This window comes from Diceros bicornis, chromosome 9 (genome assembly GCF_020826845.1).
Source record: "Diceros bicornis minor isolate mBicDic1 chromosome 9, mDicBic1.mat.cur, whole genome shotgun sequence".
NCBI lineage: Eukaryota > Metazoa > Chordata > Mammalia > Perissodactyla > Rhinocerotidae > Diceros > Diceros bicornis.
The window spans coordinates 53,617,271-54,193,986 of record NC_080748.1 but is presented as its reverse complement, the minus strand read 5'-3'; the positions used below and the strand labels follow the sequence as shown (position 1 = coordinate 54,193,986).

General features: G+C 37.6%; 1 protein-coding gene across 13 annotated transcripts; it reads left to right on the top strand.

Moving 5' to 3' along the window:
- Positions 1-94,042: 94,042 nt before the first annotated feature.
- KLF12 (KLF transcription factor 12) lies at positions 94,043-514,257 on the top strand. Of its 13 annotated transcripts, none has more exons than XM_058548304.1 (10): positions 94,043-94,737; positions 229,793-229,856; positions 234,105-234,225; positions 235,194-235,273; positions 279,743-279,832; positions 374,127-374,673; positions 404,176-404,311; positions 443,459-443,521; positions 487,545-487,702; positions 504,648-514,257. In XM_058548304.1, exons 5-10 carry the CDS (start codon positions 279,767-279,769, stop codon positions 504,827-504,829), a joined length of 1,152 nt encoding a protein of 383 aa, XP_058404287.1. In that variant the 5' UTR covers positions 94,043-94,737; positions 229,793-229,856; positions 234,105-234,225; positions 235,194-235,273; positions 279,743-279,766; the 3' UTR covers positions 504,830-514,257. The 13 variants fall into 13 exon arrangements, with proteins under 13 accessions (XP_058404287.1, XP_058404281.1, XP_058404282.1 ...); XM_058548298.1 differs by lacking the exons at positions 234,105-234,225; positions 235,194-235,273 and adding exons at positions 224,539-224,623; positions 228,708-228,760; XM_058548299.1 differs by lacking the exons at positions 234,105-234,225; positions 235,194-235,273 and adding exons at positions 211,198-211,588; positions 224,539-224,623.
- The last annotated feature ends 62,459 nt before the right edge of the window (positions 514,258-576,716 follow it).

Below are 576,716 nucleotides of genomic sequence, written 5' to 3'. Positions count from 1 at the left end.
ATGAAAGGAGGGTGGTAGTGGTTCAGGCCCCGATGACTAGATCAATATATAGGAATAAAGATTCCAGAAATGGACTCTTGCACTTTTTGTAAAAGATAGTGGAATTCAAATGTTTACTCTGTTCCTTCCCATGAAACTTTCCAAACATCTGAAAATCAAAACCATAAACTACTTTTTTTAAAAAAAAAACATGAAAATACAGAGAAATTTGCTCCAAAACCAAAGAGAATTTCAAAAGTTAACTCACTGCCCTCCAGATCTTGGTGAAAGCATAAATTTTTTGAAAGAAAATTAGACTACATCAAACTAAAAAGCTTCGGCACAGCAAAAGAAATCATCAACAAAATGAAATGGCAACCTAGTGAATGGGAGAAAATATTTGCAAATCAAATATCTGATGAGGAGTTAATATCCAAAATATATAGAGAACTCATACTACTCAATAACAAAAAAACAAACAATCCGTTAAAAAATAGGCAGAGTATCTGTATAGACATTTTTCCAAAAAAGACATACAGATGGCCAACAGGTATATGAAAAGATGCGCAACGTCATTAAAAATCAGGAAAATGCAAATGAAAGCCACAATGAGATATCACCTTCCACCTATTAGAATGCCTGTTATCAAAAAGACAAGAAATAACAAGTTTTGGTAAGGATGTGGAGAAAAGAGAACCCTGGTGCACAGTTGATAGGAATGTAAACTTGTGCAGCCACTATGGAAAACAGTATAGTTTCCTCAAAAACTTAAAAATAGAACTACCATATGATCTAGCAATTTTACTTCTGGGTTTTCATCTGAAAGAAACAAAAACATTAACTCAAACAGATATATGCACCACCATGTTCATTGCAGCATTATTTACAACAGCCAAGACATGAAAGCAACCTAGGTGTCCATCAATGGATGAATGAATAAAGAAAATGTGATATATATACACAATGGAATATTATTTGGACATAAAAAAGAATGAAATCTTGCCATTTGGGAAAACATGGAAGGACATTGAGAGCATTATGCTAAGTAAAAGAAGTCAAACAGAGAAAGACAAATACCATATGATCTCACTTATATGGAATCTAAACAACAACAACAAAAAACTAAACTCATAGATATAGAGAACAGATTGGTGACTGCCAGACTGAGGGGTGGGGTAGGAGGAAATGGGCAAAGGTAGTCAAAAGGTGCAAACTTCCAGTTATAAAGTAAGTCATGGGATGTAATGTAAAGCATGATGATTATAGTTAATAATACTGTTGCTAAGAGAGTAGATAATAAATAATAAAATCACTAAGAGACTAGAGCTTAAAAATTCTCATCACAAGAAAAAAAATTTGTAACTATGTGTGGTGATGGATATTAACTAGACTTATTGTGGTGATCATTTCCCAATATATACAAATATCAAATCACTATGTTGTACACCTGAAACTAATATAATATTATATGTCAATTATATCTCCATAAAAACTAATAATAATAAAGAAAATTAGAATGTCCCAAGGGGCTAACCAACTTGTTAAACATTTTAACTATAAGAATTGGGATCATAGGTGGGCAAGGGAGAGTGTGAGGGTCAAATTCTACACTGCCAAATGGTGGGAGATGTAAGAAGATAACTGAAATACCTACGAAGACACCCATATTTATTATCTCTCTCTCCCCACCCAACTAATTCTGAAACTGGAGAAATAGCTTTCAGGTGTGGTGAGGAAAAGGGGAGATGGGAACTAGTAAGTAGAATTAATTGAGCAGAGATAAATCACCGAGCAAACGACCTGTGAGCTATGGGTCTGCACAGTGAACCTTACTACCAGTGTGATCTGCCCATCCAGAGATGTGAGCTCCTGAAGCTCAGGAGCAGTGGGCTCTGGGATAGAGTAGACCTGGGCAGGAAATTGTTCTGAAACAACAAACCCAAGTTGAAACTGCCAGTTTCCGAAGATCATTCTCCCCTAAGTTAATATTATTGGCTGATAAAACTGCCTCTTTTCAAATCTAATATCGACCTCATTTAAATGTAGAACCAAGTCATACAAACTGGGCCTACCAAGCTGTTACAAAATAGAATGTAAGTCTTACAAACCATAAGAATGTAAAAATAAGAAAAGAAACAAAAAATAGAGGAATACAAATGTGTAAGAAAGCATAATTGTACTATTTCCTCATTTTTATGTTAGAGAATTAATGATGCCCTCTAAAGCTTATATGTCAAGGAAATTAGTTTTAAGGAAATTATTTAGTTTTATAGAAGTAACATTAAACGACTAAATATAGGCTATAGAACTTCCAGGTGATCAAAAGTGGGAGGAAAACTAAAAAGAAAAAAAGAAATACATAGACCAAATACCAGAAAAAGAAAACAAAGGAAGCATTAAAAACAAAAAATATAACCGTACTTAAAAAAAAAAGAAGACTAAATGTGTTGAATAAGCTTTCAATGATGGCAGGCTAGACAAATCAGAACTGATAATCTGATACAAAATATTTTAAAGAATCTTCTCAACAGCATTGGGGAGATAACAGAATAATGACTTATTTTCTAGACAAAAATCTAGAATGTGAGAATCCAGAGAAGTGAGGAAAGCATGCAAATCATTTTTCTATACTATAATCAAAATTAATAACTTAAAGCACGTGTTTAACGGCAGCTGAGACACAATTAAATAAAAAGTTCCTAGCCTGGAAGTTTCATCAAAAGAAATTACAAGAACAATGCACCAAGAGACAAAAAGTTGGAAAAAGATATAAAAGTTACAGTGAGAAGTTTCCAGAAGAGTAGAGAGTTGAGGCAGATGCAGTATTTGAAGAGATAATGACTTACAAATTTCCAGAACTGATGAAGCACATAAGATTTAAAGATCAAGTTAAGAAAGAAAAGAAAAGAAATCCACACTTGAACAAATTGGAGTGCAACTGTAGAAAACCAAGGACGAAGAATTCTTAAAAGTAGCCAACAAAAATAGATTACCTTCAAAGAACAACAGTTACACTGAGAGCTGACTTCTCAACAACAATTTCACTCAGAAGACTGTGGAATGTTTTCCTCAACAGACTAATCTGAATTCTACACACAGCAGAAATGTCATTCAGAATAAGACTGAAATAAAGACATTTTCAGAGAGAAAACCTACATTAAAGAAATTTCTTTTTCAAGTTTTTAACATAAAATGTACTCACCTGGAGTTTCTCTAACTCCAATCCTAGGAATTTATCACAAAGAAATAATAGGACAAGCATGAAAAGATGTATTTATAAGGCCTTTATTGTTAAGGTTTGCTCATTTTGTCAAAGATTTGGAAACAAGTGAAATGTACATCAATAGGGAATTATTGAAATAAAATATGATGCATCCATAATTTGCATTAAGAAGATCATACGATTTTTGCATACTCACGTGGAAATACAGTCTCAATATTATGATAAAAAGAAAAAAGACATAGTAAAAAGCATGCTGTGGAGCAGTATGTTTCATATGATTTGATATATGTTAAAATTATAAATCTCTATTTGTTATAAGTTTACATGCCCAGAAAAGCCCAAAAGGATATATGTAGAGTTATTACTCCCGGGGTGTGGAATGAGGGAAAATTTTCACATTTTCTGTTTTATTTGCATTCTTTACCATCATCATTTTCATTTGGAAAAACAAAAAACAAGAGCTTTTCAGGAATATCCCATATTTATCGAGACCTTTGCTATATTTATGCAGCTAGCATCATGATGTTTTAGATCTAGACTTGTTAACTCATTTGGGTAGGCCATGGTGTTAATGAGGTCTACCGTGAAGTTTTGTTTCCCGTGTAGGTCAATTAGCTCTGCACAGAGAACAAAACGACTGTTTTGTGCATTATCTATCAGCCCAAAGAGCCAGGCTTTCTAGTCTTTACCTGAGTCATATGGCAAGAGACATGGCGTGGATGTTGCAGACCATAGAAAATGGAAAAAACAACTCAAACCATGTGAACTCAGAGGGTGGGGGCAGTTAATACAACTTTCACCTACAAAGAAAGACTCATATCTTATTCTCTTTGAAAAACCTACCTTTGATATTCCCAGGCCACCACATTTCCCAGGTTACAATAAGTCAAGTCAAAACAAAACTGGATTAAGCAGAAACTCTCATTTCTTAGCGCTCCCTTTTTATCTGCCTTACTGCTTTCTCCCACTGTCTCTGCTTAAGAAGATTTCCTCTTTTTTTCCCATACTCATTCTCACAAGAAATGACCTCAAGAAACAGAGGCTGACCTAACTACTATCTATTGCCACAAAAAGGAATTCTAATTTTTTTTTTAAAGATTTTATTTATTTATTTTTCCCCCCAAAGCCCCAATAGATAGTTGGATGTCATAGCTGCACATCCTTCCAGTTGCTGTACATGGGACGCGGCCTCAGCATGGCCGGAGAAGCGGTGCGTCGGTGTGCGCCCGGGATCCGAACCCGGGCTGCCAGCAGCGGAGCGTGCACTTAACCGCTAAGCCACGGGGCCGGCCCAGGAATTCTAATTTTTTGGTTATGGGAGGAGCACCAACAGTTTTGGGATTCTAATCTCACAGTTTTCAGCCCTGTAGTTTTACTCCTCAACTTTGCAACAAGTAAAGCCTTGTGACATTTTTTGGAGACTTGTCTAAGATGGAGCCTGCCATATAAGCCTACAGCTTCATTCCAGTCTGAATATATCACTGTCAATTTATAACTGGAATCATGGAAGGAATTTCAGCAGCTTATTGGATTGTTTATGTTGAATATATGGAAGAGTTGGGGTTATACATTCCAGCACATCACTGTAAATGATGTACTAGGTACAATTCTAAACAAGTCATTTCAGAATTCTGGGTATTGGTTTTTTCACTGGAAAGAATATCGCATTTGAATACATCATAAGGAGAAATGAGATGTTACAGGATTCTCCCTGTTTCTTTTGCAACATGTCCTGGATCTTTGTGTTAATAACTAATAATGTTTCAGTTGTCTTTGTTTTGTGAAAGGCATTTTACACTTTTATGATAGTTGAACTACCAGCAGTGTTTGTAGGTGAATTTTTCCTCGCAAAAAATTCTTTTTTCTGACATTTAATATTCTGATAACCAAAAAGAAAAACAAATAAGTTCCCAGAAATTTATGACTTGGGTTCTCCTTTTAGAAATCCCTAGTTATTTCCCGAATATTTTCTTCTGGGGACTATGTAAGAAATATATGTGATAAATAAGATAATTCTCAAGATTTTTCTTTCAGATAATGCTGACTGTTGGCTAGATAATTAATATAAAGCCATATATTTCCATAGAAAACTACTTCAGAGATAAAAGTGCTGAGAGGGAATTCATTGTCAATCAATCATCCTTATTTTTTAAACTCTCCTTCCTGTCAAGGTTGGGTAAGACTTCTGGCTACAGAGGATTTTAATTAGGGTGAACGCACATTCTGGTTTCTGGAAGAGGAGACCTGGTTGGCTTAACTACCGATAGTGTCTCTTTTCACTTTCAGAAGTTTGAAACAAGAATTATATGATCACTCTCATTTTAATAGGTTGATAACTCCTTTTCACATCTTTCTCCTCGTTACGTCTCTTGATGTACACTTCTATGAGAAAATGAGGATAAATGAAGATTGCAGACGCACTATCCTTATCCACCCTGGTCCTTCACCCAGGGCATCTGCTAAGGCCCCAGCCAAGGCTACCATGTGGCCCAATTCTCAGGGAAGCCATTCACATTATAATCTGTATGGACAGTGGCCTCCACTCCTTTTCTTGTAACTATCTTGATACAGGAAACGTGTATTAGATGGATTTAGCTAAATTAAACAACGCTTAACTCTTTATCTTTTTCTTCTTTCTCGTATGTGCCACTGTGCCCCAATCCTCAATTCAATCTTATATGAACAGAATATATTATCCCTTTTTAACAATTCCATTTCCCAAATAAAAAAGCCTTTTCAAATGTCATATTACTGGTAGAATCTCATGTCACATGAAAAAGTCTGGTGTTTGTATTTGGCCATTTTTAATTCTAATTTTCAGTGCAAACTAACACTGTGTACATGAATTATGTTTCTCCATTCTGCTGATATTTTGTAATCAGTTACTTAGGTACAACATTACACTAAATACACGTTGAATGTTGACTGAATTTCTCTGTATGAGAAAATCTGTGTAACATACCTCTATACATATAGTACAGCAAGCAAGTTTAACTATGGTGTACTCTTTCTAGCACAGTATATATGTGTAAAATAGTGTTAAGATGTGCATATAATGTAATATACAATGTTCTTTAAAAAAATTGTCATGGATGTTTCTGAATTTGCAATTTAGAATACATGGACTTCTAAACATCACATCACACACACACACATCAAAGGCAGAAACCATAAAGAAAAAGGTTAATATATTTGACTACATATTTTTTTACTTCCAGTTAGACATGGCCAATGGAACATGTGTTTTTTTTTAGCACCCAACACCACTGAAAAAACATTAAATGGATTTTTTAGGTATAAATCCACAGATACATAAAAGAGAGAATGACAAGGAGTTAATAGTAGGAAAGAGATGTTAGAGAGAAAGAGAGAGTGCAACAAATGGCCAGGTCTCCAAGAGCTAGCCCATCAGATGGCAGGGTCCAACCACACATACTTGTTCAGGGCCTTTCTCTTAAATACAGAGTTTTAAAAATCATCAGAAATTTGAGGAAAGCTTCCAATTTCGTAAAAAGCATAGACCCAAACAAACAAACAGAAGAAAAGGAACTCAAAGGAAACAAATATATGATAGAGTTTTTAAAAAAAGGTTAAAAAAGTGGGGCCAGTCTCGTGGCCTAGTGGTTAATTTCAGCATACTCCACTTCAGCAGCCCAGGTTCTGTTCCTGGGCACAGACCTACACCACTCATCAGTGGCCATGCTCTGGCAGCAACCCACGTACAAAATAGAGGAAGACCAGCACAGATGTTAGCTCAGGGCGAATCTTCCTCAAGCAAAAAAAAAAAAAAGAGAAAGACTGGCAACAGATGTTAGCTCAGGGCAAATCTTCCTCAAAAACAACAACACAAAAAAGGTTAAAAAATCCTAAAATTATTATCCTCAGAGGTTTGAGGGAAGATGTTGCATCCATAAAATATTTACAGGGTACAAAAGGGAAATAATCAGAGAACAATTTTATTTTTATTGGAAAATAAAAATAAGATTGCTAAAGGAAAAAAGTCAATAGACGTGTAAGAAGATAAACTGGAGGCCCAGAAAGCACAATAAAAAGACAAAAATATGAAATGTTGGAGCGGAAAAATAAGGTAATTAGAAGATCAGTTCAGGAGATAAAATATCCAACAAATCAGAGTTCAAGAAAGAGAATACACTAGGGAAAAACAATGGAAGGATATTATCAAAAATTATTTCAAGAAAATTTTTCCAAAATTGAAGAATATAAGTTTGCAAAAGAAATTTCTACAAAATAAGTGAAAAATACCCATTTTAATGCACATCTCCATGAAATTTCAGAGACTAGGGATAAGCAAAATATTATAAATGCTTTCAGAGAGAAATAAATAGATTTTGAAAAAAGGATCTGAAATCAGAATATCAGCAGACAACTCTACAACCACATTTGAAGCTAAAAGATGATGAAGGAATGCCTTCAAATTTCTGAAGGAAATTTTTATTCAACCTAAAATTCTGTTTTCAACCAAACTAGAAATCAATCTACGTCAAACTATCAATCAAATATGATGGTATGTTAAAACATTTTCAGACTTGCAAACCCGAAAAAAATTATCTCCCACGCACATCACCTCAAGAAGTCACTAGACAATGAGGACATAAACTAAAGTAGAGGAAGACACTGACTCTTCAAAATAAGAGACCCAGAACAGGAGAGAGGAGAAATTCTAGGTTGATATCTCTAAAGAGAAACTAGTCTGTACTGGAGCAGGAGGGTGGAGGGCTCCAGAATGAAAGCTTCCAAGGGCTGCAGGGAAAAACTGATATAGCACCAGCTGTGTTTACTATATGGAAACTAGAATTCAAAGGGTCTTAGTGATCAGTTGGAGAAAGTGACAGAATGATTGTGATATATAAAGCTAGGCAAATAAAAATAAAAAATAAAAACAAAGGAATTACTAACTCTAGGAAAAAAAAACTGAACAAGATGGAAAATATAATTATAATATTTGGCTCAGCTCTAAACAACACAGTCATAGTGAGATAAATACTGATCATGAATTCAGCAAAACTAATTGATAAGACTATATTGAGACAATAGATAGAGAGGAAACATGAGAGGAGGTAACAATGCTAAATCCTCATTTCATAAGGAAAAATATTTAATAACTAAAATTGACAAGTTACGAAACGGTACTATAAAATATAAGAAAGTAAATGGCAAAAGAAGTAGCCAAGAGAGCTTGTGAAAGAGAACATAGGCATAGGTAATTTGGGGCTTGGAGAGCTATTTTTCAATATCAGTCTTGTAAAAGTATTTTACTGTTTAAGTGTGTACATATATTACTTGGGAAAAATAAAAATAATATTTCAAGTAAAATAGAAATGAATTATACTTAGAAGGAAGATTCCATTCATGTATTTCATTACATAACGCAGTTAAAAGAGATAATATGTATGGTCAATTCTATAGATGTTGAAAAAATTTTTGATAAAATTCCATACTCATTGCTGATATAAATGAAAGAAAGAAGTCTCATAACAAAATAGCTTCCAGAAACCTACAGCAACCACTATGATATTAAAATGACAAACAAGGTGAGAACAAGAATAGTTGCTCTCAACGTCAAAATTCAGCAACGTACTCATGATCATAACCATTGCCACAGACAAGAAAAATAAATAAATCTGTTGTCATGAGAAAAAGGGAACTCTCATACACTGCTGGTGGGAATGCAACCTGGTGCAGCCACTATTGAAAACAGTATGGAGATTCCTCAAAAAATTAAGACTAGAATACGCATGATCCCGCTATTCCACTTCTGGGTATTTATCCAAAGAACAAGAAAACACGAATGCATGAAGATATATGCACCCCTCTGTTCATTGCAGCATTATTCACAACAGCCAAGACTTGGAAACAATCTAAGTGCCTATCAAGGGATGAATGGATAAAGAAGATGTGGTATATATACACAATGGAATACTACTCAGCTACAAAAAAGATGAAATCTTGGCATTCGTGACAGCAGGGATGGACCTTGAGGGTATTATGCTAAGTGACGTGCACCTGAAATTTGTATAATGTTGTAAACCAATGTTACCTCAAGAAAACAAAACAAACAAAAAATAAATAAAATTAAAAAAAAAGAAATGGCCATACTATATTGTTAAATGAAAAAAAAAGCTTTAGTATGTTCCCATTTATATATATGTGTGTGTGGGTATGTATGTGTTTGTGTATATGCACATAATACTAAAAAAAGATATAAAACAAAATTTAACATAGGTTATCTCTGGGCAGAATTATAGGTGACTTCTAGCTTTTATTTGCTGATATAAGTATAAATTTTTCTATTATTGCAGGATTTTCTAAATTTTCTACTGTGTGCTACACATACAAATTATATTTTATTCATACACATTTTTTGATTAGTACCACTCTCATTTTGATTACAGAAACTTTATTTTTATTACTTTCCTGAAAAACATATTCTTATAATGCATCTCCTTTTCTCTCTTCTTCCTATGTTTGTTTACAAACAACTTACAATTGTTACAAAAAAATTGAATTAAAATATTTCTTCTTACATCACTTCCTTGTATTGTTCTGCACTTGGGAGAAAGATTGATCTCCGGAAAAACTGAAGTTAAAGAGATGTGTTTTCAATGGCTCCCTGACTCCCTTTTTGCCTATCCTACCTCCATTTCAGTTTTCCAGGGTTTTTTTGTACTCTCTACTATTTTGTCATTCATCCTAACTATGAAAAACCAATTCCACTAAAGCTATTATGATTTGATTTTTCATTAAGTTTTTTATTGTTTATACTCAGGATAGTTTTTTAAATGTTTCATCCCAAAATTGATGTTTCCCAAGGCTCTGACCCGGGCCCTGCTTAATCTAATAAATACTCAATTGCTCTTAGACTGTGAGCCCACAACATCTCAGGCATGCCTTAGTTTTAGTACTGTAGAAGTTTTCTTTTATTTTTTTATTTGTCTTTTTTTTTTTTAATTTTTTGTTTATTGCAGTAACATTGGTTTATAACATTGTAAAAATTTCAGGTGTACATCACTATACTTCTATTTCTGCATAGATTACATCATGTTCACCACCAAAATACTAATTACAACCCATCACCACACACATGTACCGAATTATCCTTTTCACCCTCCTCCCTCCCCTCTTCCCCTCTGGTAACCACCAATCCAATCTCTGTCTCTATGTGTTTGTTTATTGTTGTTATTATCTACTGCTTAATGAAGGAAATCATACGGTATTTGACCTTCTCCCTCTTACTTATTTCACTTTGCATGATACCCTCAATGTCCATCCATGTTGTCACAAATGGCTGGATTTCATCGTTTCTTATGGTTGAGTAGTATTCCATTGTGTATATATACCACATCTTCTTTTGTAGAAGTTTTCTTAATAGAACTCCAATTAATATACCTAAACTAAATTATTAACATTGTCTATTCCCTTTGTAAAATATAATGGTTGATACCCAAAGCATGCTAAAATCTCCCGGCTTTAAGCTGTTCTCCAGTATAACCATGAACTTCTGTTCCTGCCTGTTGAGTTGTCTGCTTACTGAAAGGCTGGTAACATTTCCTCCAAAACCAGTTGTCTTTGCTTTTTTAATTACGTAATTAAATTTCATGTTGGAACTAATGAAATACTATGTGAAAAGAAAGTTGTTTCAGGACCGGCAGGTGGCATAGCAGTTAAGTGAGCACACTCCGCTTTGGCGGCCCCGGCGTTCCCAGGTTTGGATCCCAGGGTGAACCAATGCACCACTTGTTCTAAGCCATGCTGCGGCAGCGTCCCATATGAAATAGAGGAAGATGGGCACAGATGTTGGCCCAGGGCCAATCTTCCTCAGCAAAAAGAGGAGGATTGGCGTTGGATGTTAGCTCAGGGCTAATCTTCCTCACAAAAAAAAAAAAAAGAGTTGTTTCTGTGAAAACGTGAGTATTTTTAAAAGACTAAAGTTGAGTTGCTAAAAAATAATATTTTTGAATTAAGTGTTGGCACGATAACTAAAATCTTAGTTTATAAAACTGGTACACCTCTAGGAGGATCTGCCTCATTACTTTGCAAGTTTATTTAGTTTTTCACTTCACTTTAAAAAACACAAACATTAAACCACACACCATGAGTTGTGTACATGGTTTATGTAACAAACATAATGCAAAGAAAAGGGCTTAATTTATATCAAAAGATCAGTGAAAGAATGTACAATTTTGTTTCAAATTAAAATATTAAAAAGTATTTTTAAATTCCCTCCTATAACCAAATTTTTATTTGGTTAATAAAGCAATTTCTGGACCATCGCATTGATAAAAGAGCCCCAACTGAACATAAAAATCATTTCTTTGTGTATCTGCCTCCCCTGCTGGAATGTGAGCTCCTTGAAAGAAAATATCATATATTGGTCTTGTTATTCTTTGTTCTCCAGCACCAACGAAGTGAGGCCCTTAATAAATATTTGCCTCATAAAAACTTTCAATGGATCCTCCTCAGATAAATAATATACTGTCAAACTCTTTATTTTTACATCCTAAATTTCCCATGAAATTTTCATTAAACTCCATAAATCTAAATTGAAGTCCCTAGGCAAATTGTTTTGATTGACTTCCTTTAAAAAAAAAAAAAAAACCACTATTTATCTGCTTCTCCTCATGTGGTTCTACTCAGAATGCCCTCTCACCAATTTCAATATCCTATCCAACCATAACCCTCCTCGAGACAGTCATTCAGTGTTCAGTGTTCCCCCTCTGAAACGATTTCCCTGACTCCCTCACACTGACCTGGTGGTTGGCTATTTTCATATTTTGGTATTGAAGCACAAGTTATGATAAGTCAGCTCCTGTGGAAAATTTTAAGACTGGCTAAAGAAGACCCAAACATCGGACTGAGGATACTGACTTGGCTCAGAGCTAAAGGCAGAAATTCAGAAATGCCACTGAGCAGCTGAGATACAGCTCCTGACAGTGTGATAGTTAAATCGTTTCAGTCAAGAGCCAGCCCAAGACTTCCAAAAAGCCCAGAGCACAGAAAAGGCAATAACAGGCTAAGGAGCACAATCATGAATCTGGGTGGAAGGCTATCATCCTTGAGTTGCTCCCAGACCCCAACATGAACTCTGACCCTGTGCAGGCTACAGAACTGTGCAATCAGTGTGACCTCTCTCCTCCCAACCTTGCTGGGCACAGTTACCAGGCCAACTTTGGTGTGTAGAGGGCAATAAAAAAGCCAGATCAAAATAAACTAAACATGTCTGTGAGGTGGTAGACAGCCAGAACTTGGAGGTAACATAAGCACATAGTGGATCCCAAGGGAACACTGGATCTCAGGTCTCCAGACCAACAGAAATAACAATTTACCATGATAGCCTAAGAAACCAACTGGATCACCAGGTCCCATGTGTGGAGTAGTGCTTAATTTTAAACCAGGAAGAATGGGGAACTAGAAGGGAGGCATTGAAGCTATAGATACTTCTTGCATTAGAAAACGCTCAGGAAATGGTTGGATCATAACTTGCGTGTAGGGTATCAGTCCAGCCGGATATTATAACCTTGGACGAGACGTAGATGGGGAAAATAATATAGCTTCACAGTTCAAAATACTTTAACTTAGAAACTGGGCTGATGATATTTTGTAGCATAGGTAACATAGAGATTAACTGGCCAGTCTCCTAAAATAGATTTTAAAATACAAGTTTTAGAATCTTTGAACAGGTTTTGGTGGTAGGCAGTGGAGTGTAGGGAAGCATAATTCTGTTGAGCTGAGCACCTCTCCAGAATCTCCTTCATTCACCATAATAATTAAGAAAAATTTGTCAGTTACCAAGTCAGCATGTTTTAGGACTATGCATCTGGATTCCTAGAGAATGTAGTTTCCTATGACTTGATAAAAACCTAAGTTAAAAACTTAGCCATTAATTGATTAGCCATTAATTAAGGACCTAAAAGCAGTCTGTCTAAATTTGTTGCGTTGGTGTTTTGAATTTTTTACGTTCTCTATTTTAGAATATTGTCATGTTCCTCAAGTAATTTTGTAAATAATAAGTTTTAACACAATTCTTACATATGCAGAAAAATCTGTCTTTCTCTTCCATAAAATACTACCTGATTTGGGGCATTTTTTCAAGAGCTACAAATCAATTTCACTTATTTGATTAAAGAAGTGGAAAAAGTTAAGTGTCAACTCAATAGCCTGGTTCTTTTTTTCTTATTTTTATTATATCTGTTTTTTTAGTGTTAGTTGCCTCAAATCTTTTTAAACATAGGCAGGTGGCAGATAATAATACAGTCATTAATAATTATTGAGTACTTATTATGTGTAAGAAGTTATGCTGGATACTTTATTCACATTATTAAATCTAATCTACACAAAATTCCATCAAATATGCACTCTTTATTTATTTATTTGTTTGTTTATTTTTTATTGAGATAACATTGGTTTATAACATGATATAAATTTCAGGTATACGTCACTATATTTCAATTTCTATGTAGACTACATCATGTTCACCAGCCAAAGACTAATTACCATCCATTACCATACACATGTGCCCGGTCACCCCGTTCACCCTCCTCCCTCCTCCCATCCCCTCTGGTAACCACCAATCTAATCTCTGTATCTGTGATTTTGTTTGTAATTGTTCTTGTTGTTTTTATCTTCTGTGTATAAGTAAGATCATAAAGTATTTGACTTTCTCTGTCTGACTTATTTCACTTAGCATAATACCCTCAAGGTCCATCCACGTTGTCACAATTGGCAAGATTTCATCCTTTTTTATAGATGAGTAGTATTTCATTGTGTATATATACCACATCTTCTTTATCTATTCCTCCCTTTATGGTCTCTGAGGTTGTTTCCAAGTCTTGGCCATTGTGAATAATGCTGCAATGAACATAGGCGTGCATATATCTTTACACATTTGTGTTTTCATGTTCTTTGAATAAATACCAAGCAGTGGAATAGCTGGATCATATGGTAGTTCTAGTCTTAATTTTTTGAGGAATCTCCATACTGTTTTCCATAGTGGCTGCACCAGTTTGCATTCCCACAAGCAGTGTATGAGAGTTCCATTTTCTCCACATCCTCTCAAATACTTGTTATTTATTATCTTGTTAATTATAGCCATTCTGATGGGTGTGAGATGATATCTCACTGTAGTTTTGATTTGCATTTCCCGATTAATTAGTAATGTTGAACATCTTTTCATGTGCCTGTTGGCCATCTGTGTATCTTCTTTGGAAAAATATCTATTCAGATCTTCTGCCCATTTTTTAATTGGGTTTTTTGTTTTTTTGTTGTTGAGATGCATGAGTTCTTTATATATTTTGGATATTAACCCCTTATCAGATATATGGTTTGCAAATATCTTCTCCCAATTGTTAGATTGTCTTTTCATTTTATTGATGGTTTCCTTTGCTGTGCAGAAGATTTTTAGTTTGACGTAGTCCCATTTGTTTGTTTTTTCTATTGTTCCCCTCGCCTGGTCAGACATGGTACTTGAAAATATGCTGCTAAGACCGATGTCTAAGAGTGTACTGCGTATGTTTTCTTCTAGAAGTTTCATGGTTTCAGGTGTTACATTCAAGTCTTTAATCCATTTTGAGTTAATTTTTGCACATGGTGTAAGAGGGGTCTACTTTCCTTCTTTTGCATGTGGCTGTCCAGTTTTCCCAACATCATTTATTGAAGAGACTTTCCTTTCTCCATTGTATGTTCTTGGCTCTTTTGTTGAAAATTAGCTGTCCATAGATGTGTGGGTTTATTTCTGGGCTCTTGATTCTGTTCCATTGATCTGTGTGTCTGATTTTGTGCCAATACCATGCTGTTTTGATTACTATAGCTTTGTGGTATATTTTGAAATCAGGGGGTGTGATACCTCAGCTTTGTTCTTTTTCTCAGAATTGCTTTGGCTGTTGAGGGTCTTTTGTTCCACATAAATTTGAAGATTCTTTGTTCTATTTCTGTGAGGAATGTTGTTGGAACTTTGAAAGGGACTGCATTGAATCTGTAGATTGCTTTAGGAAGTATGGACATTTTAACTATGTTAGTTCTTCCAATCCAAGAGCACAGAATATCTTTCCATTTCTTTGTGTCTTCTTCAATTTCTTTCAACAATGTTTTACAGTTTTCAGTGTACCGGTCTTTCACCTCTTTGGTTAAATTTATTCCTAGGTATTTTATTCTTTTTGTTGCAATTGTATATGGGATTGTATTCTTAATTTCTCTTTCTGCTGCTTCATTGTTAGTGTATAGAAATGCAACTGATTTTTTTATGTTGATTTTGTATTCTTCAACTTTACTGTACTCATTTATTATTTCTAAAAGTTTTTTGGTGGATTCTTTAGGGTTTTCTATATATAAAATCATGTCATCTGCAAAAAGTGACAGTTTCACTTCTTCCTTTCCAATCTGGATCCCTTTTATTTCTTTTTCTTGCCTGACTGCTCTGGCTAGGACTTCCAATAATAAGAGTGGTGAAAGTGGGCATCCTTCTCTGGTTCCTGTTCTTAAACGGATAGCTTTCAGTTTTTCTCCATTGAGTATGACATTACCTGTGGGTTTGTCATATATGGGCTTCATTATGTTGAGGTACTTTCCTTCTATAGCCATTTTATTCAGAGTTTTTCTCATAAATGGATGCTATATCTTGTTGAATGCTTTCTCTGCATCTACTGAGATGATTATGTGATTTTTATTCTTCAGTTTGTTAGTGTGGTGTATCGTGTTGATTGATTTGTGGATGTTGAACCATCCCTGCATCCCTGGAATAGATCCCACTTATTCATGGTGTAGGCTCTTTTTAATGTATTGCTGTATTCAATTTGCTAGTATTTTGTTGAGGATTTTTGCATCAATATTCATCAGTGATATTGGCCTGTAATTTTCTTTTTGTGTGTTGTCCTTGTCTGGTTTTGGTATCAGGCTAATGGTGGCCTTGTAGAATGAGTTAGGATTCTTCCCTTTCTCTTCAATTTTTTGGAAGGGTTTGAGAAGGATAGGTATTAAGTCTTCCTTGAATGTTTGGTAGAATTCACCAGGAAAGCCGTCAGGTCTTGGACTTGTATTTTTGGGGAGGTTTTGATTACTGTTTCAATCTCCTATTGGTGATTGGTCTATTCAAATTCTCTATTTCTTCTTGATTCAAGATTGGAAAGTTGTATGATTCTAAGAATTTATCTATTTCTTCTAGATTATCCAATTTCTTGGCAAATAGCTTTTCATAGTATTCTCAATTATGCACTCTTATATTTACCATCATGCAAAGGAAAAAACTGAGATCCACTTAGGTTAAGTAACTTGCCCAAGATTACACAGTTAGTAAGAGGTGGAGCTGGGATTTTTAATGGAGGTCTCAAATTTTTAAGTTGTATTACAGTGTGTGTGTGCGCGCGCGTGCGTGTGTGTGTGTAAGATACTAAAATGTTCTCTCCTTCATTTCTTTATACAATTTGTTTTCCTCTTACAGACGTCTACTGAGCAATGTACAGGGCATTCAATAAGAGTCAGAAATGGCTCAAAATCAATCCCAGTGCTCAGAAGCTTTTGGTAGCTATTACATATTTTCCAAGTAAAATGATGACTTTTTAATTGGAAAAAAAATAAAGAGAACTGGATGTTTGGCCCTCAAAGTTAGCCTAGGAAATTCAGATGTTGCAGGAAGGAAATTAAGTGGCTCTCACTGCACTTCACAGAGAGTAACTTGAACGTTATGAAGAACAGAATCCAATATCTATTGAATACAAACAGGGTTTGTGTCATTATCCTTGGCTGTGGGACACATTTTTAATATATTTGTCTGTGTGATAAGATTGTAAGTTCCTCAAGTGTTGAGACTCTTTGTATACCTCTACACTGCCACAAATCCTGGTGCACTGTTGTGTCACTCAAGATTGTGTTTAATTGAATTGAGATAGGATCTCTTATCAGTATTTAGTGCTTTTTCATGAAATACTTGGGAAATTTCTCATCTTTCTTTCTTTCACAGCACTTAGACCGCTGCAAAGATAGCCAAGCTACAGTTTGCCCACAATTCTGATTCCCAATGCCAAATAAAGCTCAGGCCCTTTTCTCATTCTAGAGGAAGTGTTTCATACATTTTTGTATATGACCCTTTTCCTGGATTCTAACAGGACCTCCCCATTGCACTGAGAATTATTAATCCAAAAGATTTTCTGACCACCCATTTTGTTAGGAAAGTAGAAGTTTAAAAGATTATGTTTTGAATTTAGAGATTCTGCCTTTTGACAAAATGATATATAATCTCTTTAATATTATAATATCACTACCAAAAATATTAATGTTAGCAAAATTCTCAGACAAAATATGCATCTGTTTTTTAAAATATACATTTAATTTTGTAGTACTAGATTTTCCTTTCCTTGCTAATTACACATAATTGGTGATAGATTGGCCACCAAGAGTTCAAATCCTTGGCATATCATGCTGCAGCTCTCTGAATTGCCCCTGTTTGCAAGATTGTGCTACAAGGTTTGAGAGTCCTTTCTCTATGGCAATTCCAAAGATATACTTTAGATGGATTTTACAGAGAAGAGACAATCTCTTTAATGTGTTTGATTCTAATAATTGAATCACATTATTATCGTTAAAAAAGTATGTTTTTAATGTTTCATACCTTTTGACCTAGCCAATGAGGGTCTTGAATGTGAACATTCATAATTTCAAAAATAAAATTAACTTCTTTAAACTTAAACTAATAACCATATTTTTTTTTTCTTTTTCTTTAGTCTGTAAATTCTTCATCTTGTGTTTTTGGTTCATTAAGAATAAGCTTTAAAAATATTTAATGTAGGAGGGTGGAAGTGGGGGAAATGAGTGAAGGGTCGAAGGTACAAACATCCAGTTATAAGATAAATAAGTTCTGGGGATGTAATGTACAGCATGGTGACTATAGTTAAAATACTATATTGTATGTTTGAATGTTGCTAAGAGAGTAGATCTTAAAAGTTTTCATCACAAGAAAAAAAACTGTAACTATGTAGGTGGTGGATGTTAACTGAACTTATTGTGGTGACCATTTCACAAAATATACATATATCAAATTATTATGTTGTACACCTTAAACTAATACAATCTTATATGTCAATTATATCTCAGTAAAACTGGGGGGGAAATGTCTAATTTAATGATGAGTTAAGATCTGTGAAATACTTCCTACAAAGATACTTACAATTCACTTAATCACTTGTAGGGCAACAGAATAGCATAGCAGGAATTATATTTTTCTATTTTTCATCATAGGCTCAGCTGGTAAAGTAATTTGCCCTGAATTAAGAAGAGATCCTTATAAGATAAGAAGGGAATAGTTATGAGCTTATGCCCTCATGGTTTGAACAGTGAACAGGCTGTCACTTGATTTGAGGATGGAAATTCTCTTTCTACCACTTCCTGCATGGCCTGTCCTAAGGAATAAGGACTATTGTGCTTCCCTGTCCCAAACTGTGTGCTCTGTGTAACTTACATGTTTGTAAAGCAGAATAAAAGTGTTAATGAGTATATTATCATTGGCAAAGAGGCAGATGCCAAATGTTTAGAAACTCTTGAAGACTGGCTTTAGATTCTTAACTGTTCTGGGTTTTGTTCTAGTGCATAGGGTTAAACGAACTGCCCATGTGTTGTGTTGTACTCTGTTTTGTTTTCCATAATCCTATGCATAGTGAGCCCGCTGCCTCACGAGAAAAACAAAGTATAGCTTAAATCACCACTTCTTACCACAGGCTCATTCGTTCTCACTCTAGAATCAACACTTTACATTTTCCTTGTTAGAAAATTAGCAATGCAGCTCATATCCCTAGGATCAGTGGATGAGGGAAGAGATAATTTGTACAGATTACCCAATTTCCTGTGGGTGAATTGGAACACAGAAAGGAGGGAAGAATAGGGAAGGAAAATACCAGAGTGGCCAGAGACAAATGGGCCACTCAAAAGTGGTTGCCTGGAATGTAGGGAATGAAAGCCTGAGGTAATTGTTTGAAACTGAATGAGTCAATTGTTTAATACTATTTAAAAATATTTGAAAAGTCCATAACCTCTAAGAAAAGTCAATGTTTTTATAAGCAAGATAACCAGAGTAGTACAAGCCATAACTTCTCCTAAAAACACTTCAAATATAATATTAGAGTTAGTGTTATAAGGTATGTTGTGTAAACCATCTATTGCAAATTTTTAAACGTATTCTAAAATAGGCGGGGGCCTATAATGGGTAATGAAAACAGAGGAGACATTCTTTCTTGACATCTAGATCCTTAGATTTTTATCATGGTTGGGTACCACGGTATAAACTTGAAGTTCTGGTTAATTAAATGGATCACAACCAAGAATAGAATGAAAAGAGAGAGAGAAAAATGATCTCTTCAGTATGACTATTTAATTCAGATGTCACATGAATAAACTTGCATCTCATGATACCTCAATATCACACATTACCTATGAGACAACTGGAAGCCCAGTTTATCTCATTTGAAAGCTATTAATTACCAGTGACAGAGTTAATATTTGACAGTTCTCTCCCACTACTATAATCCTAAAATCTCTACAATCTGGAGGAAAGATTCATCCTCTTACAAGTGGCCCTGGCCCTTCACCTTTGGTGTAGGCTTCAAACTCAGCTAAGCATGTCCTCACTTTCTCTGCCCAGCAGTGAGGTTCAGTCTCCAGATGCTTTTGTTTCAGTTGACTGTTCAGTTTTGTTATAAATGATATATAGAAGGAGCCAAGTCCTTTCTGTCTGTCTATATAAGGGTCAGGGAAGTTAATCCTTAATGACACGTGGTTACCAAAGCTTTATGTGTTTGCATGGGTCCAAGAATGTGTTTGCTGAGTCAGAGCCAGTCAACATCATTTTTTTTTTTTTTTTTTTTTTTTTTTTTTTTGTGAGGAGATCAGCCCTGTGCTAACATCCGCCAATCCTCCTCTTTTTTTTTTTTGCTGAGGAAGACGGCCCTGGGCTAACATCTGTGCCCATCTTCCTCCACTTTACATGGGACGCCGCCACAGCATGGCTTGCCAAGCAGTGCGTCGGTGCGCGCCCGGGATCCGAACCAGCGAACCCCGGGCCGCCGCAGCGGAGCGCGCGCACCTAACCGCTTGCGCCACCGGGCCGGCCCCTCAACATCATTTTTTAAGCAATTTTTTTCTTCACTCCACGCACTTGGTTAGGAAGGTCACGTAACTTCAGTGCCCACATGCCTGGCTGGACCTCTCGAAGACCTGAATCTACATGTTAGCTTCCCTGAAAGCCTAGTCAATCTCAGGAGTAAAGATTCCAGTTGCTGGCGAGAGTGAGTTACTTTCCATTTCATCCCAGATTTGGTCATAAAGAACTTCATCTGACAACATTGTCTGATGCAATAAAACTCTGTTGATTGTTTTAATTATAAATTCATTAATTTGGTTTAATTTGAAAAAATGTATTTAGTGATTTCTTTTCTTTCCACTCTGAGCGAATTTGCTGTCAGTCTATGCCTCTCAGGAATTTACCCTTTAGCTAGTGTAGATGACCACTAGGAAAACAACTTTTAGAATATTTACACAGCAAAATATAACGAAGGACCACAAAAATATAGGGCAGCTATGTCAAGGTCAAGGGAAGTTCATTTTCTAAATATAACAATAAAGCGTAAATGAGAAGATAACTCCATGGTCATTTTCTGTCATCAGCATATGCCTAGTGATTTATTTTAGACTGGCTCTGATCAGCCCAACAGTCAAGGGGCTGGGAAGACCTCTTGAAGTTTGCAATAGCGGTAATAAACTTCAAAGAAGTTGCTAGCAAGATGCTACACAACTCAAAGCAGCCCAAATATCCCAAACATGTAGCCATGGTGGTGCAATCATCCTCCCAACCACAAATTCCTGAAGCCCTTCCAGATGCCACGCAGAAACCTGGGGTTCTGAATCATCCAAGTAAAAGCCAGATTCATACACAAAATAGAATCTTTGACATATTTTTAAATCTGAAAGTTGCTTAAGATTTAGAGAAAAATAAAAGTCATTCAATTTGCCCCTCAAAACTTCAGTGAACTCTCCTCAAATGGTAGGGTGAGATTCCTAAAAATCCAAATGATTTTAGGAGGAAAGATTCTGTGATTGACAGACTTTCAAACTTAAGGGAAAATGAGTTGAGAAGAGTAATTTTATAAAGGAATCTAGAAAAGTTCTTACAAATATTTTTATATTTACTAAGAAAGTTTTTTTAAATAATAAGAGCAAACATTTCAATACTTTCTGTGTGCCAGGCGCTTTGCTTACATTATCTCGGTTTTTACGACAATGCTAAGCAACATCCATATTCTACACATGAAGTTTAAAAACTTGCCCCAAGTCATACACTTGTAAATAATAAAACTAGAATTTAAAACCAGAGTTGTATCATTTCAAAGCCAATACTACAGCAGTGATGATGGTAGAGCTGGTGGAAGTAGGGGGGAGGCATTTCAAAATCTCCATTTACTTCCTATAATATCTCCATGCTTTTCTGGAGTTTTTCCCTTAAGCTTTTGAGCAACCATGATGCCTATGTAGTCTCCCTGCCTATGTAGCTCTGTTTCCCTGCCATAATTAATTTCCTGTGTCCTGTGGCTAGGAAGAGGGCATTTTAAACTTTCTTTGCCGAGAAGAGTCACTTCCTGCTTATACTCCACCAAGCTGAATACAGATTTTCACATTGCGTAGAGTCAGAACATTTCCTGTTTTTCACGTTTATACATCTCAATGGCAGCTGCAATTCATCGGCATTACTTCTAATCACTTTATCCTAATAGCCAGATTGTCTTAGATCCTATCAAGAATCATAGTGAATGATATTGGCCTTAAAAAACATTTTTGGGGGAATTAATGCTTGATTTTTACTATTGGTGCTATTAATTTATAAATTCAATGGGAGGACATATCTTTAAAAAGCAGTAGTGTTCCCTCTGAAACTCAATTTGCCGCCATCTTTTTGCACCTGGTCTTATTCCCGGGTGGAGAGAGCAGAGGTTTCCAAGCAATAGATTAAAATCTGCAATCGAGGGCCCGCCCGTGGCTTAGCAGTTAAGTGCGCTGCACTCCGCTGCTGGTGGCCCGGGTTCGGATCCTGGGTGCGCACCAATGCACAGCTTCTCCAGCCATTCTGAGGCCGCGTCCCACATACAGCAACTAGAAGGGTGTGCAACTATGACATACAACTATCTACTGGGGCTTTGGGGGAAATAAATAAATAAATAAATAAATAAATGAATGAATGAAAATCTGCAATCGATGTGCCATGACTCCTGAGTCAATTATCTCCAGCCTGATCTCTACCCTCAGCTCTAGATTTGTATTAGTATTTGCAAAGAGATAACATCTCCTAGATGCCCCACACATTCTTCAAACTAAATATACTTAGAAATAAATTCCAAAACCAACTACAGTCATGTGCAGAATAATGAATGACATTTCAGTCAACGACGGATCACATATATGACGGTGGTCACATAAGATTAGTACCATATAGCCTAGGTGTGTAGTAGGCTATACCACCTAAGTTTGTGTAAGTACACTCTACGATGTTCACACAACAACAAAATAGTCTAACAATGCATTTCTCAGAACGTATCACCGTCTTTAAGTAATGCATGACTCTACCTCTTTTATATTCCTGGTCTCCCTTAATAGAACCCCATCTAACCCATTCCTGTAAACTAGAAATCTAAGAGTTTAATAGTCTATCACTAAGATCTATCCTGTCATTTCCACCTCCTAAATAGCTTTCAATTAAACCCTTTCCTACCTCTCCTGCCACTTCCTTTGCTGGCAACCCCATTACTGAACATACTAGTCATACTGCCTGCCACACCCACCCAGACCTTTCCCACTTTGCCTCTTTTATGAAAGAAGTATGAGTCTGTTTTTTGAACAAGGGCTGACAATAAATGGACCAGAGCAGACACACCTGTGCCAAGAGTCTAGCCAGTGATTAATGAGGTCACTTAACTCAGAACATTCTGTTCAAGAGAGGCAGCAGCATCTAGCAGATTCGTTCCTGCCATAATTTGGATGTGGAATATGGGAGGGATTGACCCATCCACAGAAAGAGGAGAGCAGAGCAGACATGCTAAGTGAAGCCAAGAATTTTGTGCTAGAAAAACAGAGGGAGAAGTTGGTCCTTAGACGTGCTGAATCGTAGACAGATTGACAATTGGAAATCTGGTGCACAAGTGCACGTACATGAACACTCATTTTTATTGAGGAAATTAACCTCTATGCCTTACAACCAGGGCCCTTAGAGGGGGTGCAAATTTTTGTTTGTAGGATTGTGGAAGATTGGACAACCCCTTCTGGGATGGCGGAACAAGCCACCCATGTGTGGCAAAGATAAGGTGGATACTGTCCTAGCCAAAGTAAGGCTTTGGTGATTTTGCTTTGGAGAAATTCCAAGGAAATAGGAAATGCAAGCAAAATTCTCCCTCCCTCTATATCCTTCTCCCCGCGCTGCCCCTTCTAGAAGAATAGGCACCAAGTTGGTAAAAGTGATGACTTTTGGATGGTGAAAATATGAGAGACTGGTAAGATATTTCAAATTATTTGTTTGTTTTTTTTCTCCCAACAATGTATATACACTGGTTTGGGAATAAAAGAAAGAAGAAAGCAAAAATGAAAAGACAAAAAACAGAAAATGAAATTCAAGAACACCAGAGCTGGATGACTGCCTCTCATACCATGAGACGGTTGCGATGGGGAAGCACATGCTCTGGTCCCAGGTTGCCTGGCTGAAAGCAGATAAGGAAACACAGGGCCACCGTATGACTTGGCTTTAGGAAACCCTTTCTGTTTGTAACCGGTATTCTGAGACCACTTAAAATCAGATCCAAAACTAATAGTTCCCACTGCTGAATTGCAATGTCAAGCTGAATTGTCTGACTTGCCAGGTTTCTATGGTTAAAATTAATGCCCTGCTTGGCAAAGACTGTCATACTAGCAACTGGAACCATCTGAGAGGAGTCAGAGCAGTCTGGATTTCCTGACCCCTGGGTCCCTTTGAATTACGTGTCTGCATTCATCTGCTTCCCCCAAGAGTGGAATGGGGTGCAAGGTAGTCATAAAGATTCAAACACAGCATTAGATCCAGTGATGTGCACAATCAGAGGATGGGGAAGAAAAGAATACCATCAAAAAGAAATTACAGGAGTTGTCTCAGGAGTATGGGGAAGAGCTTCATGAGAACATGTAGACATGAATTTTACATTTGCTTGACCAAGGAGTAAAAACATAACTTGAGAATATCTAGCCAAATTCATTCCAAGCTTGGGATGAGAAAGGAAGGAAAAGAGGCAAATGGTTTCACCTATGCAGGCACATTCAGAGGCCTATGGTACCTTGCAACTAGAAGGATGTGACTAACATAGATAGAGAACTGGGATAGGTTTGCAGGCAACAAAATTTTAAAGAAAATTTGGTTGTAGGGTTGTCGAAGATTGAAGAACCATGAGGACAACTGCTCCCAAACAAGTGGTTGGGATCTGCAATCTATATGCACTGACTCCTAAGTCAACTATCTTCAGCCACATCTCTACCCTGAGCACTCTTCTGTGGTTCCAAAGGTTTCCTGGGATCAGCTGTGACCCAGCTAGTAACAATGAAGAGCCAAACCACCAATGGCCAATGTGAAAAAGGGTTTACAAATGATGCAGGGGATAGGAATATTAGAACACTTCTCCATCCTTGTGTTCTACTCAACTGCTCCAGACTAGGTTCCCTATTTGGGCTGAAAGACACACCCTTCTCTTGATCATCAAAAATAACATAATAAGAGAAGCCATCTTGGTAATGAAAATTGCTTTCCTGACTAGGATTTGCAGATAGGGAAAGGAGACAGCTATTTTAATAAAATGGATCATGCAGTATATCTGCATTAAATAAAAGAGTAGCACCGAAGTAGGCATGGCATTTCTAGTGCTATAAAATGAAGCCTAAACCTCATTTATCTACGCTTTGGGATCCAGAACTTTGAGAGAACCAAATTAACAAGCAGTTTAGTAAAGATCATCTTGGAAAGGAAAAGACTAATATGCAAAATATCTTGTAGGAATTGGGATAAAGAAAACTGAGAGAACAGGCTGTCACATTGAGAGGAGGGGTATATAACCACAGAGAGAAACAGAAACTCTCTATGAGACTGAATTCATACCATAGACATGAGATTAGCCAGTCTTGATGATTTCCATGTCCAGTTTGCATGAGAGGAGATCTCCTTTTTCTTAAGGAAATGTGAGTGAGTTGGATTTGGGCAAAGCGAAGATCTGGGCTATCATCTCTCACCAGGTCTTATGCAAGCTCGTTTTATGTTCTTTTTTTTTTTTTTTGAGGAAGATTGGCTCTGAGCTAACATCTGTTGCCAATCTTCCTCTTTTTCTTTTTTCTCCCCAAAGCCCCAGTACATAGTTGTATAACCTAGTTGTTGGTCCTTCCAGTTCATCCATGTGGGACGCCACCTCAGCCTGGCTTGATGAGCAGTGAGTAGGTCCATGCCCCGGGTCTGAACCAGCGAACCCCGGGCTGGGACACCGACATAGAGTGCACGAACTTAACCGCTTCGCCACCAGGCCAGCCCCTGGTCTTATGTTCTTTTATCTTTGGTCTTGTCCCACTCCACTCTACCTACCATGTAGCTTCTAGGATAATATTTCTAAAACAAAATCCTGTCAGGTTATTCTGACCCATCTATAGCCTTCAAACCTGTCTATGACACTGAGTGTGATCCTGCAACCCTTTTCCATTCTTGCTCTTCACAAACCCCCCACAGATGCTCTTTGCTCCAGTCACAGGACCATCTCAAGTCCCTCAAGCGCATCAACTCTATTGCCTTGGTAAACTTAGACATAGCTTGTTGTCTACTCATTGCTTCCTTCCCCTGGCCTGCCTGATTCTACCAACCACCCTTGATGCACACTGAATTAAGCAGACTCAGCCCCAAAATTCATTGCCTTCTTAGGGAACTCTTCACTGACTAGGCTCGAAAAAGACGTTTCCCTACCTCTGTTCTTCTGTAGCTCCCTTCACTCCTGCTTATGGCACTAATTACATTGTTGTGTCTCTGTTTACATACCTGTTTCTCCCACTGGAATGTGATCTCCTTAAGAGTGAGAAGAATCTCTTTAAATCTGTAAATCCTCTTTATATATCTTTAAATCCCCAGGACCTGGCAAAGTTACCATGATGCTATAACATTTATTGAAAGAATGACTAGTGATCATTACCTACTAGAGGTCGCCAAAAGTCACAGTCAATACCCAAAAGAGGGCTTGGAGTTGCTAAAATGAAGTCTCTGTGTAGAGTTAAGGGATAAGTCACCACCCTACCCCCACCCCCTGCCAACCTGTTGTATCCCATCCTTTTGAGAAGCTTAGCAATTCTTTAAAAAATAAATTAAATGTGACTCTTCTCCTCCAACGCATATACCCATGAGTTGGAAAACTTCCTATCTGACTGTGTACTCAGAACTTTATTGTCAATCAACATTGTCATGACTCTTTATAATTCATTTACTTCATCTAATATACTGGGTAATGGAAGTGAAGTGCTTGAGCCACCCTATAATACAGAGTGACTCTGTCGGTCCTATAACATCCGAATTCTGCTTATGTGTCTATTTTTGAAATGGAACATTCTTAACAGTTCCCCTTAACATCTCAGCAAGCCTTTATTAAGAGTGTACTATCGGGCCAGCCCCATGGCTTAGCGGTTAAGTGCACGTGCTCCACTACTGGCGGCCCAGGTTCGGATCTGGGCGCACACGGACGCACTGCTTCTCCGGCCATGCTGAGGCGGCGTCCCACATACAGCAACTAGAAGGATGTGCAACTATCACCTACAACTATCTACTGGGGCTTTGGGGAAAAAAAGGAGGAGGATTGGCAATAGATGTTAGCTCAGAGCCAGTCTTCCTCAGCAAAAAGAGTAGGATTAGCACGGATGTTAGCTCAGGGCTGATCTTCCTCCCAAAAAAAAAAAAAAAAGAAAGAGTGTACTATATGCCAGGCATGATTTTTGTTGTCACAATTTATTGGGTGTGTGGCAGGGTCGATAAATTATGCACTACAAGTCAGGTATGAAAGAAATGTAGTTTATTTTCTACATCTAATTTAATTTTGCTCTCAAGCTATCACACTGCTGGGTAATAGGAGAAAACATGACTGTTGAATGATAGCATATGATCTCTTTTGGACAGTCACTTTGGAGTAAATCCTCGGTCCTTCTGTTCTTATCCACCCCCACTCCCAAGATGGTTCCTGGATGTATGAGGTCTTTCAAAACCATGAGTTACTGAGATAGAAGACATCATGTCCAGAGATCCCAGGACAGGATGACCTTCGGGTCCTCATTGACCTCTCTGGTAATGTCCTATCTGAATATCCCATAGGCCCACGGTGCTTAAGTCGGGGTCTGGTGGACGCATGGGTTGTTCTCATACTGGTTCCATGAGAACACCTTGGCTCTCCCTCGCATTGTGGGCCTGTCTGAGTATCAGCCCAGTCCTTCTTCCAGCTCTGATTTAGGCCATCTACCCTGCAGCCCGTACAGTGATGTCACTTTGCACTTGTTCTCACGGCTGGCTCGTAGATTCTCCATCCAGGTACTTTCTGTGTCTCCTACTGGTCAGACACACTTACTTCTTTCTGGATTCCTTCCATTGGCACAGGACACTCAAGCATGTGGAGAGAGTTGGAGGAGAAGTGGAGAGTCTGACTTCCAGCCCTCTATTTGACTCCTCGCTCATCCCTTAGGATAATGTTTCTGAAACTACAGTGAGTTCCCCCTCAATCCAATGCAGATCAATATTTTTGTAAAATACAATAAAAATTAATTACTAGAAAAATAAACAATAAAGAAGTACATAATACAGGTTTTAAAAATTATTTGATTCAACATGCATAAAATTAGTTTTCTTAGTTTGAGCTCCTATAACAAAAATACCATAGACTATATGGCTTATAAACAACAGAAATATAGTTCTCACAATTTTGGAGGCTGGAAGCGCAAGATGGGGGTGGCAGCGTGGTCAAGTTCTGGTGAGAGCCCTCTTCCAGGTTGCAGACGGTGTCCTCACATGGGGGAAAGGAGAGAGGAAGCAAGCTCTCTTGTGACTCTTATAAGGGCACTAATCTCATCCATGAGCTCTCTACCCTCATGACTTGGTCTAATCTTCATTACCTCCCGAAGGTCCCACCTCCTAATACCACCACATTGAGGGGTAGGGTTTTAACATATGAATTTGGGAGAGAGACAAATATTCAGTTCATAACACTAGTCTATCAAATTGCTATAAAAGTTTCTAAATGCTTACTCCCCATTTCAGAACTTATCTTGGTATGGTTTGCAGGCCATAACAAAGGATTGCAGGCCAATACCTTCTCAGGACCACACTTTGAGTAGTGCTGGCCTGGAATGTGCCATGTTGGGCAGAGCACTTCTCCAAGGTGGCCCTCAATCTTCCCAGGCAGTGCCCAGGGAGAGGAAGAACAAGTTCCACTACTCTGGAATTCTGCACAGTTTCCCTTTTACATTTTTTCAAATAGCCTTCAAAGGCCACACCCAACTATATTTGCTGTCGCCACACCCCAGGGTTGTCCCCTCAGGGGTAAAGCCAGAACACCCTTCTTTTTCTGTCTTGCTCTCTCTCAGTGTCTGCCTCTCTGGCCAGGAGCCTCTCCACTTTCTCCTCTCCCCTCATTTTCCCTCTACTTGGGGTGGATAGATAAAACTCTCTTTACTTTTGATATGTAAACAAGAGGGATTTTTTTCCTTTTGCTTTTTTCTTTTTTCTTTCTCTTTCTCTCTTTTTTTTTCCTTTTGGCATTTTAGAAAACTCTTTTCACTCTCTAAAAGGCTCAACTCTCTTGCTGGAATTTTTTTTAAGTTGGCTTTGGAACTCAAAGCTGATCAATGCCCTCTTTGTTCCAGAGGGTACCCGCCCTCCTTCTGGAAGGACAACTGCCATTAACAAAATGGGTAGGAAGCCTCAGAGGCAAAAAAAAATGTAGAGGATATGAAAATATTTCATAAAACGCCTATTACACTCACATCTGGGGGATACAAAAAGGAGGAATTATGAAGGATTTAAAAACCCTTCATCAGTATTAAATTATATTTGCTTGATAATTGCATAAAATGATGCTTTAGATGGAAACATTTATATATTCCTTTAGTATACATTCATCTCACAATGAGACAAGAAGAATTTCCATGGTACATATCTTTCTATGTATGAAACCAAAAATAATAGCACTAGTATAAAATAAAGTTAAAATTGTAAGAGTTACTCATTGTGTGTGTGTGTGTGTGTGTGTGTGTGTGTGTGTGTAAACAATTGGACAGAGGATTTTTATCTGAGTGATCTTTATGCACTCTTGAAATTTTAACTTCACATACAAATTAACCTCAGCTTTACACTTATGAAAATTGAGTTGCCCAGAGAAAATTGGATGGTTCCTTCTCAATATTTTTTTTTCAAAAATTACAATTTTGTAAAGATGCCTGCAAAGCTACTTCATAGAATTCAAAATAACCATCAAAAGGAACTAGAAAATCTAGACAGTGTTTGTACACTTTCTCTTCCTGTTATCAATCATTTATTATGACCACATGAATAATTCTAGTCATTATTTCTATTTCAATAGCTATTATACACTTGCAAGTTGCTGTAAAAAATAAATTCTAGTTTTCTGAGACCTTATCTTTTTAAGACTTAGAGCTGAACATGGGTCATATTCATTATACTATTTGAAATTTTTGCTCAGGGCCTGAAATAGTGAAGAAACCAAATAAATGTTCACCAAATTAATTAATTATTGAAATGAAATCTCACCTTCCCCTAACTTCTATTAGGCACACTATCCCTGCATGTGTGCACATTTTAAATTAAACTAACTTAATAAAAAAGGTATAGGAAACACACAATTTTTTTAATTCTAAACAAATATTGCCATATATATCTACAGTATCTTTCAACAATGCATTCTCAGGGTATTTGCCAGACTCTAGGTAGGAAAGAAATGGCATAGTCAAATTGTATATTTGGGGAGAATTTAATTAAAGGATTACTTTTGAGGATGTGATCTGAACGTAGGGAAACCACAAAAAATAGTACAATACCATGGGGCTGGTTACCAGGGGCATTGTTATCATCCTCAGGCAAAAAGAAGCCAGTAGAGCAGAACCCTGAGATGGAGAAAGCTTAATAATTCGCCATCCTCAGAAGGCTGTACAAAAAATAAAGAAACCAAGCTAAGAACACAAACATATATTTCTGTTACAAAGTCAAGTAGCATTTTAAATGACATAAAGTTTATTCTTCTTTCCCACTACTTACTATCACCTCTCATTGATAATATTATAAACACTATATGACTTTGGGTCAAGGGATGCAACCAACCCAAACTGATCCCTATACTCTACAAGAAAAGAGCCTGAGGAATAAATATCCTATCTTTACTCTCCTTCCTCCCTCTGATCTCCTGCTGATGTCCCCGATTGGCAGACTCAACCAGAAATCAAAGGCTAAGGAAGTCACTGCTGTCAATCAGAGTCCTTGTTTCCAGAGTAGGGTGGAGGAGAATAGAAAGAGAAGGTTGAGGGAAAAACACAAGGCATGTAACCCACTCAATGTGTTGTCTTGTAATGTACACTTTAAGAGGACACATGGTTGCATGTGTGCCATTTAAAATATCTTGCACTGGATGTGTGCTTAGAAAGTATGAAAGAGCTAACGAGGGGATATATGCATGCATATCAAGAGTAACATAATTTGCCTTATTTTCTTTTCATAATACTTTGTGATATTTTTTTGAGTTTTCATTATTGCCAGGTACCCCACATTTTCAGATTGTGGTGGGTATGTCATGCTTTGTGGCCACCAGCCATGAAAAACCTCCTTAAATTTATGGAGTTTCCATCTTTGTGAGTCTTGCATCCCAGGGTAGAGACCCCAACCTCGGGCACATAGCCTAAGTTAAGTCGACCAGACTCACCCAAACGAGGCTGGGTTTGCAAGAGAGCGAGGAAGGAAGGCAACTGCACAAGGACTCCCTTTTCCTGGCACGCGACTAGAGTGACAGGGTTCATAGCAGGAAGTGTCCCTTGCTCAGCCCTGCAGTGTAGACAGCAGTGCCCATGCCCAGTGAGGGTGTGTATTCAATATATTTTTGGCTGTGAGGTCAGTGAGGTCACTGTGTTTGATTTTCTAGCCCTCCAAAAGATTCTGCAAACTGTCATTAATAACTTTCTTTTCGCAGTAAAATTAGCTAAATTAAGTTCTGTTGTTTGTAAATGTTTCTTAAAAATCTGAGTGATACATTTTTCAACAATATTTTATACAATTTTATGAGATGTTGCCGATAAGGGAAACTGGAGATTGGAAAAGTTAAGATCACACAATTTATAAGTGGCTGGAGGGCTGACCACAGAAATCCACTCCCGGCAATGACCTCTCTGCCCCATCTGCCAGCTAATTCACCTACAGAGTCAACAACATACTCCTTAAAAGAAGGGAATCCTGAAAGAGGTGCTTTAGAGAGAGACAGGCAAGCAAATAATTATCAGTTGAGAGGCTTTTATAAATCCAACTATGTCTATGAAAAAGGAATAAAGGAATCAGATTGTTTTTCAATGTAAGTAGTAAAAAAAGAAGTAACATCTGGGAATGACAGGTACCTCAAACTGAAAACATCCGAGTTCCTTTCTTTTGTCTTCTCCTCTCTTTGAGCATCTTTAAATGAGAAACTTAGATGTCATCTAGGCCCCTTTTGGCCCTTGGAGCACAATATATACTTGATGTCATCTCCTTTAATTCTTCGAGAGATGATTGGCCAAATTTTCTGTAAAATTCTGCTTTGTTTATTCTATTTTGGTTTCTGAATTCATGCATGCTCTGCTCTACATAGAAATATCACCTCCTTCACCTGTTTTCGCCACCTGGCTCCAAAACCAACCCACACCTTTATTGGAAATTTGCAGGCACAATAAGGATTTATATCATATATCATGCACCTTTCTCAGATCTTGTCTTCTGTTCTCTGTTCTTCTGTCCTCCCTTCTCTCATCCTTCCTTCCCAGATTGCCCCCAGTTCTCCAAATTGTGTTCCCTTCCAGAAAAAAAGAAATGAAGTCACTCCCTTACAACAAACGTATATATCCAAACCCATGAAAATGTTCAGCAAAGCAAAAGATCACCATCCACTTAATGACATCCACTGTCCTCAGAAGACAATAACAAAAGAGGAAGAACCAAGCTAAGAACACAAACATACGTTTCTGTTACAAATACAAGTAGGCTGTTAAATTATTCGATAAGGATGCATTAGTAATCACCAGGATTTTCCTCCTGACAGAAGGGTCCGGAAGAAAGACAGAGAATAGGAATCCTGAGGGATGTGGAGTAAAGCAGGAAGTAGATGCAGTTGGCAGCAAGGGCTAGGTTTATAATCCTGGCTTCTTCCACATCTTTACTAGCTCTTTAAGAAGGAAAGTTCCTGGGGCCGGCTGGTGGCAGCGTGGTTAAGTGGGAGCACTCCGCGGCTGCAGCCCAGGGTTCGCAGGTTCAGATCCCAGGCACAGACCTACACACCACTTATCAAACCATGCTGTGGCAGGTGTCACACATGTAAAGTAGAGGAAGATGGGCACGGATGTTAGCCCAGGGCCAGTCTTCCTCAGCAAAAAGAGGAGGATTGGCAACAGATGTTAGCTCAGGGCTAATCTTCCTCACAAAAAAAAAGAAGGAAAGTTCCTTAAAAGAGAGTTTTCAAGATGATTATAACCTAGAAGCCTACCTATGTTGTATCTGGGTCTGTGGTAACAAACCATTGAGTGGTGACAGCAAGCATTGGGAAATAAGAATACACCCTATGTCAACATAATTGGTTTTCTTTGAAAATCTATTTATCTTAAGAATTTTAAAAATTATACGGAGAAGGAGCCCATAGATTTCACTAGCTGCCCAAAGTGTCCGTGGCACGAAAATAATCTCAGCTCTGCCTCTTTTTTAGCGTAAGGCATCCAAATGCAGACTTGAGATTTGCGGATCCAAATGCCTTGCCATTGAATTGGCAATTTAGACCCATTTTATGTGTGTCAAACTATAGAAATACAAAGTAATGAAACTGATTTTTCATGCCACGTACAAAAACTTGTTTCATTACTTTGTAATCACATCTCACACTATGTGACGCCAAAGCGTAATAAACATTCATAAATCATATTACAGAGCCTCGACACCTTACAAATTCATAATATCTTTTTAACAAATCCAAGGGGTGTTTTTAGACTTCTGGAAAGTGATTTTTTAAAAGTAAAACTAGGGTCTGTAGTGTAATACTGGAAAGGGAAGCTCAGGGATCCTAGACTAGTTTAAAATGTTACTCCTACCCCTAGGAGTTTAACATACTGTGGCTTTTTAAATACATGATGTAGTTTGCAAAAGGAATTGAACTTGAACAACCAGTTATAGGCAGTATTTTGGGGAGGGGGAAGGATACGCACTAACAGATTGCTTGGTTTGCTTTTATTGTAGTTCCAGTATTGGTAACATGCTTCTATTTTCCTTTTTAAAAAAGAAAGTATTAAAATGTGGTCAATATTCAAGATACTTCTTGATTTGTTCTTCTGCTCTTTGGGGAAGGACAAATGCCTCTAGTGCTCATCAGTTTGCTGCCTTTTATTTACAAGGTTTAGTTATCTTAAGCTTGAGTGGGTCTGTTGAGATTTTAAAATGGACAATGAACTGAAAAGCCATGATGTACAGTCAACACAAGTGATTTGAACTGAAAGGAGAATAGCCCAACCCTTAAAAATTTCTTTCAAAAATTGTAATCATAAAAATTTGAAAGACAGAATTTAAATCATTCCGGTTTTTAAGGTGGAACTGGTGAAGGTAAAAATAATTATTGAGTGTGGGCGGGGAGGTAACATTTTACAGCTTACCTATACCAAATATCTCCCCCTGAACTGGCCAGTCTGACACTCTAAGAAGTTTTGTCTCAGAGGTGTCTCTAAGGAATGACCCACTTGTGCGAGTCATGGGCTCTATACTCCTAACCTGTCTTCTAAACAAGCCTGTATAGAAGACACCCAGTGAGAATTTCTTCAGGGCAATCCCAAGAAAACTCCAAGACCACTTATTTCCTTGTAGCAAGAGACCTTCTGAATCCAGGATGCTAAACCATGTGACTCCCCTTAACCTGAGAGGAATCTGGCTTTTCATGAGACAGGCATTGGAGACTAAGAAGCAAGAGGGGAAATCAGCCCCTCCTAGGATTATATCAGAATGCTTTTGCTGCTAGTTTGTTAAATATAAGTGGAAAGAAAATGAATTTAACCCAACAAAATAAAAAGTTTTTCAGAGCTTTGGGCATTTATATTCTGTGGCAACGAGAGCGCCACAGTGAGAGACCACCACAGCAGTCAAGAAGAAGGAAAGTCCTATCTTGTGATAGAGCAACAATAAAGGAACTTCAAAGGTGGTATAGCCAGATAGGAAATGATAAATCAGTCACCTACGCCATAGATGCCAAGCTCTTTGTATCTCCTTGCTAATTCAAAAACAGAATATACTGCTTGTCACATGCTTCACATAAAATCCTTTGAAAAGGAAATTCATTAGAGAGAGCATTCACAATATAATGAAGCAGACATTTATTGCTAAAATGATTGTTGACTTAGCTTTTTAGTTATTTTGGTTCACATTAAAATACTCCTGCTTCTGACTTCAAAAACATATTGAGCATAAAGTAATGTGCAGTAATGCCCTGGGCTTCCAGAGGTCACTTGTAGAGTAACCCCAGGCCCCAGGAACACATCTGGGCATCCAAACGCAAGTGGAGAAAAGGATTTTGGAACGCTGAGGAAAACTATTGTCACAAACCTCATACACTTTCTTCTGGAGGGAGGAAAGGGTTGATATGGCCGTTGGAACATTGGATCCCAGCTCTCTCATTTATAAACTGTCAATAGCCTGACTATCAGTAAAATTTATCAGGAAGATGAAAATAATAATATCTACCATATAAGGTCTCTAGGAAGGTTTAACAAGATAATGCATATAAACATCTACCCGAAACATAAAAGACATTTAATAAATGGTATCTATTATAAGTATTATTTTGAAGAGTACAAACCTCTTTCATTCCCTCCTTCAGATGATAAAATATTAATTAAGGAAACAGATTAGAAGCCAAGAGGATATTCATGTACATAAAAAGCAACAGCTGAAAGAAATTAAGTAGCCAAAAAAAAAACAATAAAGACATAGTATTCAGAACCCTGTCCCCACTCCTGGCAAAAAGCCCCTAGTCATCACTACCACTTAAGGTATCACGGCATTAGAGCACAGAATTGATGTCCATAATGATGACAGCTAAATGTCAAAGAAAGATTAGAAGGATTAACTTGAATAAAAGCTGTACAAGAGGGCAAGGGAAATATGCAATATATTCTTGATTGATTTCTATGAAAGTTTTTTCAATTAAAAAAAAAGTATTGGGGCTGGCCCAGTGGTGTAGTGGTTAAGTTCACATGCTTCGCTTCAGTGGCCCAGGGTTCACGGGTTCGGATTCCAGGCACAGACCTATGCACTGCTCATCAGCCATGCGATGGGGGCGTCCCACATACAAAATAGAGGAAGATTGGCATAGATATTAGCTCAGGGACAATCTTCCTCACCAAAAAAAAAACAACTTGCTTTTTCAAGGGTTAAACTCCAAATTTAAACTATACTCAGATATCTTTTTCACCTATTAGATTTGCAAAGATCAAAAAATTCGATACTGTTGTCATGAGTGGAGACAAAAGAAGCATTTTTACGTGTTAGTGGGAGTGTATTTTGGTACAACTCCTGTAGAAGGTAATTTGACAATATCTATGAAATTACTAATGCACATACTTTTGACTGAAGAGTATACTTCAGGAATGCATACTACAAATATACTCTCAAGCATGTGAATTGATGGATATGAGACAAGGTTACCCTTTGTAAAAATCTTTGTAATACCAAAATATTGGAAATAATATTGTTAATCAATAGTGTGCTGGTTAAATAACTTATGGCACTTAACCGGTACACTATTAATTAACTTATGGAACATTTATTTAATGGAATACTTTGCATACATTAAGCAAAAAAGAATGTGGAAACTCCCCAAGGAATGGTCAAAAATAATTTTCATAACATGTTAAGGGGAAAAAAAGGTGTGAAAAGCATGTATACTATACATTGGTGGATAGAGAAAATATAGATGCATATGTTGTTGGTATATATATAAAATATTACTGGAAGGATATACCAGAAATTGGCAACACTTTGGCTGTACTAGGTAGTTGGAGAACTGAGGTGGAAGAGAGATTTTTCACGCTTTTGAACCTCTTGAATTTTGAACCATACGAATGTATTACCTATCCCAAAACAAAAACAACTTTTTGTTCCCATAGTTTGCAGTGTGAACAAGGCCTAGAAAAGGAAGATGACTGACCATGGAGGACGTTGAATGAAGGATGTTGAGTGGGGGCAGTTCCACATACGAGGTTAGATACTCGAAGTAAGGGAGGTGTAGATTTGTGGTTGCCATCAACAGAAAGAGTGAGGCATCTCTGCTGCCTCAAAACTGTGAAGAAGAAAACGTGCCCGATATAGACATTGTTTATGAAGGAAAGCTATTGATCTAGGGTGCATTTTTATTGTCCTGTTTTTCATCTTACAAAACAAGACGAAAAATTGGTTCTTCGATTTTTTTTCTTATGAGCCTACCGTTGTATATAATTCCTTTATGCCCTGAAAATAAATTACAGAGGAGGATCAGCACATATTTTTTCCCAAAATGTGTTCACTAAAGCAATTGACCAACAAAAAGATCCACTAGAAAAAGGGTTCTGCCACCAAAAAGGTTTGGGAAACTCCGAATATCATTCTTCATGTTTGAATATTCATGAGACACAGACGTATTTCCAAAGTTATTGATGTAAGAAAATCACTTCTTGCTTTTAGCTATTATCAGTCCATGGAAAATAATACTCAAAATGCTAGTTTAGAGGAACTGGCCCCTGTCAACTTTCTGGATTTTACCGTCATGTTTTGCCCAGCATAATAATTGAGCCACAATTTCATAGATATATTTTTTAAAAGAAACAATAGTATGTTTCAATTATATTTACCACTTCGTAAAGCTTATGGGTCCTAGAGCCATAGAACTTCCAGTTATTGAATTTGATTATCAACTTTCTCGTATTTTCAAGAAAATATTATTGCATTGAAGTAATGTAATTCTAATGTAAATTTTCTGTTGTACAGCCTGGTTGATTGATATAATTTTGATCTGTTTTGTTCATTGGTATATCCGCAACTCCTAGAACAGTGCCTGGCGTATAGTAGGTAGTTCATAAGTATTTGTTAGATGAATAAATGACAGCATGAATAGAATACACTAACTAATGTGCTTAGCAATAGACTAATCATCTAAGAATTAAGTGGACAAAACACCAAAACTATACTAAATCACTTTTTCTCTTCTTATTTTTGTTTTTCCAAAAATAATCCCAGACCTATGCTCCTTCAAAGGGATGGCATTGTAAATATTATGTTTGTTATATAGACATTTTAAAAAAAGGAATAATTGTCATTTAGTAAGGTCATTAGAAAGACACATGCATTGCATTTAGTGAGCAATGTTGAATAACTGTATTTTCTTCCGGCTACGTCCCAATCTGCAGCAACTCTCAGCACCTTGGGACTGACCTGGCTTGGGTTTGTCAGTGTCTAAAACCATGAAATGTGTCAGAGTTGAGATCATGTCAAAGTCAGACAGTGCCCAAGCAGCTTAGCATATCACTGACAAATGTCAGAATGAGGATTTGCTGAGTCATCCTGGCATCCTTCAGGGAGCAGGAAAATATTATACAACCTCTCTGACCCCTAGTCATCCCTGGGGCAAATCAAACTTGGGAAAATTAATTAAGTCATACGTCCATTCAGTCATTCATTAAATATTTACTCACTGTCTACTATGTTCCCAACGGAATGCTGGGTGTTAAATCACTCCTTGTAGGCTCCCTAATAACAACAATATTTCGTGAGTGGTTACTGCATACCAAAAATTGTGCAAGAACCTTACATGATATCTCATTCAACCTCACAGCAATCCTCTGAGATCACTACTCTTGTTATCACGTTTTACAAGTGAGTACACTAAGGCACACACAGGTTATGAAGCTTGCCCATGGCCACAGCACGTAAGGAATGGCAGGATTTTGAATGCAGGTTGGCTAATTGCTAAGCCTACAGTCTTAACCTCTGAGCAATAAAGGACTCTGCCCTCCCTAGAAGTAAGCATATACATCAACATTTTTACATGAGGGGAGCTAAAATTTGTTGAGCATCTTTTCTGCACAAGTCCTGTGTTTTATATTTTTTGTATAATATCTAATTTAATGAAGTTCCATAATGAAGCAGTAGAAAGCAAGAATTAAGAGCACAAAACCTGTTAGCTAAACTCCTAGTTTCAAATCCCAGCCCTGCCACTTACTGGCTATGTCCTTGAGCTACTTATTTCACCTCTCTGTGCCTCAGTTTCTTCATCTGTAAAAGGGGAAAATACATACCTTATAGAATCAGTATTATTAAATGAGTTAATATATAAACAAAACACTTAGACCATGGCTGGCACATAGTACGTGTTATTTGTCTTTATTATTTTTGTTAGGTAAAATGTAGTTTAAATAAACAACTAAAGGCATTTAAAAAAAAATCATGGAGGGAAATGAAAGGGTTGGAGGAAAGCAGACAGATAACTCCTCTGCCCACACCCCACCATGGAATGTTGTGTAGTCAATATCCTCAACTCCCGACATCACCTAGATGAGGTGTCTCTGAACCTCAGGACACTTTGGGTATCCATCAAATGCACCCTCCACCATCACCTTCTGAGAATTTTCAACCACTTTGCCCTAAGATGTCTCAGGAGCCACGGCTACTGCTTGGTTTTCTGGGGAGGACTCTGGCCCAGGGCCGACCTGTTCATTTTATCATATCTGAAAACAGGGCTTTGGTTAGGTCTTCACGGCCTCGTATAAACATCTGGGAAGTAAAAGCTGGCAAAGTAAGAAGAATTGAGCCGACTAAGTTTTAAATAAAATGTTACAATTGCGATAGATTACAATGAGCATATACCAGCAAAGGAAGCTGTTACCAATCTTAAAGCATTGTGGTTTCCTATATTTATCCTGAGAAAAAAACTATTTAAAAAGATGATCATTAGGATTGTGTTTCTAAGTTATTTGTTTTGTTCTTCTTCTGTAAGAGTCTGGTGATTGCTCTATGATTGCACATTTAAAGGATACAATATCAACTAGTATGTATAACAACCTCACCTCTTTAAAGTACTTCATTAATCATTAGTCGTAGCAACAATCTTAGCTCATCACTGTTCTGATTACAGAACTCCAGATGACCTACAGCGAAGTTAAGAGGTCCTAGGAGTCAAAGTCATTAGTCTGGCCAATGTTAGCACCATTCTGAGCTAAAAGTTCCAAGGCTGTTACTTGACCCTTTCTGCCTCTTCCCACTGTTCTATGCAACAGCCCAAACTTCTTTGGCCCTAAACTAAGCCTGCCAACTCACAATGCATTATAAGCTGCCAATGAAGTTGGAACCATGCTCCAAGTTGTTGTTGATCAAGTCAGACGTAAATATTGCTGACTGACTGATATGTTTACTGGTGAACTAGTTACTATATATGCCAGCCTCGCTCTGTCGTTGGTCTCGTTTATTGTTCCTGTGGCCTCTGTGATTTCTAAAGTTTATTGCTATAAATTCTGAGATGAATTAAGAGCATTTGGCAATGAGAGAGAAGAACCTCAATAAGGAATTTCTTAGTATATTATTGATGGAACAGGAACAAATATTTATTTTGTTATAGTCTGTTATAGTTTATAACAAAATGTACATTGTGTAATAATTTAATATAGTTTAATTTAATACAGTTTATAACAAAATACATATTATTTTGTTATAGTTTGTTTCTCAACATAGCTTAAAGAAAATATTGGCACACATATAGACACTATTGGGAAAGTTAACTCCATCTTGCTTGACCTAGACTAGAATGGTAAAGACAAACATTATAGAATAGATATGTTCTTAGTGCGTAGGGCCATATTGATCTACATCACTAGTACCTAATTAAAGAGGCGCTTAAGGCATACCTTTATAGTGGTGAAGTGTTTACATCAAATCGCTGTGTAAAATTTGTGCCAACTTTGCACTTCAATAGCAAAATGTCCAATCTGTAATACATTTAGTAAAGTAAAAAATTACTCTACACTTTTAGACAAAGACTGCAGTTTTTCTTACTTTAAAACTGATTGCAAAGTTAAACATTTTGTTATAGTCTGTTGTTATAGTCTATTGTCTAAAAACAGAACCAATAACAATATTTTTATTTCCGGTTAGGCCCACGGGTCAGTAGAATTCTATCGGCTATTGTGCTACGGAGCAGCGTCTCTCAGCTCCAGTGAATTGTTGTGGCCTTCTGTGAATGCAACCCTTAGCCTACTGCGAGTTGCGCTAAGTTTGCATGCATAATTACAAAGTCTCCAGTAATTATGGTTTATCTCTGCATACTTTTGAACATTTTATAATGGAGAAAATATTTGCTGGAGGAAATTCTCATCAAAACATTATTTGCAAGAATGTTGCTTACACAGTTCTTTCTCAATGCATATTACTGTGTTCCACAAATAACAGTGTTAAATACTGCAGCGTCTTTGGGAGGTAGTCAAGTGAGAATATTATATTCTTTTTTTTTTTTATAGTTTGGGAAAACTAAAGCCCCTCCTGGTTTACCATATTGAGTTAGCCATGCCCATTTTTGGCCTTTCATAGAAGTTTGTCATCCCTACAAGTTTGTGAGCTCTAAGCTGACTGAGACTCTATTTTAATTATCTTTTGAAACACTATTTATTAAGGATTTTCTTGGCAGAAAGCTTAAAAAGTGCAATATGAATAAAAATCTGTCAACCATATCACTAAAAGAATCTTGATGTTTAAAAGCCTTTTTACACTTATGTTTAGTGCTTTCCAAACATTGCTGTACATATGAGTCACCCAGGGATCACGTTAAACGTGGATTCTGAGTCAGAAAAACAACGGCAAGGCCTGAGGTTCTGTATTTCTATCAAGCTCCCAGGTGATGCTGAGGCTGATGGTCCATGGATCACAACCTTAAATAGCATGGCCTATATTTATATCTGCTGCTGCTGTAACTTTATTAGAATGCAGTATAAATGCTCTTAAAGTCTTTGACAGTTTTTCCAAATATATCATTAGTGGAATTTTTTTCTTTCTTTATTTAAAATTATCCTGAAATGGGGAATTGGGGCATAGTTTAGTGGTCATGATGGTATTCTCATAAGAAAAAAAAATTGTTTTGTGATTCAGGAAAGAACATGGAGGACGCTTCTGAGTGAGGGTCAAAGAAAATTGGTGCGGAGTAACATGGCTGGTGAGGATGGCAGAATTTAGAAAAAAAGTCTATTAGACAATCTCAGCAAAGTGGCAGAGATGTGAGGGCAACATCAAAGATGAAGAGGCACAGAGCGTAGGGTCTGGATAGATGCAAATCTCTGACAAGTCAAGAAGGCTAGGGAATGGAGAAAAGATAAGGGCTTGTCAGAAGGCTGAGCTTTTTTGCTACTGTGTTCCTTTAATGAAATTTTATCTGTTACAGCCAATCACCCAAGGCATTTGATATTCCAGCTATCACACTGGGTACACTCAATACGTATCAAAGGGTCATGGTGCTTTAAAAGAATTTTGCAGTACCTGCTTCTCTTCTACTTTGTGTACAGATTGTTTGATTTCATACAATTCATTTTATCACAGTAAGGAAAGTGGTGTTAGTATAGGTTGTCACCCAGACATGGAAATAATTACTATTGAGCACTGAACTTTGACACAGAGGATTTTCTAAGATTATTCTTGAACTAATATGCTTTGTCTGTGAATGAATGAAAGAAACATACTGCTGAAGCCCATTTTAACACTTAGCCTGCTATATATGTCTATCATATGTTTGAACAAAATGGAAGAATTATTATATCAGTTGAAACTGTATAGATTATAGGTACCAGTGGAAGAACTAGAAATAAACTAGTTCTCTCTCTTATATTTAATAAGATGTATTGGGTATCTACTATGTACCTGATATGGTGTTGGGGAAACAAGATGGAAAAATATGGTCTCTGTCTCTACAGTCTAGCAGAGGAAGAGCTTGGGAAATAAGTGACAGCAGCAATGTAATAGCTGTGATGATACTATGGGTGCACAGGAAAGGGAGTGATTACTCCTACTTGGGAAGAACCAAGGGTGATGCCAAGATAACGTGACAGCTGAGAAGTAAAATGTGGATGACTATTATGATTCTGCTATAAGTTAGGCATCGTGCTAAGAACTGCAGGAAATGGGGTATACTGTAAAAGTTTAATATTTATTCAACAAATGTTTATAGAGTACTTTATTCCATGTAATGTAATAAGTTATCTCTATTTTCAAAAAGTTTATAGTTTAGTCTAGGAGACAAGACATATATGTAAGTGTGTGTGTATGTGCGCATGTGTGTGCATGTTAACACAGGAGTATTTAAGTACTAAATGAACATGGTGCAAATAAGTGGTAAAGGAGGGAAAGAGTACTATGAACTCAGCTGACCCGGGAGGGATACAAGGTGATGGTAGAACTTGAGTAGGACCCAGGTCAGGACAGGTGGCTATTTTAGTTGGAGAGAATGACCAGGCAAAGGCATGGGCACACAATTATATCACTTAGGATATTTCAAATGCAAGAAACAGAAAACTAAAGACAAATTGGCTTTGCAATTTGGAATGTGTTACTCAGAGAACTGAAAAGTGCAGAGGTAGGGTAAGCTTTAATGCACCTGATCCAAAGGTCTTTGGCTCATCTCCTTGTGCGTCTCCCAGCTCCGCCCTCCTCTGTATCCTACTTTGTTCCAGTCTGGCTTTTCTCAGAGTACCAGAAATGGCTGCAGTATATCAAGAGGCAAAAATTCAGGGTCACAGCATTCCAGGCATAATTCCTGGGATTCATTCTAATTGGACCTGCTCAGGGCATCTGCTGCTCCTGAGTTTGTCCTTGCTCAGAGGGATGGAAGTGCTGACTAGATTAGCACTGGTAGAATCAGCTTCCCAGGAAACACAAGAATTTTCCAAGCAGAAATAAGGGGACTGTTGTGAGGTGGGGAATGGGTATCCGTTAGGCAGTCAGTAAGTGGCAGCTACAGCTTGCTCAGAGGATGTTCCCCCCCCCCTCAGGACACATTGTCACTCTTCTTTTTGCCATTATTGCCGAATGCCATGTTCATATGGCTTTTGAACATTTAACCTAATCATTTGCGTTGTGTCTGGTTCCTCTGGTAGAGTATGAACTTTTTGAGGGCAGGAACCATATGCCTTATTCATCTTTGTAGCTCCAGCGCCAAGCAGAGAGTAGACACATAGTAGACACTCAATAAGTCAGGTTGTGGTTGTTAGTGCCGTGGAGTCAATTCCGACTGCTAGCAGCCCTGTGTACAGCAGAGTGGAAGCCTGCCAGGAGTTTTCGTGCCATCCTCTCACCTTCCGGCGCTGTATCAGACAGTGCTCGGCTGCTATTCATAGGGTTTTCATGGCCAGTTTTTTCAGAAGTGAGTGGCCAGGTCCTTCTTCCTAGTCTGTCTTAGTCTGGAAGCTCTGCTGAAACCTGTCCACCATGGGTGACCCTGCTGGTATTTGAAATACCTGTGGCATGTCTTTCAGCAACACGCAGCCACCACAGTATGACAACCAACAGATGGGTGGTGTGGTTCCCTGACCCGGAAACGAACCTGCACCATGGCAGTGAGAGCGCCGAATCTTAACCACTAGACCACCGGGGCTGGCTCAGTAAATCAGTGCTATTCAACAAATCATTGTACAAAAGAACTTTAACATGGCTATGGTAGGCACAAAAAGAAAGAGACCAAAGTTAAGAGCCCATTGCACGCTTGAGGCTTGAGTTAAAAATGGTTTGGTCAAGGGCAGCATTTTCCAAAGTGCGTTCCAAGAAATATTAGTCTCACATGATGCTCCTAGAAAAAGAGTTAGTGGTCAAAACAGTTGGGGAATTACTGCATTCAGTGTCCCCCATACCTGCTCCTAAGGAGGCTTGTCATATGTATTAAAGTATTATACAAAAATAATAATAATAATAAAGTATTATACAGAAATTACATGAAAAAAAATGTTTCATGTGTTTAACCGTTTAACCAAGCAGTTAGTTCTAAACTTATCTGACACATGCCCATTTCTCATGCTTCTCCACGTAATGTCTATTAATGTTTTGTGGAAGCAATATCTCGGTTTCTGTAAGGAAATTTATCACTTGCTCCAGTGTGAGAATGCCAAGAACATTTCTCTCCTTGTGAGTTCCCATCAGCAAAAATGAGATTGCTCTTCCTCCTCACATGCACCATCCACCGCAGTTGGAGTGGTTTCCTGGGTTCCCTTGGTGGCTGGTAAAGACAGGTAGGGGCTTCTGACCCCAGCCATCCCTCCCCCTACATCCCCACAGAGCTAATAGCAAGTGAAGTAAACCCTGCCACCTCCCCTGGGATCATTGTAGCCCGGGGCCAACCATCATATATGTGATGTTAGTGGACCGCTTGAACCTATTTAAACCCAGTGTAACAATGCCGCAATCAGCTTGGCCTCTAATTCTCTGCTAGCCGTGGACAGAGAAAAGGAAATCACCAGGGACACAAGTGTCTCTAGCTTTACATGTGTAGCTCTGAAAGAGAGCTCTTGTTAAAAATGCCTAAACTGGGGCCGCCTGGTTGCGCAGCGGTTAAGTGCACGCGCTCCGCTTCGGAGGCCCTGGGTTCGCAGGTTCAGATCCCTGGCGCGCACCAATGCACCGCTTGTCAAGCCATGCTGTGGCGGTGCCCCATATAAAGCGGAGGAAGATGGGCACAGATGTTAGCCCAGGGCCAATCTTCCTCAGCAAAAAGAGGAGGATTGGCATGGGATGTTAGCTCAGGGCTGGTCTTCCTCACAAAAAAAAAAAAAAAAAGCCTAAACTAATATAAGAAAAGGAAGTTTCCGATGTGTGTATTAGCTCATTTCTAAGGCAATGAATTGAGATTATAATTTTTATTGTGGAAAATTTTCAAACATAAATAGAAGCAGGAAGGATAGTATTAAAAAAATCTTTGTACTCATCCCTCAGCTTGAACAACTATGACATTTGTCAATTTGTTTTCACTTATACCCTCCCACCTTTTTTGTTTGTTTTCTAAACTATTTTAAAGCAAACTCCCGACATCATGTCATTTCCACTGTAAATTCTTTGCTATCCTTCTATAATTGGTAAGACATATATTATATATACACCATACCCTATATGTATATATATCATGCCATTATCAAATCTAACAGAATTAATAGTAGTTTCCTAATGTCATCTGATACCTAGTTCATATTCATGATTCCCAGATTATCTCGATACATTCATACAGTGAAATCAATCAAGATCCAAACAAGGCCCTCATACATTTTGTTGTTATTTCTTATGTCTCATTCTCAGTTTTTAGTCTCCTTTGCCCTTTTTTCCCTTTTGTCGTTAACTTCTACTTTATTTTTTTCTTTTTGCTAGATGCATTTTTTAGATATTTTTTATTTATTGTTTTTTTTGTGAGGAAGATCGGCCCTGAGCTAACATCCATGCCAATCCTCCTCTTTTTTGCCTAGGAAGACTGGCCCTGGTCTAACATCCATGCCCATCTTCCTCCACTTTATATGGGACGCCGCCACAGCATGGCTTGACAAGCGGTGCGTCAGTGCGCAGCCGGGATCCGAACCAGCGCAGGGGGGTGCGCACACTTAACCGCTTGCGCCACCGGGCCGGCCCCTAGATATTTTTTCAGAACTTATTGTTCTAATATAATGAAAAGACACGAAAAAATCAAATAAGTAGATCATCTTTAAAATTTGGGCCAAGTACATACATATTAAATGGACCTTATATTTTATCCTTTATGTTGTGAATATCACTTATTTATCCTCGGCTATTTCTTTGCAGGACAAATACAAGCAATACGCTCAGGAAACATAGTTTCTGAGTAACAGTTGTATTTTATAATTTATAATTAATCATTCCTATAGGTAAGGCAGGACAATGACCCAAATCTACTGGCTCCTGTGCATAAGAATGCCCATTCTTGATGAAATGAGTCAAAACCGTAAGTGTTTTTCTTAAAAGTTTTACCTATATCCATCCAGATTTCTTAATTTATTTTAAATTATTTGAGTTATATAATTCATATATGTTTCATCTTTGCCATGATTGGGGGAAAACTTACAAAACAAAATCTGATGATTTTCAGAAACAGGATTCAGCCTTCTTAAGAGTTTTGCCAGTTAGCCAACCCTGTTTCAGAAAAGCTACACACTAAATGGGTCACTTCATTGGCAAAAGTGGTAATTTCTGAGCCTTTATTTAGAAAAGATGAGGAAAGAAAGATAAATTGTCAAGAGAATTAGTAACACAATCTTTCAATTGCAGGTATTTTAATTGATTAACTGTCAGACCAACAATTTCCTTAAATTCCACAAACCAACTCAATCTGTCTTTTGACATATTCTTTGCAATTTGTTAAGCCTTTGGCCCAATCAAGAACACCCAATACTGACTATTAGTTTAGGTTTGATTTGTAGGGTGGAATTATTTTCCACAGAGAAATCTATACATTGCATGATAACTCCACAATCCAGTTAATCAGAACTCTTATAACAGCCAAGGAATGTGCCAGAAAGTCTTAAGTAGGCACACAAATGATTGGTAAACATATCTTTAAATTTTCTTCCTGATTTGTTACAACTATGATATCCCCTCATGCTCTGAATTTTAATAGAATAGCTCTTCTGTAAGCCATTTCTTTCTGACATGGGCAAGAAACTTTCCCCTCCTTTTAAATGTACGTTAATTATGTAATCGTTCATCATTACTAGATGCTGATTTGGAGGACTGTTTGGAAAAGAGAGTTTGTATACCTGCAGTCTCATTTCTTAGGACATAATAAAGTAATTATGAGTGAAAAACTTTATGCACTTACTGAAACAAGCAAGAGGGATAAAGCTGTCAGTTTTCTAGCCACATGGAATATGCTATTCTCCAGTGTTGATCTTGATAAGGCAACCTCAGCTTCATAAACCACTAAAAAACTAGAATTTAAATGGCTGGCAGAAGAATCATGGCATCAACATGCCTTTAACTGGAGGTTAAGGAGATGTTAAATTACTGACCAAATGGGTAAAAATCTTTCCCCTGATAGATAGCCTAATTTTTCAGTACATCTCCAGGCAAGATTGTGTGGATACATTCATTTAAATCATTTTATTTCTACATTTTGCTTCATACTAAAAGGATGATGGGTAAGATGTGGCATTGTTACTCAAAAAGGACAGTTATATATAAGTAAGGGCACTCTCCTTGACACAATACTATTTTCAGAGAAGCAACCGTCTCTCCTGCAGGACAGATACAACCAATCATGTTGAAGGTATACATGAGTCACCTCATTGGTTTTACTCATCTCTGCTAATAGGCATATCTCTCAACCTCTGAAGCTGTGATGGCTTTTGTCCAAAGGGGCTCTCATTACACCCATGAGGCTTCCTTTCTTCTTTTTTTCCGTAACCAAAGGCTTGTAGGTCATGGAAGCTAAAGCCTTTGGCAGAGGAGAACTTGTGGTAGGTCTGATGGTCCAAGCAGCCTAGGTTTGGTCTGGATCCAAAGGAAGGAAGGCTCAAAAGGCTAGAGAAGTTTAGAGCACATGGAACACAGTAGATACTCAATAAATACTTAGTGACCAGTACCTGACTGCATATAGTATCTATAATCTCTTTTTTTTAAGGATAAGGCAGAGGTGATATTTTTAAAAGGTAAAAAGAAACTGGATAACTAGAGTAACAGATTATAAAATGTTGGTAAAACTGGGGTTGGGGCAAAAATGGGATATCAGTCCTTCCACTGGGTTACTAGGAAACAAGGTATTGCAAGAAGACTCTGGGACCGGAGACAGTCAAATAGAAGAATATTTCCTGACAGAGGGGATGTCCTGGGCTCAGTTTCAGCCTACAGATTGGAGTAAATATAGGAATAGGAAAATCACATCTTCAAGAACTAAGGAGGTAACCAGCCTCTATTCATAAACGAAAGAAACACTTTTATAGGGATATTATCTTTCTTCTGTGACATCCTCATTCAATTTCTTGAAATTTAATATCAAGTTGAATCCTCTGTTCTTGTAAATACCACAAAGCAGCACACGGAAAACCTCTGGTCTTCATAAGATAGAGATGGTCAACACAATCAAGGTATAATATCACCTCCCTTTTTTATATGTGATGGCACCCACTGCTGATAGTTGCCTACTCATATTTGTTCAGCGCTTTTTCTTTTTAAGAGAACTCTGATTTTTTTTCTGGCTTGTAATGCATGCAATGAAAAAGCTATTTTTCCCAACCATACTTGCATCAGGGGACAGTGTGATGAAGCAGCAGCCCACTGGGTGGAGCTTTTTGGACCACCAGGCAAGGGGGCTGAATCAGCCAGCACACATCCATTGCCCTTTGCTCCTCTCTTTTGTCCTTCATGGAATATGCACCCAACACTGGTTGATGGCCATGACGTGAAATGGTCTTAGTCATTTCAGGCTGCTATAAAAAATACCATAGACTGGGTTGCTTATGAGCAGCTCTTCTGGAGGCTGGGAGTCCAAGATCAGGGTGCCAGAATGGTCTGGTTCTGCTGAGAGCCCTCTTCCAAGTTGTAGACTGCCAATTTGTTGTATCCTCACATGGTGGAAGTGGGGAGGGAGCTCTCTAGGTCCTCCTCCATAAGGGCACTAATCCAATTCATGAGTACTCTGCCCTCATGACCTAATCACCTCCCAAAGGCCCCACCTCCTAACACCATTACATTGGGCATTAGGTTTCAACATATGAATTCTGGAGAGACACAAACATTTAGCCTATAGCACATACATTAAGAAAAATGACAGAGCTGAAAGCTAGAAGGAACTGACTCCCTGGTGGCATTGTAGAATGTCATACCAGTCCTGGACCACCTGACTCTAACTTTTTTATGTGAGAAAATAAAAGCTCTAATTATTTAAACCTAAGTTTTAGAGGGTTCTGTTGCTCACAGCCAAACACAATCCTCGAGTGTATTTCATTCATTAATATAATGTATTGCATACATTAGCTCATTAACATTTGATGATGTAAAATCCTCTGGGGTAGGAATTATTATTACAAGACTCAAGTGAATTACCTAGCATCAAATCTTTTGGTTATCATGAATTTTTCTCTCCTTCTTAAATCACAAATCCAATTTCCCGCAAGTCTTTCTGGCCTCTCTTTTCCACCCTACCACCATGACCTTACATCAGACTTTCCTCACCTAAACTGTGCAAAGCCCTCCTGATTATTCTCTGTACTTTCTGTCTTATTCATTCATTTATGCATGCAGCAACTCTTTATTGAATATCAAGAACAACAGTAGATGCTGGAGAAAGAGTAGTGAAATAGATAGATGTGGCTCATGTCATTAAACATCTTGGATTCTTTCTATTTACCGTCATCAGTGATCCTTCAAAAATGTATATATGATCACGTTATTCCCTATTTAAAATTCTAAAATGACTTCCCATAACCTACAGACAAAACTAAAACTTTAAATTTCATTTAAAGGCTTTCAGAACCCTACAATATGCTAAGTCTCCAACCTCATCTTGCCACCTTTCATCACCTTTTTTTCCTGGGTTCCCTATTTTCAAGTTCACTGAACTGCTTGCTAGGTAATGTATTTAAAGTGCCTTATGCAAGGCTGGCAAAAATAGGCACTTAGAAAATGTGGCTTGTTTTCCTCAGCTCTTCCTCAAACACACCATACGCTTTCACACCTTTTGAGTTTGCATGTAATTTTGCCTAAAATTTCTTGTTCACTTTCCCTCCCAGAAGACCTTCCAGTCAGAGATCTACATTCAGCTCCATTACTGTCAGCTCCAGGTGTCCCTGATGATGGGGAGAATCAATTGCTTTGCTTCATGCCTTCCTTCTACATCCTAGAACAGAAAAGTCACTAAAAATGTTGAAAAGAATTACTCATAAGTGCTCTTAATTCACTTCAAATCAATTAGGTTTCTCGTAACTGACCATTGGTATTAGTGTAGTGCTAGAGGGAGATCAAGGAAGATTCTTCAGAACTGGCTATAGTGGTAAGTTGATTGTAACAGATTCCCAGCAACCCAAAGTCAGCTAAAATGTTCAGCTCTACAATGGTCTGAGGCATTGGTAACATCTAATGTGGAAAGTGCAACTAATTTAATTAATTCAACATTTAGTAAGCACCTAATGTGTGGACCTAGGTGGAGTTGCTGACAAAGTAGACAGATTGATGTAAAGCAGGAGTTTTCCTGGGGAGTCGGGAGGGAAGAAAAGGTATAAGTAAATGAGGCAAGAGAATGGAGAGTATAGATAGGAGAAAAAATTATCAGATTCCCGAGTTTAGATTAGATATGGAAGAGAATGACAACCCAAAGAGACTGACAAAATTGGGAGAAAAATCAAGAGGTTAAGCAACCGAATATCTCCATGCAGTCAAAGAATCAGTGGAGGTAATAGGTGAAAATGCTAAAAGAAGAGGAGACTGTGATTAGCAAATGGGAAATCTGAGTTGAAGGTTTCAGTGCTGAAGCAGTCCCTGGGGATGAGAACATTCCCTGAGCAGTCATGGGTAAGGAGTAGAATGAGATGGCCAGTCATTGAGATGAGAAGGACAAGTCACATGAGGTTAGAACGTTGGGCCTGTCCACACGGACAGACAAGTCAGCTAGAATAGTGGCTGGATGAGGAGTGAAGACGACGAATGTAAGTCAGATGAAAGACTCTATGTATTTGTAGAAGGCTGTCTAGAGGGAAGCGTAGAGGGTACTCAAGCTGAATAGTCTAACCCTCTTAGGACAAGGGGTATTTACACAATGATGGGAGAACAATGCTTTGGAGCAGTACCGGGGATTGCCTCCCACTCTAGATCACTCATACACATGTACCCAAGCCTAATGCTGAAAAGGAAGAGGAATGGTTAGTTTTAGTTGAAAGGGCTAGGGGAAATTGTATCCTTGGGGGAAAACCAGGTTTAAAGCCAATCAAGATGGTGTAATAAGTCTTCTAGGAAGATGATTAAGATGATGGAATTTTTCTTCATCATGAAATGGGATTTCTTGAAGACATAAAATATTGCAAGAGAGTTGAATAGTAGGACGCTGGCTAGGGGAGAGGAAACAGAAAATCACGATTAGAAAAAATACGAAGAGAATAGATAGCCCAAGGAGTTTCCTTTTTTTACAAAGCTGATGGGTTATGAGGCACTGTGAGTTAGCCGGCATCAAGATTTCAAGGAAACGCTGGAGACAAGTGCTTGGCAGCTGGCTCAGGCTGAGCTTCACAAATGTCCTAGCACAGGTAGGGTCAGCCTCTCACGGCCTTTGTTCTGGGTTCATATGTGAACATTATTGAGAAGTTGTTGTGTTGTCTCTAAAGAAATTCTAACCCAAGTGAATTGGAACTAAAATTACATAGTCTCCAGATACTTACCTCCTAGTGGAGACCTCCCAATGAGGAGGATGACTGTAGATTTTGGAGGAATATGCTATGGCCTAAATTGGGTCTCATCTTGGGGATGCCCCTGGCAGCATCAATCAGAGGTGAGTTCCAGGAAAGGAGACTCTCACTCTCAAAGACATAAAAAGGTCAGAAAAGCAACTAATCATTGTGTCTGACACATGGGAAACACAAAAAAGTATTTGTTGAATGAATTAATATGAATTGTAAGTTTTAACTTTCTGTTAGAAAAGAGAAGCTTTGATAGCACATTTTCAAATAGCTTAAAAGGACTATAGGACATACTTGTCCTTCTTTATGGCTGCCCCATATCTGAGCCACGACTCCCTCACTTGAGGGAGTTCCCATTTTATGAGTTAGAGGTAGAAACTAATGCCAGCTCCTCCTCATTTTTCCAGTCTCCCTTGCAGGTCAAGAGCATGCACGAGACCTAGGCTCAGCCAACGAGATGCAATTTCCACACTTTACGCTGGGATCTGGAATGTGGAATGGCAAAGAAATATTTCTTGCAGCAGGGCTATGGCAGCAAGATTGATTTCTCAGAGCAGTGTCAGTAGCTGTGGCAATGGCAGCACCCAGTGCTCCTTGCTGGTAGCATCAGCAGTGTGAGCTGCGGAATGCTGTACTTAGTGACAGTAGAAGTTGTGTTCTCATCCAGCCAGTTCTGCATGTAATTTGTGCCATTGTTCCTGACTACACATCCTCTGGTCCAGTTTTTCATCCCCACGTAATTCCTACCCATTATCTTTTCAGTAAATTCAATTCCTCCTTAAATCAGATAGATTTGGTTTTTTATTCTGGCAACTAAATTACCTACTGATACAGATATTTGATCCAGAAGTGAGATGCTGAAAGTAACAGAACCTAAAATAAGGAATAGGGTAAATGGAGGAGGTGCTGTACTTATCAGTGAAGAAACTGACTGGGAAGTTAGTGACTCTTTTTTATGTAGTTGTGAAGCAATAGGTTAAACTATCTGTGGCTCTTAAACACAGATCATGGGCCTAGGGAGGCTTTGGTATTAGGGGAAACGGTAGGAACATCAACAGATGCCTTTCAGTGAGATTCCGTGGGAAAGAAACAAGACTAAGGATGGATCATGTTAAAGAGGGAAGCAGGAGATTTAGCGGCAGCATATAAATTTAAGCCAAAAGACAAGCTTAATCTTCCAGGCCCATCTTAAACAATTTTTGTAAAGTTGTTTCTGCCTGACACGGAGAAAAACCCAGATGGCCAAGATTGGATTATGGGTATTGCCTTCCTACCCAAGGTTATTGTTTTAAATTGCCTCAAGGCAGAGGTCATTAATCTGAGGTCTAGGAGGACCGGCATCATGTAGAAGTCCATGGCATAGAGTCAGGAATTCTCAGGCTCACAGTCTATTTCTAGAAAAGATCTTTGGCTGTGTTATTAGCCCATGGAGTTGACTGGAAGCACCTCAAGCCGACTGAGTTCTTACAGGAATTGTATTACCAAAGAAAGCCCAAGGTTAATAAACAATGGGCTGTAACTACTCAGTCACTAAGGCAAGTCCCTGAGTTCCTAAACTCCCACCTACAGGGTATAGAATACTAAAGCTGCGCAGCCCCCAGAAAGAGCATTTTCCCCAATCTTCATCTCCAGTGTTGCCATGAAGGAGAATTATATTAGTCGGGATAGGGTGACTGCCATAACAAATAAACTCAATATTTAAATGTCTCAAACACAGCAGAAATTTTATTTCTTATTCACATAACAGGACTGAGCAAGTGAAGAGTGGCTGGCACAGTGTTTATCCATGCAGTAATTCAAGGATCCACACTGAAAGAGGTTCTACCATATTAAACACCGTGTTTTAGGTTAATCCTTTCAGGTATCTCCACTTCAGCGAGCTGGAAGGAGGAAAAAAAGAACATACAAGCGTACATACTGGTGGTTTTATGAGCCCGGCCTGGAAGTGACACATGGCACTGCCACTAATATTCTGTGGACTAGAACTCAGTCTACATGGCTACAAGTACGTGCAAGGAAGGCTGAGAAAGGTGGCCTGGCTGTGTGCCCAGGAGGAAGATGAAACCAGTACTAGAGAGCAGCTAACCCTCTCTGCCACAACAAAGAAAAGAAAGCATCCCTGAAAGTAGAACTGGGGCTGTACAATTGGGTGACCAAGTATCTCTCTCTTCTGCCAGGATGGGAAGTCCTCGCTACTCTCATCCAACAGAAAGTAAATGTTATGGACCAGTGACTGTTGTCAGCTGTTTCCCATTGTCTCCTTTTCAGAATTGGAGTTGATTTTTTGGTAAGATAAAGTTAGAATTTATCCTATTTTACATTAGATCTGCTAGTGATGAAAATTTGTTTTTAGCCGTATGTCCACAGACCGTGATGGAAGAAGCTAAAAACAAAAGCCGAGAAGTCCTGAATGTAGACTTGGTGTGTTGACTGATGAGGCTTTGGGCTATCTCCCTTTAGGGAGGTAGTGGGTATATTTTATGTATATGTAAGCACTTTTTACCAAGTGTGAATGGGACAAAGGGTATATATTTAGATGTTGGTTGGGCAAAGTGTGGAGTTGAGGAGACATTTTTGATTGCTAGCCCAACATCAATTCTTCTGCTTCCTCCATTTTAAGAGAACTAAAATTCTGCTCAGGTAGCCCATTCTCTTCTTAACTTCGTTGAGTCAGCTATAGTCATCTCATTCCCTCTGCTTGCGGTATAAGGAAGGGAGGGTGATGCAATTCTGGCCAGTGAAACATTAGGGGAAGTCTGCTGGAGGGTTCAGAAAAAGACGTCATTACTAATAAAAAAAGACTCATGAGGAAAAATAATCTCTTTTTCCATTTGACCTTCTTGTGCATATGTACTATATCTGGAACTGTGCCAACATGTGTGACCATGAAAGGAGATGGACAGAGGCTAAGTCAACAGGAGCATAACAGAGCCAAAGATGGAAAGAACCTCAGCTACAACCATAATGTCATTAAGCCGCTAAACTAACTGGCCTTGGAACCACCTAGTAAGAGCCTCCAGCCTTCTTCTCACGTAGGATAACACATTTTTATTAGGGTTTATAACATTTTGAGTCAAAGTTTCTGTTAGTTTTAGCTGAAAGCCTCCTAATGGACAAAGATCCTTTGTGCTATCCAGTCCAAACTCATATCACACATGGGAACCTAAGGTTTAGTGCCTTGTCGTAGAAAATACATTGTTTATATTGGATTAGTGTACACTACCCTTTGTAGATGAAGGTAGTAATGGGAACACACATCAGTAAAGAATGTGGGGGGTGAGGTGTGTGTATTTCATGAGGGTTATAAATTTAGATTGATCCATCTACGTCATCTATGTAACTGAGAACATATATTTGATAGCCAGTTGGCTGGGATCGATGGTATAGTGCTTAGTTATGAAATGGATTAAAGTTGTGTCAGAGCACAACTTTACTGTCTTGTAAAGACAGTATGAGACTGTCACTGTCTTGGCCTCCTCATTAGGATGATGGGCTAATCATCAGAAGTTACGCTCACTCTGAGAGTCAACAACTTCATTACAGGCTTTCTAACATGTAGGGAATTGAGAATTCTCCTTCAGGTTCTATTTCACACTAATTCGATTGCTTTGGACAAATAAATAGCAGAAATAAAGCTTTGCAGATGTGGGTGGCTTACATGGTATTTTAAGATCCAGTGTTTGTTTTTAGGGTTTTTTTTAGCAGCTGAACATTTCCTATGAATGCTTCTGAAGTTGCTGCAGATCATTTTCTTCCCATTCTATTATACTCTTCTTCCACCTTTCAATTATTGTGAATATGTAATGATGAAAATAACTACTATAAATAATGCATTGACTTTTTATATCTTCTTTCCAACAAAGAGAAAAATTCATGCTGAGCTGCAGGGAGAACCGGTGGCAGCTGCTGCACTATCTCAATAGACAAAGATGTATGGACTGTTCGGAAGGAAGCAGCTTTTCCTCCTATTTAGGATGAGATGGGAGGCAATAGGTCTAGCAGCCATATTGATGTCCCACAATCCAGCTCAATTCCCATTTTTGAACATGGACAATATCCAAACTGAGTGTTTGGAACATCTAGGAATGCCAAGAGAAGTATTCCTTTCTTTTTCCTTCTTTCTCAAGAATTTAAGCATTCTCAAGAAGACAGTGAAGGCAACAGTATAGATAATAGTTTTACTCCTTGAGGCAAGGCAATGAGTAAAATCTTAGCTCACCTTATTCTCCAGGGATGGATCATTCTGGAAACAACATGGGATTTGGAATCAAGAGAGCTGAGATGAAGCCCCAGCTCTGCCACTTATGAGCTTTATAGCTTTGCTCAGGTAGCTTCACCTATCTCTGAAATTAAGACAATAATAGCCAAATTATTCATCCATTCATTTCTTTATTTTCTCATATGTACCCTCTTTCAAAACATTTGAAGCAGATTATGAAAAATTATATACGTAATCATCTGAGGCTGATGAAACAGAAAGTCAGAACAAAGAGAAGAGAGAAAGCATGCTAACTATAAAGCATGATATAATAGCCATAAATATTCATCACATTAGAATCTGAGGTTCCTAGAAGCCAGGGCATGAAGGGAAAAATGAGGTTAATATATTTAGTTTTCATTAAGGAGAGTGAATATCAGTTTCTCTGAGGACATATAGCATTTTCCTGGCACCATATTCTCAAAGAAATTGAAACCTTATAAGGGTTAAGTGCATTCAGTATATATAAAAAGCCTTTATAAATAGCAAACTATTATTCAACACTAATTAATATATAAATATTAATTAAACATATTTCTAGAGACTGAAGTTGAAAGTGGAGAGCAGAATTTTAACATCTTAATTCCTTTCAGTAGAAAGCGTTTCTATAATATACTCTGATTTCCTGTCTTCGTGGGCAGGTCACACAGGGCATAATATCACTTCAGAAAGGATTTGAGAGTTCATCATTATGAATATTAATGGTTGTGGTTTGCAGTATCTATAGCTGTAAATGTAGACGTGAAAAAAATTATGTGGCCTATAGGGATGAATGGAAAAGACCACACCAATGAGTCTGACACTTGCTTTCTAGGAAAAAAATCACCAATATTTGTTTGCTGTTAAACAATTTGACTCTCATAAAGGTGGAGTGAAAAATGTGCAGCTGTTGACCCTTGGGCAGTGGAACACAGCTGCTTTTCTGTTAAACTGATTAGTGAACCAGAAGTTGAAGCAAGCAGCCTTCTCGCAAGTGATTTTCTCACCCCTCAGATCAACTCCGCGGTCACTGTCTCTCTTCCTCCTCAAGACCATTCAAAGCATTATTCTTTGTTTCTGCATCACAGCTCAATGGTCCAGGGGTGTCTTCTTGTTACCCTATAGCTCCTCTTTGGTCATTTTCTCAGTTTGAGGATGCCGTATGTAGAAGGACCATACCTCAAAACTTTAAGAAGTTGTCCAACGGCAAAGGGTCTAGTTTATTCCAAAGCTCTTCAACAATATTAACAACACCTAGCAGTTACATATCCGCTTAAAAGCTCACAGAATATTTCCTTATACATAAGGAAGAATTGTGAGGATTAAGTTTCATTTAATTCTCACAATTACTCTGTGTGTTAGTTATTATTTTCTCCATTTTGCAGATAGAGTAAGACATATCTGGACTTGAATCCTGCCTCCGCTCCTTGTTAGTTATGGGATCTCAGCGAAACTATTTCATATTTTTATGAATCAATGTTATCACCTTTAAATAGGAATGAAATGCCTACATTTTGGGCTTGTGGTAAAGACTGAATGAGTTAATATCTGTGAAGCACCTTCAGAGTCTCAGACATAGGTAGGTACTTAATAATGGTGATTATTACGATGATGATGATGATGACGATGTAACCTGAACAGAACTCTTGCAGCTGCAAAAAAATTATAAATTGCATATTAAAATGTTACAGTATCATTGAAAGTCACAGTCATGTTCTATTAAAATCTTTTCTCAGGTAATATTATTTTCTTAATAATATTTTGATCCACAATTTGAATTAGTAGATAACATTGGTTTAAAAAAAAAAGAGTCCCCCCGGGGCCTGCCCAGTGGCGTAATAGTTAAGTTTGCGCACTCTGCTTCAGTATCTCAGGGTCCACAGGTTCAGATCCTGTGTGCAGACCTATGCACTGCTTATCAAGCCATGCTCTGGCAGGTGTCCCACATATCAAGTAGAGGAAGATGGGCACAGATGTTAGCCCAGGGCCAATCTTCCTCAGCAAAAAGAGGAGGATTGGCAACAGATCTTAGCTCAGGGCTAATCTTCCTTACCAAAAGAAAAAAAAAAAAAAAAAAGAGAGAGTCCCCAAACACAAACGTATTTCCCCAGAATAAACCATAAAATCTTCTAGGACTCTTTCTATGAAGCTGTCAGAAGGGGGTAAATCAGTGAGAAGCATTTCTGTCTCCAGCCATGGTTGGTGTGTGCTTCATACTCAGTCAGTAAATGCAAGGCAGCTACAATATTCCAGGACTATGAATCTTAATCTAATATTTTCATACTATAGGAACCCCGACCATTAGTGCACAAAACCTTTTCTTATTTGATTCATCCCAGAGGTATCGGATTATTGTCTAGGTGCCTTTTGGGTTAGAATTGCCACAATAGCCCAGCTTCTGCAGCTTGGTAAATTGTTTAAAGGTGATTTATTTGTAAACAAGCCACAAACATTTTTCAGCAGCCCCTTAATGTGCTGAGTCTTTGTCACTAGTTATTTCCAATAGCACACCTCATTTTAAATTGCCAGCCACGGCCTTGAGAACGTGCACAAACTGGTCACTGTGTTTCTGATATAGCCCATCCTTTTCAGCCAGCACTTGGTCAGACGTGGGGAGTGCTTTGATCTTTTCACTGAGAAGCACATGGTGTCTGTGTCAAATATCACCAGTGGCACTATTTCACAAGTTGTTGTACCCAGGTTGGCATGAGGACTGGGCAGGAGCTACAACTCAGAGTCAAGGATAGGTGTACACAAGTAAAACACTAAGAGCCAAGCACGCCTGTGCCAAAAGAAAGTTGTAATACAGGGAGCAAGATAAGATACGGAGCCAGAGTCCAGTCAGGGGTCAGAGGACAGGCACAGGCTACAGAGCTGCTAAAACTGTCATCCCCTTGCTGAAGCTGTTCGTGTTGGACCACCTGACAGTAGAGTGTGTCACATACAGGGGCACACATTGTCTCACAGACACCACTCACAGCAGAGATGACTCAGGACGCGAAGCATTTGAACACCTACCATTTCAAAGCCTTGCTATGTTATCAGGTACACACACCTAAAACTCATTGGCTTAAGGCCAGTTCATTCAATGATAAAGTTACCTATTTGTATATGAAATGAAATATGCATTTCATTTTTGATATAGCCATTCCAACCAGTTTTGGAAAACTTTGAATTCTAATAGATTTCCTTTAACAATTTACTAGTTTTGAACCATTTAAGGATGTTTAGTCAATTTGTCTAAACATTCTTTCACTTTAATTTCATATTTTTAAAACATGCTCATGATAACTTTATAGACGATTCATTAAATGCATATTTTGTGTCTTGCACTCTTTAATGAATACTTTTACAAACTATATAAACTGATTAAGTAAATTAACAAATACCCTGTGTTTGCTCCCTTTTAATGAGGCATTGCTGTTTTGATGATAATAAAGAAAAGATCTGTTATGATTTTATCATGTAGACATCAGGAACAATGAAGTACAATAGAGTATTAAATTCAATAGAGGATTATATTAAACACGAGATTAAGCATAAAATCAAAGTACCTGGCATATGTTAGCTACTTGGTTAATACTAGTTCCTTTTAGAGAAATGAGAAATTCATTTTCATTACCGAATTGACTTGGTTGATATTTCACATGCCTCAGACTCACCAGATTTTTGCTAACTTTTCATTTCATGTTGAATCCTACCAATCTTGTTTTTATGATGTGGAGAAGTGGGAGAGTAGGTAAAGAAATAATTTTCTTTGGAATCTGTGAGGTTCCAGTTTATTTTATTATTTCCCTAACTCCAGTTAGACTCAGCCTCTGGGAAAAGGAGCTATTTCCACTTGACCCTATACTGGTTCCAACGTGCCTAATACTAAACCTCTAGTCTTCTCTCTCCCTTCTGGCCTCTGTAAGCAAAGGAGGGAGGTACACCAGATGTTCCAAGGCTTGCCTCTCCCCACAGGACATGCTGTAGGCAAGGAAGCCAATTCATTTATGCTCGAATGCATTCTTTGCTTGAGCACCCCTATCTGGTAGCTGGCCAGAGGAAGAGGCAAAGAATAAAAAGAAAAGAATAAACAAGGTAAAGGGTTAGAGTGTGTAAATGTGGAAGAAGAGACTGGAATTTATTAGAATGAAAGGGATCAAGGTGAGAAGAGAGAAGGATCCATACATAGTTCTAGTTCTAGTTCTAGTTTTCTAGAAAGAAAAAAATATGGTTTTGTTTGCCTACACTTGCTTCTGGATAATGACAAGGGCACCGTGTTGGCCACAAATATCTATGAAGAGAAAGAATGGGGAGAATCAAAGTGTGTGTTGGGCGAAGATGCCTGGGTGATATAAATCAGTGAGATAACCTGGCTTTGGTAGAAGAGCCAACTTGAGCACATATCTGAAAGAGGTGGAAAAATCCAATGAACTGTTGTAAGCATCAGATGTGCAGTGCTGCGTATTTAACATTAGAACAAAGTAGACAGTGAGTCAGAGTCTAAAGAATGAAACCAAACTGAAAGGTAATTAGTAGACAAAGAAAATGGGGGAAAAATCTGTGCAGAAATAGAATTAAAGATAAAACAAATAATGGAAATAAATGTAGAGAGGGGAAAATATATAAAAAGTGGTATAAGGAGGACTTTATTATTTTCTAAAAGGAGTGAGCTACTTAAGTAGGACTGATCACCGCCCCTTTGGAATCTCTTTCTAGCAATTGTTTGTTAGTTGCAGTCTTACACAAGATTTTACCAGGAGCTTTTAGACTCATAATCATTCTCAGATGGAGCATTGAATTTGTTATCTTTTAGGGTGTCTTTGAGTTTTTAAAGAGAAAGTGTGTGCTTACATTAGTTCAAAATCCTATCCAATTGATATTTCTTGAACTACCAACCACCAATTAAACAACTTCTCTAGATTTTGCCCATATAGGTCTCTTAGCTATCACAAGTCTGCCTGTTAGTTGCCCACCCAGTGCTCATTATCCCTTTCCTCCCTGCTAAGAAAAACATGATTTTGCAGTGGACAGACATCTTTTGATTTCAGGCCATGTAGGATCCTGACTTAGCCCCAGGGAGTGAGTCATGATTGGTCTAGGTCACTCATAATGATCTCATTCCCTTCCTTTTGTGATTTGGTCCAGAAGTGGCATGTGAACCAGTTCTGGTCAATGAGACATCAAGGGAAACCTGGCATTTCCCTTTTAGCCTCAAAAGGAGCATACACGAGCTTATCCCTTCCTGCCTGTGATACTGATGTAAAGACATAATGTCTGGAGATGTGGCAGCTATCTTGCAACCATGAGGCAACAAGTACAAAAGGATGGCAAAGCTGAAGGATAAAAAACAGTCAGGCTCCTGGATGATCCCATTTTATAGCTGAGGCTATTTCAGCAACTGTCAACTACCATACATGTTACATGTGTAAGCCACTGTTTAACTGGATTTTCTGTTGCTTGATTCCAAAAGCACTTGGTCTCTCAATCGTATCTGGACTGGGCAATCAACCTATAACCTTCACTGTGTGTTTTAGGCCTTAAAAGAACACATTTGTTCAGTAGTTCAAGGAACTATTGAAATGAGCCATCTCAAACTAACATTTTTTAAAAATAATTTAGCACATTCTCTTATTGTCACAGATCCAGACAGCTTAAGCACGACAAGTTGTTGTACCTATTTTCATGTGTTATCACCTTCCACTGGGGATATAAAAAGGAATAGACAAGAAAATTAAAGTATGAGTAAATTGCAGTAAAAGCCTAAGTATGTGAATAAATACAGATATTTAAAATTAACATTCCCATGTTGACTCCTGATTAATCATTTTGACTAAAATTTATTTAAGAATACATAAAGTCATAGCTTCTTAGAGAGCAAAAAGGCCATAAATATGCTTTTATTTTACCTTGGGAACAAAATAGAAGGGTTAAGTGACCTATCAGTGATCATTCAACAAGAAAGTAACAAGCAGGACTAGAGTATAATCCTTCTTTCAGGCCAAAGCTTTTCCACTCAGTCATACTGCCTTTCAAAAGGAGATAAAGACACGCCGGCATAATTTTTGAAATCTGCTCACTAGAAAGCAGTGGCCAGATGTGGCCTTTCCTGAAATGCACCTCTTTGTTACCTTCAATTCTATCCTTGTTATTTCTTTTTTTTTTTTTTTTTTGCAGGGAAAGATTCGCCCTGAGCTAACATCTGTTGCTAATCTTTCTCTTTCTCTTTTTTTTTTCTCCTCACAGCCCCAGTGCATGGTTGTATATCCTAGTTGTAAGTCCTTCTAGTTCTTCTATGTGAGCCCTTGCCACAGCATGGCAACTGACAGACAGGTGGTGTGGTTCCATGACCAGGAAACGAACCCAGGCTGCTAAAGTGGTGAGAGCACTGAACTTTAACCACTAGACCCTCACGGCTGGCTCTCCCTGATATTTCTTGTTCTTTTTCTTATGCCTCATACTGATATTTCTTCTTTTTTCATTTTTCTTTACTATTTTCTCACTATTTCATTTGTTTCCTCTTTCTGATTACCTAAACTTTCCGTTCCATTGTCTTCTGATTTCCCGTTCTTATTTTACTTACTTCTTACTCTTATCTCTATTCTTCCACCAAATCCTAGCTTCAAGTCACCTATCCACTCATCCATTTTCTCGTCTGAATATAAACTCATAGGGCTTGAGCAACGCATTTACTTTCACTAGTTCTTTTTCTTATTATTTTTGCCTGTGTTTTCTTTGATACAACCTATTTTCTTTTTTTTTTTTTTTTGTGAGGAAGATCAGCCCTGAGCTAACATCCATGCCAATCCTCCTCTTTTTGCTGAGGAGGACCGGGTCTGAGCTAACATCTATTGCCAATCCTCCTCCTTTTTTTCCCCAAAGCCCCAGTAGATAGTTGTAGGTCATAGTTGCACATCCTTCTAGTTGCTGTATGTGGGACGCGGCCTCAGCGTGGCCGGACAAGCAGTGCGTCGGTGCGCGCCCGGGGTTCCGAACCTGGGCCGCCAGCAGCAGAGCGTGCGCACTTAACCGCTAAGCCACGGGGCTGGCCCTCTATTTTTGTTTTTAATCCCTTCTCTTATACATGCTCTTTTTAAAAACATACTTTAGCTTTGTATTTATTATTTTATTCAACATATCCTGCCATTTTCCAATGTTAGTAGAGCAGTGAAAGTCATAAGGACCTGGGCCTGGAACTTTTGCCAATGCTTTCCACAGTTGACCAGCAGACTTCTGTCAGGGAAGAAAAATAAAGAGTATGCAAATGCTGAGGAGGGGGGTGAGGATAAGCAAGCGGTATCCAAAAGCATAAGAGAGCAACAAAGGACAGAAATAAAAGAAAAGAGAAAAAAAACAGCATTGTATCCTCCTATTTCAGAACCATATTATTTCACACACGCAGATAGAAGACAATGGGCAAGCTTCTGGGCTGTTAGGATTGACTACTGGAGGGAGGCACAGGGAAACCCAAAATTAAAAGCGCCTGGCTTAATTTAAGAACAAAACCTGAAGAGGTCAGTGCTAGGGCTGAAAGAACCTGAGTTAAAGGTTAAAGATAAAAGAAACGTTGGTCAAGGTCTCTTCAATGTTTGATCAACTTGTGTTGCCAAACAAGAGGGTTCGTTTGTAGTGTCATTCATCCACTCTGTTTGAGGAGGAGGAGGAGATTGGACAAACAACAGGGAAAAAGAATATTATGTTTATGCGATTAACAGCTGACTTGAACACATAACCTAACATCCTTTACAAGAAAGGTCCAGTGGTCCTAACTTTGTCGTGATTACAGGTTTTGTTGGTTTGTGATTCTGTAGTAGAAATCTCTTGCTTTTGGAAATCGAAGCAATGTCTGTTGCTGCCACGTATCTAGTGTTCCACCCCACCAAGGAATTTGTATACTTTATTAAAATGAACTCTACCCAATAGCCAAAATATTTTCTTATAAAAGAAGTTACTAAAATAATAGAGATAAAAACATATTGGTTTAAAATAGAGTAATTTAAATATCCTGTCTCTAGATTAATCAGAGAATAAAAAGAACTATTTTGAATATTGCTTGTGACTCCTGACCCTTGAGTCCTTATCCGTGAGCGCTTTTTAGTGTGTGATTTGCTTATGTATCTGGAGTGCTTGAGGAGGGAAGAGATGAGGAGGAATAAAAATTATCTCTATTCAATAGCTAAATAAATAAATACACAGTGCATTTTTCCATGGGCCACCCTTGACTGGATATAAAATTGAGGAACATGGGTTATGTGTTAGTTTCCTAGGGATGCTACTTCTGGAGGCCAGAAGTCTGAAATAAAGGTGTTGGCAGGGTTGGTTCCTTCTCGAGTCTCTGAGGGAGTGTCTGTTCCATGCCACTCTTCCAGCTTCTGGTGGCTCCTGGCAACTCTTGGTATTCTTTGGCTTGTAGCTGTTTCATTCCAATCTCTTTCTATATCTTCACATGACCTTCTTCCCCTGTGTCTTTGTCTGTGTCTAAATCTCCCTCTCCTGTCTCTTATAAAGACACCAGTTATGGGAGTTAGGGCCCACCCTAAATCCAGGATGATTTTACCTTAGAAGCTTAACTAATTACATCTGGAAAGAACCTATTTCCAAATAAGGTCACATTCTGAGGTTCTGGATGTATGTGAATTTGGTGGAAACACTATACAACCCACTACAGGCTATAACGACAATTTTTAAAATATGGCTCAGCACAGACTAACAAATTTGCAAAAACTCTCACACAACCACCTTTCCCAAATCCTGCTAGTCCAGTTTAATGACATGTCACCAGGATGCATTTAAATACTCCTGAATGTCCCAAACTGACACCCACGCTCTGTCCTACAGACATCTCCCACAGGGATGGCACGGCCTCCTGGTTATAACATCAGCCATGGTTCCATATGGCTGCTCCTTTACTCTGCTCTAACGGACGCCTTGGCAAAGAGGGTTTGAAGGAGCTATTCCTTCCTCATGCCTATCAGAACTTTTTACATTTCCACTAACAGCGAGCCCTGTGTACTTGCTCTTTAAGTTAATTAGAGCAGACCAAAACCTGACTCAAATTCAAGCATTCTGGGTCAAAAGTTCTCTTAAGTCAACTACTCAGAATTATTCTTCCCCATTGACCTCATTCAGTGTGTCCCCACTATCAGTCTCCCCCAACCTCATTAAGTTTCTTCCCTTTCCAGTACATATGCTTCTAAGACTCTAAGGAGTGAACCCTGTATCCTCATTTCTAAAGGTGGGGCTACAGAGAAGGAGCCAAAACCCTAAGTGTCCCCTTATCATTTTTTATTTCCCTCAGGCTCATTTGGCACTTTCATAAAGACATTTTATTGGTTCTATGCTCTCTGCCCTCTGGAAATGCCTGGATATGTACACAGATTAGGCTGAGACCTTCCATAAAAACACAGAAACTTCACTGCAGATAAGTTTCCTAGTTCCCTTCTCTCCACAACAAAGAATGTACAAGAATATATCCCACTTTTTATGTTTAGGGAGCGTCTAGTCACAAGGCGGTGTAAATGAGAGGTGTGTGAGGGACCTACTAGCTGACCACTGTAGATTGAGTTCCATTAGGTGTTGGTGTAGCAGTGAGGTCTCCGTGGGTCCAGAATTTTGCCATCAGTACATGGAAGAGAAATACCATACATGCGAAGAGTGTGGGAACATACACTGCCATGGTCCTATACCAAAGAGCACATTATATTCTTTACATTTTTAAATTCTGAAATTGGATTTTCAGTTCTCTCTGGGGAGCTAATTTACATTAACCAAAATTTACATTAAATTTTAAAGCATTGATGAACCAATATGCCAATTTATTAATTTACACTGAAAAACATAACTGCCAGGTGGACTATGTTCACTTTGACTACTTGGAATAGTACCTTCTCAATAGATGTCTCCTTGAGAAATAAAATCAAAATTAGAGGATATCTTGTGATTATTGAATGAGAGTAAAAGAAATTGAAGGACCTTAAGTCATATAGAAACTTCTCTACCTTGGTGGGGTTACAGGTGCCACGCAGATCAAAATATTTCTCAGTTGCTCCAGAGTGGGTTAAAGTAATGATGAAATATGTGCATTATCCACTCTAAATTTTCCATGTTCTTCATTATTATACAAAATTTTCTGTGACTAAAATTGTACTTAGTGTCAGAATTTTTGACATTATTGCATACCTCTTTCCTTGATTTTAGTACGTTTTTAGATTCCTGATGGGAATTTAGGAAGGTATTGTTATCTTACCTGTGACACACTCATATGACTCATCTCGGCGTGATGTTACATTTTTGGAAAAATACCCTTTCCAAAAGGCTACGCTCATTCATTTGTGTGAATTGTTATTTCAGTCAGACTGAAGGGTACACCACTTTTGGAATGTGCAGTCCTGTGTATTTACCACATAAGGTCTCAGGGACACATGTAGACAGTGGTCTCCAGAGTACTTAATTCCTAGAAGGAACATGGCTGAGTGGGACATGCAAAGGACTGAAAATCAGGATATCTGGGTTCTGGTCTCAGCTCCACCTCAAGGTACCTGAGGTGTAGGAAATTCACGCCTGTTTCCTCACACTTAGAATAGAGAACTGGGGTAGCCCGTTTTCCAGTCCCTCTGACTAGCACATAGTAGGTACTCATGCTGTTGAATCAACGAATCATCTCTAATAATTCTTGTAACTCTAAAAATTTATACAAAATCTTGGTGAATTAAAATCCAGATTGGTGAATGACTTTTCACAAATTTGTTTTTTCTCTAATAGTAGATTTCCATTTATTCATTCAGTGAACATTCACTGCAAACTGCCTATGTGTCAGGCAAGGTCCCTGACCATAAAGAACTTATAGAAATTAATAATTTCACGTTTTTTCCTCATATTCTGTATCTTTCTTTCCCTGCTCTATATCCACGTATGACCTTCTTTTTATTCTAATAATCTAATAATCTCTCTTTACAACCAACTCCTTCTCTACATGTTTCCCTTTCCCATTATTGCCCCAAGATTTATTTCTCTCTGGGACTCACTTGTTTTAAACTCTTTTTTGTCAACAGCCTGCCTACTGCTTTGTAATCCAAGTTCAGAAGTTCAGGAAAAGCAGATTCTAAGAGGAAAGCAAGAGTCTGAGTGAGGGATCCCAGTGGCCTTCCACTTAGCTAATCTTGGAACGTGAATTGCTCACATCTGCAACACTGGAAGGTCACTGGCTTCTTTCTCCTAGTGGTAGATTGCTCCAAGAACTCAGAGCAACTCCCAGATCTCCTCCATCTTACACCCCCCTGCAAATCCCCCACAGGGTGGCTGGGAAGGAATCCAGCCAAACATCCTGCAGCCGCACATGTGTCTTCACTCACACTCCAGCCCCCGCAGCCTTCACAGGTCGCTGCCCTCACACGGACCTCCCCAGACCACCCACAGGGTCCTCCGCTGAAGCCCTGAATGTGCCTCCCTTGCTCTCCCATCTCTAGGTCATGCCCGAACATGCACAATCTGTGCTCCACTTATTTCCACCAATGTCATTAGGAGGGAAATTTGAAAGAGAAACATGATTTTCAATGTCATAACAATTTAAATTTGAATAAGAACAAACTAACAAAGTGCAGGAGAAGCAGCAGCAACTCACACAGTAAAGAATACAATAATGAAGAGGAGAGAGGCACAGGAAACTAAAAGGGGGCTGCAACCATTGCAGTGAGGGGTGTTGGTTGTGAGTCTACCTGATGAGTGCCATCTGAGACAGCAGAATGTCTACAGACTCAGTAGGTATCTTCCCTGGTCACAACCAGGGACCCAAGAAAACCAAAATCCCAGATCACTAAATTCCGGTGCTGAACAGTTTTCTCTGATCAAACAATTGGCCCACCCTAGCACGTAGACATTCTCTGTGCAATATTTTGGGAGCAGGATGAGGATTAATGACAGGTCCGGGGTACTGTTCAGGATTTTGTAATGGATCAGGAAGCCTAAGGGATCAGGCAAAATATGGCCCTAAGTTGACTAACTCCAATGACCGCTTTGAGCTCCTCTTCTTTTGCTCTGCACTAGTATTTATCTCCACCATGTCATGAGCTGCTACTCTATCTTAGGGTGGGTGAGCTCAGCTGAGCTCCATGCCCCCCCCAAAAGTTAAATCACGGCCATAGAAAAACATGTTTTCAAAAATATAACAATTGTTTCTCTATGTAAGCAGCTCCTGATCAGTAGAATAATTTGATTTTACAGATGCCTTCAGTCCTGCTATGGGGTTCTTGGCTGTAGGGTCAGGTAAGCCAGTGTGTGACGATACGAGCTCTGCAAGTTTAGAAATTTGTCATAAAGAGATAATTGGGGAAAAAAATAAAGATACATGTACAAGAGTGTTTATTACAGCATTTCATATATTTGCAAAATTTGATGAAAAAAACAAATATCAAAGGATTCATAAAATAAATTATTGCGCCTACATATAATAGGACACTAGGCAGTCATTGTAAGTGTATACCTTTATTCATTGAGAAAGAAAGGCCCCTGCGATTCTTTGTTAAATGCAAAAAGAAAGTCAAAAAACAACGTCTGATCCCATTTATGTTAAGTTTATACTGGCCTACACACACACGGACACAGAAACACGTTAACCAAACATGGAACACTCCCTGTCAAATCTGCTAAATGGAATTTTAGGTGATTTCAAGTTTTTTATTCCTATTTTTCTGTATTCTTTGAATTTTCTACAGTAAAACAAATAGTTTTTTAGTATTGGGGGAAAAAAACTTAATTAGCTATCTTTATTTTGAGGATAGGAAAAGGAAAAGTGTACGGCTTTAGAATCAGACAGAGGTAGGGCCCGCCCCGTGGCTTAGCGGTTAAGTGTGTGCGCTCCGCTGCTGGTGGCCTGGATTCGATCCCGGGTGCTCACCAACGCACCGCTTCTCCGGCCATGCTGAGGCTGCGTCCCACATACAGCAACTAGAAGGATGTGCAGCTGTGACATACAACTATCTACTGGGGCTTTGGGGGAAAAATAAACAAATAAAATTATAAAAAAAAAAAAATCAGACAGAGGTAGGTTCAAATCCTCTCACTTACTAGTTGTGTGACCCTGGGCTCATCATTTAACCATGCTGAGCCTCAAGGACTTCATCCATATAGTTATTCCTTACCTACCACAAGGGGTGCTTCAGGACAATGTGAGACAGCAGTGGCAAAATGTTTTGAAATATTATCCAATGTATCTTTCTTTTAACTCCTTTTTTGTGCTAGAGCCCTTCCACTACTAAGACTAGATGAGGAAAGCTGAGGCTTATCGTCTCGGGAAAAAGGGGACATACAAGAAAATAGTGAGAAAAATATAGTAGAATCAGCAGTTACATTTTTGTCTTTGAATTCTAAAATGAATTATTGAAATTTTTAGGAGAGATGAAAGATTTGAAAACCAAAGTACCACTTAAAAAATTTCCTTTAGGGGCTGGCCCCGTGGCTTAGCGGTTAGGTGCATGCGTTCCGCTACTGGCAGCCCGGGTTTGGATCCTGGGCGCGCACCAATGCACCGTTTCTCTGGCCATGCTGAGGCCGCGTCCCACATACAGCAACTAGAAGGATGTGCAACTATGACATACAACTATCTACTGGGGCTTTGAGGAAGGAAAATAAGGAGGAGGATTGGCCATAGATGTTAGCTCAGAGCTGGTCTTCCTCAGCAAAAAAAGAGAGGAGAATTAGCACAGATGTTAGCTCAGGGCTGATCTTCCTCACACAAAAAAAAAAAAAGGAAGAGGATTGGCAATGGATATTAGCTCAAGGCCAGTCTTCCTCAGCAAAAAGAGGAGGATTGGCATGGATGTTAGCTCAGGGCTGATCTTCCTCACAAAAAAAAAAAAAATTTCCTTTAATGCTTTTTTTATGTTTTCATGTTATAAGTATTGCTCTTGAAATAAACTACCTTTAATTTGAGAAAGGAATAGTTGAACCTCAAACTTCCAGACAAATCTCCAAATAAACCAACTTCAATTAATTGTCATAGGACATAACACTTCATTCATTCATTCAACAAATATTCTTTTCCAGGCATTTTTCTAGGCACTGGGAAGGTAGCATTGAGAAAAACATACAAAAATTCTTACTTAATTTTTAAAATTTACTTTGTAAAATTGGCAATACCTTCTCTTTTTTTTTGGTGAGGGAGATTGGCCCTGAGCTAACATCTGTGCCCATCTTCCTCTATTTTGTTTGTGGGATGCCACCATAGCATGGCTCGATGAGCAGTGTGTAGGTCTGCGCCCAGGATCGGAACCTGCAAACCCTGGGCCACTGAAGCAGAGTGCACGAACTTAACCACTATGCCACCGGGCCAGCCCCAAGGCAATACATTCTTAAGATACATACATTCATAGAGGGTGAGGTATAGAGTGGAGAGGATATGAAATAAATGGAATTAATCTATTGCTGGTGGCTGCTTCTAAACTGATTCAACTCTTGTGGAAGATAAGTTGATATTATGCTACAAGATTGAATATCTGAGTACTCTATGACACAGCAATCCAACTCCTAGGTGCATTCCCAAGAGACATAACTCACACATATGTGTCAGGAAACTCACACAAGAATGTCTGCAGCAGAGATGTTCACAAGAGAAAAAAATTGAAGGCAACCCAAATATTCATGAGCAGAAGAATGGATTAATAAAGTGAAGTGTTTTCATACAATGATGAAAACAAACTACACTGCATGCGATATTATGGATAAATCTTTGAAAGATCATTATGGCAGGTGGTATTTTCCAAAAATGGCCACAAATTTCCAGTCCTAAATGTTCTCCCAGAACCTTACCACCAATCTCCCCAGAACCTCCCATACCAAGCGGTGGAGTCTATATTTCCTCCCTTTGGATTTGGGTGGGTCCTTGTGACTGCCTCAACCCACACAGGACAGAAGCTATGACCAGCTGATGGCTGGTCATAAAAGGCAGTATAGTTTCTGCCTGGCCTTTGGAGCCCTGAGCTGCCTTGTAAAGAGTCTGATGATCCTAAAGCCACCAAGGTGGAGAGACCCGATGGAAAGAACACGTAGGGATAGAGAGAGAGACCCCGAGAAGCTCTGTTTGCTCCATTCCCCAGGAGCTCTAGTCTCACCAGCCCAGGCACCAGAAATGTGAATGAAGATGACTCAGAGTTGACTCCAGCTCTAGAAATCATATGACTCCAAACATATAAGAGACCCTGAGCCAGAACCTCCCAACCATGCTCCTCTCGAATTCCAGATTCCAGAAACACCATGAGATATCCATTTATGTCCATCAATTATAAATGAGGGTTGTTGTTTTAAGTCTTTGAGTTTTGGAGTGGTGCATAACACAAGGACAGACGACAGGAACAATGACATTGGGTGAAAACAAAAAACAAGTCCCAGAAAATTTCTTACTGTAAAATATCATTTTCTTTTTTTTTTTTTATTTTTTTGTGAGGAGGACTAGCCCTTAGATAACATCCGATGCCAATCCTCCCCTTTTCTCTTGAGGAAGAGTGGCCCTGAGCTAACATCTGTGCCCATCTTCCTCTACTTTATATGGGACACCGCCACAGCATGGCTTACCAAGCGATCCCAACCTGTGAACCCAGGCCTCTGAAGCGGAGTGCCCGCTCTTAACCACTTGCGCAACTGGGCTGGCCCCTAAAATATCATTTTCTTAGTGCTCAAAAATAAGTAAAACAAAACAATAACACTTCATTTTAAAAATAATTTAAAAAAGAAATACAACACATTTTAGATTTTGGTATTAGTTTCTGATTTCATCGCATTAGAATAAGAGAATATTTATGTTATTTCTACTTTTCAAAATTCATTCAGTTTTTCTGGGTAGCATACTAGGTGAATCAATTTTTGTGAATGCAACTTGAGCACTCGAATGTGCATTTGCTATTTTCAAGATACAATATTTGATATATACATCTATCAGATCTACCCTGCTAATTATAATATTCAAGTCCTCTAGACACTTAGTTCTGATCTGTGAGAAAGGTGACTTTAGGACTTCTACTGCTAGTATGTTTCTGCCTATTTCTTTTTGCAATTTTTGAAATTTCTGCTTTATTATGATTTTGCTCTTGTTTTAGGGGGAGCACAAATATCCATACCTGTATCTCCGCTGTGAATTATAAACCTTCTCAGTTAATAAAACATTAAATAATAATGCTTTTTTGCCTGAAACCCCCTATATCTGATACTAAGATCATGAACCCTGCTTTCTTTAATTTTTGTTTGTTTTTTGTAAGGCTGCCCATCCTTTTATTTACAAACTTTTAAAATCAGAATGTTTTAGGTATGTCTCAGTTGTAGCATAGTTTTGGATTTTTTTTTTGAGATCAGTCTGAAATCTTTCTCCTTTCATAGAGAGTGAAACCTGTTCATATCCATTGAGATATTCTTAGTTCTATCATTTATTCAGTCAATTAATATTTATTGAGTGTTTTCTATTCCAGGAATTATAGGAGCTGGAAATACAGAAGTGATAGATAGAAAGATAGGTACATAGATACGTAGATGATTGATTGATTGATAGATAGATAGATAGATAGAAAGACAGACAGACAGACAGAGGCACAATTCCAGGCACCAGAAATATGAGTGAAGGAGGTGGCTATCTCTATCTATCTATCTATCTATCTATCTATCATCATCACTTCTGTATTTCTACATCTGTGTGGCTTGCAATCTAATGGGAGAAGGAGAGAAACTAAACATAATATTACGTTTTCGGTTTTATCGCTTATTTATTTAAGCCTTTAACCCTATGGTTTATATTCTTTGTGTCTAGGTGTTTGTGCAGTTCTTCTATTTAGAAATTTTGTATTTCTATACTAGTGGAATCTTTATAATTATAACAATATAATATCCTTAATTTTCCATTTCTTTAGACAGTAGCTATTAACTTTCTATTATAAGCAATGATAAAATTAGCATGTTTCCTGTTTCTTCTTCTCGCTCCTTCTCCACTTCTATTGTCTTTTTCAATGTTTAATAGTGTGGTTACATATGCTAATATTTCTATTACTTGATCTGTCAATTTTAAACAATATCTCCTGACTTTCAAGTATTACAGATGAAGCAATCAGCAAACTTACTCTAACTCCCATTTTCCCTCTTTGCCTCCAAATTTTCATAGTTATACACTTTCTAAATTGTTAGGACATACAACACATATATCTGTTCTGTCACCACGTTCCCTCACATATGGTTTCATCTTTGCCTATAGTTAAACAGATTCAGTGCTCCTTGCATCAGCCAAAGTTTCTGAAGTCATCTCCAGGAATTTCATTAAAAAGAGTTAATTGGGACAATATTCCCTGTGTTCCTGCATGTTCAAAAACAGCCTGGACAGACTTTGGTCTATATTTGAAGGATAGTTTCTCTGGATATTTAATCTTTGGCTCACACTTCCCTCTAGGAGTATTGTATAAGTGTTCAAAATATTGACAATTTGGTGCACGCTCTTTATCTGCTGGGAAAATGTGCTGTTCTTTTACATAGTTTTCTTTCTTAGAGGATCTTTTCATGATGCTGTAGCAGTTGAGCTTTTGGCTGGAGGTCATGAAGTCTGGAAGGCTACCCTGAGGGATCCTTCCAAAAGGAACATTTCTCCTCCTGTTTAATACAGAGGTAGACAATTTTCTGCATGGCTCATCTGTGTGATTCTTTGTTTAGCCCTCCCTCTTCTGCTTATCTGAACCAAATGGATCTAGAAGGCCTCTGCTACAGTCCTGCTCACCCCAGTTTCTGATGCATTCTTGTAAATAAGAGATGTAGTGTTTGCACTTTAGGGAGAGACCCTTATCCTCAGGAGGTGGCTCAATCTGAGCTCTGGCATTCTGTGGGATTCTTCTCTCCACCTTCTCCTGTGGCTTCTGGCCATTTTTATATGATTTTGATGACAGTAAATTATAGTAGCTTATACATATAATTTCATGAAAAATAAAGTTTGCAAGGTCTATTTTTTATTCATTAAGCTTTTGCCTTTTTCCTAGAGGAAGGGGCAGAAAGCTGACTTATACAACCCTTTTCATGTCAAATATTTCAAAAAGCTTTTGGTTTGCAAGAACTAGAACTAATGAAAAAGAAAAGGATTTGTGGGTTCCAGAGATCCAGAGTTTGGTTCACTCAGAGCATAGATTTTGTACTATAAACTGTACCATAGAAAATCCTATATGATGATTACAGGGCAGTTTCCCTCAACCCGAAGGAGATAAGAGAAGAATCAGTTGGCTGGAATGAATTGATTTGGAGGAAACATGATTAGATCATACAGAGGCCTTTGAGAAGTGCCCAGAACTCTGTCCCAATTTGGAATCTAAATTATGAATAGGGATAGCAGTATAAACTCTATATTTGGGGGAAATTCTCAGAGCAGAAAGGACTATGGCTTAACTTCCCAAGATATAACTTGGGAAGGTGTGTTTTGGAGCAAGTCTCCAACACAGCACATGAAGAGTGGGAAAGAGGCATTTGTCTATGCAAAAAGTACCCATGGACATAGAAGTGGTACAACCAAGAGAGAAGCAAGAATGTGTAGCCTCTGAGACTAGAGGCCATGGAGGAACCACTGGCATCAGTAACAGATGCCAGAGCACTGCAACAGGGATCAGTCAAGTGAGCTACACCTCCTTGGAGGCCAGCAAGTTCAGAAGACATCGCTTGGACCAAACACCCTTCCCCTTCGCCAGGATGATACAAAAGCAACAGGATTCCTCCCAACACAGATTACCCCAGAAGAGAAGGAAGGAGAGGAAGGAAATATTTAGCCAAATGAATATTTTAACTTGATTTGACCACACACAGTTGTAAATGACTGAGTCATCTTGAATTGCTCAGATTATCTTTCTGCCATCTTCAAAATGGGAGCTATGGAACTGAGTTAATTTCACTTGTAGAAAAATAAACAGTATTAGAATTTTACACATGAAGCTTAGTGACTGTAAAATTTTAAATCTGCTACCTGTGGGGGCTTGCCTGAAATTCCCAGGAACATTCATGCAAGGCATACTTGCACCATGAACTAATTCAAACCTTGGGCAGCAACTGGAGCAAGTCAAAACCAAGATGCTGTGAGGGGACTGTATGTAGATAGCCAAAGACTGGAACCCCAAACTTTGATATTAATTTCATTGAGCAGATATTGATAGTCAGCAGAGGAAAGAAAGGGAGAGGCATAGACAGTTGTTATATTTAAGGCCATCAGCTCTGACTCTGAAATGCCAAGGAAATAAATCTCCTACTCATAGAGGGAAGGCTGATTCTAGGAGTTCCAGCCTAGGCCACAAATATGGTGATGGCAGTATTTGTGAAAAGTCTGACTTTGGAAGAAGAAACAAGATCCCACGTTCAAGCTGTGAGGAGAATCCACAGCTAGTGATTTAGAAGCTAAATAGACTAGAGGGGCCTTGAGACTCCAAAGAGTAAAGACACCATGACGATGCCAGAGATTGGTCAGAATCTATCAGCTTTTTAGCCAGACTGCTAGGACAGTGATGGGACTGTCACTATTCCTGGGAACCAATGGACATCCCAGGAGATTTACATTGGGGTCCTATACATCATTTCCTACAATGCTAAGAAAAGACACCTGCCGGGCCAGCCCCGTGGCTTAGCGGTTAAGTGTGCGTGCTCCGCTACTGGCTGCCCGGGGTTCGGATCCCTGGCGCGCACCAACGCACCGCTTCTCCCGCCATGCTGAGGCCGCGTCCCACACACAGCAACTAGAATGATGTGCAACTATGACACACAACTATCTACTGGGGCTTTGGGGAAAAAAAAGGAGGAGGATTGGCAATAAATATTAGCTCAGAGCCGGTCTTCCTCAGCAAAAAGAGGAGGATTAGCATGGATGTTAGCTCAGGGCTGATCTTCCTCACAAAAAATAAAAATAAAAAAGAAAAGAAAAGACACCTGCCTACTCTTAGTTATCCCGGCTTCAGGGATGCCTCTTCTGTAGCATGGACTACCTAGGAGAGGAAAGCAAGCAAAAAGAAATTCTTGGGAAAGCAGTGATGATCCTATAGTAGAAACAAGTGACAACTTCACCCATGATCCATGTGTAACTCTATAATCTCAGAGACTCTGGGAAGTAAATTATGGATAAACCAAATTTGAACATGGACCTAGGTATGATACTCTTGGCAAAATATTTTTTCCCCTAGGGATGCAAATATTTATTAGAGGGATAAAAGAAAGAAAATAATTTTGAAAATTTAACTAATGCCATTTATGTTTGCAGTCATTCTTAAGTTCTTAATGGTTTCAAGACTCTATTTACTGAATAAATAGTATTCATTGCCTCAGGAGGGGGCCAGATCCAATTTAGAACAAAAAGTCATCATTTCATTTTAAGTTTGAAAGTAGGAGTTTAAAAATCCAGAGCAGGCAAGCAGAAAGGTCAATTCACAAGGGTCAGGATGGTGGGCAATAGGTTCAAGGGGATCCTAGAGCAGAAGAGCAATAGCTTGGCTTCCCCAGGTAAAGCCCACAGCACTGTGAATGTTGTACAGAAAGTTTAAATTCAACACTGAACCAAATGCTGTTAACCAACAATGGCTGAGTAAGTCTCTGGGCTCTTGGACTTTTGAGGTGCCTGACCTGAGCGTGGTGTGGGGAAAGCCACAGGGGGCTTGCACTGAGAGAACAGGAGGACCAAAGGAGACCTCGTATTTGGAACAAGGAAAATGAAGAAAGCATAGTCTGACAACTGGAGGCCATTGGAGGGGTATGGACTCAACAGTGGGTGCACCAGATGTTCAAGTCCAGGCAGGACCAGCTGCAACTTACTGGATCAAACAAGCACAGAAGATAACACCTGGATCATATGATCCATCCCTTGGCCCAGACAATATGGCTGCCAGTCCCTCCCTCAACCTCTTTCTGACCCAGGTCTTAGTTAAATCCCTGGCTTCAAAAATATTGAGGGAGAATCATAACTGACTGATTTGAAACCTTAAATTGACTGCATTGAACTTAGGAAATTACAGAATAAACTTGAATTGGCAATACAAAAATTCCCATCAGAGAGACTGCAAATTCTTAAGTCTAAGTAGTTTCTGTTATAATGTGGGGAAAGAAAAAGCATTTTCATTTTTAACATCCAGATTTTGGAACTATGTGAGAATTAAACTCAATAGATAAGTTAAGAGTGACAGGTACATAGCAAACATTTAATAAATTATTGCTATTAAGTATTATTATATCTTTCCACTTTTATCTGAACTTTATGCTTTGGTTCCATCAACTTGTAGGTCTTAAGAGCCCTCCATAAAAGCAAATATCTTTATTTTTTTTTATTTTTTTTTTTATTTTTTGTTTATTGCAGTAACATTGGTTTATAACATTGTAAAAATTTCTAAATATCTTTAAAACTGTTAGTCCTGTTAGTTTACCAGGTGACACAAAAGTACTGGCAAATATAATCTTTGGTTTTTAGGGAAGTAATATAATTATGGGAATGTGGTAGAGTAAAAGACTGAAGGTAAAGACTAATGTTTGAGAGGGGAGCATTCTAGAAAAATTTATCTAGTTCATAATTTTGCCTGGAAAGGAAAACAAGTTCATCTGGCTCCCAAGTCACACACAAATTATTTGTACCAGGATGACATTTAAATAATTAATAATGAGAAACTTAGCTTAACATTCCTGCCAACCAGCCTGTATTGAGAAACCAAATTTTTAAAAATGGCTTGGTAAATCTGGGATCAGAGTAAATGTGTTGGGTGGTCTTGCAGGCTATTTTCATCACATTGTAGGAGCCCAGTGGACTGCTTTTCTCTCCATTAAAGGACTGTACCAGAGTATCTATTTATATTCCAAAGTCAGGCCACCCTCTTTCTTGGAAAATACTGCCAAAAGTGAAACATTCTTCCATTATTAATTGCCTCTTTTTATTCTCTAGGAGTGCCACCACTCTTTAGTTTGTATGTGTTCACCTCATCCTTTTCTTTTCTATATGCATTTTTAACACATTGCAAAGTAATTACAGATTACTTTTTATTCCCAATACTTTTGGTTGGTTACTTTTATCAACATATAAGGAGTTATCTTGATTCTTCATGTAATTACTGTAATGACTCTAAATCACACTGGAGGTAGGTGACTTCTGTCAAGTCTACTTCCTGATTCACGTATTTTAAGCTTCAATCATTTCCTAGTTAGAATTTCTTACTGTTTCCCTTGACTTTCTCCTAGATTTGGGGATTCTTCTTAGTTGGGAGCTTCTATAGCTTTGTCTCTTGACTGTAAATGCCTAATTACATTTTATTTTTATCCAGTTCAAATTATAATTTTAAATGTAAATAGTGATATGAAAATGCTCCCTCAAATGGCACTTTTTTTCATGCTTTCTCAAGACCCATCTTTTAGAACTATTAATTTTCAGTCATCAGTCTTCTCTCAGACCCTAAAACAAATTCTTTATCCACAGGTGTAATTACCTAAATGAGTTTGTACTTATAAAACTAATTGTAAATAAACTCATCAGCTGTTTAAGTTTTAGTCATCAGGGACTGAGCACTGCTATTTTATTATATTATAACTGATTAACAGTGATAACAGGAGTTTTGTTTTTTAATTCATGGAAACAAAGCCCTCTTATTTACGATACTAATGCTCCATGTTTGGGTGTTAGCCTTTTCATGTATGATGATATTTGGGTGGGAAGAATTCCTTCAACATATATTAAACATGTATTCATTAATTCATTCAATAATTAATTCAGTACATAGTTAGTGAGTGCCAACTGTATTCCAGGCTCTCTTCTAGGTGATGTGAATACATTGGTGAACAAAATAGACACAAATATCTGTTCTTACTGAGATTACAATTTAGTGGGGGAAGACGGGAAATTAAATATAGACAAATTACGTTTACTGTTGATGTTGATATACGGAGAAAAATAAAGGTAGGAAGGGAGCTGGGATGACGTGGGGAAGAGATTGTTGTTTTTCAAAAGGTTATGTGGGAAGGCCTCACTGATGGGGTAAGCTGACACCAGAAGGTGAGGAAAAGCAGCAGGCAGAGATCTAGGGACAGAGTGTACCTGGCAGAGGGAGGAGCAGGTGCACACCCTGGGGCAGGATGGCCTGGCATACTCGGGAACAAGGAGGCCTGAGTGGGTAGAAAACTGTGAGGGAGGAAAGTGGGAGATGGGATTTGGGGAGGTAGAAGGTAGCCCTGACAGAACTGCTTTGGAAGTCTTTGTAAGGACTTTGCTTATAAAGAGTGAGAAGAGACACCATTGCGAGGGTTTTGAGCCAAGAAGTGATTAGATTAGATCTCATTTATATTTTAAGAGGTTCCCTCTAGAGAGTATCCTGAGAAATGTCTATAAGGAAGAAAGGAGGGAAGTAAGGAGTCAATTTAAGAGGCTTCTGCAATAATCCAGGTGAAAGATGAAGGGTAGTAGCAACAGAGGTGGTAAGAGAATATCAAATTCTGGATACAATTTGAAAGTAGAGTCAATAGGATTTGCTGACTGATCATATGTGAACTATGAAACAATGAGTCAAGGATGATACTCAGGTTTTTACCCAAACAATGGAGGAAAAGAAGGAATTGCTATTTACTGAGATGAAGAAGACTATAAGAAACAGATTTAGGGTCATGATGAGAGTGAGTAAGATCTGGAGTTTAGTTTTAGACAAGTTAATTTTAGGTGCCCATTACACCTATGAGTGTAGCTATAGATTAGGCAGTAGAATATATAAATCTGGAGTTAAGTGTGCCTTAAGATACACATTTGAGTGTTATCAGCATACAAATGGAATTTAAAGTCACCAGGACTGGATGAGATAGCTAAAGGAATGGGCAGAGACAGTTAAGAGATCCAACAGTGAACGTGGGCACTCCAGCATCAGAAAAATCATGAAAAAAAAAAAAGAATAAGAGAAAGTGGTGTTGTGGAAGGCAAGGGAAGAAAATGTTTCAAGGAGGAGAGGGTGTTAAACTCTCTCTTTAACTATCAGTCAGTGTTAGTGTTCAACTTCAACTTTTTGACTTATCTGTGCCAAGTATTGCTTATAGGTCAAGAAGATGAAGACTGAATATTTACCACTAGATTTAAACATTGTTGACCTTAACAAATGCAGTCTGGGTAAAGTGGTGGGGACAAAAGTCGTATTGAATTGGTTTCAAGAGAGGATGAGAGAAGAGAAATTGAGTACAGAAAAAAAATAGAGCATTTCTTAGCAGACTTTGGTTATAACAAAGAATAGAGAAATGAGGTAGGAGCTGGAGGAGACTGTGTGGTCAGGAGAATGGTTTTAAAATTTTCTATGACTGGGTAAATTAGAGCATGTTAATTCACGGGAAGGGAATGATTCAGTGGAGGAAAAACTGGTGATGCAGAGGTGAGGAAACAATTACTGGAGCAGTATACACGAGTGAGTGAGAAGATAAGGAATTTAATGCCTAAGGTGGAGGAGTTGGTGGTCTATCAGTGGTATCAGAAGGGAAGGTAGAGCTGTAAGAAAATGGGTACCTCGGATGTGAAAGCATATATGTGAAAATTCACTCCTGAGGGCTTCTATTTTCTCAGGGAAATAGGAAGCAAGTCTATCAGTGGAGAGTGAGGATGGGAGATGAGGTGTTGGAAGTATGAGGTGAGAGAGGAGGTATAAAACAGTCAATGGGCCAGGAAATGTAGGATTGTTGGGCAGTACTTACATCCCAAAGGAGTATTTTGGAATTAAGGTTGTTTGGGAAAATATTCCCAGAGTATTAAAAAGTGTGTTTGAAAAACCGGGTGATTAAATATTTTGGGGAACCATTGTTTACTCTGTTGGCCCTGTCTTCGAGAGTCACAATGTCAGTTAACAGATTAACAGCTCCAAGAGCATCTTCTTCAAAGAAAGATGTTTAACAACATGTAACCAACTTTTTTCCAAATGTTTGAGAGCACAGAACTCTTTGTGTAGCATTACCTAATTACTAGCATCCTCCAGATCAATGTTCCATAGACTCCAGTTTGGGAAATCACTGCCACAACTATAGCATTACCAAAGGTGTTCACCAGTCCCCAAGAGAGGTTCTGCAATCGCCACTATTCTATCTACAAAGGGCAACATCTGAACTAGATGCAAAACTTGAGACTCTAAGTAAACAATTAGGGAAGAGCCCACTAGTCTCTTTCTAAGTTTTTCATTCATGAACCATAATGGGAGCATAAAAAGCCTTCAATGACAATTCAGTCTAATGAGAAGAACAATATCCTGAGACCCAGGAATTCACACCTGACGTGCACAGGCCCGGCGATCTTGGCAAGTCTGCAGCACTTAAGTATCATCTACATATTCACTGACAAGTTTCCTCCACCAGTTGTGGGTTCAGAATACACAGTGATTACGAGTACTCGTCTCAAGTCTGTCAACCTAGGAGCAAATCTCAGCTCCATCTCTTACTAGCTGTGTCACCTTGGAAACAAGTTAATGTCCACGGATCTCAGTTTTCATCTTTGCAGAATGGAGAAGAAGATATCATCTACCTCACTGGTTATTGCGAGGACTAAATGAGAAAAAACACTTCAAACACTTAGCACATTGATTTTTACACATATATTGTAATAAGAGAATGCAATAACTGATAGGGAGCACTTTTCTAAATTAAAAGTCCTATGAAATGGTAAAGCAGCATTAGCTCTTTATTAACAGTGTGGCAAGGAAATTAAATTAAGAATGTTTTTGAAAAGAAAAAGTATAACACAGATAGATTTGGTTCTTTTTTTTTTTTTTTTGCTGAGGAAGGTCAGCCCTGAGCTAACAGCCATGCCAATCCCCCTCTTTTTTTTTTTTGCTGAGGAAGACTGGCCCTGGGCTAACATCTGTGCCCATCTTCCTCCACTTTATATGGGACGCTGCCACAGCATGGCTTGACAAGCAGTGCGTGGGTGTGCCCCTGGGATCCGAACCAGCGAACCCCGGGCCACTGCAGTGGAGCACGCGCACTTAACCGCTACGCCACAGAGCCGGCCCCCTTAAAAGTATGAAGCTAACCCATCACCAATATTCCTAATCTGTTTTCTCTCCACTATTTTGACAACAGTCTACATCAGAGGTTTATCAAACTTGTACTGCATTATTGCAGAAAGGAATGGCTTTTCTGTTGGGGATAATAATACTAATAAAATAATATTATTTTAGATCTGTGTTCTAGCATTTTCTTTACAAATAGGTATTGCTCCTGATGGGAAAATAAAGGTTACAGAAGGGTTAACTGACTTAGTGAAGGTCAACAACATGGGACAATCATTCTGCTCATAGAGCAGCTGGAAAATCTGTATTTCTGACATATTTATAACTCTATGGTTAAGATGTTCGTTTAATGTTCTTTTTTATTCAAAGGTCTCTGACCATTTAAACCTTTCCCCCTTTAACTCAGACGTGCTTTGCTAGCTATTAACGTCCTTTAAGTATTTGCTTTGTGCTCACTTTAAGATCTAGACCTACCAATTTTCAAAGAGTTTTACTTCGACAAAATTCCAGGATAATTACAGCAATTGTTTTTTAAAAACATGTTCAGGTTAAAAAATAATATCTCCTTTTAGATTTGAAATTTTGAAGAATTAAGTTTGCTTGCTTGTCATAAGAAGATGATGATTCTTAGACTTTGTGATGCTAAGAATAAGAAATACACTACATTTTGCATATAAGTTTAAAATATATTTGAATATGTCTGCTGTTAACCTTGGAACCTGACCCAAGACCAGGCTCGGAAGTAGGAGCTAAAAACCTGAAGTCTAGGGTTTATTGCCAAATCCACAGAGAATTACATATCTCCTTTCTAACTTTGATGCTTCTAGATAAAATGGCAAAATATTTCTTTGCTGCTTGATTATATGTTACTAAATAAATGTGATATTTATAAGTATTGTTAGGGTTAAATTGTATAAACATTTTTATTAGCATATGATTGTAAGAGATACAGATCCCAAATGTAGATGTGCATGAATGGACACAAGTCAATACACACGCACAAAAAGAGATAGAATTACACATGGTGTGTGTCTAGATTTTCACAGCAGACCCAACCATATGTTTCTTGTCTAGGCGGCTGCCCAGCAAACTCATGCACGTAGATAACAGTCCCAGCAGGCAAGAAACCATATAAACAATGAGCATAACTCATAATGAAACAAAGAGGCATGCTAATAGCAAATCGTATCATTATAGAACACTATTCAAACTTTTTTAATGAGTAATTTTGATAAATGAATAAATGATATATTAATATAATCATCTCATTGAAAAAATAATCAAATGTTTGATGGTGAAGGATCACATAGCATTTTGCACTGTAAGAGGTGACAGTCACATCCTCTCCCTAACTTTTGTCTATACTTATTTACATTGAAACCTTTCTACAGTCAGTCAGGACAGGACCAAGCATGATGCCTGATACACAGTGGTTAAATTCTATGAAATATTTTATTTTGCATTGCAATAGGAAAGAACTGCTTCCAGCTTCAAAGAATTAAAGAACGAGATTTAAATTTTTTCCTTTTATGTAATAAATGAAATGTATAATTTCTGCTTAGTCTGGGAGTGGGGTGGGTAGTATAATAAAGCTATAGAATTTCATTCACATATGAAAATTCTTATATGTTAAAAGTAAGACTTATGTTTCACCTGATGTTTTCTCCTGAGAAAATACAGTCACCCTGCTTAATTCAATGAGAAAAATATTTAATAATTGATGAGGATTTGTGGAGTTGAAATTGTAAACAAGACAGTATTTCAATACAACAGCTCTAAAATAACTTCCCCTGTTGTATTTATTTACCCTTTCTATAGCACCTATCATCTTAATACTTAGGCATAAAAGTACCAGGCATAATATGAGGATGAAAATATTATGATTCTATCTAATTTTTCTTTCTCAGTGACTTAAAATATAGACAGTGTTCAGCTATACATTTATTCCCCTATGTTACACTGCTTAGTTCCTGAGACTAAAGAATGCCTTATGTACCGCAAATATGTAGTGATTGGGGTGAAAGAAATATGAAGGTGTGACACTGTATTTTAATTCAAAAATGAGTCAGTAGTTTATTTAAATACAAATAATATACAAATACGCAGATACAGTAGCGATAGCTAATGGCCATGTATTCGATTTTTCTGGTACTGATTTCATTCTCATTTTCAAAGAAACTGTCCCTCTAGTCATAATCTTGTGATAACCAGTTGAGTTCCTTAGACCTATACTCATCTGCTGGGTCTGTTGAGGTTATCAAGCTCTTTCTCACTAACAAGAGCTATATGGAAATGATTTACATCATAACAATTCATGATACATTGTACAAAATCCTTATAATTGTAGTTTTGAAGATAAAGTGATATTAAAGCATCAGATGCCTCAGTGTCCTCGTCTATGCAATGGGAATTGTGCTCATTCCCAAATATTTACTGAGTGCCTACTACATGCTCAGCACTTTGCTACACAATGGCCTGTAGCAGTGAAATGAGAGGAAAATCTTATCCTTGTGGAAATTCTACTCTAGTGCAGGTGGGCTGCAGAGGGGTAGACAGACACTAAGCAACAACAAAAAGCAAAATATACAGTATATTAGATGGTGGTAAGTGTTGCATAGAGAAAGATGAAAGGGAAGGAGCCACAGCAGTGCTTGTGGGGCTTGCAACTTGCTACAGTTTGTCGAGAAGCACCGTGAGGAGGTGAAAACAATAGTATAGATTCATAGGATTCTTGTGAAGATTAAATGAATTATATGCAGAATGCTTTGAACAGTGTGCGGCACATAGTAAAGGGTTAATAAATGTCAGTTTATAAAAGAGGGTGTGACATTTAGGTTGTTTTGAGAAAGGTTTCTGTTTGCTCTGCCACAACTTTCCTTTATTAGCCATGGCCATTTTTACTTGGAATTGAGAATGGAATTGTATTTGAATTTCCCACAAAAGGTTCAAAAAGCTAATTTGTGAGCTGGATAAAAATAAAGAACTGGGAGACCTAAGTCTTCATTCATAAATTATCCACAATTTGTCCCTGTCTTAAAATGAGAGCGAGAGAGAGAGAAGAATGAGGAAGAGGAGAGGGAAAGGAAGGGAGGGAGGGAGGGAGAAAGGGAGGGAGGGCGGAAGGAACAAGGAAGGAAGGAAGGAAGGATGGAAAAGTTCTTTATTAAAAGACTATTTTAGGGCCGGCCCTGTGGCTTAGCAGTTAAGTGCGTGCGCTCCGCTGCTGGCGTCCCGGGTTCGGATCCTGGGCGCGCACCGACACACCACTTCTCTGGCCATGCTGAGGCCGCGTCCCACATACAGCAACTAGAAGGTTGTGCAGCTGTGACAGACAACTATCTACTGGGGCTTTGGGGGAAAAAAAAATAAATAAAATTATAAAAAAAAAAAGACTATTTTAAGTAATTGTTTTAAGTCATAGATATAATTTAGATTATTTTAACTTTATATGTATTCTAACTTGGAAGATGGGTCAGTTAAAAAAACAGATGCATGCCAAGTCTAGGCAAATACTAATCTCTACTAGTTGAATTAACTGGGTCTCAACATTTTATTGAACTAATCTATAGAAATCTTATATATTCCTTTAGATTATTTTCTGTGACAAACAGTTCTATTATTCTAGTAGGTGACTATATTTAGGTATATTTTAATAGTAAACAAATAATAAATTATTTGTATTAAAAGAGCTAATGGTTCCAGCTAATACCAAAGGAAAATAAATAATTATAGGGTACCCACAATGTGGTAGGCAATTTGGAAGTTACCTTCATTTTACCATCAAAAAGTTTTGAGGACTGGTTGAGTGTTGGGCGTTGTTAGGCATTGGTGGGATAACTGAGAAGCGGTTAGACACAACTCTTGCCAAGTCTCAGATTTCTATAGGTTAGTTCAATAAAATATCAAGACCGAGTTACTTCAATTAGTAAAGATTAGTATTTTCCTAGATTTGGCATGCATCTGTTTTAACTGACCCATCTTCCAAGTTAGAATACATATAAGGTTAAAATGTATTGACAGTCTCGTAAGGCAGAGTATGTAGGATCTCATTAGTTCTTCACATTCTCCTAAAGAAGTGCCATCTCAGTCATACAGGGAGGAAAACTGAAACTAAGAAGTATTAAGCAAGCTGTCAAACACCACTCAATCAAGTGATGAAACCCAGAGTCAGTTTGGGACTTTTAGGTTCACAGGTGCAAGCTCTTACACTGCTGACTCACTAATATTTGAATATGAAATACAAATGCAGTTTATATTTACCTTTCTGATTGTGACTTGCTTATCCAACTTTTAAAAATGAACGTTCATTTCTCAAAGACATGTAAACTGATGGAGTGGAAAAATTAGCCAAAACCAGGCTATGTAACTGGGTGAAGCTAAGCTGGGTACGCATTTTGCCTTACGTAAATCACACACAGATTAATCTAAAATTGACTACACTATGGTTTGTGTACTTTAACGAGTTTTTTTTTTTTACCACATTGTGCAGAAAAGTACATGTTAAAATAATCATAAAATCTTTTTTTTTTTGTAGTTTATGAATTGTTGTCCTTACAATGATGGTGTCAATAACTACCACGCCAATGGTATGTTTTTGTTTTCCCAGCGGTCTGCCAGCAAGAATTCAATAGAGAGCCTCAAAAAGATGATGATTTGCAATTTAAGACTATAACATTAGGCAAACCTATATACCAGAGAGGGAGAGACTGTCAGTTGGCTGTCCCAAATTCCATGTAAGATATCCTTCTCCACGTTTGCTTTTCTGTAATTGGTCTCCAGGAAGCCATGTGACCCAATTCTGGCCACTGAGATATAAGCAGATGATAGGGGTGAGGCTTCTGGACACCTTTCTAAAAGGAATAAGCTTGTCCTTTACCTTGAGCCTTTTTCCTTCTTCTTCTGTGGAGGAAAAAACTGAAGTTACACTTTAAGACGGGGAGCAGAATAGGAAAATGGGCTTGGGGCCTTAGGGCACCAGAGAGCAGCTGCAGTCTTGAATTGTGGCTATCTGCCTTTGGACTCCTTGTTTCATTGCAAGGGGAAGGGGGCAGTGTACAAAAAATATGTATCTTAAGCAGGCATTAGTCAGATTTTCTGTTGTTTGCAGATGAAAGCAAAGGAATATTAATGAATACAGTGACCTTCCTCCCTCCCTTCCCTCTCTCTTCCTTTACTTTTTTTTTCCCCCTGGGGACAAAACAATGAGGGTCCCCCTACTCTCATTTCATGTTATTTTATTCCCAAGTTTCTAAGTTTTAATTTTTTCTCTTTATTCTTCTCTAGCAGCCATCTATTTTGTTATTTTAGCTTCCAATATGGCTGAACTATCTATTTAGGTGACTTTCAAATTTATCAAAAGTAAAAACAAGCTGGTATGCCTGAATTCCACATTTTAAGACCCTTTTCTCTTATTACCAAGGCTTGAAATATGAGACAAAGAGTTTCCCATTTTCTTTCCCTTGTTCCCCTTCCCCAGAAGAACAAGTTGTTGAATTTCAGAGTCTGAGTTTGTAATGTCTTTCACAGCTGTTCCAACGCTCATTTCCTATTGTAGCCAGACTCTTGTCCTCTGAGCCAGGCAGTGGCAAGAGCAGTTTGACTCAGCCCAAGCATCTACCCACCAATGTCATATTTATAGTCCTACAGTAGGGTTCAATCTCTACGAATCAAAGAATTAAAATTCAAGCCATTCTTGTTTACCAATTTAAAGTTTTTTTATTGCAAAGCACCACCCAACCTTAGCAAGAACACAAAGAAAATGGCACTCTCATATATGATGGTAAACCAGTAAAATACGTTGAAAAATAATCTGGCAGTGTGTTTCTAGAATAGTAAAAACAAATTCATAATCTTTATTTCAGTAACACAACTTAGGGGAAACTATCTAAAAGAAATATTTTTTAAAGGAAAGAAGCTGTTTACTGTAAGTACAATTACAAAACTTCGGGAAAATTCTAATGTGGCAGGGACAATAAGTTAAATAAGGGCAATTCACTATTAGGAAAAATAAGGATTATGAAGACTTTATGTCAAGATCAAAAATATTAACAAAAAATTGCAATGACATGATAAACTCCAAGTCAGAAAGCAGTTACCCCTGTAGGGACCGGAGAGTGATGCCCATGGGATGACCACAGTTGGGGGCTTAGAGAGTACTGGAAAAATCCTATTTCTTAAGCTAGTGAAAGGCCACAGGAGAATACCTTAACATACACATGATATATATGTTATTTTACACGCATGACATTTCATACTATTAAAAAATAAAAATCTTATCCATCTTTTGAAGAACGTTTTAAGTGCAACCTTCTCCACAGTCTTTCTTAATGTTTCTAGATACAATTTCATCCAGAATATTTTAATTGTACTTCATGTTATAGTTATTCATTAGTTTTATCTAAGCTCATCTTCATATGCTTATAATGCCAAGGCTAGTGCCTTGTATATAGCATGAAATTAAAGTGGTATTCTGTCAAATATATATACTTTGGCCAAATTAAATTATTTCCAAGGAGGCATGATTTTCATTTGCAAAATTAAAAAAGGCAAGGATACCTACAGTTAAAATCTGATATGCCTCGATTTGTTATAACTAAAAATGCAGATTATCTTTACTTATTACATTATAGCTCTGATGTTTGCAATCTAAAAACTTGCAAAGTGGTACTTTTAAAAACAAATTTGCAATGAATTTTCCCTCTGGTATTGAAAAATTGAATTTTTATTTAATACAATATAATTCTAATTCTAATTTTGAAAAGAATGAAAAGTAGTATAATTGATTGAATAATTTTTAAATGATTAAATATGATAGGGATAATGAATTTAAGCAAAAATGCTCCAAATCTGATATATTCCTATATGTAAAAACTTCTAATTTAAAAAGAAGTTGCTTGAGGAATATTGCCGGAATTAATGTTCAAAAGGTATTTATTGACACATACCAGAGTTTTGTTTGTTATTTTCAATATATGCACCCAAATGGAAACTCAAGTTTTCTGCTAAATTGCGTTTTAATGTATGTCATTCTCATTTTATACAATTGTTTAATAGATTCAACAAGCATTCATTAATCACCTACTATGTGCAAAGTAGTGTGAGGGGTAAAAGGAAGGCTAAATAAATGGTTACCTGCAGCTCGTGCTCTCAAAGGGTTACCTGTGATAGGGGAGCCAACAATATGTAATGAAAGTAGGAAGGTGTAAGTACCTTAAGAATAAGTGAGGGAATTAACGTTTGCTGGATGCCTACATGGGCCAATACATCTCACATCGGCCCAGGTAAGCATCCAATAACTGTTAGTCCTTCAATGTGAGGGAAATATTATTTAAATAGGCAGAAAAAATTGAGAATCAGAAAAAAGATGAAAAACCAGCTGCTCAGTGGCTGAGGCCCTCTTTCCATTACACCAAAAGAAGCACCAAGAGGGCAAAGATGATTTTTTGGTGACGGGATGGGACACGTATACATTTGTGTGGGGTGTGTTATGGGGTCATTCTGGGAGGATTCCTCAGGAGGAAACAGAGGGGGACCATCAAGTAAAGGCCTCCAGGATGGATGAGGTATGGCAAGGTGACCACGTGGACTGGAAGAGGAAGTATGTGATAGGAAAATCTAAGTGGAGCCTTTAAATGTTATGGTATTGTATTGAAACCAATTTGTGCCACTTCAGGTTTTTAAATATAGGTATGTTACAATTAAAGTTTTGCTGTAGGAGAGGTGGAATGGATCTGAGAGAAGGAGGGGACAGAGGTTCAGAGCTGGGGGATGGGGAGGGGATGTGGTAGTGGAGGCAGGGGGAGACTGGAATGAAAGTGACTATGCACGAACTTGGAAAAGAAGAGACACATCAGAGAATGTGATGAAGATACTTAAGCTAGAAGGACCAAAAACTATATTGATTGCAAGAAAACACAGTTATGAAATGTCATTTTCTCTAATTTCCAGACAGCTCCTCACTCAAATCAAAACATGTTGTTTAGCATGTAATCACAAAATACTACCAGCTGTTTGCATTTGCAGTAAGGCTTTTACATGCCTTTCTCATACTTAAACAGGAAAATTCCCCTTTGCTGCACATTATTGCCAAAATATGACTCATGAGAAAAATAGGCATTGAAAACCTAATAGAACATATTCACTTCTGGCCCCAAGAAAAGTCAGGATTATATTTTTAAATTTATTTAAAACTCTGGGAATCACTTTTATTTTCACTTCTAGTTAGTTCTAATCTTTCAACACAGCATTTTCTTCTGAGAATGGACTCCATTTCCTCCCATCCGCACCCAGAATTATAATAGTGTTAAATCATCCATTCGATCTTTGGCATCAGTAATCCAAAGGCTTAAGAACTTTAAATGTACATAGATATTGAAGAGAGTCTTTACCTTAGAGAAATTAAGGTGTGGTACAGGTATATTCTTAACACTATAAAAGATTTTTCTACCTTTGACACCAATTTTTCAAAAAGAGTATCACCACTGGCGAACTATAAGATCTGGTAAAAAGTTTTTGGATAGGTAACATTTACTTTCACATTAACAACTTAAAAATCTCTAGTTGTAAATTTTGTTGTATCACTTACATTGAATGAGACATATTATCTGCTTTGGGTGTGCTTGTGTAAGCTCTTCTTTTTTCTGGACAATACGTTAGGTAAAAGAAATCCAATGTATGTACCATGTATAAGAAATTCAGAATACCAACCTTCATCCTCTTTTGGAGGATAAAAAAAAAAGTAAAAAAAATTTACTCTTGATATCTGCAATAATAAAGACTAAGGAAATGAAGTACATAAAGTTAGGGAAACGGATCATCATCTTTGACCCAAATCATCTTGGTTTTAAGCAGAATTGAAGTATGCTATAGAATTGGATGACAGATACTTTCAACACTGAAATTTTATGATTCTGTAATTTCAACACGTTCTTTTATGCCATCAGAATTATATACTCTTGGTAAAACAATTCTGCCATCTTAACATTTTTCTGATTTTTCACATCCCTGCATGCATATAGTAGAGGAAAAAGGACAACATAGATATGCACATATTTTTGCTAGACTATGTGTACTTTTTTCCTATCTTCTCCCCTTCTGCTCACACCTTAGTTTAAATCTAAGTTCTATAGAGATAGAATTATATGAACAGAATTGGAAACGTATGCCTGCACACACAAACACATATTCACACATAATTTTCTCCAGTATCCTAACTCCCACAATATCCATGCTTCTTTATTCTTTCATTGTTTTTGCTTTTCCCCACCCATCCCCAGCTCACACAACGAAGTAATTCTCCCTTTTCAACCTGCATCTTTCTTGTTTCTCCTTTTCCTCTTTATATCTGGGGAGCTGCCTTAATTTAACATTTCTATTCTTTTTTTATGTCAACAATTTTTAATCTGCAAGTATTTTTATCTAATACTGTACTTGATGTGTTTCCTTCTCTTAACCATACTACCCTGATTCTAGATATTAACCCTGACCTACCCCTCATTTCCTTATCCCTCTGGAATGGATTCTTGTACTTTATTTTCTATCTTGCATCATTCTATTTACACACCCGCGACTGCTGCCATAGGAAGGGAGTGTGATTTGGAATGCTTTTCCACGTGCAGAAGCACTTGCTATAGAATATATTTATGGCCACTCCGCCACTCAGCTGTCTCTGAGAAAGAGCTGTTAGTACAATAACTGCCACGATGACATAATTTCTTCTAGTATCCTTCCAGTCTTACAGTGAAACTCACTTTCTTCACTCCCTGCCCCTCCCTGCCCCACCTAGAGGGAAAGTTTACAGTGTTTCTGGTAGGGGCAAGTTTTTCGTTGAAATACTGTTCTTGGTGATATTTTAACATTTTTCAAACTTGTCTTTTCATGTTGTGTCTATCCAGCTGTAGCAGAGTGTAAAGGGCTCTTTACTCTGTGCCCAGGATCAGACCAGGGGGTGGGGTCTGGAGCTGCTTTCCCCGGAAGCGAAAACCCACCCCAGCGACGGACCCCTCAGCCGGCAGGTTCCATTTTCCTTCGGAGTTCCTGATTCCCTTGCTGCACCTACCTACGCCTCCAGATGTGGGCCTCCAACGCCTTCCCGCTCCCGCTGCTTTCTTCCTCTAAGGATACTTCGTTAAAGGAGTGGTCCATAATTTTCAGACACTTTCACACTTACCTCATTTGTCCTAAGACCAAGACAGACCCCTCCTCTCAATTCTTATTTCTAATACGCAGGACTGATTCATCCTGTCTGGACTAGAGTGGGCTGTGGAATCATCCTCTAGGCTGGACCACCTCTCCCATCTTTCTCACATGCAGAATGTGGCAGGAGGCAGAGAACGCCCCAGGCAGTGCACTGCCTTTGTTTTCATTAATAACGCACACCGCGCCTTTACAAGTGTTTGGAAAATGCCACACAAAATGTAGAACATGGCTTTTCCTGGCTAGAATTCGTTCCTTCGCTCTCATTTCCTGTTTCTCGGCCTCTCCCTTGTTTCTCTTCCCACCCCACTTCGAGCCACATTACTGCAAATCTTTCTCTCGTAACATAAAGTTCCCCTTCGCGGCCTTCCCATGGCTGGGGCGGTTTCCCACGCGGGGCGGGCTCAGGGCCACAGCGCAGGGGTGTCCGGGCGGCGCGCTCACCTAGGTTGGCACGCAAGTGGCGCACGCACTGTCCACCGAGCACCGCCGCGCCTGCCGGCCCACTCCCCACCCCGCCCGTCCGCTTCCGCCCGTCTCCTCCCCGCCCCCGCCGACCCTCTGGCGCGGCGCTGACCCCGCGCCCTCCCGGCCGCCGCGGGAACGGCAGGGCCGCGCCGGCCGCCTCCTCTCCTCCCGCCCCAGAAGCCCGCGGATCCGCTCCCGGGCGCGGAGGCGGGGCAGGAGGGGCCGCCAGGGAAGGCGTCAAGGACTCGGCTCCTGGCCACCCGCTTCTCCGGGCTCCGTTCTGGGGGCGCAGGGTGGGGGGCTGGACTCTCCTCCCTCGCTGCTCCCACAGCCCCGGTGCCCTGGCAGGGGTCTGCAGCTCCCGCTTCCTTCCTCTCCTGCAAGTTCGCCTGCTTTCCTACATAACCAGCGCGGGCGGGCGCCCCTTGTCCCGGGGTTCCGAAGCGAGGCACGCGTCTCCGCCTCGCCCCCATTCATCCGGCCAAGGTGAAGCGCGGGGAGGGAGCGCGCCCCCGCCTCGCCCGCAAAGTGCGTGGCTCCCGCATCCGAACAATGATTGCCCTTCCTTCCTCGCCCAGCCCTCCGCCTCCCCACCCCCGCGCCGAGGGCATCGCCCGCCCAGGCTGCTCCTGTCCGGACCCCATTGTTGCCCGGCGCGGGCGATGCCCGGTGCCCGCGGGCAGTCCCCAGAGCGGCCGCGCCGCCCGCCCGCCCGCAGCCCGGGCCGGCCGCCGGAGCCGGCTCCGCCCACACCTTTCCAAGTTAGCTGGCGGGCGAGCCGCGGGGACGGCTCGGGCGCCCGGCCCCCTCCCTGCACGCCCCCGCCCGGGCCGGAGCCGGGAGGGGGGCAGGAGGCCGAGCGGGCTCGGCGCTTTATTTGTCTCCGAATTCTCCTCCTAAGGCTGCCTTGGGCGCTCTGACACAAAAGAGGGGACTTTCTCGCGGCTCAGCGCGAGTCCTCGCCGGGCGAGTTGAAATTCGGGGGTTCCTCCTTCCGCGAGGCCCCGCGGGCCCCCCTGGGCCGGCGGCTCCCAAAGCTCCGTGGGCCATGTGTAGGTTATTTAGGGTGCCGCAGCAAGGTGGTGCAGGTGAAAGGGAAGCGCGGCCGCGGCCGGAGGCCGGGGGCGGAGGCAGGGGTGGGGCGGGGTGGGGCGGGGTGGAGGCTCCGCGGACCCACCCCCCAGCCCGGCGGCCCGGGCGGCGAGGCGAGGGCTGGGCAGTGGGTGTTGCCTTCTACCTCTGCGAGCGGGGAGGGGTTAGTTTCCCACAGGGGATTTCAACCATCACACTCAGAGCCCGCCTCCTAATCCTCGGGCGGAGCGGCTCGGGGGCCCCATTTTATGGCAATAAAACGACTTAGCGCCTGCTGAGCGAGCCCCTCCCCGCCGCCGCCCCCGCCCTCGGCCCCACCCCGGGGCTCGCCCGCAGCGGCGGGGCTTTGTTTCTGGGGAGGAGGACCCGGAGCTCTTTTGTTTGGGGGTTTGGTGTTTTCACCCCCCTACCTTACCCTACCCCACCCCACCCCACCCCCCGTGCCTCTCCGGTTTCCTGAGCTGCGGGCTGCAAGGGAGGAGAAGCGGCGTCTTGCAACCCCCTCGGCTGGGCCCCGGGGTAATTCGATGCGGGCCTGGCGAGGCTCCCCACGCTAGACCGGGGCTCGCGTCTCAGCAGCCTCCACCCACCGGCCCACCCTACATTTAGCGCATCATGTGATCCGGGTAAGTCATTTGCAAGTACAACAGTTCCCTGGGTTGCCCCCCATTCATTTCCTGAGAACTGCAGAGAGCAGCTGAGAGGCTCTGCCTGTGCGTGTGCGAGTGTGCGTGTGAGTGTGCGCGGGTGACGCCGTGTGTGTGCGAGAGTGAGTGTGTGTGCGCGCGTGCGTGTGTGAGAGAGAGAGAGAAAGGGAGAGAGGGGGACTCTGAGGGAAAGAAAACAATTTCTCCTGCTCTGCAGCTTCTGTTCAGGTCTGTGCCGATTCCGTTTCTTATCAAAATAAACAACCCCCTCTCCTTTTTTTTGTTGCCATCCCAAATCAGACCGTATTCTCTTAACATGTTTTATTTTCCTTCTGTCATCTGCTCAAGTTAAATCATTTTGGTTGGTCTGTGTTCTTAAAGGGGGAAAGTATTGGGAAGCGGGAGGGGACCGAGGGAGGGCGATGTTATTGCAAAGCAAGTAGCGTCGGTCGGATTCGTGGAGAAGAAAGAAGGAGGTTTCTACCCCCCCAATTTTTTGTCAAAAAGAACTTATCAAGTAACGTGAATTAAGCAACTGTTTTTCTACCCCTAGTGGATTGTTGGTTTTAGTGTTTGCCTGACAGTTGCCAAGGATGAGAAATAAAACATCAGAGCTGAGGTGGGGGGGGGTTGTGGAAGTAGTTTGCCCCCAGGGATAGAGCGAGTTCGTTGAATAGCTGCCGCACCGGGGCTGTGTGGGCTGTGGGTGTGCGCTGGACAGAGTGGAGGAGAAGGGGTTAAGGCGGAGATGACACTGCTGGCATGAATAGTGGTCCTGGTGCTACATTCATTATTGTCTGTGGTCGTAGTGATGTGTAACTGTCACTTGCTACAGTGCGTGGTCCATGGAAGTAGCCAGGGGCTGGTCCGTGACTGTTATTTTCAATCACGGGGGCCCCGGCTAGAGTTGACAAGGGGCAACTTGGCATGTCCACCGGCCCGGGAAGCCCGCCGAGCCGGCTTGGGAGCCACTTCTTGCCTTAGAAGCTCGCTCCGAGGACTCGTACTTGACCTCCGCGACATTAGTTGGTGTTCATGTTAGATGCTCCCATACGGGGAGATTCAATCCTGCTTTTGTTGGGTAGAGAACTGCCTATTAGAACTTTGAAAACTTTTATCTTTGGGGAAAAGGGTGGGGTGCACTCAACAGTTCTGTTTCGAAGTGCATTTGAGGCAAATGCTTGGAAAAAGTACCGATTCCTTTGTTATATGCCCTGCAGCCTCCCAGCCCCCTTCACCCTGCTCTTCGAGTTTTGCATACTTTAATAGTAATAGCCTTAATTTAGCTGATAAAAGCTGACTGTGTTGAGTTAAAGAGTATTAGTACAACGGAATGTGTAATCTGGATAAACAGTTCGTGTGGTTAATATTGTCAGCTCTCTAATTTAACTGTACAGATGGTTTAAGTATCGTTCTATATGGATTGTTTTAAGCAATTCCACCGGCTAATGGAATTCTCGGCCGAGCACTGGGATATTTTATTTTAAATCAGCTTTAATATTCTCAGTTTTCCTGTAACACCAGGGAGACGAGCAGCTCTATTTACATTTAGTGCATGTGCATCTCGTGGCTTCGGTAGACATCTGCCAATCAAGTACACGTCATTCTGCAAGTCCACCTAGACGCCTCCATGCCCTTTTCTTACTGGAGGATAGAGTTGTTTAGATAAGTAAATGCTTTGAAATAAATTGGGTGGCTTTTTACAGGCAGCAGCTTGTGATGGGAATAGGAGTGGTCACTTTGAAGAGTGGGTGTATACCATCTTCTAAGAAATGTTCTTTGGAATTAGCATTTAATATAAACAGTGCCCCCCTCCCACCCCATGCCTGGTTGTACTATTTGCAGACCTCATTCACATTTTGTTTATATTTTTTAAAACCACAGAAATTGGTTATGATGAAGGATTATACTTTTAGCTTAGAAAATATTAAATTGTAGAAGCTTTGTAGAAATAGGATGTTGAAGGGCAACATTTTAGTTGCATAATTTCTATCTTTATCCCTGCAGCCTGGTCAATAGGGAGGCTAGCTTGAGTATATTAAGCTCCTTTGAGTTGAGGAGAGAACAATTTGAGCATACAGGAATTGGCAGAAATTTATAATATATTTAGGAAAGAAGTTTATTATTCTACCTTCATGAATTCATAACTATTATGAAATATACTTAAGCTGGTAAAATTTGGAATGTGTTCACATAAAATTTTCATAATTTGTGAACTAAAACTCTGGCACTCGTGTAACTAACATAGCTGTGTCAGGTCAACAAAACATTCTTGAGGGGTTTCTGTTTATTTTTGAAGTGCTTCAGTTATTTATCTATTACTTAGAGTAATGCATATTTAAAAGAAACTTCGGTTAGCTAAACTTTGTTTTGGAATGCTTTGTATTACTATTTATTGAATGAAAATTGTTGTGCTAATAATCTTTTAATATTTTTTTCTCCAGAAAGTTCCTTTTCAAGAAATGAATGTCATTTGGGAGAAAACTGGAGCGGGGATAGCATTTGAGACCTTGACCTTAGCAACTCTTGGCTGGTGGTTGTTTACTCCAGCTGCAGCCTATGTGTGTACAGAAAGGGAGGGACTGCAAACACAGGGTGCTCATGCTCCCCAGGCCAAGGGAAAACAAATCAGGATGCTTGCTGGTCATTCCGAAGAGCACGCATCAGGCGTATAATAGCAATAGTGTTCTGGTCATTTGAAAATATGTAAGTTTCTCGGGGATTACTTCCTGGCCTCCTGTGAAAGGTAAACATGCACTTTAGCAGCCCCGAGTGAGTTTTAGATGTTATATCATGAAGCAGGCTGTTATCAATTTAATGAAATAATTTGGTCTTAAATATAGGTGTGTTTCTTATCTCCACACAAAGTCTACGTAAATGCTTAGGCCCCTAGGCTATACTGAGGGCATTTTGTACTTAAGCTGGTGTTGGTTAATCTAAAGTATTGAGTAACCTTACTAGTGAGGTGATATTGTTAAATAGTTGAATATATAAAGGTCCTGGACATTTTCTCCATCATACAAAATGGAAAGTATGGAATTTCATATTTATGGGAATTAAATTCCATTAGAATAATCAAATTAAATTGGTGTCAAATGGTTTGTTTTCTTTATAATGTGAGAGAAACGATCTTAGAGTGTCAACTTCATAAACTTACCTGTAGGTGATTTGTGTATTAATACAAAATAGTCGAATTCTACAAAACTAGAAATGGCACAAACTTATTTGAAAAGTTATTCTTTTTCTGGATAAATAAGTTTCCCCGCTTGTGCATCCATGTTGGTTAATGAACAAGAGCTAAAAATCCCAAAACAGTTTTATTCAGAATTGACACCATGATTATCTTTTTCTTTTAGAAAACAAGTTTCAGTTTTGTAAACAATTCCGAAAATAGGTTGCAGTTGCTTAACTTTATCATTTACATTTTGAAACTGCCATATGATAGTAGAGTAGAAATATCTATATTTTTGCCCAGTGTTCGTTTATTTTCTGTTTTTAAATTAATATGTATTTTTCAGCCTGTAAGTTTTGCACAGCTTTTTGGTCTTAGGTATGTACAAAATGTAAGGGTAAAAATATTAAAATTAAATCACTGGCAACACCCTATAACCACAGCCTTAACTCATCTGCCACAGTCACCCCTCCCAAAATCAAAATGCAAGTAAACAGATGGGCCTTGCCCTGTGCCCAGAAGGTCAACAGCCTTAGGCTCTGTGAGACCTTGGTTGCTAGATCCCAAGCCTGTCCAGAGAACTGTCTGACTTCAACCGACCAGAATTCATTTTCAGGGCCTAGACCAGCCACACCCCATCTGATGTCAGCTTTTGAGTTCTTGTGGTGGAGAACACATGCTGTGGATTAAATGGTTACTTTCTCTATATATTCTCAGTAATTATGTTACAAAAGGATTTTTCGGTTTTGGGTGTTTATTCTCATAAAAGTGGCTACTTGAGTAGTCGTATTGCTCTATAAAAATTTGTTTTGGTCTGGCAGTAGATTATAGGATCTTCACCCAAAGAATGCTGCTCTGGGATGGTCTTTTTTCCTGTCTTTTTTTTCAACTTAAAGTCATACTTGTATTTTGTTGCTAATTTCATGGTATATATTTTTAAATATTTATTAGTATGATAATTGGACTGGTCCAAACAATATGGCTTTTTAGGTACAGATGGAGTAGCAGAAAGCCCTTGCTTATATTGCTGCGTGGAAGATGAGAGGGAAAAAAATGGGAGAGCTTTGGGATAGTTTTCTTACCCCTACAGAGGCTGCTACTGTTACTGCTTGCTGGCCTAGAGAGCCAGGAATTGTGTTCCAAGTGCTACATTCTCCATGCTTATCAGTATATATGGCTTTTCACAATAATTCCTGGCATGGTGTGTATGTATTCACTATTTTACATATGTATATATGTGTGTGTATATATATCTATAAAATATATTTATGAATGTATTTTTATATTCTATATCTATATTGGCATATACCCCCTACACCATATACATTACGACCAAGAATTATAGTAAAAAAGCCCTCCCTTGTGTAAAAACGGGAAAAATACAGAGTCTGTTTTTTCAGATTCTATGTTTGGTAATACTGTTTTCACTTTATTTTTGAGATTAATAAGCAAACTCATAACAAAACATGAAAACAACCCTGCCCCAAAGAAAACAAACCAACAAACCTAAATGGCAACCAAGATGAATTATTGTAAAAAATGAAATAAACAACTACAAGGAAAACCTTCATTCAGTTCATAGTCAGGTGTTTGCTAAGATTATACATCCTAGAATCAGAACTGATTTACGTGATTAAGTGAGTCTATAAAATGGGAAAAGTAATATGTAGTTTACAGGGCTGTGGAGAGGATAAAATGAGATAATGTGGGTAAAAATCACATTGTAAAACTATAAGGTACTGGTGTGGCAACTGATTTGACAGGAAAACCCCTCCCTCCCCACTCTCCACCCCCTGCCCGAAAAGGGATGAACTTTCCAGCCTCTCAAAGTGAGCATATAAATTACACTTATGGAGAAGGAATTTCCGAGTGTGGGTAGAAAACTTCTGGCAGTCAAAGGTCATGAATTCCATTCCTGTCTCACCAGAGATTTGCTCTATGACCTTGAGAAAGTCACTCTTAAAAAGTTTCTATGTAGCTGGTATAAAAGTTACTATTAACATTTATATAATGCAGGTGAAGTATCTGAGCTTTTCGAAATAAAATATGTGACACTACAGTTCCCGTGATCATTTACAGAAAATGGAAAATAAAGATCAACAATGATTATTTAGAGATTGTAAACCTCCAGGCTACTTCTTTAACAAGTCAACTGAAACTTCTATCAACTGGTCATTAAAAATGCCCTTAATTTTTTTTTATAGAATCATTAAATTTGTGGTGTTGTCCTATAATTTACAACAGTATATTGAACTGCAAATCCCTAGTTAAGCCAAGATTCTGTGGATTAAGCTGTGTCTGATTTATGGCTTCAAGTCTCTTGGTTATTAGACTTAGCCATTGTTGCCACACAACATGTGCTCAGTAGGGAAAGGTGGATGATGGAGATCCTAAGTGGGTATTTGGAAATATATTGAACACGTATTTCATTTTTATCACACATTTTTCTGCCATGTACATTTCTGTACACACACAAATTTGAGAAAATTAAGAATATTAATTTGTCTCCAGCTACATTTTCTCCAGTTCAGAAACAACACAAAAAATTTTTTTCACACTCTGCTTAACCACTCGATTCTTTCGAGAGCAAGGAAACAGATTTAAACTAGCTCATCAATGTAACTCATTTTAGAGTCTTTCCGTGTCACACGTTCACCTTGCCTAACTCCTCTTCATGTTACAACTCTCACTGTAAACATCACTTTCCGTAGGACTCCTATTTGTCATCCTTTGCTTTAAGAATACAGTGGTTTCCAGTCTGTATTCTGTGGCCCCATGGCACATGATATTCCTTCTGGTGTAACTGCTTGTTGATTTGCCTTGTCCCCACCCAATAAGTCCCTTGAGAGCAGGAAGTGAATCTTCATGGTTACTTTACTCGCTTCTGACATAGTACCTAACATAGAGACTGATCGTATAGTGCTAAAATACTGAAAGAACAGATTGAGGAGTGCAGTCCACGTGACTGTCCTTTCAGTAGCTAAATGCCACTATCACGGTCGTTTCCCACTTAAGTCTTTTCATCTCTAGCTAGATATATTCAAGTCTCTTAGCCATTCCACAAGTCACTACATTTTCCTGGAATTTTTTTTTTTTTTCTTGCAAAATGAAACCTTGTAGTGGGGTCAGATTGTTCTGGGTTTGACACCTCAAACTATCCAGTTTTTAGCTAACTGGGCAAGTTAACTCTCCAAGTCTCACTTTACTCATTGGTAAATTAAAACAAAAACAAGAACAAATAATGTCAACATGGCAGAATTTTTTTTTTCTTTGTGAGGGAGATCAGCCCTGAACTAACATCCGTACTGAATCCTCCTCTTTTTTGCTGAGGAAGGCCGGCTCTGAGCTAACATCTATTGCCAATTCTCCTCTTTTTTTCCCCCCCCCTCCCCAAAGCCCCAGTAGATAGTTGTATGTCATAGTTGCACATCCTTCTAGTTGCTGTATGTGGGACGCGGCCTCAGCATGGCCAGAGAAGCGGTGCGTTGGTGCCCGCCCGGGATCGGAACCCCAGGCCGCCAGTAGCAGAGCGTGCCCACGTAACTGTTAAGCCACGGGGCTGGCCCAGCAGAATGTTTTTGAGGATTAATATTGTGTGGTAATGTGCTTAAAGCATCCAGTATATAGAATCTTGTATGTATTTAGTACTTGATAAATATTAGTCTGTCCCACTATATTGATGTCTCTTTTAAAAACAACCATTCAGAATAAGTAGTAGCAACAAAATAAAATAGCTACTCGTGGGGCCGGCCCAGCGGCACAAGTGGTTAAGTGCGAGAGCTCTGCCGTGGTGGCCCGGGTTCCCTGGTTCGGATCCCGGGCACGCACCGACGCTCTGCTTGTCGAGCCATGCTGTGGCAGCGTCCCATATAAAGTGGAGGAAGATGGGCATGGATGTTAGCCCAGGGCCAGTTTTCCTCAGCAAAAAGAGGAGGATTGGCAGATGTTAGCTCAGGGGCTGATCTTCCTCACAAAAAACTAAAAAAATAGCTAATGTTTATTGTGTACCTACTATAATACGGAAGTTAGGCACTGGACTTTTCATGTGTTAGTTATTTAATGTGTACTTTTTCGTAAACAGGTATGTATAGTTGACTTTCAGATAATTGACACTTTGAGTCGTGTATGTGGAGACCCCTAAAGTACCTTTTATACACTGGATTTTGACTTATGAATATCACTTCATGAATGCATTTTTGTAGCTATTGTGTGATGGTGCTGTCTGTCTGCCAAGTAACGGTCACCCCCCCCCAACTTTGCCACTTTTGATAATAATTTCAGAAATTATTTGAAAATTTTACTGCTTTTTGCCTTTTATTAACAAAATGAATAGAAAAAAGGGGAAAATTAAAGTGCTACTTGTAGTTATGTGAGAAACAGGGTTTATTATCTTGATACACAGTTTAGACAAAGAAATCATTAGGTGTGCTGAAAAGTAGTGAATCTTTATTTATTAAAAGTGCTTAATGGAGTTAAACTGATAAAGTGTGAAAAATAAGAAGATCATAGAACACACAAAATGCTATACTTCTGTTTTATTTATTTATTTTTTGTGAGGAGTATCAGCCCTGTGCTAACATCTGCCAATCCTCCTCTGTTTTTGCTGAGGAAGACTGGCCCTTGGCTAACATCCGTGCCTCTCTTTCTCCACTTTATATGGGACGCCGCCACAGCATGGCTTGCCAAGCGGTGGGTTGGTGCGCGTCTGGGATCTGAACCAGCGAAATCCGGGCCGCCACAGCGGAGCGAGTGCACTTAACCGCTTGTGGCACCGGGGCTGGCCCCACTATACATCTGTTTTTAATGACAGTATTTAATAGATTGTGTTTAATTACAGATTTGCAATTTTTCTTTTGTCTCTGGGAATGAGTCTGCTTTAAAATTAAGTCTGGTGCCTTGACTTAGACATATTTGAGTTTTTACAAGTTTTCAGGGGTGCATTATATATAAAAAATTTGAGATTATTTTATTAAATACATATTCATTGAGTGCATATATATGATATTATGGTTTCTGTTTTATAGCTGTGGAAACTAATTTTCACCAAAGTAATGCCATCCTGGTCCACAGCTAGTTTAAAGCAGAGATTTGAACACTAGAAAGCCTTTGAACTTTCCCCTGTGTGACTCTTACCTCCCTTCAGCATTAAATATGATATTCCAGAGTTAATCTTATTGTAGAGTAGAGCAAAAAATGAGAGTATTATACAAATAAATATTGTGTTTAGAGGCTGTATTATTTTATTTGTAGATTATATTGACAAACTACATTTACTGGAATTCATTTACTAGAATATTTACTTAAATTCAGAAGAAATTCTGTGTTTGCTGATACATGTACTAAAACAAATTATGAGACCTAGTCCAAAAATTATTTTAGAAGGCAGCTGCTACAGGATGTTCCATAATGGTAATAGTGGACCAATAAATTCTGGCCAATATGCATTCTGTTACTGGATAAAGCTATTAAAGTCAGAAGCATAATAATAGTAATAAAAAACATGTTATCTATATAAAAAATGCCTACTTATCCATTTGACCTATACTTATTTAGCTCTTACTGTGTATCTGGAATCATATATGAAAATGGATAGGACATTATCATTAATGAGCTGCAAATCAAGTAGAGGAGGTAAGACCTATATACCAAATGATAATACAAAGCAATTTGTGATAAATGGAACACGTGCTGTAAGTTTCTTAAAATGCATGGGAGAAAAATTGCTTCTCTGGGAAATCAGAGCTTTCAGGGTTTCAGTGGATATGTGGCAAAAAACACACAACACCTCATGGAAAAAGTTTACTTTTTCTTTTTCTTTCTTTCTTTTTTTTTTTTTTTGAGGAAGATTAGCCCTGAGCTAACACCAGTTGCTAATCCTCCTCTTTTTTGCTGAGAAGGATTGGTCCTAGGCTAACATCCGTGCCCATCTTCCTCCACTTTATATGGGACGCCGCCACAGCATGGCTTGATGAACAGTGTGTCGTTCCGCGCCAGGGATCCGAACCCTCGAACCCCGGGCCGCCAGAAGTGGAGCGTGCAAACTTAACCACTACGCCACCGGGCCAGCCCAAAAGTTTACTTTTTGTGGAAAAGAAAAAGCAAACCTGCCAGGAGATGAAAGCAAATTAAAAACAGGTATTTTGGCAACTGGGGTGATCTCACACCTCCTTTTCTGTTATGTTTTGGAGCTGATGGCTTTATGGTATTTTGGCAAACATATCATTTGCCGTATCACCAGAAAATTTTCTTTTCCAGAAATAGATCCTGGGATGTTCCTCACCAGTAGGGCATGCAGTGTTATAATGAGTTTAGAGAAGATTTATTTGGGCAAAACAAAAATAATAGTGATGATTGGTTAATAAAATTTTAAAAATATACTTTATGTGAAGCTAATGAAATTTATTTCATATTGCTGAAGAGATTTGATGTATGATATTTATAAATGGTGGGAATTTTAGCCTTGACCAAAAACTTTCGAGTATAGAAATAAGAATTTTTTTTACATGAGAACAATGGAAGGAAAAACTTGAAAAGCGATCAATTTCACAGAAGGTCAGAGTCCATTGTAATTTATCAGAAGTGTTGCTTGAAGGGATATTTAGAAACTTTACATTAATGTGGTTGGATATTTAAAGAGTGGCATCCTCTGAAATGTGCATTAGCTTTTCTACTTTAGGTATAAATATGGGACACTTAAGCAAACACAAAATATTTCATTTTGAGAGATTGTATAACCAGAAAGAAGTGAACTCTTGAGGAGTCTATCAAGAGCATTGATGGAATTCTTATTGTACACTGGGCTCTCTGTTGAGTATATCGGGACTATACCAAGGTGCTAGGCTGAAGCAGTTGTGTTTTATTTATAAATAGCTTGGTAATTAAGACTGTTTAGAATACTTGAGAAGTATGGGCTGGCAAAAAAATTGCTTAATTCCTGGTGGTTTACAGAGTGGTTTTAGTTTGGTCTGACAATCCTATAAGGTAGATTGGATACATGTTACCCTTTTATTGATGAGGATATTAAAGTCAAGTGAAGGTAAAATAGCTAGAAGGTGGCCAAGTCAAAACGAGAACCTGGATTTCCAACACGGGTAAAATAATTTTTTCCATTTCATTCCACTACTGTCTTCCTAACTTTCATTCAGTCTTAATAAACTGAAAATTTGCAAGTCCACATTGCACAAAAGAGGTGCTACCGTCTAGTGTCTACCTCTTATGAGATGTTCTGTGAATATTATTGGATGAATTGTCTCCTTCCAAAATTTTTGTGCTTAAAAGGGCGTAAGAAACCTTATATATACCAGCTCAGAGAGATCACCCTAATGAATCCTAGAAGAGACTGTGCAATTAGAGGCATTCGTATTCTTTGAAGAAAATTAGGGAGATGGTTCAACACTTAACACGTACCAAGGCTTGTGCTAGGTGCTGAGAATACAAAGGTAAATAACACATGGGTTTTATCCTAATTTATAGGCAGATTGCGGAAGAAGCAGCACAACTAAGCCGAAAGGAAGGGCCACACTAGTGTATTCTGGTTTAGTTTATTTTCTTCATTTAGATCTTTAATGTGCCTAAAAATAATACCCTAGATATTTTTACGTTTATGTTTTAGTCTTTTTTAAGTACTTTTAATCTTATCAGAAAAGCTTTTTCCATTTAAGCATGTGATTTTCTGTTTTCTTCTCTTTCAAAACGACTACATCACGCATTTATTGTACATAGATTGTGTATGATACGTTTTAAAGGCATTCTCTCATTTAATGTTGACAGCCAACTCTAACCTAGGTATTTATGGTATTTAAATGTGAATTGACTATTACTTTTATGACTTAGTTTTTCAAAGGAACACAACTTAAGGTTTGTAGGAAATAAGCTTTGTTTTGGAGAAACTCACTCCTTGGGCAGTGTTTACAAATATCTCTCTCCGATAAAAGTAGGTACATGTGTGTGTGTGGGGAGACTTTAAACTTCATTTCTTAGTGAACTCCTTTCTCTCTTTTTCACTTAGCTCCCCTTCATCCTCTAGTCAACAGTAGCATTCCATTCCTCTATAACCCATGCCGTCAGAACTATTATGTGTTCTTTTATATTTTTCTTCATATCCGTGTTATAATCACATACCCACAGGGTTTTTGATCACTGCTTACAAAAATCAGGATTATTTTTTAGAAACTCTTTTTCAGCTTTCTTCTTTAATTCAGCACTGCCTAAGGGAAATCCTTCCACTTGGCCGCTACCGCTCTAATCCGTTAAACAAACAAACAAACAAAAACTATTGCATAATATTCCAAGGTAAGGTTATTTCATAGTCATTAATTTACTGATGGGCAGTACTTTGTTTCAAGTTTTTGCCATTGAAACCAATATTGTAATAAATATCTTTATGTCTACAGCCTGACAGACCTATAAGATAGTTTCCCAGGTGGGATTACTGATTCATAATGTTGCTGTATTGCTTTGAAAAAAAAGGCTGTTACAGTTTTACCAGCAATGCAGGCAAATACCCTTTCCCTGAAACTTCATCAGCAGTAGTTGACCCTTTTCCAGTCTGAGAGTTGTGTAGTGGGATCTCACTGTTAGTTTGAATTGGTATTTCCTGACTGCTAGTGACCCTGAACATCTTTTCCTATGTTTGTACATAAATTGGAATTGTTCTAAGAATTACCCTTGCATATTCTTTGTCCATTTTTCTATTTGGTTATTGTCATTTTGTGAGACCCTTTGTCCGACATCTGCATTGCAAATAACTTTTTCAAAAACTGATCTCTTGTCTCTTGTCTGTTCAAGAAGTTTCTTTTGATATACAGTATTTAAAATTTTTATGTAATTCTTTGTCTGCCTGGTTTCCGGTTTTCTTTTTTTTTTTTAAGGAGTTTCTCGATAAAATAGACATGTAATCTACACTTAGATTTAATTTTTCTTTCCATTTGGTCTTTAGTCCATTTGGAATTTTTAGTTGTATATGGTGTAAGGGGGGGAGGGGGGTCCACTTTTACTTTCAGATGAATATCCAGTCTGTTGTATCAGCACTGTTTTTAAGGTAATGTATACTTTTCCCAGTAAATAAAAATTGTCAAATTTTGTGTTTTCATATATCCTATGATAGTACCAGATTCTTTTCTTTTTAAAATAACTTTCTTAGATATTGTCAGACATGTAACTAATGTTCATATCTAAGGAATATTTTATCTGTCATCCTACTTCCCCTGGGCAAAAAATACACAAAAACCCTGTTGTCAATCTAATTGGAGTTGCATTAAATTACTTTTAATCTGGGGACAGTTAACATTTTAATGTTATTTTTAGTGCATTATGTCATCCCGATTCAAGAATGTGGATGTCTTTCTCTTTGTTCATATCTTATTTTTTATACTTCAAATAGATTTTAATATTTTATTTGTAATGGTTGTTTTCTCTTTAGATTTAGTTCTAAGTACCAGGTATATTTTTGGCTATTTTATATCTACTGAGATAATACATTCTTTTTTAGTCTGTGGTACAGTGAATTAATTGCATTGCTTGATATTTGAATGTTGTACGGACTTAGTTTGTGTTTTTTTTTCTCATTTGTAATTTTAATCAAAGCATTGCTATTCATTTTTTTAACTCTTTCTTATAAGCACCAAATTTTAGTATCTAAGTCACTTTTTGGGAAAGAAACACCATCAAGAACTTCCCTTCAGAACAGAACAATGATGTTCATGTCTCCAAATAACCAAATTAGTTTGTGTTGTTGATTCTTTAATAATTAGCTGAGATTTGTTTTATGGCTCACAATATGGTCTATATTGGTGAACGTTACATGTGCAATTGAAAACAATGTATTCTACCGTTGCAGCATTCTATAAATGTCAATCTGGCAAGTTAGTTAATGTTCTTCAAGTCTTAATGTTAACTGTTTTTTTTTGGTCTTCTGACAGATTTTGGGAGAGGAGGGTTTAAGTATTTGAATACAATTGTGAATTAGTTTAATTCTCTTTTCAATTCTATCAGTTTTTGCTTTATGTATTTTGAAGCTCTGTATTAGATGCATACAAGTTTAGATTGTTGTGTTTTCTTGGTGAATTGATGCCTTGATCATCATGTAATATCCCTCTTCTCCCCTTGTAGACAACATATAATGGAGTGTTACTGTTTTTAATCTAATCTTACTGTTTCCAACTTTCATTTGGAATGATTTGATCATTTACATTAAACATCATTTTTATATGATTGGGTTTCTATCTACTGACTTGCTATTTGTGTTCTGTTTGTCTCACCTGTTCTTTGCTCTTTTTTCCCCCTTTCTTTCCTTCTTTGGGCTTGATTATTTTTTAATATTCTGTTTTATCTTCACTATTGGCTTATTAATTACATCTCTTTGTTTTATATTTTTAGTGGTTACTCTAGGGTTTACAATATACATCATTAACTTATCACAGTCTGTCTTCAAATGGTATCATACCACTTCCTATATGTCAGAATCTTACAACAGTATACTGCCATTTTTTCTCTCCCATTATTTATGTTGTTTTCTTAATATATTTTACTTATATATGTTATAAACCATACATTTCCTAGTTACTGTTTTTGCTTTAAAGAGTCAGTTACCTTTAATAGGGATTACAAATCAGGGAAAAAAAGTCCTTTTTGTATTTACTGAGTTTTTTCTAGTTCCAGGTTCTTTATTTCTTTGTTCTGAATTTCTATCTACTGTATGACTTTTGCCTAAGGGAATTTCTTAATATATCTTATAGTGCGGGTCTGCTGGCAGTGACTTTTCTTGGCTCGTGCTTCTCTGAAAGTCTGTCTGTCTTTGTTTCTGAAGTATTTTAGCTGAGTTTTGAATTCTAGGTTGACAGTTTTCTCCCTATTACTTTCAAGATGTTGCTTATCCTCTAGCTTGCATAGTTTCTGAAGAGATGTCTTTGTCATCCTGATATTTCTTCCTCTGTATGTAGTGTTTCTTTTTTTCTCTGGCTGCCGTCAAAATTTTTTCTTTAACTTTGGTTTTCAATAATTTGGCTATGATGTGCATAAGTGTATTATCATTTGTAATTATCCTGCTTGGAATTCTCTAAATTTCTTTGATCTATAGTTATGGTCCTTTCTAATTTTTCATCTATTATAGTTTTGAATATTTCTTTGGCTCCCTTTTCTCTCTCTTTTCCTTCTGGACTGTTTTGACAAGTACATTAGTCTGCCTTATATTGTCCCATAGGTCTTGGATCCTTTGCATCCCCTCTTCTTCTGTTCAATTTTTAGTTTGAATAATTTCTGTTGATATATCTTCAAGTTTACTAATTCTTTCTATTGTGTCCAGTCTTTTGTAAGCTGAGTGAAAAAATTCTTCATCTTTGATACAAAGTTATTTGTCTGGCATTTTCATATCACTTAAAAAAAATTTCCATCTCTGCTGAAATTCTCTGTTTATGCTTGTTGTCTGTCTTTTTCTTTAGATTCATTTACATTTTAATCACAGTTATTTTAACGTCTCTATCTGATAGTTTGATAGTTCAACATCTCTGCTGTCTTGGGGTCTGATTATGTTGATAGCTTTATCTCTTGACAATGGGTAACTTTTCTTGCTTTGTTTTTGTGTCTTGTAATTTTTGATTGACTGCGTGATGTTATGTGTAAAAGAACAGTATGGGGGGCGCTGGCCTGGTGGCGTAGCGGTTAAATGTGTGCGCTCCACTGTGGCGGCCCAGGGTTCGCCGGTTCGGATCCCGGGTGCACATCGATGCACCGCTTGTCAAGCCATGCTGTGGTGGCGTCCCATATAAAGTAGAGGAAGATGGGCACAGATGTTACCGCAGGGCCAGTCTTCCTCAGCAAAAAGAGGAGGATTGGCATCGGATGTTAGCTGAGGGGTGATCTTCCTCACACACACACACAAAAAAGAACAATAGGGACTGAGGTAAATAATTATTATGCTAAGAGATGGATATGTCTCTTATTCTGCAAGGTGTTAGTGTCTGTGGAGGGGGGAGATGAATCAGTTTGTTCAGTGGATGTACTGTTATTGCTTTGTTGTTGCTATTGAACTGTCACATCACCAGAGACTTCAAGTTCTTCCAGGAATGCATTGCTTTTTCCTTGAGACTTCTGTGAGAACTAGAGTGCCACAGAGTTTTTCTTCTCAGTGTTCCTGCTATACCCTCAACTTTCAGCTAGCCCTGATCTCCGGTGACAAAAGGGACCTCTTTCTGTGCTTTTGCCTCTATCCCAGCAGTAGTCTGCGTGGAGTTGTGGATGGGTGAGTGGGTGGGGTCTCAGTTCTCCTACAGCAGCTGCAATGTTAGGTGGGCCTGGTGTACGAAAGCCTGAGTTGGGACTTTGTCAGCGTGACTGTCCCTTCATCTTGTGGTAGCCAAACAATGCCTTGTAACAATGGCAGACTTTAGTGCCAGTGAGTTTCCTATTCCTCCATCAGTATGATCCACCTCTTTTTGGTATCACTGCAGAATTCTGAGCCTGAGTGAGTTTCCTGCCTTACCACAGGAGCAGATGAGTTTTACCTAGTGTTCAGTGCCAGGGCAGGGGTTTGTGATTTCTGTCTCTTACTCATTGGCTGCTATTTTTTGAACCTGGGGAGAGGGACAGGCAGAGGGTCTCTCTCTCCCAGGGGCAGGTATTTTCTTCTCCTCCTCTAGCAGCCATTCACCTTTGCCTGGAGGGAGCAGGAGTATTTCCTGTCCTTGTCCCTGTGGCAGATGGCTTTTGCTCCATTTGATAGTAGAGTCTGGAAAGAGGCCAGTTTTTATGCTTGTGCCCCGGTGGTAGTTGATCCCTACCTGCATGCCAGCACTTCCAAGGGGGGCTCTCTTTGGTCTCCTCTTCTTTTCCCAGTCTTTTGTCTTAGCACCTGTTGGAGGCTTGTGCAAAAGAGCAGGTGAGTGGCTGTGGAGTGTCCTTGCATCAGGGGCTTCCTGGGATACTAAGTAACTTTGCTAGCCCACCTTAAGCTTTTAAGAATTTGTTAAAATTTTAGTGTTTTTTTAATCTGCTTAAAAATTAAAAAAAAAATTGCAATAAAAAACACCTAACAAAAAATTCACCATCTTAACTGTTTTTAAACCTACAGCTCAGTAATGTCAACTATATTTGCATTGTTGTGCAATAGATCTTGAACTTTTTCATCTTGCAAAACTGAAACTCTATATCCATTGAACAACAGCTTTGCATTTCCCCCTCCTCTGAGCCCCTGGCAGCCACCATTCTGCTTTCTGTTTCTTATCTGGTTTTGTGACTGTTCCCTCTTTTTCCATTATCATGGCCAAAGGCAATGTCCCGTTTCTTTGTGAAGGGGCTTGTTACCCACTGGAACCTAGTTCACCTGGTTGCCTTGTGACTTCAACTCTTTTGTCTCAAAAACATGATTTTGTAGGATATTCATCTTACCTAAGTATTTTCTTTCTATAGCCATTTAGCTTAAATGTGCTTAGATTTCTTTTTTCTTTTTTTTGGAATACCTGTTGAATTTTATATGAGTTTTTGTTTTTTTAATCATCTACTGATAAAGCACCTTTTTTTCCTCCTTTAGTTGACTGTTACAAAGCATTGTGTTGGAGGATTTGTTAATGTTGAACTATCCTTGCATTGGGGAACAAACCCTGTTTTTCCTAATTTATTATTTTTGTATAACTTTGCTTGATTCTATTTGATAAATTGGAATGATATTTAGAATATATACATCTGTATTCACAAGTGGGATTGGTCTATAATATTTTTTTTGATGCTGAATCAAATTTTTGTATAAACATTTTGGTGGATACATAAATTAATTTAGAAAATATTCATGTCTTTCCATGAGCTGTAATGGAACTATCCCTTAAAGGCTAATACTCAGGTGTGAACCATTGGATCATGGTTTTGTTTTTTGTCTTGGTGGTAGATATGTGATCTTTTTTCCAATTTCTTCTGTGTATTTGTCCATTAAAGTTTTCAGCTTTTTTTTGGATCTAGTTTTGGCTAGGAAATTGCCCATTTGCTTTTTTAAAAAAAATTTTATATATTTTTTTACTGAGATATAATTGACATAGAACATTGTTGTAGTTTTAAATGTACAACATAATGATTTGATATATGTGTATACTGCAAAATGATTACTACAATAAGTTTAGTTAACGTCATCACCACTCATACTTACAATTGTTTTTTTCTTGCGATAAGAACTTCTAAGATTTACTCTCTTAGTAACTTTCAAATATAGAATACATTATTATTAACTGTAGTCATCATGCTGTACATTACATCCCCAGGACCTATCTTATAACTGGAAGTTTGTACTTTTTGACCCCCTTCACCCATTTCGCCCACTTCCCACACTCACCCTCTGGCAAATGCCAATTTGTTACCTGTACCTGTGTTCTCTGTATCCCTGTATCTCTATGTGTACCCATTTGCTTTATAGGCTTTTAAATTTGTTGCCTCAGGATAACATGTAGTATTTCTTAATATATAATTATATTTCTACTGTAACACATGTATAACTTCTTTCTTATTTTTCATATTGTCGATTTTTTTACTGTTTTTTCTTAAATGTTCCACAAGTTGCTTTACTTCTTTGTTATTTTTTTATAAAAAAGCTTTTGAATTTTTTTATCATTTCCATTCTTTTTTCCTTATTTTCTCTTTCATGACTTAGCTTATATTTTCTTAATTCTCTTTCCTTTTTTGGCTTAGGTTTTTTTTTTTTTTTAAAAAGAAAGACTCCTTTAACTGTGAAGGCATTGAAGTTAGAAATATTGTTCTGAATATGTCCTTTGCTGTATTCTATATGTTTTTGTGGAGGAATTATTCTCCTTTTCATTGTTTCTAATTTTTATAATTTTAGTTTGTAATTTTATTATTGTAATTTAGTTTATAATTTTATTATTTCTTTCTGAGTCAAGGATTTCTAGGAATCCTTAAGTTTCTGAGTGTTAACTATTTTTAGGTCTTCAATTTTGTATTTACATTTAAATTTTGATTTATATTCAGACTATAACTTGTAAAACATTCTCATTTTAAAATCACTATGATTTTCTTTATATTTAAGTATATAATTTATTTTTATAAATGTTCTATAGAGATTTTAATAAAGGTATCTTCTCTATTGAGGAATGTCATGGTCCATTTTTCATCTGTTAAATTGAGTTTATTGACTTGTTTTAAATTATTTCGTGTTCTAACTTATTTTTCTAAGTTTGATTAATGCAAAAAGTTGTGTATTGAGTTCCACATTCTAATCACATTTTTATATCTTTATTCAATTTTTAAAATTTATTTTTATTTCTTTTTTTTTTTCTTTTGGTGAGGAAAATTAGCTCTGAGCTAACATGTATTGCCAGTCCTCCTCTTTTAGCTGAGGAAGATTGGCCCTCAGCTAACATCCGTGTCTGTCTTCCTCCACTTTATACGTGGGACGCCTGCTGAAGCATGGCTTGATAAGCGGTGAGCATATCCACGCCTGGGATCCGAACCCACGAACCCCGGGCCCCGAAGCGGAGCGCATGAACTTAATCACTACACCACTGGGCCGGCCCCGTTTGCCCATGTCTTAGTTGGATTTTTGTTGTTGTTGTTGAGTTGTTGGAGTTCTTTGTATATTCTGCATATTAATCCCTTATCAGATATTATGATTTACAAATATTTTTCTCCCATTCCATGCGTTGCCTTTTCACTCTCTTGATAGTATCCTTTGATGCACAGAAGCTTTTAATTTTGCTTTAGTCTGGTTTATCTATTTTTTCTTTTGTTGCCTCTTATTTTGGTGTCACATCCAAGAAATCATTGCCAAATCCATTATGATGAAGCTTTTCTCTTATGTTTTGTTTAAAAGTTTTATTGTTTTATGTCTTCATTAAATTTTGGATAGCTTTGCTTGTATATTTACCTATATATTGTTTGGTACATATAACTCCATGACTCTTTAAAATTATCCATCTTTTTTGTGATGATTGCCTTTAATTTTATTTATTTATTTATTTTTTCCCCCAAAGCCCCAGTAGATAGTTGTATGTCATAGCTGCACATCCTTCTAGTTGCTGTATGTGGGACTCGGCCTCAGCATGGCCGGAGAAGCCGTGCGTTGGTGTGTGCCCGGGATCCGAACCCCGGGCCGCCAGCAGCGGAGCGTGCGCACTTAACTGCTAAGCCACGGGGCCAGCCCTGTATTGATTGCCTTTAAAGTTAAATTCAACTAGACTGGTATCAATATTGCCATTCCTATATTTTCTTTTTGAGGAAGAATTTGAAGGTACCTAATTTTACTATGCCAATCTACTTATTCTGTCATTTGCTTTTCCTTTTTAATTTGTTTTGTTTTTTTAATATACAGTAGTACGTTTTTTTCAATATCTAGGTTTTTCTTTTAACCCCTATGCTTTTTAATAGTCACATTTAACATAATAACTGAGCTATATTTTTCTTAATTATGTTTTATTTCTTATTCATACTTTTTCTTACTTCTGTGAATTTAATCAAATTGATGTTTCTTTTCTTTTCTTTTTTTCGTGAAGAAGATCAGCCCTGAGCTAATATCCATGCTAATCCTCCTCTTTTTGCTGAGGAAGACCGGCTGTGAGCTAACATCTGTTGCCAGTCCTCCTCCTTTTTTTTTCCCCCCAAAGCCCCAGTAGATAGTTGTATGTCATAGTTGCGCATCCTTCTAGTTGCTGTATGTGGGATGCGGCCTCAGCATGGCTGCAGAAGCGGTGTGCCGGGATCCGAACCTGGGCCACCAGTAGCGGAGCTCGCGCACTTAACCGCTAAGCCACGGGGCCGGCCCTGATGTTTATTTTCTATGTGACCCCCGTCAATTTGGAAGGTACACTGCACTATTTCGTTTGACTAATGGTCAGTATTCTTTCCTGAGCTTCATGTTTATAGTCACCATTAGCTCATATAGTACTGATGTGTGAGAAAGAAAATGCACCATGTCCTTAAGACAACTCTGTTTGACAAAAAAATTGTTGTAATATATTGCCATCACCAGAACGTTTTAGTAACAGATAAACAAATCTCTGATGTCTACAATGTGAAGGGCTCTCTCTCAGATGTGATACACTTGGTTGGATATAGCTTGCTGTGATAATAGTAGGGAAAATAAATTTTTCACTACGTCTTATAGCAGGGGACTGCCATTTTTCTTACATTCTCTCCTTTGTGAGTCTTCATTATCCTGATGACCTGGTATGGTGAGGTACTAGGGATATTTTATTCTAAGAATATGTGTCTATGGATATATTGTACTACTAGCACTATTTAATAATTTGCTAGCGGTTTCTGTATTGATGGTAGTTCATTGTTCTCTTCAGTTAATGCAAACCTTGGACAGAAAAATTACTTCAGCCCTAATTATAGTTTAAAGAAGTTTTGAAATTATCCCAGTTTCTAACTCTAATTTGAAAATCACAGCAATTTTGATCTCCGTATGGTTAAAATGTGTTCTGAAAAGCCTTGCTGTGAAATCTTAAACTGGGAACTGGGAAAACTCACAGTCATGGAAAGGAGCGCATTCTCATTGAGTATGTATGTGCTTAGGGTTGTGTTTAGATCCTTAGTTTGCTCGGGTTGCCATAACAAGTTGCCACAGACTAGGTGGCTTAAACAACAGAAATTTATTTTCTCACAGTTCTGGAGACTGGAAGTCCCAGATCAAGGTCCAGCAGGGTTAGTTCCTGGTGAAGTCTTTCTTCTGGCTTGCAGATGGCTGCCTTCTCCCTGTGTCCTCACATGGCAGAGATAGAGACGGAGAGAGAGAGAGAACTAGGGAACTTGTGAGCTCTGGTGTCCCTTGTTTTTATAAGGGCACCAGCTTTATTGGAATAGAGCCCCACCCTTATGACCTCATTTAACCTTTGTCACTGCTTCACAGGCCCTGTCTCCAAATAACATTGGGAGTTAGGCCTTCAACATATACATTTTGGGTGGATGCAAACATTCAGTCCATAAGAGGTCCAAAGCCTAAATTCTTGAAAAATATAGCTTTAACTTCTGGTTAGGTTTCGTATAAGAGGGAGTTCTTAATAGTTTGACTTCTACCACTCAAGTGAAATTACGTTGACTGTAAAGCATTCATGGATACATACAAAGAATTTAAAGAGATTGCAACTTCATCCAGAGGTCTTTGCAAAATTACCATGTGAATGTGACTGTTGGTTTGTGAGCAAGGATATATAACTATGGGCTTTTTTTCCTAGGAGTAAAGAAATGGTCTCCAAAGATAGGTCGTTGGGCACTGTGTAGACTAATTCTTAGGGCTCAGCAAGAAAATACTAGTTGAGCTTCTGGCTCTGCATTTCAAACAGCACGTTAGCAAAGAAGGGAAGAAAATAAAGGCTTTTCTTTCTCCATTTTCCCTCCTTTTGGGGTTTATCTAGAGGATAAGCTTATTTCATTTGGATATAAGGCAAGAAAAATGAACACACATTTACTGCACAATGTAGTGGGTTGAATGGTGGCTCTCAAAAGGATATGTCCATGTCAAAATCCCTCCAACATGTGACTCTTACCTTGTTTGGAAAAAGGGTCTTTGCAGATGTAGTTAAGGATCTTAAGATGAGATCATCCTGGATTACATGGGTGGGCTCTAAATCCAATGACAAGTGTCCTTATAAGTGCTAGAAGAGGAGAAGGCTATATGAAGATAGAAGGAGAGATTGGGGTGATGTAGCTACAAGTCAAGGAACACCAAGGAATGCCGGAAGCTACGAGAAGCTGGAAGAGGCAAGGAATGGATTCTCTCCTAGAGTCTTCTGAGGGAGTGTGGCCCTGCCATCACCTTGATTTTGGACTTCTGGCCTCCAGAACTGTGAGAGAATAATTTCTCTTGTTAGCCACCAAGTTTGTAGTAATTTGTTAGGTCAGCCACAGGAAACTAATCCCCACCCACTATGGGGAAGTCATTCTGCTAAATGCTAAGGGTGCAGAGTTGGGCCAGACAGGGTCCTTGCTACCAGAAATTCAAAAGATTGTTTTGAAAAGTAAACAATATTACAATAAATTGTGTAATAAAAGTTCATACAGAATGTTCTGAAAGCATTGAAGGATGCAACTAACTTAAATTTGGAGGGTTTGGAGGATTAGTTGAGGAAGAAGCTTTTGATCTGGGTTTGAATGAGGAGTAAGAGTCTGCCTGAAGAAAGGGGATTAGAAGGGTTGGAGGGGAAAAATGTGTATGAAATAGCATGTCCTACTCCTTTAACTCCCACTTGTGAGATGAGCACCCCTTCTAAAATCCCAGTATTTTCAAATATTGAGGGTAGAGCAGTATCTTGAAGTCACATTGTCAACTTGAAGCTGCCATATCTCAGACTCGAGTAGTCTGTCTCTGTGATAAATATAAAAGATGTTTAAAAAATTACCCTCCATCCATGCTTCGTCACTTATTCTTCTGGCTCGGTCTCTGGCAACTTGCCAGTATAGTAGGAAGTCAGTGGCCTACACATAAGGCCACGACTATAAAGGACTCTTTATACTCTATGATGGGAAGGGGGGTCAGCAAACTTGTGTAAAAGGCCAGACAGTAAATATTTTAGACTTTGCCGGCCACATGAGGTCTCCCGGGGTGTGTGTGTGTGTGTATTTATATATGTTTTTAACCCTGCAAAATATGTATACCCTATAACCCTTTAAAAATGTAAAAACTATTCTTGGAGAGCAGGACTCTATTTGGTCTATAGGCCGTAGTCTGCTGACCCCTGTTCTATGATAATGTATTAAATTAGGCGTCCCTTTTTCTTTTGCAAGGAGAGTCAAGTATTTCTGCTCTAAAGAGCAGAAATTAAATATGAACAATTTAAAATCTGAGCCAAGGTATGATGGATTGAATTTTATGGCTTTCTAACCTTAAAACAAATATTGAACAAGTTTAGAAATGGCCAGAAACATGCTTAAGTTTTCTTTAATATCTTTGCCTTTTTTATAAATGGAACTTAAAAAATGTGTATTTTAAAGATCCAAAAAGAAAGAGGAAGCATGCCATGTTGACTGTTCTCTAATAATACCACTGTAAAAGACTACACTTCTAGTTTAGTAACTAACAATACTTTTAACTAACAATACTTTTAAAAGACTATTTCTTTTTCATTGGCACAGATGAGAGATGTTGTATTGTATGTTTAAAGACACTTCAACAAAACTGTGTTCTTTAGGGTGAATGATTAATTGGACATTTCACATTATCTCGTGAAAGAGGTTTGTTATTAGATTGTCTTCTCTTTTTTCACTCACAGCTCCTGAAACATCCCAAACAAAGTACTTGTAGCTTTAGAAAGTGTCAGGTTATTTTAAATTCTTTTAAGGTAAACTAAGTATCTCAAAGATGACTTATTTTTAATTCCAACAAAACAGTTACGAATTAGATATTATAAAAACTTTATACTGAGCTTAAAATGAAAAAGAATATTAAAGATGTTTCAGAAGATGTCTTACAACTCAGACTTTCTTTCAGACTATAGTACAGTTGCCATCTGTTCTTTTTTTCCCCCCATCAGTACGTGGAGTTCCAGTGAATCAATAAAATTTGCTAAGGTAAAAGGTAATTCTGGATACAAATTATGTTATAGAAGTCAATCTCAAATACAGAATTAGAATGCTTAGTAGTTAGTCTCTTGTGCTTCGTGTGGTATTCATATCCTGCTGCTGGATGACAAGCCTCACCAAGTCTTTACCCTCAGTCTCCTCCTGCTCCTTTTAGCTGTATTTCTCACCCCACTGATCGCCTTTCAGAGGAAAATCCCGAGTCACTTCAGTTCACTTCAGACCCACTGTGATATGGTTGGTGAAGTCTGGCAAAAATAATTAGAATCTTGTTTCTTCCAGGGGCTGTTTAGTTATTTAACCCCACTACATCTATAAAATGGGGATAATATCTATTTTGCGTTTGTTGAGAGAATTACAGAAGCTGTGTGTGCATCATCACAGTGCTCGGCACAGAGCGCGGCCAATAGTGCAGGTGTTATTATTCAACACTGTTCCTTCTCTTCAATCTGGAGGAAGAGACAGAACACATTGGATCACTTCTAAAGTTAAGCTGTGATAACAACTGTAATTCTTGTAGTAGAGGGAAAGTAACGGTAATTCCTCCTAGAGGTTCTAAGAATGCTCGGTAGAGGGGTGGCCTCTGAACCACACCTTGATGGGTGGGTTGCTTTTGAATGGGTGGAGAGAGAGGAAAGGGCTTCCAGACACAGGAAGCAGCTTGAGCTCAGGGTGAGGCAGGAAGTGCTGGGTGTGTATAGGGCCGAGGTCCACTGTGGCCAGTTTAGCCCACAGAAATGCTTTCTTTGGAAATATACAATGCTTTCACAGATTTAAGCCAACAGAGTAACGTGAGAGACTTCACTTAAAAAAATCTAAATTTCCAATTTCTTTTGAAAAATTTGAAGATCTTACAACCAACCATTGATTGAAGCTTACCACGATTCCTTAATCCCACATTATTTTAATTACTATATTTTACACATTTCGATACAGTTTAGTTCAAATCTTTTTTTCTTTTTCCAAAAATGTCTTGGGTATTATTGCCACTTTATTCTTCCGTATGACTTTTATAATCATTTTATTTTCCTAGAAATATGGTATGTATTTACAGTTTATTCAAACTTTATGTTGTTTTTCAGTAAAATTTAGCAGCTTTCATGATTTGAGTTCTATAGATATTTTCTACTTGTAGTGGCTATTGTGAGTAACTCCCTTGACTCTTTATATTTTCTAAGTAGTCATTGTTGGTGTCTTCTTGTAGCCAATCTCCATTGGCTTGGATTGATATTTTTATGTTAAAAAAGCATCTTTTTCTTTTCTAAGAATTTTAATCAAGAATAGATTTTGAATTTTATCAAATGCTTTTGGGCATCTTATATTATGATTTTCCTCTTTGACATATTGATGGCTTGGGTCATAGTATGTTGCTTTTTGATAATGAATTAGTAAGTTTCCCATGTTTTTCTGTGCTCCAGAATAGTTCCTATAGCATCAGAATAATCTGTTCTTTTAAAAGTTATTATAAAATATATTATCTATTCTTTAAATGTTGGGAAATTTGTTGTTTGTATCTGTCATGTTTTTATAATTAATTATTTGTGATTTTTTTCCCCTTTGCACCCCATCAAATCTGTTCTGTAGTGATTGATCCAGTCAGATTTCCTACTTCTTTTAAATCAGTATTGATTGATATTGACAGTTACCTCCAAAATAATTTTGTGGCTATTTTCATATTTAGTACCATAAATTTAAACATAATATATTTAAAAGATTTCCATTTGGTGGTTACAAGCAATTCTTAATTTCATGACTTGTGTATTTCATATCTTTAAAAATAATTTATTATTTGTCATTTAAAAAATATTCAAGTTAAGTACTTCTTTCTGTTTTCTGTTGCATTTTTTAATTGATTATTTCAAAGTGATTGGATTTTACATTTAGTTATTCATTTTTAGTTAGAGAATCTGATTTTTGCATTTTGGAATTGCAATTTTGCATTTGGAAGAGTATTTACTCATAGTATAAAATTTGATATAAATGTGTTACTTTTGTCTTTTGCTCTTAAAGAGTTCTACTTAGCTTCCTGAGGGAAAATAGTAGGTAAATGAACATTTAGAATTTCTCAAAGAGTTGTAAAGCAATTGGAGTCAGTAAGAATTCACTGGCCCATCTTATTTCCTAATAGTTTTAAAAAGTTCATCCAGAGAGATTCTAAGAAAACCGGAATGACTTAGACATGGATAAATTATTATTGTTGCTATTGCAGAAAACATGAGTATATATTCAAGGAGATGAGGGACATAACTTTAAAATAATTTTGGAACAGCCTTTTTATGGTCTCTATTGAGTGTTAAGTGTTTATGATACATTTAGTTTCTTAGATGAATACTGCCATAAGTGAAGAAGTGAAGCATTAAAAGAAAAAAGTGACCTAATAGTACATTGAAGATTTAGCTAGCATTTTTATGGAATGGAAATTAAAGGACCGTATGGGCAGTGTATAAGCCTAAACTTTGTTACCAAGACAAATTGTTAAACATATCTCATGACTAAATATTTTTTGCCTTAACAGTTGCTTCTTTCTCCCGAAACTTTGTAAAGTGCATTTGTCTCCACCATTTGTTTCCTCTAGAATCTAAAGGCTCATGTGTGGACACTTCCTCTTTGATTCCGTCTCTGCTCCTCATCATCTCATGCTCTGACCAAGCTTAGGTGTACCATCCTTCAGGTACATGGCGGCAGGTCTTAATGGTTTTGCTTGGCTTTCCCCAATTTCTAGTTTCTGATATGTGGTTTATTTCTCTAGGCTGCTTTTTATTCTTTAAATTGATATGTATACCCAGAGACCTCGTGCTTAAACAAGTAGAACATACAGTGATCAGTTAACATTCCTTTTTACTCTTATTTCTGTAGAGATATTATCTTGAAATTCAATTTATTTCTTTATTTTAGCTTAGTGATATTGCGATTACAAATGTTGATTGGAAAGTTTTGAGAAGAATTGCACAGGGACTCTACCCAGAATATTTGCTCTAAGAAATTGAATTCTGAATACACGTGTGTCCCGTAGACGCATCTTTACCCTTTTTTCTTTTGAGCAGGTTTGAATTGGAACTAACTTCCTTTACTGTTATAATACAGAGGAAGAATAAGCAAGTCTTTCCTGAATTGTTTAGCTTGGCTGTATTATATGGTCAGTGAAGAGAGAGATTTGAGTTTTTCAACTCCTTACTTAGTCTTTACAGATGGAGAAAAATACCTAACAACACTTGTATTAGAGCAGATGTCTGCTAATCATGTGTTTAGCATAATGCAATCGTCTGTTTTCTAGGCAGTTATATTTTGTTGAATATGATTTAATTTATGGCCTTGATAACCCAGTGAAAAATGGAGAATTCCTATGAGCAGTTTTGTAAGTATGCATTGACTTTATCTCCAGAAAATGTCATTATTGCTAATCAATAAGATGAACATTTAAAAATTTTGTGAACATTTGAAAATTAAACAGTTTATATCTTTCAGATGTATTGTTGAGTAGAAGAAATGGGAATTCAGTTATAAAGTGCTCTAAATTAGTCTCAATTTATTATATTAGAAACCATTAATTTCCTCTTTTAGTGAAGTATATTCATCATGATTTCACCAATATTTGAAATAATAAATGAACTTTCCAGATAATTAAATGAAAATTTTATGTTAAATATTTGAATGCAATTTTACTGTCTAAGATGTCCAGTTTAAAAAATGGATACAGAAAGCTGTTGAAATACCTTTAGTATCAAAACAGTCTCAAATATCAGTTTAGATAGATACTTGTTTAAGGCTCTGCAAGCATTTCCTGTCTACAGATAGAGCATAGATGTAGCCTTTAATAGCTGGTAAGCACCAAACGTGATTATGAAATATAATTGACTGTGAGTGCCTTGAGGACAGGGATCATGCTTTATAAATAGTCTTGAATTCCTAGTTATTGTGGTACAAGTTGAATAGAGTAGGGGCTCAATCAAGTGTGTGAAATTCAATTACACCATTTCTTTTTAAGGCTGACAAGAAATTGCCATCTTATAACTACCTTAACTGTATTACAATAAGTGGTGATGCTGAGAGCATCACTATCTGGGCTTGAATTTCTCTTCTTTTTTTCCCCCTCTGCACACTCTGTCCTTGCACCGAGTATGAAAGATATTTTTTTCCCTCTCACCTTACAAAAGCTTTCTCCTCTTCCTCTTTTGAGATAATTAGGCACAGTGTGTATTAGTTTTTATCCTTTTATTTTCAGTGCTTGAGTACTGAATTATTTGAGAAAGCACTTCATCTTTGCATAGAAAAGGTCCTCCTTCAGAAGCTCTATTTCTGTTGACATGTTCAAGTTGGAAAGCCAAGTGACACTCGCTTCCACTTGTACACTTGGTCAGAGAAGCCAAGAATTCAGCCTGTGCATTCCATTCCATATGAATTTATGAAGTTACTCTTTGACCACTCTTCTCTGCCTTTCCTTTCCTTTGCTTGGCTTCAGTAATTTTTTTTTTTTTTTTTTTGCTTTGTAGGTAAACCTACAATGATGTCAAATTATTCTACTATGTATTGTATGATACTGCTTTTTTTTTTTTGATTTATTTATTTTTTTCCCCCAAAGCCCCAGTAGATAGTTGTATGTCATAGCTGCACATCCTTCTAGTTGCTGTATGTGGGACGCGGCCTCAGCATGGCCGGAGAAGCGGTGCGTCGGTGCACGCCCGGGATCTGAACCCGGGCCGCCAGCAGCAGAGCGCGGGCACTTAACCGCTAAGCCACGGGGCCGGCCCTGTATGATACTTCTAATTAGACCATTTTACATATGAGTAAAGTTAGAGATAATTAGTGACAAAAACGATTCTGTTTGGGGATATAAAACTCATGTAGTTGTGTTTTTAGAAAATACTTGCATTTTAAGAATTGTGAAATGGCTAAATAAGTCACTGTTTCCTTTGATAGTATATCTCCTGACCTGTCTTACAGATCATCAGAACTGTATAATTGTGTCTCCAACTTTCTTAAGAGATTTATAAGTACAGCCATCCAGTAAACCTTGTATTTATTTAGTAAAAGAATAGATCTCTCTCACCAGCACTGAAACAATTATTGACTTATGCTGTATTTGGCCCTGATGATGTGCTGAATATAACGGTGACCCAGCCTACTGTGAACTGTACAGCTTACGGTCTAAAAGAAGAGACAGACATCCGACAAATAATTTCAGAAATTAATTAAATTAATAGAAGTGGGTAAAGGGCTATAGAATAAAAGTATACAGTGCTATTGTGAAACCTATACAGAACATAAAGGGGGACCTAATGTATTTCAGTAATGTTTGTTTACTAGTCAAGTTTAAAATATAAGATCCTATCCACTCCATATTTTATCTCATAGTCACTACTATCTTTTGATTTCCTTTGGCTATTCTATTTTATATTGCTAGTCTGTTGCTTCTTAAAATAAATCTAATGAATTTAGAAGTTAATAGATTTAATTAGTAACACAATATATGTTCATGAAATTATATACTAAACTAGGAAAATGTTTTCTTTTCTTTTTTTTTGGTGAGGAAAATTGGCCCTGTGCTAACATCTGCCAATCCTTCTCCGTGCATCGGTGCGCGCCCGGGATCCAAACTGGCGCACCCCGGGCCGCTGCAGCGGATTGCGCGCACTTAACCGCTTGCGCCACCAGGCCGGTCCTGGAAAATATTTTCTTGATAGAACATTATTAACACCTGAAGTTGTATACTAGTTCATAGCTATATTATATTTTCACTCTGTGAGACTGGGAAAATGGTGGTGCCATGAACAGAAATAAGAAAGCTGAGAGAAACAGGGGAGCTGGAGGCAAATATAGTACAAACCATATCTGATTTCACCGAGAAAGTGGAGTTCTGGTCATTCAAAACTTCAGGTACATTGATTCACTGATACCATATGATATTGAATAGCATGTAATCTTTAATGATTCAGAGGAAATGCAAGTCAAAAAATTTTGGTTCCTTATTCATCTTTATGAATCTCAATTTATGTGAATGTGCAAAAATGTCAGGCTGTGAAGTTATGGTTGAATAAATGTTGGATAACAAAGAGCACGAATTGAATCATTCACTGGATGTCTGTACCTGTCCACAGAGGAATAATGATGCAGTACTCAAAACTGTCTAGAAACAAAATGTACAAATCATTGAAATAATGTACTAAAAATATGTTCAACTGTGATGACTCACAATCCCAAAAAGCACCTCATCTGAGAAATTTCCTTATCTGTAAATCGTTCTCTATATTTGTATGGTGTGTCTGTGTGTATATTTTAATAACAGGATAAAATAAATTTTATAACCCAGTTTTGGAAAGGCAATTATTCCACTGGGAAAATTATTCTCGCCTTTCTTGTATTTAATTCACTTTAGGATCTATTACGGTGTCATGTTTTAGCTAGCTCCATCTACTTCTAACAGAACTTCTATTATTTATCTCTAAATCAGTATGTAAACTGTGTTGCTATGATAAAGTAGGTTTCATGTTGTGATGATGAGGTGTTTGTGTAATCATTATCCTTTGATAGTGTCCTAGTAGATCAAGCCTTTTGAAATTAGGCAGAATTGAATTATGGCTCATCAATACATATTCATAGTGATTTTGAAGTAGTTTTTCATTTTGGATCATTTCAAGGAAAATGAAACATTTCCTTAATTTTGATTATTTCTGATTTTCCCTCAAAAAGATCTGTAAAGTCAAATACAAATAGCACATTATAACTTAGCCAGATACCTTTAATTGAAGGTGTGGACTTTGTTTCTCAGAATTCTCTGTGGGGTGTACTTAGGCCACTTAGGAGATTGCTTATTAGTGACCGCTAACAGCCAGCGTATCCCTGCTCCCTTTGCACTCTGCTATTTTAGATCTAGAGTACCTCTGAACAGGCGTTTTCCATGCTGCAGTGTTGGTGATACTTCGGGAAGTCCACACTGATATCATACAGCACTCCAATCCACAGACTTCATTCAGGTTTCACCAGCTGTCCTGTTGCTGTCTCTTTCCTTCTGGTGAGAAACCCCTCCAGGAATATACGTTGCAATCAGTGGACATGCCTCTTCACACTCCTCCAGTTGGGAACATTTGCTCAGTCACTCCCTGTCTCTCGTGTCCTTGACAGTTTTATAGTGTACAGGCCTTCCGTTCTGTAGGATGATCCTGAGCCAGTCAGTGGTGATGTTAATTTTGATCATCTGGTCATGTTAATGTCTGACAGATTTCCCTTCCATAAAGTCACCGTTTCCCCTTCTGTAATTCATTAGTGCTGTCAAGGGTGGTCATCTAAGATTACACCAAGCATCCTTTGCCTCATCAAAGCTCCATCCACCAGGCTTATTCTCCATTGACTACTCTGCCTGAATCAGCCACTGCAGTGATAGTTGCCAAATGGTGATTTTCATTTTCTGTCATTTCTTCTACTGGTAATCTACTTTATGGAACAACTTTCCCTTCTCCCTCATTTATTTATTTTTTTCATATATTATATCACCGATTTCTAGTTTAGTCAGTGGGTTACAATATGTTACTGTCTTTTTATGTATTTTGATGCTCATATTACCCCAAATTTGGCAAATGGGAGCCTCTTCAAGGTAGCCCATGTGTCTTTTGACACATCCTCATCAATCTTTGGGCACTTCCTTAGTTCATGGCACAATAAGCAGTTCCAGGCTCATCTTGTACATTCCTTGCCCCATCCTTGCAATAAGCTGTATCTCTTCAGGTAACCTTGTTTTTTTTGTTTAGTGGAGAATGGTATTCAGCAACTAAGATCTGGGTCTGCTCAGCAGATACTAGGAAATATGTGTATGTATATGTTTGTATGCACACATTTTTACACACACACACCTGTAGTAGAATTTATACCACATCTATACATCTATGCCTTTATCTATGTGTATCTATATGTATATATACATATATCTGTAAAATATGTATGCTTGTATCTATATATGTGTATATTTATATTTAAAATACCTATAAAAGGTATATATTTTTTAAAACTCTGAGTTCATAATTATACTCCCCATTCCAACCCAGTACTTCAGAGTTCTTTCTAGCCTTCACCCTTTCTATGTTTGTAAAGACCTGCTCCAGCAGTGAGAAGCCTTGGCTTGGTAGCCTCAGCGTATATTTTTATTTGCTCCATCGTTTTACTTATTTTCCCTATCCTCTCTGTGTCTCATTGCCTGCTGTCTCCTTACCATCCACCCCAAGGGCCCTGTGTCCTTGGTCTCCAGTGGTCAGCTGCCCACATGCCTCTACGCTGCTCCCCACTCTCCCTCGGCACTCCAGGTGCTTGGTACCAGAGGGCATGCTTACCTGCATCTGCCACCCTCCTTCCCCCCATAGCACTCCATGTCCTCCGGTGCTGCTGGGCACAAAATACAAAAATATTTTATGGTTGAATTTGTACCATTTTATGCGTTTAGCACTGTTGTTAGAATGTGTGATTTTCATTTTAAGTCCACACTGTTTTCCCCCCAGTGAGTGCTTACTCTGTGTGAGACATCGTGCTAGGTATACTACAGAAGTGAAAAAGATAGACACAGTCTCCACCCATATGGAACCACGACTAGGAGGTGAAACAGCTGAATTACATAGGTGAATTTTACAAAAAGAGAAGAATGAATGTTATGGAAGTACCTTGGAAGTGCTTCCCTAGTCCCCTGTACTTCGTGTCTTCTTTGTCCTCTAAGATTTCCTGAATGAATTATTTGGTATTTGTGGTGTCGGTATACATATGTGGCCAGGCTCAAGGAATGCCTCTGAGAGTTGCAAGATCTGAGTATGACTTTGCTCTGGTGATCTCACATAGTCTTCCTCTTGGTCAGAGGGTACTAGCTCATCAAGGATTTATATGCTCATGGTGGTTGATAGGTCAAGGGGATTTCTCTCAAACCATTTATAGAATGATAATTAGAAATATAAGTCCAATAGCAAAAAATGAGTTCTAAAACTAGCCTTTCTTAACCTTCAGAAAGTAAACACACGTTAATGAAAATCCACTCATTTGTGTTCTAAAACAAGGCCTGTGGCATATAACATATCATCACTTTAAGGATTTGAAAATACTAAGTGTTCCATGTGAATTTGTGTATTGTTTGCTTAAATATAAACCTTTTTACATTTTGAACATAGTTGTTTAGTAATAGCTCAATGCTACATAAACTACCTAGCAAAATATTTTCTAAAAAACGTTAAGCCTGTGATGAAAACTCCTGCATAAAAATTCAAAAACAAAGGTTACCAAGGTTTGATTTATATAATGGTTCTTTCCTGTGGTATTGACTAAATATCTGGGAAGTTTACATTCCTGCCTTGTGGCAAAACCCATGTATGAGGTTTGATACAGCCATTCATTATTCAGTGAACAGACTTCTAGTGCATTAGGCCTCAAGAGTCTTGAAGCTTGAAGGAGCTTTAGAAATCATCTTTCTTCTGTAGGTACAGGTAAAGTGACTTGTACTAGGTTATAGAGCTTGAATGCAATACAGCCAGGGGCCCAGACAGGAATTTAGCTCTCAGGGCTCTAAGTGAAAATCTATACTCAAGGTCTTAGTGCTTCTGGATTTGTTGGTGGTGGTAGTGGTAATAATAATAATAATTTTTTATTATTTAATTATTTTAAATTTATTTTTATTTATTTATTATTTTTATTGTTATTATTATTTGAATAGCTTAGTGGTTTATAGCACCAAGTTTTTACCAAGAAGTAAGCAATACTGATTGTTAGTAATTAGCTGGACTGTTTTTAGCACTTAATTAAAATGGGCGCAGTGTCCTCTCATCAATATGTAGTTTCAAGATTCTGAGCAGTGAGTTCAGCGTTAGCTGTGTATGATGAACTGGAAATCTGAATTGCCTTTAGTATTATGGCTAAAATGGTTACATTCCTGGGATCAGGATTTCTGGGATTCTGTGAGGAGGTACAGAGAGAAATTCAGAGCTGCAGTGTCTAAATATCATTTGATAATAGAGACTAACTGTGGTCTATAAAAAGTTAGTTTAGCTAGTTGATTGTTTCCATTTCTTAGTTTCTTTCTGTTTTGGATTTAGATATATTACAAAGGGGAGAGAATAGAAAGTTGAATTCTGCCTGTCTGTGGTGGGCCAATAGATGCACTAAGTCAAGAGGAATATTTCAAAAAAAGTCTTTGGAGGAGCAGTTTGTAGAGTTGGGGGCCTATATTATGGAAAAATACTGAGTTGCTCCTTTAAAAAAAAGTTGCTTTGCAATTGCAGACATTTAAATCGTAAAAGCACATGAATATATGTATAACATTTTAAAGTATGCTGTGTGGTTAAATGTTTGGGAAAATACTTAAAACTTAAAAATGTGTTAAAAATGTTGGGACGTAGTTCTGAGTCTTGTTAAACAGCAAATCTCTGCAGCATATGTAGCTTTTGGATCTTTGGGCCAGGGTTGTGATGCCTGACAAGTTACTGTGATTTAATAATGGTTTTTAGAAATTTGAAACTGTTTAAACAAACTCTACAGTCACACTTACAACTCATGTTGTGATTTGTCTCAGTTTTCCTCCTGTAGTTGGTTGTTGATTAAAAAAAATAAGGCAGAGCAAGTTTCGGTACTCTGGAGCCAGCAAAGATGTACAGTCCGTACTAATCATATTCTCAGAGTTAAAAGTTCATTCGCAGACATTTGTAGAAGTGATACTCCATTGTACTTTCTGAAAATGCTGTGTCTCCATGTAACCCTCTAAAATGAGAGCTAAAAAAAAAAAACAACCCCAAAAACCTTATTTTACACTAGTCATAAAGTCCTTGAGAAACTACCTGTTTTGCCATCTTTGGAGGCTCTTTAGAGACAAAATTGTTTCTGAACTTGGTATTTTGTGTTCACTTTTTTTTTTTCTGAGGAAGATTTGTCCTGAGCTAAGATCTGTTGCCAATCTTCCTCTTGTTCCTTGAGGAACATTTGCCCTGAGCTAACATCCATGCCAGTCTTCTTCCATTTTGTGTGTAGATCGCCACCACAGCATGGCTGCTGACAAGTGGTGTCGGTCTGTTCCTGGGAACTGAACCTGGGCCGCTGAAGCGGAGTGCGCCAAACTTAACTACTAGGCCACGGGGCTGGCCTCTCTATTCTCTTTTTCACTGAATTCATATTATCACAATATGAGCCTAGGTATTTTCCCTTTTTTAAAAGAGAAAACGTGGTTCAGAGAAGTGAAATAACTTACCCAGGGAAAGAGATTTGGAATTTGAACTTAGGAATGTGTGACCTGGTGTTTCTAATAAATCCAGGTTTTTAACTCTCTCTCTCACCTTTCCTATAATGAATTAAGCTAAATACCACAAACTGTGTTGGGCGCTTACTGAGTTAGATCATAAACCGCTTTCCAGCTTTTTGGAGCTCTCTGGGCAGGCCTTTATTGTGTTTACTTTTCCATCACACCTCAGAAGAAGCAGGCTGAGAAAGTGGTATTCTCACTCCCTTCTCATTTCATTGTGATTTTCAATGATACTGGAAGGTAATTTTTTTTATCTAATAAGCAGTAAGCACATATGTGAGCCCAGGATAAAAGGAAAAATGATGCTGGTAGAGTTTTTTTGCTGTAGGTATAACCTACTTAGTTTCCTAGGAAACAGAGACATAATTTACAAATATTGATTTGCAAAAGCTTGAAGGAAATCATAGGCCATTGTTTCTGCTTTTAAAATAGTTTCTCTGAAGGGATCAATTTAAACAATTGAATCTTGAATGATCACATTTTATTTAGAATACATCTTGCATATTAGGTGATTCTGTGAAATTTGGATTGAGATTCATTATGATTGTAATATTTGGTGCCCGTCTCTTGATTATTTATACTGGAGAAATGGAAGACCTTTTTATCCTGTAACTGGGTGTAGTCTAGTCAGTCACCTTTGGATTTTTCCTGGCACTGTGCTGAATGCCAGTGAAAGGGACAGTGGTTACAAAAGAAGGTAAACATATTTTAAGATGCAGCTTAGAGTTTAGTTAGAATGATCAACTCTTGTAGTCCATTTTATGGGAAACTTTTGGAGCTGTTTGAACTTGGTACTTCTCAGTATCACCAATTCGGATGAAAGCTTTCTGAGTTTTATAACTAAAAGGGGAAGAAGAGAACCTCTAGAAACAGCCTCTGAGCACTTGTCAGCAAATTAACAAAACTGAAAGGAACTGCTCAGAATGTGTGTAAAAGTTGAGCCTCTTTTTATCAGAAGAGCTACTCGTGACATGATGGAAGATGGTAGGAATCTGGGTGGGGGAACTATTACCTTCATTAGAGAATTCCGTGAAGGTGTAAGAGATACAGGGTGTGTTTCTGTGTGTGTGTAACTGTGTGTCCTTGGTGCTAGCACAATACCATGCTGAGGACAACCCAACACGCCCAGTGCTATTCTGGAATTGGATGTGTGGCTTGGCAGAGGTCGCTCTCAATGTACCCAGTGTTCAAAATGGTAACCCCAAGTCACTAAGAATAGTTTAAGTTGTTTTCAGTATATTCTTTGTAAGGAATTGGAAATACGTAATGCAATTTATAAACATTTCCTTTAAAAATTAGAGTAAAAAATAGGGCACTGAAAGTATTCACTGTAACAAAAGTTAAACCATCTCAGAGGACTTATTCCTTGAGGATTACAGATAATTGAGGTTTCACTGAATACAATTTTATTGTCATAAACCTCTGACATTTCTAATCTGAAATCTCATGTGGGGTTTTCAATCACATCTTGAGAAATGGATCTGAAAAAAGGGAAATGAACTGATCTTTGTTCTGCCTGGAGATTTGAAAAATGTGAACTTTTCAGGCTGGAGGGTATATGATCAGAGTCTATAAAATGCAGACTTGATTGATCAAATCTCAGAAATCTGTATTAGAAATGAATTTACTTGTGAAATCTGAAAGATATTAAGTATAAAACAAGTGAAAGGAAATAATATTGTATACAGTGAGTAGAATAATTGTAGAATATATTACTTAAATGAGGTGTTTTATCCTGAAAATACATAGCTTCAAAAATGTTTTAAAAATGTTGCTAAAGCAATAGAAGAAGAGATTTAAAAGCTTTGCTAGTTGTGGAAGAAAACATTTACTGAGTCTCTCCTATGTGCCTGGCAATGTGCTTCATTCTAGGCATTCCTGGCCTGGTCCTTTCCCCTTAGAAATGCACAGTCTGGTGAGAGGAGACACCCTGTGATACGTTTGTGATACATATGTGATATGTAAAGGAAAGTGCACAGTGCAGTGGAAGCCCATTGTGCTTAAGATCATTTCTTGCCTTTCGTGAAGGCATGTGCATATGCTTTTTAAAGCTGGGAGCTATAGTTTTCTAAATACCTGCAGAAAGTATATTTTATAGTTATCAATAATAAAAAACACTATCCTTTGCTTTCTCAGCTGCCAAGGAATTAAAGTATAGATAATTTGAATGAACAAGATTTTAAACTTTTTCTGCTGTGTATGCATGTACAGATCTTCCTCAACTTACGATGGGGTTACATCCCGATAAACTCTTTGTAAGTTGAAAATATTGTTAAGTCAAAAATACGTTTAAAACACCTAACCTACTGAACATCATAGCTTAGCCTAGCCTAGCCTCCCTTAGACGTGCTCAGAAGGCTTACATGAGCCTACAGTTGGGCAAAATCATCTAACACAGAGCCTATTTTATAATAAAGTGTTAAATATCTCATGTAATTTATTGAATACTGTACCGAAAGTAAAAAACAGAATGGTTGTCTGGGTACAGAATGGTTGTAAATGTATCAGTTGTTTACTCTTGTGATCGGCATGGCTGACTGGGAGCTGTGGTTCACTGCTCCTACCCAGCATCATGAGAGAGTATCATACTGCATATCACCAGCCCAGGAAAAGATCAAAATTCAAAATTCGAAGTACAGTTTCTACTGAATGCATATTGCTTTCACACCACTGTGAAGTAAAAAAATCGTTAAGTCAAACCATGCTAAGTCAGGGACCATCTGTATTTTTGTGTGTGTATGACACATAATTGTGAGTATAGTATACATATATAAAAGACAGATGTATTTAAAATGTATAAAATTATTTACACCAGAATCTGTAAAGATATACTGATTTATAAAGTCTTGAATACTTATTTGTGTGACTTAAATATGGAGTATTTTCTAGCTATTTTTTTTCATTGTTTTTCACTAATACATCTACTGAGCACTGAAATATTTGGGAAAACTAGTCCTTAAGGAAGGAATGACTTGCATGTTTTTAGTTAGTAACTTATGTTGAAATCAGAGTGGTATAAATAGTGGATTGCTATTTAAGCCAAAGTTATGCTCATTTACATTAGTTTGTATTTTTTAAAATTTTACCTAGAGAAAATGACCTGAGGTTTATATAATGTGTTGATTATAGACTCTCTCACTATATATAATTTTTAGAGTCAATTCTTGACTATATATTTTTTTTCCATATGATGATATATTTTGGAAAACCTTAGGATTAGAACTGGTATGTTCTTTAGAAATTAATTTAGTCTAACTCCTTCAAGTTATTTACACGCAAATGATAATGACTATATTGTGGTTTTTTATACTTTGGTTATGGTGTATAGGATGGTTATTTATAGTTTACAAAGTTATTTTTCATTAAATGGAACTCCAGCTTTGCCCAAATCTATGGCCTCTGTATTTTAATTTCTTTATTCTTTGTGTCATATTATTTTGGACATTAATGTCAACAAAGGCAATTAAAAAAGGAGCAATGGAATCTTCATGGGATCTGGGAGACTTTTTAGATTCTTGTAAATGTCCATGTCAAATATACTGATTAATCAATGGGAAGTAATTGTGAGAACTAAGCGACACTGGTATGATTTCTTCATGTAGGTGGTGGAGGGAAGAGGAGACTTGTTTTTGATGAGGGAGGAGCACAAGCATGGAAAAAGTGAGCAAAAAAACCTGCATGTTTTCTGTTAAAGAAAAAGTAGGAGACAAGATGTGTAACCCAGAAGTCACCTTTCTTTCCCAAGTTTTGGGTACACTGCCCCCAGTCCGTCCCAAAAAGATGATTTAACTTCCTAAAGATGCCCGTGGTGACTTTTTAGTGTCTCACTAGAGCAAATGAAACCATCGCAACCGCTGCTACTGTGATCCAGTTTAATCTTTAGCAGGCATTTAACTTCTGCAGGTGATGGTAGATTATGGAGCACTATTTTGTAGTCAGTGGGGGATCTTGGGAGGGATCAGTGGAACTTTTTGAGTATGGCAGCAACATGGTGAAAATATTAATATGAAAAGCTTAATCTGAGCAGCTTACAGATTGGGTTTAATTTTATTTAATTTTATTTTTTTCCCCCAAAGCCCCAGTAGATAGTTGTACATCATAGTTGCACATCCTTCTAGTTGCTGTATGTGGGACGCGGCCTCAGCATAGCCGGAGAAATGGTGCATCGGTGCGCGCCTGGGATCCGAACCCGGGCCGCCAGCAGCGGAGCGCACGCACTTAACCGCTAAGCCACGGGGCCGGCCCCAGATTGGGTTTAATGGAGAGAAATTAGAGTCAAGGACACTAGGTAGAAAGTCAAAATTCTGGTCTACGTCTAAAATAAGAAGGTTTTGGAATACAAGAAATAGGTAGAATTAAGAGCATTTCATGAAGAGTGTTTTGACTCCTGAGAATATAAATAAAGAGAAAGAGAAGGAGAGAGACAAAGTGGATTCTGAAGTTTCAGGGCTGGGTGATTAGGAGAGTGGTGATGTTATTCATAAAGGAACATTGCGGGAGAGTTGGTTTTGGTTAGGTTCTGAGCTCAGTATCGGTCATATTATGTATGAGCTGATAGTGGGGCTTCTTAGTGGGTGTGTGCTCACATTATTAGCATTATGGAACTGGAGCTCAGCTAAGAACTTTGAGCTGGAAAAAGATTTGAGCATAAAGTTCTGGGTGAAGCTTTGAGACATGATTCAATACGCTAAGGAGAAATGTAGTTGGCCTTTCTTCAAAAATAGCTATTTCAACACTTGCCTCCAAGATTATATTTCCTCCCCTTATCCACTAGAATTTCCTAACTATATGATTCAGTCAGTTAAGATGTGTTTGATTATGAGTAAAGAAAATGAACTCAAACTGGCTTTAATAATAAAGGGGACTTTGGTTACCTGATAATAGAAAGTCCAGAGGTAGGTAGGTTTTCAGGATTAATTTGGTTTAACATCTCAACAGTATTGTCAAGAATGGATCCAGTTTCTTTCTCTCTCTCTGTGTTAGCTTTAACTTCAGTCTGGCTCCTCAAGTGTGCAAGAGAGAGAAGGAAGTTATCTGGTTTTTCATTTGTAGAATGAGAAGTTGGCTCTGGCAGCTCTCTAAGAAGGTAAGGAAGGGTCTTTCTCAGATGCCACTAGTGACAAAGATGCTGTAAATTACCATGGCCATGGGATGTTTTTTCATTCATTCAGATCTTCTTTAATTTCTTTCAACAATATTTTGTAGTTTCAGAGTATAAGTTTTGTATTTCTTTTGTTAAATATATTCTTAAGTATTTTATTATTTTCAATGCTATTGTAAATAGAATTGTTTTCTTAATTTCATTTTTGGATTGTTAATGCAAGTTTACAGAAACATAATGGATTTGTGTATTCTGCAACCTTGTATCCTGCAACCTTGCTGAACTCATTTATTAGTTCTAATTTTTAAAATGAATTCCTATATACAGGATCATGTCATCTGTGAATAGAGTTAGTTTTACTTCTTCCTTTGCCATCTGAATGGCTTTATTTCTTTTTCTTGCCTAATTGCCCTGGTTAGAGCTTTCAGTACAATGTTAAGTAAGAGTGGTGAGAGCAGATATTCTTGTCTTCTTGATCTCAGGGGGAAAGCTTTTAGTCTTTCACCATTAAGTGTGATGTAATCTATGGTGTTTTTGTAGATGATGTTTATTGTGTTGAAGTTCCCTTCTGTTCTTAGTTTGTTGAGTGTTTTTATCATGAAAGGGGGTTGGATTTTGTCAGATGGTTTTATTGCATCTTTTATATGATCATGTGTTTTTTGTTTTTTAGTCTGTTGATAATAATGTATTACATAAATTGATTTTGATGTTAAACCAACCTTGCATACCTGAGATAAATCCCACTTGGTCATGGTATGTAATTCTTTTTATATGTTGCTGGACTTGGTTCACTGACATTTTGTTGAGGATTTTTATATCCATATTCATAAGAGATAATGGTCTGTAGTTTTCTTGTGATGTCTTTGTTACATATAATTCATTTTTAAATGCCTAGATGTTTAGATTAACTGGAATTTTCGACATGTTATTGATGAGTAATGTAATATTTCTTTATGGGCTTATCTAAGTACACACTTATTAAATAAAATGGCATAGGAATTAACAGTCTCTACCGTCATATTTTGAAGATTTTTTTTTTTTTTTTAGGATTAGAAAGAGAACACAGTAACAACTATTTTTACATTGGACAGAATCTATTTATTTTCCCTGAAAATCAATAAATATATTATAGTATGAATAAAGTAAAATGAATTTTATGGAGATTAAACTTGGATTTGTATTTAGGGTTTTATTATTTTTTTTTGATGATTAGAACGTGAGAATTCTACAAATGATAATTGTACAGTTCCACTAGAGGTAGAATAATTTATTGCACAGGTTTCTTATTTTTTTAAGAGCTTGGAAGATAGAATTCATAGTACAATCCAGAAAATTACAGGCTATCTTGAAACATCCCCAGATGCATACAATTGAAGTTTGTATCTTTAATCCTAATTTCTTATGAGTGATTTTAACACTTCAGAGTGCTTTCACATTTGTTATCCTATCTGGTCATCATCAAAGCCTTGAAAAAAATGGTAGAGTTAATATTATAATCTTAATTTGTCAGACAAACAACTTGAGTTGTTGAAAGACCTTAAGGTTGCAGATCTATACTATAGTGGAACTGGAAAGATAGTAACCTAGATGTTCAGAATTTCAGCCCTGTGCTCTTTCTGGCAAATCAAATTTTGTCCATAAAAGTACCATCTAATGACCATCTTCTGATTTCTGAATGGCCCTAGTCTTTTTCTTTTTGTCCTTAGGTATTTTAGAGTAGAAAGATAGCAGTAGCTTCTGTGGTGGATTAAATTCCTCTGAAGGATGGTATTTATCTTTAGTGAAATTTCCGAACAGAAGGTTTGCTCAGTCGAAAGAGTTCTTGGGTCTTTGGGCCTGAGCTCACCGTCTTTCATGGAGTTTTTAGCAGACTCTTACCTTTTAGGGTCCCATGATGTTGAGAGAGAGCAGGACTGTGGTTTTGTCCCCAGTCTGTAGGATACCACTCCCTCCTCCAATCACTCATCCCTGTGAATCAGAGTATTTTGGTAAAACTACCCTGGAGCATACCCTCGTTAGTACTCTCCTCCTTAAGCATGCACCTGGGTGTGGTAACTGGCAGTTCCTTCTTTTCTGTTCGTTAATTATTGGTGCATTCATTGGGGCTTCCTAGACAGCCCAATTCTGGCTTCCTCTCCACAATGCACAGAGAAGCAACAATTAATTATTTGCTAGTACCTTACACTTTACAGAGATTCTCGTTTGATGCTAATTGAAGAATTTATCTCTAATTTACAAATTAAAAAACCCCCAAGGCTCAGGAACTTTAATGACATGACTAGAACCTGGCTCAAACCGGCCAGAAACCTCCATTGTATCAGATTAGAAGCTCCTTGAGAACAGGGAGTACACTTTAATCACCGGTTTAGCCCAGCACTTAGCATGTAGCTTGGCCCATAGCTGGAGCCCAGGCACATGTTGAATGAATGTCGAGCCCCTCCTCTGTTCCATGTGGCTGACGCCAACTCTACTAATGTGAGATTGCAGATTATGCAGAAGATTCTGATCTCTTACAGGGGACCTGAGGCTCTCTTCTTAGGGCCCAGGGACATCAGCTACTTTCAGAGGTGAGAAAATCCTCCCAAGGTTTTTTTTTAAACCATTCCACTGTCTTTGACCTACATAACTTGTCAGAGGACCTGTCAACATTCACATCATGTGCTCTTGCTGGTTGCACTTCTGGTCCCATGTGCTTCTTATGGCAGAATTCATGTAGCTGTTGTTTCATATCTGAACTCACCTCTTGGGCCACACTTTCTACTCCCTGTTCAACAAGTTGTGTTGTCAGAAGTAACTCCAAATGAAATTATTACCAAACAGTGTCTTAGTTCTTCTCCAGCATCCTCAGTGACACATAAGTAGAATGTTCTAGACAGTATATATTTTGGAAGATACAAGGAAAGAGGTATAATAGATTTACGTCTTTAAAGCAAAAATGCTAGTAGGGGATCATCCGCCTGTCCCCATGCTTAAAATATCAGTGATCTCTTTAGCTAATTTTTTTTTAACAAAAATTGGTTTTAAAATTTAAACCACTTTTGTATTTATATAAAATATTAAAAACTCAGTATAGCTTTCACAATTTTTAATGCATAAAAGTATAAAGCAGGCTGAAAGTAAAATTTATCTTAAAATCTGTTGCAGCTTTTCCTCATTGAGGATAATAATTTGCTCAAATTATGGTTTTATCAGGCATCAGCAATCCCTATTCCAGTATAGATACTACATCCAGTGCAGCTTGAATGCTGCATGGTACTGTAGTATTTCTCAGTGTTTGTTCCACTGATAATTTGTACCAGATTTACCAGAAGTATGTGTTGAAATGCGGAGTCCTGGGCCTAACCCTTGATGACTAAATCAGAACCTTAGAAGGTGGGGCCCAAGAATTGGCCTTTAAACAAGCTCCCAGTTGACTGTGGCGAACTCGAAAGTTAGATGCCCAAGGGCTAGTAGATAGCAGCTAAGGATCCAAGTCACAGAGATCTTGGATTTAGTCCCTCCACCATTGAAGGCTGCTTTGGTATTTGTATCTGGAAATAGGGATGATGATAACAGTAGCTATGTAAACTACATAATTAGTGCAGCATCTGATATATAGCAAGTGCTCACGAAATGCTGTTAGTAATAGAGGCAGTCACAGTGATGTTTGTTCCTACTATTATCATTGTATCCAAGAACTATAATAGCCTCTACAACTCATAATCCCCTCGAAACAAGGATGAGAGTGTTACCAGAAAAATAACTTCCAAGAGTTATGACATCAGTGCCAGATGTTGACAAACTACGGCCCACAGTTTGTTTTTATAAATAAAGTTTTATTGGCGCACAGCCTACCCCATTTGTTTCAGTATTGTTGGTGGCTGCTTTGGACTCTGTGACCCACAAAGCCAACAATATTTACTTTCTGGCCCTCAACAGAAAAAGTTTGCTGATCCTGCTCTATACTAATGTGAATTTTGGTCAAAGCTTCATCCGTGTTTATCCATGGTACAGAGCCAGTCAGGTGTTGATAATAAAAGAGTGCTGGTAACAGTGGTCAGTTTCCTGCTCCTGGCTCCACTGCTCCTACCACACCTGCTCCTTCAGGTCTTTAAGAAGGCCCAGCCCTTCACTGTACCTTTCTGTCACTGCCTTCTCACTCCCCCTAAAAATCAGTGACAGGGTCCTGTACCATTTTAGCATCTGGGAAGCCAGCTGCATGAATGCTTTGCAGGCTCTCAGGACTCTGGTGTTATAATCCCCACAAATAATAACATGGGAAAGAGAAATAGTATATAGAGAACATGTAGACAAAACACAGTCATATGCCCTGGTGGGCTTCCTTACTGCTAAGTTCGAATTCAAATTGAATTCTGTGAACGCGTTATTGTTCATCTCCTACCACACCTCTAAATTAAAAACCAAAACCAAACTCAACTATCAGACCAGAAAACAACAAAATTGACATAAAATTGTGGAAGGATCTTGTAAATAATCACAATCTAATCCTCTAAAACTCTAAATGGAGATATGATTGTTGAAATTTATGGTTATATTTCACAAATTAAGGTCACCTCCTAGAACTTCCATCAGCAATCTTTGTATCATGCTCAAGCTTATAAGCAATGATTATAACATTTTGGTATTTTCCAACACTTAATAGGAATATTTCATTTTACCAAAAATACTAGTTATATCCTTCTTGCATAAGGCTCTGACATTGTCGTGGGCTTTAGTTGGGAAAGAAGCTCTGGACTCTGGGTTTTATATTCAGCCCTTAATGTAATTTTATATGGCCCTGGGGGCAAGTGATGAGGTATTCCCATTTTTGCATATATTCATGAAACTACAATAGACATATAATAATCTTCAGTAAAAATGTTTTGAGAGATCAAGCAATTAGAATGCTCTTCTGTGTTCATGTGGGTTTGATTGTAGGTGCTTTTCTTTGCGTATTTCTTTCTTCTTTGGTGTCTTGTGTCTTTCTCTGCATGTGTGTCTCATTCCGTCTTCACTTGGCCCTCTCCATTCTTCCCCCCGTCTTGCTCCTTGAACTGGTCATGATATGTAGTCCAATGTTTATGCAGTATAACTAGCACTGTATAAATAGCATTTAGCATTTCTCTTAAAAAAAAAAACTTCCTGCCAAACAATAATTAAAAGTCTTTTTATTTGCCCTTTGATTAATATTTTTATTAGCTCAATGACTCTCCAATAAGGAGGAAAAAAAAGTTCCCATCCCCTGTTTTCTTAGCCTCTTTGGTTTGCTGGCTCAGAGTGTTTTATTGTTTGATGGAGTAGATAAAATTCCCCTGATGTTTCCTACTCACTCTAAATTTGGAATACACCTACAGTATTCTTTTAGGCTTTATTGTTTCCTAAACCATCTATTTAAATACAGTCCTAAACCTTAAACGGAACACTGTTATTGTGGCTAAGAATAATATGTGTAATGGAGCAGTAGATTTGACTTCATTACCATCTTCATAACCGTGCGAAAGGCAGCGTTCCCACAAAGCACTCAATAAGTTCTAGTGATCATTAAATTTTGCCAGTACCATGGTACATAATGGTTACTTATAGTGATTTGTAAATGGAGTAGTAGGAAGAACTTGACCTTTAAATCCAATGGGGACTTTCTAAAACCCTGATGGTTGGGGCAATGACGGAAGCATCCATAGGGACAGTAGTCAAGGGGAAATCTATTGCCATTACCCATCAGAACAGTATCTAATGCACAGTTTTGATGCATCTGTAGCAGAGTGAGGAGATTTTAGTGTATTATTTTTATTTATTTATTTATTTTTGGTGAGGAAGATCAGCCCTGAGCTAACATCTGCCAATCCTCTTTTTTTTTTTTTTTTTGCTGAGGAAGACTGGCCCTGGGCTAACATCCGTGCCCACCTTCCTCCACTTTATGTGGGACGCCGCCACAGCATGGCTTGCCAAGTGGTGCGTTGGTGCGCGTTTGGTGTCTGAACCGGCGAACCCTGGGCTGCTGCAGCAGAGCGCACACACTTAACTGCTTGCGCCACCAGCCGGCCGCTAGTGTATTATTTTATATTGTGACTTCTATCAACTTGAGAATGTTTGTAGCCCTTTTTTAGGGAATGGTTGATTTGATGCTCTTATTTTCCTTTTATTGTTTATCAGAAAACCTTTATATTTGTTTCGTTATCCTAGATTTTTATTGGATTATGAGACATAACATCAAGTTCACTTACTGAATTGAATTTAAATTATTTTTTAATAATGATCCTCACAAACTTGTTCTGTGACATTAAAATAGATGATTTTTCCATTTGAATTATTCTGTTACACTTTATGATCCGGTACTTATGTTCTTGCTTTTCAACCCAGTCTAAAATTCCCATCTGCCACTTCCTCCCCACTACCTTCCCTCTTCCAACTATTCCAGCTCGCAAAACCTGATTCCTAGTTCATATGCCATCTGCTCCAAGAAGCTGTCCTGCTTTCCAAAGTCAAAATGAATGAATTTGTTTTTTTGCATTTTAATTTCTGTATGTTTAGAGACATTTTGCCTAGACTTCTATTTCCTGGTTATTTCGTTAGCTTTCAGTGATAGGTTATTATATATCAAGTCAACTATATGAAATTACCATTATTCAGCTATTTTTGAGCTACAAAATATGTCAAGTTCATATAGTTGAACCTAATACTTACTTCAACATTAACTGCACAAACTTTTGAAAATAAACTATGGTCTGAGTTAGTTAAAACACATTTGCACTTGGATTTATGTATCTCTCCAACCTAGAGTTTTGTACATGACAAATGTATTCAAGAAATGTTTGTTGAAATGAGATCAATTGGATTGTCTAAATTACCATTACTCTTCGTAAGACCGCTAATAATTGATGATCTAGAAATGATGCCTGTTCTGTGGGTCATACCCTTTTAAAGCCAGGATATTTGAGGGGGCCGGCCCCGTGGCTTAACGGTTAAGTGCGCTCGTTCTGCTGCTGGCAGCCTGGGTTCGGATCCCGGGCGCGCACCATCGCACCACTTCTCCGGCCGTGCTGAGGCTGCGTCCCACGTACAGCAACTATAAGGATGTGAAACTATGATGTACAACTACCTACTGTGGCTTTGGGGGAAAATAAATAAATAAATAAAAATTATAAAAAAATAAAATAAAATAAAGCCAGGATATTTGAGTCCACTGTGTAATTTGGTGTACTTTGCCCACCCATTTCAAATATTGTCAGATACCTAAAGTTAAGTTCTTCGTCTCAAAGTCACTGTTCCTTATATTTTAGTTCTATACTGTATTACCTTTGTTGAAACATTTTCTTTTACTTTGCCTGTACTTGTCTTATTTTGCTTTACTTAAAGCAAAAGTAATAATTCTTTAATTTTCTAACTTTCCTCTCTCAAAATTTTTTACCAACCTAACTCTTGGCTGAAGGTCTGTCAGTGTCCCCCCGCCCCGGAAAATGCTGCCTGGCTTTCTTTGTTTAATTGTGGAAAAAAAAATCCTTTCCTTCTTTTGAAGTTAAGTTCTGTGCTTGCTAAAGGTCCAGTTAAATCACGGGAGATAAAAGTTGTACTGACAACCTTGGACATTCCCTGTTCTTTGCCAGAAATAGCAAACTAGATACTCATCTTGTACAAAAATATGTGCATGTTCATCCTCACTAAAAACATCTTGTTATTTGGTCATTCTTAGAGGAGTAGAAGTCTAAGTCAGCCTATAGTGTGGAATCTGAGGCGTCGGGGGGATGAGGTAGGATTAGAGGGGGACAAAGTATGATGTTGAACGAATGGAGAAAATTGTGCTCTTTATTGACAGATTCTTTAGATCAATACCATATATTCTCTTTCTTAGCTACTTACAATACAGTATAATTTCCTCAAGACATGCTTTTTAGCTCACTTATTTTACATGAGTAAAGGAGATTTTGGAGTTGCAGTGAAAGATAAATCTGTGACTATACTGAAATATTTTACAGCATCATATATAAATATGTTTTTTGTGAATTTCTTTTCTTGAATCAACAGTTTTGCAATATAATATTTTTAATTAGGTAAAAATTCTGATTGGCTCTTTTACAGGCTGTGAGGCTTATATAGACATTTTTTATTTTTAGACCCCACTGGTTGAGGGTGCTGGAACATGAGACTTTATAGTCTATACAGTTGAAATTGGTGGTTTTAATAATTAAATAAGGTGACTTATTTTCTGACAGTGTCTGGCAGGAGTGGAGTAAGGGAACAGGTTATTGTAAATCTATGGAAGGAGGCTTTCTGTGCTTGTATGTAATGATATATATGTGTTTCTGCTGTTCCAGTGAATAATTCAGTAAAACAGACTATATCTTGTAGAGCATAGATTATAACCTCAGGGGTAGAGATCACTGTATCCCTTTGCCTAGGACAGTGCCTTGCACATGACAAATCCATAATTATTATCAGTTGAGTGAATGGGTGACTTGATAAATAAAATACTAGTTGCTTAATTCCGTGTGATGAGCTCTGAGGAACATAGAAAAAACATAAACATGGTCCTTGAGGTCGTAAATTAGAAGTAGAGACAAAAATCAGTGCATATTGGTAGAGAATGATTAGTACTGAAATCTATAGTACTTAAAGTAATTTTTCAATAAAAAAGGAGAGAGAGAAAAGAAGCAGCAATAGTGATAATGTCATTTTCTAATTATTGAATACCTACTTTGCACCATTTATTGTGCTAAGTGTTTTACATACATTATTTCAGTGAATCTTCATGACATCTGTGATTGTTACCCCTGTTAATTCACGAGATAAACGAGGTTCCATATCTTTCTCAAGATCACCTAGCAATTTTAAGGGGAAGAGCTAGGTTATGAGACCTATTCTGTCGGCCTCTTTTACTGCTTTGCTATATAATTGCTTTTCCAGTTTTCTAGAGCTGTCTGGACCAGGATTGGCCCAGAATGGTATTGGGTACCAGAGGCTCTCTCCATACCTGCAGACTCAATAGAAGACTTGGAGCTCTTCCTAAACCAGAAGTGTAATGCAGATACTGCTGTCAGCGGACCTGAGCTCCACCCCTTCGTATCAGTTCAGTGATGAGAAGAGAAAATGTTGTAGAGAGACTTTAAGGGGCTTTCCTTTGTCTCTGCCCTCGTCAGTATCAATATTAAAATCCACTCATTTTTTAGTAATATTTTTAAGCTGATCAATTTCCATTGTAGGAAATACTTTACATACATCTATAAATAGTTAAAAACAAATTGAAGTGTTAAACATGGCTGCCATTGTGTTTGAGTTACTTCAATTTGGAATCATAATTGGTAGATCTCTGCTGGTTCCAGGTCCAGCACCTGGGGAGATTTTACAAATATTAGTATCTTAGCCCAATCTCCAGAAATTCTAAGTCAGTAGGTTTGCAATGGGACTCAGGAAATCTTTTTATTTATGTATTTATTTATTTACACACACACACACACACACAATGTATATTTTTTACTGTATAACCATTTATAAACATACAGTTCAGTAGTATATATTCACATTGTTGTGCAGTAAATATCCAGAACTTTTTCATCTTGCAAAACTGAAAATCTGTACTCAGTAAACAACTTCTCGTTTCTCCCTCCTCCCACCCTCTGGTAACCCGCATTCTCTTTTCTGTTTGTATGAGGTTGCCTATTTTAGATACTTTTTAAAAAGTGAAATTATAGAGTTTGTCTTTTCCCCATTGGCTTATTTCACTTAGCGTGATGTCTTCAGGGTTCATCCGTGTTGTCGCATGTGATAGGATTTCTTTTCTTTTTAATATTCCATTGCATGTATATACCACGTTTTGTGTATTTATTCATCCATCAGCGGACATTTGGGTTGCTTCTACCTCTTGGCTGTTGTGAATAGTGCTGCTGTGAACATGGGTATACAAATCTCTCTTCAAGACCCTGCTTTCAGTCCTTTTAGATATATACCCAGAAGTAGGATTGCTGGATCGTATGGTAGTTCAATTTTTTTTTTTTTTTGCTGAGAAAGAGTCACCCTGAGCTAACATTTGTTGCCAGTCTTCCTCTTTTTGCTTGAAGAGGATTCACCCTGAGCCAACATCTGTGCCAGTCTCCCTCTGTTTTGTATGAGGGTTGCTGCCACTGCGTGGCTGCTGATGAGTGGTGTAGGTTCGTGCCGAGGGACCAAACCCAGGCTGCCAGAGCGGAGTGCACCAAACTTAACCGCTAGGCCGTGGGGCCGGCTCTAGTAGTTCTATTTTTGATATTTTGAGGAAATGCCATACTGTTTTCCATAGCACTTGCGCCATTTTACATTCCCACTAACAGTGCACAGGGTTCCAGTTTCCCCACATCCTCGCCAAAACTTGTTTTCTGATTTTGGATAGTAGCCAACACAGTGGGTGGGTCTTTTAAAAAGCTCACTGGTGATTCTGATGGTAGGCCAGGTGTGTGAACCATTCTCTCAGCAAATCTTTGTGTGTCAGAGACTGCAACAGTGCCAGCTTCAGGAATCAGTAAAGAATGTAGAACTTTCTCTCTAGTCCATTGAGAGAAGACTTGGTGTTTCTTCAAAGATAGAGGTTTCCAAGGACAAGTTACCTTGTCAAGTTAACAGTTGGTTGGGTTAACTAATTGGTTGGGTTCAATTTAGGTTCTTTCTAGCTCAAGATTTTTATAGTTTTGTGATTCTATTTTGCACACTGCTTTTTTCCTATGGAAATATTTATTATTATTATTATTGTTATTTTATTTTATTTTTGGTGAGGAAGATTAGTCCTGAGCTAACCTCTATTGCCAATCCTCCTCTTTTTCCTAAGGAAGATTGGCCCTGAGCTAACATCCGTGTCCATCTTCCTCCATTTTATATGTGGGATGCCTGCCACAGCATGGCTTGATGAGTGGTGCATAGGTCCTCACCCAGGATCCAAACCTACGAATTGTGGGCTGCTGAAGCGGAGTGCATGAATTTAACCACTATACCACTGGGCCAGCCCCTATTATTATTTTTAATTGTAATGAAATACACATAACATAAAGTTTACCATCTTAACCATTTTTTAGTGTAGGGTTCAGTGGCATTAAGTACATTTAGATTTTGTGCAGCCATCACCACCATCCATCTCCAGAACTTTTTTCCGTTTTGCAAAACTGACACTCTGTACCCGTTAAACAATAATTCTCTATTTCCTACTCCTCCCAGCCTCTGGCAACTACCATTCCACTTTTTTCCTATAAATTTGACGACTCTAGGTATTTCATATAAGTGAAATCATACAGTATCTGTGTATCATACAAGTGAAATCATACAGTTTTTTGTGACAGGTTTATTTGAAATAAAAAAATCGAAAATATATTTTCTGCCGCATTTTTAAAATGTTTAATTAACATTTACTGAGTGCTCTGGGAATAGAATACCGTATATCATCGGATCTTAAATGCACACTCTGTCCCCATCTTCCGTCTCACTCTCTTTTTAACATCTCTGAAGGCAACTTAGCATTATATAATAGTTTAATTGACAGAGTTTTTGTTTCTTGCACATAAAATAATGTGCATTTTACAATTGATGGGAACTTATTTTCAATGATGGGAGGGTAGGTGATTTCTGTAAGGGAAAATGATTACCTGTAAAACATTCATTTAGGGATGCCCTTAGGATTCCCAGACTGTAAATGTTTTAATTTAACTAAAGAACAGAAAAGCTATTTGGTATCATTAATCAGTACATTGGAATCATTACTCTGAATGATTATGCTTCATTTATTTTGTGTCAGAATGTTTTCCATACAATAATAGAGAATAAAAGTGCATCATTAATTACAGTTGAGCAGCTCACACATGTGTGGGTATATATATTTCCATATTGTCACACAATGAGGGAAATTTAATGTAAGAAATAATCAATCCTTACAAAAGAGTTGAAGATTCAATTAAATAATAGTATTAAATTTACGACCATTTATAATTATGCCTTATAATACTTTTAAGTAATGCTTGAAAAAGTTCGGAGAAGCATTTCCATATGCCTGTGTCTTCTGTTTCTAAAGGGAAAGCATTTTTAATAATATGGTTTTTATCTTTTTGGGGGTAATAGTTACGTGCTTTGGAGAAAAGTGTTAACTGTTTTTCTGAAATGGGATCAATTAATTTACAGAGATTCGCTGTGATGGGATTTCCGAAAGAGAAGAGTAATTATTGTAAAAAGTTAACGGTTCTATGCATGGAATTTTGGATTTGTTCGTTTCCTTTATATGTGGACCCTTCCTGATAACAACCACTGTGTCAGTGTGGTCTTCTAGTTATCAGAACTCCCATGCCCGTCAGTAACGTTCCTTCTGGCTCTTTCCCTTTCCCCTGGCTGGCTGGGACTCTTGTCAAAAAACCACAAAATGAACTAATAAGCAAAACCCACTTGCAGTCTATAATTGCAGTATTATAAAAACACACTGTGTCTTCCTAGGTCCAAAAGGCCGATGAAGGAAGCCAGGCACCAGTTTGTTTCATCAGTTGTGCTTATTTCCCAGGGTAAAGTAGCGGACTTAATTTATAGTTTAAAACTTCTTAAAAGACAATGCCTTTCTTTTATAGATGAGAAAATACCTAGACAAGAAAAATTTAAGTAGTCTAAGTGATGGTACAGGGAAAAGTGGGTGGAGAACAAAATTTCAGAGATTCTTGCAAAAAGTCATAGTCTTTCTCTGAACTCTTCCCTCTCTCATTTTGTAACAAAGCCAGAATGATTTCAACACTTTTTTTCAAGCCAGTTTTCAAGTGGTTTCTTAAACATTGCTTCAGCATCTTCTTACAATGAATTTCTAATTTATAATTTTTATAGCAATTTTGAGTAATTTGTCCAAGAATACTCACCTCACAAACGACAGGGTCAGATCTAGGGATTCAGGACTTGTGATTCTTAGGCCCGTTTCGCAATTTCCACCACATTACACTTAGTGATTCACTAATAACTTAATCACATTTCATCCCCTGCTTCCCAATTATGATATCATTAATTTCAGTATCTCAATGTTTATAGTTTCAAATTTTTGCTGCAGGCTGTGATTTTTAAAAAGCTGTTGAAGCCAGAATTATTTCAGTACGGAATCTACCCTTGATTTTAGGAGAACACGAAAAAGAAAATGAGATTTAACATTAAAAAATGATTTATGTTAATATTTTGTGGAATACCCATAATCCATATACAGTTATGAAAAACTCATTTTAATATAGTTAAAAAAATAAATCTACTTTTAAAAAATATCTCTTTTGTATATATAACAGCTTTACTAAGATATAATTCATATACCATATAATTCACCTAAAGTATACAATTCGGTGGTTTTTAGTATATTCACCGAGTTGTGCGATGATCACCACAATGAATTTTAGAACATAAGAAAACCTACTTCTAAAAGTAGAGGTATTCCGGGGCATCCAGGTTGTTCTCGGTTTTTGACTGTTAATGAATAGAGCTGCTTTAAAAAAAGTATAGGTAATTATAACAAAATAATTAATCTTCAAATTAATGTCAGAATCATGTGTTTGAAACCTTTAATTATTGTAATTATTTCTTAGCTATTTAGAGACATTTTGTGCCAGTGTGCTGAGCTGGAAAACTTTACTATATGTAAAGCCCTCTTTTTTTTGTTATATCAATGTCTTAGTGTTTCTGCATTCCTGTTTTTATGTTTTTGTTCAGGAAGGTGAAGTGGATGTTTGCTTAAACAAATGTTTCATATATTACTGTAGGAGCTATAAACATACACATGGTTATTAAATGTAGGTTAGATTTCTGTTTTAGCTTATCAAGTTCACAATGACTCCTGGGCAGAAGACTTTATGTAGCATTATTTATTGATCAGTGGTTCTCAGTATTTGATGCAGGTTAGAATTACATGAGTATTTAAAAATACTAGTCCCTTTACCTATTCCTCAGAGATTGTAATTTAATTGATAATTTAATCCAGCACGGGACCCAGGTGCCAGAAGCTGGCAGATTTGTTTTCTACATGATTCTCATCAGTGGCCAGGATTAAAAACCTGTTTTAGGTTCTTGCTGTCAAAAATTTTTTTAAACTAGCTTACCTTTTGTGTTGCTGCTGCCTCAAGGGGAAAAAAAAAACAAACCTGATTTAATCAAGGCTAGATTGGAAAATGGGGGGAGGGAATCCTGATTAAATCACTAGCCAGCACCTCATTTGCCATATTATTCATCTTTGCATCTTGGGTACTTAGCAAATGTCTGCTGTGTGGAAGTTCCTTCCTCTCCTTTCTTTCCTCTTCTTTCTTTCCTTCCTTCCTTCAACATATATTGATTGCCTATTGCCTGTTCCAGCACTGTTTTATATCCTGAGGATATAAATACAATTTGGAGTCCTTCTTACATTTGAGTTGGCAAAAGATGCATAATAAATATTTGTTGAATTGAATAGAATCACAGCTGAGCCCTCTTGGCATACTGCTGTGCCGTGCCTCAAATCCTTTGTAGAAATTATGCTTTTTTGGTATCCAGGAACATTCCAAGCATTGTCTGCCACTTCCTCATTTGTCTATCTCCTTCCTGTTTATATTCAGGGACACCCCAAATCTAGCCAGGCTGAAGCCATCAGGATAAAGTTGGTCAGGACTCGTAATTTAGGTTCCTCTTCTTCATGTATCACAAACTTACCTGGGTCCCACCAACAAGTGAGTTTTGAGTGAGCTCAGAGTCAAGTTAGATGATAGAGACAAGGGGCTCTCTGACTGAGAAGGCTGTTCCTGGAGGACTTGTACAGCCTGCCGTGCAGGACTTAGAACTCAGCCTTCCCTTCAGCTCCATGGCACATTTTCTTCTCTGGAAGCAGGGAATGAGGAGGCCTGGTGTGATCCTGTAGCAGTTTATAAATTCGCATTTGTTTGATCACCTCTCCTCTGCTTCCCTGTAGTTGCGTGGATATTTTAGAGTTGACTTACTGAAAAAAAAAGGAGTGTTTAGAACTAAGTAGCAAAATGTTCATGTGCGTACAGGTGAGCGCGGGCACATGTATTTAAGAGTGAGAAAACAGCAGAAGGGGCAATAGTTTGTTTCATTCTTTAATCAGTGATTTTTTTTTTCTTGGTTATTTATAGCTTTTCCAGTCTTTCAGCGTATATAGAAGATACCTTCTGAATAAGGATAAACGGATATGTGTCGCTGGCTTTTCTATCTTGCTGGGGTGCTCCTAAGGGAAGTATAAAATGGGGGGAGAAAGAAAGATTTCGAGGTTTAACAAGGCATTCCTTCTGATTGAATCTTTGGTGCCACTGTTGGCATTATTAAATTTATATATGCAATAGTGGATTATATTATCCAGAGTCATAGCATGCCCCATGTTTTTAGGAAAATATTTTAAGAAACACATTCTACTTTTACTTTGTAAATGAAATAATTAAAGTTTAGTCCGTGAGGTTATTCCCTCCCACTGCATCCCCCCCCCAGTTCTTTTTTGTGGGTAGACACTTTTTTTTTAATATTTAATTTTTATTTATTGTGGTAACATTGGTTTATAACATTGTATAAATTTCAGGTGTACATCATTATACTTCTATTTCTGCATGGCTTACATCGTGTTCTCATGTTCACCACCCAAATACTAATTACAATCCATCACTACACACATGTGCCTAATTACCCCCCTCAATTCTTATACTTTTTATTTGGGACCTTTGACTTGTTTATTCATTTTGCAAATAATTTATTCTCTGGACATGTGTGGATTGGTGTGCCTTTTAAAGAATTTTGTTTGTGTGGGAACTAGAAGTATACCAAAGGAGCTTCTGTGTGGCCACCATTAGAACAAAGCTTCCTAATTTCAGTGTCATTAAGTGAGCAGCTGGTGCAGCTGAATTCAGGGGAACAAGCATAGTTATTGACTGTTTTCTCTAAAAACAGCCTGAACAAAGCATTTCCTTAAGCAATGTTGAGCAGGATTTGAAACTTCCTATGTGTCAAATAAAGTCTTAGAAAGGTTTACGGAAGTGCAGAGGTCAACAGTACTGCACGTGATTCCTCTCCTCTCCCCCTAATCCATGGTAATTGACTCCTTTTTAAAATCTTGTATTAAAAAAAAATACATGCTCAGAATCTGTAAGAAAAAGAAAAAAACCAAGAAATAACCAGTTAAGTACATAGTGGTCATATCAGCTATTACTAGATAATCGTTAGTAATGTCAGAAGAGTGAGGTAACACAAATACTGGTTAATTTAAGAACAAGAAAGTTTCAAAAATGGTAGCTTTCATTGTAGTGATTGTGTACTATTTTTACATATGGCCTTATTTCATTTCTTGTTGATAGTTAAGGGAAGTAATCTTTTATATAAATTTATATTTCTTCTTCAAAGATCTTGGAAATGGTAGAGATCAGGAGTTGGCAAGAATTCCTTCATGCATCTTTTTAATAATCATGCTTTCATTATTTTTTATCATAATCATGCTTTCATAAATTTTTCTTTTTAATGAACATTTACCATATACCAGATACTCTGTTAAGTGCTAACAGGTACAAAAGAAATGCATCATAATATGCAAACATTTAAGTAATAATAAAGGTGGAATATAATTTGGGGAGAAGGTAAGTGGCATAGATCTGCTTTCATCTGTTTTATTTCCAGGTAAATTTGTATTTTGAGGTAAAGTTTCTTTCGTAGAGAGAACTTGGGGGTTCATAAGGAGGTTTGAACACTACCCCTGCATTCTGTATTCTTGTAATCTAAGTTTCTGTGGTAGATTGCCCAATTGTTCAATTGCCTAGTTGTTCCAAGGGGAAGGAAAATTTAGGAGATGCTATTTATTATATTACGTTGTGTTTTATACTCTTCTGTTAATAAATGTAGTATTGCTCATTCTTTCCCATTGGCATTGATTTAAAATAATAAAAATAACCATACGGATCAGACTCATGGCCAATCAAGGAAAATATTGTTTCTGATAGTGCCTTGACGTGGTTGTCCCTTAAAATAGTCCACTAACATCTTAGTTTCTTTAAACTACTACTTGGGGCCGGCCCCGTGGCTTAGCGGTTAAGTGCGTGCGCTTCGCTGCTGGCGGCCCGGGGTTCGGATCCCGGGCGCGCACCGACGCACCGCTTCTCCGGCCATGCTGGGGCCGCGTCCCACATACAGCAACTAGAAGGATGTGCAGCTATGACAGACAACTATCTACTGGGGCTTTGGGGGAAGAAAAATAAATAAATAAAATTATAAAAAAAAAAAAAAACTACTACTTGTTTCTTTTGGATCCATTTTAGTTTGCCATCCATTAATTTTTTTAAACTTTATGGAACTTGAAAAAAAAATTTAGTCTCACAGATTAAAGACTTATTTTATGTAGGTTTTCTACCTCCCATATAAATAGTGATTTTTCCTTTTCTATATCTTATTTATAGTTCTCTCAAGTTTTAATGAGATACTCCTGAGGGCACTGCTGCCAGGATTAGATGAACAAATTATGTTATAAAATCCATGGTAATTATGATTCTATAGATTATTTGGCTTATGTTTCTAGATCAAAACTCTGTGTTATTTTTATATAGCCCTCCTGCATTCTCATGATCATTAAATCGTAAGTAGGCATAGTCTTGAACATAAATTATTTAGCAAGGTCTGGTGATTAATACTTTGAAGAGCATCACAACTCTGTAAAGGTAATGTGTGTTTTATTTTCAGTTTTATTTGGGTAATGTTTATATTTTGTTTACATTTTTATGTGTATTAAGAATGTATTAGAGAGAGATCTTTTATGGGTTGTTCATAGTGACTTTTGGGCCCATTTCCTACGTTTAACAACTTGCCACCCAAGATTCTATAAACATATAAGCTGATATTTTTCCCTCATGAAGTGAATTCTCTTTTACTTATCCACAAGGGAAATGTTACGTCCCTACTCCCAGAGTCTGAGGTCCTCTGCATTGCCCACAGGGGGAGTTTTAAAACTTCGTTGCCTTTCTTATTCCTTCTGCCTGAGCAATGCCATTCTCACTGTCACAGATTGATGTCTCTGTCACCTAGTCAGTAGGTCTCTGTAATTCAAGAACTTTCTCAGCTTCTCACTTGACCAATTTGTGGGTCTGTCACCCTAGTTCTGTCCCCCTCCTGCCTTCTCGCTCCGAGGCAGGCGAGTTCCTTGGGATTGGGCTTCTCCTGATGTTGGTCCTCTTAGAATCTGGTTCCTTTCCTGGCTTCTTTGAGGTTAGTGCCCTCACCGTGTCTCCCATGCCTGTTTTCGTCTCCACTGACTTCTCTTCAGCTTGTGAAAATCTCTACAGTTATATTATCTTAAAAAGACTTCTTCCTTTACTTTGTGCCATGCTCTAGGAAATAACCCTCACTCTCTTTTTCCCTTCCGTCAAAGAGAGCTCCTTTAAAAGAGCTCGTTTCCACTTCATCTTCCAGTTCACGCTCCAACTCGAGGCATTGGAGCTTATGCATCTGCTACCATGCTCAAACTTCTTTTGCTAAAGGTCTCTTAACTGCTAAATACTAGTGGTTTCATAAGTGATTTTATTTGACCTTGCTTTTGTATTTGACATGGTGGATTCCTTCCTTAATTTACTTCTCTTGGCTCCTATATCAGTCCCATGTGCCTGCTTCCTCCTTTCTCTTACTTCTTAGTCTCCTGTGTGGGTTTCTCCTTTCTTTCTTGCTCCTAATGTTGGTATTTGGAAGAGTTTTATCTACTCCCTCCTTTCTATATTTGCCCTCTCTTGGTGTGCCCATTTAGTTTTGCATCTTCAAATTCTGCCGGTATAGTCTTGAATCCTAAATAGACATCTTCACCTTCTCGCAATTGCTAGATCTAGATAGACAACTTCCTATTAAATATCTCCTCTGGATGTATAATAGCATTTCAAACTCATCTGTGTCCACAACTATGTTCCTTATCTGTTTCTTCAAAACACCTTCATTTCCTATTTTTGTTAATGAATCTTTGACCATCAGTTGCTAAATCCTCCAACCTGGGAATCATCCTTGACTCATTGTTATCCCTGACCCCTTATATCTCTTATCAGTTAGGCTGATTTTACCTCCTCAGTATTGTTCTTCTATTATTTTACTTTTTAGTAGACCATTTTCATATTCTCATAACTGGTCTCTCCTTCCTATTTTACCTCCATTCATTTTCTAAACTGTTTGGAAAGATACTCTAAAATACAAGTATGATTGTGTCATTCTTTTGTTTAAAATATAATGATTCCCCATAGTTTGTGGTCTAAAGCTCAAATAACTTTGTTACTCAGTAGGCAGCTCCCGCCCTACCTTTCCAGCCTCTTCACAATTTGGGAACTTTGGTGTCTGGGACCCATGGCGCTACTCAATGCTGCCCTGTTTTTGCACATGTGCTGTCAGATTGTTCCTTCCCACCTAATGCTCATCACCTGAACTCACTCTTCAGGCCTCATCTAAAGTCTCACTGACACTATCAACTCACCCTACTGCCCTCCAGGCCAAGTTAGTTATTTTCTTTTTGATATTTAACATTTACTTATGATGCTTAGTATAATGGATAGCTATTATTTGCTGGCGTATCCATCTGTCCCATTAAATTTTGACTTTTTGGGGCGCTCCAAACCTTCTTTTTCTTTGTAGTCACAGTCCCTATCATAGCGCCTGGCACATAGTAGGCATACTAATAAATACAGTGGAGCCCTCTCAACAAAAGAAATAAGAATCAATAGTTGGTCAGTCAAAAGAGTTATTAAAGCAGAGGAGCATAAAAATGATGTATACATATCTTAAATATTTTATTCAAACATAAAACTTATAAATATACATTTTTTAGCAAACGTTTGATATAAGGCCAAGACTTTTTCTTCCAGTATGGATCGGCAGATGGGATTCAGTGTTATCTTTCTTACCAAAATCATAGTGGATTGTCTCTTATTTCCAATTTGTTTCTTTAAAGTGAAGTAAAAACTTAGAAACCCCCCTCTTTTTTTAAAGAGGGAACACATGGAAGTGCCCAGAGGCTTTATCAAGCAAGTGGCATTGGAGTTGATTTTCTTTTTAAGTTGTTTTTCCCCCCGAAGCCCCAGTGCATGGTTGTGTATCCTAGTGGTATGTCTCTCTAGCTCCTCTATGTGGGACACTACCTCAACATGGCTTGATGAGCGGTGCAGAGGTCTGCGCCCAGGATCCGAACCAGGGAACCCCAGGCCACCGAAGTGGAACGTGCGAACTTAACCGATACGCCGCTGGGCCAGCCCCTAGAAACGCTTTTGAAGATATTTATGATTTATTTTTTCCATTGGTATACAATTATGATGCCCATACCTTACTAAATGGCAGTATAAAAAATTATTTTATTATGGACTAATTTTTAAAAATTTTGAAAGCCTTCAATTTATTTTTCATAGAAACAGATATTTTGCTTCTTTTCATACTTCTATTTCACTTCTTTCAGTAATATATCATTTAATAAAATCATTATTATAATAAAGTATAACTGCATGAACAGGTTTTGGATCAAAACTACTCTTACTGCAAATATGGCTCAGCTGATGGCAGCAGAGGCACTCAGTCTGCTCAGAAAGGAGCCTACCGGTTGGGAACATTCCAAGTGCATCAGTCAGTATGATTTACAAAGGGAATGGAGATCATTGGTTAATCTGGACAGTTGGTTAAGTGGAAATTGGTTGAAAGCATTCTACCGTGTTTGTCAGATTGATGCTAAAAGGATGGTTATCTCTGTTACCTGGCATTTTGGTAACTAAAAGAGCTTAATACAAGCTTGCCTGCTTTCCTGTGCACTCTCTCCTCCACATCATTTATAAAAGTGTTAAATAAGACCACTTTGAGCACCTGTCTCCTGGAAGTCCTCGTGCTTATACGTCTGTTTCTCTGTCATTTGTCTACTACTTTCTTTTTGTTAGTGCCATCGAGTGGATTCCGACTCCTAGCAACCCTGTGTACAGCAGAGCAGAACCCTGTCCGGTCTTTTCGTGCCATCCTCTCACCTTCTGGTGCTGTATCAGACAATGCTCCGCTGCTGTTCACAGGGTTTTCATGGCCAGTTTTTTCGGAAGTAGGTGGCCAGGTCCTGCTTCCTAGTCTGTCTTAGTCTGCAAGCTCCACTGAAACTTGTCTACCATGGGTGACCCTGCTGGTATTTGAAATACCTGTGGCATAGCTTTCAGTATCACAGCGACACACAGCCCCCACAGTATGACAACTGACAGATGGTGGTGTGGTTCCCTGACCGAGAAAGAAACCTGGGACACGGCGGAGAGGGCGCTGAATCTTAACCACCAGACCACCAAGGCTGGCGTCTACTGCTTGAACTATGGCAAAATATGGTAATTTTTAAAACTGGTCTTTGGTTTGTTCCAGTTTGTTGATTGGTATCAAGTAGAGTGAGTGGTCAACCATATTCCACCATTAATTCCTGTTTGTTTTTGTCCCTCAATATGTTGTTTTCTTCAATATTCGAAAGGCCTTCACTTTGAAAATTCTGTGGTTGGGTACCCTGTTAGCATCTGCATCTTTCTGTATAGTGGCTGATGATAATTAGAATTTTACATTTGAGCCAAGAGTTTAAAAATTCCACCTTGAGTCTTTAACTCTGTGATAATGCCAATCAGGTTTGTGTTACACGTAGTTTAATAATTAGGTTTAGACTCTCTCTTAAATTACTCTTTGATTTAGTTCCTGCAACCTATCTGTTTCAAAAGATAAGTTGGTATTTGCAGTATTCTTAACACTTTTCCTAATAAAGACCAAAGAAACAGTTATTCAGTCTGTCTCTCTGTCTCTTAAGTGCATGTTTTACAGAAAATCTTACTTTATTTCTAGAGGTTTTATCTTTTTTAGGCAGCATTTTTTATTGGCTTTGGAGCACTTTTCAAGGTTACTCTCAGAATCTTTCTTGGCAGGCCTAATTAGTAGCTTGTCCTTGACCTGCTAATCTTTGAAGGTTTCCCTGTATTCCTTGATAGGGCTCTCATTCCAGTTTTTGAAGAGCAGTTAGCTATTTATGTCCCCTCCAACCCTTTCCCTATCCCCCGAGCCTCTACCCAGGGCCTAAACATTTGATCCTTGGCAGATGTTTATCTTGGGCTATGGATAAGGTCTTTAAAATGGTCTTCAAAGTACTTATGGTTTATTTTTTTAAAGCTGTGTGTTTCCGTTTAAGAAATAATTCCCCATTTGTAAGAGTTGACTAGTGACCTGTTGTAGCCGTCTTCCAAGGCTGGAGTGATGGTGCTCTCTGGTTTGGCAGGACTCTTTCCCAGTGGGCAGCTGTCTTTGATTTTTCAATGTTGGGTGAAACTCTCCTGCCTGACACCCAGAGGTAAATACTCGTATTGTATTACCATTATTCTTGGTGTTTTCTTTTCATTATCTTCATTAAAACTATGAAACTCTTACCTAAAATGATCATAAAAGCCATACCTCATAGTTTGACTATCTAGGCTCTTTCACTATAATGTATATATGAGTTGGTAATGGTATATCTCATAAATAATAGAGGGAAATTATTTATGGATAAAGAAAAGCATTCCAGACTGTTAGAGCAAGTAGCTTAAGAAAGCAAGTGTTCAAGATATTCAGCATCTGCTTCAGTAGACTTTGAGAATAACATAGTACAGTCTGAAACCTCTACACACTGGCATCTGTATTTCCTCTTCAAAGTCTCATCTTCTCAGTATTGCCTCTAGGTCCACAGCCCTTACTAGACTGTGATTGTGGATAGATGATATCCTCCATACCAACTCACATTTTCTCTTTTTTTTTTTTTTTTTTTTTTTGTGAGGAAGGTCAGCCCTGAGCTAACATCTGCCAATCCTCCTCTTTTTGCTGAGGAAGACTGGCCCTGGGCTAACATCCATGCCCATCCTTCTCTACTTTATATGGGATGCCTCCACAGCATGGCTTGCCAAGCGGTGCATCGGTGCACGCCCGGGATCCAAACCGGCGCATTGGTGCGCGCCCGGGATCCAAACCGGGGAACCCCGGGCCACCGCAGCAGAGCACGCACACTTAACCGCTTGCGCCACCAGGCCAGCCCCTCACATTTTCTGTTTATGTACCTACCTGCATCCTGCAGGTCTTCCCACCCCTTTAAAGTCTCCCCATGTCCTTCATGTCTGGGTCCCCAGGGACATCTTATGTACTGATAAGTCATTCCATCAGCTAGTTACTCTGAAGCATCTTCTCCACTTCTCTTGCTTACTCTTATCTCCTCTTCATAAAACTCCTGAGAGGGCCTCGCCATTGCTAATTCCAACTCCTATAAGAATCCTAATTTTTTGTATCTAAAGAGATCATTCAGAGCTCTCTATATTGTCAGCCCTTGAGGAGAAGGGAGAATGTCCCTTCTGGTCAGTCTCTGTGGCTGGGGTCCCAAGCCATGTTGCTCATGCACGTCCTCTACATCACTCTACTGTCTTGTGGGCTCAGAAACTGGGAATTTGTCCTGAAGCAAGGATACATAATACTGTTCTCCGTCCCTGGTTGCTGTGCATCTCTTACCACATATTATGGAAAACAGTACAACACAAAAATACTAATATCCTCTTCCTTGAGCCCAGAAACAAAAGTCTTCATGCATATGGACACTTACGGGCTCACCAAATTTCCACATCATCATGTATACCTAGATATGTCTCCTTTCCGTTCAAGTCCGTGGGAACTCCTATACAGGTAAAGGAGGGTCCAGATAAATTACTACATAATGTAAACTTTAATAACTTTGAAATACTTGTATGAGTGTCTATTTCACATTTGAATTTCTCACTTGGAAAAATATATTTTGAATATGAACGTTTTACTATTATAAATTTTAGTGTGTATGTATATATATGCCAGTAGGTAGGCATGTGTATATAAATCAGATACACAGTAGTATAAAGTGTGTATGTGTATATATAGATGATGCAAAGTAGTATGATGCGTAGATGAGTAAGTTGTGTGTATGAATCAAACAGTGGCATGATGCACATATGTGTATATATGTGTGTATGTATGCATATGAAATCAAACACAGTAGTATAATGTGTGTGTGAATCAGACCCAGTACTGTAATATATGTGTATACGTGTATGTTTATGAATCAGAGGTAGCCAAGGATGATGTGTATATGTGCATGTGTATGTTTGTGTATGATTCAGATGCATCGTAGTGTAGCGTATATGCCTGTGTGTATCAGAGTCGCATAATTGGAAAAACACAGGGTAAATAAACTTGTGTTAATTCCTAAATGATAACACCTGTGTGACTTTGTACAAATCATACAGCCTTCTAGGCACCGCTAGTGAAATGTGAGATTTTACTAGGTCTAACCAAGGTCCTTTATGATTCTGGAATTTGATGGTTAGTGCTGTCACTATCACAGCTACTTAGCTATTCCATCACTGTGTGAATTTTTATATCTGTAATGACATTTATAACTGACCTTTCAGCATTCGGAATCTCCATTGTATCTTTGTTTATTAGCCTCTGCAGGACAGAGACATGATAACTTTAATTTCATGGTTATTTCTCTGAACTATGCCCCAAATGGCCCTGGTTTTCGAATCCAATACTTTCTTAGATATACTGTCAAAACCAAAAATTTCTAAATCATTGGATTAACATAAAAAATTGCAGCAATTTATGTTTCATCTTAAGGCTACATGGCTGTGTAATACCTAACTAAAAATGATTACGTGAAATGTTTGAAGGCAGGATTCATCTTTATAGGCAGTTCATGGATAGTACTTGCCACATGCTTGCTACTCAGCACACATTTATGGAATGAAGCAATTATTGTATGATAAAAGGCATTTTAAAGACTCACTGTCATATGTGTGCCCATCTGTTCTCTGAAGATTCCTTTGTGAAGTTTTGGTTGGGACTGGTGGAGAGAGGTGGTATCCCCCCATCATGGTTGCAAGATGGCAGTGCTATTTAGATGTTGTTTGTGACAGATAGTGAGAGGAATTGAGGGGTGGTGGGGGTAAATGTTAGTGCTTTTCTCTCTTTTGGGAATAGTGATTGCATCCCTTTTAGAGGAACCATCTTCAACCAGTGAACCAAATTATTTCATTAGCTCTATGTCCATAGAATCATATGGGAGCTTTTTCTCTGGGCATAAATCTTGTGTCCATAGGGCACTGAAGCAGTTAATCTAAATGCTCTCTTTTGGAATCAAAGTGCAGTGTGGACATAGCACAGAGTTATAATACTGGAACGTCAGAAGGTCCTACTTTTCTCATAGAATATTCTCTTACTAGCATGTGATAACTATAAAAGGAAGTGAAAAACTCTTTAAGGGAAAATTATAAACATTGAAAGAAAATTTGGTAATCTAATACCGAAGAACACCTTTTCCATTGCATGAATGCCTTACATTTTTTTTTTTTTTAATTTCAAAATCCTTTGAGCATTAATCACTAAAACTTGGCTGTGATGGCAAAAAATGCCTTTAAAGGCCCTCTCTCATCTTAGGCTGATTGGTGTAGTGGTAATTAATTCTTACTTTAATACCTTAGGTCAGCCTTCTTGAAGAAAAGAAGTAAATATGAGAAATATGACTTTTAAAAAATTTGGGTGTCAGGTATCACAAATATTCTTCAGGAAGATATTTGGCCCTAAAATGAATGAAATAAGAGTATATTATATAAGGTTGGTTTACCTAGCATTTTCGATGTCCTTGAAGTTTAGCATAAAAAATACTAATACAGGCTCTGGATGCTTGGCATCAGCTGTAGATTAGCTCCTTTAGTTCAGGCCTCCCTACAGCATTTTGAAATTTTTGCATTAGGTTTGTGCTGAATCTAACCTCAGAAAGGAATCTTCTTCCAGAGTCAAAATGAAACTAAATATTCATATTAGGGGGTAAAAGGGAAAGAAAAAAATGTCTTCCCCTCAGGAGCAGACCGCATGCGAGTTCTGCCAACTGGCCTGTTTGTGAGAACTAGTGAAGTCATCAGGCCAGAGCTATTTTAATACACTGACACGGTGCTCCAAGGCAGCCGGAGGTGCTGCACAGAGGAAGCTCCGAGAGAGAGGTTTTCAGAAGCGGAAAATTTCCCTGCTGACTGACAGCATCACCATTTCACACCGGCTGGGACTCGGACATCTTCAGGAAGCATGAGGGCTTGTGTAATGGCCCAGGCAGAGAAGGGTGAAGAGAATTTCTAGCCTTTACAGGTTGTCTGAAGCGATGTCTCAATATCAAGATGCCAAGACTGTCCAACAGAATAGGTTGCCATGGGTAAGGAAAATAGTGATAGAGGAAAGCTGGAGATGAAATCTTTTGTTTATAGAGCAAGCTGGATTCTTTTTCTTTTCGTTTTTTTAATACTCTAAAAGGTCAGAAATGCAAAAGCTGCCCTTTTGCTGACACAATCCTGTAGGAGATTTTGAGCAAAGTAAAGAAAGTGGGACATACATCATATATAATATATCAGCGTATTGAAAACAAATTGAATACCGTGCTGGACAGTAAATTACCTCAGAACAGCCCCAAAGAGGGAGAAAATACTGTTAAATTGCATTTTGTAAACCCTTAAGAAAAAGATCTGTCACTTGTAAAAATTTTTTTGTAACCTGAAATGCATTTTAATTTTCCGATTATGAACTCTGCCTTGTGGGCTCTGTCACTAAAGATCTTTCAGAAAAGCATAAATGAATATTTGATTAGAGAATCGTCTACCGGATGCTGTTTTAACCACTTCTGAAACGATCTGAAAGTGTACGCAGAACTTCATCCCATCGGAGACTTAGAAAAAGTCCAGATACGTCAAACAAATGGAGATAAATTTAGAGATAGTGAGATACTAAATTTTGAGTGTTTAAGAGATTAACTCTTTTTCGGCTTCACTGATGCAAGTTTTGTAAATTCAGAAAGCAAGAGGTATTCTCTGATAAGTAGTTTCCTACAATAGGGAGTGAATCAAAGCAGACACTCTTTAGCATGAGTGCACTCAGGGGTCATGACTGTGAATGCTGCCATGATTCAACCCTGGTTGAGCAATGGGAAGCCAGAGACAGGAAGCTGCCTTGTTTATTAGAAGTAGGGTAACCACAGTCTCAGACAACTGAGGAAGATTCTGCTGGTGCTTTCATTCTGAATAGCAAGCCCTAGTGCAAAAAAAAAAAAAAAACACAAAGTATTTAGTATAAGTAGTTTATTACTAAAGCTTACAGAGCTCATTTACTTCCTAAAATTTTTAATTAAAAAGGCACAACTCTTACACTGAATGATAAGTGTAACAAAGCTCTTAATAAAGTCAAGGTATGAAGGAGTGCATGGCCTTGATTTCTACGGTACTTTGCAAATTCAAAGCAATAAATATAACCTTTATTTAGGTGGGTACGTCCTTCAAACTACTCCAAAAGACATGTATTCAGAGATATACACCATGTATCAGCAGGAAAAAGATCAGAATCACTTTGTGATTACTGAGAAGGTGGGGGAGGGGTTGCAGAGTAATTTTTTATTATTTGATAGAATTTGGGGAGTGATTTGGAACATTTTCATTTACAGATGAAGAAAGTGTCTTTCTTGCCTGAAATCTCACAATCTGGGAAGTATCATGGAAATTAGCTGCATTAATCTAATTGAGAGTTACTGTATGTCCAATAATAGACTTGCCATTTTGGGGGTAAATTATGAAAAACTGAAATATGCTTATATTAAAGCTTTCCTGGACATAAGTTATTTTTCCTCTGATACTTAGAAGGTACTTGAGAATCATGAAAGTTGGTGTAGTTTTTAAAAGCTGGGCTCGAAATCTAACTCCCTGCTTATTGCTGTGGACCTTGGGCAAGTGACTTAACATATTTGGGCCTCAGTTTCCTCATTTGTAAGATGAATTTAATAATAGAACCTACCAAAAGGATTGTTGTGATGTTTTGAAAGAATAGATCGGAAATGCCTAGTGTGGTGCCTGGTATGTAGAAAGAGCAAGATAAATGTGGACTGTTGTTCTGATGACTAATAATGTTATTTTGTTGTATAATACCTCAAAGCCCTCATGTGAAAGATCCATTTTCATTTGTGTCAAAGTATTGGACCACAAAGGTTATCCAGGGGCCAAGGTCCAGATTTAGCTGACTGACCTCACCCCTGTATACTGGAAAGTAATTTTCCTTCTGGTGGGCTGAAATAAATGCTCTATCAGGAATAAAGTTCAAGAAGTTAAAACCTGTAAATAGAGGTCAATGGACAGGGAGTAGATAATAGGAACAACAATCCCAAGTTCAGAGTAGTGGGTTTTATTCATGATTATTTTATATGTTAAGATCTCTTCTTTCCTTTTTCTGGTTCTTACTCTTAGCTGTGTATGGGTATGCATTTTTATATGTTCCTTTTGCATGTAGTATTTAAGTGATGATAAAATTATGAGACAATTTCTTTGTACCTGTTTTACAGATGAGGAAACTGAGGCTCAGAGAAACTTACCAAAAATTACATAGTTACAAAGTGGTTGGATGAACTCTTATTTCAGTTTTTGTTCTTCTCTCTCCCTGTCTCTCTCTCTCTCTCTCTCTCTCCATCTGATTCTTCCCCTCACTGTACCTTCTTGGCCTCCTTTCTTTTACATCCTCCATCTTTCTCTTCTCCCTTTGCGTATTACCATTCCCCTGCTTTATTTTTTCTCACTTCCCTTATGTATAACAAAAATAACTTTTAAGAAGTTGCAGTCTCTAATAATTTTTGAATTTTTACAGCAGATATATTTTTCTTTTAAAAGTGTTGAATTGATGCAATTTGTGGCCAGTGATTCGATTTGCTTCCCCTGTGTGTCCACGACTAACTATGGGAAAAGTAATTTGTTACTCTCATTTAGGATATGGAGATGACTCATTGATATATATCTTGAAAATTATTTCAACTTACACTCACTGAGTGCTCTGGTTTTAAAAGGTATCGTAGTAGCCACCATTTTGATTGCTTTAAATCTGTCTTCTCAGAGTACAAAACCTGCTGTAACCTGTTCTTTGGGAGTTCACTGAAATTAATTAGACCCTTTTCAGAAGTTGTGGGAGGAGGCTGGAGTTTCCTCCTGGTCTCTGGGGATGGGCTGGAGGTTGTGGGCAGCTGGCCCTTCGGCCCTGCTTCTGTCTCACCATCTTGAACTGGCTGTCCCCACTGCACTCTGTACCTGCCCACACATGCAAACTGCCCCTTTCCTTTTTTTAAAAAAAAATTATAAAGATCATGTGAGTTGACCTTATGAAGATAAGAGAAACTGGCAAGTTATAAGTTCAGAAACGAAAAAGCTTGAAATTGAATACTAGAGCGTGTTTTTAAAATTCCCTCATTAGGATCCAACAACTTGTGCCTGGCAGCCCATCATGGTCCATGACCCTCTTTCTCTCTCTCATTAACAGCTCCCAGCAACTTAAAAAAATAATTGTGAGCTCTTAAGTTATGCAGAGCACTCCACTTTTCTCTGCCCTCATGCCTGGACCCAGTTCTGTACCTCCTTTTGCTCGTCTGAAGATTCATTAATATTTTCTAACTCCAGATCTTCTCTTTTCCCCTTCTTTACTAGGCCCCACAACGGAGGGGGAGGTCTGCAGATTTATTTTTCCACTGAGTTGAATTTCACCCCCTTTCCCTCCCGAAGAAGGCAGATATGACTTCTAAATATTTTTCCACTCCTCTTTTACACGTAGACTTAAAGCCAAAACAAATTATGGTAATCTTGGCTTTTTGGTTGAGTAGGTTTTAGATGAGTTGGAGTTTACTGTAACTCTGAAATAACATTTTTTTAGTTTGACAAGATAGTTGGGTAACACAACTTTCATTTTCACAGATTACTTTTCTGAGGCTATTTGTAGACCAAAGCATGGGAAATACTTGAATAAGTTTCACTTCTGTCCTCTGTGTAGGAAACTCTTTATGTTAAATAGGATTCTTATACACTCAAAGGGATATACTGCATAATTTTACATCTAGTGCCATATCAGTTGGATTTCTTATTCATCACACACCATATGCAGTGTTATTAATCTTGACTGTAAGTAGAATGACAAGTGAGCAATAAAAGCAGGCCTTAGAAAACTACCAACAAACATACAGGAAAAAATCCCCTAACAGATGCTTCAGAGAGAAGTGACAGTCAGTGAAATTTGGGTTACATGTATGTTGCATAACTGATGCAGTGGTGTGTATGCTCAATATGGTCCTTGGTTTTCACTTCAAATCACAGTGTGGGCTCCATTCTTTTCTCCATCTCTCCCTCCACTCTCTGGTTCTTCCTTCCTCCCCCGTACCTCCCATGCCTCCTGAATCCTATTAGAAACATCTTTTCTGGATGGGAACCACTTGACTCTTATCTCTTCCTTTTCTCTCTTCAGGCAGCTGTTGCATTTGTCTGTATTTGTGATCCCAAGCACACCCATCTTCCCTGAACTGGGTTGAGAATAGCCTTCGAAGGGGTTTGGCGCTGCTCATGCTCTTTACTGCTTGTCTCTGTTTCCTCTGCCTTTCTTGCCCATCTGTACAATCCACTGTTGCTTGAGGAGTTGTTTAGGCTGTGTTATCCATGCCTGCTCTGCCAGCTGTGCCTCGGACTAGTTCCTGGGCCTTACCATGCAGCCATTTATCCTGGTTCTAGGGTTGGTGCTTTGTGTCCATTGCTTACTGGCGGCTTGCTGCCTGGAACAACTGGGTTTTGGGTCAATTGATGCTCTTGTTTTTCTTCTAACTGTCACCATTGCTTATCCATACCCTCCTGTGTTAAATGAAAAATCTTCTGTGGATACATCTTGACTGTTTCATGGGCTGAGCCACGGTGAGCTCTGCCTGCACAGAAGCTAAGACCAACCAAAGGCAGAGGGCCTTGTAATATCACCGTGGGAAATAGGTTAAGGGGAGTTGATTGTGCCTACAACTTGTCTCAGTGCTCTGGTGATGCGCATCATATGTGCACAGTGATATGGAGACCAGACCTGCTGGGGCAAGCTTTGCTGCTTTCTGCTGCATCTTGTAAAGAACCAAGAAAATACAATTTACAAGTATCCTCAGATACTTTGATGGCAAAGTAAACGCCTTGCGTTGATTTGTTATTGTGGCTCATCAGCACGAGCATCATTTTTTTTTTTTCTTCTAATAAATTGCTTTGCAGCCAAGGTTTTGCTTTTTAAAGACATTTAAGTGAATGGAGTGGATTTGAGAAATAGAAGTATAAGTTGCCAACTTATTTGATGCTAAGACTACAAGGCATTTTGGTGAGAGAGTAAAGGGCAGAATTTGACTTAGTAAAACTTCAAGTTAACTTTCCTTTGGTAGTTTTTCTGAAGATTTTTCTGAGGCCTATTAAATATTTAGTAATGTTGTCAATGGCTGGTGTCCTGGGACTTGAGAAGTGTTATTCACTGTGGCTCTTGAGCAAGAAATTTAACTTCTCGTTGTCTTAATTATTCCCCAGTTCCTTCATCGAGTTGTCGTGATGCTCTGCTCTCATGTTGTGGAATAACTGTCATATGTAAATACAAAGTACAATATAGTTATGGAACTTTTATTATTTTCTTCAATGTTAAGTCTTTGCTCACTAATTTTAAATTAGGATAGATGTACATTGAAGATGTTTAAGCTTATGAGTCATTTTTCTTAATAAGATCATAAATATGTTCCTTTTGTTTTTATTTTGGAAAATGAGGAATAAGCAATTCTATCAAGAATGGAAAGTACGCTGTCCAGTGAATGAAAGCTTCTGATGGTAATGGAGTCACTAAACTATATAGGCACACTGACATGTTAAGAACACCAAAAATTACATGACCTGGGAGGCAGAACAGTGTGAGAATGGCCCCGGCAGGGGTACCTGGGCTCTTATCCTGAAGCTGTTTCTCATTAGCTGTGTGCTCCTGAGTAAGTGATGAGCTGTTTTCTCATTTGTAAAATGAGTCCTTTGAACTTGCTAATCCCAAAGTTCCCTCATGTTGTCATCTTAAAACCAAGTATCCACTCCCCTGCCCTTGCTTGCCAGCCTTTCCTGTCAGTGTCAAATCTTGGGCTTGGCTACTGCAAGGGAGCGGGTGCAGACCTCAGTGAGCTGACTCTTGTGGGGCTTCAGTTGCTGATGAAAAACTTCAGCTCCTGATGACAGGGTCCTTAGTGATTTTTTTCTACTATGTATCCTGTATAAATTATTTGTGGCCAAAGCACCTAGAAGTTTAAATGATCACTCTGAGTCCGTTGCTTTGACTTCTTTTTGTGAGGATTGTTCTTGCTGTTTGGACTAGCCTGGTGGTTGTCAGCCTTTGGAGTTAGGAGTGGACTTTATATATATGTTGTTTTTAACTACCTTTGATCTAAGAATTTTGGTACTGTGAGTAGTCTGAAATACCTGTTGAAGATATTCAGGAGCAGTTTCAAATTTAGCATACCTTAATCACATTTTATATGATGGAATACATGGAAAAGTTTGCTGGGATTGGAATTTTGTAAAAAAAAAAAAAATTACTCATATTACTTTTCTTATGACTTATGCCTTTAAATGTTCATAGGAATATTCTGTGCTCACTAGTCCCACACAGTGAACATATCTCCAGTTTTTCAATGAATACGTTTTTAGGTCCCATTTTATCCTTCATTGTGACCAAAATGCAGACGTGCGGAAGGGTTTTCTCCTTTTCCTCCACCTCATGCTCCCTCTCAACAGTGTACTGATACAATGTTAAGCAATATTTTTAGCACATTTTCTAATCCAAAGAGATTCATGTGATAATGTAAGCTTACAACCATTCATTCTACACTTGCTGAACATCTGCTGTGTGTGAAGTCCAATATCCAGGTATGTAACCTCCACCTTTTATAAAGCATTGTTCTGACCATTATGGAGGCTAGTAGGGGCACTATGTTGAATGGTTAACAGCTCTAGCCTCCCACTGCTTACCTAACGTGTGACTTTGGGTAGTCTTTTAACTTTTCTATATTTAAGTTTCCTCATCTATGAAATAGAGATGTTAACTCTATGTCATAGGGTTGTTGGGAGCATTAAATGAATTACTACATGGAAAGGACTTAGTACAATGCCTGACACATGATTATTATTATTATCATCATCCTCGTCGTTGTTAGCAGTAGTAGGATTTATAGTGGTAGCTAGTATTTCTTGCCATCATGGTTTTTATAGTTTAATGGAAAGTTGAGAGATCTATCTGTTACAAGGAATGTGTATTATGAATAAAATATGTTTAGAATACAGTCAGTTTTTCACCATAAATGACAAATGAAGTTTTTTATCTATAATATTGTATTCAGTATAATTAGCTTATATAAGTGTACTTTGATACATAATCCTTAATTATTTTAGGTATTTCATTTATTATAGCAAGTATCTGAAGATGCTCATTATAAACATATGGCAAAAAAACTTCTAGATAAGTTTTCTGATTGATACAATGGCTTTCTCCTGTTTAGGTATAAATTAGTAAGTATATGTGTACTTTTTTTTTTTTTTTGGTAAGGAAGATTGGCCCTGAGCTAATATCTGTTGTCAATCTTCCTCTTTTTGCTGAGGAAGATTAGCCCTGAGTTAACGTCTGGGCGCATCTTCCTCTATTTTGTATGTGGAATGCTGCTCCAGCATGGCTTGATGAGTCATGCATCAGTCCATGCCTGGAATCCGAAATTGTGAACTCTGGGCTGCCCAAACAGAGCACTCGAACTTAACCACTACACCACCGGGCCAGCCTCCTGCATGGGCTTTTTTAATGATTGTTGATATGGCTGTGGCAGATGTAGTGTATAAGGCAGCCAAGGAAGAAACCAAAAGTTTGAGAGGGAAAGCTAGCCTATTGATTGGCAGAGATGATGAGGAAAGGCCCAGCAGCAAAGGAGTGGGGTAGTTTGAAGTTTATAAGATAGAAATGAGCAGATTATATGCAAAGGAGAGAAAGCCAGTTGCCCTCTAACTTTTCTTCTCAGCTTGGTTATGGGAGAAAGGACAGACACCAGGAGGAATGACCTTGTCTAGAGGTGATTATGTGTGATTTTACTTGATTCTTGACTCACGGCTGTGATGTCCAAGTGGCATTGACTTTAAAACTCACGTAACTGGAATAGAAACTTGTGTCAGGGAAGAATTCTCACTTTGAATTATGTGTGATGTGATCTGGCCAAGATGGTAGAGTGTGATCTTGGGCAGGGTAGATAGTCGGCTTCCTTGGCTATTAACTTGATCCTCAGCTTTGATAAATAGACCCATTGTTATTTCCTTTCCATGGAGTGTTAGAAAACTTATTTTTATTTTTATTTTTCTGTGAGGAGGATCAGCCCTGAGCTAACGTCCAATGCCAGTCCTCCCCTTTTTTTGCTGAGGAAGACTGGCCCTGGGCTAACATCTGTGCCCATCTTACTTTACTTTATATGGGACGCCGCCACAGCATGGCTTGACGAGCGGTGCATTGGTGCGCGCCCGGGATCTGAACCGGTGCACCCTGGGCAGCCACAGCGGAGCGTGTGCACCCAACCACTTGCGCCACCAGGCCGGCCCCAGAAAACTTATTTTTAGTAGAAGTAGTCTTCTTAAGAGTGAAACTAGTAGAACACTTAAAGAAAAAAAAAAACAAACAGACTTACAACAATTGATTCAAAAATGTAATTTTCAGAATTAACTAATGGGCAGCAGATGGGCAAACCATGAGAATGCCTGTCTGTGGCACTGTACACTATATCCTAGAGAGACCCACACAATGTGTACCGTGTTTCTGATACCAGATAAGGGCCACTTTAAATTTAGACTGTTTTCCAGTTTCTAGGCTTAAAAGCAACATATTTATAGAATATTTTCTAGTTTAATCCTCACAGTTACTCTAAGAAGAGTTTATTGTATCTTCGTTTTTTATACATAAGGAAACTGAGGTGTAGAAAGATAAAGTAACTTGTTTTAGGTTCTATAGCTAGAAGGTTTGGGAGCCAGATGTGGAATCCTTGTCTTTTGGTTCTAGATCCTTGACTTCTGTTTCTTTCTCCTTGATCCTAGTTCTGTCTGTCTTTCTGTTTTCGGGGCATGGGGTTTGGTGGTGAGTGGTGGTGGTGTTTTTGATCTTCTGATGTAGATGGTTGAGTCCGTCGTAGTCTTCAGTTCCACCCTTACTGGTACCTGAAGTCTCCTCTCCTTTTTCACTCATTTCACTTCTTTTATCTTCAGTCCCCACATCCACTCCTCTTCCCATTGTCATGCCCTGCTCCTCACCAGCAGCCAAACACACTTCTGATGTGCCTGGAATGTGTCCCTGGATGTGTAGGAGTCCTTGTGGAATTCTTGGTGGTGTTTGTAAGTGTGTGTGGTTAATTTTCATAAAGGTTTCTATGCTGTAAAACTCATTTCTTTTTCTTATAGCTTTCTCCTGGTGCTGTGTTTGTAAGTTATATCAATGTTGCTGTTCTCACTTCTGCATACTATTCCATAACATTTACCTACCATGTTTTACCTTTCCATTCCCTGGTCTGTATCTTAAATGCCTTCAACTCCCATTACTACAGTGTTGCCTGAAACATTTCAAAACATGTGTCCTTAAGAAGAGTGGAGTTGCCTGATCATGTAGAGCATAACCCATTGCATAACTTAACTTCATTAATAACTGCCATATTTTTATTTTCATTTTTTTCCAGAATGGCTGTACTAGTTTCAACATCCACCAGCTTTGTGTAAAATTTTCCTTTTTCCCAAATTGCTGCCAGAACTTGGTATTACTCTCCTTTTTAATTTTCATCATTTTGATAGGTATAAAGTAATACATTGTTATTTTGATGTGCATTTTCTTGATTTCTAGTGAGTTTTAACTTCTCCCTTATTATAATATCCTTTGCCTTTATGGAAATTCAGACCCTCATGAACTCTTGAGTTGTTGAAATATTGTAACTGGAGCCTCAGCTTCTCATCTCTACCTCTCACTCCCCAACCCCCCCCTTACTCAGCACCGCCAGATTCATCCTCCTAAAATTGTCACATGGGTCCTCTGCTGAAAATCTCTAATGACTTCACCTTGTCTGTGGTATAAAGTAAACTCTTCTTGTGTGAACGGTATCCCTCTCCCGTCCACCACAATGTGGTTGGTCTCACAGTGTATTTTTAGTCTTGGCCCCCACAGCTGTCATGGCCGGTGATACTTATTAGGTCTCCTCACTGTGCATTCCTCCATGTGGAATGCCCTCCTGCTTTTGTCAGAAATCCTCCTTATTTTATTTTTTAGTTTTGATGTTCATCAAAATTTTGTATGCGCATAGTTTGTCAGTCAAATAGACCAGCAGAGCTTGTTAAGAAAAAGCAGCAGTTCTTTGCTTTTCTTCCCCATTTTTCCATCCTCTAAGGAACTACTCTCAACTGTTTTACCTGGTTCTTTTGATTTTTAAACTTTGTATCTCCAAATAACTTGTATACATTGCTTTTTCTTTCTCTATTTCCTTTCATGTTAACCCCCATCTACGGACTTCTCAATGTGTAATATGAGGATTTAGCTCTTTTCAACTCCATGTCCTCTACGGAAGACACAACTTGCCTGTCTCTCCAATGAAGCTGTGTCAGCCGTGGTTAAATCAATATTAAGTGTTTATATAATTACGCCTAAGGAGATGCTACTCACAGCTGTGCCGTGTACAATGTTTACTTTTCCTTTCCTGTAAATTATATTGTCTGATTTTTTTGTTTGCTGAGTTTTGAACGTTTTTTATCGCTGCTTCAGCCCCTGAGTTGTCTGATTTTCCTCTCTGTGCATTCACATTCATGAGGTGTTCTGTCAGGTCCTTAGTCCTGGGGCCTTCAGCCCTGCTCTGCCTTGTGCACAGCTCTTGTCCTGGGGCCCCATCACCATCCTTTCCTCTCTCTCGTACCCTCTGTCTCCTTACCCCATGATTTCTCCTTTTTTTTTACCGCTTTTGCTGTGTATCTTCTCCTTCCTGAGGAGGGAGGTTGTAGGAGAGAGAAATTTTTTTGACATCTTGCATGTTTAGAATATCTTTACCTTTATTTCTTGATTGATGGTGTAGTTGGGTCCAGAATTCAGGATTGAAAATAATTTCCCTGTGGGATTTTGAAAGTGTTCCTCCACTCGAGCTTCTGTTTGTAATGCCATTAGGATTCCCAGTGCTTTTGTTAATGACGTTTTCTCCCTCCCCTCTCATGTGTTCTCTCTCTGAGGTCTTGTAGAAGTGTCTTCTTGTTCCCAGTGCTCTGGATTTCTCATCGATGTGCCTTTGTGTGATCTGTTTTCCTCAAGTTTTGCAGAGTACTCAGCTGGTCCTATCATTCTGTCCACTTTAATCCTTGTTTTAGGGAATTTTTTTTTTCAAATACGGAAATCTCTTATTATCCAGTTTGATTCATTTACTGAGTTCGGATAGCAAGCAACCAGAGAGGGACATGTCCGATGATCCAGGGGTACTCTTTCCTCTAAAGAGTAGTGCCTCAAAATTTATTTTCATCATCTATTCACTTCTTGAGTTCAGAGAATGAGAGCTTGGGGAGCACAGGGGTCCCTCTTTGGTTGATGCTATCCTCATCTCCACTTTCTTTGTTTTCTCCTTAACTCCCATATTTCGATATTGGACATCCTGGTCTGGAAGTCCAATTTTCTTACTGCTTTGCTCCTATTTTCTGTCTTTTGTTTTACTTTCTGAAAGATCGTATCGTCATCTTTCCATCTTTTTATTTACTATTTAATTTTCTTTATCATACTTTTGCTTTCTAAAAACACTTTTTGTTCTTATTGTTGTTCTGACAGGAATGCTTTTTAAATGATGTACTCTTCTTGTTTTTTGAATGCATTGGTAATCTCTGTAACCTCTGGTTGGAGCACTAAACAGCTTCCTGGAAGCTCTGAGCTGGTCTTTGAGCTTCTCAGTGGCGTCACCTGGCTGGGCTACCATTTGAGCCCCTAATGGCAGGAAATATCTTTAGGCTTGATTTTAGGATTAATTAGGTTCTCCACAGAAAGACCTTCCAGACTCTTGCCAATACGCGTAGGCCAGGCAGCAGTTTGCAACCTGAATGGAAAGAAAACTGGAGGTCTCAACACTCCTTTCCCTCCTTCACTCTGTTCTCACCCTCACTCTGTTCTCCATATAATTCCCTCACCCACCCGGTGTCCCTGGTCTCTCAATAGACGCCCCATGTTTTACTCTATACAGAGGATAAGCCTCTGGTCTTCTAGGATTGGGGAGGGTAGACATCTGTGTTCATTAAGATAATGTATCTGGAGATCTGACTAATTCTTAGAGGGATTATCAACCAGTCTCCCTTGTTTCAGCTAAATTTTACCACCATTTTTAGAGTCATATGGAGCTGACAGCTTCCCAGATTCTGGGAGATTTGTTGGGTAAGTCATATTGCTTCTCAGTTTTCCTTACAATTGGCTTAGCCTCATTCGTCTTTCTAGGGTCTGCTAAATCATTTACCCTTCTTGCATCTGCTTTTTGCCTTTCCAAAAATTTTTTTCTGTTATTGAGTCATCTCACATTCTATGCCTAAAGGAAAATCTATTACCTCTCATTTTATTTGAATTGGGGAGAGAGTAAAAGTCAATGTTTATGACAGTCTGCTCTCTTTTTACCCGAAAATCGTATTCTTGTTGGCCATTTGAATTTCCCTTTCTGTCAATCATTTATCTGTATGGTTTACCAGGTTTTTGTATTGAATTTCTTGTCTTTTTCTTACTGATTTGTAGAATTTTCTTATATATTTTAGATTTTAATTCCTCATTGAATTTATATCCTTATGTTAACAACTTTGGGCAACATGATAAAGCTCTACTCTCAAAGTTTTAATGTTCTAAAATGTGAAATTAGATGTTAACATTGCTGGACTCTAAGGGTGTGTCATTGTTGTGTGGAATTCCCAAAACGTAAGTACTATAATGATTTAATGCCTTCAAGTTGCTCTTTTTTCTTTTTTTTAAATTACAGTCATTGAAAGAACACCTATTATATAGCATATGATTTATATGAGTTGTCTTGGTTGGAAATTATAGAAACCCAGCTGTGACAGAGGCTGTTGTTCCATAATATCTGTTCTTTCCTTCTTCCGTGATAATAGAATTTTTACCTGCATGCATGGCTGCCCAGAATAAAGTTGACATCTTTTAGCCTGTAGATGTGGCTAAGAAAGTTCCAGCCAGTGAGATGTAAGTGGATGTATAGTGTACCAGCTTCTACAAACCCACCTTAAAAGTTACCTGGTGCATTCCCTTTACCCCACATCTTCATCCCTGCTTCATTTCTGTTGTGTGGATGCTATGGCTAGAGGTCTAGCTGTCATATTGAATCATTAAGATGGAGTCAAACCCTGGGAATGGTGGAGCTGTGTGCTGGAATGTGCATGGATTCTGTGAGACTTGGGAGAGCAGAACTTCCATACCAGCGCCTGACTGCCTGCTTGGCACTCTGAATGCTAGAGAGAGAAACTGCAGTCGTGTCTAAGCCACTATTGTCCTTTTAAGTCTTCCAACACTTGCAGCTAAACCCGATCTCAACTGATAAACCAACTCAAACTTACTTAATCAAAAACAGGTTTATAAAATGGGGACACCCAAGAGGTGAAGCTATTTTTAAGTACTGCCCCATGCTCAGTTTAAACTGTGTCATTAGTGCTCTGTTTCTCTATTCACTTTTCAGCTTTGGTGCCTCTGCTTGCTTTATTCTCAGACTATCAAAATGGGATGGCAGTATGACTGCTGATTGCCTCACATTTCTATCATAAAGACATTTTATATCCTCAGAGAGAGAGCAAGCACTTTTTCTGATAACTTAACAATTGGCCTGAGCCAGTCAAAGTGACCAGGGGGAGAATACTCAGATTGATTAGGCTGGGGTCCTGTGTACACTCCTGGACTGGAGGGGAAGGGACATCCTTATCCAAACACAGGGACTGAGCAGAATTTCTCTGGGATGAAGGAGGGTTAGTTCTGAGAAGATGCTCAAAAGATAAATATATGTCCAGTTGCTATATATACAATTAAGCTTCATATTGCTATGACTTTAAAAACTAATATATATGTTAATTTCTTGCTTTTTAAATTTCTTTTTTGGTAGTTCTTTCCAAAGAAAGCAGTGAGTGTTAAAAAGAATAATTTATGGGAGAGTCAATGACAGTAAAGAGATAAAAAATAAAAGTAATACCTATAATAGTGTAGGAAGGAAGTACAAAGTATTCTTTGCCTTTAATAGAATACAGTAGTAAGATGATCAGAAGTAAATGTCTGTGGGGAAAAAAATCGTAATGTTTTCTAAATAGAGATCATTTCTATTAGTGATAATTAGACATTCCTTAAGAGCGGTGTATCTGAGCAAACTGTTTCAACCACAGTCAAGAAATGAACAACGTTATATGATTTCATTTCCAATTTGTAATCTCTTACAAGATTAATAGTCTCTAACTCTTCTTTTTTCTCCTGGGATCCTCTCTAAAGGCCCCCACTCGGTGCCATAGTTGACCCGAGTTTCTTTTTTTTTAGGTGGAAAAATAAATCTCTAAGAACTCCTTAAAATGAAATGGAATATCTTGTTTCTTTTCCAAAACAAATGAAAAAGTATATTTATTTTTTTAATACATTTATAGGTGTTTTAGCTTGTAAACAAACTTTTTTTGTTCATGGTTTGTTTTTTGTTTTGTTTTGTTTTTTGAGAAAGATTGGCCCTGAGCTAACATCTGTTGCCAATCTTTCTCCTTTTTGCCTTTTTTCTCCCCAAAACCCCAGTAGATAGTTGTATGTCATAGTTGTACATCTTTCTAGTTGCTCTGTGTGGGACGCTGCTTCAGCATGGCTTGATGAGCCGATGCTTCAGTCTGTGCCCAGGATCTGAAGCAGGAAACCCCCGGCTGCCGAAGTGGAGCATGCGAACTTAATGCTCTGCCACTGGGCCAGCCCCTGTTCACAGCTTTTTTGTTCGTAGTTCAAAGTTTTTTCCATACTCTTTTTATAGCTTTATTGAGGTATAATATACAAAACTTCAGTATTTAATATATATAATTTGATGAATTTCAATATATGCGTATACCCATGATACCATCACCATAAACAAGGTAATAAATATTTCCATCACCTCTAAGAGTTTCTTTGTGACCCTTCTTCTTTTTTTTGTGGTAAGAACAGATCTACCCTCTTAAAATTTTAAGTGCACAACACTGTATTGTTAACTGTAGGTGCTATGTTGTACAGCAGATCTCTAGAACTTAGCTTGTATAGTTGTATCCTTTATATCCGTTGAATAACAACTCCCCTTCTATAAGCTTTTTAAAAATTTAGGCTTGCCTGGAAGATCAGACAGGCATTTTAAAAAGTAAACTTTATTTTTAAGAAGTTTTAGATTTACAGGGGATGACCTGGTGGCGTAGTCGTTAAGTTTGCATGCTCCACTTCAGCGACCTGGGGTTTGCGGATTCAGATCCCGAGCATAGACCTACACACCACTCATCAAGCCATGTTGTGGCGGCGTCCCGCATGCAAAATGGAGAAAGATTGGCATGGATGTTAGCTCAGGGACGGTCTTCCTCAAGCAAAAACAGGAGGATTGGCGACGGATGTTAGCTCAGGGCCAATCTTCCTCACCAAAAAAAAAAGTTTTAGATTTACAGAAAAATTGTGAAGATAGTACAGAGTTCTCCTATACCCCACATCTGATTCCCCCTATTACTAATAGTTTACATTAGTATGGTATATTTATTACAAGTAGTTAACCAATATTGACACATTATTCTTAAACTAAAGTCTATGCTTTATTCAGATCTCTTCAGTTTTTACCCACTGTCTTTTTTCTGTTCTCTCACCCAGCATCCCACACCTGGGGATTTTTTTTGTGTGTGTGAGGAGGTCAGCCCTGTGCTAACATCTGCCAATCCTCCTCTTTTTTTTTTGCTGAGGAAAACTGGTCCTGGGCTAATATCCGTGCCCATCTTCCTCCACTTTATATGGGACGCCGCCACAGCATGGCCTGCCAAGCAGTGCATCGGTGCGCGCCCGGGATCCGAACCGGCGAACCCCAGGCCGCTGCAGCGGAGTGTGCGCACCTAACCGCTTGCACCACCGGACCGGGCCTCCACGCTACATTTTGTGGTCATGTCTCATGGGCTTGTCTTGGCTGTGACAGTTTGTCAGACTTTCCTTGTATTTGATGACCTTGACAGTTTGAGGAGTACTGGTCACATATTTTGTAGAATATCTCTCAATTGCTATTTATTTGTCTGATGTCCTTCTCATGTTTAGTTTGGGGTTATAGGTTTTTGCGAAGAGAATCACAGAGGTAAAGTGCCCTTGTCATTACATCAGATCAAGGGTGTATGCTATCAAAGTTACTTATCACTGTTGGTGCTGGCCTTGATTACCTGACTGAATGAGGGTTTGTTAGGTTTCTCCATTGTAGGGTTATTTTCCTTCCCTCTTTCCTTACTGTTACTCTTTGGAGGGAAGTCACTGTGTATTCCCCAGGATTAAGGAGTGGGGAGTTGTGCTCCACCTCCTTGAAGGTGAAGTATACACAAAAGGAATTTGGAATCTTCAGCTTATGAGATTTGTCTCTTCTTATCTGTCTGTCTGCCCATCTTATCTATGTTATCATTTATATCAGTATAGGCTCATGAATGTTTATTTTATACTTTGGGTGTTAATCTAATACTACTTTATTTTGTTGCTCAAATTGTTCCATCTTTGGCCATTGGGAACTCTTTTAGTTGACCTTTTTATCCCTTGACAAACTCCCGTTATTATGTTTTTGTGTGTTTTTTCTTCTTCTTTTCTTTTTTTTGAGTGCTTCTCTACTTGCTGGCGCTACAAGATGCTACATACTCATCTTGTAGGTCTCCTGTCTCAGCCCAAAAGTCAGTCATTTCTCCACGGAGACCTGGTTCCTCTTATTGGAGAATGGTATTAGAAACCAAGATCTGAGTGGTGGGTGTGCTTGTTGCTGCTGGGGTGTTGCAAAGCAGGCCTTTTTATTATCTTGTTTTATAGATGTAGAATTGGAGATCCCAAATAACGATGTTGGTACAGGAAGAGGGTCGAAGTAGTTGTGGTCAGATTGTAGAATAAAAGACCTTGTTTCTGGGTGGTTTCCCTTCCATTCCTCTGCGATTTTGGGAACTGGTAGGTTTTTTTCTCTCAGTGGTGTTTTTCTGAGATGGTTTATTTTCCTGGGTACTCTGATGAGTCATTTATCTAAGGGCAGAGTTTAAGAGGGTTTTTCTTAATGTTCTGACTGGAGAAGGTGTTCATTGATTGACCACATGATTTTTTTTTTGTGTGGTTTGCCAAAAAGGCATAGAAATGAAATATGATCTGCTAAAGGATATTGCATATTGTTGATGACAATAAGAATAGATACAAAGTTCTTTACAAGATTGTTGGGAAACATAGAACCCTTTGTGAGTGTGAAATGAATGTAATGATCTCCCATCCTCTTCTTTCAACCTAAACAGCACTTGCTGTGAGGACCTGCCTAACTTATTATAACTAGATCCACTGCCCAATTTTTACAGTTTCAGTCTTTATTGAAAATATTAATATTGTCTTGAATAGAGAAATGGAAACCTTCCTCAAGAAACTTTTTCTAAGAGAAAAATTTAAACCCACTATGTCTTTGTACACCGTATACTACGTTTGTCCCTTTGCATTAATTAATTAATCAATGCTCTTTAGAAGTGGGAACTTGGTAGCTTTTACTGGTTGTCATGGTTGAGGAGCAAGAATCTTGCATAATCTGAATTTACTATATTTTGGTAAAATATCAAGAAACATTGAAACCATTATGAAAGCAGAGAGTGTACACACGCACACAGGTTAATTTCCATTTTTCCACTGAGAGCTGCTATGTGTTTCTAGGGAAGTTGGAATGAATTTTGTAATTGTCTCAGTTTCATTGCTCCTGTGTTATCACAAGCAGAATGGCCATTAGTCAAGCTGCTGTGAATTATCTTTTCCTTGTCCTCCTTCCCCACACCTGTATTTAGTCGTCACTAAACATATTCTATTCTTTTGAAGTATTTGAATGCATTAATTTTTGATGTTTGAAGTGGTTCAGTCTGTCAAAGGATGAGGGTCTTAATTTTATTTTCCTTCTGGCCATTAGCAGGATAGTTAGAAAAGCTTGAGCAGCACAGACCCTGATTTCATTCAATCTTTCAAGTTTACAGACTTAATGAAAAAATAATGTTTCACGAAGGGAATCGCAGTTTAACCTTGTGGAGAGGTTTTTCAGTCAGTCAGTCAAACGTTACTTAATCATGCATGGAATCTTATTTACCTTTCTTCTTTTTTTATGTTTGGATAATCTTGAGAAAGATCCTGACTAATCTTTGCTCCTTTCTTGAATCTTTAATTTCTGTTTCACTCTATTTCTTCCTACTTTGCTATGTCTCCTGGGATATCCAGGTACTAGAAAGTCTTCCTACCCATAGAGATCATTGTGCTGTCTCTGTTTTAATTTGTGCCTCAGTTAATGCTTTTTTCATATTCATTTAAATGCTTTATGAGTTTTGTTCTCTGAAGCATAGATCTTATCTATTTGATTGAATGACACATTGCAAATATTTAACGTTACATATTTATGAGGACTTTCTGAATTATTTTATTACCCTTTTGGACATACTTATCAGGTCTTAACTTAATTGATGTTAAGACTCAGCAATCCATTAAGTCTTTCAGTCAATTCAAACTCATGCTGTGACTAGGGTTCTTAAAGCCCTAACACCAACAGTGTTCAACATAGCTGATTCAAAATGGGGATCCTATTCTGAGTTTGCTTCTTTTTAGCAGTCTTTGGGACCCTCTGACCTTTGGATATCATTGTTACAGTAAAAACATGGAATACCACCTGGCAGGGGGAGATGCTACTAGGTCACATCCATTTTCAGGATTGAGGCCTCATGCTGCTAATTGCACTTGAGACCTTATCTATTAAGAATTAGCCAGTAGATAACTTCATTCTAAATATTTAGGTAAGTTATGAATAAACCATATACACTACAGAAAATAATAATAGCAAACATATAGCACTTATTTAGCATATACATGCTTTATTTGAAGGAGGTACAATATCATAAACTTCATTTTGCAGATGATGAAATTAAGGTGCATAGAATTAGTATACCTTGCATACGTTCACACAGTAACAAGTGTAGAGGCAAAGATTGGACCAAGCAAGGCATTGTGACTCAAGAGACTACCGTAAAAACTTTACTTTCCTGCCTTGAGTTATGCCCCCCCCACACACACACTTTTGGGGGCTGTGTGTGAGTGTAATTCCACTATCTGGGAAATTTATTGCCGTATCTTTGATTTTGGATTCCTTTTTCATGAAGTTGAGCTGTGGATATTGGTGATTTTATAATGAGTTTTAGGAAATAACAGTTGCTGCAATCAATTGAACTATTAAAATTACTATCCTCGCACTCATCAAAATTTTAGCCCCATTTAGACAATGCTTGCATTTGAGAATGTCAGTATCTTATCATGAACATTCAAGGGCAATTCCGTTTGATCAATATTAATCATCTCCTATGTGCAGTGTCTCATCTGAGACACAGTCCTGACAAAAAAACAAATAAGACACATCCTTAAACTGGGTGGGTCAAGGCAAGTCTTATCCTTATACATCAATACTTCTATAATAAATACTTATAACTATACTACAAGGCATATGAATGGTACAGATATTGTAGGGGTTTAGAGATGGTGGAGAATTAGGACGTAATTTCTTTGAGAAAGCTGCTTTAGAGCTCAGTTGTGGAGATGGGATTTCTCAGAGATTTAGGGTGTGAGGAATGATGTGAGCAAATGTGCTGAGGATAGGTGTGCACAAGTAGTTGAGTGTGGTTGTTGGGTAAGATATGTACATGGTGGGGAATAATTTTTGAGATGTGGTTTGGGGTTTTCTGTGGATTTTATTTAATGCACTCTGGACGATTGTTGTGGCAGTACAAATGGAAAAGAAGGGATCAATTTGAGAGTCAATCTCAGAACCTGTAGGTCTGGGCAACTAATAGAATGGGAATGGTCTGGCTGGAGAAGGGGGGGCTCAAGGGTGATGTTAAGCTTTTAAATCAAGGAAACATTAGAGAGGGTGGATGGAAATCAGAAGAGCTGATTTTCACTCTAGCCTGCTTTGCTGAAGCAAAGATTATTGTGATTCTTGGTATAAACATTTTTCGGCTACCGCGGCTATTGAAAACTTGTGTTGTATGACTTAATCTTATAAATAGGGTGTGTGTTTAAGGAGAGGGGACAGCTCCCTAAAGGAATTGTGGAGAAAATGCCTGTTGTAACAACAGCTTTATTATGTACTAGATTCAGTGTGTCTAAATGAGGTATTCTAAGAGCCTCTTATTCAATCTTAAGTGGTTGAAAATAAGGGAGAGAAGTTGTAGGCATACTGATGTTGGCACTGAGTTTATGATGCTGGAAGTCCATTTCATTCCTGAAACTGTTCTTGGCTTAATGGAGGCTCCGGAGGTCTCTGGAATCCTAGGTCCCTGTCTAGGATTGCAGATGTTCAGTGCATTCACTCAGGGCATCAGTTTTTTCCAGGAGTGGTGGGTGGTCCAGATTGCATGGTCTCATATTCCACATACAGGCGGTATGGAGCATACCTTTCTGCCTTCCTTGTAAGTGCTCTCCATGACGGCATGAATCCTATCTGCTTTGGATGACTGTTGAATTTCTAGCACTTGGCACTATATGTTGTGCACAGTAGTGCACGACAAAAAAATATAAGTGAGGTTATGATGAGTTGTTCCCATAGTCTGGCAGATTAAGTTTTCAGAGACATGATGTTCTGATGGCCATTTATTAGGGAAAGTTTGAATTAAGGGACCTGTATGTCTGATTTACCATTTATATATTTTAATATGTGATACCTGTAGTTGAATTGTTTTAACCAGAATATCTAACACCACATTGAATTTTTGACGTTAATGTTTGGTTTTCGAACAAACCACACTGCATACTTTATACATTGACAACTGTGAGGCACTATTTTATATTGAATTTTTGGATGGTAGGTCATGAGTGAAAGTTTTGGGGCATTACAGGCTGGTACTCTGTAAATCAACAGTTTCGGGTAGTCAGCATTGCCGTCTTTGCCTGTTCCCTCTTGAGTCCAGAGATCATCTAAGCCAAGGCTAATGATGTATGTAGAATTTCCATCTTTACCTTAATTGTATTACATTTTTGAAACCTAATATTTGGTTATTTATTTTTTTTAATTATATTTTTCTGTGAGGAAGACTGGCTCTGAGCTAACATCCATTGCCAATCCTCCTCTTTTTGCCACCACAGCATGGCTTGATGAGTGATGCGTCGGTCTGCACCCGGGATCTGAACCTGCGAACCCTGGGCTGCCAAAGCGGGGCTCTCGAACTTAACCACTATGCCACCGGGCCGGCTCTAGTTCTTTATTTTTTATTTTCCTCTATTTCCAAAAGTAATATATTTGTAATAAATCATTAATAAGGCCAAAGCACAATAATGGCATTACTTCTTTATTTTAAAATTTTTAACAGAATTATGTTTCCTTGTGTAGTATTTTCAGATATAATATCAGAAGTATGAGGGAACCCAAAGATCTGTTTAGACCAACTTGCCAGAAAGACTAGTAAATTAAAATTAAAGTACTGAGATATTGTTAATTGAAAATTAATCAGAGTCAAGAAGAAAGTATTTCTTAAATAAAAAATCATTTTAATTTAAAATGAAACTATTTGCTTTTGCAAAACTTTTCCAAGAAAGCGCATAACATGCAAAGGGAATCCATAGCTGTATTTTGAATAACAGTAACCTCTATTCCAGTTAATGTTCTTTCATTAGTTATAGATGTTTAAATTTCTAATAATATACAGCATTTTTTTCCTGGGAGGTTGTCACTCCTCAGTTTTACATATTTAAACTATGCTGTAAATTTAGCTTGAGTAGTTTTAATAACATTTCTGAAGACAAATTTCAAAAAGCAATTTAAAAGAAACGTTGAGGTTTTTTAAGTCAAACACAACCCCTTTTCTTACGAAAACACTCCACTTACTTTATTTATTTATTTATTTATATTTATTTATTTTTTTTTGTGAGGAGATCAGCCCTGAGCTAACATCTGCCAATCCTCCTCTTTTTGCTGAGGAAGACTGGCCCTGGGATAACATCCATGCCCATCCTCCTCTACTTTATATGGGATGCCGCCACAGCATGGCTTGCCAAGCGGTGCATCTGTGTGCGCCCGGGATCCGAACTGGCGAACCCCGGGCCGCCGCAGCAGAGCACGCACACTTAACTGCTTGCACCACTGGGCCGGCCCCCATTCCACTTATTTTAAATGAACATTCTTTGCCCTTAAGTTAGAAATACCTTCAGGAAAATCTTCCCTCCAGGGTTGAGGTTTTTGATGAACCTTAGTTTAATATGACCATTTTATACTGGTCATACATAATCATTTGTTTTGTGAATGGGATGGTGAGTGGCAAATACATGTGCTTTCATGTAAAGCTGGACAATGACATGGACCAACTGCAGACTATTGTGTGTCTTCTCCACATGGACTACAATTGTACCTTCCCTTTCCTCCATGTACTGCTTTTGTAGTGGGTGACTAGGCTGAGAGTTCTTCAAGGTCAAAGATTATATCATTTTTGTGTCTATAGCCCCAGCCTATAGAGCAATGCCAGGCAATTGCTTAATAAATGCTGGCTGAATGAATACATGGCTGACTAAATGTACGTATGTATAGCAAACAGTAGTTGTAACTGGCAGGTTTTCTTTTTGAAAAATTTATTTTTAAATAATTATAGGTCCACAGGAATTCCCTGTCCCCCTGCATCGCCCTCAAATACAGGGAGATCTCGTATCGTTTCACCAGGTTTCCCCCAGTGGTAACATCTTTCATAACTATAGTACAATATCAAAACCAAGACTTTGGTACAGCCTGCAGTACTTATTCAGATTCTGCTAGTTTTACGTGCACTCATTTGTGTGTGTAGTTTTATGCAGTTTTGTCATGTGTAGTTTCAGGTAACCACCACCACAATCAAGACACAGAATGATTCTACCCCACGAGGCTGCCTTTTGCTACCCTCTTATGGCCTCCCAACACACTCACAACATGTTTTTAATAGTGCTGACTTGATGCTTTGCATTCGCTTATCCATTAACTGTGGCTTGGACAAGAATTATGTCCTGTTCAAGTAAAGAGAGCAGCAATGGTAGCGTTCGTGACTATTCCCCAGTCTATAGGTGAGCCCTCACCCATGACCAGTTTACACATTTTCTGTTTTAAAGAAACCTTATCTTAAAGTTGGCTTCCTGAAAGTTATGAATTGTCAATATTATCATAATGGGAGTCCGCTCTCATTAAGCAGAACTTAGAGACCACACAACATATTCTTTAGAAAATGCGTGAGGTTGCAAAATGTAAATAGAATGCTAAAAATGGGGATCCACGGTATTAATGAGTTAAATATTGTTAAGTACCTGTTAGAAAATGATCTTATGAGCAAAAAATTGATGCAGTCTCATGTCAGTGAATTGGTGTGTCCAGTGGGTTTTAATTGGCATGATTGCTGATGTCTTGTGCATAATTGAGGCTGTAAAGATGGACACGTGCAGTAGCCCGAGGGTGTCTAAGTGTGACTGTATGTGTTGACGAGGATTCCATCACTTGGGGTGAATACAGCAGCCTGGGTTGCAGGTATAACCACCCATGTTTGTATAAGCAAGAAGGAAATTCTGATATAGAAGGGAAAAAACAGATGCTTGTGGAAGTTTTTTCTTTAGGAAGTAGTTAGGACTTTTGAAAATGAACATCTTTTACTCACATGTCACAAAGATAAAAAGAGACAGCATGACAAAGTTGGCATTTGGTCTATAGATTCATCAACATGAGATCTGGCGTGGGAGAGAAGGCACTGTCTCCCCCTCTTCCCTTACCTACTTATTCTTTCCCATTTCAGTATGCTAGGAGATAAAATAATGGTAGTTTCTTGGGAATTTCACCATTGGGAGTGAAACAACTTTCCTCCTGCTGACTCGGCTTCTCACATTTCTTCCTTCCCTGCCTCCTCCTGCCCCACCCTGGAGCTCCTGGTGCGGCTGAAGGTAGCATGAAAAACCTGTTTTGTAAAGAAAAGACTCCAGGCGACACTTTCCAGGTCTTGGGATAGGAAAAGTATTGCCGCCTCCTCAGGTTTAAAAACCTTCAGCCTGTCTTGAGAACACTGTGTCCCTGTTGGGCGTGTTCATGTGTGTTTGTGTGTGCGCTGTGAGCCGATCTGGGAGCCAGCAGGTGGGTGTGGGGACGCTGAGTCTGGGTTAGTGTCAGGCAAGGCCTTTAAAAATAGCTTGTTTTTCATTTTTTGGAACATAACTTCCCTGTTCCAGTTTATTAACAGTCAGTTTTTAATTCTTACATTAGGCACTGTGCAAAGTTAACAAAGCCTTTATCTTTGAGGAACTAATAGTCTCTTCAGAGGATTTATCTACAAGGGGGAGAAAAAGAGATTTACCAGTAACGCAAAATAATAGGCCACGGAATATTTAAGTACTGAGAGAATATGTTGTCAACATGATAAAAAGTGGTCTGAGTGAAATCTGTGAAGACGTAGAGAATGTGCATTTCGAGATGGCTCATGAGGAGTTGATGACTGCTGGGCGTTGGAGAAGGGAGCATTCCTTTGAAGAGACAGGAGGTCCCGATGCGGCTGTTGCTGGAGTGGCTAATATATGCCCTGGGGGTGGGGGCAGGTGTCCTGGGTTCAAGTCCTTCCACTTACTAGATTTGTTAATTCAAGTTGAATTCCTTCCCTGACTAAAAAACCCCTATCTTACACCAAGTTGTGAATTCTAAATAAAATAATGTATATAACAAAGCTCTATAAACTGCAAACCCCATACAAATTTGAGTTATTAATCCTTGATTACCAGTCTTAGAAATCAAATGTTTTTTATTTCTTTTGTGTACACCTTAAAACTGAAGAGCATCTGAAAGGATGCTGATATTTACCTGTTTTTAAGAGCATGAGATGATACTGAAATGACCCAGTTAGGCAGGTGATTTTAAGGTGAAATATGTATTCCCCTTTCAGCCCATCAGAGATGAATCTTTAGAATGATTATGATCCTCTTCAGTTTTTCTAAAAATGTGTAAGGGAAAGATTGATTACTTCCAAAGAAGGACTGTATACCAGGTTTTGTTGGGCTTCAACTGACTTTATATTTTTCTTAGAAAAAAACAAATGCATATAAATGAGACAAAAAAAGCTGTATCAGGAAACTTCCCTTCTTCCCTGGAGCACCTGTTTATATGTCAGCTACTGCCGTGGGGATCAGAAATAGTCATCATCTCTGCCATGGTTCAAGTAATCAAATTAATATAAGTAAATGTGTTTCTTCCCACCAAGATCTGTTGTAGAATAAAGGGAAAAATTCTGAGCACTTTATAACGGGGACCTCGTGAGGCCATTTTCCCTGAAGAAGTAATATTTGAGTACAGATGTGAAGTAAGCTGTGGGATAAACAGGCCTGGAAAGGAGAACAGAGGTATATGGATTGGGATAAAAATTAATTGCTGAAAATATTAAGCCTGTGTATATGATGTGCCTTTTTATAGCGTTCTACTCTGGAAGCTTAGATAAAGCTGCTTCTATATCATCCTTAATACAGAGGTTTGGCTAGGGATTATGCTTTGTCCAACCTGAGATATTTTCAGAAATAATACTCCAAGATTTCAAATACGTCTCCCTAATACTTTGCTCATAAAAAGGGAATCAGAGTAATGTACATAAAGTACTAAAGGAAGACTTAGGTTAATACTTTTATAAATCTGTATGGAAAAGAAATTTCTAAAGAGTGACACCAAATCCAGAAATCATAAATTGGAAATAGATTGGTATATTTGACTGAAAAATTAAACACATCTCTATAATAAAAATTTTGTAAATTTTAACACCAAGCCATAAACTGGAAAAAACTGTTCACAACGTGTGACAATGAAAATTTAATATTTTTAAGGAAGACATCTCTTAACCAAAGTAAGGCAGCTGCCCCAAAATAAAGATGGGAAAAGATTTGAATGGGGATTTCACAAAAGAAGACATACAAATGACCAATAAACTGATGAATCGGTGTGTTTCCTCTCACTGGTAGTCCAAGAAGTACAAATTAGAACTGTTTTTTTCTGCTATAAAACTGGATAAGATTAAGAAGATGGCCATACCACGTGTTGGAGAGGCTGTGGTAAATACACATGTGTGTGCACTGATGAAGCATGTATAAACTTACACTTTTCTGTGGAAGTATGTATGAACATTGAAAATGTGAGTACCCTTTAGACCAGAAATTTTACTTCTGGGAATTTATTCCAAAAATGTAATTATGAGTATGTGCAAAGATTTGGCTATAATTATGTTCATCAGAGTATTTTCATTAAAAATTGTGAAGCAGGGGCCAGCCCAGTGGCATAGTGGTTAAGTTCGCATGCTCTGCTTTGGCGGCCTGGGGTTTGCGGGTTTGGATCCCAGGTGCAGGCCTATATACCACTCATCAAGCCATGCTGTGGCAGCGTCCCACATATAAAATAGAGGAAGATTGGCACAGGTGTTAGCTCAGGGACAATCTTCCTCAAGCAAAAAGAGGAAGATTGGCAACAGATGTTAGCTCAGGGCCAATCTTCCTTACCAAAAAAATAAAATAAATTGTGAGCAGTCAAAATGTCCAATAAAGAGACAGTTAAGTAAATATGATACATTTATCAAGGAAGGAACACTAGGTTGCCGTTAAAAACAAAATATTTTGATTTTGTTGATAGGAAGGTTTGTCTATGTGGTATTATCAGCTGAAAGAAGCAGATTACAGAATGGCATTTATGTCAAGGATATATCATAACATTGAAAATTTGCAGTATGTTAGATACTTTGCTAAGTCCTTTACATTGATTATCTCGTTTAATGAGTATCTCGTTTAATGATCACAACATTCCTCGGAGTAAATATTAGCTCCATTTTCCAGGTTAGTAAAGAGAAGCATTAGGAAGGTGAATAGCTCGAAGTCACACCAATAGGAAGTGTGGAGCCAGGATTTAATGAGCAGCTTCCAGAATTTGTACTTTTGTGTATGTATATGCATATATGAAAGGGCATATACCAAATATGCTAACAGTGCTTACTATTTGCTACTAGTATTTCAAGTGATTTTAATTTTCCTATTTATACTTTTAGGCATTGTCTGAGGGTTTTAGAATATGCGTGTGGTACTTTTCTGATTAGAAAGGAAAGCTAAGCTATTTTTATTTTTTAATATTTGTATTGTGTAATAAATAGTGATTTCTAGAAGGGCAGGTAGCACTAGTTTTAATTGTGTACAATGTGTGTCAAGTTTTACTTCAAGAGGAAGAGATGAAGAAAAATGTATGAATGATTGGATCTATAGTTGCCATTTTTAATTACACTCATGAGGTGTTGCGTATTAGCAAATTAGTAAATGATTTCTGAGGTACTTGTTAGGGTAGATGCAAAAAAGAGAGTTTTAGAGAATAAAAACAATTGTGCATTAAGCACATTATCAGTTTAAAAATGTAAATACTAAAGAAGTATTTCCTTCCAAAAAAGAAAACCAAAAAAGAAAAAAAGTCCCCATAGAGGTAATTTTATTTTTATCGGTAAGCCATCAAGTATTTATGGAATACTAGTAATTCCTATGAATAAAGAAGACGTGTGAGATGCAGAATTAACAGTCTAGTTGTGGAAAGAAAACTTCAGAAATAGAATCCATATTTAAGACAGTATGTAATCAGATGGTGCATTGTAAACTTCATAAAATATAGAAATAGGTCTGAGTCGTGAAGGTAGGGGTGTATATAAGATGGATAATGTTGAGTAATGCTTATGCGTAGTTGGGAAGGTATGTGGAGAAAGTAAACGTTGAGCTGACACTGAACACTGGGATAGGAGCTGAGAGTGACAAATAGCCTGAGCAGGCGGCAGGAGCAAGAATGAGCAGAAAGGGAACAGGCACATAGTTCAGTAGTGGTTGGTCAGGAGCCGTGGGAAGAGAGGTGAGGCCAGATTAGAGAGCTTCCATTGTGAAGCATTTATGTAGAATGTTGGACAGATAAATTAAAAAAAAGATTTTAAGGCCTTCTATAAGGCTTAATTGTATTGGTTTTCCAGAAGTTTCTCTTCAGTTTTATACGTATATTAAGGAAGGTTCTTTAATCCGGAAGAGTTCGTGCCTAATAGATTTGGAAGTTCCTATTATACATCACAGGGTTTTATTTTCGGTTTTTAAACTGTATTTTTTTTGTGTGTGAGGAAGATTAGCCCTGAGCTAACATCTGTTGCCAATCCTCCTCTTTTTGCTGAGGAAGATGCGCCCTGGGCTGACATCTTTGCCCATCTTCCTCTACTTTATATGGACGCCGCCACAGCATGGCTTGACAAGCAGTGCGTCCGTCTGCGCCGGGGATCCGAACCCGCGAACCCTGGGCCGCCGAAGTGGAGCGCGCGCACTTAACTGCTATGCCATCGGGCCGGCCCCTTTTAAACTGTATTTTTATAACACATTAACAGTATTCCATGGATTCTACGTGAGAAATAATGAAGTCTGATCTGGGGTCTGCACTCTTGTGAACAGAGTTCTTAATTGAGACACTCTGGTTTGGATGGGGCTTCGGACATCATTTAGTTTGACTTTCCACCTCAGTAAAAAGATTTATTTTATCATTATCCCAAAAGGGGATTATTCCTAACTATTTGCCTAAAATAATGAATAGAAAGATGATGATGAAGACTTGGATTCATAACTTAGCCCACCATTTAAAGTAGCCTGTTTTATCTGTTGAAATATATATTTATAACTGAATGAAAATTTCAAAGCACACATTTTTTTTTTAGAAGATTTGTACTTTTTGGGAAAGGATCTTGTGGCATACTAAATTACCAATTAAGTAATTTAATCTTTGCAATGCTTTTTCAAAAACCTTTTAATTTTTTATTGCAACATGAAAGAACATCTTTAAATCTCTTAAATTAATCTGGCAAATTGAATATTGTCTTTTTGGTAGTGACTTAGAAGATATTTTAGCTAACTTTGTTCAGTAACATAAATAACATATCAGTTGATCTTTTGGTGTGACTATAAAAATAATATATCAGATATTAAGTAATACATTTATATTGATATTAACAATTTTATTGTTTTATAATGTATTTTTTATAGAGGAAAGAAAGTTATATCTGTGACTTGACAGGTAGCATATTAAGGTTATACACAAAAAGTAAGAAATTCTGCTTTGGTAAAAGATCACATCTCATTCATAGTAATGATTTAAATCAAGTTGATTATTTTTATTAATAAGGTAACGAATGCTTGTGTGCCTCACACAAAAACTAGATTATTACCAGGAACATACACATCCTCTAAGTAAAATAAAAGAGACCTATGGTGATAGTTTCTCATAAACAGAATTAAGATTAATCCAGTTCTCTGTGCCTGAGATTTCCCCCCATCAGACTGAATTGTGTACTCTACTTTGATACTCAATATACAGTGTTTGTAGTTACAACTGGTCATTTAGAACCAAGTAGAAGACACCATCTCTGTATTTATTGAATGTAAATATAACGTATGAAGCCATTCAAACAAATTACAAGAATGAATTTTAAATCACGTACAATATCAAGTACAATAGCACTGCCAGACTGATTGAATAAATAAGGAGAATTAGTTAAGGAAGGCATTATGAAGAAAGGGAGCAAGAATTTTGAAAGAGCATAAAGATGGAGATTGATGGACCAAGGAAGGTTTCCCTCTAGAAGGAATGATGAATTGTTGGAGTCTGAACCCATCAAGGCTTGGACTGTTTACCTAATCTTTATAGTTCCAGGATATAGCATAGTGCCTTGTACGTATTGAGTCTCTTTCGTCTTCTTTCTCGCATCCTCCTCCTCCTTTTTATTAAATATGGTGCCTTTCACACATTAGAAAAGGTAGAAAGTAGATTTTAACAACTTACAGTATAGTGTAGTGGTTCAAAATTCAGTTTAGAATTGGAGAGATTAAAGTTGAGTCCTGCCTTAATCACTTGCTTCCATCTCTATGATGTTACTTAGGCAAGATCTGTACCTTCAAGTTACAATTTCCTCATCTGTGAAGTGGTATAGCAAGAGTACCTATTTCGAAACTTATGATTTTAATGAGATAAAGCTTGCAAAGCCTTTAGCACTGTGTTAGCTTAAATGTTACCCGTAAATAAAGGAGACGTGAGGATATGGCAGAATGCTGCTTTTGTGGTTTGCATTAACATATAAATGTATTCTTTATGGTCTGCCATAAGCTTCTAAGATGTGATGCTAAGTGGCTTGAATATTATCTGTAGAATATGATTATTGTCTCTTTAAATTATATTGATTGGAAATGGGCCAGAGTCAGGGAGGCTGTGGGAGGTGAGCAAATGATGGCGGGGTTGTGTTCTGGAACAGTGGAGCTGTTCAGATTTTTTGATTTTTTGTCTCTTCCTGGTGTAGATATTTTAAAATTTTAAGGCCCATCTTAAGGTAGGGTGAGATATCCCTGTGCTAATGAAAGGAATTGGTATTTCGCTGGACCAGAGATAGACATGAGTTAAGATACAGAGTCTGAATCAGGTGGAAGGAAAGAGAGGCAGTAACATAGGAGGGAAATCACACCGGGCTGGGCAGAGCCCTCCCCATCCCTCCCCAGCTCTTCTCCAGTAGTTTATTTTCTGACTCTTTTCTGCTTTATCCCAAGGGATAGCCCTGCTATCTTCAGTGGACTCTGTTGTTGGTAATCTTCTCTTTTGTCTCCTGTTTTGCGGTATGCCCTCCACCGTACTGGATAAAGCAAAACATTCCCTGCCGCTCCCCTTCTCAACCCTGGCTCGGCGTCATTCTAGTCCTGGATGTCCAAATCTCAAAGGGCATCTGACTTTTATGTTTGGCTATCAATTTACTCACTTAATTCAAGACAAATAATGACTTTAAACATTTTAGATATAAAGGGGCCTACTGTGGAGTTGCGTGGAGAAAATTTGTGTCTATTTATGAGAAAAGACAGAATTTCAGGGGTCAGCCCGGTGGCATAGTGATTAAGACACATACTCTGCTTTGGTGGCCGGGGGTTTGCGGGTTCGGATCCTGGGCACGGACCTACACACTGCTCATCACACCATGCTGTGACCGCGTCCAGCATACAAAATAGAGGAAGATTGGCACAGTTGTTAGCTCAGCAACAATCTTCCTCACCAAAATAAAAAAAAGAAAAGAAAATACAGAATTTCAAATAACTTAGAGCCATCCGTGGGTGAATCAGGTTCTACCTGCAGCAGCAACTCTTTCCTTTCCACTCGTCTCTTCCCACTGCCTTGCACTTAACCATGGTCTAGAGGCAAGATTTGATAAGTAATGCTCTCAGGAGATGAAGTTACAGAACTTAACTCATAGGGAACCAAAGATTTTATTTAGGAAGGGAGCTAACTGCTCAGGAGATGATTAGAAGGTGCTACTAATATTAGAATGCAATATTCTTCCTAGACGCTGAGACTTACTTGGTGTGTAGAATAAGAGATGCTTAGAAAAATACGAGCACACATTGTAAGAATGATACTGGGTGCCCTAGATGCCCAAACCCATTCCTAGATTTTCCTTAATACTTACCTTAGAAATCACAAGTGACCTAGACACCAAAGAAAAAAGTAAAAACATATCTGATATAGTATATTCTGGCAGATTATTCTTGGTGTTGCTAAGTCTGATCTAAAGAATAAGATGATCAGGAAACATGCCTGTATTAATTTTATGATCTTAAAGATAAAATTTCTCTTTAGTTGAAAATAAAGTAGATGACCAATCGTGATGAAATTTTCTTCTCTATGAATATAGTTGAGCAATTCTTTCATTTCAAGAACAGATAAAAACACCTGAGGAAAAACAAATCTAGTGGGATTATATAAAGAAATATAAACAGAAATATTGGTTTTATATGGTTTATAAATTTTTTTTCTTTTGCAGTCTTTGGAGAAAGTATGTAATAAAGGCTCAGAACTTGGTATAAGTCCTAGTTCCACCATCTATTATTGTTTGGATGTCCTCCGTATAACCTTGGACAAGTTCTATTTCCTACTTGAGCTTCAGTTCCCTCATCTATAAAATACAGTTACTAAAATTGTCTAGTTGGTAGTGTTGTACTGAGTGTGAAATGATAAATATGTAAAACATCTGGCACGGTGTCTGAAATTTAGTACTCAATGAATGTTAACTATTAATTATAATTATTTATAAACTCCTTTTTTATATGTCATATATTATTGCTAGTACTTCTCTAAAGTTTTGTAATTGGTCATGTAATGTATGTCCCCTTTAAAAAAACTTTGAAAATGCTCTTTTTCTTTATTTCTCTCTTATAATATAAGCTTATGTATGATGTGGTTCTGTTATCTTCTTTCTTTTATACGTTGTAATTTGTTGCAACACCTAGGAAAATGCTTTTTAAAATCTTGTTAACATAAAGACTAATTGAACATTTTAAATCTTGAAGCATTTTCTACATAAGAGCCATGTTTATTGTATTATTTATCATATTAAGACAAATTCTAGAAATTACCTTATTAATCTTTATAGCCTTTTCAACAAACATTGCTATTTGAAATCTATTTATTAATATTAATATTTTAAAATAATATTAGGAAATATACTTACAAAAATATAGTTTATCTAGTTTCTCGGAGAAACATGAAGTTATGTCAGTACTGCAAATTAAGATAGGAAAAAAAACCTTACTCAAACTACCACACCACACTTATTCAACAAATGTTTTCATGTATTTTACTAATTCTTCTTCATATGCAGGTCATTTTTATTTAATATTGCTCTTTTTCCCATTTTTCTTTCTCATTCTTTTATAATGGCAGCATAATAGTCCATTACAGTGTTTTACCATCATTAAATTGGCCATTTCTTTGTGATGGATTGTTTTTAGTTTTTAGGTTACAAATGATGTTTCAAAGAGCTTTTTGTACTTACAGTTTTTCTTTCTCCTTTTTTTTTGTGTGATTAATTCGGGAATGTCATTACTGGGTCAAAGACTATCAACTATTTTGACTCTTGAAACACAAGTGCCTTTCAAATGTGTTCTGGTAGTTGGTATTGCCAGAGGCAATGTGTGAGTAAGGTCATTTCTACCATTTTCTAGCAATGGATATAATGGGTATTAGTTTCAAATTGGCTAATTGAATTGATACTAAGTGATATCTCACCTCTTTTTATTTCTTTATGGGGAGAGAAATGACCTTGTTGACATATGCTTAGCTTCTGATTGAAGTAAAGGGTCATGTCTTGTAATTTTCTGGAATTAGTTGTACAGTTATAATAAAGCACACTTTGTTAGAACTAATTTGAAGAAAAACTCTTCAATGCAACTTGTTGACTTTTTATGTGATAAATTTGTATGCTCACAGTTGAAACTTACTTACAGGAACATTTTAAAGTCTTTGAAGTAACAAAACAACCTTTAAAAATATATTTCCGGCTTATAGATCCAATTACTGATTATTTGACTTAATGCAACATTTGCTTTAAACTCTTTCTATCTGAAGCCCCAGTCACCAAATGTAGAGTTGGAAACCACTGTTTTGGTTTTATGGGCATTTAAAAATAGCCTTAGGGGATCTTTATCTTGAGTTTTACTGTTAAGGCCAACTACACAAAGTCTTTCTCCTTAGCTTGCTCTCTCTTTTACCTAATTTGTAGGAGGACAGATTTTAGTATTTAATCACAGGCTCATAGGCATCCCCCCCCCCGCCCCCCATGTTGGATGAATAGACATAAGAGGGGAGGGGAATTTTCTTGAGATGTGTAATTGGATGAAAAAAAGGGGAGGAGAGTGTGAGAACTAAAGAGACAAAAAGAAAAAGATAATGGAGAAAGACATGGAAGTATGGAAGGGAATAGATTGAGTTTTCTTTGCCTTCAGATTTCTTCGCAGATTCCTCTGTAGGCTGTAAAGTAGGCTGTGCTTTAGGTTTATTGCTAGCGCAGTTGATTTGTATTTTTGGTTAAACTAATTCTACATCTCTTTCCCACTGCACTTTTCTTTTCTGATTCTTTATTCTATTTTCTTTTTACAAAAAACATTGTCTGACTTGCTGATTCTTTCTGCCTGGTGTTGCCGCAGCCTCAGCCCTGCACCTTCCCCCTCCGTGTGAATTTGCACTTCAGTGGCACTGTTTCCTGTCAGAAACCAAAGGCAGGCCCCTGACTTTTCTAGGTGGCGATTCACACAGGAAAGGACCTGAAAAGTTTCACAGGGCACATGACTTCGTTGTGGGATGAGCTGATCAACTTGGTGCACAAATGGGTCCCTCCTGTCCTTGCCTTTTGGCCTTCCATGGGTCTGAGATTAGAGTGGTTAGAAAATTTAAAAATTGATGTAACCATATTCTAGAACACAAAATACAGAAGGTTAGAATTAACGTTCAGATTCACCTGGATTGAAATCAAGTTGAGTGATACTGATATTTAATTCCAAGTCAGGTGATTTTTTTGTTTTTGGTGAGAAAGATTAGCCCTGAGCTAACATCTGTTGCCAATCCTCCTCTTTTTGCTGAGGAAGATTGGCCCTGGGCTAACATCTGTGCCCATCTAACTCTACTTTATATGTGGGATGACTGCCACAGCATGGCTTGATAAGGGGTGCATAGGTCTGTGACCGGGATCCAAACCTGTGAACCCCTGGCTGCCAAAGTAGAGCGCGTGAACTTAACCACTACATCACCAGGCTGGCCCTGGTGATTTTTTTTTTTATTGTAGTAAAATATAACATAAAATTTACCATTTTAAATATCATTTTTACTTGTTATTTATTTGACAAAGTTATAGCTTTTCACATTGTGCAAAGCACTTTTCTAAATAATGAAAATTCAAAGATGAATAGGACCTGATTCTTGTCCTCAGACGGCAAAAGTAGAGTTAAATCCATATATTTTCACATAACTGTATCTAACTTGGAAATATGTGCATGCATATATGTAAGTTACAAAGATGAAAACCATTCTTTCTCTATTTTCTGTATAGAAGAACCTCTAAATATCACTTTATTTTTATTTTTTAATTGTGGTAAAATGTACCTAAAATTGACCTTTTAGCCATTTTTAAATATACAATTCGAGGTGATTTGTATTCACTATATAATTGAAGCTTCCAGGGGAATTATATAAAATTTTATTAGAAAAGCATGAAGCTAAAAAAAGAGTTGACTTGCAAATCTTTCACATTTTTTTTTGGAATTAAAATAACTGACTTTCTTTCCTCTGCCGTCTTTCTTCATTTTTTACATGTGTATTTTGGTAGTTGAACTATTGCCAAGTTCTTTTAAACCTGTTTTCTCTTTAAGGTAGAGATCTTTTATTTTTCTCAAGGTCTTAAAGCAAAGATAATTTTTGCATGGGTTGTATTTGCAATCCATGTGCAATCATTTATAATAATTTTATAATAATAAAAATGTCAAATTGACATATGGATACGTTTCAGTTGGCATGAACTATAATTATTAAGTCAAGTTTTGAGTAAGAGTACCCAAAATTCAACTGTTTTACTGGAAAAAATCTTAGCAAATCTAAATTATTTAAGGAAGTAGTAACATTTGTATTTTTCCAAATAGTGTTTTCCTTCTAACATAGCGACTCTAGAGGAGTGATGATATATGGCAATAATCAAATTAGATGCGTGGTTATCTACTTGGTCTCTTCATTTAGCTTTATCTGCAGTCATTTGGTTATCTCATCACATCAGTCTAATGCATTTAGTTTTGTTTTATTGATTGGTGATATGATCTACATTATTTTGTATTTATGACAATGACTGTTTATAAAAAGGCAGAGCGTAAAGTTGTGTTATTCTGGCTTCCCTTCTGTATCTTTGATGCTCGGTATATGTTAGTAAATTATTATTATGGGTTAGATAGGCCTATGGCAATGAAGTACCAAAGCCTTTGCATCTACTTATTCATTGATTTCTTAAAACTGTGAAAAAACCAAAATGTCTAACATGTAACTTACTAATCTTCGTAACCAAGTAATAGCACAATTAAGAACCTTTAAAATGACTTTGAAGCTACAGCAGTAGATGGGGCATTCAATGTATTTGGACACTTCATCTGAATGGATTAGCAACAGAGATTTCTCTTCTCAGAAAATAGAAGTTATTGGGAAGGAATGACATTTGCATAAAGGCACTTAGTTTTGCCACCTTTGAATTTTTTTTTTAGAAGTATGGTTTAATCTTACCCCAGTTGTTCAACTGCTTTAAGCTTCTTTCCAAGTATTACAGCCAAATTGAAGGATTTATTTCCTTGCCTGTACTTCAAAAACACTGCTGTCAAAGTCAGCAAAGGCAAGCAATAGAGATGCAACCCCCTTGTGTTTTCAGTTTATTTGCATTTGTTCATGACTTCTAAGGTATTTTAAATTCCCAAAGGAGTTTGCTTCTTTTAAACTCTATTGTATATAAATTGTTACCTGAAAGCGTCTGTAAGAGATCAAAGTAAATGTCAGCCTAGTAAATAGAAGAGATTTTTTCCTCTCTGAACTACGCTATAAAGGGAGATTTCTTTTGCTTTCTTTATGTTTAGAACTTAATGTAGTTAGGAAAACAGTGAGTTATTAAAGTTTGAAAAGCATCAGGGCGGAGGTGGGTGCTGTTTTCTGTAGGGTCTCAAATATTTCAAGTCTATTGAGGCTGAAATAATTTAATTGATAAAAATCTGTTTGATTACTTGGAGTTTCTCCCAATTTCCTATGTTTCAGAAAGGTTTTGTTTTTTTATTCCTTAATGCATTTTCATTCATCAAAATGAAATTTGGCTAAAATAAATTATTCTGCCCATGTCCCTTAAAATAGCATTTAAATGAACAATACTAACTTGTTTATATTGCCAGTTATTTTATAGGATACTTAAGGCCAAAGAAGATGAAATATATCAGATAGCCAAATTAATTTGTACCTATGGAATTTGATTTTGGTCAAAAAGTTTTTGCAATACATGTATTCATTATGTATTCTCGCTCTCTCGCTCGCTCTCTCTGTAATAGTCCTATTGATTGTTGCTATGATCGTCAGGGCTCTTAGCGTTTGAGCAAGACAAAATGATATACTCATTTATTACTTTGATTCCTGGAAAAAAAAACTTCTGTGCTAACTATAGCTAGTGAGGACAAGTAAATGTATAAACCAACCAAGGTCCTAAATCATGGAGAGTTTATTATTTTGTTGGATATTTGTTAAGAGTATGAAGTTGGAATTCAAAAAGTATTTTCCCTGAAATATGGTTGGTGATTGGGTATGTGTTTGCTGGAGGTGGCTAATTCTACAAAGCACATTTCCTCTATAATGCCCATTATGGTTTACCATTATTATTATTTACCATTAAAACCCTGTATATGACAGTGTATCTATTAGGAAATGTTTGAATTTTTGTATGAATTTTTAGGGGCATTGCTATGGCTCTGACAGCAGAATTATGGATCTGAAAGTTATAAGCTATAGGCAACTTGATATTTCAGAGGCTGGGAGTTGGAATAGGTGTTCCATTGTGTTGATGGTGATAAACTCTTAGGGCTTGGAATCTCTTTCCGGGTTAATCTCTTAGGGACACTCTTAATTCCCGCTCTATTTCACGTACCCTTTCTTTTTCTTTGAGGTCCCTAGAAACTTGGCTAGTCGACTACCTGTTCACAATCAACACCTGATGCTTCTGACCGTGGTTGCTGTCTTCCCCCACCCTCTTTCCTGCTCTACTTGGTTGAATAGTGTTCACCCAAAATTCATGTCCTTCTTAGAACCTCAGAATGTGACCTTATTTGGAAGTAGGGTTGTTGCAGATGTAATTAGTTAAGATGAGGTCATACTGAGTAGGGTGGGCCCTTAATCCAGTATGACTGGTGTCTTGATAAGAGAAAAGTCACAGAGACACAGACACACAGAGAGAACACGATGTAACTGATGGAAGGGAAGATTGAAGTGATGCAATTGCAGGCCAAGGAACACTGAGGATTGCTAGCAACACCAGAAGCTAAGAGGAAGGCGTGTAACAGATTCTCCCTGCAACCTTCAGAGGGAGCATGGCCCTACAGACACCTTGATTTTGGATATCTACCTTCTAGAACTGTGAGAGAATAAGTATGTAATTTTATAAGCCACCTAGTTTGTGGAACTTTGTTATAGTAGCCCTAGGAAATCCTTAGACCAGCCAATAAGCAGAAAAGAACAATCCTGAGTTTCTCTGTTCTTGATAATTTTGAAGTTCCCTAAGGGTTTATACTACTAGAAATGGTACAAAAGTGGAATATAAAATAGGGGAAGTTATAATAATTGAAGGAATTCCAAAAACAAAGCTGAGGAGCTATAGTTTGAAGAGCATTAGTGTTCAACCACAGCTTTAGTTTAGTATCTTGTGGGAAAGCATTCCATTCCCAGGTCCTATACCCAGAGATTCTAATTCAGTTGTTTTATGGTGGGGCCTGAGCACCTGTATTTTACAAATTTTCCCAAGGGCATTTGGGAATACCCAGCTAGGGTTGAGTTTCAGCAGTATAGAGCAAGAAGTAAGAACCACAAGGTCTAGAGCAGTGGTTCTCATCCCTGGCTGCACATTGGAATCTCCTGGGTGGCTTTTAAACCCTACTGATGCCTGAGCTCTGACCCCAGAGATTCTGTTGTCATTGGTCAGGGATTCTGGTGGCTCAGGGGGTATCTTAAAAGCTCCTAGTGAGTTCTGATGTGCAGCCAGTGTTGAGAAATATTGGTCTGAAGGTCTTCATATTCCAGCGAATAGCAGGGATACTTATAATTTTAAACTTTTTGAGAATTTTTTTGGGGGGTATGCAGTGGATAGATTTAGGTTAATGTTAATTTCAGCAAGACAGAAACACATTCTTTATCTGATTGCTTCCTTCTTTACAATGCAAGGCTTTCCCAGACATCTTCGAAAGGGGGGGCCAACAAGGTATGCGTGCCTTGGGTGTGTGGGGCGATTGGAGTGGTCACTAGTGGCTGCATCTAGGGTGGGATGGGGTTTAGTGTGTTTTTTAGATTTACGCTTCTCCCTCCTTTTCTCTGTACCATTGTCTTTTCTACTATTAGAAATCCTGTCTTGGGCCCACATTAAGGAGATGACAATGAAAGTGTTGAGTTGAAAAAGCATAGAAGATGAGGGGATTCTGCAGTGAGAAGGAAGAGAATAGGAAAAATGCCATCGGGCAGACGTGGGGAGGCAAAGAGGTACCATGGCCACTGATGGCTATTACAGTATGAGTATGAGGAATGTCTATTGAGTCTGTAGAAAAAGGAATTGACATGTGTGTATGTAGATATGTATCTAGCTAGGGAAAATTTTTCCCTTGTGACATAGAAATGTGGGCATATAATAAATTACATTCTTTTTTTCTGAAATTCTGTTTGCAGTGAATGTCACCATTGTATTATGTGATGGTTTCATAAAAGTACATTCTTCCCGGTCTTGTGATCCACTTTTTTTGATGTAGACTTGACATTTGGGTTGTGACTATAGGGTTGTTGACTGAGAGTTGGGTTGTTGTTAATACCTCTGATGGTTCCTAGTGGCTTATTTCTAGTATTCCGTTGTTGCCATTTCTTACCTAATGGTAGTGTATTTAATGTATCTAAGAAGACATAAAAACATCAGATTTAATGCAGGTCTTTAGAAGGTTTGGAATGAATGCCACGGTATTAACTTTTCATTTTGTGCTGGTTTCCTTGTCAAGTTCATATGCTTTGCTAGCCTCCCGGTGATCATATCTACGTTCCTTTTTGTTTGTTTATTTGTTTCTAAAACTTCACTGCTGATCTGTCTGCCGTGGTTCAACTATTTGAAGCCTGTGGTCTGGCTGGTGCTACCATTAAGGAGACCTCAACGTTGGTGAAATTCTTTGAAGTTGGTTTCTGAGATATACACTTGATGGCTAATTCTTGAAAGTAATAATAGTCATAGCAATCTGAAATTCTTGTGTCTACGAAGCACTCTTGCGTTATTGTATGTAATTTTCATATGAATCCTTTGAGGTAGATATTAGTTTAGCACTTCTATTTTATTGGTAGGAGACTGTCACTGAGCATTATAATTTGGATCTAACCAGTGGTGTGCTGGTAAAGGGCTTTTGGAATAAAAATCCCTGATTCACTGCATTTTCTGATTTCTTTAATGTAAAGACACTGAACCCTGGTGGATTTCAAGCTACTAAAGTATAGTTCCCGGGTTGTGTAGAGATGTGCATAGACAGCTGTCATGTGCCTGTACTAGCCAGCTCCAACCCGCCTCTGCATTGTACACCAAAGCTAATGTTTCTATTATATTATCTTTCCTTCTTTCCTTCCTCTCTCCTTCCCTTCTTCTTTCCCTCCCCACTCTTCCCTCCCTCCCATCTCTCTCTTTCTCCCTCCTTGCTCCCCTAGGCAGTCATTTCACAGAATCTCTTGCATCACCATCTCTAAGAACATCATGTCCTGGGCCTGCGTGGTGGCTTAGCGGTTAAGTGCGCGCGCTCCGCTGCTGGCGGCCAGGGTTTGATCCCTGGCGCGCACCAACGCACTGCTTCTCCGGCCATGCTGAGGCCGCGTCCCACATACAGCAACTAGAAGGATGTGCAGCTATGACCTACAACTATCTGCTGGGGCTTTGGGGGAAAAATAAATAAATAAAATTTAAAAAAAATTATTAAAAAAAGAACATCATGTCCTGTTGGTAGCCTCTTCTATTAAAAGTTTCTTAGAGACAAGGAATTATCATCAATTGTCAACTTCCAGGACCCATGTAGCCTTAAAATGAAGTAGAATTAATAGAATTGGATTTATTATATTGTCATCCCTTTTTTATTTATGATAAGAAAAGTGTGGATGTGCTATCAAGTCAAATGCCTGATCATTCCAGATGTGAGGAGCAATTTTATGAACTTATTAGTAATGAATCAAACTGATTTTACTTATGAAACCAGCTATTCTTTTTGAGTTTAATTCAAAATGCTTTTTTCTTTCCATGCCTCCTTTTTCTCTGCATAGCCTTTACCTGAAACTACTTTTTCTCCAAAATAGAGTTCACTTGACACAGTGTAGTAGCAGACTTGGAATGGTTCTGAAGCTTGATGATTGTGAAAAACCATGAGAATTGTCAGTCATCTTTTTTCACAATTGTGAACGAAGTGGCAGGTGTTAAAATCTCCTTCCCATTCCAAATTTTGATGGAAAAGTCTAAAGACTTGTCTCATCTCCTTCCCCTTCTCTATTTCTCCCTGATTATAAATCTCAGAAAACACACATGTCTTAGAGATAGAGTTCTCATTTATCCTGTTTCTGGCCATAACCCTAACTTCCTTAAAAATTGGAGTGCATTGTAAATCACTGCCTTTTGTCAACTGTCCTACCCATGCTAAGACCTCGAGTGTGATGGATTAGGCGTCTGTGAAGTGCTGCTGCCATCTTTGTAGGATTGGCCCTGTAGTGATGAGGGTACCCATCTTCTTTCTCCAGTAGAGTGGTGATAGGCTGAATGGGAGTAGAGAGTGCTTGAATCCATCACTGGCATGGACTGCTTGCTTTTTCTGCATTACTTTGACAATAGAGAAATTGCTTTAGTCCGTGAGTACTGTGCAGTTAAAAAAAATTATTAGACAAAATTTCTGAAATGTATATATGTGCATAAAAATATTTTAGCGAATATAAATATTAGGCTTGTAACGTCTCCTTTACAACCCAATTCCATGTAAGAATGACCTCATTTTAAAGGCAAGCTGCACTTTTCTTTTCCAGCATGTCAAACTCCTTTAAGACATGGCCACAGTCTCTGGGATTTCCCATTCAACAGAATGTCATTTTATGTTTGATCCCCAAAGAGTTTGGAATTGTTGAGATTTTATGACAGCCTGATACTTACATTTAACATGCAGGCCATGACATTGAATACTGAGAGCAGATGGGCACAGGGACCGGAGACAGAGTTTGTTACTGTTACAGAGGAAGCTGAAAGAAAAGACCAACGGGTTTCAATGTGGTTTGTAGTCTGGACAATTTATTTTGCTTTTGCTGAGGAAATAGTTAAAGGAGTAGATTTTTATCTTTTTAAATTGGGGAAATTAGAAGCATTTTCCACAAGAAAAAGAAATTTCCCAGAAAAGAGAAAATTTTATTTTTTAGTTTAATTACAAGAAGAGATGCCAAGTTGTATCGATCTGTTTCCTACTTTTGTTTAAACATATAGATCTTTGAGTGCAAGGGACTTGTAAGTTAAAAAGACCTATTATGAGTAAGCTTCTTGACAGAGAAATCTAATTTTCAACATGAACAGCATAAGTGGAAACTGCTTTCTCTCTGTGATAGTTCTATAATAGTTGTACTGATTTATGATGAATATATTTGTTATCCAAAGAGAGTTACAATGAAATGGAAATTCAATTACTTTATAGCCAAAAAATTCTTCTCTGTTAAAGTCTTCATATGGAGAGTTAGTAGTGTGGGAATAGAAATATAAATACTTTTTGTAATTTCTATTAGGTGAATAAAGCATGCCTGACATTGGTTGGTTGTTTTCATTAGTAAAAAATAAAAACATGATGTGACTTTTCAAAGTAATAGGTCTTGTTGAATCATCTATGACAAGGCTAGGATGTTACCTAAATATTTGAATGTTATGGAACATAATTTCCAATGAAACAGAAATGAAATGTCTGGTAAAAACTACATTTGTGAATGTTTTGAACAATGACTCATTCCCAAAGGTGAACTTGCCTTGTTGAAATTATATATATGGATTTATTTTATATACCTTTTCAACAGTGCTGAGCACTTGCTTAGGTCATTTCTGCATCTTAAGTCACTTTTGCAGGAGATAATTAGCCAAGTTTATGCGTAAGAAAACAGAATAACTGGAGGGAGGGGGAAGAGTGGTAGGGAGAGCCTGAAAAATTTCTTGCTAGCAAGGGTATGAAAATGAAGACTTTATTGTGTAGCAACATTATTCCTAATTTAAAACTGGTGAAATACCATTGAAGTTTCCCCTATTGAGGATGTTGCCTTTATGCTTTCTTTAAGTTAAAAAAAAAAAAGTAAAAGCAATAATTATAAGGACTTTCCAAGGTTTTCTCATGGCCTTGGTTGTTCCAGCTCTAATTTCTCACATTCTCCTATGACAGTGTTCTAGAAGGTAGAATGGAGCTGGCAGGCACCACTGAATAATCCGTGCCCTGTGGACCCTCCCAGTCTGTAGCAGAGTTGGCAGTGCCCCTTGGTGACAGCTCTGGAACTGTCTGCTCTGATGCTTTTTTATTCCCTTTTCTTCTTCCCTGAGGGTGGACAGTCGGTATACCAGGGCCTCTGCTTTTTCATGTCTTTCACTTCTCTTTGGCCAATTACTTGCAACTCATACCATTTGTTTGAGATGTATATGTAAGTATAAATATAAATACACGTGTGTGTATCATTTCTATCCCTTTTGATGGTTGACAACCTATCTCAGGAAAACCTCCTTCCTTCTTTTTCTTCCATTTGTAATAAAAAGATAATGACCCTGTTTCTGATATTCCATCACTTTTTATAGCAGTGTTAAACCTGTGTGTATATGTAGTCTATATTTAACAGATAGAGTAAAATAGAATTTCCCAATAAAGAGAAGAGTTAGAAATAAGCTCAAGACCAGATCTCAGACAGAATCAAGTGACTAGTCAGGTTCAGAGGATTTCAGGCTTCCTAGAGTTGTGTGAATCATCTGTGTTGAGTTCTTCTTTTAGGTTGAGGGCATTTATTTATTTGTTTATTTTTAGTTAAACTTTTCACCACAGTGCACTTCACATGCAGAAAAGTGCACATATTATAAGTATACAAATGGATGAACTCCCATAAGATGAACATATATACTCAGCGACCACCCAGATCAGGTCATAAAACATTACCAGCGGCCACTCACACAGGAGTCAACCACTGTCTTATCTCTGTCATCATAGATGACTGTCTGTCCCTAAACACTGCAGGAGTACAACGTGCTCTTTTGAGTCTGGCTTCTTTCGCTTAAGATTATGTTTTCAAGATTCATCCATGTTATTCTTTTTTATTGCTGTATAATATTCCATTATATGGATTTATCGAAAAGCTTCCACAGATTTTTTTTTTTATCCATTTTACTGTTATGGACATTTTGGTTGTTTCCACTTTTCAGCTGTTAATAATATACTGCCATGAATATTCTTACAAATGTCATTTGGTGCACATATGTACATAGTTCTGTGTGGCATATTCCTAGAAGTGAAATTGCTGAGTCTTAAGGAATATGTTTTCATTTTAGTAGATACAAACAATTTTCCTAAGTGACTGCACCAGTTTAGACTTTCGTCAACAGTCTATGAAGGTTCCAGGTGCTCCGTATTCTCGCTCGTCTCCATATTCTCTCTTTTTTTGCCATCCTGATGGCTGTGTAGTGTTGTCTCGTGGTGCCTTTAATTTACATTTTGCTAATGATTAATTTTGATGCATACCTTATATGTTAATGGCCATTCGGCCGTCTTTTGGGAGGAACTTGGCCAAGTTTTTTTGGTCCGTTTAAAAAATCTGGATTATCTGTCTTTCTCTTTTTTGTTCGTTTCTAAAATTAAACCAAATCCTAAATCCAGTATGATGTTTGTTGGGGAGGGTGAAAATCATGGAAAAGTTATTCAGATAGAAATATGTATTTGTTCATTCACTTAAAAAATGTTTATTGAACATCTATGTTCTGTATCTTTACAATGGTAAAAAGGCAGTATCTGCCTTAAAGAGTTTGCAGTCTAGTGTAGGGTGTTAAGGCAAGTAAAAAGACCTCAGGGAGACTTGGTGTTAAGTGCTTTGATAATTGGGACAAGAAGAGAGCCCAATGAAAAAGCATAAGCAGGGGCTTATGATAGGCTCTGAGTTTAAGAAAAGACTTCCCATAAGAGAAGAAAGGATGCCAAAACTTAGATGAACAGTAGGAGTTCGCTAGATGAAAATTAGGATAAGGAATAGTGTTTCAGGTAGAGGAAACAAAATCAGGTTTGAGAGGTGGCAATGCCTGTGGAGAGAGAGGGTGTGTTTGCATGTATATCGGGGGGTGGTGTTTTTAAAAAGTCTTAAAGTGTTCATTAATTTATCTAATTACTGTTTACTGAGCACCTCTTGTGCTAAACTGTGTAAGTTACAAGGATACAAGGCTGGAGAAAATTATTAACAACAATAGTGATAATAACTAACGTTTACTGAGTGCTTCCCGTGTGCTGGGCATGTGCTAAGCACTTTACTTGCATTATTGCGTTTAATTCCCATTGCCATTCTTTGACATGGCTACTGTTATTGTTCCTATTTTATATTTGAGAAAACTAGGTCCTAGAGAAGCTGAGTAACTTCAGTAAGCCCTAGAATGTCCCTATGCCCACTGAATATATATAACCTAGTGGGGACTTAGAAATTGCACAAAGAATTACACATACAAATTGTAATCACGTTGAGGGTTACAGTAACATTAAGTTAGATATGGGTCTGTATATGATAACAGTAAGAGTTATAAGACATTGGAATACAATATGAGAAGAATAAACATTTATTTTATTATTTTATTTATTTTTATTTTTTTTGTGAGGAAGATCAGCCCTGAGCTAACATCCATGCTAATCCTCCTCTTTTTGCTGAGGAAGACCGGCTCTGAGCTAACATCTATTGCCAATCCTCCTCCTTCCCCCCCCCCCCCCCACAAAGCCCCAGTAGATAGTTGTATGTCATAGCTGCACATCCTTCTAGTTGCTGTATGTGGGACACGGCCTCAGCATGGCCAGAGAAGCGGTGTATCGGTGCGTGCCCGGGATCTGAACCTGGGCCGCCAGTAGCGGAGTGTGCGCACTTAACTGCTAAGCCACGGGGCCGGCCCCAGAATAAACATTTTATAGCATCGTTTTAAAGTTATAAGTAAATAATATAATACTACATATATTAATAGTATATATAAATTATTATATGTAAAAATGCTTCTTTCCAATTATGATAATGAAAGGGCAATAAACTATAGTAGTTAAGAGCACAGACTCTGGAGTCAAATTCCCTGGGTTTGATTCCTGACCCCAACATTTATTATTTAACTAATCATGGCAAACTCTTAACTTCTCTGCTTCACTTGGAAAAACATTGTCTTAAATCCCTACTATATTCATTTCAAAATTTGGTGGTCCTGTGAGGAAAAACATTCAAATTTGCTTTTGGTCTTTTTCCTGAAAGTTTTAACGTGCCAAACACTAACAAAAAAACCATTTGCAGACTGAGACCTTGTAAAGTACATTACTTTTGGGCCTGCAGAAAATTTTTGGATAGAACTGAAGGCACTGAAAATAGAAGGTTATAATTGAAATGTCAGCAAATATAACTTTAATAATTCCAGTCGATGCTACTAGAATATTAAATAAACCTATTTAACTACATTTTTTCTTTTCAGTATATAAATTTTAATATGCATCCCATATCTCTCCAGCCATATTTTCTATATCAATAGTCCCCTGTGGCACTTTATCTTTGAATACAAACAATTCTTGTTCAATATTTGAGTAGTGATAATGGGTTTTATTCTATAAATAACGGCCTTAGTACCCTAAACTACAGCCAGCGTAACTTTACCATTTGCAAGAACTACAGTGCTTTATATTCCAAATAGCAATTTTAATGTTTTATTCATTACCAGTAAACAAACGCAGAACACACGAAGAAAACTGTTTATTAGAGTAGAACGGGCACATCTATTGCTGTGTTAGTGGGGTGCCCTCTATCTACTGGGCTGGCAGGCATGAACTGCTGAAATGCAGTGTTCCAGGAGCCTTTTAGAACATTTTGACAATGGAAATTATATTTGAATTAGCAATCTAAGCGGTCCAGAGCTGATAAGAACTCCAAACTATGGAAGAAATCTTTAAAAATCTTATTTTTCAGAGCCAGTTTAAAAGGTTCTTGTCCTCTGTGAGAGTTGCCCATACTTCTCAAACTTTTCCTCAGAAAAGGAAAATAATTCCAGGTGTGTGGTTGAAAGTAGCCTACTGCATGCAGTAAATTCATTCTAACATTTAATCATGTTTTACTTTAAACTGTATGATTTTTGAACTGTATTCATAATATAATGTTTGAATATATTCTCAAAAAAAGTCTCAAAAAAATCTACAAATAAAATTGATGCTTCTGTTAGTAATGTTTTATTATGGGAATTTATGTTCTTCCAGGCACATCATTGCAAAGGCCCAGGTAAATCTAGGATCTCTGTAGTTTGTCATTTCCTTGTCCTCCTAGATATTTTGAATCTGAAGGTCAGAACAGCACAACACATATCACGAACTGGCTAACGTGTGGATGTTGTTTTTGTTGTGTTTCTTTTTTGTCAGGACAGCAGTACAGCCAATATCTTAAAAATTAGGAGATTTCATAGATGGTACAGATTCTTCATTTCACTTGAATATAACTACAGGGCAACTGTTGTCAGCAGTTGAATAGCAGTGGCCTTCTCCAGAGAGGGCATTCATTCTCCCTGCCTCTTCCAGTCTTCTTTTGGCTGGCTACACTCCTCTGTTTCAACCTCTTGGCTCCTGTTAGCATTTGTAGCTCCCTAAGTAAATTAGCCCAGAGCTTCCCAACTGGTGTGCTGTGGGTTGGTTACAGGTATGCTGAGATACTGATTTCCTCAGACATTTCAGAATGATGGGAAAAAGGTTGGGAAACACTGGTTAGCCTTTTGGTAACTTCATGCGTGGCCTGACACCCCCCAGGATTCCCCAAGGTTGTGGGTTCAGGGAATCGTTTCAAATGAGGGCCTCTCTTGGTTTATACCAAGCTGTAGAGAACTGTCAACTCTTAAAGGCCTTCTGCAGACTTAGAAGAAATAAATCCATGTGCTCTTTACTAGGTAGGTCTTCTCTCTGATGTCAAAGGTTTTCATTCGTCAGTGAACCGATACCTGTTGAGTATAGCTCTGCTTATATTGCGTGATAGGCATGGGTGCAAACTGGCAGCAGCCTGGCTCAGAGAGTGCCTCTGACTGGAATTGAGCAGGGCAGGGATATTTGGGAGAGATCATATGATTGAAACCATTGACTTTACATGTAACTCCATGAACAAAATAAGAGTTGATAAAATTTATAAGAAGTGATGGTTTTTAAAGTACTTACACTACTTATCTATAAAAGAGCTGGAAAATTCCTTAAATGTGTAATGAATTCTTTCACCACTTTTATACATTATGAAGATTATAAACTCTGTTAATCAAATTTGTTTATTCAGAAGAATGCCTGAGGAGAAACATACAAGGAACAACAGTAAGGCACAGAATGGATGAAAATGTTATTGTTAGTAGGTTTGACATTTAGCAATTTAGGAGCATTGTTTAGCCTGAGTTTCCAAATGGTGCTGTAACATAATGTACTTGGCTGTGTTCAGTTTAATGATGTATGTATTGTCCAATGCATTTCCCATCAGCAGTAGAGTGAGTATGTGATGCAGAATATATTACATTTTGTTTTATCAATTTAAATACAGCTGTGCTTCAGGACATAACAGTGGATGTTGGGTTATATTTCTGGTCCTCTGGGAATCTTTTAGTTTTAATAGGCTGTGAGGATTATAGAAAGCCCTTGACACTTGAGTTCAGGCATGCCTGTGTGTGAATATGCTTTTGGAAAACCCACAACACTTTTGAGATCACTTTGCAGAGTTTTCAAAGAACTGAAGATTGATAATCTGGTGAGATAAAAATCAGGTACCAGCAAGCATCAAATACATTCGGCACAGTTATAGTTCTCCAAGGGGCTGAAGATTGTGCTCAATTAACGGTACATGCTGTGATACATTTACATGTAGATACATTAAATGCTAGATTAAACAAGAAAACATACCTTTTGGGAGTATAGTGGACAAAGTGGACACGTCATTAAGTTTGATATAAAATACAGTTAGAGGCCAGGAAAATTCCCAGTCTGTTGTGCAAGGCTTTGAAATGTGGGACCTTGACCAGTACTGTCCAGTAGAAATATAATGCAAGTTGCTTAAGTAATTTTAGAGTTCCTAATTGCCACATTAGGAAGTAGAAAGAAACAGGTGAAATTAATTTTAATATATTTTATTTAACGCAGTATATCCAAAGTATTACCCTTTGAACATGTAATCAAATAAGATGATAAATGAAATAAATTATTGTTTTTGGTAAAATGTCTTTAAAATCAGATGTGTATCTCACACTTGCAGGACAACTTAATTTGGACCAGCCACATTTCAGATGCTTGATAGACACATGACTGGTGGCTACCGGAGTATCTACTAGCAGTGCTTGGCCTTGAGTCTCTTTAGTACTGTGAGCAGAGATTCTTATACTGTTCCAATTCATACTTTCGTAGTAATTTTTTTTTTTTTAAACATTTTATTTATTTATTTATTTTCCCTCCAAAGCCCCAGTAGATAGTTGTATGTCATAGCTGCACATCCTTCTAGTTGCTGTATGTGGGATGCGGCCTGAGCATGGCCAGAGAAGCGGTGCGTCGGTGCGCGCCGGGGATCTGAACCCGGGCCACCAGCAGCGGAGCGTGAGCACTTAACCGCTAAGCCACGGGGCCGGCCCCGTAGTAATTTTTTTTAAATTCTGAAATCTGCGCTTTCTGAAACCTAGAGCCATCTTTTATATTTAACTAGACTAGGAATTTAGTTGGAAGGGGGAAGAAGGAGGATAAGTACTTGATTCAGTGAATGAGTGATTCAGGTTCATAGTAGAAGAGATCAAGGCATGGATTTCCTAATAATTAAGGGAATAAGATTGATATTAAAGAGGCAGTAAAAGAGTGTAGAAGTTATTAAAAATCAAAGTCTGACCAATTCTGGAATGGATATAATATTAAGTAATGAAGTTTCAAAAAATAGAGCCAAATAAATCTCCATGAATGAATTTTGGATGATGGATTTTCAGAATCATTTTTACCTCTGTGGATTTTAGTTTATTTGGATCATATTTCTGTGAAAAATTGTAAACTCATCTTCTGTTGTCTTTCTCTGTAAAAGGATAGTGTGACATGTTAATATATGTTTTCTGGAAATCTGGTTGTCTTTAATAAATATTTCTTTTTTCTTAAATTAGCATAATTTAATAATATAGGATACCCAGAAAGGTTCATGTGGCTTTTTTTTTCTGACCTCCTTTGGGCTCCAGCAGGTTCTGTGGCCTAGTGGTATTGTTTAGTTCTGTGTTTTGAAAACCAAAGTAGTACTTCTCAATAAGAAAAATGATAATTTAATAATAACTACTATTTTTATCGAGTGCCTTCTGCAAATTGCATTTCTTAAATTCTCCAGACACAACAAACATACTGCAAGGGAGGCATTATTTTAGCTATTTTTGTGAATGTTGAAAGACTGAATTTTAGAGAGATTGTGACTAGGCCATGGCCGTATAACTTGGAAATAGAAAAGCTGGGTTTTGAATTCAGAGTTATAGGATGCTAAATCTCATCCAGCATCAGGAGGTGAATAAAGTGATTTAAGGAAGCATAATTGCCTCTGATGAACTGGGCAGTTATTGTTCATGGTCTTCCAAAAGCGGGAGGATTAGCTTTCTAGTAATTTCTGAGATTCCTGGAACTTTTGGAGGGGTGTGTGGGAGTGTTCTTGCCTAATATTTCTGAGAAAACCTACATTAAAAACAGAATGCACTGGCAAACAAGAACTCTGTTACACTTTAATTAGGCCCCTTCACTCCACAGAACATACATGGAGAAATGCTGCCCAAACGGAAGCAATAGCAAGACTCAGACTGTCAGAGGCTGCTGGTCAGAACTGAGAAGGAGGACATCGGTCTCTTCAGTGGCTCCTTGGATCCACAAAGTGAATGCTGCAGCTAAGATTTGTGCCATTTCATTGCTTGTTGGCACTCCTGAAACGTGGCCACATCTGTAACTGTATAAATTTGTTCTGGCATAGCCCTTCCATCAAGCTTACAGCTCAGAAGCTTCCAGTGAGAGGCACTATGGCATGAGGAAGAGTATGGACTTTGGGATCAGACAAGAGAGTGTTCAGATCCCGGCTGTGCAGTTTGGTAGCCATCAAACTCTATTTCTTCGCTCGTAAAGTGGAGGTTGATATCCCTTCTTCACAGTGAGTTACCGAAGATAATGTGTGTAAAGTACCTGCCACACTGCGTGGCACATACCTGATTTATGGATTATATTTTTTTCTGTTGAGATACTGTTGTAAATAATACACTCCTTTAGATTATACAAGACACAGTGACAGATAAATTTCTGAGCATTCCAATTGGTAATGGTATAACTATAGGGAGAGAAATTATTTATAGTCACAGATAAACTCTGTTATACTGCAGTGCTTTATGGAAGTGTGCTTAGAAAAGAAATCCTCCCCGCTCACCTTCAGAGTTCTCCAAGGCCACCCCCAGAGGATCATTGAGTTACTGGTGTGTCCACAGGCTCAGCTTTGGAAATAGTGAGAATATTTCACTTCATTGTCCCTTTTTATCTCCTAAGAATTTCTCTTCAGAGCGCCATGTAGTAAAGATATGTGGTATGCTAAGTTACAATTGACATGTTAGTTAGCCATTTATATTCCTGCCCAAAACGGGTGAGGAGCCACTGGGAATGAGAAGTTTGGTTAAATTTCATGAGTTCACCAATTCAGAGTTAGAACTCAAACTCTGTCAACCAATATTAATTTATTCCAGTATTATAATTTATTCATAGCATATGTCTTGCAAACTTGTGCACTTTTAAAAATAGGATTTGTAGGATCCACAATTTTATAAATGCAAGGAGACTTGAAGATCTTTCAACCCCTTAATTTCATAGATGATGAAGCTGAGGCCCAGACAGGGTAGCTAACTTAGCAACTGGGATAGAGTAGTTAATGATAGTGTTGCAGTCGAGTTAAGGACGAATGACCTGTTGTTTTCTTTGTCTAATTTGACACAAGTCTTACCAATCAAATAATGTTTACTGGTTAGCTACGAGAATTCAGCATATTGCTAAGAACAGTAGAAACTCCAAACAAAATGCATCATATAATTTGCTTGCATTAAAAACTTCTGCTAGGGGCCGGCCCCGTGGCTTAGTGGTTAAGTGCGCGCGCTCCGCTGCTGGCGGCCGGAGTTCGGATCCTGGGCGCGTACCAACCACCGCTTCTCTGGCCATGCTGAGGCCGCATCCCACATACAGCAACTAGAAGGATGTGCAACTATGATATACAACTATCTACTGGGGCTTTGGGGGAAAAATAAATAAATAAATAAATAAAATTATAAAAAAAAAAAACGAAAAAACTTCTGCTAGATATAAAGGGTTATTCAAGAGATTTGGAGTACTAGATGTGTTTCAAGTTGTTTGCCCTCCTGTGACCAAGAGTGGCTCATGTAGCCTCCTCTTGGTAATTGGTTGGTGGATGGGTGATAGCTAACTTTGGAGTGACTCATGCATACACTGGACACCACTCTATAATTTGGATAATCTGACTTAAAATTATGAATTGGTCTAATCAAATTCTCTCTTACAGGAAAAGTTTTTTAAGTTAGCTTTTATGAAATAAAAGATGTGTAAAAATTTCATAAATCATAAGTGTGTGCCTAGATAAATTTTCACAATTGGACACATCCATGTAACTACCACCCAGATAAAAAATTGAAACATTACCACCCCAGAAATCTCCTTTGTATCCCTACAGTCATTACCACCCTCCAAATATGACCACTACCTTGGCCTCTATCACCATCAATTAGTTGTGTCTTTCTGAATCTTATGTAAATGGAATCATACTGTATGCCCTATTGTACATGTTTTTTAACTGGTCTAATTTTGTTCCCTGGTATGTTATGAATTTGCTTCATTTTTTTCATGTTCATTACCTCTCATTACTACGTAACATCTCATTTTTTGAATATGCCACAATTTATCCATTCTCTTGTTGATGGGCATCTGGGTTGTTTATCGTTTTGGCTATTACACATAGTGCTGCTATGATCTTCTTGTATATGTACTTTGGTGAATACATGTACATGTATGTTGGGTATATACTTAGGAATAGATAGTGGAATTACTAAGTCATAAGATATGCATATGTAGCAGACTGACAATTTTCCAAATTAATTATGTAGTTTACCTTATACCATCAGTGTATGAGAATTCTAGTTCCTCCACATCATCACTAGAACTTTGAGCTGTCAGTGTTGTTAATTTTAGACATTTCGGTGGATCTGCAGTGCTATGTCATTGTGGTTGAGTTTACATTTCCTTGATGACCAGTGAGGTTGAGAACATTTTCATGTGTTTATTGGCCGTTTTCTTAGACTTCCTTTTCAAATTGTTTGCTCAGTTTTTCTTTTGAGTTTTCTGTATTTTTTTAAAATTGATTTATGGAAATTGTATATATTCTTGGTAGTAATATTTTGTCAGATGTATGTATTGCAGAGATCTTCTCTCTATATGTTGCCTTTCCACTCTCTTTATGATGTATTTTGGTGAAGAGAAGTTCTTGATTTTAATATTGTCCATTTTATTAGTCTATCATTTATGATTAGTACTTTTGGTGTCCTGTTTGAGGACTCTTTGCCCATCACAAGATCATAAAGATATTCTCTTTTAATTTTTTTCTAGAAACTTTCTTATTTTACCTTTCGTATTTGTATCTCTAGCCATCTGGAATAGATGTTTGTGTATGACGTGAGGTAGGGTTCAAAATTCACTTTTTTTCCTCGTATGATATTCAGTTGACTGCGCATCATTTATTGAAAAGGCCTTTTCCTAATTGCAAGACAGTACCACCTTTATCTTAATCAAGTGACCAATTATGTGTGAGTTTATTGATCAGTTTATAGAGACTTGTGTATCAGTTCCAAAATATCTTAATTATTAGAACTTTATAGTACGTCTTGATATATGAGAATATACCCCCAACTTTGTCCTTTTTATTTAAGATCACCTTGGCTATTCTTGGTTCTTTGCATGTCTATTTTAAGTTTGGAATCAGTTTCCAGTGCACACACAGACACCCACAGCCCTAGGATTTTGATTGAATTTTTATTGAAACTACAGATCAATTTAAGGAGAGCTTATATTTTAATATTCAGTTTTCCCATCCATGAACATGGTATATCCTTCCGTGTATTTAGGACTTCTTTAATTTCTCTCAATCATGTTTTGTTTTTTTCAGAGTAGATGTTTTGAACATCTTTTATTAAGTTTATTTTTAGGTTTTTAATTCTTTAAAGTTATAAATTTTATTGGTTTTTAAATTTCTTGTTATAATTGTTTTTTTGCTGGTATATTGATTTTTCTGTGTTGACCTTGCTAAATTCATGTGTTAATTCTAGTATTGTGACTATAGATTCTTTGTATTTTCTGCTATCTGATCATATTTTCTGTGAATAATCGCAATTGTATTTTTTTAATTTGTAATCTTTATCTTCTAAAATTATGTATTCTTTATGACAGTGGCTGAGACCTCTAGCGTAAGTTAAATTGAGGTAGTGATAACAAACATCTTTGTCTTTTTCTGATCTTAGTGGGGAAAACTTTTTTTTTTTAAAGCTTTTATTTAATCTGGGGCCCCCAAAGCCCCAGTAGATAGTTGTATGTCATAGTTGCACATCCTTCTAGTTGCTGTATGTGGGACGCGGCCTCAGCATGGCCGGAGAAACAGTGTGTCGGTGCGCGCCCGGGATCCAAACCCAGGCCGCCAGCAGTGGAGCGCGCGCACTTAACCGCTAAGCCACGGGGCCGGCCAGGGGAAAGCTTTAATGTTTCACCATTAAATGTGATGCTTATGTTAATTTTTTTTTTTTTTTTTTTTTTTTTTTGTGAAGCAGAGTGGCCCTGAGCTAACATCTGTTGCCAATCTTCCTCTTTTTGCTTGAGGAAGATTGGCACTGAGCTAACATCTGTGCCAGTCTTCCTCTATTTTGTATGTGGTATGCTGCCACAGCATGGCTTGATGAGCCATGTGTAGGTCTGAGCCTGGGATCCAAACCCGTGAACCCTGGACTGCCAAAGCAAAGCATGCGAACTTAACCACTATGCCGTGGGGCCGGCCCCCTTATGATAGATTTTAAAATAGATATTCTATAACAAATTAAGGCAGTTGTCTTCTATTTCTACAGTCTAAGGTTGATTCTTGAAAAATGGTTACTGTGTGTTCATTTTATCAAATGCTTTTTTGTGTCTGTGTGAAGAGGTGATAATGCAGGAGGAATTTGGCTGAAGGGAGTGATGAAACTCCTCTTAGAGGAAAGAGAGGAAACCTCAGCTTCTCCTGGAGGGCCATGATCACCAACAGAAATTCAGACGAGTGGGAAGAAATTATAAATTCTTGAAACCAGGAGTAACATGATGCAATATTTTAAATATTAGCCTGGTGTGTTTGTCATGTGCATTGGAAAGATCAGGGACTCGAGACAAATAGATTAACAATAATCTGAACGTGTTAATTGAGGGCCTAAAGGAGCTGAAGTGGTGGAGGAAAATTACAGAACTGAATCTGAAGAGGTTTTGGAAGGAATAAACAACAGGATTGTTGTTATATGTTGATTAGAACAGGATCTTAAAATTGACTCAGAGATCAGGTTCCAGGGACTGGATGTTGATGGTTTCACAGACTGAATTAGGAAACTGGGAAAAGGATTTTTTTTTTTGAGGGAAAAATAATGACCTCATTTTTGGGTGTTGGGAAGTGAGGCTTTCTCCCCTGCCACTAGATGGTAAGCCATTTGTGTGTTGGGGAGCTATCTCGGCTGCAAATCTCCAGTGTCTATCACAATTCCAGACATGATAAGAATCAGAAGAGTCTAAATGTTTGTTAGATTATTCAGTGATATCTATGTAGAAAAAAAGTAGAGTGCGATTTAGGTGGGAAATTAGATTTAGAGATGTTCATTTGGGAGATAATAATTGAGTCTCTGATAGTTGAACTTCCTAAGAGATCAAACACAGAGAGAAAGCACATCTTAAAATTAAGGAGAATTTTGGAGGATACTCCTCTGTAGGAGGTAGAATATTTAAAAGACAGCCAATGGTAATAGTTAGAGAGAATGGAGAAAAGAATCAGATATTTCATTGAAATGAGGGAGGAGAATTTTCCAGGTGCGTGTTCTCTATAATGCTAAATATACATCAGTCATCAAAGAGACCATTTAAAAGGGGGCAGGGGAATAAAAGTAGAGTTAATGAGTTGTGATAACGTGACTGAGGAAGGACAACAATTGTTCTGTAGTACGTGTAATTACAAGTAGTAGAGCTAGCTGAAAATTAGTATTGAGATGGAGATTATCTGAATATTTTTAAGGTAGGAGAGAAGATGTCTATGCTGGAGAAGAGTACTGAGCGAGAACCCAGATATGGAGAGGGAAGGTAAAGGCCCTGAACCAAATAAAAAACCTTTAAAAAGGATAGCTAGAGGAGGCCTTTAGGTCATAAAGCATTTTATGAGCCCGGGCGGTTGAAGCGTATTGAAGTTTGAAGCTTATGAGTGAAAATAAACGTCTTGGTGGAAACTAGCCACCAGCAGCCTTCATGGTGAAGGAAATGAATGTGTTTTGGCCAAAGGTTGGCATCCAGAAAGATCTCCAAGTAGTGTGTGGCTTGCTCTTGTGTGGCATTTGTGTTCATTTAGGTGCTGGTGGAATGTTCTTTTCAAATTAAAGTTGAACAACAGATTCATGTGCATACTTCATAGCCCTATTCTTGATTACTAGCATGTTGTCATCTGCTTGGTTCTCCTGAGCTGAAATGCATTATTTTCATCCTCCAGACCATGGCTTTTTGCAGAGATGAAATGTGTGTCAAACCACAACAGCTGGTAGCTACTGTTCCAGATTTACCAGTGCTTTTTTAGCAGGCTCAGTAGTTTCCCAGATAGCAGCATGCCATTTCTAGCCTTTTGTAAATGTTAATATATATGATCTATGAGGTCTTTTTTATCTTTAAATCCGCAGTGATAGGGAGGGATATTTATTATATAAATGAGACAACTAAAGAGTACGTATGATTTGGGACTTGATAGTTCCTTTTTGTTCTATATATTTTTTATATTTTAGTGGCATTTTAGAAAGTTAACTATTTGAAAGCATGGATTATTTCTGTATAACTTGATGAGAGTAAACTCTTTATTTGGTTAATTTATTGAGGATTGTTTAGAATCATGTTCATGTTAGTACCTTCAGAATCAGAAAAGAATCTAATATAATTTAGTTGCAATTAAACACTCTGAGCTGAGGGAAACATTTTACAAAATTAAGAAATTGCTTTTTGAAATTATGTATTAATAGCTATTTGGGGTAACAGACTCAAGCACAGGTTGGAAATACTCCTTTGAAATGTAGTTTCAGAATTGACTATTTTATATTAGAATACATTATCAAAGAATGCAGTTTATGTCTGATGTGAAAAATTAAATTCTTTTTATATCTGTGCACGTGTTTAGGTATCACTGGTGAGGAAAGCAAAGGATTTTCATTAAATTCATTGATTTTGAGTTTCATGTAGATGATTTACAAACATTCTAAAATCTTAAAAATCTTTAAAAACTTAAGAAATGAGTTATTGAAAGTGTTAGTTTCTAATTAGGGGAAAAAACCTTTTGAAACATTGGTTCTGTTATATAGTATTGGGCAAGACTTCAAATGACCTCAGATTTGGAATATATTTTTCTTTTCTTTTCTTTCTTTCTTTCTTTTTTTTTTTTTTTGCTGAGGAAGATACACCCTGGACTAACATCTGTTACCAATCTTCCTCTTTTTTTACTTGAGGAAGTTTGGCCCTGAGCTAACATCTGTGCCAGTCTTCCTCCAGTTTGTATTTGGGTTGCCTCCACAGCATGGCTGGTGAGTGGTTCAGGTCCGTGCCTGGTATCCGAACCCACAAACCCGGGCCACCGAAGCGGAGTGCACTGAACTTAACCACTACACCACAGGGCCGGCCCCTATTTTTCTTTTCTTTTATTGGAGAACTGTCCTTGATTACGCCTTTAGTTCTGAAATACCTTATTTTAATCTGTTTGAGAGGAAAATACTAAAACTACCTTGTTAGAGTTGGCTTTTGTGTCTGTTTTCCACAAAAAGAGTTGCCACTGCATGCAGAAGTTATACCAAGATTATTTATGAGTCATCATAGAGTAGTACTTAAAATCGTGAAGACCAGAGCCCGACTTCTGATTTTAACATGCTGGTTTTGCTACTTTATTAAGCAAGTTACTTAACTTCTCTGTGTTGCCACATCTGTAAAATGAGAATAATTATACTACCTACCTCAGAAGGGTGTGAGAAATATACAAGTAGAGTAGTTAGTAGTTAGAACAGTTCTTAGCATGTTAAGTGTGTTTGCTGATGCTACAACTACTGTTGTTACCCCTCTTCCTCCCCCTCCTCCCTCTCCTCTCCCTCCTCCCCCTCCTCCTCCTCTAGTATTGTTACTACTACTACTGAGAATTGACGCCGCTCTACTCAGAGAACAGTTTGAATTCAGTTCTTTGGCCAGCAGCTCTCCCTTGCTGTATCTCCCAAATGTATTTAGCCACCTTTGGGAGTAAAGTTAGAGAATTTAAAGGACTGTCCTTTTAAAATCACATGTTTTTTGAATGATACTATATTTAAATGAAAATGTAAAAATACATTCCTCATGCATATTGGGGACATACACGTGAGCACTTAACCTGCTTACTCTGAATAATTACTTGATAAAGGTATTTCACTTGTGAACATTTCTTAAAAATTAGACTAGAGATTAATCCATAATTTATCTTTTTATCTCTAGGACTAATTCTGATTTTAGCATTAATTTTATGTATGTCTCCAAATAGGTTGTTAAGCCTGCAGTTGGCCAATTTTTGTCTTGAGATTGTTTTTCAAAATGCTTTTGATAACTTCTTGGCTGCTACAGTGTGCTTTTTCAAAATCATTTTAATTTTCTGGAGTATTTAAAAAAAAAAGATAAACTTACTCATGCAACTTCAGGAATTTCTGTCTAGTCAGTTTTTTACCAATGCTTGGCTGTGTGTGTGTGTGTGTGTGCACGTGCACATGTGTGTGCTATCTATGAGCATATTTTCACTGATTCATATCTGAATAATAAATATTTTGAAGTATATGATCTATGAGGGTCAGAGATGTCAGAAATATCTTAAATCATGGAACATGAGAGTTCATGAGAAAGGTCTTTTAAAGTTATTGTTAATAGAATTAGCTTCTTTAAATCGTATTCTAGTGTTCCTGATTTAGCATACATAATATAAATCCCTTTACATTGTAAGGCAGATGTGCACCTAAGACACTAGCAGTTACGTTTTCAGGATTGTTATTATTTACTTGAAATGAATCTTCTCTCCACATTACAGACTTCTTTTCCATATTAGAGGCCCTCTTTAGGCAGCATAGGCTGACTAGTATAAATATGCCAGTTCCCAGGATGTTTATCATGTATGCACACATATTTGTATGTATGCACACTCATTTTTAGTAAATGATACATGCTTGTACATATATGTGTGAGCATTCTTGGACTCAGATTTAAATGTATTAATTCCTAATACATCGCCTTCCCCTGAATTGGCTTTTCTTCCCCACTCTTTAAGACTCAGCTTTGTTTCACCTCCTCTGTGAAGACTTCCTAGCTTCCCTCAACTTCCCACTATACTTAGTTCTTTCACCACAGCTCCTAGGATGTTATTAAGGATGTCAGCTTGATACAGGTTAGGGAGTATGGACTATCACCAATGCTTTCATTGTAAAATGTGGGTATTAATCCTAGGTCATTGGAATAGCTAAGCTTTGCACATGAATTTGCTAAATAATATATGTAAAAGCACCTAGTCAGTGTAAAACATATGGTAAACATTCAGCAGATGACAGCTGTTATTATAATTATTTTACTTATTTATATTTGTCTCATCTTTGTTGTCTATAATCTTCATTAAATCAGGTACTGTGACATGATTTTTGATGTCCTTGGTTTCTGGCATATAGGCTATTCATGGCTGAATTAATAACAGAATATATGCACTATGTAATAAATCAGTGGACCTTCATCACCTGCTAACAATGGCTTGGGTTATATTTGAGTTGACTTCCAATCTCAGTGTTTTTTGGTTTTTATTTATTTATTTTTTGTGAGGAGGACTAGCCCTGAGCTAACATCTGATGCCAATCCTCCACCTTTTTTTTACTTTCTTGCGGAAGATTGGCCCTGAGCTAACACCCGTGCCCATCTTCCTCTGCTTTATATGGGACGCCGCCACAGCGTGACTCGACAAGCAGCGTGTCGGTGCGCAGCCGGGATCCGAACCTGTGAACCTTGGGCCGCCGAAGTGGAGCGCACGCACCTAACTGCTTGCGCCACTGGGCGGGCCCCTGCTTTTTGGTTTTTAAAGGGATCTTTTTGATCCTTATAAATAAGAATCAACCTAATATATCATTTGTCATTCTGAACAAATAGTATTTTGATTTTCTGGTATTATTTAGTTATGAGAGAAGCATATGGTTGTGCAGTCCGTTTGACAGTCTACTAATTTGCTCATCATTGAAAAATACTAATTGATTATATATTTATTATGAGAGCTATCTGTTGTGGACCAGATTATGAGCTACATAGGGCAATGATTGTATCAGTATGTCAAAATGTCAGTAAAACAAATGTATTCAGTTCTTTGCTCCATCTTTCAAATTATATTTTAAAATCTGTTTATGTTAAAACGTCTTCAGATGTGCGAAGAGATTGAACATAAAAGAATCCTAAAAATACCTCATCTGATATTTTCTAATTATTGTTAAATATTTTGAGATTGCAAATTTCATTCACATGTCAACCGTATTGTGTGCCATTTGTTTTTCTACTCAGGTTTTACAGTTTGATGGAATGTTTTTCCCACAATTTAATAAATATTTGTTTTATTTCACATGAATTAATTCAAAAGTGGATAAGAGCAACATATTTTAATCATCTATTGTTGTGATGGACTAGAAATTAAATTTACTCCATAAGCAAACTGTTTACTGTGCATTTGAATGGGATTTATCTTGCTTAGCATTGGCAAGCTAAACATAAAGGGCAATAATTAATAGGAAAACCAAATATGTGTACTGCATGCTGAATAAGGCAACTTATTTTTCTTGAATATGTCTTACATCTTTAGTGTATAAAATTCGTAATTACCTTATAACATATATACTTGGCTATCTTAAGACAACACCCATTGAAATGAAGTAGTAGAAAAATTCTTAGGCTGTGTGAATTATGCATTTTTAATTGGTACCACATATGTGTTTATCATTTTATTTTCAGTTGTTTGCAGAATTTTAAGTTTGCTTTTCTGTATATAAATCACACCACCACATTATGCTTACATAAAGTGCTGGGAAGTGAACTGGAGATTAATAAATAGCTGGGCAGCCTGTTATTCCCTTTCTCACACCAGCCTCTTAAAAACACCCAAGATTTTAACTTCTTTAGCATGAAGGTTTAAAACACGTCCTGGTAGAGGATTACGAGAAGGATGTCAATGTTCTCCATATGGGCATGCAAACTTGTGTGTGGCCAAGTTACTTTTGGCAGAATGTCGTGTTATAGACAGTGGCTTTACGTGCAAGTACAAATTGCACATGCTCATATTTGTGTTGCAATCTAAATCACATAAATTAGACGTATGAAGACAAAATTTAATCATCTCGTCAGTCCTTGGCAATACAGATCAGATTTTTGACTGTGCGGTGCCAGTCAAATGGCAGTTACACTTGAATACGAGCATAACATAGATTACTTTTCAAACCATTATATCGAGCACGGTGTATGTAAAAGAAATGCAGAATTCGTTTGCTATGGTTACTTTCTTTTAAAGGTTTATTTGTTCTCTGTCTGGAGTGTAATGGAAGTTGAAAACAGATTAAAAGAGTAATTTCCATGTCACTGTGCTTTTGCTTTACCTCCTCTCTCTGAAAATGGGCTGTTTATTCAGTGTACTCTGTTCTGTTTTTTGTTTTTTTTTTTTGGTGAGGAGATCAGCCCTGTGCTAACATCTGCCAATCCTCCTCCTTTTTTGCTGAGGAAGACTGGCCCTGAGCTAACATCCATGCCCATCTTTCTCCACTTTATATGGGATGCCGCCACAGCATGGCTTGCCAAGCAGTGTGCTGGTGCTCGCCTGGGATCCGAACCGGCGAACCCCGGGCCGCCGCGGCACAGCGTGCACACTTAACTGCTTGCGCCACCGGGCCCTCCCCCAGTGCACTCTGTTCTTAAATGATTGCTCAAGCTTCAGGGCATACCTTACTCCAAGAAGGACATTAATTCTTCAAGTTTGCTCTTTCTGTATTATTGTCTGTTTTTTTGTGTGTGAGGAAGGTCAGCCCTGAGCTAACATCCATGCCAATCCTCCTCTTTTTGCCGAGGAAGACTGGCCCTGGGCTAACATCTGTGCCCATCTTCCTCTACTTTATGTGGGACGCCGCCACAGCACGGCCTGGCAAGCGGTGCATTGGTGGGAGCCCAGGATCCCAACCGGCGAACCCTGAGCCGCCACAGCGGAGCGTGAGCACTTAACAGCTACGCCATAGGGCCGGCCCTGCTTTTTTTTTTTTCTCAATAGTGAAGAATTCCTAAGTGGAAGAATAATTTCAGAGAAATATGAAGCTGGAAATAGAGAAGAACAATTTTATAAATGGAGAATTTTCGATTGATTTTGTACGTAACTAACACAATTCCACGTAACTAACACAATTCCAAGGAGATTATTATTGAATATGGGCTATTAATGACCTTGAATTCCCTGTCTCCTATTTCTTTTTCTTTCTTTCTTTCTTTTTTTTTTTTTTTGTGAGGAAGATCAGCCCTGAGCTAACATCCATGCTAATCCTCCTCTTTTTGCTGAGGAAGACCAGCTCTGAGCTAACATCTATTGCCAGTCCTCCTCCTTTTTTCCCCCAAAGCCCCAGTAGATAGTTGTATGTCATAGCTGCACATCCTTCTAGTTGCTGTATGTGGGACGCGGCCTCAGCACGGCCGGAGAAGCGGTGCGTTGGTGTGCGACCGGGATCTGAACCCCGGGCCGCCAGTAGCAGAGCGCGTGCACTTAACTGCTAAGCCACGGGGCGGCCCCCCTGTGTCCTATTTCTGTTAGTTAACACATCATTGAATTCTCTTAGTGGATGAATTATACACACTATACTGTGAGATCCTAGGGTGGAGATCCTGTTGAAGGTTCCCAGGATCTTCCTGTAAGAAAAATGCAGTCATGGTTGAAGGTGCATCGAGGAAGTGTGACTTGGGCTAGGGTAGGTCATCGCTTGTTCCTCAGGAAAGTTTAAGTGGAGATAGGAGTTTGGGCACTTGATTATAAATGTAGGGAGTAGAGATGGGAGTGACGTTTGTTGCATAACTAATATGTGCCAGATAGTCTGGTATATACATTGTGTACATTCTCCTTTTCAATGTCCCTAGCCAAAAAAGAAAAAAACAAAGGTTTTATGATGCCAGTTTAATAAATGAGGAAAAGGGGGCAGGAAAAAAATTAAACTTGCCCCTTGACATTTCCGTATTGTCACCTGGATTGCCTGATGAGTCAACAGAGGGGGTGGAACCTTGTGCTTGAGTTTTTGTCTCGAGGAAGGGAGGTAATGGTAGAAAGTAGATGTGTAATTATATAATATGTCCGAGAAATAATCTACATTGAATTTTTTTTGTGCTTTTTAAAAATTCATCAGATCTTTGCTATGACATTCTTGTGTTAATAAATTTAATGGAAATTGGATTCCTTATTATAAGGATAACACTCTCTATGGACTCTACCTACCCTAGTTGAAATGATTTCTGTTAAAAGTTTGAAAATTCTTTAGATACAAAGAATTATCACTCTGTAATCATGAATCATGAAAATTATATGTATTTCCTATGTAGACGTTACTTCAAATATAGAACTGTGTGTATCCAAAATGGAAAATAAAGAACTGTCCTTTCCTACTTATTGTGAGAGGCGTCTCTAAAATCAGACATTCATACAGACCTGATTTGCTGACTGCCTATGACCTATATTAAAAAATATCTGAACACTAGTTTGCTTCTCTATAGAGAATGATGCGTGTGCCGTGGAAATCCCTGTGTCTTTTCTCAGCAGTAAAATGTCTCATGTGATACAAGTTCAGAAGAGATAACGGTAGGTGTCACCTGTCACCTAGCAACAAGCTCACTGCTTGTGTCTTTAGCATCTCTTTTCATTTTAAGTCAAAATAGCTATGAAAACGTAGTACTTAGATTTGCATTTATCTCCAGAAATATTTATATTAACCTTCAAATATTTTTAGTTTCCAAGATAATTCACTGCGACAGATAAAACAGAAATAACTTTAAATGAAAAAGGCAACTTATATACCAGAAGACTTGATGCAGAGTAGGGCCAACAGGGATCTGTTATATAATATCTGAGACTTAAATACCCGAAGCCTGCCTGTTCAGTTCCCTAATCAGCTTTAAAAGTTATGGTAACTGAATTGCATATGTATATAACCCTTTATTACTTTTTTAAATCAGTACCTGAAAACACGGACTCACAACTAACGAAGCAGTGATTTGTAAAGCTGAATCTAGACGACAGAATTCCAAATGGGGTTGCTGTAGTAGGCACTGGAATTCAATTTATTTGAAACAGAGCAACTAAATTACCTTTGGGCAGAGAGTGGAATAACCTGACTAGTCAGATGTCTATGAACACCTTTAAAACGTGTTTCTCTGTCTCTATTTAAAGATACATAAAGGGAGTCTCATAGGAACTAGCAACAAGTGTACTTATGGGTCCTGAAGTATTTAGAATGTATTAAACACTAACCTTTAAAGATCGAGAACATAATAGATCATTTAAGATGTAATGAAGAGCCAGCAGCCTGTTACCACAGGGTAATATAATGCCTGTGCTCTGAGGTAATTATTCCGAAGTAACTCCTTATTCATTAAGGTGGAGAGCATCCACTTTCATTTTGGCCAAGGTCATTCTGTTGACCAGGGTACTCTTAGAATCCTAAAGGAAGCTGGCTGGCTGTGTGTAGAAATTTTAGGGGAGAAAACAGGAGTTAGAAAGTGAAGAATTTAGAAAATCATTCTCTATTGCTTGCAGCTACTAAAGAGAAACAGGTGTAACTAGAATTTCTCCAGACTCTCCACTAAAACACGAGTATTTACCAATGGTTCTAGGAAGCAATATTTTTGTTTAAAAGTAAATCTAAAATTCTTTCCAAAATGTAATATCTTGTGCCTTTTTTTGTTTCTCATGTTTTTCATATTGAAAAAAGTAACCAACCCTTTGCTTTTCTTCACCTGGCCATTGAGAATCATTTTTGAAGCCAAGAAAGTGAGGGCTAAAACCATGTGTGATGGGTTTTTTGAGGAGGACAGTGGCCTTTAAAACTTCTGTCCTTTGGGGAGGTTTATTGGATAATTTCTTAAACCTGTTTGGCAGAGTTAAGTAATCTTTTAATTAGAAAATTGGTGAGATATTACCAATTGTTATGGTATTGGAAATGTGCCATTTTCCTATTTTATATCATGATTTGGTTTTGATGCGAGTTTGGGGAACAACCCAAGGGCCCCTTAGCATGAATAAAATTAGAGATTCATCTGTTCTATCTTGTAGCCTCATTAGGGAAATCCTGTTGTTTTCCTGCTTGATATCTGGGTCATAGATTAAAGAGTGATAATTCTTACGTGTATGACAAAGATTGCTGTATAGACATTACTTCAGTTATGGGAGGCGGAGTAGATAAAACTAATATTATTACTATCCCTGATTCTGTGGAGAAGGAAATTGGGCCTCAGAGAGGTTGAATGAGTTGTTTAAGGCCACACAGCCAGTAGATGACAGAGGTGAGACTAGGGACAGGTCTTCCCAACTCTGAACTGTGTCTTCATTTGCTGTCATTTGTGCTCCTTAAATCATAGGGGTGTGGGGTGGGAGCTACAGAGCAAAAGATGATCTTGAATGCTCTGTGAGGAGCTTGAATTAAACAGAAAACAAAAGTTAGTATTGTACCAGGCTCTCCCCAGGTTTAAAACATGCAGAGGTATGAATTTAAATTGTAGATGGTTGCAAAAATAAACCACAATGAGCCATGCACTAAGTTTTGGGACTAAGACAGGGGTTTTATAAGGACCCTGACATTATTTAACTTGTTACCTTGGGTACAAAATTAACCTCTGATCATCACCCAATGTCAAATGGATCTTAAAATAGTTCATGTGCTCAACTCACAGAACTGCTTTCGGAACAAATGATATCATTAGGATACTTTGTAAATCCCAAAATGCTGTAAAAATGTATGATACTGTGTTGTGTATAGTTCACATAATGTTTTAGTGTGCAGATTAATTGTACCTAAAAATACAAATTATATGATTAAGGCCTGAGTTACTTGCATAAGAAATATCCACGTAATTGATATAAAGGAGAGTTTTCTTTATTTGAATATTCTTCCATTTCTCATTATTAGCTTCACTCATTTGACAAATATTTATTGATCTCCTAAAATTTGCTAGGTCCCATGCTTTGTATTGGGAAATAAAGATGGGAATGGCACTATGTTAACGAGGGTTTCTTCTTCTGGTGGAAATATAAATTGGTATAGCCTGTTTAAAAAACAATTTGATGATACATTTTGAAAGCCTGAAAAAAATTCATATTATTTTGATCCAGTAATTATGCTTCTATAATTATTTTCTAAGGAAATAATTAAAGGTGCAGACTAGAGCAACTAAGTACAGTAGTGTAGAATGAGAGTGTCTAGCTGAGGGGTGAGTGGTGGTGGAAATCTACATCAGGGGCTCTAATCACCAGTCCCCACTTCCTGATTAGTCTGTCCATATCTGCCCAGAGAGGGCATCCTTTATAGTTGCACAAAGGTGTCATCCAGGCTGGCAGAATCCCTGGTATATACAAGATTTCCATAGAAGGATGTTTAGTTGTTATTGGTAATAGTAAAAAAAAAATCACAAATTATTAGACAAAAATTAAGGAATAAATATTGCTACAATGGAGTATTATGTTGTGGGGGAAGAGAGAGAATCCTCCTCTGCCCTTTCCCTTAAGGTTCTTATGGCTGGACAAATAAGTAACAAGACAGGTTAGCAGGAGAAAATAATACCAAGTTTAATAACATGTATACATGGGAGAAAGCAGGGACACTGCGTTTCTCAACACAATAGCAGAAATTCTCGTCTTAAATACCATGTTCAGCTAAAGACAAAGGAGGCTGTTGGGGGTGGGGGGAGTCAGTTACAGGAGATTACCACTAAAGCACTGTAAACAAGAGTAAGGTTATTATGCAGATTTAAGGCCTCACCTTGCACATTGATAAGTTTCTAGGAATGAGGTCATCCGCCTCTTCCCAATACAGAGAGGGAGATACCTTTACAAATGGAGATTTCCCTTGTAAATGTAAATGTTTGTCTGGCAACTCCTCACAGGGCCATCCAGAGAATGTGGCCAGAGAGACATAAGATGGGCTTGTTCCTGCCTTTTCTATTGTAGCATCTATTTTACATTATATTACAGCCATCAGGTAGAAGATCTGTTCCAGGAAGGAGTTACTATGTCAAATTCTTTAGTGGGGGAGGTCAAATGTCCATCAGAGAAAACAATCAAGGTAAAGAGATATATTTCAGGGTGGTCAAATCTTGATCTCCCACAATGTGTTCCTACAGTGGACCATTATAAATGTTGGATTAAGCATTAATAAGTTGACTATTATGTGAAAATGCTCATGGTATATTAAAAATGTGAAAAAATTGCAGAACCACATTTTGAGATATAAGGAGCTAGAGTGTAAGATTGAAGCCAGTTTTGAAGTACTTGGTACATTCTGCTAAGAAGTTGTAACTGATTGGTTCAGATATATTTTGAGGTCTGGAAAGGATAAGATGTGTGTGATAAGAATATAGTGTTTTAGATATCTGACTATTTAATTCTTTCATGGGATGCCACATTACAGTTTCGTAATGTAAAATAGAATTATAGTCTGAATTTCCAGAGAATATTTCTAGTTTGCCACTATAATATTAAAATATTGCATTTATATTATATTGCTTTTTAGTAACATTTCTAGTAGTAGTAAAAGCTATAGTATATATTAGGGAATGTGTTTTAAGACATAAGAGACATATATAGAGAGAGAGAGAGACAGAGAGACAGAGACAGACATACATACATATATATTTAAAACTGGAATAAAATTAAAGGCCGTTTCCCCTTACAGGCCAAGCCCATGGAACTTGTGAATTCTGCTACATTTCCTTTAAGATCTTATGAGTGAGTGAGCTCCTTTTTGTTCACATATATAGAAACACATGCTAAGGAAACCTGGCCCAGTGCTGCAGTACGTAGACATTGGCACAGAATGGTGCTGCTAAGAACTCCAAGGCGTGTCCCCTCTTGAGTGTAATTCCAAACGAAAAAAAAGTCGACCGTGCCTAATAAGCTAGCTTAACTGAATGCCAAAGAAAATTTGCCTCATGAAATGGAAATTCTGAAGGAAGTTACATAATGCTGAGAGAATAAAAGGAGGACTTGCAAGATATATCCAAATGAGGCAAACAGTCTATTGTAATCAGAACTCTCTAATTCAATATTTAATTATATTTGGTAAGCTCCAAATGGCCCTGTGGATTTGGAAGCTTTTAGAAACCACATAAATATTAACTTTATATTTGTTTAATCTTTAAGAAGTGACATGTATTAACTTAGTTCAGTTTTTAAAAGTTACTTGGGTATTGGCCAACATGGAGCCACCAAAATGTATTTGTATTCGTGTTAATTATTCTGCACATTTGTATCAACTGTAAGGAGAAAAAAAGATCATTTCCTCTGAAAAACAACATTACTTTAAGGATGTCTTAGTTGCTAAGATTAATGGAGTCAAGTGCTCCAGTTGGAGCATTTGTAACTTCTCTTTCATATATTAAATTTACATTTAAACAGATTTGTGCGATTTTCTTCTCAGGCTTCTCTTTCTGTTGCATCCCTTTCTTTTTTTTCCTTCTCTCCTTTCTTTTTGTCCAAACCTTTACTGTCTTATGCCCAGGATCTTAGTGTCATAGCTAGTGTTTCTGTCTCTCTCCCCTTATTTCTGCATTTTATGTACATGACTGCTAAAGAGCAAGCAAAAAACAAACAATTAAAGAAAAAATATTCCTCAGCTATTATTTTTATTATGTCACTCTATTAATCAAGAGCTTAAAGAATTACAGAATTAAGATTTTCTTTTTTTCCCCCCCGATGGAAGAATGTTATCAACGTGTGGAACTTTTTCTCATTATTTGGTTTTGTGTGCTTTTCTTGCAGGATCAATGTGACTCGAGAAACAAATGGATGAATGAATATCCATATGAAGAGGAAAACAATAAAGGTTGGTTAGTCAAATGAATAATTGCAGTGAAAATCCTATTTTGAACATTATTTTGGGCAGTTTTTAGAGCATTTCCTTATCTGAATGTGAGACGGAGGTCAGTCCTTACACACACACATCTGTCTGTAAAGTGTAATTTTTATTTTTAATCCCTCAAGTATAAAGAAATTTATAAGGAGGCAACCCATTTTTGTGCAAGTCTAGTCACCAGTTTCCAGAACTTAAGTTTGTATTTTAAGAATCAACTTTTGGATGAATATTAAAAAATGGTAAACCACTTGATACAACTGATCATTGGGACAAAAGAGGGAAGAAAAAAGAGACCAGATTTTGTTTAATATACGTCAGTTTCTACAAGCATAATCCTAATACCAGCACTGTATGGCTTACGGTTGCTGTCAGATGCTATCCTCTCTGCACCTGCAGTCTCGGCTTGCCTCAGAGGAGTAGGACGGTGATGAAAGGCCTTTAACTTTGATTTCTCACAGACAAGTACCAGTATAATTCGAGGGGGAAGAATCCTGTGACTATCAACTGTAATAAAATGCTGGCTATCACTTTGTTTGTGGTAGTTATTTGAGCTTTTCTTGTATGGCATACTGATTATAACATGAAAGTCATAGGTAATACAAAGAAAATGACAATATGTTCATCTCCATTTCATAAGGTTTTTACACTGAACAGGTCTGGTACACAGGCATGAGCCTCATAACGCCTCAGATAGCTGCACAACACATACAATTTTGTATTTTCCTTCCCCCATTATTCCTGCTACTTTCATATAGATATATGTCATGCCATGTCTTTCTCTGCTAGCCCACTTTCATGGTTACTTACAAATGATTTTCCAGGTTATGTCTTTAGCTTAAAATTGTCATCTTCTCTCCTCATTGCTAAAATTGCTCCTTTTTAGTATTTGTACCTGGAAAATTTTCATACCTCTAGAGGGAGTATTGATTCAGAGATGATACAAAGGAGACTTCTGGGTGTATGGGTAATGTTCTTTTTCATGACCTCAGGATTGCCTACGTGGGTAGATTTACTTTATGAGAGTTAATTGTACCGTGTACTTATTTGTGTGTGGATCGGTGGTGTGCTAGAAAAACAGCTCTGCGGGTAAGGTGGGGAGGCCTGATCTCTAGTGTTTGTCAATTCCCATGGTGTAAATACTCCCACTGTGGCTAGTTTCAATGGTTTAACAACTAGCTTGCAAGATTCTTTAAAATACCATGATTGGCTCTCATGAGGCGATGAGCTAGCTCCTGTACACCATTGATAATTTCATTTATAAAGCAAAGTTAAACGATTTCATGTACTCTTGAAGACAAGTGAGGCAAAGGTAGTAAATTTAAATTGTCGTGGCTCATCCCTATGTAGACATGGAAACCTCCTTCACTTATTATCATGCAAAATGTATTTATCCCTTTCCTTATGTATGATGTTAATATAGTATTACTTTATGTTTTTGTTCAGTTGTTATTAAATTTTTATGTTTGAATGAATTAGTGTTAGTTTTGTTAAGTTTATAAATTTTGACAATGTCATCGTTCTGTAACTAATTTTATGACAACTGAAGATGACGGCAAAGAGAAACATTGTGTTACTACTTACCCTGAGAGTAAGCTCTGGAAATATTATCATGATTGACTATAATATATTATATGTGATTCATTCTAAATGATTGTGCCTCATAGCTTATAATTCATGAGTTTGAAAGTCTTTATAGAGGAAGGAGTATTTCACTTAATGTGTGCGTCCCAATGAATTATTTTTTTCTTATTGCTGTTTTTCATGTTTTTGATCCATATTTTCAGTTATAGATGCCTTAGAACAGAGAATACATTGATGCTTGTTTTTAAGCCTGCTTGAATCAGGTGCTGTTAGTTTAAGCAAAGTCTGATTCAGGGAGAAAATTGCAGAGTTTAAAAATTTATCTTTTCTATATTTTAAATATATTGACAAGGTCAATATTAAGATGAAGTTTTAAAAATGTCAGCAGTGGAAGCAACATTGCCACTGTCTACATAATTGAAAAGGAGTTTGAATATGCTCTTATACATTTCCAGTTTGCCAGTGGTGATATAATCTTGCCAGGAGCCACAGAATATCATGCTGTGCCTTTCTGCTAGGTTCTAATATTTAAACAGCCTAAAAAGCATTTCTAAAATGCTAGAGTTCTAGCCATACTAACGGTCTTACTTCCAGGAGCAGTCTTCATCTGTCCTTTCCTAAAAAAAAGAAAAAAATATATATATATATTTGCATTAAGTTCTCTCCCTTACTCGATTTTTAAGTTCTCTTTTTTACTCAATTTCATTGCACTTGAATTTGTCCCTTTACCATCTGCCATTAGAAAACATCAAATAAATTCTAAAAAGATCCCAGTCATCTATTATTTCCTGCTTACAAATATCAGCATAAAATCTGGTCTATATATTCTTTACTGTATTTCAGCACTTGCTGTCATTGTGAATATGGTGCCTTGTTTGTGGACCTGGCTCCACAACCTGGCTCTGCTCCATTTATTTTCCAGCCATTTCAGTATGTTTACCAAGTGCTCCTCAGCAGCTGGCTTAGAGCAGGTGTCCAAAACATACACATGCCTATACATTAGTCCAGCTTATCAGAGTTCACATTGAAACTTCTGTTCTGTGACTACCTCTGATGAACAGCTGCTTAAACCATGCAGCATTAGCAGTGGGGTGACTTTAACTTCTTGCATTTAGAAACCAAGAGAACAGTAACAAGCCTTTTTGAGAAAGCTTTAAGTCCCTGCACGAAAGGGTTTGTTTCATAGTGATAGACATATGTATATGGTTACTTTAAATTTCTTTTCCATGAAGGTCCAAGGCTCTTTCTTCACACAGGATAGGTAATAGCAGCAATCCATCCTTTCTTCCGTTTTGAACTAAGTAGTCACAGTTGCTCAGAAAGCCCCAGTGGATGTAAATGAAACGTGTTGTCAGGGCTGCTACAGGTTTATATAGAGTGGCTGCCTGGCTAATAAACATGGAATCAAAAAAAGACAAGTCTTGGCACTGCACTTATCTGTCTGTATGATCTTGGACCAGTGACTTCTTTCTGAATTGTAATTTTTTCAGTTGCAAAGTGAAGCTAACAACACTTGTCCTCCCTATTTCAAAAGTTGTTATGAGGGTGAAAGAAAATATGACCTATTTTTGAAAATGACTTAAAGCTGTAGAGTTCTGATGGTGTGCATGGTATTGATACTATTACTATTCGTTTTATAGCATGAAACAGAGATTCATGACTTTGTTGTATGACTTCATATCAGAAAGTCAAACATTTTCAGCATTGGAAGCGCCCACAAAGGTCACCGACTCTAACGTGCTTGGTGTGTGGCCACCTTCTCTAGTTACTTTAGTGTTAGGTTGAGTACTCCTTGGAATTGCCTACTGCATGTGGCAGTTCATCCTATTTCCAGGCAAATATAATTATATTAAAAGTTCTTCCTTTTATTGAGCAAATCAATAGATCTGATAATGATATGAACTAGTAGGTATATCACATTTATTAAAATATCCTGAATTAGGTCACTCTTCTGTCAAGTGACTTCACCTTTGGGTGTCGAATTTCTCTTATCTGGGAACTAAATGATATACAGGGATTTGAGAAAGATTATGCAATTATTGAAGTAGAATAATGGCTTTATTATTTGGAAAAGTGATGCATTGCTGATTTTAAAAAAGTTAAAGCATGCAAAGCCCCATCGCCTCCCCGCCTCACACCGATTAACATTTGGTGAACGTTATTTACAGCATCTCTGTGTGCATATATATAAGTAAATAGAGACAGTTTTACAAAAATAGGATTATATTTATACTTTTTATTTCTAATGAAGAGTTATTTTTCCAGTGAAGAGTTATTTTTCCAATAACTCTTCCAATATAATGGAAGAAATAGAAACTGAATTTAAATTGAAGGAATTTATTTGAGTTAATATTCCTTCACCAAAGTGATGCTGTTACTTAAGAGTTAAGGAAAAAACAACAACAGCAACAACCTTAAGTTCTGGTAATTCTGTTTTTAAAAAAATGACTGAATTTAACTTGAAACAGCATCTTTTGACTTTTTGCTAAGAAAGATGGGAAAAGTTATGATATTTCCGTCTAACTCCCCTTTCCCTCTTGTTTTACTATCCTTTTAAAATTAAGGTTATTACCATTTATTTCTGATTGTTAACTATAACTATCCAAGCTATGTAGTCTTAATTTTTATTTTTCTCAGAAATATAGAAACATCGCTTGACTGTCACCTGGCATTTGGTGTCACTGTGGAGGCTGAAGCAGACTGATCTTTCACTTGTTCTTGTTTTGCTTTTTGTTCAGATGTCCGTGGACTATTTTTAGTAAGTTAGAAGCTCAGTAACTTCATCGATTTGTCTTGGTTTTTTATCGTTCTATATCTGTTTTTCTTGGATCTTGCCATTAAATTCTGAGAAGTAGAGTCTGTTTTTATGTCCTCAGATTTTGAAATTATATTTAGAGTGTATTTTCTATTTGTTTTGCTCTCTTCTTTAGTAACGCTGAAAATATGTGTAATGTTTCTCCTTGGTTTTCCATATCTGTGGTCTTCACCTTTAACTTTTTTATTTTACTTACTGTGCTTTCCCATTAAACATTTTTTCTTACTACGTTTTCAGTCAAATTCTTTATTGTTTTTAGTTCCCAAAGTGGCTTTTCATCTCTAGTATTTCAAAGCTCTGTCAGCTTATTTTCATCTGTTTCAGTTATCTCGTATTTTATCATTTGAACCCTTGAACTTCTTCCTTGAACATTTTTTTTAAAGAAAGACCCTTTTGTTTGTAATTTTTTTTTTTGAGTCTATGAAGTGTTATTCTTTATCTGTTTCCTTGGGTAATTCCTCGTGTGATGTTTGTTCTTCACTGGCCTTTTGCTTACATTTCTCTTGCTTTTGATATTTGCTGTTTTTATGCACAGTCCACTTGTGGCCTCTCTCTGATTATTACACATCTTTAAATGGGGCCAATAGTTGCCAATATTGCAGGTAGTATTGTGGGCAGGGCCATCAACAGTTTGAGTATGAGCTAGATGAGTCCAAATATTTGACTTGAATTTGTTATTTGAAATACTCTCTAAATAAAGATGTCATTTCCAGAGTCTTATCTCTGTTTCTACTGTACAGCAAAGCCACTTGAGACGAAGGCTCCTGACTCCCTTCTTTCTGCCACTTCCAGTGGACCCCCTTGGTGACAGAGCTAGACTCCGTAAAATGCTGTGTCTGTGTTTGCTCTTTTAGCACTACTTTTTCTGCTTTTGCTGGATAGGCCTTTCATAACTGTGATTTTACTTTTAGGAAATTCTGTGTCTTGCTTGAGATCTGAGGAGGTGTGTGTCAGCTCCCAGTGGCCTCCCAGATTTCACAGTCTTTGACAGGTATGCTTTAATTGGGAATCTGAGTTTCTGACTGTTTTTACTTTCACTAAAGATGGAGTTGTTTTTTCTCTTTTTTATAAATTGGCTTTAAAAGTTTTCATTGAGTTTTAAAGGAAGGGTATAAAAATGCCTTAACACCACCATTTTTAATAAGTAATATTTTAAATGCATTTAAGGAACCCATGGAGAGTATTGAATTTGCTGTAGTATTTAAGAGCTTGGCTCTGTGTTCAGGCCTCTTGGGCTTTTAATCCTGGCTCTGCCAACGCTTCACCTGGCTTCTGTATCTTATTGTCATGTCTGTGATGTGGGGATAATGATGATGATAATAATGCCTACTCCGTAAAGTAGTTGGGAAAGTTAAATGAGAAAAAAATGCTAAATCATTTGCATATTGCCTAGCAGTTACTAAGTGCTCGTTAAAATAGCCATTTTTATTATTTTAAGCTGTGTTAATTGTGTGTAGAATATAGTCAGTTTGGCTTGAGGAAAATTTGATACTCAGGCCAGTATTAGTAGATATATTTTTTCTTTTGACTGAAGATATGCTGGGATGTACTAGCATATTGGGGGGTACTGGGTGTCCTACTTAATATGTCAGCCTCTGGTTTTAGAGTCTGACTGGGGACTACCAAATTGTTACTCTGTGTTGATAAGGAATAGATACATCTGGCTCTCCCTTGAAGGGAATAAATTCCTTGGAGACATTGGATATGCTGTGGTAGTTGGCGCACATGTTATCTGGTTCACTCACAGAATGTTGACAACTTCTATTGTATTAGGGTTTTCCAGAGAAAGAGAACTAATGGGAGATATATATATCCTGTAAGATATGCATGATTTATTATAAGGAATTGGCTCATGTGATTATGGAGACTGAGAAGTCCCATGATCTGCCATCTGTAAGCTGGAGACCCAGGAAATCCAGTGGTGTAATTTCAGTCCAAGTCCAAAGGCCTGAGAACCAGGGGCGCTGACGGTGTAAATCCATGTCCAAGGACGGAAGGCTGTACTCCCAACTTAAGCAGACAAGAAGGGACTGAATCCTCTCTTCCCCTGCTTTTTGTTTTATTCAGGTCCTCAACAGACTGGATGATGCCCACCCATATTGGGGAGGGCATTCTACTTTACTGAGTCCACTGATTCAAGTGCTAGTGTCAGCCAGAAACAGCTTCACAGGCACACCCAGAAATGATGTTTAATGTGGGCACCCTGTGGCCCAGTCAAGTTGACACATGCAATTAACCATCACACCTGTCCGGTAGTGTGATTAAATCTAGCAGTCATATATTTAGCATTTGTTATTTGTTAGACACTGGGCTACAGAGACAAATTGTATTTAGACCCTACCCTCAAGGCTTCATAATCTCAGGGAAAGGCAAGTAAATTACTATAATTTGATGTGATTAGCGCTATAATATATTTAATGAAACCTAGGGAGTTGGTATGGGCTATGGACAGTTTCATGTATGAAGTGACATTTGACCTGGACCTTGAATGATGGTGTCACATTGACTGGAAAAAATGGGAGCAAGCAAGAAAAGTTCCAATCTTTTATTGGAACTTTTAAAAAGCAAATTCTTAGTAAATGCAAAAGGATATTTTGTTTTCTTTGACTAGGCATAAAAGTGCAAACTTTCCTTTTGGAGTTAAAGGTAAATGTGGTATCCAGTGATATCATTAATTATTCAGCCAGAATCTGTTGAGGCTCATTTGTGAGTCCAAATAAATTTTTCTCTCCCTCCCTCTCTTTCCCCTCCCAATCTATCTTTGTGTCTCTCTTGTCTCTCTCTTGCTCACGTGCTCTGGTGTGCTCACTCTCTTCCTTGCTCACACATTTTCATTCTCTGGCCCTTTGATTATGATGGATCTTCAGCTAAGCTTTATGTCATCCTATTTAGAGTACATTAGCAAAGTCGTTTATATAATATATTTTACCAGAAAATTTCAAGAGTGATCATAAAAATGATATGAGCATCTTTTAAACATAACCATTTTAGTTAAACAATTTTGATTTAATGAGAACATTACAGTATTAAAGCAACATAGTAATTGATTACTAAAAGCATTTATTGAAGTATAATATCTGTCTGGTTAATTTTATGTTATCAACATCTGTACCTTAAAAAAAAAAAATCTTAAAAAAAATAGTAACCTCCTTCCTCTCTCCCTAGCTGATGTTAGCTGAGAATAAATTTCTTGGTGTTCTCTAAAGAGACTTTTATTTAATAAAATCGTGAATAATTATTGACTCAACAGTGAGTGCGATTCTTTATCTTATTCATAATTTAGTCCTTCTTTATACCTTACAGCCAAATGGAAGTAAGACTCACAAATATTCCAATTTGAGTCAATTGATTGTTAATATTCAGCATGCTTTGTTTTCCTGGAGCTAGTTCTGGTACCACACACTGTATCAGTCAGAGTTTGATCAGAGAAACAGAACCACGGCAATGGTATTGAATATGAGATTTATTATCAGGATTTGACACCATCTAATTGTAGGAACTAGTTAAGCAAGTTATCTGTGGCCGTTGCTTCTGTGTATTTGGTGCTAGGCTTGAAGGTGGCAAGGCAGGCAGTCAGGAAGGGAGGGTAATAAGCAGGAAGTGCAGGAGAGCAAGGACAAACCTGAGGCTGTGAGGATGAGCTGGAGTCCACACAGATTGCTCGTTGCTTACGGGCCTCCAACCTCGGGGATGCTGGAAACTGCAGGAGAAGCTGGCATCTTTCACGTGGTCAGAGACATCATGGCCTGAGAATCACATAAGCTGAGGGAGATCCTATGGGAGCTGGAGGAGCTCTGGGCGACTCTGTCCCTGCGCCAGCAAGGTGTGCGAATACAATAGCAACGACGTGTGTGTGAGCTGCACCGGCATCTGGAGGCCAGCATTCGTCTGCCGAGTGTGACACGGACATGACTGCTGCTGCACTTCTGCCTTCTGAATCTCACCAAAACATCTCTTATAACTATGGAACCATGCAGGGAAGACAGTGCTGGGAAAAGCAGATCGAGCTCAGCTCAGTTGTGACAGTTCATAGCCACCACTGAGTCCCATGTTGCCTGTTCTCTCCCTTCTCACACGCAGTCTCCTTCCCCACCCTTCCCTCCATCTGAGTCTTGTAAGTCGTATACATTTTTTGATTTCTGCCCTCTTTCTTCGATCCTTCCAATCCTGTCTGAGGACCTGAAGCAGTGTCCCTGGGACCCAGCCTTGTGGTTGAGACGATGACCCACACAGAGAAGGCTCATCTATTCTGGAATGCCACCTGCCCGGATTCACTGTTTTTGAGCTCTGCTCATCTCTTGAGAAACAACAGGATCATTTGTGGCCTCATGTGGTACTTGATTCGGTATGGTGTCAGTAGTGGCTTAGATCACTCTGCTCCTTGGATTGTGACTGTCTGTCTATAATGTCATAGACTGATTGGGCTCAGGCTAATGTCATGTGGCCACAGAGAGCTGCGATTGAGAGCATAGGAAAGAAAACATGGCATGAGAAGAAGGAGGATTCTGATTTTATGCGTGGTAGAAATATATGAGTTATCTGGACATTAGGGGCTTATCCAAGTAGTAAAGTTTAGAGTAAAATTAGGAGCAAGAATGAGATCAACAGTTTATATTCAGAGTAAGAATGAATGATGTCAGGGCAAGCAGTAGGTTAGAGGTGAGGTTGACAGGCAACTGGAGGACACAGTTGCTGGACAGCAGCTAGTAAGGCATGTATTAATTTGGACTGGGTTCAGGAACCAGGAGGAACTGATACTGGAGGGAAAAGCAGGGTGGTCGTTAGAGGGTGAAGGGCAACACAGTGGCGCTTCAGAAATGGAAGCATGCTGGCACCAAGGAAGGTGGGGCCACAGACAGCTTCCCCACAACAGGCTGGACTGGGAAGTGGCCTTTTATCTCCCATGTCAACTCGTGTATCTTGGTGAGGTTTCCTGGAGGTCTATGTTGAGCCACGGTACACGACTAGGAAATCCTGTACAAGGAGGCTTCCGGGAACAGAGATAAAGGGGGCACTATATGAGGCGAGAGAGGGTAGACAAGGAGAGGGTACTAGCCTCTTGTTGGATTCAGGGAGAAAAAAAGAAAACCTTTGGAAACAACCTGACTTAAATTACTGGAATTCCATTTATAACTCCAGAAAGGATTTGACCCTAATTTGTAATTTAGAGTAAATTCAAAAGTAGCATTCTAATCAGATAGAGAATAAGAACAATTAGGTGGCTAAAAAACAAATCAGTTACTGGTAGTATATACCAGTTTATATTTATACATTTGTACTTTGTGTGTGTGTGTGTGTGAGAGAGAGATTGATTCTAGTTTATGGGTAAATGCTTGCTAGATTTTTCTGAGTTTTAATTAAATTTTTTAATTACTCCATTACTTTTAAACTGAATTGCAAATATAATTCACATTCCTTAAACACCAGGATCACATAAGTTAAGTCGCTTTACCGGTTATTCTCTTTGTAGACTCAGTTCTTTCAAGTGGAGACTACTCATGGGGATTAATGTTGCAAAACCATAGATAATGAAGGACAGAAAATATTATCTGCAGAATGTATCATATTTATGCTTGTAAACTCTCTCCCCCACAATATGCTCATTCTAAAAGGGAGAAAGTGGTGGAAATAGGTGGGAGGCTGGCTGTTGGCCACATTTGTTATTTCCATTTGTGACAACCTTTATCAGTCTGAAATACTGAGGGACTTGCCGCGAGTTACACAGCAGTTAGTAGCAGAACTGCATACATCGCATCTCTGTTTTGTAGCATTTATTTGTACATCATTTCTAAAAGTGCCATTTCGAGTAGAAGGCCCCCACTAGAGAAATTATTGTGGAGATGGTACTTGGGAAGATATCTGGGTGGGAGGAGAGATGGAAAGATGACAGGTAGAGGTTAGTAAGCAAATTTTATTTTTTTAAGCAATTAAATGATAGATTTGCCTTTCTAATTCCTGGTTCTACACTATGATTTAAATGCATCTTAAATGCTTACTTGTCTAACTTGATAATTGTTGCAGACCCACCTTGCCTCTCAACTTTCCTCATAGACTTTGAAGAAAATTGAGATATCAGACATTCAGAGGTGGACCTGGCATGCAATTTGGCAGTTCCACAGCCCACTGCTGGCCAGCGTGGTGCAAATAATCAAGGGGAGGCAAAGAGAAAAGGCAAAGAGGGTTCTGTGTTGCAGCTAAGAGTGAGAATTGACTCCTCTTGCCTGGTTCTAGTCAATTATGTAAGAGCTGTTTATTTTTTGTTCTGCCAGAAACAATGTACGTTGTTGTAATGCAAGAATTTAATTATAGTGGAAAGTCTCTAATGCTTTTTGAATGAGAAATTGAATCTCAATCTTACTTTGCCTCTAACTGTGAAACTGAGATACCCCAGGATGCAGGGTCTGCGCTTCAAGGCAATGATGCTGTTGTTGGCATCAAGAGCAGCTTCTTTTTAGATTTTCTTCTGAAGTAATGCTGAAAATTTCAAACATGTATCTTAGAAATGTAGGAATTTGGAGTTGGACAGTACTATAAGAATTATCTCATTCAACTGGATAAGGTAAATAGGAGGAAAAAGATCAATAAAAATGAAGCTACTTGCTCGAGGTTACACAGCCCATTGTAGACTGGGAAGTTTGGGAGAAAGAAAGGCAGAATGGGAACATGGTTACTTGCAATTCACAGATTTTAAAATCCAATTTAAGCAAGTAGATTTAACTTCTGCCTGTTTCTGAATTTATAACAAAAGCTACCTGATACATATCTTTTTAGTGACTGTTTGAATAAACGAATGGATGGAGTGTGAATGAGAATAAAAGAGAATGAGAGAAAGAAAATGAGAATGGATCTCACTGTTACTTTTTTTCTTCTTCTTTGAAAAAAGAAAGAGCGTGGTCATGTATGATGGAAGAGAAAGAATGATGAGATCCTGAAAAATTGACAAATGGGTCACACAAAACCTGAAATACTGAAAATTTACTTTATTAAATATTGACTTTTCCAGTGAGTACTAGTCGAGGGAAAAGATCTGGTTTATAGCAGTTAACTATGTGGGAAATGGCAAGAGAAGGATTTTCCTAAACAGTTGCCCTGCATAGCTATGTTGATGTCATGGTCAAAATACTCTGAATTTACTGCTTAGGCTGTGGTTAAATATAATAACAAATATGAAGAAATTATTTTCCTATACTAAGTGTATTTGTGATTATTAGTCTACACATTTGTGATGGCCCACAATTTTATGTTGAAGCATCTAGCAAGAAGCATCTGGCTTATTATTATTTTTTTAATATTTTATATTTAAATTTATATTTAAATATTTAATATTTTTCCTAGCTTGTAAGTTGAGTGTTCTGAGGATTTCCCCTGCACCTTCTTTTTTCTTATGCTTTTGTATTGCAAATTAAGTTTTGATTCTTGTGTTAAAATAATTGCTTGTGTTGTATGATGACTATATAGTCTTAATAAAGCAAATCCTGGTCAACTAACAGTCGTTTTTTCCCAAAATAAGTAATTTTGAAAATTGTTATTTAATCAGTTAAAGGAATGATAACAGTCAATCTAGTTGAAAATGTAGGGGTTAGATGCTCTCTTGAAGTTAAGTATTTTGATAGATATAAAAGAGTATATGTAATGAATATCTAAGTTATAAGAGCAAATAATGAAGAGAAACCCAACTTAAGAAATAGAATGTTTCCAATATTTTTATAATTTTATTTATTTATTGTTCCCCCAAAGCCCCAGTAGATAGTTGTATGTCATAGTTGCACATCCTTCTGGTTGCTGTATGTGGGACGCGGCCTCAGCATGGCCGGAGAAGCGGTGCGTCGGTGCGCGCCCAGGATCCGAACTCGGGCCGCCAGCAGCGGAGTGCGCGCACTTAACCACTAAGCCATGGGGCCGGCCCTGTTTCCAGTATTTTTAAAGACCCCTTTTAGTCCCAGACATGAACTTTAATGCTGGATTTTGTGTTACAGTTTTCTTTCTTTTTATAATACTTTTTATCGTGTGTAAGTACATATACACAACTATATATTGTTTACTTTTGCTTGTTTTGGGACATCATGTGAGTAGTGCCATACTATCTGTGTTCTTTTGTGACTTGCACTTATTTACTCAAATATTTTTGTTTTTGATATTTATCCTTAGAGATGCATATAGGGAGATTACTCATTTCCATAGCTGAATAGAATTCTCTTATATGCCCGTACCATAACTTCATGTATTCTCTAGCAATAGACATGTCTATTCTTCCAGCTTTTTGCTCGTTTAAACAGTGTTGCTGTGGACAGTCATTTACATGTGTCCTGGTGCTCAAGTAGAAGACTTTCTCTGGAGTATATACCTAGGAGCAGAATTGCTGGATTGTAGAGTGTGCACGTTTTCAACCATACTAGATCATGGCCAGTTGTTTTCCCACACAGTTGCAACATTTAAGTAGCACTGTTAATAGTTCTGTTTCTCCATGTCCTTACTAACTTCTGGTGTCTGCTGACATTGAAAGTTTTTTCAATCTGGTGCGTTATAAATAGTGCCTACTTGTGGCCTTAAGTGTACTTTCTTGTTACTAATGATTTATATATTTATTGATTATTCAGGTTTCATCTTTTCTGGAATTTATTTTCATGTCTTTTGCCTTTTTTTAATTGAATGGTAGTCTTTTTTTTCCCCCCCAGTGGGGTAGATATTCAGGATTGATTAAATGTGTTGAAAATATTTTCTCCAAGATTATGGATTTTCTTTTTGCTTTCTTTATATTGCTTTAATTTTCAATTTTGTTGAACATGTATTTACTCTATGGTCACTGCTTTTTCTATCCAATTTGTCATGATAATATTTTATGGCCTACTGAATTGTTTGTAATATTTTATACAGGATATTTGCATCTACTTTTCTAAGTGAGATTGGCCTGTAATTTTTTTTCTTCTAATATTCTGGCTGGGTTTTGGTATCAATGTTAGAATCTTTTTCTATTCTTTGAAAGCATGTGAATAAGTAGAATAATCTACACCTTGCATATTTGATAGAACTCATTTGTAAAACTATGTGGGACTAGTTTTTGCTTTGCGGGTAAAATTTGAACTTGAAATGCAGTTCTTTTAATGATAATAAGACTATTTCGGTTTTCAGTTTCTTCTTGAGTCAGTTTTGGTAAGTTGTGTATTTCTATAAAATTGTGCATTTATTGCAAGTTTTCAAATTTATTGGTGTAAAGATTCTATTAGTTTTCTAGGGCTGCCATAACAAAATACAGCAGACTGTGTGGCTTCAATAACAGAAATTTATTTTTTTACATTTCTGGAGGCTAGATGTCCCAGATAAGGTGTTGATGGAGTTGATTTCTTCTGAGGCATTTTTCTTTGGCTCATAGATGGCCCCCTTCTCCCTGTGCCTTCACATGGTCTATCCTCTGTATATCTCTGTGTCGTAATCTCTTCTGCTTATAAAGACACTGGTCTTATTGGATTAGGGCCCACTCATTTTACATTTTACCTTGATTATCTCTTCAAAGGCTCTATCTCCAAATACAGTTACATTCTGAGGTACTGGGACTTCAGCATAAGAAAATTTTATGGGGGACGCAATTGAGCCCATAACAAGGATGTTCAAAGTTGTCAGTTAATCATATTTTTAATCTTATTGTATCTGTACTTTTTTCTCTCTTTTCATTTTATTTCACAATCATTATTTTTACTTTCTTCCTTTCTCTTTTTATTTCCTTTGATAAGTCTTGCCAGAGATTTGTCAATTTTACAGTCTTTTTAAAGAGCTCCTTTTTATTTTGTTGTTTCTTTCTATTGTATTTTTGTTCTATACTTTGCTAATTTTTTGTTTTATTTTTCTTACAAGTTCTTTGAGTTTATTCTCGTATTCTTGTTTTACAAAATTAGCTGAGCTAATTAATTTTTAACTTTTCTTTTTTATACTCTAAGTGTTTCAATGTATAAATTCTCTCTAAACATAGAATTAGCTGTATTGCATGAGTTTTGATATGAAGTATTTTCTACATCATTTAGTCCTATTTATTTTCTATATTCCATTATAATTTCTTCTGTGAGTCTTGATTTATTTAGAAGTTTTAATTTCCAAATGTACTTTTAGTTGTTTTTTTAATTACCAAGTATTAACTTCATTGTGTTGTATTTATAAATGTATTCATATATGTTTGTCTTCTTGATACTAATTCTTTATGTCTTCCTATATGGCTTAGTTTAAAGACAGTTTTTATAAATGCTTTGTGTGTGTTTGAAAAGATGTATGTTCTCTTATTGTTACATACATTATTCTATATTTTTCTAGTAGATAAAGCATTTAATTATTTTGTTCAAAATCTCTGTAAACTTACTGATTTTTGCTTGGATAATCTATCCATGACTGAAAGAGTTGGTTGAAATTTCCGGTTCCAATCATGGCTCTGTCAGTTTCTTGTTATTTCTGTAAATTCTGGCTTTATATATTTTGAGCAATGCTAAGTAGGTACATACTTATTTAGAATTTTTTTAATACTCCTAGAAAATTGACCCTGTGTCTCATTACTTAGTGATCTTCCTTTTCTTTTATAATGCATTTTGCGTGTATGCCTCTTTTGTCTGAATTTAATATATATACTGCAGCCACTTGCTCTCCTTCAGCACTGTGGAGATATTATTCTATTTCACTTTAAATGCAGTCAGTGTCATTGAAATATCGGAAGCAGGAGGTTCACATGGTCAAGAGTTCTGAAAAAATGACAAGCTTATCTATATAAAATGGATTAGAAAGTTGCAAAAAACTGGAGTCAAGGAGGCTACTGTAGGGCAGCATGAGATGGTGGCTTGGCTTGGAGTATTTGCACCTGAGATGGAGATAAAGAGAAATTCTATGTTTCACAGGGAGAACTGACAGAAATTGGTGCTTGGATGTCAAGCATGATGTGAAAGAAAGAATGCATGAATGATGAAGCTTTGATATCTACCTTGAACAGCTTGTTCCTTGAAATTATCATTTATCAAGTTTGAAGTGCTAGAAGAACATGGTCTTCAGATTAAGTTCATTTTTGTACATGTTGCATTTATTTATTTTTCGAAATGTATTGAGAGTCTCTGAAGAACAGTTTTCATACTTGTGGCTTTAGGAGGATAAAAATAAGCCTAACAGTATATGGGTGTGCTATGGAAGAATTTTCTGTCCAGTCCTATTCATTAATTCGTTAACTTTTTTTTTCCCGATGACTCAATATTTGCAGGCACAGTGCCAGTTTTTCTGGGCTTCCAACAGTGAATATGGTGAAAGTATAGTGTATGCCTGCACTGAGTTTAGTAATAAATGCAGACCAGCACAAAGACAAAGTGAGAGAAGTATATGGTTCTCTGATAGCACATAGCAGGGCCACCCAACCTAGATTTGGTTGGGTAAGTATTGTGAAGATATTCCAATGAAAATGAAGCTTAGGTTGAAAGTTACCTAAAGATGAGTAGGGGTATACCAAAGAATGGTTAGGAACTGTGGAGAAAGAATATAGGCAAGAAGGAGATCATGGCTTAGTTGAGGAACTGTAAAAAAAATCAGTGAGATTTTAGAGTAGAGTGCTAAGAGAAACAATGACTGTTGAGGGAAGGAAGAGCCAAATTATAGAACCTAATAACTTAAGAAGTTTGGTATTTACTGTGAAAAAGGTGCTTTTAGAGAGCTTTAGAGAAGAAATTGACATGATGCGATTTGCATTTCAATGAACTCTTGAGTATATGTAAAAAGTATTGGAATGGGAAAGAAGGGAGGACCACCAGATACGGGGCTGGTGATGATGCTGTCTTGAGCTGGGTCTAGGCTTGGCTTTGGAGATGGAGAAAAGTGGATGGATTTGGAGGATATTTAGGAGATAAAATAATGAGGATTTAGTTATTTAGTGTAGGAGGGGTTGAAGAAAAGATGGAAGTCAGAAACGATACCAAGGTGTGACTTGGCCACTGGGTGGATGGTGCTTCTGGAAGGATCAGGTTTGCAAAATATGAGATCTTCTAAATCTGTGAGACTAGAATTTCCTCAGAGAAATCCAAGGGGATTTTCTAGTAGGTGTATTTGGGCTTGTTGCTCAGGAGACAGTTCCAGGCTAGAAATTTAGGGAGTCAATGATATATGGCACTTGAAGCTGTCAGAGTAAATGAGATCACCCGAGTAATGTTTATGGAAAGAAAAAAGTGGGTGGGTTAAGCATGGAGGGAGTACATATAAAACAAATACACAAAGGCTATAATACAAGAATATGATGAAATGCAGTAAGAGAGATATATAAACTGTCTATGGAATTTTAAAGAAAGGAGTAGTCCCTACCTGTTAAGAGTATAGGAAAGTCTTTCAGTGAGATGATCATTGAAAAATGATGGTTAATATTGAAAAATTGTGAAAGGATGATCCAAGCAGAAGGAATAATACAATCACACAGAGGAAGAAAAGAAAAGCATAGCTTTAGAGACCAATGAGTAATTTAGTTTAGGACAGGGCAGAAAGGTCAGTTGGGGCCTTTTACAAAATAGCTAATGCATTGTAATATTAGAATACAATTCAAGGTATTTGAATTAATTCCATTAGCATACCATGTAAAAATTTCTGCCTTCTGTATATTTTATTAACCATAAGGCCGCAGTTAACAGTTTATAGGTGTTTTTTATTCTTATTTCCCCTTGATGTTATTAATTGAATACTCCTTTGAGATGCTTTTGAAAATCTAGAATTTTTTTTCAAAAGAAAGTTCGGGTTGTATTTAAAGAGATTCATTAACACTGAATTCATTCATCTGATTTCACTCATTTTGATAAAGTAAATAAGCATACATTAATTATTCTAATATTTAAAGGGAAAAAAAGCGGTGATTGAAATGATGAAAGGTAATTTCAGACGTGTATTTATACTTGCCAGGTCTCAAATATCAACGAAGAATTGAGGATGAATAAATGGGATAAAATTTAGTCTTTCCAAACTTTCTATGTACATTTTTATTAGGACAAAGGAACTTCTAGAGTAACTTTATAAAAGTTACTTTTGTATTACAGTAGATACGTAGTTGATTGGAATTTTAGATATTTAGATGAAAATGTTTACTTCCTTAATGGAAGAATTGTTGGTTTTTTTAATAAGAACATACAATGATAATATTACAATCAAAGTTCAATTCTTAAGTTTCAAGATTTTTTTTTACTGAATTATTGAGAAATTAGCAAATTTATTGGCTGTGTAGAACTCTCTACCTGGTCCTCTGGAAAAGTAAGCAACCTGCACTGTGTTCTTAAAGCTTATCAACTATTAGGCAGCAACAGATTTAAATTGGTTTGATGTTCATCAGTTAAATTGGTTTGATGTTCATCTTGGTTCTTTTCCATGGCTTTTTCATTCTGAGTTCTTTTCATTTATTTCTTGGTCACTAGATTTCATTATCAGGTAATTTTAAGAAAATATCATGTCTTGCATTCTCTGAGATATTTTATGTTTGAGGATATTAATCATCTACTTTTATACTCTGAGGCCAGATTAACTTAATAAAATCATTGGATCGCACTTTTCCTTAGAAATTTAGTGCCAAAGTAGTCCTTTTGTCGTATTTTCTGTGTTAGTGACTTGTTTGACTGGATTCTATTATTGAATAGTTTATTTTGTGAAGGACTCATGGATGCTGTATTCTGTGACTTCTTGCATGTTTAAATATCTGTTTCTTTTATGTTCAAATGATATTTTACCTTGTTGTAAAATTCCTGAGCTGCACTTAGAAACCTATAGACATTGCTTCTTTGTCTTCTGACATTGAAGGTTCCTCATAGGACAGTCAGGCCAGTCTGATTTTTCCCCCCATGTAAGTGAATTACTGTTTTCTGCCTGAACACCTGCAGAATTTTTTTTTTCTTTATCTTGAAGTTCATTGACTTAAGGATATAACTTCTTTTGGATCATTCTGTGTCAGTTTTTCCTGGAACACTCTCTGTTATTTCAATTTGTTCTTTCTTCATGTTAGGGAAAATTCATACGATTATTACTTGAAATATTTTTCTAGCCAGTTTTTGGGTTCTTTTCTAGAGGATCAGCAATTTTCAGTTTGTTCTTCATGCCTCTTATCTTTTCTCCATTAAAAAAAAATGTATTTGTCTTTCTCCTGTATTCACTAGAATTAAATTAAGCCTTTTCTCTACATCAATAATTCAATATTTTAACCATATCACCTCAGTTTTAGCCGTGTCTCCTCATTCCCTTACTGTTTTTATTTTATTTATTAGTACTGAATTGGTATATTTTTGGTCTTCAGTGTGTTCTGATGGCTCTGCAACATCTTTTTAATTTCTTTCTATTGTTTTATCGTTTCATCTTTGAGCGCCTGTTCACTGATAATCATTTTTTGAAGTCCTCCATAATATGAAGCTTTCTGTGTTTAGGTTGTGTTTTCTTTAGGAATGAGTGCTTTTCCCCTCCTTTGCACGCTTGTTCCCTTCCTTTCCTATCTCTCTTTTATTCCTTCCTTCTTTCCTTCATTTTTATCCTGTGACATGTTTATATATTTCCCATTTTGTTTCGTTTCATCTTGTCACGTGGGCAGATATTCTGTTTGCTAGGATACAGTGTTGGTTAAACTTGCTTCCTTTCTCTTATGCTGTAGTTGAGACCTCTATATTTTGCCTTGAGTGCTACATTTTGAGAATTAGTTACTGTCTCTTCCATTTTTGCTGTAATTCAAGGTGAGGAGTGGAATGGGGTTTATTTGGGGGAAGTAGAGGAGGGAAAGGGCTCTGCTGGATTATGTGCCAGCTGTGTCAAAATGTTCTGTGCCTTCTCTCACCTTTTTGACCATGCATGGACAATGATGCTCTTTCAAAGGAGCACTCAGGTATAAAAGTTCCTTACAAAGGCATGCAAACTATTTCTGTACCTTTCAGCTAAGTGGCATGAAGCTGCTCCTTGGGGAACTTGGTGGTGTTTTGTTTCATGCTGTGACTTCTCTCTTTACACACATGAGTCCTGTTGCATAGATTTTATTTATTAAAGAACTGAAATTTTCTCCACAGGGTAATTATTTTAAGTATTTAAGATTACTTTGGAGCCACTAGGAGCATCTTCAGTGTTAAATAACAAGGTCATTTTACACGTTGTGGAGAGCAAAACATACTAAACGGGCTTTACATTTCTCATTTTTGTGTATTGCTATTACACCATTTCCTGTTGCCAACATAGAAATAACTTACTATAAAGTGCATATTATTTTAAATTATTCTCTCATTAGGCGTCCTGATTTTCTGTGTTCATGTGTTTCAATTTAAAATGGTAAAGTATTTATAATATAAACAGGTACATAAACTACATGAAATTATTATGTCCAGTACGTTGTAGACACATACTCTTTACTTCATTGTTTCTATCTCATGGAAGAGGAATGATCCTTTTTTGGTACAGATATAAATCCAGCTCTCACACGGGCAAAACATACACAATCTTCATTGTGTTCCTGGTGATTCATTAAGTCTTTAGAGTGCAGAAGGGCAGTGGTGGGTCACACTAGGGCAAGGTTTTAGCCGGGAGTCTGTCACCTCGTATCGATCTACCAGTTATTTGTTTCATCTATGTTTGAAGTTGCTCCACGGTAGCTGTGATTATTGTGAGTTCCATCTGAGACATACAAGATGATAAAAATAAACTGAAATTTATAAAGTTTACGAAAAAACCTGAAATCAGCCTTCAGATCCAATTTGTTATGTTTATGGTTAAGTGCAATTGGTGTTATACTCAATGTCTGTTATGATGGCCCATAAGGAAATTATTTGTCATATGTCTTAAAGATTGACTATCTGTGACTGAGAAACCACCATGCTGTTCTAAATGACAGTTATTAATCAATTGTATTGATAATTTTATTGATTGGGTTAATTATAGGGATCCAAAATTTAAAGACTATTTTGAAGACTTCCCATGTTTCTTTAATGGAACATTCACAGTGAAAATGTATCAGGTTAATGGGGGAAATTTCATTTATTGTGTTTCTTTAGCCTGAAGAATCAAAACTCAAAATGTTAGAACAGTCTTAAAATTCTCATGTGATAATTATGTTATCTTTAACATGTTGCTGTGATTTTATATATGCATGCATATTAAGTTTTTTTTCTTCTTTTTTTCAAAGTAAAAAGCATTCCATAATTTCAAGATTTTCTTTGGCATTATAGCTTGGCATTTCTTTTCCTGAGAGTCTTTTTGTACTATTCGCTTTGATTTGATAAACATTTATTGATGGCATAATGCCAAGAATATGATTATTTGGCCAATGTAGTTGCACAACCAGTTAATTTGTGAGTGGAAAACAAACTAGTAAACAAACAAACAAAAACTTTTAAAACTCTTATTTTTTCCTTTGAGTTATCTGATAAATTCAGGTAAAAAAAAAATCTTTTAGCTCTGTTTATTCATAGTTTATATTACCACCATGAATGTAGTATTTTCATTACCATCAGTAGTTATACACAAAATCTACTGGAAAATTGATGATGATGAACTCTATCTAGCCACTGCTAATTAAGGAGTTTCCTTGTCTTGAGCCTTAAGAGAAATATTCTCCATGCTTTTTTTTTTTTTTGAGGAAGATCAGCCCTGTGCTAACATCTGCCAATCCTCTTCTTTTTGCTGAGAAAGATTGGCCCTGGGCTAACATCTGTGCCCATCTTCCTCCACTTTATATGGGACGCCGCCACAGCATGGCTTGACAAGTGGTGCGTCGGTGCGCGCCTGGAATCCAAACCGGCGAACCCCGGGCCGCCGCAGCAGAGCAGCGCACACTTAACCGCTTGCGCCACTGGGCCGGCCCCTCCATGCATTTCTTAATCCAGGGCCTTAAAGGAATCAGCTTCATAGTTTACAGTTTAGTAACTTTTCCTGTCTTGGAGGATAGTGTCATGGAGGTGGAACTAAACTGGAAAAGGGTGATGTAGCCCAGATAAATTATATATGCATCACATTGTTGCCTAAAAACAGGGGTCAACAGTTCTCCCATCTCTTACAGTATATTACAGCGCCTGCATTAGAGGCTGGCAGCTTATCAGAGCCTCTGTCTGGCTTTTGGTCCCAAGTTTATTTTGTTAAGGAAGTTCATGTATTTGGATTTCATTATGTCTCTCCCCCAAATTATTAACCTCAATATAAAAACTTTTAAATGTGTTTGTGATTGATTGCTTATTGAAAGTTTCTGGCAAGTGATGAGTTTAATTTGTAATGCTTAACTTCTTGACTCCCTGCTTGATTGCATCTCTCTTTTTTTTTGGCATCTATTTTTATTGATATATTACATATTTTTAAAAATAGCCCAGTTTTTTATCCGTTGCCAAGTTCTGATAACTATCTCATTTTGTGGTCTTTATGTTTATAGTTTTTTACCATTTGCAATTGGTATAAATTTAACTTTGAAAACCACTAACAACTCTTGTTTTTCAAGGATGCTCTCCCACAGTTGATATTAACATTTTTTTTTTTTGCAGCTTATGCAGTTTTGTTTAAAAAACATTCCCCACCCTTCTCCTACTTCCAGCCCTTGATTTAACCCATGAAAAATGGGTACTTTTGACAGCATCTGCACTGGGAAATGCTTTTCAAATAAAACATTTGTTAGAACACACAAACGATTTATTTGGGTACATCCAAGAGCCTAAATATTTGATTCAGCTGCCAGTGTGTTCTTTATTGGCTAATGTTTCTACAGTGTTTCCACATTTTTAGAGGCTAGCGGCCAAGTTGTCTGCCAGTCTGGTACCTCTCAGGAGTGGAAGTGGGTGTGTATATGGGGAGTTGGTAGCACTGGAATGCTCCCGTGTGTTGCTAGTTGGCATGTTTTAGAACTGGCAGAAGTTGACCCTATCAACCTGGAAGCACATAGATGCTAACAAGCTTCCTCTGTCTCTTCAAAGTGGCTTGAGGAAGCCCATTCGGATCCTCTGTGACACTGATCCAAGGGAGTCAGAACTCTTAGGGCAACTTATTCAATCATGTTGGATTTAAGGTGGTCAAGACATTTAGTACAACTGTGATCTAATATGTCATTATTGTACAAAGGTATATTATGGTAAAAATACTTGTGTAGTGCTTTATGGTTTATAAAGTGCATTGTCGTGTGTTTTTTCATTTGATCAATCAAAAAAATACTTGTGAGCTAGATGGTATTATATCCATTTTACAGATAAGAAATCAGTAGCACAAGCTGGAAATGTGGACGCTTTGAGTTTAAGTCCTCATCACTGGCTTCCACCTTCTGTGTTCTTTTACTGTGCTACACGGGAAATAAGGCATGGCCAATGGAAAATGGACTGACCTAGTGTAATACAAAATTGCATCAAATATATATCAAATTGGCCAGCTCTGGTGGTCTAGTGGTTAGGATTCAGTGCTCTTGCCTCTGTGGTCCAAGTTCCTTTTCCAGTCAGGGAACCACACCACCCATCTATTGGTTGTCATACTGTGGCAGCTGCGTGTTGGCTATGATGCTGAAAAGCTATGTCACTGGTATTTCAAATACTAGTAGTGTCACCCTGGTGGACAGGTTTCAGTGGAGCTTCTAGACGAAGAAAAACTAGGAAGAAGGACCTGGCCACCCACTTCTGAAAAAGTTGGCCATGAACACTCGTGAATAATAGTGGAGCATCATCTGGTATGGTGCCAGAAAATGAGAGGATGAGGCAAAACCGACCTAGCAGGGTTCAGCTCTGCTGTACACAGGGTCACTAGAAGTTGGAATCGACTCGACAACACTAACAACAACAAATATATCAAATTAAGGACCTAAGAACTCTGCTTGTACCACCAGCATCAGAAGGTCAATCAACAACAAGCATTTGTTGGTTCTAACTAAGCACTATGGGGTATGTAAAGTTTTGTTTAAATGAGATCTGAAACTACAAGTAGGTCTTATAAGAACAAAAGTGGATAAGTGAAGATGCATGTTTGTACATATCTAACAGATAGACAGAGAATATATTTTCTCTGTTTCTGTGTATAGTTCATTAAAAAGAAAAATATTTGATGGTAGCCCTATGAGAAAGATTTTGAGAATGGCATCTTGTTAGTTGACTGAGATCAGTGGAAGGGCTTCTGTTCCACATGTGCACTGAGTGCTTTCTGTAGATGTGCTTGCTGCCAAGCAATATGCTGGGGCTTGGGGATACAAAGGTAATTAGTACATAGAGGAATTCATAATCTAGTAGAGAACCTGAACACAGTAGAAGAAATGACTTCTTCAGTTTGGTAGATGCTATGGACTGAATTGTGTCTCCCCAAAATTCATATGTTGAAGTCCTAACCCCCAATGTGACAGTATTTGCAGGTGGGACATTTAGGAGGTAATTAGATAATGAGGGTGGAACCCTCCTGATGAGATTAGTGCCCTTAGAATAAGAGAGGTGAGAGATCTCTCTCTCCACCATATGAGGACATAGCAAGAAGATGGCCATGTGCAAGTGAGGGGGAGAATCCTCAACAGGAACCAAATAGACCAGCACCTTGATCTTAGACTTCTCAGCCCCCACAACTGTGAGAAACAAATTTCTATTTACGCCACCATCTAGGATATTTTGTTACAGCAGCCTGAGCTGACTGATACAGTAGATATAGAGGAATCTTCACAGACCCATATTTGAATGAGGGCTTGAAAGATGAGTAGGAGTTCTGTTACCAAATAAGGAGGCAAGGATATTTCTCCCAAGATAAACTGTGTAGGTATGCCCTAATGTGTAGAGGGAATGTAAAAGATTCTAGTGGTTGTATATTGTTGTGGGTAGGGGGTGGGAGGACAAGTTAGAAGCTAATCTGAGACCTGTTTGCCAGCAGTTCTCTCGAATGTAGAATATGGATATATTCAAGAGAATTGCACTTAACACCCAGTCCAGTGGCTTTTAACCCGTTTTTCTACTTCTATATCTTCATATATTCAATTCACTTCAGTCAGTATCAATTTTCATTATTCATAGTAGTTTTCTAGGATATACTTTAGAATCTCTGATAAGATAGATTTTGTATTCTGACCCTTCACCAATTTGGATCCATATTTCTTGGCCGCTACTCCCCCCCCGCCCCCAACACACACACACACGTTCACACACACAGTGGGAGTCCTAGCTCAGGAGTAGCCCAGTGTTTCCTTTGATTTAATGTCCTCCAGCTTCAATATGGCAGAATATATTGAGAATAGTTTCCATAAGCAATAGAAAGACATATATGTATATTTATATATATGTAAATAAAATCGGGAAAATCCATCAAACTATATGTTTTATAGAGCTATAACTCATTGATGATGTATATATAGACTGGAAAAGAAATTGTTGGCAGCTGGGAAACCAGTTAGGGGCTATTTTTAATAATAAGCTAAGAGATGGTGACTTGAATTAAGGCTATAACAGTGGAGATAGTGAGCATGGGTGATGTGGAGAGATATTTCAGAGGTGGCATCAATACAACTTTGTAATTGATCATGAAGTGAGAAGAATCAAGGGGGACTCCTAGATTTCCCATTTGGTACACGTTATCATCAACATGAGTAGAGAATAATGGAGAAGAGAAGAAAGTAGGGTTTTGGGAGTATGAGGTGGGGAGGGAAGTAAGTGTGATGAGGAGGCTTTATAAACTTATAAACTTTTTTGGACACTGCTTAACTTAATGGGAATCCAAATATGAAAGGGAATATGGATCTAGAACTCAGGAGAGAGATGGGAGCTGGAGATGGATTAGCTGTATAGAGATGGCATTATGGCAGTGGAGCATGACTTGGATAGCTCAGGGAAGAATGTGTAGAAGGGGAAGTGATGCAGACTGAGGCGTGGGTTTTTCAGGCTCCTGATGGTGATGATTCTGAATGTGTAATAGAAGGAAATCGTGTGCTAGGGACTCCAGGAAAATAAAAGATGAATAAATTCCCTTCCCTTGAGGAGTTTGCAGAAATATTCTTTACATTTGCACTTTGTTTGATGGTTTTTTGTGTTTTTTTTTTTTTTCTGGTGAGGAAGATTTGCTCTAACATCTGTTGCCAGTTTTCCTGTTTTTTTTTGCTTGAGGAAGATTAGCCCTGAGCTAACATCTCTGCCATTCTTCCTCTGTTTTGTATGTGAGTTGCCACCACAGCATGGCTTGACAAGTGGTGTAGGTCCGCACCCTGGATCCAAACCTGCGAACCTGGGCTGCCAAAGTGGAGCGTGCTGGACGCAACTGCTGTGCCATGGGGCTGGCCCCTGTTTTATGTTTTAAGTCTTTTTACAAAAACATCTTTTAGAAAACTTCTTAAGTAATTCTGTCATCTAAACAAATATAAGGCAAAGAAAGTCTCAAAAATAGAGTCCTCATTTTGTAATCAGTTTACTGATAGGCATAGATGATGACACATATAGATTCTGCTCTTGGGTGACCTGAAATAAAGCAGTATCAAATAATCAATTATTTGCATTAAGAATATTAGGTAAAGTAGAGGCATACAGAAGTATAGTGACACATCACTAATAGGGTCTTAGTTATCCAGAAACCATAGCTATTTGAGATCCTACCAGCTACTGGGAGTTATACAGGTTAGGCCTCTGAGAAGACAAGTAGATGTCACAAGGTATATTCACTTCACTTGCACGAGAGCGTGTTGCATGCTTAAGTATCTATATTACTTTCCATGCAAGTTTAGCTGGCTTATTTAAGAAAAATATGCAACAGATGAGAAAGAGCAAATTCGAATTAAGCATTTTAGCAAAGAAAAGGACCTTAAGAGTTATTTAGTTGAATTTTCTAATCTTACTTAGGCCCAAAGATGTTAAGTGACATATCCAAGGTCATTTAGCTAGAAGAATAACCTAAATTGACTTGACTCTTGGTTCAGTGTTTTTTTCTATTCCACCACAGGGCAGAAGGAGCATCTATAAAAAGAACATGACAATATTGAGAAGTAACAGCCTGATAGACTATAAAATGCAGGTACAAGAACTCAAGAAGCCCAACAGTTTCAGGTCATTTAGCATAGACACACTTCAGCAGGCCCTGAAGTTATCTCTGTGTGCAGCGTTGCATAGTCACTGAGGTTTATAATTATTGGTCTGAGTCATCAAGTAAACGTTAACCTATGTCCCTCACCTTCTATGTAAAATATATGAGGAATATTTCCATCCCAAGTGGTTAATAGTTTTTCTTGTACATTTGAAGTTGAAAGAGATAAACTCTGACCCATCCAGAAAACTAAACTCTCGAGAACACAGTATTCCAAGAATGCTATGTACATGAGGCTTATTGATGAAGGGACAGATCTCTCTTGTGACCTGCTCACTCTTTTATTAAAATGACAAGATTTAGACATTTGGTGTAGAGAATCATAACCTTAAAGTTTGCATAATCTTATTTAGAACCAAAGCCCTCATAAATATTTAGAGGAGGGATCTAGGTCTAATGCCTTGCTTACAAAGCTGATAGCTTAAGGCTCACCCTGGTAGAAGGCATGAGGGCCTCAGGAAAAGTGGGATTTTTTCTGTTGTTTTTTTCACTTGGCTTTGTCTTGGAACCAGGTCCTTTAAACTCCCATTCACGCATTGTCCACCTCATTCTTCTGTCTTTGAGTCCCACCATGATTGATTTCTCTTATGTGACTTTGTATTTCAACCGTGGCTGATTCCTTCATCTTGGCATTTTTGTGGCTCTCTGCACTGATTCAAACTCATTTTCTCAGTTTTAACAACTGGCATTCTCCTATTTTAACTGGTCATTCATGGTTCAACCCATTTGACTGTCAACCTCTCCATCCTCTACTCCCCCCCCTTTTTTTTCTTTTTTATTTATTTTTTTCCCCCCAAAGCCCCAGTAGATAGTTGTATGTCATAGATGCACATCCTTCTAGTTGCTGTACATGGGACGCGACCTCAGCATGGCCAGAGAAGCGGTACAGTCGGTGCGCACCTGGGATCCGAACCTCAGGCCGCCAGCAGCGGAGCACATGCACTTAACCACCAAGCCACCGGGCCGGCCCGATCCTCTACCCCTTTGACTAGGCCAGGAAACTGATTCCCAAGTCAGGAATGCATTTAATTATGAACTTGGAAAATGTTACATTTGTACTCATAGAAAGTATCAGAAAACAAAATTGGTGGCCTTTTTAAAGCAAAGGAACTTGTCAGAATCGAGCATTTTTGTTAGTCTTTAACCATATCCCAGCATTTATTTTGGTCTCTATTTATAATGTTTTTTTCTATAAAACTTATAGGTAAACATGCAGAAGATTTTAAATAGGCACCAGTGTTTTCTTTGTCTCAGTTTAGGATATTTAAGTGGCTGAAATTAGCTAGAATTTTTTATTAATGTGGAAAAGTCAGTTAAATAGAAGTTATTTGTGCATTGCAGAATACTAACTAACATTCCACTGTATTACCTGAGTAAAGTGGTAGCAAATTGCCGGGCATATAAATTCAAGGTCATTGGGTTTCAGTGCTGGGTGTAAGACCTTAGGGGTTACTTTCTCTTGAATAGGGTAAAAGATTGTGGAGGATCAGGGGCAATGTATGGAATTGACTACTTTGTGTGTCACTGAGTGAAAATTGTATTTTGGCTTAATCCTTTTGCACGTGGAGCTACAAGAGGTCACAGAGGTTAGGACTGCATTCAGGCTGTCCTCGAATGAGAGTTGGCTACCCTTTTCTTACAAATCCCCAAGGAGAAGAGAGCCATGACCTCGGCTGACTGCACATTTCAGAGCCTCGCAGTCACACTTGTAGGGAGTTCTTCCTAAAGCTCATTCCTGATCCTTCCTCTTTCAGTTTCTTTTCTCTGGTGTTTTTTCTTTTTTTAACTTTTCCTGTTGTTTTCCCCTTTTAGTTTCTTTTTATCAAAACAATACATACTCATTAGAGAAATATCAGAAAACATAAAAAGAAGTCAGAGACAAGAAGAGTAAAGCTACCGCAGTTTTAATTAGGCTCAATAATGAGATAACTTCCTATATGTTATTTGTATTTTGAATTTTTTTTTTTTTTGGGTGAGGAAGATTAGCCCTGAGCTAACATCTGTTGCCAGTCTTCCTGTTTTTGCTGAAGAAGATTGGCCCTGAGCTAATATCCGCGCCCATATTCCTCTATTTTATATGTGGGATGCCACCACAGCATGGCTTGATGAGTGGTGCCTAGGTCCATGCCCTGGATCCAAACCCTCGAACCCTGGGCCTCTGAAGCACAGCACGCGAACTTTACTACTACGCTACTGGGCCGGCCCCTGTATTTTGATTTTTATACTTAAGAATATATAGTACAAACCAGCACTTGTCCATTGGCACATTTCTATATCTTTTGAAATGACCACAGCTTATTTTATGGCTCAATGATAATTTGTTTATCCACTATCCTATTTTTTGGACATTTAGGTTGCTTCTAACATTTAATAATTACAGATAGCAGAGGAATATTTTTTTTGCACATCCTTAATTATTGCCTTAGGGTAAATTCCAAGAGTTAACAATGCTAGAGCGAAAGGCATGTGCATTTCATGGCTTTTAATATTTTCTGCCCAATTGCCCTGCAGTTTGCAGGCCCACCCACTAGAGTATGAGAGTGTCCTGCTCTTAATTAATTTGCATTGCGGCTACATCTCAAGAACCTGGAAAAATTAGCTGACTGGCTTGAAATGGTCATTTCCTAGCTTGAAGAGCCTGCTATAATAGGTGCTTAATAATCATCATCCTTTTCCTCTTGTCAAAATTTGTCACCTCATGCTTTTTGGGTAGAGTGGGAAATTTTAATGTATTTGTTCTCTTTTGAGAAGGAAAGATGAATGGTGAAAAAGGAACAGGAGGTTTGGAGCAATGTGCAGTTTTGTGCGTGAATGTTCTTTGCATTACCTACCCTAGGGATGTTGAGTCAGCTTCCATAATGTTCCTTTGTAGATCGTGTGTGGTGAGATGGTAGTCGTGTAGATAAGATAAGAGTGCAAGGTCTCTGAGTGGGTAACAACTAGGATTCCCATCTGTCTTATCCTGGCCTGCAAACCTGATCAGTCTCTGTACAGGACTGTGCAGAGGTAATTAGAGGGTGGAAGCCCTGTGTATGTTAGTTAGAAAAATCAGGCTAATACAATTTCTAAATTTTATGGAAGAGTGAAGAAGTGGGCCATCAAAAAAAAATTGTGCTTTCAAAATATAGTATTTCTTATGGAGACTTGATTAAAATATTTTCCCCTGAGGAATCTTTCATCTGAAGTAAATATGTGAGAAATGTATTGTCTTAGGAAAATGTACTTTTAATGGTGGCAGCATTCATCTATTATAAAGATATTGATGGTGCTTTGATTCATAGCCCTGCTTTTTGCTGCTGTTTGTTTGGTTTGTAACCTATCCACGTTGAGTATATTGGATCCTAAGGCAAAGCCTTTCAACTGATGTAGTATCAAGTCACACTGGTGCCGCATAGATGGGTTACAGTGTGCCTGAGATAGCCATCCCTTGAGCCTTCAGGACTGTCTGCCAAAGCCAGCCTTGTCTGATTACCCCACTGTGCAGGAGAGCCATTACCTGTTCTGTGTGTTCCGTAATGTAAAGACAGTTGGAGAGCACCGCTTATTGACCTGTTTTGGACCTTTGGCTTCCTTGGAATATTATACTCTAGATTCAGATCAACATTAATGTGTCTGAGCCTCCTATAGTTTACTCTGATACCATTTTGGAAGAACTGAGAGATCTAAAAAGTTTTGGAGTATGCACTAGAACTAGTTACCTAAGATTCTTATAGAGTAATTCTGAAAATCAAGTGTAGTTTTGCTGTCTTCAGTGCCCTTTGCCCTGGAAAAGAGACCTAGCTAGGCTTGGTTTTGCACTTCTGTGTTCTATGAACCGTCCCATGAATGATGGGAGATGCTGAGATAATCGGTTTTGGGTAAGAACCGTTAAGGAGCTTACTCTTGCATGGACCTTCTCATTAATATTTGTATTTTCTTGAAGACTGTGTATATCTCTGCATCCCTGGCTGCAGTTTATTTTTGTAGATGTGAAAAAGTATTGGATACCTAGGTTTCCTCTTAAAAGTTATACCGTAGCACTGATCACTTTCTCATTGTTGATGTTTTAGATGGAAGATTCTGAATGGTATAGTATTAGACATTAGACATTTGTGACAATACTTTAGGAATTATCTGTCAACTCTTTCAAGTTAGTTTCTGTATTTGTTGGTTTCACTGGTAATAAATTGTGAAAATCAGCCGAGGAGTTAAACCCTAGACACTGTTACTGCTTAGATTCCCCTTCATAATCACAGAGTGCTAGGTTTTCTTCCCATCTATCATTGAGTGGTGGAATTCTTTTGCCAATTCTCTGGCTGTTTGCACTTACCAACCAGTGAACCAGATTTTAGCATCAGACTTGTACATGGTTTTTTGACTAAAAACCAACAGCTTAAAGAAATGTAACGTAGAAGGCTATACGAAGTGTTTACGTTTAGATAAATGTATTAGTATTTCAGCTTCTCCTTGACAATTTATTTTTTCTCAAAATATTCAAATTTGCCCAATTGAGTATTTAAACTGAAAATTTATCTTTTGCTGTTATTAACATCATACCAAGTTCTAAATTATCATAAGACTTTTCTGTATAGAGGAGTGGAATTATTTTGTTGAACACTTTTTAGCTTAAAGAAGGATAGATGGAAAGAAACATACCAAAAACATTGTTGAACAACCTGTCCTATTTTAGGAGAAGTAGCAAGACGTACAACCTAAAACTATTTTGTTAATGTTTATAGAATACATTCTAAAATTGGAAACAGATTGAAAAGTTAAGGTTAGTTAAGGCAGAGCTCTGTGACTCAAAGCCTACAATTGTTTTTCCCACTAGACATTTTTCAGGGACATGCAAATCAAGGTCATAAATATATGTATACTTATAGCAGATATAACTTGTATACCAACACATACACATGCATATATACGTATATCTGTATCCTTCTGATATTTTCTGGCATAAAAATGACTATTTATTACTTTATTTAATTGTATTTTTAGTCTTATATATAACAAATAACTGGGTGACAATTTTCTTTACACCCAGCAGAAAAACGATTAAATGCAGAACGATATATTTGCCCATGTTGCCTAGTATTTCAGATTATTAACCAGTCCCTTCTATTGGTCTTGACAAAATGTTTATGATTCGTGTAGGGTAAGAGAATAACATTTTAATCACTGTTAGAAGTCTACTTAAATAATGTAAAATAGTGTGAGAAACTGGTCTCTTTCTTCAAAACTCTTATGATAGCACCTTGCTACTTTTGATAGTTTTATAGACTTGGCAATGGTGGTTGCTTTTAGGAATTAGTATTCTTATGTATGTCTGAATATTATTTCTGATGTCCTCTGAATAAAATAAGAAATTTATTATTGAATTGTCCATTTATTTATTTACTTTATTAATTAATTTATTTTGAGGAGGATTGGCCCTGCGCTAACATTTGTTGCCAATCTTCCTCTTTTTTTTTTCTTTTTTTTCTCCGCAAAGCCCCAGTACATAGTTGTGTATCATAGTCGTAGAGTTGTAGCTCTTCTATATGGAACACCACCTCAGCATGGCTTGATGAGCAGTGAGTATGTCCGCACCCAGGATCCAAACCGGTGAACCCGGGGCTGCCAAAGCGGAATGAACGAACTTAACTTCTGTGCCACCAGGCCGACCCCGTGTCCATTTATTTTTAACTGTTTTTTTGAGACTAATTTGCAGAATCTTTTTTTTTTTTTAATTTAAAATATGGAATTGTGATTAAACCTTTTTTAAATTAATAAACTTTATTTTTAGAGTAGTTCTAGATTCACAGCAAAACTGAGCAGAAAGTATAGAGAGTTCCCATATGCTTCTTGTCCCCACCCATGCACAACCTCTCCAATTATCGACATCCCGTACCACAGTGATGTGTTTGCTGCAATCCATGAACCTACATTGACACACCATTATCACCTAAAGTCCACAGTTTACATGAGGGTTCATTTTTGGTATTTTGCGTTCAGTGAATTTGAACAAATGTATGATGACATGTACTCATCATTGTAGTATCATATAGACTAGTTTCACTGTGCTAAAAATCCTTTATGCTCTGCCTATTCATCCTTCCCTCCCTCCCCCTTAACTGCTAGCAACTTTTCCATAATGTCATATAGTTGGAATCATGCAGTATGTAGCCTTTTCAGATAGGCTTCTTTAACTTAGTGATATACATTTAAGTTTTGTTCATGTCTTGTTCATGTCTTATCATGGCTTGATAACTCATTTCTTTTTAGCGCTGATACATATTCCATTATCTAGATGTACCACAGTTTATTTATTCATTCACAAATGAATCCATATACTGGATAAAATGAACGACAGTAAATAGGTTTTTAGTAATGTAATGGCAAGGTGTAGGGAGAGGAGAAAGATTCTGTAGTTCTATGGTTAGGTCTCAGTTTTTTGGTGAGCCTGTGCCTCTGGAGTGTGATTTCACCAGGGCTTCTCAGTCCCCGCCCTGATGACCCCCCTCCCCGCCCCTGTAGCTGGGACAGTGTGGCTAGAGTAGTGTATTTCCCTTTCCATAGGGAGGTTAGGTGCTGATAAGAGCCCAGCAGGTTAGGCTCTGGTAAGAGTTTCTCCTGAGGGCAAGCCTTGTTAAGAAGGACTTAGTGCCCTGGCATATTTCAAATGGAAACCCTACCCCTGATTGAAGTATGAGGGGATCTTTTTCCAATATTCACTGTAAAGACATTGCAATGCTCCTGGAGATAAAACTTACAAAAGTGTGGGGATACCCCCATAACTGCGTTCCCCTGGAATTTTTAAATCACAAGCTTGTTCACCCTGAGCCTCTAGTAATTCTTCAATTACAGTGCAGGTTTCTCTACCTTACCACTGGTTCCCAGGAGGTTTTTGTTTGGGGGTTTTTGCTCTGGCGAGTTGTGGTTCTCTGTATCCTCTTGTCTTTTTCTCCAATTTTGGGGGCAGTGGTTTGCCTTATGACCTCACTTCTCTGATGGATCTAACAAAAGTTGTGATTTTTGTTTATTCAGCTTTTTACTTATTGTTACCGTGGATTGGTGACTTTAAACTTTTTATGTGGTGGACCGGAAATTGAAAATCCCTGAGGATATTTTTAGTTCTTCCAAAAATGCATTGTTGAACCTCGTTCTTTTCCTCATAACTCTCTAGGAATTTTCTCAAGTAACAATTCCAATATTGTTATGTAATCAGAGAATGTGGCCTTAACAATGAAGGGCCTGGGGAACTGGGAGATCTGCACAAAGGGCAGAGAGTATAATTGTCTGTGGTTATTATAAGATAGTATATTTTGTTTAAAAATCTGACGAGTGTAAATCTTTTTGCTCCTATACTTTTCCAGACAAGTACAGGAAAGATTGCTTTTCCATAAGAGTAATAAAATCTTTTAAAATACAACCACTGGCTTCTCTGTATAGTGAAAAAAATAAAAGTATGTGGCCCGTAGTTTCCTTTTTTTAGGATGCTAAATTCTTAGCACAAGATAGTAGTATCATGTGTGTAGTTTTCTGTTGTCATGGAATTGCCTAGAACATAAAAAAGATGATAATATTTGCTGAGTAGGTAGCAATATATCACAGATCTCTGTATAATGAAAATATTTGCAAACAACACTTAATAGCCCAGGGCCGGCCCCGTGGCTTAGAGGTTAAGTGTGTGTGCTCCACTACTGGCGGCCCGGGCGCGCACCAACCCACCGCTTCTCCAGCCATGCTGAGGCCGCGTCCCACATACAGCAACTAGAAGGATGTGCAGCTATGACATACAACTATCTACTGGGGCCTTGGGGAAGAAAAAAAGGAGGAGGATTGTCAATAGACTTTAGCTCAGAGCCGGTCTTCCTCAGCAAAAAGAGGAGGATTAGCATGGATGTTAGCTCAGGGCTGATCTTCCTCACAAAAAAAAAAAAAAACAGTTAATAGCCCACTTGAAGCAGTATAACAGAATTCAATCTATCAATCACAAATATAACTTAGACAATAAGTTCCTTTCACTTTTGCCTACGTATTTTTTAGATTTATGGTAGTTAAATTCTAATTGTAAAATAAATAAACATGCGACTTGTGTATGTGTGCACTTTCCTGGTTAAAGAATTGATGTGACCTTTTTACACTTTATGAGAGTTAATCTGGATGAAAACTTTGATTTCTCTCATCTGTTTTTCTTTTAACCTGTTTGGCTCTTTTTTACCTTAAAATTTGAACACCCAAATACAGTTGGTTCTATGTATCCACAGGTTCTATGTTTGCAGATTCAACCAGCTACAGATGGATAGACCTACGATGGTTGTGTCTGTACCGAACATGTACAGACTTTTTTTTCTTGTCATTATTCCCTAAACAATTCAGTATAACAGCTATTTACATGGCATTTATATTGTATTAGGTATTATAAATAATCTAGAGATGATTTAAAGTATACGGGAGGATGTGCACAGGTTATATGCAAATACTAACCCGTTTTATATAAGGGACTTGAGCATCCGTGGATTTTAGTATCTGTAGGGTGGTCCTGGAACTAATTCCCTATGGATACTCAGAGATGATTATATTTCTTTTAATTACACAAATAGTATATGAAATTCATAAAAAGTGAGAAAATTTGTCAAAGCAAAAAGGAAAAATATTACTGCATGTCCTGTTGGCTCCAATTTTGAATGTGTTTCCTTTTAGCTCTTTCTGTGTGTGTCTCTCTCTCTTTCTCTCTCTCTGTTATAAGCATTATTTTTAAAGCTATGGGAACATATTCTTCTGTCATCTCTTTTTGAGTTAATTACGATCATTCATTTTTCATCTACTTCAAGACAAAAAGATATATATCATAAATTCAGTGAATAAATATTATTCAGTGGTTTGTATGTCCTGTAATCCATTCAACCAGTTCCCTATTGTTTGCCATTTAGATTGATTCCTTTTTTTTTTTTTTTTTAAATACTGTAAGCAGTATGGTGTTACACATGCTTAAGTATGTGCTTGTTCAGTCATTTTCTTAGAATAGCATTTAATGTTAACTTCATTATTTTTACCAGGATGCTAGTAGGCCTTGATGTTTCTCTTCCATTTGTGTTTCTCCAGTTTTTTTCAGAGTTTAGTAGGCTTTCAAGTCAATATCGAAAGAAAAAAATTGCATTTTGCAGTATTTGAGGCTGTTGTTTCTGCAGTTTTGTATATTCAAAAGGTGGCGATGATTCCAGATGGTCTGATCTTTAGAAACAAACCATGTACTTATGAGCAAGGTAAATTTTACCATGGTTTTCCCTTGTAAAATCTAGCATCAATATCTTTGTTCTTTTGTGGTTTTTTTTTTCTTCTTTTTTTGCTAAGGAAGATTCACCCTGAGCTAACATCTGTTGCCAATCCCCCTCTTTATCTCCCTCTTTTTTTTATTTTTTTATTTTTTTATTTTTTGTATGTGAGCCACCGCTGCCACAGCATGGCCATTAACAGACAAGTGCTGTAGGTCTGTGCCTGGGAACTGGACCCGGGCTGCCAAAGCGGAACCCAGTATGTTTGTTTTTAAAAACAGCATTTTCTGATATTGTGCTGAAAAATAATGCCGCTAAAAACTTTTTTTACATTTAATTTAAATAACCATACATGCTAATTATATATTACATGATATAATGTTATATGTATATAGGGCATAACATGTGTTATATATAGCCACATAGATAATATGTAATCATATGTAATACTTTAACTCCTTTATAAGTCACCTTTAATCCTTATGTACTAATAGACTTAATTTATGCTTTTTCCTTTATCTGCATCTTCTTGCCTAAAATGCAGTCAAATTTTCTAAGACTTCTTCGTGACTTTAAATTTTATCTGGCATCAAAGATCATGGAGGTTTTCCCTCTGATGCTGGTTAAGGTTAAGTTAGTTAAGCTTTAGACCTAGTTAGGGAAACAATTCCCCTCCATGCCATGATGTCTGTGGCAGTGAAGTGGAAGAAGAAGGTAGCAGGACTACCATTTGTGGGACAAAGACTAACGGGAATTGAGAGGAAAGGCTGGCTGTGACGGGCCGTGGATTCTGGTAACATATTTCCTGTGAGTTAACAAGGCGAAGGTTTTTAGTCTGAGAAACAGGGTTGATGATGATGACATTCCTTGAGGGACAATTCATGGGGCAGAGCAAGATTTTCTTGTTTTCTTTTTATTTAAGTTTTTTTTAGGGGGTGTGGCAATCGGAGATAGTGAATTTGGTTTGGATTGGTAAGTTGTGGCGGGCTGTGGAATGTGCAGTTGGAGACGTCAGCCAGTCAGTTGGAATATACTTCTTGATGTTGAGAGAAAGAGATCAGGGCTGAAAATACAAAATTGGGTTCCAGCAATTAGCTGCTGAAGTCTGGCTGGCTGATAATATCACCTGCCTGTTTTTTGGTGAAGACACACTGAGGTTATGGATAGGTTAATTCTTCATTTTATGGGAGTGACTCCTACATTGAGGACTTTTAGCATCCCTGGCCACTAAAGGCCAGTGGCACTCCTTCAATTTTGTGACATTCAAAACTTCTCACACCCCCCACCCCCAGTTCCCAAAAAGATTGGGAAAGGCTGGAGGGAAGATCTTGATACCAATACAGGTTGAGGTCTACTGAAGTGATGGTGTAGAACAGCCTTGGCCAATAGACCTGGAATGAAGCCCATATGTGTAGTTTTAAATTTTCTAGTAGACACATTAAATACTAAAAAATATATTTAATATATTTTATTTAACCTGATATAACCAAAATATTTCAATATGTAATCAATTAAAAATTAATAAAATGTTCTACATTCTCTTTTTCATACTAAGTCTTCCAAATCCAGTGTGTGTTTTACATATAAAGCGCATCTAAATTGGACTAGTCACATTTCAGCTGCCCAGTAGCTGCTTGGAGTTAGTGGCTACCCAGGCACCATGGGAGTAGACTGTGCACGTATGAATGGAAGTGAATTTGTGGTTTGCCTTTCCAGCATGTTCTCCTGTCTTCTAAAAAAGAATTCCTTCTTGGGCCGGCCCGGTGGCACAAACGATTAAGTGTACGCGCTCCACTGCGGCGGCCCGGGGTTCGCCAGTTCAGATCCCAGGCGCGCATCGTTGCACTGCTTGTCGAGTCATACTGTGGCGGCGTCCCATATAAAGTAGAGGAAGATGGGCATGGATGTTAGCCCAGGGCCAGTCTTCCTCAGCAAAAAGAGGAAGATTGGCAGATGTTAGCTCAGGGCCTATCTTCCTCACACACACACACAAAAATTCCTTCTTTTATTCCTATGAATAATTTACATAACCTTTGGTGATCTTAATTTGTTCTCCTGGTCCGCTGCAACCAGAGGAACTGACTCCTCCGGGCCACAAGGATGTACTGAATTTTATGCTATTTAGAAGATAACATTCCTAACAAAATTAGTAAAATATAGACAAGTTTATATTTCCCCTCATATTGTGAAATACTTTGTTTTTGATAGAGGGGTCAGTCCTGGTTTCTGTGAAGAAAAGCAAAGTGTAAAACATCATCCAGCAAATCAGGTGTAGAGCCAAGAATGAAAACTCTTATCTTCTAGTTTCTTGTTGAAAGTTAAGTTACTATATTCATTTGGGTAATTACAGTTTCTTACTTTGGGGATTTGAGAAGCTAATTTGGTAAATTCTCACTGGCCATGTCTAAGAATGGGGCCAGAGAGAGTTGCTTGAGTTGCTATATTAATATTGAAATCGTTAAAGGTTTCGAACTTTCAGTTCCCATAGCTTGAACTAATGAGCACATTCACAGCTCCTTTCTGGCATCTTTGTACTTGTTTGGTGGGAAAATCTGGATATGCACAAAGGGGAGAAGGAATTCAAGCAAAATAATAAAACCATCTTATAAAATGTTTCTAATTGCCTAGCAGGTGTATTCTAAAGTAAACTATAAATATTCTTTATATCAGGTATTATTATTATTTTTTTTACTATTGAGGTTATGTTTATACTATTGGGTAACATAATTCAGCGTAAAATTACAATTCTTTCACAATAAGTTCATAATATCAGTAACTATAAGACAGTGCTCTTAAATAAGGCACCCACCTGCCCTTTTCGTCCCCCCACCCCCCCGATATTTGGCAATTTCTGAGGGCATTTTTGATTGTTAGAACTGTGGGAGTGAGGGAGTGCTACTGGAATCTAGTGGTAGAAGGCAGGGATGCTGTTGAACATCTTGCAATGCACAGGACAGCCCCCACAACAAAGAATTATCAGGTCTAAATGTCCATTGTGCAGATGTTGAAAAGCCCTGGTCTAAAAGAATATCTGAGTTATAGCAATGGACTTCCTAAGCAGAATATATTTCCTCTCTCTATGCGCAACATTTATTTTAGTTATGTTCAGTATTAAGTAGCAGAAAAAGGTAATAGAAACTTCCTGGGTACAATAAGTCATACAGGTTCAAAATTATACTGTTTCTATTTTTATGGGGCAGGTTTATTAAGAGGCTGGCAGGAAGTAACAAGGCCTGAGTAAATGCTGTGCAGTTATGTAATTCCTTAATGAAAAAGTGTACTCTAGATTTCTGTTGAATGAATTTTGTTTCTTTTCTGACTTTCATTGTGTTACATTGTAAAATTTGAGAAGTATTCATAAAAGAGAAAGAAGCCCTGGATTTAATTTACTTATATACACACATGCACACATACACACACATCCTGTAGGAATTCTAAGAAGAAATAAGAATAGTTGATAAAATGAGGAAATGCGGAGATGACGGAAGGGCATTTAAGATGACAGCAGCGTGGATAATGGCATAGAGGTGTTAGTACCACTGGCTTCATCTTGCTATAAATATAGGTAAATTTTAAACTTTCAGCAAGTTGGATTTATTTTATCTCCTGTGTAGTTCTTCTGTTTTCCTCAAATAATTTTGCAAGTTTTCCACAGCTCAAATACACACCACCTTGTAGGTATCTTCTCCAATAACAAATATGTTAAATATGTTGTAATAGTAAATATCTTTCTTTAAAGCAGTGTATTTCTGGGCAATCACGTGAGAGGAAACCGTAAGTAAAGGCTTTTTAACGCTGCATCAGATAGCATTTGATTGCTAGGAAGGGCGATCAAACACTTCATGGTTGTCTTTAGGAGTCAGAGAATTTTAAATGTCCTCGTCAGGATGCCCATGGAGAGGCCAGTTGTGTCCCTTTGTAATTGATGTGCATCCTCACCGTTTTAAACAGATGAAACCGTTCATTGTTGCCATGCATCACGAGAAATAGATATTAATTGTGTAGATCAATCCTCCATCAATTCCTGTCATTGGTATTTTTAACAAGTCTACCTTTTCCAGTCTAATTATATAATAGTTCATCTAGAGACTCTAACACATAAAACTGAGTTCTGAAACGAGTCAAAGAATATCAGATTAGGACATCCATTCTTGAAAGTAAGTTTGTGAAGAATGGATGAAATAGTATTGCTATTACTACTACTAGTTATAATTATTTAATATTAGCTATTAGCAGCAAAGACTTGTAATGTGCTAAAGCACCTTATGTGCGTTGTGTCATTGAATCCTGAAAACTGTTCTGTGAAGTAGAAAGTTATCTGCATTTTACAGATAAGAAAACTGAAACCATGAGAAGATCATAGTTCAGGAAGTCTTTATTAAGCCCATGTTCTGGGCAATATTCTATTCTAACTTACACTTCTGTACAATTATGCAAGTGTACAGAAAAAAGCATAGACCCAAAAGATAGAATGCTTTTAAAAAAAAGCTTAAGATGGTCAGAATTCTTGGAAATGGTATTGGGATAAAATGAAAGTAGATATGTAACAGCATTGCCAATAAAAATGTCAAATTAGAATTTGGGGAGTCTGGAAAAATTATAGCTAGAGGTGGATATACTTGGAAACTGACAGATTACATTTTGAGTCAAGCTTGTGCATTTGGCCATTTGGCAATCAACTAGTAATGTCTTTCTCCACTGCATTCCCAGGACCCAGAGTGTTGGGGGGAAAAAGTGAGAGGAAAGGCATAGCCATTCTTGTGATGTGTCTGACAGGACTGTCCAGGCAGTGCAAATGATTGCAACTTTGTTACTGTTGATGTATTCTTTTAGTAGCAATTACTTTTGTTACACCTTTTGACAACATGGCAAACACTACATAGTGCTTTTATATGCTTTCACAATCCTTCTTGGGTGAAATAAACTGTAAAGGTCATTTTTTCTACCTTTATTTTTTGGAAACATACATTAAAAACCAAGATCATGCCTAGGGTTTCCAAAGAATGTAATATATTTTTTTTGGTATGAATTCTTAACTCAGTAAGTGTTTAAAATATAAAATGAGAAGTAAATATAGATTTTTGGAGTGAATGTAAAACCTGGTTTATCTGTTTAGCAGTTTACATATTTTTTTTGGCCACTGAGGAGAGCCTTAAGTTCTATCTCGCTCTTGTTTGTTTTCATTAGAATAGTCATAATTTAAAAAAAGTTAACTTGTATTTTTATTTCTCCTCAAAATTCTTTTACTTATTCCCAACTCTTCAGTACTTTGTTCAGGCTGTGCAGGAGACAAACACTCAACAGCCCATGTTTTAATAAGATAATCCATTTTGGGTTTGATAAGGAGCCACTTGACATCATTGTAGACCAGGAAAGGTGGAAATATAGGTTAATAGTCATTTCCTTTGTTTCCTACAGAAAAATAAATGACTTAATACTTGATAGTAATCTTCATTTTCTTTAGGCACAGAGGACCAGGGATGTTATTTCATTATATATTCTATTCAGTGTTCTGGATGTTTTTTCATTACTGTCCAAACGACTTTTCATAAAGGGAAATGGCTGATGAATATGTTAATGTACAGTGCTCTTAAACTTGTACTTTGGCAAATATTTATTCTGTTTTTTTTTTTTTTTTTTACGTTTTGATAACCACAAAAATATGTAAAACTGGTAAATCCCAGGAAAAATGTTAGTAAAAGCAGAGTTAATTCTTGTCTTGAATATGTAGCTAATAAAATGCCTTATTCATATAGTGGGTTTTTTTTGCTTTATTTCAACCAAACCTGTGTTTCCAAGTTTGAATAAATTTGATTTTATTAGTATCTAAGATTTGAACATACACAGCTTAAGAGAAATCTTGCTCTGTGCCTAACAGATCCTGACTTGAGTAAGCAAAAATATATTGAAATTAAACAATATTCCCAAATATCCAGGAATCTCAGAGTATAGTAGGTCTTTCAAGGGATATTGGAGGAGTATGTGGCATGGTTTGCTTTTCCTACTGGGCTTCCTACGTCAGCCTTCATATACAATCTAGAAGAATCAATGCCATCCTTGACATTTCTCCCAGCTCTGTCTTACCACCATTCTTTCTCCTCCTCATCAGTCTTCAAAGGCTGTTCATTCTTCCTATGAACTCGCTCTCAAATATTTTTCTTCCTCTTCGGTCCCACTGCCACTCCCTTAGTGTAGCCCTCACCATCTCTTCCCTGGGCTATTGTGTTAGCCTATGAACTGGTTGCTTTCCTTTCTGCATCAAATCCTGTATCTTTATAAGCCATCTTCCAAGTTAATTCTGGTGCTATCTTTCTAAACACAAAGCCTAAACACATCTTGCTTTTCCTTAATAAGCCTTCACCACTCCCCATCATCTATTATGTGTGTGATGCCCAAACACAGTTCTTCCCCATTTACCTCAAGTCTCTTAAAGCAGGGAACCTTTCTATCTTGTTCACTTGCACCCCTAGCAAGTAGCACATGGCAGGCATTAAAGAAATATTTCTGAATGAATAAATGAATTATCATAACATATAAGACCCTTCATGACCTGTTCTCAAGTTACCTATCTGGTCTCATCTCCAGTTTCTCTTTCAGTGAACACTATGTTCCAGCCATACCATATCCTTCCTTATTCTTCGCCATGTTTGGATAACTTCATAGCCCTAAGATTTTGCTTTTGCTCTTTTTTCCTGTCTGTCTGTGAACAACCAGTTATCACCTGGGTCAGTTAGACCCGGGAGAATGAACTGGTCTTACATCTGTATACATTTATTCTTCTCGTTAGCCCAGCAAATATTTACTGAGCTCATACTATGTGTTAGACACTGTTATAAGTCTGGGGATAGGGACACTGTTATGAGCAAAGAACAAAGGCATGCCCCTCCTGGAACTTACATGCCAGTGTAATAGCGAGTAAGAATATGTCAGGTAGCAATGAATACAAAAATGGAATAGAATGTACAGAGGCCTGGAGGAGAGAGCATTTTTGAGATGATTGAGATGTAGCCTGAGCAAAATAGTAGAAAGTGGGATTGGGTAACTGGTTAGAGGCACATTGGGTAAATGTGGTTGGAGGCACATTGGTTGGAGACACCTGCTGTAGGGCAGGGGAAGGACTTCAGAATGACTTTAACACTATCTCCCTTCAGTGTATCTGTAATCAGCCTGCCTTTGCTTTGCTGTTCCCACCTCAGCCCCGGTTCCCAGCCTTTTGTTATGTGAGGAGACTGAAGTGCACTAGCCAGGGTGGCTTGGACAGTTCTGGGCTCGTTTAGCTTTGCAGCCAATATTAACTGCCCGGCAGTTGAGGATCTCTATCTCTGGGAGCAATGGAAAATAGAGTTAGATTACCTGCCATTTTCATAACCTTGGGCAGTTTGTTTACTTTCTCTAACTTTAATTTTCTTGTCTAAAATGGACATAGTAAAACAAAGTTGTTGGGAGACTAAATGACCAGAATGAAACTCTATAAAATTTTCTGTCTTTTGTTCACTGATATATCCTAAATACCTAGACAGGGCCCGGCACTCAGTAAGTATTTTTTTAACGAATCAATGAATGAAAAAATGAATGATGTAACTAATGTAAAGCACATGAAACAATACCTGGTAAATAAGAGCTCAGTAAATGTTAAGTTTTGTTATTACAGTTGTTATTATTTTTTAAATTCTGAGGCCCTGTGATCGTATTGTGGTTTTGTCGCACTTGTAACTTTCCACGTGTGGGGCCTGTCTGCTATGTCGGGCTCTCTGCCCTCTGCTCATGGTGCCTGGTTTTGGTGTCCATGCATGTGTCCAGGGCAGGAGGCTGGGAGGCATTGGCTGGGGCAAATGGTTAGCTGTCTGGTTCCTATCTACTCCTGTTCTCTAGCTCTGGCATGTGGTGGGACTCGGCCCTTAGAATTAGTTTCTGCTAGCCCTGTTTCCTGGAGAGAATCTTGTTTCTGGCTTCCTTTTCCAGAACTGAACTCAATCTCTTATCTTTACATGACGTCAAGACTACTTGTTAGCCCATGCTGATACCCCAATACCTGATCCTACATGTTAGGTCCTCCCTGGAATGTTAATACCTGCCCAGCTGACCTGAAGTTTTGCTCTCGCTCTCTAGGGTTGGTTGATGGTAGGTTGGCATTTCTCTTGCCATGATATTTTCTTGGTTTTTGAGTTAGTTTCTGTTTTCCAGTCCCTGGGTTGCCCCTGTGATCACCCATAGTGCCTCATGGTTCATGAACATGGCGTGGATGGAGTGAGATGACTTTGGCATAGCAAAGACCCTCACTCCATGTTTATGGGGAGATTTGGCCAACTCACAACCCCCAAGTGTGCTCTTCAGAATATGAATGACAAAAAATAATATTCTATTACAATTTGTATTACTGCTGGGGTGGAAAGTGTTATTTGGAAGCTCAGATGTCATTTTAACATCCTCTGCACAATGAACAAAGGAAAGAAGTCATGCATCCGTTATAATTTCTGAAAATGTATTGAGGTGCTTTGAAAATGCCACTAACAAATTTTGGCTCCCAGTTTGGGTTGAGTTGGTTGCCCTCTTGAAAAGCATCTATTTGCAGCTTGAATAAGAACTTCTATCTGTTTTTCATGGCTAGAGTAGCAACTATCACTCATAGGAAACATTTCTAAAATATTAGTGTAAACTGTATGTTGCTGTGGTAATTTAGCACTTTACCAACATAGGAGACAGAATGATCCTTGCTACCAGGAAAATATAAGTTGCTGCATTACATTATAGTTTTACCAGTCCTTATGAGAGACACGATTCCATGTTTCAGTGTGAGGATATTTATGGAAGAGTTTTGTTTTTGAGACTGAAGACAAATATTTCAGAATAATGTATATATATGGATTATTGAAAACACTAAAGGGGATTTAAGTTGAGAGCCCCAGTAGGTCTATAGTTTTGGATCTTAGTTCTGCCAATAAAATATGGTCAAATAAGTGATATCTACTCTCCTGTGCTGCAAAGGAGTGAAAGATGAGAGACTGGATTAGAATGGAAAGTCTGTGTTTGAACTGATGTTTACTTTGTACCATTTCAGTTGCTTTGATTATGCATATGCCCTCTACAAAATTGTGTTATTGGTGTAAGGATATTTGAGCTTATTCATGTAATCTAAGTGATTATAAATTAAATGTGATGCCAAAATGTATCTCTCTTGAGTATAAAATGTAGAAGATGAAGTTACTGTATCATTCAAGTACATGAAACTATTGTGAAAATATTGAACGAGCCTCCAAGGATATGAATATTTTCAGAACACTGGGTAGTAGATGAGATTACCATAGATTTTCTGGATGTTGAAGTCAGGATGGGACTGGCTTGCTGAATTAATTATGAGATATTTCTAGGATCAGTATGTATAATCTCATCAAGCCAATAAAATATGTTGAAAGCTTTATTTAAAGAAGAAAAAAGTAAAATAGCTTTGAAACTAGGGGCTTATTTGACCTTTTATTGTTATTCCCCACGATGTTGATACTCACCAATGACCAGAAGTTGCACATTTGGTTCAATGACTAAATCAGCTCAGCCCTGAAAGGAACTGTTACTGGGATTCCAGAGCTCCTTTATTGGGCCCTTCAATAAGTTGCTTATATTTTTTCCCATTTTGATATAGGGAGCGGAGAGAGATAGTGATAGTGGTTAGGAGCTCAGCTTGGGCTCAGACTCATTCGGTTTGGAACAGAGCTGTACCGTTTACTAGTCTTGTGACTTTGGACAATTTAACCTCCTTGTGTCTCAGATGCCTCATCTTCAGATAATAGAGCATCGAACTTTTGGGTTGCTGTGAGGATTAAATGAGTATTTATGCGCACAACTCTTAGCACAGGGTCTGACCCATAGGAAATGTGCAAATATTAGGTGGTATTATTATGTTATCAAGATAATAATAAAATGATTGTTGTTTTATGCTACTATGTGATTTGTTGCACAGCAGTAAATAACTGAAACCGTTGGCTGGGCATGATTCTAATCTGTTAGGTTTGTTGATCCTTACTTATAAAGAGCGGGAGGAATTCACTAATTCTTTTGTATTTCAGCACAAGTTTTGGGATTGGGATAAAAGAGTTGTGTTTTCTCCAAAAAAATGACCTATTAGTTGGTTGGACTGGCACATCTGTAGTAAAGGCTTGAAAAAAATTGCTATTGTTGTTGGTTGGTATTGTCGTTGTCATGGTAGAGTTGAGTCCAGAAAGGGGAGAGGTTGACTTCTGTAAGAAATTCTTTGTAAGCAAAAGCCTAATTTCCTTGTAATTGGATTCTGTTGCTTTTTCCATAGGAAAAGGTACCCACAGGATGAAACTTTTAACCAGTTGGCATGTTTGCATTACAGATCTTTAAGAATCTCCCATGAAAGTGCCTTAATCAACTTGGTGCAATGAATCCTGAATTGCTACTCGTATGTTTCTTACATCACTGTTTAACATAACACGGGTATTAGGTGGAGGGCAGTTCATATTTCTCATCACCTGTAGCCAAACTTGAAGATTTAAGATGGATACATATTTAAGTGACTATGTCTTGTACCTTGAAAGATCAAAACAAATACCAGTAGTTTTTTTGGCTTATGAAAGGAAACTGTTTTTAAAAATTAGGTCTATTGAATATTGGCTGGCTGGCTCTTCATCATTCCAGTTGTGCAAACTGGATGACACACAGTCAGGAGGAGGGAAAGGAAAAGACCTGCATTGTGCGAGTAGGAGGGCAGATTGTAGTAGTTGACCTGGAAAGTCAGCTTTCTATATTTTTATGAGTTCTATGTTTTTATGAATTATGATCGTTGAGCATCAGTCCCTTTCCTTCCTGCACATTCCGTTCAAAATATTTTGAGATGGTAGGATCAATGACAGTTGTGCTTATACGGCTGTTGATTAGGAGAGCTACTGTCAGCTGGACTACTGTGTTGCCAAAACTTATTTGGCAAATAGGAACATCCAGAGTACCATTCTCATTCAGTGCACGTGTAGTGGTCAACAGCCAGCTAATAAAATCTGATGGTAAATTTTGCTTCAATTGACAAAATCTACTCATACAAAACAAGTAACATAGGTGTATACACGTGTGTCATTTATGGGTGTATGAATATATATGTATATACAGTAAATTATTCTAAGGGTTGTATAATATCAAACTGTTATGACATAAATATACAAAAAGTACTGTGTTGCTAAATCGCTGACTGTAATTTTATTGACCTCTTGGGAATCAATTGAGCTATTGATTCCACAGCCAATGTGTTTGATTAAGATTGTGGCAAGATATGTTTGACAACCATTCCAAATTATTAGAGTTTATTACATATTTAAAGTCTACGGTCAACTGAGATTATTTATTTGATTTTAGCTTAGAGAGAGAAATCTATCGATATTTTGTTCCAAGGACTATATTCTCATTGCTGTTCTATTACCATGTGCTCTATAAAAAACCATACACCTTCCTGGATGGTTTGGAATATCGTGTGATGCTCAGTGCTTATGTTTATGCTAAACAGTTAGAATCATGAGTGCAGACATTAATATGCTTCATATATATTTATAATATAATTTTCAGGCATATATATGGATTGAATCTACACTAGTTGAAAGAGTTTAGTAGTTATGGCTTGGTTCTTTAGCTGTGGATATTATTATTTATGGTGTTTATTATGGTTGTGGCTGTGGAGATCCTGGAAAATCATAGAAAGAGAAATATTTCCAGGAAATACTTAATTTTTTAAAAAAATTTTGAAAATGTGTTTTATTTTTTCATTTTTACATGAAACTAAAATGTCCATCCTGTCTTTAACACATGTGGAATTATTCAAAAACAACAGTTAAAAAAACTCATGTTGAAAATACAGTGATATTTAAATGTGCTAAATGGAATATGGACCCAATCAAGGTTTTCATGATTTATCAGTTTTTAACTTCAAAGTCTCTGGTTAGCTTGCATTTTTTAAACTAATGAGTTGATCACAGCCAGTGAGGAAAATGGTTAAAGTATTTCAGCTGTAAATTGGTACAAAGCACTAAAAGGACATTAGCCTCTAATCAGATTCTAACAGTTCATTAAACCTGCTTCTTCAGAATCGCTCTTTGTCTTTTCCCCTCCTTTGCAAAGCATCTTCTTCCCTTTTGGTCTGGGCAAGACCTCCTCTGGGGTAGGAAGCAATATCAACTCATCCTTCATTGTCTACCAACCACACAGCCCCCGGGATGCTTTGTTATGGTAGATTCCTGGCTGCTGTGAAAGGCAGGAGAGTTGAGGGCTGGCTGCTGCAGGAAGGCTTCCCTGAGACTGGGTGGTGACACGCCAAGCTGGCTGCTTCCAACCACGGAAGCAAGTGACACATTAGGATTTGAGATCCATGCCTGATGTGTAAACAACTCACTAGCCTCCATGAAAGGATTTTAAGCTTGGAACAAATTAACTGAGCTGGCCAGTAATACCACAGTTCCTTCTGCCCTAAGCTCTTAGGATGCAAAATCCCTGAAAAATATGGACAAGTCAAAAGCAAAAATTTTTAAAAATGTATCCTGCCACGTTTAATAATATTGTATATTTCTAAGAAAAGAACATGACAGTAATTTTTCTTCTTTTTCTTACCTAATAGACTAGGTAGCAGGAAATTTTAAAATGCTCATTAGCTCTCGAGTAAATTTGCTCTTTCTTGTTGATTTCTCAGAGCAAATATTTGTGATAAGAGGCCCTATAAATTTTCTTAGCATACTTTTCTTAAACAAAAAGGAGAGTCAAGAAATAGAAATAATTAGAGCTTCACTATACTGCACTCTGTTGGTATTATTTGGTAATAAAAACATTTAATTTATGATTTGTTGAAGTGAGAGTTGTTTTTATTTAAATACCTGTTTGGTGGAAAAGCAACTACATGAAAGGTGAAAACCTGAAGGTTTGGAAATGATATTCACCTTTGTCACCATGTAGGCAAAATATTTAGAAACAGATCTCTTTTTCTTTTAATAACTACTGTAGTGTCATGTGGCTAAATTCTATAATTGAGCAAAGGAACCATTCTAAAAACTCAGTCAAATTTCCTTATTTCAGTTTCTTAGTGTAGTCAGTATGTGAGGGTAAGGTTTGCATTCTAAACATGTTTTAAAACAGGACGTTGGTTTTGGCCTTAAGCAAGCACTGATATGTGGTTTTCTGACTCCCTTCATAGATTATTGACTTCAGAAATCCCCAAAGCAGTGAAAATTAGTAGAAAATAACCTTGATTTAATCTTTTTATAGATGTTGTTTGAAATTCTATTGAGCCACAATAGAAATAATGTTTTCCTTTCAAGAGGTGGCCAATTGAGCCAAACGTACACCAGAACAGAAAGCAAATTGTTAATTTATTCTTTGGTTATGACTTCAGTTTAGGAATTACTTTTAATCCAGAACTTATGTTGGTTGTTTTTAAAGTAGATATTTGGGATTGATATGTAGAAATTCTTTTTTTTTTTTTAAGCATATGCACTTTTTTTTTTTTTAATATTTATTTATTTCCCCCAAAGCTCCAGTAGATAGTTGTATGTCATAGCTGGACATCTTTCTAGTTGCTGTATGTGGGACGTGGCCTCAGCATGGCCAGAGAAGCGGTGCATCGATGCGCAGCCGGGATCCAAACCCGGGCCGCCAGCAGCGGAGCGTGCGCACTTAACCGCTAAGCCATGGGGCCGGCCCTAGAAATTTTCGTTTGATCAGAATTGCCATGATACCAAAATTCAGTGTGTCTAGAATTACATTATCTTGTTTAAAAAATTATTTAGACTTTGACAATAATGTGAAAGTATATAAATTATTTTTATGTGTTTTCTCCTTTATGGATTTCTGTAAGCAGTAAAACCTCCAGAAATAAGGAAGAAATAAACTTGCCTTATATTTCCTTCCACTGTTGCAAATGTGTGATGAATTGTTTCAGCCCCATAAATATAAATTAATGTAAGGTTTCCTTACTCCAGTTTATTACAGTCTGACCCCCAACCCAGAGGTCAGAGAATCAGACTGATTAATTCAACTTCTTGGTCATTATTTCAAATGAAAGTTCAGAATGGGGGGATAATTGGTTATGCTGATAGTCTCATTTAATTATACTTCATTGTTAAAAAATTAGGTTAGCAGTGCTAAATGTACTACAGTGAAGAAAAGACACTCTCAGATGTCCTCTTTTGAATGCTTTATAGCTGAATTTCCCTCTCTCTTTTTTTTATTTTCAGAATATCAACTCCTTTGAGAACAGAATGTTAATGCTTGATGGGATGCCGGCAGTCAGAGTCAAAACAGAGCTTTTGGAATCTGAACAAGGGGTAAGCAGAAGTTTCCGAGGACGCCCCACCTCCTTCTCTTTATGATAGTGGCAGTCATTCCCAGAGCGTCCTGAGGTTTGCAGAACACTTCTGATTTTCACTTGCTTAAGCTTTTCTCTCTTGAGTAAAGAATATCTGAGATTGTGGTTGATGCTCACCCATTTGCAGCCTCAAATATTACTAACTTGCTGAAATTAGAAAGGCACAGTGACCTTATAAGAACCAGATGACTTTGTTTAAATTGGTGAATGTTTTGAAAAGCTAATAAAAATCCAAAGCAAAGAGGAAGTATTAGAAAATAAGATGTGTATATATAACCTCAATGTCAAAATAGCTTGGTTCTTTCTAAGTTAGGAAATTACAGAATACGCGTATGGGAATATTACTGTTTCTTGGATGGATTGACATTTGTGTTTACCGCTTTTTACTCCGTGAGGACTAAAACAGTTGATGAAATTCAGGTCAGTGAGTTTGAAAAGCACATAAAAGCAAAAGAAAGCTTATTTAACAATACGTAGTCAAACTGATGAATTAATTTGTGGCTACTGAGAATATCAAAACTTAAGAGCACAGCTAGATTTTTTAAAAAGGACATAGGAGGTTTTATAATTATTAACATTTATAATTTTACTAGCTAAAATCATAATAAGGGCAGTGTAATTGCTTGTGGCATTGGCTGACCACATTTTGTATTTAAGAGAGAAAGCACTGCTCATGTGTATCTCTTATTCAAAAAATCAAAACAGAACATTAGCAATGTTCTGTAATTGAGCAGTGCAAAGAAATTTTACATGTGAATAAAATCTCACTGTTATAAAAATCAGTGTGCATGAGTTCATCTGGGACCCCATTCAAGGGATTAGGATACTGATGTTCCGAAAGGATTTTGTAATGAGGACATCTGAGGGTGTGGATCTAGATGGTGGCATTTAGAGTGCTTCTCCAATCACTTCTCCGTTCCTGAGCAATATGTGGCAGAGTGTATGGCGTCTCATATGTATTTCTCTTCTGCGTAAGCCTGTGTCTGCAATAGACCCCCATCGTGGCGGAGGATATCATTTCACCTTTGTGTTCCATGTTGATTGTCATAGCTCTGAAATGAGTTTTGTGAGTATGTCAGCTCCATGGTTCTATCTGTGACATAAAGACTGACTCGCATAATTCAACCCCAAACTTAGGCAATAGAGCATCATGAAAGAAAAGACTATGGGGCAGTTATTAATATTATTTGTTTACTGTAGACAAACCTTCAGAAAAAGTCTTGCATTCACCTGGATTTTCTAGCCAGACTCATCAAGTTAAACTCTATATCCTCCAAACTGTATAGTTTTACTTTTATTGTTTAACCTAACCACAGGAAGGATTTGTTTTATTTCTTTAGAGTTGTTTTCTTAATCTAGATGCATTAACATCAGTTTAATAAAGTAAATTTCTGCACAAGTTTAACAAATCATACAGACCATAACATCTCGTTCAGAGAGGATAGCCCTTTTCCATTGCTGATGTAAAAGTGAAAAAGTGGTATATTTCACCATGTTGCTTTTATTTCACAGTACAGTCATGGCGTCATTTAATGATGGGGATACATTCTGATATAAATGCATCATTAGGAGCTTTCGTCGTCGTGTGAACATCATAGTGTGTACTTACTCAAATCTAGGTGGTATAGCCTACTACACACCTAGGCTATATGGTGCTAATCTTATGGGACCACTGTTGTGTGTGTGGTCCATTGTTGACTGACACATCGTTGTGCAGTGCATAACTGTATGTTCTTCAACTTCAGTAGTAGTAAGTCTACTCAAGTCATGCATGTTGGATGAAAGCAAAAAAATACAGAAAACCAGTCAGAAAATACTACCTGGGTCACTAGTCAAAGCCAGGATAGTGCATTGTTGTCACCAGTCCTGGGAATCTTTAATGATATCTAGATACTTCTCTCCTCTTTACTATCATTTTTCACTTTTAAGGTAAAGTTTGCATGCAAGATTTAGGAGCACAAAAAACAAAAGCCAATATTCCCAGAGGTTTTACAGTGTGAATAAGAACCTCATGTCACATTATTTATAGAAAGTATTTTTCTGTCCTCAAATATGGACAGGAAAAATTGTAGTTTCATAGGTTTTATGTACTTAACGCCTGTTCATTAAAATCAGTTTTCCTCCTAGAGAGTGGAGCTGATGTTGGTATTTTAACCCTAATTTGGATTGTGTATGTTGGAGGGAAGTAGAAACTTGATTTTATTCTTTTCTTTGGTTTTGTATGTACTTCTTAAATACATGACGGATATAATTTCATTCTCCTTTACAGTAAAGCTTCAAGAGAAGCAGCCCACAGTGTTTAATGAAACGTATTATGACTTAACTATTTATAGAATACAATAATTTGTATTTAGTCATTTGTAATACTTTAAATCAGCTCTTCTTTAAAATTAGTGATAAAATCCAGAATTTAGGTGAACTTCATTTTTGGTCACTTTATTGGAGTTTTTCATTGGAGATAATGGGATGGGTGACATACTGTACAATTTCAGAATCTCAGAACTAATTTTTAGATAAGGAGTGCTAGAAATCTGAAGATTTCTTGATTTCAATCTTATAAGACTTCTTCCCTCATTTGTTATTCAAGGCTGGTTGAAATTTGATTCTTCATAAGAAAATGTAAACATAATGGTGAAATTAAAATAATTACATATGTGATTATGGCCTTTTGATAAAGATGTTAGTTACAGTGAACAAAAAGGTATAGAAATGTATCTCTGTGTCACAACAATGAATGAGAAAGCCTGAAGTTGGTGTGTTGGTTCTAGTCTATAATTGCTCTGGAAAACCTTGTTTTGAGACTCTGGTTTTAAGACAGACATTAACATCCAGTCTTTCAGGGAAGAAAAGTTAGTCTGCCTTTCAGGCTACAGGCAGCATTGTAAAGCTTTACGTGGACCTCCTGTTTCAGTGCACCGTGAAGGCATATGCTCATTCTCTCCTTCTTGCTATAAATAGTCCCTTAGGTCTTCTTGCTGTCAGCTGGTCCGTACATGTTCCCCCACCCCTCCAAGGAATTCAGGACCTGATGAGCACATTGCAGAGCTTAAAGAAAGACTGTCAAACAGGCCCAAGTTAGCCACTCTCTCTCTCTTCTCTAAAAAGTTCTGGCTGCTTTGTGTCATTCTCTTAATAGTTTTATGGTGTGTGTCTGTGGTCACGTCTCTTCAGTGAGATTGTAAGCTCTTAGACGTCATGAACCATTTCTTGTGTTTATTGTTCCTGGCACATGGTAAGTGCTCAGTAAATATGTACTTTATTCAGCTTGTCCAGGCATTATAATTGGTGTGGTGAACATATGAAACCAGTCAATAGCTAGTTATAAATTGGTTCTATCTACCTCATAGGGTTGTGTGAACATAAATAAAAATTGCAAATATTGGAAATGTACATTCTCATTGATGGCAGAGTCTTCATTTTGTAGCCATGTGAACTGGATAGATATGGTGGCATATTGACACCAACTCTGTGTGCCTTCCTTCTGTTTGGAATTCTGTGACACTTGCATCTTTAGTGTTATGATGTCTAATAGATGATTATTGCAGTCTCCTGGAATGTGACTTCAGTTTTCTTCAGGCTTGTCAGTAGTACAGCACGTGCTGCTGAGCAGTCCAGGGGAAGGGCATGGGCTCTTGTGATAGACTTCAGGGGCACAGCAAGGAGTGTTGGAATGACTTTGTCTGTGACCTTTGGTGGTGTGTCCTGCTGTTACAAGAGCTTCCCAAATGCCATCAGCCCTTGAATGTTCTAGCATGTTGTTATGCAGAGGACTACAGCAGGATGAGGAATACTGGAACTGTTACACCCAGAGATGAGGCAGAGCACAGAGAAAGGGTACTGCCTCAAAGACACAAACCGTGATTTTATTCCTAGCCCTGCAACTCACGGGCTTGAATGGCATTGGGAAGTTACTTTGTATCTCCAGACCTCTGTGTTCTCATCCCTACAGTCCTACATCCGAACCGAGGCCTTCCCAGGTTCAGTCTGACATTCTTTGATTTTGGTAACAGGCAAGGAGTGAGAGAAAGCATTTCCAATTATGAGTTGGACAGTCATATTACAGGGATGCTACCTGTGTGTGGAAGTAGAAATGCATGGACTTTAAAGTGAGAAGACCCAAGTTAAGATGCCCCCCTAGCCAGGTGCCAGCTGTGTGGGTCCTGTTTGGTCTCCATCTGCCTATTTCTCCTGGGAAGTGAAGTGAACTTTGCAACGTCCCAAGACCCTGCCTGCTTGTGGTGGGTGCTGAATAAATATTCTCCTTTTGAAGGAAACAGGAATAAAAAGGGCCCCATTGCTTCGGTTTCTATTGCTGCCGTTCTCATAAGATATTTGGTAGAGATGTCAATATCTGAGTTAATTTATAATTCTAAAAGAAGATTTAAGGTAAATCTCAAAGTGGAACACTTATTTTTTTATTTGAATTTTTATTTAAGCGTATCTGGAGACATGTTTCAAATTCTGATTAGATTTTAACACGTAAAATTAATGAAGCCAGAAATCAATTATCATATAAACACAAAAATGATAGAATATTTTGGTGTGATAATGGTATTTGGCCACAATTATAAAGGAGTTCTGAGTTCATATACTTTAAATATACTTATTGATATATTTATAGATGAAATGATTAAATGTCTAGGATTTGCTGCAAAATAAAATGGGAGGGCAGAGTGGATGGGGATAGAGATGAAATAACATTGGTCCTGATACCATCATTATTGAAGCTGGGTGATGGGTACAAGGGGGCTTGTTTAAGTATTTTCCCTAATTTTGCATGTTTGAAATTCTTTACAATGTTTTAAAAAGACAAGAAGAGCTCTCTAAATAAAAATATAAAAAAATACACAGGTGCACAGGTGTCAGAGGGAGACATGAAAGAAACATTCCTCACTCAGTCACCCTCACTGTTTATTTTCTGAGGCCTGAGGAATCTTCCATTCGGAAGGAGGTGACCTGAGTCCCTCCACCAACCACAGCAGCGTGATGCCCCTGGTTACCCCTGCACTTTCTTCTCTTGTAGAGGAATGTGCGGTTCTGACCTGTGGGCCTGTGGGTCAAAGTCATAGAGATAGTGTGGCAGAGAGAGAGAAAAAGATTGTGTATTTTGCCAATTTAAAGTGCTCCAAGCAGTCAGTAACTGGGTGGTAAAAGACCTCCCTGTGTTACACTGGGGGAGAGAGCCTAATGTCTCTTTACCACAGCCGTGTAGCTGGGAAGGGTACAGGGTCTGGCAGCAGACAGCTATAGATTCAATTGTATTATCCATGGCTCAGTAGCAGAAAATATCAGCCCTGGTCAGACCAGAGATTCCTCTGAGCTCCCTGGTTTTAGAGGTAGGACAACAGAGAATAATGGTCTTTTCCCTAGAGGCAGCTTGCAGGGACTTTTACAGACTGTTCTGCAAGACATTCCTAACAAGGTATTTGAAGGCATTTCTGTATCACAGAGGACTGACTAGCACCATTAAGTCAACTCTGTTGTGACTTCCTTAAGAGCAGAGCTTATGGTTTATGTTCCTAATTATTCCTCATCACCCAGCACAAGGAGCTTATAGTTAGTCAGGGCTCAATAAATAGTGATTATTTCAGATGCTATTTATTGTAAGTGGTAACCAGTGCCACATTGGAAATTGAGAATATTTTGAGTCAGGTGCTATTTTGGAAAAGACCCCAATCCTTAGGCTTAATAAAGAGATAGAGACAGGTGTAAGTATTGTAGCTGAACCTAGATATGTGCTGTGGAATGCTTATTTAAGACAGGCCATTACATTAAAATTCAGTAGCTTTAGAGAAAAAAGACAACAAATCTTTTTCTTTTCCTCAGTAAACCTCTATGTTTAATTTAACGTAAAAGATTTAATATACATCTGTGTGTAAAAGCTTAGTAAGACAGTGTTACTTTAATGACTTTATCAGAAGAGAAGAAAAAGCATTATAAAAATGCCATTTGTATTACCCTTTAACAGAGTCTCATTATTACCTCCCCTACTGTGGAACAGGAGCCAGCATAGCTAGTAAATTGATAGAATTATCTTAGACATATGAATTTGCTTATCATTTAATATTCTCTGATGACCCACTGCTTGAGATCTTTTGATCTGTAGTGAAATCTTTGCATGTCACTCCCTGGCTTCAAAGAAAAACATAGGCAGAAGTTGTGTTACTGCTAATATGAGAAGACCATTTTTTAGAAAGCAGGAAGAAATATCTGCATTTACAAAACTCGTATTTTAGGGAAGAGAGATCCTCTACTAAAGAAGCAGAGTTGGGTTGATTTTAATAATGTCAAAATGGCCAATAAATGTATTAATAGAAAGAATTGAAAATCAATGAGCTGTGATAGTAATTACAGATAGTACCCAAGGGAAATATAGCAAGCAGACAAATTCTTTCCCTCGGGGCCTGCCCTGGGCAAAGCTGTGAAGTTGATGATTCAGCCCTCCTTCTCTCCCTTTAGCAATGTACTTTCTCCTTCAACCTCATTCTCCTCCACCCACAATCCAGAGGGCCTGACCCTCTGTGCTGTGATGGTTCATGGTACCAACAGATGACTAGTTCTAACTGCAGTCACATTAATTGAGGAGAGTATAAAATAATATTCTTTCCAAGAGTTATTTGCATTTTTATAGGGTCAGTGCTTTGTAAAAAGGAACACTTCTTAAAGAAATTTCAAATTCTGAGTAATTTGGGAATTTTGATTTTGGGGAAATTAATCTTTCCAGAATATTTCAGCCTGTGCAAGATCGTGTTCTCCTTCATGTACAAGTCTTTGTGGTAGGATAAGAAAAAATATGCTTCTGTTTGTCACCAAAAGTCTAGTGTCCATCTGTCACCATATGTATATGTCACTTTACCTCTTTTGCCCTCTGGGATATAATGACGTACACTTGAAATTTACACAATGTTATAAACTAACGTGACCTCAATAAAATAGTGAAAAAAAAAAACAAAGAAAAAAAATCTGGACCATGAGGCATGTATTTCTCTCTATCTAGATGTGTTTTCTTGTGCTAATATTTGCATATTGGTTCATAGTTTATAAAGTGTCTCACAAAAATAATTCATTTTACCCTTGGAGGACTTTTGCTTGTGACCACGAGAGATTAACTGCAATGAGAATTGACCTCCCACCATTAACAACTAGAAAACCAGACAGAATCTATGAAACGTTTTTCATATACTGGAAAACAGACAGTTAAGGACTGTGATCCTTGTGAGTAGGATAAAAAATGAGGTTAACTCGACTATTGCCTCAGCCTCCTGCCTGGAGGCAAAGCAGGCAAGGATAACCCACACAGGATTGCACTGAATTAAGCAGGCAGGGATTGGAATTTGGAGAGGTCAAGGCAACTAATTTTTAAGGAGAACAATAACAGAGAGGAAGGAGGTGTAGAAAGAGCTCTGGGGATCTTCAGAGTGGTCCCCTTAAGATTTGGTTAAGTAATGATCTGCCTATATGTGGAGGAAGGCAAGGAAAGAACAAATAAGGCAATAGGCAGAACAATTCTTGGAACTCATATAAAGTTCACACAAACCAGACTGGAGAGACCTGTTCATACCTGGGGCATTTGGGAGAGGTCTCAGAAGGACCACAGCTTAGTACTGGCGTTTGATCAAAATTGATCAGACTGATCAGATAGAAAAAAAGACTGAAAAATGAACAGAGCCTCACTGACCTATGGAATGATCTCAAGTTGTCTAAAAATGTACCTTTGGACTCGCAGGAGTTGGGGAGAGTCAGAAAGAAATATTTGAAGAAATAATGGCTGAACATTATCTAAATGTGATAAAAACTGTATCCAAGAAGTTCAGTGGGCCTCAAGGAGAAGAAACCACACCAAAGCATATAATAATCAAATTGTTGAAAATAAGTAATGAAGAGTAGTCTTAAAAACAGCTGGGAGAGAAGGGGAGAATATACCTGACATATGGAGGAACATAAATCAGACTTCTTATCAGACACCATTCAGAACAGAAGAACTTTAGGTAGAAGAAAAAGGACATTAGACAGAAATTTAAATCTATACAAAGAGATGAAGAACACTCAAAATGGTAAATATCTAGGCAAATATAAAAGATTTTAAAATTTTTTAAAAAGAAAATTGGTCAAAGCAAAACATAATAATTATGGAGTTTGTAACATATTGAATGAAAATGAATAACAACAGTGCAGAGAGAAGGGAGAATAGAAGGAAGTATAGTGTTGTATATGTGAAGTGGTATGGTATTTGAAGGTGGACTGTGTTAAGTTAAAGGTGTATATTGTGAATTCTAGAGCAACCACACACACCAAATAAAACAGCCAGATGTAGTTAATAAACCAGTGGTGGAGATGAACTGGGAATATTTTTTAAAATACTCAATTTTATCTAAAAGAAGGTAAGAAAAGAGGAAAAATGAACAAAGAACAGATGGGAGAAATAGAAAACAAATAGCAAGATGGTGCATTTAAACACAGTATATTGATAATTATGTGAAATACAAAAGCACTCCATTTAAAAAACAGATGGTCAGATTGGAAATAAAAGCAAGCCCCAACTATATGCTATCTATAACTCCCTTTAAAGATAAAGATACAGACAGGTTGAAAGTAAAAGGACAGAATCAAGAGTAGTCAAAATCATGAAATAGAAAATAGAATAAAATTGTTAGGGGTTGGGTCGATGAGGAAATGGAGAGTTGTTTGATGGGTATGGAGTTTTAATTTTGCAAGGTCAAAAAGTTCTAGAGATCTTTTACACAACAATGTGAATATAGGTAACTACCGAACTGCACAAATGGGAAGTGACTTTTTAAAAACCGTTTGTTATAGCAGCATCCATGTGTGAGTAAATGGTGCTATTTTCACTTACACTTTTTTTTTTTTTGCTGAGGAATAGTTGCCCTGAGCTAACATCTGTTGCCAATCCTCCTCTTTTTCTGCTTGAGGAAGATTAGCCCTGAGCTAACATCTGTGCCAGTCTTCCTCTACTTTGTATGTAGGTGTAGTGGTTGAAGTTCGGTGTGCTCCACTTTGGTGGCCTGGGTTCACGGGTTCGGATCCTGGGTGCAGACCTACACCACTCGTCAGCCATGCTGTGGCGGCGACCCACTTAGACTTCTTAATGATGGACACTTAAATGAATGTTGGCTTTGAGAACACTCTTCCTTTAAGAGGAAGAAGTCTTAAATGAAAGGTGAGGTTATTCATGTTTAGTCATCCTTGTCCTGTTGATTAGCTGTGGACAAGGCCTCTCCTTATCCAGATCAGAAACTGGAATTTTTAAGTCAGATGACATTTTTATAATGGAAAAATTTAAATATATAAAGAAGTCTATCAAGAAGAAAATAAAAGACACGATCACATTACTTTGAAACAAAAGCTGTTAACAGTTTAGAATATTTTCTTCCAGGAACTTGGTAAATCTATAATAAATATTCTTTTAAAGAAACAAAAAGTAAAACGATAGAAAAAGATATATCATGTATACACTAAATAACAACAAAAACAGAACTGTGGTGCCTGTATTAATATTAGACAAAATAGACTTTAGAATAAGGAATATAACCAGAGATAAAATGGAACATTTCATAATGATAAGGGGTCAGTTCATTAAGAGGACATTACAGTCCTCAATGCTTTTGTACTTTAGTTAAACCCTTGAGTAAATGTAATATTATCCCTAATAGTAAGTAAAATTGCAGAGATATTATGTGTCCGAGATCACACTGCCAGTAAGAAACAGGGATGGATCTGGAGTCCATGTCTTGTAAAGCACAATCTTTTCACTGTTGCAAGCTGTCTTTGTTGCTCAATTTTGATAGTTGTTATAACTAGTCATCACATTGGAAATGATCTGATATCAAGTAATTCCCACGAAATGATATCATATCAGTAATTCCCACTGCAATATTAATGTTTAAGAAGCATTTAAGCAGATCTTTTGGAAAGTTTTAGTTCAGTACTTCAGTAAATGCAGATTTACCTACAGAGGTTCAGCGGCCATTGCACACAGTAGCCTGCACCTACACGAAGTATGAACTCAACTCTTGGAGTCTTTTATCTTAATTGCATAGCATTTTAAAAAATATTTTGCTACATATGTTTGTTATAATATAAAATAATGTTTTCAATTACTTAACAATAACTAAAAATGTGCAAGAATATTTCCTGGTTGTTACATGGACAGAATTTTATTACACTGTGCCTGTCAATTTTAGAAACCAACAAATGGAGCAGAGCTGATAACACGTTAGACTCACCTTCTAGAAAACTTCTCTGTCTCTCTGTCACAGTGTTTTGAGAACCCAGAATTTCATAAATATGTAACAACATAAAGATGTCAGCAGTCGCTTTTTTTTTTCTTCATTGCTTTACAAATTATGTCAGAGTCATCACTGAGGAAAATGTATACTTTGCTACCAAGGCACGTTCAACGTGGTGGCAACTTTGATCAGTTTAACATCTTTCTGAGTGGTCATGTCTGTGGCCTATGGAAAAATGAATCTGTCTCTGATCCACTGGTCAGTCCTTTTTTTTGTCTTAAGGGAATATTGTCAGAAGATTTTCTTAGTAAAGAAATATGGACTTGTCGTTAATCATAAATGAACCTGCTGTTCAGACGACTCATGGTCTCCATGATCAATTCTGTTTCCAACTCTCAAACTTTACTTTCATTGCTATGCTTTTCTTAGGTTCTTTTTTTTTTTTTTTTTAACATCAGTTATATACTTTTATATTTTCAACGTGAAAGAAATTAAGGCAACTGTGGTTTAAAACCTCCAGCATCTCTTGGCTAAGGTAGCTGTAACAAGGTGGTAGAACAAGTCTCCTGGGTCAATTCAAGTTTTGTTATAAATTTCATGTAAAGATGAGTATTCAGATCATTTAAAAATGGATCATCAATTATTATTATATTTACTAAAACAATAAAGAGGCAAAGTATTTGAGGTGAAGTTTCTTCTATGAACAATGCAGTGGCTACTGGCACATTTTAGGGATGCAACAGTTTGGACATGATTTTCAGGCCCATACTTATGACCTCCTCAGGTACAAGATCATATATGTTTCTTTCCCTAGTCGATATTGTACTCACTAAAAACTTATATATCTTGCTGAAAATTTCTTCAGTCTTTTACCATCAACTATTTTGCAAAGGAACATGATTTTCATATATATCGTCATTATTAATATGGTAAATAAATATGGCAAAACCATTAATGTATATTGTTTTATCAAGTCATAAAGTAGATATAGAGGTATTATCTCTTTCCATTCACACTGCATGATTGTATGCTCTCATTTTCTCTCATCTGCCTCCCACCAAGTTTTATTTGCCACGGTGGCTTCTGATTTCCACGTTGACATTCCGTGAGTACATATAAGCAGAGATTTTGCCTTTATCCTCTTTGGATTATTGTCCCTGGCATCTCTTCATGTTTCTATGCAGTGTTGTTGAACTAGAGAAATGTTTCTGAGAAGGATGTGAAGCATTTTCCTATATTTAAATTCAGGTACAGTAAAGGGTGTAGAATTCAGCTAGAGTAAATGAAATTATATACATAATGCTTAGCATAGTACATTGCGTATTAAGTAATCAGTAAAAAGCAACTGCTCTTACAATTGTTAGACTGAATTTCTGCTTATTTCATGATATAAAATGATATTTTATCTATGTAAATTAAAATATATGTCCAGTTATTCACATAGATCTTGAAAAAAAGATTTAACATTAATGATGCTCCAAAGTTAGGCTGTTTCATATGACTCCATTGTCAATTTAAAAATGGTACTATCAATCTATGTTTACACAATAGATAGAATATATGTTTTTATGTTATTATATACTTGCCTTTACCTATAATTCCTTGCCTTTACCTATAATTGGTATTTAAAAATAAATATCTTTAGTTCTGAATTCTTGGACTTTACTCAGAAATACTCTGTCTCATAATATGTAGCTAACTTTCCTTAAACATAAAAAACTAGAAACAGTTATTACTGTAGAAAGCATTTGAAATGTTATTCAGAACATAGATGGCCATGATAGTTAAAGGAGTAATGCTTTAAAAATAACTTTATATTTCGTAAAACAAAACTAAACTCTTTTCTCGTGAATATTTATAAAGTATTTTGTTTCCAGCTTCTCTTTCCACAATGGTAAAGTTATATTGCCACCATTCAAAATCTCCATTTTCTTGGAAAATGCTTCTTACAAAAGTATAGAACTATAAGAGGCAAAAATAGTATATGATATATAATGTGGCCAGTTTCCTAAATTAATATCTTTTGCTTTTTCTTATAGGAAAAATGATGCATATTGTTATGCTATATAACATTTTGAAATAGTTGGGAAAAAAAGTCACGAAGTAATTGATATTCCTAGTTTTTGAGTTACATGAATTATCATTATGCCTTGAAAAATGTCTTTCTATTATAGGAGACCTATGGTCTTCATTAGAGTAAATTCTTTCCAAATGAAGTGAAGTTGTACCTACGTGATCTGGCCCTACTTTCTGTAGCTAACATTGTTCACCAAAACTTCCCAGCCTACCTGTTCTCAGAGTGTGTAGTGGCCCTTTGTGATTGCCTGACATCTTTTGTTTATCATCTTGACTTTTTGTTAGCTTTACATATTGTGATTCCAGTCCTCCTAAGATAGAATCTTTAAAAATAACAAAAAAACATCCCTTTGGTTCCTAGACTCTCTTGTAGCTAGGATGTGGACTTGCCAGTCAGTTGTATCACACACTCGAGGGTTGCCCAAGGTAGCAATGCAAGGCTACCTGCTCATGGCAAGATTGCTCTTTGGGTAAGTGCAGTGGCAGAAACTTCTGGCTCTGGAAGGAATGGAGGAGCTTATGACAGACTTTCTGGCATCAAATGCTGGAAGACAGTAGAAGTGGTATTTTCACTGGAAGAGGCCCAAAAGCAGTTTGGCTTTTCCTCTACCCATATTGCTCCTGGCTATGTAGTATTTGAGCCTGGTTCTCTGACCTACCCAGAGATATCCTGAACTGATATTTAAAAAAATCTCTCCCTCTTCACTTAAACTAGTCAGAGTGACTTCTGTTGTTTACAACTGATACTGTGAGGTATACTCACTTTCCTGCTCAAATGTATTGGGTTTTACCTCGATGACTCTCTGTGGTTGTGTGTGGACTCTGGAGCTAGACTGGCAGTATTTATGTCTTGGCTCCAACCTTTTTTCTGTGACCTGAGCAAGCTACTTAATCTCTCTCTGATTTTCTTCGTTTGTAAAATGGGGATTATAATAGTAACTACCTCATGGAGTTTCTGGAAAGATAAAGGAGTTAATATATATATTTATTAGCTGCTGGCTGTTGCTTCACCGAATACCCTCTCTGTTCCTGTAGTTTATTTAGGTCATGGTTATCCTCCAAGTCTTAGGGCAAAATCTCTCTTTATAAAGCATTCCCATTGATTGCCCTCTTCTCTACACTTGTGTTGAATCTATCTGTAGTCACTACTCTCCCAATTTAGCACTTAATTGAGCTCAGATTGCATCATGTGTATTAACTCTCAGCTTGATTTCAAGCACATTCATTTGTTAATTCAGCCTCAAAACAATCATTTATGGTGCAGGTTGTTAAGGATCAAGGTAGGCAATAGCCTGACTTGAAGGAGCCCCACGATTTATTAGGAAGATGATCCTAATATTGAATTTCCCAATAAGAATAGCTGTGGAGGGTACCATTTATGGACACTTCTATGTGCCTGCATTGATAACGTCTCATCTAATGCTCCTGTAATCCTGTGGTGATCATCTCCACTTTACTAATGAGGACACTTGTGATTGACAATAGTTATTTCCCCAAGATCATGCGGTTTCTCAGTGTCAGAACCAGCTGTATTTGAACTCAAAAAAATGATGCTTTTTTTGTTATAATAAGCTACCATTTAACAAATGCTAGAAATGTCCTAGGTGAAACAATCATGGGAAATCATTGATTTTTGCAGGTCTTGAAGAATCATTCTCATTATTTTATCATCATGTTTCATGAAAAATACTTATAGAAATAATGTTGTCTATTGATTGGTTGACTGACCCTGATTTGGTTAATCTAGCCTTGCATTTCCTTGGTGTTGGAAATGTGCTTCCTCTGGCTTCTTCAGAGTTTCATAGTCTGAAGAAAAATGATGGCAGCAGTGCTACTTAGCATCTATATGTATCCCTTGCATAATTTAGAGCACTTTATTGTGTGTTATCATTTGGTGTTTGCATAAATTCTGTGAGAAGATGGAACAGAGTACTGTGATCACCATTTTTTTTTCTTTTATTTGTGAGGAAGATTGGCTCTGAGCTAACATCTGTTACCGATCCTCCTCTTTTTGCTGAGGAAGATTGGCCCTGAGCTAACATCTGTGCCCATCTTCCTCCGTTTTGTATATGGGACACTGCCACACGTGGCTTGATGAGCAGTGCATTGGTCCATGCCCAGAATTTGAACCTGTGAACCCCGGGCCACCAAAGTGGAGTGCACGAGCCTATCCGCCATGCCGCTGGGCCGGCCCCTGTGATCACCATTTTTCACGTGAGAAATTGGGAACATGACAATGCAGTCGCTTACCTAAAGCCTGGAGATAATCAATGGCAGTTGTGAGATTATAACTCAGGGCTTCTAACACTCAGCTGTTATCTAAAGGACTTAACTACCTGCATGTTTCAAGTGCCAATATGTGTACAGTTTGAGATTTTCAGTAGAGCTGTAGACATATAAGATCCCCAGAAGTCATCATGGACTTAAGTGGTATAGGTTAGTATTGGTACCAGGAAGTGCTGGCCTGATAATATAGATGGAAATGGAACAGAGTCTTGAGGTAAGAGTTTGGAGAAGAGGCAATAGAGAAGATGAAAGGACATTCTTGGGGAGGTGGAGATAGTGTGGAAAAATATTGGTGGGAATGGGGCTTATCCTTGTATAGGCTGCCATCTGAGAGCAGATTTTTCAGAGTAAAAGAGGATATAATTCATCCTTTTGTTTGCGCGACAGAACTCTGTTACAAAGGAAGAATACTGACTTAGTATCAATTTTGGGGGGGTGATCCATTGTCTCTGGGGCTCTTCTCACTCTTAGCTGGCATACTGGTTTCTCTCCTTCCTTTCCTCACCTTTTCATTTGTGCTATCGCCCACATCTTGCTGTGGTACTGAATTTTCAAGCTTGTTCAGCTGTTCCAGAATTCATTTAGATAAATTTGGAATTATCGATATTTATTCACGTAAAAGCTGTGTTATAGTTAAGTGCTTAGACATTTGAGTTTCATGCTTCACACTCTTTCAAATTCTTTATGCCATTTCATTTATCTAATATGATTTCATTATGATTCTGTGTAACACTTTGGCAATAATCCATGGGATTACTGTGGGCCCATTATTTTTATGGACCCGGAGAGTTATGTAAATGCTGCTCTGTCATGTTCTCAGTTAGAGCCTTAAAATGATGTGTGATTCTAGAGACTCTCCATGTTACTGAAACCATACGGTACTATAGATGTGCAGTGAATTTAGCCTGATTGCACATGGCTACAATTCAAACTTGGGCAATTCAAGCAGAGAAACCACATGCACTTAAAACTGAACCATTTATTCTGTGTCTTTCATGAATTAGAGTGATTTAGTCTGCTTAGTTTTGCAAAATAAGTTATCTTTCTACACCACCTTTGGTTCCCAGTTATTTATTTATTCATTCACTTAAAAAAAAAAAAGACTGAAGGGCAGGGACATTGAACAGATATACATGGGAGAAACCTGAAAATGTGAAGTTATGTGTATAATTCAAGTTTTAGGGTGTTACACTTTGTTATGTACTGATGTACTTTATTATTTAAAGAGTTGGCTATGCTGTACCTGAGTACCACTTTACATCTGTGAATATCATGCTTCAGAGCACTTTCTTGTGCATTATAATTTGATGTGTGTATCAATTCAGTGAGAAGGTGGAATATAACAAATATTGTGATCATTTTTCACTTTGGAAAACTGAAAAATTAAGTTTTTACTCAGGTGTAGTAGGGTTTGGTAACTATTTCTACGGGATGGCCAGAGAATGCATGTGTTCTTACATGGCATTGATGATGAGATTGTGAGCCAAGTTGAACTGGTGGGAGAGTATGTCAATCTGAGGACTTGGAAACCTGGGGCATGGAAAGCAGCATTTTTCAAAATGTGGCCTGCTGACCATGGCTGTAAAATCTCTTGGGTTCCTACCCCAAACCTACCAAATCAGAATCTCTAGGGTTAGGAAAAAAGCAAGCTGGTGTTCAGCGAATTCCCCAGGTGATTCTCATGCTTATAGCATTTGGAGAACCAGTGACACGGAATGAGGTAATATGGGCTCTGGTTCATTAGGCTTCTCATGACTCTGACTTCGAAGGTGCTACCATCAAAATCACAGAAGCTCCCTTCTGTCATGGAGAAAAGGAAGGCCTCAGATGGAAAATCTGCCCTGGCTGATGCACTGGGCTTGTCAGAGGAGCCAGTGGGTGCTGCCATCTGGAGACATCTTAGGAATTTTTAGTACCTGAAATTGATTAGTAGATGCGTGTAAATTCTGAGTGGCACAAATAATTCCTTTAAAACTCAGAGAGAGTTGTGAGGAAATTGCATAAGAAGTATAGTAAGTGTGATACTGATAGTACTGGGCCCACTTTCTCCAGCAGCCTTTGAATTCCTGTGGACCCCAGTGAATTCCCGTTGTCAGGTGCAGCATTGTATTTTCAAGTTCTAAGCCAATTACCTTTGAATCATGAGAAAGGTACTTAACTCTATCTTTGAAGAAGTAGTTCACATTTTAGTCATTGACATTTCATTTTACGTCTTCTACTAAGAGACTGAGTGACTCATTTAGAAGTTAAAAAATACTTGGACTTTTAAAATATTGATGTTCTAAGTGCCATAACTTAGAAGAGGAAGCATGAAAATTGGCATTTAAATGATGTCTGCAAAGATTCCACATCTTTTATGCAGAATGAGACTGGCTGCTGGAGTGAAACTGTGATGTCAGATTCCGAATCCGCCTCTGAAAGCCTGGCAGCGGGGCTGCGGGGGCTGGTGAGTGCCACGTAAAGCCACCCTGCAGAGGGGCCTGTGGTTGCTCTTCACTCTGTGCTCTCCTGGCCAATCAGGAGCCCTAGCACATGATTTTTCTAGGGTAATTTTTTTGTAATTACTCATTTGAAGAGGTGTCTTAGAATTCTAATTTTTTTTTTTTTTAAGTTTGAACAGAAGGCTTTTGGGTTAGCTGAAATCTTATACAGTATCTATGACAATGCTTAAAGTAGGTTCTCAACGAGTATTTATTTCATTTTAATTTATTCAGCCTGACTAGAAATCTGAGATTCTATGTTCATGTTCCTGTGACACGATGTGAGGGTATTGCTACATTGAATCCTAATTCTGTCACCTCTGACATGAATGGTCCAAAGAGTCTGCCTTTCTGCTGGCTGTAAGAAAAGATGGATCACATCCCCCCACCCTGAACAAAGCAAAATAAGTGAACAAATTTTATAAAATCTTATAAGACCCGTGTCACACTATTCCCTTCTCTCTCTTTCACTCTCGTTTCCAAAACTCGGTCTCAAATTTCCCTTTGGCAGTGCAGTTTATCTGCCTTTGTCGCTCCTTAGCACTCAGAGATGAGTCTTATGTCAAAGTTGAAGGTTAACGTAAGAGGCAACACAAATACTCCCGTGTCTGTTTTTTTAGTCAACATTTTATTTTTTTTAGATGGGAAAAGCACTGTTACATAATTATGTTGTGCGTGAGGGAGAGAGATGGGGAGAAGTCTAGGACACCTTAGCTAAAGGAAAGGAGAGTAATGACATTTATTTAAATAATCACGGTTTTAAAAAAAACATGCTACTGCCTGAACTACTGAGAAAATGGTAGTTTTAACTTAAGTTTTCTAAATAATAGAAATATTAACAACAATAGCTTAATTCTGTATTTTACTTTTAATACCTGATAGGTGACGTTTTGTTTAGCCACAACAGAACAACCCTAACTTGTGAATACTCTTTGGAGATGTGGGATAACTGGTGAACTGTTTCCTTTGTTGGCAAAACAGCAACAGTCATTTATAATTTCTATCACTGGTATTATTAAGCCTGGCTGAAATCATTGTGAAGCAAGAACAATACTGCTGTTGTCTGGATTTTTTAGGAAAATTAGAATCATTGAGGAAAAATCTGGCAAAGCCTTCGTTAATCAACTGTCTCAAAGCTTTTTATACAATAGACTAGCTTCTCGATTTTGCTGGCTTTTATCCAAACTTTTCTATGGATATACAGATGTTAAGCTCATCTTTAGTCGTATGGTGTACTTAAAATACACAAATGATCTATTTATGACACCAGGAGAATATCTGTAGGAGTCCATCAACATAGACCATTGAAGGGGGAAAAAAAAAGGCAAACACAACTTCGACCCTCAACTCATATGTAGAATCTTCAAGGCAAAGACAGGCAAGAATCAAGTAATTTTCAGTGTATATAGAATATGAGGTTTTACTCCTTGAAGGTAATATTAATGTAAATGGAAAACAATTCAGCTGAAACTAGACAATAAATTCATTCAGTTAAATGGAAACTAGGTACCAAAACCCAACTCTATTAAATAGTAGAATTCCCTTAGATTCTTTGCACTGTTCAAAGCATATGATTTCTCTATGAAAAAAAAGAAAGATTTAGTGCAGTTAAAAGCATGATGCTATTTATTGGTCCTGCAGGTACATAATAGGAAGTTCACAGATTCTGAAGCTCCTTTTTTCTTTGTAACTTCTAGGTGTGATAATAGAGGTTTAATATTTTTTTTGATCTCTAACAAATCAGGAGGATTCTTCCTTCCTCTTGAGAGTAGGATATGGCAGACAACCGAAATAACTTTGAACGACATGGTCCCCAGAAAAAGCTTACTGCATGAGTTTTCAATATGTATGTTATTTAGTGCCTATGGCAGGTACTTTTAAAATACTTGAATTACTTTAAAACTTATCAAGCTAAAAAACTTGAGTTTATGTTAGGAACTGAATTGACCATGCAGGTGAGGACAGTGTTTATTAACAGATATTTATTGTAGTCTTTTAACATACACTATTACATTTGATTCTTACAACATTTTCAGTGGAGGAAATTAAGTTTCAGAATGTGTAAGTGTCCATCTAATGTCAAAACTTAAGTTTTCTTTCCGCTATTCTCGGTTAATAAAAAAATGCTATCAAGCGTATTCTCTGATTAGACATATGGGATAGGAAAACATATTTATGTATACGTATTCCTAGCCTCTCCTTTTTGCCATCTTCTTTTTTGTTGAGGGCCTTTGTTATACAGAATCTGGATAATGAGAGAAAGATGATTTTTAAGGGTGGTGGTGAGGGTAGAAGTGAAAAAGCAGGAAAACCAGCATGCTTTGATTTATTCTGAAAAGGGCAGAGAACTGTTGCCGAATGAGAGAATTAATTGATTTTGAAAGAGTGTGTGGGGATGGGGGTAGGGAGATTGAGCATAAGAGCCAAAAAAAAAAAGCTTTGACGTGTTTGGATAGAGAGTTAGAAAGTTTGGTGGGCGGGGAGGGATAGATCTGCCAAGTGTTTCAGATTTTGAAAATGGGGTAAAGGGCATTTTAGAAGTTTATGCATTACAGTCACATTTTAATTTTTAATTTTTTGTTGAGAGACTTGACTAAACATCTAAATTGTTAATTGAATACTGGATTGGAGTTTCCCTGAATGACATATTGCTGTGCCTGGCCCATAAGGCAGCTCACCTCCAGTTAGATTATAAAAATTATAATATTTTTAAAAATAAATGAGCATGTGCACGCACACATGTACACACGCACTACATATATACACATACATATATGTATGTGTTATATATATATAAATACATAATAACATACATAAATATATGTTATATCGTTATACATATATAAATTTATACATGTAAACAGAAAATACAAATACATATGTATATATTTGCATACATGTATATTTGCATAATTTATACATATATAAGTATTGTTATTATATACATAAATAAATTTATATGCACAAACACCAAATACTCTTCACAATATTGGCAGTGCTGTATTATTTACAACAGGCTTTTGAAACTCCTTTACATTTTTCTGAATTCGAAGGGGTAAAGATGCCAATAATGGAGGCCCTGAAAGGAGACAAGATATGTGCTAACAGTGAAATCCCTCAATGGAATCTAGGGGTAACTGCTATTTGCTGGCCGGACTTCCTTCTCTGTTGTATATTGAGGAACTTTAGAGGAGAAAGATTTGTAAGAGATAAAAAAATTGATAGTAGCAGTTGTAACTGTGGGGCCTCCAGGACCAGTTCAACTGACCCCATCTCTTATCAACAGAGTGATTAAGAATTGTCTTTTAGGGGCTGGCCCCGTGGTGTAGTGGTTAAGTTCAGCATGCTCTGCTTTGGTGGCCCAGGTTCGTGGGTTTAGATCCCAGGTGTGGACCTACACTCCTCAAGCCATGCTGTGGTGGTGACCCACATACAAAATAGAGGAGGGTTGGCACAGATGTAAGCTCAGGGCTAATCTTCCTCAAGCCAAAAAAAAAGAGGAAGATTGGCAACAAATGTTAGCTCAGGGAAAATCTTCCTCAGCAAAAAAAAAAAAAAGAATTGCCTTTCAGAAAATTTGTGAAGTCACACAGCCAGAGCATGCACAGAAGTCGTTTCAACCTGAAATGACCATGGAACCAAAGATTCTCCTCCCCATGGAACCAAAGGACTGGGACATGATTGGAAGTTAAAAGTCGGACTCTCATCAGAGGCAAGGGGTCCCGCATTCAGGAAGATCCCATGTTAAAATTCCTTCCCAACCCTATCATAAAAGTTTAGAACCTCATCATAAATGTTTAGAACCTTACCATAAATGCTTGAGGCCTACCAAACAAAACCTGACCTGCCAACATTCCCATGTGCCAGCCTGTTCCCCGTAACCTCTTAGATTTCGCACCAAATCCTGAATCAGGGAGACAGATCTGAGGACACACGCCCCCTTGTCTCCCTTCAGATTGATCTCGCAGAATAAAGCTGATCTCTTTTCCCAAAGGCTGATGTCATAATTAATTGGCTTGTTTATGCGCATTGGGCAAGAGAAACCCAGTTTTGTGCAATAATACAGTCAGCTTGGATGTCTCTCAGATAAGGATTTAGAATCTAAGGATATATCAAAGTCTGTTGGAGGGCAACTGTGATGTACTAGAACATGCCTCACATGAGAAATGAAAACATTTGCTTTTCAACATTGTAAATCCTTGGGGAGTTATTTTGCTTTTCATGGCATATTGATTATAATACCTAGAATTCTGGATGCATTCAAATGGAATGTTTAGGATTACTTCATGACAGTATGGTATATTATGTTAATGATGTAGTTAGAAATTGAAGATGAGTAAAATGCAACAATAAAATAATCAGGATCATTTGACCCATTAGGGCAAACTTCAAAATGATACAGCCAATTTTAATTTGTTGAGGAGTTTTAAATATTGAGGGAATTGAGGCTTTTTTTTGTTTTAATAGGTTTATTTTGTTTCTAACTACTCTATTCTAGATTTAGGATTTAGAGAAAGATCGTTTTTTTTCCCCTATATCAAGATAAGCAAGGTCAGCAGAGAAAATCCAGGTTGCCTCTGTGCAGTGTGGAGATCTCATACACATGAGTCATTATGGTATGGTCAGTGTTAGGTCTTGCTATAGCAATCGAAACTCTGCCATGAGGTTAGCAAATTTTCTGGGGTATTGATCTGATTTATGGGTAACCATTCTAGAAATTTTCATGGTAATTTTTGGATGGCTCTTTAGTTAGGAGCTTTCTCCATTAGAATTCTTGAAGGAACACCAGAACTTAATCTATGAATCCACTCGCAACTTTGAGATTTTTCTAAAAGTGATCCTTTTGGCATCTGGGGGCCTGCTTCAACCTGGGCTGCACTGCTGAGGTGGTTACAAGGACTTCCATTGGCTCTCAGAAGCTCCGGAGAAGACCTGATCTGTGAGTTACTACCAGCAGTTTGATTACGTAGGGCACCCATTTAGCTTGTGGCGTTTGGCAGATGTTCTCTGGAATCTGATTGGTTTTCAGAATAGTCAAATCGACCATCTACTCAGAGGTAATGGCGTGTTTCAGATCTTCAGGACTTTGGCAGCACAACTCAAAACAGAGGAATTAAGAGTAAATCAGGCAGCATTAAAGAGTCTAATAGGAGTAGGGTTTAGAGCACATCAGTGGAAAACCTCGATAGCAGTTCGAGTTTCCTTAACGGTTCTGAGGTTCTGGCAAGAGAAATCCAGTGTCTAGCCAAACTCAGGATCAGGTTGTAGGAAATAAGTCCTTGTTGGATAATTCTTTTACTGGCAGTCTTTCTTTTTTCTGGTTTTGATTGTTAAATAGCTCTCTAAATGTTCTCTTTGTGTTGGGTAAAGAGCTTGAGTCTGAACAAGTTTGAGTCATATGTAGTTCACGTCACAGAGCCTGTGTTTATCTCTTTTGTTATCAAGCATTAAAATGTACCTAAACTAGTCCTATGTAAGAACTCTTGTACGGTACAGGGGGGTGAGGGAAGAAATGTGCCTCAAAAGTTGGTAGACATTTGTGTAGTTCATGGACATCATAGAGGGGAGAATTGAATTTTTGTAGGAGCAGTTTAAAAGAGCAGTAGAAATAGTGGTAGACTGAATGTAGACATTCCAGTGATGGAATTTCAAGGTGGAAACGTATTGCCATGGAAACAAAGATTTGAGTAGGAGTAAGAAGAAGTAAGAAGAATTGCAGAGAGAAGTGTATTTGGAAGAAATTATAGAATGAAAAATAAGTTTTAAGTTTAACTCATTTATAATTGTGTTTGCCAAGTCAGCATTCATGTTTATACTGCTCGCTTGGTCCTTTTCACTCAGTCTTGTGGGTGACATACATATACATCTATATGTTTAACTAGACTAAGCACTTAAAGATTAACTGTCCTTTAACTAGACTAGGCCCTTAAAGACTTAAATAAAGGTCAGAATGATGTCTTTTTCATTTCTTGCTGTGCCTTCACCATGGAAAATCTCAACAAATGTTTGATTAATATTTTTCATTCAATTTTATTTTTAAAATGCCTTCTGAATACCTATTATTTGCAAGGCATTGTCCTAGGTGCTTCAGGGACACCAGCTGCATAATACATAATCTCTGATATGAAGAGAGTTTACACTCAGAAAGCAGAATGAGATGGCAGCAGGAAGAATAATATTGGCTGATGTGCATTTATTACTTATTTGCCAGATTTAGCACTTTACTTACATTTTCATTTAATTCTTTTGGCAAACCAAGAGAGTTAGGTGATGTTATCCTCCTCTTCTTTACTGAGTCTCAAGAAAGATATGCTGGTCATTGTGATAACTACAAGTAAATGGCAGAGTCCACCTTGGTGCCTGGTATAAACCAAAAGATAGGCTCTTAAATATACCTCTATGTTGCCATCATATATGTATGTGATGAGCAGTATGGACAAGTACAAAAATAAGGATATTTAAAAATAATAAGAGATTTCTGAGCATGGAGTGATTATATCTGGTTTAGAAGATCCTGGAAAAGCTCTCAAGTGGTGACACCTGATACAGACCTTGAAAGGGTTAGTATAAGTGTGAGAGGAATCATTCTAAGCCGAGGGACTAGCAGCTGCCAGGAAAGGTGTTGAGATTTATTAGCATAATGTGTCTATCTCTGTCTGAGTGAGAATGCTATGTATTGACTATTTTAATAGCACTTATAAAATAATCATTTTTCTAGCATATAAAGTGGACACTAAGAAAACGGAGTGTTTTCCTAAGGCAGGACCAACCAGATACTTGGTATACAACCTATGCTGGACCTTGGATTGTATATTTTTGGTGATGCTTATTCAAATTTGAACAGTAGTTTGTTACAGAGTTTCATTTAAAGGCATGACCATTGTTTGATGCAGTTGGGTGCAATAGTGGCCCAGGGAATACCAGTGTACCTGTTCCTACCTTCAAAATAATAGCTTTGAGGGGGGTGTAGTGGTTAAGTTCACGTGCTCTGCTTCGGTGGGCAAGGGTTCACAGGTTCGGATCCCAGGCGCGGACCTACACACCACTTAGCAAGCCATGCTATGGCAGGTGTCTCACATATAAAGTAGAGGAAGGTGGGCACGGATGTTAGGCCAGGGCCAATCTTCCTCAGCAAAAAGAGGAGGATTGGTAACAGATGTTAGCTCAGGGCTAATCTTCCTCACCAAAAATAATAATAATAATAATAATAATAATGGCCTTTGAAAATGTGTTTTATACCTGTTAATTGGGGACAGATGAAGTTAACAATGAAATGAAAACAGTTACATCATCACAAGATCTCAAAGCCAATCTTGGTAGTTACAGCCTCGAATACTAATAGCAAGATGCAGACATCCTGATTCCTTATCTCCCATTTCTTTGTTAAATATTAATATACTAATTTATATGACCACAGTCTGTCACTAAAACTTCTGCTTCATCACCCTATACATCAAAGTTAAATGACAGTACTTAAGCCTTCGTTTACAAAGACTCGCACATTCTGGCTAATTCGTCATAACACTGCCTAAAGCGTTCTTATTTAAATATTATGATTGCTGTTTTATAGGCAGGGAATAGGAGGCCAAGACATTGACAGTGTTTATTTACATTGACTGTATAAAGCATTATACCTAGAGTGCTGCATTCAACATAATGACATTAATTTTATTCTTGATTGGTTTTTACTTTTTTGGGTTCTGGGATGTGGAAGCATAGATTCTTGCAGAGGAGATAATCTGTTGTGGCTCTTCTGCTATAGCCAGATGGAGATATTTACTATATGTTTGACAGCTCTGGTCCTTGTGGTCTATGCCGGTTCTGGAATTCAATAAATCTATAGTTTAATTAGTTGTTATTTCTGTGAAAAACTATGCACAATTTTAGACATTATGTTAAATTATTAACTTTTCAAAGTCTTTTTTGTGTAAATAACAGATCTTCCCCAAAGTGGAATAGTGTTTATTTGCGTGTTTGACACAGAATTTATGCTCAGTTACTTACGACAGCCAGATCACTCCAAATATCGTCTAAAAATCTCTGCAGGGGCTGGCCCCGTGGCGTAGTGGTTAAGTGTGCACGCTCTGCTGCTGGCAGCCCGGGTTCAGATCCCGGGCTCGCACCGATGCACTGCTTGGCAGGCCATGCTGTGGCAGCATCCCTTATAAAGTAGAGAATGATGGGCACAGATGTTAGCCTAGGGCCAGTCTTCCTCAGCAAAAAGAGGAGGATTGGCATGAACGTTAGCTCAGGGCTGATCTTCCTCACAAAAATAAATAAGTAAGTAAGTAAGTAAATAAATAAATAAATAAATAAAAATAAATCTCTGCAGATCAACAAGAACATGCTTTAAGTTTTACAGGAAGACAGATAACCCTGTAAACTTCAAATTATCTGTAAGTAGGAAGGTAAACATCAATTCTAGAAAAGATATTTCTTAAGTTCTCTTCTTAAGCCTTTGTGGAGAAATGGGTTTTTGGAAGAATTATACAGAAAAGAGAAGATGTAATTGATCTAAAATCACCTCTTGAGAGAAAATCAATCCTAAATTCAAAAATACTGAAAAAGAGGTCTAGGTAGATCAGAGTATTGACTGTAGGGAAAGGATTTAAAAATGGCATGTGCCCACACAAGCAGTCTTGGAAAGGCAACATGTCTGGGGAGAAGGAATGGGAGGCTAAACAGTGACCCCTCCACATCTCCTTCTCCGAATCCCTGGAACCTGAGAATGTTTCCTTATTATCTGCAAAAGAGATGTTGTAGATGTGATTACGTTAAGGATCTTGAGATGGGGAGATTATTCTGGGTCATCTTGGTTGGCCCTAAGTGAAATCATAAGTGCCTTTTTAAGAGGGAGGCAGGATGGGATTTGACTGCAGAAGAGAAGGCAATGTGAGGATATGAAACAGAGCTTGGAGCAGAGCTTGGAGTGATGCACCGCAAGCCAAGGAATACCAGCAGCCACCAGAAGCTGGAGGAGACTAATAGATTCTCACTTCGAGCCTCCCCGGAAGGAACCAGCTCTGCTGACACCTTGATTTTAGTCACATAAGACTTATTTTGGACTTCTGGCTTCCAGAACTATAAAAGAATATAAATTTCTGTGTTTTAAGCCATTAAATTTCTGGTAATTTTTTACAGCATCAAAAGGAAACTAACACCAAGGGTAAAATGGGGAATTTACCTTTGGGAACTCTCCAGTGAAAGCATAAAGAAGCAAGAGGGGAATTTAAGATCCTGATAGACATAAAAGACCAAAAAATAAATCTAAAATACACAGCCCCTCTACCCCTCCCCCAAACCATTCATTAAAGAAACTACATTTTTGTTACACTAACAGAAGAAGGCACTCTTAATCTAAAAATTGTATTAACTACTCCAAACTACCACCGTTGGTCACAAAATGCAGTTGTAACAGTCTTCAGAAGTACTCTAACAAGAAAAAAAAAATGAGAATCAAAATGTCAGCTGATGAAAATTCCCCTCAAAGCATCAATCATAAAGCAGGAGAAAACTGTAACACAGCACCACAAACTGAATTAAATATTCCCAAACAACTGTTTGTGACTATAGAGGGAAAAAACGCTTAAGTCAAAATTTTTACTTTAGGAATAGAAATGAGCTAAAAATAGGGAGAAGTGAAACACAATTGAACTTGGGAAAGAAATAGAAAGGTAGGCAAAATCATAAAAAATAAAGACTAAATTACAAGGTGCTCAAGGGGGAGTGAATTAGAAGGAAAACTTAATGAGCATTGAAGGAATATAGGCAGATAACTAAAGAATGAAGATAAAATAAAGGTAAAACTGGTCTCACAGAAAGTTGTTGAAATAAAAGACAGGCAGAGAAGGTCTAGTTTATGGGTAATTGGGATCCCTGGAGAAGAAAAACAAAACAGTGGAATAGAACTAACATTTAAAACTATAATCCAAGAAAACTTTTTTGAATAAAAGAAGACCTGAAGGTACATATCGGAAGGGATTTCCAAGTCCTGAGGAAAATTGACAAAGAATGATCATCTCCTATGTATTCCCTACTAAAACTAGTGAACTTTCTAAGGAAAATATCCTCACGATCTATAGCAGGAGTTGCCAAACTACATTTAGTGACCAGTTTTTGTATAGCTTGCACGCTAAGAACAGTTTCTGTGTATTTTTTAAAGGGTTATAAACAAAGAAAATAAGTGTCAGAGAACGTATGCAGCCCACGATGTCTAAAATTATTACTGCTTGGCCCCTCACAGCAAATGTTTGCTGACCCCTGGCCTATAGGCAAAAAAAAGCATGCGAAAGAAGCAACGATTCAAGAAATTCAAGGAAAGAGGAGTGTGAACCAAGAATCTTATATCCAGCCAAGCTCTTCATCAAGTATCAAAGCTATAGGAAAACAGTTCTATATATGCACCCAATGCATTTCAGCACCCAAATGAGCCTCTTGTGAGGCTATCAAGAGAATAAGTTTTGGCAACCAAGAGAAGATTAGGAAAATTATGGCAAAATGTTGTGATAGTGAACATTTAATATATTTACTTGTAGATCTAAGCCTGAAAAAAAAGATGAGTACATGAATGGGAAAATAATTCATAAATGTTCTGACAAAGTTGAAATAAATCATTAATTAAACTTGAACATGGACTGTGGATTAAATTGCAATTATTGCATCAGTGTTAATCTACGGAATTTGATAATTAGGTTGTGGTTATATCAGAGAGTGTACTTGTGCTTAGCATATACATGCTGAATGAAGTATTAAGAATAAAGGGGCAGTATATCTGAAACTTACTCTGAAATGTTCATGAAAAAATGGCTATGTTTGTACACACATACATAATTGTGTATATATATCTATACATACATCCGTGTGTATATATGCAAATGCCTTTAGGTAGATATAAATATACAAATGCCTTTATACATCTGTGTGTATGTATGCAAATACCTTTAGGTAGATATAAATATACAAAGAGATGGATGATTAAGCAAATGAGTGTAATCATTTACAAATGGATGTTAAAAGGGTAACGATTTGAAATCCAGGTAAAAGGGTATATGGGAGTTTTTTGTATCTTCTTGTAATTTTTATCTAAGTTTAAAATTATTTCAAAGGAGAGGCTATCCCCAAAATGAGACACGGGAGGTCACGAGAGAATGTGCTGTGAGAACCCTGAGTAATGTCTCTTGCGTTCTTTCCCCTTGAAGAACGAACATGAAGATAGAGGCCCTCCACAATGGTGTCTTCCAACCTCGTTTCAATTTTCCAGACCCCTGCTTATTGTCAAAAGCTAGCCAGAGAATTTAGCTTTGTTGATACTTGTAACTTTGTAGGTACTCATTTATTAGTGAAGGAAAGAATTATTCTGCTCATTCAATGGATATTTATTGAGTGTCCACTGTGTGCACTATTCTAAGTGCAGTGGAGGTAGGAGTTAGTGAAAATGTCTCATTTTAGTGCAACTGTTGGGGTGGAACATACCCTACAACCCTGCGGCAATGAGAGTCTGCACCAGGCTTTAAGGTCCCAGAGGACCAGCGGATCGGTCTTCTTGTGGCTGCTAGGGCTCCCTGCAGGATGATCCATGTGGGGAGAGTGGGTCTGTGTGAGGTGCACGCTAGGGGCTTGTGCTGGTGGACCTAAGAAAGTCATCAGGGCCGGGGTGCAAGAGAAAGCTCTTGAATGGGAGATTCTGGAGATCAGGAGCAGATATCAGAAATAAGTCAGAAATGGGGTGTCAAAAGTAAAGTAGTTTGGGGTGTAGGCTGGGAAAATGAAGGTGCCAGGGGCCTTTTATCGATGTTGCCAGAAACAAGCCAGTGAGCTTAAAGACTCAGGGCTAGGCTGGCCAGGAACCAGCAAAGATTAAAAATAAATTCATTTATTTCATAGATATGCAGTGTAAATGGTTTATTATAAAACACTTGACTATTTTCTTCCTTTTTTACTTCCCTTTTTCTTATAACAGAAAAATGTTTATAAAGCTGTTTCAGATGCAGTTATAATAAGTTTGTTATTGCTATGTTTAGAAGTTTGGCATATGCTGCTTATATTGTACAGTGTTTAAAGTGCTGTACTTAAAACAATAATAGATGAAAATATACTGAAGTAATATTAATTTATACATAGAAGTGCTTTCTAAAAATAAATAAAAATTGAACAACTCTGTTTTATTTTAAAGGTATGAAAAGCTTATGGTTTTTTTGCTAAGATCAAAGCTGCTATTTTGGTCTTTGCCAACATCAATGTTTTCCTTGATTTGATGACCCATCCAGTCCAGTCTTCTTTTTCCTCCATGGGAGGAACAACATACTCTGTGGGAGTCATGGACGGGTGAGAACTCTCTCGTGGTCATTTATATTGTGGAAGGAATGGGTTCTCTTATTCATGCTTAGACCCACATCATGCCTCTTCTGCTAGCCTGCCCGCTGACCACCAGGACAGACAGTCGAGCTGAATGGAATGCAGACCATGATTTATGGGTGGTGATTGAAATTATGGCAAACCCGAGAAACAGCCTAGGTTGCTGTAGCTGGGCTGTGGCTCTCAAGTGCTGCTTCAGCTGATTTTTCCTAGAATTACACCTAAGGATTTTATGAAAGAAAGGAAGTCCTAAAATTACTTGCTGAATTCTAAATTGAAGATTAAGTGATGCATGGAGGGGAAAAGAGGAGGCGATATGAAGAAGAAAGAAAAGTACATGAAAATGCTAGACAGGAATAGTTCGGCCATTCAGCAAACACTGAGAGCCTAATATTGAGTTTGGTCCTGGGGGTACAATGATGAGCAACAGTCACTGAGCTTTAAGAGCTTACAGTCTAGTGGGGAAGAGACGTGTCAGAGAAGTGTATGTTCTGCTTGGGGTAAAGAGCTCAGCGTAAAACCCAGCCTGAGGTGGAGATTGGGAAAGATTTCTTGGAGAAGGTGACTCATGAGTTTTCAATGTAGGTCAATGAAGTGAAGAAGTGGGAGAGGGATATTGAAGAGAGAGAGAAGGTTACAAGCGAAGAGGAGGAAGCACAAAGCTACATGCTGTGAGTGAGGGCAGTGTGAGTAGCTTGACATTGTAGGAGGAAAGTAAAACCCTGAAGAAGAGGTCAAAGACTAAGATAAGAGAGAAAGGTGATGTGTAAGTTAGTATGTGTATTAGTTTCCTAGGGCTACCTTAACAGATGACCACGAACTTTGCATCTTAAAACAACAGAAATTTGTTCTCTCAAAGCTCTGGAGGCCAGAAGTCCAAAATTAGAAGTGCTGTTAGGGCCATGCTTCCTCTGAAACCTGTACCGGAGAATCCTTCTTTACCTCTTGTAGCTTCTGGTGTTTGCCAGCAGTCCTTGGTGTTTCTTGGCCATTAGATGCATTACTCCAATTGCTGTCTATTTCTCCTTTTGTATTTCTGTCTTTGTGTCTCTTCTCCTCTTCTTTTAAGGACACCAGTCATACTGGATTAAGGGCCCATCCTGCTCCAGTACGACTTCATCTTAACTAATTACATCTGGAACGACCCTATTTCCCAAATAAGGTCACAATCTGAGGTACTGGAGGTTGGGACATCAACATACCATTTTGGGGGACACAATTCAACCCAAAACAGTATCCACGAACTAGTGTTTAAGTTTATATTTTCTCCTGGGAGTTGCTTCAAGGAAAGCCACTCGGTGAGAAGCTACACTTGTGGGCTGAGAAACTGGTGATTTTTTTTAAAGGACCTATGGAAGAAAAATGGGCAAACTTTAATATAATAAACTTAGAAAAAGAACATTAAACATTGATAGCTCTAGTAGCCCTCATTAAGTAAACAGTTGGCAGCATTTTTCTGAGAAGCTGTTTTGGAAACTACCTTTTGGGAGTTATTGTGAAGGGAGCAGCAAGTAGTTAGGCCTTCAGCAGATCCTTACCTGGGGCAAAAAAAAAAAATACCCTGGACACATCCTACTGTAAATCATTGTACGTAATAGGAGCATAAAAGGAACAGAAACATTGGAGCAAACCGTAGGGCCTCTGGCCTACAAAATAGAGTTTTATTTAAAAGGTTATATTTGTTTTGAAATAAAGATATGAGTCATAAAATGAAAGCACAAAGACACAGTGTACATTTCTGTAGTTCAAAACACAGAGAATGCGAGTTTTGGTATGGTGTTTGTACTGTTTCTCATCTGGATATTTTTCTTTCTGTAATTCATGATGTATTTATTACATTTTAGGTAAATTTAAAAACCTCATTCTTCAGTTAGAATAAGTGAATATCTTCCACTTTATAGAAATTCACTACAAATGTACTTTTTCAGGAACATTTCTGTGAACTTAAAAAACCACTCGTCTGTAAGTGTTTCTCTGTTGCTGACTGTAGGAATGTGTTTGGCTGTTAATATGCTGGGTGCATGGGCAGTATTGAGGCCTTGAATTGCATCTTCAAAGATTATCCTGCGTTTCCACTAAATTTACGTTATGCGACAGGGGCCATTACTTCCTCCTTATCATCTTATATTGACCTTATGAACAAAAGCTTAAATAGCTTCCTGATGTAACTTTTTCATTTTAATAAGCCAAGAGGTTTTTAAAAACTTATTCATTCTTGTACCACCATACCTTATCCTCTTGTCTCTTATTAACTATTGTAAGTTTCTTTTTAAGACTTAAGAGTTAGAATTCATTGCTATATATAGTTCAGTATTCCCATTAGCTAAAAATTTTGTGGCTAAGATTCAAGTTTCCTTAATACAAGTAGCAGAACAATGTGTAGCTTTAGTTTATTAAATAATGTTGCATTCAAGTTTTGGTTACAAAATTTTGCCCAATATATTTGGGCATTTGTCTATTAGAATACATGAGGACTAAATGCAGGATTAAATCTGCTTTTAGTTCTATCAAATGTTCTACCTTTGAGTATAGGACAGATAAACATGGATTCCAAAAACTATAGAATGTTAACAGTTATTGTCACTCCCCCCTGCAATTTTTATTTTGGAGAGTAATACTAAATAGATTATTTGTGTTCATGTGGAGAGAACATGGATATTTCCTAAAAACAAAGCATGCTCAGAAGCTGGACAGAGTGGAGACCCAGTAACATGAGGAGTTAAAAGCCTTGGAATTTAATACCAGCCAAACACCCAACTTGCTATAACCTTTGTGAGCTCCTTTATAACGGGCTAATAATTGCTATTCTCCTCACATTGCTGAGCCATTGGATTCATCCCAAGAAATAAAGCTTGAAATTTTTAAATTTAAAAATTTGTAAATTATAAAGAACTGTACAAGTATTAGAGTGATGATATAGTAAAATAACTTAATGGAAAAGATTCTTGAAAGAGTAGGTCAAGGAAAAACCAAAGACTTTTTGATTTCAGCAAGCCATTTAAGAAAATCGTAAAGGAAGCTTCCTTTAAGTAATTTAGATAAGATGGAAAAATATGTGTTGAATGAGACTAACACCAAGTAGATTCATAGACAGTTAAACATCAATATTTAAAGATTCCTTTTTTTTTTTTAACAGAAGTAAGTTATGTGTGGGACATAATGGATGCTCATTACATGTAGATTGATGACAAATGGCTGGCTATCACAACTCTTAAAATTTCTGTGACTTTTTGCTGAAAATGCTACATCTGTCCTATTAGGGCAACACAGTTTACTTCGAGAAAATGGAGTCTCTTCATACAAGTGGACAGGATGGTGAAGGATTTAAAAATCATCGCATATAAACATAACTGAGGTAACCCTGAGTATTTGGCCCACAGAGGAACAGACATATGAGGAAACTCAACATATTTTAAAATTTTTGAAAGATCATTGTAAATGATATATGTTTCATTATATGTTGTTCAGAAGGTATTATTAGTACAAACTTTGGAAGTTATAGGAAGGCAATATTGGTATAACGAGGAAGCAAGAACTTAGTAACAAGTAGAATTGTTTGAAAAATGAGATCCTCTTTCTGACAAGTGTTTTGTGCTCCATCACTGGTAGTGTGGGAACAGAGTCTAGTTGCACATTTTTCACACATTTACTTGAGATTCCTTGGTCTGGGAAGGTCAAAGGTGATCTTTTAAGTTTATGTTCGGAAGATTTTGTAATTCCATGGAAGAGCTCACATGTAAGTCCTTTGTCTACTGATATGTACTTATTATTGGTCTGTTTTCCTTGCATGGGGATCTACTGGAGAAGGGTAAGCTCTGTATGATCTTACACTCTGGTCACAGCCACCATTCTGACACAGCTTAGGCAACGGCACCTTGTGTTGTCATTCATTCATTTGTTCATTCAGAAAATATTTTATTGTGCTTCTGCCATGTCCTAGCTACTGTTTTAGGGAGGGGAGATAAAACATTGAAGTAAACAGTCGTGAACTTAAATTTCTTGGGGAATGAAGCAGACAGTATAGAGATCAACAACTAAATATATATCAAGTGGTAAGTACTGTAAAGCAAAATGAAAACATTTAGAGGGATTAAAGATTGATCAGGAGAGGTGATTTTAAATAAGATGCTCAGACCTTTCTAATAGGGAGACATTGCGCCAAGGCCTGACAGATGTGGTGGAGTAAGCCAAGCAGGTATGTAGACTAAGATCATTCTGGGCACGTGAGGAGCAAGTACAAAGGCCTTAAGAAGTAAAACACAAAACACGTACTTTTGTGTTTGAGGAACAGTGAAGAGGCCAGTGTGTCTGAGACAGAAAAGCCAGAGAGAGAGATGTGGGAGATGGTGTGACTAGAGAGATTGGTGGTTGGCAGGAGGAAGGGAGGGGGCAGATCATGTGGGTCTTTGTCATCACTTTGGCTTTCATTCAAGAGAAACCTTGAATGGAGAAATCTTGTTCAGAGAGGAGAACAGAGGAGTTGAATGACCAGCAAAGTATAAATGGAAAGAGGCCCTGGCTGGTGATGAGGAGCCAGGTGTTAGTGTGGTCTTTGCCATCCAGCTCCTGGATGTCCGTCAGCAAGTTACTTATCCACTCTGGATCTTGACTGATTTTAATTTTAGGATTGAAAGAGGTGACCCATAAGGATCTTTGTATTTTAAAAATTCCTTGACTAAGTATCATTCTATGTTATGTTTTGAATTAAAATGACTGTGGAAACTGAGGAGAGTAGACAAATAAATGTCAGAATAAGGCAAGTTTCATGAAGGAAAGCGTTTCTGAGCTGGGCTTTAAAACTGGGAGGATTTTAGATCAGTAGAGCAAAGAGCTTAGGATAGTTCAGATATGGAGAAGGCTGTATGACTGGAGGCAGAATATGAACTGAGCATGAGGAACTTGAGGAACCATGAAGAGACTGGTTCGGTTAGGATGGAAGGAAGCACCTAGACAAATTGTAGGTAGGTGTGAACATATTATTGAACAACAGGCAAGGAAGATTAATATGTTCCAGTGAGTAAAGAGCCATCAGATATTTCAGAGGAAGACTAATAGGTTGATATAACAGTTTAAAAAAATAATATGGGGGCCGGCCCGGTGGCGCAAGTGGTTAAGTGCACGTGCTCCGCTGCGGCGGCCCGGGGTTCGCCGGTTCGGACCCCGGGCGCACACCGACGCACCACTTGTTAAGCCATGCTGTGGTGGCGTCCCATGTAGAGTGGAGGAAGATGGGCACGGATGTTGGCCCAGGGCCAGTCTTCCTCAGCAAAAAAGAGGAGGACTGGCGTGGATGTTAGCTCAGGGCTGGTCTTCCTCACACAAAAAAATAATAAAATAATAATAATGTGGGCTTTTGCTTCTAGTGATAGACATATCATTTCAAACCAACAACATTCTTGATAAATACAATTTTTGGTGCACTGATAAGGACTAAGTACAGGAAAATCTCTAAAGCATGTGCCTCGTCCATCCCTCTTACCTAAATAGAACAAATGAGCCAAAATCAGAGCTGAGAACTGGAGTGGTGATTACTCTGAGGGCAAATGTATATAAACACTGCTATCTGCACATCAAGACTTGGGCAAGCAATAAAGAGAGAGGTTCTCAACCTGAGATATTCACATTGAATTGGGAAGTTTGAGATGGGCTATAGTGTTTCAGGTCAGTAGCACCCTGACTCGCAGCAGAAGCAGGCAGAAGTCCTCTCTCAAGCATCCCCCATATAGCTTGTTGGATTTTATCGGAGTACAGTCAAGCAGGTCACAATCATTTATCACCAACTTTATGAGGAGGCAAGCCATTTTCAGTGAGAGTTAGCTGAAACAATAAATTGAACATTTAGACACTTAAGGAGTTCAGATACTGGAGTTATCAAATATATAAAATAGAATGACTGTATACATATTTAAAGAAATAAAAGATGAACTAGAAAAGTGAACAAGTAATGAAAGACTATTGGGAATGACGAGAAATATCTAAAAAAGAACCAAATGGAACTTCTGAAAATGGAAAAAACATTGTTGAAATAAAAAATGGAATAGAGCCGGTAGCAAGCAGGTAAGTCACAGCTAAAGAGAGAATTGATAAACTGGAAAAATACATGTAAGAATTACCGAGAAGGCAATACAGAGAGAAAAGGAAAGGGAGATATAAAAAATGAAGAGGTTGAATGTACGTGTTGTCAGACTTCCCAAAGTGGAGAAAATAGAGAGAATGGAGGACAGTCAATACTTGAAAACATGTTGGCTGAGAATTTTTAGAACTGATAAAACATATGAATTTAAAGATTCAGGTTGTACAAAGTATCGTAAGTAGGATAAACAAAAATATGAATATGGCAGTATTTGTCAGGAAAATGTTTTATGTGAGGTTTTTGTGGAGCATTTGGGGACTAAAAACTTGGAGTTGGTGACTACAACTAAGAGTTTGGTTACCATAATTGGACTGTAAGAAGATGGACTTGAATTAATGATAAAATGTAATGATGAAGCGGCAATCAGTACACATTTTGAATCAAAATCCAATGTGATGAATGATCTGACGTGAAGGTGGAAGAAAAGATCAATTCAGACAGTGACTTTCATTCTGGATTTTACGACTATAACGTAGAAATTAAGAAAAGCTAGGAAGCTGAGATGAAATAATTGTGGTGAAAAGAGATGTTTAATTTAGGTAGGTTAATTAACTTTGGGGGGATGGTAGCATATTGAAATGAAAATTTCATAAAGGGAACCCATCCTTCTGAACATTTAAACATTTTTTGATGTTTAATCTGAAGAAAAATGTATTACACAACCACAAAATTTTGTTTTATTCTATGTCCAGAGTTAAAAATACAAGGATCGCGGGGCTGGCCCGGTGATGTAGTGGTTAAGTTCACGTGCTCTGCTTCAGCGGCTCGGAGTTCACAGGTTCTAGTCCCGGGCATGGACCTATGCACCACTCATCAAGCCATGCTGTGGCAGCGTCCCATATACAAAATAGAGGAAGATGGGCACAAATGTTAGCTCAGGGCTAATCTTCCTCTGCAAAAAAAGAGGAGAATTGGCAACAGATATTAGCTCAGAGCCAATCTTCCTCAAAAGATATATATATATGAGGATCACTTTTAGTGCAGTATTTCAGCGTCTTCCCTGCCTTTATGTGTGTATAGCAATGATATAATGTAAAGGGGACAGTACGATGTAAGTTCAGCTACTAAATTAACTGGGAATGAAATCTCTGGAATTGGAATTTTCTTGTTAACATAAATTAACAATGGCAAGAGTACAGGAACTAATGCTTGTAGAAATTCTTAGACTTGGGTACAAATATGTTGGTTTTACTCTGAATTGTGTATTTCTAAATCTTGTGCTGTTACTTACCCAGGTTATTAATTTAGCAATGGAAAGATTAACCGTGATGGAAACATATTTCAACAGAGCCTCGTGAAAATTAAAAAAATGTTAGTGTTGCCTCAGATTTCAGCTAGGTAGAAAAGACCAAAACCTTTTTGTACAAGTAAAACAAAAATTTGAAAGTCAGAGGTGCCTGAATAATAGAAGAGTAATGATAAACTGCAGGTTAAATATGAGTAATGAATGGATTCCTTGTAAAGGGGAGGAAAAACTTCAATACCTCTAAAATTGTATATGATTTTTTTGTTTATGATATTGCATTAAATAAGTATATATTAAAAACATGCTTAAAACCCTGTGTAATAGGTCTCATATAACCATACAAATAAAATAGGTATACATATTAAACAAAATCAACATTTCACAAACCTATAAAATTCAAATTAATATCACGTCTCTGATGGATGAGTATAAATTACTGTCAACGTGAATGGCTCCTGACTGCTAAAGCACAGGATTTTTGAGTCTGACAATCCTGGTCTATTGAGTTCTGTGTATTCCTGCTATGTTTCTCAGTTTGAACTACTGGGGAACCATCATTATGGCTTCCAGCGCTGTCATTTGACCTATGCTCCGCTCACAGTCTTCTCTGTTAAGTCTGCCTCCATTCCTTTCCTGCTGCATTAGCCCTGGATGTTAGAGTTTTAGCTTAATGTGTTGCTAATACAAAAGTAAACACAGGTACAGACTCACACTGAAATCACATGACAGTCCTGTAATAAAATGATCCAGAACATAGTTATGTTAATTTTTAAGATCACTGAAATGAAGTGACAAAATTTTCTTAGACATAGCTAGGATTTCTGACATTATGTCCTTTGGCCTATGTGGACCCAAGTTTCACAGTGAGCTAACGGAATCAAAATTAAACTGAGTTTGTAATTTAAAAAAAATACATATTAGAAACTACCTTTCCATCTCTTGGTGAAGTTGATAAAGTTAAATAGTACATTTTTAATCTGTCTTCTCCAATGAAAATTGCATTTGCTATGTATTGAATGATCCAAGGAAACAGAGAACTTCAGAGATTTGGGGTAAATGATTGTTACATAAATCAACCTATACATCCCAGAAAACAAATTTGTTGCATTTGTGGTAGGAGGAATTGCTGAGTAGTAGGTTTTATTAATGACCCTTACTAGGTATAGTTGACATGTAGGACCTTTAAACATGACTGGCATTTTTTTTTTCCTGAAGTCTATGGTTGAGATTATTTTGATTGCTTATCTCTCATCTCCTGAGGCTGCATTTCTAGCCTTGTCTTTGTCTATAACTGCCATCCAGAGGTTTGCTTGAAGGTTGTTGATTGCTTGTGTTGTAATTGTCATTAAAAAATATCTGGTTATGGTCCTCTTTGATGTAGACCACTTTCTTATATTCACTAGTGTATCTTTAACTTGACTTGATTATAAACTCAGCCCAAGGGCAGTGGAAGATTTTGAAACTTCTGGGCCATTAACTTGCCCCAGTTGTTAAAATTTGGTTGATCTACCTATTTGAGAATTGTGTGACTTGATAAGTGGATGTTGAAACTTTTACAAACAATTACACAGTCCTGTTCTTGCATTGGGCTGTAGTTACAAACCCTATTATTCTTCCTAGTAACATGAATATCCTAGAAAGATGGCCAGATTTTTATTCTTTTAGTATATTTTTAAATATCATGTCGAATTTATCATTTGCTTTTATTTTCCTTGTGTTGCTCTGCTTACAGGCTTATCGTGTATTTGTGGAATGTCATAATTAATACGACTTCAGACTCTGTGGCTAATTTTAGTATTTATTGCCCATCTCTTGATGTGAAGATCACTTCCTCACAGTCTCAGCATGTTCTGGCTCACACAAATGCCACACACAGACAGCATCTCTTTAAAAAATATGATATTGCTTTAAAAATTAATGTATCAGTTAGACATCAGCCAAGTGAGAAGATATCTTCTTTTAGATCATGGTAACATAAAAACACTTGTTAGCACAGATCAAAAAGTATAGCATCTTGATTTGTGGGCCAACTTTTTTGTTACAAAAATTATGAAGATAATTTTTCGGTGGCACATGCAGAAGAACTGATCTGAATAAAACAGCTGTGTCCTGTTAGGATAAACTAATAAAGACAGTACAGATAGATGCCTTAGTGATTCTCCAAAAGAAATGGCATTTAACTAAAGAAAGCAAACCAAACTCAGGGTCATATTGCTGGACAGCACTTATTTTTAGGTTTCTCCTTGTGTAAGACTTTTGCCAATCCTAGTAATATCATCATCTCATTGAAAGTAACATAGGGCTATTGATGGATTGGATCTTTAGTACTTCTACAATTAGGAATTATCTTTGAGAATAACATTAAAAGGATGGAAAGAAGGAATCTTTAATATTCTTGATTTAACGATGAATTATTACTGTGTGTTGAGTAAGTTTCTTCATTGCTTGTGTAACAAACTTTTTAGAATGTAATGTGTGGCTATTATGCTAAATAAAGTAACACCTAAAGTAATACCATAATGAAGTCCTGGAAAGAGCGTAGGCTATCGAGTTAAAATTCCTGGCAGCCCTGTGAGCACGTCTGTGAACTTTGGCAAGTCACTTAATCTTCTTGAGCTTTGGTATCTGCTTCTGTAAAAATGGAAAGATAATCTATTTCCATCTCCTCCCATGGTAGTATTTTAGAAATAATTGAGAGAACATGTGTCAAAGGGCCTATTATAATGCCTGGAAATCTTGAATTAAACAAATTAGGTATGTCAAGTGACTAAGAAACAGAATGCCTACCTCAAAGTAGTTGAGCATTAAAAATTTTTATACCTCCTACTGTTTCTGAATCTCCTACAGTTCTAGTACTTTCTCCATTCCTTCCCTCCTTACCTGCTCCCTGACATACCGTAAGCATTTTTGATAATAAAAGTACAAGTAATTACATTTATGTTATTTTACTTTTTAAAGTATCCTTTATGTTTAGTTAGGATTTTATGTTTAAATGGCCTTAAAAATAAGCACATTAAAACATAAGTACTATAGATGACTAATTCTATTTTGTACCTGTGGTCCCAAATGGTATACTGTGAATTTCAGCTGAAAGTATTTATAGATATGTAAAATGAATTTGTATTTTTTCTCCATTAGTATACCTCAGGGAAGTTCATTTGATTCTTTTTAAAAAAACAACCTTTAAAATAATTATAAAACAGTGTTCCAGCCTCTTTATCCCCACTTAATGATTCTTAAAATAGTTTTCATGTTTGGGTTGACATGATGAGATTTATTTCTCTGTTTCGTAACTGTGGGTGGTACCTTTATTTTAGGAAGCCACTGACCCCAGAGCTTAGAATGAAGAAAAGGGATATGGAGAATTCGTTGCTGATCTTTATTGCTTTGCTGCATTATGGAAGTTTTCAGTTGAGCTAAGGGAGCAAGAACCCATTAGTCAGGGGCTGCTGTCACTGAGAAGATTTGTGTTCTCCATTTTGGGGAGTGTTTTAGAACTAAGGACCACATATTATTTATAATCATCAGGATAAGAGTGAGTTATCCTATAATTTGGGCTAACGTGTACCCCCAGCCTAGCACAACACACACACACACACACACACACACACACACACACACTGCTTTAATAGCAGGTTAATGTGAAGGTAGTGCTTCATGCTGAGGACAAGGTGGCCTGAAGATATTTCTATGGCAACAGAAAGTCCCCTACAGATATCTCTCTTCTAAAGTCGATGCTGTTTATTAGAGACTGCCTGTTCTACAGACTGTAATTATCATTAGATAGAGAAACGTTGTTGAACGTGGGTGGACCGCTTGGCTGAAGTTTTCTGACTGATTCGTTTAGCACAGCTTTGAAATAAATTTCAAATGAATATTAAGAACCTGAGATCATTGTGCTACTTGTCTCTCTAGGTGAAGCCATAGCTAATTATAGGATGTTTGCTGAATGCAGATGAAGTTTTTGAACAGACAACATACACAGCAACACAAAAACACAATTAAGAGTGATTGGTCCATTTTAAACGATTTTAGTGTGTATGCAGTTATACTGTTTAGAGAAGTCTGTTATTTCTTTTGGGGGGAAAGACACTTCAATCAAAACTGCTTTTGAATTAATCAAGATGTCATTGGAGTGTAACAGTCCAGGGCTAACAGTCTATGATTCAGAATTTATCTTCTGTTTTTACAACTAGGACTCAGGACTTCCAAGATTTTGCTTGGTTCTTGGCATAAAATTTAAAGCAGATGGGCCAACAAAAATCTCACTCTGATTAGGATGTGTGTGGAGTGTTTTATATGCTTGCGTTTATAGTCATGAGCAGAACATCTAGTAAGCAAATACAATGTCCTTACTAAAGGAAAAACGTGTAGGAGTTTGACTAATTTTGGCAGCACCATTGAATTTTCTTCATTTTTTTCAAGAATGTGATTTCAACTGTAATGTTGCAATAACTAATTTCTTACCATGTGTGATTAGTTTTTTCTTAGAAGTTAGACTAATGACTTTGAAACTAGTTTCTGTGTACTTAGTGAGACTATTTTGTAAGTAATAATATAGTTGCATAGGACTTTATTTGGAAACCAGGTAATCGTCCCATTAAAATGTAGAACCCTGAATAAATAATTTTGACTGAAGTTTAAAATCATTGTACAATGTATTATATTGAAAAGAATATATTAAAAGGTTTAGGATGTATTCTCATGTTTTGTAGACACCTGTTTTGGTAGTTAGTGACTATTAATTAATAAAACTTACTGAAAAGAGAGGTGATTAGGAACAAAATGATTTGTCTGCAGAGTATTACGGAATAGCTTAAATAAATGTTGTCTTTGATATGTGCAGGTCTAATTAGGTACCAACTCAACTCTAGCAAATCATTGTCTCTCTTGGATAGTTTTACTTTCGTGTATGTGCTAAACCCCTTATGATGAGTAGATCTCTAATCAGTTTATTGACAGTCTGAATTTGGTGCAGCATAAACATGAAATTATTTTATATTTTTCCTGAGTCTGCTAGGTTCTCATTCCTATCCCTTAATTGACATCTCATCTCACATGTTTTCTATATCTTATTCGTGACTTTTGGTCATTTAGAGAAGAAAGCTTTCAGTCTAGTTTCACACTTCAACCTCATATCCAGCTTTACGCCCTTCTCTTTTGCAAATGGCTCAGAGGAGAGAAGAAAAGTCTGTTTTTTGTTTTTTTTTAAATTCACCTTCTTTTCCTTGGAATGTGTCTTGGGGCTGGGGAAAAGGGGTAGTGTTGGCCTCTGGGTCATTTTCTTCCTCTCCTTCTAATAGATGGGACTAGTGGGTGGGAGGGGAGAGAAGGCACATTTTAATCTGGCTTGGTCTCGTTCTTCACTGCTGGTGGCCTCACTGATGCTGTGTTTTCCATATAAACCGTGTTCGTTTTTATTCCACCTTCTCAGAGGACCTCCCAAAGCAAGGCAGCCGTGTTTCCTTTCAGTCAGCTGGTGGTCCATGCCTCCAGCCCTCTCTCTGGGAAGGTTGCCCCTGGCTGGTGGCCTCCGGGGAAGCTCCACTGTGTAGTTCCCTAATGTGGGACATCTGATGCTAGCATGACCTTTGTCACCCCACCTCCTTCGACTGTTGCCATCACAAGCACCCCTCATGGCTTCTTTCTACTGCAGTTGTCTTGCATGGCTAGATAATTATTTTGAGCTGCAAGCCCAACTTCCTTCTCCAACATCCCTTAATTCATGGAACTCTCACATATTGTAATGCCAAAAGGTGGGAGTATAGGCTGTGTGCTCATGCCTCTACCCTTCATTACCTATTGGTCTCTAATTTCTTTTTTCCCATTTATGGATAGGTAGAAGGATAATCAGTAAGTGTATTGCCTAAGTGCATGTCTAGCCAAGAATTGAGATACAAAATTTCCCTTCTTGCAAGTATTGTCTTATTCATGAAAGATTCTGTTGCTCTCCGTCCCGTTCACCTTTGGTTGGGGTAAGCACTTAATCCCTCTCCTCTCCCTACCCCAGCAACACATGACTCCATGATTCTTTCCTTTTTCTCTCTAGTCTTTTTCTTAAGGATTTAAGAAGTGGGCCAGACTTGGATTATGGTTATGAGTAACCATGCTTTTTCAGCCACATTTTTAAAAGCCCTGAGGGAATTGTCTGGCACTAGATATTTATGACTTACTTTAAATAGGAAGTAGTTTATTTCTTTTGTCTTCAGCTTTGGGTTAGTGGACAAACTGAGCACAATAGAAAACATCCTACAAATATCTTGTAATAAAGTTTTCTTTAAGAAAGAAAGTGAGAGGGAAGGAGGCAGGGAAAAGAACATATGTGTTGCTGCCCTTTGCATCTGAAAATTATTAACCTGATGATGACTTTTTAATATAGGGTTATTTACTCTTTGTACATTTTTAGTAGTTTATTGTGCACCAGGCAAAGATCATACAAAAGGGAAGAAAGATTTTTAGTAAGAGGAAGAGAAATACTTTAATAGGAAGTTTACATTAAGGAGGGCTGCTTAACCCAGATTTTAGAGGTCAAGTTATCTCTTCTAGAGGAAGTAAAATCTAAGTAGATGACTAAAGGAGAAGTAAGATTAGGCAGGGGACAGGAACGAGGGAGAAGAGTGTTCGCTGGCAGGAATAACTGTCTTTACAAGGCCCCAGAATGAAGAGAGAACATGGAACCTTGAAGAACTGAAGGTCCAGAATATTCCAAGCTTATAGGGCAAGTAGGGGCTGATAGGAGTGGTCTTATATGACTTTAGAGAAAAAGACAGAAACCAGATTGTGAGAAGACTTTGAGAATTACCCTAAGAGAACTGTAAAACTACTGAAACATTTTAAGTAGGGGCATGACATCATGAGATTTATCTTTTAGAAAGATGGCTGGTAAGTTGGGAGATAATAGATTAAAAAGGGCAAGAGGAACTCAGGGAGATGGTTAAACAGCTATCGCAGTAACCAAGTGGGATATGATGGTGGCCTCGAATAGGGTGGTGTAGCTGGCGTGAAGAGAAACAGACAAACGTTGGGGGCCAGCCTGGTGGGGCAAGCGGTTAAGTGCACGTGCTCCACTGCGGTGGCCTGGGGTTCGCCGGTTCCGATCCGGGCTCACACCGACTCATTGCTTGGCAGGCCATGCTGTGGCGGCGTCCCATATAAAGTGGAGGAAGATGGACACAGATGTTAGCCCAGGGCCAGTCTTCCTCAGCAAAAAAAAGAGGAGGCTTGGCAGATGTTAGCACAGGGCTGATCTCCTCACTCAAAAAAAAAAAAAAGAAAGAAAGAAAGAAATAGACAAACGAGAAAGCAGTTTGGTATGTGAAGTAGTCAGCATTTGAAGATCAGTGGCATGTGGGGGTTGAAGAAGAGGGAAGAGGCAAGAACGAGGCACAGATTTCTGTCCTGGAATGCCAATATCCCAGTATCCTCTACTGGGATAGAGAACACTGGAGGGAAGAAGACCTGATTAGGATGAAGAAGATGATGGATTTAGTTTTACATGAGCAGCAGGGTCTGAAGTGCCCAAGGGCCATATATGTGGAGATGTCAAACAGGCATTTGAGATATCAGGAGCTGTCTGGCCTTCAAAGGCACATTGTGCTTGGAAAGCTGAATTCATTACCAAAGCTGTTTGCTCATTCAAAATAAGAATAAGGGGACACTGCTCTTACTGACATGTTGCTGTGTGTGGGTTAGCAAAGTCAACTTTCATTTGAGGCAGCCCCTGCCCCCTCATAAAAAGGATTTGTTAAATGTTTTCAATATACTGTAAATTTGTTATTCCCTCCTTCCACCATAACTCAGAAATTTTGAGGTGATTTTTGCCATGGGAAACAAATTTAGAGCATAGGTGTGAGTGTACATAAATGTGACGACCATGGTAGACATTCTAAATCTAAAAGTACCCGTTAGTTTTGCAGGCCTGTTACCTTTTGAGCCTAAAAATGAAATGTGACAAAAGCCTTTGCCCAGGAAAAGAACTTTTTGTATTATGAGTCTAGAATTTTTAATATGATAAAACAGAGAAATAATAAAGTGAAAGTCTTCAGTATTACAAATACTCCAGTCTGTCATTCTCTTGGAGGAAATCAACTGTTGGCCATTGTGTTACAGCAGGAGAAGGGGTGAGTCCGTCATTCATGGTCCATATATATGGATTTAATGAATCTCTATGAACAAAAAGATTTTTTAAGCTTTAGGGTAAAGAACAAAATGTGAAAAAAAATTGCTAATGCTGAAGAAGAGCACCTAGATTTAGAGAAATTTTTTATTAGACATTAAAATGCTTCAAGGAAGAAGTGAATTAGATGGGGATGAAAACTCGGATCTAGTTTATGCCACTCTGATAATTTTTGTATTAACTACTCCTTCACTGTTTAAGCTGAAATGCCATACTTTTACTGTCAGCCTTTATGATGTCTCAGTCAAAGACTTGGAGGCTCCCCGACTGTAGCAGGATTCGTCATCCTCAGAGTATTGTTTGGCACATAGTGGACATTCAGAAAATACTAATTCTCTTCCCTCACATTTGCATCACATTTGAAAAAATATAGTTTTCAGTGTGACAATTTGATTTCGTCGGAAACTATTTCTCATCCAGTAAATTGGGAACTATTTGTACAGTACAACTTACTATCTGAGTTATAATGAACATAAAGGAGGCAGGGTGTCTTGTCTTACAGCAAACAATTTTGATATTAACTTCTGAATGTGAAGTATACTGGGAACATGATTCCTCAAAAACTCACCCACTGTTGTAGCCACTTTGTTTTCTTCTCATTTATAGAATCCTGTGGTAATTTCTCTCTGACTTATTTATTAGATCAAACTTCTGATCTAGGGCAGCAAAACTTGAACCTAATATCAAACTACCTTATTGTCCATTCCCTCCACTCCAGTCAGCTCAGTCTTTTGCTGTCCCCCTCATTCATTCCTCCCTGGCGTATCCCTGACACTCCTCCTGAGTGCTAGATACTGCCATCCACTGACACAGGGCTCATAATTCACTCTGTAACCTTTCTCTTCAATGTCAGCATTACTAATCAACCACTCTGAAGATACTAGGATGGCTGGCATAGATTAAAGCACCTAATTTCCTTTTCTAATGTTTCAGGTCTTAAATATAATTTCGTATGAGAAAAGTTCCATTACCCAAACCAAATGGACAAGAGAAAAATTATGGTTTGTGAAAATATTACCTAGTTGGCAGGCTGAGATCTTGGCCTAAGACTACTAGACGCTTGTGCATACCATTAGAAAAATTACTTAATTCTCTGTGTTTTAAATGTTTTTTAATTTATTTTAAAAATTTGTTAATAAACTTGTTTTTTGTTTTCACTGTGTAATGAGAGCAAAAATATTCTAAGTTCTCTAGCAGTTTTAGGATCTATAAAAATAAATTCGTCTATGACATGGAAGTTTGGCTTTGATAACCTCAGCTGTCTACAACAGCTCTGACTCTGAAACTGAATAAAAGCAAGGATTGGGCAATAAAGAAGCAACTTCTCATTATCCAGCAGTGATGAAACTGGTGAAGGAATGTTGAAGAACCACAGATACAGCTCAGACTGTGATTGTGTGGTTCATAAACGGGAATAACCACAAAGAAAGAAAGAAAGACTTCTGTTGGCTGACTTTATTATAATGCCAAGACATTTTGGATATAAGCCAAGAAATATAGGAGGATTAAGAGGAAAAGGAGATAGAAGAATGAATAAAAAGGAAATCCATTGTTAAATAAGAACTATTACTCTATAATCTTTTCAATAAATTGTGAGATTTCATAGAATTCAACAACTGTTCCTTATAAAAATGCTAAAAAATAGAACTTATTTAGTATTGAAAGAGGTATTTCTTCTAACCAATAGTTAACAGTATATTTGATGGAAAAAACTAGAAGAGTTTCCATTAAATCAGAAAAGAAACAATGTGCTAGCACAATTTTGTTTTAGAAAATCTCAGTGTGTACATGGAACACAAAGAGTAAGCACTAGGTAAACTTAGAAAAAAAATTTTTATTTTGAAAGAATACCTCAAATTAGAGAAAAAAGTAGTTAGAATTAAATGACTTGAGTTTAGTAAAGTAAGGGTGTAAAGTAAATAGCATATCTGTGCTTCATTAATTACTAAATTAAAAATAGAATGGCATTCCTGGTGGTAACCTATTGTGAAGTATCTAAAGATAAATTTTAAAAAGAATAAAAATGACGATGAACTTGGGAAGTCAAGAGAGTCTCTCAGATTCCTGTAGGCTCTAAAGACCGTACTCTCTGTATATTCCTTATAAATAGGGCATCATTTCATTGCCACTGTGACTGAGCATGTATATGTGCATGTGTACACTGCATGAGTGTGTGTGCGCGCGTGCGTGCGTGTCTGTGGTTTGTAGATATCTGAAAAGTGAAAACAGTTTTATAGATTTTGTGAAGTTTGCTAAGTAATCATTACTGAAGTCTCATTGTCTCTACATTATCCATTCTTATGCAAACTATGCTTTCCAAATTCCCTTGCTCACTGACTTCTCAAGAAGTCCAGCCCATGGGAGGTATTGGCAGACAAGTATGAAGGTTTAAGGAGGAGAGAAACCAGGGCTCGTTTCTATCTCTGTTTCCATCTCTCTTACTTGGGCAGTATTTTTCAGCAGTGACTTATGTCTCTTGTCATCCAGCTCCTGGGGCAGCCCCTACTGTGGTTCTAGCTTTTTTTGGATGGAGCCAGCCCTGGATTTTTATAACATCCTCTCCATCGTTTGTCTTTCCAGTCCTAGGGATGAGAGTGGCTTTTTGGCTTTTTGCTGTTAGTAAAAAGTTACTTCACTATTCCCCTTTTGGCTTCTCAGCTCTCTTGTCACCTGCCTTAAATTTCTTCTGTTTAAGTACTCAGGATGCTACCTGTTTTTTGACTGGACCATGATTTAGAGAAGCACACTATTGGGTTTTTCTTTCTTTTTTAAAAATCTACATACAGCAATATCTGGCACATAGTAAACACTCAATATTGTTGATTGACTGCGTTCTAAAACAGTGAAGCTGAGGAAAAATGAACTGGTTAAATTATTTTCAGATATTCAGTCAACTAAAGCTAATGAAAAGATCTGCACCATACACATAATTAAATTAGATCATATGGATTGTGTTTCTTAGTCATTAGAAAGGAGATTGGAAAGTCCCTCTCTCTCTGACCCAGTGCTAATTAGAAGAGTAACGCGGAGGCGTGTGGGTCATGGATTTTTTGAAGAGTGCCTTTTCAGAATAAGATGTTAGGAAGTCAGGTTTGGGGCTAATAAGCAGTCAGCAAAATAGGAAACAACTAGAGTTTTTTTGTTTTTGTTTTTACTTTCGAAGCTCTCTCTTCTGAACACAGTGTATTATCTGAACACATTTACAGTGCCAGCAAAAGTGACTGATTTCAATTACTCTTTTATTTTTTATTTCAACAAAAGCAGTATATTCTTGTGATAAGAAAAATTCCAAGGATGTTGTGATTAAAAAGTAATAGCTTCATCCTACTCACCTCCATCGCCACAAATATAACCAAGGTAGATGGTGCATTGTAACCACACAGTGGTCTGTGTGTATATTAAGAATATGCGGCTTACATCTTGCAGTGTATACTAATTTGCAATTTCTTTTTTTACTAAAGAGAATAACAGACATCTCTCTCTAGCAATCCACAACTCTGTGCCGTTCATTTCAATAGCTGCTAGTACCCAACTGTATGGATATAGGCTAGTTTATTTGTCAGATTCCTTATTGATGGGCACTGGATTTTTGGCAATGGCTTCTACCCTAGCAGATGGCAACTTTATATAAGATAAGGAGACTTGTCTTTTTTTTTTCCCCGTAGTTTCATAATGTTCCTATTTTATATAAACATCTTTTCTGCTAGAGTAGATTAAAATCTGCTGTGAAATTTCTACAGTTTTCAAATGTACCTGAATATATATGTGGACACTTGATTCTGGCATCTTTTAAAATTTTCTCTAAAAGTTCTTTTCAAAATCAGTTTTATTACTTGAGAGCAGGAATGCTATTCTGTTGCTGAAAGGAGTTAGAGTTCATCCTGAAGAAGTGAGGCCACTATTTCTTAATAGTTTTACTCTCTTTGCCTTCCATTGTTGCACGTTATTTTCATGAATTATTTCAAAGTAATATTTAGATTAGGAAATAGTTCAGAAGCGATTTCTGATGATGAGGAGGAATTTGCAGATTTTAAAAGAAGCCTTTTGTAAATCCAAATCCAAAGTCTTTGAATTCATAAGTTAATACCATTAAAACAACAAACTGAGCCATAAGATAAATTCTTGCCCTGGAGTTGCTTCTTGTAGTAACACAAAAATAAAATATTGTGGGGGCCGGCCCGGTGGCGCAAGCGGTTGGGTGCGCGCGCTCTGCTGCGGCAGCCCGGGGTCGCTGGTTCGGATCCGGGGCACGCACCGACGCACTGCTTGGTAAGCCATGCTGTGGCGGCGTCCCATATAGAGTGGAGGAAGATGGGCACCGATGTTAGCCCAGGGCCGTCTTCCTCAGCAAAAAAAAAAAGAGGAGGATTGGCGGATGTTAGCTCAGGGCTGATCTCCTCACAAAAAAAAAAAAAAAAAAAAAAAAAATATTGTGAATGCTTGAGAAATAGACGATACATGACAGTAGTGAGGAAATTGTGTTCTAGAAGGTTGGTGACTATGTGCTAAATTGTAACTTTGGCTTTTGATTCAGTATTTACTCAATAATTCAATATTTTAACTTTTTGTTAGAAGATAATCATATTACATTGCTTAGAAGTTTGTACATGATTACTGTGCCTTACTCATAAGATATGAGATAAAAGATCCAAAAATGCAAGCTATCAACAGAAACTTCTTAGAAATAAAAATTATAGGAAAACTGTAGAGTTTAACAATTTCTGTCTTCCTTGTCATCTACATGTGTAACAGCAACTACATCTTCAGAAGTCAGAAATTGATGTGTATAAGTGGTCCCTGCCCAAGAAAAGATTATAATGTCTCCATTTTGGTTAAGTAGGCAAGCACATGCAAAATTATCTTAGAAATGTTTTCTTTTGGAACCAGCTTTGATTATAATTATTTTGAAAGTATACTTTGTCCAGAACTCGTCATTCCCCCTGGTTCTTGAAAACTGTGTTTCTGGACTTTCATTTCATTTTTAAGTTTCATTTTTAGCGCAAAAGTAATTCAGTTACTGCATGTATTAATATAAAAAAATTGAAGAAGTGACCTTTTTTTTGTCCCAACTTTAATGTATTCAGCTGTTCAGAGGAATGGAGATGGTTCTTACTCTAGGTCATTCTAGACAAGTGGGATTTTTATCCTTATATAGCAACAGTGTGAGAAGCAAGCTACATTTTCTGAAATATACGAAAATATATTTTAAATGTTTGATTTCTAATATAAAAATGTAAATCTTTTGACCAAAGTTAATTATTGTGATCTTTCATAACTTACTCATACTCATGAAAATGTATTTGTACATATGTGCATTATCTCCTAAAAAAGTAGAATGCCCAAGCACAATATTTTCTGCTTTCAGCTTTCTATTGGAAATATTTCTGTTTGTGTCCTTTAAATTTTTTTCCTTATTCATGTGAAAAGAAGTGTTGGAATAGCATAGGAAAATGAATTCCATGTTTTGATGTTTCAGCTAAAAAGTTGGAATTCAGATTCTTTGAGATATTTACAAGAGTTTTGAGCACTTTCAAAAGTGTATTTTTTGGTTTCCATCTTCCACATTTACATTGTCTTTAAAAGGTATAAAGTTACTAGTTTCTTTTGAATTCTTTATTTAAAACAGACCATTGGATTGTACATGGTTAATATCTATTAAAGTGTCTTAATTTTTTAAAGCTTTCACTAGAAAATTAAAATCTTTTCCTCCTCAGTCACTATTGTTTAAAATTATACAAATCAACCCCACTTATAAGTATTTCAAGTGATTTTCAAAAATAACACTTAATGGGATAAAAAAGGTTATTTTCTTTTATGGGAAAATCCCAATATCAAATGAATTTTTTTTTCCTATTTTTATAGAAAGTATATTTGGGTTTCTAGTTGGAAAGTTTAAGCAAACACATGAAACTTTGTAAGGTTAGTTTCTCATTGCTTGATAGAGAGAAGCATTTTTGGTGATAACTTTTTGAATTATAGCCCAAAGTAAGGCTTGTAAAATCCATGACCCTTGACATTTATATGAGGCAGAAGATAAAGAGTATAGTTTAGTGGGTGGGAATGAGTCAGAGGAAAGTTATCATTATTTATCTGACTATAAACTACAAATAAGACTAGATACTATCCTACTATGGAGATGTTTAATGACTGTGTCCTTATATGTTCTCTACTTCAAATATATTTAAGGTCAATGTATGTCTGATAAATCAAATGGTCATATCTTAATAATGTTCTTAATGTAGTGCCATAAACCATTACTTAGAGGAAATCTTGTAAAAAGTAGGCCCAGAAATTCACTGTTTTAATTAATTCCTTTTTTATTTGAGGAAAAAAAAAAGCAAAACCTTTTTTTTTTTTTTTTTTTTTTTTTTTTTTGAGAAAGATCGGCCCTGAGCTAACATCTGCCAATCCTCCTCTTTCTGCTGAGGAAGACTGGCCCTGGGCTAACGTCTGTGCCCATCTTCCTCCACTTTATATGGGACACCGCCATAGCATGGCTTGCCAAGCGGTGCTTCCGTTCACGCCCGGGATCCAAACTGGTGAGCCCCAGGCCGCCGCAGCAGAGCGCGCGCACTTAACCGCTTGGGCCACGAGGCCTGTCCAAAACCTATTTTGTATTAGAAAGAGACCCTTGCAACTACTGCTTGGAAAAGTGTGATTGTATTTAGTTCCTTTTATCTTGTAATATTCTAAACAAAAGTAGAAGCACAGTGAGCTTCAGCTTAAATACTTTAAAAAATTATTTTGTTCTTGACCCAACTTTTCTAGATTTTTTACTGTATTAACCCTTTATTTTACATTACCCTTGCTGATATTTTTTGTGTGTGTGTGAGGAACATCAGCCCTGAGCTAACATCCGTGGCAATCCCCCTCTTTTTTTGCTGAGGAAGACCGGCCCTGTGCTAACATTTATCGCCAATCTTCCTCCTTTTTTTCCCTTTTTCTCCCCAAAGCCCCAGTAGGTAGTTTTATGTCATAGTTGCACATCCTTCTAGCTGCTGTATGTGGGACTCGGCCTCAGCATGGCCGGACAAGTGGTGCGCCGGCGCGCGCCTGGGATCCGAACCAGGGCCGCCAGCAGCGGAGTGCGCGCACTTAACCGCTAAGCCACGGGGCCGGCCCCATGATATTTTTTAAATATATAAAATGTTTCAGAAACTTAATGATACTCTTGGGTTCTCTTGAATGAGAGAGAGTCTTTTAAAACTTGATTTTTAAATGTATGTATGTATTTTTTTAAAAAAGGAGAAAAACAAGTTTATTAACATGTATACCTTATGTATGCATGGGAGATACCTAGGAAATGAGTAAACCCCTTGATTTTTAAATTTAAATTGCACATCTGTCACTGGATTTTCTATAGATATGCTTTAGCAGTCAGGCATTAAAATCATAGTACTTGGTCACTGAGGAAAACAAAGAATAATTGCCTGGATTCTAAATTTATATGGTGGGAAATTAAAAGAAAGTTAACTTCTCAGATTTCCAGTTTCTTGATGTGTGTAGAATAATTCCCACATAGTAGATGTTAAGAGGTATTATACTGCCTGTGTGCCTACTCGGGTGTTCAAAGACATTACTGTCTGCTCCTTGTGTAATTTGAACTTTAGACTCCTAATGCCATAAGTCACTGCAAAGGAAATATATGTACAGATAAAACAGAGATTTGCCTCTGTGTGTGTGTGTACGTACGTAGGCACATGTATACACACATACATACATATATATATGCATGTATATTTTATATTTAAATGTAGCTTATGCCTGTTTTGTGGCATTTTGTGCCTCTACCCAGCCCTCCAATTCCCTTCTAAAAGTAGGGGAAAGGCGTATACTTTTCATTTGGATTCCAGTAGAAACTATAATGAAAGAGGATTCATGATAAGAAAAGATTTTGGCAAGTCTAAATAAATCAGTCTGGGTCTAAAACAATCTGTAAAAGCCCATTAGCTAACATGATCCATGTGGTTACTATCCTACTGGAGATTTATAGGAACATGATTCTAGAATTTTTAGTGGTTTTTCTGTTGTTGACCATATTTTCTAAGTTACTTTTCCAAATGCAGTGGGGGTTAAGCTTTTTGAGGTTAAAGGAAGAGTACAAAAGCATGACAGACAGTAGCAAAGAATCAAGTTTTGAGTCCTCTGAAGTCTCCTAAAATCTGATGAGATTTCTTCCTTTTCAAATGACATTTCATTCTTGTAAGATACGTTCATAAAGCGTAAAAACATTTATTTTCTGTAGAATGGTTGTTTCTTGACAATTCCAGTAAGGTATATGCATATCTATTTTTACATTCTCCATTTTTTTTGGACAATTACTTACCATATTGTCTTTAAGAAATTGAAGCATAATTACCTCTTTTTAACTAACACAGATGAAATATGAAGAAAATCTATTCTTCTACTGATAAAAATTTTCACAGAACAATGACAATAGGATTATGCATGCTGAGTGTTGTTTTTAGTGCTTTGAATAGCAGCAAGATCTAATTTGCCCACCAAAAGCCTCCATAATTAAAAGACAGTCTTAATGATTTAACAAAAATGTGATAATAAAAATATTAAAAGAGGTAATGTAAAGTCATTTTAATCTAAATTATTTTTTATCTAAAAATGGTAAAGTTTTTTCTTTACCATACTTACTTTTACCATACTTTACCATACTTAAACGTAGTGATCAATAATCAATGTTTCTTTTATTATAAATAAAGTATATTTACACAAGATCATCGTATTATTATATATTCAGTCACTTGTTGTTATGCAGTCCTTATTTTGGTTTTCCTGAGAAAGCTGTTTCTGAATGTATTTTTTTTCCATGGGAATAAAACTTAACAAACCTCAGATAAATGCTTATTTGGAGTTTACAAAGATTTTAAAGGTAGATATATAGACAGATAAGAATAGTTTTGTTCTCTTTTTAAGAAAACAATTTGAACAAAATGAACCTTTTTCAAAAATGAAGACTTTATTAGCTTTTCTGTCTAATTTTTTTATATTATTTACAGTGTTTATGGCTGGCTTTAGACAGTATATCTAGATTAGACTATCTAGATTAAAATTGGGCAGTTATACTTCCTCAGTAGCACATGTTACCAATTTCTATTTTCAAAGATATTAGATGTTTCTGATGATGATGATAATTAACTGTGTGAGTGTGTGTTATCAGAGCTAGTGAATGAGTGGTTTTCATCTGTCTATATACACTAATAAAAATTATAATTGATTTTCTTTTTATTTTGGCATTTTGAAGTTCCAGTGGATTAGTTTCTCTGTCGTGATATGTCTATTGTCCTTATATGAAAGGAGCCCTTGCTGGGTGCCATATTGCTACTAGTTAATTTTGTTATTTGCTTACTACTATTGACTTACCACTAGATTTTCCAGCATTGAACACAGATTTCATGTAGAATTAGATAATGTCCTGGAAGGTAACTGGAGAGAATTAGAAAGATTCTACGTGCTCCATGTTCATGTATAAAACTGACCTCCCTACCTAGTAGGAATGGCAAACCTCCCATATCCAGTATATCAGTGGCAAATTGTGGGTTAATGGCATCTGAAGGCTAGAATTTTAAAGGCTTTCATCTTTGTAGCACTTGCATAGATTGTACCTTGTGACCTTGTCCCTTTTTGGAACCCACCTTTGTGATGCCCCTGCAAAACCTCCACCACCACCATCCATCTAAACCGTTGGTTCCTTAGTGTGCCTTCCTTATCTCAGTAGGTAGCACCAATTTTCCTCAAGTTTCTTAAGCAAAAATCGTAGGGGTTATCCTTGATATTCTTCCTTCCTTCACCTTCCACATCCGATTCATAACTTCTAAATGTTCCTTTTATTTGAATTCATCTCCACCTCCCTAATTGCTCACCCAAACTGCACTAATAGCCTCCTAATGGGCTTGTCTAACTTCCATTCTCTCCCCATTCGACCCATTCTCCACACAGCAGATTTCTCTTCCAAACTTAAAACCTTTCAGCATCTTTTTATTTCCCTTAGAATAAAAGCTGTTTTTCATTAATAGCTTAAGGCCTTGCTTGTCTGCCTCCCTAGACTTCTCTCTTCCTGGGTATCTGCACAGCTTAACGCTTCCTCCTCTTATTTCAAGTCTTGATTCAGATGACGACTGTCACTAAACCCTCCCATTACCACCTATTCAAAAGTACAGCTGCTTCCTCGGGTGAGGAGTTGCAGGGATGGGTGGTGATAAGAGCGAGCGTGGCTGTCAGAAGACAAGTTTGGAAATTTCTGTAATGGTCCACACTAGACGGCGATGACTTGGATTAGGTTTGTGATACTAGAGACAAAGTGATGTAAACCAATTTATGATGTGTTTGGAGGTTTAGTTAAAAGTTTTCACTTATGGATTTGATTTGGGGGCTGATGAAAGACAGGAGTCAAGAATAAGCCTTTACTTCTGTCTTGAGGTACTAGGCAGGTGTTGATGCCATAATGACATGGAGAAGACTATAAAAGGAGACAGCTTTTTGCAGAGGAGAGAAATGGAGTGTTGTTCTAGACTTGCTACATTTAGATGCTAAGTGAAGATTTCAAATACACTATTGGCCATGAGAATCTGTATTTGAGGATGGAGGTTTCATAGTGATTGACATATTGACATATGAGATTACCTAGAGAGTGTAGATAGAGGGTAAGTTTAGGCCCCGAGGCATTTTAATACTGAGAGTTGGAGCACAATGAGTGGAGCCAGTAAAGACTGACAGGGGTATAGGCAGAAACCAGATGCCCCCGGGGTCAAAAGAAGCAAGTACTTAATGAAGAAGTGATTGCTCAGCAGTGTTGAACCTTACTGCTGAGCAATCAAAGAAGAGGAAACATCAAAGATGAAAAAAAAGAAGTAAATAATGAATTGGTGGCAAAGAGATCATCGGTAGTCTTGATAAGAGGATACTCAGTGGCCAGTATTGTGGCCACTAGTCCCATGTGGTGTTTAGGTTCAACTATACATTAATTCAAATTAAATAAAATTTAAAATTCCTTAGTCATAATCAGTCATATTTCATATGTTTAATAGCCACATGGGGTTAGTGGATACCATACTGAACAATGTATATATCGAGTATTTCTGTCATTGCAGAAAGTTCTGTGGGTAGTGCTGCTCCAGAAGGCAAGTGCAGCTCTGAGTGGGCACATCCTCTCTTGGCCTGACAGACTCCTCTCCCTGTGGGGAAGGATGTGGCTAGAGGAAGACCACAGCAAACCCTGCAAGGTACTGGATCCAGTACCTGATCTAAAGGGGGATACTCTCCTGCAAAGTAGTGAAGATGAAAGCATGATTGGAGTGGTCCAGAAGAGGTGAGGAAGTGGAGACAGGCTACAGACTGCTCTGACTTTGAAGATAATGACAGTGATTAACGCATGTCTTTTTTTTTTATTGACTGTAAGTGTTAAATTATTTTGAGCAGTGACATCTATGGGAGGTTAAGGACACTGGAGCAAATGATTATAAGGGCTTACATTGACTAGGAAGATTTTATTCAGTAGGCAGTACTTATGCTAGGCTGAAGATAAGTAAGATTCACATCCACAAGGAAGTATCCCCATCAACTGAGGGAAGAGAAAAATACAGGTACAGTTGTGTTTTAGACATAACACATTTAATCTCAGAAGAGCTTTAGGAGGGTAGGTACTGTTAATATCCTTATCTTCCAAAGAAGAAAAAAGTTCCATCTTATTTTGAGATGTGGTAAACTGAGGTTTTGTTCTATAAGTCTATGAAAACCAAGTAGGGGAGTTAAAAAGTGTCAAAAAAAGACTTTGTTTTTTCAACTGGATTAAATTTGGGGAAGGTACCCCGGAAAGGCTAATGCTTTCTTGCATAACCTGCATCTATAATTAAGTTGGCTGCCTCTCCACTTGAGTAGACTTTGTCGTTTATAGCAGAATAGCCACTCAAAGTGGAACAAGAATGTGGTTTATCTCACATATTGTCATATAGCACATGCTCTAAATTTAACTTTTCTAACAAAAAGTAATGCTTTGTTAAAATATGAGTTATTTTACCAACTCTATTAGGGGCAAATATCTACCTTTTGTCATATTGTGTCTTACAATTGAATTTGCTATGTGCAAGCCTGTTTTTCACACTGGGTTATAAGCTCCTTGAGATAAAGATGGGTGTATATTTGCTTTACCCTGGAGGGCCCTGCCCATAGCTTTACAAATAATTAGATGTTGAACAGATACGTGTTGGATTGAATTAACTGCTGTGTTACTGCTGCTGAATCAGTTTCCAGGCCAGCAATATTTCCTATCTACTTTCCTTTTGTGCTTGACCTTACGGTGTCCTTCCCTGTCACATTTCTCCAATTTACAAAAAAAGAAAAATTCCTAACTATACTACCTTGTAGTCTTCCCGACTGAATGTCATCCTGTTTATGTAAGGCCACTTACCAATTTGGCAGTGTCCAAATTAAATAAGGCCTGTCTACTAGACTACTATGCCACACATTCCTCAGGCTTATATGATAAGAATTGGTGCTTTTGTCTTTTTCAACAAAGAGAAACTTTGAGACGTTGATAGAATCACTCATTTTTTTTCTCATGCAAATAACTATTTTAGTTTTTAATGACTTTACTGCTATTCTCATTAAAGATTCTTATTAATAAAAAGGTGTTCAATAACACATAATCATTTATTTAATATCTAACAACAAGCTTCTGAATGTGTAAAAATGAGGAGGCAATATAATGTTGATGTTAGTCATGGTAATTATTTGGAAAAGTTTTTTTTTTCTTTTGGAGAAGATATTCTTAATTAGCAGTCATCCTCACAATTACTGGATTAATAAATTTTGTGTTCAGAGATGATTGTTTTCATTTCACAGAAGACAGTTTACAAAGACACTAATGTAACAATACAATGAAAAGAAAAATGAAGAACGAATGACTCCTGCATTAAAGATTGTTTGCCTGAGTGTGAGATAGTTCCCTAAACCAGTCTATACATGATCTTGATATTTGTCTCCTTCCATAATTTGCTTTATAATATGTAAATGATGAACTTTTAATGTATATTAATTTGTACTGCTTCTGTTTCAAAATATTTGTAGTTCTTTTTAAATGATTGTAAGATAAAATATCAGAACATTGGAAACATTGATTTTGGGTTTTATCATTGGCTCTCTTGATTCAAATACCATAATTTTTATTTAAATCACCTGTTAGCAGTAACATATAGGCTAATGAAATATGATTACTTAAGTATCCTTTTGTCAGTAAAACAAAAATTCCAACTCTATAAAATTAAGTTTTGCACTTGATGTTTCTCATACAGACTGTTTTCAAAACAGAAGTCTTATTTACTAGTGATTTAAAAAATGTTTCCATGTGTATTCACTAAATTCATTTACTTGTTTTGAAATTCAGAATTATTTAATTCTTTAAATCCATATTCATTTGTATAATAAAGTCTAAGTACAAATTTGTTTATTTTAATATATTCCATTTCTGTCTGTGTCAGTATATTCTGTGTGACCATAATTTGGGTGAAAGTCAAAAAAAGCCAGAATGAAAATGATTTAGAAAGATAAACTTCTGAGAAACTATGGTGTGTGTGTGTGTGTGTGTATATATACACATAGAAAAGAAGGAAATCCTGCCATTTGCAACAACATGGATGGGCCTTGAGGGCATTATGCTACAGAGAAAGACAAATAAATACTGTATGATCTCACTTACGTATGGAATCTAAAAAAACCAAACCCATAGAAACAGAGAACAGTTTGGTGGTTGCCAGAAGCAGGAGGTGGGGATTGGGGGAGAAAATGGGTGAAAGTGGTCAAATGTATAAACTTCCAGTTATAAGATAAATAAGTTGTGGAGATGTACAGCATATTGACTATAGTTAACAATACTGTATTATATGTTTGAATGTTGCTAAATAAGTAGATCTTAAAAGTTCTCATCACAAGAAAAAATAATTGTAACTATGTGAGGTGATGATTGTTAACTAACTTTATTGTGGTGATCATTTCACAGTGTGTACATATATCAAACCATTACGTTGGATACCTGCAACCAATACAAAGTTATATGTCAATTATATCTCAATAAAACCGGAAAGAAATAAAGTTCTGAAAACTCCAAAAAGGGTATCTCCTTCAAATGTTAAATAACAGGAGTTTTTGAACTTCAGAATTTGTCTGCAGCGGTCAGTATTTCTAATGCCTGTGATGGATGAAGGCGGCAGAAATCAGAAAGGCCGACCAGGTGAAAGACAAGGAGAGCCGAGCTGCTGCTGTCATAATCAAGCTAACACCCCCTCACTTTGTTTTTTAAAATGTAGTGAAGGCAAGATTAAATGAGCCAATAAAACATTCCACATGCCCTTAGTTTTTAATTTCTATTCACTTTTTAGACAAAACCACAAGTCAAGCTGTTTATTTCAAGTTGACTGTTGAAAAAGACCTGGTTACCTGACTTTATTTTATAATGAATTTTATTAATGTCATATAGATAACATAATGCCTCGTTACTAGAGTTAAGATTTAATTCCATCCCTCGATTAGCACTATAAGTAAAAAATAGAAGAAAATTCATGACCTCGAGCTAGGACGAGATCAGATTTCTAGTTACTAGTGAATCGGAATGGGAAAGCCAATGTAGAGAATTGTTTCCAGTTGGTCAGTATAAATTAGGCCTTGTGTACAATGGGTGCTTGTTAGCTCCATCTATAAACCACATAGTTTGCTTTTAAAAAAAAGTCATAAAACCACCATGGTGTGCAAAAAAAAAGCCTATCTAACGTATACAGAGGGGACAAAGTTTATGACAACAAAAGCATTTTTCAAAGACACCAATAGAAGAAATACTGTTTGAGAAGCTTTCATGGGACAGTAATTCTCCATAAAAGATTAGAAGGTGAAATTCTCTTAACCTTACAAAACTGTAATTATACCTATATTATCCCATTTTTTGTATTAAATAATTTATTTCCTTGGATTTATAAATTATGAGAGCTTTGACTAGATTCTGTTTTTTGTGTGAATAAGTTGGTTGAAATTTTTTTACCTCTCTATTAAATATAAGAAAAAAAATGTACCTTGATAAATAGTTCCCCCTAATTTACCTTTCATTTCCAAAATAGTATACCCTTAATTTCTGTTTGGCAGTGACTCCTGAAATTTGACTTCTGTTTTGTTACTTCTTGAGAGCATGTTCAGGAATTAATGATTGTAAATAGTTACATAAAAGAGTTCCAATCTATTTTAAACATTAAACATTTTTAGGTATCAGGCTTGCTTAAAATTGGGTTATGTTTTATTTTTTAACATTAATAATGTAACATCTGTTTGCTAATAACATCTATTCTTTTTATTTATCATGTATTCTTTTTAAAGGCAGACAGTCTTTGTAGATTTTTTCCTTTAAACAAGTCAAGATGTAGTTTTCCATTCCTAAGAGTTCAGTTACTTGTACTAGGTTTCTGATTCAAGAAAAACACCCATTTAGAAGACAGCCAAGAATCTGGAATTTAGAAAAATTATCTTTGGAAGAGCAGCCCTGTTCATGCACCTGTGAAAGAAAAATCCCATAGGTCCTTAAAAGCCTATTTATTCTAATTTTAGACACCAGTTTAACCACATGTTTGTTTTGTTTTCTTGCTCTAAAAGTAGTTTTAAAGCAGCAAATTAGGAAGGGAATGGGTGAGTCACGGCTAGAGGCATCTGGAAGCAGCTGGAAGTGACAGAGGAACCTTCATCACAGTTTGGAGGTAATTCCTCGTAAGGACCAAAGACCCTACAGATACATTTTATAGGAATAATTCTTTATAAACTTTTTTCCTAACTTATGGCATGTGATCAGTTTACCATGCTGACTTGTAGTATGAGGAATTGAACTAAATTTGAATTTCCTTCTGACTCATGTCACTCTCTCTTAGTCTGGGTCTAATGCCAACCACGTAAGATGAAAAGTTTAATATTTATTCATTGGAGAAGAAATGCAAAGTCCACAAAACATTTCCTGTTCTTAGCGATCCTATATTTATTTATTTATTTTTAAAGTTTTCTCTTTCTTTTTCTTTCTTTCTTTTTTTTTTATTTTTATTTTATTTATTTATTTATTTATGTCCCCCAAAGCCCCAGTAGATAGTTGTATGTCATAGTTGCACATCCTTCCAGTTGCTGTACGTGGGACGCGGCCTCAGCATGGCCGGAGAAGCGGTGCGTTGGTGCGCACCGGGGATCCGAACCCTGGCCGCCGGCATCGGAACGCGCGCACTTAACTGCTAAGCCACGGGGCCCGCCCTCTTTCTTTTTTTTTTTTTTTTTGTGAGGAAGATCAACCCTGAGCTAACATCCATGCCAATCCTCCTCTTTTTGCTGAGGAAGACCGGCCCTGAGCTAACATCTATTGCCAATCCTCCTCGGTTTTTTTCCCTTTTTCTCCCCAAAGCCCCAGTAGATAGTTGTATGTCATAGTTGCACATCCTTCTAGTTGCTGTACATGGGACGCCGCCTCAGCATGGCCGGACAAGCAGTGCGTTGGTGCTCGCCCGGGATCTGAACCCAGGCTGCCAGTAGCGGAGCGGGTGCACTTAACTGCTAAGCCATGGGGCCGGCCCCCGAGATCTTATATTTAATCAGGGTGGCAAGGATATAAATAATTAAAATCAAGAGAGCTATGTGTGAAGTTCCGGATATGCATGAGTCGATGTGGACCAACGTCCACATCATGCACACTGGACAGTGAGGAGCGTTTTGTTAGAGAGATGGCCTGAGCTGAGTCTTAAAGGAGGAATGAGCTTAGCTGAGCAGAGGAAGTGGAGAACCCTACTCCAGGCAGAAAGATTAGCAGTGACTGGAAGGAACAGGATTTATTTGAGAACGCCAAGTAGTTAAGGAGCTTCTGGGGAATTAGGATAGAGAAGGGGTCAGCAAACTTTTTCTGTAAAGGGCCAAATAGTAAATATTTCAGGCTGTGTGAGCCTTATGGGCCACATGGTCTGTTGCGATGACTCTGCCCTGCAATTGCGGCCACGGACAATATGTCAATGAGTGGGCGTGGCTGTGTTCCACCTTCACTTTTTACAAAAATTGACTTATTGGATTCGGCCTGAAGGCTCCAGTTTGCCAGACCCCTGGTGTCAAGGTTGTGTTAGTGCCATGACCCTCTGCTGCTTTGAATAATTTTCTTCTTACTTTTGTTCATATCTTTGTAGGACTGATCTGCATGGCATAGTGTAGGTAGAATTATGGAAAACTTTTATTTTATTATTTTTTTAATTTATTTTATTTTATTTTTATTTTTCCCCCAAAGCCCCAGTAGATAGTTGTATGTCATAGTTGCACATCTTTCTAGTTGCTGGATGTGGGACACAGCCTCAGCATGGCCAGAGAAGCGATGCGTCGGTGCGCGCCCGGGATCCGAACCCGGGCCGCCAGCAGTGGAGCGCGTGCACTTAACCGCTAAGCCACGGGGCCGGCCCTAGAAAACTTTTATATACCTCCTCTTTAAAACATTTTCTTTCTGTGTTTTAAGTATTATAGTTTTACTGTGTGTGTTGATATCTGTTATGTGCTTTCTATTATGGAGATTCCAGCATTTATTAGCATAGAGTTATATATGGTTATTGCCTACAATGTCTCACTACCTTAGTGTCTTTTGTTCTATTTTCTTTTTATTTCCCAAGTTTGTGTCACATTCAAAGTGTGGAGGTAGAAGAGTAGCAGAAAAAACATTGACTATCCCAGGGTCATAGAGGTGGGCTTTATACCAAGCAATAACATTTGAGCTCGCCCTTGAGGGATAAGTAGAATTTTGCCAAGCAATGAAAAAAAGGAAATGACATTTTGGGCATAAGAAATAGCATCAGCAGAAATAAAAAGAGGTGAAAGCCAACACAGTGCTCACTCAACACCAAGCAGTACGGAACATCAAGAAACCTGGAAGATGTAGATCTATCCTCTGTTTTAAAGTGTCTTAATTGACGTTCTCAGTTTGGATTTTTCTTGCAGCCTGTAGTAAGTTCTGGCTCTTCTACAGAATGTGTTATCCCCATCACAGCCAAAATGATCCTTTTACACATAAATCAGATCATATCACACTTCCATTCAAAGACTTTCCTTCTCAAAAAAAAAAAAAAAAAAATCCTTGCCGTCTCCTAAAAGATTCTACGTGACCTGGCTCCTCACTCCCCTGTCTGAACTGATTTTCTCCATGTTTCCTCCTCTGCCTCCACTGGCCTTCTTGGATTTTCTCGAGTATACCCGGTACATGGCCTGCTCACGGCAGGCACTCACAGTTCCTCTGGAGGACTCTTGACGAAGATGTCTCCCTTATTTCTTCCAGGTTTCAGATCCAATCCCACTGTTTGAGACAAGCCTGCTATGAATACCCCATCTAAATAGAAGCTTCTTCCATGACACTCTCTGGTCCCTTATCCTGCCTTATTTTTTCCTGCTAGAAAATCTCTCTTTTAGAAAGTTAAATCTGATGTCACTGTAAAGTTGGACTGCAAAATAGTTGAGGCGCATGGGTCAAATGAGGCGATAACAAGCACCTCAGCTGAGGAATTAGGGGAAGTATACAGCACAGAGCAATTTCTGGATAATTCAGGCCAGAAATATTTTAAAATAATTAATAGAAGTTTTGTACCTTCTTTACATTTTTATTGTTCTTCATTCCTCTTTTAATTTTGTCTACATAGAACAGCTTCCATAGCAAGTCCAAATGAGAAAGTCGGTTTTTATGCAAGTAACAGCAAATTTCTAAGGTTAAATTTTATGTCTATTTGGCCCCTATAAGAAAATGAAAAAAGATTTTTCTCTTATTAGCCTCTGTATAATTTTATGTGATTATCCCTATAGAATGTAATTTTCTATTGTGAGTAGAGGTTGTGGCGTAGGTAATTTAATTAAATTTACTTTGAGTTTATGCTTTTCCAAAACCAGGTATAAAGTCAGTATAACTCTTATGATGCTTGAAGAGGCTAAAATTCATGAGAGAAATCCATTAACACCTTTTCAAATTTGAAGGTTAAAAGGAAATGCCAGGAGAGTTATTACTATTTTATCATGAAGTCCTTTATGACAGCTAAAATACTAAGAATCGGAGCAAATTGATTATGGTATAATAAGGATTTATTAACTAGGTAACATCTGTTTGAGGGGAAAATACTCCTGATCCAGGAAAGGATATGCCAAACAACTATTTTATATCAAGTAAGTGGGTATCTACACCCTCTGAACCCCCTGACTCTTTCTAGGGCACAGGATAAGGTGTGAGAGGACGTGGATGAAGTTCAGGAAGCAGTGAATAAACACAGGAATATTCATAGTCTTTCCAGGTTGAGAGCTTAGCAAACTTTTTTTTAAAATCTTTATGTCTATCCATATATCAAACAATAAACCATGACAGGGAAATGGCTGGGGGAGACTATTTTAGCAACACACCACTGAATATGAAGTAGTAGTTTTTTTTTTGAAATGTGTTGCCTGAGTTACATAATTATGCCTAAAGAAAACTACTGTGGTCATTTTAATGTTGTGTGCAAGAGTTGCTTTGATGGCCTATCTAGCTCTATCAGGCAGGGGAGACTTAGTATGCCAGGTCAACTGGATTTTATAATTGGCATGCACTTTCTTTAAAATATGGGAAATAACTAAGCATTATGGGAAGTTGTATTACTTGTGGTGCAAGTTGTGGTAATAAAAAAATCTCCAAGAGCAATGAAGGAAACAACTTTTTAGAAACTTGTAGTTAATAAAAATGATTTAATGAATTGTTCTTTATAGACAATGCCACTTCCAGCAGTATGGAGGATTAGGTACTCTGAAAAGTCATTCTGCTACAAAACAATTAGAGAAGAGAACAAATAAGGGAGATTGCCAGTCCTTCTGTCGTTCCCAGTTGTTCCTCTCCCAGTCAACACAATGATACACACATGTTAAAACATCATGAGACCATAAATTGGAATTACCCTGAGAACAATGTCAGTGTTCCAAATAGGATTCTTAGAAATAAAAAATATAATTGACTCAATGAATAAACTACACTGTTAAAACTGAAAAAAGAGACAAACAGGTTCATAAAAATAGCAAGAAAAAGACATCACTTTACAAAGAAAACACCAATAGACTGACATCTAACTTCTCAATATCAACAATGGCAGTTAGAAGACAATGGGATAATATTTTCAAAATGCGGAGAGAAAATGTCAGCATAAGGTTGTGTAGTCACTCACCATAATTCTATAAAATATCTTTCAAAAATCTGGGCAAAATGAGGACATTTTCAAGTGAACAAAAACTGAGAACCTAAAGTAAGAGAAGTTCTAAAGTATTCACCTAAAAGATTTAGACATATTAATACTTGAGGAAGAAATAGAATGATCCCCAATGATGATCTGAAGTGTAAAAAGTAATGATGACCAAAGAAGTTGGTAAACATTTTATAAATATACTCAGAAATTTTCTTCTTAAAATACTACTACTAACTATTTGAATTGTAGGATTTTTGTAAAATGATAGAACGGAAATACTGGACTACAATAACATTTATGTTTGGAGAGGAAATTGGGAGTTAGTTCCTAATGTCCTTATGTTGTCTATGACAACTGTTAATTATGCTTGGTAAAGATTCAAGAGTAACTACTAAAAGAATTGAGATACAGTACATAATTTCCAAAACTAATAGAATGGAAAAAAATGTATAAGACAACAAGGAAACAAAAAAGTACAAGCAATTCTCTTTCTTTTTCTATATATTTTTTTTAAAATCAGAAATGAGAATCAACAGAAAGGACAAATAGAAAGCAAAAAGTTAGATGATAAAAATAAAGTCAAGTAATCACTAATCATAATAAATGTAAATGACTGTAGCATACAGAATTCTGACTGGCTCCCAAGATTTTCTGTCTGCCCCACTCTACAGTATTTACCCTGCATATTCCCTGAAACTGTGAATTTGATGGATTTTATTCCTGTGATAAGGTTATGTTATGTGGCACAATTGACTTTAAGAGAAAGAGGTTATAGCCGTAGACTTCATCTAATCACACCAGTCTTTTAAGAACAGAGCGTTTTCTTAGGCTGGTCTTAGAAAGGGAAGTCAGAGAGATTGCCACATTACCAGGACCTTCAAGCAGCCTTTAAGAGCTGAGAGCAGTTCAGCTAAAAGCTAGCAAGACGATGGGGACCTCAGTCCTACAGCCACAAGGAAATGAATTCTACCAATAACCTACAGGAGTGTGGAAGTGCATCTTTGCTAGTTGAATTCCCAGATGAGGACTCAGCCAGCTTAAACCTTGATTATAGCCTATGAGACCCTGAGCAGAGCACCCAGCTTAAATGTGCTGGATTCCTGACCCATGAAAACTGAGATAATAAATTTGTGTTGTTTTAAGCCACTAAGTTTGCAGTAATTTGTTATGCAGCAAAGAAAACTAATACGACGGACTAAATACAAAATCCAAAAGTCAAAGTTGGTTAGTTTGGATTTAAAAGTGTCATTTTATGTGGTTTATAAGAAACACACCTAAACATAAAATCAAAGTTGAAAGTAAAGGAATGATGACAGATTTACCATGGAAATATATCCATTTTATTTCAAACCATTCAAACTCTAGTAGAAAAAACATAGGTAGAGATAGAGAGTTGTTCAGTACATAGTTTATCAGGATGATCTAACAATTATAAACTTGTAGGCAACTAAAAAAGCATGAAAATATATAAAGCAAAATTGATTGAATATAAAAATATTAGAAAATCTATCACATAGAGGGAGATTTCAGTATACCTTTGTCAATTATTTTTATGTCAAACAGAAAAAGCTAGTAAAGATAATGATGATTTATGTAACCTAATAAGGTAAATGGGATAAGTATATATAGATCCTTCCATCAATAAATGTTCTTACAAAATTTTCAAAATGTAAAAATGTACCAAAAAATATGCAATAAAAGCAAGCTTATCAAATTCTAAAAATTCCTCTCATACAGACCACATTTTTCTGACCACTGTATTTAATTAGAAGTCAATAACGTAGAAAATATATTTTGAAATTTAACATCTTGATAACTCATGATTCAGACAAGAAATCATAATGGAAATTAAAAAAATATTTAGAATTTTATGAAAATACTATGTATCAAGATTAATAGGGTGCTTTAAAACTGGTATATATAACCTGAACAAGAAATAAATGCATATATTAGAAAAGAAGAAAAGCTAATTATGGTTGCTCATCTTATTATGCTTCATATAAATTTATTCAAATATTTAAATAAATGCAACATTATTTATTATACTTACCTATATTAATTATATTCTTTTGCATATTTTAAATAATATAAAAGTAAATTCCATCAAATTCTTTTTTTTTTTAATTGAGTGCTTAGTGGGCTTTCTAATTTGGCAATAATTACTGTATGTATTCTTTTTGTAGATGATATGTGAAAAATTAAGATGGCAAATGTTGAAACAGAAATGACCAATGTTGTTGAAACATAGTAGTAAACGATACTCAGATTGTTCCTAATCATGTTTTTATTTTATATCTCATCATTGAAATTCCTAATTAAAATCTGGTGTTTGCAGTGCCTTTAGATATTTGCAAGTTGGTAAGGACGAAGATCTATGGTTCTTAAAATTTCTCTCTAGTTAATATCTAATCCAAAAGACATTTTCGTGAGGTCTTACTTAAAAGGAAGCTCTCACTGAAAACTTTAGAACTAACACCTGATACTAAAGAAAATAATATAATTATTAAGTTTTGGTAGTCCTTTGTCCCATGTTTCTTAGTTCCAATGACTTGAACTAGTAGTAGTTAATGGTGTCACTCAAGGTAGGCCATTTGCCGAGTTGGTGGGTGGTATAATAGGATGTGCCTGTCTGCTTCCCAAGTCGGTACAAAGTAAGTACCAACTTTGGTGTAAAGTCAGTGCTCAGTGCTAAAGAAAATAAAAGTCCTTTATTGGGTGGATTATAATTCAGAATAGACTGACATTGCTGAAGTTACATTTTCCTAAAGAACTGAATTTATCAGTACTGAATTTTGTTGTAAAGAGGGCATCATGTCATTTATTGTACATGACTATACAGCTTCTAGTAAGATTGATTAATTGATTTATAATCTATTCTAATTTACTGTAGTGCATAATTGCTAAAACTTATTGAACAGGCATGAAATGTTTCACAGATGTCTTCCTCCTTTTCTTTTTTGATAATCTGAATGATTTACCTTTATAGAACTGCCTGTTTTCCCCATAAAAAGCAATATATCTAGAGTCCGTGAACTAGTCCCAAGGTCGGATGTTCAGACGATCCATAAATACCTTATCTGAAATCGTCACAGTGTGAGCAAAGCTCAGTAATAAAAATTCAGAACTGCTGCTTCCTTAATAAGTAGTCCACAGCTCTGGAGGCTGCACTTGACCTCATCAGAATTCTCCCCTCTGAGCAGTCTCCTCAGCCTTGCCTTTCCCACTGCCATAGTAGTCTTTGGTACCCGACTTGCTTTTTCTAACCAAGTTCACTTGTGTTCATTTGCATTTTTAGTGAATTATTTGCTTCAATGCCTTTTTTTGAGTGGTGCCATATGTTTACTATTCACATTATAAATTCTAAGTGCCTCCTTAATTTAAACACTAATTTAAATACATCTTCAATGTGAATTATTTTTAGATATTTTGAAACATTTTTAATACATATTACTGATATTTCATAACCCTACAGTTTCTTTCCTCTGAGAACAGTGTATTAAATCTTTTCATTTCACATATTTTTACTTGGAGCAGAAATAGAGCACACTTAAGTTCATATATCATCATCATCATCATCATCATCATCATCATCATCATCATCATCATCATCAATTTTGTGTTTGTGTGTGAGGAAGATTAGCCCTGAGCTAACATCTGATGCCAATCCTCCTCTTTTTTGCTGAGGAAAATTGGCCCTGGGCGAACATCCGTGCCCATCTTCCTCTACTTTATATGGGACACTGCCACAGCATGGCTTGACAAGCAGTGTGTTGGTGCGCCCCAGGATCTGAACCTGCGAACTCTGGGCTGCTGCAGCGGAGTGCATGCACTTAACGACTACACCACCGGGCCAGCCCCTTATTATTGTTTTTTTAAATAAAATAGTTCACTAAAGAGTTCAGGCTGAACAACAGTTTATATAGTTTTTAGAAAAATCCATAGGAGTGAATACAGATATAGGGAAAGAGTAATAGAGTAGAGTTTTAATAACTCGTTTCCCAGTGCTTTGATTACATAATGTAATTGTAATCACAGCCTGACTGTGTAAATTGATTTTAAGCTATGTTATATATAAGATTCACATTGTTTCTAAACAGTAAAATCACAACAACCACACTAAAACTAAAGCAAAAGAAAATTTGACAAACGGTATTTTGAGAATTTGCCATCTATTTAAAATTGGCTAATGATGAAATGATAGAAATCTCAGACCATATTTAATAAAGCTTTGTTAGGAAGCCTCTCTTAGTATCTGACAGATGATTCTCTTGGCTCATTTCATGTTTAGGCTTATTTTCTCTTTTGTTTATTTTTAGAGGTCAAATCTACTGAAGTGATTTCTGGCTTCTGAAGTTCTTATTTAACAGAGAAGGAGAGATGAGAGCAAAACAGGTCGAATTGATCATTGATTAGATTTTTTTAACAGGCTGTTATCAAATGGCCAAGGCTAATAAAATCACTCATTTAGATCAGTTGCTGAATCCATTAGAATGCTCTATGGTAAAATTATGTGATTAGTTTTTCACCTTTGATTTTAATGTGATTCAGTTTACATTTGTTATTACACATGTGTGCACACATGCTCACCTTCACACACAGACACACAAATTTGACACCATGAAAATTCTTGCTTTAGGCTTAAAACCATGAAAATATGGTAGAGGCAATGGTCAATTCAATGACCTAAGGAGATAATCAAGAGAGAGATAAGCAAAGAGAATAAAGAGAAGCACCAGCCTCATTGCACTCATTTGTTCAGCAAACATTTCAGGTACTGGGGATATGGCAGTGAATGAAATAAGAATCTCTCCTTGCATGAAATTTCATTCATTTCTTCTGTCTCTGACTGTCATGAATCCCAGAGCTGAGGCTTGAGAACTCCATTCCTAAAAGCTTGACTCTTTTCCAAAGCGTTTCAAAATTTATCAGACAATACCTAACTTCCCTCCTTTCCTCTCTCCACTTACTGCTCCCGTACCCATTTATGAGGACATCTTAGCCAAGTGAGTATTGAAACTGTTTAACGGCAGATAGAACAATGATCAGTCAGGAAGGATTCTGGCCATAAAGAACTGAACTCTATACTAACCAAGAGCTCATGATCTAGTAATGGCCATGGCTCACTAGGTGCTCCCAGATTTACTTCCCTTCTTCTAATCAGTAGAGTCTAACCCTCATTCTGTGTTCTGTCTTGGACAGTGGTCCAGGTTCCTGCCAGGGTCCAGTCTCATCTCCCTACTCCCAGTTCTGGAGCCTGGCCACCTTAAACCCTGTCCTCGGGTAAGGCACTGAGGAGTCTTGGAAATCCATAAACTGACTAAGGTCTCCAAACACTTGAGAGTTCACAAAACTGAGCAAAACTCATAGTTTGATTTTTTCATTCCTATTTTTACATTTATATATGTCATTCATATTGAAAGGGATTTGAAAACCTAAATGAGAAACTTTGGCCACTAAATCAGTTTACACAGGGTGAAGGTGGGAGGTGTTGACATATAGGTGTATAGATTAAATTTTGAAATATATTTGCAGTGTGAATGGCTAGACATAAATGAAAATCCAAACTAAAAGTCTCATCAATCACCTCGAATACGACATGTCAAAATCACTTCCCTTTCTATAGGGTATGGGACCCAAGCGTGTAGTCTTCCACGCTTAGGGAAATAGCTTACAAGGAGGATCAAAAAGTTCCCTAGGAAATCTGGCTTTGTTTCATGCCTTAATGTGATCAATTCCATGAATTTTTCTTCATTCCCTTTTAAAACTCTACAAAAATATAACCTTCCATTGTATCAAATGGGGGATGTAATTTTTTTTTTTTTAACCAATATGATTAGTCTCTTCAGGCAGATAGAGCAATGAAAAATGCAGATTCATTCTCTCATTTATTCCTTTGGCAAATATTCATTGAATGTAGTCCCACACTGCAAGGAGCTCATAGTCTTCTAAGAGGGACATATACATGGGCAGATAATTTTAATACAGTGTGGTAAGTGGAAAAATTGGATGGACACGATGTATTATGAGATTTCGGAAGAAAGCTCCTTTTTGGCCTAGAGGGAGTATCGGAGACAGCTTCCTCGAAGAGGGGACATCTGAACTGCATCTTAAAGATGTCTAGGAATTAGGAAAAAGTTGAGGGTGGAGAAAAAGTGGTTGAGAGAGAATTGTGTACCTCTGTTCAGAGATAACAGAACGTGTGAGGGGCCCGGAAGTGTCAAGAATGTAAGGAAACTATGTGCAGTTTGAGACAGGGAGAGTGGAGGGATGTGCGAGGCTGTGCAAGAACGTGGAGCTCCATTTACACTGAGTTAAAGAATCGAGAATGCATATGCTTGGTGATGGGTAATTGTGCACTTTACTCGTCCTCTTTACACTTATCTATATTCATATTATCTCTTTTCTAATGTCCTAACAATTAAGTTAGTTAACAGTAACCACTCTAGGCATTGAGTGGGATTTCAAGCAGATGGGAATTTAATATAGAGAATTAGATGTTTACGTGATCCATTGAAGAGAGGGAGGGATGGAAGTCGGGTTTGCCTCTCTACCGTTGACTTCAGGACACACCACCGTAGCTGTGAAGCAGAGATTGGGAAGCTGATGCTATCGCCATTACTGCTGCTGGCACAGCTGCCTCTCACACACATGAGCAAGCTGGTGCTGCGATGTTGAATATTGTGGCTAGCAGCCACGCCAGCAAAGAGATAACCTCCATCTCCCTTCTGACTTCTAGTAGTTGCGTGAGGGTATCTCACTGGCAAAATTTAGAACTTCAATATAAGAGAGTTTGATGTTCTAGCTCCTGTGTTTCAGGGAGATATCAGTAAGCAGTAGCAGTGGATGATAAGCAACATCTGATCATATCTAGTACAGTATTCTATTGTGTACTTGTGTATATATTGTGTAAAATGCTAAGTAGGATTTTTTTCCCCCAGTCCCCTAAAGAAACTACCTTTAGTATGAAGGTGACCAGAAAAAAAAAAAAAAGGGATATCAACAAGAGAGTGGAAGAAAGTCTGGAGAATAAGACTCTTGCTGGGATAGAAAAAAAAAAAAGTACATTCTCAGGACAAAAGAGATGGCAAGGTTTAGAGGGAAATCTTCATTGTAGCTAATTCTAGATTGGTCTCAATCATCCCTTTACACTGATTTCCACTGTAACCTGCTGTTTTCCTCTCAAACCTCATCAGAACTCTGAAGGCAAATGTCCTGGCATTATGGGTATCATAAAGCTGAATGACCATATAGGCCTGAGGACAAAATATCACTTTGACTGTATTTAAGACCACCAGTCTACAGACACACACACACACACACACACACACACACACACACACACACACACACACACACACACCCCCCATCCCTCTGGCAGTTACGTTTAAGTACTTTTGAGAATATCTTTCCTCTATATCAGAATAAATAGCAAGCTGTGGACTTCAAAATGGAAAACATTTGAAAAGTGATGACTATAGAATGGAACCAAATTTGTGTTGACATGTGTTTTACAGTGTTATAAAAATCAATGACATAATGTATAAATTGTTTAAATCATGTAAGTAAAATATTATTGGAGTGTAGTGTTAGGGCATCTGCTAAATCTCTGACTTGCTGCAGTTATTTATTTATTTATTTTTGCCAGATGGAAAAGGAAGCAATGAGATGATACTGATGATACATATCAAAATGGTTTTGATAACAAATGTGTCAGCCTCATAAAAATGTTTAGAATGTGTTCTTTCTTTTTTTATTCTCTGGAAGATTTTTTGTAAGATTTGGGTTATTTCTTAATTATTTCATAATAATGTGTTTGTGTGTTCATTCTTTTTTTGTGAGAAAGATCAGCTCTGACCTAACATTCACGCCAATCCTCCTCTTTTTTGCTGAGAAAGACTGGCCCTGGGCTAACATCTGTGCCCATCTTCCTCCACTTTATATGGGACGCTGCCACATCATGGCCTGACAAGCGGGGCACATCCGTGTGGGCCTGAGATCTGAACCAGGGCCGTCAGCAGCAGAGGGCGGGCACTTAACCACTACGCCACAGGGCCGGCCCGCATAATAATATGTTTGAAATAATTAATTTGTGAAGCAAATCTGGGCCTAGAATTTTTTTTTTTTTCTTAAAGCTTCAGTGCGTAGTTGTGTATCCTAGTTGTTAGTTTAGTTCTCTGTGTGAGCTGCTGCCACAGTGTGACAACTGACAGACAGGTTGTGTGGTTCCACGACCTGGAAACGAACCCTGGCTGCAACAGTGAGAGTGCCCAATCTTAACCACTAGACCACCAGGGCTGTCTGGGGCCTAGACAGAAAGTTTAGTCAGAAAGTTAAATCAATTTCTGAAAAGATATGGGACCCTTTCTATTTTCCACTTTTTCATGTGTCAGTTTTGATTAATTGTACTTATTAAACAATTTCTCTATTTTATCAGAATTTTAAAACATACTAGCTTAAATTTGTTTATAACATTCCCTTATTATGTTTTTAATGTCTGTATGCTTAAATCCCTGTTTCTCAATCCTGATATTGGTAATGACTGCCTTCTCTCTCTCTCTCTCTCTCTCTTTTTTTTAAATCAGTTTTGCTGTGAATTTATTAATTTGGGTTTTGTAGAGGGTCTCTGTTGTCTATTTGTTTTCTATTTAATTAATTCTTCTAATTATCTTTATTATTTTCTTCCTATCCTTTATTTAGGAAGGATATTCCCTGGTTTCTCTGTATTAATCAAGAAATTTTCTTTTGTGTATTTTTCCCTTTTATTATTAAGCTTTCTAGCTTTTTAGTATAAATATTATTTTATTATTTTTAATGGCTTTTCCTAGAGATTGCATTGCCCCTTTGACTTAATGTCCACCATAGATTAGTACTTTTACTTGTTTCTAGATAATGCAAAGACCTTGGGACATTTTAACTCTATATATTCCTTCCCTTCTTTGTCCTACATTTTAAACCCAACAGGATACAATTATTATTGATATGCAGTCATTATTCAGTTAGATTTACCTCCATATTTACTGTTTTCTTTCTTTCTTTCTTTCTTTCTTTTTTTTTTTTTTGGATGAGGAAGATTGGCCCTGAGCTAAAATCTGTTGCCAATCTTCCTCTTTTCGCTTGAGGAAGCTTGTCTCTGAGCTAACATCTGTGCCAGTCTTCCTCTATTTTATATGTGAGACGCTGCCACAACATCGCTTGATGAGTGACACGAAGGTCCACGTCCAGGATCCAAACCCGCAAACCCCAGGCTGCCAAAGTGGAGTGTGTGAACTTAACTACTACACAACCAGACTGGCACCACTTTTTTTCAGTGCTCTTTATTCTTTCTTTTATTTCCATATTTTTATATCTGAGATTATTTTCTTTGGGCCTGAAGAGTTCTCTCTAGTATTTCTTTTTGTATGATTCTGCTGGCTATGAATTCTCTCAGTTGTTGTCTCAAGTGTCTTTATTTTAACTTGATTTTTGATAGAAAAGTACAAAGTTGTCAGTTGTTTCATTTTTTTTTTCTTTCAGCAATTTAAAGATGCCCTTCCATTGTCTTCTGGCTTTCATCATTTTTGTTGAACATTCTTTAGTCAAATAGTAACTCCTTTGAAGGTCATTCTTTCACGACTACTTTTGAGTGTCACTTTCCTTTGAACTTATATTGCTTGACATCCATAGAAATTCTTGAATTTGCAACTTAATATCCTTTATCCAGTTAGAAAATTCTTGGCCATTATGTTTTTCAATGGTACTTCTGTCCTGTTCCCTATTCTCTCGCGATTCCTTCTGAGCCTCCAATTACATACACATAAGACCTATCCAATACGTCTTATGCTTTTTAAAGTATCTTGCTATCCTACCCATCCCTCCATTCCAGACTTCATCCTGGCAAATTTCTACTCACTCATCTTCCAGTTTATTAATCTTTTCTTCTGCTGTGTCTGTTCTGCTGTTAAACACAAGTTATCAAGTTTTCAATGTCAGATATTGTAATTTTCTCTTCTAGGATTTATATTTGGCTCGTGTGTCTTTGTAGATTCCAATTTTGGAGTAAAATTTTCTGTCTTATCTGTTTTTTTAAGTATGTTACTATGTTTATTTGAAAGGCCATGGTTGATTACTCTAAAAATTCTGAATCACTAGTGAGTTTGTTTTTATTGTCAATTTCTCTCCTTTTACTTTTAAGTGTTTTGGAATAGTCTTCTAGAATATTTTGTAATATTTAAGTGAATACCAGACAGTGTGATTATGCCTCGAAAGGATAAAGTAGTATAGAATATTGCTTTTTTCATTGTGTTTCTTTCTTTTTTGGTTCTTGGACCTTCAAGTCTTGGTTGCTTTAATTGCTCTCCAGTGTCTTAAAATTGCACTTTTTGGGGTTTAATCCAATTTTTTTTTATTGTTCCCAGCAGGAGAGTTGGTCTTATACAAACTACTCTGCCTTAGCTGAAATGAAATTTAGTCCTTTCTTCCCACATTTTATCTCCTATAAATTGTCTAGATTATTGTAGGTTATTTTCCATCTCATCACTTTGGGTCCTACCCATGAAGCCCCTCGTGAAAAAGTTTTGCAGTTTAATGTGGGTTTTGAAACAATGGTGAAAAATGTGTGCAGTCCCCTTTTGAGGTTCTGTGATCCATAGAGCTACTCATATATTACTTTTTTATCCCAACTAACAAGATGCACAGTCATGCTTAGAATTCACTGATCAAGTTGCCCTTAACCTTTGCTTTACTTACAGATTCCTTTTTTGTGGTTTTTTTTTTTTTGGCCTTCACTTTATTTTTTTTATTATTATTATGTAATGATATGTATGTCTTTCATCATATCTTTTCTATCAGGGTTCTTCCCATACATGTATTCGGACAAGTGAAGCTTTTAAACCTGTTAATTCTTAGTTACTCCTTAAGTTTAGATTAAATTGAAAACTGTTGCTCTCAACTTAGAGTTGCCAACATTAAATCTTCTTCAAAATCCTTATTCTTATGGTCTTTCTTTATATACTACTTTTATTACACATATTTTCCATCATTTCTCTATGAATTTCTCATGTCAGATATTCCAGAAAATTTAGCACTGCCTGAATGATGAACTTTGTGTTGATTGACGTTCCTGTTGAACAGAATTTTCAGCAAGTCCTGCCTTGGCGGTCTTCTGAACTTCTAAACTCCTTTGTAATTTAAAACCTTTCTGATTGGATATATTGGATTGATAGTTAATAATGTTTTCTTTTTCTCATAATAAGAATATTCACGTGTCAGTGAATGGTATAAACCCTTTCCTTCTGTCTTTTACGAATATACAACAAAATGTTATCTTTCTGCTTCGTCTTGGGGAATATTTACAGCCTGGTATAATTTATGTGTATTTGTGGGAAGATAGCGTGTAAATCAGTGTTTTTCCTAAGGAACCCAGCCCCTTTTCCTATCAGATTGCTTATGTTCTATCTCATCTACTCACCAGTGAAAGCATCAAAAAATTTAATAGCTTGTTAATACTCAAATCTAGTCATTTAATCCAGCTTACCAGTAAAGTACAGCTCTGAAAGAAATTAATTCCTAATTGAAATACAAGGGTAAAGAGATAATGCCGTCTATTTGTCACCTTTTCTACAAATCAGGATATCTGCCATATCCTTTATAAAATTAAGCTTGAATTACTGTTTAGAGTTGCATCTATAAGAAATTATCCAGGACCATTTTATGCAAACCAAGAGAAGGTTTTTTTAATTTCTCAATTATCTTACCCTATAATTCTGTGATATATAGCACAGTATTAATGAAAAACTATAGAATTGATATTGTTGGTATCACTTTATTTAATCCAGTTTTACAATCTCTTATCTGTAATTCTAAAATCCTTAAAAGTTCTGAAAAGTTAAGATTTTTTAAAATCTCATTTAGAATTAAAACCTGGACTAAACTGATGTGCAGATATTTATAGTCTTTATTTGTAACAGTGTAAACACTCATTTCTTTTGCTGCAGAAATATCAATGTCTGAGAATTCAGTTCTACCCCAAACCCTCTTGACAGTGTGCTATTACCTTCCTAAAATCCTAAAAGTTTTGAATTGTGAAACACATATGGCCCAGGGGTTTAAAACAAGAAATTGTGTGTCTCTCGTATTTTCCAATTAGTTTTGATACTTATATCATAAATATGTCCAACTGTCTTCTATTGCAGCAGATTATGAACAAATTTTAACATTTCACCCTACAATGTACTATATAATTTATTAAGTAATCAAGGCTGTGTCATTTTGTGGAAGCTAAACTGATACAAACTATCAGATGTAGTAATCTCTAGTTTCAGCACTAGAGTAAAACAGATAAAATGATAGCAACAACAAAAAAATACAACCACAACTAATTTTAATTGTGTACTTTGTGTCAGGTAGTGTGCATTCAATAATCTAATCTTCAGAATTCCCTTCAAATGGAGGTAAAATATTAGCACCATTTTGCAAGTGAAGAACTGAAGTTTAGAAAGATTAGCAACTTGCTTGTGGTCACAGAACAAGGGCGGAGCCAGGATATAAACCTAAGTCTGTTAGTGTCCCTAGCCCATGCCCTTCACACCTCTGCTATCGTGTTGTAATATATCCTCTTTAAGTAATCATGTAAGACATTTAATAAATAGAAATACAATTTCACGATCAACTCTTGATTATCTTCATGTCAATTATCTACAGGAAAAAACCACTAATGGCAAATCACCTTCCTTTGTCATCCAGCATGTATCTGGGATCCGCCCTTCTGCTGTCAGTTGGCTTGTGCTCAGAAAATACAAGTGAATTTTAATATGAGCCTGAGAAAAAGAATATAATTATGCAGTAAATCTGCTGGAATCATATAATGAATTTAAAACCCAACATAAATGCTGTTTGGATTATCTGTCATTTGGGATTACTTATACTGCGATCCCTTGTACGACTGTAGATAATTGAACGTTGGCTATTTTACTGCAACTGAAGGTGCTGATGCTAAGAGAGAATGAACCATGTAAATGTGAGTTTGCTTATTTATTTAATAATTAATTTGAGATTTCATCACAGGAATCATTTAAGGCCAAAAAACACAGTGCAACTTTATCTCATGGAATCAAAGAAGTGATTCATATGCCTGATTCTTTTCGTTATTTATTCAATAATAAATAATTGAATAATGTACAATTGTTTTCTTAGAGGTGATACGAGGAAAACTAATAAAGGAAAAACAACTCTGCTAAAATATGTTTGTGAAGTCCATGAAAGCTTTTACCTACTTTTTGACCCTTTCTTCTTTATTAAAAATTATAGTCTTCTTTAAATCGCATGAAATAAAAGGAGAATGTTCGCGTGAAATAAAAGGAGAATGTTTTATGGGAGTGATTTCCGTCTTTCCTGATCTCCTGTAGGCTGATGTTATAGAGTCAGTCACGGGAGTCAATACTGCATTACAGTTAAAGCCGTGGGTTTTCTTTTCAGAGATCCTAAAAATTGTGTCTTGACATTGCCATTTACCACCTGCCAATTAAAGAGCAATTGGCACATTTCTTAACTGCTCCAAGTCTCTATTTCCTGTCTGTAAAATGTGATTAATAATAGTTTCCTACATTGGCATGTTGTGAGGCTTAAATGAGTCTACTGTAATGCATGTACACATGTCTGTAAGTGTTAGATATATATGCCTTTAAAATTTTATATGTGGTAAAGGTGATTCAGGTTCGATGCCTAGATTTAGCTGGCAACAGCCATCCTCTGGGCTGAAATCCAGAATCCTTACTGGAAGGGCAGATGCTTAATGGAGTTGGGAATCATCAACTGCATTTGTGACTTAAGCTCTCTGACCCAACCCCAGCCCCTCTTGACTTTTACAGAAAACAAATATATCTGCACTCTTCTATTCATGCACTTAAGCATGAGTATGAAAACTAAATAATAAATACTTAGAAAATGAAGGCATATGAGCACACACATATGCTCACATCTGCATATAAAGATGATAAATGCCTCAGGTTAATTTTTGTGCATATTCTCACTCCTCCTATAATTTTTAAGTATACTATATGCTAAGAAGTCACAAGAATGTGACTACATACATGCTAACTAGCATCCCACCAGTACATAAACGATCCCACATACCCACAGAGATGCACATGTAAATGTTTGGATTGTATAGGTTTGTTATATGATTAACCCATATGGAAGGAATTGAGGAGGAAAAATGAGAGGAAAACGAAAGAATCCAAAAAATTTTAAAAAGAGGAAAAAGCAGCATGCTAGAGAAAAAGAGATGGTAGAAGAGAGGTGCCAGATTAGCACAGGGTTTCTCAACCTCAGCACTATTGACCTTTTGTCTTCGTTTTGGAGACTGTCCTGTCGCCCCTGCCCTGAGTTGTGGTATCAGATGTGGAGGTAAAACTGGAGACCCTGGAATGGAGGTAGGCAAAAGTTCTAGTTGAATAAAATTAGCGTAAAGGAGCGGAGAACAATAAGCAAATAGGGGAAGAGGAGAAAGGAAGGTAGAATAAAATATATGGAAAACACACAGTAGAGTTTGGAAGGAAGGAGTGAAGTCAGGCTTGCTGGTACAGGGCATCCCCACCCAGAAGGGATTAAAGTAGCGTTTTTTCTTTGTTACCATGGACTGGAAAATTAACAGGGATCAAGAGACATACATTCATCATTGTATCTAATTATAAGATTTACATTCTCCCTTCCATGTATTATTTCCTGATTGACAGAAAAAATACATGCAGAATCAAATAACTATAGGCAATTTGATAGATATTAAAACTAAATTTTGGAACCAGAGAGAACATTATCTTTTAACTTTCTATTACGGAGATATTCTCAGCAATTCTATCTATGCATTTTCTATTTGTTAAAAAAAAAAGGGGGGGGGCCTACCCAGTGGCATAGTAGTTAAGTTCACGTGGTCCACTTCGGTGGCCTGGGGTTGGCGGGTTCAGATCCCGGGTACGGACCTGCACACCGCTCCTCAAGCCATGCGATGGCGGCGTCCCACATACAAAAGAGAGGAAGATTGGCACAGATGTTAGCTCAGGGTGATTCTTCCTCACCAAAAAAACAAACAAAAGGAATGTACTTCAAATTAGCAAAAATACAAAATGTGACTCATACATTAGGTTTTAGGCCCATTGGAAATCTTCTTTACTCCCTTCGTTTAAAAATTATTTTTAATATATTGAAACTAGTCACAAAATTGTATAGTGAGAGGAATTAATAAAAATGGCAATTAATAAATTCTTTTTTAATGAAGGAATGAGCTGATGGAAACTTTCAAGTCTAATTTTTATATATATTATAATTAAGTTAATAAGTATATTTAGTGTTTGTTAAGTTCAGACGTGGGGTAATTTCATAGATTTGTTCTATTTTAGAGTTAATCGGGACTTCAGAGAGCAATTGGAGCTTTACTAATGAGCTTTAATTAAGTGCTTACTTTGTACCAGGGACTGTGATAGGTGCTGGGTTACGAAAGAACTGGGTAAAAATTCTGTGTTCAGTGAGCTCACAGCCTCGTTAGGGAAAGACACACAAACTTCAGAGCACTTTGGGAGCACAAAAGAGGGGTATCTAACTCAGGACAGGTGGAATCTGTAAGCTGGAGTTGATAAGAGACACCTGACTGTGCAAAAGTGTAATTGAAGTCATTTTCAATTAGAAATTAAAGAGAAGATGAGTGAACTGGTCATATAAAATAGAGCCTAAACTAGAACTCAGGCAAGTACCCTTTTTACAAATCTGCATTGCCGCTCATTGTTCCTTTTACAAAAGTTACACTTTATTGCACTGTTTTTATCAAAAGACATGCATCATTAGTCAGAAATAAACAATATATATTTTTTTCATTTCTGAGTGTTTGGCTTAAAAGAAAAGGAACAAAAGAAATTAAATAGATGGTAAGCTGAAGTTTCCACTTTTTTTTTTTTTAATTTTATTTATTTATTTTTTCCCCCAAAGCCCCAGTAGATAGTTGTATGTCATAGTTGCACATCCTTCTAGTTGCTGTATGTGGGACGCGGCCTCAGCATGGCCTAAGCAGCAGCGCGTCGGTGCGCGCCGGGGATCCAACCGGGCCGCCAGCAGCGGAGCGCGCGCACTTAACCGCTAAGGGGCCGGCCCTCCACTTTTCTAATTGTACTGCTTACAAATCTAATTAGGCTTTTGGTTTTTTCCATTTTATTCTCCCATCTTTTTTCATTTCTTTCAAACTTATATCACATACAGTGTGGCCAGGACACAAAAAGTGGGATACTATTCCTAAATTAAGAATGATTTTTCTGCTTGTTGTTACCTAAAGCTTATTGTGAGAACAAACAGGAACTAAAGAAATAGTCATTATGATGTGGGTCCTTGATACCTGCCTCATGCTGGTAAGTGTGTTGTGTGCCCGGTAGATGGGGAGAGTGAGTGAATGCTTCAGAGACAGCTGCCCGAGCAGTGCTCATTTTTGTACTCTCTTTAGTTGGATATTGCCAAATACTAATTTCACATGAACTGCATGAAAAAGATTTCTCAAATAAAGACACGAGCTCGCTCTCCCTGTTCCAGAGCTGATAGGAGCGTGTGGAATAAGTTCAGTCTTAGGAATCGCTCTTAGGTTTACGTCACAGATCCACGTTACTTTGTGGCCCCGGACGATTCTTTCATCTTCTGTGAAATCATTTTTCTTCATTTATAACACTGGAGGAGAAATTTCTACCAGATAATGTTGTAGTAAATATTAAGTATAAATGTTTATTTTTCTCGCATTTTTAATAATCATTATTATTTAACTAATCATTATTTAATTAAGTATTTTATGATTGTAAGGTCTCTATAATACTTACTTGAATGCATACGTATTTTGTGTGTACACTCTGAAGAAGTTGATGGAAAGAGCGCAATTTTGTTTCCTCAAATTCCTTTTTAATGCCTCCATTTTTTTATATTATAGGGTTGAAATATTCCTCATTGCTTATACATATCATGTTTTCTGGATGCAGTTCACTAAAAAAGTGATGAAATTCTCAGACCTCTGTGGAGGTGAAAAAAAGACTTGGTTCTATCAGGGCAGGGGTTAAAAATCCTTTTGCAGTATCCTCAGATTTATCACAGTGCTGTGCTGATTATGTAGTAGTGTTCACTAAATACTTATTGATTGGATGAAACCTTTTCATCAAAAACATAAAAAGCTTTGTAGTATCTATACGTTGTTATATAATCATTTACATTAGTTTCTCAAGTGTGAAAATGTTTTCCCTGTAAACTGTAATGGAGCAGCTTAGGATTTCCAGAGGAATCTACAGTTTTAACCCACTGGGGTTACAGCAATTGCATTATATTTAGCTCTTTTCTTTAGTTTAATTTCCAGTTATATGGGTAGATACATTAATTTCTGTAGAATAACCATGCCACCAATCTAAAACTGATAGTAGTAACAGCATTGGCAAATTGAACTTTTAATAGGATTTTTGGTTTTCTTCTGATAACAGTATAGTATAGTAATTTTCTTCTAATAACATGGTTCACTAGAATCTAGGAAAAGCCATATTAAAGATTATAAATGCCTCTGTTCCTTTTTTAGATTTTTTTCCTTAAAATATATTTTATATATCAGAGGCCGGCCCCGTGGCATAGCGGTTAAGTGCGCGAGCTCTGCTGCTGGTGGCTGGGGTTTGGATCCCAGGCGTGCACCGACGCACTGCTTGTTCAGGCCATGCTGTGGCGGCATCCCACATAAAGTGGAGGAAGATCAGCACAGACGTTAGCTCAGGACCAGTCTTCCTCAGCAAAAAAAAAAAAAAAAAGAGGATTGGCATGAATGTTAGCTCAGGGCTGATCTTCCTCAGCAAAAAAATATATATATATGTATATATTTTATATATCATATTTTTGTCTTTCTGAAAATATAACACTTTATTTTAAAAGTAGTGCAGATTCACTGTAGAAAATGTGGAAAACTTAGGAGAAAAGTAAAAAAGAAAATATAGATTCCCCCACAAATTCAACAGATGGAGAAACCATTATTAAATTCTGGAGTAGTTTCTCTAGCCTTTTGTCTTATTTTCACTTATAAATAAAAATATTTGAGGGGGGCAAAATTAAGCTCATTCTTTATATGGAGTTTTATATCTTAACATTTTTTAACTTAACGTTATATAGATGGTATTTTCTCATGCCATTGAATACTGTTTCTCAAATCTGGCTGATCTTTGGAATCTTTGATGCTTTTTAAACCATATCCTGGACCTACTGCATCTCTGGCCTATGTACCTTTAAAATGTTTCATGGATGATTCTAGTTCATAGCTAGGGTTAAAACCATTGTTACAAACTTTATTTTCTTTTTTTATGCCCACTTTGTTTCTAATTTTTACTCCTATAAATAAGACAAAGTTAAATATTTGTGTATACATCTTTGTCAAAATCCCAAATTGCCATCTATGTCTAAATGCAAGTCCCTGCATTAAGTAATCCCCTATTTTCCCAGGAGGAAAGTTTTGTAACCAACTTAAGTATATAAACTCATAGGTAATTCAACTTTAATAGTTAAAATATTTTAAAATATTAAATTAGTTACACAACAAATTGAAAATCACATTTGATATAAAATAGTGTATAAATTTTAAAATATTAAATTTTTCCAGACTCTCAAATTTCATATTATTTCATTCATTGTCTTCACGTGCAACTTCAACATCAGCGTCTGTGTCCTCACTTTTTAAGTCATCTAACAGAGTTTTCTGGAATGCATCATCTCAACTCTTGTCTAATTTGCTTGAGGTACAGCACTGTTTAAATCAATGATGATTTAAAGCCACCTGAAGTACTTATTTGTGTGATGTTGAGAGGGTTGGTACATATGTAATCTTTCCAACAGAATGACCATCTTCTGAAAAGCTTCTTCACTGTGCCAAGACTTGAAATTGTGAGATTATTCCACAGGAATCATGACTAAATCAGATTATTCCACAGGAATCATGTTAACATTCCTTGGCTCCTTTTTTTTTTTTAAAGCATATTCTCTGGTGATTTCTGAAAGCCAGCACTGATATTGATTGAGGGTGTCATTTCCAAACATTATTTTGTTTTTCAGACTAAAATAATTAGGAATAGACTTTGAATGGACACTGAATTTAAGATCATTCCGTGTCTGCTTGAGAAGGGTGTGTGTGGGTACATGTGTACATGTAAGTGCATATATATGGAGACGGGAGAGAGGGAAGGAGAGGGAGGGGGCTGGCAGTGCCCTGGATTCTTAAAAATGTAATTATTGGTTTTAAGTTATTTTGAGGTTCTTGAGACGTAGTTCAGCAGCATTCCTGAAAGTGTGTACCCATTAACACTGCTGTCCTGCAGCATGATAAAGTGTCCGTTTTGCTACATCTTGGTCAGCATTACTATTGTAATTTTTTAATCCTTATTTCTTATAAATAAGCATCCCAGCCGTGAGGAGCCCTGAGCTGAGCTCGCCCCACCACCGTAACTCACACCTGATGAGCAGGAGTCTGGCTGGCGGGTTCTCCTTTGCAGTCACATCAGTTGTCCTTTCTGCTTTCCCCTAACTGCCTTTGTCATGCCTGAGGCTCCAGCCTGCCCCTTCTCGCCTTCTCCTCATCTGCCTGTCTTGATGGGTAAAATCAACAGGGACTTGATTTGTGCAGTTCATTTTCCAAATAAACATATGAATTATGTACACCTGTGTGTGCTCTGTGGCGATCGCAGTTAAAAGGGAGACCTCTTAGAAAACCTTCAGACAGTTTCACCCTCTCGGATCCTCAGAAAGACCTGCCAGCATCCATAGCCCGTTTACCAGGAAGCCGAAAGCACAGTTTTTTTAAAAGTGTTGGTTTGCGTAGGGACGCTTTACTAATTTTGAGACATTTTACTAATTTTGTAGTGAGCTGAGATGGAATTAAATCTACTGCTCATGATAAAGTTCTGGGGCTTTTAAACACTGTTGCTTTTCTAGTTGAGCCACTTTCCCATTGCTGCTGCCTCTGATTCCAGGGGTAGGTGGGAAAAGAGACATTTCTCTCAACTTGGCCATTAGTCTTGTTTTGGCCTGATTGTTGATCTCTCTTGAAAGGCCTTTTCTATGAGAAGTATCTAGAGGCTTTTCTTGACTACTTGCTTGTTTTAAATGTCCCAAAAGTAAAACCTACATTTTGCAAATATACCTCCCTTTACATAAGAAGATTGCATTATTGCTTTATATGTTTAGAATGTGTTAGGGTTTCCAAATGTATCGTCTGGCTATCTCAACCTCTCTGAAGTCAAGTTTCTTGTCTCTGAAATTTGATGTATTTTACTACTATGAATATATCATTATCAAGATAACTTAGAGAAGGAACTCAGAAACACCATCAAGGTGAACATTTTATGAAATCAAAAGCAAGGTCCATCTGATAGCCGAGAATGAGAATGGTAAACATTTTTGCATATTTTAAAATATGTAACTAGCACAGAACATTTGCCTCAGGCAATGGGCTGAGATGATGGCCTAGGATGAAGATCAGATGAACTTTTTACCCCTAAAAGTCTATAAAACATGTTTTCCTTCCATGTATAGTGAAACTTTAATATTTTAAATCAGTCACTGAATAATAATAATAATAATAATAATTTAAAACCAAAAGAACAAAAACAATTCTTATCATGAAGTAGAAAAGATAAGCTTATAATATTTATCTCTTGTTTAAATTTACAAATGTGATAGTAGTTTTGGATTAATTGTAAAGAATGGTAGAAAAAATAATAGTTGGATCTCATCAACAGCATTAATATTGAATTGAATTTTTAAAAAATAATTAGTGGGATTTATTTTTTTTTTTAGTACTGATTTAGACTTAAAGAATAATTTGGCAGATTCTACCTAAGAATTCCATATTCCCACCCCACCCCCACCCCTGCACAGTTTCCCGTTATTAAAGTCTTGCGTTAGTGTAGTACATTTGTTACACTTAATGATTTAATGAACCTACATTGACACATTATTATCATTTCATTAAGGTTCTCTCTTTGTGTTGTATGGGTTCAGTTCTATGGGTTTTGACAAATGCGTAGTGACGTGTGTCTACCATTGCAGTAACATACAGAAGGGTTTCACTGCCCTAAAAATCCCCTGTGCTTCACTTATTCATCCCTCCCCTCCCTTCCCCCAAGCCCCTGGCAACCACTGATCTTTTTACTGTCTCCGTAGTTTTGCCTTTTCCAAAATGTCATATAGTTGGAATCATAAAATTTATTTTTTAAGACATCTTTGCATGCTTTGTGAGGTTTAGTTTGAAAGCAATTATAAGAGAATAGGAACAAAATTAGCCTAAACTTCCTTTTGTGCCATTTGTTTTAGTGACATTACTTCCTTATATCATTTGATCTGGTAAATAGGACTCAAGTCTTTTAATATCTTGAGCACAATATTCTCATGTAGCAAATGTGATGAGTATTCACTATTATGTGGTGAAATGATATTTATTTGCTAAATATTTGTATATTTACATATAACATGTAACACATTATGTTCATGTCCAAACACATTTGTCAGTCTTTTCATTGCTTAGGAACGTCTGTTATTTATTTAAAAAATGCATGAACAGAATCTCCTCTATCCTCCACCACCCTAGAAGAGAATCCTTCTCACCTCACACTGCCCCATCTTCACAGCACACACATGCCAAACCAGAGTTTCAGATTTGCAGTCAACTGTTAACATAGATTCTGTTTGCTTTGAGTAAATGTTATGATTCATGAAAGCCTGGGAAATAAATAGGTCATGGAAAAATGTAATAATTAGGAAATAAGGAAAATATGGTATAAATTTAAATATGTGTCTGGAACCCTTTTTAAAGGCTAGCATTTTCAGTTCAAATGTGAAAGCATAAAAGCATAAAAGTACAAAGCACAAAGAGTCCATTATGTTACATATATGTTCTGAATTTTCTTAAGGAATTAATAATTTCTCAGACTAACACTTGAGATATTGAAGTAAAGCAGTTGAATTAAATATTCATTCAGCTATCTTCCCCTTACATGCAATAGGTAACTCATTCAGTACTTTTGAAACCAAGTTCTAGATTGTCATTGTAGGATATTTCTACTTGTTTCCTTTTATTTTCTCATGTATACTTTTAGAGGAACTACAATTTATCTCCCCTTTCTTTAGTTTACTATGCTTTAATTTTTTTCTTGGTTAATTTTGTAAATTCACACTTTCACGGTGTTGAAGAGTTTGCCTTTGAACACGTAGAGTAAAGAAGAAAATTCACTGGGCTGAAAGCAAGGTAAATGATGACCATCAGGACACATGCAAGACGATTCTTGACAAATAGCCTTTCCTTTTTAGTAAAATAAAACAATAGAGTGGAAAGCGACGTGCATGCTGTATTCACAATGGATTTTTGGTGACTTGTACACTTAGAGCAAAAATGGCCAGAGTCGCAGGTTGCTTGCTTTAAGCGTGGCGTTCATATTTTTAAAATTTCATTTACCCATGAGAAAAACCAAGGCATGAAAACTAATGCACGTCCCTGCTGTGAACTTCATTTAAAAAAAGGAATTCAGCACTGTAATTAAAATGTTGTTTTTAGGGCCCTTGAGTTTATCCTGGCTGTGTACAGCAGACAGAGCCCTGCCCCTTTTTTTTTGCGCCATCCTCTCGCCTTGCGGCACTGTATCAGACAATCCTCTGCTGCTGTTCATAGGGTTTTTTTTTTTTTTTTGTGAGGAAGATCAGCCCTGTGCTAACATTCGCCAATCCTCCTCTTTTTTTGCTGAGGAAGACGGCCCTGGGCTAACATCTGTGCCCATCTTCCTCCACTTTACATGGGACGCCGCCACAGCATGGCTTGCCAAGCAGTGCGTCGGTGCGCGCCCGGGATCCGAACCAGCGAACCCCGGGCCGCCGCAGCGGAGCGCGCGCACTTAACCGCTTGCGCCACCGGGCCGGCCCCTCTTTTTCTTAATGGTTCATAGGGTTTTCATGGCCAACTCTTTTCAAAAGTGGATAGCCAAGTCCTTCTTCCTAATCTGTCTTAGTCTGGAAGCTCTGCTGAAACCTGTCCGCCGTGGGTGACCCTGCTGGTATTTGAAACATCGGTGGCATAACTTTCACCATCACAGCAACATGAAACCACCACAGTATGACAACCGGCAGACGGGTGGTGTGGCTCCCTGACCGGGAAATGAACCCAGGCCACGGCAGTGAGAGCCCTGAATCTTAACCACTAGACCACCGGGGCTGGCTCAATTAAAATATACTTGCATTTAAAAGCATGCAATTAAAATATACTTGCGTTTGAAATAATTCAATATAACTTAAAAGCTCAAAGGAGCACAGGAAGGGAGTTGTAGATTTAGTTTATTTCCTTTTTCATGAAGTGCATAGTAAATTTCTTTAAGCACCTCCCATTAAAAAGTACATACTCAATTAATTACCAAGTCAGACAGTGAAACTTTTATAAATTAATTTTCTACTGAGACAACAAGAAACAAATAATGCTCTGCTGTTTCATCCCATGATAAGACTATTAAAGAATTGTCAACATCCCAGCACGATTATTTTATATATTTATATATTATTGTCATAATGGATACAAACTGAACTATGGATTGATATAGGTTATTTATATTGTGGAATTAAGAAATAAGACCAGAGGCCAGCCCAGTGGCATGGCAGTGAAGTGTGCGCGCTCTGCTGTGGTGGCCCGGGGTTCGGATCCTGTGCGCACACTGCCGCACCGCTTGTCAAACCATGCTGTGGTGACGTCCCATATAAAGTAGAGGAGGATGGGCACGGATGTTAGCCCAGGGCCAGTCTTCCTCAGCAAAAAACGAGGAGGATTGGCAGATGTTAGCTCAGGGCTGATCTTCCTCACCACACACACACACAAAAAAAATCAGACCAATCAATTAAAATATATTCCATCAACTATCACATGATCATCCTGTAAGCCAATCTAATTAAGCTGAAAAATACAGAAAAAAAATTAAAGTGTCAGACAACTGTCTTCTATAAGAGAAAATATGTTTGTTTAAATCATATGTGGACCCTAAAAATGCCTACAGTGTTTTGACTTGTTCAGCTACTTTTGTACTCTATGTATTTGTTTGGTTGTTCAGCAAACACAAACACTATACCTCTAGGTTGGCTGTGTTTAGTCGATTGTGCATCACAATATATCTTATGCTGAGTTCAGGGTGTCAAGTCACTTCTGAGAATTTTAGTAATAGATTAGGTGGTGTTAGGAATTTTTAGTGCTAACGAGGGAAGCTCATTGCTTCTTCCCCACATTTCTGTTTTACTTAAAAGCACTTAATGCTCTTAATTTCATCTGCACAGCAATTGTATGGGTTTAGAAATGATATTACTCTTTTATAAATGGATAAACTCAGACCTAGAGAATTTTAATTACAATACCAAAATTGGGGCAGGTAGTAAGTGACAGGGTAGGTCATGAATTCGAATTTTTTCTGTCCCAATCAAATTTTCTTACTATAATAATCACACAACAGGCTATAAAGGAAAGATTCTTGTGACATTTAAGCCAGAAGCTATGTAATGTTGGGAAAGTCACTTTATAATCCCTTCTGAAAACTCCCATGAGATTATTTCTCAAAAAATTTTAAGATAAAATCAAACAATTTATTTTAAAACAGGATGGATGGATGGATGGATGGATGGATGGATGGATGGATGGATGGATGGATAGATAGTTGGATGGATAGATGGGGAGATCCTGTTTGTGTCTGTGCGTGTGTGCACATGTGCCACATCTCTAGAAATCCTTGGTGCCATTAAAGACAAAACAGAAAGCATATAAATCTTGGATAACATGTAGTAAAATATTATCCAAGAGGTCTTCAACCAGGACTACACATAAGAATCTCTGGAGAGCTTTCCAAAGATGGAGTGATATCCAGGAGTTTTTTTTTTCTTTTTAAGATTACCAGGTGACTAAAATACATGACCAGTATTAAAAACGCTTTTTATTCACTGGCAGACCATAAGATTCAGCTGATAGGAATGACTGACTGTAGGAAACACATCTAGTACTCTAGGTAGTGACACATAGGAGGTTTTAGATTCATTTTTTATATTCGGTCAACAAAATGCCTAAAACTGAAGTTACATTTTAAAATGTTTATTCAGGAAAAAGAGGATCTGATTAGGAAAGCTCACATGTAATCCCTAAATCACTGAAAGGAATATGTTCACTAGAATATTTTGTGTAATATTTTATTGAGTGGATTATTATTAATAAAACTGACTTTCAGACTTTTGAAGAAAATGATAATATGTAACAATATATTCCTGTTTATCTTTAGATTTTCACATACATGTTTTTTATTAAGTATATTCATACATTTACCTTGCCGCACTTTTGTGTGTATTTATGCAATTATTTCTTAAAACATTTTATTAAAAAAATTATTGTGGACCTTTTCAGGAGATATTATATAATCTTTTGGAAAATGAAATTAACTACTCTCATTCTCTTTGACAAAAATCCAGTATTTCCTTAAATCTTCTTATCTTTAGAAGGAGTATATTTCTTTTGATAGTACTGAATATATTAAGTGTTTGATTATCTTTTCCACACCAGGGACATCAGCAGCAAAAATTCAACTAAAGTCACCACGCCCAGGCAAAAATCTTGATGGGCTTTTATTTAAAACAAACAAACAACAACACTACTTCATTGACATTGCTATCAGTAGTCCATCAGTATTGTATCAAGAATTGAGAAGTTACTAAGTAACCAAGGGTGAAATTTTAGTGTGGAATCCTTTGTTCTTTTTACAGAAGTTTCTCTTCCTCGTTGGGCTTAAAACTTATAACTTGTCGTTATTATTTCTGGTCTTTCCAGGATGCCTACCCTTTCTTAAAGGCTGTTTCCTGGTAACATACCCATATCTTCTCCTACTTTCTCAAATACCTGTAGTTCTTTAATTTCTAGCTGCTCTAAGTTCTTCTCCTTTGGTGTGTTCCTTTGATTTCTCTCAGCTTTTGCTCTCTCTCGGCTGTCTCTTGCATGCCCAACACCTTACTACAGTTACACATTTGTGGATTCATACCTTAGAACCAGCGCGTTTCGATTTTCCACTTTATAAAGGTGTAAAGAAATGAATTCCTAAGGATAATTTCAGGATCAAGAGTAAACCATAACTGTTTTGGAACCATATTTGTGCAGTACTGCTGGCTTTACATACATGTATGTGGAGCCTGAAGCTGGAATTATGGGTGGCTTCACCTGCCACATTATCACAGTAGAAGAGATTAGTATGGGCTCTGAGGATATAATATTATATCAACACTGTAAACAGATGAATGGTACAGTAAGGATTTTGTCCTCTTTATACTGATGAGGCATTATTTTTGGACATGCTGGCTGCATTTCAACTGCTACATATGGAAAAGGAACCAGCATGTGCCTCTGCGATGTTTACGCTTATAAATTCATGCAAAATATGTCCAAGGTTCCAAACAAGATGTGTCTTTGGTCCAAAGGTTTGAGTATCCTTCCTTATTTTTATGAGCATTTTCTATATTTTGATTTGAGCTCGTGCAAAAGCTATGTAATTCTCAAGTATTTGAAAGGATAGGGGCTCTTAGTATTTGACCTTCATAGTTTTCTAGTATGTACAACAGAATTATAAGGGGAACACTGTTCTGTTGCTGTAAAACAGCTTAAGGAGTAAATATTTTTCTCAGTGAAGGATTAAGCAGGTATCTACAAAAGGTGGCTCCTGTTTGTCAGGAGAAGTCGGAGCAGTTGGCAAAGTTCAGTGAAGCTTGATACCTTAGATGCCATCTTTACAAATAAGCTTCTTATTCACCACCTCCTGTATTGTCGTAATCTGCTAAAGTAGCCTTTCGTTTACATTATGAAGCGTTTCTACAATGATGAGTTACACCTCAGCCCTGGGTTTGTAAACCTATGTAGGAACCTTCTGTCTAAGTAGGTAGTTAGGAGGAAAAAAATTCGTGGTGGAAATAGTCACTATTTTCAAAATTAGAATTTTCCATATGTCTAATACAGTAAAAAGAGAGAAACTAATCAAGGCTATATTTGAAGTCAAGCAGTGTTTGATAATATGTGCTTAATGATGTGTTTTGTAATTTTAATGACAAACCAGTTGATATGTTTTATGAAAGCAACCTCAACAAAGAATTTCTATGTGGGTATAACAAAGTAATAAGAAACATCTTACATTGTTCTATGAAGAAATTATATAATAATGCTGAGAACGAATTGAAACACTATCCTAGTTAGAAGAGTAAATAATGTTAATAACTTTGTATCAAAGTAGTTCAGTTTATGGTGTTTGGTTTTTTCTTTTGTTTCTTAATGTCTGAGAGGATTAAACTTATTTCTCAATTTCAGCACATAAAATGAAATCTTGTCATTTAGAATATCATACAGTAGATATTTTGGATGGTTCATTTTCTAATTCTTATCTTTTTGTGGGTAAGTAACCATGTTAACTTGGAAGGAAAAAAAAAAAACAATAAAAATCAGCCCATTTCCCTTTTTAAAGTTGATCTGGTACCATTGTTGACTTATTTTCTTTCTTTCATTGTTGTTGTTGAATAAAATTCCTTTGCGCGACTGCCTATTGTATGTTTTGAATGGAGCTATAATTTATTTTCTATGAAGAAGGTTTTAAGAAACATGTTTTGTTCCTTTAAGTGTATGCTCAAGTTTTGGGGGGAATAGCAAACCAAAATCATTTATTAAACAAAGAATGAAATGAACCAATTCAATGTAGTTTTAGGCATTGTTGTTCTGATTCCATACTGAAGCTGAAAAAAAGTTTTTAGTCTTCATATAATAGAACAATAATGTCTATGTTAGCCTGGTCAAATTAGATGTAACCAAAATAATCTGTTACAGTCTAATTCTCCCTGTTAAGGCTCGACTGACACATGCTAATAGAATTCTTGGGCCATTTTGAGCCTTGGAAGTAGGCATTCAATAATATTTGTTGGATTTATGGGTGAGTAAATGTAAGAATAAAATATATTTATGCCCAGAAGTATCATACTGAGCCCATTAATCTGGGTAGAATCTTGGAGTCTTCATTATTATTACAATTAAATTTTGTTCATTAAAACTTAAAAGAACAAAAATGAACTTGAACAAAATTATCATCATTATCTTAAACAAAACAGTCGTAGATAATTTAAATTTTCCAGAGTAAGTTCTCCCTAAAATTATTATTTCCTAAAATATCCATTGTAGTTCTGTACAGTATTTTGAGAAAAAATGTTGTCATCACTAAGAGTTAAGTTATAATCCAGTTGTTAGAAATGATTTGTATTGAATCATTTAGTAATCGGATATGGGAGGTTGGAGAACTTTGTGCCCTTTTTTAATGCCATAATGAGAATGGTATGGTAGCTCTTGCATCAAATATGAAAGTTGAAATGTCATAGTGAGTTTTCCCAGTATGTTGCCAGGTAATATTATGCCTCTAGATTATGATAGTGTTGAGTAAATGTTAGAATCATGAAATTGTAGAATTTTAGAGCTTGAATGGATATTTAAGGTTATCTAATCAAAATTCCCATTAGTTTATAACTGAGGAAACTGAGACTCATGAATGCAGTGATGGATCAAACCAACAAAATAAATATTTTTAACTAAATAGGTTGGATTTATACATTTTTAAGTAGATAATGCCTTGCTTTCCAGCTTGTTTTTTAGAAGATTTTATGTAAAGTTGCTGTTCCTTTTTGGGTTCCTATGGCCTCTTTTCTCCCTTATAGAATACCTATTTCACTGGATATTAACAATTTTCTCTCTCTCTCCCAATAGGATGAAAATGTCTTTATGGCAGAGGCCTTGTCTTACTCTGTTTTGTACTTTTGTATTCTCAACTTTAATTACAATGACTGTCACAGAGCAATCCTTCAAATATTTGGAGAATGAATTAATGTTCCATAGCAATAAGAGAAAAAAATTTTAAATTCAAGTAATAAATCATGCATCTATTAAAATGTATGATTAACAAATATAAATATGTGTTCCATTTTTCTCCCCACAGTCTCCAAACGTCCACAACTACCCCGATATGGAAGCTGTTCCCTTGTTGCTAAATAATGTGAAAGGGGAGCCCCCGGAGGACTCATTATCTGTAGATCACTTCCAAACACAAACTGAGCCAGTGGACTTGTCAATCAACAAAGCCAGGACATCCCCCACAGCCGTTTCATCCTCCCCAGTTTCCATGACAGCGTCTGCCTCCTCACCTTCTTCAACTTCAACCTCTTCATCGTCTTCTAGTCGTCCAGCCTCGTCCCCAACTGTTATAACATCAGTATCTTCAGCATCGTCTTCGTCAACAGTATTAACTCCAGGGCCCCTTGTTGCCTCTGCATCTGGTGTGGGAGGCCAGCAGTTTTTGCACATTATCCATCCTGTACCGCCTTCAAGTCCCATGAATTTACAGTCTAACAAACTGAGTCATGTTCACCGCATCCCCGTGGTGGTACAGTCGGTGCCTGTTGTCTACACAGCTGTGCGGTCACCTGGAAATGTGAACAACACTATTGTAGTGCCGCTTTTGGAGGATGGGAGAAGCCATGGCAAAGGTAAGGGACACAAGCGAAGCCTTGATGTATTTTTGCACTAGAGGTAACTGTTTAAGTGAGTGGACCCTAAATTGTATGCAAATACACTACATCCAGAGAAGTTCTATGCACAACAACGCAGAGACACCAGCTGATCAGCCACTGAGTAGAACACAGTTTAGTAGAACTAATCTCATATTTATATAGGTGTATGATTCAGTATTACTTAGTCTGTATTTTTATGCATTAAGTCATTTAATGTCAGAATTCAAATACCTAAATTTGCAAAATAATGTTTACCTTCAAATATTCAGATGGGAAGGACAATTTATAGTTAGTGTAACTGCTTGTAAAGTATAAATGCATAAATCCCTTATAGAAATTATCCATTATGTGATTTTTAAAAGTGAATCAGAATGTTTCTTCTTTCACTTGTTCAGACTGTAACTTTTTGGGTGACAATAATATAAAATGCCATGAAGTTATAATGCTTAGAATCTGATCATTCACTTTTGAGTAACCTGTAAATTAAGTTGCAATTAAAATAATTTTAAAGTTAGGTGTTTGGCTCGAAAGTGTCATATAGCTTGAGTTCTTATCTTTGTATAAGTCTAAGTTATTATCATTTTAAATAACAGGATGACTTAGTATGATGGAAATATTTCAGCAAGCAGTATTAATATTCCCTTCTAGGGTTTAGAAGGCAGGAAGATACTTTGCTTCATGACTGTATTTAATAATACCCAGTTACTTAATTATAGATGATAGTTATGCAGCTGATCATGAAGTTGCTCATCTAAGTTCTTTTTTCTTTTTACAATTTTTACTAGAATGAATTATAATAGTATCACGCTGTCAACTTTTTTCTTCCCTTCCCGTGAATCTTAAAAGTAAGGCACTCTTCTATAGAAATGTAAAATGCCTATGATCATTGATTTATTCCCTTTTAAACTGAATACAATGTGTATACTTTGTCTTCGGAGCCTAGAAATGTTGATGGATTAAGACTTATGTTGTATTACTTTTTGCTTTGATGCCATATTACTACTGAGGCCCATAATTAAAATATGATCGATGAATACATAAAACACTTCCTTCTCATCAAATGCTACTAAACATGGTCATTTGGGTTCTTATATAATAAGGTAGGCTTCAATGCATAGGAATAACCTTTGATGGTGTACTTAGAGAAATTTTTGCAAACATATGCTCTAAAATTGTGCATTCACCTTTGGCAAGTTACTGTTTTATCTGCAGTGAGTTTCTTCATAGCACGTGAAATGAATTTCACCTTCCCAGTTTTCCCAAGTGAAAATCTCATGACTAACAGCAATCAGAGATTTTAGACTGCAAACTTGAGAGGCTGACACTCTGTGCCTACCTGACAACTTCTCTTTTGTGTGCTGTTTGAGCAGAGACCAGGAACTAGTCCCCTGACCCTCTTCGTGAACAGGAAGAAGAAGAAGAGGGAGTAGGGAGCCTTTTCATGGATTTTACTTGAGCTGAACCCTCTTTGATATTACTAATACTTCTCATCGAAATGAGCTTATTGATTTGAATAATAATAACATAACTGAAGGCCACATCAAGTATTTATTTTCTTTTATAATTTACAGATTGGTCTATACATTTTTTAAGAATTCGGAATTAACAAATAGCAAAATACAACCTTGCATATTACATTATTTTACATATATGTGTTTGTGTATACCATAGAATCCAGTCTTCCTACGAAACCACTTAAGGGACATACTGCTTTTATTATGAAGTTGGTTGATAAGGATTTTAACATTATTCAATTGTTCATGCCATTTTTTTTTTTTTTGCAATTTTTATGCGCTATTGAAGGAAACAAAAGAGCTATCTCTTTTATTTTCCATCATCATTTTATGGGAGAGGCTATTTTTATTTAAAGTGTATATTATATAAAGTATATTGCCAAAATTTAATTTTCTGAGAAATATAGCTCTGCAGAAGAACTTTGTTAAGTTTCGTGCTGTATGAGTATGTTTGTTAGTTTCATGCAGTGGTTTTTACTCATAATTTTCTCATATCAAGAATAAAAGTTTATATAATCGTAAATATGCTGGAATGTGATACGGACATTAGGAGCATGAGGTTTGGGATCAAGAATGTGTGAGTTAGAATCCTAGTTCTCTCACTTACAGCTTTGGACTTGGGAAAGGTATTTAATTTCACTAATCTTCATTTTCTTCAGTGTTATGGGAATAAAAACATGATCTATCTTTGAAGATTATTGTGAAAATTAGTTAAGAGCTCATGTGTTGGGGCTGGCCCCGTGGCTTGGCGGTTAAGTGTGTGTCCTCCGCTACTGGTAGCCCGGGTTCGGATCTGGGCACGCACTGACACACCACTTGTCCTGCCATGCTGAGGCCGTGTCCCACATACAGCAACTAGAAGGATGTGCAACTGTGACATACAACTATCTACTGGGGATTTGGGGAGAAAAAGGGGAAAAAAGGAGGAGGATTGGCAATAGATGTTGGCTGAGGGCCGGTCTTCCTCAGCAAAAAGGGGGATTGGCATGGATGTTAGCTCAGGGCTGACCTTCCTCACGAAAAAAAAAAAAAAAAAGCTTGTGTGTAAATGTCTAGCATTGATCAGCTATCAGTAAATGTTTGCAATTATTTATCATTATTATCTCCCCCTAAAAATACCTGAAGCAACAGTGTTCAGAAACTTTTTTTCTGTCTTATAAAAACAGAAAGTTGCGGGGCCGGCCTAGTGGCGTAGTGGTTAAGTGCGTGCGCTCTGTTGCGGCGGCCCGAGTTTCGCATGTTCGGATCCCAGGCTGCCCTGATAGCGCGTGCACTCTGCTGCGGCGGCCCAGGGTTCACATGTTCGGATCCCAGGCTGCACTGATGCATGTCAAGCCATGCTATGGCGGTGTCCCATATAAAGTGGAGAAAGATGGGCACAGATGTTAGCCCAGGGCTAATCTTCCTCACAAAACAAAAAACAAAAAAACCCCAGAAAGTTGGAGGGAAAAAAAGCTTACTGAATTTAAAAATGAAAAACTGCTCCCAAGAAGTTGGTATAGAAATGCTTCTCAAAGTTGATACTACAACATATTATAAGGGATGAGAGTTTAGTATGAGAAATTGTCTGGAAACATTCCATATTTTCTCCTTTTATTAGTTTATATTAAGTTTTTATAATCACCATATTCTACAAATATTGCTATAGCATTTTATGTTTTTTTATTGTTCAACTGATTAATTAGATGATGGTGAAAGTGTCTGGTGGAGGAGGGCTGCCTACCTCACAGAATGAATGGAGGAAAGGACATTTCAGTAATGCTTCAGGTCTTTATTTTGCAGATACCTGGTTGGCACTGGGCCAGCTGTGAAATGGCTGAGTGATAAAGGGAGCCCCTGTTTCATTCCCAGTTAGGGCTTGTATATCTGCTGTGGATAAGCAAAAGAAAATGTGGTAGGGGATTTGGATTTTCAAAATGCTACTAATAAAAATACAAAACTAACTCATATAAATGTAGGTGATTATACTGGCTAATTACTATTAAAGTTGGTATAACATATCTGGTCTCCGGTAGAGAAACAGATTACCTTATATGTCACATTACATAACAAACTGTGAACGTACACATCCGTGTCTAAGATAATGTGCCATGTGAATTATTTGTCCATTCAAGTATTTATTGAGCATCTATCGGGTAGCAGGCAATTTCTTGGCACCATGGATATAGTGTTGAACAAAATAGACGCTGTTTCTATCTCAGCCTACTTACAGTATCCTGGGAGATATTGACATTAAACAAAAAATCATACAAGTAACTGATAATTCTGGTCAAACTTGGAATAAAACATAGACCAGCCACAGATTTGCCCAGGGGAGACAATGTAATTATAATTGCAGCTAGAGAAAGTTGTATTTGATAAAAGTATTTTCACAGAGGGTGTTGTTAGAAGAAATGCTTTTACTGTGCTGCTCAGAAGGGGATGGTTAGGGTTTTGGGAATTTGGTAGGATGAAACTTCTGCGTGGGTATGCTTGACTAACAACAGAGGATGTGAGAAAGCTTTCTAATGAGGATAGACCCTCAGCCCATCCAAGTATTTAAAGAATATTGATCTAAAGGAATGACAAGTTGTTAGCTAGCCCAGGACACCGAGATATCTCAGTTGAACCTTGAATGTAATATGTGACATGAAGAAAAACGGCGTGATATTCTGTAAAGTCTGATAAACAAACACACTAGAGCTAGTAGAGGGAGGGTGTCCAAGAGAGTCTCCTGAGGAAGACATTTTTCCTCTTGATACCAAAAGGACAAGTAGTAGTTAGCCCCCAAAGTGGTCATGCTGAGAGGTGGAGGGCTGGCCATGGAGAGGGAACAGCCAGTGGACTGATCTGGCCCGAGTTTTATTACTACGTAACCTGAGACATGTTATTTATAAACAAGACCCTCAAGGGATTATTTGACCTCAGAAAGGAATTTCAGTCCAGCCTGGGGAAGTTTTTGGTACACTTCACAGGAGATTTTCATTGGTTTTTACAGATATTTAGTAGCAGAAAAGCGTAGAGGGTCGTAACAAATTACGACAAATTAAGCTAAGTTGTTCTCTGTTCGTTATTGCCTTGACAGAGGAGTAGGTGTGTTTAGGATTCTCTTTCCTTCCTTCTGATCCCACTAGTGAGGTAAGAGGGAGAGTGGTAAAGAGAATGCAAGTGAAGAGAGTGTTTCAGGGAGGGAGTCATGAGTTCTATCAAAAGCTGCTAAGAGGCCAAATAAAATAAGGACTGAGAATTGAGCATTTGGCAAGGGTGGAGGTCATTGGTGACGCTACAGTGTGTCACTGGAGTGGTGGGGACAGACTAACTGAAGTGAGTTCATGTTCAGATGAGAGGTGACGGAGAGGAGACTGAAGGTTGAGACAGCTCTTTGGAGTAATTTTGCTAGAATGAGTTGTAGAGAAATGGAATGATAGCTGGAGAGGCATTTAAATTCTCAAAGGAGGGATTTTAAAAGAGAGAGAGAGTATAGCATATTTGTATTCTATCAAGAATAATCCAGTAGATAGTTAAAAATGAATAATTCTAGAGAGGAAGAATTGTAGAAGCAAAGTCTTTAATTGCATGTTAGTTGCTTATATTATACGGTGGAAGTAACCTGCATCTTGCACTAATTAACCCAAATTCTAAAGTCAATTTATTAGATTGACAAATTTTTTAGGAAAAAAGATACATAATGGTAAATGAAAGGAAATGCAAAAACAGAAGATAATGATCTGGGATTGACAATGAAAAGCAAACAAATAAAAGTTGAGTAAAATTTGGGTTCAATTTGAGAATTGTAAAAAAGATACTAGAATTAATATAAATAGATCAAACATTTCTTGTTCATCACCTAGTGGAATGTACAGAATAATTCAAAACAAAAGATGAACCCGAAATAATTTGTATTTAAAGACATTTTTTACATTTGAGTATTAATAGATATTACATTTTAGAAATTCAGAATACTTAAAGGGCCATACCGTAACTAGTCTGTGAAAATCCAACTAAAGAGCTAAAAAAAAGATAGACTTATCTCCTCCCTCCCTTACCTGAGCTGGTCCTTTCTCCGTGTTCCTGGAGGAACAGGTAATATCACCTGATGCCCAAGAACAAGGCTCGAGCAAGAGTGTGATTGCTCCGTGGCTTTGGAACAGTCAGAACTGAAAAATTTCTTCCCTGACCACTGTCCCATTCTTCTTTATTAGTTTATGTAGATAGTCTGTTATTTCTCCCCCTTTCCCCATGATTGTCCTCTCCTTAGTCACCCAAAGCCATCGGATGTCCACGTGACTGTAATACATTGCCTCGGGGAAAGAGCTCGGCTCCAGTTTCTTATGCAGCCACATTTTATTTCATGGAAATGCATCCCAGCAGCCCAGTCTGCCAGAATTTTACAAAACATATTTATTGCATTAAGACTTTATTGTAGTCTTGTAGTATTGTAGTGGGGTCATACTTGAAATAACTTATTATGGGTCATAAGTGCATTATTCCTGACTTAAAACATATATGTGTTAGATCTTTAAGCATAAAGTACTTTTTCCCCAAAATATATGATTAGAGCATGTTGATACTGCTGTTAAGAAACCAACCCCATTTGGGCATGTAATTTCTTTGGTCATCTCCTTTAAAAGAGCATTGTTTTCTTATTATATTTAGATGAAGTGAAGACTTCTCCAAAAATATACCTTATTTTCATAGCACTCATTCAGGAGTTTCAAAGGGATGTGGCCATGGGCAAATCTGAAATACTCACACCCCATCTTCTTCCTGCAGGCTGTTGCTTTTCTCAGCAGCCTACAGGAAGAAGCCACAAGTGTATTTTTAGTCCTGTGCCATTTATATTTGTGAAAGGAAATATGGTCATCGCAGTGATTGCTGCAGAGCTGGTTGGAGGTTATGACTGTAACTCCTGACCGTTGAATGTGACTGTAGTTTTGCTCCCATGAAACTCCACATTTCAAATCTCGTTGTTTCATCAATTTTCTTCTGCTGTCAGCTCTCTCACTTGTTGATGTTAATGACATCTTATTTCAGATCATGGTTCATTTTGTCACAGACTTGCTTCTTCTGTCTACCTTACACATGACTGTCCTCTTTTAGTTCACCATTCGGTGGAATCCTGGTGTCATCTGTTCATATGACCAGAATAGTCTGGGGCAGCTGACCCATGCTTATGTGTACGGTTGTCTTTGCTTCTTGAGTGCTTGAACTACCACAGCTTCCTTTGGTAAATTTATTCTTCTACTTATGTTTAAGTATGATAACTTCTAGATATAGATTCATATTTTAATTCTGAATTTGATTTTTATCGACAAACCATCTAATTACTTATGTTCTTTAATTAATTTTTTAATGTTGCTTATTGGGAAGCAGCCCTGGAGTGTTGCTGACTTGCAGCTTCTTATTCTTAAATATAGATTTTGATAGGACTTGAGTGTTTCACTACTGTCATTGTAAAATAAAAACAGGAACTTGTTAAATAGTCAGAAAAGCAGTCAGCAAATATTTATGAAAAATTGAATTTTTGGAAAATAGGAGTTTAGAAGACTTTATTTTATGCAGATTCATTGGTCATTTGTTGTTTGTTTTTACCTAATTTTCAGCATGGAGAAGAAACTGTATTTTTTCACATCTGGGCATGCGCAAGAGGTTGAATAGATTTTACCAAAAAATTGGCTTCTTATGCTCTTTTGTATCTGAAATACCTACAATCTGTCAATTCCTCTGCTTCGTCTGGCATCGACTGGCTTGGTTCTAAGATTTGATGATAGTAACTGCCTCATAGAGGAGACAGACGTTGTCCATATTGTTCTAAGAGAATTAGCAGAAAAGAGAAAACTCTAGGTAAGCTCCTTGTAAACTGTCAAATGTCAAGGAGTGAGTTTGAATGGCTTTCCCAACTCCCACAGTTAAGTAGTAAATAAAAGTACAAAGGGAAAAAGGAGAGAAAAGGAGAAAGTATGGACACCAGAGGCAGTCCATGTTAAGAGAGAGATGAGACTTCTGAGGTAGATATTACTTAAGGAAGTGAAGATATAAACAAGAAAGAAATCCATTTATTAGATGAAGTAGCTAAAGCAAGAGGTTAACAAAATGGACTGTGTTCATTCTGTTATAACATGGTAACTACCGCACCATCTTAATTTGTTAGGACAAGTTTCTCCTATAATAAAAGGACCTAATTTATATTTAAATAAATATATGCTTAAATGTGATATTTTACGAATATAATATTCTGATGTAGTCTCTACATTCATTTGTCACCACACCTGAAAAGTTTTCTCTGCTAATTTTTAATACATTGAACATTACACACTGGATTTTGAAATATGCAGTCTTTCATTTTCTTTGTACTTGCATTTTTAAAAAACATTTTTTCTTTCCTGAAAAATATAAAATTATATATGTAATAAAAAATATATTTCCTGCTTAAATATAAAGCTTCTAATTACAAATAGTACAGGTGGTATTATGCTACAAGAAAATTCTTAATTTACATACTAGATTGCAGGTATTTATAGAATTATTTTGATGATATTTAGATGTATTTACTCAATGCGAGAAACCTTAGGAGATTATCTGTCTGTCTGTCTATCTATCTATCTAGCTAGCTAGCTAGCTACACATACATATGTATATATATATTTAGCAAATGAGCATTTTACCCAATGTCTCTTAAGACCTATACGAACAAATGAAAGAAGGAAGAATATAAGATCCAAGAGGGAAATTTGGTTTTAGAATCATTGCCAGCACTGTGTTAAATTGGCTTTTTAATTATTTACAGCTCTCTGGATGTGGTTTCTGTTCCTTATTTTTTCTTATTCCCTTAATAATTGTTCTTCTGTTCCAAACTATGTTACTACTCTCTCAGCTCTTTCCCTCTGCCTATTTTCCATTGTTAATGGATAATTTTTTTTTTAAAGATTTTATTTTGTTTATTTTTTCCCCCCAAAGCCCCAGTAGATAGTTGTATGTCACAGCTGCACATCCTTCTAGTTGCTGTATGTGGGACGTGACCTCAGCATGGCCAGAGAAGCAGTGCGTCGGTGCGTGCCCGGGATCCGAACCCGGGCCGCCAGCAGCGGAGCGCGCGCACTTAACCTCCAAGCCACGGGGCCGACCCCAGTTTAATGGATAATTTGATTAACTGGTATTCCACTTTGTGTTCTTTAGAAAAGAACAGGTTGATGTTTCCCTTTCTATCTACTAAATGAAAGAAGAGCTACCAATTTAAAGAGTAATGATCATGTGCTCCATTTTTCTCCAGCCACCTTTATGTGGGGGAAATGCTACTCTGATCATTGGCCAGTTGTATGTGTTTTTCATGACCAAGTGGCTTCACCATCTTTTTCTTTCTATTCATTAGCTCATTGATTCAGCACTGTTTTATGGACTGGTTAAATGGCCAGTAATGTTCCCTTCTCCCAGCTATGGAGATTTTTAAAATAACTTCTCTTAAAAGCCAGCTTTAGTTTACAATACACTAAAACAGTATTGTTCACACTGCAGATCACTTTCCTATTGGTAAATCTTGAAATCCATTTAGTAGCTCATAAACAGCAGTTGTAAAGAAATTAAATAGGATGGAGTGAATTAAAAAATATTTGAGAGTATCACTCAAATAAGTATTATATCATGAAACTTTTGTTTAGTAACCTGTTTATTTACATACATGCAAATGTGGTAACTGTGAGTGTGTGAGTGTGTACTGAGTCGTGTTGAAATATATGTATTTCTTACTGTAGTTCCTATCCAAAAGTCTGAAAAAGACTACACTGGAGTTCTCTCATCTTCACCTCAGCTCCCTCCCTCATCCCTTCTGCTTTCTGCACCTCATTCTCAAAGTACCCCCCTTGATTCCACCTTTTGTTCTCTGCCCTCTTGCTCCCCATCTTCCCTCCGTTGCCCTACTTCTCCCTCCTCCCAGTTCTCTGTCTCTATCTCCCTCCACTCCTCCTCATTCTACCTTCTTCTGAATCTTGATTCTTTTTTCTCTTCCATATCTCACCAAATCACAGATCCTAGAAATAAGTGATGTGTTATGGAACTAAGAGACCTACATTGAAAATGACAGTCTTTGTACTGCCATCTAGTGGAAGAATTTTAAAACAGTGAAAAAGTCCCAGGAACTATATAGTCTAGTTATTTATTCTATAATTGCTCCCAGATTTTCACACCTAGCTTGAGGTTGTAAGGTAGTGCATTGAATATGCCCTTTTTAAGTAAAACTTGAACCTAAACTTGAAACTTAACTTACCTACTTTGTTTTTAGAGCTCTATTATATGAAATATTAAAAAAAAAAAAAAAAGACTAGGTTTAACTTGGGCCAGAAAGAAAAAACATAACTTCTATCCACTTGTCCCACTTCCCATGCTGTACGTTTGTATGTTACTTCTCTTTAGTGGGAATAAAATGCTACTTTCTGTGTATCTGTGCTTAGTTTTCTTTTAAACGATGGATTATGTTTGTTGAGTAAATGGAAGCGCGTATATGCCAACTTGTGTACTATTAAGTTTTGCTGAATGTCATAGAGAAGAAATAAAAGATAAATGCAGAGTTATGTCTTGGAACAGCGAGAACTCGGGAAGACAGAAAATAGGAGAATTTGGTGGAACTGGGATAACTGGGAGTAGCCCTTGGAAAGGTTGTCAAAGGAACTGTCTTCTCAGTAGCTGGGGGCTTAGAGAAGTTCAGTAGAAACAGGGTAGAATTAGAAAGATAACCCCATAGCATATGGGTTTCTCAGTTTCCTGGGGGAGAGAAAGACCTAGTGGGACTTGGTTGACCTACAATAATTATGAACAAGCTCCTCTGTTGACAAAACTGTAGTTGTTTATATGTTTATTGTGTTATATATGTCTATATAAACATATGTTTGTGGTATATATTATTACAGATCTTCACTTCTAGGATAAAATAGGTTGGGGTTTCCCAAAATCCATCTGTCTCAATAGCTACTATTTCCCCAACACATTTCATTTTGCCTGATGCTAGTAAATGCTCAGTAAATATTTATTGATTGAAGAGATGAATAAATGAATTAATTAATTAGTGTAGCCTGCTGTAGTTGCCATGTATTGTATGAGATGCTTAGGAATGCGATGGCCCGTGTTGATCTATAGTCCTAAACTCTAACCATAAAAGGATCCTTCCTTTGTATGGTAAAGTAGATGAAACAACAACATAAAATGATAACCAACAGGGTTCCTCACATCCTCACAGTCTGGCTCCTAAAATCCCTCCACTGCCATCTGTTGCTGTTCCACCAAATATATCATGTCCCCGCCACCATTTCCATGGCTTTTCATGATGACAACTCTACCTTTATCCCTGTGGTTTCCTTTTCCTGGAAGACCTTTTCTTTCTCTGGCAAAAGACCTGGTTCACATGCCTTCTTTTGTAGAAAAATACATACCAAATTGTAAGGCAATTTATTGCATGTATATATGAAATTATATATATATAAAATCTCTTGGTTCAGTATCTTTGGCTCAAATATATATAATATAACATGTAATTGTATTATAATGATATCTATATTATTGCCTTACTGCCTTATACAATGTCTGACACACAATAAACAATAAGTGTTTGCAGAATGAAAGGATACCATTCGCAAAGCTGTTACTATTTTATGTCAATGGGCATCAGTAATTCCATGACGTTCTTGAGTATGTTGTTTCTGCTGTTTCCCAAGTTTGTTTTATTTCATAGTACTTAATATTAAAGAATGATATTTGGTGCTACATTATAAATGCTTGATATGATTTAAGTTTTACTAGCTTCTGGAGTTAAATCCCTGTGGGTGAGACTTATTCTTATGGATTCGAAACTGTCTTAATGAAAAGATATTGCTGTATGAAAATTATAGTCAGTTCTTATGTATGGTTTTACCCTCATGTAAAATATTTTACCTGTGAAACTAGGATAAATAATGGCTTTGATTGGGTCCAGGCAATTAATAGAGTTGGCTAGGTTTCTTATATAATAGTAAATGCCAATTTCATTTCTCAGTCAGGGTGAAACAAATTATACCTCCTACCCCACTGCAGTTAACTGCGTCAGGATCATAGTCCCGTAAAATCTCAATAAAATCTGAAAACTGTGGAGTATGGATAATCCCACTATAAATTGTAATAAAATTACTCCTCCAGACTCTATATTCTCTCCATTAAGTTCATAGACACTGTCTGTTTGTACATAAAGTTTTATGAAATAAATCGACCAGTTCTCCTGTCCTTACCAGATAGCAAGCTGTTTTGATTTAAAAGCTGATAATAGTACAATCAGTTTTTGGTGTTTGCAGTGCATTTTAAAAACATAAATTTCATCTAACGAACCTTAAGTAGAAGGAAAATGCTACTTTTATGTGCACTATGTAGTGAATGTCTCTTTGTGAGGAAGAATAAATGACATATTTACCGTGGCGGGGCCATTTGTTGCAGCCATAAAACAAAGATTTGGTTTCCTTCCACAGATCTCTAATCTTAAAGGTATATTAAGCAAACCCAAGCACAAATCTAAAAGAGCTTTATCTTAATTGTTTCAAATCTTCTCTGTTTAGAAGGAATTGTCAATTTCGTGATTGCAGTTTTGTCTCTTCCGTGCTAAATCCAAGGGCTCCCTAATCATCTCTGGCGGGGCCTCTGTCAGAAGTGGATGTTTTAAATCAGCCCTCTGTAAAAACAGAGCTCTTTAAAACAGAGGAAACCTTCTAGAGACCTAGATTGTAAATCCCCAGAGAACATTAATTAGACTCTGAAGCAAGTCATATGTTATAATGAAGGTAGAGTAGGTGGCATTTGAGGTGAAAGTTAAAGAAGCATAAGATTTTGCTACTCAGAGTAAGTAGAAGTATTCTAGACCAGGAAAGGAGTGAACAATGAGGGCAGAGAATGGAGGATCTATAAAGAATGAAGAAGAGTGTAATTTTACTGAATTGTAGGCTGTAATGCACTCGCACAGACACATTGCATAGGATATAAAACATATTTTGCATGCATGATATATACTATGAATTACTTATAGGAGAGGATCTGAGATTCTCCCTCTCTCAAAGAGAAAGCCTTTTAACTCTTACTTTATATATACTTCTTACATTCTTTGTGGGTTTGATTTTCCAGCTGTGCATAGAGAGAAATTAGTAAATAAAAATGGCAAAGGAGAAATAGCTGAGAAGAATATTTTTCAGTTTTTACTTTTATAACTCGCGTCCCCTAAAATGTTGTCTTAATAGATTTTTTTATGTATTCCCAATAGCCACAAACATTTTATAGCATTTCATTTTCTGTAGTTTTCCTTAGTAAAAGAAAATAGATCTACTGATTTTGCCTTACCAATCTACGGATGCTTGATACCCCCTGAGCTTCTCATATGTCAACCTCCCTACCCAAATAGGAAACTCCCTTTATCTGTAGGTACACTAAGGGCAGAAGATGGCAGGTAACAAAGAAGGCGTCGAAATTATTATTAAAATAACTTGAAAAATCACAGCAAGTTCTTTTGAGATTGGAGTAAATAGGCTTACACAGCACTTCAGTCCTTGGAGGTAACACTTTATTATAGCATAATAATTGCTTTTGAAATAATGATCATTAGTAATGAAAGAAAGGTTAAATTATGGTCAGTCTATTTGAAGTAGGCAACAAAGTATGTAATAAATCTTATAAAGATGTTTATTAAAAATCATTTAAATAATTCACCTGTCTTGAATGTTCTTTGTGCTTGACATACATCATCTTTAAGTCTTACAATAGCCAATGTATAGCTATCATTGCCTGTCTTTTACAGAAAAGAAAACTGCGACTCATGTAAATTCCTCTACTCCTTATAAGGTCACAGCTTATTAGTGGTAGAGCCTTGAATGAACTGAAAACTTTTTCATACTCTAAAGTCATTTTGCCATACTTGGCCTTAATGCTTAAAAAGTCATGCCTTAGTTATCTAGAGAATTTGTCAATATTAAACAGCCAAGTTCCATATTTTCTTAAATTAGGTACATTGTATTTTTAAATAATTTTATTTTTTGTCAAGGTTTAAAATTTGTTATATATGAAATCTACTATATATATAAAATCAAGTATATGTATGTGTGTATATATATATGAACTGCATGAAGTAATTCTGTGTTGCTAAATATTGGCATTGTGGGACCATATTATGTATTTCTATTTCTCCAGCATCTTGCAGCATTAAAAACAACAGCCTCGAGCTGTAGGTTAACATTTCTAGGTGTAGGGAAATTTTGTCAAAGTGTGGTTCACTGAGTTTCAGAGGTCGACATCTGTGTCATTTTTAGACATATCTGGTCCCTGCCTGGGGGTTCTCTGCTCAACCAAGTCTTGAGCAGGGAATTGGTTCAACAGACGTACACAACACAGACATGCCTGTTCTGTCTTGCCTTGTTCTGGTAGTGGTTGTTTTCTAAAAAACACAAGGGGAAACCACAAAATAAAAATAGAGCCAGCATTTATTATTACCATTATAATTATATTTATTTTTCTTAGATTAATGAGTTCAATAAAATTTTGAGCACTAGCCAATAGCTAATAATCATTATAATGTTACAGTTTTAGAATTATCCTAGCTTATATAGCAGATGTTCAGAAATGCCTTCTTCAAAATCGGGAAATAAATTCCATAAAATGTGTTTGGTTACAGAGAATAGCTTCATAGTAAGATCTGACATTTGCTAGTTTGTGTTTCAGCTTTCTTCAGAGTCTCATATAGTATCTTTTTTATGTTTTGGTAGTTCTTTTACTATTTTATTAAGTTTATCAAAGAGTAAATACATTGTATGCTGTCCAGAGTTGATTGGTATCATGATATGTGATAGCGAGTATTTTTCAACACATTCTTAAAGTCATGGTTAGGGGCCGGCCCCGTGGCTTAGCGGTTAAGTGTGCCCGCTCTGCTACTGGCGGCCCGGGTTCGGATCCCGGGCATGCACCGATGCACCGCTTCTCCGGCCATGCTGAGGCCACGTCCCACATGCAGCAACTAGAAGGATGTGCAGCTATGACATACAACTATCTACTGGGGCTTTGGGGGGGGGGGGGGGAATAAATAAATAAATAAATAAATTTTTTTTTTTTTGAAGTCATGGTTATACTGGAACATGATCCACTTATCTAACAAATGAACTCTAACTGGTGACGCTCTGCTTAGTGACATTGATGTGCCCATTGGTATAATCTACAGTAATCAAGGTAGTAAACCTCCAATTATGTGTTTTATTATCTCATTATCCACCTTGCAACTAGCACAGCTATTAACAGGCCCATTTCTTTCCTTCCTTGGCCAATTGTGATCATTTTTTATGTTAATCAGCGTAATAAGTCTCTCTTACTTAAAAGTAAACCCCCTTTCAACTGTAACTTAAACTAATTTTCACTACATAATTTTCTGTGATCTGATCAAAGTGGAAGTGTACAGCATTTTCAGTGTACAAGTCTAAATAAGCCACTGACTGGTTTATAGCTATTTTTCAGTGTTGTGCTCTGTATTTTTAATTATGACAAACATTGAGAATAGAATCCTTAATAACAGCAAGAGTTAAGCCATCACAGACTCAGACTCTACTTGTTAACCTTATTTATTCCATACCTTATTCCAGAGAAGATAAAAGGAATATCAGATATATTATTACTATTCAACCAGTGGGTAGTTTATTTTGAGAGGCCTTGCATATTTGTAAGGTACAGAATGCAGTGGCCATCTCATATCTGGGCATGTTAGAATATACTCAGAGAAGAGCTTGGTACTGTGCCTTATTTATGCATGTACATATAAATATGAATACACACAATGAATACACACAGAGACATATACATGTATATGTATATATATTTATATTAAAAATATTAGACCACCTAGAAACTGTTGTACTTTATAAGCTAAATGAAATTAGTTGACTTGTTATAAACTTCTTGAATTTTATTCCCTATGTTGTACCATTTAAATGGAGAAAAAAGTCTTCATATTTATTATTTAAATGAATATGATACTTATAGCACCCATTTATTTTCTTTTTTGCTTCTTATTCTCTTATCAAAACTAAATAAAATTTGAACTGCCAGATTAAAGTATGAAGAATTTTTTTTTTTTTTAATTTAATTTCTATTTTTTTAAGCTTTTGCCTTACCCGGGAATTGTCCAGTATATTCCTTTCTATTCACTTATTTATTTTATTAATGCACGTGTGGTTCAGCCACATCTACAATGCACAGATGATGCCCACAAGAAGTTGATAGTCGAGTGAATAAAGGAGACAAAACAACTGTAGTGAGAAGAGTTCTGTAGTACAGATAATTGTAGACCCATAGAGGATCACAAAGGAAGGAGCACTAAGCTGGATGGTGGGGAGGGGGTGGTTCAGGTAACTTCAGGAGAAGGGTGTTTCTCAGAGGCAGGTGTTACTTGCATCATCCATATAGATATGAAGAAGGAAAGGCGATTTTTAAAAAAGATACAATTTCCTGGAAATATGAAAGAGCATAGTGCATCCTGGTAGATAGGTAGATTATATAAGTAGGTAGGTTGGTATGGTTCAGATGAGGGTGTTTATGAGAAATGGAAATGAGGCTCCAGGGATATCCAGGTTATCATAGGCCTTGTGTGCTAAGCTAAGGAGTCTGTATTTACTGAATGCTACAGGAAGACACAGAAAGCTTGTGAGTAGGTGGGAGTAACATGGTAACATTCAGATCTGTGGATGAAGGATTAAATGTAGTGAAAATAGAGGAAGGGAGAAAAGTTAGTAGGCTGTTATAGGAAGCCAGGTGAGAATTCCTAAAGGCCTGTGCACAGGCAGTGTGAATAGAAATCCAACAGACAGAACTTATTGCCCAATTGGATGTCAAGGATGAAGGAAAAAATAAATCTAGCATAAGTCCCAGGTTCTTTTTTTTTTGGCAGCTGGAACATGTTGAGAAGGTTCAATGGAAGAATATATGAATTCAAAGATCATACTGAGAATTTTACCCAGAAAACAACACGAAATGGAAAAGTTGACAAAAACATGAGAGAAAAGTTAAGAGACATGAATTGAAGTATTCCAAAATTTATCTAAGAGGGCTTCTATCAATTAACAATAGATAGAATGCAGTATTCAAAGAAATTAACAATAGATAGAAGGCAACGGTCAAACAAATGTGTTGGAATTTTGGAAAATTAAGGGAAGTCAGGAATCTTAGAGTATAAACAAATAAGTAAAAATAAATTTACATCAAGACACAAAGCAGTGAAATTGTCAAGCATGAGTCATAAAGAAAATCTCAAAGGCGTATCTACAAAGGAATTAAAGAATGACAAAGACTGTCAGCCAACAAGAAATGCCAGAAAGCAATGCAGTAATCTCTTCAAAGGGCTGAGGAATCCTAGAATTCTGTTCTTCCAATAAAGTAAATTCAATTGACAGTAAAAAAGAACAACAAAAAATTCAGACATAGATTGACCAAGAGTTTACCACCCACATAAATTTGCTGCGGGAACTAAAGAATATACTTTTGAAAGAAGTAAACAAAACTAAAAAGGAGAGGTGAGCTTAGAACTGGTTTTAAAAATATAAATATCTGCATAAAGAGATAAATTTTAATTAACTCTTGCCAGTAAAACATGAACCAAAATTTGAGACTATAATGAAAAAGACCATGAGGAAGGTGGGAATGTTCATTGGGTAGTGATAGCATGCTAAATCCTTCTTGTGTTTGGGAGGAGAATAGATACACAAAATGACTGTAGGCTTAAGAAAAACTTTTAAATCTGGCAATACTAAGTCTTATAATGATATGGGGAAATAGGCATGTTCATACATCAATGAGAGTGTTAATTGATTCAACCATTTTGGAGAGCGATTTGGCAATATCTAATAAAACTGATGATATGCATACCTTATAACTATATTACCATGTATAGACTGTGAGGAAATTTGCAGCAGCATTTGTAACAGTAGATATTATGAACAACTTAATTTCCCATCGCTATGAGAATGGATAAATACAGTCATGCATCCCTTAACGATGGGAATATGTTCTGAGAAATACTTGGTTAGGCGATTTCATCTCTATGTAAACATCGTAAAGTGTACTTAACAAACCTAGGTGGTACTAATCTTATGGGACCGCTGTTGTATATGCGATCTGTTGTTGACCAAAACATCATAATGCAGCACATGACTGCAATGGTGGTCCATTTACAAAATGGAATACTATACAGGAGTATAAATAAATCTCTAATGTTAAGTGAGAATAACCAAGTTGTAGAATATATCATTATATACAGTTTTTAAAAGGGCAAAAGTGTATTGGTTGTTGTTCACTGACACATAGTTAAAGCATAAAAACTTGCATAGGAAGGATATACACCAGGATACTACAGAAGAGGGAAGCAAAATAAGCAAAAATACCCAGAGCCAACTCCTTCTATAATATTTTACTTTTTTTAATAATCTGAAGGAAATACCACAAATGTTAAGATTTTTAAAATCTTTTGAAAGAATAAACAGGTGGTCATTATATGTTTGGAATTTCTTGAATGAAAATGACTTGACATAAAAAAACCTGTAAGTAATTTAACTCTATTTTATAAGCAAGTTTGTGAGAGAGCAAATACTGGATCATATGTTAAATGGTTCTTCATATTTTGCCTTTTACATCAAGGATGGTTGGGTGTGAGAGACAGTGGGAAGAAACAATTTTCAGGATTTGGAGTAGTCGAAGGAGAAAAAGGAATAAGAATCCTGAAGAGTTGATTTGGCCCCTGATGTCTTATTTAATAGCATAAATGTGGTGGACACATAGGAAGGTCTCTCTTATTATTAGCATAGGAACATGCATGGATTGTAATGAGCCATCCGGGCCTCTCAGGTTTCAGCGTGGCCTCAGAGACAGCTAAGGCTTAGTGCTGCGGTGACTTGGCAGCTTTGGTTAAGGGAAATCAGGGTAGATGAGTTTCAGAATGCATGTTATTAACACATTATAAATTTCAGAAGTTATCCAAACATATCCAAACATAAATGTTACTGGTTTTTACCACTTCTGTTTGTCTTTATTATTGTATTCAAAAAAAACAATATCAAACTTCTGTGTTTAATCCCTAAACGTACTGACCTCAAACACTACACAACCTACCAGGCGTTGGCCTAGAAAAACCCAAGACCTCACCCTGCGTCATAGCCCTATGTTCTTCAGGAACTGTGTCTTCTCCTCATGGAACCAAGATGGGCTTTCATGAAGGAGTCAGTGTAAGCCCAGTTTAAATTTAGGAAAGCAAAAAAGACTAGAGTTTGCCTTCTGTGCCTGCTCCCAACATGGCGTATATTATAGCCATGTTCTTAAAATAGTTGTTTCACCTGGTCTGTCTCTAGGCAAAATTACAACTTTGATCTTGTTCTTCAGGAGGCGTTTCTAAAGACAGCACCACCTGCCTGTATGGGCTCCTTCCCTAACCATGTTGGAGGCTTGAGTCCCTGGGCTCAGGAAGGATTCTGAGCAAATGAACCCCATGTAGTGATGGTACCTGAAGCTAAAGGAAGTTGTAACTCCACCAGCTTTCTCAGAGATCCCACCAGGGATCTCACCAGCTTTCTCAGAGACTAGATAACTTATCATCTCAAGGCGGAGTTTTTAGCATATTATCAAAATAACATCTCTTTAAAACCAAAAATATGGAGAATACGTGCTTCTTATGGATTAATGGAAACTAATAGAATTATCCTTTCTTATAAAAGCATACCAAACACAGAATTGCTATGGGAAAAACCTTTTTTTTTTATGTTTTTATTATTTTTTACTTTATTTATTTGTTTTTCCCCCAAAGCCCCAGCAGATAGTTGTATGTCATAGCTGCACATCCTTCTAGTTGCTGTATGTGGGACGTGGCCTCAGCGTGGCCGGAGAAGCGGTGCGTCGGTACACGCCCGGGATCCCAACCTGGGCCGCCAGCAGTGGAGCGCGTGCACTTAACCACTAAGCCACGGGCCGGCCCATGGGAAAAACCTTTAATCCAGTTTTACGGAACAATTTTTTCTCTTTGGAGTTTGCCTAAAATGAGGATGTAAACATACACACCCTTCAACCTAGATGGAAACTGAGGGGAAAAATGTAGCAGTACTTGCTTTTTGGCCCAAAGATACTTAGAGGTCTTTTTTGAATAGTTATTCACCCCAGGATAGGACCATGCTAAGCAACGCACTGGAAAGAAAAGAGTCAGCACCTACTTTTGCCCTCATAAAGACGAATTACATTCCGTGATTTTAACACAGTAAACCTTGGCAATTGCAGATATAACATCTAAGATTTCTGCTTTTCACAGTTGTCCCAGAAGTCTGTTACATAGCACGTATATTTTGCTGAGTTACAAGTTAGAGTCACATGACCACACTGGGAGTCAGTTCATGAGTGAGCCTCCACATCTACAAGGACTCATCTCAGTGGTGCTTTGTGCTCTCTGCTTGTGACCCACGCAGTAACTCTTGTGAATTGTTGTGGGGAAAGCCTTGTGTGTGGGTGTGGGTATAAATTACCAATCAAATGACAAAACTTTCATAAAATTAAAAAAAATATGATGTGAGGATGTGCACAAGAAATATATAACTCTAGATGGAAATGTCTTACAGTGTGTAGGCACAAGTGTGTCCATTCCTGAACCCAAGGCGGGAGAGAGTTTTAAGAAGAGGCTGAAAGTGAAAGTGAAGAGGGATAATCAACAGTCTTGAAAGCTGTAGAGAAGTCCAATGGCATGTATAAATAATTCACAAAGATGAGGATTTTTGATGGTTTTAGAACATGTCTTCAAGAATTCCAAGCGTCTGGTGTATGGCTAAGAGGACAAATTAAATCACTGTTACATATGAGACCTTACTTTTAATCGGCAGGTTTAAGTATATTATGAAATGAGGCACAGAGAGCAAACTATTTGAAGAGGGCTGGGGTGTAGCAGCAACATTGATTCTAAATGTACCACAGTAGTTCTGCAGGCAAACTCTTCTCTTTTTTTAACCTTGTTACTTTTAAACTAGCAAAGAACCTTTCCTTGGTAAATCATTTACATGCCAACTAACTGCACCTAGCATAGCTGATATAGAAACAGAACTATTATGTCCAGGGTAGATCTTCTGCCCTTTCTTAAATACTATATCTGAAGCACCTAAGATGAGGACTGTGATTCAGTGGTACTTAAAATTATTATAGCAGATCTCAATCTGTTTCTTGAAAGATTCAATTCTACCCGGTCTGTGAACCAGAAAACACAGGTAGAGCAAAAAGACCAAGTGAAATAAGGAAAGTAAATTAAAAGGCTGTGGATTAATGCCTAAAACCATCCTCTCTGTGGATTACAGATGAAAATGAGTTTGGTGATCTCATTATTCACCATTATGTACTCACCACAAAATCACTTTATTATTAAGTATTTTAAATTATCTCTGCCTAAAGTGGATTCAGTTTTGAATAAATCAGTTGGAGCTGGTTGACTTGGGTTTTGAGCAGTTGCAATGAACTGGCAAAATGGAACAATAACGGGTGTAGTGCTATCTCGGAGGGCTCCTACAGTTCAGGGCTCTTGGATGACTCTGGAGAGTTATATCAGGTTATCAAGCATAGTGTAAAAGCAAACTTATTAATGGAAAATTTTATGAACTCTTTTTAATGACAAAAGCCTTTTGTGCTCTACAACATTCTTCCAGTGAACACAAGACAATTGTAAATCTGTATTCATTTTCTTTTTACAAATAAGAAGAGTAGTTTTAGTCATGATTCTTTAGAAAAAGGAAACCCTAGTCGCTGTTGTGGTAATCTCAACAGACATTGATTTTTAAGCTATGCTTTAAAAGGTTGAATTCCTTCATTGCCGTTTCCAAGCAGTAACTCGTGTTATAGAAATGATAGGTATGTTGAAGTATTTAAAATATTTTCCAGAAAGAGAAGTAAAGCCTGTTAAATGTAATTTAGCTAAAAAGTGAATAAAAATTATGAACATTTTCATTCCATGTCATCCCTTGGCCTATTCAAACCAAAAATATAATTACCTAAGACTTCACAGAGTAATAGAAATTTAATGATTGTGACTTTGCCCCCACAAATGTTAATATTAGAATATAAGCCAGGATGTAATTTTTAAAGTAAAATGTGAAATAGATACTTTTATCATTATATTGCAGAATCTTTTGCCATCTAGGAACCACTGTGATCATTTTAAGTAGAGACCTGCATTTATTACCATCATCTTCATCAGTAAATATTACTTTTTACTGTGTTCAAGGGAGTATAATTGAATTGGTCTCTCCTCTCAAGGAGTAGACAGAATAATAAGGGATGTAAAATAAGTATATACTTAAGTATGATTCAAAATGAAAAGTGCAAGAGTGCCATAAAAATATATAAATACAAAATATGGGTATTTTTTAAAAGGAAAATTTGCATTTTGTTAGAAAATGAAAGGAAGGTTCATGAAGAAGGTATCATTCTGTAGGAAGGGTAGATTTTCGTTGACTGAGTTGTGGGTCGAAGGGAATGGCCAGATACAGCTGGATTAAGGGACTTGGGGAATAAGATTCATAGGAGTTTCAAATGAAAAATGAATTGTGGAGTTGTTGGGGAGGGCTATTGAATCTTATTTGTTAGATGGTGGGAAAAATTAAAAGCTTTCAAATAAGGAATGTTTGGAGGGAAGTCCTGTGTTTATTCAGTTACTAGAGAATACTATGTGGGATGAATGTATGCTGCAGTACTTTGAGCAAGTTCATTGAGAAGCAATAGGAAAAGAAAGGAAGGGGCTCCAGAAAAATTGTGGGGTAAAAGCAGTAGTAATTAGCAGCTGATTTAATGAAGGGAACAAATGAAATGAAGGAGAGCTTTGAACTTGGGTGACCAGGAGAATGATGGGTAAAATCGATGCTCAAATGAAGACTAGAACTTGAGTTTGAAATGACTTTTCGACATTCAGCGGGGTAGGATGCTGGAAATATGAGACTGGAGTTTAGGGGAGAAATTAGAGCTGGACGATGGATTTGGTATTCATCTCCTCTGAGATAGGAATTGAAATTCTAGAAAATGTGTGGCATTACTGAGAAGCTCACCAATAAAGAGAGAGGCAGAGAGAAGAGAGTAGATAGTGGAACCTGAAGGGGAAAACTCTCATTTAGATGTATGCAGAGAGAGGAGGGGAAGAGGAAAATGAGAGAGAGACCCCCAAGAGAATTAAATAGTATACAACAGAGTCAGCAAATGCTTTCTCTAAAAGGCCAAATGGTATTTTATGGTGAGCCATCTGAGGTTTCTATGGTAACTACTCAACTTTGCCGTTGTAACACTAAAGGAGCCAGAGACAAAATAAATGAGCATGGTTGAATAAAACTTTGTTTACAAAAACAAGGCCCACAAGCCTTAGTGTACCCATCCCTGAAACCAAGAGAGGAGAGAGTTTTAAGAAGAGGCCGGAAGTAAAAATGAAGAGAGAGACCAACAGTCTTGAAAGCTGTAGAGAGATCCATTGGCATTATAACTGAGACGTGGATCTTGCCGTGGGAATTATAAGAATGTTATGAGGTTATTTTTTAATATAATGGGAGCAGACGCCATTATAGTGTCAATTGTGCAGATAGGAATTGGGGGAAAAAATGGATAAATTGCATATTTTGTCTATACAGTACCAACATCCCAGGATTTACATAATTGACTGAATTTTTAAATCTTCATTTGGAGTTATATAGACAATCACAGTTGCTACTGTATAGAGGCAAACAGTCTCATTAGCGTTAATGAAAGTAAAGAAAGTAAGAAACAGCATAATTGAAACATCAGTAAGTAGAGTGGGACCCTGGAGAGCTGGTTCTAATCTTGGAGTTCAGCACGCTTTGAGTCAAGCTTTATTTACTTGTGAATTTTTCTTTCATCATATATCTTGATATGCTAGAAAAATCAGGCATATATTTGAACAACTGATATTCTGAAACCAATCGAGCTCAGAATATGAGTTGTACGAATATATTATGAAGAGTGTGCTTCATAGCCCTTCAGATAATAAAGACCTGAGTTTTAATTGACTGTTATATGTGCAGCCAGCCTGAGGTGGACAAAAAGAAAAAAAACTAGTGTGGTTCTTAGAGAATATTAATATTAATGTCACTGATGATTCTCATGCCTGTATCTCTAGCTGGATCTCCCCCTGTGCTCCAGGCTCATATAGCTGGGGTGATCCTTATCAAATGATGTAATTCAGATCATGTCATTCTTCTGCTCAGTGCTCTCCAATGGCATCCCTTCCCATTCAGAGCAAAACTCAGAATCCTTACATTAGCCACCAAGGCCTTCCGTACTCTGCACACCCTCCTCTGTCTATCCTCATCCACTTTGTTCGTTTTTCTGCTCCAGCAATAGCTTGTAGGTCCTCAGGCTCATAAAACACGCTCCCACCTCAGAGCCTTTGCACCAATTGTTTGCTCTGCTTGGAATGCCCCCTTCCCCTCTCAAAAAACACCCATATCTGCAGGCCTGCCTCAACCCCTTCAAGTCCTTACTCAGATGTCATCTTCATGAGGCCTCCTGGCCACCCTCTCTAAAATTGTCCACCTGCCTCTCAGCAGCCCCTCTTCCCCCTTCCCTGCCCCCCCCCCACTCTCACACACACACACACACACACACACACACACACACACACAGTGAAAGCAGGAATTTTTATCTGCCTTGTTCACTGCTCTTTCCCCAGCACCCAGAAGAGTTCTTGGTACCTCAAAGGTACCCAATAAATATCTGTTGACTGAATATATACATGAATGTTTAGATCAAGAGAAGCAGCGATTTTATATATTATCCAATGTGTATTCTGCCACTGTAAGGGTATTTTCAGTTGAGGTACATGGACTAGTTTGAATAGTCAAGGAGACAGGGATTTAGAAACAGTGTTATATAAGGGGATGGTTGAAGAAGCACCAGATTTACTGTCAGGGTCAAACAGAATGATGATGGCCTACTGAGTGCCAGGCAAGGTACTAAATGCTCTGCATAGATTATCTTGTTTACTCCTCACAAAGGCAATGGCAGGGTTAAAAACAGGATTGGGGTGGGAAATCAATTGCCCAAGCTCAATGGCTGCAAGCAGTAGGGCCAGAAGCCACACCCGTGTTCTCTGAGGCCAGAGCTCTATGATGCTATGAATTTTCCCACTGAAGTCTCCCCCGAGTACATTTACCCCATGCCCCTCCCCCTGCCCCACCCCATTATCCCCCTGCCCTTCCTTCTAGTAGAAAGCAGCAGCCCTCCTGGAAGCCATGGTTTCTCTAACTGGGACATGCTTCAGCGTTGGCAGGGCGAAGAGTAAGGGCATCTGCAGGCAGCCTGTCTGTGGCTGAAAGAGGGGAAAAGAGAGGCTGGCAGCACTTGGCCGCTGCCCACCTGGCTGCCTCACACCCCTTGCATCTGTGTGTGCCCCTCTCCCCTCCAGCCTTGATGGACAGAGGTAAGGGGATTGAATAATACCTTCTGTGATTATTTTGGTTAGGAAATGTTAGTCTGAAAGTTTCAATGTATGTTCATAGCTTGTTGTACACATTTAATTCGGTGACTTATGGAAAAGCTTCCTTTAAGAATAGTTGAATGGGCCAGTTTATTTCTAAGGAAGTCAGAAGAGCAGTTAATCTTTTGACAGCACCTAGGCTGAGGTCGGGGAGGTGAGAATGGATATTGATGCCCACCATGTCTGTGTCAGTCCCCTGTTACATGGAGGGGAAAGTAAAGTATAATGTCTTATGTGAGTTGAAGAGAGGCAAACATGAAATATATCTTTGGGTAGCCACATACCTGGGAGGATCCACACATATGAGCCTCTTGTCCACTATGAGCTTGGAGGAGTGAGAGAAAAATCTTTGTTCACCTGAGCAGTAATCTCAACTGGATGGCCCCTTCCAGTAGAAGCCTGCCTCTGAGGCATGGCCAAGGATCAAAGGAGATGCTTGTAAAGCCAAAATACCTGTAAATACATTTTGCATATTTTGTATTGAGAAGTAAATAATATAGAATATAGTCTGTGGCTTTTATTTTCCTTTTAATATTAAGAGCCCACTTAAATTATGTCACTAAGGCAACATTGACTCTTGGGAGGAGAATAAAGTGTGACAGGCTGACTGTAATTGTAGCAGAAGTTTGTCCAGGAAATTGTTGCCAGGAAATTTCAAAAATGATGCATTGATTTTGTAGTGCTGTGGAACAAATCACCCAAAAATTTAGTCAATTAAAATAGCAGCTATTTTATTTTCTCACAATTCTGGGAATCAAAAAATTTGAAATGGGTTTTTAGCGGGGGTGTTCTTACGCTGGTCTCACCTGGGGTCGCTCATATGGCTGTGGTCATCTGGTGGCTGGAATGTCGCCAGTCACTTACATCAGTTGGGGTTGGCTGCCAGCTGAGCAGCATGCCTAGGTTCCAAAAGCAGCAAGAGAGAGGAGAACCAATGTGCAGGTGCTTTTCAAGCCTCTGCTTTTGTCACATTTTCTAATGTCCCATTGGCCACATCAGGTCATATAGCCAAGTCCAGAATCATTATGAGAAGGAGCCACAAAAGGACTTGGGTATACAGAGACGTGTTTTATTGGGGGGATCTTTCCAGTAACAATTTACTAGAGGTGGGTCTTTGAAAGTCAGAGTAAAATAGATTCAACTTCAGGGGTTGAGATTCTGCAGTTATCTTCCCAGGGATTTTCTGACATAGAATGAAGCTCACACAGTGTTCCGCAATACCTCCAACTCAGAGGAATGACACTTCCACCAGCAATGAGCTGGGGTACCTAAAACTGCCTGATTCGTTTTTCATTTAGGAGGAACAAATTCTTAAATGTAAATTCTTTTCAGATGTTCGTAGATCATCTGCTGCTCTCTTACTTAGGGAAGTAGATACATTTTTGGTTCTGGTACCCAGGTAACTTTTCCTTTTTCTCTGAATGGGCACCCCAGAGAATCAGTGCTTCCTAAATGAGCTGAGAAACTCAAAGACTATTGGAGGTTAACTAGGGTATATGTCCCTATCCCACATTTAATAAAAATAGAGTGGAATTATGCAAGTATGCAGATAAGCTAATCATCTGACCTAATCAGCAATGCAGATTTTAAAAAGCCTTTCTAATTACTTCCTCAGCTTGGCTGAAGATGTGGGTAAAAAGAGTTTCCCAGCATGATGGTAGCAGATGTATTTCATAATATTTATTGAAAATATTGGAAAGAAATCCTCAATTATAATGTTCATGAAAAGTACATCAAAAGAGATATCATATTTAGCATATTTTAAACTTTCATTAAGATATATAAACATAACATAATTTAGATGATCAACTCTCATACCAGTTATTTGGAATCTTGCATACAGCTAGACTTTAACTTTCAGAGCCAGATCCATATCTGTCTGTATCTTCCTTGAATTGTATTACTTACCTATGAGAGCTCTAGTTCTCTTGGACAAAATGGGACCACTAGAATATTCTCTTTTCTTTAGCTATTTGTTAATTTGGTATCTTGGCAAAGGAGTCTTAGTGCATGATGTTTCAACAATTTTAAATATTACATTGTTGATATTTACAGGCATATGTAACATCACACAATATGTGATTTGGAAGTCTAGGTAGATCTGATACTCAGTTTCTTGGCTGAATTTGAGTGGTTATGAACGATTGCAAATGAATCATTCTGTAACAGGATTTCCCAAAAAGAAACTATCTGTGAATTCCTGGTTGAAATGCCTACATCATCCTGTGCTGACCTGTGCTACTTGAGTGCTGGTTGGTCATCTTACCTTCCATTCTGTGAGCTGCTCAATATCTTTCCAGTACATTTCGCTTAATATAAGTTAGTCTGAGCCAGTTTCGGTTACCAGCAGCCAAAATAAATCATAAATGATGTGATGCCTTCACTGCCTTTGGAGTGAATGAATGCTTAAGTAGCTCTCTGTTATCAGATGGTTGTGGAACTGGTTACTTTCCTCAACAAAGAATTTCTCCAGCATCTCTCTTCTAGGGAATCTTTTCTAGATATCAGATGAAAAATAAACAGTCTTTGTCTCACCATGTGTGGTACAAAGAAAACATTCAAAAACTCTTAATGAGTGTCACTGTATAAGACCTGGCATTTGAAAAAGTGAATGCTGTGTTTGTGGAAGTTGTGAGTGGTGGTGAGTCACATGACAGTGAATTGTTTTGAGGACAGGACCAGAAAACATGGATAATCCGATATATGATTTAATTTCTTTGCTAGTGACTTTGAAACTAGAGCATCGTTATGCAATTGAAAGTCATAAGATGTAACACCTTTGTATGTCCAGACTCTTAAATCTCTAGATCCAAGTTTCTCAACCTGGTACTGTTGACATTTTAGATTGGTTAATTCTTTGCTGTGAGGCACTGACTGTCGTGTGTATTGTGGGATGTCTAGCAGCGTCCTTGGCTTCTGCCCACTAGATGCCAGTAGCATCTTCCTCCTGCCATGTTGTGACAAATCAGAGTGTCTCCAGACATTGCCAAATGTCTTAGGGGGCAAATTTTTCCTTGGTTAAGGAGCACTGCTTTAGATTATTTGAATTATTTTTTTTCTTTAATTCACCGAACATTTACTAAGACTTCTGTTGTTCAAAGTACATTATGTTATGTTTGTACTTAGAGGCAGAATGTATGTCAAATACACTAGTGCACTAGGTTCAACAGATATAAATTCGGACCTAAGTTTAGTAAGAAGTATGTTGAAACTCTCTGGGTATAGTTTTTGTATTCATACTGTAAATATTAGGTAAAATCATAAGAAATTGTCTTTTTGTGAGTGAAAAAAGGTGAAATATCATCATTTCCCTGTGACTCTACCTAATGTATGATATACAGTAACAAAACAATTGATTTGAGGAAAAAATGAAATTGTAAATGTACCCAGATGTCATTGTAACCATGATTTTAAGTGCATTTTGCTTTCCTTTGCAGGCAGTGGTGGTTTTAGAAATCTTATGTAGGCAAGTTTGAGGAGCCCCGATCTGGTTGGAACTGGCTGGGGTTGAAGTCATATGTTTTAACAATGCAATTGTGTAGCTAGTGCAGAACTTGAATTAATTTAGAAGGCGTGCTTATTTTGTGCTTGAAATGAGGGTTGGAAATCCTAGGCAGTAGTTGCTAAAGCTGTTCATAGAGAGGAGAAGGTGGAAATGAAATCTAATTTTTAAAAATACGTGTTAACATGTTAAACGTTGGTGGCTATCCTCTCATCTGAAAGGATCTGATGGTCTCGGTCAACAGGGGTTAGATCATTGGGCTGTTTCTTGCTTTGGCAAGTTTGCAGTGGGAGAAGAATCATCTGGAAATGCCTTCTGGAAAAATGAAATCAAGATAGAGATGAACAACACTTTCCAGAACATAGAAACTCATATTTAAAATGCTACTACTTCTGTCTTTTTCTGCACTCATATCTCCACTTAGAGCGGTAATGAACTGCGAGACGACGATTCACTGAAGTATGAAAAATACCTAAAACTTCGTTAGTCTTGTAAACCTTGTTCTTCTTTAAGCTTGTTATGAGAGCTACAAGCAAATAAAATCTCCTCTCCCTCATGCTCTCGACCTTCCAGGGAAAGTGCTAACAAGCAATGAAATGGCCAGAACTCTGGCAGCAGAAGCAAGAAGGAGAAAGCCAGAGGATTGAACAGTAACTCATGAGCTACCTAATCAGCTTCTGACCACTCAGGAGTTGGTAATATTGTGGATTTTATAGTTACTGTTCTATAATCGTATCCTGAAACTGTGGAGAGCTGATGGAGGTTTTGTAAATCAAATGAACAAAGGAAAAGAGTCAGTGAGTGCTCAGTACATTAAAAACATCACTTTCACTAATTCCTGGGATTTCTAGAGAATTCCATGTGAGTGATAAGCACAGAAGAGACATTCCGTGCTTGATGTTGGTCCAGGACAAGGTTAACTTTCTGCACACTAATTTTAATTCATTATATATGCCTTTTTTTCCCAGCACAAATGGACCCCCGAGGCCTATCTCCCAGACAAAGTAAAAGTGACAGTGATGATGATGACCTGCCAAATGTGACCTTAGATAGCGTTAATGAAACTGGATCTACGGCCCTTTCCATAGCCAGAGCAGTACAAGAGTAAGTATCACATTCTCAGGATGAAATAAGAATTGCCAAGGTGTTCAGTGGATAATGGAAACAGCAGCATCTCCTGTTCTCCAGACCTGTCATTCTAGCTCTGAACTGGCACACATGTCAGCGTCTTTCATTCAGCCTTATGTTCTTTGGGAGGTGATTAGGGGAAAGCATGGAGTGTTTTACGTAATTGAAAATTTGTGTTTTGATTAGAAATAAGACTTCTTTGCATCTTTTTAATACCTCTTGCCGCTTCTTATTAACTCTGAAAAAAAATGTTCTTTTTGAATATCACTAATTATCATCATCATTATTGTTATTCATATAGACAAGTCAAGAGAAATAAAATATGGCAAGTATCATTATCTGGTTTTGATAGAAAAGTACAGAATAACTGTTTTGAAATTTTAAATTTGGGATACAATATGTTACCACTTTCAAAAATCAGAATCATATGTAATTTTTTAAAGGATCTTTTCTTTCTCCTTTTAATTGTACCACAGGTTTCTATTTCAGCCCTTGTATATTGAAAATAGCTGCTTTTCTGTCATTGTCAATTCTGTATCTAGAATTGAACTTATGGCTAGTCCATGTGTATTTTTCCTCTAGATAATTTTTACTAACATCTTGAAGAAGAGGAGGATTTAAATAGCCACTGTTATTGCTGACACCCATGTTAATTAACGGTTTACTCAAAATGATCTTAGTTACCTCCCATATATTAATTCCTTTTTCCCAAATATTGATTAAGTACATACTCTTCCATTCATTAGGCCTTGAAATTTAAAAAAAAAATTAGCATAACACTGTAGAATTTAAAGCATATATGTATGTATAAAATGAATAATATCTCTGTTATATAAATAATGTATATTTGCATTACATATGTATGTGTATACACACAAATATATATGATATAATAGAGGAAACAGGGTATAGTGGATCTAAAGTCAAATTTGGAGTCAGATCTAGATTCAGATTCACATTCAAGCTCCTAATAGCTTTGTGACTTTTGGCAAGTTATTTAACCACTCTGAGATGCTTCTTCATATATAATGAGAAAATCAGAATATTTACCTTACAAGACTATTGTGAGGATATGATATAGTTACAAGGTATAAAAAGCAAGTCACAGAGTTTTGGCCCTCAGAAGGCTTCAGCTAATGGTGGAGCGAGTATTATTATTAGTGATAGCAGTGATAGCATCTAGTATAAGTTTATGATAACCAGGAAGTACAGATGTTGCAAGTGTCATTATTCTCATTTTACAAATGAAGACACTGAGGGTCAGAGAAGTTAAATGACTTGTCCAAAGTCATGTAATAAATGGTAACAAGACAAAATTTTGAACTTCTAACTCCAGAAACGTCTTTTTCTAAGAGTGTCTGTAATTTCTGTTACCAATAATATTCTTCCATTTGAACACTTATAAAAACATTTTTTCTTGTCATTTGCTCAAATAACTGGTTGTAGTAACTTAGTTTCTCTCAAGTAAATGTTAGCTTGAACCAGGGTAGGCATTGGGTCAAAGGAGTTGCTGAAATTGTATTTAAGATGGTAGCATGCTGAGTCACTTCGTAGCTAATTCAGTGATCAGCGCAGTGATTGTGGTTGTGTGTGAGCTAAATCTTGAGATCGAGGATTCCATTTTCTCGTCTGTAAAATTAGACTAAATGATGACGTTTTAATTCTGAGGTCAATAATAAGTTTCATAGACATTTTAATAACATTGTTTTCCTGCATCATCATAATTCATTTGTAATTTCTGTGTGTGTGTGTGTTTAGAGATCTGTGTATCTTTTAATTCAAACTTTGAAGTTTGGAACTGTAATTACTAAAATCTGAATTATACTTACTCCATTTGAGGCTTATATAGCAAATAATGATATTAACTTCTTAAGTATAACCATTTTTTTGCTTTTAATATTATGTGCTTACGATATCATAGTATATTTTAATGTGAAACTTTTAATAGCAACCTCAGAAACTAGAGCTTCATTTTCAACATAACCTCTCTGAATTGCTTTGTGAAGACATTTTCAAGCCACAATATTTTGTATCACTATGCATCTGCCTGCACTTATGACTATTATGAAAGTTGCATGTGTATCTAGGGAAATGCCAGATCCATTATTCATGTAAGTGTTTTCATTAAACGATTAGTAAAGAATACTGAGCTGTCACCTGGGAAGCCCTCGAATGCTAGGACCATCAATAGTTAATTAACCATCATTCAAGATGGAGTATGTGTGTGTAAACAGGGGGAAGTGCTAAGATACTGTTAGATGAAGCAAAAAGAATATTCTACAGCGACAGACCTTATAAATATAGGTACATTTCAAAACGTACAATAGTATATTATGGAAAATTTTATTCTGGGACAAATAAATATGTAATTCTTGTTAGAGAATTAAAAAAAAAAATCTGTACTCAGGTTTACCCAAAGTTAACTTTCAGTGTATACAATTGTCAACATGTCTGTCTGCTCTTCTCTTAATTTCTCTTTCATTCTTAAATGGATATCACCGTTTCACTATTAATTTCTCTCTTCTCTTTTTCTATTTGCCTTTGGATCTTGACACCTTCTTTTAATTAAAAAGCTGTCCAAAAAAACCCAAAAAAACAAACATCCCAGTATAATATGATCAGTAAGATAACGTGCTAAATAATAAAAGGAGAAAACATCAGCTTGGCATGTAAAATATGAGCGTATTTCAAAAGACATCTGTTGATCTCTCTATTTCCTGCGCTTACAGACCTTTCCTAAGAGTTAGGTTGAGAAGGATGTCTGCAGGCAGGGAAGTAGTATGTACAATAGAGGTAACACATTTTCAAAGCCCTGGGCAACCAGTTCACATTCATCTTTCCAATTAAAGACGTAAGGAGCCGTGGTCTAGGAAGGGTCCAAAGGCTTGCGTCTTATTTCATTGGCCACAGTGGAGTGTAGGAAGAGAAGGGGGAAGATGGGAAAGGAGAAGGCTGTTAAGGAAGATTGACACTAGAGAGGGATGAAATTGCCTTGTTCAAGGCCAGCCCTTGAAACAAGATGCTAGCCAACATGGTAAAGATCTCCAACTGAAGCTCTTCTTTGTCTCCTTTCCCGTTCACGTTCATCGTCTTGTCTCACACAGTAACCATTGTAGTTTGAATTTTTAATTTGATGACTTACTTTATTGACGTTAGGATATTTACATGGCTAAACCTTAGGATGCTAATAAGTGTTTTTTCCTAAATGTATAGTCTTATGCATTTTACTAGTTTTTAAAATGGACTTTTATTAAATTTGGGGTTTAAAAAATGTTGCCTTTGGTTTGACATGCAGAAGTTGTTAGCCAAAATTGCATCGCTCACCCCCAAATATTCAGATATTCCTGTCTTTAAATAAGAAAGAATATTGCTTGGTGGCTAGAGCAGCAACCTGAGGTCACCTCAATTTATATAAATTTATATAGTGAGGCTCATGAACTGCTTAAACCAGTCATTTCAACCATTTTCACTGATTCACTTGATTCCCATTTATCAGCTCAGCATGAGTAAATTCAAATAAATTGGAAGAACTGGCCACAGAGAGAGGCCCCCAGACAGGCTCTACCCTTTTCTTATTTCAGTTGTAGAGATAACTGTCTGAGTCAGAAACGATGTATTCAGTAATTCTGACAAAGCCAACTTCCAGCAATTCATAGAACATGTGTTGTGTTTTGGTCTGGTTTTCTCCCCCAATGGTAAAATAGGGTCATTACTCTTAACAACTTGACAAACATAATTATGAAATAAGTGTTTGGAAAAGAGAGGTACAGGCGTGTGATTAGAGCAAATTATTATAATTAACTCTAACCCGAGGCAAAACAATGATATTTTTTAAATAGGTAAAGTTTGGCTCTGGTATCCAGAGCCTCTAATTTCTGTACCCCTTTGTGTTTTTCTCTAATTCCAAACATTCATACTCCTCATTTGTTAATGCAAGTAGAATAATCAACTTCCTTCAAACTGAAGTGTAAGCGAATAAAAATATCTGAAAGAGGGCTCTCCGCAGAGAAATCTCTGTTTTACCCAGGAACAAGCCTTAAACTAAGAGAACAAGGATGTAGATGTAATACTCTGAGTAAGAGTGAAGTAGGGAAGGGTAGAGTGGAGAGTGGGGGAAGCGGATGAAGATGTTAAGATGGATCTGTGTTTCTCAGAGTCAGTCCTTTCAAAATTGGTGCATGCATGTCACTGTTTAACACGCACCGTAACTGAGTACTCTGCCCTCTCTGACCTTGATAATAACTCTCAGAGGGAACAAAAGCAACACAAATTAGTAGTGTTAGTAACTTTTTGCTTTAGCCAGCATCCCTGATGTTTGAACCTGTTAAAAGGATATTCTTTTTAAATGGTTCATTGTCAATTACATTTAAGCTAATTAACACACTACACTGTCTTCCTCCTGTTTTTATTATATTGCTCATGTGAAGTGCCCCTCTTCTGAAAGAAAAACAGTTTATGAATTTCTGGAAATGAAGAGTGTTATCTTTAGTATATTTTCATTTAAATATTCTTTGAAAGAACGGATACAGTAGCCAGTTAGATATCCTATTGCTTCCTTCAAACTCTGTTGCTAGTTCACACGTCATGGTTCTTAATTCAGAAAATTGTATTTAATGATCAAAGAAGGATTAGAAATCTTGGGTAGTTTTGTTTTTCATTTTTCTTGTTCTAAACTTCTTGAACACCTCTCCTGTTTCTCTTAATTTCCTCCTGTATATCATGTTAATGTCTTTTAAATTACAGTAGAGAATAGTACTAGACATGAGGAAGAAAGAGAAAACAAAAGAACTCTTACTGATGACCTACTTTTTGGCAGATTCTATGAAACTCATATAGTTTTCATTTAATTCACCCTATGATCGTGTTTTTATTCTACACATAAAGAAACAGAAGCCCAGAGAGGTTTACTCTATCCGCAGAGGTCCTACAGCTGATAATTTGCAGAGCTCATATTCAAATCCAAGTTTGTCTGACTATAAACTCATATTCCTTTATGAAGGGAGCTCTCATTTTTATGTTGTGGCTTTAAAATTTCCAAACTATAACTATCTAAAATTAGCAAAGGTTTTTGAGCCAGGAACCTCAATAAGAATACAACTTTTATGAAAAAATTTCATATTTTTTTCATCTTTAAACTCATTGTTACTTTATATATAATCTGATTTAGGGGGAAATAATTCTATCAAATGCTTTCTCAGTTTTTTTTAAAAAAGGTATTCTGCTTCTGTAAATCACAGACAACGTTATATTGAAATGTGAGGAAATAAAATACAAATATAGTATTCTTTATATAAACTTCACTGTTACTATTATTTTATTTAAAGAAATTATTGCTGGGAAAAATGTGATTTCAAGTGTGTTTCAATATAAACATACACATTGACATTACCAAACCCGAAAAATGGACATCCCTTTTAGAATTGCTTTCTGTCAAACTGTAAAAGGAAAAGTTTGTCCAAGGGTTGAAATGGCACTGTGTCATCTTATTTTGCACCTGGTGACTGAAAGATTTTACAGTATTTGGATCATGTCTCTTCCCTTATCCGCTGATGAGAATGAACCCAACCAAGCTGATTGTGCCCAGAGAAAAAGCCAGAGAGCTCAGTATGTCATATGATTTCAGTTTTTCCTCTTAGATTTTTCCCAGATTCTTGTGTCATTAAAAAAAACTATATTTTTATTTAATAAGCCTAACGTGTTTGGGATACCTTTAAATCCTCACTTCATGTCTTACCAAAGAAGTAGCTTTGATTCAGATTTTTAGGTGGGAGTCTAGCTCTTTAATAGTGATTATCATGGCTGATATGGGTGCTACTGATGGGTAAATATGGAGACACGTTCACTCTCTTGCCAGGGAGATCAACACTTTTGGGTCGCTCTTCTTTTGGAGGAGGTTAGAAAAAGCTACTGATTTTCTGTGAATGAACACAGATAAAGCCTAAAGTGTACGCTCAGCCTTCATCATACCAAGCCTAAAAAAAAAGAAAAATTAAAAATAGTAATCACTGAATAATTCAGTCCCTGAGTATTTAATAGCAAGGTGAGACTGTACAGCCATACACAGTTCCTTTAATCTGCTTTGGTGGGACAGTGTTGGTCCCTATTTAAATTAAGAAAAGTATGATCAAGTTTGGGCAATAATTTGATATTTGAATTGTTTCATGAATTACCAAATTAAGTCACATATTCATTCAGTGAATAATTAATTCATTTGTTTAACCCTGTGTTACATGCTGGAGATACAGAATGAATGATTCATGGTTCCTTACCACAAGGAGCTCAGAATCAAAATATATAAGATGAATTAAAGCACAATGGGATAAAAGCATGAAGGGCTGCAGTGAGAGAACAGAGGAGGGACCCGTAACTCAGTCTGGAATAGATAAGAGCATTGACGTGGTAGGGGCGCATAGTTCATAATGACTGGTGCATGAGTGAGTGTGGCGGAGAGATGGGAGATGAAGCTGCTTGAGGAGGTGGGTAGGGACCTGATCAGGAAGAAGAGTATATTCTGTACACAGTGGGGAGACATCAGTAGGTTTTAAGTGGGAATGGCCTGATCAACGTGGTGTTTTACAGATACCAGTCTCAAGGAAGCTGGGTCTGATTGTGCAGGTTGTGCACCATACATCCCAAAAGGTGCCATTTACATCACTGTGGATATGTGGATATGGATATTGCTACCTAGATGTCCACACTTCCATGGGTAGACACAGGAGCTTGTGGTATACATATATATATGAAGATATATATACGCGTATATATACATATGTATATATGCGTGTATATATATACATATATATTCATATATATGAAGATATATACACGCATATATACATACATATGTATATATGTATGTATGTGTGTATATATGTACATACATATATACACATATATGCATACATACAAGATATACACACATATATGTGTGTATATATATATGTATATGAGTAGCTCCAATATGTTGAGCTACTCAGAGGGCAGTTAATATATCCCAGCCTTTCTGGTATCTCCTGGGCTAGCACAGTGCCTGGCCAGGCACTTTTTTAAATACTAGAATAACATTGAATAAAATAAACAAAATCACATTGACCTCAAGGTGCTTATATTCTAGTGTTGGGCATGGGAGGAGACAAACTATGAGCATACAGTATTTCTGAAGAAGGTAAGTGCTGTGAAGGTAAGGGAAGCAGGATACGGGTGGTAGGCAGTGGGGAGGTGGTAGACAGGGTTTATTATTTCATTAAGGTGTTCAGGGAAGAACTCTCTGATAAGATTATGTGTTGAAAGAGACCTGAAGAGGTGTGAGGTCAAGTCACAAAGATATCTAAAGGAAGAGCATTTCCAGGCAGAGGGAATAACAAGTGTAGAGACCTTAAGGCAGAAATATTCTGGAATGAATAAACAAATTCACTGACCAACTAGAGAACATTAATTAAAATTCCTTAATTTTACAGAAGAAATGGAGCTCCATAGATGCCACCTAATTATTCTAGCATCACATCTCTAGGGAGAGGGAGTCAGGACTGAATCTCTTTATCCACTCACACTTTTCCCTTTATATGTTATTACTGTATCATCTAGCAGCCACTAAGTACTTTTTCCCTAAAAACGATGCAGCTGGAGTTCCAAGTGAGAGCTTATCCTCAAAATTTTTTGTGCATGAATCTTTTTGATCATTAAAAAGTAAAATAAAGGGGCCGGCCCCGTGGCTTAGTGGTTAAGTGCGCGCGCTCTGCTGCTGGCGGCCCGGGGTTCGAATCCTGGGCACTCACTGACACACCGCTTCTCTGGCCATGCTGAGGCCGTGTCCCACATACAGCAACTAGAGGGATGTGCAGCTATGACAAACAAGTATCTACTGGGGCTTTCGGGGGGGGAAATAAATAAATAAAATCTTTAAAAAAAAAAGTAAAATAAAATAAAAGGTGTCATATATGAAATCTACTTCACAGCTGTTGCTGTTTTGGGAGTGATTTATATCTCTCATCTCTGTGGTAGACGTTTTATACACTACAAACAATCAGTTTGACCTTCTTCCCACCATCTGAATTGAACATCTTCTTCTGATATACTGTAGATTTGAACATTTTTTTTAGCCTTCCTAATCACTTGGAAATTATTGGGTTAACTGGGTGTTGATTTGTTTTTCAAACTGCCATGCCTCATTCTAATGTGAATTTATTCTTGGTGATCAATTTAAAAATAGAAAGAAATCAGATTTTTTAAAATCAAACTTTCTGTTTTTATCTTTATTTTTTAAGTAGGGGATTCCAAAGTTACATCACAGATAGAGTTGATGAGCCACTTTTATTTGAGAGTAACTACTTATTTTTGCTACTTTTATGTTTAAAGTTTTTATTTAGTATTAGTAACTTCTAAGATACCTCATAATATTTAAATTATAATTTCATATGGTCATAAGTATCCTCCAAACTGATTACAAGTATTAATTTGCTTTCACTTGCTTGACATGACTTCTCCGTGTGAGATCTTCATGTACGCTTTTTTCTTGCTATGTGTTTTATTATGTATAATCACACTGCAAATTTATGTACACCATTTATATTTCTCATATATATATTCTTAATGGGTGTAACTAGTGAGCATAGGTAGTCATTTCTCATGCATTTTTGATATGTTGACATAGATACTCAGTGATAATGTTGAAATATTAATGTTTCGCTACAAGTTCCCAGAACTATTCATCGCCATTTCATTTATTAATATAGTCAGAGTACATATGATAGAAAGCCATACTGTAATATATCTGAAATTAACTCAATTCACTAGGATATAATCCCTACTGTTTTCAGTCAAATGCCCTAGATACTCTCTCTTCTTCTTACTCTTCATGAGTTATAGCCATTGTACCGTAATTTTCCTTTACTTTATAGCACTTTCCCACACACTTGAATCTCATTGAATACATTTACTTGCATGTATCAAATGGAAGTAAAAAATTGAAGGATATGTTTTCATGGAGAGCCTGCTGCTATATCAGAAAACCTGATATAGATAGAAAAAGATAGCTTGGATAAGAGTGAATCTTATTAGGTTGATGTTTTACCATGATATTTTGCTATCTACTTTCACAATCACATAGCTGAGGGTCACCACTCAGTTGAAATCTAATACATCGTGCATCATGGCTTATCCTAAAATTTAAATCCCAAACCATGTGCAATTAGTATAGTAAAAATGCCAGCACATTTCTGACTAATCTTCTGCAAAATTGTTAGCGTGGGGGAAAGAATTCCAAACTTTATATTATAAAATAAAATTAATTCTGTCAAAGTGTGGTTTCAAAATTATCTGATATATCATTACTGTTACTTTATCTCTACTTATAGAAGAGCAAACCTAATACATAAAAACTGAAGCTTTGACTTAATTTAAAAGTCATTATATATTCTTAGCTTACTCGATCATTTTACCAACCTAATTTTTAATATTAGACAGTCAAATAATATTTGTAGATAGAATTCTGGATCTTTTTTAATAATTTGAATAAAATCTTTTCTATCTGTCTACCCACCTGCCTACCTACCTACCTACCTTAACTACTTATGTATCTACCTATCTATATATCCTTCTAAATATTGGTTAGTGTTACTTTTGGTTGCAGATAACAGTAAACCTTACTTGAGAGGTCAAACATGGAGTTATTTTTCTAGTATAAGCAGAAGTCTGGGGTAAGCAGAACAGGCTGGCAGAGGTGCTCAGAATGTTCTCAAGGTTTCCTCTCTCTTCCTGTTTTGTTGTCCTTCTCTTGTGGCTTTCGTCCAAATGGTTATATGAAGTCTGCCGCATCTCCAGGTATCCTGCCCTTATTCCAGTGAGAAGGGAAGGAATCAAAGCCAAACAAACTAAGTAACCAGAGGAACGTACCAGCTAGCCATGTCACTTGTAAAAAGCTTTCCCAGGAGACTTACCTTCTGCTTATGTCTCATTGTCCAAAATGGTTTACACAGACCCAGTTATGGGAATAAGGCTAAGGAAAAGAAAAATATGGATGAGGACTGAGTTAGTTAACTAGTGATGTCTGCCACCAAGCTTAAAGTTTAAATTAATACTTAAAAAAAATATCGACACCATCCCAGATTCAATATCAAGGTTTTTTTTTTTTTAATCAGTCATCTATTGCTACTATAATGCTGTGTAAAAGGTGATTTCAAAATTCAGTGGCACACCACAATAAAACATGTACTTCTCTTCCATGCGTCAACTGGTCAGTTGAGGCGGATTTGCAGGTTGTTAGGGCAGCACTGTTCGTGTCTCTCACTTTTCTGAGCCCAGTGGACAGCCTGGAGCATGTATTTCTCATGGCAGTGGCTGGAGCACAAGAGGGCGAGCCCAATAGTACCAACACATTTTAAGCCTTTATTCATGTCACTCATCTGCCAACACCCCATTGGCCAAAGCAAGTCATGTGACCAAGGCCAGCATCAATGAGGTAGGGAAATATATTCCTCTCATGGAGATAGGAAGCTTTAGGAGAGTGATAACTAATGTACTAATATTTTGGGAAAGAAAATCTGTTATTTATAGAGGGAATTGAAATTAATTTACCTATTTAAAAAAATAATTTCCTAAGTTTTAGCAAATTTTAGTTGTGTTCTCATATAAATTTCTAGATGGTTCTGGTGGATCTCATAAATTCTTCTTGCTAGATTCACTTAATGACATATTTTTTAAAATCAGTAATAACAAGTAGTGTCTTGATATCTGGATTTCATAGTGTAAATCTTTATCTCCAGGGTCTATACTCAGAAATGTTTTATTTTGCCAAGTGTAAGAGAGTGGTATTATGAAAATACAGAGCTCGACAAGAAGCTGATTCCAGCTGAATAAGCAAAATCTGTGAAATGTGGTTATGTTCAGTCTCTAAACTCAAATTAACATTGATTAACCTCTTACGGTGCACAAAGTGACAAAAAGTAACATCAGCTATTGTGCCTTTCCCCCCTGATTTCTGAAATTGTATTGCTCTAGGCTACAATAGTGATAAAACACAAGTAAAATATAAAATTGAAGCTATTATACAGATAATTGAAAATAAAATCTTTGAGCTAAAATTTTATGACCTTTCAGCAAAAAGTGTTTTGGTCTTCAATTCTGCCTCCATTCTCCATTTTATTCTGTATATGTAAGCGCTATTATGGCAAGTGAGAGAAAACATGAATTGATTCTTGCACTTTCCATTTTCTAATGCAAATATAAAACTAATTTCAAATTGCACATTCAGAGAAACTTTTCTAATATATGATAGGAAAATGCAAACAAGAAAATTGATTAGAAAAAATAAATGACTTTTTTTAATAAAGAGATTAAAATATCTCCTTGTTATCTTCTATTGGGTAGACTACATCGTGGGGTTAAAATAGTAATTTTTCACTTCAGCTTTTTTATGAAGTTTATTATCCAAGTAAAGTCAGCAGACTGGTAAAAGTTTTACCATGTGAGAATATCCAGCAAAATTAGAAATTGTTCAAGAGAGTAGATGAAGTAGTTACTGAATTAAAAGCATGTAATCTCTTTACATACTAAAATCAACCTGGTTTTTAAAAACACAGTTTTGGCTTCTTACTCCTACATTTTTAACCAAGCTTCCAGATTGACAGCTACTGTGAAATAAATGTGGGGTTTCATAAATCTTGCCACTTATATCTTTAAAAGATCAAAATTATACTAGTGTTTTCAAAGAGATTGCATGGTCAATTATTAGTCATGAAAATGAGTAACAGGTTGGTCATGTGCCTACAAAAATCAGGAAGAACGTATCGGAAGTAATTGAAGTAGTTCAGACGTGAGCAACCCTGGGCCTGGGCCAGGGCGTCAGTGGTGGCTTCTGAACCAGTATCAGTAACAATAACCTGAAGTGTTGTATTAAAAAGGTAGGGCTTTATAATTATCAATTTATTTTTAGTTACTTACTGTGTTCCTTCATATAACAGAGAATGAATTATTTCGTTTTGTGGGTGAAGAAAATGAGACTGAGGAAAGTTAAGTGACAGCAGGCAGTGACGCTAATGGTGCCCAATTGGATATGATTTCCCACTACATGTTAAAAGTGCTCTTTCCTGCATTCTGTTTTGAAGGGAAAGGATTTATGATTTGTATTTTAAAGGAAGAATTAATAGTTTTAGTGATAACTAAAGGATGAGATGAAGGAAAAAAGAATGGCCGTGCCTTTGAACTGAATACTGTAATTGAGAAGAAGGGGTGGAGGAGTTTGAGTTAACAATGAAACATCTGAATGGAGCTGTCCTCTTGTTATTTGGAGCTCTAGAACTGGAACTGACTAGAGAGGACTGGAAAGATAGAAAAGGAGTCAGTGGCATAAGAACAATTATTGAGGGCCGGCCCCGTGGCTTAGCGGTTAAGTGCGCGCACTCCGCTGCTGGCAGCCCGGGTTCGGATCCTGGGCGCGCACCGACACACCGCTTCTCCGGTCATGCTGAGGCCGCGTCCCACATACAGCAACTAGAAGGATGTGCAGCTATGACATACAACTATCTACTGGGGCTTTGGATGAAAATAAAGAAATAAATAAAATTATAAAAAAAAAAAAAGAACAATTATTGAGATTTATTTTTATTTTTGAGGTATTATTTACATACAGTCAAACATACTTATTTTAAGGGTACAGTTCAGAGTTGTATACTGTACTCATCTAACTGCTATCCAAATCAAGATACAGAACATTTCCATCACCCAGCAAGTTGCCTCGTGTCCCCACACCTCCCACTCCCCACTCCCAATAAATTCACTGCCTTTTCCCAAACCTCAAACAACTACTTCCTGGTGTCTGATACCAGGGATTAGTTCTAGACCTTCATTTATGTAATTGTATACTATGTATTCTTTTTTTCAATCTGCTTTCACTCAGCATAATGGTTTTGAGATTCTTGCGTGTTGTTTTATTGTTAGATAGTATTCCATTGTGTGGAAGTAACATCATTTGTTTATCCATTCACTTCTTGATGCACGTTTGGGTTGTTTACCGTTTGGGGTTATTATAATAAGGCTGTATGAACATGTGGGGAGCTCCTCTGTGGACATATGTTTTCATTTCTCTTAGGTAAATACCTAGGAGAGGAATTGCTGGATCAAAGGGTAGAGGTTTATCTTTATAAGAGACTACCACAGAGTTTCCAAAGTAGTTGTATTCTTTTACATTTCCACCAGCAGTGTACAGGAGTTCTGGTCGCTCCATATCTTCAACTACCTTTGGTGTTGATAGTCTTTTTTTTAAGGCATTCAATGATTGTTTAATCTTTAAAGTAGGATCTATTCAGTTCTTCACAGTGAAGAACAGCATGCCAAGGACCCAGTTTTGGAGGAAGACCTGCAGTGAGGAGGCAGGTGAAGGACCAAGAGTTAATCAAAGGGACAGAGGGGTAAGGAGAAGCATCAAGACAATAGGAGGAGTGGTTTTCAACAAGATCCTATCCCTCTGAGGTTCCAGGAGAGTGAAAAATGAGATGTCTATTCAGTTTAGCAAGAAAGGAACTAGAGACAGCACAGATCTAGAGGAGGACATATAAGCCTGGATGCAGCAGGCTAGGAAGGAATTGTGAGTGCTGAAGGAGTAGGAACATAAGATCTTGAGGAAGCAAATGTAGAAATGTGGCTGTGAGGGAGATGAGAAAAGTAAGATGACAGCCAGAGTAATGTGCTCATTTGTATAGACTAGAGATCTACACAGAGTGAAAAGAAAGTTTGAGACAATTATTCAAATAATTGTGTTTGAAAAAGCACTTTAATTATAATAGGTTTTTCTCTATATGTATAAAATAAACTTGCTTATCTGATAATTATCTGGATAAATCAAGATAGGTAGCAATTATGAGTTTTTATCCATTCAAAATATGCTTTTTAAAGGTCCAGTACATGCCAGAGCCATTTTTATGTATCCACGTGAACTTTGAAACTCTTCTTCCTTCCTTTGGTCTCTTAACTTCAGACATGATTAAGTATTTGTAAACTTTAAACCCAAAATGTGGGTTGGGTCTTGATTCATTCCAATGAGAAAATAAGGAGCTTTTCTTTTAGTTAATAGCCCTTTCATTTACTAGCTCCATAATATTTTATAATTCTCTAATGACCCCATCTCTTATGAGATACGAGTTTCTTAAGTACTTTCTAGATTTCTGTGCTTGTAAAGCACAGAGTTGCTTCTTTATATTGCTTAGAACTAGGATCATAAAATCAAAATGCAGGTAAACGTTACTGATTCATCCAGATACTCCTACCAGATCACTCTGAGTGACCGCATTGTTCTCCATAATGACAGGACAAACATCAGAAGGGAATTACTTCATTCTTATTCTTCATTCATTCAATACCTATTGAACATTTGCCATATGTAAGCTGCCATGCTAGGTTTCGAGGAGGAAACAAGTAGAGAATATCATCTTTAACACGCCAAGAAGTATTTCATTTTCTGTCCACTATGGTGTCTAGGATGTTTGTATTCAAAGATGATTTCCAGTGAATTAAAGTTTTTCCATGCATGGCAGTAATTTGTGTTATCTTTTATGGAAGCTCACATTTATTGAGATTGAATATATGCCAAGAAATAACCAGTCATTGTGGAAGGTCTGCATGGGTCAGGCAAAACCATCTTTATCATGGGGAAAAAAAAGAGTCAAGCTTGTCTCAAGTGTCTTCCCAAAGTAGGCAGGAAAAAAACATCAATACTTGCTTTTTAGCAAATCGGATGCTTTTAAAATCCAGACTTGGTTGATTTTGAAACCAGTTAAAAAGAAATGGAGCAGAGCAGTAATAACCTAGCTCTAGCTAGGAGGCAGAGAGTACAAAGATGCATATTGTGCAGTGCAGAGCACAAAGTAGAGAAGGAGTCTAATAAATTTGTTAATCTAATGGTTTCTTAATTTTATGGGCTAGTTAAAAAGGTAAACCGTGCATAGAATAGGTTAATCTGAACATTCCTTCATGATCCTTGCGCTGTACTTATAATATCCTTTAAAGAAGAATATGGGGGATTGAATATGGTGCAAAGGTCAGAATGATAAACTGACAGCTTGGAAGAGTTCAAGTTTTTGAAATTGGTTCATCAGGAAAAGGGGAACCTAAGGATGTTTTAAAATTTATGTTTAAATAAACTGAACATTATCAGACAATAGGCAAGGTTGAACTGTTTCAACTAGGATATATATATAGAAAGAGGACTCCACATATAAAATTGTATATTTTCTTTACTAAAATCTATTCATAGGTATATTTAACTATGTACTTGTAATTTTTTAAAAAGGTATTCCAATATGTAACAAAGGTTCACGTTTTTAAGGTGGCTTGAGAAGCTGGTTCTGCTCCACTACTGTCAAGCAGTAGACCTAGAACATGTCACCTCACTTCTGTGGACCTTTCTTTTTATCCAACCAGAAAACAAGGGGTTTGGACTAATTATCTCTCAGGTCCTATTCAGGTCTATTATGTACTGAGTCAGTGATTTATTAACATACTTGAAAGACCTGAGCCCTCCTTGATAAATACAGCATAGCTTCTGGTAACCATCCAGTATCTTTTGCCATTTAATTATGTGGTTCCAAGCTTGTGTTTCTACCTACCATTACGATACACAATAACTATGTCTAGAATGAGAACTTCACCTTAAGTAGGAGAGCATGTATATTGTGGTTTAGCACAGTTTGATTCACAGTTATATATCTGTTCTTTAATAATCAGTTACTTCAATTTAAATAATCAAGTAAGTTTGGAAGTAGAGTTTTAGAAATACAACTATTAAATAAGATTTAATTTAATGGTAATAGGTGATTTATAAGAGATACAGTTTATTTTTATTTTTTTTAAACCTAGCTTTAATTTATTTTTTTAATTGTATTTATTTTTTCCCCCCAAAGCCCCAGTAGATAGTTGTATGTCATAGCTGCACATCCTTCTAGTTGCTGTATGTGGGACGCAGCCTCAGCATGGCCAGGGAACCGGTGCGTCGGTGAGCACCTGGGGTCTAACCCGGGCCTCCAGCAGCAGAGCGCGTGCACTTAACCGCTAAGCCACAGGGCCGGCCCCGAGATACAGTTTAAAAGTAATCAAGAACTTTACATGTGAAAAATATTAATCATGAAGACAGTTGTTAAGGAAAAGAGTCCAAATCCAAGGAGTTTGTTCAGTGCTCCAAGCTTATTAACCGTTATTGTGAACTAACGAAAGGAGTTTGTCACCTATGAACTTTTAGAATGGAATATGAGAGTCCAGTACCGGAAACATTGCTTTGATGATGCTTTTCAAGATGGTACTGATAGAATCCTGGATTTTAAGTATTTAGAGTTCATTTTAATGAATTTTAATTATTTTTAAAATTGCACTTATAACACAATCACTTATGTGAGTTGCCTACCAAAATTTTACGAACTTGGAGACTGTAAGTGTGTTTATTTGTACTACCAGATTATCTTATTTGGGGGCAGATCACAAAACAGGTCTCCTACCATCTCTGGTCATTATTTAAAATTGCTATAAATGCGGTTCTTCAAGTGATGAATGCAGGAACTTGGCACAGTGCCATGTAGTAAAACTTCAATAAACATTAGTTGTTGCTGCTTCCTGTTATCACTCTTTTTATTATATGTTATTGGTTATAAAGGTTGTCACTTTGCACTAGTTCTTTTCAAATTCATGTCTACAGATGTCCACTCACATAAAATTGCACAGCTGAGTACGTAACTAAAGCACACATGTGCCAGACTCAATTAAATGTCAGGGAAAGTCAGGCACGTGTGTTCAGCATGTGCCCTCGCTGTGACCGGGCAGCCACTTGTATAATAACAAGTAAATGTTTAGCACGTGTGGCGAAGGTAATATATTAGAAATCATTTTGGTTCTTATTTTCTAACTTTAATAATAAACAATATACACTTTTGTTAGAAATTTTTAATAATTAACTTTGACACAAAAATTTCCATTACCTTTTTTCAGGCTTCTGCCTCATTATTTTATTATTAAGGTAGGACATATATATTGTTAATTATCCGGATCTTAAACGTATAGCTCAGTGATGAAGGCACTCGTGACTTGCATACAGATCAAGATATAGAATATTTTGAATATTTCGGAAAGTTCCTTATACTCTTCCACCCAGTAATAATCTAGATTATTTTAATACTTCTCTACCCAGTGTGATAATCTAAATTATTCTAATGAAAGAGGATTCTGAGATTGCAAGGTGGCCTGTTAAACACTCTGACCATTTTTAACTGTATATTTCAATGGATCCATATTCTTTTATGCTCTCTAAATGAAACAATGCAAGATAATTTGGATGCTGCCATTGATATTAGTAAAACTGTCTGGTTTTAATATTTATCAAAACACATCATTGTTCTTTTCATATTCACTTCATAATAATTAAGGATTTTCATTCATAGTATAAATTTGTTATAAATAGATATCGCCTTTATCTCTTTTATGCTTTGGGATTCTGTATACAATTTCATCGTAAAAAGGCTTCTTCTAGAGCTAGCAGTTTTCATCTAAGACGTGGGTACACATTGGTGGGTTAGGACTCACTAGTATTTTGGAACAGGTTGAGAGGAAAGAGTGGAGTTGCAGCTCACTGGCCAGAAATGTCCTTTAACCTGCTGTCTGTCACATAGCCATACTGAGTGACCTTCAAAATCTGGGTTTGTGTCTATTTGCCTGTGTCTGTATGACCGTGTATACGAACATGGGAATTACATGTCAGTGGACATGGAGAGAAAAATCATTGAAAACAGCTGTTTTAGGTCAGTGGCTTGCCATGTTTAGTGCATTCTACCAAGCAAGATGGCGTATTGTGGAGAATAATTTTTGAGATTACTCCAGCATGATGCTAGTGAACTAGATTCTGTCCTGATGACTGTATTCTCTGGTGCACAAGGATCGTAATTCCAGACTAACGGCCATGACATTTGATCTGACAACAGGACGAATGTTGTGTTTCTTTACTAATTCCTTTTCCCATGTCAAAAGAAATTTTGAGATAATTAATATAAATGTATCTAGTATAGTATAATTGAAAAATTAACAACCAGACAAACAAATCAAAGTACAGGAAAAATAATGCCAGAACAGATAAAGTTAGGGACTGTTAATACCTAGATATGCAAAGCATGAGATTCTGCATAATAACTAGAGAGAGGATGCTAGTGTCATCCGTATATACCCAAAGTCACTTCTGTAAGGCTTTTACTCTAGGAGAATAGCCACAGAATATTATCCTTAAGAAGACAGTGATTTTTTTTTTGACCTGATGGCTTATTTGGAGTGACAAACAATGTGGCAGAAAAAAATGTCAATTCAATGAGGAAATATGACAAATTGCATAGAAATTCTGCTACAGTATCACTTACATAAAAATACTCTGATTTCAACTGCATCATTAGACAATAGTGTAATAATAAATTGTAGCTTTCACTACATCTGAGTAGACAAATATACACTTGCATTAATTAAACCTAGTAAAAATTTGTCTCTCTTCATAAAAAGTGTAGATTACTCATACCCACTCACTCTAATTATATTGTTTGTGTGTCCATTTAATTTTCAGGTAACTTTAGGAAAACGAAATAAGTATTTTAGGGAGCTGTTTTAGAGATCTTGAGGGGAATGCAAATGAATTCTTTTAAAATTGATTTCTGGTGAACTTGAAATGCAGAACATATTTTCTGAGAGCAATTCGCCCTTTTCATCAAAAATTTCAAGATCAGAATAGAAAATTTTTTTATCCACACAATGTGTTATTTTTACTTCCTGGAAGAACAGGAGGGACTTTAATGGGAGAAAGAATATGATTTAGTGGAAGGAACTGGGAGTCCTTAATCCTGAATTTAAATTCCACATGTGTGCTCTGCTGGCTCTGTTTGCAAGTTGTCCAGCCTCAGTACTCACATCTGCAAAATGGAGATAAGGATACCTTCTCCTTTCTCTCCCATTAGACTATGAGGAGGGAAAAAATCAGAATTCTCCAAGGATGCTTTCTGTGCAACATTTGACCTAGGACCATGCCCAATACTACATGCAGTAGATAGAATGTAATATACAGGTATATGTATCTCTCTTACTTGGTTTTGAGTACCACCACCCTAGAGAGTATTGGCTTTATTGCCACAAAATAATGTCAGCATGGGTCACTTCACAAAGTACTTGATAATTGGAAGGATTAACTTGCATTCTAGTCACGAAAAAGTCCAATTTTAAAAAGAAATGACGAAAATAAACTAAAGTTATAACAAATGTATTGGCTGGAGCAGACTGATGTGGGTCTTGGCTTACGTTTTTAAAACCTTAAGTTATAATAAGAATAGTAAGTTTTACTGTTTAGTCTAGTATTTTAATGAAAAGGACTATGTATAACGAAAAGATGGAGCAATTAATCAAAAGAAATGTATGGATTACCTGTAAAAGTCATCAACAAAGACATTAAAAACCTATTTTTGTAAGCAACTATGGATTGCTGACATGTTTTAGTTTATGAAATGAAATTGGAAAGCTAGGTACCATTATGTAGACAATAAGTTTTGAAGAAGGGAAGAAAATAATGTGTTCTGAGTAGTGATTAAGAGCCAGGCACACCACATCTCTCACCTCTTTTCAACCCCACAACTACATAAGGTAGGTATTAATATTCCCATTTCAGGGTTGAGGAATCTAAAGTTGAAAGAATTTAGGTAACTTGCACAAGATCACTAGTAGTGTATATTGGAACTATGCTCCAGACCTAGCCCTGTCTGATTCTGAAACCTCCTTTCCATTGTGTTCTAGAAAAACATGGGAGTTCTTAAGTCCCTGTGTGGCCAGAATCTTACTCTATGATCCTGAGCAAGTCATCTAGTATTATCTTCAGTCAGGTTGGGAGTGAGGTGGGCCTGGACCAAATGAGCTCCAGAATGCTTTCTGGCTCCAAATTCTGTCTGGGTAGTAGAGAAAGAAAGATGTTTAGAATTGATGCTCATTTCTGTCTGACTAGCACTATTGTGACACCCAGTGAGTCTTAGAACCCCTTTGGGTGCTCATTTACAGAATGTAAATACAGTGATGCCTCTGTTTTGCTGCAGGACTTTTGTGAGGATTGGATGAGATAACGTGTGAAGATGTTCTGTGTGTTCTAGAGTACTTCCCAAATGTAAGGTATCACATGATCTAGCAGTTATAACGTCACTTAAAGACGGATGATTGAAAATATTTGTGGAAAAACAAAGGCAACAAACTTTACCTTTATAGGATGTAATTTATGAAACCATTGTGTGTTATCAAGACCATTTATGCTCTTAAGTCCCAGTAGTAAAATGAAAAGTCATTTTCAGTAGTTTTGAGTTATATTAATGACTCAAACTGTTATAATTTGAAGAAAAGGGAGTCTTAATAGCTTTCAGAAATAGCAACAAACTATTTTGAAATGTACACAAAGTGTGAAATTTTCTTTAGCGGGAACTCAGCAGTTTGCTGAGACTACAGGTATAGTATCGACTGTGAAGGGGTGAAAACCGGTCAGTTTTCACTAGACTCTGACTTTTATTCGTGTCGTAGTTAGCGGAATGTGTAAGTGCAACTTTCACACTTTATAAGAAAATTAATTGCAGAGAATTTCCATTTGTCTAGCTGGTTACTTAATTTGAAATTTAGTATATAACTGTTCTCAAACGAAAATGCAAAAAGAGATAAAAGCAATTTCGTAGAAGGAACAAAGTCTTTTCAAAGAAAAGAACTGGAAGGCGGGCATGTAGACAAAGGGAGTATGGTGCGTGTTTGGTACAAGAGCACAAAGGTGGTTTTTGCATGCACGGTGTGGACCCATCCTTTATGGAATTGCTCTTGGCAGTCGCTGGGAACCACCCTGTATTATTGCACTGAATGTTCGCTCCTAAAACACACCTGCCTTCACATGCATTTGAGATGTGGGTATATCTGTTGTTTTCTATAGGCCATCATTTTGTCTCTTCATTGGTTTCGCGAATGACAAAAAGAATATGGAGAAAGGAACAAAAAGACCCTCATAAAGGGATGACAAATTTGAGTTGAACTGAAGCTAAGTGCTCAAATTCCCTGTCAGAACTTCTAGACCTGTTGCTTTGAAACCTAAGATTTGGAATGTTTAGTTATGTTTGAGTTCCAAAAAGAAATATAATCATCTGCATTCGCCCAATTTAATGTAGTGATAATTTTACTTAGGGAAAAAGTATCATAAAAACCAATAGATTACACAACGAACTACAAATTTGCGTGTTAAGGGTAAGTTAAATGGGGAAAGAATAGTCAAAGAAGAGTATCTTATTAAGCAAGCAGACTTAACAACTGAGAACCCTGAGAGATTTAGTCAGTAATTATTTTTATTAAATAAAATACATGTGGGCAGGTACAGGGCAGAGTAACGTGGTAGTTGCCACCCTCGCGTCCTTTGAGATTATTTTCCCCCGGGTTCCTCTTGCTCTTCCTGCCCTCCTCTTTTTCCTGACTTCCTTTTAAATTTTCAGTTGTTTGGCTATTTCTACCTCTTGCAAACTAGAAATTTTTAATTGTCGCAGTACTCATGATGGCTCTTGTAATAAAGAAAAGGTACTATGATGTACCTTACTATTACTGTTTTTTTGCTTAAAAATAAAACGTTTTCCATGAACCGTTTCATTGAATGATCTCCCTGTCGAATCATTGTGTCTTTGGGAACGGAAGTGTTTGCTCTGCTGTGCAGTGCGTGCCCTCTGGAGCCAAATGCTTGGGTTCCAGGCCTACAACTGGGTCTGTGATCTTGGCAAGTTACTTAATTTCTCTAAATTGCAGTTTGTTTTTTTCATCTTTTGCAACATATAAAGTATCTAAATCATGTCCTGGTTGAGTGGATTAAATAAAACAAGTTTGTAACTTGCTTAGCAGAGAGCATGGCAAATAGTAAGTGCTCAAAAAATGTTTCTTTGAAAAAATAACTTGCTGATTATTCAGTCAGTACTTGGATAAAATGTCTATTGAGCACCATCTTGGTGAAAGGGACTATATTTCACCCTGGAGAGAACACAACTTGGGCATCCACCTTAGATTACAGAATAAAGCCTGCTTCTCTCACTAACTGTGTGACCCTGGACAAGATATATAACTTCTCAGAACTTGTTTCATCATCCATAAGATGAAACAAGGTTGTCATGTGGTTGTTCCAGGGTTGAGACATGAGAAGTGCCTACAACAGCGCCTGGCAAATAGGTGCTCAGTAAATTAGCTATGTAGTTGTTATTATGGATGATATAATTTAGGTTCCTCAAGAATGAAGACTAGAGAGATAAATTTTATGAATATATACAAGAAGAAATTATCAAGAACATAAAACCATAAGTGAAAAATATATACTCTGACAATATAATATATCCTGTCTGTTTAGAGGAGGCAAGACAGAAAAATCACTCCTGCCTGAGGTGGTCAAGGAGGGCTTCATGGAAGAGGTAGGGCTTGTTCTGTGCTTTGAAAGACAGCTAGGATTTATGTATCAGAAGCAGAGAAAGGCATCTCCAGTAAGTGAAACAGAGTAAGCCAAAGCCCTATAGCAAAAAAATACAAGCCTAGAGGGAAAGGTTCTTATAGAAAGTGGTGTGAAATAGTAGTAGTGGGTTAGGACCAAGGTCTTTAATGTGATGTTAAGGAGTTAGGGCTTTATTCTGTAGAAATCAGTATCCCCCTTGATAGTTATTGAACCGAGGGTTTATATAATGAGGGGAGTGGTCTAGGAAAGTGTCTTAGGGTTCTTATTTGCTGTTAATAGAAGCCACACTAACAATTTATGGTGAAAGGGAATTATTAAATGATATTATGCAAACAGAGCCCTTCTAGCAAAACACCTCTGACAGCCCTCATCTAGCAGTTGTACCTCTAAATTGGAATTGGATTCCAGATTCTCCTCCCGGCTGCTGCTGAAGAATTGATGCCTCTGCTGTCATGCTTGCCAGAAGACCCCACCTCTCTGCCCAGCGTTGCCTCCTCACATGCTCACATCTGCCTTGCTTTGGCTTGGTGGAAGCTAGCTCACACAGAGAACTGTAGTTACAAGGGTCTCTGGGAAATGTAGTTTTTACCTTTCTAGACTCTCTTCTTTAAGAAGTCGAAAAACAAGAGGCTGGAATGGATGCTGAGGAAGCCAACTTCCATATCTTCCCAAATGGCTCGTCTTATAGCAGTGTGTAAAATGGATTGGTAGGGAGAGAGATTGATGCATGGCATCCAGTGGGTACAGGTGTACTAAATGTACGATAATAACCACCTCATTTAGAGAGATTGCGAGAGGAGTAGAAAATAAAGATGAGTTGAGACATCTCAGAGTCAACCAACAAGTGTTATTGGTTATAAGGGATGAGAGAGAAGAAATCAACAATATTTACATGGCTCTGAACTCTGGTAACTTGAAAAATACTCATTTTACTAATAGAAACATAGGTGGAGAATTGGTAATGGAGAGAATATAAATTTGTTATCTGTTGAATTTGTATTAATAGTGGGATATCTAAGTGAACATATCTAGTAAGGAATTGGAAATGCAAAATTTAGAATTTGGGGAAGATTAGAGGTGAAATTGTAACTTCGGGAGACACTAGCATGGTGTACTCAGTGAAGCCTATGGAGACTAAGGGGAGAGGCTGGAGAGGTGGCAGAGGAAGAGCAAAAGAAAGAGATGGCAAGGTGCGTGTTAGAGGTGGGGGACAGCACAGAGAGACGGCTGCCAAGAGAACGCAGGTCTCAGGTCTGGTATGAGGGAAGTGGGAAGTCAACAAGGCTCATTACTGAAGTGAACTTATACTAAAATAAAGCCAATACTAAAATAGAGGAGGTAGAAGACAGATCACAAAAGGTAAAGAAAGAGATGCATAAGAATTAGGTCAGATGTTGACCGCTCATTGCAGAGGTTAAGCTGCGAAAGAAGCAACAGAGGTTGTGACTTTTTTTCTTCTTTTTATTTAATAGAAAACCTATTCTGTATATTTTTGAGGTCCAGGGGAAAAACGTTAATAAACAGAAGTGATTTAAATCAGGCATTTCTTGTCAGAAATAAAAATGTTGTTGTCATTTTTAAAAGTGCTGTTGGGATTCCAAGTAAATTCAGTGTTGTTCCCTGAGCTTGTTACATTGAAGGTGGTTTGGAATTAACATAATATACATACAGAAATTGAACGTGATAGCTGATATTAAGGATGTGTCTGTGTTAGCCCTGTGTATGGTTTGCAAAAGTAAAGCATATTAAAGTTCACTAAGATGTTAAGATTTTATAAAAGATAATAGAAAGAACAGCATGGCATAATTTGAACTTAATGTTGTGCAAATATATTTCCGAACTGCATACTTGTGGATTAATTCATGGTCGAGGTAAAAAGGTCAGGTATATGCAGACACTCATGAGACTATACTGATATTTCGCAGTCATTTGGCAAAATAGAAATATTCTATTTTTGAAGTCCTTGAACCCTTATGTTGGTCATACCGTTACCTAAAAAAGCCATAACTTAATTCATCCATGATTTGCTTTGCATGGTGTGAAGGAGTCAAACAGGAGCAGGCATGTGTTCAGCATAGTGATACATATGTGAGCTGAAGGGAATTTCAAGGTCCCTGCTCTTTAGCACTGCTCAGCATACAGAATATAGTAAATCAGTCCAACCGACTGCCCTGTTTTGCCCTGCCCAGATTGATGACGCTTTTGTAAACACAGCCACAATTAGGAGACAGCTTGGCAGATTTGAGCCCCTGACACCAGTACAATAAACTCTCTTGACTCCCATGCCAGCAACTCATCTGATAAGAAATCAACACCAAATTTGAATATGGGTAGACTCAAAAAAAGAAACTAAAGTCACCTTGCAACCACGGGGTCATACTTCCTAATCAACAGATAATTTGTATAGTTGGTTTAACATTTAATTTCCAAAATACTGGTTACTCTGAGACGCTTATAGATTGCAGTCTACTACAGCTACAATGATATGAGTTTATCTTGCTACTTAAAGGATGTTGCAATACTCTGGTTACTTTTTATTCAAAAATTAAGCTTTTTTAAAACCTTTCTTTGTGGTGAATTTCTCTAGTTATGTACAAATGGGGAGCTAGATGTTTTGAGACAGTCTGTTGTAGTCTCTTAGCTTTAAGCACTGTACCCAATACCCAGAGACATAGAATCCTCTTACTAGTTATTGCCCTTGCTTAAGAGGAAAATGAGACACAGAGACATGGGCCGGGCAGCCCTGAGCAAAGATCACCACTGCAACTTGAGGACTCTAGGAGGGGAGGACAAGATCTTCATGGTAGCTAAGACTTGTCTGGCACATGCTGTGCTCCAGCCATTGCTCTGAATGAGAGAATATAAGTACACCCACTATAAAGATGGGAAAACTGAGGCATAAAGATTAAATATCTTACCTGTAGACTACACAACCAGTAAGTGGTAGAGTCTGGCAATGGATGAACCCAGGTAGCCTGGTCTAGATCTGTATTCCTAACCATGCACTATGTAGCCCTTCTGTGAAATTGCTGTCATGTTTGAACTCTCTAGCCTGGAAAGTCCTTCAGGGCAGGGGGCAATATTCGATGTATTTTTACATCACCAATGCCTGGCACTGGGCCTGGCAAACAATAGAAACTAAGGAATTGTTTTGATTTATTGATTATTACTTTCAAATATTGAATGGTAACTTTATCCCTTGTACAACTAGCTGAATCATATTGCTTTCTTTCTCAAATCTCCAGGGCAGAAATGCTAGAGTGAAAACATCAATTGGTTGTATTTCAACTTTATCATTTCTTTTTTTAAAAGATCCTGGTATTTCTATTTTACTGTTTGGTAATATGCAGTTTTTAGGCCTACACTTTGTATGTGGTTGCTTAGTACATGTATGGAATTTTTACTCTATTGTTATTTCTGCAGATATCTCAGGGACTCGGTGAAGAGTTTTGCCTTCTTTTTTTCAGAGCAAACATAATGCTAACTAATAAAGATGCATTTGTGGGCAATTTTCAGACCCAGCCTATTTTGACTAACATCTGTATTTAATCAGAGACTACAAATTTAAGCAAACTGCTCTAATCGTATTTTATAAATTCAGTTTGTTTTGATTATTTGAAAGAGAGTATCAGGATTGGTAGATTTAAATATGGGTTAATTCTATTTTATGGCCATTCATCCCCCCCACCTTTTCTAATAAGGATGATTGAGGGGAAATAGTTCCAGCAAAAGTTTTGCAGAATTTTTAAAAGCTGGTTTAACTTACAGATTTCAAAAATCATAATGTCACTTGTTCACAGTGATGGTGTATGCATTATTCTCATGTTGGCCACACCATATGGAAAATATGTGTATTAAGAAAGCTCAGTATAAAATTATTTGAATAATATGTTGTGTGGTTGTTTTTCCAAACAACAACCAGTTCTCCAATCTTCTAACACCCACGGGGTGTCCAACAATTCAGTTTGATTCTGACAGTAACTACCCAAAGTTAGCAGAGACCCCACAGGTCAAGGGTTCAGTCCTATAGGACTGCCCCACTTTAGATCTCAGCCACATATGGGGTCCTCAGGCTACCCGCACTTCTGCCTGGCCAACTACAAATTTGAGGGTTCCCACGACCCCCTCTCAAGTTCAGTAATTGCTGGCATGACTCACAGAACTTAAGAAAGTGCTTTACTTATGATTACCACTTTATTATAAAGGATACAACTCAGGAACAACGAGATGGAAGAGATGGATAGGGCAAGTATGGGGGAGAGGAGTGCAGAGCTCCCATACCCTCTCCAGGCACACGACCCTCCCAACATGTCAGTGTGTTCACCAACTCGGTAGCTCTCTGAATCCCATCATTTAGGGATTTTTATGGAGGTTTCATTACATAGGCATGACTGATGAAATTGTTGGCCATTGGTGATTAAACTCGATCTCCAGCCCCTTTCCCCTCCACCTGGGTAAGCTGAACGTTCTAGCCTTCTAATCAATTGCTTGGTCTTTCTGGTGACCAGCCCTCATGCTGAAGCTCTCTAGGGGCCCCACCCTGAGCATCACCTCATTAGCATAAACTCAGATGTAGTCGAAAGAGGGTTGTTTTGAATAACAAAAGACACTGCTATCACTTAGGAAATTGCAAGGGTTTTAGGAGCTCTGTGCCAGGCACCTGGGGTGGAGACCAATATATATTTTTTATTATGCCATATATATATGCAGACTAATATGTGTATTATAAGCAATATTTTGATATGCAAATTAGGTGGTCCTTTAAAGATCTCAGATTACTTCATGACTATTTATACACGTAATTCTCTATTGCAAGCAACGTCATTTGTTAAACATGAAATTATAAGTAACTAAATTTTGCTAGATATTGTACTATTCTAGCTAATCTCCATTTAACATTTTTTTAAAAAATAGAGTTACTTCTTTGTTCATAAAATACAGAGTGGGACGTTGTTGAAGAGGATGGCATGGGAGTCTGCCAGGCCTGGACTCGAGTTTCAGCTCTGGTGTGTGACCCCAGGCTGGGTATCTAACAACCTCCCTAAGCTTACTTTTCTCGTCTACAAAATGGGAATGATGACGCCTGCCTCATAGGCCGTGTGTGGATAAGTGGGACTGTCTAGTAAAACTTGTAGCACAAACAAAGTCCACAGTGAGCTCTCACTTTTAGGAAAATCTTTGTGTCTGTGTAGCTGCTGAGTGTTAGGGAACATCGCCTGCTCACTTCACTCCTCCAGGATTTGTTACTCAGGTTTTCCTTCTCAAGCTCTTCTTTTCAATTTCACCTTCTATCTAACATACAGAATTATAGCTTCCCTTTTCTTGAGAAAAAAAGAAAAAGAAAAACCAAATGACTTTTGTCTGGAATAGGGTATCCCAGCTACTTCTGTCCTTTCATGGAAAGCTGCTCAAACAGATATTGTTTTCCGACATTCTCTCTTTTATCCCCAATTTGAAGCATTAACACTCTAGATCCTGATGCTCATCTCTTTGTAGCTTTACCAAAACTCTTCCTATGTTGGTCCCTCATTGACCCCTGTAATGGTCCATTCTCAGTCCTCACTCTCGTTCCTTTTAGAAAATTTGACAAAGTGACTCTGTTTACTTGTCATATGATCTTTTTGCTATTAGTTTTCCTCCTATCTCGCTGGCTTTTCCTTCTAAATCCTTGATTCTGCCTTTTCCTCTTGCCCTCAACCATAAGTATATCATAGTCAGCCTCCTTGCACTCCTGCCTTGGTAGTTTTTTTTTTTTTTTTGGCAATCTTAACCGCTTGTTCAGCTGCAGCTTTCCCTCTGTTTATGAAAATCAGATCCATTCCTCTAAGTCTGCCCTCCCTCCTGAACTGCAGCCATTCATTTCCAGCTCCCTAACGTTAAAACCACATGTCCCTCCATTCCTCTGGTCCCTCGGAATTTTAGTATCCCCTTTACCTTCTGCTATTCAGTGTCAAGAGGTGTTGCCAAATCTTGTTATCTCATCTAGTCTCTCTCCATTCCCTCAAGACTTCTTTGGTTTAGACTTTTGTCCCTTTACATGTGAACTATTGCAGTATCGTCAAGATTACCTTGATATTAGGCATCCTCTTTCCAGTCATTCTCCACATGACTTGCAGATGATTTATGTGATAACTACTTCTCTGAAATGAAATCTTCCAGCAGCTTTGCACTTTCTAGAAAGAAAAATCCCAAAACGTCTATGGTCAGTCACAAAAACATTCCACCTTCTGGGCTGCACCCCCTTGCGTGAACTCCTTCTTCCGACTAAGGTAGTCGTGTGCTCTACTCATCTTTCCACCTCTTCCTGTTTGCTCATAATTTTTTCCTCACCTGCACACCTGGCTGCTTCTCTGTGCTTTCTCAGGAGCTGTATCCCGTGAGACCCAGCCCAAATCTCATACTATTAACTTGAAGTGATTTTTCTCTTTGACCTCCTGAAGTAACCAACATTTCCGTTATTTCATTATCTACTGTCTTCTGACAACTCTTCTATTTAGAGAACTGATGTTCTTAATCTTATATTGTTATTATTTAACCTTTCTGATTGTAACCTATTGTATACTGACCCTGTTGGACTATGGTCTTTTTTTAAGGTCAGAGGCCATATCTTAGATTACTTTAACCTTACCTAAATTGGTTGGCAGATGCATTCAACATAGCAGTACTTAATATATTTTAATCAATTCTTTCCTGTTCATCTTTTTCCAATTACAATAATGGTAGGATACTTCATAAGCAACCAGAACAACAATGTGATCTGTATCAAATTCAGAAATAACCAAAATAACTACACCAGCTGTACTTTGATTTGCCTATTTTGTTAATATAATAATAGGCAATATGTGTTTCTGCAGGATAAACCCTGTAGCCTCTTGGGCCAATGCTACATGAAGCAGAGGAAAGAGAACACTGGTGGCTGGCAGTGGGTCAGAGAGGGGAATGGTGAATTTGAACACAACTGGTGTAAACGATGTTGATCAATTTCAGAGGGCCTGGTGCATTTTGGAAGTGCTTACACGGTGGGTACATTGCTATTTGTCCAATCCTCTGGGTAAGCTGGTGTATGATACTTCATGTACTCTTAGCGAGTCTCCGCAAGCACCTTTAGCCCTGTGGGTACTCATTGATATGTTTGGCAGCTCTTGGTCTCAGGTGCCAAGTTCTGAAATAAAATGTCTGCATAAGCTAGTAGGTCAGTTCCCGGCTCCTTTGCCTTAAAGTCCTTCAGGCTTTTTGGCCATCAGTTTTGATAGAGGACTGCCTCTCCAGCTGTCTACAGGTCCGACTGCTCTGTGATTCAGTACTGAATCCATCTCTTGGATACCTTTCCCTTTAATTCATTTGATGTCCACTTAAAGAAAAACAAATCAGGATTTATACGTGTACACACACACAAATACATAAATTCATTTTCTTTAAATGCATTATTTAAAATAATTTAAAGATAATGGTTACGTATAATTAGCAGATTGAGGTTTTTCCAGCATTTGAAATTTTATTGTAAGTGAAATGTAAGCTACATTTTCTCCTTAGAGATGGCTGATCATCTTTGGAGTCTAGTTTATGCCATTTTCATTGTGCCTGTGAACCAAATGATATAAAATTTTGTCCTACTCAAAGGAAAAATAGAACAGCCTCGTGAGCAATAACACCTTCTTGAGAAAATGCTAAATTGTAATAGATCCGATTTGAGGTGACAAAAAGCCCATAGTATGTACTTTAACTTTGCCTCTTTTTTTTAGCCTAAATGAGGCATCTCAAAATTAATGCAGCTAGAGGCGGTAAAAGCATTTGAAGTAATTCTTCAGCTGCTTTCTGTTCTGTCTCGACAGAACACACCAAATAAACGGCGTTGCCAGTGACTAATGGAATAACTGCTAATGGAAATATCTGTCCATTCATGAAATTCCTCCAATTCAGTCCACACTAACGACTAAATCGAAGTATTTTCGTTCACATGTCAAAGGAGAGAAACCTTAATGCACCATACACTGAACACTGAAAAATAATATATCAGACTTATGTACATGCAAAATGAAGTGGAAAATTGAAGCAATTTTCAGGATACCTCAGGTCAAAGGAGGATTTTGTGATCTGTATTACCTGGATAAATGCCAGTTCCACGATATAAGTTGTTGCTCTGTAGACATAATCTAAATTCCGCCCCCATCTCGCCATAGCATTATTTCTAATAACATTTCAAATGTCTTCATCTTTTTTTTTTTTTTTACCCCTTTCTTTCTACCACTTTTCAACATACCTGTTATTAGTAATTCTGTACCCAGGGCTTGCAAAAACCATGATGGTGAAAGTAGTAGAATTGATTAATGAGTTTATTTACTAAAAGAAAAGAAAAAGAAAAGGAATGGGTGTGCAAGAGAGAATGTGTACACACACAGATATATTCTATATTTATAAACATATATGGAGTGAATGTTATCAATAATAACTGTTGAAAAGAATGAAAAAATACATCACTAAATAGAACAGGGAAAATGTAATTCCTAGATCTCTGTTGCTTATATTATTATCCCAGCAAAGGAATAGCGCTTTAAAAATGTTGTATTTTGAAATCATTTTAGGATTTAAAAATTGCAAAAATACTATAGGAAGTCACAGATACCCTTCACTCAGCTTCCCTAATGTTTATATCTTACAGAATCATAGTACAGCTATCCAAACCAAGAAATTATTGGTCCAACACTGTTAACTAAACTACAGACCTTGTTTGGATTTCACCAGTCTCTCCACAATGTCCCCTAATTTTCCACAAATTTCTCCAAAGGTGAGGAAGTGATGGATACGTCTGCTTTGGCATCCTGACCCGGATGGATCCTGTGTGTAGACAGTGCTGTACGCAGGCTGATGTGGCTCCAAAGAACCCATTCCTGTGGGCCCAAAGCTTTTCTTGGACAACACCCAGGACACATCACTTTTCACTCACCTCTCTTCCATTTTGTACTTTATCTTTAATATACTATATTAAATATAAATACAATATTAAATATAATAAATAGTAAATTAGATAGTAAATAATGCATTAAATTATTATATATATTTATGTATTTATTTTTCCAGATTATTGCAAGAACAAATCTTAGGAAAAATAAAAAAGCTACTATTATGAATTCATCATCTCCTTTTATTTATAGAGCATTATTTAATATGTGCCTGCTTTGTACCAGACATAGGGCCCAATACTGGGCATATAGTGGATAGCTAAGGAGAAATAGTTCTGCTTTTCACTGAATAATCATGTCTGTATATAACTATAAGCCTAATAAGTGTTATGAAGGACAAATGCAGAGAATAATGAGAGTCTGTAATAAAGAGACAATCTGGTTTGGTGAGTCGGGGAAAGTGAAGTGATATTTGAGCTGAGAGCTGAGAATGAGTAAGATTTCACTAGCCTGTTGGGAGTTCTATAGAAAAGAAACAACATGTGCAAAGGCACTGAGGTGAGAGAAACTGAAAGAGCCCAGGGTGACTGGATCACAGAGAGCAGTGGGGCAGGGAGGGGATGTTGGAAAGTAAAGCTGGAGAGATGAGCAGGGGCCAGATTATAGGCATTTAGGCCATGTTGAGATTTGGGTCTATTTCAAGAGCCATGAAAAGCCACTAAAGGGATAATGGAGCAAGAAGAACAGATTAGCTTTTAAAAATAGCCCTATGGCTCTAGTGCAGAAAATGGATTGGGGAAGAAGGTGTTGAGAATGGTGCTCCAAGTTTAATGTTCCTGCCCTATTTTATGCTAGTTTATCACAACTAGACTGTCAGCTGCTTGAGGACAGAGATCCTACCTTACTCCAGACCTCATGGAGAGAGTAGCTGTTGAGTCAAGTTTGTTGGATTTAATTAATACTGAGCAATTACTGAAGCTCTAGGTGCTCTAGAGGTGTTCAGTAAGTAATTCAGTGAAATAGCTCAAATTTCTAAATCTAAAACTTTTTATCCTTTTTCTACATTTCATTGTTTAACAAATGTTTATTATATGTCTGCTGTGTACTGTGCATTGTGCTAAGCTCTGAGGATGCGTGGTAACTTAGATATTATCATTGCAATCCATCCTAAATGTTATAGTCTAGTAGGGAAATAGGGCTAATTACACAGCTGTTATTTATTGAGTGCCCACTTTGTGGCAGGTAATGGAGATATGATAGTGAGAAAAAAGAGAAAGCTGCTTTGTCCCCTTGGAGCATACTGTCTAGATGGAGAGAGAGGCAAAATAAACTAAACATATAAGCAAATGTAATCTTCAGTTAACACGTGTTAAATACCTGGTGCTGTGAGAATTTAGGGCGAGATGACCTGGACTTGGAGGTTGGGGATGGCTTCTTAGAGTTAAGCATCAGCTAGCCAGGTGACAAGGAAGGGAGGAGAATCTTCAGTGTCACTACCGCAGAGAGAGCAAGTGGGGATATTGGGAGGTGAGGCTGGGATTAATTAATATAATTATGCAAACCAAATAGGCTCTTTTTAGAATTCCTCGTTCTATTGATGTATAGCAGAAATATGTGTTTCCTTCAAGCCACTATATTTTTAACAACATTTACACTGGTATTATAAACAGGGAAAAAAATTATCACATTAATTCTATATGATGTTTAAGTTCAGCTACTCTTCTAAAAATAACATCAGTGGCTTTGCATGAGAAAGAGAAAAGTATAATGAGGGGGAAAAAAGAAATTTTTAGTGTATATATATTAAAATTAAAACGTCCAAACTAATCTGAATAATCACGAGAACTTGTATTCGGAACAACTATGTAAAAGAAGGAAGCAATACCAAGAATTACTTTAAAATTATCTTTCATGTGATTCTAGGAAAATTCTGATATTTAAGAATAATTGTGGAATTATTTTAATCTTTTCTTTCACAAATGTAGTAAACTGAGTTGTTCAAGTATGTATTATGTTGAATAATTGGAGTAATTTATGGATGAAAGTGTGGGCCAGTAATTTTATTACATAACAGAAAAAATTGGACTTAGGAATGGAAAATAGTTGTACATAATTTCTCATGATCTTGATATAAAATCTCCGATCTTACTAGATGAGTAATTTTCTACAATAAATATTTTATTGGTCTGTGAAATAATAGTTTATTCTGATTTTTCTCGGTATTAAGCAGCCTCTTTAACATGTGGGGCATGAGAGCATGGAAGGGCTCAGGTATTACTCCAAGGCTGCCACTGGGTCAATGATGCTGCCATTTTTGAGACTATAGGAAGATATGGTAAGGAACACCTTTAAAAAAATTTGTTTTAAAGGAAAAAGTTGGAATTGAAAAACCTGAGTCTGGTATTCAGAGAAGATATAGGGATAGGGCTGGAGATAGAAATTTGGGAGTCATTATAATGTGGATGGTATGTAAGACCTTTAGATGGGATGATATCATCAAGGGTGTGAGGGTGGCTACAGTGGAGACTCTTTCAGCTAGGGAGTGAGTTGAAATTGGGAAGAGAAAGGTCATAGGAAAGTCATCCCCAGGCCACGCCAACCTTTAGAGTTGAAAAGAATGAGAAGAGGAGATTCAGGCAAAAAAAAAAAGAGAAAAAGAGGAAAGCCAGAAGAATGTCACTGATGCTGAATAAAGCAAACTTTTCAAGGATGGAGTGATCAGTTATGGCAGCTGCTGCTGAGAATTTGAGAAGAGGAGGACTGAGAATTAACCATTAGATTTGAAAACATGGAGGCCATTGATAACTGTGACAAGGATGGTTTCATCTGAGGGTGTGGACACAAACTGGATTGGATCGAGCTGTAGAAAAAATGGGAAGTGAGGAAGTGGGTATAGCTAGAATGAATTTTACCATCTAAAACTTACGTGTGTTGTACATTATGTATCTAAATAGCAGTGCTGATAACAAGGAATTTTCATAAAGAGTTAAAGAGAAAACAAAGTATGTTACTATGACTCTTATTTCTTGTGAGTACCCACATGCTTACTATTTAGTCCAGTGCCAATTTTAGGCCAGGAAAACTAGTTTTTTCATTTTGTATCTACTTACACTATAGAATGTTCAGCTGGGTTTAAATAAATGTTAAATCTCTCATTAAAGCCCCTGGTGCTAATTTACTTGATTGCATCCTCTAGGGTACTGTGGAGGGAATATGTATGAGTTCATAAGGAGTGGATGATAATCTGGAGTAGGACAGGTTAGACGTACCTGTGTTCAAGTTCTGACTTTACTCTTCACTAGCTGTGTGACCCTGGCAAGTTACCTAACTCTTCTAAACCAATTTTCTCCAAGATAAAATGTGAATAATAATGATGTGAGGATAAAATATGATAATGTGTCTAAAGTACTTACACTTAAAGTATCTGGCACCTAGTAAGAGCTTAGACAACGCGCATGATTTTGTATTGCTATGATTACTGACTCGTTCTTGAATGGGACATAACTGAAATATTATGCAATTGAGTAAACAGAAGATAGGTCTTCTAACACAGAACAGAAAAATGAGATGCCAGAGAGTAAACCATACCTTATAAACCACAGTATTTGGTTCACGTTACTCTACACGTATTCATTTCTCTTTGTTATTTCCTCGCCTTTCATAGTCATATAAGCATAGTGGTTAAGACTGCAGGCTTTGTAAAGCGTGTTATGTCAATCCCCTGGAATTAGCTGGATCTTCCACTTCCATCGTCCCATCCTTTCTAATACCATCAGCATTGCTAGTGGTAGTGGCTAACGTGTATTGACTGCATCCTAGGTACCAAGCCCTGTTCTAAACACTTGACAACAGTTAACCCGTTTAAATCTCACAGCCTTAGGAAGTGGCTGCCATTATTGCCTCCATTTGTACAGAGGAGAAAACTGAAGCACAGAGGGGCTAAGTAACTTGCCCTAAAATGACACTGTTATAAGTGCTAGAGCTGGAATTCAATCCCAGGCAGGCTGGTGACACAGTTTGTACTCATAACCACTTCATCCTAATTCCACTGGGGACTGTAAAATAGGATTTAAGTTGTCACAGCTTTTTTGTGATGGGGGTAGTAAAAAGGGAGGATCAATATCCTTCCCCAGCAGTTCCTTAGGAATTAATGATTTGTGTTGGGTATTCAGGTTTCACATGCCACCTCTAGCCACCAGCCAATCAGGTAGGTTCATGAAGACATCGTAAAACAGAGCGATCCTATTCTCTTGATTAACTATAAATGTTAGTCATTAAAATCTAAGATTTGAGGGTCAGGTTCTTTGGTGGTTATACCCAAAGAAGGAAGAGTTATTTTTGTGTTAAGATATTTAATAAGTTCTCACATGCTTAGCAAGAAAGCTAAATTAAGCCTTGCATTGGGTAAAATTATAGACATGCTTTCTGCCTCAGATAAGGCAATGTATATAAATAGAACGGTTGGTATACATGGTTAATGTATACATTATATATATGTATACATGTATACAATGTATACTTAATGGTATAGCTTCCCTTTCTTCTATGCAATGTAAATCACCGAATGTGAGCATTTCCATCTGACACAAACTGTCAGTCTCAGAAGAGCATATTGTAGGATGCGGTATATGTTAGACAACAGTCAAGATTGCCCTTTTCTTCAGCATGGTGATTTTTTTTTCTTTCTGTACCCAGCAGTTAGTACTAAGGCCCGAAACCCTTAGTTACAGAACAAAGTAGCTTAGCAGTAATCGAGCCTGTGTGAGGCTGAGAGAAGAATAATGAACATTCCCTGCAAGCTTCCTGCCTAGATGCAGGTGCAGGAATCAGGAGGTCATGAATAATGCATGACATGCAGATTAGGTGGTGGTTTCTCCTACTGGGGTTTTGACTTTACTACCTGCCTGGCTGCTATATGTGGAAAGAAGGTAGGCGATGGCACAAAGTGTCACAATTTAAAGACCGAGCTCACAAAAACACTGCATATCCTTTTGCAGAAATAAATTTTGGGGTAGCTGAAATGCAAACCTCTGTGGTCTACTTCTAACCTGAAGTAAGCTCCAGGTTATCAGTTTACTCACTTTCTTGTTTTACTGTTTTAATTTAAGAAACCTTATAATTATTTGGTCATACGCACACAATCAAGAATTCTTTAAAGACTGTTAAACTGTTACAGAAATTATTTACTTACAGTATTTGATCTATGGATCAGTGAAATTTTGCTAAAAGATACAAATACCTAGAGAATATTGTCATTACAGATTAAACAGGCCCATTTTTCTCCTCTGATATATGTAAAGAGAAGCATCAATAAGAGAATATTTCTATCATCAGACTTCACTTGGAATTATCCTGATGAATGCAAATACTAGGGTTAAGGGGGCAGCAATAAAAGAGGTAAACAGTTCAAGGACGTAGAGTGAATTAAAGAACTGGGCTGTTACTCCTTAAAGCTTTATTTAGGCGGTAGGACTCTGATACCCCATTGGGGATGTAGGGAAGGTTCAAGATGATTTCCTGCATTTTCCCTTAGGTCAGGGGGCTTTAAGTGGGGAGACATTCTTCGGCTCACAATTCCATTTTGATGATTTTTCAAGCAGACAGACAAAAAGAAGAAAAGAGAAGAAAAAATGAACCTTACTATCTTTTGTATAATTATTATGCATTTTTATGGCATGTTTTTTCTCTCTCTCCCCAATTCGGGATACTGGAATATGAGCTGGCTTTCATTTCTAGCTGAGTCTGTCATTTCCGCTAGGCCCCAGTTTGGCCAGATGCCAAGACCAACAGGTGATCCTTGTAGCTGCAAAACAGCAGGAAGTGGGCTGTGCTTGAAAGAGACAGTTCACCAGAGGGGCTGTCTGGCCTCTCTCCATCTTTCTGCATAATTAACACCCCCTCCCCCATGCCAAGCAGAAAATCTGTGCTGAGCAGCTCAGCTGCAGCAGCCGTTGAGAAGCGCTGTGAGGAAAAGAATGTTAATAAGGGATGTTGGAAGAAATAAGCCTTCCGAGTGCAAAGTGCAGTCTGGCCCTGGATTTACAGAAAGGCTGGCCCTTCTGAGGGGCTAGAGCTATGTTTTCTGTTGGAAAAGATTTTCCCTTGCTAAACAACTATGGAGAACTGGGGTTCAATGGACCTTGGAGCCGTTGGTTCTAACTGGACTTTAAGACCAGTTTAAAATCCCTGTTTTCTTTCTTTCTTGTCTTATAAATAAAAGTAATGTCTGAGACGTAAAGAGTAAAGGTGACACAAGCTAAAAGACTGCCTAGGTCCCACAGATCCTAGTAAAGATAGAACAAAGCAGGAAGCTGGCCATGAGGAAGCGGGAAGTAGGGCATCTTGTGTTGCCAGTTAGTGACGCACAAAGAGGTGTTCAGCAGGTAGCTTCTGATTGGAAGATAGCAGCAGTTCCTGGAAACTTAAAACTGTTTCCCGTAGATGACTCCAACCCTGGAAGCTTGTAAAACAAGATGGTCTTCAATTCTCCATTATGTGGCTGAAGTTTTGAATTGACTTTGCCTTCCTCTTCCAGCTGTAGAGCATCACTTTAGAAGGCTTTTCTCCTGGAAATACCTGTTCATCCTTCCTTTCTCCCCCATTCCCACAGATTCTGTTCCTGCACATTGGGATTGTAAAGGAGGTTATTGTAGGGGAGGAAAAGAAACTTTTCCCCTACCCTCTCGGCTTAATTGTCTGGGGCCCTGCAAATTAAATTGACAAAAGGCAAATTAGCAAGAGGAAAGAACAAACAGTTTATTTATACATGCAACACGCACACATGCCGGAGTCCTCAGTGATGAGTAACTCAAAAGGGTGGTTAGAATTCGGGGCTTATATACCATTTTAACAAAAGGTAATAAATTGTGGGGAAGTGAGTAGTCAAAAGAGAAAGGGATCTGGGCTTCTACAGAGGTAGACTGTAGGAAGGTGACTAAGAAGTGTATGGGGGAAAATAATGGTAATTAAGGGTTATTTATGCAGACGCATCTCAGTGCCATCCCTGGTGATAGGAGTTGCATGTTGTACTGCTCTTCCTGGTACGGGAGAGAGGGACACCTTTACAAGTGAAAATTTCCATTACAAATGGGAAATTTATGTCCTGCTTTTAGGCATATAAAGGAAGTGGTAGAGAGCTCCTCCCGTGTCTACTGTGTCTCAGTTGCCTTAAGCTCAAAATAATCCTTATTACAAAGTAGCATATTTAGGATTTTGCTATTTTGGGGTTGCATATCCTGATTGCTTTTATTATCTTGCTTTTTAGGGTTTTAAATCTAGAAATTGACTGAGGGGGTGTGTACTTAGACTGTCTCTTTGTGCCTCCCTTGTGGGAACATACCAAAAAGGACTGTTCGAAGGCAGGCACCATACCTTACATTACTTTTACCTGCTCCTACACCTGGCAAGGATTTAGGTATTCAGTAACTTTTTGTTGGACTGAAGGAATGAATCAGTCAATTAAAACTGGCGGTCCTGCTTTTGGAGGTCTTCACAGTGAACAATTGTGACAAACTCTTGTTGCATTAAAAGTAGTAAAGAGGAAAAGAGAGACAGCAGGTTTGCAAGCATAGAAGTTTAATTTCATCCATATAGTAAGATGTGATCAAGTTCTGGAGGATTTTATATTAAGCAAATCTAGAAGAGGTTAGTTATAAACCAGATCCCTTTTTATTAGCTCATTTGTAATCGTGAATATGCTTTTTCAGTGACTGGATTACTCTCATCTGCCTACAGGGTACATCCATCCCCAGTATCCAGAGTCCGGGGAAATCGAATGAATAATCAGAAGTTTGCTTGGTGAGTATACAGTCTAAGTTATGAGAATTTATAAGTCTTATGGGACATTTTAATAGGGCTGTGTTAAAGCAAAAGAGGACAATTCTTACTGCTCTATAGAGAATGCAATTTTACTAACTGAACTATGCATTGTCCCTTTCCTTTGGCAAGTTCTAAATAAACACGATAGAGTTCCTTTGCAGCCAAAACTCTTCCTCACCAAAAACCAAGTGCAACATTTTTTTTCTAACAGATATGGTATATTTCCCAGGATTATCAACTGTTACATTTTTAAAGAATGTTTCCGGGCTGGCCCCGTGGCGTAGTGGTTAAGTGCATGAGCTCAGCTGCTGGTGGCCTGGGCCCAGATCCTGGGCGCGCACTGACGCACTGCTTGTCAGGCCATGCTGTGGCAACATCCCATGTAAAGTGGAGGAAGATGGGCACAGATGTTAGCTCAGGGCCAGTCCTCCTCAGCAAAAAGAGGAGGATTGGCAAGGGCTGATCTTCCTCACCAAAAATAAAAAATAAAAAAAAGAATGTTTCCCTTTTTTCGAAGATACTATAAGCTTTTTAGTGAGAGTTAAGCAACAACTCAGATTTTTCTAAAGTGCCAACTTCCACTACTCATGAAGATTTTCATAGTTAATTAATCTATATTAATTTTGGTGGTTACGACTTAGATTCTTTTTTCTGACTTTAGCCTTAAATATCTAGGGATTTTTTTTTTTTAATTTGGGGAATGCACAGATCTTCTTTCACTGACTAGTTCTTGAGTAAAAATATTGATGGAACTTACCAGAAGTGAACTGAAAAGTTATTTATACCACAAAAATGTTGATTATTGATTCTTTAAAGAGGCAATTTAAGGTGTTTCACAAATGTTTCATGTGAAACAAAAAAACGAATTAATGTAGGTTTAAAATCCGTATTTGTTTACATTACTCTATTCCACAAAGTTAACTTTTCTACACATAATGTATCTTCAAAAAAAGGAAAGAAAAAAATTGAACTGTGTACTGTATTACTTCAAATGTGAATGGAAATTCACAGATCTCCATTTTTACTTCATTAAGTTGTGCTTAGAATGGGATTTTGATTAAAACTATGGCTTTTTTTTTTTTAAATATGGGAAGATGATTACCAAAGATTGAGCTCCCAAATTAATTTTACTCCTAAATCAGGATTATTTTTAGACACAAAATAACGATTCTTTGAATTTGAATAGGGCCTAATCAGTTCGCCTCCCCTCCTCTATTAAATCTAATTAACCCTCACAATAGCTCGGTGATGTTGTTAAATATTATGCTGTTCTTTTTCACAGAGGGGGAAGTGGCGCACAGAGGATACAGCCATTTGCTTACACACTGTCCAAAAGCTGGGGCATCCTTCATGGTTTCTCACAGTCACTAAAACGTATTGTCCCCTGTCAGACCCGGAAGGCTGAGAGAATAATAATGCTGATGGCCATTACATAAAAGGAAAGGGAGAAATCAGGTCCTTTCTTGACTGCACGGAATTGATATTTCTTCTCAATACAAGGCATGTTGTACTAAAGAAACCTTATTCCGTGTAAAGAATATGAGCTGCTCAAGTGAGCAACATAAGCTAATGGATAGAGTACAACATTGTCAGTTATGAGATCCAGTTTCTACAGCTTATTTCTCAGTAACTAAATGTGGAACACTGAATAAATAACAAATTTTCTTTCTTTCCCTTTTTCTTTCTGGAGTATCGGAATACCATAAATTGTTCCTACATAATTCATAACACATTATTTGGTTAGTAAGTTTAAACCACTTTTATCTCCAGGAAAGTAATCCATGAAAAACAAAAAGGACTTTTACTACTAGCTTTGAGAAAATTCAACTTTTATTTATTCAGCAACATTTATTTACAGTTCCTGGCACTGTGAAAAACACTGGATTAGAAAGATAAATAAAACATAGTTTCTATTCTCAAGAGACTCAGTGTCTTATAGGGTGAGAGTGTGTGTGTGTGTGAGGGTGTGTGTTTGTCACACATATATAATATACGATATTATATGATATCATACAAATAACATATAATAAAATGTGGATAATGCTCTAAGTAGATATATTTAAAGTATAATGTTCAGAGGTAAATGTTATCAACGTTGTTTAAGACCAATTTGAGAGTGGGTAGTAGAGAAGGGGGAAAGTATAAAGGAAGGAAAGGACTGTCAGAAAACCCGTCCCAGAGAAGTTTTCTGAGTAAAGACCCAGAATTAGTAGAAAAAAGCAGAGAGTTTGAGATATTGTTTCCTTTATAGATTGAAACACATATACAAGGACCTGGAGACGTTTCTAAATTAAGTATTGTAAGAACATACATGGATTTAATACATGTGCTTTATTTGGTCTTGAATTAGTTAAAATTTCTATTATATATACTACCTTGAATTTTTCTTAAGTAAATACTGTGGGGCTGGTGTATGGAAATAAATCGCCTGGCTAGGAAGAAGCCGGTGACTCACCCAGCATCTACATCTAGTTAAGTGGTAAACACTTGCTATTTGTTTATGAAATATTGGCTCTGAAAATCCAGAAGGTTTAAATACTCATGCTGGCAGTGGAGATGAAGGGAAAGTGATAGTTGCTCTCCCCAAAATAGAAGTTTGGGATAATTTATAGAATTAGATGTCGCGTTCAACACTAGCTTGGCTGTGGCTTGAGTTAGATCTGCAAACACTATACATGAGTGATGTTGGACGATTTTGTGAAGTTGGGTTAGCAAATGCTCCAGTCAGTTAAAAAAATACTGTTCATCAAATAACCAGTTAAACCCCAGTAAAAGTTGAAAAGGCTTGAACTTATAAGTTATGCATAAGAAATGCATGACACTTGGTAGGGTGTAAGCGTCCATGGCTGTGGTTGAACTTTCAAACCAGCATTTATTACTGAGTAAAGATGGTTTAAAGTATAAGTAGTGTTTTTCTTTGCATAATGTTAATATGAGAGCCGCATCCACTGGCCTCATTCCTGTGGCATTTCCTCTGGAGCTGAAGAAATGTGTGGAAAAGAATGTCTGTTCAAGGCAAACAAGCCTGCTGGAAGGGAAAGAAAGTGTGGTAACAAATGTACATATCCAGGGAGGAGATGAAAGCAAAGCACCAGGATGTAAGGGATCCAGTGACAGATGTTAGGATGGAGCCAGCTTTGCTATAACCATATGCTAATTCCCAGGGATTAAAGAATGGTAATAAGAACTTCTTGCAGGATGTATTAGTACTGCAATAAAGAACATGAGATCATTGTACAACTCACTTAATATTTAATTAATCAAAGGTAGCAATCCAGGCCAGACATAAACTCTGTCCATCAGAATGGCACTCCATTCACTGCCACCCCACGGTAGTAATATTTGTTTAATTCCCCCCCCCCCCAAAGCCCCAGTAGATAGTTGTATGTCACAACTGCACATCCTTCTAGTTGCTGTATGTGGGACACAGCCTCAGCATGGCAGGAGAAGCAGTGCGTCCGTGGGCGCCCGGGATCCGAACCTCGGGCCACCAGTAGCGGAGCGCGCGCACTTAACCGCTAAGCCACGGGGCCGGTCCAATAGTAGTAATATTTGTTGATTTGAGGATTGATGAAGCCTTTGAGGTTTGGCATTCGAATTCCATTCTCCATTTCATGTGTCACATCTCTCCTCTTTCTTTCATCATTGTCCTTAAGTAGAGGTGATCACACCTTCCTTTGTCCAATAACTATATAAACCTTTTTTAGAGTATTTGCCACTCTTTCTTGTGTACAATAATGCCAGCAAAAAATATTTTGCTGCATTTGGGGCAAAAGGGGGGAAATGGGGCAAACCTTATCAGAAAGTTGAATGTGCATATAGACTTTTGTTCTTTACAGATTTTTTGCATGAAGCTATTATATTCTGATATCAAACACAGAGTGGCTGTTTCCAAGTCATCTTTCAGCTGTTTTATTTCCAAAGAGATAATAGAAATCTGGAACCTGTGTTTGGTGTGCCTGTGTAGGTTGGAGCAGGACAGGGAGGGGCTTGGTGGGGAATATCTCTGAACTGAACATTAAAGTTGATTTCAGGCTCCAAAAATTTCTGGGATCAGTGTGAGTATTCCACAGACATACTCATTAGTATATGCTTATTTTTAGCTTTTCACCCTTTCTTCTCACCTCTCTGCTTCTCCCCCCACGTTGTTCTGTTCCTCAAATTTTCAAGGTTTTGGGCATATGTTTGATGATGGTGGTAGTGGTGGTTGTGCTGTGCACCCAAAATGTCTGTTATCCTATTATGGGCTATTATGTAACAGTGGTAGTGGGTGACTTTCTGGGCTACTTATGTAATGACATAGGAAATAAATTATTATTAATAGGAATTGTCATCAGTAAAATAGAAGTAATTTTCTCTAACCAACTGGATGCTGCCATTACCAGTCTCAATTATGATTTATTTCTTACCAACATCCCCGAGATGTTACTTAGCTATATACACAAAGAAGCTCTAGTTTTAACAGAGTATTTATGCAAATGATGACACATTCTGAGTGTGAATCACATTTCACATTTGGATGTGAAAAAGATCTGTGTCACATATTTTTGTGGAGGGCAGCAAGAGCCTTTTCACACTTTGATGTTTTATTGTTGGATATATAGTGCTACAATGAACCTAAATATTTATACGCATAGAATTGCAAATGTTAGACATGACTTCACAGAAACTTTCTGAAGGATGTAACTGGTATGGATTTTTGTCATAAAAATAATAAGATTCCTTCTTGTTTAAACCTTTTGTGTTAATAGAGGAAGGCACTCAAGTTATTGATATTGGAAACCTCTCAGAAAGCTGCGGTAGAAACAGCCCTTTAATGAGAGACAGAGCATTTCCAAATGTAGTGGTTATCAATTTCCGAGCCGTAAAGGAAATATAGCATCATCACGTTCAGTTCAACTCCTCACTTTCCAAATGTAGAAATGGAAGCCCAAAGATAAAAATGTAACATGTCAGATGTGGACATAAACCCAGGTCTCTGCATACCTGTCTAGGCATCTTTCTGCTACGTAGCAGTTAGCTACCTGTGGGTACAGCACGAGAAATGCAGGATTAAATAAGATGATGTTTAATTCATTACGAGCTAAGCAGAAGGCTTTTGTCTGGGAAATTCCCATGATATAGATGCGGGGAGAGAAAGGAGAAATAGGAGAGGCCTAATGACATTGCTGCCCACTCCAATACGTGGCGGTTACTCCCTGCCAGAATGTTTACTCATCATCTTGCAGATCCTTGCATGCTCATTATTTATAGATAATATTGATTATGTTATTTTAATTACCAGAGCAGTCTACTGCCTTGCTTTTTGACTTACAGGGCAAAAATTATGACAATAAGTATGGACTTTAATCTGTGAAAGTTCCAGTTCCCAGAATGGTTGCCTGGCCTTCACGGTTTTTTTAATCCATATGTTTTGGCAAATAAGTAACAGCAGGTTGCCTTTGGATTTAGTTTGAAAGCATGCTCTTTCCAATGTTTGATAAGAGATTCGGAAAATGGGCCGTAGTTCATGTAATCATGAACCAGTTTGCAGTTTCTCTGTACACATACTGAATTACAGTGAAAAAAGTGCCCCCAGGGTGTTGCTACATATTAAATCCCTCCAAATTCACATCTTTTTTTGTTATAATCCAGTATTGGCCATTAAATTCCTTAATTACTTCCCCCACCTCCTCAAAATTTAGCTTGGTGACAGTTATTTATACTATAAACTTGTGTACCATCTCTTAGATTGACCTTATTAAAGACCTGTGGTCTAATTTTCCTAAATTCTCTATTACCCAGAATTTCAGCAAGAAACCTCATGATAAAAGTGTTTCACATTCCTGTTAGTATCAGCTGATTTTTGTTTCTAGTGTTGCTTCAGTCACAATAAAGATGATTTGGGGGGAAAAAATTAAAGTAGGTTATTTCTGCAATTTTGTCCTTAATTATAGGAGAATTAGGGCTCTAAAATCAGGCTGAGCTGTAAAGGTCACCACCTCTGAGACATTTTTCTGTTAAAAGTCCATGAGTATTTTGTTTTTACCAACCTGCTGCTCAGAATCATATTAGTGTCTTACTGAATACCTGATAGAAGAACCTATAAAAGGGCATGTCAGTATACTCTTTGTTGATTCCTGGCATCTTTTCGCCACTGTAGCTAGGTATGGTACTATCGTGTAATAAAACATCTTTGTTGTTTTAACTAATTTTAGCATAACTGAGAGATATTCAGTATTCAAAAGGACTTGTTTGAAAAATCCAAAAATATGTGGACACTGAACAACATGCTTCTAAATAACACATCGATCAAAGAAGGAATCTCAAGAGAAAGTAAAAATATTTTCAACTAAATGAAACTGAGAACACAATTTATCAAAATTTGTGAGATGCGTCAAAAGCAATGGTTAGAAGGAAATTTAGAGCATCGAATGCCTATATTAGAAAAGAAGAAAGATCTCAAATCAATAATCTAAGATTCCACGTTAGGAAATCAGAAAAAGGAGCAAATTAAATCCAAAGTAAGCAGAAGAAACAAAATAACAAAATGAATCGTTTGTAATTCTGAGATTTCTAGCATATGTTTCGTGTAATTGTCATTTTTTTAGGTTGGTTTTATACACTTAAGGATATTTAGAATTACACAATCAAGAATCCTGATTTACTCTGGGAAAGCTACTTAAACTATAGCTTTTTATAGAGTTTTAAATTGTTCATTGTGCGTTATTTTCCATCACAGTCTCCTCCTGTTAAACTTGGTCAGATGTAGAACTTTAAAATAATGGTCGTGTTGTAATGAAACATGAAGAACAAGGGGATTGGGGAATCTTGATGAATAATCGAGGAAAAAACTGTGTCCCAATATGAAAAAAATGCATCTATGACAGCATCAGTATAAATCATATTATAATTAACACATCAAATTAAAATGAAGAAAGATCTTATTTTATGTGTATCTAGAGAAGCTGCATTTTTTATTAGTCTTTCATAGTATTTTTCAGTGGATATATTTGGGCTAAAATATTAGCTGACCACAGCTGTCTTCTAAATATACATTTGAAAGAATAATGACTAATTTTGAGACCCAATCAGAAATCCTAATGTGTTCTTGGATATGCTGGAAATGCTGCTCAGGATAGTAATCGTAAGGGGATTCCTCTATGAGAATGGTGGGTATACCAGCAGTTTTGTTTTGATTTTCATCCCTCATATTTGCAATGTCATCTTTCAAGCTGTGGAGATTTCTCTGTCTACTCATGGACAGTGAACTAGGAATTTTCAAATTAAATGTATTCTCACCTTCCTGTAATTTTTCTCAGCTGATCACTAGATTTTCATAAAGTTTCTTAGTAATTTCCTTAAAATTGACTATTTATTACATTTATTAGTATAGCACTAGGTTATCCAAGGTAGAGTCAATAGCCTCATAATTAACATATTTCTTTTAATCAGTTTTAAGAGAGCAGTAGATTAAAACCAACCCAATATCACACAGATTTTAGTCACAGCTACTCCATATAAGCCCACTGCTGATAAGCAGCTGGAGGGCTGAGAATCCTGCTGGAATCCTACTGAGATCCGCTGTCTGCTTGTAGCCATGACCTCTATCTAAATTTTCGTTCCATTTAGTCTCCTTTATCAGGTGAGGTTCCTTTGTTGGAAGTCATGGAAACTGACTGAGTCTGGCCAACTTAAGCAAAAGATAATTTTGTAGAAGGACATAAGGTGGGTTATGGAGTCAAAGGGAAAACAGAGGAGCTGGGCCTCAAGAAACACAGGAAGCAGGACACACCCAGAGTCCAGGGAGCAAGATTCAATGAGCAGGTGCAGGCCTAGAGTGAGTCAGCTCCAGCTCCTTGATGTCACCTCCTCAAAATCACAATAGAAGCCAGAGTCTGATCCGCCCCAGCCTGGCTCAGGTGTCCTGCCCTTGGCCCAGGGAGGAACAGTGCCTTGGTTAACAATCACACTAAGACTGCATGTAATGAGGAGTTTCCCAAAGGAAGAGGAGGTGCTGGTACCAAACCGTGATGAGAAAGACTACGCTTCATAAACTAGCCCCATCATTCACCCTACTATTCAGTGAACTAGAAGCTGTTATTAAAGGTAGTAAATGAACTTTAATTTTATTCCTTGGAGGCCATCTTTTCTTATATTTTGGATGATAAAGGTGCTCTACAATTAGTGACTAAAATAAGTGGCTTCTCTCAGGTCTTACTCTTTAGCCAAAACATAAGAAGAAAGTATAATCAAAATAGACTCCATTCTTCTTGAAACTTATAGTTTTTGATCCTAATCCTCTCAAACCATCCATTTTCCCAGAAATCCTACTTTGAATCACGTATTTAAAAATGTAGCCTTTAAAACCAAATACACATAGTTATTGTGATAAGATACATAAAATAGTCAAACCAGAGGAACCTGCTATGAAATGAATAAAGCTCGAGTCTACAAGCTTGGGTTCTGGTATAAATTTGTCACTTATACTAAATTAGTCTTCGTGCTTCCTGCACTTCAGTATTTCTATTGAATGAATAAATGAATGGTATCTGACCTAAACTATTCAAATTAGGTCTTGGGAAGAGTGCAAAAGAGATAGTACTCTTCATAGCATCACCTTGAAAGAAAGTGTTTCATAAACCCTAGATATTAGCCCACAATCAAATGTCAACTTTACATAAAAGGAATGTTTTTACTACCCCAAGTGATTCTTTGACACACCTAGAATTTATAATAGCCTCAAATGAGGCCATAATTTACTTCAACTCTCTTGGGTCCTTCTTAATGCTAACAATTTAGAATCCTGAGCAGGTGAGTAAGGTAGGTAGGACTGTGGTTTGATACATTAGGTAAATGTGTGTTCCAGAAAGGGCACATGTTACATCTAAGCAGAAGTGATAACTTTTTAGGATATAGGTGGAGCCAGTTTACTTCAGTGTCTGTGAAGGCCAAATAAACAGAAGGGTAACTCTGTAGGTTACCAATTTTATTTGATGATTAAATCTTCTCTTCCGTCCTGTAATACATTTTGAATGCCTTCATAAAGGGACATATCATGTTAACATCCTTTAGAAAGCAATGATTTAAATCACCCATAGGATTAAATTAATGTTATTGTAAACTAGAAATCTCTCCAGTTCTATCTATTTTCTCATTCCTGTACTCATTACCTTTTTTCTTCAGAGGACTGTAACGAAAAAGAAACCTTGCTTTCCTTAGAGTTTGCAGTTGATAGGTATGGGGAAAGAAAGAAAATAGCTTTCTATTATTTTTCACTTTAGCCCTGAATTATTTTGTACTCTTTGAAGAACCCTGTAGCTTAACTGCAAGAATGGACTGATTTCTTACAGTGAAAGTGGCTTACAGTAATCTCCCCCAAACTTTACAGGCTGTGAAATATTTATTTGGGAAAGAGAAGGAAGTATGGAATTAAATTGGAGGTAGGAAACAAAGGCCAAAGGCAACCCTATTGAGAACAGAAGAAAGTTGCTGCCACCTAGAGGTAGAAGTTGATAAATTAAGAGTGTGCTGTGAACACTCATGAAATGATCTGGAGAGTCGACATTGGTCATATCATCACAGCACTGAAATGCAGCCGGTTGACTCAGTCTCTACCTCTAAGTGGGACTAGACTCCTTCTGTTCCCTTCTCTCTTAGTAATGTGCCAATATTTCCTGTGAAATTTTACTGACCCTAATGGGTTTTTCTATTTTTTCAAATAGTAGCCTTGTTATTGATCGTAAAAACTTATGTTAAGTCATTGGAAGTCTTCCTTCTGTACATCACAATCTCAATTATTTGGAAGAGTCATTATTACCCTGGGTAATAGAGAATGCCTTTGCCATAATCCACACCGTCTTGTGAGTATTACCTCAGGAGCTCCTCAAAGGCTCCATTCTCATTGAATTGTGTGGCTGGTGCTCTCCTGTCTCTTGGGAAAGTGTAGGTAGAAGGGAAACCCGTGAGAGGAGAGCAGAGAGTCCTGGGAATACCATTAAGAGGAAGGGACCCTGAGATTCACGTGAGCTATGCTAAAACCTAAAACCAATGCAGCACCAGCCTCAAGAATAATGAGGCAGTTCAGCCCATTTTGATTCTGGTTATTAGGCACTGACTGTATGTAGATAGCACTGACATTTTTTTTAATTGTCTTGTCAGGACATTTTTAATGGAAAAGTCTACCTCCTAAAGAAGCCTAGACAGCCAGAAAGGTTGTGCTGCCACATTTGCCTTGTGATCCTCTTTCCAGGACTGCCTTATTGCACAACCCCAGGGGGCACTATTCACCTTGTAATCTATGTGAAGGGTGCCTCCTGGAGCACTAAAGCAAAACATATTGACGTGGAAAGGTGAGAAAACGTGAAGAGAATGTGTTGTGTGAGTTTACACATCTGCCCCTCTCCCCTCCCCTGAATGGGAGACTTGGTTGAATGTTGTTGATGATGGTGATGGTGGTTTTCAGCGAGGAAATGGCTTCAAAAAATACCAGAAGGTTTCAGCAGTAACTTATAGAAAATGAGGATAGCAATCAGAGTGTTCTTTGTTTATTTTAAACCCTACTGCTTCCTTAGTAGCCAAATCTCTTCTCTACCTGGCTGCCCTGTGGGCCTTCACTTGTTTGCCGTTTTTGCTCTTTCTTTTAGCCTGTATTTACTTTGTTACAATTTAAGTATTTACATTTTATGCTGCTTACAAACGTGATCGCTTTTGAAATTGCCAGAAATTTTTTTTTTTACTCAATACTTTTTTTTTAAATTGAATCATTATTTTTCTAGAATATTTGTGTTCATTCATTTGTTCATTCAGTTAAATTATGGTGCCCACCATGATCTGGCTGCTTTTCTGCGCTCTGGGGACTGTATTTCTTTTTTTAGCTGGGGAAAATTCACCCTGAGCTAACATCTGTTGCCAGTCTTCCTCTTTTTTTTTTTGCTTGGGGAAGATTAGCCCTGAGCTAACATCTGTGCCAATCCTCCTCTATTTTATATGTGGGTCACCACCACAGCATGGCTAACGAGTGGTGTAGGTCTACACCCAGGATCTGAACCTGCAAACACTGGGCCACCGAAGCGGAGCACACAAACTCAACCACTATGCCACGAGGCTGGCCCCTGGAGACACTGTGTTTAATCAGACAAGTGAGGCCTCTGCTCTCATGGAGCTTACCCTGTAGTAGAGAAAGATAGATGACCAGCAAATGTCTGGTAGTGAAAGTGCGCTGATGAAAATATAACAGGGATATGATTGGGGATGACTGGAAAGCCATCCAAGGGGTTTGGTCAGAAAAAAGCCTCTTGAGAGGAGGTGACACGGAAGCTGGGAGCTGAATGAGAAGGAGCCAGCTGCATGAGGATCTGGGGGAAATTATTCCAGGTGCTAGAAACAACTGACACAAAAGCCCTAGGATGGGAACAAATGTGGAACATTCAGGGCACATGAAAAAGTGAGTGAGGGGTGGGTGAAACAAGATAAGGTCAGAGAGGTTGGCTGGGGCAGAAGCACGCAGTCTGTAGTTGGGGTGTAATGGGAGCCATGGGAAGAGAATGAAATGATGAGACATATTTTAAGGCTACCTCTGGCTGCTTTGTGGAGAAAGGATTATAGGAGTGGAGGCAGGGGAATGAGTGAGGAGGCTGGGGCAGTGGTTGAGGAGAAAGGACGGTGACTTAGACTAGAGTGGTATCAGTGGAGAGAGAGAGGTGGATGAAATTAGGATGTGTTTTGAAGGCATTGTCAACAGCAGTTTCTTATGGAAGGAAATGAAGAAAAGAGAAGAATCGAGGAGGACACCGGTTTTTGTCTGAGCAACTTGTGGTTGTGGTTGGGAGCGTGAAGGAGAGGGCAAGTCTATAGATACAAATGTGGACACCACTGGCGTATAAATGATATTTACTGAGAGTGTGTGTGCCTATATTTGATGATGAAGGACAGAAAGTGTTTGAGATGAAGAAAATATGAAGATAAAAATGTTTGCAAAATATCGACTGGTGGCTCTAAAGTACAGTGGTTAAGCCACAAATACCCACAGGTGAATCAGACTGAACCTGTAATGATGTGCCTAAGGCAGCGTGTGTGTGTCCTCAGGATGCAAACAACTGTTAAGTTTCAGTCAATTTCTTTACCTCACCTCTGCATACTATCAACAGCCCATCATAAAATGATGCTGCCTGCCCCGGTATATGTCTAGCCCAGGGCTGCTTGGCGAGACACCCCACCTCAGCCTAATAAATAGATCTTAATACATGAAAGCATCTTTTCCCAAAACACCAACTACCCTGACCTCTTTCTTCCACAAAAAGACTTTAGCACTGGAAAAGAATCTATTTGTTCATATCCTCCAAGCCCAATTTTCTTTCTACTCCCCATCCACACAATCACCCAAGCCAGAAGCCTCATAGCCTCATAGTAACTCCAACTCTGTCAAAACCAACCCGCATTCCTTCTAAATATTTCTTGGCAGTGTTGGCTCTTCTTCATCCCATGTGCCCTCATCCTTTCTAGCTTGAAATATTAACCTAAGACCTAACTGGTCTCTGGATTCAGATTCTTTCTACTCCCCCTCACCCCATATCCAGTTTTCGCCGTGCCTACAGTGATGTTTGTAAAATGCAAATGAGATTGCTCCTCTCTTTACAACTCTGCCCTGCCTTGCCATTGCTTAGAAGTCCAAAGCCCTTAGCACAACTTTTGAGACCCTTTGCAAGACAACTCTTTTCCTCTTTTCCCACCTCAGTTTTCCTGAATTTTTCCCATCCTCCATGGATCAGACGTTCCAGCCACACTGAACTTATATTTTCCAAAACACTTTGATCCCCAAAAGTAATTCTAGAAGACTCAGCTTAAGAATTCGCTTCTGTGCAAAGTCTTCCCTATAATTTCGCTTCCCATCAGCCTTTTTCTTCCTCTCTCATCCAATGCCACTTTATGAATTAAATTATCACGCTCATCATGAATTATTGTCATCATTTGTTTGCCTGTGTGTAATGATCTTCCCACCTTCTCATCTCCAGATGGAGACCCTCCATTGTGAGGACCATCAGTTTGGCTTTCAGCACGGCACGTGGTACATCAGGCTCAGGGCATGTATGTGGATCAATGGAATGAGTAATCTCTTTCAACCTCCTTATCTTCTTGATAGGAAAACTGAGGCCCAGAGAGTTTAAAGAATTTTATTTACATTTACACAGTGAATTTGAGCTAGGATCAGAACTTTGATCTCCTGACTTGGGTGGTTTCCCCTTCACTTTTTCATGCCTGTTTCCCATTCCTTATGCTGTATTTTAACAAAAATAGAAGAAATATTCAGATTCAGAAGGCCACAAGAATTTTTTCATGTTAAGAACATTTTTAAACGTTGGTTACATCATCTCTACCTTTTCTCTGCTTATAATTGTTACACTGGGCAAAATGTTTGAAGGATGATGATAGAATACTGACCTGAATTTCAGAGATTTGATGCCTGTTCTGTCACTCTAATTATGTGACCTGGGGCAAAATGGAGTCCCTCATGCCTGCTCTTGCTTATATATTTCACAAGGATGATATGAAAATAAATGGAGGAGATTATATAAGAAAGTACTTTATGCTATGGAGGGCAAGATTATTTGTCACTGTTCACTTTTCTCTTAAATGTTACCTCCTTTATTGATGCCTTAAAATTATATATTTGATAGCTTTCCTCTTCTTGTTTCCACAAACTGTATAGTATTATAAAGGATTAGGATTCCAGTTCTTACCTCCACCTGGCTTTTCCATTTCCACCCTTCCCTCTGATCCACTTGATTCTGAATGTAATTATCAGGCTTACATTAACACCCTGTCTCTTGCTTTCTTCCCGCCTAGCAGTTCTTCATGGCTGAGTGAAAAGAGCTTGATTAATAAAAGCTTGCCCTTTTATATTTCCTTGTAATTAGTCCAATAAAAAAGGGTCACCTCCTGGATGGGCTCTGTGTGGGTAATTTTTTTTTTAATTCTTTGTCCTTTTGGTCTGCTCATTCAATGGCTTTTTTGTTTCTTGTGTATATTGATGGATTTAAAAATCAACTTTCTAGTTTTTATTGGCACACCTTCAAAGACACATGCACCCACAAACATCACAACTCTGGAAATAAGATTTGGAACAAGATTTAAATGCTGGGTCTGTGGTTTAATGGGATTAAGACATATGACATTCTCAGATGAACAAAGAATAAATATCTTTTCCTTTTTAATCTATTCACTGACTCAACAGATACTGAATTTTAAGTGGCAAGGTGCAAAGTATCAATCCGTGTTGATGTGAAGAGTTAAATCATTTATCTTTGCAAGAGCTAGGAAGCTGGACCTCCCCAGGATCATAGCAGCTGTGGGCCCATGGTCCCAGAGCACACACCAAAGGGCCTCCTGATGATAATAAGGGAAGATCTTTACTCTGTAGGAAATGTCTATCAAAGCAAATCTAGTGGTGTAATTGGCCACAGAGAGAGATGTGGCCTCTGAAGGACATGAGTGTAGATTTCTATTCTTCAGTAATTTTTTTAAGACCTTTGAAACTGACATAGTTGAATAAATATAAAAAACACAAGTCCAAGCAACTCAGTGGAAAAAGCACAGGCTTTGGGATCAGGGGATGCCAGTTCAGATCCTGTCTGCTACATTTATTGGCTGTTGGGCCTTAAGCCAGTCATCAAACTCCTTGCCACGGTTTTCCTCTGGGGTAAAATACAACAAAAATATCTCTTTCCTAGAACTCAGCAGATTAAAATGTAAAGTGTTAATTCAGGTTAAAGGACTGGACAGAGGAGTATCGTATATATTAACTATTCTTTTTATTAAAATGGCAACTCCTGATTATCCGCTCCCTCAAAAACAATCATTGAAATGTCATTTGTGTCTGACTTTGCCTTCTGTGTGGGTTATGTGCTACCTGATGACAGAGGGAACCAGATACAGAATTAGAAATGGGCCCTGAAATCAGTCATTTGCTCCCAGGCATGCCTGGTTATATTGCTGGTAAATCATTCATCCTCTGGTGGTGGAGGTGGGTCTCCACAGTGATTCTCCCCAGACTCCTCATTTTTAACGCTTCTCTCTGAAGGGAAACAGTGAAGTCTGATTTCCTCAGGAAATGGACAGTGTACTTTGTCAGAACCACCTTTCAATGAAATTTTACATTCGTAAGCTTTTTATAGTTTCACACAGTTTTATACATATCATTTCATTTATTCCTCATAACCATTCTGTGAGATATCTTAAAAGGTGTTATTATTTTAATCTTTAAAATTATTTTTAAAGATTTTAAAGAGGAGAGGCAGAACAGAGCAGGGGTTAAAAGAATCAATCTGCTTATTTTCATATTTCGGTTACCACATATTAACTCTAACTTTAGGCAAGCCATTTACTGTCTCTGAGCCTTGGTTTCCTAATCTATAAAATAGGGCTTGCTCTTAATACCTGTCCCATGGTTATTGTGAGGATTAAATGTGCTAATACATATACAGTTCTAAGGACAGTGTTTAGCAGACTCAATAAATATTGACTATTATTATTTTAACGGCATGCTAAGCTAGTTTATATAGGGCCATAGCTAATGTATAGCTAATCTTAATGATCTCTATGTCTACAAAGTATTTTGATCCTTTTACAGATAAGAAAATTGAGACCTCAGTTAACTGAATTCTCCAATATGATATACTAAGCTGGCCTTGAAATTTCTGCTACATCCTTCCTGTTCACTCTTCTTCCTTTGCCTACCTTTTAACTGTTCGTGTTCTCCAAAGTTCCGTCTCATTTTGCATAATCTCTCTTAATGATAACAGCCTTCTCCACAACTTAAGCACCCACCCTTTTACTGGTAACAGCTTGGATTGATCACTACCTCCTCTGGGTCCCCACCAAGTATTTCTGTCACAACCGTTGAGTGTGTGCATGTATATATGTAGCTATGTCTGCCCCTCTCTCTCAGATTCTAAATCCCCAGTACCCTGCAGAAGGTCTGGCCCGTACCTAGTGGGCACTCAACAAATATTTGAAGAAGGAAGAAAGAACAGGATGGGGCATGGCTTTAAACTTGTGTTCTAATTCTTCTAGAATATTTTCTGAGGTATTTTAAGAATTTTTCCAAGATTTGCTCAATTAAAATAATTTGCTAATGGGAAGTCTGGCATATTTTGAGCACCTATGTGCCACAGGCTCTATGCTAATACAGGGAATGCAGAAGTACCCTCAAGGAGCTTCTGTCATTGGAGGAGAGATCAAACTCTCATGAATGAGTTAGCAAAGTTATGTTGCTGCTGCGTGTTGATGGTCTTTTATAAATATAATGTCACCTCTTTGTCACAGGTAGGGTCATTGATGAGATATGCCTCACCAATTTAACGTATTTAGATATTGCATCATGTGCTGGCCCTGGGAGTTAGCATTGTTTCAGATAATGGAATTCATGAGTAGAAGTTATTTACATTTTTTCACTTCATTTATAACTTTTAAAGAAATGTGTATGTATCCATTGCCTTTGTCTGTTCATTGCTTCTCCTAGTGCGGTTTACCACATGTGTTAACCGAAAAATAATTGAACTAATACAATCCCATCATTGTTTGCCCACATGTACCTAGACACACTCCTAATTGTGGTAGTGCAGTATGTTCATTTGTTGGTCCACCAGCCTGATGCTACTCCACTGTGAAATGTCATTAGAATGCTGATTTCTGTTGGGTTTAGAGACCCATTTTGAAGGCATCAGACATTCAGTAACAGTCTTTTGCCTGGTGTAGACAGCATGTACTACCTACTTAGTAGGACATTACTATCCTTAAAATGTAAAAATGATACACCATTTATCACATGAGCACTAATGTTTTTCCACTATTGTTGATTCCGTTGTTTAGTGGCATGCCCTTGACTTGTTGCTTTCAAACTCTTGGCTATCTTGAAAACAGCATTAAGTGAAATCAGAATCATGGTGCTGTTAGTGCTTGGTGTTGTCTGAAACAGTACTCTGCTTTTACAAGTCGGTGCTCATCAGTAGGTTTGGGGGCCTGTGATTCTAGAAATTAGAGATGTGTGGCACAATAACAATTGTTGACAAAGGAGGATTTCTTTTTCATTTGTGCACCTGGTACTTTGATTTAATATGTGAGATATAGTAATTCTTGCATGTGATACTTTCACAAAATATGAAACCAGTCGTCGTCACAATCTGGGTATAATATGACCTTTGTTAGACACATGTTTGGGATAACAATAATTACATTTAACATTTATAAATATGCATGATTATAATTATATTGGTTAGAGTATGTCCTTCAGCCCTCATTCCAGTTGACCTAAATGTCACCTGATTTAGTGCAGTGGAGGAGGAAAACCAGAACCTGCTCCCTGGCTGCTATTGACACAGCCTATTCTTGGTGAGCTTTTTCATAATTTCATGATTTTAGTCACATCTGGGTAAGAGTAGTGTCACCTCTTTCCCGCATGAAACATAGCCTTTAAATGAATGTGTGTTTGCAATATGCGTTCTCTTACATCCCTAGGGGTCAAAGAGCACATGTACAAAAATAACCTCATACTGCAGGTGATAGATGGTAATGAGCCATATTTTAAAAATGAATATAGATACATTAACCACAACTTCCCATAAGTAATACTAATTATATTATATTTTACCAATACAATCAATAATAGCTAAAATTTTAGGTGCTCATAAAGTGGCTGATTATATTAGCAGGCCTTGGGCCAGAGGATGTAGTTGGCTAAAGCTAGAAGGTTCTGTACCTCTAGGTGCAGCCATCACCTCAGGGTTTAACACCAGGATGCGTATAAGTCAGCATTCTTCGTTTCTGAAACACTAGCCCTTGTTGAAGGCTGGCTATCCTCAGAAAATAATGAACTCTAATAAAATAGAGGGACACCCAAATATTCACATGTGTGTCTATAACTATATCTATATATCTGTCTCATTCTGTAGTTTTAATTCTTAATATCTTGATACAGATCTTGCAAGTGATGAGCATCATGTTGTCATGCCAGCCCTAGGCAGCACATGTTGCTTTCCTTTCCTTTCTGCATTGCTCTTCAGTGCCTACATACCTGCTCCTGCAGCCCTGGGGCTCCATAGCGGTGCTTCCTGTGCTCCCCTTCTGGCGTGGCTCACCATCGCTGCTCTCCCCCTATGCTAGACCAGCTGCCATGTAGCTGACCCAGGCTCCAAGATGTCCACCATCCTGTCACCTGTTCTCCACTCCTACCATTGATTTGCCAAAAAGGATTCATAAAGACCTGTCTTGAAAAGACCCCTGCTGGAAGGAGCCTACACTTTTCCTCTTAAAATCCTGTTTCATCCATTCTCTCATGGGAAATTTACAACCAACCTTTGGGACATTAACATTAGGTATTATGACCCCATCTTGTCAGTGATGATATTAAGGGTCCAAAGTAGAGATTCAGTCATTCGTTCTACGTAACAAAGCCACTGTGCAGCAGAGCTGGCACATCTTATCCCAAATGTAGCGCTGGATCTCCTAACCCATGCTACCCAAAGTCAGACTTGAATTCTTATTTGTGGAGGAGAATTTAAAAGCAGACATACCTGCTCTATTTTATCTCAGTACAAAGATGCCATAGATCTTGACATTTGGCTTTGTTGGAAGTATGGAAAAATATTTGTAGATGGGGGAAAGAAGAGTTTCCAGATAAACATGAGAGGTTACTGAAGTTCTTGAAACTGCTTTTCAAAACTTTTTAAAGGTTTAGATTAGTTTTCTCTCTGGAATGTTTGAAATACAATGCTGCCTCAAGGAACTAGTGAATTATAAGAACTCTTAATGTGCTTTCCAGTACTATGATTTTTCTCCTTTTCTTGGATGCCACAACTTTCTTAGAAACCACAACCTTGGTTTTTCTCATTAACACAGTGGGACTTTAAAATGGTGACTATTCTGAAATTATTGGTGGTTCTGAAGTAGGCTGTTACCAAAACGTCTTTTAAAATTTGCTTCTTAGATCAACTGTTTCCAAATACACATAAATGCACATAAACCCATGCATATAACATAATTTGCATGCTCTGTCTTTTGGTAGGTTTTTAGAAACCATTTCAAAAGAAGTTTCCGTGTAACTTTAATTGAATGAGAAAACATTCCTTCTAGTACTTTTTCCCCCCTTAATCTCTAAATACATTCAAGGTGTTAAATAATTGTATTGTAAGTATTTAGGCAAATGTGAATTCTCTAGTGCTTTCAGGATCTTAAAATGTAGTCTATTTTATAGAAAATAGCACTGATCAGACAATAGAATTTAAGACTCTACATAAGAAGAGTCGATCCTGGGGGAAGTCAGTAAAACCTCTTCTGCCAATATTCTGTAAGAGTGAGTAATAGTAACACCACCTGGTACATGCAATGCTTAAATATGCCTCATTCAAATTTGTTCATATTCTAAGCTCAGATTTTGGAAATAGAGGGCAGCCAGGGATGAAGAAAGAGGAATCTACTATCAAATAAGGCTGATGTCCTCAGTACATCTGAAATGTAACATGCTACTTCCTGCCTCCCTTCTAGCAGCTATTCTCACCAGCAGAGAACCTAACAGAAGGATACGGGATTTTCTTACGTAAGAGAACAAAAAACCAGAGGAGGGATGTGACTAAGGCTAACTTTTTTCTTTACTCTCAGGAGAACACAACTAAACTATGGCTCTCCCTGACTTAATAAGAGGGTGATGTAAAGAACTGAGGAATAATCATTCCTATGAGCACTGGGAGCCTGAGCCATATCAAGTCTCTCACAGGGGTAGTAGACTGTTGTCTCTTCTGGCTGAAATGTTTTCTTAAAGGGATCGTCGTACTGAGCTCTTATTTGAAAAAATATGCTCCACCCTTTCATGTCCTTGGTTCTTAAGAAAATTGATGTTACTAACATTCTACTGTTTGACCTCATTCTCTTTAAGGTTAGTTAATCTGCCTAAGCTTTATTTTACTCATCTGTAAAGTGGGGATGATAATGCTATCACCTTAGAGTGTTGGAAGGACTAAGTAAAATGATACATGTCAAAGATTTAACAAAGTATCTGGCAAACATTAAATTGCTCTATAAATGTTAGCTATTGTTAGCTCTTATGATCTGAATACCAAAAGGTTCGGTGAAAAGAAATTACTATTTGTAATGCTCTAAGTAGAGACTGAAATCCATATACGCTCTATCTTTTGAACTGAGGTTTGACTGGAGTAAAGTTAGCAAGTAATTTCAGAGGTCTGGTTCAGTTCTTAAATTTTTCTGCTTTTCCAAGTGAAAAATTGTTCATGTTTCACCAAACACCTTAAATATTCAGGAATCTTCCCCAAGTCTAATGCCTATAGCAAGAATTTAAAATAATAAGCACAGCCCTTTGCTTCTATCATTTTTTTTTCTTTGCTTAAGTCTCTGAATACCCAGCATTTTATTAAATTAACTGTTGGCTGTGCTCAACAACCACAAAATAAAGAGAATCCTCAGCAGGTTGGGCTTGAAACTCACCATGTCAATAGACTTTCCAGCCTCTTTTAAAAGGTTAATGTAAGTGGCTGCAGGAATGTAAGATCTCTTGTCACTTGGTGGCTGTGTTAGATGTGTAACAGATGAGAGCAGGATCATCACTGCCTCATTCACTGCTGAATCCCCGAGCTTAGAGCTGTGCTCACACTTGGTAGGTGCTCAGTAATGTTTGTGAAATACTAAATAAGTGACCAACCTCACAGACACATCTTCTTGAGATTTTTTGAAAGCAACAGATATCTTTTAAAACTAAACCTTACATGAAATATTTAAAGAGATAACAGCAGTATTTTGTTAGTATAAATTTACTTTCTGTAAATTTAGATTTCTAATTTATTGTAGTAAAGTTAAACACTGAGAGCAATGGAGCTCTTGATAAAACAAGGGAAATTTATAATTGGGGGGCAAAGATGAGAGTTGTAGTCTTATTATATGAGCCTTATGTACTTGAAATTGAAATAATTTGAAATAGTGACCCTAGGGGCCAGCCCCGTGGCATAGTGGTTAAGTTCGACACGCTCCGCTTTGGCAGCCTGAGTTCTCAGGTTCAGATCCCAGGTGCAGACCTATACCACTCATCAGCCTTGCTGTGGCGGCGACCCACATACAAAATAGAGGAAGGCTGGCACAGATGTTAGTTCAGGGCTAACCTTCCTCAAGCAGGAAAAAAAAAAGGAAGATGGACAACAGATGTTAGCTCAGGGCGAATCTTCCTCAGCAAAAATAGTGACCCTACAGCTCGGAGGGTTCCATGGTACATGGTTTAAGACAACTGCCATGGAGTTAAGAGAGAATGAATGTATTGTTGGCTTATGGCCTGTAAGAATAACTGTGACCAGTAGACAGCACTAGAAGTCTTTGCTATTCTTTGTAAATCTGAAAGCAAAGTTCTTGACCTACAAGGAAACCAGAGTTTAAGGCTTTGAAACTACAGCTATACCTGACCAACCAAAGCTTTTGTGGGTCTTGGGAGCCTTGTTGGTGGGACCCACTCCCAGAGGCAGGGACCTACCCTTGCAGGCTCCCTTGTGCATGGGAGGCATCGTGGGTTGCCACGGCAGAGCATGCTTGAGTTTTTCAGTCACTTTTCTGTGCTCATCACATTGACACATCTTTCAGCTAATTGGTCTTCGGTTTCTCTCTCTTATGAGATGCAGGAAAGTTTCTCTCTGTTCCATGGAAACATTGTCAGGGTGAGTTGGAACTTTAAAAATAAATAAAACATCTTTAAATAAAACATCTTTAGAGAAAGTTTAACTTCTCAGAGGAGAGATGCTATAGGAATGGAAGACGTTATTATAAACTTAAAAAAAATGGGATACGTAAAAATGCTGTTCACACTTGGATGCTGTCCCATTTTACGCCTTCTGTTTTGCCGTTGCTTCTGGAATTTTTAGGCCTGTCTTATGGATGTGTAAATCGCATTAGCAATGGGGAGGGTTTTCATACATAAGTTGTACTGTCTGTCACAACAGACTGCTCTGCTGTTTCTCCTGCATTTTCCTAAAAGTCTGCCCACACACTGATACACTGCAGAGGCTCTCGCACTCAGACATATGCTGGAGCGCAACATGCTTTCCCCTCAGGACTCACTGAGGGTGTTTCAAGAATGCTTTCCCAGATTCCTCCGTCTTGAGATAAAAGAACATTTGGCAAAGAAAGTCCAGCTAGTTGCTTTGAAACAATAAATCAAGAATTGAACTCATTTAAGAACACTAAAGAATGCATGACACGGCTAGTTCTAAATCATCTTCTGTGATAAGGCTTAAGCAGGTTTACCCTGCAGCTCTCCGCGGTGATTCAGTCCCTTCTCGGGTGACGGTTTCCGGAGAGGCTTCTGTTACTTTGAGAGCATGCAAACAGGTCACAGGTTCTAGGTCACACAGTCCACAAAATGGGATAATTCTACAAGTGCCATGTCCTAGTAGACCACTAGATCAGCTCTGGACAAATCGCTGACACTGTGTCTTCCTGTGCGTGTTATCGGTTTTTAATTAACACACCTCAGAAGGGTAATATGTTTCTGCTAAAAGAAAAAAGTATGATTTGAATTTGAAAATTAGATAGCTTGTTTAAAAAATAAAATTATCCAAGAATGTACTAACTCCAGATAAATTTACACGTTTTCATCATTGGCAAAGCTAGTTTAATATGTTTTCTGATTGTTTATCATCTCAATATAAATGTAAGAATGATTCAGAAATTATTAATAGTCTACAGTGGTGCAAAAGAGTCTTTAGAGACTATCAGATAACAGTAATGAAAAAAAAGAATAAATGGTGTGTTCGTTCCTCCAACCTTTGCCCAGAGCACTTTCAACCTTTTTATTTTTTACTTATTTATTTTATTTTTTTATTTGTTTTTTTTTATTTTTGTGAGGAAGATTAGCTCTGAGCTAACATCCAATGCCAATCCTCCTCTTTTTGCTGAGGAAGATTGGCCCTGGGCTAACATCCGTGCCCATCTTCCTCTACTTTATATGGGACGCCACTTGACAAGCAGTCAGTCCACGCTGGGGATCCCAACCTTTGAATCCTGGGCCGCTGAAGCAGAGCACTCGAACTTAACCGCTCCACTGCTGGGCCGGCCCCTCAACCTTTATAGAGAGATAAAACTTCTTAAAATTTCTATTGACTTGATGCCTTCACTTCTACATCCTCTATGAGCTATATGACATACATTTTTAAATTATTGTTATTTATTTATTGAGATATAATTGACATATAACATTGTGTAGTTTAAGGTGTACAATGTCTTGGTTTGATACATCTGTATATTGCAATATGATTGCCATCATAGCATTAGCTAACAACTCTATCACATCACATAAATATAATTTCCTTTTTGTGGTGAGAACAATTAAGATCTAATCTCGTAGCAACTTTGTATAATACAGTATTGTTGACTATATTGACATACCTTTTTTTTTAACTGCATTTTATTTGAGCACTTTTGCAGTTTCCTTTGAGGTAAACAACAAAATATTTAATATATTCCCAGCCCAGAATTGGGGGACAGAGTGAGGTAAGATTTATTGAGGCTAACCAAGTAGCAGGCACTGTCTTAAATGCTTGACATGTGTTAACTCATTTCATCCTTACAACAATCCTATAAGGCAAGTACGTTTATTTGTCCCATTTTATAAAAGGGAAACTGAGGCATTGAGGCCTTAAGTCACTTTTCCAGAGTTACACAGTTGGGTGGGTGGGGCCAGGTGATCTGACTGCAGCACCAAGGATTTAACCACAAACCTCCTTCTCCCGTTAACAGATGGCCCACAGTCCAGAGTGCAAAAGTAATAATCCTAAGGGGAAGCTGCGTGAAAATCATCATGGTGATTTTTATCATGGTCTTTGTCCTTGATAACTTTTCAATGATGCAGCCCTTTTAGGATAATCTTACACTCCTGTTACATTCCAGGGCACTCATAGATTCTGCCTGAGTCGCTCCATAGTTGCTCACATTTGGTCTTTGCATTACTTTTATTATTGGTGTTGTTTCACAAACATAATACACATTTACTTACCCAGATTTTAAGTTCTAAAGATCAGAGACAATGTCTTTTACTACTTGTCTAGTTTCCTTAAAAAGACATGGAAAAACAGATCTAGAGTGAGCACTTAAAAATGCATGCTGAATGAAGTGGATTTAAGAAAGTTAAATAATCTTGATTTTAATAGTTAAGCTATTTCTCACATTTGTCAGAATATAATCTTCAGATATTTTGGTATCAGTGGTTTATAGTTGCATATTAATGCCAAAGTGCATTTGGCCAATTTGGTCGCCTTCTGAGAGACTCACACAGAAAGTTTTCCAAAGAAGATGCTTAATTAGTTCTCATTGATAGTGTACATATTCTTTAACTAATCTTCTTGCTGTAAAAACAAACAGATTTCAGATAAAGCTAAATGAGACAGTTTCATATATTTCCACAAATGCATAATATTCATGCATAGAATTAGAGAGAAAGTCAAAGCCTTGCTAGTCTACATTAAAGTATATATTAATTACCCAATAAACAAGGAAAATTAAACTCGTAATTAGTATGATCTTTGTATCTGATTCACAGATGTTTTCTGATAACTCGTGCTAAATCCAGCAGTGTCATTGCCGGTAATACATTGACTACCATAAGCTCCATAGTGACTTGTTAGGTTTATGGACACATCAGCTTTTTGAAGGGCCTCAGAAGTTGCCCTCAGGTAGTCCAGATAGAAGGCAAAAGAAAAAGAAATATATTGCATTGATTGAAAATATGGGAAGAAGTCTCAGAAATCAGTGGTCCATAATCGTTTTTATTAGAGCATCAATTTATTTTTAGACGTTAGTATATAGTGAAGAGAACTACAAATCAAACAAGGTGTTTCATTTATTGCTCTAAATTTTGTGTTTTTTTAGAATAGCTTTATTAAATACTGAAATGTCTTTTTTTTTTTTTTTTTGTGAGGAAGATCAGCCCTGAGCTAACATCCGTGTTAATCCTCCTCTTTTTGCTGAGGAAGACCGGCTCTGAGCTAATATCTATTGCCAATCCTCCTCCTTTTTTTCCCCAAAGCCCCGGTAGATAGTTGTATGTCATAGTGCACATCCTTCTAGTTGCTGTATGTGGGACGCGGCCTCAGCATGGCTGGAGAAGCGGTGCGTCGGTGCGCGCCCGGGATCCAAACCCGGGCCACCAGTAGCGGAGCGCACGCACTTAACTGCTAAGCCACAGGGCCGGCCCTCTAAATTTTTTTAGTGACAGCTAGAAACTATATGATATATATTGGAATATTTTTATTAGTGTGTAATTTTCCACTGGAAAGCCCTTCTGTTTTGGTTACCCTCTTTCATAATAAGCATCAGCGCTTCACTCTGCTGCCTCGCTTGCTTTTTGAATGAGCCTGAACTTGCACCAATGATGTCAAACATGTTTGAACAGTTAGTTGATCATCACATACTCCATTAATCCTGCATGGCAGCAACCCAGCTGACAACCAACCTCTGTGTTGTTCTTCAGAAGCCATAATATGCGTCATGTGGAGAGATGCACATTACCTATAACAAAAACACCACAAATGCTTGGTAATATGTAAAGGTCCTGCTTGACAATATGATCTTTAACATATAGACACTTATATCACCTGAAACTATGTAAACTTGTAGAAATTAATTAATATCACTAGTCTATGAAACAATTCTCAAACTGCACATAGATTTTCCCTCTAAATGAGTTACATTATGTAGGTTTTGATGGCTGGAAGTTAGATCCTTGAATGGAATAACCAAGGGTATGTTAGGGGCAACTAAGGAATTTCAGTCAGTAGGGCTTAAGGGTGACAATCTAGAATGACTGGAGGCTAGTAGACTTGTCTTGATGAGTGCATGCTTAGTTAGTGTGATGTTCAGGATAGCTTTTGGGAAGGGGGGCTGATAGAGTTTTAAGGCCACACCTGGGTAGCACCACTGGTCAATTTTAAGTTGAGAGTAAAACTTCAAGTCGGGGGGAAAAAAAACACTTGGTGCATATAGAACAAAGACAAGTAATTTGTCACAACATTCAAAATCTTGACCCAGACTGCCTATGCATCCTTATTTCTTACTCTGCATTCTTATCTTGCCCTTAACCTCCGTTTTCCCATCTTTAAATGGGGATAATAGTGTCAATCTCTTAGGGTTGTTCTGAAAATTAAATAGATAATCCTTACATAGCACAGTGCTTGGCATCATTGCTGAAGTGCCCAATAAACATCAGCTAATAGTCTTCCTCCTCCTCTTCTCCTCCAGAGGCAAACTCTGAATTTTCAATAGACTGCTTTACTCATTTTTGACTAAATGCCCCTCATTCCTTTTTGTCCTTGGGCCAGTGCTCAGGTTGGTCACCCAGTCTGGAGTGTGACCCTCTCCACCTTACCCCACACCTCCCTTATCTAATTCCCACTCAAGAGTCAAGGCCCTGCTCAAATCCCACTTCCTCCAGGATGACTTCCCGACCACCACAGCCCCCAGGGGTGGGTCCCTCCTCCGAATTCCTTGAATGACCACGAACAGTCATTGGAACACCAATTTCATTGTCCCTTCTGTTGGCAGGCGTCTTCTAAGTTATGTGTGTGGATATATGCCTCGTCGTGGTACTATCTAAACAGCGTGTTCCTTAAGGTAGAGATTGTGGGATATAGTTCTCTGTGGCCTCCAAATCGCGGAGTATGATGTCTTGCAGAGTGGCGTGATGGAATAAGCAGTAAGCTTTGGAGCCAGACAATGCCTGGTTGGAATTCCTGACTTGCCACGTAAGTGTGCTATGTGATCTTGGGCAGTCTGCCCTCTCTGAGCCTCATTTTCTCATCTGTAAAGTGCAAGTGCCCTATTGAACTTTTTGAAAATGAGTAGTAATGTGTATTAAGCACCTAGCACAGTGCTGGGCACAGGGAAATGCTTAACGGTCTTATTGTTAGTATTAAGAATATATATCAGTAGATACTTCTTTTCTTGATTGAACAATAGAGAGTAGCAACCTGCCCCCCCCCCCAAAAAAAGAGGAAAAGATAAATATGTTTTCAGGCATCAAAGAATATTTGGCCATCTCTGATGAAAATGACAAAATAAGTAGATTAAGACCTTAAATATCCCAAACTACTAAACCTCTACAAACATATAGCCATACATTCCTTCAGTAATTAGTGCCTATGATTTGCATGGCACTGTTTTAGGCTCTTTGGATACAAAAGTGAAGAAGAAAAAGTCCCCTCCCATACGGAGCTTACATTCTGCTGAAAGAGATGGATGATGAACAAATAAATATACCATATAATGTTAGGACTGATAAGGCATATGAAGAAAAATAAAGCAATGGACAGTGAGAGGGTGTGGGTGTGGAGGATGGGAGAGGCAATATAGATTGGGTGCTGGGGATGTCCTCACTGAAGAAGTGACATTTGATTAGAGAAATGAATTAAGAGAGACCAGAAGGCATGTGATAATGGTGAAATAGTTCTAGCCATAGGAATAGCAAGATTGGAGGCCCTGAGTGAAATGAGTTTGACCTCTTCCAGAACAGTTGGAAAGCCACTATGGCTGGAGCCGAGTAAGCTAGAGAAAAAATGATGAGGTCTGAAGGTTCTCGCAGGGCCTTTTTGTTGGTGATGCAGACTTGGGGATTTGTTCTGAGTGAAATGGGAAACCACTGGTGTTTTGAAAGGACATTGTTTCTTTTATTAAGAAGACTATGAGAGACCACTTCACAGCCATTAGGATGGCTATTATAAAAAAAAAAAAAGGAAATAACAAGTGTTAGTGAGGATGTTGGGATATTGAAACTCTAGTTTATTTGCTCTTGGGAATGTAAAAGGATGCAGCTGCTGTGGACAACAGTTTGGCAGTTCCTCAAAGTTAAACATAGAATTACCCTGTGATCCAGCAATTATACTTTTGGGTGTATATCCAAAAAATTGAAGACAGAGATATTTGTACAGCAGTGTTCATGGCAGCATTATTTACAATAGCAAAAAGGCAGAAACAACCCATCTGCATCAGTGGGTGAATGGATAAACAAAATGTGGTATCTCTATACGGTGGAATATTATTTAGCCTTAAAAAGGAATGAAATTCTGATACATGCTGCAGAATGGATGAATTTTTAAAACATTATGCTAACTGAAATAAGCCAGACACAAAAGGACAAATATTGTGTGATTCTTATCTTATATGAGGTACTACCTAGAGTACTCAAATTCACGGAGACAGAAAAGTATGGTAGAAGTTGCCAGGGATTGAGAGAGGGGGAAGATCAGGAGTCATTATATAATGGGAGCAGAGTTTCTGTTTAGGATGATAAGAAAGTTCTGGACATGGATATTGATGATGGTTACACAACAATGTGAATGTACGTAATGCCACTAAATTGTACAGTTAAAAATGGTTAAAGTGGGGGCCGTCCCCATGGCATAGCGGTTAGGTGCGCGTGCTCCGCTGCTGGTGGCCTGGGTTTGGATCCCGGGCGTACACTGATGCACCGCTTGTTAGACCATGCTGTGGCAGCGTCCCATATAAAGTAGAGGAAGATGGGCATGGATGTTAGCCCAGGGCCAGTCTTCCTCAGCAAAAAGAGGAGGATTGGCATGGATGTTAGCTCAGGGCTGATCTTCCTCCCCCCCCTCCCCAAAAAAAAGGTTAAAATGGTAAATTTTATGCTTTGTATTATTTACCATAAAAAAAGGCAAAAAGACTTTGGGGGAAAGGAGGAAGGGTGTGGAAGCAGGGATTCTAGTCAGATGCTATATAGCAGGAAGCCTGATAAGAGGTGATGTATGGCCATGAAGATAGGGAGAAGTATTCAAATTTGGGATACATTTTGAAAGTTGAGCCAAGAGGTCCTGTTAACAGATTGTAAGTGGAAGAGAATAATCACAAAAGACTCCTATTTTTGTTCTGAGCCACCAAGAGAGTAGTGGTCATTTTCTGAGACAGAAAAAACTGGGGAAGGAGCGAGTTTGGGGGAAAATATCATGTGTTCAGTTTTCAAGATGTTTAATTAGAGATGTCTCATTGACACACAAGTGGAGGGTCAAAAAGATATGAGTCTGGCGCTCAGGGAAAAGGAGCTATAGAAATAAAAACGGGTGACATGCAAAAAGATGGTGTATGAAGCACAGTGTAGGAAGGGTGGGAATGAACACGATCACCCAGGGAAAGAGCTGAAACAGAAAAGAGAAGTGGCAATTAGACTTTGGGTAGTGAAGACAATGTAGTATACACAGATGTCGAAATATAATGATGTACACCTGAAATTTATATAATGTTTTAAAAAATATAGACAATAACATCGTCTGCAAATAAAAAATAGAAAAGAGGGCTCTGGCCCAGTGGTGTAGTGGTTAAGTTTGCGTGCTCCCCTTCGGCTGCCTGGGATTTGCGGGTGCAGATCCTGGGCGTGGACCTATGCACTACTCATCAAGCCATGCTGCAGCGGCATCCCATATACAAAATAGAGGAAGATGAGCACAGATGTTAGCTCAGGGCTGTTCTTCCTCACCAAAAAAATAATAAAATAAAAATAAAAAATAGTAAAAAGAAGTGGTCAGAGGACAGAACTCAGGGACCCTCCAGCATTCAGAGGTCAAGAGAAGGGGAGGAGCACAGACGTGAGATGCTTTTCATTAATATTCAGCAGATTTCTATTGAGTGCCTCCTTTGCCAGGTGCTGTCTTAGGTGATTGGGATAGCAAGTACTAAAAACAGGCAGCACCCGCGTCTTCGTATCTGTGCTCTTGGTCCCCATCTGTAAATGGGGTTAATAATTGAGGTTAGCTCAAAGTGAAACAACAGTGACTTCAGTCACTTCCTGATTATCTACCTGTTCATACAAGGCGTTTTATTTTCATAACACTAATCTTTCTTATAACCCTGTAAGGTCGGTATTATTGTTTTATAGAAAAAGAATCCAGAGTTTAGAGAAGCAAGTAAATTTTTCTAAGACAGCTAAAAATTCATTGGCAAGATTCTTACCCTGGTTGTTCTGAATAAAAACACTCAGCAAGCTGCCTGAGGCGATAGTAAGTACTTCAGCATGTTTCTTTCATCCCTTCATCCTCCCCTCTACTTAAGTGGATCTCTTTGAGGTCCTGAGAAACAAACTCCTATAATTAAAACCAATCAGAAAAGCAATCACCTAGGTCATCAAGTATGTAAACTGTCAACTGTAAAGTTAGTAATATCCCTAAACAAATTTAATGAATGTTAATTGACTGAATAAACAAAAACTATGCATTTTTAGTCTAATTTCCTCTACAAAGTACCTGGCCTTTAGAATTACAGATTGGACAGCACTTAATGAAATTCCATTACCTTTAAATTGAGTTTATTTTATGAGTTTTCTTTTATAAAATCCATTCAAGTTATTCCTGAAAATGCTTCTTTATTACCTAGTTTCTACTAACCTTTTAAATTATTGCCTGTCTAGCAAATGAAAAGAAAGTGCCACACTGTTGTCTTTTAAACATAAATCTATTGTTTATACGTAGATTAATTTTAATCATTAGCTTCTCCTATCTTGCCACTCTTTCTGTGGACTCTGTGTTGGTTAATGACACTACTGTTATCCTGGTCACCCAGGCTGAGCTGCTGGGGTCACCTTTCATTCCTCCCTCTCCCTAATCAGCCATTATCCACTCAATCACCAACAAATGACACATCTACTTCTGAAATGCCTTGGAATTGGTCCCCTCTGATTCAGATTTAAAGACACTACTTTGGTACAGGTAGAATCCACTGCTTAGATGATGGCGATAAATAGCTCCCTAATTGATAAAGGCCTTGACTTGAATCACTTCCTTACCAATGAATCTTACTTTCATAAGCCAGAATTTTCTTCCTAAAACTTAAGAAAAGAAAAGAAATTCCTGTCACTTTCAGGACCTACAAAATGCGGTTCTCTGTAAGAGAACACTCAAAGTCCATGGAACCTGGCCCTGGTCATCCTGTTCTCTTCTCTTCTGCTTTCTCTTTACCACTCACATGTCTGCTTATCAATATTCTTCAAGACTCAGTTGTTGGTGTCCTACATTAATCTTGCCCTGATCTTCTCAAACAGAATTAGACACTCTCTTCCTTTACTCACACAACACTTTATTATTCCTCTCTTTATCACATATCATTTTTATGGCTTGTGTAATTACGATTTGCATGCATAATGAGTTGGAGAAATTTTTATTATCCTAACAGCTGGCACCAAGTTCCTCCAGAACAAAACTCTTCTGGTGTGGAAAATGTGCCTTTAGAAATGCTAGAGGTAGACTGAAAGCGGAACCCCACTCCCACTTCCCAGCCAAGGACTCGGATATAACCTTAGCCCCAGAGCTTTTGGTAGTGGAAAGCTGCTGTGCCAAGGGAAGGAATTTGTTGTTTTTCTCTTGAATAAAGATGAGATGGGGGTGGGAGAAGACACCAGAGAAGAGTTGAAGGAGAGAGAGAATGCCAGCAAGGTGAAGAGTTGCCTGAGGCTGGATAGGACCAGTAAGCAGCCCAGGGGTAGCCAAAAGCATTTTACAAATCCAGGGAACACTAGAAAGAGAGCCAAAGCTGCAGGAACCCTTCAACATCTGTGGTAAAAAAGGCTACTAAACACTCAGATGAGCTTATGTGGTTGTTCTTGATGTGAAAATTGAAGATGGTGCTGATTTTAGCATCAGGATTAATGCTAGAGGCCAACGTAGCCCTGAGACTGTAAACTTCCCAGAAATTTAGGTGATGGGTAATGGTTAGATTTCCACATGTCATAGACTTGGCAAAGATTTTAGTCTTTTTTCACTTCTTTAAGGTAGATAAATATCCAAACCCTACACCTCGCCAGATTATAAACTCTCTGAGGATGCCTTTGCGTGCCTAACTTGCTTTCCTGTCATGAACTCACAGAAAATATTTGTTGTTTTCTTTTATTGTCAGTAGTATTAAGATGAAAAATACCTATACAAGTGACTACTACTAATTTAAACTCTCTCATTTTACTGATTTTCTCAGCAGGAAGAAGCCAAGTAAAAAATACCAACAGTGCAAATGATATTTAATCATCAATCAATATGGTGCAGGAGATTTAGTATTGTCATCTTGGTATATTAAAGATTTTCCATCTTTCTGTAGGAAAGATGTGATGGAGGGAGAAGTGTAAACTAGACCTCTTAAGTCTGTCATTTCCCAGGCACTTAATCGTTCTGAGCTACTCTTTTCTCAGCTATTTCTCAGTTTATAAGACTGCCAATAACGATATCCATCCTGTCTACCTGTCTGTAATTTTGTGATGATCTCCTGAGCTTATGTATGGTGATATTATGCCGCCTACAGTATTTTAGAGTACGCAGTAAGTTAAACAGTACAGTACACATTGAGAGACTACCAGTAATATTTAACAATACTCTGATCCTGGGAACTGTGGACAGTGTTTTACCAATAATGGAGAAGAGGGAATTGAAGAAGTAATATTTACATGATGCTTTAAAACTTGCAAAGTTTTTATCTGACCCTTCTTCTTAGGTGAATAGAGACGAACCAGGACTGTGCATTTGGTGGACAGTATGGCCCCGAGATTTTAGTGGTGTTTGAGAAGTTCTAGGTGAGAGTAGCACAGAAATACTTGGTGTAAATGTGGTATCATGGAACCCAAAGTCAAGAAGGAGCCCAGAATACTTCCCATCTGCTTCTATGCGGCCAACATTACCCTGATACCAAAACCACATAAAGACATCACAAGAAAACTGCACAACAGGATCCCTTATTAATATAAACACTGAGCCCTCAACAAAATAGGAACAAACTGAATCTAGCAACATATAAAAATGATAATATACCATGATCAAGTGGGATTTACCCCAAAAATGAGGCTGGTTTGACACATGAAAATCATTCAATAAAATAAAAGACAAGACCACGTGATTATCTCAATAGATGCAGAAAAGGCATTTGACAAAATCCAACATCTTTCCGTGATAAAAACACTCAGCAAACTAGGAATAGAAGGGAATGGCTTCAACCTGACAAAGAACATTTATGAAAAACCCACATCTAACATACTTTATGGTGAAAACCTGATTACTTTCTCTAAGACCTGGAATAAGACAAGGATGTCCATACTCACCACTTTCATTCAACATTCTAGCAAGGGCAGTTAAGAAAAAGAATCTAAAGAAATCCAGATTGGAAAAGAAGAAGTAAAATTATCTCCGTTTGCAGTTGACATCATCTTGTATATAGAAAATCCTAATGAATCCTCCCTAAAAAACTGTTAGAACTGATGAGTTCAGCATGGTTGCTGGACACAAGACCAATATACAAAATTCAATTGTATTTCTATCCACTAACAATGAACAATCTGAAAATGAAATTAAGAAAACAATTCTATTTACAATAGCATGAAAAAGAAGAAAATACCCAAGAATAATTTTAACAAAAGAAGTACAAGATTTGAACACTGAAAACTATAAAGCATCATTAAAAAATATTAAATCTTAATGGAAAGACATTCCATGTTCATGGATTGAAAAACTTAACATTAGTGGCTGTGGATGGCAGCATTCCACAAAATAATAAATAAATTCAGTGCAATCCCTCCTCAAATTTAACTGCATTTTCTTTTGCAGAAATTGACAAACTGAGCCTAAAATTCATATGGAAATAATCTTGAAAAAAATTTGGAGGACTAACACTTTCCAGTTTCAAAATTTACCTCAAAGCTATAAAATCAAGACACTGTGGTACCAGGATAAGTGTACACATGTATATCAATGGAATAAAAGTGAGAGTCCAGAAATAAACCCTTACATTTATGGTCAATTGATTTTCACATGGGTACCAAGACAATTTAATGAAGAAAGAATAATCTTTTCAACAAATAATGCTGGGACAACTGTATATCCACATGCAAAAGAATGAAATTAGACTCCTTCTTTTCTTATACTATATATAAAAATTAACTCAAAGTGGATCATAGATCAAAGTGTAAGAGCTAAATCTATAAAGCTCTTAGAAGAAAACATAGGAGTAAGTCTTCGAGACCTTAGGTTAGTTAAAGCCTTCTTAAATATAACACCAAACACATATACAACTAAAGAAATATTAAATTGAACTTAATCAAAGTTTAAAACTTCTGTGCTTTAAGGACACAGTCAAGAAAGTAAAAAAACAACCCACAGATTGGGAGAAGATATTTGGAAATCATATATCTGATAAGGGACTTTTATCCAGAATATATAGAAATCTTACAACTCAACAATAAAAAAACAGCACAATTTAAAAATAGGCAAAGTATTTGAATAGACATTTCTCCAAAAAAGATATACAAATGTCTTATGAGCGCATGAAAAAAATGCTCAACTTCATTAGTCATTAGGGAAATTACAGATCAAAACCACAATGAGATACCACTTTTTACGCGTGAGGATGGCTAAAATCAAAAAGAGAGACATCATGTATTGGTGAGGATGAGGAGAAATTAACAACTTTCTTACAGTCCTGGTGAAATTATAAAAAGGTATAGCCATTTTGAAAAACAATTTGAAAACTTCTCAAAACATTAAACATAGAATTACTATATAATCTAGTAAGTCCACTCCTAGGTATGTACTAAGAGAATTTAAAACATACGTCCACACAAAAACTTGGACAAATGTTCATAACATTTGTTATGATGCATGATAACATTCATTCATTTGCATGATTCATGATAGACAAAAAGTGGAATCAACCCAAATATCTATTAACTAATGAATAGATAAAGTGTGATATATCTATACAATGGAATATTATTCAGCTATAAAAACAAATGAAGTATTGATACATGCTACAACATGGATGAACCTGGAAAACAAAAGCTAAATGAAAGAAGCCAGACACAAAAAGCCACATATTGTATGATTCTATTTCTATTACATTTCCAGAATAGGCAAGTCCATAGAGACAGAAAGTGGATAGTAGTCCCAGGAACTAAGGGGAAGGTGGAATGACTGCTAATGAGTGTGGAGTTTCCATTTGGGATGATGAAAATATTTTGGAACTAGATAGGAGTGATTGGTTCCACAATATCGTGAATATAATGAACACTACAAAATTGTACACTTTATAGGGTGAATTTTATGGTATGTAAATTATATCTTAATAAAGTTCTTGTTAACCAAAAAAGGAAGAAGAAGGAGGCCAAGGTTAAGAAGTGTTGGAGATATATTGGACATTGAGCCAGAATTACATTATTCTAGGCTAATCTTCCTAATAGCTCCACATTTGAAATATGGGAATCTGAAAATCAAAGAGATTAAATGGCTAAGATACCATAGCTAATAAATTGTAATAAGCTATAGTTCCTATCTAGATTTTCACATTACAGTCTATGTTTTTTCTGCAGGAACAGCAATAGAGAATAGGATTCTCGTTTTCTTTTTTTCTTAAAGATAGTTATACAAGCTTATTGATCACAAAACTTTAATTTAAAAGTCTGCATATTAAAATCCAGATTCAGGGCTGGCCCTGTGGTATCAGTGGTTAAGTTTGGTGCACTCCACTTCGGTGGCTCAGGATGGCGGGTTTGGATCCCGGGCACAGACCTACACAACTCGTCAGCCATGCTGAGGCAGTGATCCCCATACAAAATAGAGGAAGACTGGCAGAGATGTTGGCTCAAGGCTAATCTTCCTCAAGCAAAAATAGAGGAAGATTGGCGATAGATGTTAGCTCAGGGCGAATCTTCCTCACCAAAAAAAAAAAAAAATCCAGTTTCAAATTTCACGTTTTTCTCTATTTTGAAAAGCAGCATGTTGTGCTTTTTGTTTTGTTTTCCTTGTTTATCATTAATATTTCACCTAATTCAGAAAGAATTTCATGAGATTTAAAAATTGCTATAGAAGATTAAAACTGTATAGTTTGGGGTTGGGAGTTATATAATTAGAGTGAAAAATAAATACATCAATCCTAGGATATCGTGGCTGAGTTTCCTGGCAGCCAAAGCAAAAAAGTAAATAAGGTGGGGATTTTAGTTCTAACTATCGAATGAAAAAAAAAAAAAAAGTATCAAGGTTACCAAGCCAATTTTCCTTTATACTAAGTATAAATTACAACATAGATTTTTCTGCAACCTCGTTGGAAAGTGGAAAAATCCTAGCTCAAGGGGTCAGGAAACTGGGCATCTGGTTGCAACCCTGCCACTATAGCTGTGTGGCTTTGGAACAGTAATTAGTTTGATTAACTTTGTGAGCCTCCAATTTCCTCATCTTCTAAATGTCTTTCGAGTATGAATTTGGGTCACGTTAATATACCTTCCTTACTTTTCCAACATTAATTTGGCAGAGTACTCAGAGATTAAGTCAAGTTTTCAGGAAGGGAAATAAAAAACAGGTAAAATATTTCCTCCATTAGATGGGAAGATTTTTGTTTTTCTCCGAAATTCAAATAACATGCGTATTTTATGGTAAGAGAAATGCCCATTTGTGGCACCAGATAGCCCGTTTGGCCAACGAAACCTTAAGTGGAATATTACCAATGAGTTCTACTTGGTCTTGTATTTATATATCCCCAAACGAGCAGTAAAAACTATTTCAATAATTTATGCAAGCTTAAGTACCAGATAGTTAACTAATATAATTTCAGTGCTCTTTAATAAAACAAATCTCTAGTGTCACATAGACGTGGTTAATGATGAACATAAAATAGATAGAGGCCTGTTTGGATGGTCACTTCAAAAGCTTATTTATGGTTGCATTACAATATCTCATTAGCACTGTATATCTGGAACGTTTTATATATGTTTTAATATTTAAAACATAGACTTATTATAAACTGTCATTGTCTGGGGTACATCTATAGGACTACCTTATTAATGAATCTGCCTTATAATAAGATCCTTCTGAATTAGAAAAATTCACCTCTCTATATCAAATTCTGCCCTAGAGCGGTGTTAAGACTCCAGTGTATGCACTTGGTCAAGTCTTCATGGGGTTGACTGCGTTCCCCCAGCTCCTTCCTTCCTTCCTTTCCCTTCACTCTTTGAAGCATCTGTTGAGATGCCAGCTTCTACAGAGTCTTGCATAAGATCATTTCTTCTTTCTTGAGGAGTTTAAAGTTTATCTTTAATGAAATAAGGAGAACTTATTTTTCTAACTTGGAATTCTAGAGGATCTCAAAATGAGATGGGTTCAAGGGCTATACCACCAGATAAATGTAAAGTGCTGCCTTTATAAGGCAGTAGGGAGTGGTAGGGTTCATGCCAAACTGGGGAGGATAGGGTCTGCCTTAAAGGCATTCAGATTGAAATAATGAATCCTGTTCAGACCTAGAAAGTTTTTCTCAGATTCAAATGATCCATCAAGCTACAACTCTGGCATAAAAGGTGACTTAAACCCCAATGTTTTCTGAAGAAATTCTGTGGAAAAGTTCATCTGAATATTTCATTAAGGTATGTGTCTCCTATTCAATGTCTAGTGTAATTCAGAAATCCACACTTGTTTCAGACCCCTTGTTTCATCCTACATTATGCATTGATTTTATGGGGTAAAGTCTTTGCAGTACTTACAGTGTTCCCCCAAAAGTAACTATTTTGAATAGATACTGTGTATCTGAAATGGATCTTTTTTGTTGGCAAACCATCCTCTCTCAACTTGTAATCTAAATTCATCATAAAAGTTTGATAATAAAACCAATCACTGCTAATGCCATTAATGATTCATTTTTTCTATTTTATCTTTAAACCTTTTACTTAATATAGCTAGTGATCTTAACTTGCTAAAACATGATAAATCAAAAAAAGAACAGAAAGACAAGCTGGTAACAGTTTTGATGGTCAAGAAAGCAATGAAAAATACTTAGTAGCAGCTGTTATATTTAAGTAAAATAGATTCATAATATACTGTGAATCTACCTACAGACCCATCCCCAATAAAGCTCATTTGTAAACCCATTATCTTTTAATTAGTAAATTTCATTTATAAAATAATAATTAGAAATACATTTTGGACGTATTCTGTTCATATCAAAAAAGTACCAAATTCTAGTTGAATATATGCTGATTGAGGTTTTTGACATATTTTAACAAATGTATTACTCTTGATTTGTACATTTTATGAAAATGGATTCATTTTTATTGAATCCAAATTTGAATGTGAAGTGGTATAATGCCTTAGTCACAGGTTCTGGAAAGGGTGGCAACTACTAATCTTATAATTTCAATCTGTTCAAAAGTGGTTTCCTGTAGGAAACTACAGACAGGAATGAAAGAGGAACTTCCTGCCTGTGAATCTTCACTGCCCTGGAATGTAGCTTCTGGGGATGAGATCGTGAGTGTATCTAAATAGCACCTTTTCTTCAACTAATGTTGTAGAAAAGACATTGACATGGTTTGACAGGAGCTAGATAGAGTCTGTTATAGTATGGAAAATAAAGATAAAGATTCCTGCTTCCAAGAGCCATCTGCTGGCTAAGAGAAGACCTGCAAAAAAATGCAAATGCCTGGCTTGTCCACCTGAATAGAATCTCTATTACTAAGACTTATGTAACTGCTGGTTAAATGAAAGTCTCGTCAAGTCTTTTTTTGACTTGTGGCCTCAATATTTCATTCCCAACGTGGTGTTTGATTTACTAACAGGGAAATGGTTCTCATTTACATGTATTCTGTGGCAGAAGCCAATTCAGAATTCCGGTAAATGATATTTAATTCCTATTCAAAATAATTGTAAAGTAAACTTTGGAAAACAGTACAAAATATGCTTTTAAAGCTGAATGTTCCCCATTCCCTTAAAGTAACTCTATCATGCGGCCAACTCGAAATCCTTTTTGGTTCAATTGTAAATAAACTGAACCGGCAGGGAAAGAACTAGTTCTGTGGCCTTGATGGTCAAGGAAGACATAGTCTCATACGAATGCCAAACTCAGCCTCTGAAAACATTTTCCTGGAACTAAACAGACATTTTACAACAACCTTAAGAAAGTATTTTCTTAAGTAGATTAATAGTAAGTAATTATGTTGAGTACCTCTACTGGGAGTGTTTATTAAACAGTTTACCCTAAAATTCTCAAGAGAAAAGTATATGCCTTATGATAGCAGGCTCCATTTAAGAATGCTTTTATGTGCTGTTTTCGATAACTGGGTTAGAGGGAAAATTTAAATGATACAGATTATTTTGTTGCTTTTTCACATTTTAGCATGTGCTGGTTTATATTACCTGTATCTCTCTGAGTAAGTAGAACGTAATAACTAAGATCGGGTTCTGAGTCAACCACTTGGGTTCAAATCCTGGTGTGGCCACCTACTTTGTTCTGGCCTTGGCCTTAATCTCTCTGTGCCTCAGTTTCCTCATCTGTAAACTCAGGGTACTAATAATACTGACCTCAGAGAGTTGCTTTGAAGCTTCAAGCATTCAGAGCAGTGCCTGGCACGTGGTCAGCATTCTGTAAATGGCAGCTGTCATTGTTATCCTCAGCCCTGCCTCTTGGAGTTCTGTTGAGACCGAATGTGTAAATTTGCTAAAACACCTTCTATTTCACTGTTTTCTGCTCTTGTTTTAAAATTTGGGATGTGTGTATGTCCTCTTTCTAGCCTTAAAAGAATGTCTTGGCTTCTTTTTTTTAACTCCTACAGAAACTCCAATTTCAGTTGAAGGGCATCTCATCACACTAAGGTCACATGTGACAAATGGTCTTTTATTACCTGCTGATTACAGTTAACCTTAATTTCTTTCATGGCAACCATGCAGTGCCTTCTGTTTAAATAGAGCTGTGTCTGGATGTGACTTTTCGAGCCTCTCTGGGTTTAATTCTAATTTAACTTGCCATTCCAAGTGGGACTGTTGTGCAGCTGAAGTCACGAGTCGCTCATTTGTTCTCTCTAGATCTAATTATTACATTGGGGTGCCTGGGAGGTCCCTCAGGTGTTCATTCACCACTCTAAATGGGCTAACCTTCTGGCGAAGGGAGTGGGCCTTCAGTTATTGTTCTTTTGAACTGTACAGATGTGTCAAGTACAGTCTGGGAACAGACTAGCAAGTGTTTTACCTCCACCTCTTTCATCAAACCAAGCTTATTACTAAGGATTTTTGGAAGAATCCTGTGCTGGCATATGCAGTAGTTACGCGCGCATTTCCGTTCTTTGTAACAAAGCCAACTTTTGAAGCACAGAAGTCAGTTTGTATGCACTTGAGGATACCTTAAGTGCCTTCTAAACAAAGGGAACATTGCTCAGAAAGCATAGAAAGGGCAAAATTGAAACACACAAAGTGTAATTACGGCTGTTCTGTTACCAAACACCCATGCTTATTGAGCCTCAAAGTGAGATGGGTCAGGATGATATTGCTGAGAGTAAGGATCCTTCCTTCACCCTTTCCTACTTACCTAGACGCTTACTAGGATCAAAGGGAAGGTTTTTATTTCATTCACCAGCATACTATACATGTTCAGAGGGATCCCAGTGGCCTCCCGCTGAGAATTTTAGTTGTAAGCAATGCTTTAGAATTCCATTCTCTTGAACTTGGAGCAAAGAACTGGGACCTTGTGTACATGTGGTTTTAATGGTTGTCCGGACTCCTTGATATTCAGTAGCCACTTTGTATAGCATTTAAAATATGAAACTTAGGGAAATGAGAGTAAGAGTGAGGAATTGAGTGACAGTTATCTGAAGACTTGCAATCAAAGGATCTTAGTAAGGATTAATTAACCAATTAAGGATTAATTGGTTGACTATATTAAATTAAAAATTAGGAATACCTGACTTAGTACACGCATCCATCTGTTCATTCATTCATTCCTTCTATTTAGCAAACATTTCTTGGATGCCCACAATGTTCTAGGCTCTAGAGATACAGAAATACTTGGTACCAGCACCTAAACTGACACATTTCCTGCCATGGACTTAGCTTGGCCAAACCCCCAACCCACGGTGTCTTCCACCTGCAGGTCCCGCCAACTGTGGGATCATGCTGTGGGCCCCAGTACAGCAGCAGTGCTCCGTGGAGTTGGATTGTCCCCTCCTCTTCCTTTGTTCTTTAAGTTCTGCACTTTTGATCCCCTTTTCCCTCTGCCTCACTTACCTTTCCACAAAGAGATAAAATAAGTAGTTCTGAAAGGTACAGCCTAGCCAAAGGTTCTTGGACATCTTCTGAAGATGTCTCTGCCATTTAAAAGGGGGAACCAAAGAGAAATTTTACCGTTGGAATGTCATTTCAAAGCTAGCTTTGCTGGGTGCAGGTATTCATTGCACGTACCTTTTAAAAAAATTTTTATTGCACGTATACTTTTAAGTGGCTGTTCTTCATAATGTCCTAAAACATTTCACTTTAAAATGAGGGAAACCAGGGTATGGAGTTTTGTAGCATTAAGGCCATCCACCTAACGTGTCTTCATTTTGCTGTAAATTCAGAACTCTTAGTGAAGTAATTTCATGCTGTTCCGTAGCCTTTGTTTTCTGTTCTCAGCCTGTGTTATAGTTCGGTGGTTAATGGGCTGTACAGCAGCATTACTTCATTGGTCTCTTCAAGACCTGCCTAGTAATTACTTGGTTTTGATTTCAAATTCATTTTCACTTTTGTCTGTATACACGAATATATAGTAAGATAAATAGCTGAAATCAACTACAAGCCAAACAATACATGTGTGTGATTATGCACAGTTACATTTAGACTTCTCCATATTAGTGTGTAGAAAGTATTGTGCAAAACGAAGTGTTCTTGTTATAGACTTTGTTCTGATTTGAAAGAAACAAATACCACATCATTTTCTCAATTTAAAAGATGTCCAGTGTACCAAACACAAAAGTTTCTATTTTTGAGATTCCCTGGTGCCAAGATCCATATTTATTTTCATGACTAGATATTCAAGAAATGAAGTACTGTTGCCATATGATCACGCATACAGTCTTAGCTATTCACAAGAATCACAGCCTGTGCCAGAGCATACCTTGTCAGGAGTGACTAAAGCTGGTCTTTCATGGGCAGGCAGGTCACACTACTCTGACTCTTTTCACAATAGGCTCCAGGCCCTGCAACTGAGTCAATGATGTGGAAAACCACAAATCCACACTGACTGATAAGAAGGCTGGAGAAAGTGCCTTAGCCATCCGGAATGTTCTTTCATTCTACTAATAGAGATCTTTCATAAAACTGTTTAAGACATAAGTAGATAAACATCATTTACATATGCTCTTACCTAAGATAAAGCTTTGAATCTGTTATTTGCTCAAGTGAAAAGATACATTGAAACTTAAAAGGCACATATGTAGAAGGAGACATTCAAAAATAAGTTCACTGGAGCAATGTTATAGTGAAATACTAGAAATAATCTAAATTTAAAGGATTTAAAAACTCTAGGATGAATATTCATTGAACTACTATCATATTTCATAGAAGTCAGGTATCGACCGACTACAGCTCATGGGCCAAATACAGCCTGCTCTTTGTTTTGTAAATAAAGTTTTATTGGAACGTAGCCATAATCACTTATCTATATATTGTCTATAGCTACTTTCATGCTACACTTGCAGAGTTGATTTGTTACAGCCTAGACTGTATGACTCTCAAAGTCAGAATAAAGTATTTGCTATCTGGCCCTTTACAGAAAAAGTTTGCCAACCTCTGATCTAAGTAAAATACCATCTATTGTAAAATGCACCGTTACTTTATGTACCACTAATAAAAAATTATGCCAGTTAAACTATGACAAGCCATCAATTGTAAGAACCATCCTGATTTTAGAGACATTAAAATATGAAAAAGTTCATCTTAGAATTGATGAATTGTGATGTATAGCTCTTCAAATAAATAAACTACAGTGTTTGTATCAACGTGAATAAATCTTAAATGCTTAATGTTGAGTGAACAAAAGGCAAGTGTAGAACTTACAAAAGGACGTGAACAGCATGATACTGTGTCTCTGAAGAAAAGAAAACAATTTTATGAGTTTCTGTGAATGCAGATATGTATAGGTAAGCATAATTAAAAAGAATTAGAAGGATTTAAAGAAAACTGCTGATAGAGGTTTTCCCTGGGAGGAGAAGGGATCAGGATGATGATGGAAGACAAAGGGGGGATTTATCTTTATCTCTAATGTTCGGTTTTTTTAAAAAAGGTGATTTATTACTAAAAACTAATTTTTAAAAGCATCGCAATATGGAAAAGGTAGAGGAAAATATACCAGAATGTTAACTGTGGTAAATTTTTTGTAGTACAAGTATGGGTGATTGTATTTCACTGTAATTTTAAAGAACTTCATGAATAACTAAAAAAGGTGAGTCATTTCTATCTCAATCAAGAGAGATTAAGGTTTGAAGAAGTAAATGTTAATCAATTACCTGACATTACGAACTAATCCTGTTTTTCTACTGTGGCATTAAGATTAAACAACGTGCAAGTCAGGGCCAAATTTCATAGTTAAAACATTTTTCATAATGGTAGTACAGCTAATCTTTAAATACTGTGCACTTTTTTCCTCACCGTGAAAACCACCAACTGGAAAAGTTAAATGTCAGGTGCATTTTACTGAGAGAAATAGCTTGTCATGAGTCATATTATTGATGTACTGATGTCATTTCTCACTTGTTTTGAAATGTACATTGTGATTTTACACGAATTTATATGTTGTCACATGCAATTCAGACCCTCATGTTACTTATTAAGTGCATTCATTGTGTCATTTGTCTATAGCAGGGCTTCCTAAAATATTCTTTCTAAGTGGATGCAGAAGTTCAAAACTTCTAGATATAATTTTAACACCACCAGGTTGTGTCTTTTGGTATTGAGGATCTACTCACCTACCACTTTTCATTTAGTTTTCAGTTTTGTCTTGTTGTTATTTTAAGTATGTCTTTCTCTCCCTAGGAATGTTTCACCAGAAACAGGTCAAGCTGCCTGCCTTTGAGATTAAGAAATGAAATGTGTCCGCGAAAGTGACAGCGGGAAATGTGGACATGGGGCCCTGAGTCTGTTTGAAGCTATAGACTGTGAGACTAAGGTCTCATGTCACGAGAACCAAAACAGAGTGCTGTGTTTCTCACCATTAACTCCACTTTTTCTTTTTCCAGTTCAATTTCACCATTTAGTATTGAGAGCACAAGACGCCAGAGACGGTCTGAATCCCCAGACTCCAGAAAACGGCGTATCCACAGATGTGATTTTGAGGGATGCAACAAAGTGTACACAAAAAGTTCTCACCTGAAGGCTCATCGAAGGACACATACAGGTACAGCTCCGCAGGGCTTCTCACCTGAGAGTCAGTGAGAGTCCAGAAAGGGTCAGCTGCTTGACTCCGGAGCCATGAGTGTGCTGGAATGGTATTTTGTACTCACCCATCTTACGTGCATCTCGAATCTAGTTCCTTTCTGAGCAGAATGCATTCCCTCTCTCAGTTGAAAGTGCTTAGGACTTAGTGACCTTTAGCAGCCAAGAAGTATTTCTTGTATGCCTTAAGGACTTTTTATAATGGTGTGAACACAGGGATCTAGTCTTTTTCATGATCAGCATCACCAGCCACTTAATCATTGTCTAGTTTATCAGGTTTTAAAATGTCCACATAGCACATCAAACAACAAGCTGAACAAAATTATTCTCTTCTCTCAAAGTTAGCATTTTAACCACCACTTAGATCATGTTTTTCTCTCCTAGATCTCGTCCGCCAAAAAAACCAAACAAATAAACCAAAAAAATATAATAAAACTGACATTTACATAGTACTGTGAGGAGTTTACAAAAATATTTCCACATGATTTCATTTGATTCTCACTGGTATTTTTTTGTATATCGAGAGGATTTTTAATATTCACACTTTAAAGAGAAGGAAATTGAGACCACAAGTGATTCACTAACTTTGTCACCATCCATCCGTCCACCTCATCCATCCACCCACCTACCCATCCACCCATCCATCCATCTACCCACCCATCTACCTATCCACCTAGCCATCCATCCATCCATTACCCATCCACCTGCCCACCCATCCACCCACTCAGGAAATAAGCTGATGACTCTTCCCTTAGCCCCCTACCTGCCACATGCATCCTCTGCCTTGTGTGACCTTCAGCCAGCATGGCCTGGCTTCCTTGGCTTCTGGAGGCTGTTGGGTGCCATCAAGGGGGGCCTCTGGGAAGAGACTGAACGTGAGAGGGGGGCCCCACAATTACACTGTCTTTTGTAGGAAAAGTGACTGGTAACTGGAATGTGTGAAGCTCAAAGAAGCAGATGGAAGAGGGAAATTCATTCACACACATTCCTGGTAGCAATGTGTCACAGATCAAGCAAGCCCAGTCCAGTGACTGTCCTCAACAGGAATCAAGACTCCAGCACCTGCCTCTAACTGGAAACTTCAACTATAACAGACTCCCGTGGGGCTGTGTAAATAGTATTGCCTTCTCAAATATTTAAAATAACCATGCTATATAAACCATTTCCCAGTTGAGGTAGCAAAATCATTTAAATCAGCATTCTTTGCCATTTATTAATCATGTTGTTATATCAGACTATCTCCAAAGCTGCTTTAGAGAGACTACTTCATGTCTCTGAACGTTGAGGCAGAGTACCATTTTTTTATGATGAAGTTATGGCATAGGAGGCTTGCCTGAAGTCAGAAAAGCATTATAGAATCTGGAGTTTACTTTTGCTCATCTAATGTGTTATACTTTTCATATTTCTAAGATAATTCAACACATTTTTCAAACTGCCCCTTCCATCTTTCTTCCCTGCTCCCAATCCTTTCCCTTTTCTACTTAATTCCAGATTCTTCCCTCTCCATTGATTCTGAACTTCCCCAGGAGAGATTTTCCTCTATTTCTTAAGCATTATTTTTGAATCAATTTCCTTATTATTAAGGTAAAGAATGAATATGAAGACATGAAAGTCAAATAAGCGTGTTCCATCCTATTAGCAGATAGCGAACACAAATCATAGTAGTAAGTATGATCAAGTCATATGACTGACTTCTTATGGGAGCATTTCTGTTAAAAAAAAAAAAAGAATTACTTCAGTGAATCATCGTATATTTTGATTTCTTCCTATTTTCCTTAAACTTTCTGAAATACATATTAGCCTCATTTTCACACAGACCCCCCCATTCCATTTATCCAAGTGATGAACAGTGCAAGAGAGGAGAAGTTTTAAGTAGGTACTATGAAAGGATTTAACTCCATGGCATTATAGGATTGCATCTTACTGGTTTTAACGTATACTATGAAACAGGGAAGAAATGATGTATGCATTATAGTTCAAAGCAGTATAAACCTTGAATGCTAACGCAGAATTAATTAGCTTACGTTATTAATAAGATGAAATCATAGACTCCAAATGGACCTCGTATGTCACAGAGTCCAGTTTGTTTCCTAATTAGGGGAATCCCTTGCATGTCATCTCTCAGAGAGAACAAGTCACTACTATGCAGTTTTCTGCACACTTACACATCTTTTCTTTATTTGATCCTTACAACAACCTGGTGATGGCAGCTGTCATTATCTCCTTTACACAAGTGTGGCTCCTGGTTGGGTATTGTTCTCACACCAGTAATTTTCCCACCTCTCCTTAAGTACTTCGAGTGACAAAGCTTATTCTTCTGTAAGACAAGTTGGGTGAAATTTGTGAGGGCAGAGTCCTCCTCTCTTGCAGTGCTGAATTGTCTCTTATGGCATTGTTTGGCTCTCGGTACCTTCTGCTTGAATGGGATAGCTCCAGTTATCACACTGATTTTTCACTTCCTGGTCCTGGTGCTCCTCAAACCCTGTCATGAACCACTGGCATCTCTGTTTCTCCAAGTCAGACACCCTCAGCTCTCTCAAACACGTTTTTCTAGATAGACTTCATCTTATCACTGTGTCTCTTAAAGTTTTCACACCACAAATTGAGGTAAGAGGTCTTGTTAATGGACTTCTCTTAATAGATGCAAAGATAATGTTAAGTCTTTTAGCAGTTGACTCTCTCTGTTAGGTCATCTAAATCAAAAACTGCTGAAAACTAGATCTTGTTCATCCCCTCTACCTATAACTGATTTCTTTTAAACCTAAACATACAATGTTGTATTTATAGTTGGACCTGTCCCTCAATTGATGGCTCCCTTGGGAACAGTGAGTTTCCTCTCACTGGAAATGTTGAGCCACAGGCTGACTGATCTCTTATGGAAGATACAGGAATCTATCATCTATAGAATCTATAAAATCATTATTAGGAGGGCTGCACATATCTTTTTTAGTCTGGGAAATAATTTTTCTATATCCATTTTATTGGTTTGGGCCCATTATTCTAATAAATTGAAATGACTTTGAAACCTCTCCCTGCCTATCTTGCTTTTAGTATTTTAGCTCTCTCCTTCAGCTTCTCCATTTTTGCCAGGTATTAAGTAGAACAGGTTCAAAGAAAAAGCACTGAGATGTGATCCTAGAGACCTGCATCAAAATGGGTCTTAGTTCATTAACCAATAGCTAAGAATCCACCTAATTGTCCTCCCTCCATTCCACATTTCTCGATCTCACAGCTACCTCAAAAAAGTCCTTGTGAGTCCTTGCCCCAAACCAAGATATGCCAAGTCCATTCATCCACTTAGCAGAGAGATACTTTCTCGATGCAAGGCATAGTCTCCTGAACTATCAGTCCAGTAATAACATTTTTCAAAAGAATGAAATTTGATTGATTTGCTGTCAGTGGTTCAAAGTGAGCCCATACCGGTTTCTGATGTATAATTATATGCAAGATTTCAAAGCTTCGTGTTCAAAATGAAGTCAACACTACTTCTATAGGGATTCAGGTTGGCTGGTGTTGCTTTTAATAAATATCTTCTTAGCCTTACCTTTGCTTCAGGCATATTGAGTAAGTTATTTGTGTGTGACCAATAATAATTAATGAGGAGCTTGGGATTATAACAGATGACTTATGAGAACTACGCACGCTATGGGAGGTGAGCAGGTAGCAGTGAGAAACTTTCTTTGAGAAAGTCACGTTAATTTTACCTGTAACACTTGATCTTTTGTGCTTTTTCGTACATGATCAGTCATCTGTTTGTTTAGGACTTTTACAGTAAATTAAACATATTTGTAAGAGTGTGAAAGAAGAATATTTTCCAGATATTAGCAAGGAATTTTGAGTAAAGAAAAGAAATGCTAACGAGTGCGTTTTTACATTTAAAAATAAAGTATATATTCATGAATGTGCAGTTTAGATAATAACATAAAGATTTGACCAAATATTTTTAAATGCCTTTTCTAACACCTGCCTGTGGTAAATCATTTAAGGCACATTAAAAAGGAGGAAAAGAGGGCAGGCCCCGTGGCTTGGCAGTTAAGTGTGCGCCCTCAGCTGCTGGCGGCCGGGGCTCGGATCCCGGGCGTGCACCGACGCACTGCTTCTCTGGCCATGCTGAGGCTGCGTCCCACATACAGCAACTAGAAGGATGTGCACCTGTGACATACAACTGTCTACTATGGCTTTGGGGGAAAATAAATAAATAAAATCTTTTAAATAAATAAATAAATAAATAAAAAGGAGGAAAAGAAACATATATCTCAGCAATCATATATGTGTGATTGTCAGCAGGTACATTGTTTCTATTCATTGGTCTAAATTGTGTCTCCTCTGCATGAAACACTGTGCGGTGTTGAATGAATATGCAGTGTATTTAAATTAATGGTCATTTAAATCTGTGCTATACATAACTATTATGTACTACGAATTTTTCTCATTTCATTTTAAGAATTTTATTGCTTATTAAATGATTTAAAATATGAATTTTAGAAGAAAATAGTTTTATGAATTTGGTATTGCTGTATAGAATTCTCATTGTTTTCTAAAAATGTGTGCTGTAGTATTTTCTAAAATGTGGTACAAGCAAGTAACACCCAGGCATCAGTGATTCCTACAGCCACTAGATGGTGTACTACAACCAAATGTTGGGTCTAGTCTAAGGGTTTGAAAAAGAGTGAACTAGAACCCTCTGGTGGTTTGTAAGACCTGATGTGATTATCAGTGTTCTGCAGAATATTACAATTTAATGATGAATAAGAAAAAAGCAAGATAAAGATAAATTTAAAACCAGATTTTTAAAAAAGTAATTTCAACATATAAAAATATTCAGTTTCAAATAAATCCAGAAATATTTTATATTCCAACTTGATATCGTCCTCTTTAATAAATCTATGAGGCTCATTTAGCCAATCTTGTCTAATATTCATTTTAACTCATGTGAAAACTATACACCTAAATTTTAAAAATTAGCAAATGTAAAGCAGTCGCATTTCTTATCTGTCTGGCTTTATCAAAAATAAGTCATATCTAAATTTTACACATCAAGGAAGTTAACTCATATAGATGCTTTAAAAATATTAACTAATTTTTATTTCAAATTCTCTAAAATATATCCTTCCCTACCTTTACAAATGAAAGAAATGATGCATTATTTAGCTCTTCCCTTGAGGAGTGAAGCCTTTGTAACTAATACGTGCTATAATTAATATCAGATAATTATGCGTTTGGAATACACACACACACAGATCCTAAATGCTTGCATGCTTTTTTACTGTTTTACTTGCCTCATCACTTCTCACTGCTATTCCTATATTTCTTGCTTCTAATTTGACATCTTATTTTACTTGATAAGATTATGAAATGGTTTGATGATATTCCTACAAGGAAAATCATGGGCTTTGTGACAGCTGTGCATCTTGGTGGCTTTTTGTTCACAAGTCTTGCGGTTGCTGGATCTTACCTTCCAGTAGTGGGGTGCTGCTTATAATTTCACATCTGTCTTCATTAATTAAATAACTCATTCCACATTTAAGCTCCATGTCAGACCCTCTGTCTAGATTCATTGTTAAATAAAGCATAGGGCTTAGTGATGCCAAGATAATTAATCACTTAAGAACAAACTGACATTTTTCAGGTAAAAATCTCTCCCGATAAATTGTTTGTAAGTCCTGACCAAACAGCTCACAAATATGAGCTATATTGGTAACTGCTAAGAAATAGGAAACTATAATAGAAATAGCACTAAATTTGAAGTCAAGAGACAAAAGTTTGAATCTGTCATTGACTCCTAACTGGTTGGTGAACTTAGACAAGCTACTGAACTCTATGAATCTCAGGTTTTCTCATTCATTTTTAATTTTGAACATAAACATAGCAAGTTGTCGTGTAAATGTGTGCAGGGGGCGTTGTTTTTATATCCTCAGTAGATACAGTGACTAACACATCGTAGGAACTCAATAATTATTTGTCGAATTGAAATTGTGTATGTATGGATATTGATACATAGATATGTGATATTGTGAGCAATGGATTCGAGGCAAAAAAGTTTGGATAATGTAGTATACACTCATCACAATCAACTATAATTATATAATCTCTTTATTTCAGACTCTACTAATTTAAAATTTATATACTTCAGAAAAAGTTGGAGTAAAGCTGTTGTTTAATAAGCCCTTTTTGTCATCATTTTAATGAAGTGATAGTATAAATAATCTTTTAAGGAATATATTTAAAATACTTGGTAAAACATAGTCTTCCACTTGAAAGGACCCATTCATAGACAAATTCAACAAGTCTTTATTGAGCATTTTCTATGCCTAAGGCACTATAGATTATTTCTTGAAAGAGGCAGAAAAAGGCATAGCCCCCTTTTCAGTGAACTTCAGTGAACTTGTCCATAAGTGTGCTAAATAAGACTATAAGACTCATATGAATAGTCATAACAAAGACCAAGTGTGCAAAGCCCTATAATTAAGGTCCAAGCAAAATGACAAAAGAACACAATGGCAGCTGTCTATCATGGTCAGGGAATTTGGGGACACCTTCCTACCTGGGCATGCAAGGCCCTTCTCATCTGACTCCTCTCTTTTAAACCTCATTTGCTGGCCCTATCCCAATTGCCCCTATTCCTCAGCCATACAAATAAATGACTCTCTAGATGCACCCAGCTATATGGAGCTCATTCACACATTCTTCCCTCTACCTGGAATGGCCTGTCAAGGTGTCTTCTTTCTTCCTGCTTCTTTAGTTGGTAAACTCCTGTTTATTTTTCAAAAGTGCCTCAGTGTCACCTTCTCTGTTAAGCTCTCTTACCACCCTCCTTCCCTAGGCAGTAGAATTCCTTCCTCCATGACCCTTGAGCACTTGGACATTTCCCTGTAGCAGTGGTTCAATGGTCAAAAAGGAAGGTATGTGGGAAACATTGGAGCAGTAGAAACCACAGGGCATGGCATCTGATTGGACAGGAGGGTAGGGGAGAGGGAGACTTTGAAGATGTCTGGCGTGTGTGGTTAGGACTAAAGAATGCTATGAACAAACATGGACACTGTTAGGTGGGAGAGAGCTGTCATTTCTGAGGACCTGCCAGGTCCCAGGTGCAGTGCTCGGCTCTGCTAGTGCTTCACATATTTTAATCGCATCTGTAAATCCCTTTACAGGTTAGAGCACTTGTCCACTGTCACGTAGTAGACAAGCAGTAGATCTGGGATTCAAATTCCGGTTTCTCTAGAACCTGTGCTGCTGTCACTACACCTGGGCTCAGACAAGTTTGCTAATAACCTGCCAGTCTTTCCACACTAGAGCCACATTGTATGCATGTCCAACCAGCAGTACCTATCTGTTTGGAGTTGGTCATTAGGGTACTTTGAAGTGATAAGATAGCAAGCAACTTTAAATGGTCTATTTTTAAGGCTTTTCATTAATGTGAACTGGTCTTTCTTGCCAGTCTACTAAAATTTTGCTTTGTTAGAAAGCAAGTGAGAAGACAAGGACCAGAAGCATTAATAATTAAATAGGCAGCTCTCTTGAGTGCTTGCTTGGTGCACAGCTCTCTGAATAGTAATGGGTGCGCTGTAAGGATGAAGACAGCAAGGAGTTCTAAATCTGGTAGGGGAGACGGCCTCATCTGCAAATATCCACCAGTGGAAACCATGATAGAAAAGCCATGAATGAGCTCCATACAAATTGCTACAGCAGCACTGAAGGGGTAATTGGTCCTGACTGCAGGGATGTGGTGAACATCACCAACCCATGTGAACAGGCACTAAAGTACCACCTCTAAAAAGGAAACTGAAAAATCTAGATGAGGAACAAAATGCTGTGAAGGTGTTGCATTTGTTTTTGTTTGTGGAAAGGGAGTTACTTTATCCTGTCATAGAGAGTTACTATTTAGAAACATGTTGAACCTAAGATTTACAGTTATCCAAATGTAGGTACCAATGCTGTACATTTTCAGTTCAATTTGGTTTTTAAAGTGTTACTCATTTATTTAAAAAATAAATTCATCTTTTTCATAGATTTAGAAAAAAGCTTCTAAAACAGCCTACCAATTATTACTTCAATTAAGTAAATCAAATACTAAATGGGTTTTGTTTCTTAATCCTGTTTGTGTTAGCACGCAGATCATCAGTGACAGTGGCAAGTTAAAAATGCCGTGGGATCTTATGATCATGCACCCCATTTTCTATCCTTTGCTTTTGGATTTGTTTCCATTCAGCCATCAAAACTGTGTTGTAAGGAGGAGTGGGGTAATAATAGCCCCAGCCCTTGCACTTTCTCATGTTCTGCCAAAGAATAACTAGATTATAAGTGTTGGTTATCGTATCCTGAATGGCAAAATTAACTACTACTTAATATAAATATATGATTTTAATGGAATTATTAAAGATACTGAGGAACTGTATTTTTGTAAAAAATATATTTATCATTAAAGAATATACGAAAATAATGTTTATTTATAAAGCTTAAGATAATTCAATAAAAAAATCTTTGTGACTAAGAGTAAAAAGAATTATAAAGTAAATATATTGTTTTAAAAATTAAAATAATTAATGCTCACTTGAGCAACAAAATAGAAGACTCAATCACGTTGTGTTACTAATTTTAAAAGTTTAAAAGGAGATATTTGTTTGCAGACTGGACCTTTAAATGACACTAGTTTTAAATAAAACCTCCCAAATTTATTTTCCTTTTTAAAAATATATGTTTTAATTCATTAGAATAGAAAAAATCGTAGAATGGGTAAAATACAAGTGATAGATTCTCTGTGTTTCACAAAATAGATTACTCTTATGTTGACTTTTGTCTGTTATATTTTTAAAAGAATATGAGATATTTAAATGAAAGTAGCTTCATTCACTTAAATCAACAAGCGTTTATTAGCGCAGAGCACTGTGGTAGGCCCTGGGGATACAGAGATGAAGAAAGCTCAAAGCCATCCTCAGTACCACACTGCCAACTGGGATGGGCAGACAGAAAAACCAGCAACCACAGTGGGGTTTGATGCGAGTTTTAATACAGGTGTGCCCAGGGTGCTGAGGAGTAACATGATCAGATTGTCTTTCAGAAAGTTTTCCTTCAGTACAGTGTAGACAATAAATTGGAGGGAGTAAGACATAAGACAGGGTAACAGAACTGTTAGAAGCTGGTATTGGTGAAAGATGGCCAGAATCTAAAGAAAGGCAGACCACCACTGTGGGGATAAACTGGAGAGGACAGCTGGACAGATATCTGAAAGGCAGAACTGGCAGATGGAATAATTGGGTTGGGGGCAGGTAGAGAATAACAGGAGAGAGTCCAAGAAATCTCTCCAACTGGAGAGATTTATGACTTGACATCTGAGTAAATGGGGTTCCCTTTTTTCCAGATAGCAAAACAGGAAGAGGAACATGTCTTATTTAAGTGGTAGAGAGTGAGTAAAGTTTGGGTCTTGTTAAGGTTGCTTTTGGACTGCCAATTGGAAATGTTCCTGTACCCCTTTATGGAGCGTAGGAGAAAGACAGGTGTAGATACTTAGTAATCTTTCCTTTATAAGTTGTGGTGGAAAACGTGGGAGCCAAGGAGAGCATATGCAGGTGAGAAGAAGTCAAGGTCAAAATCTTGGTAAACATTTATGTGACAGGTAAAGGAAGAGGTCTCTACAAAGAAATTCAGGAAAATGTAACCAGAAACATAGGAAAATAAATATTGTCACTACATGAAAATATAACCTCAAAACAGCCAAATAAAGTATTATCCTTAGACCTTGAGCTTTCTGCTTTCAATAAAGTATGTTTTTGTTATAGGATATTTTAGTTCGTTTATATTCGATTTCTGGATGAGAAGGGCTAACCTTTGTGTTAACACATGTCTGTCTTATAAGTGCTAATTCATAGTCTCAGTCTGCTTGTCTAGTTCTGACCAGATAGCCTGGTTTATTAAAGCAGTGATTTAAAGTACTGAGAGGCATTATAGAGTCGTGGTTAAGACCATGAACTTTGGTGTCAGACTCCCAGGGTTCAGATCTCACCTCCACCACATACTAACTCTGGGTGAAATGGGGTTGGTTACTACAACTACTTCATTAGGAAGTGTCAGAGTTAGAGTTCAGATCCATAAAGCTCTTGGAGCAAAGTGTGGTACATGGAAAGTGCTATATGCTTTAGCAAATATTATTTTCATCAAAGAAATCCATTATAGAATTGCATGGAGAAGAAAAAACAGACCCAGATGGCCTTGTTTACACATAATGAAAAAGATAGTTAATTCAGTGCAGACAATTCAGTGTGACAGCGAGTAACATATTGATCACTTGTTTGATTGAATTGACAAGACCAAATTGATCAAACTATAGAATAGATTGGTCTACTTGGCCTGTGAAGTAGTTTTTCACTTAAAATGTTAGGAAAATCAGGATCAGGATGTCATCCATTTACCTGAAAACCTTAATTCGTTCCTTGAAAATAACAAACATGATCTATTTTTAACTTTATATTATTTACATTTCTTAGGAAAAACAGAAAAATCTTGAATTTCATAGCTATAAAATTAAATATCCCTTATTGAGCACCTGTTATTTGCCAGGCATTTGGCATGTGTACTTCTAAGTTTCACAACAGGAACAGTGTTCCCATTTTACAGACAGGGAAACGGTGTTTCAGAAAACTTAACTCTAGCCTGAGATAGAATTGCAAATCGGTGACTGAGCCTGCATTTGTCCGTGCATTCTCCCTGATTTCAAAACCTGCCCTATTTTATGCCACCTTAACACCACCAGCAGGGAAGGCAGCCTGGTCCACCTCTGGACAAGTCAGGGGCCTTGTAATCTCAGCTCTAGGTTTCTATTTTCTCATTTTAAAAGTACCTAATTTCCTTCTAGATCTAAAATTCTGTGAACTTCTTCGAACTAATGTAACAGAAACCGGAAGACAAGATAGGAATCTTGATTCTGGTTTTTTTCCTTCATATGCAAATACCATTCCTCAAGTGAAACGGATCGTCACAGCAAATATGTTGAGCCTTGAGTGTAATGAAGCTCATTTGTCAGTGTCTGGGGCCCCATAACTTTATAAAAGTTAAACAGGGACACATTTCAGAAATGCACTTCTGAACTGAAGAAAATGCCTATGTTTCCTGTTGCAAAAGGTGTTCCTTTTCAGTTGCTTTAGAAAATAATAGAGAGAAGCTGATGTGAGAACATTGGTGTTTTGTTTGACCCGAGCTTTTTCAAACTGTACATTCCTTTTATGTGTATTGCTCACACGTCATTTTAATATGAAAGGGCACCTGTCTTTTGTCTCAGTGCACATTTACCTTTCAGCATTTCAGGTGGTGAAATGGGAGGTACCTGAAAAAGTTATTTTTGTTTCGTGGGTTTTGGGAATCTATTCAATGCCTGGTGTTTTCTTTAGACTTTATTACGCCTTCTCCTGGGTAAATGTCATAGAAATGCATTTAGTGACTCTTAATCCTTTTCTTTAACCAAAATTGAAAGAGACAGCAGTTCTCATAATAAATCAGTTTGTTGACTCTTAAAGAAAAAAAACCCTGATGGGAGTTTTTATTTTCCCAGGACACACACATACACACACACACACACAAATTGGTTAATATGCATATAAAATTGTATTTAACATGAGCCCCAAATGTGGAGTTAAAAAGAGTGTTTTAGAATGAAAATTAACACTCTTTTTTTTTTGGTATGTGCTATTTTTAGTCTTTACAGGACTATTTCCCCTTAAAAAATAGAAGCTCTTACTATTAGTTTTGGTTAACACTTTCCTTTTTCAGAGGTTTTCATAGTTCAGGTTTTTTAAAGAACTGGAAGAAGACAGATGGTGCTGGAAAATGGTCAGATTCTTTTTTTTTTTTTAACACAAAAGGTGGAAATGGCTTACAGGTTTGACGTGGGACATGGAGACCTGCACTTCAGAATCGAAGACCTGGAAGTTAATAAACTGTACCGCAAGGTGTGTCCTGGTATTAAGCCATTTCCACCCAGCTTGTATCCTTTGATTTTTCTTATCCATTCGCAACTTAATGTCTCAACTTAAAGAAAACAGTCACTTACTAAGACTTATTGGTAAAGACATATACCATACTATTTTCTGTAAGTTCATTATTTCATAGGATTAGAAACAATAGTCAAAGATGATCTGATGGTGGAGTCAAAACTTCTGATTGTTTTGAAAAATGTTAAATATGTTAACACTTCTGATTATTTTGAAAAACGTTGAATATATTTTCAAAGATTTTCCACTAAGGATTCTAAATGTACTTGTGAGTTAAACAAAAGGAAGGAAGAAGGTAAGCATGCTATTTTTATTTTTAGCTTATTTCTGGGGAAAACAGTTTTGAATAACACATTTGCAGAATTCTAATTCAAATGAGTTTAAGGACAATTCACTATTCCTGAAGAAATTACTGGAAATTGTGTTTACTATCACCATCATTCAGCTTGATGCAGAGCAGCTGTGCACAGTAGACGCACAGGCTCTGGGAGGTGCCTGACTCCTTTTATTGTCCAAGCCAACTCTTTCCATAGGAAAATTTTCATGGAAAATTCACCTACCATTCTGTCCCAACCACTGACGTTTTAACGTTGAATTCAGCTTTCTACTTTCTACCAAATTTTTAAAGGAAAGAAGGCAGGATGGAAGAAGGATTCTGTTTGTTCTTCATCATATCCTTTCAGGGCTCGTTTATGCCTACTACTATGTATCTTACAAACTTAGTTATCATTTTAGTTAGTTTTTACTCACATGATGAAGTTAGTTTCTATCTTAATTTGTTTATAAGTTTGTACCCTTTAAATCACTTCAGAGCACAAGCATAAAATACAATGTGCAGTTTCACACAATGCAGTAGCCACTAAAGTTGTTTTTGCATCCATTTCTAAAACTTGAGTAGTCCAAAGAGAGCATTTATTGATTTTTTTCTTTGTTAAAGAAATGCTGGGCGCTGGGCGGATATCATGGATACCTAGGTCTCTCTTGGGTGAGGTGCAGAAGCCAGCTCTTGCTCTAGTCAGAGGAACCATCTCCTCTCCCCCCGCCCCAAGAGCTCAGCCTCTAATTTTGAAGAGAGATTTGAAGATCTTTTCTTTTTTCTTCTTCTTTTTTATTAAGCATGGAGAGGGAACACCCAAACTCTGGTTTCATTAATGGCAGCAGGGAATATTATGCATAAGGCTTTTTGCGGTATTAAAAAGAAAGTATACATTTTTATAAGAAAATTTTCAAGGAAAACTCATTTATCACTCAGATAATTGTTTGCTATTTTCTGATATAGTTCCTCCCTCTATCCCCCCCAGCACCCGTGGAGAAGGTTTGCGTTCTTTGTTATACACCTTCATTATTCCCTTTGCCCCTAACAGCTTATAAGCTTGCATATCATTTTCATTGGTTTTTTTCACGTAGTTGGGGCGTATCTGCCTCTTGTATTTTTGAGACCTATTCCTTTGTCTTTCATGATCGCTTATTGCACTTGATTCCATCTCACAGAATACTTCTCAGATTTTGCACTGTTTTCTGCTCCACTTTGATGGGTTCACAGAAATCCTTGCCATCCGTTGTTGCTTTCCCTGCCCCTCCCCCTTTAAAATATCCATCTTAGAAATGATGCCAAACATCGAACCTCCCACTTTCTGTAGGAGTTCCCACCGTGTGTCCTCCTCCAATGGCTCAGTAGAATAGTAATTCATCATCCTTCATTATCGTGGCCCTTGTAACACAACTGAATTGAAAGGAGGCAGGGGTGGGGTGGGGCTCCAACACTGTGTAGAATCATTGCTCTTTGGTTACCAGGTAAACCATATAGAGACATTCCAGACCCTACTCCATCCTGACCCTCACTCTCATAGGGAAGACCGTTTCATTATTGTACTTTTCTGATGAGCAGAAAAGATCCTGAGATATTTTAAAAACTGATTGAATTAGGTGAGCCTTTTCAGAGAATCACTTATTTCCTCTTGCCCAGAACTCTCAATTTAAAATATCATACATACACATAAATATCATGTGCGTTTATTGCTGACAGTCTATTAGAATTCTAATTGAGGATCCTAAGTTGAAAATAAGTGATTATTCTATAGCCAAAATATTCCTTCACCCAACCCATCTCAAACTCACACTGTGTATTATATACCCCAGTTTAATAAGTTAACATAATCAGAAGGCCTACAAAAATCAGAAATGCCTCTCCCTTGCATCAGGGGTCAGCAAACTTTTTGTGAAGGGCCTGATAGTAAATATTGTAGGCATTGCAGGCTACGTTCTCTGTTGCAAAGCTCAATTCTGTCATCACTGGAAAACAGCCATAAACAAATGAATGTGGCTATGTTCCACTAGAAGCTTATTTATGGACACTAAAATTTGAATTTCATATAATTTTCACATGCCATGAAATAGTCCTCTTTTGTTTTTTTCCAACCATTTAAAAGTATAAAAACCATTCTTAGCTTGCAGGTTACACAAAAAAAAGGACACAGACTGGATTTGGCCTGGGAGCCACAGTTTACCACCCCCTGCTATAGATTTTCAAGTGGACAGAACACAAATACCATTATTAAACAGCCAAAATGAAAGTAAAAGTATGACTATTATAGTTTTGAGGATGAAATTAGAGAATAATGAGTGCCTGAATTGGGTGCACAAGGAAATCAGAAGACCTCCTGAGCCAATAAACTGTCCCTAGGATGGGCCATATCAGTCTCTAACATCCTGCTTGGGATAAGCCTGGAAGCTCTCATCTCCTTCTCCTTGCCCCTGCTTACTTCCTGGCCCATCCCAGTTATGGAGCCCCTTCCTCTCGCTTTATCTGGAATGGCAAGGTGAGGATCCGGCAGCTTTTCTAATCCCAGTCATACTCATATGACACTTCTTCACCAAGACAGAAATACGTCCTTCTACCACACAACTGAGAAATGCTTTTCCCCAATGAAGGAAATCCTTTATTCTTTCCCTCTTAGTCCTTACAGTCTCTGTAGCTGGTTCCGTAGTAACACAGGAGATAGCTAGGAGATGCCTGTTGCTGACAAAAGAGTCAGCTAGCTGAGCTCAGTGCCCAAAAGAGGGATGTGTTTTTGAAGACAGGATTTATATCAAGCTCAGCTCATTAGAACCCATGCTTATGATGTAAATTTCAAAAACCATATAGGGATGCCATGTAAATAAAAGCATGTTAACAGTTGCCAATGATATAGAGTAGGCTTCTGCTTGAAAGGAGCCCTTTCAGAGTAACCTGGAGCTTTCTTGGGCCACAATGAATGCATCAACATTTCTGGATTTACCTGGTCTATACTATTCACTCACTTCTGAAAGGGCCGCTTGATCCCAAAAGGACCCATATAAACAGCATTTATTTAACAGTTGAATGAAAAATGTTGGGTCCAGTTTGGTCTAGTTTTCCCATGTAGCCATTACTTGTACATCTCATTTACAGGGCTTAGTGGTTTCCTGTGTACATGCCTCTGTGTGTGTATGCGTGGGTGCGTGTGTTGCAGTTTTATTAATTCATTCACGCGCTTGCTTGGCACCTATTCTAGGCTCTGGGAATACTGAAATAGTAGAGGCGTGGTCTTAGACCTCCACATTTTCAGAAACTGGTAGAGGAGAAAGGCGTCTAAACAAAATCTGTATGATATTTTGTGAGAGGTGATTAAATAGAAATAGGAAGTGAATAATTTGGGAGTCCCTAAGAAAGTAGAATGAACTTTATATGAGGATGTGACAAAGTTTAGGTAGGGAAAGAATTAGCCATTCCACTATAGCATAGTGCAAAGCGCTAGATTTGCAACCAAGCACATCTTTTTATTGGCATTGGGCAAGTTATTTCACTACATTGAGCCTCAGTTTTCATCTGTAAAGAGGGGTTATCAATATTCAACTTTGCAGCTCTATCCATAGGGATCGGCAAAGAGCTCCCTTCTCTGGCTGAGGGCTTTTTCACCAGAGGCCATGTGTAATCAAGCAGCATGTTGTTGACTATTGGATGGAAGGGGCAGAGGAGAGATCGGTTTTTGTGGGGTTGCGTGGGGACAGGGCTTCCATTCTGAATGAGAGCCAGGAAAAAGCACACCTGGGTCAACTATTGTCCCGCTCCCGCCGGGAGCTCATTTGGACAATGGATAGTGTATCTTTTCCCAGCAAAGCCTTTGCATATTTTACTGCCCTTAACAAGTTGACTGAGGACCAGGTCAAATTACATGCTTCTTCAGACTGCTTTTTACTCTGAGTTTCAACACTAGGACCAACTTGATTCCTCAGGGCTCACCCAATTTCTTAAGTCACTGAAAATGCTATTTGAACTTTACAGTATTAAGATATCTAGGATTCTTTTCCAATAGACAAGCAAAAAGTAGGTGTTTATGAATAATATGTACTTAATACCTGATTTCGAGCGGTGGTGGGGTGAATTGCTTCATCTTTTAATGAAATTTTGTGCATATTCTCAGTGACTGATAAATGGACATTGTGTCCTAAAATACCCTTATTAAACTTAGATGGTTTAATCTAAGTGATGCACATTTTGGGGGAATATTGAAACAAAACATAATTAATTACCCTCTATAATTCTTTGTGAGTTTCAGCCTTAGAACCAAATCAACTAAGTAGAGCTGTAAGGTGCCTTTTTAGTCTGCCAGTGGTGATTATATCCTGTAGTAGTCTATGCCTTTTGATATTTTGACTGCAAAGTAACTTACCTGTAATTGAGGATGCAAGTGTTAACTAACTTGCCAAATGTCACAACAGGAGAGATGAGACTGAAACCCCCACCTGTCAGACCCCACACCGGCTGGTAGGATGGTAAGGTTTCCTGACAAAGGATTCCCAAATGGAAGATCCATTGAGAGCAACCATTTCCCAAAATGTAGTGCTGGCTTGCTATTATGGAAAAGTGATGGAGCACCAAAGCATGTGTCCCTTTGTTTCTTCCAGGAGAGAAACCCTACAAGTGTACCTGGGAAGGCTGCACCTGGAAGTTCGCTCGTTCCGATGAACTGACAAGGCATTACCGCAAACACACGGGAGTAAAGCCATTCAAGTGCGCGGACTGTGATCGCAGCTTTTCCCGGTCAGATCACTTGGCACTGCACCGCCGGAGGCATATGCTGGTGTGAGGAATGCGACCTGTCCAGCTGAGTGTAAGAGCTGGATCTCTTAGTGGCACCCAATTCAGCAGGGCTGAATCCCCTTCACAGTGTTAACACAAAAGGGCATCACCATCCCACGATGTCTGAAACCAGAGCAGGAAAAAGAAGTAACACTTCTCCTTTCGGTCTGAAGGTAACCCCCATCACGACTACACAAGAAACGTCTTCATGCTGGCCTGGGAGATCGGTGACACAAATGCTGAAGAGACAGGCATTGTTTTCCGTGCTGTGTACTCTGCCATTTAAAGATGTTTGTAGCTTGTACATTTTCTGAGCTGTCAGACATTTTGTTATTGATACTTTAAAGGTCATCTACCACAAATTGATGGCTAGAGCAAGACCTTTTAAATTTGGATTCTTCTCCCATCGTCCCACCCCTTAACCCCTTTTTACAAAAATTTTAGTTACTATCTGAGATAGAATACACATCCAATCTGTTACCAGCAAGCAGCATGAAAGTAGCAAAGAAGAAGCTGTTGGAGAGGTTCCATTACCTGAAAATAAAGGGGCACTCAGGCAGCCCATTGCAATAGTGATGGCAACAACTAGATATCACCCGCGCCTTCTCATTATGCCATGCCCTGAAGAAAATCAACATTGAAGCTTTCATTTGTTTGTTGTTGATTGTTTTTGTTTTGTTTTGATTCTGTTTTGTTTATCTGTTCGAGCAGAGGGGGCAGCGACATTTCAGTTGGAGTCTAGTCGTGGTGTCTGCCCTGGCATGGATTGGCACAGAGGTGTTCTATAGTTGAATAGGAAGAGCCTGTCTAAAAAAACTACTGCCCCACTTCAAATTGCAGTGTTCTGTCACCTAGGCATCATCTCTTCCTGCCCCTAGTATTTGATTACAAGGAATCGGGGGAAAAAAACTTTTCTTAGACACACTGGCACCAAGGTAAGAGGTGGGGCTGCCCAGGCAAAGTCAGTGAACATGAAAAATCAGACAAAGCAGAGATGGAAATAATGCGCCTCTTGAGGAGAAAAGCAATAATGAATAAAAGGACTTTCCTACAATAACTTCACTGAGGACTCACGTTACCAATTTTCATACTTACTAAAGGGATTGTGAAAAAACACCCCAGCATTTTAGATGTCTTGGTTACATTTACAGCACTGAGGTAATCTTTCTGCTGTTTGTTGTCCTGCTTGGTTGAGTACCACAATTAAAGATTATACTCCCCTTTTCTTGTTTGAAAACAGTTATTTGGTGACTAGAAAGGCCAGAGAGGCATAGCAGGGAATTAACTCTTGTGTTAATGGGTCAGTTCTCCTTGGAATTGAGTCAGTGGAAAGGGAGTGTTCCCTGAGGAAAGCCTGACATGGTGCTAGTCTCCTCACTTGGAGAGCCAAGGATAAGTGACTTTCCAATAGATTCTTCTATACAGATTTCATTTTCAAACTGTATTAGGACCCAATGGTTCTGCATTGGCATCTGCGGGGATGTTGAACCCACTCATCCTGTGCTGAGGGTGAGAGGAAATTATAGTTCCGTCAACCCCCTAAATTATGAGCCTTTTGTGCAACTAGCAAAGTATACGGTAAACAAAGCAATACATCACCAACAAGCATTCTTTCTGAAAAATTATCATATTTTTTTCCCCACTAAAAGCTGTTTTTTCCCAGCTTTATGTGGCTAAGGGGCTTGGCGAGGTTTTTTTGTTATTGTTGTTGTTAAGATTTTTTACAGCTTAGATGTAAAAGGTTGCCAGCATAGACCTTTGCAATATATTTTAATTACAAACACTTGATTTTGGGAACTGCACAAATTAACCTCACAATATTACTAGCTCATTTTTAAATGTTTGAACATTCTGAAATAATTCCCGGTTGCAGAATTATCCTTTTTAGGATCATCTTCTAATTCAGATCATCTTATTCTGATGAACATTGAAATAAGGACAATTGTGTTGGATGGTATTAAAAGGAATTTTCTTTAATGTTCAAGCAGCAGCATAATGATTTTCAGGTCAAATTCTATCTTCAAAAATATGTGCTGTACATTTTCTGCCAGGTCTGAAAAATTCATCAGGCAATTTTCCTCCAACAAGGGCTGCAATTCTATTGATAAATAGCTTCTTTAGCTACTCAATCTACTACCCACCAAGCACTGGGTTTTTTTTACCAACTGGAAAGTTTTTTATCTGTACTGTATGCAACTCCTACTTCTCATTGCCTGTGACCATTTTGACTAGAAAGAGGTTTCCTGGTGCATGCCAGTGTTGGTTACTGGTCAGTGGCAAAGAACACAGAGAGTGGCGAACAGCCCTGAAGCCCTTTCTGCTAGTCCTGGAACCTAGTTGGCAGGTAGTAGGTGAATCACTCTGGTGAGGTGTGGACTTGATTTACTTCTGCCTGCTCTCATAAGAAGGCCAGTCCTTTTCTCTGCTGAGAGGCGTCTTGAGAGTGTTACAGTAGAAGTGGTTTTTAGAATTCACAGAACTGACAGGCCGTGGGAGCTTCTTGATTTAAATTTAGCACCAAACTAAATGAGCTGCTCCTCTCTAATAACACAGGAAAGATTCAGGGAAGTGAGCTTTCCTCCTCACCCTCTGAAAGTGGAAACCAGACTGAGACGGTAAGTTAACTGATAAAGCTGTCAGCATTACGCCATTTCCCCTTTTGACGTATCGATACCTCTAAGGAGGGATCCAAGCACAAGCGCTGAATGAGTTGCTGATCTTGCCCCAGGACTGACACTTATTTGGGGCTTGTCTTGGGACATAGCAAATTCTCCCTGGTGAATTTTCTACAAATGTTTCCCCATGGAGAGGAAAGTGGTTTGGGAGAGAAAGAATTGGATTTTTAAGTAGGAATGTCTTCAGGCATGGAAAAGCCTCCTCCATTTCATCTTATGTCCATTCTAGCCTCTTTTAAAAAGCACAGTAGAAGATGAACAACAGAAAAGGAGTAGAATCCAAAGGACTAGTCTGTTGTCCCCTAACTAGAAGCATTCTTTAGTTTTAAATTCGAAGCTGTTCAATTTGTAGCTGGACATATGTGCGGGTCTGGGAACTTATAACACTGGCGGCTGTAATGGCTTAAGAAGCTATAGTAGACCTGACTGTCTCTTTGCATTGTAGAGATTGATTTCAAGGAAGTTACTGTTATTTGAAAAGTTATGAGGTTCAGACTTTGAAGTTGTAATAGATTCCCTAGGCATAATCTTCTGATCATAAGTTCTTTGGGAAAAGAGTCCTGCTTCCCCTCCACCTCCAGCCTCGTCCTGTTAATTGTGTGTGGACTCTTGAGAAGCCTGCCTGATAACTTGTCTTAAGTTCTATTAAGGCATTTAGACTGAAATTCCTAATGGCTTTACCATAAAGACTTTACTATTGCCTGGCATTACTTTTCACAAAACACTATAGGACATTTATTTTCAAAAGCAGTTGAATAACAGTAACATGAACCACATTTTTTTTTTAAAAAGAGCACTTTTTATTCACTTGAAAGTTTAAAGGCAAAATAGGAAGAGGATTGTCAGGGGGAAAAAGCTTACAAAATGCCCCAGTGTTTACAGATGCCAGTTCTAGTTGATTAGAAAGGCCATTCTCGTTATGGTTGAAATTTGGAATAGCTTATACAAAGATTGTGTTCATTTTTATGCAACTTTTTTTTAATGTCAAATTGCTATGTGTGTTTTAAACATAAATATAATTCTGCACTTTGAAATCAGTTCATTAGAATGATGACATGTATATGGATAAAGATGCAGTATTCCTTTTCTGCTTTATTATACTTACCAAAGCTGCAATTGAATAAATCTGGTGAGGTGAGGCCTTTAAATGTATTAATACGCCTTTGTTATGTTGTTATGACTGCTTAGAAATGTAGCCATGATATTATTATAAAGGTGTCTTAATATTTATAGTAAGGACTGACAGAATTTAAGCAGTGTTAAGAATACCAGCATCCGTGATAATGTTGAGTTATAGTCTTTGGATAAGGGACTGAACGTGAGATAACTCTTATGAATCATAATAGGCCCAGGAAGCCTTAATACTCATGTTCCATAATCCAATCTCAGATTTTGCTCTTTACTAATGCCTGTAAATTTAGGAGGTAAATGTATTCTACAGCTTCATTGACCAAATCTCTTCCTTCGGTTTTTCTGAGATAGTGCATCTCATTAAAAAATCTTTCAGTTTGATTTGGTTTTGTTTAGAAAAGGGATTTGGTAATTCATGTTTTTCATGTCACATTTCTACTTATTCCCACACTGCCTTCCACTTACCTGTACAGGCACCCCCAACACATGCACACCCTATACACACCTGCATATGCAGCAGCCAGTGGGCTAATCAATATCAACAAAGAACTTTTTTAAAAGAATGAATTTGTAATAATCCATGCTGTCTAGAAATGTAAGTTATTTACCTTATTAGGGAATCAGCTTATAATGCTATATATGACTTTGCTTGCATTTTATAGTTAAGAAGTATACATAAAAAATTAAAAATGCTATATTTTCACAGTTTCATTATAGAATAATGTGTGTTTAGCAAACCATGTCCATTGGTACTTTAAATATGCTAAATACTGTGCAATTGCAATAGAAATTCAGATTTTCATAAGAAAATGAAATAGGAGGATACTGCATCTTTAAAATAATAGAGTGAAGATATTTTATTGTATTCGTAACATATGTGATAGTGGAAAAAGTATTTTCAAACTCACAAATTTTACAGAGGTTGTAAATAGTTTGATGAAGTATGTTGGGAAAAAGAGCTTCTAGTTTTCATCACAATAAAAAAAAAACCCTTGTTCAGATATGCCTTGTATATCTTACACACAATTAGCGATATTGCCATGGGAACTCTGTTCCACTTCGTCAGAGCACATTCCTTGTGCTCTGACAAAATGGAGTGGCCATTTGTCTCAGTTTAGCCAGGATGGTTTAAAACATAATGAATTCATTTTAAGCTGCAGACAACTGATTCCAAACTCAAAATGTCTTTGCCTGAAAAGGGGAAAACAGCTGCACAGGATTTTACTTGCGCTAAAGAGAAGCATCTAGCAACTTTTCTCAGTTATCTTCCTCCTCAACGAAATAGTTCTTGATCAAAAAACTATACAGGTGTTTATTCTTGTTTAATTCCAGCTACTTTTAGCAGTAGATACATGTTGACAAGATTAAGTGCTATGGATATGGCCACACGTTAAATGAATCTATACTGGCAATAGGAATAAGCTAATGCCCATTTTCAGAAATGAATTAAAAGCTGAAAGTGCCTGTCAATAAACATTATGACCAATGAGATATTCCTGTACTTTTCCACAGCAATAATTTTTCATCAGACTGGGTTTTTCCTCCACACTTGGGAAACACACGCTCATAGAGTAAATATATGCACATAGCAAATCGAATCTGTTCACACCCCCTCAAAAATTCTTTTGTGTCTTTTAAATATACCTAATCTTGTTTATGTTAGCATTTCCTAATTTAATCTTTCTTAGTTACAGAATGTAAGAATGCAGATCTGAACATTAAGGTTATCTTCAACGTATACTGTGCTGTATGGCGATTATAATTTTGAGATAAAAACTTCACTGTGATTTGCCCCAAACTATGAAGCAGTGTGTGTGGCTCAGACAGTTTTGTTCGGTTAACAAAAGCCAGTTTATTTAGAGCAAAACACTAGAGATGCTTGTTTGTTTTTACCTTATTTTACCCACTAATACCAAATGCACAAATCTGTTTTTACATTTCTTCATTTCCTTTTTCCCTAATATTTTCTGTTACCATCTCAGAACCATTTTGAAATGAGTATTGACACAATCATTTCTCCCTAAAAAGTCTACTGAAGTACGACTGACACTTAATAAGCCTAGCCTTTAACCAAGGTTTGCAGTAGTCCTGGAAATTACTAGATTTACATTCAGAACTTCACAACTTTTTGCGGTAATTATTTTACTGCTAAAAGTGGTCATGAATAGAAATATACACTGAGATTATATGAATAGTCAAGAGCCCTGGAAATTCTCCAGCCCTACCATCTCAGAGCACAAATCCACCCAAACAAGCTATTGAGGGCTATCAGTAAAATTATACTCTTTCAGAGCCAAACATTTGGTAAGAGCAATTTAAAAAGTATAACTATGATTAAACACTCAGGCTTTAGACAGTGAAGACTACCATGGTGGACAGTGGTCTCCAGAAGCAGACCACAGGCCTAGAAAACCGTTTACTGTTTCCTCTTCCAAGTTTCAGAAAGAAGGAAAAGGAGAAGGAAATGTACCAGGATAAGGGTGTAGAACAATTAAGTGTCGAAGGAAAGCTGCTGAGTCCTTAATCTCACTAAAGTGAAGTCTTCTGACTGGGCTGCTTTCTGCAAGTTGTCTGAAAGTACTAACAGAATTTGAAAGGTCAAAAATTCAGCAAGCCGTGAAAATAATAGCTATTCTTTACTAAACTCTTACTTGGTAATTCTTAAGACACATTACTTCTAATCTGTACAACAGTTCTACATTTTATGCATGGGGAACAGGCACGGAGAGGGTGGCTGAGTTGTCCACAAAGAGAAATGGTGAACGGCAGAGTAGGAATGTGAAGTTACCTATCTCTGGCTCTGAAGCCTGAATTTCCACCGCACCACACTGCACGTGTGTTCCCAGCCAACTTTCCATATTTCTGATTCTTAAGTAGTTTTATAATGGATGTGTAGTCATCATATTTTCCAAGATATATGGACATGATATACTACATAACTTGACAGTGGTACATAATATTTGAAATCAGTCCTCTGGAAAGTCATGCACCAAGGATCATTATAAACAAACAGCAACAACCAGATGTCTCCCTGAACTTGTCACTTTCCTCCTAAGCGTTGGGCCTGGAGATCACAATCACCGAAACTCTTCCCTACTTCATAGCATTTGAGCCAGAGTGGATTTTCTCTATTCTACGTATTTCTTTGTAGGTATAGTAAAAGCTTTTCCACCTATATAGACCTTCTACAATCTGCTTAAGTTGCATTTGAAATTTTCACCTCCACATAACTGGTTGTTAATATCAGAGCCCACTCTCGGCGGTTGATAATGGGGTGGCAATCACAAACATTCAGATGATGAGCAAGGAGAGAGAACGGATAATTCCTTTTTAGATTTCTCACCTAACAGCACTGCCTTGGAATGTTTTAAATAGTCTTATAAATAATTTTTTTATAGTATTGTTGTTAATTTAATTGAATTTTATCTAAGAAGCTGTCCAACATCAGAGAAATGAAACCTCCCTTCCGTTTTCTGTGTAGAACAAGGTCTTTGACAGTATTGATTCATGGAAGTACTAATGGACTTAGAAAACATTAAGAGAATGTCATTTCTCGTGGTGTTTCTTTTTCTGAAAATGAATTTCCTGAATTATGATCTTTCTCCCTGTTACTTGGCTGAGGGAAGAGATAAAACCTGTATAAACAAATTCTCTTCCACGCTGAGAGCAAGTGTTCCGTGTGCACAACCCACTGTGGAAAGGGCCTCTCTTCTCAGTTAATTGGGTTTCACAAGCAATAATTTCTCAACAACAAAACCACAACTTAAAGTGAGTTGAAAAGAGATGAATAGTGGAAATGGTCACATCAGTATTTTTAAAATGTTTGAGGCAACCGAGTCTGGTCTTACCCATTTGTGCAAAGTGAGAACCAATGACTCTGTGTGTGAATTATTATATCTTGCTTTTTCCAAAGCAGGCTTAACAAGACTTGCACAGAGATTCATTTTTGTTGAGAAATGAGGGTGAATAAGAAGGTAGAATTTGGGTCAAATTCTAGTAAAAGTACTCAAGTAATCAAAGAGTAAGATATTTTAAGGACATAGCAACATCTTCCCTTTCTGCTAATTTCATGCTCCAAAGATACAGCATAAAACATTATGGAAAGTGCTTTTGCCCTACTTGTATTTCTAGTTTTCCCATAGAACTTTGTAATTACATCCAGACTACAGTATATATTTTGTTCCTCAAACTGTATTACACTGGATGGATATTGTTGAACTGGGGCACTGGTGCCTATATTCAAGGCTCTTTCCTATCAACTTGTCTGTCCACAATTTGTTGTGTTTAAAAATTCATTTTTAAGAATCACCATCCCCGCCCTGGAATGGTGGCTGTATTGTTTTGTTCATGTTTATGTGGGACACATTGCATCACATGGCAAACCAACTCTCTGTGGATGTGAGATAACTACTTACAAAACCAGCTTGAAAACATCGTCTTATGTATTATGTCATCCTGCATCATAATGCAATTATGTGTATCATAACATGCTCATTTTAAAAAAAGAGAAACCAGCAAATTCATGTTTGTCCATAGAAGAATGTACTCAGAACTTTCTGTGTTGTGAAACGATGAGAACAGACCACCTTTAAGATACCCACCTGCCACTTAAAATGACTTAGTTATAATTAGTAGTAGTCTAGACGTTGCTCTTGGTGTGTGGGGGTCAATTTAAACGTCATATTCTTTTGAATAAATCTCTCAGTCATATTTGAAAAAATACATGGGAATAAAGAAAAATATCATCTTTGGCCAAATCAAGCAGACATCTTTTTCCTTTTCCTTGACACTTAGCTTATTATACATGATGTTTGGATCACAAGATCTATCTTTGTAAAAATACAAAAAACATCCTTTAGTTGACAAAACAGTTATTCTAGGCTTGAAGCCTCTGAACAGCAAATTGGAATAGATGTGCTGCGTCTGATTCGCTTTGCAGATGTGATTTTACAAAAGACTCTTGGGTCTCTGACCCCAGAGAGTTAGGGTGCCCAGAGGAGGTGCTACGCATTAAAGGAGAAAGCCCCCCAATGATGCTGGCAAGCAAATGTATTAATTTCTTAAATCTTCATTTGGTTTTCTGTTCAGAGTTTTAATTGCAAATGAATTTATTTCTCCAGCTTATCTAAAGATCTAATTTCCCAATAGTTTCCTCTGCATTTATATACTCGGTAGTGTTTAGGCAACCCCGTTATAAGTTTATTAATATTATGTAAGTGTTGTTCTTGTATTTATGTATAGTGTATGTATTGTAAATATACTCAGAGCTTTTTTCCTTTTACTGTAAAATGGTGATTTTTTTCTTTTTCTTTTTTTTTTTTTTTTTGCCCTATGATGATGTAAAGGGAGACCCTCCTAATGAGATTCTCTCAGAGGATGATTATTCCAGTCTATTCTCAGAGATTTAAATGAACAAGTGTTATTGTTTTTAATGGTGTCTCAGACATATTCTGTTGGTGCATTGCTTTTCTGTATTCAACTTTCCTATGAATTGAGCTGTGAACCGAAATAGAGTTTAAACCTTTAACTGTATGCATTTGTATAATTATCTGAATGAAGGCATGAAGGTTAAATAAAGCATTTTGTATGGAACAAAACTCCCTAATTATTACTAAGGCTGACTCAGACACTTTGGAAATCATAGTTATTAACCATTCTAATTAAACCTTTCTTATGAAAAGTTTTACCATTTGTGTATAGTAATTTGAAACACAGAACAAGATAGACTCTATACTAAAAAATGAACAGGGTTTTTATTTCATACAACCAGCACCTAAAGAGGGATTCCTAACTTGATATTTTAATGAATGTAAAACTAAAAAGTGGTCCAGAAATATGAAGTGATATGAAAAAATACATCTTTCAGAGCCTAAAATTGAATTTTTAAGACTTTGCGTATCATTTAAGTGTAGAATGATCCATCTAGCACATGCCAAGGCTGGTTTATTTCTGTACATTTTTAAGAAAACTGGATTATAAGGCTTTTGAAAATAAGATCATTAATGAGTAGAATATCTTTTAAATAATTGCTATAATAAGCAGTTGAAGAACCTAAGTATCTTCCTATATAGTGTCCTTCAGTTGAAGATCTTCTAGAAAAATCCATCCTACAATAAGAACGGTAGTAAATACAACTAACAATTATATAGAATGGTGATAGATGATAATTAAAATAATATTTGAGTACTTCCTAGATGCCGGGCAGTCTTCTAAGCATCATATTTGTTCCTTTTATTCATTACAAAAGTCCTGAGTTAGGTTCTGTTATTCTAATTTTATAGATGAAAACGTGAGACACTCAGGTTAGGTAACTTTCCCAGTCAGTCTGGTTCCAGCATTGGTGTCCTTAGCTACTAAAGGGCTAGGGGTTAAGGGGATGGAGAAAGGATGGGAGGTGGGGAGCAGGCGACAAGGTGGGAGAGAGAGTTAATAGCAATGAATATCATAGAAACATTCAATAAATAACTTTGATTATGTATGTACAAATAAACCTACAAAATACTATCCTTCATTTCATACTCGGCAAACCATAGTATAGTTTAATAACTCATAAAAATCAGAGACCAAAGTTGACTTTGGCTCACATTCTTACTGATTGAAATCCATTTCCAAATGAACGTGGAGTTCTGTGAAATCATTCTGTTCCACTCAAAGACACTGCGGAGAGAGGCATGGGGGGGCCGCACTTCACACTCCATTCCCATCCAAGCACACTCCCGTCCGCATCCATCGGGAGGCTCAGGGCCCTGTTTCTTTGACTTTCCCAAAACCAGCTGCTTTGAGCACTATGAAAGAGTCCTAGGGGAGTGATTTCCTCTTTCAGTGAGACTTTCCTTGGTACTTTCATGATGATCATAATACCAACTTTAGAAAAGAAATTACTCACCTATAAAGATTGTAAGATTCTTTGAAAATGGAGGCAATAAACCATAAGTACATTTTTACTAAATTATTTGTGAAGATTTTAGATGTGCCATTTTAGAAATATGCTATTAAGGCAGAAGCCAATAAATTAGGAAAGTCTATCTTGTTCTACACTCTGGTGAAGCACGGTAGTAACTTGTAAGGCTGAACCTAATTCATTCAGTTACTTCATTTTGGATATGACTTTGTAACAGAATGGTAAGTTGGACATTAGATTTATATGTCTTTGGCCTGATTTTTTGAGAGTTGTCTTTAGGCCACCCACGCAGCCAAACCAGCTCACTAACTTTGTTTTTTGTTTGTTTTTCAGTTCACTCCAGGAGGCTTTGTCATAAGGATAGACCAATGAAACAAATCTCACGGAATAGATCACATGATATTTTTTACTCTCAAGGTAATATATTTATCAGTGTTTCTTCTACCAACTGATACGTGGATACTTCAACAATAGGTAGAATCATATGGGTGCTAGATAATTCCAAAACTTCCTCAATCCTCAACTTCACTCTGGATGTTTCATCATAGGTAAGATTTCCCATCTAAACATTGATGGTTTCATTGTTTCTTATTCTTTCCAATTTAATGATTACAAAACAACAGCATGAAATAGTTAAAAGTACAGAAACAGCAATGTAATTAAGATTAGGATACCTTGGGGCTTTATCTAAAAAGAAAAAATATTTCAGTGCTGGAACAAAATCATACTTCCTAAAATATTATTTTAGTCCCAAATGGCCACTGATGGTTTTCATACCATATAGTGCATTGTCTTCCCACCAAAGCTGCCTGGTTTCCTTCAACACAATGAATTCCTTGTGCTTTGTCCGAGTGCTGTCTGGATTTAATATATTTCTCTCCCAACAGTGTAATAAGTATAATTTACATCACTTCCTGTTTAGTCTAAATTCACCAATGAACGCCTACACAGCCCATACACTTGAGTGATTGTCTCTTCCTGAAATAAATTACATTTTCCTTGTACAGGAACAACTTTTACATGATCTTTTTATTTTATAGTTTCACCATGTTAAATTCATGTGCATGCATGTGTGCATGTGTGTATGTGAAACTCAATTTTATGAGGCCATGATGACATCAGAAACATCAGACTTAAGCAGGTACACTAAAAACAGGAATGCCCCAGAATTGCTTCAATACATATATAGCCATCACAATGCCCCCTTTTCTCTTAGTATAGCTACAGTTAACATGCATATATTGTAATCCATTAGCTTGGAGAGGGGTCCAACGCTGTGGATTGTAAGTCCGTGGCATGAGCTACTGTGATGTCTAGTCCTTTAGAGCTTCCAGACCGTACCAACGATTCAGGTCACTTCCAGCATCTCAAGGTAGCCTTGCTGCTGCCCCAGACTCGTCTGAACTCTTAAGCTTGACCATTGACCAGGTCATGAGGTGGATGTGGTCATGAAGGGTTAACATTATTGATCATCCTCAGGGCCCTTAATGCTTACATCAGTGTGGCCAGTACATTCCCTTGCTGAGCTAGAGTCTGTGGACCCTACTTCACCTTTCATTGCTGATTTGGAGCTATTGCTTTGTAATATGTTCAGCATGAATCCACATAGTCACTTGGGCATTGATGTTGATTTTTCGTAATATATATAACAATGTTATGTATCTTAAGTGAGCATTTAATATACTTGATATATCTAAAATGTGGAGGAATGGTTAGGAAATTTCATAAAGTTTATTCTGCCACTCAACAAATCAATGTTATTATAGTTACTAGTAACAATTTTTACATGCATAAAATAAGGAAAAGCACATATTTGAGTTATTACTCTGTGTAGGAACTATACTAATTGATATAGGACATAAAAATTGTACCTAAGACATAATCCCTGACCAAAAGTAGGATATAGCCTATTAGGGTAGGTAAATACCCAGTTTCTGTAGTATAAAATATAAATGGATCAGCACCACCATAACTGGCTGAGATGTTATGGAAGTTTAAAGGTAGGGAGAATAGCTTCTATAACACAGGTAATCAGCTGGGCCTCCATGTCCCCTGAGATCTACACTGCATGCAGATTCTCGGATCCCTAATTCCATGCCCACTGAAAGACCAAAGCCCTCCCCAAGATTTCTGTGAACTTTGAGGGTGTGTATAGCACTGAGAGGAAGGGAGGCAGGACTGCTTGCATTATCACAATCACCTCACTCTTGGTTTATGGATCATTTCAAGGTCTAAAGTGTGCTATCTCTGTTTCCTGTCCTGTCAGCATCTTCCTTGACTTACTACACATGTGCACACACATACACACAAGTGTGCACACGTAAACTGTATATTCATTGTTTGCACACTGAAGTTTTGTGACCCATTAGTGACAATGAAATCCATTTTGTGGGTGAAGATGAACATTTTCAAAAATTAAATAAAGAATGGAATGGGATGGTATAGAATAGGATGGGATGAAATAGAATGGAAGAGAAGGGAAGAGAAGAAAGAGCAGAGAAGATGAAGAGTAGCTTTTGTTTCAGTTATGTACACATGGGCATGTGTGTGACAAGGCACAATGTAAAAAATAAAGTTTGAAAGCCTCTGGTTGACTGGTCTCTCTCTCTTCTCTTCCCCTACCCAACATCTCTGAGGGCAAAACCAGGTGTGCTCATTTCTCACACTAAGCAATTTATCCATTGTGATGGTTAATTTTATGTGTCAACTTGGCTGGGCCATGGTGCCCAGATATTTGGTGAAACATTTTTCAGGATGGTTATGTGAAGGTGTTTTCTTGATGAGATTAACATTTAAATAGGTAGACATTGGGTAAAGCAGATTACCCTCCATAATGTGGATGGGCCTCCTTCAATCAGTTGAAGGCCTTAATAGAACAAAGACTGTCCCTAAGAAAGAAGGAATTCTGTCAGCAGATGCCTTGGACTTGCACTGCAGCTCTTCCCTGAGTCTTACCTCACCCCATCAGATTTTGAACTCGCCAAGCCTCTACAATCATGTGAGCCAATTCCTTAAAAGAAATCCATCTATAGAGATACACACACACACGCATGCACACACACACACACACACACACACACACATGCGCTATTGGTTCTGTTTCTCTGGAGAAACCTGACTAATACATTCATCTATGTGCTTGCTCAGGCTAGTCTTACCTTTTTCCCTACATGACCAATCAAAATATTTTGCTAAATAAAGATAGTTCCTTCCTCATGAAAACTCTGGTGCCAGTTACAGTTTGGAATGGAGATATTAAGGTCATTTCATGAGTGATGTGGCACTGGAGTGTGAAGGCAGCTTCAATTTGAGATTCACATCAGGTGATGTGTTTGGCTACAAGTATTTCAACTGGCTTAAACAATAAGGGAATCAATTGATTCTCATAACTGGAAGACCAAATGTACCATAGTCTTTTCAGGATTGATTTATCCAGTGGTTCCTGTTCCACCTCCCTGAAACTTTTGTCATCGCTTTTCCTTCTGGCAGCTTCTACCTCAGGCTGGAAGTGAAATGGCTACAAAATTCCCAGGCCTCACCCTTGTGTACAAGTATAAAAGAGGAAGAGAGAGACTTGCTCCCAGAAGCTCTCCCACAAGCAGAAACAAGAAGAAAAACCTGTAGCAAACCTCTCTTCCAGTTTCATTGGTCCAAATTTAGACTTTATTCTGAGCCAATCTTTGGCAAAGAGATTCTTAGACAAGGCCAGTTCCCTTGTGCTGGAGTTTGGCATCAACTTCTCCTGAGAGTCATGAGCTTCATAAGGGAGCAAAATGGGTTCAGTGTGAGTTGAGATGTTTTTTCAATTGTTTATTTTGAGAATTTAAAAACCTACAGAAAAGCTCAAAAACAGAACAGTGAACATCAATATACCTTCCAGCTAGATTCATAGTGCACTGTATACACATATTTTTTAACTGTTTAAGTGCAAATTGTGGACATCTTTAGACTTCTCCCCTGAATGTTTCAGCATCTGTCATCTAAGAACAAGGATATTTTCCCATCAAAGTTGTGAAAATGTCTCAATAACATCCTTTATAGATTTTTAGTTTTTGGATCCAGATCCAATCAAGGGTCACATAGTCATTAGCCTCCCCTCTCTACTTTTTTTCCTGTTCTCTTTGTTTTTCTTGATTTGTTGTTTTTTTTGTTTTATTTTTTGTTTGTTTATTTTTTGTTTTGTTTATTTTGTTTGTATTTATATTTTGTTTGTTTTGATGGTGTCATGATTTTGACAGTTGTAAAGAATCCAGGGCAGTTGTTTTGAAGGTGTCTCTCAATTTGGATTTGTTTCCTTATGATTAGATTCAGATTAAAATTTTTTAGCATGGACACAACAAGGATGATGTACCCTCTTTAGTGCATTGCATCAGGAGGGACATGAGGTAAGTTTCTCCCATAATTGGTAATGTTAAGTTTGATCACCATTATAAAGGTGCCTTATCCTTCTGTTTGGGTTTTATTGTGTCCTTGAGGTTTTTTTGGTCCTTGAGGTTGAGGGTATGTCCTTAGTCAGAAAAGGCTTTGCAGAAGTTATTTCATTTAAAAAATAAATATATAGTTATTAAAGTAAAAATTCCAAAGCTTAGTTCTTCTTTAACCTTTTACTTTAACATTCAAACGGTATTATTATCTTTATAAATCTAGCAAATGTAACATTTGTTTGTAGGGGGCTTGAAACAATTGAATTCCCTAAACATTAAAAATTGAATTTGTAAATTTAATATATTTGCATTCTCTTTTAAGAACTTTAATGGATTAACAAGTAGTCCCAAGAATTAAATACTTTTTTAAATCTATTCAACTTTAGATATGGTGATTCTTAAATGCTCTAAATGTTCCAATTTTGCATATAAATTTTGTAAGATTTCAACTTAAAATTTTAAAAATTCAAATCATTGCTTAAATTACATATTTCAGATTAGATTTACAAGATTAGCTTCTAATAGGACACATTCTCTTATTCTCTTAGTTGTTACAAGTGTATAAAGTACCAAATATGCAGAAATTCCTTACACAAAAATATTAACACTATGATTTTGATTCCCAAATATTTCTATACTTAATTATAAATTGTCTTGGGATTAAAAGGAAACAATTATGAAATTTCAGATAGTTTGGGGGTTACCTTCTCAGATGGTTAAAGTTGCATAAGACTAGAGGTCTCATTTGAGACACTAATACATAATTCTCAACACTGATGGGAAACACCTATTTATAACCTAATGGTTATAAATACAGAGCTCTCTTTCTAACACAGAATAGGAAATCTGTAATTTAGTAAGGGTGGTTATGTACCCCACATTCCTGGACTATATTGTTTTATTACCTGATTCTCCCATATCCTCAAAGAAGTCTGTACATACACGTATATACACACATACACACCCAATGCAATTCTATTTGATTGTATTTGCATTTATTTGGTTCTTGATACGTTTAATTGTACCCATATAGTCCTAAAGACTTTTGAAGATGATGGAATTTCTTTTTCCTTATAATCATTCCTATCTAGTAGGGTTATAACCTTTACTAATATTAAAGTGACTATGTGGACACATAGATCTAAGACAGTGATTTTCAACAGGAGGCAATTTTTCCCCCCACATGACATTTGGCATTGACTAGGAACATTTCTGATTGTCATGACTGAGTGGGTAGAGCTGCTACTGACAACTAGTGGGTAGAATCCCAGAATGTGACTAAACATACTACAATGCTCAAGACAGTCCCCCATAATAAAGAATTCCTCTGTCCAAACTCTCAGTAGTGCCAAGTTTGAGAAACTCTGGTCCAAGGTCATGTCAAAGTCATTAGGTTCCCGTAAGCAGCCAACATTATCCACTCTAATCTGCAGAAATGGAAGAATGAGCCATGAACAAAGGATTTAATGGATGAATGGCATTTGGAGGATGGTGAACCTCTGCACTCTCTGTTCCAGCAATAGTCGAACATCTGTTCTTGACCGGACCTGCATTCCTATCTCAAACTTTTGTACCTGTGTACATGCTCCCCTAGCCTAGAACATCATTTTTTCCATGTCTATTTGGTGAATTCTAATTTATTTATTACTTCCCCTATATAATCTTCCCTGAGTCTATTACCTATCTGGCCAGAAAGTGGCTGGCATTTCCTCTTGTGCCTTAAACACACATCAAATATTGCACTTATGATACTGTAAGTAGCTGGTTACAAATCTTCTTTGCTAGATTGTGAGCTATTTGAGAACAGAAATTGTGCCTTATTCATCTTTGAGTCCACAGAGCCTGGCTTGTGGTAAGCACTGAATAAATATTTGATGGCTACATAAATGATCCAATTTATAAATAGGATTTTAATGAGAATAGAAACAATAAAATCAAAAGGGTGCTTTTGGACTAGATCACAGAAGGCCATAAGGCTAAATTCTGAAATTTAGCCTTTATTATTTAGGCAAGAGGGAGTAAGTGATATTTTTATTTCTAAAAATGAATGTTCTGGTAAATTTTTTGAAAATTAGGTCATATTTTAAATGCACTCGCTTACATACACACACATGCACACACTCACACAAATATATTAGGTTTTCTTAAAGAAAGAGCATAATAAAATAACTGATAATTAAAAATTTATTCACATGTCAAAATTAGCATTAGTAGGAGGCTTATCAAATTGTATTCCATAATCTTTCAATGGAACTTCCCTATATATATACTATGGTAAAGTATGAAATTCCTTTTTTCAAAAATTAGAAAATAGAATTTTATCAACATATCACAGCACTTTATGGGGAGAAAATATTATGAAAAGTTCAAAAATTATTAAAATTACAAGGTGCCAATTTACCTGAAAGTTTCTGCTCAGACTCTCTGCCAGTGCCCACACTCATTAACATCTGATTACCTTTTCATGATTTCAATCCACAAATTCTTATGAGAATTAAAAAAAAAAGTCTTTTTATTTCTGTGACTTTAATACCTTTTCATTTTTCCAAAGAAAATCTTTAAGACATTTCACATTTGGAAAGCCCTATCTTGGTACCGTTCCTCATATATCAGTCTCTATTTATAAATAGCTTTCATTTGATCATTTGATTATAGTTGGGTTTTAAACACATATTATATGATAAAGTATTTTGAAACTCAGAGTGACAGCTAGTATGCAAAATTCACCGCAATCAGAAAATAAATTGTTTTCTTCAAGTAAAAAAAATGTGTTGACTATAGCTCTTGCTGCGTAGCTAGAATTGTAGATGAGAAACTTAATTTTCTAGTCAGAAGTGTTGTTTTTCCCTCAAGTTGTAGCATTCACGTGGCTTGGTAGCTTGCTCTGTGACAGTAGGCTCCTCAGGAACATGAAGGCATGAGCTTACACAATACTTCCTCATAGCTAGGACAAGTGGGAACAGGCCACCTCCTCACACTGTTAATTGATGTTTTCTTTCTTCTTCCAATATTAACGTATTTTATTGTAACATTGTCATTTCCTGTCTTTTGTGAAGGATTCTGTAATATTAAAATCATTTAGGCCAGATGGAGCCTGAAAAATTCTGCATTTCATTTTTTTTTAATTTATCTTTTACACTGATATAGCTGTCTTTATTCACAAAAAACCAAAACAATAGTCTCTTTTGTGGGATGTGTAACTATGACATATTATTTACCAATATGCTGACTGTATTATATGAATTATTTAGATTTTGTGCACGTGCAATGAACTGCTAATCATGGGCTAGTTATTTTCCACCATAACCCTTGAGAGCTACTATTTTGACATTTTCTTTGCCTTTATCTGGGGATTGTGGTTTGTGAAATGCTTGTCACCCATGCGGGGGATAGGGGTGCCATTTTCCATGGATCTCTAACTGGTGGAAGGTGTGCCTCTCTATTAAAATCTTTAAGACATCAAAGATGACAAAGGGAACCTTTTGACTTCTTTTCACTGTTTAATCTCTTGGCATTCTGTGTATATAAAGACTATCACTGGACAGAAAGCAGTAATAAAGTCCAGAAGTAGATAAAAGCACAAATAGTGAAACCGAGGTATTTGTAAAGCTCTATAAATCTGTTAACCAGAAGTTGCAGTTTAATCTTTTCTAACAGCGAAGTCTCAAGGTTAACTGCTCCATAAAGCTCCATATAGGCACTGGTGTTTGACGTCTCTTCACTTCCTTATCACCTAAAGAAGGACTCTCCCATCATATTTCTTACAGTCCTACTTCTTTTGAATGTGTTATCCATGAAAGATTCCTCTACTTTAGATTTAAGATAAAGCCATTGGCTTATTGACATCAATTCACAAAGATGACATGTGTAATGTAAATGCAAAGAAGACTGAGAGAGGCCCCAGTCAGTTGCTGACAAATGGTATGATGATGACATTTTTGATCTATGATGAGAAAAAAAAGACTTTCTACCAGAATTAGAAATGGATTATTCTCTATTTGTGCCAAAGGAGCTAAGTAGAAGGTTGTAACTGTGAGTGTTTTGAGGACAGAGATTAAGAAAGAAACTTTTGATAAAATATACTGGTAGAGCCACAGCCTTAGTCTTTGTTGCAGAAGGTCGAAGATATTTAATTCTTTTTTTTTTTTTTTTGTGAGGAGATCAGCCCTGTGCTAACATCTGCCAATCCTCCTCTTTTTTTGCTGAGGAAGACTGGCCCTGGGCTAACATCCGTGCCTGTCTTCCTCCACTTTATATGGGATGCTGCCACAGCATGGCCTGCCAAGCAGTGTGTCGGTGCGCGCCCGGGATCCGAACCGGCGAACCCTGGGTGCCGCAGTGGAGCACGCGCACTTAACCACTTGCGCCACTGGCCAGCCCCAGGTTGAAGATATTTAAAATGTTAGCACAGTGGAGAGCATTTGCTTTAAGGCAGATGGAAATGTTTTTACATATTGGTTATTCAGTTTACGAGCAGAGTGATGCCTACAAGTTCCTCACCTGAGGAGACATATCTTAACACAGGGGGTAATAACACTGCCTTCCGGGGTGTTGTGAGGTTTACCCAGGATAAGGGATCACGTATACAAAGTACACAGTGCAGAGCCTCCCCCAAAGTTGGCCTTCAGGAAGGGCTTTGTTGTCATTCCTGGCTCCTCAAATTCATAGAGGAAGGGATTTCCACTTTACTCTGCAGGAGGGAAAGTTCAGGACGATCAACTCCTGCCATCCTCCATCCGTCCGTGTTCCCCAGCAAAGGAGCAGGACTAACTTGTCTGTTTCAGGAACGTGGGTGGAAGAACAAGCACACAGTGGCTCAGTCCCTTTATGTCTCTCAGAACACCCTGCCCTTAGGAGTCCCAGGTTCTCAATCAGATCTAAAGCAAAGATCTTTTTATCATCATCATTGCCTTATGCGGAGCTTGGGACCATCTCCCTGCAAACTCCGGGAAAGTAAAGGCGATAGTTTTCTATGTAAGTGTGGGCTTTATGTGTTGGAACAAAGGAGATCACAGCTAAGTATGAGACCAGTACCTGCCTTATGCATACACAGATCACCCTTTAGTTTAGGGTCAGCTAAAAATACCCCCACCTTTCCAGTAAATATATTCCCTATTTGTGCAGTTAGTATTTGAAGTTATGCATTAGACTTCATTTATTTGCCAAGGCTTCTTATCACTAAATAAGCCTGGAAGGGCAAGCGTCGTAGCCTTAACAGTCACATGTTAGTATGAACAAGTCTATAAATGTATTTGGAAGAAAGGTTTGGATTAAGAGGAAGAATGAAGATAGCACAACACTGCCCTCCTGCAATTGTGCTGTTTTGGTGGTGCTGGTGATGGTGGTTGCTTGCAGTGGTTGGGCGTTACAGAAGTGGCATGGAGTGAAGGGAGAAGTGTGCAAAGTTTCATGAAGGAATGATAAGAGCCCTGGAAAATAATCTTTACCTAGTTTATGATTTTGCTCAGGGAAATTCTGCCCCTGAAGTAAAGGACATGTTACTCAACTGTGTACCCCCTGTTGAGTAGGAGGAATTGTCAACATACACATTCATACACCATGAGTCCACACAATCTAATACCCAGGTGGATTATTCCATTTAATATCCAGATGTAAAATGTTTAGAAAGGAAGTTTCCTACAAATTGCTTTATTGAAGGTATATCTCTTATTTGAGGGCTCTGGGTAAATCAAACCTATTTCAATAGTAGTTTTTAGTACTCAGTCTGCTATTCAATTGCAAACTGCTATGAAATGCCTAATTTTTTTTGAGGAAGACTAGCCCTGAGCTAACATCTGATGCCAATCCTCCTCTTTTTGCTGAGGAAGACTGGCCCTGGGCTAACATCTGTGCCCATCTTCCTCTAGTTTATATGGGACGCAGACACAGCATGGCTTGACAAGAGGTGCATCAGTCCACGCCCAGGATCCAAACCTGTGAACCCGAGGCCACCACAGGGGAGTGCGCGAGCACTTAACTGCTATGCCACTGGGCCGGCCTCCTATTTTTTTTTTTTTAAGAGCAAATGAGAAGAAGACTAGAAATGCAAAAGCATAGATTGGGGGAATTATAGAGTACTTTTTTTTTTTTTCTATAAACTTCTGTTATTTCCTCTAGGAGAACTGAACATGCCGCAGGGGTGTGATTGAGAACTGGTCAATGCAGCAGAAGGATTAATAAAACTTTTTAAAAAATTTGCTAATGCCTTGCCAGGAATATTTACATTAGAAATGTTGCATCACAAAACAGATTTTAGAGTATGTATTTTATAAATATATAATTTATTATGTGTTTATTCTTATATATGAAGAATAAATTTGTATTTATGAATTTATGAATAAATTCACTTGGTGTCCTTTTTAGCTTCCTAAGCTACTCTGTGACTGTCATTTGGGAGACACAATTTTTTTTCCATCCTTGAACAGAATGTTTGGTGTGATAATAGTAATGGGCTGAAATTCAGCATGAATTTTCATGCTGTAGAAATTCCATAGAAAATGATGATTTTTTTTCAGGTATATAAAACACATTTATTCAGCATACAAATCCAATCTCCCCAATGTCTCTTCTCTGTATGAAAAAAAATCCCTATGTCATATCTAAAAGCAAGTTCCCTCTATTTTCTGGCCAATCTCGAGAACAATAGTCTTTTTCAACTTTGTATCCTCTATAAACACTTTAGCCAAAGCCTTGAGAACAGAATGCACTTACTTACAAACAACAGTTAATGTTTATTGGGCATTTATCATATGCCAAGCACTGTGCTTAGGGCTTTGCATGATTGTTATTTATTTATTTATTTTGTGAAGAAGATTGGCCATCAGCTAACATCTGTGTCCACCTCCCTCTATTTTGTACATGGGACACTGCCACAGCATGGCTTGATACTGTGATATGTCTGCGCCCAGGATCTGGGCCCACCAACCCTGGGCAGTAGAAGCAGAGCGTGCAAACTTAACCAGTACACCACCAGGCTTGCCCCTGCATGATTGTTATTTTTATCTGCTCAACAATCTTGCTGCTAATATTATCCAGTTTTACAGATAAGGCAACTGATGTTCATAAAGTTTAACAAGTTTGTCCGAAGTCACATGACTAGTAGACAGACCTAGAACCCAAGCTCATGTTTAAACCACTATATGCTAATGAACTTTTCTGTTACAGGTGTTGAGTTGTATAACGAATAAAGAAAACACACACATACCCACAACATTTTTTTTTCTGAAGAAACAAAAAAATTATTCATAATATAGAGGAAAGCTCAGGATTCTACTAGGCTGATAAACCCAGGCTTGGTGGCTAACCCTGTGGCTTACTAGCTGTGTGGGTCCCAGGCAAATAAATCAGGCTTGTTGATCTTCAGGTTCTTTATCTGTAAAATGGGGATAATGCATAGTAACAACTTCATAGGATGATAGACCATTTAAATAAAATATGATATCTGAAGTTTGGAATTCTGCTTGTTGTCCCCTCACGTTACTCCCTTTTACCCACTATAGCCACACAAAGGTACCTCTCTGTGGCTCTAATGAAAGCAGAGGGCACCATTTGGGTGCTGTTTTTGTCGTTGTTTTTGTTTACCTAATTGAAATATCTGATCTTTTATTTGCAATACCAGAAGCTAGTTCTTGTTTCAAGACCATGGATTTTTAAGAAAATATTGAAATAAGTTGGGACACGCTTGGCAAAACTTGCCGTCCCTTTCTTGTTTTAGATTGGTTCCTGATTTTTACCAATGACCTTTTATTCAACATAAGAGTGAATAAGTCCTGGACTTTCCCAGATTAAAAATACACATAAACCTGGAAGCAGCCACCGCAAAATATCACTGTGTAAACATGATAAAATGCAGAAGTAGATCATTTACATTCAATGAGTAACAAGGTATTTGCAGGAATTAGCTGTCCTTGACCAGCCCAATTCTGTTCATACAGCTTATGCTTTCACTTTATTGATGCCTATAAATAAACATTTCTTGTCTTAATGTGCCCTGGTTCAGCATTCAGCACACAAAGGGCTATATTTTATAGCTGTGGGCTACAACTCAACCTCCAGGGAAATTGTATGATTCCTTTCCTCTTGCGTAGCTTGGTGTCCTCTGTGGAAATCTGCATCCCTGCGATTTTCAATTAGAATCAATAATTTGTCGCTTGTGGGCCAGTTATCCACAAATTAGCCCTCCCAGCCCTCTGTTCCTTCTGGCCATCTTTTGGGGATTTTCATCACTTTCTAATGCAGCTATTGTTCTGGAGAAAGAAGTGAAACTACCATCCATAAAAGCATAGGTTGGTAAGGATGGCAGGGAAGGAGTAGGTGCGGAGACAGTTTCTTTCTGTCTTTGCCCCTGGATAATCAGGAGTTAAATATAAAATGCAGAGTCTGAGGAGACCAAGCTTATATTTTAAAAATTATTTGATCAGCAAAGATGGCACCAAACTCTACCCACAAGTCTAAGTGGAATTTAGAAATACTCTATTAGCTCTTAGCTCCCACATGGAGCACTTTTTATAAACCAGGTATTATGCTCCATGCCTGAAGAATATTGTCTCCTTTAAGCCTTACGTATCCCTGTGAGGCAAATATTACTACACTCACCTTAGAGGTAAGGACCCTGAGGCTTAAAGAAGTCAAGCAGCTGCTGAGAGACACACAATGAGTAAGTGGCAACCCCCCAACTCAGGCTCTTAATCACATCGATGCTATACAGAGTCATCATGGTAACCGAGTCTTAGTCAGAATCCACATCCTGGTCCCAGTGAAAAATAGCTCAATTTGCACAATGTGCAGTCCTCATACAGCAATAAATTGATGGTGTTAACAAGTTTCTCTAGTTTTATTTTCCTTTAATTTTCCTACATCTTGAGCACTCTGTAATTTCATTTGGGGGCTTTTAAATTAAGAGTTCCTTTAAGAAACAATTATGAAAAATTCAATAATTATTTTTTGAGGAACTATGACAATCACTAAGGAAGTAGAAGACACAATTCTTGCCCTAATGTGTTTATTGAATAAATGCTTATTGAGCACCCATTTTTGTGCCAGATATTGTTTAGACACAAGGAATGAAACAGTGTATATGGCTGACTTACCACACTCGAAAAGACTATAATTCCACGAGGAAGACAGGTCAGAAGAAGCAAAGTGTAAAACAGTTTGAGAACTGCTCTGGCTGCCACATAAGTACGTGGCAGGGACACTTAATCCAAACTTGGCCATCAGGAAAACTTCGCACAAGAGGTGACACCTGCACTGAGTTGTAAAAGGCAAATACAAGTCAGGTAGAGAAAAGGTGAGAGAGGAAAAACAAGTGATTTGGTTCAGAAAAAGAGATAGAAAGCTTTGTGATTTTGGAGAAACAGCAAAGGTAGTTCAGTATGGTTAGAGTGTAGATCAATGGTCTCAAATTTGCTGAAAACTGGAATCACCTGGGGAGCTTTGAAAACTCCCCAATGCATATCACATCTATTAAGTCAGAATTCTCTGGGAGTGGCATACAGATATCAGTGATTTCGAAAGCTTTCTGATTGATTTCAGTGTGCAGCCAAGTTTAGGAAACAGTGGTATAGACCAGTAGTTCTCAAAGAGTGGTCTAGAGACAGTATCAGTATCACCTAAAAATACAAATCTTATGCATGGTATTAGAGAAGTGACAGAGCCATTAAAACAGATTGCTGGGAATACCACCCCCAGAGTTTCTGATTCAGTAGGTCTGGGGCCCTGAGTATTTGTAGTCCTAGTAAGTTCCCAGGTGATATTGATGCTGCTGCTGCTGCTCTGGGAGCCAGACTTTGAGAACAGCTGGTCAAGAGCAGCACTTCTCAAACTCTGATGTGCATATAGTCACTTAGGAATCTTATTAATATGCAGATTCTGATTCAGTAGGTCTAGGTGGGTCCTGAGTTTCTGTATTTCTAATTGTCTGATGATATCAGTGTTGCTGGTCCTCAGATGACGCTTTGAGTGTAAGAAGACAAATAAGGAGAGGTGAAGCTGGAAACGTAATTAGGGACTAGATCATGAAGAGCCATATAATGTTTAGGATGATTTCAACTCAACTTAAAATCAATAAGTCATGGCATGTTCAGGGTTGATTGGTTTCTTCCATCATTTTCTTTTGTCTTCCACAGCATCAACTTTAGCCTATTAAGATAGCAGCCAAGAGTAACCAAGGCTACATTTTTTTTTTTTACCTCAACATGGGGAGAGAGAGAACTCTTCTATCTGTTAAATAAAACTTCCTCACTTCAGTCTTAGACTGGATCAACTTAGTCACCACATCTACAGCTGCATCAATAAATGTCACCATTGGAATGCTCGGCATCAATTGTCTCAGCCCTGGGTTCCCAAATCAATCATTAACAAGGGGGGGGGTGGGATCATCAAGATTGGCTAGACTAAGCAGGATCTACCTCTGAAGCAAGCATCAATTCCTAAAATCACTTTGCTGTGTCATAGAAGGATAGGGTTGGGAATGGATGTTGAGGAGTCAGTCACAATTAACAATATAGACCATGAATGCCTTGCTAAAGTATATTTTTTTATGAGGACTTTTGGGAATGATTGAAGAATTTTAAGCAGAAAGATGGCAATATCAGATGTGCCTTTGAATAAGAACTCTAAGTTTTGGGGTAAATAACTTGTAGTGGGGCAAGAAAGCCAATGAGGAAGATATTGCATTCATGAAGAGCTAATGGTGGCTTCATCTTAGGCCATGGTATTGCAAATGGAAGAATCTATGAAACTAGGTGATAATTGGATGTGGGCTAGGAAAAGAGCAGACTTGAAGACCACTCACCTGTTTCTGGTTTTGATAAAGAATACATAAGTAGGAGAAGGTTTTGGCTTGGGATGGTAGAAGAAGGTGGGAGATGGAACAAAGGAGTAAGATGGGTGGAAGGTGATAGGTTCAGTTTTATTTATTTATTTATTTATTTTTTGTGAGGAAGATCAGCCCTGAGCTAACATCCATGCTAATCCTCCTCTTCCTGCTGAGGAAGACTGGCTCTGAGCTAACATCTATTGCCAATCCTCCTCTTTTTTTTTTTTTTTTGCCCCAAAGCCCCAGCAGAAAGTTGTATGTCATAGTTGCACATTCTTCTAGTTGCTGTATGTGGGACGCGGCCTCAGCATGGCCGGAAAAGCTGTGCGTCTGTGCGCGCCCAGGATCCGAACCCGGGCCGCCAGTAGTGGAGCGCGTGCACTTAACTGCTAAGCCACGGGGCTGGCCCAGGTTCAGTTTTAAACATGTCAAGTTTGAAGTGCCAAGGAGATTTCCAGGTAAAATTGTCCAAAAGCAGTTTGAACTATTTGTATAGGTCTGGACCTCAATGGAAATAACAAGGCTAAAGATGTAGAATCAGGAATCTCTATTTTATAGATGGTGGTGTAGAGTGTGAAAAGAGGCCAAGATAGAGTTGTGTGGAATCCTGGCATTCAAGGGGAGGACAGAAAAAGGGATGTTTATAAAAGAGACTGAGAAAGACCAGGTTGAGAACCAGACAGACCACAGAAGAATGTGGTGTTGCAGACACTAATGGAAGAGTTTTGTGAAAGACATAAAAGTTCATGGTAGAAAATGCTACAATAAGAATGGAAGAGTGTTCAAAGAATTTAGCCACCACGACCTAATAAGATGATATATATTAGAGTGGATGGACTTAGAATAGAGGTGAGGAATGAATGATTTGAGGCGGTGGAGTTAGCACATGTTGACAATCCTTTCATGATGATCAGCTGTGAGTGGCTGTAACTAAAGAGGAACATGGGATTTTTTGTTGTCATTTGTTGTAAAGGAGAAATCAAACATAACAGTCACCATACTTACCACAGCGGTATTCAGGAGCCGGCTCATACCAGCTCATGACAGAGGATTGAGTTCATCTCTTCCCAACTCAGTGTTGAGAAACATCACACTGGTAGCTTGAAATTCAAAATAGTGGAATACTTTCACCCCAGAAATTGGCAAATGCTACAAATCAATGCTTCTTGCCCCTGGAGTACTACTTGTTAAACATTTACTAGCATGCTACTGCCTATTAGTAAAATTTTAGAAGCTACAATGGATTTTTTCATGTTGTTGGCTGCCCAGCATCTGAACTCTCCTTGCTGTTTGGAGAGTTCCTGATTTCAAAAGTCCTGGAGAGGAATAGATCCCATCTCCCACTTACAAAGCTAAAAAGATCCATGCCCCTGGCAACCAGGATTAGAACACATGACACTTCTTTCTGGACTTTAATTCTGAAGAAAATGACATGAATAAAAAGGGACAGTGGATGCTTCCTTTCAGCAGGGGTGGACAGCAACATGTAGAATCTATAAATTCAGATGCAGTGGTGCAAGAGAAGATGCCCATTGCTCTAACAATGTCCTCGCCGTATGTTTGGGTTAGGCTGTGGTCCTGGCTTCCAAAAGTCCTTTTATTTCCTTCTGCTCTTCCATGCCTGTGTCTCTGGTTTTCCCTGTCATTTCTGAGCTAGCCTATATCCCTTCAATATGTTTTTTCCTTTGTACATGCATACAATACATTAGTGAATAAAACAGAGGAACATCCCCACATTCATGGAGCTTACTTTCTGCCAGACAACCGAGAGGCATACTCTGTTGCTTGTAACCCCAAATTCTGATTGATAGTGAGGCCTTCCCTGTAAAGCTCAAGGATGCCCACAATCGTGTCATAGTTGGTGTTCTGGAAATTGGGCTCTGAGAAGGAGTTTGGCATGCTGGATGTTTACTAAGAAGTGCCCTTGGGATCAACACTAATGAAAAGGTGGGGAAGGAAGCAAGACTGGGCGAGGGAAAAGTTGAAGTGTGAAGCAGGCCCAACAACAGCCTTAGCCAACCTCAGGCGAGCTATGGAGCTAGAATGATTCTTCTGAGTTGTACCAAGCTGGGCCAAGATCCATCATTGGATGTGGGCCCCCCAGGAAGAGGTGGGACTTTGGGCAAGGTGGTTTTCTGCAGCTGAAGCAATCCCTGAAGAGGGCTACCAGCTGTGGTGTTGCAGACACTAATTGAAGAGTTTCATGAAAGACACAAAAGTTCATGGTGAGAATGCTACAATAAGTATGGAAAAGTGTTCAAAGAATTTAGCCACCATGACCTAATAAGATAATATATTTTAGAGTGGATGGACTTAGAGTAGAGGTGTCAGCTGCCTGCTGATAGTCCTCACAACAACTGGGACAACAGGTTCATCCTTGAAGGGGGATCTGGGCAACACATCACAGTGTCCTTACAAGTGCTACTATTCAACATTGCAAACAGACAAACAAACAAGAACAGGAAAACGAAATAAGAGATATAAGGATTAGAAAAGTAAAAAAATAAATAAATAAAAATTGTCATTTGCAGTCAATAAGATTGTATATATATAAAAAACTGAGATATTTTAGAGGCAGTAAGACTTTACAAGATTACTTGATAAGTTTCAACATATAAAAATTGGTAGCCTTCTTCAACATCAGTAATAACCAAGTAGAAATCATAATAAAAAGATCTAATTTGCAATAGCAATAAAATCTACAGATATCAAGGAATAAATTTTAAAATATTAAAATGTGAAGGATCATTATGAAAGAATACCTAGGTAAATGGAGAAATACCCCATTTTCAAGAAAGGAGAGACTCAATGTTAAAGATGTCAATTAGTCTACAAATTCAATGCAATTACAAACAGAATTCCAACATATTTTCATCAGACTTCACAAATTGGTACTGAAATCCATATGAAACAGAAAAGTCTAAGAATAGTCAATTCTAGTTCTAGGAAAGAACAACTTAAGCAGTAGAGCTGGAAACTGAACCCAGGCAGAATCACTCAAGAACCCACAAATGTAAAAGACTAGCAACAGTCGGGGGGAGAAGATACTTTGTACATATAGAAAAAAGATTATTACACAGAACATATTTTGAACACCACCTATAAATGAATAAGAAAAAGACAAACATACCAACGGAAAAGTAGACAAGAGATGTGAAGAGGCAATTTACAGAAGAAAAAATCAGAATGAAAAAATACACAAAAGATGCTCCACCTCGCTAGTAATTGAGGTAAATCAAAACAAAAATAATTTGAAATACAATTTCACACCTGGATTGGGAAAAGTGATGTCTGACAATACCACAAGGTAACAAGTAAGCAGAAGAAATCTTACCATGCTGATCAGATAGAAAATAGGTACAACTACATTGGGGAGTAATTGCGCAATATGTAATACAGCGTAAAATGTTCATACCCTCTTACTCAGATTTCCTACTTCTCACCCTACAGCTGTAATTCTCAACTGAAGCTGCTCATTAGAATTATTTGCAAGGCTTTTAAGAAACAGCCTTGGAGATTTGATCTTAATAGGTCTGGGATAGGATCCTTGAGGACAATTGCCTTAGAGAAACTGTCACATTTGTGTGCAGGGAGACAGGGACATGTTTATAAGAGCAAAAATTTGGTAACAAACTAAATGGCTATCAACAAGGGAATGTCTAAATAAATTATGACATATATGTGTTGGTATATGTAATAATATGTATATATGTTTACACAGACACACATCAGAGAAAAGAGAGCTGAAGCATGTTTACTTATTAATGGAAAAACAGAAAGAGCTAAGAAAGAGAGATGGAAGTTATATGAGAGAAGGATCAAGTGACGGAGCCAGGTCTCTGATGAAGGAGGATCCAAGAACTGCTTTGGAGGATGGGGCCAAAACACAGTTGAAGGACTTGGTCGCCAAAAGGCTTAGTTAAGCAAGAGGAGAGGATATCTTCTACTTGACAAAATAAAGGAGTCAAAAATGAGGATCTGCATTCGTCCATCCATTCCTCTTCTAACAGCTATTCAAGAAACACCTGCAGATAAGTGTGCGGTGAAGGTTTGGGAAGTGAGCTTGAAGGGACTCTGCCTGGGGTGGTCTATTTTCTCAGTGAAGTAAGGTAAATCGTCTGCTGCTGGGTGGGGAGGAGTAAAGCATTTAGCAACCATATTTCTAGAACTCAAAGTGTTTTAATTTTTATTGTTTTTCAGTTTACTTGTTGGTTAATCCAGTAAAAGTGCTTTCATTTTTAAAAATAACCTTCTGTTTTTAATTTTTTTCAAATCCAGAGCCAAGTTTTGCTTTGTTTTTGTTTTTGTTTTTTTTGTTTACTTGAGCAGCTGGCATTTTGTAAACTACTGACAGGACAATCATCATTTACAAAGGCATCCATTTCTGCATGTGGTTCATAAAATAAGACACAGATGCATCTTTGAATAATGCTACTCAACTAAACTTCATAGTTCCTAATACAAGGACTTAACAATTACTCGTGGACAAAAATAAATTTATTTTTGGAACACTATTGATATTTTCAGCTTTACTGGCATTTAAAAATTGAAGGAAAGCAATTGAACATAAGTCGGGGACAGAGTCAAGTTGAGAAACTGCACTTCCTGACTCAAAACTGAGGCCACACATCTTTTCCCAAGGGCATACCAAAAGGTTTGAGCTCTCTGAATAGACCAGCCAGCAACATATGGATAGAATGTATTAAACAAAAGAACCAATAACATGACTGCAGTTTTTGAAGGCCCCAAAAAAGAGCAATTGAACTAATTTTGGCATCAGCTACTTTACAAGAAAAGAAAGTATGAAAAAAGGGAGATCTAAAAATGTTCTTTCACTGGAGACCTATTATCAGTTGCACATACAGTTACTGAAGTTGCTCTTACATTCTACACCTGCAGCATTGTGTGAGATAATTATTTTATTCTTTGCTCATTAGAACAAACAGACCTCCCAGAAAGTAATGTGCATTCTTATTTTTTTTAAAAGGATTTATGGACTCAAAGTATTGAATACTAAATTTTCTGTGGGTTACTGAAAAGGCACAGAGGGATTCTAGAACAGACTGGTTGTCAGAGTCCAGGCGCCTTGTATCCAAGGAAATGGACTTAATTTAATCCAGGTGACTGGCTATTCAACACAATCTTTTCTTAATTAGTGGTACCTTGACCTCTTCTTGTGGAGTCTCTTTCATGGTCTACATTTCTTGCAACTAACTAGTCTTGCTTTCCACACAACTTCCCACAGTTTGTCATAGAAAATCTATTAAAAAAAAGTTCCTTCAATTTGAAGTATATCCAAGTGGCCAAGAAGAGCAACTGTTCTCTACACTAGTTTTCTGAAGATAGTATTTTCCCCAAAATGAAAACTGTGAAAGGCAATTCTTGGATCCTCAAGATTCTCAGCAGCAACACTACTAGAAACAAGTATTTAAATGAGGAAATGTTTTCCATTTCATATGTGGAGCGTAGAATTCTAAGATAGCCCTCAAGATTCCTGACTCCTTGTAGGTACACATTATCCCAGTTATTCAGTCAAACAATAATCTAGGTACTGCTGTGAAGGAATTTCATAGATATAATTAAAGTCCCTAATCAGTTGACCTTAAATTAGGGAGATTATCCTGACCTGACCTTAACAGGTGAGCCCTTAAAAGAAGTCAGAGAGATTCTCCTGTTGGCCCTGAAGAAGCAAACCACCATGATGTGGAGAGGGCATGTGGTGGGAAACTAGGGGGCTCTAGTTGCCAAATGCCTCAGTCCTAGAGCCACAAGAACTGAATTCTGCCAATAACCAGTGAGCTTCGAAGAGGACCCTGAGCCTCAGAAAAGATCAGAGCCTGGCTGACACCTTGATTTCAGCCGGAGGAGACCCTGAGCAAGGACCCAGCTAAGCCATTCCCAGACTCTTGACCCACTAACACTGTGAAATCAAAAAATTAAGTTGTTTTAAGCCACTAAATTTGTAGGATGTTGTTATGTAGCAATAGAAAACTAATATGCTAAGGGATAACCAATCTAGCTTCTTGACTTAAAGGTAGAATATTAACTTTTTACTGTTCTTCTAGTTTCTAGAGCACATGGATCCAACCTCAGTATGAAATACACTTTTTAGAGAGTGTAACTTCCAATCATCATCTGCATAGTCCTGTCAAATGCCTGAGTGAGAGAAATGATAGAGAAGAAATCTAAGACAGAATTCTCGACCTTTCTTCTGCCATCATACACATGATGGATGAAGTTCACCTTAATGATACTCTCCCATGACTGTATCCAGTTCAGTTTCCACTCGCAGGCTGTAACTACACCCCTTTCTCTCCACGCTTAACACAGCAAATGATTGAAAGCCACATTATGATAGTGATCATCTTGAATACACTCTGATTCTTAAAAAACAATTTGCTTTCAACGTTTGGAGCTCTAGCTGCTAATGCTTGTGACAGATCTCACAACTAGTGCTTCTTCATCAAAGCTGCTGCTGCTGCTATTTTCAACATTCAGTGAAGACTGATTGAGAATTTATTGTATAAAGGACTGTAATAAGTACTATAAAAGTGGCTTTCTATGTTTGCTATCCAAAAATTTCCTATTAATTGGATCAAGAAGATCTCTGATTACCAAGTCCTTTTCCACCTATCAACCCCTTATCACACCTTCCTTAACTTTCTAGTCATTTCTTATTTTATCAAAACTCAAGTTGGAGAAACTTCAGGCTGTAGCTCCTTGAGGCTTCTCTTATTTGTCACTGGAATATACATAGTATTTGATAAATATGATTCTGAATGAATGAGTAACTGAGTGGCTAATGGAAAGAGCTCTTTACCCAGGAGAGTCTGTTCAGAGATTTCTTTTTTTGTTGTATAGTTTTTATTAAGATTTAAATAAATATATACATGTATGTACAATACATACTGTTTTGTCTACATGATTCATACAAGACAGCAAAAAAGAAAACAGTATAGTCACTAAAATGCAGTAGAGGAGTGGTTTCTGAAACCCAAAAAAGGTGTAAGAGTACTGTGTTTTGAAATTGAGAGTACATGAATATCAGGGAGTGAAGTTGTAATGCCATTAAATGCTTGAATGTGATTAAACTGAGTTAAATTGATGTTTTGCCTTTTGGCATGTTTTGTTAGCTATTTAACAATATTTTTCTAAAAAGCAAAACATTCCAGGAGAACAACATTAAACATAATGATATTTCCATTCATCACATCCAAAGCAACAGTTTTCTCATTCTGCTCATTTTTGTGTTCCATTTCTGTTTTGTGAAACCAAAGAAAAAAGATGAGGAAAGGAGTTTGGGGGCAAGAATCAAACTTATTTTATTGCAGAGATTTGAGAAAATACCCTTCTCAGTGACAATTATTCTGGATCCTTGGTGAAGTTTTTTTTTTAAAAAACCACTTTATTGAGGTATGATTGATCTACAAAAAGCTGTATGTATTTAATGTATACAGCTTGATGAGTTTCGAGATAAGTATACACTCATGAAACCATCACCACAATCAATGCCATAAACCCATCCATCACCTCCAAAAGTTTCCTCCCACCCTCTTTATTTATTTATGTAATAAGAACACTTAATGTAAGATCTACTCTCTTGGCAAAATTTTTAAGTATATGATACAATATTGTTAACTACAGGCACTATGCTGTAGAGTGGATCTCTAGGACTTATTCATCTTGCATAACTGAAACTTGGTACCCATTGACTTACACCTCCTCATTTCCCTCTTCTCCCTAGTCGCTAGTAATAACTGTTCTACTCTCTGCTTCTATAAGTTTGACTATTTTAGGTTTCTCATATAAGTGGATCATGTAGTATTTGTTGTTCTGTGGCTGGCTTATTTTACTCACTGTAATGTCCTCCAGGTTCATCCATGTTGTCGTAAATTGTAGAATTTTCTTCTTTTTAAAGGCTGAATAATATTCCACTGTATGTAAATACCACATTTTCTTTATCCATTCACCCATAGACGGACATATATGTTGCATCCCTGTCTTGGTTATCATGAACAAAGCTGTAATGAACATAGCAATGCAGGTATCTCTTCATGATCCTGATTTTAATTCCTTTAGATATGTACCCAGAGGTGAGATTGTGAGATCATATAGTAGTTCTGTTTTTAATTTTTTGAGGAACTTCTATACTGTTTTCCATAGTGGTTGCACTGGTTTACATTCCCACCAACAGTTATCTTTTCTCTTCGTCTTCACCAACACTTGTTATCTTTATTTATTTTTTAATAATAACCATCCTAACAAATGTGAGATAATATCTGATTGTGGTTTTGATTTGCATTTCTCTTATGATTAGCGACGTCGAGTACCTTTTCATTTACTGGTTGGCCTTTGTATGTCTTCTTTTAAGAAATGTCTATTTGGGTCCTTTGCACATTTTTAAATTGGGTTATTTGGGTGTGTTTTTTGTTGTTGTTTTGCCGTTGAGTAGTAAAAGTTCCTTATATATTTTGGATATTAACTTCTTCTCAGATACATGGTCTGCAAATATTTTCTTCCATTCTGTAGGTTGTCTTTTCACTTTGTTGATTGTTTTCCTTGCTGTACAGAAGTGTTTTAGTTTAATGTAATCCCATTTGTCTATTTTTGCTTTTGTTGCCTGTGCTTTTGGTGTCATATCCAAGAAATCATTGCCAAGGCCAATGTCAAGAAGATTTTCCCATTTTCTTCTAGGAGTTTTACAGTTAAGTCTTACATTTAAGTATTTAATTCATTCAAGTTAATTTTTGTGTGTGCTGTAAGATAAGGGTCCAGTTTCATTCTTTTGCATGTAAATATCTAGTTTTCCCAACATGTATTATGGAAGAGACTATTCTTTCTCTATTGTGTATTCTCGGCACCTTTGTCAAAGATTAGTTGACCATACGTGAATGGGTTCATTCCTGGACTCTATTCTGTTCCATTGATCTATGTATCTGTTTTTATGCCAGCACCATACTGTTGATTATTGTAGCTTTGTAACATAGTTTGAAATCAGGAAGTGTGATGCCTCCAGCTTTGTTCTTCTTGCTCAAAATTGCTTTGACTATTCTAGGTCGTTTGTGGTTCCATATAAACTTTAGATTTTCTTTTCTATTTCTGTAAAAAAAAGAATGCCTTTGAGATTTTGATAGGGATTGCACTGAATCTGTAGATCACTTTAGGTAGTATGGACAATTAACTATTAATTCTTCCAATCCATGAATACGGGATTATCTTTCCATTTATTTGTGTCTTTTTAAATTTCTTTCGTCAATGCTTTATAGTTTTTACCTATAAATTCTACCAATATAGTTTTCACCTCATGAAAAACAACAAAGTCTTTCACCTCCTTAGTTAAGTTTATTCCTAAGTATTGTTCAGAGATCTTTGAACAGAAAGCAAGCTGGTTATAACCTCTTCATGGTTTTATTGTGGAACCAGAGTTATAAATGGAAGGATTAAGGATAGCAGAGTAATCTCAGAGCTCAGAGCTGCAACCAGAGGATCTGTCTAGGTGTGGTGCTGTCTTCACAGGCCCTACACAAGCAGCAGGGCACTAGATGCCTAGGACAGGTCATCTGGAGGAGACTCAGGAAGTAGAGGAATGTGCTTATCCCACACAACTGCCTAGCATTTAAGGTCCCCTAAGGAGCTGGAAGGAATATGGTTCACAGCTTGGGTTAGAGGACATGAAACCTGGCTTGAAGGAACACTGGTTTAGGGATATGAAAAATGGCTGGAGGGAGGGAACACCGTCCACAACTCATCCACCAGTTGTGCTTCCTCACTGTACAACTCAGTCATTGCTCATCAAGTAGTGGTGTTTGGAGCCAGGAGAAACCTGAAGAAAGTCTTTTTTTAGGTAAGGATCATGGGTCCACAGTGCCGCTGGAGCTAAGCTCTAGGTCTGAGTGGGTTTCTCAGGAGACCTGGAGGCCCTGCCGTCTCCAGGGTTTCTGAAGAAAAGAAGGTGTGGCCCTTCACAGTAGAGGCTGAGCTGGGACAGAGCACACCCAGCTTTGCAGGGACTGGATGTGCGGGGCCACGGTGGATTGCAGGGATGTGGCATTGATGGAGTGCAGGGTCGTGGTGGGGTCAGAGAGAAAGGGACGGCCCTGTCTGGAGGGGTGTGGCAGAGACTAGGGAGGGGGCGTGGCTGGACAAGAGGGGCATGATCAGGTTGAGTGAATGGGGTTTGGTTATGATGGGAGGGGAGTAACCAAGGCACGAGGGCTGGCCAGGAAGGCAGCCTTGGTGGTAAAGGAATGGCGGGTGAGGGAGGGGACGTGGTTAAAACAAAGCACATTTGCAAAGGCCAAACCGGGTAAGGGCGCGGTTTTACAGACGGGATGTGTTGGGCTGGAGGGGGCGTGGTTACGATGGAGCAGAGGGGGCGAGTCCCAAAGGGCATGAGTATGCCTACAGCTGAGTTCAGAGGACCCAGCCTGGCCACCACAAGAGGGCAATAATAGGAGGACCCAGTCACAAGTGGGCAAGAGGAGGTGGGGAGCATCCGGTAGGGCACGAAAACAACTTTGCCGGGAGGTTGTGGTAGGACCAACCGCCGATGATTGGCCTGGAAAAGAGAAGCATGATGGGGGAGAAAGAGAAGGAAAAAGCGTGGCTCTGCAGAGCTGAGGGACATGGCCTCAGAAGATTGGGCCCGGCCATGAAGAAGCGCAGGGGCGTGGCTGAGCAGTGGCCAATTCTAGAGAGTGGGGTGGGAGGCATGAGGGAGCGTGGACCACACGCAGTGCAGGGGTGTAGCCATAACAGAGGGGATATGGCCCCTACAGGAGGGAGCAGGTGAAGCGTAGAAGGCCATTTATCTATACCTACCGCAATTCCTTGTCTCCGCCCGAAGGCGCGGCTTCTTCCACAAGTCTTTGTTCTTACCCACAATTCTCTGTTCTTGCTCACAAGTCTCCATTCTCTCCCACAATCCTCTCTCTCCCCAAAGCCTCTGTTTTCTCCCACAATTCTCAGTGGCTATGACGGAGCGTTGGAGTATGGCCCTGGATAACTGCTGTGGTGGTCCCAGCTGGAGAGGTTGTGGGGCAGGAGTCCGGCAGAGTGGTCAAGAAGGAGCAAAGGCGTCATGGCTTAGGAGGGAGGGGCATGACGCAGATAGGCTGTGAGGGCGTGGCCAGAACTGAGCGGGCGGATCCTGTGGGAAAGTCTGGTAAGAGAGCAGCCGGGGAATTCTTTCTCTCCCCACAATGTCTTCTTTCCCCGTGACTGCCTCTCTCTCCCACAATTTTCTGTCCTTACGCACAATTCTCTGTTTTCTCCCACAATCCTTTGTGCACACCCACAATTCTCTGTGCTCACCCCCACTTCTCTGTCCCACAATCCTCTATGTTCTCCCACATTTCTCTTTTCTCTCCCGGAGTTCTCCAGTCTCTCCCAAAATGTTCTGTTCTTTCCCACAGTGCTCCATTTTCACCCCAAATTCCCTGTATCCCCCAGAATTCTCTGTTCTCTCTCACAATTCTCTGCCTCAGTAGGGGGAGTGGCTGTGATGCTGCGCTAGTGACCCTGACTGAAGGTGTGGCCATGGAAACACCGTGGGGGAGTGGCTCAATCGGGAGAGGTAGGTTTGCCACGTATAGGGGCATGATGGTTATGAAGGAGACATGGCCGGTGCAGGAGAAGCAGGTCAAAGTGCCCAAAGCTGAAAGCTTCTAATTCTGGATCCTTCCTTCCTCCCTTCCTCCCTTCCTCTCTTCCTCCCTTCCTCCCTTCCTCCCTTCCTCCTGTATCCTTTTTGTATTTGATCTTGAAAGGCTACACAGTTGAAGCAATAGTATCCTTTTCATATTTAATGTGATTGGGCCCAGAGTTTACAGAGGAATTGAGGTGGTTCTTCAAATCAGCTATACAGGACTACTTCTGCATTTGTCGTGAATACTGTTGTTGAAGCCAGTTATTTCTCTCAACAAATATTTATTGAATGACTCTCTGTGCTGGACGCTGGGCTAAGTGCTAGAGACAAACTGATGAACAAGACACACTCTTTTCCTCAAGAATGTATGATGTGGTATATGGTATGCATTTTAATAAAGGCATATCCAGGGTGCCGTGTGTGGCCTAATTTAGCCTGGGCAGCTCAGAGATGTTGAACTGTCTTAAAGAAGCAGTATTAACTGGGAAGTCTTGAGTAGGGGGCAAGCAGTGAGAAATGATAAAAGGAATTGGGAATGCAGAGCATGAAGAAATAGAGATGGTGGCTGCTCAGGGACTGGCAGGTGGGAAAGTATGGCTGTAGAATGGAGGAAGCCTAGTGGTGAATGGTGGGGAATGAGACTCCAGACATAGATAGAGGACTGTGATCTTCAAGATAATGGGGAGCCATTGACAAATTTTATTCAGCAGCTTGACACAATCATATTTGAATTTTAGAAAGGCCATTCCTACAAAAGTGTAGAAGATAGGTAGGAGGGGGTAAGACTGGATTGAGAGAAACTGGTTATAAGGTGAGCCCAACAGTCTTATCTAGGAAATGATAAGATCTTGAGCTAACGCAGTAGTGAATGTTATGAAGAAAGGAGATCTTTAGGATATTTAAAATATCCTTCATTGTGCCCTATATAAAATTTTAGAAAATAGCTTGTCTGCCTTGAATTGGAAAGGGCATAGATTTTAGAATCAGGCAGTCCTCAGTTTAAATTTCAGCTCTCCACATATTAGCTGAGTAGAGAAATACCTCATGTCTTTAATTTCCTTACCCATAAAAAGAGAATAGTAGTATCCAGCTCACAAAGCTGTAAATATTAGTAACAACATATATAAAGTGCTTAGCATGTAACTGGAACTTTGTGGTTGAGTTGTCTTTATGTTACTCACATATTTTACTTTTTCTGTTTAGATTTCAGGAAGTTCAGAGTTAAATGTAAAGCTAATCAACATATTAGGCCTCATGACCACCATGTATGTTTTCTCCATCTTTTAATATTTCTATTATATGAACTTCATTGAATATTCAGTTCTTTGTTGTAAGCAATCTCATGTTCCTTTTGGGAAAAAAAGGTGAATAAGCAATAGGTGGATGGATAGATGGATCTATGGATGTCAGTCACTATAGCCTTGATTATAAAACAACCCCAAATAAGTGGTTTAAAGCAACAATCTTTTTTTAGCTCATAGTTCAGTGGGTCGGCAATTTGTGCTGGAATGGCTTCAGCTAGGATAGCTCATCTCTCTTCCATTTGATATTGGCTGGAGTCAATCACACTTTGTGGTCAGTTGGAAGCCAATGTCCTCACTCATACTTTTGGTTGTCTGTTGTCTATTGGCATGGACAAGGAAGGTAACTGAGCTAGCCTAGGCTCTTTCACATGGTGGTTGTTGTAGGGTTCCCAGGAATAGCATAAGAGGGCTGCTCCCACTGAAAGCACTTCTTAGGTCCCTTCATCACGTTTGCTAATGTGATGCCCAAGCAAGTAACATGGCCAATTCTAGACTCAAGGGGTAAAGAAAATAAACTCCACCTTTGATGGGAGGAGCTGCAAAAGTCATGTTGCAAATGGATGGGAAGAATTTGTGGCCATTTTTTGCAGTCTACCACCATCTGGGCTAGCTTAGGCTCTTTCACATGGTGGTTATTGCAGAGTTCCTTAGACTTAGGTTTCCCTGGCTATTATCCAATAACCCTTCACCACTCACATCCCCATTATTTGAGGATCTCCAACTTCCTATCAAGTCTTGAGGGTCCATCCTGGGGTCCCCAAAGAGTGTCTCATCGTTTGCAGTTGCCTCCTACCTGAGGATATTTTCGCTTTTATACCAGCCACCTTTCCTCCCAGATCTGCCAGATGCTGCTGTCCTCATGGGCGTGATGTAATCTTGCTGATACCAGCTCCTTTACCACTGATGCAGCAGAGTCTTTCAGGCATAACGCTCCTCAGTATCCTGTGGCATTGCTGGGAGAATGCCATTCTTCCCTCTTCAGAGTTCCACTTTCGGTTAGTGGAATACTAGTACTGCTTGTGCCTCAGTGTCTCATAGTGTTTTCAAAACACACTTGCAGATTTTCCATTTGGCCTACCTCCCCCTCCCATCAATCACAGGTTCATTGGCTGTAGATGAAGAGTTGTGAGGGACAATGAGTCAGAAGATGAATCCAAGTTTATAACCGATTCATCTTCAGGTCACCTCATCCGATGCCTAAGTCTTGTCCATCTCGCTCCTTCCTTTATTGTGAGTTTTTTTTTTTTTTTCCTATAGATTCCTTGGGATAACATCATCAATTCACCAAACATAGTTAGACATGGCTGAATCTCAGATAAATGCTATTATTGTCCCCAGTTTGTGGATGAGGAAACTGAGGCTTAGAAAGAAATTCAGAAAATTGCCCTGGGTCTCATAGCAAGTACATGGCATAGCTGGGATTTGAACCCAGGTACTTGGACCCCAAGCTCATTCACTTAATGCCCTGGCTATATTCTGTCCTCTAAATGTAAATCATTCCACTAGGTATACATTTCAGAATTTTTGTTTTAAAATTTAGGTATTATGAATATAAGGCAGAAGAGCTATTATTTCTTTCTGCTAAAAGAGCAAATGAAGCCAACCTGAATAAAGACAGGAAAGTTTAAAAGGAGAAATTTAGATGTAGCTGTTGTAATAAAATGCTACCTGTCTGGTTTGTGGCTCTCTACTTTGTAATATAGTATGGTATAGTACTTTTAAGTATGCTATTCTGCGTAGCCGTGGACAGGATGGCCTTGCCAGAAAAGAGGGAAGAAAAAGGAACTGTGGTGGAAACACCACATGTACTCAGGACATGCCGCCAAATTTCAAGGGCATCATGTGGTATGATAGAAAGAACATGGATTCAGATTTTCATAGGTCCAAAAACTGATTTGCCCATTACTAGCTGTTGAGCAAATATTTTAAACCTCATTTTTTTTCTACTGAAAAATGAGGGTTACATCACCTTCTATATAAGGTGGTGAATATTAAATAAGTTAATGCATGCAAAGCATTTTAGCCCAGTATCTGGCCCAGAATATGTTCTGCTCAAGAAGCTACAGTTATTATTATAAACCCTAAACCTTTTGAAACAAGGTGGAAAAAATAATAACTATTATACCAAATAAAACTGAAAAGTTTCCAGCCAATGAACACAGCTTTCTTTCAGCATCAGTACTTACAGTCATTGTGTTCTTAGCCTATTTCGTATATTCTTTTCCATATTATTTTCCAATCCTTGCTCCATCCATCCCTGGGTTAGTTGTCATTTGCCCTAAGATCAGTAGACTTATTCTTTTATTTCCCTTTTCTTTTCTTTTTCTTTCCCCCTTTCTTTAGATGCTATCCCATAAAATCCTTCTTCTAGTGGTGACATTTGCACTGGTTCTTGAAGAATTTCAACGGTAGAGAATACAACAAATCTGATCATCTGTGATATTTGCAGAAAGTAGTGAGAAGCTTGGTGTGTCTGGAACACAGGATATTACTGGGGGAATTTTTTTTAACAGTAATTAGAGGCAAAGTGATAAAGGACTGTGAATCCCAAAGTAAGAAATACAGATTTTATTGTAGACAGTGAAGGCTTTTGAAGGTCTCTGAAGAGGCAAATGACATGACAGATGTGTATAATAGGATGGTAACTTTGGCACCAGTGTAAAAATTAGGTAAAAGTGAATAATAGATTTGAGTGAACAGAGACTGGAAGTGGGGAGATAATTTAACATCATTTGGGTTCATGGCAGTAATCCTGACCAGCTATGAAGATGACCTGAGCCAAGACAGAACAGTAGGAGTGGAGAAGACAGGATGGATCCAAGAGGCATTTGCCAGTTTGAATTCACATTTGTCAAATATTTATAAAGTGTCTACTCTGTAGCAATAAATGTTCTAGGTACCAAAGACACAGAGTGAACACAGTTGCCAAAGGTCCTGCCCTCGGGATAGACTTTAGGTGGTGATGAATGTGCTGGAGAGTAATATAGCTGGGAGGAGGAAAGGGAGCACTGGATGGCAGCTGCTCTTTTAGAGAGGGCATTCAGAGTGGGCATCTTTAATGCAGTGACACAAAAGAGTCGGTGAAGGAGCGTGGGGATCCAGCAGGGAGATGTTTTAGGAAGGAGCCAGCAGGTGCCAAGCCAGGAGCGTCAGTGTGAATTCCTGGACCAGCAAAATGGTTAGACGCTGGAGCAGGGAGCAGGAGGGTGAAAGCAGTAGGAGATAAGTAAGGAGGATGTCTAGAGGTTAGTTCTTGGAGGTCACTTAAAGAATCTTTTGGCTTTTACTCTGAGTGTGATGGAAGCTGTTTTGCATATCTCACGACTCATTTATCACTAACTAGCTTAGCCATACTTGGGCATATAACTTGAACTTTTCCGAGCCTCAATTTCCTCATCTTTAAAATGGGTATAGGGGCCAGCCCCGTGGCTTATCGGTTAAGTGTGCGCGCTCCACTACTGGTGGCCCAGGTTCGGATCCTGCTCACGCACTGACTCACCGCTTGTCCGGCCATGCTGAGGCAGCTCCCACATATAGCAACTAGAAGAATGTGCAACTATGACATACAACTATCTACTGGGGCTTTGGGGAGAAAAAGGGAAAAAAAGCAGGAGGATTGGCAATAGATGTTAGCTCAGGGCTGGTCTTCCTCAGCAAAAAGAGGAGGATGGGCATGGAGGTTAGCTCAGGGCTGATCTTCCTCACCAAAAAAAAAAAAAAAAAAGAGTATAAAATTATAAACCTTAAATGGCTGATGTGAGCATTAAATGACTGTTGAAAGGCACTTGAGTGTTGACTGGATATGTGGATTGAACCAGTGGGAGAGCAACTGTTTCTATGTTTCTTGCCTACACAATTAGATAATGGTGATATTTTCTGGGAGGAAACCTAGGAAAAGAGCCAGATTGGTGAACAAGAGAGGGAAATAATGAGATCGTTTTGGATTCCAAAGTGCTGTGTGACATCTAGATAGTTGTCCTGGTTGTGGCTGGTTCTATAGGTGTGCACTCAGGAAAGAGGGGTTGCCTGGAGACGTGGATTTCAGGGAGTGAAGGCAGAGAAGTAGCGTAGTCAGTACAGTTTTTACATAAGTTGCTCTTAAGCATTCAAAAATCTTTTCTCCACTGTGGCCATTCATTGTCTTTGTCTCCTTAAAGTTGAAAGAGAGGCTCATTAAACTATAAAACAATTCTATATTCATCATTCCTAATCCTCCTTCCACTAGTGCAGGCATATAGATCTCCTTCTGTTTGCCTCTTGCTCCAGAGGCCATAAAACAGGTGGCCTGGTGGAGACCTGGCAGCAGAAAAGGCTTAATGGACTTTGCCCTCTTTTCTATAGCAACTTCCGTGTTCCCCACCATTAGGTTCTTTTTCTATTTGTTTGTTTCTGTTTTCCCAGTTCTCTTTGTTTCTTCCTCCCATTTAAGGTTTATGCCCAGGAACTATATACTTCCTCCATTCTTCTACTTGCAATATTATTGTCCCTCATTTTGATGGACTTGCCTAGCTTTAATTGATTCCTCATGTCGTGAGTCACTGTCATGCAAATACACATCCATATGTATTTAAACATTACTGCATAGTGACGGCACCTGCCAAAGATAGAAGGGGGTGGTGTCCATGAGAGAGTCCCTTTCTGTACCTTTCCCACGCAGTGCCCTTAGAATGACTCTGGGGAGGATCCACGGATCCCAGAGTCAGGAGCTAAGAGGGCCACATTTTGTATTCCTGCATTTCCTACTCTGAGAGGGGAGATGCCACACCCACTGGGAGTATCTAACATCCCCCATACTCCTGCAACTTGGAACCTTCTACATGGAAAACCTTTGTTTGCCTAATCAAGGCATTTTCTTGCTTGAACTATAAGATTCATTCCACCTTTCTTATTTAAGCAGATCCCATGATTTTCCCTAATCCTCCGTCCCCTGAGGTCACATATCCCATGATTTTGTAACCAATATCTATCTGTTTCTACTACTTTCGTTCTGTTTTTTCTAACCCTCACCCCCAGCCAGCTCTCCTTATATCAGGAGTCTGGTCATTTTCATCTTTCTCCCATTTGCCATTGAAAAGAGCCCCTGAAGGTGGGTGCAGGCAGGCAACCGTTAGGAGGAATTCAGCCATGATGTCAGCCAACCCAGGAGCCTGTGCCTCTCCTGGAATTTCTGCTCCCAAATCATTTGCCTTCTCTTGTCTATGTGTCTTTGTACTTGATTGAATACTGTGAACTGCTCTCCCCCACCCCCCCACCAGCCTACCTTAACCACCCCATTCTTTGTTGGGCTACTTCCTCCTCGTCTTCAGGTTTTGTAACCTCTGGGAAGCCTTTGCTGGTAAGTTCAACATCCATTTCCCCCCAAGGCTGGGAGAGGTGCTTCTGCCTGTATGCTTAGAACGCTGTGTATATATGTGTGTGTGTGTATATACACACATAGCCTCCGTAGTAGCTGGATATTGTACTCGCATTGTCCTTGGACTTGTCTGCCTCCCCGATAAGATCGTGACCCCCGCTGAGGGCACCTCAGTCTCCTCAGCACTGACCCCACTATTGAGCCTGAGTGGATGTTGAATAAATGCTCATTTAATGGATCTGTACATTTCTTCTTCATTCTTTATCCATGCTAACATTAAATAAGATGTATATTAAAAACTTTACCCACATAAGACCTTTCTTTATTCTTACTTTTACCTTCTTTTGATGTCTTTTTCTCTCCTAAAATAATTTCTTAAAAGAATTCTCTATTATATGAAATTTCTCTTTCAGTGCCACCATTTTTCTATTTTTATTTCTTAAAACCAGCATTGCTTTTTTTCTCTTTTTTCTGGCATACTGTGAAGTATTTTTGGTGTGCCTTTTTTCTTACCTGATATCTTAATCACACTGAAACCAATATCCCCAAACAGTACAGCAAGTTGTCTCAAAATCATTAAGCTTTTTTCAAATTACATATCCTCATCAAGAAATCTGAGAGTCTCTGGGATTCCTATCGCCTCACCCCACCCAACCTTTATTTTAAAACTAGCCACCATTTCAGATGAAAATGTGTTATATCTATCAAGTATGTTGGGATTAAAAAAGTAACAAGTTGAGAACTACTCAGTACTATATAAATATCTCTCAACTGAACTTTAATTTTATTTGTGAGTGATTATGAAGCACAAAACACAACTCAAATTTGCAAAAGAGAAAACTTTCTTTGTTTAATTTAATTTTAATACAAGTTCCTTTTCACCAGGAATACTGGGAAATCAATTGTAATCTATTTGGGGTTTAATCTTCTTTTTTCCAGAATTTGAAGGAGGAGGGCTTTGGATCCTCTGACAACATTCCATCATTTATTCCTTCAAGAAATGTTTATTTAGCACTTACTATGTGACAGGCAGTGTTTCAGGCTCTAGGATATAGCAGTGAACAAACAGAGTTTCTTCTTTCAAAGACACAAATATACACAGACTTACATATATAAGTAAATATATATGTACTCACCATTAGGCGGTGATAAATGCTATGAAGAAAAATAGCTCAGGGCCTATGAAGACAGGAATTCCCAGGTGGGGGTACTATTCCAGAGAGGTTAGTCAAGACTAGGCCTCTCTGATATGATGACATTTGAGCCATAGGAAGGGTGAGTACATAGAAGGAATAAGTATAGATGTGCAGATAGAAAGGCACAGGAAGATACGACTGAACCCTGGGGCTTTCCAGATAGAGTACAAGAGGAGGTTTCATTACAGAAGACTGAGAAAAGGAGATCAGGGAGGGAAGAGGAAACTCAGAAAATGTCAAAAGCTGGAAACCAGGTGAAGAAAGTGCCTCAAGAAGAAGGGAATGACAAGCTGTAATCAACACTGCTGGCAGTTTGAGTAAGATGAAGACTGGACATTGACTATCTGTTGAAGGTTGTACTTTGAGATAGCACTTGTCCCCTCTGGCCCTCTTCCGTTTGTCTACACAGGTCCCTCCCCACAGCGTCTTAACTTTTCCACTGGCCCTGTGAGGCAATTCTGTGCTACTCCAGGAACTAACCTACTTCTTCTAAGTCGTGCTGGGATGTGGGGTCCAGTGAGGCTAAGAAGCTAGCTACTGAGACACAGGAGGAAGCCATTTCTTCAGGAGCATCCTAAGATATCTTCTGGAGTAAGCCTATAAAATGGAGCACAGGTCACTTCGCTAGGTTTTCTAAAACCCATTCAGAAGACTCTGCTATTCCCCATCTTCCTGTTCCTCAAAAATGGGAGGGAAAGAAGGTGATGGTCCCTTTCAGAAACCAACCAGCACCTAAATTCTTCTCTTAATAATTCAAGTAACTGGAGAAGTCTAATCTCACTCAAGAGTTTCCTATTTAGCCTGAGGAAGTAGCTCTGTTTCCTAAAATTCCCAGTTTGCCTCTCTCCCTCTCATCATTTTAAGAGACAGCGTCTGATAGAAAAAAAGTCAGAGAAAGCTGAGTGGCTCTACTACTTACCAGCTGATGGCCTTGGACAAGTTAATTAACATCTCTAAACCTCAATGTCCTCATACGTAAAGTGGGGGTTATATTACCACCTACCCCATAGGTATTTTGGGATGTTCAACTGGATTTGTATCTGTAGAGTAGCAAAATGCCTTGCATTGTTGGCACTCAGTCAATAATAGTTCTCTGCTCTTTCTCACTGCTGCGGACCTGGTCCCTGGAAGAGACCACCCTGGATGGTATTGAAAATGCAAGTCTCCCGGAGAAGAGGTCTAAGAGGAAGCCTGTGGCAGCCAGCTCCATTAGCACAACTTCTCTTTGGGAACTCCATCAGCTGTTGCCTCTGAGCATCATCCATTTTCTGCCTTCCTTGCTGCTTTTTCAGTATCAGTCATGCCAGCCACAGGTGCCATTTAGCCTCAGACTTCTTCTGCCCAGTAGAGTAGGGTAAAGTCTCCCCAGGCCCACACATCTAGTTCTAGTACAGCTGCTCGCACGTCTGCTGCACTTTCTCTGCCACAATACTCTGACAAGGCAGGTCCCAGTCTACCTCCTCCCTCCTGATTTATCATAGGTCACACTTTCTACAACAGTGGTGAAAGACTGAGGATAAAGCCTCAACATCTGACTTCTTTCCTTCTCCTCTTACATAGTCTTCCTTTCCACCTCCCCTCCTACATCCTGCCTCAACTTATTCCTTTCTTCCGTTTTCTAAATTCTCCTTTGGGATTGATGATGGAGAAAATAAATCTCAAGAAACAATGGATACTATTGTCTAAATGTTTCCAGAAATGGCTGATTAGTATCAACTCTGCCAAACTGAAAATAATCATAGTTTTTGGCACTCACCAAAGTTTATGTAGACAACACTAAACAATTTCACCCTTGCATGAGAAAAGATCCAAAGATAATTCTTAAGGAAAAATCTGACCTCAACATTAGGCATCCCATGAGCCATCTCCTGGGAAGGTGCTTCTGAATTATCTGAATGTGCAGTTGGGTCAGCTGTATGGACTTGCTCACACGTGCCCCTCATTATATGGCTGGGATCCAAAACATAAGGGGTCTGCCTTCAATCAGGAGCTTGGCACTGAATGTATATCATGTAGTAGTTAAAAGCCCAGCTCTGGCACCAAGCTACTGAGATTTGAAACACTAGCTTATTGACCATAGGAAAATCTAATAAAATTTAAGTTTTCTGAGATATGAAATAGATAGAATAATCTTAGTTACCTCTTAAGTTTGTATGAAACTTGTGTTATAATTAAGGCCTGGAGCATAGTAAGTACTCGAGAAGCATTAACAATTATTATTGTTGTCGTTGATGTAATTATTATTGTCTAACATGAGGCTAGAGAACTTAACTTTGGGCTGGCTGTATTAAGCTAATCTGAGAGAAGTGAAAGAATGCATACGTAATACATAAAGAAGATATGTAAAGAAGATTGAGACAGGGTTCTCCAACTTTAGTATACATCAGAGTCACCTGAAGGGCTCGTTAAGCTAAAGGTTGATGGCCTCCACTCCCAGAGTTTCTGTCAGTAGGTCTGGGGTGGCGAAAGAGAATTTACGTTTCTAACTAGTTCCCAGTTGATGCTGATATGGCTGGTCTGTGGGCCATACTTTGAGCTACTTTAATTTAGGGTATTTGTATTCTAAAAAAAGAGTTTAGTTTTTATCAGTGGTTGATACAAAACATAGCCATGTTTCTATAATTTTTTTCTGAGAAAGCAGGGTTGAGATATTGCTCGCCTATTTTCAATGCCCTATATGAACACCCATGTTCAGCTTCTCACTCAACAGACTTATGAACTGAGCATCTGTGGTGTGCCAGGCACTGCACTAGGTCCTAGAAATACAGCAGTGGGTAAGACAGACACTCTTCCTGTCCTCATGGAGCTAATGGCCTACTGAGGTGATAGACATTAAGCAAATAATAATATGAATGCAAAATTAAAGATACTATTGGGTAAAAAAATCTTTAATTCTCATATCAACTCTGTGAGATAGATAGTACAAACATTATTTTCCCTATTTTAGACCTAAGGAAAAATGTACAAAATCAAATAATTTTAAGGCTGGCAGAGCTCTGAGAAATCACTTTCTTAAACTCTTAATGCAAATGGGAGTTAAAGGACTTCCTCAAAGTCACAGGAGTAATTGGCGTCAAAACTGAAATTAGACTTTTATTTGAATTTTCTTGTCATACTGTCTGAGAACTGAAAATATGGCTGTGATGTTTTATAGCACATATACTATATATAACATATCAACTATGTTAGTAAGAACAAAATAATAACAAGGGAGTTAGCAGGCAACATAAATAGACTTTCTGCCACAGTGATTTAGAGCATTGTGTGATATTTATAATATGACTTCATTTCTACCTCTATTGGTGGCCTATAAGCCAGCCATTATTCTTTTATTATATTACTTGGTAGATGTTTTTCTCTCTGAATTTTGGAATACAGTGTCAAAAGGACACTTGACCATGTCTGATGGAGTTTTACTATGTCATTTATTTTTAAAATTGGAAACGTTATTTAAAACAGTCCACAATTTTTCTGAGAACAAGTCACTTTTCAAATGTTCATAAGAATATAATTGTAGTTCTTTTGTAAAACACCTCTCAGTCGGGTACTCATTGACCTTGTCAAATTTTTTCCCAGTTCTAGTAACAAGGAAACTAATAAGTTGATAGAAAGTAAATAAGAAATATTGCTACTAATTAGAACACATTAAAAGAGAGTGACAAGAAGCCTGTATATATATTTAAGGTCACAAATTTTAGGAAACTAAACTTTTAAGTTACATCAGACAAATCCATTACATGAATTTTTTTAGCTATGGAAATTAGATATTAGCCTCAATTAAATAATTCTGAACAACGGATCCTACTTCTCCATGCTGCAAATGGGTAGGACTGGGGTGTAGATCACTGTGCCGCATGTTACTTATTAGCATGACTATATGATCACAGAGTTTCAAAGGCACCAGAGCTAGATGAAAGTTTTTCAAAAAATGAGTAGCATTTTTAGAGTCAAAAGAGAATGTGGAAAATTGTCTTCTCTTACCTGTCATATGGATGGAGAAACCAAGTCTCAGAGAGGAAATGACCTCTTGTGATCACATGGGCAAACTCCCACTCTCCTGATTCTGTTTGGTGCTTTTCTCTGAACTATGGCAGTGGCATAGTGTTTTGTACGTTTTACTGCATCCCTGCCCCCTCCCCCACTCCTATGGCTGTTCCTTTAGCCCAGACAAGTTGGAAATTTCTTGTACAGTGTCAAGAGAGAGAAGAAATTGCAAAGTCATAAAAGTCTATTCCTGGCTTTGGTATTCATAAGCCTACATCCTGGAATGAGACAAAAGATTTGGACCAGTGTGTAAAGATGTAAGAGCAAGACTTCCTGCCCCAGGCTGGATAAAGATTATCTGGGATGAGGAAGGAGAAGTTCAAAAGGCAGATGCAGAGAGCTTAGACATTGTTGGTTTCTAGGAGGGGACCTGTGACCTGCTTTTCTGTAGCCAAATGCCTAGGGGGAGAGGCCGTCATAGAAACCCTGGATGCAGTTGGAAGGTCCAAGAGCAAAGTGGGTCTGAGTCCCCAGCTGTTAGAAAGGGAGTAAGTTTCCAGCATCTCCAGCTTTCATGGCTGGGAAACAGAAGCTGTGTTGGGCAGACAGGCCCCAAACAGACTTCCATCCTACTCCTTGTCGCAGAACTAATGGAATGATCCCCTGCACCCAAGAGAGATGGACATGATACAAGAGTGGGAGAGCCAGAAGAGGTCTGAGGTTGTGAATGAGGAGGGATGCAGCAGTGACCTACAGGGATAAATGATGCCTGGAGGCAAGACTGAGACAAGGATGCCTCACAAATGCTAGGGTGGATGTTGTTCCCTCCCTCCAGCCTTTCCAATGCCTCAACAACCTGTAAGCCACCCTAAATTTAGCCCTAGTCCAGGGGGAAGCAGAGAGTATGTGAACATGGAGGTAGGAGAGCACACTATATAGACTGAGATTAAATTTCCAACCATTTAGCCAAATGGGAAATAAAAATAAACATTAAGTTCTGTTACAATAAAATAGAGAAATTTTTTTTTATTAAAAAAGAGTTTGTGGGTGAGTTTTTTGCCTGCTATAAATATTACTGCTTATTTGGCATGAATGTAGTTTCCCCAAATGGCAAAATAGTTGCTTTTCTGAATTCAACTTAAAAAATAAAAATTTAATCCAATTAGTTGGCATGTAAAATGGCCTTAAATAACATTTTAGGAAATGTGGCAACTCCTTTTTTAAATGAAAAACTGTTGTGAAGAACAATTTATGTCTTAAAACATTTTAATGTAAAACTTATGTTGGTATTACATTTTGGATTTAAAGACCCACTCAGCCCCCATACATTCCCCTCTTACATCCTGTGTTATGAAGCTTCCAGAAACTCGACTGCAGTGAGGGCCTCTAGACAAGACCTCCCAGGTTCCTTTGGGACACACCTCCAGCTCCCTCTCAACAAAGTACTATAGTTTTCTTATTTTAATCCAAATTGTCATTCTTACTTTGTCATCTTATTGTTATTTACACATTTCAGATGTTCCTATATTTATTCCTGAAATGCATGCAATTAACTTTCAGCTAACGTTTACACATGCCCTTGAGGGTTACCATTGCTGTCTTCTCTTTTTCTAACAGGCACTATGAGTCTAGCTTCCTTTTTATGTGTGGGAGGTGTCCGGAAGCAGCAATGCCTGATGGTCATAGCTGATGCCTTGGAGCCCCTCCTGGCTCTGTCGCTTACTGGCTTTGTGTCTTCAGGCAAGTCGCTTACCCTCTCTATGCCTCAGTTTCCTCATTTGTCAAATGAAGATAATAGTAGTTCCTACCTCACAGAATTGTGAGAATTAAATGTAACCCATGTAAAATAGTGCAATTTCTGGCAAATACTTAGTATTCAAGAAATGTCAACTATTACTATTATGTGACCCGGAACAGGGAATTTGCCGCATCTGCCGCCCCCTCCACACACATACTAATTTTCTTCCCCACTTTGTGCTCATTTATTCCTTAATAAATGTTTGTTGAATATATTCTGGATGAACCATTTGCTTTCAGTTTTCAGTTCAATAAACTTTAATGAAACCCATACCATGTGCCAAACACCATGGTAGTGAGACAACAAAATAAAATGAATAAAATGTAGTCTCTGTTCTTCATCTGACAGTTTAGGAGAGACTTAATTAATATCTTCACATAGCTACATGTTGACTGGGAAGGGGCACTGGAGAGTCATTGAAGGCTTCCTGGAGGAGGCAAACACTGACCTGAATCCTGAACTGTGTGTGAGAGTTAGCCAGGTGAAGAAAGGTGGGCAGGTTCTTCCAGGCAGTGGGAAGAGCCTGGAACACCGGAGGAAACAACATAAAGACACAATATATGGAGGAAAAACACCCCTGACAATTGCAGGGATCAAGGCAAGAGTGCAAATGGAGACTGCATACCTTGTGTCTAAATATTTAGAGGTTATAAACCAAGCTAACAAACTGCTACATAAAATAAGTTTTATCCTCCTACCTTGACAAATAAACCTTCATAACATCCCGGAAGACTGGGTTATAAATTAGAATTCTGGAACTTATTGGAATTCCAGGCTAGAAACGTGATGGTGAGGAGAGAGCCAGCCCTTAGCCCATGGCCCACCTTCCTCTTTTCTCACCCCTGGTTCCATGGCCCACCCCCTTCTCATTGGCAACAGTGCTAACATTTGCCCCTTGGCCAGCCCACCTCAGACCTGCCCAGAGTCATGGTCTATAATATGAAGCATAAACTCAGGGAAGAGACCCATGTAAGCGCTGGAAGTGCTTTGGGCCATTTGTCCGGGGAATTCGGGTGACCAGACATCAGTAGCATGGCCCATGAAGAGGAAGCATGGACTCCTAGTGAATGCTTTCCCTTAGACACGTGGACAACTCACCTGTAAGGAAGACCAGGGAGCACCAGAACAAGGCCCTCTAAACAGATACCCCACGTGCCTGGGTCTAAGGGTGGTACTGAAGGGAAATCACACCTCTCCATCATGAGAGCATAAAGGATAAGGCAGAGAGTGGAGTAAGAGGCTGGAGAGGGTAGGTAGGATAGGAGCCATGCCATGGATGTTTTTGTATTCCACAGAGATTGAACTTGAATCTGTTGGTTTAGTGGACATATTGAAAGATTTTGTGAAAAGAAACGTCATGATTACATTTTAAAGTAAATTATCATCTACAATTTGGAGGACAGATCGAGGGTCAAAAGTCCAAAACAATAGAGGTAGAGGGACCAGTTTTGGAACAGTCCAGGTGAGAGATGAAGTTGAATTTTGTGGCGCTGAGAAGATGGGTCAATACATGTTTTGGAGGTAAAACTGATAGGAATTATTGATTGTTTGGAGATGAGGGTGGGTGAGTGTGAGGGATGGAAGACAGGGAAGACTAGAGGATGACTCCCATGTTTTGGCTCAGTGGCTGTGTATTAGTTTTCCATTGTTGTCATAGCAAATTACCACAAATTTAGCAGTTGAAAACAGCACTCATTGATTATCTCACAGTGCATCTCAGCTGGGTCCCCTGCTTAGAGTCTCATAGGCTGGGTTCCATTCAAGGTGTCAGCAGGGCTCCATTTCCTTCTGGAAGGTTTGGGGGTGAATCTGCTTCCAAGCTCATTCAGGTTGTGGGTTAAATTCAATTCCTTGAGGTTGTACCACTGAGGCCCCTATTTCCTTGCTGGCTGTCAGCCGGAGGCTGGTCTTTGCTTCTAGAGGCTGCATGAATTCCTTCTCATGCTTTTTATGTGGACCCCTTCCAGCAACAGCAGGTGGAGTACCTTAAGCTTTGAATCTCCTCAACTTCCCTATTTGTTGCATCTCTCTGCTGCATTTCTCTTTTGCCTTCCTCTTCTGTAACTACAAGAAATATTTATCTACTTTTAAGGACTCATGTGATTACATTGGTCCCACCCAGGTAAACTAGGATAATCTCCCCATCTCAAGGTCCTTAACCTTCGTTACAGCTGCAAAGTCCCTTTTCCCATGTAACACAGTATATTCACAGGTTCCAGGAGTTAGGAGGGCTTAAAGATTAGGGGGGCATCTTTAAGGGCCATTCTACCTACCATAGGCCCTTAAAAAGCTTCTGGAATTATGAAGTCTAACCATCTTGCTTATTCCACAGGTGTCCCTTGTCAACCAGCCATTCAGCTGGTTGGTGGCAGAAGCTGAGTGAAAATCCAACCTTTCTGATTCCTGGTCCAGGCCATCCATGACAACTCTGTCTAGTAGCCCCTGACTCTACCTCCTTCAACCCCACCCAATTGCTCTCTATCAAATCACTTTGTTTCTTTCCTTCACTGAATCCATGAGACCCTAAAATAAATGTTATTAGTTTACTTATTTATTGGCTATCTTCTCTTACAAGTATTTAAGCTCCCAATTAAGCTGCAAGTCTGAAATAGGGATCTGGTCTGATTTGTTCACCATTGAATCTCCACTGCTACCAGTAGTGTTCGGTACACAGTAAGCGTCACTAAATGCTTGTTGAATGAATAAGTGAATGAATGATGATGATAAAATTTGGCCTGAGTATGTGAGTCTTTAGAAAAAGAAGCAACATTACAGTCCCCAGTTTTTTCAGTCTTTACATTGTTATTACTTAAAATCCAAAGCACGTTCAGTCATCCTCTAATTCTTTTGGCAAACCCTTCCAATTTCAAATATGCATTTGCAGCATACCCACTCAAATGATAATGTCAACATCCAAATCAGTCGAGATTGTGGGTGGATTTTCCCTGGACTATGTATTAAATTGTGCATGCAAAGCAGGCCATTTTAACCTTCTACAGAAATACATCTTCCATGAGTGGTTCTATTAAAATAAATCAGCAATATTAAAGCATAATTTTGCTTTATATTTAACATATTAATGAGTGTTACTAGGGCCGGCTGGACATTTGCATATGTTTATATTTCCTGCAGTGTTTTGTTATAAATTTTACCTCTATTTAAACCTTACTTGTTGTATGGGATTGGAAATAACTCAACAGGTCATCTTGTCCCCCTTCTGCCTTAAATCATAAGAATATGAAAACTGTCCATCAAGTCAGCTGAGTAGCTATTTCTTAAATAGCCTCCAAAAAATAAGGTTCCTTACTAAAAGTCCCAAGTTTCACAACTAGTAAAGCAAGTATATTCTTTCTAAGGCTTACCCTTTCTTCTTCACATTACTTTTTAAATTACATTGACTTATTTATCCTCTTGTATTTATTTCAGTGAACAGAGTAACATCAAAATAATTTATATCCTTTATTCTTCTTCAAGCTTCCATTGTAGATGATAGCTATAAAATTAGTTTATAGTCACTTGGATTTTTTTTTTTAAAGGACTGACTACACAGTCTTCCAAGTTATATCTCATTTATGGGACCTCAAAGTGAACAGAGTATTTTAATGAAGTCCTAATTAATGATGTGTGTAGCAAGTAGGTGCCTTCTCCTCCCCGTATACTACGTTCCTTAGGAAACACAAGCATTTCCTTTCTGATCTCTTATCTTCTTGGGGTCTACTGCGGCTTATAAACTAAAAGTGCCACCTGAAGTGAGTTCTTTGTGGATTTTGGTAGGAATTAATTTAAAATAACCCCCAGAAGCATTAAAACAATCAGCACAGTCGGTTCATTGATATCTCTGCAAATATCTGATCTCTGGGATCCATCTTTCCTTGCCTACAGGCCAATTTTTAAATACAAGTTTTCTACCTTTGGCATTAACACGTTTCTGATTCCCTTTTAGTGGGTGTGTGCTCAGATGTCAAACCTCATTTTATTATGGAAATTACACAGCTTCATGTGGGGTGTGGTCTTTTTACTGAGGAGCTGGCAGGGAACAGCAAGGCTGGGTCACTGACACTGGAGTTCACAGGGGGTGTCCCTGGAATTCGCGTGGTCTTAGTAGGCTTTTACATGTTCTACTACTACAAAAGTGTTTCACAAGCACAGTTTAGATTCAGGTTTTTTGTTTTTTTTTTTAAGCTATTTTGAAAACAATTTCAGGCTTGTCTGGAGCTATAGTTCCTGGATACAGCTCTTTTTTCCTTTGTCCAGCTCCAAATTTTTTTCTTATAGCTTCACATTTTGTAGAGGTGCCTTGCTGCTACGTATTATTAAAGAGACCACTAAAAAGCAAGCAATGCCAGGCTTGCCACTAGTGAACTATGGAAATAGTTCATTAATCAGTTTCATTGTAACCTGGTTTAGGAATAATGTACAGAGGAAAAGGGAGATGGGTATCATGGCGTACATCTACAACCTTAAGGTCCTATCACTATGTCTGTTGTTACTGCTATCCTTTCAGATGTCCCCTTAGTGTGGATTGTGACCACAATATAAACGGACAAATTTGATTTATTGTCACTTTTCATATGTAATTAATTCAGACTTTATTAGATTTTACATTTTTAAAAATATGAAATTGTCATGACTTCTTTAACACGTGTTCTTCTTTGAGTGACAGGATGCACTGGCTATCGTCAGCTAATAAGTAGAGTATTGTTTGACCCAAAATATAAGGACATCTGTAGATAAAAAAACATTTTTACCTTTACTGTATAAGTATTCTGGATTATCCATACTCCACTTAAATAGAAGTTTCTGATTCAAAAGACATATAAAGAGTATGCTAATTCTTTTCCTAACTTCTTACATTTTTCCTCTGGGAAATTAGTGAAGCTTTTCCTTCATTTCGTATATTGTTGAACAGTTACTACTTGGAAATTTTGCTTTTGTTCAATATTTACAGCTCGTCATAACTTATGCCAAAACTGACTTTCTTTTTATGCATCTTCAGGGCTGTGTGCCCAGATCTGGAGTGATGCTTGTTGTCAAAAATACCCCTTAGGGAAATCTAATGTATGATTTCTTTGTAAATAATATCATCTCCTTCAAAACCAGGTTCTTTTCTATTGTCTAGTTAAAGTATACATAAGAAAATGCATGAGCATTCTTTTTGTACCCACAATGTTCTAGTTTCTTTAATGCATAATAAATCACAGTCCCTAACCTCCCCACAACATGTGGAAAGAGACAAGATGGCTAAACATATAATGGACACAGAAACATCATAAACTCTCCATGAACCACAATTTAGCATATTACTGTTATATGTCACTATTTCTCTTTGCTGTACTTTTTTCTATACCTCATGGCTTTCTCGTACTGTTATGCCTCATCAGAGAGTCTGGAGTAAGTTAGTTTAGATAGAAAAAGCTATTGAAATCTAGAGAATTGGGTAAACAGAGCAAAACATTTTTACCCTATTGATAAAAAATTGGGACAATATACCTCTTTTTGAATCAATTCATACTCCAATAGTATTTTCAAACATTTTAAAACATAAAATAACAGCATGGTACTGGCACAAAAACAGACACACAGATCAGTGGAACAGAATAGAGAGCCCAGAAATAAACCCACAAATCTGTGGACAGCTAATTTTTGACAAGGGAGCCAAGAACATACAATGGAGAAAAGAAAGTCTCTTCAGTAAATGGTGTTGGGAAAACTGGTCAGCCACGTGCAAGAAAATGAAAGTAGACCATTATCTTACACCATACACAAAAATTAATTCAAAATGGATTAAAGACTTGAATGTAAGACCTGAAACCTTGAAACTTCTAGAGTAAAACATAGGCAGTATGCTCTTCGACATCAGTCTTGGCAACATATTTTCAAGTACCACGTCTGACCGGGCAAAGGAAACAATAGAAAAAAATAAACAAATGGGACTACATCAAACTAAAAAGCTTCTGCACAGCAAAGCAAACCATCAACAAAGTGAAAAGACAACCTAACAACTGGGAGAAGATATTTGCAAACCATATATCTGATAAGGGGTTAATATCCAAAATATATAAAGAACTCATACATCTCAACAACAAAAAAACTAACAACCCAATTCAAAAATGGGCAGAAGACCAGAACAGACATTTCTCCAAAGAAGATACACAGATGGCCAATAGGCACATGGAAAGATGTTCAACATCATTAACTATCAGGGAAAAGCAAATCAAAACTACAGCCAGATATCACCTCACTCCCGTCAGAATGGCTATAATTAACAAGACAGGAAACAACAGATCTTGGAGAGGATGTAGAGAGAGGGGAACTCTCATACACTGCTGGTGGGAATGCAAACTGGTGCAGCCGCTATGGAAAACAGTACGGAGATTCCTCAAAAAATTAAGACTAGAACTACCATATGATCCAGCTATTCCACGGCTGGGTATTTATCCAAAGAACATGAAAACATGAATGCGTAAAGATAATGCACTCCTATGTTCGTTGCAGCATTGTTCACAATAGCCAAGACCTAGAAGCAACCTAGGTGCCCATCAAGGCACAAATGCATAAAGAAGATGTGGTATATATACACAATGGAATACTACTCAGCCATAAGAAATGATGAAATACAGCCATTTGTGACAATATGGATGGACATTGAGGGTATTATGCTAAGTGAAATAAGTCAGAGGGAGAAGGTCAAATACTGTATGATCTCACTCATAAGTAGAAGATAAAAACAACAACAAACAATCACATAGAGACAGATTAAATTGGCGGTTACCATAGGGGAAGAGGGAAGGGAGGAGGGCGAAAGGGATGATTAGGCACATGTGTATGGTGATGGATTGTAATTAGTCTTTGGGTGGTGAACATAATGTAATCTATACAGAAATCGAAATATAATGATGTACACTTGAAATTTATATAATGTTATAAACCAATGTTACCACAATAAACAAAAAGACCTTAAAAAAAAACCCATAATTAAATTATTATGAGAAAACCCCAAAAAAAAAAAAAAAAAGAAAAACCCTGTACAGTTATAGGAATCATTTTCTAAGGAGGACAAATATGTGTTGATATGCATTGTATAAAAAAGAGAAATAGGAGGCCAGCCCCATGGCTGAGTGGTTAAAGTTCTGTGTGCTCCACTTTGGTGGCCCTGGTTCGCAGGTTTGGATCCAGGGTGCGGACCTACACCACTCCTCAGCCATGCTGTGGAGGCATCCCACATACAAAATAGAGGAAGATTAGCATAGATGTTAGCTCAGGGCTAATCTTTGTCAAGCAACAAAAAAAAAAAAAAAAAAAAAGAGGAAGATTGGCAACGGATGTTAGCTCAGGGTGAATCTTCCTCACCAAAAAAAGAGAGAAATACTCATTTTAAGTAATTGCATCAAAACAAATGACTAAAAGAGTGAAACCTGCTTCTTGCACTCTTTTATGCAATGCTGAAAAGCTACACATGAAAATAAGCTGCTTTAAAAGTGGAAAGGCCTGGAAAGAGAAGAGTTGGGGCTGGATCTTGGAAAATGGGAGCTAACTGGGCTCTATCTTCTAGTAATTGCTGATGGTTGTGGATGGTCAGGAGCTGGGAGAATGAGAGTGATATGGATACTGACACCTGGTGGATTGAGTTCTGTGGTCTTCAGCACCTGCTCTGTGATCCCTTCCAATACAAATCTGAACATATTTCTATCCCGCCTAAGGCATTTAGCAGGCCTTTGTATCCCAAGATTCAGAAAGCTAGAAACCTAAAGGGCACGCTCCATACTAGGAACAAGATTGTGGATGAATAAACAAGAACGCTGAGATTGTGAAGTATCAACACACTCATGACTGTTAGTGTGCATCTCTCATGTGAATGTTAAGGTTATTGGGTTGTGTTCTGACATGGTTTTTCTTTGGGGACATATAAGGGTTAAGCCTCATCAATCAGAGTCAGGAGTGGATCTCACGTAAAAGATAAGATTATTTTTTCTGTCCATCACCAGGGGGAGATGGATCTCCAGATAGGACACTAGGCCCAAGAAAGTGACCATCTGGTATATGAGAGAAGTCAGAATTTGGGGGATTTAGGAATCTATGACTGTTTTCCCACTGCTAGTAAATTCCCTACTTTTCATAACTCTGGCTCCTTGGGTTCTAGAGTAAAAATAAACAGAGAGTTTGCTGGGTTGAAGACTCTCGGGAGATTTTGTTGATTTAGTTATACCTTTGTGCATTCTAGGAGCAGGCCATGAATGTGTAAAAATACTTCTAAAGGGTTCCTCTTGTCCCTCTCACTCTTCTTGTCTCTCTCTCTCAAGTACACGTGGGCACGCATGTGTATGCAAAAAAATAACTTTTCACTCATTTTAGCATTTTCCAATTTTCTCTCAGTCCCTCCCTCACTCTATCGCCATTATAGTGCACATCCCATAATAAGCAGCAAGTGTGTTATCAGCAGAGATAACAATGCAATATTTACCACCAACTTGGCCTCAGAGATCTTTCTTATCTTTTTTCTTGTGAGCTTCAGAATCTTATTACAGAGAACACGTCCTTGACCATTGAAAATATTTCCAGATAAATCTGCACCTGAATATCTTTGTACTAAAGGTGTCTCCTGGATTCTGCCTTGTGTCCCACTCAATAGATCAGTTTAATATCAAAATTACATTTATCTTACATGCCAACTAAGCAAAATGTGAAGGCAAATATTCTAAGAAAAGAGAGAGTGCAGCTTATCACTGTTCAAAAGATAAGCACAAGCAGTGTGGAAACCAGTTGTTACAGTGATGTATCTGAAGAACATAAGGGAGAGAAGCCAATTCAGATCTTCCTGCTTAAGCGGCAGAGCTTCTCCTATTAGAATAGAAGCCCACCCTCAGCACTGTTCTAGAGTGTGAAAGGATGTCGACCACTGTGTTAATGGGACGAGAAACTTGGGAGGAGGAAACTCAAGCAAGAGTCCGTTTTCTTCGTGGTGTCTCATGCACGGGGAGATGCAGCATACCTCTCTGTTAGGAGAGAAATTCAATATTACTTGTTATAGTTTCTAGAGTCAGACACTGTCTGTGTTTATTTCTCTTGTTTTCATTCCTTAACCAGTGGTTAGTTCTCAACCAAGCCTGAATATCAGAGTTAAATGCTAAGTGAGATGCTTCACAAGCATCCAGAGTCCTAGGCCCCAGCACAAGCCTACTATATCTCATTTTCTGTAAAGTCTAAAATTAAATTCTGTTATGGGTTGAGTTGTGTCTCTTCTCCGAAAAAGGAATATGTTGGTAACTCCCAGTACCTCAGAATGTGACCTTATTTAGAAATAGGGTCTTTATAGAGGTAATCAAGTTAAAACAAGGTTATTAGGGTGGGCTCTAGTCTGGTGTAACTAATGTCCTTATAAGAAGGGCAAATTTGGACACAGAAATAGACTTACTTAGAGGAAAGACAATATGAAGAGACATAGGGAGAAGATGGCCATCTGCAAGCAAAGGAGAGAGGCTTTGAAGAGATCTCTCCCTCATAGCCCTCAGAAAGAACTAATTCTGCTGATGCCTTGATTTTGAACTTCTAGCCTCCAGAATTGTGGGACAATAAATTTCTGTTGTTTAAGCCACCCAGTTTGTGGTATGTTGTTGTAGCAACCCTAGGAAACTAATACTAATTCCATTTAAGATTTATCTCTATAGCCAACTTGGTCCCAAATGGAAGGGAAATTTATGATCATAAGCGCAGTCTACTTCCATAGAAATCAAATGAAACTGCACACAGGGCACTGGGAGGCTGCTGATTGGATCCCTTATTTATCTTAAAGAGGCAGATTCTGAGGAATCCTGGATTTATTTCTTGTTACTTTCATTTTCTAACCAAGTATATTCAGGAAATAATTTGATTTCTGAGAACCTTAGTCTTCCTGCCTAAAAGAGGGTTAAAATTTCTTCCTCTAGGTATTCTTTTGGTTTTAGTTAAATAGTGAGTGTAATATGCCTAGCATATACTAGGAACTCAATGTATGTTAGTTCCATTTCCCTTCTGTTCCACCTTCCCCATCAACCAAATTTAATAAGCCCTCAAAATATAATTGCCTCTCTGTGACTCAAACTCCTCTTCTGTAAATGAGAATAATAGAACTTACTTCAACTTTGTAGAGTGGTTGTATGGATGCACTGAACGATTACATGTAAAGCATGTAGCACTAGGCCAAGTACATTGGAGCCCAGTAACTGTTAGTTAGTGCTATTTCTTGTATCACCACAGAATTACTAGCTCCCAGTGAGAACACCAGCCACCGTTTACTGACACAGCCATTCATCTGAGAATGAAAATGCCAACAGGCAAAATCTAACAAATTAAACAAATGGTTATTTCTCTAGATGGTTTTAGCCTTTACCGATTCATTCAGCTAACCTTTATTTTCCTGTGTCAGGGACTGGACCCAGCACATGATGCCTGTTCAAGAGAAACAAGGGATTCAATATCCCACCTTAGCAGCCCTCCCAAATCCCTTTTATGCAATTTCACCTTATACATAAGGAGAAGGGAAAAGTCCCTGATGTGATGGATGTGGGGATCCAGGAATTGTTCCTGATTTCTATGGAAGTGGACTGTACTTATGATCAAAATTTCTTCTCAGTTTGGAACCAAGGTGAACTCCAGAGATAAAGATTAAATGGCATTTAATGCATCCTGTGAGTCTAAGCACCGGTACCCAAAGCAAGACCCTCAAAATTAGATCTCAAGTTAGATTTCAGGTAATTCTCTTAGAAAGTAAATAAATGTAAACATCATCTGTCAAGTGTCAAAAGCTTCCAGGTAAAATATTTTTCTTCTTGATTCAGTTCTATTAAATGGTGTGTTTCAGAAATGTTCACATGGTTCTACTAATTTCCATAATAAAATTAAAATGGGAAAGATAAAAAATAAACAATCTTTAATAAGGAAGAAGTAGGGGGAAAAAGCTTCAACAGCTTTAATCTCAGGTATAACTACATATGCAAAGTTATGTGGCTTTGCAGAAATACTCTAGAAAAAATAAAGAAAGCCTGCTCGCTTTTGTTTCAAATAATCTAAATACTAACCAGAATTATTAGATAACTAACTCAATTCTCCATCTTATGTTTGTATTTAGGTTATATTTAGGCAGGTATCAATACAGTAGGAAATCTTTTCCTAAGTAAAGCAAGTAATACTGCCCACACAGTCATGAATGAGCATCATTGCCAAAGGATGAAAATCTTATGGGCAGTGCTATTTAGGTACTTCTATCACCAGGGGAATGTCAGAATGGAGAACAGTGGGCATCTTGTAAGATCCTCACATGAGGGTACGAACCTTGCCAATGCCTCTGCAAAGGAAAACATTTAGCATTCTACTGGCACAGGTCAATCGTGGACATAACAGAGTTTTATTCTTTTTCAAAGTCTAAAGGCAGCTTCTGTGTTTGAGATCTTCCATACATCACTCAGTAACTTCAACATAGACTCTGCTTCCTCATGGAAACTTCTCCTCAGGTTACAAAGTACACGAAAACAAGAGGGAGGGCGCCAGAGGGGAAATTCCACTCTATAGTTGGTTCACTTGTATAATTTCAACAACAGTAACATTGATCAGATTTACTCCTATGGGAAAGTTACAGGAGATGGAATTATTGCCCAGTGGTATATGCTGACTTCCACAGCTCTATTTTGGGAATAAATACTCTTTAAGAAATCCTTGAGGTGAATGATTAACACACACAGATTGCCAAACAACAAGACAGAAGATTTGCAGACCTGGGCAGTGGAACTTCCCATCTCCTGGCTCAGGTTAAAGGGGGCAGCAGTCTCCTCCAAGTCCCAATATGCATAATTTCCCCCTTGGAGCTCCAGAGCAAGGCACTTCTGGTTGACTTGAGATTTCTACTAGTAATCTACAGGAAAATAGTGCTTTACTATTTGTCCAGATTTGTCTCTGATTTTTAAAAGAGCAATTTCATTCCAGCTAACAAACCATTTTTCAGCATATTCAACCAAAATGGGGCAAGTTGGATATGAAACCCTGGAAAGATTACATTTTATATAATTTTAATGTGTGAACTTCCTTATGAAATATTTTCTTTAACAAAATTTTGTTCTACAAAAGAACTTAAGTTGAGAAACAGTATGAGAATGACTAAGCTAAGACAAGAAAAAATGTAATTAGACACAATGATGTCAATTTTAAAACAACATTTAAAATAAAATTAAATCAATTGAGAGGGTCACCTTACAGACTTTATATGTAGCTGTAATATGCATCCTTCTAGTAGCATGAGAGAGGCCAGGGCTTCACACTGCGGGCTTTGGAGGCAGACAGCTGGAGTTGGAAACTCAGCTCTTTCACTCTTGGTGTGTGATCTTGGGTAGGTATTTAACTTCTTGGGCTATCAGTTTCTTCATCTGTAAACGGGACAACAAAAGCACATTCCACCTGGGGTTGAGAGCATTAAATGAGATGATGCCTGTAAAGGGCTTAGGACAGTGCCTGGTATATAGGAGGTGCTAAACAAATATTAGCTAATATTATTATTCAAAAATATAAGAAACAAGTCTATTGCGAATATTATTGACTGCCTAATAGAAGTGTGAAATCTCACTAGCCTTGGGAGAATATATATATATATCTAGCAAGTGATTCTGTGTGCACTTAGGATTCAGTAAGTCTGGACATGTCTGCAGGATAACAGACAAGAAGCCTTAAAAGTTGAGTGGAGGACTAAAGGGGATCCTATGAAAAGACTCAACCTAAGTGATAGAGAATGACTCAAGGACACAGGGCTGATGTGGGAGAGGGAGGAGAGATTCTGAGAACCACACCGTGTCTGCCACTCAGATATTTGGCCTAGTTCCTAAAGAATCCTTAACCAAAAGGCATGGTGTGGCAAAAAAAGGACAAAAAGATCAAACAAGCAACAACAAAAAAAATGGGGAGAAATTTACTAAAATTTGCCTGGGATGTTAAAAGTGCAGTGACAGTCCCGGTCTAGCAGTGTTGGTAATAGTAAAAGACATTGCCAGGAGCTCTGGAAGATGAAGCCAGCCTTACAGAGAAATCAGTGTCCTGGACATTCATTCCTTCACGACAGACACTGCAGACAGCTGTAGTGTGGGCATGATGAGTGGGCACTGTTGAGGGAGCCTTCTAAGGTCATCAGCAATATAACTGACGTGGTTGGTGGCAGCAGCATGAAAGGATGTATCTACAGGAACCCAGAGCAGGAGAGAAGGAAATAATGGCTATCAGGTGGCAAAAAAGAGGAACAACTGACTGAGCACAGGTGAAACCAACCTGGTAGTTCAGAATCCTCTGTACTGATTGCTACAATGAACCCTAGAAGAGGCACTCTCGCATCCAGGCAGGTATCTCTGGTGCAACCCCTGATGCTCGTCCAGCAGAACCTTTGGATGTCTGTTCCACTAGGACCACCCACCCTTAAACAACTTAGAAGGAGTCCAGGAAGGAGTCCCAGTTAGAAACATTTACAAAAAGCTAATAACTTCTAGTTTTAAAGATTCTCATAATAGTATAATAGAGAATTTCACTTGGAGCTAAAAGTTTACAGCCCTTACCTGAATGGGCCACAATCTTCCTGTGAAAGGAATAGAAACACATATTTTTGCCTGAATTTTATATGTGGAAATACAACTGCAAAAAAAAAAAAGTAGGTGGCTGGATTATAGTCACTAAATTGAACAGTCTAACGTCTGGGATGGAAATGCAAAATATCTTTTGTTTAAATACATAGTTAATATCAAATTTTTATGACCTTATGTAATACAGGTTTTGAATGTATAACATGGCCTAAAAGCCTATACAAATTCGAAGCTTGGGAATGTTCCTTTCTTTTCTCTCCTCCTTAGTTAATGTATGAATCCTACTGTTTCTCTGTTTAAATGCCCCCTTGTCGCACCCATCTAGTCCTCATCTTGACTGCCCCAGCCCCAGCCCCTATTCCCATCACTTCAGGCTTGGTTATTTTAACAACATACTATTGGCCAAATTTCCTCCAGGACCTCTCTTTCCCAGAGCTTCTTTTATATTGTAATCTCCATGAGGACAAGGATCTTGTTCTCTGCTGTATCCCCAAGCATCGGATCAGAGGCACAGGCTGCCTTTGTTTCAAACAATCTTTTCAAGGATATTTGTGTAGCAAACAGCCTTTGAAGACAGAGATGCTATTTCCCTCACTGTAGGGGTAGAAAGGCTTCTTGCCTATTATAAATATTGGGTTCTCTAAACTCAGGGTTCCTCCCCTGTAACTCAGTCCACTGCACACGCAGGTATCACCTGGCTCTCTTTATATCACCCTGTAGAAATGAAGCTTAGAGAACCAGTGCAAATGCTGATATTCTAGCTACTGCTACTGCTGTGAGAAATCAAGTGTCCTTTGTCTTTGACCCAGGAGTCTCACATTTTTTGTCACCATTTATGAAATTGTGGCAGTCTAACTTGTTAGCATGCAAGTATGGTAACTTCTCAAACCTTTCACAATTCTTGATAGTGTTCAGCATTGTTACTATTAGGGAAACACAAATTGAAACACAATGAGCTACCAATACATATCTATTTAAAATTAAAAAAAAAATACTGATAATATCAAATACTAGAAAGAATGCAGAGCAACTGGAACTAGTGGGAAGGCAAAAATGGAACAGCTACTCTGGAAAAGTTTGCAGTTTCTTATAAGTTAAACATACACTAACATATGACCCAGCAATCCCACTCATAGGCATTTAGCCTAAAGAAATAAACTCTTATGGTCACACGAGAACCTGCACATAAATGTTTATAGCTTCTTTATTCATAACTGCCAAAATTGTAAACAGCCTAAATGTCCTTCAATGGCTTCAGTAGTTGAACAAATTGTGGTGCATCCATACAATGGAATACTATATAGCAATACAAAGGAATGAGCTATAGAAACACAGAACAACTTGGATGAATCTCAAAGGCATTATGCTGAGCGAAAGAAGCAAGTCTCGAAAGGTTACATACTGTGTGATTCCATTTATATGACATTCTCCAAAAGACAGAACTATAGGAAGAAAGAACAGATCAGTGATAGCCAAGGGTTAAGGTGTGGGGAAATTGTGACTATAAATAGATAACATGAGGGAGTTTTTGAGGTGCTGGAACTGTTCTGTCTCCTGATTGTGGTAGTGATGATGTGAATCTATCCATGTGTTAAGATTCATACAACTGTGCATGAAACAGTCCATTTTACTGTATATTATTTTTAAAAATAAAATTAAAAATTCTAAGTAAAATGCTCACCAATGTACTTCTACCCACCATTTCATAAATTTCTAAACCATGTATAATTTTTGAGAAATAATTAACATATAGTGAAATGCACAGACCTTAATTGCATAGGTCAACAAATTATGGCAAATATAACAGATGTATAACTTTTGGCATATAATTCTAGAACTGGTTCTTTTGAGAAACATACCCTTTTATTATCCTTTTCTCATTATGAATGCTATTATGGCACATCTTAGTGATGTTTTGACATATCATTACTATTTTATCTGTTTATTTGTCCTACATACTCTATCGTTGACTCAAGAGTAAAAGGCAATAACTTAACAGTCTCAGTTAATTCATCTCATGTGAATGAATGAGGTAGTATTTTACTTTTTTTTTAAGGTAGTATTTTACTTTTTCCTGTTTCATCGGTAATAAGACCCCACATTTTCATTATTTTTAATACTATAAGTATATGCACATTATATTAATATATAGAAAGTTTAGGAAGTTGCGCTAAAACTTTGTAAGCTTGGTGTTCAGCATAGATCTGAGATTGTAAAGGAGCTGTAATGAAGTGTAATGAAACATTAGTAAAAAGCATTCCTTATATAAATATATGGCAAAAAATAAACTTCTCAAACATATTTCATCTTATTTCTATATATCTATGACTCATTCAAATATATTGATAGAACATTAGGCTTTTTTGCCAACACAATTATAAAAATGTATAAAAGCTGTATAACCAATAATTTTTAGCATAATATCTAAAGCATGACAAAAAAATTTATCTCAATGGCCAAGAGAATCATAAATAAACATTGGAGCTTGTTTTAGCCAGACTCAAATGGATTCATAGTCAGAAAAAAAGATAATCAAATCGCTTAAAAAGAACATAAGTGGCATGTAATAAATTTTATTCAAAGACAATGAGAACTAAATAGGAGCCCATTCAAATAAACACAACTGTTTTACAATTCTTTCACATTTTAACCCTGAAGAAATCTAGTGACAGGACCAAACCTGTTCTTTAACCAGTCAAGCAAGTAAAAAATATGATCGATACTATAAAGTCTAACCTCAGCAATTCTGGCCTTGAGAATGAACGTGATGCTTGAGTAACAGGCAGGGCATCTGTTTGATCAATGGTTTAACACTTCCCTGGGTCTAATTTAGCACTTTCTGAGATCTAATGTTAATTTGCCTCTTCACTCCTTCTTTCCAGATTCAGAATGGGCTGAAAAATAGTGAGTGTCTCAGGAAAACCCCCTGGCAGGCATTTCCAACGATGCAGCCTCTCCTTAGTCTACTGGGAGCACAGTGTAATTTGGACCCTCTTCTGGCTACCTACTTGTAATTTATTATCAGAATAATAAATTGTACATATAAAATGGAATACTCCTACACTCGCATGGGCCTGGTTCAATCAGATTCTGTCAGAGGTGCCCACTTCATTCACCAGACCTTGGCAGCCATTGTTAGATGGGGTGCCACTTACCTGTCCAGGCTTCTACTTTAATAATACTGCAGGAAGTTCCTTTATTTCAGGACTTTATAAATAGAACAAAATTGGTTAGTATGACTGAGCGAATCTCTCCTATGGGATCAACATATGGTACACTAAGCACTTAACCTAAGTGTTAGTATATTTAAAACAAATTACAAATCACACATAGGGCTATTCTTGTTTTAACCCCTATCCCTCTTTACAAAGGAATTGATGCCATAGGTACTGATGCAGGGATGGCTAAGGGAAAAGCCTTTGTTCTTTTCCTGTCCCCACCTGTCCTGTTCTTGGTTTTCAGCCATCGTGGTTTTATGACATGCGTTAATCATCTTCTGGGGACTACCTTGTTTAATTTACCATACTGATCCTTTATCAGGACTTCCCTCCTAATGGCAGAGCAGTATCAGTCTCTTTGACTGCAAATCATCAAGGTTCAAACTTCAGATTCTCCACTCATTAGCTTTGTGAAACAAAAAAAAAAATCTCTTTGTGCCTCAGTTTCCTCATCTATAAAATGGAGATAATAATATCTGCTGAATAGATTTATGGTGAGGATTATATATAAGAGGTTATAACAGAGCCCAGTACAGTGTGGGCACTAGATAAATTTTAGCTATTTATTTACTATATAGTGGACCACATAAAACCTGTTTATAACCAGAGCTCTGGAAAGCATGGACCCAGGGAGGAAAAAATGTAAAGGGAAAAAAAGGAAAAGGGATATGGAATAGAACTCTGGCTCAAGTTTTAACTCTTGTGGGATTTTTTTCTGTGAAGAAATTTTTCTGTGGGTGGAAAGATGTTCCTGAACCCTCTTACTTCAACATATAAGAGTGACAACAGGAGAGGACCTTATTTAGCTTTGTGTCCTTAGTGCCTAAAATGGGGCTGAATATATAATAGATGCTCTTCTTGAATGAAAGTTGATGACAGTATGGGTGATGGGTACTGGCCATGGGAACAATCATCCTATTCTTAGGCTTAGCTGTAATTTCTTTCTATAATCTGGGGAATATTAAACTCAATAGATGAGATCAAATCGAAAGTCTGGAGAACTCTTTTTGAACACTTTTGGAGGGGCAGGAGCCTGCAGGTAGAGGTGTAATTCTAACGAGTTGACCACATGAGATTGTCACAAGAAGCAATCAACACAGGACCCAGCTTGAGAGGCTGTTGACATGCTGTGTAATTACTCAAAGTGCACCCTGGGTAGTCCACATTATTATAAACTGCATTTCCAACACTGTATGGCATTAAATTAAAAAAAAAAAAAAGGAATGAAGTTATAGCCATTAGCAAAGCTGAATTGGAACTCCTAGAAAATGTCAAGGAGATCGTAATTGTACTTTATATAATGGTCTCCTAGGCTAATAAGATATGATCTAAAACCATTAGGTATGAGAAGGTAAACATTTTAAGAGCACTTTTTTTGCCAAAATGCTCTTCATCTCTATTTGACAACTCTTGCTCTGCCTTGAGGTAAAGCACTGCGGTGTTCTGAAATAACAGATATTGTTTGTGACAGAGGCAATGAGGCCCTGTGGTGTGGGAGAGTATTCAAAGATAACGTACATGGAGCAAGGATGTCTATAAATCTGATTCTTAAGTCATACATCACTATTCCCCACCTCTCACCCCTGGCAGAGGGGGTGGGCAGGTATGCTCTAAAAGTTATTCCCCTGTCACGTAGCATGCAATTCCAAAATGCTGGGAAACACCCATTATTCTGACAAGCTTCAGAACACATAAATCTATTGAACCTTATAAATGACTGAGATTCGTTCTCTCAAGGTCGGAATCTCGCCAACAGAGAGCCATATATTCATGTCTTGTTTTTTCAATGAGCTTCTGAGCTAAAAGAGTAGATCCTTGAATCTCCATAGATTTTGGAGATTTTACAGAGTTTCTGCTCTCAATTATTGATGGAAGTCACCAGCAATCAAATACATAGGTCAGTGTTACTCTGTCCCATGAGCTCCAAAGTCTTGTCTTCTATTTCTGGTTCAAGGAGTACACTTTTTACCTTAGTTCTTACTTGAGTTAATGTTAAAATAACATGAAGGAATATTATCTCCTCCTCAATAAGATGTATGTCTAAGTGAGTGGTAAAGGATCCCTTCCACTCAGTTAACAAAAGAGACTCACTATTGACTACGCCTAAGGAGGTAAATATGTGAAAAAAGTACCAAAAATTAATATGTTTGAATTTTACAACTGTGTTTAATTAAAATTGGATAAGTGAAAATACAGTTACCAAGGCAGAACTTTACTTAAATAGACACAGCAGTTAGAAATGGTGAGTGGCTACAATTTGCAATTACCTTCTATTTGTAAACACAGCTTAGAAATCATTGTTTGGACATGTGGGCTTCGGTTCCAGTTTGTCTCAATTTTGTGTGTATTCTGGCAACCAACCTAATGCATCTTTATATCTTTGTTTCTCTGTTTGTCCAGGGGAAAACATTACCACTAAATGAAATGTGTATAGTGCCTTGGGACACCTGCACAAATTGTGCTGTTTTGAACAGATATTAAGACAATATTTGTTTAATCTACTGCAAAATCAGAATAATACTTTCCTTAATACTGGTTGGGTAGTGTTTACTAACGTGTATTTGTTTCATTAAACATTAGCTCTTCGGGATTAGATGTTACATGAAACAGCCTACTTTGGTCAAATAAATTTATAAAACCCTAAGGTAAACAAAGTTAAACAAAGGCCTTTGCTGTGGGACTTCTCAGAGCCTTTAACATGCTAATGAGCATTATGAATCTCCTAGATAGGTATGGTATGTGGTGTTACCCAAACTTATTTAACAATAGCATTTTTTTAAAGAACTTTTCTTTTAGGGTCAGAGGAAAGCTTTTGTGAAATGCTTGGCAGAAGAATAAGCGCCGTTTATAAGTACAGTCAAGAAATTTTAAAGAGGACACACAGTGTTGAAAAGCATATCTATTCTTTTAATATTATACTGGAAGCTTCCTTAGTTGACCTGCACTTAACTCACAGAACACATTTTCATCACTCTGTAAAATTTCTGGTTGAATCATGTGGATTTGCTGGTTTTGTAGGTCAAAAAATGATGGAATACCATTGTTTTCATGTTTGTCTACCTAATATCAATGTCTCTGGTAGACTGAACCCTTGGAACTAGTGGACTAAATTCCAGTATGCCTGCAAACTTCCACTCCCACCAGTTGAATTGTATGTTGGCCGGATCATTGCGTTTGTTCCCAAACATTTTATGACAGTTGTGCTTGTTCCTATAATTGCATAATTTAATTAGATATTATGTAAACCCATATAATAAAATGAATAAGAAAAGAAAGTTGTGGATTCTATGAAAACCAGATTGAATGTTTTGTCAAGACTCATTATGGCGAGATTTAAAAATTGCTGTTAAAAGAAATGTGGGTGACATATTCTAAAAGATTCGGGGGGTTATCTTAAAGTTGTAGAAGTCTGTACTCTGCATTTTAAGTGATTTTTAATTCTTACTGTACACCAAAGAAACTGAAACTGGAAATTCAGGATGATATGTTATGGATGTGGCTTATGGGAAGAAAGAATCAGAATTCCTATCAGAAGACCTATACTCAATGAAATGACTTTTATCCTATGTCAAAAGATTGATGAATATAGAGAGATTATATTCAAATATTTTCATAACCAGCATGGTTTTGACACTGATCAATTTGGACAAATGCCTGTCCCATCAGACAGAATGCTCAAACTTAAACAGTTGTACAGCCATGCCAGCACGTGCTGGCTGAATGCCAACTCTGCCTACAAATATTGTAGGTTAAAATACATTTAGATAGTTTACATCATTTTAAAACAATTCTTTGTTTTATTTATTTTTTATTTATTTTTCCCCCCAAAGCCCCAGTAGATACTTGTATGTCATAGCT

What these genes read in the sequence shown, in the direction of transcription:
- KLF12 (XM_058548296.1), top strand. Translation starts at nt 229,824, where the DNA reads ATGAATATCCATATGAAGAGGAAAACAATAAAG. An exon ending in TTTTGGAATCTGAACAAGGG is followed by an intron (nt 279,833 to 374,126) that starts GTAAGCAGAAGT and finishes TTCTCCCCACAG; the next exon opens with TCTCCAAACGTCCACAACTA. An exon ending in AATAATCAGAAGTTTGCTTG is followed by an intron (nt 443,522 to 487,544) that starts GTGAGTATACAG and finishes TTCTTTTTCCAG; the next exon opens with TTCAATTTCACCATTTAGTA.